Raw genomic sequence first — 444,796 nt, forward strand, 5'->3', positions numbered from 1 at the left:
TGGGATTATTAGCTTCTTTCAATATGTCATCAAACACCTTACAGGTATTCTCTTGCTGACTGCAGATGCAGATTTTTCTTCTCCTGTCTTTTCACTTGATGCCTTCAGTTTAAAATTTTCAAGTCCTTCAATTAATGATTTTGTACTATCATATTTAATCCTATTCTTTTTAGTGGTCTGCTTCTGGGGGTCATCCATTGTTTTCTGAATGATGTATCTATTCTGAGTCTAGGCTGTATTGTTGATCCTCAGGTTTGTGTGATCAGCAAATTTTATTAGCACACTCATATTTTTGTTCTAGGGTCACCTAACAAAAATATTAGAAAGGACAGTATCATGACTAATTCTTCAGGGACTCCATTTATTTTATCTCTTCAGTCTGTTTTCTTTGGAGCACCACCCACTGCCACGCTTAAATAGTTCCAATCCCTTGCCATCTGTACTAACCTTCATCTCTTCAGTTATTATCTTGTATGCCATAATTTGAAACACTATGTAAGGTTAAGAAACCCCAAAAAACAACCCACACATGAATACATTTCCCTAGTGTAGCAGTGTAGTGGTTTGACCCTGGCTGGGTGCCAGGACTCACCAAAGCCATTCTATCACACCCCTCCACAACTGAACATGGGAGAGAAAAGGGCTGAGGTAAGGACAGAGAGAGATCACTCATCAAATACTGTCATGGCCAAATCAGACTTGAATAAGAGATATTAATTGCATTTATTACTAACAAAATCAGAGCAGAAAAATAAAATTAGACCTTAAAAACACCTTCCCCTCCACCCCTCCCTCCTTCCCAGCTCCACCTCATCCCCCTCAGTGGTGCAGGGAGACAGGGAATGAGGTTCTGGTCAGTTCATCACCATATGTTTCTCCCATGCTCAGGGACAAGAGTCCTTCCCCTGTTCCAGCATGGGGTCCCTCCCATGGGAGACAGTTCCCCATGAACTTCTTCAGTGTGAGTCCATCCCACAGGCAACCATTCTCCCCAAACTGCTGCAATGTGGGTCACTGCTCCATCGGATTCAGTCCTGCAGGCACAGCCTGCTCCAGCCTGGACTCCCCACAGGGTCACAAGTCCTACCAGGAATCCTGCTCCAGTGTGAACTTCTCTCCAAGGCAAGGTCTTATTTTCCCTGTTCAGGTCTTGAAGAAGGGGGGCAAAATATATGTGGAAGGTTGGAGCTGCTTCCACAACAAAAACAGGCAGGAGAAAGCTAGAGTGAGCAGCCAGGCAAGTGGAGGGTTTGGTCAATCCTCCTTCAGCTTGGCTATTCCCTCAGCTACGAAGGAAATCCTTGCTCTGTTGGGGAATCCGCCCAGGTTAGCTGACTTGTTCTTTTTTTGATGTGTTCCTCTGTGGTAGATGAAAATTCAGGGTGAGGTACATCAAAAGGAAATGCCTTTTGGAATCAGTTGAGCATATGAAACTAACAAAAATGCATTGAGTGGAAGGAGTGAATAGATTTGCATGTGAAAAAAGGGAGCAACTTTGCGTATGAAACTCTCTAATGCATTAAAATTGGACAGTCATTCATGCTGTAAATCCAGATAGAGGTGAAGCAGGAAAGTAGAATAATGGAGGCATCTACAAAAGCAGCTTTTGCATAGCAAGACACTTCAGTACCTATTCTAGGTCTAGGTTCTGTGAGGTAGTGTTCTGCAAGGTGAATTCTATGTGCCTTTTTTTTTTTTTTCAACTTATAAAGGAAATGTTTCTATGTCTTTTAACTTTTATACTGTTAGCACCATAATCCAATGAACTGGTACTTTAGGTCAGACTTTAGTAGACTGGTGGAGGAAGGGATGAACAGGCTAGTGAAGGAAAAAGTTGTCTATTTCCTTTGGGTTTTATATGTTTTGTATATATTTTCAAGAAATACTGTGAAGTGTGAATTAAGTATGCTTTAAAATTCTTCATTATCCTAAAGAGGTGCTCTTAATCACAGTAAAATACGGTTCAAAAAAGTACAAAATAGTTTCACAAACCTGATGCAATACAGCAGTGGTATTTTCCCAAGAGTGATCTCCTGTTGCATTTATAGAGCAACAATGTCCCATAGGCAAGTTACAGGACCATGGTCTATTGCTATAAATAGTAGAGATCTTAACTTCTATTTTCACTTTGGAAGATGAGGCCTTGTCTTATCTCTAAGGATACCCCTGGGTTTCACTCAATGAGATTACTGACTTCATCTGAGATTGCTGTAGCTTCCCTTCTGCACATGGAGGAATGCTGTAGTCCATTCCCAGCATGGAAAAAGATCTTGTTGATTCACACATGTAGATGAAAAAGATGGGGGATTGTTCCTCTGTTGCAAGGTTTAAACACCTGAAGTATCTGGTTCTAGTTCCTGGGACTCTTGTGCATCTGTGTAAATTCAATTTTGGAAAACAAATGTGTTATGTTGATAGAGTGAGACGGAACAAACATCTTCCCATGTATTTTCCTTTGCTCCTCATCACAAAACAGGGTGCAGAATGGGTGGGATTCCTGCAAGGTATCAGTCATGGTCATAGTGTGTAGAGGCTGGTGAACAACTACCAAACAGATTTCTCTTGTGATTAGGAACAGCCACAACTTCTCTTGCAGCTCATGAGGGATTAGTGGGCAGGGCAACACTTTTGCACCACAGTTAGTGTGCTTGGGGTGAAGAGGACAGGATTACAAAGGCAATTAAAGCTGCAGTGGTGCTTTGCAAACCTCTCTTTGATTTTTTTTTCCTTTCCTACCTAAATGTAATTCTTATGATGGCCAGTAAACTAGGAATTGAGCTAAGACACAGATAGCTGAAGTCAGACACAAGAATTGAGTGAACAATGGTTTGAATTCAATTGCTCCTCAAAATTTTCTACTGAAATATAAGCCCACCAGTGGTGGTGATGGCTGTCTTGTGAAAATATCCAGTGAGCAATTCAGGGAAGAACCTGGTCTCCACAGCTCACCAGCTGATAACAGCTCTGTAATGCACCCAGATATTGAGCCTGACAGCTTTTATTTATTTAGCTATAGGATCTTTTAAGAGGTATCCCAGGGTTTAGCTGTGTAGTGTAATTGAAAATCTTCAATAAAAAGCAACTTTTTTTCTAAATGAGAATTTTATTAACAGACAAAATGTATACCCAACTCTAACACATTATCTCAGGCTTCAGTCTTTCAAATTTTTGCACATGTAGCTGGTCCTCTGGCACAAAGTTTGTCCCCTTCTTGCTATAGATTGTAAGATAAAATCCTCGTGGAGCTTTGGGCAATGGTGTGAAAAATATGTACCTTTTTAGTTTCTGAAATGGTCTGTAAGTTTTGTTTACTAAAGCCAGCAGGGGCTAGGGCCTTTTCACTTTCTGCTCCCCATGTACTATCCCTTGGATGGCTTTTCTAGAGCTGATAATTGCAGTTCATTCGAGGTTTTCTTAAACTACTGAGTGCTTCACACCTTTCATGTTCAGGCATTTTGTCATTCCTTTCTGAAGAAAGTGAATGTGCATTGAATGTGATACCAGAACACAGCGTGACAGTTTGCTTTTACCGAGGCTCCCCCAGGTCTTGTAGTGTTGGTATCTCTGGACTGTATCCCGAATTTCCAAGTTTGAAGGATAAAGGCATTCTCTCCGACAAGACACCCCCGTGACCCATTACTGTAAGCATTACATACCCCCGTGACCCATTACTGTAATGGTCCCATTATTTTCTGGGACCAAAGATTACGCTTAGCCCAGAACACTGGTCAGCACAGTTAATTTTCGCTCGCTGTGTTTGGTGTGAGTAAAAAATGCAGGAATATAGCGCTTGTTATTCCTGCGGGGAGGAGTGCGAGATACACGATGGGGCTCGATGCCCCCGATATTGGCACCCGCTTACTCTCCTTCTTTCTCAACCCTGAAGGCAGAAGGGGTAAGCCCGCTCTCAGCGCTTTGCTGTCACATCACGCCCGCTTTTGTGGTTTCAGCGGGCGGTGAGGGGCTGGGGGGGCACAGGGATTTTTTCCCCCGTCAGACGAGCTGTTCCCACGCCGCGCTGCGGTGTGGCCCCGCCGTGGCCGTGGCCCGGCCAGGTCCCGCGGGCCGGGCTTGCGGACCAGCCCCGCTCCCGGCGGGGCCCATCCCGGTGCGGCCGGGGAGGCGGCGGGGGCGGAGCCGGGCCGGGGCAGGGCGGCGGTCACGTGGCGGGGTCACGTGGCGGGGGAGCCGGGCCCAGCCGCCGCCGCCGCCGCTCCGGGAGCGGTGAGAGACGGAGCCGGGAGGGCGGGCAGGGAAGGAGGGAGGGGAACAGGGAGCGGGAGGGAGGGAGCCCGCGGGCGCGAGTGGCCGCCGCCCGCTCCGCCGCCGCTGCCGCGCCGAGGTGAGTGCGGGAGGTGGGGCGGGATGGGCCGGGAGCTGTGCGGGGCCGCGGGCGGCTCCGGGGCTGTTTTCCTTTTGTTCCGGTGGGCGCCGGCCGCCGGCAGGGCGGTCCCGCTCCCTGCGGGCGGGGGGTCCCGGTGCGCCGCCGGGACGTGCGTGTCCGCCGTGCGCCGCGTCCTTCCCGCCGCGGCTCCCCCGCGCCCGCCGGGCACCGGCCGGGATGAGCCCCGGGAAAGCGGGCGGGAGGCTGCCCGGAGCCCCCATCCTGCCCGTGCACCTGCGGCTCTGGGCCGTGGGGCAGGGGTGGTGCCCGCCCTTCCTCCCCCGGAGGTACGGGAGCGGCCGGGGGGTCCGGGAGCCCCGGGCGGCGGCGGTGGGGAGGGAAGCGCCGGTTCCGGCATCACCTGTGACTCTCCGTGCACCGCCTGTAGCGCTGCCATTTGTAAATATTTTTGTCTTTTTCTTCCATTTTTCCCCTTTCCCGCTCCGTCCCCGCCGTGCCCCCGCCTCAGTGGGGCTGGGGGTGGCGGGGGCCGCACGGCTCGGAGCTGTGCCCCGCGCTGTGCCCAGATCCGCCTCAGGAGCGCAACTCCTTCGCATTCTTTGTGTTGTGGCTTCTCGTCGTACCTTTCCGTAAGCGTCTGTGCGCGAACGTGTTCCAGCACCTTGGCTCCCTAAAGGTTTCCGAAAAAGTGTAGGAATCGTTCACCAGTTCAGTGCTTAAATTTGTCTGAGGCATTAGAACAGGCGATTAAAAGCAGCTGTATGGGGTGAGATCAAAGGTCTGTCTTGTTTGGATTGCCGTTTCTGCAAGTGGCACATAGCAGATGCTTAGGAAACACCATAACAACAGGGTGAGCGTGCTGTGATTCTTTGGGAAACCAGCCAGGCCTCCAGCAATTTGAGGTTAAGGGATTGCCTGAGTCAAATGTGATGTTTTTGTATTTAAGAGTCCTTTTTTGCCCGTGGCTTAGATATACATGTTTTTCAAACAAGAACTGAACAAAGGCCTCTTAATAGAAAATGTTTATTTTTAAAAAAATACAATTGCACTCATATTATTGTCATAGGTAGTTTCATTTTGCCAAGATTAAATTTGCCTGTCCAAGGATTACTGATTCATGAGCAACATCCCGTGTTTTGAATAGGGAAGGGGTATTTGCAATGGATATTTTCTATCTATGAAAACTGTAAATAAAACAAATATTTCTTAATGTTTGTTTTTGAAAATAATTTGCAAATTTTGAATCTTAAAGTATCTGTTTAATAAAATGAAGTATAGTAAGAGCTGTGTCAAAATAGCAAGTGTTTTGCCATAATACAATATTGACAGCTTTGGAGACGATCATTTGAACCACTAACATTTACTGTTTATACTTAAGCTTAAAGACTTAAATTGTTGTCTCATTGTGTCAAGATTTCTGGTAAAATTATTTTGAGGATCCCATCACAGATTTTTCCACAATAGCAAAATCATGGTGATCCCCAGGGATGCTAGCTATCAGCTTGATCCTGTAATCCTAATTCAAGAAATAGCTTCATGCCAGCAGTTCCTAACCTGATTGCTCTTATAAGGAACATTTGTGCGAGTGGGCCTCATTTTTCACAGGCAGTGGGAATGTCAGGCAAAGTAGAGCTATTTCAAAAAACTGCATATTCCCCCACGCCCCCAATGGAATTTTGTAAGAAGGTCATTAGCAGTTTCTTGGGGGCTGAAAGGAGGTAGTGGGTTGATAGTATATATAGATAGCTATTTATAAGATTAAAAATAGCTTAGAAAACTGACAACTGGAGCTGTTATGAATGATTTTCATAGAAAGACAATTTATTTTTTTTGTACATTGCATCACAGCTTCTGACAACAGATTGGATTTCTCACCTAGTCAACAGATGTTTATTGTAAAACCTTTAACACATTCATTATTCTATGAAAACCCTACTCATGTTGAACTATACTGAGCCTGTGGTGGACAGCTTGAAATATTCATTATATTTCCTTCAGTAAGGCAATGAATAGATTTAAATGGTTCTATTGTGAACTTGCACCAAGAAAGCTGATGTAGTGCAGCTGATTCATTTTTGTCACAAAAAATTGATTGATTCAGCTGAACTTTCAAATAAAATCAGTTTTGTTTATAGCTAGCCTTTAGAAAAAGTTGTACTTGTTTTATGTAGTTATTAAGCATACTTACAATACGCAGCTTTTAGCATTGCTTTTCATTAGTAGGTCTCAAAGCATCTTGCAAAAGAATTCAGTGTAATTATTCTCTTCTTATCTTAGGGTAATTATTATGTTATCTAGTGCTCATAAAGAGATCATTGTCTGCTGTGATTGCTATAAGAAGCTCTATATGAAGGTCTAATAATAAAATCAGACTTTTTGATTTAGTTCTTTTTTTATACAATAAAACCCCAACAAACTCACCTTTCCGTTTCTGTTGTTCATTTAATGAGGACTGAGGTAATTTCATACCATACCTTCCATGCCAGTGTTGGGAGCTAAGCCTGTGCTTTATGGAGGAAAGACTTCTCTTCCTAGTGTCAGAAGAAACCTTGCCTAAGGCTTAACTAAATTCATTGATGAGTTAGGAAATGTTTCAGGACAGTTCCTGTTAAGGTGATCCAGGTACTAATGCTGCATGTGTCTAGTTCAGTTCTCAGGCTGCTCAGAGAGTTTGTCCATATGTCTCTTGATATCGATCAGGATAAAAAAAAGTGTGTGTGAATGAGTGAGGTATATGGCCAGCATTATGTGTTTTACTTCATCTCTACTGTGGTAGAAATGGTACAAAATCTTTCATTCTTTAGAGTCACTGTCAGTGTCTCACTTGTGTAATGCATCTGGTGGCAGAACAACTTCTGATGCTAGGGATGTGAAGTACACATCTTTAAGTTGTTTTCCAATTGTCTCTATCAGTTGGGATGTGCAGTTGATTATTACTAATTATATTATTAGTGCATTTTCATAGTTGCTTAGGACTTGAGGTCTTATGATGGGTTGATAGTTGGCAAAATAAAACAAAAAGGTGTTAGTTTTTCTAAAATTCAAGATAATATATTAGGCCATTGTCATTTAGGGATAAAATACAAATTAGGAAGTGTATGGTAAATTTGATAATGGAAAGATTATAACTTGAAAACTGTATAGTATAATATATGCTAAATAATATCGAAACTGTATTTCTAGACAGTGCAATGCTATCAAGAAACAGAAGCTATAACTATAGATCTAAGAAGATCTAGAAGAAGTTATAGAAGATCTGTAACTTAGATCTAAGTTGTAAACCTTTTAAGGCTTAGCTACTGTAGTAAAATGTTTGTCAGAAATTGGGCAGGTTTAGTCAGTGATTATGGTTGGCTCTCTGTAGAAACAATGCCTTGTTGGCAGACTTGCATCTAGATTTTGCTTAGATTTGTGTGGCTTTGGATTATTTGGAAAAAGGTCCAAGAGGAAATGTTTTGAGAAGTCCAGTTTCAAGAAACTGCCTGTTGCTGTGCTCATTGTTTTTGTTTGACACTTGTTTTGATCCATGCTTTTATTATTTGATCCATTGTTTCTCTATTGTGTAATTTTTGATTAATGCCTTTGTTTACATCATTTTACAGTATTTAAAACTTTAGTATCTTTTAAGTGGTTCACAATAATAGTTTTCACTTTGTGCTCACATCCATGAAAGGCCTCAGTATTAATCTGCTTTGTGCCATATCCTTGAAAGCTGTAGTATACCAGATCTGTCTGGAGAACCTCCCACTGGAAAGCTGGGCAGTGTGGTGTGGAGGTCCTTTGTTGCCTTCTGCATAGTTTGAGAGCTAACAGACCCAGCTGGTAGTCATATACTTTCCTGGTGTCCTGGGTTTGAATAGTCTCCAACATCCTTGTCTAGTGCAAAATACTCTTTGCAAAACGTTCACTTGAAGGCTGACTCTCCCATTAGAATAGAAAGATCTAGCATTTCTCAATACTCACATCAATCCATCCTATCAGTTCCTCCTCTGCTTTGTACGTGCCATGGAATAGATTCCTCTCCTTTGAAAACACTTTTTTCAGGACATGTTTGTTGAAGCAAATATCTAGCAGCTGAACTGTTTTCTAAATAAAATCCTTGTTTATCTCTTGTTTCACTAGTTTGAACAGTACATTTCAAAGGTGGCCAAATCCATGCATATAGCCATTTAAAGAGAATTGGTACAAGTACTTTACCAGGTGTCTCTGGTACCACTTAGGCAGACAAAAGACACGAAAAGGAGCCATAAATGTTGGACACAATATGCAAGAAAAGAAGCCGTCTGCATGTATAGCAAGAATATTATAGAAGAGCAGTGTTTTTGAAGATAAGTAGCAAGTAAAGTTATTGGGAAAAGCAAAGGTTGACTGCCTGCTGTGATTATGATGGATCACAGTCCACAGGAGACTCTTTAGTTGGGGAAAGACCATAACTAACAAAATTCTTAAATGAGGGAGAAAGCACTCCCACTTTTATTCTCTTTTGGATGCGGTATCTAATACAATGGCAACCTTGGTCTTTTGAGTATGCAAGCATTAGTAGCAATGTTATTGCTGTCTCTGCTTTATAAAGAACAGATCTCTCTATTCTATTGGAATGGTGGGATGACTTTTATGAAATCCTTTCAGTTGTAAATAACGAAAAAATGAAACACAACCCTAGAGATCTACCTATCTAAAATCTGATTAAAATACACAGAAGGTAGATTGACTAACACAAATCCTGTCTTGCAGATCATAGAGGGTATGGGTAATAGTTACTGTTGTATAAAAATAGAAAAAATGTTACTCATAAAGCTATTTTAAGTGTTAAGCAAAACTTTTAAGGGGGAGTGAATTCAGCTAAGGGAGAGGGAGGAAGAGTTACATACTTGTGGTGTCTTCCCCAGCTCTCACGAGTCATGTAAGTATATTAAGAACTGTTACTATATAAATATCCTGGCTGCCATACAAGTGCCCTACATAGTGTTTGGAAATGAGGGACTTGAACAGTGTAGGTGTTGAACCAGCTTTAGATATTGTACCTTCTTTTTTCTCAGGCACAAAAATATGGACCTATGAATGGCATATCAGCTGAGACCAGAGGTATTTCTGCATTGGTATCTTGTTTTTAACAGTGAATGATAGCAGATGCCCAGGGCAGAGTATGATAGGGTGTGCAAATAGCTGAGTGTCTGAAGGGAAGTGTCACTGGGTTCTAGCAGGGTGGAGTTTAGGGGTCTGTGGGCAGGTATTTAATCATTTGGGTTTTAATAGTTGTGGTGAATTTATGCCATCTTTTTTTTGAACCCTTGATTGCTTTAGCATCTGCAGCATCCTGTGGCACAAGAATGACAGAAGTTTAACATGTATATTTTTAATTTGTCTGTTGCCAGCTTGAGAGTTAAAATCTTCCATGCATTTAATTTGTTTGATGTAAACCCCTGTTTTTTTCAGTTTGTAAAATTTGATAAGAAACTTTTATGGATAAAGTTGAGTGCTTGATGTGGAACACATGGAATGTCAGGTCTTGTATGCAAACTCCTGTTTGCTGTGAAATATATAGAAAGGACTCTTCATAAAAGTTCTTTTCACTTTGAGTAAAGTCCATTCATCTTAACATGGAACCTGAGAAATTCTTATAGGAGTTTTGCTCTTAACAGTGTTTCTTTTTTTTTTTGTAAAGACTCTGTGGTTCCTATCTACTGTATATGAATTCTATCTGTAGAAACACTGTGAGCATAAAATATGGCTCTCTATAGTTGCATAGTAGAAGACTGGTATTATATGCATATTTGTCCCATTAGTCATGCAAAAAAGAAAAGACATTCCTGAATAATTTGGAAACAGAACAATGTGTAAATGAAATAGCTCTTTCCTATGGTCAGTAAAGGAACTTTCACTTAATCTGTAAAGAAATAACAATGTAGTGAAAAGGGTTTGATTTGCATTTCCCAGCTTGGATTGGGCTGGAGTCCGTTGAGGACTTTTCTAGTTTGATGTGGACTTATCCCTGGTTTGGATTTCTGTTTCTTTCTCTTATCTGGTAGGGTTTGTTAGAAGATCTTTAATGATGTTTGATGCTTAAGGCAGAGAATCCTTTATGGAACATACATATATGTATTTCTGTTTTTTAATTTCTCATCAGAAAATGGGGCTACACCTTCCATTATCCTGTAAGTGTTTATGAATTCAATTTGCTATAGCAATTAAAGTGTTTGAATTCTAGGAGAGAATTAAATAAATGCATTTGTATTTTATATTGACACGGGAAGCTACACAGTGAAAATCTGCTAACTTGCATGAATGATCAAGGGATAAAATTAAACCAGCTCATGTTACAGGTATGCAGTTTGGAACCATTTGCTGTTTTTCCAAAGTGAAGATGAAGATATAAAATAGATTAAAAATAGATTAGACCAGCAGGGGAAGTGACATGGTTCTTCTGAAGATACCTATATGAAGTCTTATGGTGAATTGTAGCAGAGCATTATGAGCAAGAATTAGTCTGTTTCTCTCCACAGCCAAAGCTTTGATGCAGCAATAGGGTTCCATTAAAAGCAAATACAAATCATAGGATTAAGTCTTCTTTCTCTGAGTTGCAGACCTTTCAGAGGTGCATTCCTTCCAGATTTTGCCAGCTCCACTAAGAGGAGACGTTCTGCCTTCCTTTATACCAGTAGAATAACCCTGTGGAACATGTATTAAATCCAATACAAGTTATTTCTCAGTGTTGCAAAGAGAATTTTTGAATTTGAAAGTCTGTTCACTGGACCTGTAATAAGATTGAGGAAAGTATACTATATAAAAAAAGTATATTTTGAGCTCAGTATTTGTGCTAGGAGCATGCCTGTACAGTATTAGTCCCTCCATCCAGAGGCCTCAGGGGCTCATGCTGGGTGAGTGCAGTGGCAGCATCTCCTGAAAAACACCTCAGCCTTCATGCTGCAGTCTGATTAGAAAGGTGCTGGTATGCTCTTCTACAGAGGAGATGAACATAGAAAGAAGACATAAGTAAACTAGCAAAGATGAAGTATACAGTCACATGTCATCCACACATTATCATGAGAACTGTGTATTATCTACTTTGCAGTAGCAAATTGCTGACTGTGTCCTTTAGGAAAACATATTCTGTCAAAAAATACCCATATCCAATGGATGAATAACCAACATGTGGATGACAGAGAGATGGTGGAGGTGCACAGAGGGGTGAAGTGAAGCAGTATGAGAATTTAATAACCATATTGGCTCTCATGGGTAGGATGCACAATTTTAGAGTCTGGCTGCTGTGGCTTTTGCAAGGTATTCTTTAAATCCTTTTAAGGAGTTATAGAGGACTTTGTTTCCTTAGTTGTTATGGATTAGAAGGCAATAACAGACATCTCCCCACCCCGCCACCCCCCCCAAACTAGTACTTACTTTTATTAATAAAGGAATTGGAAATTGCTCTTTCTTCCAAGGATTTAAATGAGAAACCACTGAAGAGAGAGTGATGTTGTAGCTTGGGAGTTGAGGAAGAAGATGTATAGAAAATTCTTAAAGTACAATTTCATTTTCAGTGATGTATTGGTCTGTTTTGCAGTTATTAATGCAGAAAGCAGGTGACCTGAATGAATGGTGGTTGTTCTGGGCTAGAAGTGACCATTAATGCTGCAAGATCTCATAAAAGATAGTCTCCTATTTCCATGAGATGCAACAGTAAAGTCTTTTGTCTCAGTCATAGGAAGTTTATGTTCCAAAGGTTGGATAGTTGTCTTCCCCTTCTCCCTTTGGAGTTTGCTTTAAATATTTCTGGTGGCTTGGAGAGAAAATATTTGTGATTTGATTGTCTGGTGCTGTGGTGCCAGAACAAGCTCTTGCAGTTTTAAAATAGTATTACTTGTTCAAGCTCCAGAAATACAGGAAAACTTTGTTGCCTGCTTTGGATTTGAAATTATGTCCATCCTTATCATCCAAGGATGCACAGGGAAACGAAGAAATAGTCAGCATTTGTTTAATGAAAATTCTCCTAAAAAAATCAAATTACCTTTGCATGGGAAATTATAATAAAAATTTTATAGTGTCTTCAGGAGGAGATTTGCTATTAGTTGTCCATTTTTTGTTAAGAAAGACAGAATGGGACAGATAGAATCGGGATCATACTGATTTGCCTCCAGGGGCGTTGTTTCAGGTTTGACAAATACCATGCCTGATGACTGAGTGTCCATAGTGATGTGCAGCTGTCTGTTTTCACTTACATTTACTTCTGCTTTGTTTTCTTGGTGTGGAGGCTTAAAATCTCATGGCTTTCTGAGCTTAACGCTTGCTCAAGCTGTGAATAACTTTTCTGCCTTGGAGTATCCTAAGAGGTTTGGGTTGTTGCCTTTTTCACTGGCAGGACCAGTGTGGAAGGACTGAATGGAAAATCCTTAAGTGCTGACATTGCTTAGTTTTGTTTCCGTTTTGATTGTCCCTAATGACATTTTTAAGTGCACCCATCCATGTGTGGGGTTGATAACACTTGATAAGAATAGGCTTGAGGTGATGGAGGTTTAATGGAGAAAGCACTGGAGAACCTCCTAAGGAGTACATGAGTTCTTTCAGTTTGTGCTCTTAATTAGGCTGTGAGCTTGAGGCATGTATGGTGTATTGTTTAAGTTTAAGTGTATTTTCAGTTGCTTGTTTGTTATGGTTTTGATTTCAAATTATTTTTCAATGTTCAGGGCAGTTTCTTCCACTCTTTCTGGTTAAGAGTTAGGACCATATTTCCTGGGTGTTGGTTGTTGTTACTGTCTTTGCCTTCATTGAAATTCACAATTTTGTGATTTTGTGGAATGCCAGGCAAGAGACTGCATTTTGTTATTGCTTCCTGATTTCCTCTACATCTTTATAGGAAATGTGATCAGGAGACAAATCTTGGGGGTTTCTTTTGTCGAGTTTTTAAAATACCTCGTTCTTTTAGCTGATCTACCTGGAAAATTACTCCAATTTAAGAATAAATAACAATTGCATGCAGGCATACTTGGCTGCACAGCAAGATCTATTTTTGGAGAAGGTTTCTGCCCTGTTTTTACTTCATTTTAGATTTGGAGTTTTACCTTCATTTGAGACATTCTAAGGAATTTTGGCTTATTTTCCAGTCCTTCATAATAGATAAGTGCATGCATCCTCTGGATCAGATTTCAGAATTGTTTTTGTAAGGGAAACCATGCTTATCTTCATGTAACCTCAGGTATTCCAGTAATTCCTAAGGGTGTGTTTGAGGTTCTGCCTCAGCTTGTTTGTTGTTTACTCGTGGGTCTTGTGGTTGGGAAGGTGAAGTAGGTTGTAGGAGGCTGCTGCCATGTGAGTGCAACAACTTAAAAAACAATTGCAGCCTCATGCAAATGGGTGTTCTGATGAAATGATAATTTAGGAAAAAACCAAAGCCATCTTATGTCAGTCTAAAGTAACGCCTAAATTTTGATTTTTTTTCACTAGTTGATGATTACAGCAGCAGGCTAGGAGGCAGAACTCCTGTACTTCTCTCTCAATTCTGACATAAGCTTGTGTACTCCCTTGAGATGTTTAAATTGTCTTTTACTTATCCCATGTATAGTGGGAATAATGCTATTTTACTACTTTTCTTAGAATCACTGACACTAGTAGAGCACTCCTAGGACACTGGATAAAGCGTTCAAAATATCAGGGTCATGTTAAAAGAAATCATGGTGTAGTTGGAATAGAGCCAAATGTTCATTCAACTGAAGATGACTAGTCTAGGTACACCTTAAGCTAAAAAGGTTGTAGAAAGAGAGGGGCCTGAAATGGGACAGGTGAAACTATAAGTACAGTTATGCAACTCCTTATTTCCTGGTGTTCTTGTTGATTCTTGATACTGTGAGCTCTTGGCTTATCCCTTAATGTCTGTAAACCATCAGAGCAACACTGCTAAAGTTACAATACTTCCAAATATTATTAATACTGGCAAAAGTGCATGGCTGGATGAGGTACCCAGATAGGGTATGTGTTTGAACATATCCACTGAAGTGCACTTGTACTGAAAAATTCCTCCACGTGTTTGTAGCAGACAGTGAATCCCAGGGTCCACAGCGTTGCTGAGAGTACTGTGTGTTGGGAGCTTTGGGAGTTAGCAATGACAAGTCTTTATCACTCATTCATTGGTAAGGGTGTATTTGTGAAAAAAGGTTACTGCATTTTATTCACCCCTATATAATCGAAAACATATCTGTGGAATGTTCAGCTTAATTCATAGAGACGCTTTTTGGCTGCAGATATTTATGTAAGGTTGTGGGAGTTTTCATTTTCACAGTCCTTTAGCAATGTTTGTATTTACTCAAGCAGTACAAATAAAGCAGGGATGCTCTTTTGTTGGATGGTCTTAGCATACCTGTTTGGGATTGTTTCTGGAGAACAGACTGCTAATTCCAGTTACAATTTTCTTTAATACTTAACTCAGCTATTATGCCTCAGATTTATTTTTGGACAGTGCAGTATACAATATGCCAAATACAATTTATCAATGTCAATGTTAAGATGAAAATGAAACATTAGTGTTATGAAGTCTGAAGTTCCACACAGCACTGTCTTTGGATTATATGTGAAGATGAGTGCTTACATTAAAGTGGTGTTCTTTTCAGAGGAAGTAAGATGTAAATTCATGGTGCAGGTATGAAGCTTGCTCTCAGACAGTCCACTGTTAATAGGCCTGCTGTTTTCTTGTGCCTGGATATAGGCAGAGACCTTGTGAAGAAGAGAATTGTACTCCAGGCAGAGGCAAATATAAAATTCCTCGGGTCACAGAGAGAAGTAGGAAAAGTCAAGAAGGTCTTTTTTTGTGGTTTATGGGTGTTTAGGTGCAAATATTTGTTCAGAAATTCACCTGAACAAATGAAACATGCCATGAAAAATGCAATGAACAAAATCACATTCTCCTCTGGTCATTTTCTTCACTATGTTTCTCAAGTTGTGATGCAAAGCTTCCTGTGTGTCTCACCTTGAGCTACTTGTTACCTCTCTTTGTTCACATCTCTTGTTCACCTATCCTTTTTTCTTTCTATTTTTTGAGGGACTTATTCTTTGCCTTTGCAGGTTTACTTGTATTCTTTGAGTAACTGAGTAAATTCAGGGATCTCTCAGGGTTTTAAATTCATCAGAAGATGATAGCACTGTCATTTTTCTTCCTTTTTCCCCTCTGCATTTTTGAGTTGTTCTTTCAGGATAGGCTCCTGTGGCTATGTGGATGATAATGTGCACAGATCCTCAAAGTGAGACTGTTAAGGTTTTTGCTCTCTAGACTGTGATGTTTGTTAGGTGGCCTGTACCATAGTACTCAGGTCTTCTCTTTCAAGCTTTTCTTGCAGGATATTTCAAAGCTGTCTGTTTTAAAGTAGAATAAGTGATAATAGGGAGAGAGAAGTTGGGGGAAATGCTGGATTCCATACCAAATGAAACTCAAAGAAGTGCACAGCTTGTTTGGCAGCATTAGGTTCTCTAGTGCACTTTGCAGCACACTTGCTGTGAACTGAGAGCCAGAGACCTTTTGTTCACTGTTTTAGAAAATTTCAGGCTCAGAACTCTGGCCAAAACAGTATTTAGACAAAAAAATGGTGTATAGACACTGCTCTGGAAAGCCATAGTTTCCCTTCTAACGTTGAGGTTTTTGGACCATTCTCTCTACTATTATAAGGATCAAAGGCTTAATGAATAAGATACTTCAAATTGTGAATTATTTGCTCTAGCACTCGTTCACATGCAGTACCTTCTGCAGAATTTTTCTAGTATTTAGTAACAAAGTAGACAGGTTTTCCTCAAGTAGTTTTGTTTAGTCTGTGTGTAATTTTTTTTGTTTTGTTCCCCTCTAGATTCAAAATCTTTACTGATTATAAACAAGACATTCTCTCATGCTGGTGATAAGTCTAAATCTGCCTTGGGACAATTGCCTCTTTCTTAGCATGATGTTAGTGGAAAGCCTGAAAGTACTGCCACACTGCAGTTTGCTTTCTCAGCTAGAAGAGCATTGTTGATTGTCAGTGGTTGTTTGGTCCTTTGTGTCATAGAAATTGGTTGTGTATAACAGAGTAGTGACATCCTTTGGTCAAATGCCCTGACTCTTTATGGTGATACCCACAATCAGCAGGGTATCATGGTGTGTTCATGGCTTGAGAACATAAAGACATATTTTGCTGAACCTAGGCCTTGTTCAACTGGAAAGATTTCTTCCTGCTTTCTACTGCTGGTTATTTTGTTGTTGTTGTTGTTATTGCATGTTTGTGTCATGCAGAAATGAAAATGAAACAAAGGTACACGGGTTTTGGCTGAGACAGATGTATTGGTTGTCAGAGAGGTGTTTTTGTGTGTCCTAATCTGTTCCCCCAGCTGTGTTTTGTGGTTACAGTAGTAGCCAAAAATATGTCTGGAAAGAATCCAGCATAAGGATAACACTCTTCTCTGAGGAGCATGCAATCTGTATAATTTTTTAAGGCAAACACCTATTATATATTTCTATCAATTGAGTCTTTAGGAGAATAATATGAAGGGAATCACTTCCCTTCTAAATTTTTCTTCAGCATTTTCCTCTGTTTTGCTTAATTGCTGAATGTACATTGTTTTTTAAATAAAACAGTCCTATCTCCCTATGTGAACTTAGTATCTGATTTATGGAGACAGGACTGTCTTGCATAGTGGATTTTATGGACATGTAATTTCTCTTGTAAAACAATGTAGCGTTTCATTAGCATGCTGATAAAAATGCATCAGCAACTTTGGTTCTATATAGTTTGGGTTTGGTTTTTGTTTTTTTGTTTGGGTTTTTGATTTTTGTCTGTTTGTTTTTGGGTGGTGGTGGGTTTCTTTGGGAGTTGTTTGAGTGTAAAAGTGTCTTACAAACACTATTACTAGTCTGAAGGGCACAGATTCTCCCACTTCCCTTCCCCTCAAACCCTGTATCCCTGCTTAGCTAATTAAACATCCCTTGTACTAGATGGCTGATGATGCTCTAACATGTGTGTACAGATTCTTGGCCTGTTTACTCAGTCCAGGTAATTGGTACCATGCCTGAAGTTTGATTTGAGCCTTTTGGCCAAGAACTTTAGCATCATGGCTTCAAAATGAAACTGCATGACTTCCACATGTTACTCTAGTGTTCTTTTTACCTTGTGAAACACCTGCCTCTTTCCAGTATGACCTTAATTCATCCCATTTTCCCAGAAGGAAGCTTGCTCCTTTTGTCTTTGCTTTCCTCTTAGAGGGATTCCCTCCAGCTCTGCCATCAGTTGCATGACTGGGATAATGCTTGACCTGACCTGATGTCACAGGTGGAGGGGAGCACATCAGCCGCTGGTCAGGTTAGAGCCAGCTTCTAAAGATGGGCTCACTGCTGCCATGTGACACTGCATGGTTTGGCAAATAACCATTGCAATTTTTCTTGTCATATGCATATGTAGGTGGCCTTGAATGAGGGGAAGTAGAAGTACAAATTTCTGCATAGCAGTCTTTTATGGACAGGATATATGCATTGCTCATGTCATATTCATCCATCTGAAATCTTGTGGATGTTGAGATTGGAATTATGAAGGCTCTATTTTTTCCTGAGGCTTTAAATAAATAAAACTAATACATCCAAAGAGATTTTTTTTTTTGTCTGCAAAGCAGACAGAATGTGTCAAAGTCTGGCTTTGTCCTTTCAATATGTCTTCTCCTGCTGTACCTGGTAGAGACTCTCACAGATTTGCTGCTGAATGGTTAGAAGAGGATGTGTGCCTGTACCTCGTGCAATTCTCTTTAGAATTTGGCTTTTTTGATTTATCCTCAGTATTTTCAACTGAGATTTGGGACCTTTTAGTGTTGTGATGAAAATGCCATGGATCTGTCATGGCAGAGGAGCCTATGGCAATAGCATTGCCAAGTCTTTTTTTACTATGCTGCATTAGAGAACATTTACGGGGTGGCTAAAAATGGATATAAAAAGATACTATTTTTAAGTAGGACTTTCTTTGTCTTAGTCTATTGTAGTAAATTTAGCCTTTCATAAAAGTTGTCAAATTGAATTAAAATAGCTTTAATAATAAATTATGTGAGTATGTATTGCTTAAATGTTTTTGCTGAGGTTTTAAAAGTGCCACAGATCACTAAAATGAGGGAAATTGCTGGGTAAATAACTGGCTTCAGTTTGCTGAAGGAGCAGATCAGCTTGCAACAGATTTTCTTCAGGCATAGAGGAAAAATTGTGTTTATTTCAGTATAGTTTATGTAATTTTTTTTTTCAAGGAGAAACTGAAAAGGATTGTTTTCTTCTTGGAAAATGGAAAAAAAAAAGAAATTTGATGTTGAGATTAGCTATTTCTACTGATGTAGTGATTCAGCATCTAAAAAGTCACCTCAGGTCAGAAGCTAAAGGTAGTTCTTCCTTTTGTTTAAAAACAAATTAATTTTTGATGAAAAACATGATTAATATGAAACTGAAGCATCTAGTATGTAGTTTTATTAGTAACATTCTCTAAATCTTCTAAACCTTGGATTTCTGTAAATGGAATTCTAGTTTCCTTTGAAAGTAACTTGATACCATTGTGAGTTTGGAAGATAATCCTAGAATGCAATTCTTTAAAGTACTACTTTTTTGGGGGAATTTTTTTTTTCTGTTACCCCAGCATTGTTGGAGATTAGAGAGACATTAGATTCTGGACTGTTGTCAGCCTTGTTCTAGCCCGGGGCTTACAGCACTTCTGGGTACCTTGTGTACTTGCAGTTTTATGTATGCATACATTGTGTGTCAGTGGGGTATATATGGCAGTTTGGAAAACATTATTCCAGAAGGAAGGACCATTTAACCATTCATTTTTTGAATGCAGACTAGAAATGGGCAGAAATATTTTGAAGCAAGATAGAAATAGACTGGAAAACATCAGATGAGCTACACTCAGGGGTCATACCACAGACTGGAAGCCAGTAATGTTAAATTCTGCCTTCTCATTTATGAAGAATGCTATTTTTCCCTTTGGTATTAAGAAAGTTGCTCCAGCTCTGTCTCATGGGTGAAGTTCCATGGTGCAGCTGAGCTGAGCTAACATCTTTCTGTTTCTGAAAGGTCTTCCCGCACCTCAGTCTTGTGTCTGCTCCTTAGCTGCAGTTCCAACACTCACCTGACCCATTAGTGATTTAATCCAAATCCCTAAAGCCACAGAATATTTCTCACTTTTTAAAATATTTATTTTGTGGTGTTGTAAGAAACTGAGTCTGCCCAAGGAGAGGTTGGATGGGCGCGTGGCAGTGAAAACAGGGATGGGGGCCAAGTGGACCTAGGAAGGGAAACTGGAGTGGCTCACTGAGGTGTCAGAGATTAAGAAGTCTTTTTACAGCTTAGGCTTCTTTGAACAGTTTGCTGTCTTGCAGGCCTTTGGGAAGGAATAGTACTTATCTATCTGACAGAGTTGCTAAAAAGACTCTGTAGTGTGTGCATTCAAGGCATCATGGGGTGTGAGAGATTTTATAGGAGCAATCCTGCCTTACTGTATATGGAATGTACTACTACTTTGGCCATAAAACTTTATTTCTCAAGAGACAAGATGTCATAAAGCTGTTGGATTGCCAGTGGTAGTGGTGGCTCTGCCAGTCACGTACCAGCTCTTTTGCTGAGGATGGATGTAGTGCTCTTAGTAATTTTGTGGTAAGAGCAGGGCTCTCTGAGTCATTGGAGGTTGCTATGAGAAACCCAGTAGTGTTTCCATAGGGCATAGCAATGTAATTATAGAAGCTTCATTTGAAAATGGGTGAGGTGTCAGTTATTTGTAGCTCTGCTTCAGAGCAAGAGAAACAATAAATGTTGAAATTATTTTCTCTGCATCTGCATGTGGTCTTCCAGGAGATAGGCTTGGGTTTGCTTTTTGTCTGCTGGAGCTCTTGCTGATCTGGGTACTGTTCTGAGAACCAACAATAAAGGACATTCCCTATCAACCCAGAACAATTGCTTTGTAGTTTGGCTTTTGGCTCTTGCAAGGAAAACAACAGATCCAAGAATCATAGAACACATTGCATGAGGGAATGTTATTAACAGTAAATGCCTTGCTATGCTCTGCTTAAAAATTTTGAAAAAATGTTGAAGCATTGAGAGAGAATAATCCTGCAACATCTGTAAGGCTCTACATAAGAAGCACTGTTTTATTGTAGAACATCCCAGCAGATGTGCTCCCCATCCCAGTGGGAGGCTGACTGCCTGGCAGGAGATAGTCTGTAATCAGATCCCTGCAGCTCTGCATTGCTCTAGTGTGTCTGTTTAGAATCTAGCAGTGTCTTGCTTCATTTTGTGGTTCATATTGCTTTCTGTGAGATGGATTTCCTCATCTGAAATGAAAATTGGTAAACATGCAAGTGCAAAATAAAGCTTGTGAGTTGGATTTATGAAAACCTATGTTATTGGTTTCAGTCAACTGAAAAATCAATTTAACTGGTTTTTTTTGGATGTGAGCTCTAGCTTCTCAAGCTTTAATCAACATAACATAACTTTCCAGCCTTTTTTGCTGACATTGATTACAAGACTTCATAAAGTATATTTAATTACAATTAGCATCTGAAGCAAAATGTAGGGATTGGAAATGATACTATTTTATTGACATTTTGCTCTTCAAGGGGGGGAAACATCCATGAAACTTGTTAATACTACCTCCTACCTAATTATCCATTAGGAAATAAAAAAATATATGCATGATAATTAAACAGATTAGATAGGCTTTGCAGATAATTTATAGCTGCCTTAGAATACTGAGAGTAGAATATCTCAGTCTGCATGGATAGGAACAAGAAAGAAGTGTTAAGAGATTTCTAAAATCTAGTGTTATGCTTTGATCACTCCTGAGAACAGGGGGAAAAATTCTTGGGTTTATTTGCAGGCCCCTTAAATGTCACATTTGTGTGGGATTTTTTTTGTGGCTAAATTGCTTAAAGATTTTGTTTACAATAGGGATTTGACAGGAAAGAATGGAATATTTGTTTTATGGGTTATCCATCAGTAAAATGTTGTTTATTCCAATTCTTAGTGATAGATTCTGGTAGGATTACTGTGGTATTGACACTGTGGGAATAAAAACAAAACTGATGTATTTGCACCTGTGAGATAACGCACATATCTCTCAGGTGCATTAATTTGTAAAATTATTTGCTCCTATATGATGATTGCCTTTAGGGGTTTGCTTTTTGCAAGCTGACTGTGGAACATTTATCCACTCACTTCTATGTTAGGGTTATTTAACATTCTTGGAATGGTGTATGCCATCTCCTTGCACTGTCTTATGGCCTTGTGGTTTTGTTAATTACACTGAATTCCACATCCTAGGAATGTAATGAGCAGATTTTTTTTTTTTCCTCATAGATAATCCTAGCAACCTTTCCACGTTCTGTTTTGACCAGTGGCACAAGCATTACACAGCCCCTTTTACAAGATAAAGACATTGCAATATAGATGTAAGGAGAAAAAACAGCAGCAGTAAAACAGCTCTGCTGTGACAGTGTACAGGTATAAACAAGGCAGTATATTCACATGTAATGTAAATCTTGGTTTATGCCTTTTTAGAAAAGAAATAGACTGATTTCAGACAAACATATAATCTGTGAATTATATATTAAGTATAACAGATTTTTTTGAATTTTTTTTAAATCTTGCAGCATTTTAATCACACAGCTAAGTAGTGAGTTGTTAGGTTGACAATCCAATGAAATCAGCATCTGTCAGGTAATGTTTGAGGTTTTAGAGTCACTGAGTAACTAGATGTTCCCATATTTAATTTAGGTATTTAATTCTTTTAATAGCTAGGAAGAGAATTTTTGTATTCTGATATTGTAATTTCTGTTTGTTCGTCATCTTTGTTTCATGCTGTCATTCAGTAGAAAAGTGAAAAGTAATATATAATTTTAGTTATTGGGATAGAATTTTCTTACCATATCATTAGGTTACCTAATTTTAGAAGCATTGTATGAAAATACTTTATCTAATACCATATTTTAACCTTTTTCTCTAATGTTTATTGTGTGCATCCATCTGTTACAGATCAAATGTAATGTCAGTTTCAAGCAGATGCTGAACTGTTGAATTCATTGTAATCTAGCTCATAGAGGTAACAACAAAGCATATAGTTTCCTCATAGTAACCTGTGATTATGTGGTCTGTGAATAATACACAGTTAATGGAGAATGTATTAAGGTGTCAGTGCAGCATTAGGCACTGAAGTACTGTACTGTCTTATGTTCCCTGAATCTAAGAGGGAACTGGAATATCCTGATCCTCTTAAGCTACTGAATTAAAATCCTGAAAAAGATGTTTTCATGTAATTTGTTTTAATAGACTTTGTAAGCTCAAGGGGATGACTGACACTGCAAGATTATGATGTTACCTTGCCAAGCTGCTTACCAGAAAAAGCAGCAGAATTCTCCTTACACCGTTTGCCAGCAGACTTTTTAAATACAGATGTTGAACCTTCAGTACAGATGTTGAGTTTTACAGAGGGAACTATCAGAGTAGATTATATGTTGTTTCTTTTCTCTGATTGTTCTGTTTTTCACCTCTTCTCAAAACTCTTAACATGGTAAATATTGAGCTTTCATACAGTTCTGGGGTACTTTGTGAAGTACTTATTTAACTAAAAGAAGATTGTGCTGAAATAGGCTTGTCTAAACATAATGTAGTCTTAGGCATAGAAGGAAAAAAGTAATGATAAAATTTTACATCAAAATTATGAAATTTCCTCAGATTGCTTTTGTCTTATTGTTACTTTTGTCTAGAAAATGCAAAGCGTGCTTGAGCAAAGTGTGATTGCAGGACTCTGACCTATATTTGTCAGACTTAGCAGGAGCTGTCTGCTAAGTAGCACATCATCTACTAAATTACTAAATGCAATCATATTACTTTCCCAAATCCAAGTTTCTAAAATGAAGTACAAAATGTATGAAGCTGATATTCTTCAACCAAATCAATCTTTCCTCTGGCTATTTTGAAAAATTTACTGTCTTCCTCTGAAGATCCTTGTGTTTCTTGGGAAAGGCAGTAAGGTGTAACTTGGCAATGGGAAAGAAGAAAATCCAAAGGGAAAAAAACCCCACACCAGCATTCCTTCTCTTGTTTAGTCATGCATAACTTTAGCTTTAATTGTATGCGAGTGCATTTGCTCTGTGTGAGTGTTTATCTAAAAGATCAGATTTAACTGTGATGATGAATCTTCCCTTTTGATTCTCATGCTTTGTAGACTCTGAATCTGAGCTTTACAAAAAAAGCATTCCTTTTGGGTATAGGTTAGATAGAGGTGCATTTAAAGAGGCATTGAGAGTTTTCTGTTGACAAAGAGAAGTAATTGGGTCCAAGTAGTTTGACAGTTACTTCATTTATGTAACTTCCTGGGGATGAAAACAACAGAATGAAGTTAATTATAGCACTAGCTACCAAGTAATGAGAATATTACTTTTCCTCACAAAACCCATGCCAATTTACAACATTTGTTGACTTTCTTGATGAAACGTGAACACTTGTTCAATGGAAGAGCATTTTCATAATTTTGTAGAGATTGGAGTTAGAAGCAACCACTATCTGGTAGTTGTACAGAGGGCATTGAATGAAATATTCAGAATTCCTACTTAAAATAACTCATGTTGCTTTTTGAATATACTTTTCTAGAGTTTTTGCAACCCTTTTCCTATTCATTCATTTTCATCTGCGATCATTGTAACACATTAATTTTTCATGTTTAAGAAAAGAGAAGACACAGTCATTGGTAGCCATCCTCCCACTGAATACCGCTGTAACTGGCAATTTTTGGCTATTATGGATTTCTTAATAGAAAGGTTGTAGTGTTCTAGTCATGCATGAGGAGTAGTATACTGCTACTTCTTATCCCCACTTCAAAATTCTGTATTTTAAGATATCTACTATTTAATATTCATATTTATATGAAATAGACATACTTCATATGTCTAGCAGGAGCTAGGCCAGTAAGAAGAGAGAATTGAGAGAATTGTGAAAATAAAACTGCTTGGGCACAAGAGTGCTCTGTGAATTTACCTAGGTGCAGATCTGCCTTCAGCTCACCCACCAGACCATGACTGTGCCTGGTGGACACCTGTGTCTTTCTGACCTCCTTGCTTCTGTCTGGACAGGTGAGCAGTCAGCACTTGGCATATTAATACAGAGCAGATCAAAACCATCATTCACCTAACAGGGCACAAGTGTATGCAGCTGATCTTGTGCCCTCTGAGCCTTGGCAGTGAAACAGCAACTTTCAGAGGTCTTTGCTTTGCTCCAAGCATTTATTTAAAGCTCCTGACTTTACTGTATTTGTTTAAAGAATTTGACTTTTACAAATGCTTCTTTAGTGATTCTTGATTATCAAGGCTGCCTCTAAAGGAACTGCTCCTTGAGTTAGTCTGTTTCCATTCTATTATATGCCTCCTTTAATACAGAGATCTTGACATGACCTTCCAGAAACAAGAGGAAAAAACATGGAACTTGGAGAAAAAGAGAGGGATGAGATGAAGCTGTTCTTAAGGTTTGCATCTCTTTGTTGCAAGGGCAGAGTATCCCTGCTCTGCATCTGGACCTCTAAGCAGTGGTGGTGAGGTGAGTGCAGGTCCTCAAACCAGCCTGGAATCTTGAGTTACAGCACGTTAGGGACAGCCAGGACTAGAGTTCAGTTCTTCACCCCAAAGCCAAAGACTGAGAAACCCAAGCTGTTTGAAAAATGCAACTCCTGTCTTTGTATTTTTAAATGCACACACACACACACACACACACACACACACACACACACACAATCTCAGAATCCATCTCACACCTGTGGTGCAGCTTGCAGGCATCACCAGGAGCTCCCTCTCTGCTGCAGCACACTGCACTTACACCGCTTCTCAGCAATTATCAGGTTTCTGACTTAAATATGTCTTGCTGTCCAAAAGACATAATTCTTGTTTATGAGGCTCTTCTGAATTTTAAAAACTGATGACATCTGTTGTTCTCTCCCTTCATCTCCCTTTCTTTTTTTTTATGTTGTTTGTTTCCATTGTGGTAGTGCATCACATACAAAGGTATATTGGGATTTTTGAGGAGAATATCGAAAGTTCAGTGTATGTTCATAAGAAAGTATTAAAGAGCCTGTGGGCAGATATTGGAGATAATTAGGAACTAGCTGGAACTGCTGCAGACTCGAGGGATGTTTGCAGGCTGCAGAATGTTCCTACGGGAAAGAAATTGCTCTGTAATTACCGGCAAGGTCAGCGCAGTCAGTTCAATGGAAAAGAGATGGTGAGAGCAGGGGCGCCCTCCCATGAAGGTCATTGAATATTCTTAGTAAGACACAGTTGTTGCCACTTTTTCATGAAGTCCCTAGTGAAGTATACATTGTCTAGGGCTTCTCTGTGCTCTGAGGATTGTAGCCTTTTCTTGAGAAAGAAGATTGACACTTACAAGTGTCAGGAATTTCTTGGTCACACTTCACAGTTTCTTTGAATCTCTAAAGTGTTTGGATGTGTTTATCAGTGGTGTGAATCTCCCAACTCTTTAAAAGGCGACTATGTCTTATTTGTACATTTTTATTTCCTGAAGCAGGTTTTTCAACACCTGTCTGGAGTGTTTCAGCTCACTTTTTTTAAATTTGAAAATGAGGCATATTTTCATGACTCATGTGTAGCTTTGACTCCAGGACATCGAAGCCATCTTAAATTCATCTTCAAGAGGAAAAACTTTACTTCCCTTTCGTCTAAGGACAAAGCCCCGAGTTCAGAAATACTCTGTGCCCAAACTTTGTTATCAATAGTCTTCAAGTGGCATACTAGTTGCAGGTACTCCTCCCTTCTGTTTCTCACTTGTTTTGTGCCTTTCCCAGTTTGCCAGTGCAGCTGAATGTGGGACAACACTGGGGCTGTGGCGGGGAGCAAAAACTTAAAAGAGCAAAAACTTTTGGGCACAGCTCAAACTGATTGAAATTGCCACAATTCCTAACCCTTTTGTGCATGGTGACTTCAGGAAGGGAAGCTCTCTTAAAATCAATCGCTGTTTTTGGAGAGTAAGTTTTCAGAGAGATCAGCTTCCAAGCCAGTTAATTTTTTTCTTCAGGCTTTTTAGGAAAGTAGTTAGTCTTGTTAAATAATTTTCTTTCACTTTTTTGATAGAATTGTTTAATGATTTTTGTTAATTTAGAGATTGGACTAAATAACGAATTGTATCATCTTACCAGCTTCTGTCTCTATAGTATTTAGCCTGTAATACACTAACGCTATTACATGATGTGCCAATTTTGTACTGTAGTGTTCAGCAGTGACCTTAGAGGTTGCTCCCACAGTCCCCATTTGATAGCTGGTGGGATCATCTGCCATCAGCTTGTGCCAAAGCAGTTGTGGCTGGCACTTTTAAAATACCTTGCTATCTTCATGGACACTGGTGTACAGTTTTTCCTTCTTAGACTGCAAAAGGAGGGAAAACTACAATTTCCTTTCACCTTATGCAGGTTTGGCAGGTAGGGAATCTGGTTAGGCTGAAGAATCCTGAAGTCTTTTCAAAGACTCTATATCTTCTATTTTTTTCCTTAAGATGTTTGGGTCATCAGAATCTTCCAAAAGCAGGCTGTGAGTCCTTATTTGTTTTGGTTTCTTGAAGATAATAATTCAGAAATAGTGTGTACTCACTTCACTTTTCCTTCTTTGCTTTCCTTCCCTTCCCAGTCCCCTTTTATCCTCGCCTTCAGATTCTCTGCTCTGCAGCCTTGAAGAGTAGGGGTTTGAATAAATATGAAATACTGAAGAGCTTGCTGCAGCATTGCTGCATTTGGCTGTGCTTGGCTTCTTTCTGTCAACAAAAGAGACACCTCAATGAAAGACGCATGAGAACAAACAAATATTTTTCTGGTTGTCCAACTGTGGCTTAACACACTTTATATAAGTTAGTAGGAACAGAAGATAAAAATGATGAGTTAAATATTGACACTACAATAAGAGAGCTACTGTTTATAAACACATTTTTAAAAATTAGTACCTAAATTTTCTGCAGAAACGTAACTTGCTGCTGGGTTTTGCATTTGAGAAGAGCTATGCTTTCAAAACAAAATGAAATAAAATAATTGTGGATCCTGCTTTCCTTTGTCACAGGTCTAATATGTTTTTGTCTGTACTTAAATGTCTTACATCACTGGGCTTAGACTCAACAGTATTAGAGGATGAGTTCAAGTAGCATCTCCCTTTGTTAAAGGGGAAATCCAGAGAAAATATATTTTCAACTACCTTTTAAGTGAGAGTGAAGGTAGAGAATTCAGAGAATTCATTGATATTTATTGTCCTAGTAGTGTCAGAAACAATTCACCAGCAAAATCAGATGGTAGTGCACTTCTGTGATTAGTCCTTGCACTAATTTATATTAGGAAGGAAAGGTGCAGAAAATTTGATGATTAAAAATCTTCAGTTAAAAATTTAGTTTTGATGAGCTCCTTCTGGAAGGCCAAGTTCTCTTTCTGTGGTCAGCCCAACGGACTTTGGGCTAGTGGTAGGATTGTGCAGGTGACACCCAGCTCTTCTTTCTATCATGCTTTTTATCCTCTGCTATTACACACTTCACAACAGAGGTGGAAGCCATTACCCTGGTGTTCCATGGAGGGGAAAAGCTTGGTTTCAAAATATGAAAATGAGCAGAACTGTGAGGCTGCTGTAATGGTGGTAGAAGAGGAGTGTCTAAATTACGGATTTTTTTAAGAGAAGACTAGTACTTGAATCTTTTAGTTAGGTTATTTCTTAGGAACTACAGAGTGCATGGAAATGAGGAAAAAGGGAATGGAAAGCATTAATATATAATACATGTAATCTTAATTCAGTCTGTATTTTGAGTGTTTGATACTACAGTCTTAAAAGTATTTTTTTTTTCTTGTCTCTGAATGTAACATAAAGGTAGTGTCAATCCTCAGTGACTCAAAGGTAAAACATTCTCATAGGTTGTATTGTATTGAAAAAGTGTTGTGTTTGAATAATGCATTTGAATAATGGCTGATTTTATTACTTTTGTAGTTATTTTAGATTTTCATCTCTCCCTGACCAGCATTTCTAATGCATTTAGGATATTTTTAAGAGGAGAAGCCTTTGGTCTGTCTAATCTTGAAAGTGATGGTAAATGGGACTAAGGTGAGAGAAGGTTATTGACCAAGATGCAGATGAGTCCTTTTCTCAACCTTGTTAGTCTTGGGTGCAGTGAATAAGGACAGAAGTTGCATACAGATTATATGCAAAGCCACTGTATCTATAGTTACCTGTATTTTAAAATCCACTTGTAAACTCTGGGTTCTTGTACAGTTCAAACAACTCTGTTTAGTGCTTATCTCTGCTCTGATATTTCAGAGACTTTGTTTTCTCAGTAAACATTTTTTTTTTATTTCTCTGTAGGATTAGTAAAGGCTTGCATCATAATACTCATGCTGCTAATATAAAATGTCAACTTTTGAATGCAGATGTCTGTTAGAAAGATTTCAGTGGGTATGGAAACAATGGCACTGATCCTTCAGAGGATCAAGTTTGCTTATGGGATAAATGCAGAAGTTTGTCTACAAACCATTGTACTCTGAAAATTTTTGTATGTTTTCCTATACATGAACTTTCTCTGGGCTGTAATTGATAAGCACCAGAAATTTGGAAAGGTGACATTTGTCATATCATCATCTTGCCATGATGAAAAAGAAATTAATAGCAGTCATTATTTTTAAAACTTAAGTGAGATGTAGTGCTGAAGAGGTCTGGCAGTGACTCACCAAATCTCGGGGACAGTGTTTCTGATAAGTCAGCCAACTGTGTAGGGTTGTAAACTACTTTACAACTTTGCCTTTGTGTCTGTAAATTTGTTTTCTTATCTAGTCTCTTTTTTTTAAACAAAATTAATTAATATGTCCATGCTAGAATGAAATAAGTGGTTAATTACAGGAAACATGAGGTTAGTATAGTGCTTTATGTAATAAAGACAAGACCATTTTTACAGCTCTGATGACTATTATGAATGCAGCTCTGAATTTAAATGAGCTCTCTTTAGCAGTGACTGTAGATGCAATAACTGCATATGTGTGCACTTCGGATACAACTACTGGAATATCCTGAATGGCCTTTTGCTTGGTCTCTTGTGCTTTATTTGTGTACACTCTTTTGTATAAAATTGACTTTGGGGAATTTTTCTCCCCTTTTTTAAATGGAGATTTAAGCAGCATTTGAATAGTCTTTAAATTCATCTGTGTTGATTCAGACTTTTAAGCTTTAATTTTGAAGTACCTTAGATCTCTTCAAAGCAGTAGTTTAAGCCCTGGAGGAATCTTCCCAGTCTCTTTGAGACTGATAAGTTCAGTACTGTATTTTCATGGTTTGGAGCATCTTTTCTATGAGGAAAGTCTGAGAGCTGAGACTTCAGCCTGGAGAAGAAAAAGCCTAAGGAGATCTTGTTGTTGTGTACAGTTGATGGGAGGGAATTGAATGAGAGAGACAGGCTCTTAATGGTGGTATCCAGTGACAGAACCAGAGGCAATGAGCACAAACTGAAACACAGATGGTTCCCTCTAAACATCAGGAAACACTTTTCTGTGAGGATGACTGAGCACTGGCGCAGGTTGCCCAGAGAATTCATAGGGTTTTCATCCTTGGAGATATTTAGAAACTGCCTGGATACAATCCTGGGTAACTGACTCTTTCTTGGTGACCCTGCTTGAGCAGTGTTTGGACCAGATGATGTCCAGAGGTCTCTTCCAGGTCAGCCATTCTGTTTGTGTGTGCCTCAGGGTCTAACCCTGTGCCTGCTCTATCACTAACATCTCCCTTCCCCATCTTCACTTCAAAGCTGTGAAATCTTTAAGACTTTGCCCCAGAGACTGTGAGCAGGACAAAGCTCTTCCCCCTCCTCTCCCCCCCTCTAAAGTATCCTTCCCAGATACATTTCATTAGCTATACATGTCCATCGTGAAAGTTTTGGCAATTTTGGAAGTGAAAAAGAAAATTTTGTATTTTGTCTTTGTGTGTCTATCAAATACAAATATATTATTAAACATGTATGCTCTGAATTATGCTTTATCTATATATAATACACTGTGTAGGAGTCCAGTATACAATCCTTAACCACAATACTTCAATTACTGTAACAGTAGTACCAGTATCTTTAACTTGTTTTGTGATTTATTTTATTCACTTTTTTCTTTTTGTGTGTGTGTGTGCTTTGCTTTGCAGAGTTGGAAGAATCCAGGGATTTCAAGTTTTGAGTAGCAGGCATCTTACAAGATTACCACACCTAAACTGAAAAGGGAGATGCAGCTCTGAGTACCAGACTGGTGTGTGCACTGCATGTACATGAAAACGCACGTGTTTTTGTCATCACGTAGACTTGCTCTGGCATATTCCTGAGAGCTTTGCAATTGATGAAAATTAATTTGAGAACCAGATGGAGCACCTTTGCAACACAGGAATCAGTAATCCATGGAAAGACACCTGCCAGTAATGTTCAACTTCCCACATGGTCTTCACGGGTGAAAAAAGTCTGCAAGAAGAGAAAGAAAAAACACCCTCTGTGCAGGAGAAGCTTAATAAATACCTCCACAATCTAAATCAATAGCTGTGAGGGAAACAGAAGAATCAAGAGGGCAGAGGAAACTGATTTAGTTCTAGCAGAGGAATAATGTATGGTCTTGGGCACGTTTTGCTTTGGGCTCAGTAGATGTGAATGGACAATAAATCGTGACCTTCTGCTGAGCAATGATGACTGGAAGTAAATAAGTTGAGGAACTATGGGACAAGTCTGGGCATTGAACTGAGCAAACCTCGCCGTCCTTCTTGAGTTAACCAGGTCATCAAACTTGCATATCCCTTCTCCCTCTCCTTTTTCCTCTTTTCACTTCGTGTGATATAAATACTAGCTAATTGAGCTCATAAATGTTATTCAAATAAAACGATTGGAATACTTCATATGTTTCCTTCTTGTACAGCTGCAAATGTTGTGTCTGGAACTATGAATCTGTGCTGTAGACAAGCATCAAGAAGGAAAGATCCTGTCAAACAAGCAAGGAAAATACCTAGAGAAATAGTGAACCCAGGAAGTCAGATTTTTAATGCTGCTTCTCTTTCTTTTTTAGATGATTATATTTCTTCCTTCCTTGAATTTTAGAAGATTTTGAAAGAGTGCTTACTTGATGTGCTTTAATTCTGGCATTTGTTTTTTATGGTAGAATGAAAAGTCTGTGATTCCTTGTAGCAGAAAAAAAAGGGAAAAGTAAAGGAAAAACAGCTTGATATTGTAGCCCGTTTCACAGGAGAAAGAACTTCATGGTTCACCTGAGGCAAACTTACCTACTTTGAAAGCTAAAAGCTTAAGAGCATTTTTGATTCTGCTATAAATGAAGAGGGGGTTCTTTTTCATTCGTGTGTGGCAGCAAAAAGTGGGAAAGCAGGCAAGATAGCGTGATAAACAGTTCAGGCTGTGTTGGGTCTCTGGTGGAAAAAAAGTGCTGCGATGAAAATTGGATTGGCTTTGGATTGCAAAAACTTTTGAGTCCAACGAGCGGTTCAGTACCAAGAGGGATTTCCTAACTGGCCTGGCACACCAGTGCCTGCACAAGTTCGGGTCTGTTGTTTCACACGGTTTGTGTGCCTTTTTTTCCCTTTATGCAATCTCTTTCAGCTTTAGCAGCAGAAATACATCAGATGGAAAAGATATGCCAGAGGGCAGCTTGGAAAAGAGGAATGTCATATATATACATATATATGTATGTGCGTGTGTTTAAATTTCTGCAACTGAACTTTTGAAGAAAATCTGACTGGAGGAAGTTTTAAAAGCCTTAAGTTACTTGAAACCTACACATTTGCAACTCTTTGTCTCTGGAATTGCATTACGCTAAACTGGAATCTCAGGCTGAATAAAGATTATATCAAGTTGAGCAAAAAGATGACTTAACCATTTCTTGAGCGCCTCTTATGAAGTAGCTGTTTCTCCAAAGGATAAGTGCACCCCCACTCTACAGACTCAAAACAAAAATGAACCTGAATTTTTTTTTAAGTGTTACTTTTTCTTAGCCAACTGCCATCATCTTTTATAGAGGAATTTTTCACTATGCATTTGGTGGATATTTATAAACACTGACCCCATCCTCCTCCCTTTCAATGATCTATCCAGGTCAGTCTTATCAATAAAAAAAAAAAAAAATTGATTTAAATTTTGTGCACTAGACATATTACTTTCTTATGTCAAAAAATAAAATATTTAAAAAGCATGTATGCAGCAGTGGAACATGGGCCTGTTCTTTGCAGCGATTCCAACATCCTCTGCCTCTCCTGGAAAGGCAGAGTCCCCAAAAGTGAGAAGGAGAAACCGGTGTGCAGGAGGCGGTACTATGAGGAAGGCTGGCTGGCAACGGGCAATGGCAGAGGAGTTGTGGGTGTCACTTTCACTTCCAGCCATTGCAGGAGGGACCGGAACACCCCTCAGAGAATCAACTTCAATTTGAGGGGCCACAACAGTGAGGTAAGCAAAACATGTGTTACACTCTAAAGAAAATGATACCTACCTTTTTCTCTTCTCTTCTCTTCTCTTCTCTTCTCTTCTCTTCTCTTCTCTTCTCTTCTCTTCTCTTCTCTTCTCTTCTCTTCTCTTCTCTTCTCTTCTCTTCTCTTCGTTTTTTTCTTTTTTTGTTTAAGTATTTCTGCTTGGAATTTGACAGAGTGATATGAAGGAGGCTCAAGACTAATCCAAATGGGATTTGGGTCAATTGGAATTTTTCTGGTAAATTCAAGCATACACGACTGATGGTGGGAGGTTCTCTGGAAATGTGTCTTGTTTTGGTCTGGCCTACTTTCTCCTTCATTCCCCAGCACCTGCCAGTTTCCAAGCAAATGCAATAAATGCATGTTAATGGAAGTTGAAAGCTGTGAGAGTCAACTGCTTTCACACGGTGGTGAAGTCTGGCCTGGAAGACAAATGGAAAGGCAGAGCAATAGGAAAAAAGCTTGCTTGAAGTCTGCCAGATTTTCAGAAGCTGCAAACTGGAATGGCCTGTGACAGGAGATAGCTGTTTTATCTGGAAAAGCTTCTCATTTTGTTAGAATCAAGGCCAACTGTGACTTCTCAGAGAAATGCTGAGGTGCCTTGCAGTAAAATGCCATAACTTCAGTGTGCAAAGAATTGTCCTGAGTACAATGATACAAAAACTTTTCCATTCATGTTTTCTGAAAGGCATAAATCTGTTGGTATAAACTGGTATTTCAGCTGTGCTTTATCATCTTCCTGGCACCCATCTGTTTGTAGTATGCTTCATGGAAAGTGCAGGGTGATGCCCAGTAACATACCAAGTGTCTTAGACAACAGGGAGGACCTAGTTTGTTTTTGCTTTTTAGTTAGGATGTGTTTGGATATGCTCTTTGAGAAGAATCTGTTCAAATCAAAGATTTGCTGTTAGGTTGGTGGGTGGAATGGCATTTTAAATACTGAAATGAAAACCAAAGATACACCAAATTTACAATGTGTTTTTTCTTGTCTCTTTTGCTATTTATTGGGTGGACTCTGGGAATGTATGTTGCCCTTTCAACCCAAGCTGCACCAAAGTTTCAGAAGTGGGTAGTTTTGGTTCTTGTGTAACATTAGTAACAATCCTCTTTTAAGCAAAAAAAGGGAGCAGCTGTCAAATACTTAGTCTGAAATAATTGCTTCCACATGCTTTGTGTATATGGAGGTGTGTTGGTGTATGGTAAATCATACAGACTTCTATATGTATAGATGAAAGACAGATTCATGTATATATTTGTATCAGGTTAATTCAAAGAAATTACAGCCACATTTTCCCAAAGGGAAGAATGATATTTGAATCCAGCATTTTGGTTTGAATGACAGCTAGTTGTATGTTTAATTTTCAATTACAAATTGCATTTTATTTTTTAAGTGTGTGTGACACAATGATCACTTTGCATTTCTCCATATTTTGTTATTTAAATTTTCAGTGAACCTGGGCACTTGTTTCTCTTCTTTTGTGTAATATATGTTTTCGCAACAATATAGGAAGTTTCTGTTTCTGTGAAGTCTTATTGCAGAACTTGGAAATACAAGACTAGGTTTCAGTATGTGCCCATTTAAGCGGAGAAGATGCTCATATGCATGCTGCCCTTTGGGTTTGGGTAGTTTTGCTTTATTTACTCCATTGGCCCTTGGAGTCTCTTTGTGGGTCATTGCATCATTGCTGTGTGGATTTAGCTGTGCTGTTTGCACATCCTTTCCGCTAACAGTGATTGGCATGAGAGAGAGAGATTCAAATGAAATGAAACTTCTCTATTTGAATCTTTTTGTTGTGGTTGTTTGGGTCAAGCTTGTGATTAATAAAGGGTTGTGTTCCTGTAAGTAATCCTCCTGACAGCAGGAATTGTGTCAATGACCAGAGTAGAGGCTTCCAATTTATGTCTCTGTGAAACAAAACTGACGTGGTGGGATAGAGAAGTGGCTTTAGTGGAACTAGCTTTCTGTGATGAGTCTGTGGCTGCTATCAGATTTTCCTACTGTTATGTATTTCTGACCATCGTTGTAAATAAAAGTTCATTTTTACAAGATGATGTGTTACACAGCGCTCTTCACCAGGCTTACTGAATTTAATCCTTTTATAGGAGAATCCCACTGGTTTGGATTAGAATGTTAAAGATATATAGTTCAATGGGCAGCGAGATTCTTTAGAAGACACCTTTTCTTCTAAGTCTGTCTGCTGAAAGATTCTTGAATGAAAATATTGAACAGCAGTGCTTATTGCTACTATTTGCATAAGAAGAAGTAGTAAATGTTTTGTTTTCTTATTGTCCTGTTAAAGAAGGCCAACAACAACGTGGTCTCTATTGCGTACCACCATTCATAATGGAAAATGCTGATTTTGCAAGCACATCCTGGTTTGTGTGTCTGATGAGGACCTATGTGTGTCTGATTAAAGCCACGTTTGTTGCTCAGAGTGGGCCCTTAGATTGTGGTTGACTTAAAACTCATAAGAGCCTGTTTGATTTGCTGACTAGTTCTGGAAGCATATTGTGTTATCTTGTTCCCAGAAATGGTGATTTATACCTATTTTAGAGTTGATTTATAAATGGTGATTTATACCTATATTTTTCTCTGGGATAAAGCTAGGGTGCCAAGTGAGGTTTATTGCTTTTCAGTCATACAGTGCTACTTCAACATTAGTATGTGTTCAATTATTAAGTATAAAATGCTGAAATGAACAGAATGGAAGAGTGACAATATAGAAGCAATATAAACGTTTTCCATTTAGAGTGTAATTAACAATATGCTGTGGGCAGAGCACTACATTGTATTTAAAGTGAAAATCTAGAAGAAGGGGTAATGTGGCAGCACTGTGCTTCTGGCAAGAATGTGAGACTATTTTTAAGTAAGTCAAGAAGGTGAATGCTTGTGATGGATTTTTGCAATCTTTTTATGACTGCTGGAGAGATTCGCTGAAATCTTTTTGGTTTATTTTCTTGACTCTAATAAAATGCCTGTAGCCTATAAGAACAAACAAGAATGAGGAATCCCCAGGACTGAATTACTGACATGCATATTATAGTGCTGGATTTGAATGACTCATCATGTTGAACAGTAATTGAGAATTAAAAGCATTGTAGTGTGAGCCACACTTATGTTTCTGCAATTGTTTTGCTTAGTTCTTATTTATTCTGTGGCAAGGGGTGAAAGTATTGCATTTTGTGATACAAAATTGTGAGCAGTAGGCTCTGAAGTGTGCCAGACTGAGTATTTTTTTATAGTGCTACAAAGATACCAACTTTCAGTATCTGATCCATCTTGAGTTTTCTGGGGAGAGACTTCCAGGGGGCTTTGTGAGAGATAACTCAAAAAAAAAAGCCCACATTTAATTTAGGAGACTTCAATTAGCCTTATAGGGATTTTCCTTCCAGTGAAATATTTTGCAAATCTAATTGGTTGGATGGTGCCATTGTAAGTGTTTCTTCTAATGGTTTCTGTTGTGTCTGGTGTATTAAGATGGTACCAATTTTTATAGCACTTAATGTTTCTTAAATTGCAAGTGCTTAAAAAAATGTTTTGCAGGTGTACATTTACTTTTGACTTTGCTAACTAAAAAGACATCTTTGATATATTTAATAAGAATCAGTATGCTAATTGCTAGACTGAGGCATTAAAAAGTATTACAGGTGTATGCAAATTAGATGCAGTGAATTAAGTAACAAGCTGAATACATTATTGAGCATATATAACATTTTTTACTGTAAAGATAAAGGAAATTATTTATTTACATCTGTCATTATTTGAGTGTTCCAAGCATATATCTACAGCTGCAAAAAACCCACCCTGTTTCATTTAGCACAGGTTTTAGTAGATAGGGATGTAAACATGTCTCAGCTGGACTGTCAAATGAATTAGTTACAGCTTTTCAAAGGAACACTGTCCTTTAAAAATATTCAATACATGTTGGTTTTCATACTGCATTAGTTATGGAAGTCTGCACAGTTCTTGGTTTTGTTTTGGTTTAGAGTAGAAGGAGCTTAAAATGTTTTTTCCTGGTTTTAAAAAGAAAGAAAGCTTTTCTTTATCCTGTCCCGTTTTTTGAGGTTTTATGTATCTTGCAGAGCAGATTTTTTCCAGCAGTCTATTGCTTGTTTGGGAAATAAATTTTAAAAACCCAAACAAATAAGCGTTTTCAGTAGTGTTTCTTGGTTTGTAGTGTCACTGGGAAGAATACAGAAAAACAATATAGGAAATTTTTTTTGTTTGTTTAAACTTTGTTTTAATGTAACTGGCATTTGAAAGTTAAATGTGATTTTTATTATGATTCTTGGACAGAAAAATTGAATCAGCATGTGACTCTTTACAGTATGGATCCCTTGTATCAAATGTTGCTTTCAGACACAGCTGGAACAGTTGTTACTGGTGAATAATTAAAAAATCCTGAGGTAGAATGATGCCATGATGATCCCTTTTGGCTTTAGAAGTCTCAGTGGTACAAGACATACGCTGTTGTAAACTGCAGTGGTACTGCAGATCTCTTTTCTGTTTTTCTGTCACTGCACAAAGAAGACAGGACATTTGTTGGCAGAAATACTGTCTCTTTGTTAAAGCAAGCTAGTGTAATTGGAAAAGACAGACAAGCTTTTGGGCATACAAGGTTCTAAAGGAGGACTTTTATTTCTGAAAGCCTGTGTTGTTTTTACATCCTACCTGATACAATGCTAAATCTTTCTTCAAACCATGCCCTTCCTCTGTCCTTAAGCTATTAGGGCTACAGAAAAATAGTGCTGCAGAGAGGCAGAACTAGTGGGGAGTGACTTGTAGGACAGCAGGTCCTGTGCCTGCCTGTGTGGCTCTGTTTGCTTTGTACTGTGGCTGGTATTGCCAGGCTGTTCTCACTGCCTGCTTACAGAAAGGACAGACACATTGGGCTTTCATGCAGGCTCCTTAATGCACCTTCTTGAACTGCCTGCTCTGCAATTAGTCTGGGTGCTTGAGTGCTTTTATTTCTTCAAGCAAATATTAAAAGAGCCAAAATACATTTTAAACCTTTTTGGTAGTCTTTTATCAGTCTTTTCAACCTTTGCTGAAGTTTAAACATGCTCTATGGCATGCAGAGGTGTCTTTCATAGCCTTCTCTTAGGAGAATCGTTAAAGAAAATAAATGGAGTAATAAGTTGGAAATGGTTGATCCTTTCCCCTTAAATGACAAATAGCAGTCTTGCTGTTTCCCATATCTATGTCCTGTGTCAGTTTACAAATGCCAAGGTATGGCATAAACTTGTGTACCAGCACGACTCCTGTATAGTTCGTTCACTCTAAGAACTGTGACCACTTTCAGTGAGTCTTTTTCTTTGTGGTACTGTCTTTTTTCCAGCCACATCCAGCTCCTACTTTCACAAATATTTTTGTGAAAAGCCTTTCTTTCTGTCCATTTTTCTCAATTGCCTCAGAATCTCAGCCTCTCTGTTCAATGTTTATTCTTATGCAGTTGTGGCTTTGAAGCAAACCATCCAATATTGCCACAATTGTTGCTGAGTAATGAGAGTTGGTAATGCTGCATTGATCTGCTACTTGGAAATTGCTCTTGTAGGTCATGCAGCAGTTCGTTTCTTGCAAAGGTTAGGTCATCAGCTTTGGAAAATTTTACATTACGGTTTTTCTGGTTTGTAGTAATAAGCATCTAGATAATTACCCCGAAAGCTGAGGAAAAAAGGAATATATAACATGAAAAAGTACTGTCAGCTTTTAAACAAAATTAATTATATTTGTAAGTGGGTCATCCATGCAGTTTAAAATTTTATCATGAAAAAAAAAAGTAGCTATAGTTTTGTTGTTAGATAAATCTACTCAGAAAAGTAGATTTAACTCACTTAAACCAGAAATTACCCCCAATTTTTTTTTCAAAAAATTGCTGAAAGATAACAACATGCATATTTTAGGATAATGACATGCCTGAGGGGCATTTCTTGCTTTTTGAATTAGGGTGAAAATACTTTGTTCTTCTGTACAGAAGCAGTTGTTCCACATGATAATTTGTGTGTTCAAGCAAAATAAATGCATTTTCTTTAACATAAGTTTAATGATGAGGATCTATTGATGTACTGAATAGATGAGATTACTCACGTATTAGACAGTGGATACCCAAGCTTGGAACATGAGTACTTTCTGAGTAAAGTGTTCAATAAAGAATTTATTATGAACTTCTGAAGGCCTTGTATATATTGAGCATCTGAAGAGTAGAGAAATTCAGTTTTATGATGGCATTTCTGAGCCATAATAATCATTAAGGACACTGCCTTGGTTTAAACAGTTCCCAGAGGAGTTCATCAAATTACAGATAGTCTGAACAGATAAGATACCCATTACAAACTATAAACATTTCACAATATAATTGAATGTAGAGTACCAAGTAACTGCTTGTCAAGTGTAGCTAGAATGTAGTAGGACAGACAAAAGATATTTTATAGGCACTTATCCTTGGGCAACCAGCATCTCTGCTTTAATAGCAATCCTTTGTGAACATGCATGAACTTCTGAGGAAATTCTCAATATCCTCTTTGCATTAGGAACTTCTTTAAAGAGAAATAATCCACTTGTATAATAATAATCCACAATTGTTATGGGAAATAATGAAAATGAAGTTGAATTAGGGAAATTCTTGTGCATTTTCAAAAAGAAATGCTGGTTTATGATTTTCGTCAGAATTGTGATATTCCAATTCTAGAATTACTTAACAAATTCATATACTGGGAAATAGTATCCTTATGCATTGATTTTTCTATTATTGTTATTATTTTAAGGATATTAAATGTATGTAGATGACTTTACTAATGAATAAAACACAGCTTTGTTTACCCTAATCAGAATGTTGAACATGAGCTAGCAGTGTAACCCTTACTGCAAAAAGGACAAATGTGTCCCTGGTGACATCAGGAGAAGTATTGCCAGCTGTTTAAGGCAGGTGGTCCTTACCCTCTGCACAGCTCTGGTGAGGACACACCTGGAGGATCATGTTCTGGGGTCGGGGTTCCCCAGTAAGAGAGGTCAGGAAGGGCCACAAAAATGACTGAGGGACTGGAGCACCTCACCTGTGAGGAAAGACAGAGAGCTGAGACTGTTCAACCTAAAGAGAAGGTCCAGAAGAATATTCTTCATGTATGTAAGTACTGGCAGGGAGGGTGCAAAGAAGATGGAGCCAGGCTGTTTTTGGTGGTTCCCAGAGACAGAGGTAAAGGGCACAAACTAAACTGCAGGAGGTTACCCATGAACATCAGAAAATGTTTTTTTACTGTGAAGGCAGGTGGGATAGATAGCCCAGAGGTTTTGGAGTCTCCATCCTTGGAAATAATCAAAAGAGCCACCTGAACACAGTCCTGGGCAAGAAAATCCATGTCCCTGCTTGAGCAGGGAGCTCACAATTTCCAGAGATTCCACCCCAATCACTCTGAGATTCTGTGAAATATATTTGTAAATCTAAGTGAAATCTCTTGCACAAAAATTGGTGAAGCAGCATCAAAAAACAGCTCTTGAGGCAGGCAGGAAGTGTTAAGCATACAGAAGTGTGGAGAGAATCCATTCAAGTTTGGCTAAAACGAGAACAAACTGCTGTGCTAGAAGAGGAGGATTTTTTTTTTTTTCCGGAGGAGAAATCCATATGGTTTCCCAAGTAGTCAAAGAGTTGGAGAGCATAGTCAAAATCCTCATGCAGAGTTGCAGGCAGAGGTTATTAAAATGCAGAAGAAAGTCAAGCTGTTGGATGTGAGTGACTTCATATGAGAAACAGAATTTGCGAAGGAAAATTGTCATTGAGCTGAAGAGAAGGAACTGTCTAGATGCACAAATCATGGTGTTTGAAAAGTTTTAGAAGAAGCTACAGAATGTGAGTCTGTTGTAAGCTATAGAAACCTACAGGTTTGCTTCAAACAAAATGATAAAAATGCTAAATTGTAGACACTGAAAGATCAGACTTCTGGAGGAAATTGTATCACCAGCAGTGCCCCAGTTACTGAGTTGGCTCATCTGCTTGTAAAATGAGAAAATGGCAAGTAATTGTTTCATCTGGGAAAGACAAGGCAGAAGTGTGAAGAAGCCTGCAGCAGCAGATGCACACTGCCTGGGAGAGGTGTGTGCAAGCACCTGCCCATGTGCAGGAGCCACAGGTGCAGCTGGAGTGCAGCCAGTCTCAAAATGTCAGGGTGGAGAATGGCACTGGCTTTTGTGGAGCTGAGCAAACATGTGGGGGATCTGGCAGGCACTGACAGTCAGCAGAAGGCAGCAGTCAGTTGCACAGATGTAGCTTCCAGAGGATAATGGCCAACAGCAGAAGGCTGATTATCAGCAGTATAGCCATGTCCTGCTAATGTCTTGAGTGGTGTCCTGGAGAGGGAGCCAAATATAAGCACCTGCAAGAGATGTTGGAGAAGTTGGGAAAGAGTGAATATTTCAGCCTGTTAAAGAAGAAATGCAGTCTTCTGAGTAAGGGGGCAAAAAGAGAGTTCTTCCACCTAGAGAAGAGACAGCTCTAAAGCCTCAAACCTGAAAGAGCTAGAGGAGGTTGAGTTTTACAGGAAAACCAATTCCCCCCAAAGGAATATCAAGGTCATTCTTCAGGTAGATGCACAACAGAGAATTATGTCAGTGAAAAAAAAATAAAGGTAGAAAGGAGACTCAACAGTCTTGATTATTTGATTACAAAATACTAAAAATGGGGATATTTAACCTTAAGCTGTGCCAGGGAAGTTTGGGTTAAAAATCAGAAAAAAATTTGTCACTGAAATAGTGATTGGGCACTGGAATCATCTGCCCAGGGAGGTGGTAGAGTCACCATCCCTGGATGTGTTTAGAAAGAGTCAGGGTGTGGCACTCAGTGCCGTGGTTTATTTGATAAGGAGGTGTTAGGTTATAGGTTGGACTTGATGATCTCAAAGGCCTTTTCCAATCTAGTTCATTCTGTGATTCTGTGTGATTTGTAGCTTCCCTAATGAGGACCTTTCTTGAGGAATGACCTTATCTGTCAAGGGTGCACATGTGAAGATACCCCAGAAGCTGTTCAGAGGATAGAGTGAGACTGCTTTCTGGTGCTCTGCTGTGGGTAAAAGGAGTGTTGATGGCATACTAGAGAGCTTAGTTTGTAAGGGATACAACAGGACATTAAGAAAAGTGATCCTGTTTCTTCTTCTTTCCCTTTCCCCAATTCTGATTTGATCCTGTGCAGTATTTTTTGAGCCTGAAAATATACAAATATCTTCCTCTTCAGCTGAGCAGTTTCCTATGAGCATACAATGGAACTGTGGTTCCTGCTGCTGCACAGAAGTGAGAATGCCAAATGTCTGATTCATTAATAAAGGGTGTTGCTGTGGAGGGAGTTGTGTTTATTTTAAGGAATGCTCAAAAGGTTTAGTTCCTTGAAATAAGGTGTCTTAAAAATATGCAGAGGATTAAGTGGCTAAGAAAGGCTGTAGATTGAGGGTACCTGTCACTTCTTGTTCTGGTAATATCTTGAGCCAGGCCTATGCTTGATAACCTAAATGGGACCAGTATTGAACAAAATGTATGAAATGGAAGAACATTTTTTGTTCTTCCATCCAGGCTCAGATTAGTTTACTGTACAAAATGGGGCCTTAGCTTAAGTTATGTTTATTGGTGTCTGAGATAAATGTTTTCTCATTTACATTATCTTAGCAATTCTGCTTTTGGCCAGAAGGTACCCCATTGATCACAGATGTTAGAGTAGGAATTACTGTTTTCCTATGAAAAATCATCATCTATGTGTTTATTTACATTTCAGTGCATTTCCAGCATTCTTACTGTTTCCAGAATAATACTTTCAACTGGTTTCCTCAGATTTAGTAGTCCTCCTACTAATTAGAGATTCCAGACTCTGCATTTCACTTGTGAGAGAAATCTGGTGTCATTAACTTTCTTGAATATCAGCAACAATTATGCAAGTTACAAAAATGTAAACCAAGGCTTGTTTATTGAGAAATACCTGTTGGCATATACATAGATGTTCATGTTTGAAGGAAATGAGAAGTCTTTTGAAGCAGTGCTTCAAATTGAGAGTTGTTCATAATGACAGAATTTCTCCTGCCCTAACCTTTCTCCAGAAGAAACAAATCCAGCAGGGAGGTTAACAAATGAGATTTTGATATTGTCATTTTCATACATACTATTTATGAAACCAGTTATACTTTGTTATTATGCTTTATGGCTGCCATAAAGTTACTCTGTTGAATAAACAGATTTGAATTAGGTTTTGACACAATGTTGTTATGTTTTATTAAAGGGCCTATCTGAAGCTGGTGTTTCTTTGAGTTAATTATGGTAAGAGTTCTAGTCTCTGTGGTCACTTAGTAAGGGTTAAAATTGTCCTCCCTCAGCCAGGCTCCTCCTGGAGTGGAGAAGTGAGGTCTACTTGTGATTGCACTGGTTGGGGAGATGACTGTGTGTACTGCAAGGCAGTGGGTGTCAGGAATTATAGGTGGAGGTCATTTTTCCATCCTGAAGGTCTTGCTACTGACAGCTAAAATGAGTCATATAAAGCATAAAAAGGGAGAAGAGGCTTCTCTAAAACCAGGTGATCCTATACTACCATTTGAGGCAAATATGTCTAATTTTGTTTCCATACATACAGAATATTTTCATAATGCCTTGTTCACATTTTAATTGCTCTTTCTGCAGCTTTGATGCATAATTGTAACAGTAATCAGAACAGGTTTGCCTGATTTGAAAAACTTCCATCTTGTCCATAAGACTAGAAAGCACAGTACAAAGAATTTGTATGCTATGCACAAGGCATTTTATGACTTCATTTGAGATTTTTTCAATGTAATTTCTGAGCCAGAGACTTTTATACTGAGATGCACCAAGGTTTAGTAGCAAGTGTATCTCCTTTTTGAAAATAGTAAGACAGATACTTAAAATGTTTTAAACTTGATGGGTTTGGGCAGCTGGTTTTTAAGTTTCTTGTGGCCTTTACATTTTTAATCTTAAGGACAGAAATTTGAAAGCTATTTAATATGAAAGACGCTCTAGTCTCCTAGGTTGTTATTTCTAAAACTACTAGTAGTATCAGAAATACCTTGCTATTAAAATTTTCTTTTTAATCCATTGGTGCAAATACTGGTAGCAACTGAACTGCTAGTTTTACTTCTACTCACTCTATTATTATTATGGTTATGCTATTGAAAAATATATAGTATTACCTAGTTGGCATCCATTAGTACTTTTACTAGAATCTGTTCCAGCAGAGGTTTTGATTTACTTGATGTAGGCATCTAATATGTAATTATTTTAAACATTAAGTGATAGCAGCTTTTATGAAAATAGGGAAAGGGCTCAGAATTTAGATAGAAGTGGGAATGAGCCTGAAGTGTAGGTAGGGTGGGAGTTTTGGGACTGTTTGGATTCAAGATGCAGGGATACCTGGAGGAAATAGATGTCAGAGAAGAGGGCAAGCCTGCCTGATACTTTTCCTATGTGGCTTTCTGCCAGGCCTTGGGGTTGGATCTATAGTTGTGATGTCCTGAATTCATAAACAGCTATCAGATGTCATCACAGTATCTTCATCCTCTGCAGTGAGTGATCCAAACCAGAGATGACAACGTTAATAGCTGTTAGTTCAATGTAGATAGTAGATATCAGTCCTGCTCGTCGCTTTGTGGGTTGATGGTGGATGTCAGGAGCAACATGTAGGTTTATCCTACTTCTTTTGTAAAACCTTAGCAATTTGTCAGACAGCCATTGTGTATCAGAGAGAAAGATTGAGCTATCAGAAGTTATGTAATGTCAGCATTAGCTGCACTTGATTTACCATGTCAGTTCATTTCTTTGAATGTGTTGGTGCACACGTATTGTGATTCAGTTTTCAATTACCTGGATGCATACTCTTTTTTTTGACTCCTTGTCATTCTCTTCCATTCAGTGCCTGTGCAGTGCTTGTGGGTGAGGGAAAGTTGCCCAAACAAGTTCCATATTACTTGTTTTGGAAAGGAGTAAGTATGCAGGGAAGAGCATGAAAAAAACCAAAGGCTAACGGTTCAGCAGCTCAGTGTTGCTGTGAAGGATTGGTTTTTTGTTTGTTTGTTTTTGATTTTTTTGGTTTGGTTTTTTTTTTTTTTTTTTTTTTTGCACACAGCTTTTCACCATAACCTGGATGTATTTATCATTTTCTGAAAAGTGGAAAAATGGTAGTTCTAATTTTTCTGTCTTTGGAACTGTAAAGATGAATCAATTAATTTTCATTAAATGATCTGATACTGTAATTCTACACAGGTAGCCAACATTTCTTGGCATTTGTCTTTGTCAGTTTAATCTTGGTATTCTTCTGAGTATTTGATTTCACGAGCCAATTTAAAAATAAATTTTCATGACTCATCTTCAGAGTTTGATCATGAGTAATATTTGACCCCACTGAACGTGGGCACCAGTACAGTGAGGTTTTTTGGTATATATCTAGCTAATCTCAAGGAATTCCTCAATGGACAGCATAGCTACCTTCAAAGCTCAAAACCTAGGTGTACAGCAGTCAGAGTAAGGGGATATTTAGCTATGTTTTACATCCAGCTCGCTGTGATTCAGTCAATTAAACAGCTTACAAATCACCTGTTCTGAGCTTTAGACCAATTGTAATGATGAGGATTGTGCCCAGAGGATGGATAACATGATTCATGTCAGTGAGAGGTTTTAATAATTGAGTTTAGTGTTGTTGTAATAACATTAGTGATGTCAGATCTAACATGTTCTTATTAAGCTTGACTTTTAAAAGTATGCTAAAAAAGAAAATAATCTGTGATGTATTTATATGCTGCAGTGATTATTAAGACTGAGAATCACAGGTATTTGAGTCTGAAAGATGGTGTGTGACTCCCTTGGGTAGGTGTGAAAGCTAGAAGAAAGTCAGTTAGTAATTGAAGTTTCTTATTGCCAATTAACTCCAGAATCACTTGAGAAATGATGGGAAATGATGAGAAACTTGGCAATTTATCAGCCAACTTAGTGTATCCTCACCAATACAGCAAATACCTCCCTGGTCCAAAAAACCAAGTGGAGCTTTTAATCCTCACCAGTAAAGAAAGTTTTGTAGGTTAATGTAGGTTTGCTCACCTAGATATTCTGTGAAACATGTATTTCAAACAGGTTTAAGTGCGTTTAATGGAACATACTGTTGCATTTCTTTACTGTGATAACTTTGAGGTGTTAACTTTTTATCTTGAATGTCAGTGGAAGTGAGTTTTGAATACACATGGGAACAAATTCATTGAGTATATAGCTGCTACTGTTAAATAAATCAACCTTAAGGCTGCATTTTCTAGTCCTTACATTGCCAAAGTGAGGCAGAGGCCCATAAAATAACCTGCAGAAGGTGCATGAACTGTACTGGAGGCTGTAAAAAGAGGGTTAAATGTCTTTCAAAATAATTTTTATACTTCCAGGCTGTGGCAGAGAATGCTTTTTCAGATTCACTGTCCAATGTGATGATGGCTGATTTTCTAAATTATTTTTACAAGTGTTCTTTAACAGTGACAGCTCCATCATACTGTGCTGTGGCACTCATGGATAACTTCTGTCAGTGTAGATTTAGCTACTATTCTTGTGAAATGGGTATTTTCCCTCACAGAGAAAGATGGGTTATTATTTTTTAAATATTTGTGAGGATGGTACTGCTTTTAGTGGAATGTGTTAGATTCTGTAAAACTTTAGTCTAATCTGTTTATAGTGACAACTTTGTTTTGGGTTTTTATTGGTTTTGCTTTTACAAATTGAGAGTATTTGAACTTTTCATTTAAAATACAAAAAAGCTTTTGAAAGCCATTTGCTCACTCCTCTTCATCTTTGTATTTCTGCTTAAAAATAGTCTGCTGCCTTCTCCATTCACTATTTGGGATGAGTAAGGAAGGGAAGCCTTGAAAACACTTCATTTGAAATTGAAGACACACTTCTATTTCTGTGAGCCAATAATAGTTGAAGATAAGAGGCTTGTTTTGAGGTTTTTTAATCAGCTGAAAATTTTTGGAGCAACTCTAGTTACGACAGTCACAGAAATGTTTGATAGAAGGCTGCTCACCAATTTGTATTCATTTTTGGGTGGTTATTAGCAAGCTAATAACTCTGGCTGCTCTTTTGAAATTTCCTGTCACTTTGTCATTGTTCTGGAAGCAGATGAACAAAGATCTTATTCAGGTGTTAAGAGAAAATTGGGTGCTTTGGCTTCTCCTCTGCCACATGGCTGGACTTGGTGTGGGGCACTGCTGTGATGTCCTTCCCAGAACCAATAAAAGCAAACAGGTACCTTGTACCAGTGGCTTGTGTTTGTCCCTCAGGTGGAAGTTACCTGAGCAGCAGATGGAAAATGGGCTGACAAGTGTGCTTTGCTGGTGGTGTGTATGTGGAGCCCAGGGGCTGTGGCACAGCCCTGCTGAGGAGTGAGGTCTGCTGGCCTGGCTCCTTTGTGTTGTTAGCACCAGTGATGATAAATGGTTATGCCTTACACAGCTGCATGTCCACAGTACTCTGTGCTGGAGGTAGCTGGAGCTGATCTGTTCCTGGAGCCAGGTTATCCCTGAAGCTGGAGCAGAAGCTCTTTGCTTGCTTCTGCTGTTCTGCAAGGCTTTTTTTAGTGAGAGATGCCAGCAGTAGGTGACCAAGTTAAGCTACAGAGCAGAAAAGATGGAGGCAGGATCTCTCAGTCACAAGGATGCCAAACCAGGTGACATCAAAAAGCTGTTAAAATTTACAAGTGTATGACAAACTCTAGGAGAAATAGAATGCTGGATCTTTTAGGATATTAATCTATTTTATGATCTCCCTTTTATAAACAAAGCTGTATAACAATGTGCTCCAGGGTCCTTTCAGATGAAAGGCATTAGATAATGGCACCTTTAGATTTTACTTCTTGTCTGGGCCTGTGAAGTCTCCTTTATCACTGAAATGCTTTATTGCAACAACTCTGTTCTTGCCCGTGTGTGGTGTGAAACCATTTGAATGTCATAGTTATTTATTTTAGATAATTTATTAAGTTTCCTATTGAGGCTTCTATGGCCTGAATTAAAACACTAAAAGGAAATCTCTACATAAAGCTGCCAAATAAAATATATAGCCAGGCAAGATTAAAAATAAATAAATAACTAAATAAAAATCAGGGAAGAGGTCTGATGGGCTTGTCCTTGTGCAAGCCATCCACAAAGGGATTAGTTCCCAGTTACTGAAAGGAATGGAAAAAATATGAGTAGCAGATAAAAGAGCATAGGGAGGGGATGCAAAATAGACAAAAATAGCTCAGTTGAAATAAACAAGTCTTGCAGAAAAGGGCAAGAGAAGAAGTGCATGCTGAAAAGTTAACACAAAAATGTGAGTTGTTATACAGGAGTGGAACTCATGGTGCAATGGGGCATCCTGGGCCTGGATCTGATCCAGAGCAGGCAGGCTGCCCTGCTGACATGCAGACTGTAGGCTGCACTTTGGTTTGGCCTGGTTTTCCCTTTCTACCTGCCCATGGGTGACCAGCTGCAAGAAAGGAGATGGCAGTGCTGATACAAGTAAGAAAGCTGCTTTTCTGAAATGTGAGTTTGCTTGCTTTGCTTGGACTTGCTGTATTAGGACCCTTATCCACCCATTAAGCACAGATTACACATGTAATTCACTGTTTTGTAGGATGAAGCCCAGAAGTGTAAAGGTGCATCCTTTTGAGGCTTTGGATGTTACTGACCTGGCTGATATCTTCTTGCTGTCTTTCCAAAGGAAAGTCTTTTGGAGCCATCAGAATGTTATAGGCAATTGAAGATCAATGACAAGGGCTTATTTAAATCTTCCTGGTTTTTATCGATTTCTCCATAAGTGGATCTTCCTTGTTATAAGAGAATTTAAATGAAATCTGTGTTGCTGCCATGTTTGTTATCTGAACTGTAATCCTTTACTGTGCCAAATTATTGTCTGCAAACAGGTTAAATGATTGAGGGCAGAAGAAAAGTCTGTAACATGACTTAGTACTTTGGAAGGGTCCATCTATGCTCTCAGCTCTAAATTTCTAAACAAACACACCCTGAACATCATGCTGTGCTTTTATTATACCTTCTGGCAACCTATGATTGGTTTCTGCATTGCATGGCTGCCACCTCATGATGGCATTGTTGATGGGGTTTTTTCCACATGACCCTTTTAGATGTTTATTTAAATGGTACAAATAAGCAAATGATGATGATGATGCTAGTAGCAATAATAATAACAACAACAACAATCATCATCATCTTAGCTTTAATTTTGCTTTTCTGTTTTCCTAGTATTTTTCATTTGGAAATGAAACTTTTCAGCTTTACCTCATTCTTAGTGCAACTTTGGCTCATCTGACTCCTTGTCTTAATTACATCTGCCTGAAACCCCATCTGTGTTTCTGAAATGGCTCAGTCCTACTTTGTTGTGCCATTTAGGTGCCCTCTGCTTAATTGTTTGGGCCAGAGGTTTCTGCCTGAACTTTATGGTGTTAAGACAACTTAAGGAGTTTCACAAGGTCTTCAGGTGTTTATTGCAATTGTGATTTGAACATTTGGTCTGGTAAGGCTCAATGCTGACATGTTATAGAAAAAGAAGTATATTAAACTGCCTGTGTATGCTAGCTTGCTTATAGATATACTGCTCAATGTTCTTAAGATGTCCCTTGACAGAATTTATTATACAATTGAACTTTTGATGTGATGAGAAAATAAAAGGTACTTAAAACTTCAAATATTGACCTTTTGAAAACAGGAGTGAAAAAGAAATGCAGATTTTGCCAAAGGCAGAGAGAGAGAGAAAAAAAGGTTAATAATGTTGGATCTGGCAATTTTTAGAATTGATTTAGAATTAATCCTAAAATATAATTAATAATAGAATTAATTGTCACTTGTTTGAGACAGGACAGCATGAAGTTTTACATGTTAAAGGCTTTGTCCATAGTGATTAATAGCATCCATAGGGTATCAGATCAAACATCCACATGGCACAGTGTCCTGTCTCTGGCAGTGAATGGTAGTTAACACAAGGCAAGAGTTTAAGCACCAGTTTGCTCATAATTTTGCTTTTCTGGTACAGATTCAGATGTCTGCAGCTCAGGAGCTCTCTGGGCCATGTACACAGGTCTTGCTCTTATGACTTTCTTTTGTGAATTTGCCTTACTGCTATTTGCATCAAGTGTAAAATTTTGACCCATCGTGTATAATGACTTGTACGATTTACCTATAGGTTGTGTGGAAAAAGTATTTCCTTTGTTGTTTGAATATTCATACTTCAGATTTTGTTCAATGGTCTTTTTTTCTTCTGCACTGGAAAAGGTCGCAACAGTTGTTAATTATTTATTCCATGCCATTTCAGTAATTTATTTTCCTGATTTGAATCATGCTAGTCTGTTGCTCATACAGAATCTAATGTACCCCTACATCTGAATCATGTTTTTTTTCCCTGTTCTGAGTGTTTTGAAGTTGATTTATGTGCGCTTTGAGACTAGAGGAACAACAGCTACATGTAGCAGTAATGAAAACCCTACAGTGGCATAATGCTGGTCTCTGTTTTCCCTTTCTCCCCCACCTCCTTACAGTTACTAATGAAGGCCAATATAATAATGACAGTTGCCACTTGTTATAGTTAGGGCTGATGTTTCTTTGAAAGAAAGCCTAGTGGGGAACATTTTTACTGGTGACAGATAGAGGACCTGACATGGGCTCCCAGTACAATTCCTGCTTCTTTGTTCCATGTAATATTTGTCAAAACAGTGGTGATGAATGATGATACGTATTTATTTTATTTTCAGCGTGAAGGATGGCTGCATTCAGCATGCACACAGGCAGATAAAAGAAGTTGAACAGCTTCAAAAGCTGTGTCAGTCAGACTGTCAAAATCATACTGGCAGACCTGGAGTCCTGTATGTACAGATGGGACCTGAAAGTAAGATCTGTTTGCTCATGGGGGTAAAGGGAACTTGATTTGATGAGACTACTGCAGGGAACAGCTGGCTTGCTTGGCTGGGACTGCATCTTCACATGTCTCTTAAGAGGCTTGCACTAAATCTCTATCTTTTTTTTTTTGTTTTTTTCCCTGCAAGCCATGTTTCTCTCTTAGAGATGTGCAGCATTTGTGCACCATGGCCTCTTTGCTGCCCTGGCCCTGGGGTGCTCCTGAGCTGCTCATTGTGTAGGGCTTCACACGAGGGGTGAACAGGCAGGAAAGCTGCTGCCTCAGTCTGCCTTTGCCAGGCTCTCTGAAGAGCCTGCAGGGAAGGCAACAGAGGAACAGAGGCCACTTCCCATGTAGTGGAGTTATGGTAGGAGAGCACAAAGCAAGCAGGTTGCAGGCTGTGAGCCCTCATTCCTGAGCCTTCCCAGGGGTCTGAATTCTTACTGGGTTTTGTGTTGAGGTGTGTCCGTGCTCACGAAATCCATCCTGCATCCCTTGGAGAAATCTTATTAAGTGGTATCAAGCCTTGAAGCTGAAGCAAAGTCAGTTACCTGTTTGCTAGAAGATATGGGGGGTTTTTGTTAAACAGTTGTCAATTCAGAGCAGCTCTTCACCTGCCAAGTGAATGGAAATACATGTATTTGGAATGTTGGGAGATTCTTCTTTCTGGCATCTGTAGCCTTTGTATATTTAATGTTGTTGTATAATCAGTTATCTGTATCTTTTACTTTTGTCATAAGAAATGAGATCATCTTTATTTGTTTTAAAATGTGAGCACTAAAATATTTGTGCACGTAGGCAGTATATTTGACTTGTCTCTCTTGATTGGAGAATAGGTATGAATTACTTTGCTAGGCTTGATCCATGGTAATACTGGTGTACTGAAGTATTGGTCTGTTTTCTGGTGACTGGTTTCTGTGATTGCCTTTCTCAGAGAGATTTCATGCATTGAGGGAAAGACTTTTGGGTTTTACTGGAAGTGTCCACTTTCCTGGCTTTGATCATGCTGTGTGCAGTGCATAATCTGCTCTCTGTTAGCAGATCAAATAATTCAGTAACATTTGTCATCCCAGAAAATGGTGAGCATTTTAAAAAGCTTTTTTAAAGTTTTAGTGAGGAAGACATTAAATGTCAAATACCTGTGTTGTTGAATGTAGTAAAGTAAATATATGGAAATGATGTAGCTTAATGAGCATGGTTTTTGAGAAGATACTAAACTGCAAAGAGTAGGTGAAGCACACAGGCACCTACAAACTATAGCAAATGTACAAAGGAGCAAAATTGCCATAAGATAAAGATTTGGAAAGAACAGAAAAAACTAGGACACAATAGAAGTTAAAGGGCTACCTTTATTGCTACCTAAATTGCTACCTAAAATGTTCTTTAAAATGTCAGAAGCACTTACTTTTATTGTCCCTTAAGTCCTTGTAAATTCTGCTTTTTTCAATTTTTGATTTTTGTCCGAGTAGAGAGTTGAATTATTCCCAGTGACAAGCCCAAACTGAAAGACAGAAAATTCTCTTTAAACATCAGAAAATGCTATTTTACTGGGAGGCTGACTGAGCTCTGGGACAAGTTGCCTAGAGGTTGTCAACTTAGAAGTACTCAAAAGCCACCTGAACATGGTCCTGGGAAGCCAAGTCTAGGTGTGACGCTCCTTGAGCTTGGGCTTGTGCCAAATGACCTCCAGAGGTCCCTTCCAAGCTTAGCTGTGCTGTATTTCTGCAAAAATGTCCTTTAATTTTAAAAAGGAACATTTTATTGGTATTTGCATATAAAGTGCTTAGCCAACATAGTGGATACTTTTAAAAAGATACATTCACCTGTAGATACTAAAATGAGCTTTCCAACCAAATAAATGTTTAAAACTATTTATTTCAGTGATAAATTAGGGCAAAAGGGAAGCTTCAGACCAGTGTGAATTGGGGGTTTTATGTTCTCTAGCTGCAGAATAGAGGTTTTGCATAGCACTGTTGATTAAACATCTTATTATGGAGGATAATATTCAGAAACAACCTTGCTGGGGCCTTGTTAGCAGCACTGAGTATTCAGTGTTTGACTCACTGGGATGCTTACTAATGTATTCCTGGGTGAGATCTAAAGCCTTTTGTCTGAGAAATTATTTTTTTAAAGGAGAAATGCAAAATTAATGGAGAGATTAATTGCCAACCAAATCTGATTATTTGGCAGGACTTCATGTGTAAATCCATTGGCATCATTGCTTGGTCTAAAATTATTATGACATTGACACTAAAATGTGAAGCACTGGCATTTTAAGATGACTCACTTCAGGAAGAAATACTTATTTAAAATCAATCCTTCACTCTGAGCTGCAGACTGGGAGAATGTTATTTGCTTTTGATAAGGGATATGAAAAAATAATTGATTGAAAGTTTACTGAGGGACAGAAATGTTGCAGGCATGCAAAGTTAGACAAGGTAAAGCCCTCTGGAGAGGACTGTAGAGGAAAAGCCTACTTTCAAAGACACAGAATACTATGTGTGATCCAAGACAGATACAAGCTAATTGGCTGACCTTACTGCATTTTCTATGAAGTTTGGCTTGAAAAGCAGAGAAGGAACATCCAGTGGAAGGAAATTTTGTGTCAGCTCCTTCGAACTTCATTCTATGACTTGCATTAGTAATTATCAATGCAGCTTGAGCTGAATTGTAACTTTTAAAAGTGGTACAGTATTCTTTTATTCTAGTTAGTTCACATTTTCATTGCTTTGAATGTGAAAGAAGCTGTGGGAGTGTAAAGGGTTGTTGTATCTTTGGACCACTAGGCCCAATTTATTTACTTGCATTAATTTGTGCTCCAGTTCCACCCTCCCTATGATTTCCTGTTGTCTTCATATCTGCATCTTATATTGCTTGGAATAGATGGCTTAGCTGGGAATAAAGCAGCTGAATATTTCAAAATTTTTCTCAGAATCACTTAATGACTATTTGTGATGCTAGTTTCCATTAGGAATGCATTCATATTTTTCTTAGTTTTTTTCCTTTTTTTGAGATTATTCAAAACTTTACATTGTTTTGCTATGTCTAAATGTTAGTATTTATTTACTTTTTTTTCTGAATGGCAAAAGTATCTTTTTATTACTTAAAAAAACCCCATACCTAATATGAAATGCTGTCTTAATTCCCTGATATGTGACACAGCAGTAATCAAATATATTGTGTTTCATTCTCCATATCAGAGATTTACATAACACTTGAGTCTTCTGTGACTGTGGAGTTTAATAAAATTTAAATTGCATCTTTGCTTTGATAAAGAAGTTATTGTTTTTCAAGATACTGGATTTTGCTTCTTATATTTCCTCTCCACATAACTGTAACTGATAGATGCAAATCCATCTGCAGTTCAGCTCACTCTCTTGCTGCCTGCTACAAGATAAATTTGATTTTTATGGAGCAACTTGAAATAATACTTTAATAAGAAAGAATGGTTAAGTTTATGAAAAGAATATTGCTTTTTGCTGTCTGAGAAACCAGACTTTGCCTTTGTAGATGTCTTTGAAAAAAAGAAAATGCCATGGAAACAGAAGGTCGTCTTAATATTGGGGGGGGGAAAAAAAGGAAAATTGGGGTAAGCAACATCTTGGTTCCTACTTAGTTGGCCTATTTGGATTTCAACATTTATGGGGAAAAGTGCTGTCTACAGTTTTTAAAAGTTAAACCATCCAATTACAGATTCAGTGCTGGTTCATAAACGGAAAAGATTCAAAAAGTTAATTGCAAGTAAAACTAGTCAGTTGGGATTAAATTGCTTCAGTCAGTAGGAAAAAAGAAATGTTTCTGGGGAGTCTGACATATGTTTGCTTGGAAAAAAAATTTGTGATAGTAATAATGTCCATTTAGCAGAAGCTATTCACAGCAGGAACTTCACTTTAGAAGTCTGGTAGCAAGCACCATGTAGTTAAATGGTTTGGCTTGCTGGGGGAGCATGTAGGATGCTCTCTCTGGCTGCTGTGCAATGGCAGCAGTGTTTTGAGGGTGATGAAAGAAATGAGATGGGAGAACACAGCAGAGGAAGAAAGGAGATTAAAGCAGAAGCTCACTCCAATAGTAACGAAAAAGAAAATATCCTGCAAGACCCCTGTTCTCTTTGTCCCTTTTCCTATTTGGTGGTCCTGAGTAGTGTTTGAAGCAGAACAGGAAACAGCCTTTCTTTTCAGCAGCTGTCTTCCAGGAATTTCCAGTAGTGACTAAATAGATGTGATCAACACTGGGGCTGCATGTTTCTTTTTATAGGCAGATACTATTTTTGTATGATCCATTTATAATGCTTTACTTTTTTAGTTCACTGGAGAAAAGCTTGTTTTTCATATTAGCATCTTTTGGTCCTCACATTTTCCATGCCTTGGGAAGCTTCTGCTGAGTTGTTTCAAAAGTTAGAGTTTTTTTTTTTAATAATTTTTAAAAGTGGTTGGTGACTTGAAGCTGTAGTGACTTCTAGATAGGTGATCAAGCTGTTGGGTTGTTAATAGGCTTAATTTTAGATTATTTTAATTTTCTTGAAAGATCTGTGATGGCCAGCACTGTTCAGTTCTCTCATTATTTGTAGAACTCTGCTTTTGAATGTTCTGAGTCCAGTAGGAAAAAACCAAATAAGCACCTCTGATTTTTTTGTAAACATTAGAGAAATCATTGAAAAAAAGAAAAGAGATTGAAAGCTGCAAAAGTCAATAAGCTTATATGATCTTCTGGAGAAAGAATGTAGATGTACTCTGCAGGTTGTCATTTACAGTAAAAAAAAAAAAAATGGTACTAGTACTATTAGTATGTCAGTGCAAGCTATGATGATGAGTTCTTTTAATCATTATGTCAGTGTTTACATCATGAGTTGCAAGAATTAAACTCTTCAAAGTGGTAGGAATCCAAAGAAACAGGACAGTGCATCATCAGATTTTGGCCACCAGCAGGTCACAAACTAATACCAAGTTCACTGCAGAATTCAATAACTTGCAAATTGATCACACAAGTTGTGTTGGATAAAAATTCTCTTTTGCAGTTTAAAAATGTCCACTCCTTTTGTCTCAGGCGTTGCAAGTTTCTATTTCATTGAGGAAATGAAAATTGTAAGTCCTTGCGATTTTTTTTTTCCTTGCCTCTAAGTAAATATCTAGTGGCAGCATCATTGATAATCTGTAATTGCTCCAAAGTACACTGAAATACTAACCCTCTGCCATGTAGCTGTCAGGAGAAGTGCAGAGGGCTACTTGATACAGATTAATTGGTGGGAGTTAATGGGACCCCAAGGCTGTCTGCTTGTACCTGTGTGCAGAGATAACTGAGGCTCCACTCCCAGGATTGCCTTCCTCATAGTGTCAGAAGCTTTTTAAGTGTCTGTTATTGTTCTAACCAAGGACTGCAGATATTTCACAAAATCAATTATTTCAGTCTTTTCCTCTGGGCAAAGGAAAATTGAAGTAGTGTTTCATGTGATTGCTGAATTGCTACCAAAAGTGCCCCAAAACCAATCCTTTGTGTGAGATGTCTCAACACATGCTGCCTTTTTCCACTCATATATGGACTGTGGAGAGATCAAAATACAAGTGCAATGCAGCTGAGTTACACCTCTTAAACATAGTGGGAAAATCACCTAAATTATCTGAAGTTGATAGAAAATTAATGCACTCAGGGTGGGTTATGAAAAAGAAAAAACTTGTGTGCATAATAGCTGTTCTTGGGAGTATGTGTTTACGTGAATATTTTGGCTTGTTTTATACATTGCCTATTTTTTCAGCTTAAAACGGGTGCAGGGATTATCACCTACAATATTTTTAGGCTTTAGGGCAGTTTCTGAAGCGAGAAAGTAAATTATCGAATCTAAACATGGAACTCTTTTGTGAGGAGCTTGGTGAAAATCTATTTCATTTTGGTCATCCTCCTTAAACTTGATTTCTATTCTGCCTTTAGGGGAACAGTGCTACCAGGCATTTTAATAGTGTAAAGTAAGTTATTAATTTTGGAGTCTTGAATACTTGATAGTATTTATATCAAGAAATACTTGATAGCATTTCTATACAATTCTATTGCTACCTCTTATGGATTGGTTGTGGCTCTTTTTTCTTTCTCAGCCTAGCAATAGGCTGGGGATTACTTCAGAGCCTGTCACCACTGGTTCATATTCAAGCAGAAGAATGACAGCCAAGCTGAATGCTGGCCTGAGAGTGCAGCTCTGTAGCAGTTCCAGCTCCTGCAGTCCCAGGCAGGCAGACTGGGAAAAAGAGCCAAATTTTCCTCTCAGAAGAGCTGCAGCCACATCAGTGAAGCCACTTGGATTGAAGGCTGCTTAATAGTTCTGTAAATCAGGTTAACTCTCTATGCCTCCTTTTGGGCTATGCTAAACTGGCCACTTCTGCACTGTCTGTACAGTGACAGTTGCCATGGATAAAAGAATTACATAATTTTTTCTACTTTTTTTGACATACAGTGCCCAAGCAAGGCACAAAAATTGGCTTCAGAGCCACAGGAAGTATGTCAGCCCTCCAGATGCTCAATAAAAACAATTAAAATTCTCTTCTGATTACAGTAGAATCAGTCATGGTTTTAGCTTCACAATGAATAATGTATTTGTGAAAGGATGCATAGCCTTAAAAAATATTACGTGTAATTATTATTGTATATTAGGATTTTTCTTCAGGAGGATGAGCTAGTAATAAAAGAAACACTGCTATATTTTTATGGAATGTTTTATTGCTTACAGCATATTAATGACAGATGGCAGTTGTCACTAATTATATTACTACAGAGGAAGCAGTCTAGAATGAGCTTCTTTTTTTTGTCTCTTGGTTATCTTTTATTCTGAGAGGAAAGTCCAATCCCCAAATGGTTTGGTGTATTGAAATTAAAAGCATCTGTGCTGGTAAGCCACCTTCTTACTCACTAAATGCTTTCATTTTACCTAAAGTAGGATTATGCTAGGCTGTTGCTTGGCGTGTTGCACCTGTTCTGGTGTTGAAATGAGTGGGTACAATATATTTTAAAAAGTGTGAAAGAGCACTATGGCAGATGAAACACTGAGTGCCCAAATGTCAAAAAATTCCTGAATTAAATTTGTCTGTGACACAAGTTTCTACTTTATGCACAGGCTTCATGAACAACTCTTTTAACTACACAACCACATATTGGGATTTTCTCTCTTTCCTACAGCAGAATAGTTAGCCTGCTTGCATTTACTGTGGAAGCCTCCAAAACCAGCTTGGCATCATCACTTGTTATAAGGGTGCTCAAAATAAAAAGACTTCAAAAAGCCTGTGGAGGAGAAGTACCAACCTTTGATAAATGTTTGTCACTGCCAGTTGTCTGTGATAGTACAGGATCCCTTGGAAATTGTTTAAAAATTAGTGTTTAAATCCTTGACCAGTATGCAGTAAGAGGTTTGTTAACAAGGTTTAAAGGTTAGGAGAGTTGTAGCACATAGCCACAGAAATTTATATCTGGAGTTTTGCAGCTGTGAAGAACAATGCGGATTTCACATATCAAAATGAAAGGTGCTAAAAATTACAAAACTAATTGTGTTTCTACTTTGTATTATACTTAAAGTAGCATAAATTTAAAAAGTGTAAGTACAGGCTAGTGATGAAGAATCAACCTGAGTAGGTGTTGACGGATTAGAATTGCATTGTTAGTAATAGACAATAATAATAATTTCATAATGATAATAAAAATATGAAACTATATAATAAAATATTGTAAGACATTATGTATGCATAATAATAGAAAATATACTATATGCCCTGTACAATATATATTACATTATGTAATTATAATATAATAATAGTATAGGACAAGAATAGGCTTTGATCTCATAGTTGACCTTGCTTTGAAGATACTTGCAGTGATCTCTTCTGGAGTCAGTTCCTGGGCTGAGGCTGCATTCCCCAAATGCTGCAGTGGAGTGAGTGTTTGTACAGGCTTCGACACAAGAGCAGAGATTATCTTAAGGGACAGGAAGATAACTGTGCTCACCAGTTTTTCTGCACCAGACCTAGTGCTTGTTGGCTCTGGGGAGGGTCAGATGCAGTCCCTGAGTCCCTACAAAATTTATTTTGTAGAGGAATTAGTGCCATTTTTTCTCTTTTGGAAGTTGCTGTCCATTTTACTTATTCGGATCATTGTGTGTATGAGCTGTTCACTGATTCCTTGGGTTGTGCTTAGCAGTTTGTGGGCTCTTCAGTCTTGTACACTGCACAGATTAACCTGTAAAACTCATCATGTGCATTTTATGTGGCAGTGATTGGGGTTTTAATGTGGCCTTGTGTTTGGTTCTGAATGAGGAGAAAGGAGAATCACAAAGCCATCATGTATTTTAGAGGGGAGTAAGAAAGGAACCGAAGGAAGGCTGTGTGTGGAAAGCAGTTTTATAGGAGTTGGGATCTTGGTTGCTCTGGCTGTTCAGGGTAAAAGAAGCAATGAACCTGTGTTGCTGCAGCCTAGAAAATTAAGGGTGCATGGATTGAAAATGCAAGAGCAGTTATCCAGTAAACTAAATTGCCAAGGGAGATAGTAGAATTGTTAATTTAAGCCCATGTAATCAGAGGACAGATGAGGCTCCATTAGAGTTGTCTTAGGACCAGTGGCATTGTTTCTGAGATGTGGCAGCAAAACTGGCTGAGGAGCTCTCCTAAAATTAAAATAAGAAACACATTAGGTATCAGTTATTTGATGGCTGTGGTAAGCATTAAGTTCAGAATAAGCTTCTCTTGATATAGGTGCTCTCATCTGAGCTGCATCTTTAGTGTCAGCTCCACCAAGCAGGTCTGGCTTATAGAGGGAATGGAAAGGCTTTGCTTTTTCCAGTTTCAATAATGTTTTGGGGGTTAGAGGAGACATTTGCTCAGTCATTTCCTTGCAGTGAATTGTTTCTGCTCTTTTAATTCACTGCTGGATTTATATGAAGATAAAAGGTTTGGGTTCATTTAGGCACCTTGAAAGGTTGCTGCTTTATGGCCAAGAAAGCTGCTCCCAGTGTAGCAAGTGACCGTGAGTTCTCAGCCTTATCAATAACAGCTTGCTAAGGAAGATGAGAGTCTTTCAGTGAGCAATAGCTGATGATTTGGTACCAGCTCCAACTGCACATTCTTTGGTAAGTGACTGTTTTGGTCAGTCACTTAATCTTTTTCTGGTTTGATTTTCCCTTTATAAAGCATCAGTAATATTAATTCCCTTGTTGCACCCTTTTGTTCATATATAGATTTTAAACTTTTGGGATGCTTTATTGTAGAGTATTTGCACAAAATCTAGCACTGTGGGACCCTTGTCTTAGTTGAAGCCTTAGAGCACTGTCATAAGAAGTGGCAGAAATAATAAGCTCCATTCTCGATTTATAAACTTCACAATAAGTAAGAGAGCTCTTTAGGTTGGTACTTAGTGTAAGTCCCCACAGACTGCTGAAGGCTTTAATCAGGAAATTGTTATCATATGAACTCAATAGAAAAAAAGTTGAATTTATTAGAGAGTTAATTTTTCAACCATATATTCCCAGTGCAAGCTGAAAGTCATGTTTGGAATGTGCACAAATAATTTAGGAGAATGTACAAAAATGTTTTAAATACTGGGAGCCATACAGCCTGACTTTAGGGAGAGTCCCCCAAACATGAAAAGTCCTGGAGTTAATGTTAAATTTCATGTATTTGGCTTTCTTCTAAACTCAGAAATTTAAAATGTATGAACTACTGGTCCTCTGTGATGTGCTTTAGTGGTCAGAAAGCTCTGTTGTATTCCAGTTCAGATCAGGCTGACTAATTAAAACATGTAGATATCTGTATTTTCTATCGTTTTTTCCCCCAAGTTTATAGCCAGAGAACAAAAAGAAATCCTTACATGTTGATTAGCAAAGGCTTTCCATGTGGCATTTTTTCTTCCCTATGGAGGGTGGTGATTGTGTTGAAAGAAAGGGACTGTCATCTTTCCTAAAGCTAGATTGCATCACTGTTCCTTCAGGTGCACTGGGATGTGGCCATCCCTCTGCATTGGGTTCTTAATGGAATTTTCTGCTACAGAGCAAAAGTCATCAGTCCCTGTTAATTTAGAAAGAGTGGGGGAAGATGACATAGCCATTAATCCTTAAACAGATAAATAGGCAGAATTTTTGAATGATGCATGAGATTTCAGCGAGCTTTTAGAGTATGTGAGAGATTCTTACAGTGAGATCCCTTGGGATGCAGGAATGATTTAAAGCAAGACTTTCAGCATTTTAGTAACCTATTCTTAATGTGATTTATATCTAGGCTTACCTCTGAGTTCTGCATTTTGTGCAAGTGTTGCACTTGCAGATGTTGGTATATGTGATATTATTCATATATAAAACTGTGATTGGATTTTTGGTTTACTTGGAAAGCCTTACAATGTATAAAAATGGTATTTGGTATTTCTGCAGTATCAGAAAGAGCAAAAGTAGAAATTTGTTTTTTAAGATAGATAGAAATACTTTCTCCCCCTCCCCAACTGTGTTTTTATAGACAAATATTGAAATAGTGTTTTTAATGCCTGCTGAAACAAAACATGTTAATAAATATTTAATTTTCTGATTATTAGCCCATTTTAAAATCTCAGTTCATAAATATGCAGTTCAGATTTTGTCTCACTTCATTACTAGTCTAATTTCTTACTTTGAAAGACACAATCTCCTGCTGAGCTAAAGTATAAGTTGCCTGGTGGATAAAATCTGCTAGGGAAGCACCTGGGCAGACCTTCAATATATCTACTTATTTGAAAGACAGAAATAATCTGCTGCAGAAATAAAAATAGCATCTGAATTATCTAGAGGAGTCAGAGAATGAAGCTACTGGACTAGAATGCTGCTCATTTGTATGTAAGTGTACTTGTCTTTGTTCCTGAATTTGCTCCTTAAGTTCTGTTAATATGGAAGAGTAAGGGATGAAAACCATTCTTGAAATTGATCCAGACAGATGCACTCAGTTAAGTGCTGTGTGGCAAAATCTTGATGTACATGGTGGGGATTATCTGGAAAAAAAATAATCTATACTTGAAAAAGCCAAGGTGAATGCCTTGGGAGAGCAACACACTGCACTACAATTGCTGAGGCTACTGATCCTCCATTACTTTAATCATATAAAGATTTATATTTGCTAGAAAGTTTCAGTACCTAGAAAATCAAGTGGTAGATGCCTGCATTTTAGCAACCATACATTGCTGTTTACCTGTGAATAAACATTGCTCAAATGAATGGAAATATTAAGTGGAAGATTCTGGGTTTTTCTCCTGACTTGGGTACAGGTTTTTTTTTCCTGCAGAAAAGTGAGGGAAAGAAAGCAGGGGGGAAAAATAAAGGAAAAGAGACCCTCTTGGAGACTAAGAATTCTTAGCCAAACTTGCAAATAGTTATTTGCATATTTGAATGTTGTGGTTGCTCTATGGCTGTGTTCAGTTACCTGCAGCTTAGGCTCTCTTAACTGAGTCCTGATGCCAGGCACTTCCAAGCCATACTGAAGTTGTCATTTAGAAACTTTGTGTCATGGAAATGTACCTAAGTAAGTTTGCACACCTGGCTGTGTGGGCTTTACATGGCATTCTGTCCATACCTAAAATTATACATTCAGATCTGCTGCCATGGTTGCTCATCATGTCATGAAAGAACAGTTCTGAATCTTTCTGTAGCAGGAAAAAAATCAGGAAATAAAAATGAAGTAAACCAGAAATGCTTATTTGGAAAAAAAACATAGATATGAAATGGAGAAATTGAGAAGTAATGTTAGAATTAAGGCTGTTAGTCTTCCTCAGATCATCTTCTTCATATGTGTTAGGGCTGGAAAAAGGGCAATTAATTCAATTAATTGAAGCACTGTGCATTAGAAAGACTTCCTCACATTGCATATCCCAAGAGAACGTCCCAGCAAACCCTGAAAACCTGGAGCTAAACCAGTATGACAGATGATGCTTAAGGGAAATCCAATCAACAATAGGAGGAAGCACACCAAAACAAGATACTGATGGTGAGGAGTGGATGGATGACAGGAACACAGAGAGTGGAGGAGGAAGGATAATGGGAAGAATTATGGATGACATCTGGGTATCTTGGCAAGGGGTTGGGAATAAGCACGATAACTGCAGTCCTGCAGGTCTCTCCACAGCCAGGAAATGGTGCATTCTTACAGTTTAGCAATTTTTTCCCCCCTGAAATTGTGTAACTTTTATAAGTCAGATCTGATGTTCTTAAATGAGATGTTGAAAGAGGGATTATTTGCAATGAGTTTTGGATGCACTGGGCTATTTTATCTTACAACACAGAATACTGAAAATACGTAATTAGGCAAACGACAAGAATTTTTAAAAATTTGACCTTTCCTAATGTTTGCATTATTATATGTTAGCTTAAACTTGCAGTCAACATTTTTTTTGCTTTACCACACTTAATCTGTCTAATTAATAGAATTTTTTTATATCTTCTCATGCAGTACTTGCAGTAATCAGTCTCTGGACATGCTTTTTTGCATAGAAATCATAGTTTGCTGATCTCTTTAAGTTGCATCGTTATTGGTCTGTAGCACTTGGTGTAAAATTGAGAAAGGTCATCTGAAAATAATTGTCTTGAAGGAAGAAAGCCTGCTATGTTTGTTTTTTCTTGGTTGGTGCACTTCACAGTCCGTTATCTCTTCCATTTGCATGACTTCTTTCCCACTTAATTTCGTCTTTTACCTCCTGGCAAATAGCAATATGCCTCAGCATAATGATGAGTAGCAGCAAAGGTAAAAAAAAATTATATTCTTGCCTGCCTTCCAAATTTAGAACTGAAAATGGAAACTAGTTAATATCTACTGTTCAGAAGAGTAATAAATAAACATAGTTTGGAGAGAAGACTGGATATACTTCAACATTTTTCTATATGATGCTTTTCTGTAGTATGGAAAGATTTTTGTAAAATAATTTAGGAGTCATGCTAACAATGAAAAGATAAGCAGGAGGATAATCAGCTTCTGGAACCAATGTGTAGCTTTCATTTCACTGAAACTTCAGAGGCTCAAAGCTGAACACTGAAATCTGCGGCACTTAAAAAACAGCATAGTATTTGCATGCAGAGTATTTGGAGTCCATCAAGGCTTGCAATAGCATCTTTAATGCACATATCCACCTACTGCTGTTTATTAATTCTGCCTACTGTTCCTCCTCACTATTAAGTTAGCCTTCTAAATACTGCAGCAGAATCCTGTGTTTCCATTGTCACTTGGGTGATCAGATGCTGGAAGATGTTGCCCACAGAGGCAGCAGAGTGTCCACTCTTGAACTACTCAAAACCTGACTGGACACAGCCCTGAGCCAGAGCAGGAGCTCCAGCTGACCCTGCTCTGAGCAGAAACAAGGTGATCTCCAGAGATCCCTTCCCACCTCAATTCTCTGACGAGGTAGCAAAGAGAGATAGCTTTTAATAGAAAGTGCTGAAAGTGTTGGGTCATGCACAGACTCTGAGTACAGGGGGAGCTGGGGTTATGTAAAGGAGGCTTAAAAAATGTTGGCAGATCATGGCATAGATTTTTTTTTTAAAAAAAAGGTCTCCAGAACATCTGTAGAACTAGTAATGCTAGTAAGTAATCAAAGGCAGGATGAGTGTGACAAGAATGTTACCAATAATAATCATCAGTTTAGGTACAACCCGATGTAATAGAGGGGTTGATCATGGAAGTTAGCAGGTGCTTAAAGGTTTTGAAATTAAAGAATTGGTGCCAGATTGTCCATAGCTGGAATTTTTCACATACTCATCAGTGGTTTCATTCAAAAATGGTTGTTTTAGCATTGATTTAACGATCAAATGTTGGGGTGTTTTTTAGTTCTTTTCCTTTCCTTTTCCCTTCTGGACAGGCAGAGGCAGGATGGCAGCAGAAGCAGTCCCTTTCAGCTGGTACCTTGTGTTCCCCTGGCAGCCACATTTGGGCAACAGAGTGACCAGGGCAGCCAGCTCTGCAGGGCCATGGAGGCTCGAGGCTTGCTGGTCACAGAGATGGCTGGGGACACCAGCTGGGCCAGCACTGTGGTCAGCACAACTTCTCCCCTCCCTCTGGAGGGCCATGAGCTCATGGGGCAGGAACTCTGAAGCTGTATTTTCTTCCAGGTTCTTTCTTGGCCAGGAGTGCACAGGTCTTTGAGTTTAGAGCAGACCATTGTAAACATTCAGTCAAATCTTCTATACTCTAGGCCTTGGGGCAGCTTTCAGTTATTGTATTAATGAGCTTAGACATGGATTAGCTGTTTTTAGGAGTTTGATAGATTGGCTGTAATTTAGCTAGGTAATTATCATCACTGTTACACATCTCCTCCTAATGATTTTCTTGCCAGAATTTAACTTGTGATGCATCTTTGTGAGTGTATGTGGATGTTGAAATAAAAAGCTCGAGGACAAACTATGGCAAAGTGAAATACACATTTATTATTAAGAATGGATTAGAAAATGTTTGCAGGAAAATTAGATTTTAGAGGCAGATACATAGTTCTATAAACCTTTAGTGTTTTTATCCTTGGTGATGTAATTCCAAGTCCTGATGAAGAGGTGTAGCTGAGAGTGATGATGACAATCATGACTGTGAGACAGGATGTGGTCTCCTGTACAGCGATGCCAATTTAGTGGCTGATTACTGGCAAAAAGTAGGCTCCTCTTCACCCTCAATTATTTTCTCTTTTTAAAAAATGGTTTTATTTATTTTCCACTTTCCTGACAGCTTAGCTCCTGAAGTAGGGTTATGTGAGTGCTAGGAAAAAAGGCCGGACAGTTCCTTTCTGGAGCAGCCTTCAGTGAGGTGGGCTCAGCAGTGTCATTCAGGTCTATGGGACCATAACAAACCCTGGGAACTAAGGATCTGACTTGGAACAACATAGTTTAGTCTTGTAGCAAAGGTTTGAAAAATCTGTATTTTTTGAGATTCCCGTTCAGATTCAGGTGCTTCGGCTTTAAAATATTAAATTGAGAACGTGGAATATTACTGTATTAGGGCATTGCAGTAGGAGTACATTGTTAGTGTGGAACATGCAGAGACACTGAAGTCACAGGATTGACACTGGCACATCCACAATTTGATAACACCTCCTGAATAATACATGTGATGGGTACAGGATGCACTCACTGGTGTTGAGTGACTGACGTGGATGTGAGGAGAGGAAAAAAGGTTAGGGCAGCACAACACCAGAAATGTGCTTCTGCCTGTTTGTCTTCCTGATCTTACATATCAGGAATTGGAAGGAAAAGGAGGAAAAGTGGATGGTGCTTAGTCATTTTGTCTCACAAAATGGTTAAAATTATAGTATGTTTCTACAGACACATGTACATTAGGGAATTTAGTAACACCATCATGTTAAAGGCTGCTGTAACTAGGCTTTATCTGAAGAAGCTGTTGACCTGTGGACCTTACTTTTTGAAGATAATGTAGGAGAGAAAAAAGCAGTTTATTGCTATATTTTTTTTGGTGTATACCCTGAAGTATTCAATATTTAAGAAAATTCTTAGGGATACATAATCCTGTGTGTCCTTACTTTACTTACTGGTTGCACTGGAGAACCAGGTAATTTGTGCTCTTCCAAACTTTCATGAAAAGCAGAAATTGCATGAAACATTTAACAAAAAAAGATTTTTTTTTTCTGGAATATTGTTCAGCCTGTATTTGACTGTAGCCCATCAGAAATAAATAATGAGGAGTTTTATTCACTGACGGAAAAAATATCTCCCCTTTTCGGATCTTTAAAGTGTGTGATGTTAATATATGGATATATTTTTATAGTGGCATAAAAGGCTTGGCAGTTCTGATATAAAAATATATGGGGTATTTTAACAATGGGGTATTTTAACAATGAACACCATCACTCCACACACGCACCCACCCAAGAAAAGCCAAAATCAAATCCCTTTGTAGTTGTGTGCATGAACATGAAACATGTAGTTCTGTGTATGCTTGTAATGGGGCAGAGTGACCATAGTGGTTTCCTTTGTGTCTGATTATATTTGTGAAAAAAGCCTTTCCACTCCAACACCAATATTTGAATGGGATAAAGCCTCATTCCCCTGAGTTTACTCAAGTCTGGAACTATGCAGAATCACAGAATAACTGAGGTTTAAGGGACCTCTGGAGATTGTCTGGTCCCACCCCTGTGCTCAAAGCAGTGTCAGCTGGGGCACCAGCACTGTGTCCAGTCACATTTTGAGCATCTCTGGGAATTGTGACTCCACAACTTCCCTGAGTCCAAATAGCACAGTGTGTGGTACAAAACGTTGAACCTGGGACAGGAAGGGAGATGAAGAGCCAAGTTTTATGATCCACACTCCATGGAAGCATTTGAGCATATACTTCAGTCTTGCTACACTAAACACAGTTAATGTTTGGGTTTAAGTGCAGTACTGAGCTAGAGTCATTGGTAATGTTTATTTAGATTTAATGGTGCTTTTGTTATTATATTCAATCACAGAAATCAGATGGACAATTTGCTGCCTTTATTTGTGCCCTTTTATTTTCCTAATGTCAGGAGGAGCTACAGTTATAAAGGGACCCAGGTACAGCCATGTAACTCTGTGGGCTTTGGTCAGTTTTATGCCTAGTGACTAGGAATATGTTTTCATTTTTGTTACTGTTATACTACATAGAACTGTAGGAATTTATAATGTTTGCATATGTACAGGTGTCATTTATTTAAAATGTTTGCAGTAATATTTTTTTATGTCATAAACTGTTTACATAAAGCCTTTGAAAAAGTAATAAAGCTGCAGCAGGCCTGTGCAATAATCTTGTCATCCTTAAATTATTTTTCTGAAGCACTGCCTCTCAAGCTGTCATGTGGGCTACTTTAATCTCTTTTGCTGATGGCATTCTGTGTGTCCGCTTCCAGGGCAGCCACAGGCAGACCTCTTTAGAAAAACAGATGAAGCAGTTTATATATAGCATTCCATTTATTCCTAATGAAATCAAATGGCCTTGTGGCCAGGACTTGGTTTAAAAAGAGCAGTTTATTGAGAATCTCTAAATAGATAAAAAGAGTAACAAATGGTGCTGTATTCCCAGGCTAGTTGCCTTTTCAATCACATGGAAAATTTCCCTCTGAAATGGAAAGAAATCACCACACCCTGTTTATGTAGAGGTGAGTCAGTACTTCCTTGAAGATTTTATGAATAGTAAAAAAAAAAAAAAAGAAAGATATGCCCCCTGTGGCATTGGATGTCAGAACTGGGACACCAGAGTGAATGACATGTAATATTTATCAGGTTTCACAGTGTCCCTTCATAAGCAGTTATGTCTGACTATATGTTATTTTTAATTGAAATGAAAGGACAATTTAAAAAATACTGTAATTCCATTGCAATAACGAATTTGGAGGGTAAGCCTGAGACTCATTTTTATAACTGCAGGGCCACAAAGACCTACTGACCATGATTCCTCATGGTCAGAGCTCTAAGTAGAAAGTGTGTTTTATCTGTGAGTGCCCAGGCTAATTTCCTAGCTAGGGATGCCTTTTCCCTGGGTGCATTTCTTCATACATTTTCTCCAGGTCACCACTGATTTTCTACCTCTTTCTTCACTCTTTTCATCTCTTTTGATTTTCAGTACTTGGACACTTAGATAATGTTAATTCTCAAGGGCCAGTTGATTGAGACAGTTGACTCAGATTTCAATCAGGCTTGAGAGAGCACCTTCCATGGATGTGTGCCTAATTGTAATAATCCTGTAGAAGAAAATTGTATGAACTCCAGCATCTTTACAGTTGAAGTGGTAGTTATTATTTGAAAGCCACATTTTTCAAATGCTAAGAAAAGTATGTATTTTTTAAGTGCTAGAATTTGCAGATTCTGGATGATGAAGGTAACTTTTCATTGACCCAGCTGAATGTTTTGGCAGTTATTGGAAGAGAGGCGTGTGTAGCAAATTGTTCTTAATTAGCTACCATGGGCAATTCGCTTTTTTTAATGATGTAATATCAGAATTTACTGAATGAAAAAAAAATTTACATGCAGAGATTTTATTTGGTTTCAGTAAGATTTATCTTTTAAATTTGATACAGTTTTGTGCTAATTTAGGTTTGAACACAAGCTTCCTAGCCTTTAACAGCCAAAGGCAGAAGTGGCCTTGGTTTCAAGAAGGAAACAAAAGTATGGAGAGTAGTAGAGCTCTTCTTCAGCCACAGGACACTGCTCTTCCACTTGTCCTCAGCTCTCCAACCTCACTTTTCCAGTGCTATTGCAGATAGTATTTCTGAGATTTCATCTTCAGGATTTCTTTTAAAAACTGAAGGAGACCAACTGCAGAGAGCAAAGCCTGCCCTGCAGCCAAATGTAAACTTAGATTGTTTATCCTTTTCCTCATCTGTAAAGCTTTAGTTCTGTCTCATATATTGTTCTTTGCTTGCCAGCCCAGGAGTCAGATATCAATATGAACAGTACACTGTGTCATGTAGAAGACACAGGTAAATACACCCACCAACCTGTAGAGAAGGGGCTGGTGCCTAAGGATGATTACTTTGAAATAAAGGAATAAGATATTTTAGTGAAAACAAAAGGACTGCAGTTTTTATTTGTCCTTATTTTTCTTCCTAAACTTCCTTAAAAAAGTGTGTTTGTAAGCAGCTGATTCCAGACAGTTTTATGACACTGAGACTGTGCTCCTGGGCTGTGCTCAGCAGAGACCTCCATGTCCACATCCCACCATGTGGTTCATGCCCCGTCGGTCAGAGCCTGGCAGAGGCACTGCCATCCATCTGGGCCATTTATCAGCTTTGACTGCAGTTGCTATTTTGGAGCTTTCAAATAGCCACAGATAACAAAAAGAAATTATTTCGTAGTTAATCATATGGTGCTGAAAAGCAAGTAAACCACTGAAATCATTGCAAGAATCAAAATATAGGGAAAGGAGAGGCAGGAGCACAGAAGTGGGAGAGGCATACACAGATAAAGGAGATGGAGTGTCACAGGTGTTAAATAGATGTATAAAGGTGAGGAAAATATACATGCCATAGGAACTTGAATTTTAAATTAATATCAGTTTATATTGTAATGTCAGGGTTATACTTTATAGCTGGAACAAGAACTCTGTCATAAATCCAGTTTAACCTGTTTGGTCTTCAAGAAATGGACTGAAGAATGACTCACTCTTCCTCAGAATTTATGTGCTGTTATTGTTCACAGAAGGATGCATTGCCTGTTACACTCTTTGGAAATGAAGGTGTTTTCCCAAGTATTTTGAATACCATATTTACATGCCTAACCACGGTTTCCAGGAAGGAGGTTTCACCTGGCCCATGCTTTGAGCCACCTTCCTGGAATACTCTGAGAAATGTGATGAAATATTTGTCTGCTACCTCCCTTCCCAGGCATTCCTTTGACTTGCCTTATAATTCACATTAAGTCAGGTTAAGGTAGGAGCAAATGTTATTTTATTTATGAAGTTTTCTTTATACAACACAATGTATAATGTACCTGATAGACACAAAAAATGTAAAAGAAAAACAGTTGTCTGTCTGTTAGGTTAAATCAGGGTATTCCTCCTAGCCTTTACGTAGTAGCTCACAGCTTGCTAGAAATTCATGTCCCCATGGCTGAAGAGATATGTTTTACAAGGAAATCTCTGGTCTTAGATGTAGAGGTGGAAGAGGGTTAAGGTTAAATATAAACTGCTAGCCCCCAACCATTTTTTGCTGTTTACTGGGGTTTCATTTGTAGTTAAATCTTCTTTTCCTTCTCTCTAATTCTTACACATGTGTAAGAAGTACTGATTCATAGTTTATTCAGTTACAGATGCCATCTGATCTGTTAAATAGGGTCACTTCTTTGAAATACAAGGATCTCTTTGGCTAGATTTCCTGTAAGGCAGTAGGTTGCCTTTTTGGTAGATGATTTTCTTTACTTGATTAAACTGTTGCTAAAATGTTAATTCAATGAAGAGGAAAACCATGGTTCTCATCTGCTCAGGAAACAGAAGAATCTCTATATAGTGCCTTTTCATGCTCTAGACCTCATGAGCATTCAGTTCAGCACCTTCATACAGATCCATAAACCAAGACTGAAGTATGTATTGCTGACTCTTGAATTTGTCTCTATGTGACTCTCTATAAACCACTTTGGGGTAAAAAAAGGCTTGAGATAGCTGCCTTTTTTTCTCCTCCTCCTTAAATTGTTTACCTTTTTTTTTCCCCTTGATCCTTTTCCTAAGAGTCATAGATCTGTGTCCTTTGCTTCCCACGTGATGGCAATGAAAAGGTGCAATCCCATTGTAGGCTTAGTTTCTCAGTCTGTAACGTTGGACATTTTCTGATATGATGATGAGTCATTTCTGTCTGTATTAGCATATAGCCAGAGCAGTGGGTCATGCACTTTCCTATAGTAAGCTTTTGTAATTAAAGGTTCCAGGTTTTATTTTATGGACTGGAAACTATTAGAATGTCAAAGTTGGTTTCCAGGGGCCTTGTAGGAGACATTGCATGAAAAATCTGGTGTCTTTGCACAGCTGCATGATTGAATTCAGTAGGTTTGCCCTTTGCACTTTGAGAGGAGTAATTCTCATGTTACTATTTTTAATCTTGTACAAATCTTTTGATTTGTCATTGCCTTAACTTTTGTGGAGCTAATTAAAATTCCTTCTTTCAAGAAACCATTACAATAATTGGGGAAAAAAAAGGCCTGAAAAATGTACTGCCACCCTGAGCTATAAATGCACTATGGAAATGTGAAGTGTCATGCATAGATCTGTAATCCTTCAGGGATAGCATTAGCCTTTGATGGATCATTCAGTGAAACTGCAATGTGAACAGCTCTTTAAGATGGTGAGATTTTGAAATAGCTTTTAAAATAGAATAGAGTTCGTTGTAACCATTCTGACTGAAATGCTGAATTCCTATTACCGGGTTTATTTTTTATATATATATTTTATATCTATTTCTTGTCTTTAGCAAGCTTTAGAGAAGTCCCATCTCCTGATGTTTCTTAGGTGTTTGGGTGACTGCATTATGTGTTTGTTTTGATATGTTCCCTGTATTTGTCTTGTCGTTTGGTGCCAGCTTGAAGGAAAATAGGAGTGCTCATGAACCTTTCCTGAATGTGTCTTTGCTCTTTTGCTCAAAATTGGTGTGGAGGGAATGGGCGTTGATGAAGGAAAGCAGCTGCTGCTTTTGCTGCTCCCTGAGGAGGTTTTCTGTGTTCCTAACAGTAATGCTGGAAGTCAGGCAGGACTTCTGCAGGTCAGCAAAGCTTCTCCTCTTTGAACTTGATTGTAGGCTGTCCTGTAATAACCCCAGTGCACTGTTGTATTAGTCATGGCAGCATTGTTGAGGGTATTTTTGGTATCTGAAAAAAACCAGCTCCTTACTTGAATGATTGCTGGATTTGTTTGGTTATTTTTTTAGGCATACTGTTGAATGAATGACCTCCAAAGCCTCAGGCAAAAAAGCACCAATATGGTTATTTGCTTAGTTTTAGAAAAGAAGAATCCAGCATTGTTTTAATTTACATTGTGTCAGTCCCAAGCCCCTCTACTAACTTCATCCACGTATCGGGTATTTTTGTACATAACTTTTTTTTCTGAGAGTTACTGAGAGCAAAACACAGCCTGTAATTTAACACCAGAAAGACCCCTCTGAAGTATTGCCTTTAAAATAATTTCCTTGCACTGAACTGTTAAATTGAGAACTCTATTTGACATAGCTTTAGTTTTTGATCTACAACCAGCAAATACTGGAAGTTACTTAATAGTTATGCAAAAAGCAAAGAATAAATCAACAGCTGAATAATGTCCTCCTTTAATTACTTTTTGCTCTCATTTTATATTTAATTTTACATCAAATGAAGTGTTCCTTAGAGTAAGTCAGATGTTGATTAGTTAAATGGATTATTCATGGCTAAAAAAAAATTAATTGAAGTGAAATCAAACATCTTTGCATATATGTGAACAAATCCAGGCAATATTGTTTTTTTCATCTAATTTGCTTTTAGCTGACTAACAGCAGGAATATCACAGCTCACAAGGTAGTTTTTGTCATGTATATAGTTACTGAGTTCTCACTTGAGAACAAAATTTTATTATTTTTGGTATACGGTGTTTTTACTTTGGCTGCTTACGAGAGAACTGCTGGGGAAGAGTGTGGGGAGGATTCAAAGCCTCTGATTTCTTGGTGCTTGGCAGGAACAGAGCCTAGAAAAAGAATACACTAGGTGATGTAACTGAATGGAATACTTAACCTGCATTGGGAGCATTACACTAATTTTTTTCAGAGATGTTTCTTTCTCTGCACCAAATTTTTGCCAGAAAATGAGGGTCCTCGCTGCTTCTTCTTAAGATGAAGTTGTTAAGCTGTCAGGAAAGCAAAGCAAAGTAATTTTAATTTCAGAAGTTTTTATTGTTAGATGGCTTTAAAATTAATCTGTCTAAATACAAATAGTTGTACAGTAACAGTGAAGAAACCAGATACTGCTATGGAAACTTCACTGGATATAATATAGAGAGATCTGCTTTGGTACAGTTGCATTCAGCTTGGAAAATCCATATTGTGAGTTTTGTGTGCAGAGGATGTATTTTAGGAGCAGAGCAGGCATGAGGTTGTTAGGTAGAGTGTGTGAATCACAGAGAGGAGTGGGTGCAGCAGACGTGTCCTCTGCTGCTCCTTAGAGCAAGTGCAGCTTGAGTTAGCAGCAGAGATTTTGCTGGGAGGGGAATTTTATCTTAATGTCCTGAGTAAAGCAGCAAGGTAGTCTCTTAGTGGAAAGGCTTGCATGTTACTGAGGTGGTGTGACACCTCTTGTTAGCCACTGTACTTTACAGTGCTTACAGGTTTGTCAGCTGGGACCTCTTGGGCTGAAATTTTTTATTACTGGTTTGTCTGGTTTCAAGATGATTCTTCTTTTTTCCTTGAACACTTCTGTTATCTCTGTATCAAGGAAGAGGGATTTCTGTTATTCCCCAGGTCTGCTTTTAGACCACTTTATAACTCCTTGAAATCTGAGGGGAGAAAGTTAAATTTTAGCAGTTAAATGTTTTCCTGTGTGGGTCAAACTGTCCCTGCATCCATCCCACAAAGTGACTCAGTGCAATGGTATCTGATGCTCCAGGGATGCGCTCGGGCTGAAGGTTTCTGCTTCACCTGCTTCTGCATTGAAACAACCAAGCTGAGGGTGGGAATAGGGAAAAGAGAGAGCAGGTAAAATGAAAATGATATGTATCATCTGAAGGCAGAAATGGTTGGGAGGGGAGAGCAGAATTCATGAGGAAGAGCTGTGGTAGGAGAAGACAAGTGAAATTGTCTGGGAAAGGAGACTGGAAGGTCAGGAGAGGCATTGACTGAAGGGAGGTTTGAAATGGAAAGCCCATCAAGGAGACTGGGAGTGTGAACTGTCAAGGGGGAAAGAAAGGAAATGGTTGAGGAATGGTGCTTCACAAGGAGATGAGGAAGCAGAGGAAGGGAAACTAGAATGAGGTTATACAAAATTTGGTGGTGGGGAAGAAATAGGATGAGTTTGGATACAAAGGGGCTAAGGAAATTTAAGCGTGGTATGAAAGGGAAAACAGTGTTAAACACCATGGCCTGCCATTGCCATGATAAGCCCTGCATTCATGAGTCCCTTGTCAGTAAATGTCTGTGAAGGCCGCAAGGAAAATCCCCCAGCACTGTGCAGAGGGGGGGATCTGGGGTACAGCAGGCCACTAACATTCAATGGGAAAAAAATAGAAGAATTTAGGTAGTTCTTTTGACTCAGTGAGACACAGAAGAACCTGAAAATACCAACAGAATTATGACCGCTTTATCCACTTGATCCACTTGGTGCTATTTAAAGGCCAGCATTTGCCCTCAGCAGTGTCAGCTCCTCCTTTTTCTCACTGTATGATTAATGTAGGAACCTGACACCCTGTTGGAGATACTAGTGGTTTGGGACTCCAGATGCATGGGTTTAATCCCAAATTGGCCACTCACAGGCTGTATGATCTTGGACTAGCTAATCTACCAGAACGTGCTTTATTTTCCCCATCAATAATTTGGGGATAATGATTTCTAACCACCCTCTGTAGAGGCCTCCACGAATGCCACAGTTCACGGAAGAGCTGAGAAGTGCTGGTTGTGCTTTTAATGACAGTTTCTTTCTATCTGACTGGTGACTGTTTCCTTTTTCTCTTTGGACCATTGTGTGACTGTATTAGGACAGAAATTGAGAAGAAAGAAAGGAACTGCTGGAGATAATAGGTATGGTGTAACAGGGACAGCTTTCTGTCTTATTATCCAGACTCACTGCTCGGCCAAAACTGGATGCATTTGTGTCTGCAGGCTGGACTGACTCAGACTTCGTAGGGAGTCATTTCAAAGACATACAGACCTCCCTAATGACACTTAGTTTATATGAAATCATTCTAAAGAATCTGGCTTTATTAAGTAATTGTGAGCAAGCTGGACCCTGGCACCGAGTGCTCGTTTGTAGCTGCTGTGACAGTGCCGCGCGTGCTGGGATCTTTGGGCTGCGGGATCAGGCAGCGCCACGGGAATGTGGAAGGCTGAGAGACAGGACTAGGAAGGGGGAAACTGTAGAATAGCACATTTATTGCACATCTTACATTGTTACATGAATGTTTTAAGAACTCTGTGCACTTGCCAATCTTTGAACAAGACAGCTTTTTTGTTTCCTGTTTGTTCTCACTCTTACTACTTGCAGCTCTTCAAGCAGAGAAAGCACCTCAGTGCTGTACTGTAGATGGTTCAGGTGCTGATTTATGTGTGTATCTGTGTGTATGAATTTGGATTTGAATTCAAATGAGAAACTGTGTCAATGTCATAGGTATCTAACATTGAGAAGCAATTGCCTTTCAGTGGCTTATGTGCTATATTTAGTACGATTCTTATGAATATTTTCAACTCTTGTCATTCTGTCAGAGTTGTCATTGAGGAACATGCTCAGGTCAGAAAGCTTTCAGTATGGCTTATTGTTAAAGGAGAAGATGCTATTGTATATGGCATAGAGATCAAGAAAATTCTCATTTACTTCCAGTTTTTGAAGTAGCAATCAGTGCATTGCTGCATTCGTAGGAGTCCGCGAAAGTAGTCAGGCTCAAAAGGCAGTTGGCTGAGAAAGTGCAGAGTTAATTCTATTAAGGTCTTGCAGTAACACCACTTCTTGTATTAGATTAGAATCTTTCCTTCTTTCCTGCTCTTTTTGATTGTTGTTTTTATTCTTGAAATTTTGTGACTTTTTACAAGGGCATGTAGTGATAGGGCAATGGAAAATGGCTTTAAACTGAAGGAGGGTAGTTTAGATTAGATAATAGGAAGAAATTCTTTACTGTGAGGGTGGTAAGGCTCTGGAACAGGTTGCCCAGGGAAGCTGTGAATGCTCCATCTCTGGGAGTGCTCAAAGCCAGAATCAAGGCCAGTGTTCAAGAATGGCGCTCTCAGCAAACCAGGTCTAGTGCAAGGTGTCCCTGCCCCTGGCAGGGGATTGGATCTAGATGGTCTTCAAGTTTTGTTCCAATCTCCAGCCACTCTGAGATTCTCTGCTCTGAGAGTGAGCCTGGCAGGAAGCCAGCAGATGGTAGACTGGCTCTGCAGCCCAGTGGCTGTGCTGCTGCTTTGCTCCCAGAAGTTTCTGCAGCTTTGGTCCTCAAAGAAGCTCCAAACCCTTCTGGGAAGCTGGTACAAGAGCAGATTAAAGTGCTTAGATGTTCTTTTTGGGAACAAGCCCAATTCAGCTGGTTTTGAAGAACCAGATGCTTGTGAACTTTAGAGGCTGATATCTTTCTCAACTGCAGTATTTCTTTACACCTCTTTCTTTAGTTGTTTCTGTCCTAGCTCTTCCTCAGTAACCTGTGCCTGTTGGGTAACAGAAGCCAAAACTTGGATTAAAGTATTTTGATATTCTTTTGTCTCAAATCTATGTGAAAAGGTACAAATGCAGATTTTTTTTTTTTCCCTGGGGAAACTTTCACAAAACATTATATTGGAAATATATTAGGTAAATATATATTTTATGTTACATTTCCATGTAGTGTAGCATTACCTTGGGAGAGCTCTTGTCTGTGTGCCATATGACACAGTTCTTCCTTACAAACCTGGCTCTGGGGCTGAACCCCTTTCTTACAATGTGCCTGTGATTATGCTTAGGAGTCTTAAAACCCTCCCTGGCAAGTTGATGTTGTTGCTTTTATCATACTTACCTGTTGTCATAATATTTCCCTTTATGCACTGCTGGTTGAAAATAGTCCCTTAAGCCACTCCAGATTGTTCAGTCCAGTGCTGTAGAATGGTCTTTCTACACTGACCTCTCTTTGAAAAACATTTTTTTTTAAATATCTTCCTCTCATTGCTTTTCAGAAGAGTGTGGCTGTAATTCCTGAATGCTCTTTATGATTCTCCAGCTGAAAATTTTTGTCCTAGAATAAGTACCTCCAATGTCTGCCATTATCAGTCATGAAATACCTTGACTAGTGAACAAAATACAGTACTGTAAATTGTGGTTAATATCATGCAGTGGTGATACAAAGTGGGCTTTATGCTTATTTTTAACTACAAAATGTAGTTAGTGTATGCTTCAGGAATAGAGAATGTCATTAGAAAAGATGATTTAACTGAATCGGATTTTTTTTAGCAAGAGAATTAAAAAATCAAGAAGGTTAATGAAGTAATTGTAGTTTGTGGTCCATGGGAGCCTTTTAATCTTTCTTTCTGTTCTTAAGAGTAGCATTGTTGTGTCCTTCATGTAGTGTCTGTAGACTTCAGATTTAAAAAAGTGGGGTTTGTCAATTTTACCCTTATTTCTGGAGCTTGGTTCTCATTTTGCTGGATTGTGATAAAAATGAGAATTACTTAAATCCTACATCCAGGGAGTCAGGTTTTGGACTCTGAGACCAGAAATGGCTTAAAAGTATTATGTAGACTTCAAATGCTTGGGCTGTATGAGCAGGGATGAGTCTCAAATGAGAGCTTTGTTAAATAGTAAGAGTATGCACAGCTTGAGTCTTAGAACAGTGTGGATTTAGCTAAAAAAAAAGGGAAAAAAAAGGAAGACAAACTCTTTTCTGTGGATAAATTGTCATATCCTCTAGATTTTGGGTACATGGTGAGAGAGTGAATTAGCCTGGATCACTTAGCTGCCCAAAAAGAAAGGGGTTTTAGAATCTGTTTGTGGAGTATGTATAATTCTGGCCTTCACCCTCTATTAAATCACTTCACATGAGGATTGTGCATTATTTATAGTGAGTGTGGGAGATGGAAAGAGTACTGTGGAAGAAAGAAAAATAAACCTTTCAATCATAAATTCTGTTTTTGGCTGCAATGCCAGTTTGGGGCAAGGTGCCAATAATTTTGCACCCAAAATAGAAGTGCTAAAATCCCCCAAAATTCAGCAGTCTCACTCATGATCTGAATATTTTCTCAGATTATAGTTAGGAAGCAAAACACAGAGTCTTGAGGCATGCATCATCCTCGTGATGAGAAGAGCAGATCACCCTCTTTTAACTCGTGTCCTCCTGCTGCCTTTAATGGCCAGAGGGGACCTCTGTGCTCAGGGCTTGTAAAAACAAACCACAGGCTCCTTGGGTTTTCTTCTCCAGTGCTTGGTGCTCCAGCCTGGGCTGTGTACCAGCACAGGCTTCCTCTTGGCTGAGGCCAGGCATGCCCAGAGCTCCCTCTGAAGGCACCCAGGTTTTGGAGCTCCCTGGGACTGTAGCCTGTCTTTGGCTCCAGGGTTAACCAGACAGGTGGAACTCAGTGTAGAAGTTGAGCAGCACTGGGGAGAAGAGCCACAGCCATCAGATGAACGTGCTCTACATCACACCAGGCTGCTTCTGTCACTGCCATGCTGTCCAGGGGGCATGGATGCACTTCCATGGGCAGCTTGGTGGTATCACAGCTTATTCAAGAAGTTTATTTTCCTGCACCGTAGTTCAGCAGCAACTTAATAGTTGTGAGGCATTCTTTCTGCAATCTGATGTGTGGTGTGGCCACTCACACAACTGCATTGGCCCAAATGAAGGAACAGTAAGATGGGAACCAGCCATGGGAACAAGCAGCTGAAGTAGGAATTTTGCCCACTGAACAAAATTTATACTGCTGCTCTTCCTGAGTCTCCACCAAAGAATGATGCTTAGAAGAGTCCTCTCAACCAGCCTGAGAGGGTTTATGTAGATCCTAAGCACTGCCCTGGCACTGTTCAACAGTGCCAGCTCCTTGTTGAAGGTATGCATCGTGTCGTGCCATTTCACGCGTTTCTTGTTTCACTTACAGCTGAACTGTTCATTCTGTTTAGTTCTACGGTAAGAAGGACTCGAAGAGTTGTTTAGAAAACAGGAGGATTGCATACTGTGACTGTCAGCTCAGGTTACTTGTAAGGGAAGGCAATGCCCTGCGTTGTTAAAGCAAGTCAAATATTATTTATTTTGGGCCTTGTTACAGAGTAGCCTAATAAATCCCTATTCAGCCTAGGTAACAGGGAATGGAAAGACATGTAATGCTTGAGAGGAACAAAAGGATCAAGCAGGCCAGGGGTTTTTGTTGGGTTGGTTTTTTTGGGGGTTTTGTGGTTGGTTTTTTTTTTTTGGTGGGTTTTTTTTATTGGTGGGTTTTTTTTGTTTTTTTGGGTTTTTTTGTTGTTGGTGGTGGTGGTGGTGGTGGGTTTTTTTTGTTTTTTGTATATTTTACTTTTAACATACTCTACTTGCTCTTCTATGGTTGCTAGAGACTGCAGAGGGACACTGTGTGTTTAAAGTACCTTACATATAGACACTATATAGCTGTGATGAGTAGGGCAAAGAGTAAGACACAGGGATTCAGCCTGAATCTCTTGTGGAGCTGTTAACTCTCCTTATCTCATAAGAAAAGGTGAAAAGGTGAGAGCGGGTCTGTAGGATAAGGGAGATAAGGTCTATAGGTGATAGACCTTCTCAGTAATTCATTTTCTTAATTAATGTCTATCATGTTCATTTACTCAAGCATTCAAAAGTCATCTCAGATGCAAAATTTACAAATCTAAACTTAAAAATATTAAACTTTTACAGCTTTTTGTCAGTTGAACTGTTAATATTTGTTATTCTACTCCTGATGACCACATTAAAATACTTGAATTGGTTTTTTGTGTTCATCTATACATCAGATTACTTTGTAGCCTTCTGGTGTGTTTTGAAATCTGACAAACAGGGAGGAAGTTACAGCAAAAGTGTTCCCTTACACAGGCTTTAACACCAGGAACATTTTTTCCTGTAGTCCTGCAAGTGAGAGAAGCAGGGAAGGGAGAATCTATTCTTCCATCCACAGTAGATCCTGGGCAGTACTTCTGCCCTGAGGTTCTGAGATCCAGTAACTTGATGGCTTTTGTGTGCTCCTTGCCTGGAGAGAAGAAAACCACTGTCTTCAGAAGGTGCTTAACTCTGAGACCCTCAAAAGAAAAGTAAGCCCAAAAAGTAATCCTACTGCACAGAAAAATGAACACCAAAGGGCCAAAATGCTGGCAGTGGAGCACACAGCTGAAGGAAAAAAGAACAAATAACAGAATGTGCTTTAAATGAATGAGAAGCTGGAAGTTGGTGAGATAACTGATGGGCCTGCTGGGTGAATTGCTGTGCACAGAGGGAGCAGTTCAAGAAAGCAGAATATTGCAGAAATGTTAAATTATTTATTAGTACCAATCCTCACTGCAGATTTATGTCCAAATTTATTGAGAGCTCAAGTATGAGGTGGCTGAGGTGTTAGACAAAATATGTGAAGTCTTATCAGAAACAGCATCATAAGAATGTGGAACTATAAATGTGTTAGAAGGCTCTAGAAAGCATCTAGAGAATTACATCCCAGTAAGCTTATACTGGTAGTTGGGAAATTAGCTGAAATAAGAATTACTTACAGGTCACAATTCATAGCTTGCAGCTGCTGAGATTGCACAGGAGGAAATGATGTCAGACTGATGGGGAGAAAGGTGTTTTGGAATATGGAAAATAATTGGATTCAAATAATGAAAGCTTTTAGAAAGTTTTGTTGTCCTTCGTGGGTGGTTATTAAGAAACATGGTATGACTAAGATGGGCTCAAAACCTGTATTGAACACAGAAGCAGAAGGTGCATTACCCAGTTAGATCTGTTAACAGTGGTGTGTTGATAGATCCCTGCTTCAAACTGGTAGGGACTGCTCTGTTCTCAGAAGCATGAAACAGCACAGTTGTGCCATTTTGCCTGCCCCATTAGCCCTGCTGAAAGGCAGAATTGGGAATTGCCTAAATGGTGTCTGGTCCCTGAGCATGGAGAGCTATGAGGCTGTCAGTCCTACACCCCCCCTTGGAGAACTCCACTTAGGAAGGAGCTGGACCTGAGAATAGCAAGCTCTTTTTTGGTATGTGGCTGACTTGAAAAATACAATAGTAATAGAAACAATCCAAGTAATTTTGAAAACATGTAATTAAGAATGGCCATTAAGAATAGGAAAAGTAATAAAGAACAGCATGGAGATTGTTACCAGAAATAAAAGCTGATATGTCTAGAACGCCCTTGTCTCACCTCAAAATAGCATTCAAGAGTTAGTGGGAGTTCTGGGAACACAAGATGAAACAGAAAAAGAATTTGGGAAGTCTCAGTCGTGGAGAGTAACTGAAGAAAATTGTGACTCTTTACCTTAGAAAGCAGATGAGTCAGAGAAGAGGCATGCTAAAACTGTAAAAGCCAGCAAATGGTAATGAGAAGGTAGATTGGGGTAAGTTTCTGTTTGCTTGTCTTAAAGCACTAAAGTGAATGACTATTTAAAGAAATCAGAAGGTTGAAATTCCAAAAGTGATAAAAGGAAATTCTTGTTCAGATCTATGATTAAAGTATGAAAGTCACTACAGCACTAAGTTGTTGTGCTGAAGAATTCAACAAGGTTTTTAAAAGGTTATCTTAATGGATATCAGAAATATTTACAGCTGCCATAATCCATGTTGGACAGTTTTGGAGGGAATATTAGACTTAAGTTTTTAATACTAGCTGCCAGGGATATCTTCATGTTCTGTTGCTGGTTGTCCTTCCTTCTTAACATAAAGTGTTAGGTTAGTGGTGTAATTCATCAGTAGCTGTCTGCAAGGTGTGAAAATACTTCTGATTCTCAGTAACGAGCTAGAGAGCACCCCTGTGTGGGTGGTGCCTGAATTCAGAGCAGTTTGGTCTCTTTTCAGGCATTGAAAACAGAGTTACCCAGGTAAGGGTCATTCACAGCATCTCTTTGAAGTCACCAAGATCTGTGGCTAACAGGTGCATGCAGGGATGGGATTCCAGAAATGTAATGTCAGGTCAGGAACTGATGTGATTTTATATCTGGGTAGAAAGTGTTAAGTTGCTTTTTTTTGGTCATATGGGCATTACATGTGTGAGTAGGAGATCTTTGTCTCTTAAAAGGGCCCTAAAGCAAGAGAGCTTTCTGCACTTGTGTTCTGGAGTTTGTTTCACTTACAGTGACTGGAAGGCATGATGTAAGGAACTGTTGTCTTTGCCTGAAGTCTTCAGTTAAATGGTTAAAGGAAATAATCAAACCTAAGCTGAGAAAATTATTGGTTTTGTTTGCCTGCAAAAGCACATCTCATTGGGGCAGTTCCAGTGCTCATGGTTTTCATGGATATGCCTGTATGTGGATGTGTATGTAAGTACATAGTGAGGAGCAGTTCACAGTTTTTGTCAAGATTTTGGTTGGATTAAATTATATTTGCCTGTAAGTGAATTTGATGCTGGCAAGACATCAGCTAGGCAGGTCATGAAGTCCTGCCATTTTACCTGATAGTAACCTCCCCAGAAACAATACCTGCAGTCCTACATCCAGCTCAGAGCTGGTGTGGTTATTCTCTTGGTTTGTGCTTCTTTGTAGGTGACATGATATTTTAGGATAATTCAAAATATTCTGAACAATAATTAATGATGTTGTATATAAATTTCAAAGGTATGAGTTAGATATTTGAAAATACATTGGTAATCAAATCCTCCTGAGAAGGGAAAGCTATATATGCAAAAAAAAGAAACTAATTTCTGCTTAATTGCCAGAAGATAAGGTAATTCCAAAATGTTAATGGAAAATGCTGATATTTGGCCTTCAAATGGCAAGCATAATGCAAACCTGCTGATTGGAATCAGTGAAATGGTATGGAAAAAAACCCTCCCTACTTGAGAGTTTGGGGAAATCAATGCCTGATAGATTGTGCATATGCCTTTGCAGTAACAATAACAGAATTCTGGAAAGATTAAGAAGGCTGGCATGATTTCTGTTAAAATAGTGTTAACTAACTGGGTCATAAATGCAAATAAGATTATTAACTCTAGATGGCTGGCTTATGGTTACAATGTCTCAGCTACTGGGCTTTCATGGCATTAACAGCCAACTCTCCAGTGCATGAGTCCGCATCACATGGTTTTATTTTTAGTACTGATAAATGGAATATTTCAAGATCATGTAAAGCTGGGCACTGAAGGTTTCTCAGTAGCTGCCTCTTCTGCACTCCCTGACTCTGCAGGGAGACTCTGCCCAGGGCTCCCTGAATCGTGCTCTGTCCTGCTCAACACAAGTGTCAGCTTTGGCAATTTCCACGTTAGGAGCAAAATCATTCTTCTAATACTGAGTTTGGGATTTGGTGATTCATGCCGTGTCAGGATGGTTGGGAGGGTGGCTGCAGGCTGGCTGGACGCCCTGCCATGGCTCATACCAAGCAGTGCTCGGGTGTGAGCATCATGGATACTTGGGCACAACATTTTTGTTGGTATAGAAATGTACTTGAAAGGAATTACTGTGTAGAAATGATGGCAAAGTGGGATATAACTGTGAGGATGTGGTTGGTGCTGACACGGAGGTTTGCTGAAATACTTCTGGCTGGTGGGCTGGCATGGCAAAGCAGGAGGAGGCAGCGGTTGCCATGAGCTGCATATCCAGCTTCCAGCTGAAGCTCTGGGATAGTGGATGATGGAGGAAGCTAGTAGGTGAAAGCTGTGGCTGTGGGATCTCTGTGCTCCACTCTTTGGGGATGCTTAGCTGGAGCCTTCTCAGCTCAGCTTCATCTCCTGCCCTGTGCTAGCTGAGCTTGGTCATGAGTCAGCTTTCTGGGGTTCCCTCCCTCCTGCATCTAAACATGGAGGTACTTGATGGTCCCTGTAGTATCCTTGAGTCCAGCACAGAGTACTCTTTGGTACTGCATAAAGAACTTGGTGAAAACCACTCTCTGTTGGATCTAGGGTTCCAGTGTTGATTCCATGCTTTTGATCTGTGGCTCTAGCACTCCATCTCCCTGCTTTTGGAGAGAGGGAGACCACCTGAATTCTCTGTTATGATATGATGCACTCAGAACCAGCCATGCAGTTAGTCTCTCTCCCAAGACCACTAGCTGTTTGATATGAGCAAACAATTTCCAAGTAGAGCTGTTTGATCATCATGCTAGTGATGTCACTGCTCTAATTATTAACATTTCTGAGAAAGTGAATGTTTCCTGGGCTGTTTCACTCCATTGCTCTGTAGGAAATGTTGTGCTCTGGAAATGCAGACAAACTAACATTTCAAAGTGTAACAAGAGCACACACAGAGCAAAACTTACTGGAATGACTGATTGCTTGCAGACATGAAAATAGCTCTCAGACCATCTAGACAGCCAGCCCCTATACCCCCAGACTACAGACAGACACAAAAATGTGATTTAATCACACATTTAATTAAGATAATTCCTCTTTACTCTCCTGCACTGAATAAGACTGTTCTATATGCTATACAGAATAGGAATTCTGTAAAAAGAATTCCCAAAAAGAATTTTTCTTTATCACATACTTATCCTGAAATAATGTCTTTAGTCTATATATGTGCAACACTTCAGCACTGAAATAAAATTTAAAGTCATAGTGTTCTGTAAAAACGTTAGAAAATTAAAGTAATTTATGTTCATCAATAAACCACAATTATTTTTCTTAACTCTCTGTTAACGAATAAGAAAACAGTGTTTTAATAAGAGAACCACTGAACTTCAATAACCACATCAGTTAAAAAAAAATTCCCTGCAATATACCTTTTTACAATATGTGAAAGTTTGTATGAAGTGATTCCAAAGGTTGGCTTCATTCCACCTTTTCTTTTAGAAGACCGTTCAACTATTCCATTCATTGCTGAAAGCTTTACTTGATATTTAACCTAAAGTACAGTTTCCTGAATATCATTCTATTTCTTACAGTAACATTTAATAATATCGTGCCTTCCTTGTTTTTTCATGTCATTCCAGTACTTGCTGACCCTTTGCATGACTACTTTGCCAGTATGCATTCTTTTATTTTATTATTTACCTCTAATACAATATCTCAAAATTTGGATTGCTTTCCATGCTTTAAAACTCTTTTTAAGAAGCACAAAACTTACTTTAAAATCTGTAAATCATAAAGAAATGGAAATTATGCATAGAATGAAGGCAAGTGTTTTCTTCAGCCCTGTCTGAAATAATGCTGTAGATAAGGGGTCAGTGTTTTCTGTTTTTGAGTTTGAATTCATTGGACTGTGACAGTCAGAGACCTGCTGGCAATGCTCTTCCCAAAGCACCCCAGGATGCCACTGGCCTTCTTGGCCACCAGGACCCACTGCTGGCTCATGGACAGCTTGATATCCACTGGGACCTCCAGGTCCTTCTCTGCAGAGCTGCTTCCCAGCAGGTGAGCCCCCAACCTGTGCTGGTGCCTGGGATTATTCTTCCCAAGAGACAGGACCCTGCATTTGCCTTTGCTGAACTTCAGACAGTTCCTCTCTGCTCCTGTCTCCAGCTCTTCTGAAGGGCTGCACAGCCCTCTGGGCTGTCAGGCACTCCTCCCAGCTTTGAGTGTCAGTGAAACCTCCAAAGAGGCATCTGTCCCTTTGTCCAAGTCACTCATGAGCAAGTTAAACAACACTGGGCCCAGTGTTGAACCTTGGGGGGACACCACTAGTGACAAGTGTCCAGCTGGACCCCGTGCCATTGATGATGACCCCAAAATGTATTCTAAACATTGAATATTCCATATGCCGGTTGACATGCAAGTGACTTGAGATGGAAAACATCTGCTCATTTTGCCTGGTGAAATTTTCTTAAGGATTTTACTGAGGGGAAAAAAAAGAACAGAAATGTTTGTACTTACTGCTTTTCCTCCCTCTTTTTTTTTTGGGTGAAGCAAAGGATAAACTAGACTATAAAAATTACTTTCAAGTGATGCAGCTGGCTCAGGCTCTTGGATACAGATCAGACAACTTCCATCTCTAGTCTGTGGTTCCTCTACTGGTTTGGTTGTTGGGTTGAATATTGCTGCTCTTTGGTCTCTGCAAGTCAGTTTTACCTCAGTTCCTTGAAAACTGCTTTCTGAACCGCTGGTAATCAATACATTTGTTAATATTTGCGTTAGATGAAGTGTGATATTGTCCTTAGATATGTGTTACCTATCACCCTTCCTGCCTGCACTCTGACAGTGTCACGGTGACCTCTACAACCCAGGGATTACATTCCCAACCTATAGTTCACCCCTCTTGAGGCTAATAGTAATTTTACAGTTCTGTAGAGCAAACCTTCCCTAGCCTGGTTTTTGCTTTGTCTTCAAGCCTAAAAACTCCAAAGGCTTTATCATAACATGTACAGTTCCAACAACATGGGGGTCAATTTTAGTTGAGACTTCTGTGTGCCACAGTGGTAAACAATAGCAGTGATTTGTGCTTTCTGGGGTTGTCCACTTTGCCTGTCCAAGTAACTAATTTAACCCTGTATTTATAGCTCCCTTGTGTTCTCTGGAAAGTCAGGCAAGGGAAATTATTGGTCACTTGGCCAACTGAATCATGATACAGTTTTTATTTCACGGAGAAATAGCAAATGTAGATAAAACTTCCTAAGAGAGGTTTGCTCTGAAAACAGTCTGTGCAGAATTGCAGGCCGGCCAAAGCAAGGATAGCATTTTGAAAATCTGCTATTTGGCATTTCCTAGAGTATGGCATTTCTTTATCTGGCATTCACATTGTCAGAAGTTTGTATCATATTATTGCATATTAAGTGGACCAGTGTGTCTCAAGCCTGAATCAGAGCCTCCACAGGGGCAATATATGTGTGTATATATTAAGAAAATAATTCTTGGTAGGTATCTGTTGTCTTATTTATTCTAATATGCTAAAGTGAATGTCTTGCATGTAAATATTGGGAATTTTAGTTATTGTGTTGTTAATTTAATTCTCCTCTTTATACTTTTCTGTCCTGAGAGGTGAAGGTGCTGAGTGACTTTTCTGCCCTTTCTGCATTCCCTGTTTTACTGACTGCTCCCTCCCTCATATTGTCCTTCTTGGAAGTAACACGATTTCATTTTCCACTTTGTTTTCTATGTCCATCTCAGCATTTATACAGTCCCTTCAATAGCTGATAAACACAACTGTTTACATGTCCTAAACACCACTAGCTGAACCTCGTATGAGTGACCCCACTGGGGCAGCCAGCAGATGGGGTTCAGGTGTGGCCTTGTGCTGGAAGTCAAAGCAGGTGTCCTACCTTTGCAAAATAACATGTTTATATAATAACAGTTTCAAGGTGGAGTTTCCTCAGTCTCACAAAAGGATTAGGGATGCACAGTCTCCATGAGTCACACAAAGACAATCCAGGCAGTCCAATAAAAATGTATATAATTGCTTTCTTTTCTCAGTATCTGTGACTAATTTAAGGTCACCAGCATTCCTCAGGTGGACAGAAATGTTCTATAATGGTGTGTAACTCACACAGAGGTCATATGGGTGGGCTTGATGATTGGGATAACAATAGTTGGGTATTTCAGATAGCAAAGTAGTCCCACTCCAGCAGTGAAGTGCCCAGCTGTACCATCTGTCTCAAATCCACCTTATAACTCAGCTTAATTACATTAGTGCACAGCTATTATCACCTGGGAGATCATAATAGATTTGGAGAGCTGATCTGTGCTTCTGCTGAAGTTTGGTTTATTTTTAGTTCCTTGTGTTTGAAAAAAATAACTGAGGCTGAAGTATTGTAGCTCTTGGGGAAATAATCATGCTTGGACAACACTCTCAGATGCTCCTTGTGAATTTTAAGGTCTTTTCTGTTTACATGGCTGACAAAAATCAAGTTTTTACTGTATCTCTTAAGGAGTGAAGTTCATCTCCTTGGAGAGGGCTTGCATGAATTTTGTGCTGCAGTCAGGTTCTATCTAAGGCTTGTTTGGTGGACCTTTACAGTGATTTCATCTAAGCAAGTTCAAGCTAAATTACAGTCTAACCTGTAAAATCCTGAAGATAGTCACTGATCAGCTTCTGATTATAAAATGTCTACCACAAATGCTTATGATGATATTCAGAAACCTGGAATAATGTTACTTAACTGTTGTGCTGTATGAGTTTGAGTATCTGATGAGCAAAAAATGATCTGTCACCTTGGTATATTTGAGATAAACAGACTTAGTGTATTTGATAGGGGCAGATCCTCTGTGTGTGGTCGTGAGACACCATTATTTTTCTGGCACTTCTCAGAATATACTCCAGAAAGTGAAGAATTTGTGTTACCTCCTTCCTCTTGTTAACTAGCACAGTTTTATATAACAGAATTTATATTACATTTTTAAGAGTTTAAAATTTTAAAATTTCCTAGTAGATTATTTTTTTCCTTCTTGAATAATTTCTTTTCAGTTAATATATGCATGTAAAGTTATAAAATTATATTTCACTATTATATGAACACTTGATCAGGAATTTTTAGCCACTGAATTGGGGAGATTGAGTATAAGGGAGAGTCTGTCTGTCATAGTCACTTCACTGGCTTTTTGCAGCAATACATTGCCCTGGGGATATTCCTGAACAGATACCATTTACAAGGTGGGAAGATAGTGCAGGAATTCCTAAGTAGATGCTGTTAGAAAGTAGAGCAGAGCTAGTTGATTCAGAGTTGGAATGGTTTTCAGTAGTGTTTATTGTTAATCTCTTTCCTCTTTAATTTTTTTGGATTTTTTTAGGAGGTGGATATTTGGGTATTTTTAAAAGGAAGAGAGACAAGAAAAGCCATAGATTCTCTTACAAGGTTTCTCTATCTCGGCATCCAATATTTTTCTCTATTTTTAGCCAGGTAAAAAAAAAAAGATAGTAAGTATTTTAAATCTGCTTTATGCTTGGGGTGTTTTGGTTGGATTTTTTCTTCCCTCAAAACTTCTAACAAAGATGTGTATGGACTCTGAATTCATATAGCCCTGATGAGGCATTGGTGGATGTCAGTGAGCGTTATTTTTGTTCTTAAGGTTCATTTATAATGAGCTTCTCGTACTCAGTCCAAAAGTGAATGTAAATGTTTAGGTTTTTGAAATGGTCCTGATTTTTACCATCTGTAATGTAATTTTGTCAGATGTTAGTTAAATGAGCATTAGACTCATGTACTTTTAATTTAGTGTACACTAAATACCAGAGATTTTAAATCTACTGCCTTTTTTTTTTCTTGTGAGAAAATACTCCACCATAAATGCTCAAACCCAAGGAACTTCCAGCTCAGCACAGTTATTGCATGTGTCTTATTTTAACAGGAATTAACCTTTCCTAATGGTGCTCATCGGTGATTTGCTAGAAAGAGGGGGAACAATATTGTTTTTGGTCTTTTGATCTTATAGCAAAATGGCTGTTCATCTTGAGCTAAAATAGTTGTCTCTGCATTATTTATTGCAGTGTTTTATCTGTTTGGAAGCTACAACAAAGTGAAATCTTTTTCTTACAGAGGAAGGCAATGAAAGTACTATTTTATCCTTTGGTCATCCTTCCCAACATTCAGTTTTGATTCATTTTTATTTAACTTGGACTTACCCTTGCATTTAAATGGAGTACGTATGGGCAATTAAACAGACATATCTTACAGCCCAAGTACAGGATGACCATTGACAAGAGACAGTGGTAGGAATGTGCATGCTGTAAAGGAATTTGCCTCAGTGGAACTGAGTGTGGCTTAACTTTAAAACTGTTTTTCTGTGGAAACAGCTGTCTTTTCTGTGAAAGAGCTTTTGGGACTTGAGGATCCCTGTAAAGGGAAAGGAGTCAAAAGCACACCATAGACCTTCTCACTGTCACACTGTTGTGTGCAAGATGGGAGAAGAGCAGACCTCCACCAGTTTCCCTTTCAAGAACATAAGAGTGTGCAGCTATCTTGTGCGTATAGGTCACTAAGTCTTAATTTTTCATGCCTTAATTATTTTCCTTCAGATTATCACCAACTATTTCCTTTAATAGCCCTTGAAGGAATAGTTAAACTTACTCAACTGAGAACCAGTAGCTAGATACCAACATCTTCTCATCCATGTTATATTCATATCACCTGTTATTTTTCTCACATCCAACCTTCTGTTCTGACCTGTCAAATCTTCTGCTCCCCAAACATATGTATGGGATATACTTTGGATACAGCAAATTTCTGTTGGTGTGGGTTTTTTTTTTTAATGTCCCACAAAACTGTGGCTCTCTGAAGTCACAATTAAATGTGGTGAATCCAAAGTGAAAAGAGGAATTCCTTTAGAACTGTGAGCCACTTCATTCATAGGAGCATGATACTTTCTGTTTGGTACCTGTGAGGAGTCTTGGGCCTGTTTTCCTCTGAAGTAGGCGATACCGTAACACATTCTGTGTTCTGTGAACAAATAAAATAGTTATGTGGCAAATCCTTGGGACTAATAGACATTGAGGAGGGTGTATTTCTTAAAATGAAGTGTATCACTTAAGGAGACGTGTAAAGCTTTAGAGCCTTTCTGAGTCCTCATCTTGGCACTTTACTGTCAAGGCCCTTAAATGTATTCAGTGAGATGTTGACAGTCTAGGTATTTTTAAGACAACATCTTACACTAAAGGCATTCCTTCCTCAAAACAACTCTCAAAAGAATTTTTTTTGCCATTGTCTATTTGCCAAAATCGTTTCCTCAAGCTTTTAAAGATCAGACTGGCATCCATTAGGGATTTCATGCCAACCATATGATTCCTTTCAAAAATAGGTATATGCGGTGGGTTGGATGCCAACCTCAAGATACCTTTTAAAAATAGGTGTGTTTGTCATTCATCTGCAAAGCAAATTAACAAAACTTGCTGTGGAGCATCAACATTCTTCCCAGAGGGTGAGCAAAAACCACACTGTTACTTGCAGAGGCTACCAGCCACTGGCACACAAAGTGAGCGCTGGGGGAATGGATACCTCCCCTGCACATACTCAGAGGGCTGTTCCTGGTGAGCTGCACTGCTCCTACCTGGCCTCTTCTCCTTCTGTAGATCCACAGGTGATCCTAGTCTTTGTTAGCCTGGTGTGCCCTGAGCATTATGAAAACAAACACCAAGGAGAAAGGGGGAAAAAGTTAGAGCAAGTGTGTCTAACAAAATGGCACAGAGCTGATGTATCCCACATTGAACTTAACTTCAGAGCTTTACCTGAGGTGTTTGAGTTAAGGATTTGGAGTAGGGTTTCACATGAAAGCCACAGAGAAGCCTGTGGTCAGGAGAAGGTACAGGGTTGGACCTTTCATGTCTATTAAGGTCAGCACTTTCTTGCTGGTCCAGCCTTACCTCTGATTTCATTTAGCACAAGGCAAAGTCCCCAGGTGACATGCTTAGCTTATTGACAATGTTATACCATGAAATCAGATTGTAAGCTTAAAAGAAAAATAAAAGAATTGAAACTCCTTTTCAAAGAGTAGAACAAGCAAGATGACAGCAGCTGCAGGATAATATACCTCTTTCAATGAAAATGTAGGATCCTGGGATACAGGATGTACTAGTGGCAGTGCAAAGCTGTGCCAGTGGCAGCAGCTGAACCCTGGGGGCTGTGAGCAGCTGCTGTGCCCTCGGCACAGGGCACCACTGACCAAAGCTTATCCTGAGGGATAGGGATAGGGAATATTACATGACATCTGTCCCTCAGATATGTGGAGGCTGCTCCAGCCCTTCTAGGAGGAGAGCTCACTTTTATTGTTTAGTCTAGAGAAATATGAAGAATTTTGAATTTTGGTGTTTTCTGTCTCCCAGAGCTTCTTTGCCATTCATTTACACCCTCTGTAACCTGCAGCCCCTATTGTGAGTTGGCAATTTTTTTCAAGAAATGTAAATGCCATTACAGATTTGCCATTCTTTAGCTGCAGCTCAATGTTTGTTATTAATAGTAGTAGTTTCTTAGTAATAATAATTCCTTGATGGGTATCATACCTAGGAAGGTGACAGCTCCATATGCAAATGAGGCACTTCATCCGGTTGTAATGTCACTGGAAACAAAAAGTCAGAGCTCTGCAGGTGTGGGAGAGATAGGGAGTGTATCATTAGAGAATGCAATAGAAGACAAGGAGGATAGGAAAAATGGGTGATGCCAGCTTGCTGTCTAACACATCTGCTGCTTTTTTGTCTGGTATTATTAGGAGGAGAAATACTTGCTTGATGCTCTTTGTGTGATTGAATTAGTTTGAATGGAGAGAATTATCCTGACATTATTGCAATGGCACAAAAATAAAGGTCATAAGGGAAGGTGAAAGTAAGAACAATTGCAAACAATCTGCAGTGTGAGAAACTAGGAGAGAGAAAACTTAGAGAACCTTTATGCTAAAAAATACTAATATTTAAAAGACAGTTAAATGTTTAATTGAACAAAACATTTGCAGAACCATTTAGAGCTAAATATTGGTTATAGGTAAAGTATGGTGAGAAGCAATAGCTCGTTAACTGCAACTCTACTGCTTATTCTGAGGGCCTGTTCCAACTTCCAAATTATGTTTTAGTTACAAAAATCCACTTCACTTAATTAGCTACAGTTAGTTAGCTAGTGAATGTACAAAGCTGGCACAGGTTCCTCAAGCATTGATAGGGATGTGTATTCATGCACATACCCATGTTATAGGTATGTGATGTATATACACATATGTCTATATATGTGTAGCTGTATCTCTCTGTACAATGGAGGGAGAGGCACTGAAATGCCTTTACTGCACGTACAGGTGTTTTCTCTGGTTCTTGTACTTCAGTGTTCCATTTCTGCTCCCACTCCCCACCCATCTTTTTTCTTTAGAAGATACACTTAGGGATTTTTTCAGCTCTGTGGCCAGTAATAAACTGTAATGCGTGCCCGTGTGTTGCACCTACTGTATGCACGTATTTATCCTTAGTTGTATCCATGACTAAAGACCAATGTATTTATTAGGGAGTTGCATGACAGGACTACTTGATAAAGCAAATAGGTGATGCTTAGTGATTCCAGGTAGATTGTCCAACCCCTTTTGTCAGTGGATTTTTCAACCTTTATATGTTCCTTTAAAAAGTTGAGTACTTTCCTAAAAGCTTAGGATTTGAAGACGCCTTTGGATAGACTGAGTGCTGTACTGAGCTTCTGTAGGCAATAGCCTGATCTCCTTTGTTATTCTGTCCTGGAAACAGTTAGGTCTCGTGCTGCCACTGCTTGGAAGGTGGAACTATGTCAATAACTTTCAATAGCATTAGAAATGTAGTATGATTTATCTGGGGAGGGAAAGGCCAACTATTCCATATGCTCAATGGAGTTAGAATGCATCTCATCCTGGGCACTGCGCAAAGATGTCAACTTCACTTGTAATTGCAGAAATGCTCATGCTGGATACAGGAATGTGGCACTTCAGGTGTAGCAAATTGGGCAGTAATCAAACATTGGCATGGAGTATTCTCTGCTCCCTATTGCTGTGGCAGTCCATCTGCAAGCACATATCCATAGCATATGTGAAAATGAATGCTGGAGAAGACCTCTATCTTTAGAGCATATGCCTCTCCCCAGTAAAATGGATGGAGGATCAGAGATTTGAAAAAATGAGTCACTGTGACTCACTACAGTACATCCATAATAAAATCTATCTAAATTTGGTAAGGAACTCTAGGAACTAATTGCCCTAGTTACATACCTCTTTTATTTTTTTGTAGATGTTTGTCCCTCTCTTCTCTAGCAATTATGTACTGTATGTACAGAAATAAGATTTCAGTAATGACTGTTGTGTGGTATTCTAGATTAAGGACTTCTGCACTTGCAAAACTGATTTGGGTCATATTTTCAATTATCTCCTTCAAAAACCGTATCGAAATTAGGAATAACAAAAGCTCTCCAAATGCTTTGGATTTTAGTGGTCTTGTATTGTGTTAGAAAAATGTGAAAAAATTATTAAAAGTTTCAATAGCATGTAATAAATTTCGATTATCAAACCTGATTTCCATTGGGAAGAGATCACATTTGCTATAACTCACACATTTGCTACTCCAAAACTACAGTTACTCAAAATTTCTTGTCTAAAATCTTAAATAGATAATTGTTAGCAGCATTAAAGTATGCAGTCAGTTCTTGGGTAGACTTTCTAGCACATTTAGGATTAATTAAATTTAATTCCTAAACATCAAGTTGGTAATTAAACCAGAGGCGTTGAAGGTCCTGAATGCTGAACTTTTAAAACTAATTTTTTACCACTATCCCTTGTATAAAAAGGAGCTCAAAGAAAACATAGGGCTGACTCAAAAGCTCACAGCTTTGTGGAAAGCATCCTGTTTAGGGGCAAATTTTTGGCCTTTACATTGTATTTAATATCTCAGGCCAAGTTTTATTCATGAGAGATCTATCCTGTGTAAGACAGTTGTTTAGAAGCTGATTAATACCGGTGATACTTTTTTTTTTTTCCAAGAGTAGTACAAGCACAATTTGTGTTTTTTATAGAATTAAAAAAACCCACAACCAACCAACCAGCAAACAGAAATAATTAGACAATATAGAAAGGCTGTGTGGACCACAAATGGTCCCCAGACAACTTACTTTTGTGTACCAACATTCTTGCTCTTTTGAGTACAAGATAAAACAGTTCAGACCTTCAATACCTGTGTGAAGATGCTAAGTAGAAAGCAGAGAACCATAAAGGCAGAAGTAGAAATGGGTCCTCTGTGACTTGAAGCTGTTAGTGAAAGTAATGATATCTTTGCATTTATGGGTCAGCAGTAAAATTCCTCTTTGTAGAGGGGTAATTCAAGCTTATGCGTTATTTAAGTGCACTATCAATGGGACATGTTTTCATATGCTTTACATTTGAGCCAACATAAAAGCCAAAAGTCATCTTAATACTCGGGGCAATCCTTCCTTTCTTTATCTCTTCTTCAGCATGCTAAGTGTCTAACATGAAATTGGAAATACTCAAAGCAGTTGTGGACTCAGCACCTGTAGTCAGATGTTAAATGTAAATTACAGCATCATCTTTAAAATGACCTCGTAAAATAATATTTGCTCTGTGTTTAAATGGGTTGAATTTTCAAATTACAAATTTGCTTCCTTATGAAGCTGTTATCAGAAGGTATAGAAAAATCATTGTCTTGCTTTCATTTCTCATTATAAAGCAATAAGTTTATTTTGGAAGTTACTAATTTGTATCTAATTGAGATGGATGGAGGCTCTAGTTAATCTTGTTTACATTCAAATGTATCTTGGATATTTTATCAAGTCTAAACAAAAGACAGGTTGTACAGAATCTGAATTAAAATTTTCAAGTTTTAACAAGATTCCTGTTTAAAATAGAAAAGAAACAAAACACAACAAAGTAACTCTTGTCACTTTGCCCATAATTCATATTACAAAGTCAGCTTGTGTGTCTAATTTATAAAATAGTGTGTTTATCTCAAATCTTTGCCAGACTGAACAGGGCAATCTTAAGACAGGCAGTAGCATTCTTAATGATGTTAGCTAAAGCATTCATGTTATTTGAACAACTAGTTTTCTTTTTTTTCCTAAATTTTGTCCAGCAATTCATTCTGGTTTGATGCAGAATTCATTTGGTGTGATCTGTGAAACATGAGCAGTGTTTAAGTGTCGAAAGATTGGTGTTTTGGTGATGATAAGTACTTTCCACTCATTAATGGTCATCATTAGCCTCAGCAGCTCCCAGCTTTTAAAGATGAAGATTTTTTTTCAATGTTATCCTTGAGTTTTTCTTCACTTCTTTCATAATACTGTTAGGCATTGCTGGCAAGTACACTTACTTCATTGTTGCATTTTGCCTCAGGGTGAATGAAATTATGGCTCTGTGGATTTGATTTATACCAAAATGAAAACAAAATTTTGACAAATCTGTGCTATTCTTGTTTAGGTGGAAGGGATAGAATGAAACCTCCAACAAAATGCATCTGCTTGCATTGCTATAACGGAATATTTTATTTACTGCTCTTCCAACATAAGAATTTTTTTTAGAAGCTGAGTGTGATATAATCCATCTAGGGGCATTGTATAATTTGCCCAGCTGGAAACAGGACTAGTGACTTAGAGTGCAGCTGCAAGGTTATATTAAGTAGAAGCCAGTGTTTTTCTGCAAAATCTCAAATGGGATTCGTCTAAGCAGTGTAACAACAGAGAGGTCATTTGTCATACTTGCTTCTCCCCATAAGCTTTATGTATGAACAAAGAAATGGTTTTCCTGTGGTTGTTTAATAGTTCAAGGGTTGATGCTCCAGGCTGGTCAGCTCCAGTGGTAGACACATTCTTGAGCTGTGACCTTGACACTCTGAATAAGTGTAAGATCATCCCTCAGCTGTCAAGTTTAGATTTTAGGTATGCACATCTATATCCTAGTTCTGAAAATGAATGCTGATTTCTTTGTGAAGCAGGAAGGGTCTGTCTACTTAGATCTCATCTTGGGACTGGAATCTTTAGGAGGATCAATCTATCTCTGTAAACAGCAAAATATATTCCAGGAAAATTTTGCTTGTTGCTTTTAGATGATTAATTATCTATTTAGTTTTATGAAAAAGTGTCATTACAGCTGGATGTTTATTAAGTAGTTGAAATGACACTCTACTAATTGAGTATTTAATATATGTTTACTTTGTTTGCATACTCTGTGTCTCAGTAAAATAGCTGGGGGGGAATTTACTTGTGTGTGAATGTAAGTGTCCCATATATATCTGCGTGTTTTTGAAATAAAACTAATTTGGAAAAAATGGTTTTTTGAAATAAAACTAATTTGGAAAAAATGTTTTTTAAGAAAAAGTCACTAACAGAAGGTAAATTGTTTTATTGCTAATTTTTGCTTCAGGCTCTTGGATGACATGCTTTTTTCAGTTTTATACTGAGGTCTCGAGAGATACTGTATTTGTTAAATTGGTATTAATTAAAAATGAGAGAGCAATTGGTCGGTTTAGACTTTATTAGGGTCTCCAGAAAAGCTCAGATAGCTCTAATGTGGAGAGAAGAACCTAAAGCTGCTTTGTATTCCTTCTGCACTCAGTAGCAAAGCAACTTTCCTATGAAATTTCTATTTTTTAATAATTTGAGACTCTCAGGGGTTGTTTTGAATATGAGTATTCAATCTGAGTATTTAAATTGTGTGCAGAGCATGCCACTTTATTTGAAGTCAGCAAGAGGTGATGATTTGTTGAAGAGTCTGACAGTCTCTGAGATTATAGTGGGGGAATCATTTGAGGGAGTGTTGGATAATCTGTGCAGGGCTTCCTGTTTGCAGCTTCTATAATGGAGTCCTGTGTTCCAGTGCTCCCTGTGATTTCATTGAAAGTGTGCAATGCCTTCTAAAAAGGCCTGACAGTGAGAGATTGTGCATTTCCTGACAACCATGGCAAAATGATTCCAGCTGTTCTTGAGAGGTGCCTAATGCTGGGCTGAAAATTGCTATTTTGTGCTTCTTTAGGGTTTAAATGCAATGATATTTATTTGGCAGTGTTGTTTAACTGGTTCTTGCTAAATAACTGTTAGCACAACGTGCAGTTTTAGTAATGCTGGTTTTGTTTGTAATCTTTTAAGGTTGTGCTGGTGAGGTGGAATGAACCATTCCAGAAATTAGCAACCTGCGATGCAGATGGAGGAATATTTGTTTGGATACAATACGAAGGCAGATGGTCTGTGGAGCTCGTGAACGATCGTGGGGCACAGGTTGGTATGCATTTTTTCTCTGCAGCCAAGAGGGATCAGCTCCTGAGAAGCCAAATGAAGAGGGCAAGGAATGGGACTTTGTACCTTTCAAAAAGCACAGGAGAAAATGAAACATTTGTTTATTGAAAGGAACGTGCAAGAATTGTCACAAAGGCACTTGGCAAGCACAGTGCTTTCTCCAGTAGGCATGACATCAGAGCTTCAGCTGGGCTAATAGTTGGCCTGTCTCATTCTGTGCACTGCTGCCTTTTATTAAAACAGCAAAAGATATCCTACATGGCTCATATATCTATTTTCTTGTCTTTGATATGTTAAGGTAAGCGACTTCACATGGAGCCACGATGGGACTCAGGCACTTATCTCCTATAGAGATGGATTTGTGCTGGTCGGTTCAGTCAGCGGACAAAGACACTGGTCTTCAGAAATAAACTTGGAGAGTCAGATCACCTGTGGCATATGGACTCCAGATGACCAACAGGTAATGAAAATGGGGGATTTAGGGGTGTCGCTTGGGTTGCATTGTTGTGCTATAGAATACACCTCTTAAAAAGTTACGAAGTAAAATGGTCACGTGGTAAGATCAGTTTCCATCAAAACTGCTGCTCCCACTGATAATGAAAATTTGGTTAATCCTGTTGTTCTTATTAGGTGAATATGATAGTCTACCAAGTTCCCTGTCATCACTTTTCACCCTCATTCACACATGGTCTTATTCAAAGTTAGTTGTTTGAGACAGGAATCTGTTAATTGTAGCCTTAATTTATTGTTACAGCTATCTTATCTCTGCATTTGAGCAGAGGTACAGCCTGGACTATTAAACATCTGATTGGACATTTCTGTGTAGGTTTGTCCAGTCTGCACTTGCAGCAGAAGCAGTTCCAGCAGCACATATGGTTATGTTTTGCATTCACATAAGGACATGTATGTAATTGAGTGTTGAAGAGATGTCTCAACCTTATGCAAATAAAATTTAAAAGAATAAGTTTTGCTGAGCTTTGAAAAAGCCAGTTAAAAAAATGTTCTTTACCATTTTTCTGGACACTTATATGATAGTGGACACAGCAGCATTTCCAGCATGGCTGGAGCACAGGAGCACTGGTTTCATTTGCAGGATTTACACTGCTCCCTTGCCTTTCACTGCTGAGCTGACTGGATTGGTCTTTCCTTCCTCATGCTTGCTGCCACTGTGGTTGTGAATGGGTGTATAAGGCAGTGCTGAAGGAAATGATGGCCGTAGAATAGTGCCAAGAGAAACCCTGTTAGGATCACAGCTGGATTGTTTTCCTTCCTTCATTTTACACCACCATGGAAAAGATTCTGGTTCAAGACTCAAGGTACCACTCAATTTAGAATACTATAAATTCATCCAAGGTAGAGTTATTTTGGGAATTGCTAGTGAAATATAATAGCACTAATAATATACATTTCTGCAGCAGCATCTAATAATTTTAGAGTACTCTGCATAGAATAATGAATTAATTATTGCAATACTGCTTTTTAAAGCCAGCGAGCCTGCCTGCCTCTTTTTGAATCTAGGGAAATGTAAATCTTGACAATAAATAATTTACTTGAGATCAAGAGGAAGAGACAAGCAGCACAAGTAGGAGGGGAAGCTAAGATCTAATAGCTCTCAGTCCTATGTTTTAAACATGAGGCTACCCCATTTGTGTGATGCTCAGTTGTTGCTACTGTGTTTGGAAATATCTTCACTTGAGTGTTTAATTTGGAGTGGCTGACTGCCTTTAATTCAGTTTAGCCAATATGTTTGTACTTTCTAATCTGGATGCTCCATAAGTGCTTATTCCAGGAAACAAACACTTGTTCAGTGTCCAGATAAATGCTTTCGAACATAATGGCCAATTCCAGCTATGTGAAAATGACTTGCTTGACTTACAGACTCTGCTGCTGACAAATTCACTGAAATAGAGACCCAAACCAGCCTCGAGTTTGATGTTGCTCTGCACAGTTCTCCCTAACTATGTGGTTTGCAGGGGTTTGCATGTTAAGTGATGATGGATCTTTGTACTATTCCCTGGAGCTGGTGGAAAGAAGTGATCTTCTAAAATATATTTAGATGTACTTTCCTCTGGAGGCACGAGGAAACATGAATCACAGAGGTGCTGGGTGAGAGACTATGCTCAGTTCAAATTAAAAATAGCAAACGGGGGGGAAGGACATTGCATACATTATACATAAATAAATGTTTATGGAAATGGATACCCTTACTAGCTTATTGCCTTACTCAAATTTTCTCCTGATTGGTATGTGTGCAAATGAGAACAGAGTACTATTCTAGTCTACAGTAGCTTCAGCATCTTCCCTATTGCTTAATGTACTCTGCTTGTCAGTACAGTGACTGAAAGATAAATGTTGGCATTTAAATTTAGACTTTTCTACTGTTCTTTTTGTTACCCCTCTGGCACCTTGAAGGTTGCCGGTGAAAGTATTCCTGGAAAGTATTATACACCACAGTCCCGTGACCTTTAACACAATTATCTTTAAAATTTACATTTCCGGGGGATTGTATCGTTCAGTATCATGTTTCTATTATCCTGATAGAAATCTGTTCAGTGTAGTGTGTCTGTTCACTTCACTCTTCAGTTCTCTCGACTTTCTCCTTCACTCCCTTCTGCATGCATCCTGCTGGTTTCTCCTGTCTCCTCCATCTTTCCTCCTGTATATTCAGCACCAGTAAGCTGTCACCTCTGTCACTCCTTGCAATGGATGGCTGTGTGGCAGCTCTGCAAGAGGAGGGTAATTTCCTACCACCACCTTTCTGCTGGGGACAAGGAAAGGCTGGAGCTGCAATATTGGCACCATCATCTTGTTGGACAGTGTGTGTGGCCTCTGGGTTTGTGTCATTACTGTGCTTGAAGTAAAGCACCTTTGAGGTAGTGGCTAATGTGTAGAGATGGGATGAGAGCTACAGAGGTGGCCAGGGTGGACTACAGTCCTGCTGAAATTGAGCATATAATTGTATCTTTTAACTGATGTGGTACATACTCTGCCCTGGTTATCGGCTGATTTTATTAATACGAGCCAAAATTGTTCTGCATTTTCTTTTAGGAAGAGAGTGTTACCATTCTTCTTGTAGCTGAGTTGTTTTTCAGGTTTTTTGAGCTCTCCTTGTTTGCTGGGGACAAACTTACTTTGAGTCAGATGGTTGACTGCAGTGCTTTCCCTCAGCATCATCTCTCTCAGATGAACTTCTCATGAAGGTCATCGGCAGATTTCTGCTGTCGTTCACACCCAGATCTCGAGTATGGACTTGGAGCCGGGGGCTTCTTCAGCCAATTCTATACATAGGCCTTTTGAATGTGATTCTGCATGTTTAGTTCAGAGGACTAGAAGTCAGTTTTTTCACCTCACAGTGTGTCTGTAGTCTCACTCATTCAGGCATTTCCTCCTCCTGTACCTTAGAACCAGAGCTCCTATCTAGCCAAGATGTGGCCCCATTGGGCTCTTGGGGATGTACAAATGGAAGATTTTATAAGACTGGGCTGTCTGTCTCTCAGGCAGAGTGCCATTCTTGTGTTAAACTTGGATGGATGGGATTACAGGAGTGGGACTTTCCTTGCAGTTTTTAAATGTTTTTTTTTCAGGGCTGCAAGAGGCTATAAGAGTCACGTGGAGTATTTTTCTGGTGAGCAGGCTCACTTACGATCATGTTAGGGATGAAAAGTATACATGAAATTAAAATTAAATTTGAAATATCAGAGAAGGCTGTGTCCTGTCTTGAGACAGTTCTGTGGCATTTTCCCATGCTTGTTTTCCAAGAGGGAGTGTACATACCAAGCAGATTGAGGACTTCATAAGTGAGAAAAGCTTCACTTTGTCTAACCAAAGGGTTTATTTATAATTATAGAAGCAACGTCAATAAGTAATTGAGGATTTTCCCTAAACCCACAAGTCATACAAAACATCTTTCCAGTGCTTTATCTCCCTTCCTGTGTGTTTGCTGAGCTTGCAGTGACATTCTTCTGTCAACAACTGCTGCCCTCAGGCCACCCTTTCCCTCTTCTTCTCCCTATATTTAACTCATTAAAGAGATTATCTCTGTTCATGATGGAGAAAGTGTCAGAGAACTGGGTGGGAACTGTAGAGGATTATCCCTTTGTTTATAGCAATATAGTGTAACTCCTTGAACTTCCCTGGGGTTGTTGCTGTTGCTGTTTCTGTGTGTGAGAAGGGAAATCACTTTCCAATAGAGGAAACCGTCAATGAAAATGAACTAATGTATTTTAATTCCTGGATATCCCAGGAGATGCTAGTAACCTATATTTGTTCCCTGCTTCTCTGCTAGTACAAATTATTAGACTTTTGTGACAGCTGTAAGTGCCTATTTCTGGTTTCTCCCCCTCCCTTTTTCCTGTTGTAAGCTTTTATTTGTGGAAATTCAGGGACTGGACAGGATTGTTTGGCTAGGACATGACAGTTATGCATATATGTATACACAGACACACATACACACATATATATCTATATATATATGTGTGTGTTTATATATGTGTGTGTGTGTATTTTTATGTGTGTGTATATATATATATGTATACATACAGGTATATATGAACTTTGCCAGCATGCTTCCTTTGGTTTGGTTTGAAAATAAGTATATAAGCAAGCAGGCTAATTTGATCTGCATCCTGCTGGGTATGACATTAACTGTTGTACCTGATCCCATTGCGATGCAACATGCAGCAGTACTAAAAATGTGTAAATACAAGCCCCAAGGTTCAGCCTCTTCTGTGCCTAATCAGACAAAATGATGCTCTTGGTGAAACAGAAAAGCCAGCACCGTGCTAGGAGCAGATACCCTGTGCACTGAAAGGTCCTGTAATGCCCTGGAAGAGAACAGAGAGAGCAGCAGCAGATGAATTGCATGGTATCAAACACAAAGCAGCGTGTGGGAGCTCTCTATGTTGTGGTTTTGGAAGTCTCATGCAGCTTGCAGTAGCTGTGCAGGGAGGCAGTTTCTAAGCTGTTACTCACTCCTGCTCCCAGCACTTGCCATCCTATTCCCATGGCAACCGCAGAGACGCTTCAGCAGCATCTTTGTTCCATGACAAGCAGGAGGCAGGGCAGGCTTCAGCTCCTTCCCCCTGCCTGCAGTGCATCAGGGTGGAGCCAGAAGGGAGCTCCACGTGAAGAAGGGGATGTGTGTTGTTCCTGGGCCCAGCAGTGGGGTGGGGTGACATCCCTGTGCTGGCACAGCACATGGTGCCATACGTGTCCCTGCACAGGATCAGGGCAGTAGGAGCTGATTAACAAGAGATGCTGTCAAATGGTTACCAGTGGCATCAGGTATTTCATGAGCTTCTCTCTCAGAGTTCTTGAGTTTGGTATGGCTTTAGTCCTTGGCAGGAATTTTACCTAATAAATCCCCTTTAGTACAGTCTGCTTTTGGATCCCCTGTTTTCATCTGTGAACTATGATTTGCAGTTGCTACTACCTTTTCAAGGGAATGGTGTTTTCAATAGCTCCTAAGCTGAAAGTAAGGATAGTAGCCTTACCTAGCTTCCAGAACACAGCTTAAAAACACAGAATTTATAAGTGTTTGAAAATCTTGCATCTGTTTGGGCCCTGCTGTTGCCTTCCCACCTACATCTGCATTTGCCTGTGGCTCTGAAATGAGATGTTTGTGCTCCCACTCACCTTCCTGCTTTGGTTTTATTCAGGTGCTGTAGCACACATTTAATTTGGGCAGTCCTTGCTGTTATGGTAGTCACACTGGTCAAGTTTAATTATTCTCAGGCATCTGGAGTTGTGGAAAAAAGTCTTAAAGATGGCCTTCTAATGAGTTGACAGAATGATGAAAAGGAGCTACAAAGGGGCAAGTGGGGCAGTATGGGAAGGTAGCTATTTACCATAATTGTTATGAATGAAGAGACAGAAGGACAAAATGAAAAAGGTTACAGCCTTTAAAATTTGAAAATGTAAGCAATTATTTTGGTCTTTATTCAAATAATTCTTGTTCCTATTAAGGATTTATAGGTTCACATAAAGGAGCCTTAAAGATGCCAGGGAATAATTGTATTTTTGTGTCTTATATATATAAAAATATATATATGTATTTATATATATATATGTATTTTTGTGTCTTATAACATATAAAAATGCATTGTTTTCTCCCAGCAATTCTGGATTGTAGAGGCTACCAAATGATGGTTACAATGACTAGGGCCACTCAAAATTGCACTATAAGATCGTTGAGTCGTTGAGGAAGATCTGATTTTCATTGATGGATGAATTACTCAGATTACTGGGAAAAAAGGCTGGAGGCTTTTTAGGCTTTTTATAGCATTGAAGACGTGTCATTAATTAACTAGGCAGTTTATTCAAGCCACAAGGACTGCAGACAATGGTTAAATCACATATAAGCATTTTAGCATTGCATGCTGCATAATTGAGCAGCAGCATTAAAATGCAGAAAGAGGACAGGGGAAGGAGACTTCAGCTGTCTTTCAAGATAAATCCGTTTGTTATATAAAACAAACAGATAAAACCCATCACAGCTTAACTGTCTAATATTTTGGACTGTTTTTAGAAGCATTTCAAACCTTCGTGGCAAACTTGCTATTAAAATTAATGATTTCTGTGTACTTGTGCTAAGAGGTCTGTAAATATTTACTAAGCTATTTCAGCCTTTTGTAAACAAAATATGTGGGGGGGTTATATAAACTGAAAATGTTTAAATATTTTTGCAGAGTTTTATATATTTATACTGGTGGAAGATAGTAACATTGTTTTTGCTCTTTGCTTGGGAGACTTGATTTTTATGATGGTACATAATAGTGACAGATTTTGTGGGAAAAGTAATGTGAATTTTAAGTGGTGTTTTGCCTTTCTTTCTCCCATCTCTTTTTATTATATTGTTTTCAGGCTGTATTGTGCTATTTCCTAAATAATAGATATCTCTTTTTTTCTCCCCTTTTTTCTGATAGCAGTGTATAGCTGTATTAGCATTGTTTTTCCTTTGCCTTTTTGTCTCAAGTAGGTTTTTATGCATCATTCTGCTGAGAATACAGCTTCTAAAAAGAAGGAAGGAGTAAACTTAGCTTGGTGCACTGTTGTCATTTATTGGTTGTGCTTTCCTTTTTCACTAGCAACGAGCAGCTACACTGCAGATTTTTGTAGTCAGATGAAGACTTTTTAGGATTTGCCTTGAGTTTTGGGGAGGGTAGGCAACAAGGATGTTCTCCTTGGAGCCTCTAGGGCTCATGCACAGCTTCAGGAGCTATGGCATCTATCTGTGGGTTTATTCCAGACAAATTTTTCCTGCCAGAAAGCCTGGTCTGTGCTGCACAGTTACTGAGCAGGTAATTGGAGGAGCAGAGCAATAAGGTGATACTTCAATGTGCTTTCTTCTTCCCACTCGCTTCATCTGTGCCTTGCCTAATCTTTCCCTGGATGCTCTTCATCCAGCCTGCAGAGGCAAGGCACTGGGAGAGCTAACGAGATGGTGCCATTTGTTCTAGTCATGAGAGCTGTGCCATGGGGGTTGTTTGTGGGCTGACGGCATCAGGGCTCGTTTTCTCAGCAGCTCCTGCAGTGTTTCGTGTCAGGGCTGTTTCAGATGAGTCTTGCACAGAAATTTTTCTCTTAATGACTCTGTCTGAAAGGAGTAATACAACTGTTTTAATGTTTTGCTCGTCCTTGTAGACAGGGTGTTTGATGTTTGTTAGTGCAAAAAGCAAATGCCTGAATGGATTTCTGCATCCCTTTGGAAGCATGGTGTACTAGGATGTACAGATCAGCCTCAACAGTGCACCTTGTAACTCTTTCCCTTTGACTCTCAGGTCACAATATTGCTATTTTAGTTGACTGGAATCTGAAGTTTAAATGCTGCACATTCTGCCACATCTTTGCCTCCCTCAGGAAAGAAGAATGTTGATGGCAGTGACAAGCCAGAGGTGGAGGGAGAGATGAAAACTTGTGCTATTCAATTAATGTGTCCACTTAGCATTTTTATACCCAGTGCTGTTTTACATTTTTGAAGCATCAATGTTTGAGTCAGCAAAGTAAAGATGAGTGCAAATAGAAACAAGACCAGTCTCTGTGTGGGAGGTGTCAGGAAGAAAGGAGTCATTTGCCTCTCCTCTCACCTTGCTGGCACCTGTACAGAAGATTTGGTTCTATAGCCTGAAGTCTTTAGTTCTCCGAGACAGGGAGTTTACTTGAACTTGTGGTTTTGAAAAGCTCTGTGCTATGCTTCAGCCCTGAGGCAAATAGTAAGCATGAGGCTTTGCAGTGCACCTCTGCAAGGGAGCAGCATGCACTTAGGCTGTGTTTTAGGCAGTGTAGGGAAAAAATTGAACCTTCTGCAGGAAGGTGCTTTCTAAGGAGAAGTCATATGTAGGTTGGGAGAATTGCTTTGTTTGTTCAGATTTTGAACTGGTCAGGAGAGGGCACATGAGTGGAAGTGTAATTCTTACAGAGGAAAAGCTCTCCAAACTGTGAAGGTTTTACAGCATTTTTCAGGAAAAGTCCATTATTCCACTGCCAAAGCCACTTGGCTGACAATACTTTGGCCCCAGGATCCCTTGGGTTCATCTAGAGCATTGTGGTCTTTTCACTTCAAAATAAATGTAGCTGCCAGTGTGGTTGATTTGAACTTTATCATCACTGGTACTTAATCCATCAATTTTTTGGAAGTTCAGTAAGAAGACCAGGAGCCAAATGGGGTCTTGAACTTGGGGTCAGATGTCCTCAAGCCTGCAAGTAGTCTGAAACCTTGGTGCCAAAAACAGGGATTAGAGTGATTGAATCTCGAGGAGGATGTTGTGGATTTCTGCGCTAGGTTTTGTCTGGGAAAGAAAGGCCAAGTTTCGTAGTAATAGCAGAGGAAAGGTGATATTTTTGGAAAGTGATACCACATAGTCTTTCCATTGATTGGACAAAAAGAGATAGTATACCAATGGAAAGAAGAAGCAATATCTCTTTATTCTCCAAAACCTTTCCCATCAAGGTTTCATCCTGCATGTGTTCAACTTGAGCTCTCTGTTCTTTGTCCAGGATCCAGTTTCTTGTCAGTGTTCAGATGTTGAGGGATTGTTGGCAAGCTAAAAAGGAATTAATCCTTCCTTGCTTTTTAAGAGAATAGTCATTCTTCTTCAGTGCCTCATTCGGTAACAGTTTATTACTCAGCCTGACTCCATGTTGACTCAGTTACACTTGACCTCACCCATTCCACCTATTTCCTGACCATGCTGAGTTACTGCTCTCTGCCAGCACCCAAGACCTCGAAGGAGAGGGAAGAAGTTAAGGAGCTAACTTCCATCAGTGTATAGCTTAACTCAGGGACTTCTTGATTTTATGTTATGAAATTCAAAACAGCAAGGACATTGCTTCTAAATTGCTTTGGATTGCGTTTTCACTGGTTGAGAGTGCTGTCCTTGTTTCTAAGTAATACTATTTTCAATTAGGGAAAAAAAAAACAAACCACAAAACCCCAGCAGAAACTCTCAGACTTCTAAAGCTCTGAATGAGATTTTAGCTTCAGCAGTCAGCATATCTTTCAGGAAATAACTAAAACCTGACTTGGGAATAATGCAGGAGACTGCCAAGTGTATCAGTTGACTTCTTTTCCTGATTGAGTGTTTGTTGGTAAAACTAATTGCATTTTCCCACCAGATGTTGTTTTAGTTGCTATGTATAATTGCATGTTTGTGAAGAATATGTGTTTTCAGAGGCAGACTTTCCTGGCAGTTTTGTGGGCAATCAGAAAACAACACTGCTCGAAGAATATCCCAGAGTATTTCTGCTGTGGGAACTCAGTGGTTCAGGCTTGGAGTCCTGTCCAAGTTAATTGTCACAGAAGATGTTCTGTAGAAGGTGTTCAGCTGTTGGACTTCTATTCATTTTGCATGCTGCTTCAAATATAATTTTTTTTCACATTTTAAGTAAACTGAGGCATATCATTAATGCCATGAACATTATATAGGAGGGCAACTCTTCACTTAAAAATCTAATTGCTGTAAGATGCTTGCTCAAAAAATGTCTTGAGAGTCAAGAAGGAATATAGAAATATGTATGCCTGGAGTACACAAGTCAAAATTAGTCCAGGTATCATTACAAGAATGTGTAATAATCAGTCTTTCTGTGATTTGCTAGAATGCTTTCATATAACATTTCATAAAACATCTTTGCCTGGACAATTGCTTCTATCCCCACATGTCCAGAGTAGTTAATAGCTTGAGATCCTGGTTTTAAGACTACTTAAATTTTTGACCCCTGAAGTGGCATGCAAGACTGTTTCTCATTTACAATCATTCAGCTACATTATACTATTTTAGAGAGAAATAAAGCCAGTGCAGTTTGAATCCCCAGTTTTTAGTATTTCAATATTTATTAAATGGATTCGTCACTGAGATCTCTGATGGATTTACTTTGCCTTCTCATTTGATGGCTTTGTAATAGTTATCTAGATCCTATGGACTTGGTAAAAGAGAGAATGAACAAGCCTGAAAGCAGGTAATTCAGCCAGTGCTGCTTTTGAAAGGATTAATGACCTCAAATGAGAATAACACCGCTGTATGTATGTTTATAAATGTGGTTAGCTGAATGATCCTGGGCTGTAGCAGCCGTGGGGGGGGGGGCTGGTAACTGCTCACATCCAAAGGAAACAGTCTTCCAAGATTTTTGGACATAAAGGCAGTCAAGAAAAATCTAGTGCTTTCCCCCTGAGCTTGTATGTGAATTTTAGTGATGTCTCTTTTTGTGTCAGTTCAAGAAATCATTTTACAGTGGCTGAATTTTTAATGGAAATAGAAAAAGTATTCAGCAGGAGACCAGCTGTCTCCCTCACTCTGATTTTCTTTATTTCTCTCTGTATTTTGAGGTAAAAAGAAGGAAAGCCAGAAATATGACACTGAGAAAAAACAAACTTTCACTTTTTAATGTATCCTAAGAGGAGTTTGCTGCACTGTCTCCTGCTTTGTGGTGGGAAACAGTAAACAAGAAAAGCCCAAGCAAAATGCTAATATTACATCTAAATGGACTGCAGAATGCTGGAGATAAGCCTTGGCAAGACTGACATTCGTTTGTTCGACTAATGAATGAAAATAATTAATGGCAATAATTTTCCCTGCACTTTCTTTGTTACTAAGCCTACCTGCATAAATAAAAGGTTGATCCATCATTTTGTGTATTTATCACTTTATAGTTCAGTTAATTTTGAATCAGCAAAATAGATTTATCTCTATTAGTGTGATGGCAGTATGGTGACAGCTGTGAAGGCTGTTCCTATCATAAATACTGAAGTTTGTCCAGGTGGCTAAATCAGAGCAAACAGAACTAATTCAGCTTCCTTGAACTGCTCAGCCTCTTCTGACAGTGTAAATGGTTGACCTTATTAGCATTTTTGCAAAGTGTATTTTCTGAGGTGCCTAGTTTTTCCTGTAGGGGAAGATGGGGGAAGAGACTGAAGAAGAAAGCATAAAGGCAGGTCTAAATCTTGAGAAAGTGAAGGTCAGTGAAGCAAAACATAAAATGAGGCAGCTGTGAATGCAGAGCTGTGCGGGACAATTTTTTAAGTGGCAGCAGTGATACAGCCTGCTATGATGGCACCAAGATTTTAGCAGGTTTGTGTGCCAAACACACACACAAAGGCAAAGAGTAAAACAAAATACTGAAAGGGTAAGGTTTCCAAGTGGTTAAGAAGAGGAGTCCTTCAAACTTTGAAAGTACAGCCCTGGAGAATGTTAAAAACCAAAAGTGGCTACCTGTCCTGTGGGAGAAGGGAGATCTGTAACTTGAGAAATTGCTCAGTGGAGTTACTGACAGCTTAGCCATATCTTAGGGAAGATTACAGCACTTAAGATTTAATGACAGATTACATTAATTTTCAGAATGTTTCAGTGTGTTCAGGAATTTAGATCCAATCTGTTCATGCACCTTGCATTGTCCTACAAGGCAAGTTCTGCCTGTATGTGAAAATTTGCGGTTTTAAGAACCAGATTGTACTAGGATGGAGTTTCCTAGAATCATTTTTAGTGCTGTTGAAATTAATGGAGTCTATGAGTTGTTTTGTGTTTGTGAGTTGTCAGATGTTTGTTCTTTGTAGAAAGTCAAGAGGATCTGTTAAAAATCCCAAGCCAGCAGGAGTAAAACAGATGCATGTTCCTTTTTTAGCTTTCCAACATCACAATACTGGAATATCTCACTTGCAAAGTGCTACCCTAAAGTAGCCTCCAACAGCTTTATATTTGTTCCAGCTGCTATAGCAAATCCAGCTTCTAATGCTTTAACTTCAGCTTCAGTCAAAGGTTTGGTTGTTTCCCTGATGCAGAATGACAGTCCCTGTTCTGAAAATGTATTGATTAGATTTCCTGGGAGTTTTGTTTAACCAGCAACATTAGAAACCTTCAGTGTTAGTACTAAATGTCACAAAGGGAGGCATCTTGTTTTATCGATATTTTTCTGTAACATTATTGACTGTTCAGTTTGTACAACCAAAACCTGAGATTGGGAATAATTCTGCCTTCTACTTCTCATATGTATTCCCATTATGATAAAGTTTGAGCATTCTTACTGTTGATGAGTTCTATTTACTTACATTAAACCAAATTAAATAGCAGCAAAATGTGTTATGTGTCAAAAAAGCACTGGTCTTACAAAATTATACTTCTGCAAAACAGTGGGCTTCCTGAGCTGGACCTTCAATGTACCAGGTCTTTGGTCACTCCACTGTAGTGTTGTGAATCTTGGTGCTGCCAAACCCCTTTCTGCTGGTGCTATGTCTGGTCCAGAGCATTGCAGCATCACAACAGATCTTACAGGAACTGCGGAGTTCGGCGCAATATTACTGAAATTTACGTAGCAAAGCCACCCAACATGTCCAAGCTGTTCCTCTTGAGCTGAATTTTTAGCTTCTTGGCTGTTGTAATATTAATCTCTTCATAAGAGGAATACTTCAGAGCAAAATACCCCATCTTTTGCTTACCATATGTCTTTTAGAAATTGGTGTATTTCAGACTGTTAGTTGAAGTGTCTTTGATATCTTGGGCATTTAAGGGGGTTGCAATATTGAATGCTAAGTTTCATGGATGATAGTTCAGAAATCTTTGCTTGAAAAATCTATTAATTTACCAAAACTAGGTTGTGAAACTCACCTCAAGTTAGCACATAGACTGAAGAGGTCAGTGCATTCCAGAGAAGGGTGTTTGTCAGGTATTCAGATTTGTTATAACAGATAGAAGTCACCCCAAGCTTGGGTTTCATGGGGAACTAAGACACTTGTGTTTCAGAACTGAACCCCCCTTTCATCTCTGGGTACACTTGGAAAGCCATGTGTGCTTTCCCAGTGCTGTTAACCACAGTTTCCCTTGAAAGCACACAACATCTGGGCACTACAGGAGCCCTGCATTTGTGTGACTTTATTCAGTTGCAGCTTCACTGTAGTGTAAGCTTGGTCATGTGTGATATTGTGTAAAGACATACTGCATTTATGTTGTGGTACTGACTCACACTCAGAAGGTACTGGGTGATTTTAGGTGTTGGGTTATTGGATTTTCCATATTCTGCAAATGCAATTCTGCAGTTGGTAATACATGTAAGATCAGTTGTAAAAACAAGCAGTAGGAAAGGAGAAGAGATGAGTCAAGAGAAGAACAGAACAAGGGGCCAAAGAACCACTTCAAAATAAGTACTAGGGTTTTTTAAATTATTATCACTTAGCTTTTGTGTTCAAGGGTTAACAAACCACTATAACTTGTTCCCTTTTTCAACATTCTCTCTGACCTCCTAGATCTGCAAACACACACACAAAAAAATTATTTAAGTATCTAAAATGTAACTTCTTAATTTCTCTGTTAGATCCTTTAGGGATATCCTGTGGCTCAACCTTTTGTCTGAAGGTCAAGAGAGTTTTATTCATCTGACATAAGTAGCTTGAGTGTGGCATTTATAACCTGAGTAATGTTATGGATGATAACACCATTAGACATTTTTACAGCTTCAGCAGGAGTTCAGCCAGCAGGACTATCAGGCTGATAAATGCTTTCATCTTAAAGGTTGTATTGCTACAATAACCCTGAAACTTACAGCTGCTCCTTGAAACCTACAGCCTGGCTGAAGAGATGAAGTGTGCCCTCTGATATTTCTAGGTTGCTAAAGAGCTCTCTCAAGTTCCAGTGCAAGAATTAATATGCTGACATGCAGCTGTTCTGAACTGGAAATTACTGAGGACTTCATAATTTAAAATTATTTGGGGGCAGTGTTACTCAAAAGAATTAGCTTTGGATTGAGATGAGACTGAACTGTTGAGTGATGAATACAAAGATTTTGTTCCTACCCAATTATAAAATGCTTCTGCGGGGTTTTAGGAGGCAGACTCTTGTACTGCTATTTTCAGAAACAACAGAGGCTCAGCTCCCCTCTCTGAGTATTTGCAGTTCCAGAACTTCTTGTAGACTAACTAGAAACTAATCCCTAGTAGACTGAGAGTGGTGTGAAAAGCTAGCAGTGACAACTGGTAGGATTTTGCCTTTGTAAAAGTTTGTTTTGTTGAGATCAGAGAGTGGCTGTGTTGAAAATGAATAGTGACAGTGGCCATGCACTGATCATGCATGTGAAAACAGTGGAAATAGTGAACAGTGTGAAAGGAGATGTGATGATACAAGTGGAAAAAGAATAGAATAAGGGATCACAAGGGAGGATAGTGTGAGATGAACAAAGGTTGAATGCTTGCTCTTACACCTAAGAATAGTATTTTGAGGCTTGTAGCAAACTTCAGTTGCTGTTTTAACCCAGCAACGATTTAACACAAAAATATTTTTAACCTGTAATGATTACAGTAAGGCAGCCAGATACAGATTTTTTTAAATATTTTTGATAATGGGAAACAACTCCATTGTTTTCCTTAAGATTTTGATGACTTTATGGGAGTTCTGTTAAATTGCCATTCTAGTTTACAACCTTCATTATGTTGATCATTAAAAGAACTCTAATTTTTTTTGTTTGTTTTGATTTGTGGTTGTTTGGGGTTTTTTGTGTTTTGGGGTTTTTTTGGTTTGGTGGTTTTTTTTTTCTTTTTGTTGGTTTGGTTTGGGTTTTTTTGCTTTGGCATGTTTTTTGGGGTTTTTTACTAAGGCTTAAGGAACCACACTTCCTTTCTGAACTTTCAAAAGTGCAAAAATGACAATTGCTTCCTAGGAGACTACTGTTGAATAAGTGTGATACAGTACACACATTGCTTGCTGCAAGTCTGACACAGCCTCTCAGTAGGAAGATAGAAAAGAAGACCTCTGACTGCAGAGGTCACTGAGGGTGATTGCAGGCTTTGAACAAGAAGTGTACATGGAGATCTTAAGTGGGCTGTGATTCTTCAGCTTGGGAAAGAGATGACCAGGCAATTACATAATAGAGGTCTGTAAATTTGTGACCAATGTTAAGAATGTAAGTAGGGAACAATTATTCGTGTTTCTTTCAGTGTAAAGAGCTAAAGGTTGCCAAATGAAATTATCAATTATCAGAGAAGAGGGATTGTGGGGTTTTTTTTGTTGAAAGCTGCAGGAGTGTGGGGGGAGATGCTTGCTCAGTGCATCCTGTTCTTTTACTCTTCTCCAAACACTTGACCATTCTTAAGGGTAAGATCCAAGGCTAGGTGAATTTCTGACCTGGGCATTTAATTGTTAGAACCTTAAATTTACTGGAAATAGGTGGTTGACTGAAGAGCAAGTGTAAGGTTTGAACTTCCTTTGAGCTTCATTTTTAATGCTGGCTAGTTTTCAAGTTGATGGGTGCTTTTAAACTTGCTTTAAAGTGTATTTGCCTCATACAGAATTATGTGACGGCAGCAACAGCCTTGGCTAATCCATTTATTGCTTTAGGATTTATTAGTCCTTATTTCCTGATTTTTCTCTTAAAATTCGTCAAATATGCAAGATCTTAACTTTCTTAAATCCTCAAGAAGAATTTATTAAAAAGGAAATTGCAGGTTCCAGTCAGTCTGACTTCAGTCTGTGATTGGCTATGGAGTTGTTTAAGGACAAGAAAAAACTTGGATTATCCATTTTCTGTTTGAAATGGTGGGCGGAAGCTCTTCTCATCTCTTCCTGGATGTGCAGCATGTTGCCTTATTACCTTCCCCTTGGCCTGTGTTAATCTCCTTCCAGCTGCCTGATCATACTGCTTTTGTCTCTTTTTTGGTTTTGGAAGGCATTCTCCCACTTTGTCTACGCATCAGCTGAATAACCTGTCCTTCTCTATTCAGCTTTCTATTTCTCATGAACCATTTGAAATCTCTGCTAGGACCTCACTTTGGTCAGCTGTGTCTTTTCTTTTGATATTGTTATGACTGATGCACACCTTTTCTGCCACCAGGTTTAGGAGTTTTTGTATTATCCAAGAATACTAAATAATCTGTGGTAGCCTTTCTGCCAGCTCAATTTTGGTAATAATCAAGTTCAAATGAAGTGTAATGTCTCATATTAAAGTGAATGAAATGCATCCACCATGAAACATTACTTGCTCACAGATTTTACAAACTTGCCTGTAGACTCTGCTGCTTTAACTTCATTCTTCACATTCATCTTTGATTGCAGGGTCCTATTCTGGCACCCTTTCACATCCATGACTGCTTTGCTTTCAGTTGATTTCCAGGATGGCTGGTTAATGACAACATGCATTTGAAGGAGGGCCCCGTGGCTGACGTTTGGTGGGACTGAGGGTTGTTGTGTCATTTTTAGGTACTGTTTGGCACTGCTGATGGACAGGTTATTGTCATGGACTGCCACGGGCGCATGCTGGCCCACGTGCTCCTTCATGAGTCAGATGGCATCCTCAACATGTCCTGGAACTACCCCAGCTTCCTGGTGGAGGACAGCAGCGAGAGCGACACGGACTCGGACGACTATTCCCCACCACAGGGTAGGTCCTGTGCACATCCTTCTGCTTCAGCTTTGCACCTGCTCATGAAGGCATCCCAAAGGCCAGGGCGATGTCACGCCCTACAAAACCAGCAGGGTGGCCACAGTTTCAAGCTCTCGTGGAGCAGAGGGCTGGTATGGGAGAGTGGGTTTGTTCCAGCTCTGCCACCAGCCTTGCTGCAGGTCATGCCTCATCTGTGCTGCTCTGCCTCTGCACAAATGAAATAACGTCACAAAGCTCGATAAGTTTTCAGTAAGGCTGAGTGAAAAACAGTAGACATGGATATGTCAGGTTTCACTGATAAGCAGGCATGAGGTATTGCAGTGGTTGGTGTGTATGGAAGTACAGAGTGCAGCCACAGAAATTAATGCACTATTATATAGATTCATGTGAAAAGGCAGCAGTACTAGACATGGTGTGAAGTACTATATATTTAGTGTTATCTCTGTTTTGTAGGATTTCTGTAAAGCTCATCGTTACAGTCCCATCCTTCATAGTCCTGACATAAAGAGTTCCATAAATACTGCAGAAGGCTCAGAAATGAAGATATTTCCTGCAATGACATGGGGTAGAAGCAGGGTGACTGGAGTTGGCTGGAGTTATTAATTCACATGCTTCAGAGCACATTGCCAGTTTGAGTCAGGAATAAATCCTTCTCTCTCCTTAAGTCTCAATACAACTTGTTTGGTGAAATATTTTGGTTTTAAAGTCTTTGGAAATCATCAGTAGCAGAGACTTACGAGGCTTAGGTGCTCATGCACAGTCTGTCCCACCCTTCTCATTCAAGTAATGACAATGCTTCCCACTGATGTGATTGATCACTTTATAAGCTCTAGGTGAGCTGTTCCTGTGTTTCAGTGTATAAAGCCTGAACTACATTAAGAACTAACTTTCTATAACACTCAGTGATTGTACAGTGAAAATTTTAAATACATAACAATTATTCAAAAATAATTCTGAATTTGGGTCTTGGATCTGAACCTCTGAATTGAGGACTTTTTCAGTTTTAACTCTAATTTGGATTCACACTAAAAAATCTACCTTTTCCACTATATAACAAGCTTATGTATTTAACGTATATTGAAGGAAGATAATCTGATCACCTGGTAAAATGTTAGAATATTTTAAAACTGGATTTTGTTCTGGCTTTCATGCCTTACTTCTGGTAATGGGTAAGATTTCTTCCCTTAGAAGGAAAGAAACTAACTTCAACCTAGCAAGCTCCTAAAGCAAGACAGACAACAACAATAAATTGGATTTTTCCTGGGGTTTTGTTGTGTTTTTCAGAAATACTGAGGTTCCATTTGGAGGATGGTGAAATTGCAGATGAGAGCTTAAATGATCCAAATGTGTGTGTTAGCTTTTTCTGAGTCAGTCAGGGGGTGGGTGGACTCGTTACAAGCCTATTTTAATGATTACCCAAACATGATCTGTTTTCTTTAGAGCAGATGCAGCATAAACCTCTCAAAGGTGACAAGCCTTTGACTCACACAGATGTGTAGGAAGGACTAGAAGTTTGTTGGGATTTTCTTATTAAATTATATACACACAGAGGTGCCAGTTACTAGACATTCTTCTCCAAAATTCTTTCTCATCAGCTTTTTTACAAGTTCAGGAAACAATACTACTCCTAACTGGTTCTGACATTTTTGTTGACTGGAAAGATGTTGGCTGGGCCTTGACAGGCACTTAATCAGGGACAAGTGGCATCTCCTCTCAGAAACTGTAAACAGGAGTTAAACACCAAAAGCTGCAGATGCCAATATAGGTCATGAAGTATTTGAGCAAAGGAATTTTAGTGAATTGCTGAAAAACAAGCTCAGAGGACCAGAGAATTTGCAAAAATGGTTTTTAAAGCCAAGTGTTCCATTTGGGCTCACCTCTGCTTTTGGGTGCATTGGATCCTGTTATGCAGAATGGCAGGTATCTTTTCATGCTGCTGCCTAGACATTTAGAATGCAGTAATTTGTGAAAGGTCAGTATGTTCTCTTTGAAGTTCTTAAAATGTCTCTGTGTGACCCCAGGAGGAGTCCCTGGTACCTGCCCAAGCGAAAAGGGTATAGAACAAATTGCTTTTAATGTCATTATATTGTTCATCATGCTGGTTTTCAACTGAGATTCTGAGGAAGTCTTCTAAGGCACTGGTTTTCCATTTTTTTTTGTCACTTTGGGGAGTTGAGAATGGAGAAAGACTGAAAAAACACCACAATGTAACATAATAGTATATGCATAAATCACTGTGGATATGGTGCAGCGAAAATTGACAAAGTAAAAGCACTGAGGTTTCACAGAAACAGAGAAGCTTAACTAGCTAAACCTGCTTTGCTTGTGCCCACAGATGTTGCAGAAATAAGCAGGTAGAGAGGCTTGGAACAACTCCTGATGGTGGTAGGCTGAAGTACAGTGTGTTTTGACCTGGATGTGATTATTTTTGGTTGCTCACCTTTTGCTCACTCAGAGCCTTGTTTTGCAGATGGACCAGCTGCCTATCCAGTCCCGGTGCAGAACACCAAGCCACTACTGACTGTCAGCTTCACGTCAGGAGACATCAGTTTAATGAACAATTACGATGACTTGTCTCCCACTATCATCCGCTCAGGGCTGAAAGGTACGAATAAGAAGCTGTTTCTCCCTCTCCCGTGCCCTATTTTTCTTGTATTTTTGATGATGTGTGCATAGGTTACATTGTTGTGCCTCTTGCTCCTTAACCCAGGAGCCCTGAGCGCTGTTATTCCCGTTTCCAGCAGTGACACCTGCTGGAGGAAGAGCAGTTCTTGGCTGATGGAGTTTCTGTGTTTGAAAAAATGCTTCACAATATTTTTGAGATCGTGTTTTTGTGGCAGTTTTGTAGGGCAACTGATTTGCTCTGCAGTTTTCCAGCAGAGTGCATTAATATTATTACAGTTCTTTGTGTGAATGTCTCTGCTACGTAACACTTCCTTTGCATGTCTATTTCACAAGATCTTCCATGCTTTTGGTAACCTGTATAAATTGCAATTCTGCTTTGGTTCTCACAATTATTGAAAACTTGCTAGAATTATTAATTGTCAAGAGGCAAGTTGTTCTGAGAGAGAAAACATTCCAGTGATTATTACTATAAATTTTGCTAAGTGATCTGCACAAATGTTTGTACAATCAGTATTCCATGTAAAATCTTTAACTCACATTGAAATTTTTACTGTTCTTACCTATTAAAAATGTCCTTTACTTTGCCAGCACTCTCTGTGCAATTTACTGTGCTTTGCCTGCAGAGATATTTTAATTCGATACAGCACATAGGCACATGCTTAAATATAGGTTCCACCGAAGCTTTTTCATCTCCACAGGTGAATTAGTTTTAAATTAGGTGAAAAGAGAATTAGGCTGTTGGAGCAGACTCTTAGCTGTTCTGAAATAGTGGGATGTTTTTGGTGAAAAGTTGCCCTTACACTGTCCCCACAGTTTTTTGGTGGTCCGTTATGTACAGTAGTCTTGGGAGGTAAAAACATCACCTGTAAGGTTTCTGTTCCATTCCTTTCTCCTGTGCCAGCCCCAGAAATGTGTGAGTGCCAAAACGCAGCATCATGAGACAACCCTACAATCCAGAAAACTTCATCAGTGAAAGGATACCAAAAGTGTGGAGAACTGGGGCCAACTTGTGATAATCACCAATGGGTCTGCTCAGCATTTCTACAATATTAGAGTAATCAGGGTACAGAGCAGTCTTGAGTTGTCATCTAGTCTAGCTTTCAACTAGAAACAGTAGGAGAAACAGACCCCATCTTATTCTCTGTTTAGAGTTGCAGGGCTCTATCTTGCTGAGGATGTGTGTCCTGTTTCTCCTTCGCCACTGACTTTCACTGGTGCAAAAAAGATCCCTTAAATTTATTACCCTCCTGTAGCAAAATATTAATGTGCTAGATTGGGTAGGAATATTTTTATTAGTTATAAGCTTGACTACATTTTTGTCATCAGTAGACAAAAAACATGCAGCATCTTACTGGATTGGGAATGTGTGTGAGACAGAGAAAGATGATTGGGATATTGTTGTTTTAAGCACTCTACAGTGGAAAGTATTTTATGTCTGGTTCTATGTAGATGTTCACACTTCCTGTAGCTTCATAATTTTTTTCAAGTGACTCTAAATTTTACTGGATTTTATCACAGGCAAGAATGTGCAAGGACTGCAAGTCCTTGTTCATGTGTTTGTGTTTAAAATCTCAAAGTATTGCTCTGTGATCTCTGCAGCAGATATCCTTGCCTTTATTGGCCGCTGTAGGCTACTCATTGTATTTTTAAAGTAGGCAACTATGAAATTATTTCAAGCAGTAGCAATATATTTTTAATATATAGAGAATATACATATTGTACTAGTTTTGCAGAGTTGTCATTTTACTGATAATATTTCTGTTAAATTGACAGAGGAGAAACCTTGATAATTTGATTACCCAAATAAAAGTTCTTTTGATCCAGCTTGAACAGTCCTGGTAGTTTTGCGAGTCCTGGTGGAGGTCCTGAACTGTTCAAATGTATCCTTTATTTTTTTGGTGCTTTTTAACTCTGATTCTCAGTGCACTGCTTCCTGCAGAACTGCTGAGCTACATCTATTAATTGTACTAGTTAGCCACAACTACTGCCTCTAGAGCTGTTGCACATTTACAGTGCTCTGTGTTCAAGGTTTGCTGATTTCCATGCCTGTGCTGGCTGGAAAGTAGGGGTGACTGACCCACTGATTCACTTGTAGACCATTACCCTAAATGAAACCTCCATTTGATTTTTAATCTCTCTGCTAGTGCTGAGAACCTGTTCACCAGTTATTTTGTGTAAAGGTCCAGTAGTCATTGAAGATCCTCCCAGCAGTGCCAAGTCTGTCAGTAGAGCCACAACGCCCTGGAGGGATGCTGCAGTCCATATCCACCCCCTTTGCTGCCTTTGCAGCAGTCTAATCTAGGACTTTGAGAGAGAGAGAGAAAACTGCTGGACATTCATCTTCCTCTTGTCATGGGAATCAGCTGAAAGTTTTACCTGAGGACATGTATCCAAAAGAGACAGTTTTTTCATTATGGTAGTTCCGTAGTTATCCAGTTACCAAAAGTGGAGCTGATCAGCTTGCCTTGTTTATTTCTAACCTGCCTATTTTTTCCTGTCCAAGAAACATTAATTAAATCCCATTGTAGGTTACTTAGAGGACTGAAAACTAAGAGAAAACAAGAGGCATACAATGCCTAGCTGTGGAAAAATTACCTTGAGGAACATGCGGCTTCCCTCTGATATGTACAGAAGCATAATTCCCATGAGAAATATCAGAAGGTTGAAATAATACAAAGCCATTTTAAATTACACATAAAAGTCCCTATAAATGACAAGTTGACAACTTGAAACAATTTTGAGATCCTTCCTGCCAACTCTCATTTCTCTCTTGCTTCTTCATTTGAAGACAGCTTCTCGCCCACAAGTGTCTTCAAAAGGTTCTTGGCAGACTGAGCATCCCAGAGCACAAAAGTTTTGTCTTTACCTTCACTTTGTCTCAGCACAAAATAGATGCCTTTCACCTCTGGTTTAAGAGTAAAAAGATTTAAATACTAGCTTGGTATTCCTTCAACATGGAAATCTGCCTTCGAAACACAAGCAGAAATGCAAAATGCTTTTTTAGAATTACTCTAGAAGTGTGACAAAGAACTAGAGGGTATGAGTTTGAAATAAGCATCCCCAAATTAAGCTGTGGGCGTCCCTCATCATGAGGTGCCTGTAAGAGAAGTAACTGATATCTATATTCATATCCATGTATATGAGAGTCTGAGCAGTCCCTGTGTGATTCCAGTAAAACCCTGATAAGCAGCTGAGTTGATTTTTACAAGTCAGAATCACAGAATCATTAGGGTTGGAAGGGACCTCTGGGGATCAGCCAGTCCAACCCCCCCGCCAAGGTAGGGTCCTCCAGAACAGGTTGCACAGGGACTTGTCTTGGTGGGTTTTGAATGTCTCCAGAGAGAGAGACTCCTCAGCCTCTTCCTCTGCTGCCCTCAGTGTAAAGAAGTTCTTCCTCATGAGGTTGAATTTCTTGTGATTTAGTTTATGGCCATTGCTCCTTGTCCTGTCACTGGGCACCACTGAAAAGAGTCTGGCACCATCCTCTCTGCACAAAACTTTGAGATAATAATGAGGTCCACTTTCTGGCTGCTCTAGACCAAACCTGCCCAGCTCCCTTAGTTTCTCCTTGTAAGAGAGATTCTCCAGAGCCCTCATCATCTTTGTGTGATGGTGGCAAAAGAAAACATATGATATGTGGGCCATCTGTATTTATGGACACAATCCAAGTGCTTTTAGGTTCATGCTATACTGTTGTAACTCTAGTTTGAGTGGTGTTAAAAGTTACATTGACAGCCATGAGAACATGAGGCATTGCCAGATATTCTGCTTTTTTGCATTATAGGCCTTTGCAGACAAACACTCTTTGCTACTCTCTTAGTAAGATTATTTATCTGCATATTAACTTGATTCCACTTATTTACCCCAAAGCTGTATGTAGGATCTTCCACATCAGTTTCAACATCTCTAGTAAATTCTTGTTCTTGTGTGTTTAGGAGCAACTACTGATTACATTCTAGACTCACAATAGAGTAAAAAGAATGTTTTTTACACATTTTTTTCAGTTTACAAAATGAAGAGTCTTTCTCAAAAGTGCATCTGTGGCATATTTTCTACTATTTCAATGAAAGGATATAGGTTTCTAAGTACTTAAGGAACTTCTGAGAGCATGTTTTATCTGTTCACGTCACTTTGCAGCATCTGGAAGTGCTGTTCCTGTTGTTTCTAGTGAGTGGTGATTCAGACATCTTTGTGGTTTCAGATGTGGTGGTGCAGTGGTGCACACAAGGAGACCTGCTGGCAGTAGCAGGCATGGAGAAGCAGAACCAGCTGCTCGACCTCAGCAATGGCTCCCTGCTGAAAAGCGCGCTGGTCAAGTTCTACAATGTGCGTGGGGAACACATCTACACCCTGGAGACACCTGTGCAGGTAGGAGGCATTTTTAAAGTCTGTTCTCCCTGCTTTGCTGACATGTTTTTCCCACTTTAGCTCATTGCTGTAGACCTGCAATGTGGAAAAGGTTGCAAAATGTCCCGAATCCATCCTAAAACACAATATAGATAAAAATGAGCTATAAACAATGGTTGTTTGCATTAAGGGAGACATGCAAGACTGCACCTGATTCTAAGGTCCACTGTGGTAGGTATTGTGGAAATACAAAAGGAGAAAGTCTGTTTCACAAACTCACTGGGCCATGAACAGACAAACAGAAAAAGAAAATTCCATTGTTTTATGGATAAGTGACTGAGGAGAAAAAAAACTGAATAATTTGCTTAATGTTGTAGCAGAGCCAAGAGCAGGACAAAAATATTCCAAGTCCAGTATCATAACTACCAGATTATTCCATTACTGTAATTTTCTAATGTACAATCATTTGGTGTGATGCAGTAACCTCAGTCATGTAACTTGCAAAGTTAATGCCAGCATATGGTCTGTGAGCTGCTCAGGAGCAAAACATGCTTCATAGGTGTTTGCTGGTACTTCAGAGCCCAGCTGAATTCTGTGTCATTTTCTGCAGAATAGGGATGACTCCATTCTGGCTTCTGCTGCTAGTAATGAAACTTTATAATAGCTTTGAAATCTAAAAGTGAAGGAAAATGCTGTAGATATATTAATTATATTTAATGATGATACCATGTATTATCATTTTTTTTCCAGTACCCTGACCTGGAATGGATGCAAAAGGGTGACATAGTAAACCATCTGCCAAGCCTTTGTGTTTGCTTATATTTAGCATTAACCTGTGCTTATTAACCTTAGCACTCTAATTTAGATAGAATTCTTTAGTTGTGTAAAGTGTAAAATAATGGTCTCTAAAGCCAACTTAAATATGTACAGTGATGTCTAATGCTGATTTAGGTACCTAAAGGACTCACCCATAAACACAGCTGTGTTGTCTCCACTGTAGCCCTTGCAGCAAAGTAGCCCAGCCCTTTCCTCTCTGGGTCAGTTCTGAAGAAAACATATTTATATCAGTGTTGCTTTTTCCCAGCCCAGGTGAAAGCAAACCTTGTTCTGTTACTTCAGTACCAGAACTCAGTATGTGCAGATCAGCTGTTGAACCCTCTGGTGCCAGGCTGTGAAATCACTCTGTGGTTTGAGCATCAGAACCCACCAGGTCAGGTTGTGACTTATGTGTGTGCAGGCTTTTCCCTCACTGCTTTTTTCCTGCTAATTTCAAATTCTCCTTAATTTAAATACTTTCATCACCCCTAGTTCTCCATGTATAGCTTCAACTTCTTTTCATGTTTTCAGCTCTTTCCTTTCTCCTCCACCCAACCAGCTGGGAGAAAGCACATATTGTGCCTGATGTGGGGGCTAATTATTCTGCCATTATGTGAGTGCTTACAGGGCAGCTGAGAGGTCAGACAGAACAGGTGCATGCCAAGTTTGTACTGCAGTATTTCCAGTAGTGGAAGTAGTAATATAAGCCTTTCTGCTCTTTCCAGCAGCAATTTTTGTTTGGAATAGCAATATTTTAATGTAATGGAGATTTCTTCCCCCATTGTCAATTGCAGACTAAAAGCCAACTTCAGAAGTTGTAAGCCAGGTTGTTAAGTGAAGGATGAGGACACTCAGGGAGAGGCAACCACCAATTAATAGCAGAATCAAGGAGTCTCACTTCCTTGGGAAATTAGGATAAAAGTAGCATTCAAACTCACATATTTATGTTTATTAAAAAGCTGTGCGCATAAACCTACCTAAAATTAGAGCCACCCCTCTTCTCTTATTAGTCAGTGTTTAGTCTCTTTATTTGGTGCATCTAAATTCATATTTACTCAGCTGCAGGAGGAAGTGAGTGATCTTTCAGAAGAACACCTGTGTCTACTCTCATGGATTTTATTCTCCTATGTATTTGAATGCTGGTCTAGCAGTATTAGCAGCTAAATGACAGGTATGCTGGAACATTGTTAAGTATTTGGTTTAGTGACAAAACCAGATAAAAACCAGTGTTGCAAAAAAATTACTGGTAACTTCTGCTATGCTGTGCCTGTGCTCCAAAGATGTATGTGCAAAGATGAGAGTGAGTCAGTGGTCCTAGTAATTTGTCTCATGACAAATTCATCAGAATAAATTAATTAGTTTTCTGTTCCATGGCAGTCAGCCTTGTAATGGGATTTTATAAGATTCATCACTGGTTACTGAACTAAAAAAAAAAAAAAAGAAGAAAATAAAAGAATTTCCTCTTTACTCATTTTGAACTCTTCTGCTAAGACTTTCTTGTCTTAGCAGAAGAGCAAGAAGAAGCAAATGTGTGACTGGAAATGATTGAACAGTCATTGATTATAAATGACTGTTGTTCTGAATACAAAAGCCAGGAAAAATAAAACAGCCATCAATATAAAAAATAATGGATTACAGTTACAAAACTGATTTTCAGTGTGGTTATCTGTCCTAATTCTTTGACATAGCAAATGTCTGAAAATTTTATCAGTAAAATATACTGAACTGTTTTGTTTCTGCTGTTTGTCTGTCCTGTCTTCGGTAGGATAGTCAGGAAGCAGATTTTATTGTTTATAACAAAACTCAGTCTAAGACTGACAGGATTTGTATGCAACTTAGCTAGAGTATTACTGAACATAAAGTCACTGCAAACCCCAGTGGTAGAATAGATTTGGGAACTGCAGGTAACTCATCTGAATGATGACTGTTGTCATGGATCCCTTCAAGATGTTCCATATGCTGCCTTCTGTTCCAGCTTTAGTGTGGTTTTGGCATCCTCTGTCTCGTTTGATTAACTCTCTTCAGCTTTTACCTTCAGTGTAGGAATTTATAGTTCATAAACCTAGTTTGCTGACTATAAAACTCAAGATAGGGAAATCACACTTGTTTAGAAGTATTGGAATAAAAGCAGTAGCTTTGCTTGAAAAACAACATTCATAAACAGAGTGGTAGAGTTGGCATAGTGTAGCATTCACTCCTGTTCCTGGCTCTGGGGCTTCAGCCTGGCATCCTGCAAGGATGTGTTTGCAGAATAGAGTGGAAAGAGCTGAAAAAGCATCGGTAAGGGCTGGTCAAATACTGAACTGAATTCTATGCAGAGAGCATATTTTAAGGGCTGGTGATCACCTGATGGCTATTCAAGTACATACTATCAGTTTCTGTAAAATTTACCTCTTACTATGCCCATCCTTGTATGCACTACAAACACCAATGTGAGGTATGAAAAATATGCCCAGGTTTTTCATGGTCCTGCTTTTTCAGTATTTAAAAATGAGACTGCAACAGCAGGCTGCCCTGCTGGTCATAATGTTTTTATTGGAAGGATGTTAATTTCTTATATTGTTTGGTAAGTCCTCACAACCTTTCCCCGGCATCAAGCAGGGATGAGAATAATCAACTCCTTTTAGACTGTTTTATAGTCCTGCTAAAATTGTTTACCAAATGCTGCAACCTAGTTCTGTCACTTTAGAAGATCTCCTCTAATGTGCAGACAGGTCTTTATTATATCAACCAGCTTTACCTGCTGTCACTTCTGATTGGAAACAGATGCTTCATATCTTCCTATATCCTGAACTTTGAACAGGAGTCTCCTACAGGATCTCTTCAACATTATCTAACTGCCAACTTTAACAAACTTGTGATTTTTTGCTTTGTAATGGTTCAGTCTTGTGGCTTATATTTGGTCCCTTCTTCAGGTTTTATGACTTTTTAATATGCCCCAGAGAGGACCAGGGGAACAAGAGCACAGATTTAGAAGCTACAATGCAGATCTCCTCCATACACCTTTAATTCTACAGTAAATTTACATGACTTTAAGGTTTTATATCACTGTGTAGCTGGTGTGAGTACAGATTACATCTCAAGTGCAGTGAAGGAGGATGAGAGGGAGCTAAGCTTCACATGTGGTATAGACAACAAAATTAAATGTAAAAAACCCATGTTTATCTGTGTAATATTTTTAAACCAAATTCAAGGTGATGTACCAAAGACTAAATTTTTATGGAAGAAGTTTCCAGAAGTCTTTGAGAAGAAAACCAGCTTGCTATAGACCTGCTGCTGTCAGCATTTCACAGACTGCTTCTCTGCTGGAAATGTCCCAGCATCTAAATGAATAGATTGAAGATTATATGATCCTGCAGAAACCTGGTAGTTCTGTAAAGGCTAGAGAAGGAAGGTGCAATTTTAGGTTTAATTCAGATCAAAAGGTTCTGAAAGAAGAGGCTGCTTTTTTATGTTATTCAGCTGGGCAGACCTTGCTTACTTTTCTTCATTTATTTCACACAGAGTTTTCAGGTTTGTTGCATCTGAATTAATGTTGCCTTTCATTTATATTGCCTAAAATCAATTTTATTTAGTTGTTACAGGATGACAACAAAGCTTCAAGAAGAGTTTATTTTCCTACAGGAAAAAAAAGCAACAGTTTAGAACTAACTGGTGAAACATGCTTTAGTACATCAATAAGGACCTTGGTGTTCTTTATATAGGCACAGGATCATCTCTGCTGCACAAATGGATTTTGATCAGCACTGGAAATTGAAGACACTTTTCTCAGCAACTCTTTCTGTTAAAATGGAATCTTGTTGTATTGACTTCTTAAAAGATACTGTAGAAGTAGAGAGGGTATAAGAAACAGCTGCAAATCAAATAAGGGTTTATGACATCAAAAATCATATCAGGCCACAGCAGTGGCAGATTTCTCATCATTTGTCACCATCAATTCTTAGCAGTTAATATCTTTCCCACTGTAAATATGAGGAGCAGAAGAATGAAGGAGTTGCTTTCCCACACCATCCATGAACGCTGTGGCAGCACAGAGGTGTGCACACACCACTCACAAGAGCCAGGTGGGCACTGCAGCCTTTCAGCTTGTCTCTGAGAGGGAAGAGTGTGCATCTCTGCATCAGCAGTCTGGAGTGAGAGCAAGCAGGCAACCTACTTACACATGCCATTCACTGGATATTATTTCACAGTTGTGTTCTTCCTCCTGAGAAAAGTCCTGCTAGTTCCTGGGCTTTCTGCCCTGGAATACTATTTTTATTTCATTACCGGTGGGAGTCCCAGTGCTAACAAACAAGGGATTAGTTCAAGCAGCAGGCAGACCCCGTGGCTCAGGATTTCTGAGCTCAAGGCAGGCAGCAAGAATCAGCTAGAACAGTGTTTTCATTGACTGAACTGCATACAAGTGATAGGATGTATATCTATTATGTTCTCTCCTGTAATAGATACAGTAGGGTGACTCATAAGAAGCAACCACAGGACTTTGAGTGGGAATATCTATTCCTGCATGCTCTTCTAAGGGGAATCAACATCCCAGCTGGGGTGGGATGTTGATTCCCCTTAGAAGAACATGCAGGAATGAGTAGATTTGAGTAGCTGTAGCTCACTTTCAAGCCCACTTAGAAAGAAATGGCAAAAGAGCTCCTTGTTAGTCACTTGGTGAGATGTGTTTTCAGTCAATATTTCTCCTGATAAAGCTTTTTTTTTTCTTGTGCTTTAGCCAGTATTTTCTAATATATAATTGTCATAGAGCTACATGTTGGTATTTAAATCCTGGAATTCATTCAGGTATTTACAGTTTATGCTGAGATTTTTCACAACCTGATGATATTTTTATATGCAAAGTGAGATTAGAAATTCTCATGTTATATTGGTAGCTGCATTTCTTCATTCCTAGCAGAAAAAAAACCCCGACTGTGCAAACATGAAAAATAAAATTCTTCTGTCCTAGAATCTGCTTGTTCATTTTTTAACAGGTGGATACAACAACAATTTGTGTACAACAACTTTTGTCCTTCCTTGTTTTGCTAAAACAGTGCAAATAAGTGGAAGCTTTATGAGGAACAATACTTTTATGTTGGATGCTGGAGGTCAATTGCTTTTTCTCAGTAGAGTTTGAAAAGAAAGCTGTGGCCAGCTCATAACTGACTTGCTGCAGTAATTGATTCATATCTCTTGTCCAGCAAAGGAAAGACTGGGAAGCATAGTTATTGAAAAATATTATTGGAGCAGTACTTTAAAGGTCAGGTCAGATCTGGCATTTGGGCGATCTTTTATTTCTCCAAGCCTGTAATGACAGGCTAATTTTCCTTGAAGCTCATCTGAAGTCTTAGCCCTTCACTGTAAATTAAATGTTGCTGACCACTGGGCTGGAGGTGCACCAAGGGTCTGACCATTTCAGAGAAAGGAAGGCAAGGTATGTCTGGTGGTGTGGTGCAATTGCTCTTTGTTGAGGTTGAAAATATTAAAACATAATGAGGTATGTGGGTGTGGTGGTTTGACAGGAAATGTGTTTTTTGGGATGCTGTGTTTTTGGCCAATGGATATTCAGGCTTTAATATTGGCATTTAACCTGGCCACTGGGACATGGACACGCCTCTGAGAACACGGGGTTAAAAGCAGGGCTCTCCCCTGGGAGGGGCCTCTTGGGTTTCCGGCGGGAAAGAGTTTGGGTCTCTCCCCCGGCCCAGCTGCTGGCTGGGCAGGGGGAGGGGAAAGCCATGTGGCCGAGAGAGGTAGGCCTGAGCCCCGGGGTGGAAGGGTGGAAGAGAGAAAGAGAGAGAGAGAGACACCGGGAGCCATCGGGTGCCCCCCCTGAGAGACAGAGAGAGAGAGAGAGAGAAAGAGCCGCTGCCTGAGACTGTGACCTTGAAGCTTGATAAACATGGGCCTGTGCCGGCAGCATGGCTGGGAAGGAGAAGAAGGGGGGGGTTCAGCCGGCCACTTGTAGGAGCTTTTAACCCCTTTTTGGAAAATGAGAACTTTACAGAACATTGACCTTTCCTAGAAGATAGAGTGGAAGATGAGGAAGAAAATGGGCCAGTGTGAGAGAGGTCTGGGCAAGCGAGAGATAGTAGAAGAATAGAGAAGAATCCTAGTGGGAAGAGATGATGGAGTAGCTTTTGCTGGACTCTTTTTGTATAGCCATGGACAGAACCATGTTCCTTGTGATACAGAGACTGCATTCTAGGGGGAGGCAATGGCCTCAGAGCCAAGAGGGTTCAGTGTTGATGCCCCTCAGCCCCAGGGGGTGAAAAAATATGGGGGGGACAGGTGTCCCAAAGGAGAGATTGTGGGGACAGGTGTCCCAAAGGAGAAACTGTGCCTTTTTTGGATCGGGACAGAGCATCCTTAAAAGACAACCCTAGAAGCAGTTCTGGTCCGTGTTCAGTGGTGAGAGCACTGGACATGAAAAGGAAGAAGTCACGACGGCAGATGTACTCCGGGCGGTGCCACGAGTGACACGGAAACACAGGAGGCTTCAGCTGTGTTTCCAGGGGAAGCCCATGGCACAAGAAGGACTCCTCTCCTCTTGATGAATTGAGGATTGATTGTTTGAAGGGTGGTGCAGGACTGAGAGTTGGTGATTTGAGGAACAAATGTATTGAGTTGGAAATTTGGTGGGGGGAGGAGGAAATGCATTTGTGAAGTTTTCATTTTCCCTGTGTATGTGTGTTCCTTTTTCTTTGTAGTTGTAGTGTAGTTAATAAAGTTTTGTTTTCTTTTTTCCCTAAGTAGGAGCCTGCTTTGCTTATTCCTGGTCACATCTCACAGCAGAAACCAGGGAGAAGGTATTTTCATGGGGGCACTGGCATTGTGCCAGTGTCAAACCATGACAGTGGGGAAACTAATTGTACAAATGGAAGAGTAGAAATGTCATGATTTACAAACAGTACAGCACATGTAGGTATTGTGTGTGGGTTTGTTTAATCATCCACCCACTCACATATTGTTTGCATATACATTCATAAGCAGAATATAGGAGCATCATACATTGAGAAGTTTAGAAGGTGACTGAATTATGGTTGCCTGTAGGGAAACAGTGGTGAAGTTTTCGACTTCTGACTTTCTGCTCCTCAGAGCTCCACAGTGCTGTGTTGCCAGAGGTCCTACCCTGCATTTCAAAGCTTCTGAAAAACCTTTCCCTTGAGAAAGTGTTTTAGATTGCAAAGGTTCCTGCGCTGCTACTATCTGCACCTCTGGTGCTCTATGTGTGCAGCAGTAACCTGAGGAAAGAGGTGGTTTTTATTTGACTCTGTTTGGATGAAGAATGTCCTACCTGGGTGTGATGTTTTGGGTTATAATAGCTGCAATATGAGACATCGGGTCTGGGTGTGCTGTATGGGATTATGATAGCTGGGATATTCAACTTCTCTTCTGCTGTTAAAGTCTATCCAATAAATAAACATTTGTGTGCCAAGTCACATACTTGTTTGTCCCCTCACTGTGTTTGTAGGTAAGCTGTAGCTGATGCAAAGTGAACAGCAGGATGCAGTTTGGATCCCACAGTAATGATCAGGCAGATAGTGCTGTCCATGCTGGGATTCAGCTCTTGGGGAAAATCAGGGTCACTTCTACTGTGCTTTCTCAGGCTGTCCTGTAGTAGATGTGGCAGGTACCTACATTTTGCCAGTGCCTTTTCAGTTGCATTTATTTGGTAAACAGTTTGAACTGTCTCATTGCTGCCAGACAGTGTGAGGGCCGAGCCACACTCACAAATCATGAAAATACCAATCAGTAGGGGATACCTCATGTGGCCTCTCCCCAAATGCAAGGCTGTATCCCACAGATTATGGCTATGGCAAACCATGTAGAATTATTGATGGCACACAAAGGATTTCTCAATTCTTTTGAAGTTCTCCACTACAAAATGCATTCAGCAATTACTGTGAGAATCACAAGGTTCACATGTTGCTTCTTTCTATTTGCGCATCAGTCAGCCTGGAGATTTGTGCCTTCCTGGAGGTGTGTGTGTGGTATTGCCCAGATGTAATTAAAAAGAAGTTCCTTCATTCCTCCTACTTTAAAATCAGTATTTTCCTCGAAATTTAAATCTAGGATAAGTTGACATAGTAGGGAAGATCTCTTAGGTTTTTCATCCAGTGCTTTATCTTGATGATAAATGGTGGTATAGTGCTGTTCCAGCTGCATTTTGCTTCATATCAGTCACATAAACCAATCTTTTCCCAGTTTCTTGCCTTTAAGCATCTTGAATTTGTAAATGGAAGGGAGGCTTTTTCCCCAGACCAGGTTGATCTAACCCTGCTACCTGGGACCATCCTGCTAATAGAGGAGTGAATAAAAGCTCTTATTGCTGCTGTCTTGACCCTGTCTTCTTGTTTGATGTGTCTTGTGAACAGATATTCCAAATATACCCTGACTTTTCAATAAATACAGTTCATTATTTAGATGAAAACATGTTTGCTTAAACTTCTGAGTGTCACAGATGGTGAAAACAAGGAAGACCTTCACAGAAAGGAGTAAATCTTTTGTAGTTGATGACAACCTGCTGTATAGCATTCTTCATGGAGTTAGAGCTTCATCTTTACTTTGTGTTGTTTATTTGCACAGAGGTAGCAGATGGGATTGAAATACCACAGGGTGTGTGTATATAAGCAAATACAGGAGCTTTGTAACACAGAAAGCAAGAGATGACAGGTGGATGCAAATAACACTTAAGGGCAAAAGTAATGATGATAAGGCTGGAGGAGGTCACAACGGACTGGTACTTTACAAAAAAGTATGGGATTTAGAAGTAAAGTTTAGGGAGCTCCTTGCAAGCAGGAAATAAATGTTCTAAGCAGCAGTGTTTGTTCATCGTTATTCTGTTATTGTGACATTTCGTATCAGTTGGCCCTGACTCCTTCTGGTTTTACTGTCATGATTTGGACATTTCTGAGTGAAGACAAGTAAAAGACAAAAGGCCATTCTCTGTTGCATTCCTGGTGCTCTTTCACAGTTCAGTTCTTCCGGGAATAGTTCAAAAGAGACACTACAGCAGAAGACTTGGCACAAAACAAGAAAGCTGGTTGGGTTTTGTCCACTTGTTTTTTAAGTGTCTCCAGGCATATCATTTAACTTTTCAGATGTAAAATACGAGCTGTTACCAATGGGTGAAGACTGATTAGATGACTGAATAAATCATTTGCATAGGCCATCAAAAGATCCTACTTCTCAACTCCCTATGTCTTTAAAGTCACTTAAACCTATCTAGGTACTTAATTTGATAGCTGATTCCTTGTGTGAAGAGTTTAAGTATCCTGAGTAAAAAGCACTGAATAAACATCAGCTGCTGTTTTTGATGATTTGATGTCATTATAGAGCACGACACAGTACAAAGTACCACGACTCCATCAGAAGGGTGCAAGAGAGATTTATTAGAGCAACATGTTGCTTTTATTCTTTTCAAAGATACTTACATTCACTTAACATACACATTCTCTGCCTATTAGTTATAGGAAAGAAACAAAGTTCTCAGTGGGTGACCAAGGAGCCATGTCATTCTGTGAGCCAGCTAGAGTCTGTATCTCTTAACTTTCTCTCCTTTATCACATCTCCATAGTGACAACCTTGGTGTCTTTCTCAAAGGAGATATAGGGCTTTCCTTTATCTTCAGGAGGCCTTTGGTGGCTCACAAGAACAGCACAGAATGTCTTTCCTACAATTTGAGTTGTTCATATTCTACTTCTAGGGGCAGTGGTGGGCACTTGAAGTTTCTGGAAGACTTTAGGGTAATGTGATCGGTGTGAATTCATGTGATCACTTCTTGCACAGCCATCTTGGAAAAAGCTCTTTTGCACAAAATCTTTTGAAGTTGTATCCTTTTGCTCTTCATGCAGCGTCCCATCATCTCCATCTGTTGGGGTCACAGGGATTCCCGCCTGCTGATGGCCTCTGGGCCCGCGCTGTACGTGGTCAGAGTGGAGCACAGGGTCTCCAGCCTGCAGCTGCTGTGCCAGCAGACCATCGCCAGCTGCCTGCGGGATGACAAGGACATCAGCAAGCTGACCCTACCCCCTCGGCTCTGCTCGTACCTCACCACTGCCTTCATACCAACAATCAAGGTAAAAAGAAAGAAATGGGTGCATTGTGAAGAGGGAAGTGTTGCTAGATCTGCCCCCTCCACGGTGCTCCTAAGTGGCAATGGCTAAATGATAAGATTTTATCATTTTAAAAGCTTTCGCATCCTTTTCAAGACCCCATTGATGCATTTGGTTCCTATTAAAAATCTGAAAGGAAGCTCACACATGCTGATCTGCATTATTCCATGGAGATGGCCTTTCCAAGTATGTAACAAGGGTAAAATATGCTGGTGACTCACAAAGACTTCTGATGAAGCTCACGCTGGTGATAATGCTCTGTCACAGTTACAGGAGGGATTCACAGGGGTAAAAGTGTACCCCCTCTACAAGTCACAGGAGTGCTTATAGTCCCAGGAAGGTTAGGCTTAAGACCTGGGGCTGCCCAAACATTTCTACTAACACTGAGTTCTGCTAATCTTACTGCTCCAACAGTGCTATGGAATAATGAGCCAGGTATCACACCTTTTCCTGTACCACCAGCAGAATCATCTGCACAACCTGTTTGTTTCATAGTTTGGCCCTCAGAACATCTTGGGATTTCTAAGCTGTTTATCTCAGCCTATACACCAGAGCATTAGCTGGTAAATGCTTGGCATTCAAACATACATTTTTGTGATTTTTTGTGTACGTATTACACCAGTCCTCTTCATCCAGAGGTCCTCGTTAAAACAATGCAGAGCTAGAACAACTAATTTGAAATCAGTGGGGCTGACCCAGCTTAAATGAGAAAAAATTATGCCTACAAAATAATAATTCAGTATGGTTCCATTTGGGTTCTGCTAATCAGGGCAGTTTGTGCAACTGTAAATAATTTCATTTGTCAAAGAACAATATAAATGCCTTGCTGTAACCATAACTCCTGGATCTCCAAAGATGCAGAGGATTTACCAGGCCAGAAGTCTCCAGTTCTTTCTAGTTCTTTCCATCCGAGGTTCTCCCCAGGATGCTTCCCGTGTTGTTCCAGAGCCACTCTTCTCTAGAGCATCAGTGTCAATTCCTGGCTGTCAGGGCAGGCAGGGAAGAGGAGGGGATGGGTTGGATGAAGGCAGCAGTTGGCTGGGAGCCCTGGTGGGGGTCAGAGGGCAGTGCAGGGACACATCATTGCCAGCAGTCCTTGTGTCACCTCCTAGTGGAGATGCAACGATGCAAAGCGGTCGTGGTGCTGCGTAGCTGAGAGGTGGGAGCAGGGTTTCCAGAAGCCACATGCCTTTCCTGTTTCATGGCTGGTTTTGGAGCCTCATCAGCACTTATGCTTTACCCTGGCTCATCCCAGTCACCCACTGAACCTATGTTTCAGCCATGCCTTCAGTGCTAGGCAAGGCACCCTCTTCCCTGCAAATATTCCTCTTCCCCCTCCAGCTTGCAGACCACATTACAGGTCACTCCTCAGCCTATATCCATTTGCCAGGTTAAGGAAGCCTATTTTTTTCCTACCTTTTTTTTCCTTATGCTTTCTTTTTGAAAGAAACTCTGTTGACTTACACACATTAATAGGATTAGTATCATACAGGCTATATTGTCCTAGACAAAAGCAGTCCTACTGTTTTAGGATTGAGTTTTTCATGGATTAATACAGTGTCCAGGCAAGCAGGGCAAAGTAATCCAAGCTTTGTGTTTGTATTTCTCTACATGGGACACAAATAGGCCCTCAGCTAGGATGGGACATGTGCTTGGAAGTGATATAAAAAGTACAAGCTTCTTCTAGAGTTGACAGCATTGTAGCATAGTGGCATAGCATGTACCAGTACTAACCAGGAATGGGATCTGAGTGTCCAGGTGCACTTCCAGGGCCTGCAGGAGACAAGATACTCTGATACTTGACTTGACCACATTACTCAAGTTCAAAAAGAAGTTTCTGATAAGAGCTGGAACTTGATGACAGGTTTGTTGTCTCATTCAGTGCTCTGACCCACAGGTTCAACCTTCCTTTTTGATGTAGGTAGTTTTAGTTTTTATTTTCTGTATACAACTGCTTTTGATCTAACTAAATAACACACAGCCATTCCATCTTGCATGTGGGTCCTGCATAAGTCATGAAATAACCTATACTAATCTTCACCTGCCAAATTAGAGCTGGGTTCAAGTTCAGTTAGTTGTGTCGGGATTAAGTCACCACAGAAAAGAACCCCAACCAATATTGGAAAACTTTCTCTTTCCTTCCGCTGTTGAATGAAGCCTCCAATCCCAGACCCAAACAATATGAGAGATTTTGTCAGCTACCCAACAGCTGGGAATGAGCGGCTGCACTGCACCATGAAGCGGACGGAGGATGACCCAGAGGTCGGGGGTCCCTGTTACACACTGTACTTGGAATACCTTGGGGGGCTGGTGCCCATCCTGAAAGGACGTCGGATCAGCAAGCTGCGGCCGGAGTTTGTCATCATGGATCCTAAAACAGACGGAAAAGCAGGTACAATTCAGTTGTTGCTCTGTGTAAAAATGATTTAGCAACACTTTGGACGCTAAATCCTCAGGAGTTTTAAAAAATACATACGTGCAGCATGGATGGCGGCATCTGATATTTTTTTCTGATGTGAAAAAAATCTTTAGCGTGACCTAGAAGCTTCTGAAATTATACCCTGCTGCCTTTGGTTTTACAGAAGAGAACTTCGTGTATTCTGAGTAAAGGAATATAGATTGCTAATTAGCAGAAAATATTCTTTAGTCTCAATTTCAAAGTCAGTTGAATGCTATTCATCCCTCTGAATAATGTTCACTTGAGTTCAAACTATTGGAAATTTGGAGTTGGAAGGCAGAGTGGAGAACATTTAATTTTCCTCTGCAAAGTTTTATTTCAACTGCTGCCTGTGGATCGGGTTTATGCTTCTGATGACTGAGAGTTATAATTTATACCAGTTTTCTGAAGCAGCACCTAAATTTTCTGGGGCCTGTCTTGATAGATGAAATCTATGGAAACAGCTTGATTTCCACTGTGATTGACAGCTGCAACTGCTCTGACTCCAGCGATATCGAACTCAGCGATGACTGGGCAGCAAAGAAATCTCCAAAAATCAGTCGAGCTAGCAAATCACCTAAACTCCCCAGGTAATAACCTCTTGGATAGTTCTTCTTTTTCCTCAAGTGGCCTCTCTTCCTCCCTGCCTCTCCTTCTCTCTCTTGACACCTTGTAAAATGAAAAGTAAACTCCTTTGGGCACATAGGAATTCTCTGTAAGATTGGGATCCTCTGCAATGTGCAGTTCTGGGGTGATCTCAGAGATTGGCATAGAGCTGGACTTAAGGGAAGATTTCTGGGACAAAATGTAATGGGAAACAATAGAGCACAATTTCTCCCCAGGCAGTCTCAAAGAAAGACTTTATAAACTCTCCCACCTTTCCTTTTCTTTCTCTCTTGCCTCCATAGAATATATTTTGTCCTTCCAACAGACTTTTTTTTACTTTTGTTTGTTACATTTCTGCCAGTGAACTCTTTAGGTGCTTGAGCTGGTATTCTTGACTCTGCCTTGTATAGTGGGAGGTAGAAATAACTTTTGGCTTAGGGTAGGAACACTGACAACATTTCTGGAGCCTTGGTTTGCTGTGTATACTAATGTGAAAATCTGTCAGCTGAGGTGTCATGTTCTCATTTCTTGAGACTTTGCTCAAAGTCTGCAGAGCTGAGATCATTCATCTCTACATCTTTTTGGGATTAGTGGAAGACAAATTGTATCTGGCAGAGCTGCGGGAATCTTTGTTAGATTAATTAGAGAGCATCTAGCATGAGTTACTGCAAGTGTGTCAGGTCTTCAAATTTGACCCATAATTCTCTATCCTGTAGGCTCTACAGTCTTTATTAGTCACTTTGAGGACATCCTACCAGTTGTCTTCTTCTTACAGATTTCTGTTCAAAGACATGAGTTTTGTGCATTTTAGCCTGCCCATTGTTTATTCCAAGTATTGCTTTACCTGCAGAATCAATATAGAAGCTCGCAAATCTCCAAAGATGTCACGAGCTGCACAGGAGATCTCAAGATCACCAAGGTTACCAATAAGGAAACCCTCTATTGGTTCTCCAAGCCTGACACGAAGAGAGTTTCCTTTAGAAGATATTACTCAGGTATTGTGCACATTGTTACCATACCTGATTCAAATGCATTTTTTTTCATGAGGCAGCATATTGTGGTAGAGATCAAATGATCAGCAATGAAAGTTTGCATTATATTACAATAAGTAGATAGAACTAGAGAATTGCATCTTCCAGTTCAGTACTAATGTTTGAAAGTGCCAGTAGAGTATGAGGTGGTGTTTGGCAAGTACCAGGACCAGTTACTTTTGTCAGTGTGAATCCATGTGAGATGCTTTATTCTAGGTGATGTTGTTGGCTTTTTGAAAGTATATGTGAAAACACTTCATCAGTTTTTCAGACCCATCTTAATGCCACCATGATTCTCTGCTTTGCTAGGGATTGCAGAGATGGGGAAATGTTTGCTTCAGAGGACCACATGGTCTGTTTCATAATTAACATGAAACAGTCTTAATTGGAAGGAAGGAAAGGAATTACCACTTTGTGCTCTTTGTGGTATTCATGTCCTCTGGGTAAATGAAACTTAGCAGGCTGTAGAACTGTCTAGGTTGTATATTTCATTAATAACAGCCTGTGTTACTGTAATTTTCTTTTGTTTGGCTTGGTTTTTTCTGCTCTCTTGTTTTTCCTTTTTATGAAAAATTCTAAACAGTTACACGAAGCTAGGACCAAAAGCCCTTTGAGTAGAGCAGAAGACCTGAGGCTTAGATCCTGCTCCTATACTAGCAGCATAACTCCTGGCCTTTGAGAAAAATCTGTTGGTCTTTCAGACCCATAAATATGTGTACCATGGCAACAGTGGTTTGGGAAGTTGCTTTAGGAGCTCCAGGGGAATATATGTTTGTTGTTATGAGTAATTAATTTCTGTCTTGTTTATTGTTCTATAAAGTGATTCATGAGCATAGAACCAACGGGCAGGGTGTATCACTCTCTGAAATACAGAATAGCCGTGGTCCTGCTGGGCAGGAGCAGCAAGTGCCAGAAAACAGACCTGTTCTCACTAAACAGGCATTCTCCACTAAGTGTTGCTCAGATCTTCAATAGCTCTAATCACCCTGTGGCTGATGCATACATCATTTCTGATGGTGTTAAGATATCAGAATGAGTCTTCTTAATGACTGGATAAAACTGTTGCTACATAGGCACTTTAGGCTGTTTCAATACAATAAAAACAAGATAGACTGAAATTGCATTATCACTTGCAATAGCTTGATTGCTCTGCAGTTTTTTATTAGAGCTTGATACAGATTTTATCGGATAAAAATGATCTTGTTTTTGTTTTGCAGCACAACTACCTTGCTCAGGTCACATCTAATATCTGGGGAACCAAATTTAAAATTGTGGGTTTGGCTGCTTTCCTACCAACTAACCTTGGTGCAGGTAAAAGTAAACTGTTGTGTTTTTTGCATGTCAATTTCTTTCTAACAAACAAGAAACTTACACCATGAGATTTTTTTGTAACTGATCAAAAGGCTTCCTTAACAAAGCACTTATTTTCTGTGGACAGTGGGAGTTAGATTTTATTAAATTCACTGTAACTAAAGAAGATTAAAATCTATAAATACAATAAGGAGCTATCAATAAAATGCTAAAAATCTCACTTGTAATAAGACAGTAAATCAACATTTGAGCCCAGACCTCTATTTTTACAGTTTATTGGAACAAAACCCACACAAATAAAAAAGGGTTTTGCAAGAGGACTATAGAAATAATAGGTTTTAAGTTACTGCCATAGAAGTATTTTTAAAAGTTATATTTTTATAATTATTTAGCTACAAGTTATATGAAAAAGCTATTATGGCCTCATGCTCAAGATTCTTCAAGTCAGTGCAGAGCCTCATCACATGGTTCTCCTGCTGGAGCATCAGTAATCTGGTAGCCATCATTAAAAGCAGCAGTTGTCTATTATCAGCCTTTTTCTGGGGAGGCCAGTTCTGCCCAATAGTCCTGTTGGGAAGGAAGAAGGCTGGGTAAAAAACAGGGTACCACACTGCAGAACTGAGCTCTGAACTGAAATATTAACACAAGTCTAGCAGTTTAATGAGCTCTTTAGAACACTTATTTTGTCCCATGTTGCATTATGTAGTTGGGTCAGGAGTACATAAAGGTGCCCTGGATGCAGAATTAGGTGGATAGCTTTTGTGGCTATATTGACTGCCATCAGCAGTTGAATGACCACAGGTCATTCTAATTCTCTCACTGCTGGTGGCAGATAGGGAAGGATTTAAGTGTAGAGTAAATGGATAGTGATACTTCTTTCAAATGTTCTCCCAGTCTCCAATGGTTTGGTTCCCAGGGATTTCCTGAGCCCAGTGGGATTTCTTTGTATGTGGTAACCGTCAGCAGATTTCCTTCCTGAGAGCTTTCCAGTTTTCCCCTGTAAATTGGTAGAATCCTGTGGTGAAAAGTTTCAAAAGTAGAATGGAAAAAGTCTTTTCCTTCCATAAAAATAGATGTGAATACAAGATGAAGTAATGAATTATTTAATTAGAGATGTTGCTTCCATTTAAAGAGAAATAGCTGAAAGCAACAGTCTTTTTTATCCCATTTATGCAAAGTGTTAGATAGTGATTTAACAAATAATGGCTCGCCCATGAACATGTGTACAGTACATAACAATATTCATAGCCCTTCTGTCTGCTTTGAATTGCTTCTTCCTTGGCTTTACATGCTATCTGTGTAACGAACTTTTTGGTTTCTTATGTTCTTTCTCTAGTAATATATAAAACCAGTCTGCTCCATCTGCAGCCCAGGCAAATGACAATATATCTCCCAGAAGTGCGGAAGATTTCAATGGACTACATTAACATGCCTGTCTTTAATCCAAATGTTTTCAGCGAAGATGAAGATGATTTACCAGGTAAGGAGGAGCTGGAGGGCTGCCATGTTATGGGTTAAGTTAGATGGAGGTCAGGTTGGTTGTGTCATGGTCCCCTCTGGTAAACAGACAAATCAAAATCCTTTATTCTGATGGGGTTTTGTAGAACTGAGTTAGAAGAAGGCCAAATATGTATTATGGGCATTGTTTTCTATGATGTGTGGAAAATATAATCCATAAAGAGCTCCTTAGTTTCAAGTTCATTGGGAAATTAGTTGTCTGCTTATTCATCTTAGTTTGCTAGGAATTCTCCACAGACTGAAGCCTTGCATTCTGCATCTTGATAGGACAGAATTGTAATCTGTTGGAAATCCAGACAGGCTGTTCTTGAGACCTCATGGCATCAAAGCTGATAGGAGCTTGCGTTGGAGAGCAGGTTCCCATAAAACTCAGCCACCCTTTGAGAAGTGATAAATGCTCATTTGTGCTTTTATCACTACTAAGAGGCTGAAGTAGTAAAGTAGTCGACAACAAAGCAGGATCAGGAAGAATTTTTCACTTCACTGAGGTGAAGATTTAAGCAATGCAGGGAAGGTTTGGGTGCAGGTGATGTGATGTGGGAGGGGAAAGGACTGGAAGTACTCAAGACCTCCTCCAATCAAAACAAAGTCGTCATGCCAATAAAATTAACAAACAGAAAATAAGATAAATTAATACATTTTCAGAATTTTCATATGACTGAGGGATTCCTGTTGCCCGGTCACAGGTTTTTGGAACTATGGAAGTGGCTGTCATGCCAGTACCCTTTAAAAAGGAAGTAGTGTGAGCACTGCAAAGCAATTAAGAACAGTGCTAAAATCTACTGAAATAAATGGAAATGTTCTCATTATTTCAGACCAGGGTTTCAACTGCTGACAGTGGCAAAGCTTTTGTCTGACCCAAGCATCAGAATAGTCCTCTGGACTTCTAAAGAAATACTTGTATGTTTCAAATTAAGCCCATTTTTTTCACAATCTGGGGGACTTGTCCTGCTTAATTTCTGTCTATGTGATACTCACCTGTAGTGTCTGAAGAAAATAGTAGAGACATTGGTGACCATATATGTATTATTAATAGGAAGCACCCAACATTCGCTATTATGAAACACAGTCCAAACTGTCAGAAAGTAATATAAAAACTAAATAGAAAAGAAAGAAGTTAATACAAAGTTTTCACATCTCTTCCTGAAAATTGGGTTGAATCTGCACTAAGAGATGAAATGGTGCTTATAATTGCAGGTACATAAACAGAGAGAAAATTATTAGAGACTCTTGTAACAGCTCTTTGAAAAGGCTATATAAGAATTATACTACCCTGTCCTTCTAACAGCCTTCCTCTTGTTCATTTTTTCTAGTTTCTTCTGAAAATGTATTTTTGACTTAGTAAATGGTGGCCACGTAAATCTTCAAAAATGTTCTGGGGGATATCCTTTCTAAAGCCTGCACATAAAGGAAGAGAGTACCATCTACTAAAGGAAAAAGTAGTGCAGGGTAAATAATGATTACCTAATAGATTTAAAAAAACATGGTAGAAAGCTGCTCTTGGGCAGTGTAATGTTCATAGTGAGATACACTTGGGACAGGTGTTTTTTAATGTGGTCAGTAAAGATTTGGCAAGACAAATGCACAGTGAATTGATTTCACTTACAAAGTATGCAAACTAATCAATTAAAAACCATTGGAGAAATGAAGAAAATGTTGGATTTAAACACTCAGGAGTAATAAGCAACACCCACAACAAATGGTATTTTGTTGGATAAGGTAAAATGACAGCAACATTTGGGGCTGCTCAAGCCAAGCTAACAATTAAACCTCAGGCTCTGGCAGCTAAAGTGCTAAGCCTGCAGGCATCAGGGTGAAAGCATGGCCTGCTAGTCAAGCACAGAACCACAGAACTGCCTTGGGGTCAATTTAGTTTGGCTCTTGGTCTTCCTCTAAAGGAATGAACTGAACTACCATAAGTATTTGCCAGTCCAGCCACAGTGCTGTCTGTACACCCCTCCCACGTTCATGACTGATGCTGGTAAAAGCCTGATGTTACCCAAAATGTAATCATAGGGCATAGGTAGATTACCTGAATTTTAATTAGAAATTAATTAGGAACTGGGCAGTGTTTGGAGGGGTCCTGAGTAATGGATCTCTTACATGATCTGGTCTTGCAAATCAGAGGTCTCCACAGAATTTGGCACACTTAAATATGGACATAGAACTGGATAAAAATTGGATATGACACTAGATCCTTGGTCTCTTTTCCTTCCACAAACTTACTGATACAACTCACTCACCATTTTCTGTGGGGTTTTTTACAGGAAGTTTAATAAAAAATAAAGAACTTGCAATATTCTTGGAAGTTCTAATATAGTATTTACTGTTTTCCCTCTTTATTCTGTCTTGTTCCTTTTTGACTACTGCTTCTCTACTTGGATCCAGTGTCTTCATTTTCCTGCTCCAGCTTTTCAGTGGTAGTTCCTATTGGAATCAATCACTTTTTGCAAAAGGAACTGCAAACAATTGAGCACTCTTCACTCTTCTGCTCAAAATCATGAGAATTTCTTCTTGCCACATTTTCCCTTTTTCAATGCCACCACGTGTGAAATTTTTCCTCATATGCTTCTTTATACATTTCTGATTGCAACCTGTCCAAACATTAATGCTGCAGTTGCCCTGACTACAGTATCCACTTCCTGAATCTTCTTGGCTTCCCATCTATTTCCTCACATTTTCTCCTTACAAATCTGACAACTTATTATAAGTTTTGTCTGCATTTCATTCTATCATATTCCCCTCTCTCTGTTTCAGCTTCCTTGCTTTTGCATGGCTGGTAGGTTTGTCACCCACTATACTCAGCTTTTGCCCACGATTGTCTGTGTTCTCCAGTTCTCCCCAGCTCAGTGAGTCTAGGAACCTTATACTAGATATTATACAGTGTCTTCAGTGCAGGTCTTCAACTTTCTTAGCCTCCACTTCTTTTGTTTATTTGCTTGTTTGCTTTGTTGCAGTTGTTTGTTGATTTGTTGTATTTACTATCGAAAGTCCCTCCCTGAAAACTAGTGAGTCCTGATTTAGCAAAACTTTTACTGATTTGAGCAGAAGCAGTTAAAACTTGATGATGACTGAATGCTAAGTGATATCGTGATAGCCCATGGGGATCCTAGTGTAGGCTGAAAGCATGCTCCCAGCTTGACCTCTGAAGTGTCACTCCCAAGAAGTGGCTTTAAAGCTGGTCACCAGCTGGTACAAGTAGCTCTTGTGCGATGGGAGTCACGGGAGACAGGCTGGAGACGTGTTTCCACTGAGGTCTGATCCACCGGTTTGGGAACAGGTAGCAGCAGAGTCCCTACAGGTAGCAAACAGTTTGACAGGCCCCTGTGTGCCTGGGGCAGCCCCTGGCCCAGGCCTGGCCACGGCAGGGGAGGTTTGCTGGGCGGGAGCGGAGGCCGGGCGGCGGTGACGCTCTCTGTTGTCCCTTGCAGTGCCCGGCGCCCCCGGCGCGCCCGCCAGCAGCCCGCCCTGCACCGTCAACATCCCCATCGCGCCCATCCACAGCTCGGCGCAGGCCATGTCGCCCACGCAGAGCATCGGCCTGGTGCAGTCGCTGCTCGCCAACCAGAACGTGCAGCTGGACGTGCTGGCAAACCCGCCGGCCGAGGCGGGCGGCGAGGGGCCGGGGCCCTTCCCGGGGGCTCCGGGCCGCTTTCCCGGCCCCGGGGCGGGGGCGCTGGCCGTGGGCGAGCTGGGCCGCCCGGCCCCGCCGCCGCTCGCCCCGCCGCCCCCGGCGCCCCCCGCCATCGCCCTGGCCGACCTGCGGGACCACGGCGACCGCGAGCATGAGCCGCCGCCCAAGGCCAAGGCCCCGCGGCCCGGGCCGCCGCTGGTGGAAGGGGACGCCGTCATCTTCGGGGCCGCTCAGGAGCTGCAGCTGAACAAGATGAACCCGCCGCCGCCCTACCCCGGCACCATCCCCGCCGTGCCCGCCACCCCCCTGCCGCCCCCGCCCGGGCCCCCGCAGCCGCCCCTCGATCTCTGCCTCAAGAAGGGCGAGTTCTCCCTCTACCCGGCGGGGCACTACCAGACGCCCCTGGGCTACGAGCGGATAACGACGTTCGACAGCAGCGGGAACGTGGAGGAGGTGTGCCGGCCTCGCACCAGGATGCTCTGTGCCCAGAGCACCTACACCCTGCCGGGCCCCGGCAGCTCCGCCACTTTGCGCATCACGGCTGCCGAGAAGAAGATGCAGCAGCCCTGTGCCAGCGCCACCTTGAACCGGCTCACGGTGCCCCGCTACTCCATCCCGGCCGGGGACCCGCCGCCCTACCCTGACATTGCCAGCCAGCTGTCCCAGGGCAGAAGCATGGCGCAGAGGCTGGACAGCAGTATCATTCATGCTACTCTGCGGAGGAACAGCAGAGAGGCAGCCCTGAAAATGGCTCAGCTGATGGAGGGTCAGAGAGCCACCTTGCAACTTCCCCCTAAGGCCAAGAGCAACATTGTGTCAGCACAGTACCAGCAGAGAGTGCCCACGGCCTTGTACACCTGCAGCCAATGCAGCAGTGGTGGCGCTGGCAGCAGCAGCAGTGCGAGCGCTGGTGGCGCAGGCAACATCACTAGTGCCAGTGCTGGTAGCAGCGCTTCCAGCATTGGTGCCATGAGACCAGATCTGAGCACAGGGAGTGGCTCCCAACACAGCTCTGTCATTGCTCACTCTGTCAGTACTTCGCCTCTGGCCTCCCAGTCCTCCTACAGCTTGCTGAGCCCGCCTGACAATTCCCGTGACCGAGCGGATTATATCAACTCTGCTTTCACGGAGGATGAGGCCCTTTCTCAGCACTGCCCAGTGGAGAAATCAGTACGGCACGTACCTGCGTCCTTGACAGAGGCTACCCTGAGTGTAAAACGGCCGCCACCGTACCAGTGGGATCCTATGGTGAGCGAAGAGATATGGGTTCCTCAGGAAAGGACATCTCAGAGCTCAGTGCCAAACCCTCTAAAACCTCCTCCCCTCATCATTGGTCAAGCTCAACATCTGGATATGTCTCGAGTGCCATTTGTTTCCCCCAAGTCTCCAACCAGTCCCACTGCCACTTTTCAGACGAGTTATGGGGTTGGAGTACCTTACCCAGGAAGCTACAGCGCCCCACCCCTTCAGGGAATGCAGGCCCCCTGCTCCCCCAAAGAAGCTCTGGCCCCAACACAGTTTGCACAGCAGGAGCCCACAGTTGTGCTTCAGCCAGGTTACTCATCCAACCTCCCCTACTGCCCTTTGCCACCCATGTACCCGGGAAGCAGCACTTGCTCTAGTTTACAGCTGCCACCGATCGCCTTGCACCCCTGGAGTTCCTACAGCGCCTGCCCACCTGTACAGAACCCCCAGGGCACGCTGCCCCCCAAGCCGCTCCTCGTGGTGGAGAAGCCGGTGATGTCTCCCCCGCCAGCAGAGCTGCAGGGCCACGTAGGCACAGAGGTAATGGTGGAGACGGCAGACGCTTTCCAGGAGGTGCTCTCCTTGACAGAAAGCCCTGTTCCCCAAAGGACAGACAAATTTGGCAAGAAGAGCCGGAAACGCCTGGACAGTCGAGCCGAGGAAGGAAATGTGCAGGCTATCACTGAGGGCAAGGTCAAAAAGGAGGCAAGAACACTGACTGACTTCAATTCACTGATAGCCAGCCCTCGGCTGGGGAGGGAGAAAAAGAAGGTCAAGAGCCAAAAAGATCAGCTGAAGTCCAAGAAACTAAATAAGACAAATGAGTTTCAGGACAGTTCAGAGAGTGAGCCGGAGCTTTTTATCAGCGGAGATGAACTGATGAACCAGAGCCAGGGCAGTAAAAAGGGTTGGAAAACTAAAAGGAGTTTGAGGACAGCCAGTGAGCTGGATGAATTCAAGTGCCGGAAGGCCAGCGAGAAGGAGGATGGGCGCCTGGGAAGCCAAGGCTTTGTGTATGTGATGGCCAACAAGCAGCCACTGTGGAATGAGGCAACGCAAGTCTACCAGCTGGACTTCGGAGGGCGGGTGACCCAGGAGTCGGCAAAAAACTTCCAGATTGAGCTGGAAGGACGACAGGTAGGCACGTGCTTGCTGGAATGGGGGCCAGGATGTGGGAAAGCTATGCCAGGAATAAGCTGTCACTCATGCTGCAGAGTGCCTCTTGCTTGTGTCAGCTGTTCCATGAAAAAAAGCTTTGCCATATAGTTGATAAAAAACAACTGTCGAAGGTCTAAGTTCAGCATGTAGGGTGAAGTTCAGCTGTAAAGTAAATACACAAAATATGTTTGGTCTTATTGCAGTCAGACATGGGAACAAGGGCCTCCTTTAGTCTGGCTGGCTCTCACTGCTGAAGGTTTTGTAATAAACACAGTAGTTCTCTGCACTGGTAGCTGCACTTGCCATCAGTGGTGGTTGTGGATGGCAGCTAATTGGCAGCTAGCACTGCTCCCTTCTTGCCCTGCTCACATTGCCAGGCAGCACGTAGCTAAGGCAGTTAGCTTCCCTTCATGCCAAAATTTCCACTTGTGAACAGCTCCTGGGCCCTTGGGGTTGACTCTTCATGCTAGAGGAGACACTGACCCACCCCAAAGCAAAGTGCTCCTGGGCTACTTTTGAAGTGCCTGTGGATAGAAGGATCAGTGGCTATTTCAAAAAATCAAAGCATTTAATTTTGGCCTGGGAGTGGTATGTTACTTCTACTACACCAAACCCAGGCATGTAAATGGTGCTAATTAGCAGGATACTGGACTGAGATTCAGGAGACTCATATTTATTTTCTTGTCCAGCTGTAAGTCACTTCTGGTTCACTAAAGATTGCTCTGAATTAAGGTGGGAGTTAGGTGTCTTAAGTATCCAACATGCATGACCAGTGGAAGTCTTTTGGTTTTGCTGGTATGAAAACAACAGCTCAAAGGCAGCGATCAGAGCCTTTCTTCTTCAGTTAAGTGGCTGTGGATATGTGCCCATGGGCAGCTGTGCAAAGCCACCCAACCAAGGGGTTTTTTCTTGCCAGGGGTAACAAAGCCAGCCTTGATTTGCACAGTCAGTCCCCAGTCTAGCTCAAGGATCTTCGCTGTACAGCAAATAAAATCTGTATTTCCGATGAAGTGAATGAAAAAACAGTAATAATAGGCCAAACTTCAGGTATTCCCTGTGGAAGAGCAATGAACAACCTGACTGGTTTTGCTTTTTTTGCATTTCAAACAGCTCTCACTGCCCCTTTGCTAATACGTTCTTGCTGTTATTACATGCTAGTGAAGATATTTATGCAGAGGAAAACAGAACTGCAAAGAATGAACACCTTATCAGCTATGAAGTGCTAGAGTAGGGAAATTGGTTATTCCCCTTCCCTGAAAGCTCCTTTCTTTGAAAAAAAAATCTGTTTTTCTGTTGGGTTGATGGTAGGATATTTCCAAGGGAGAGACTGCTACTTTCCTGCAGGAAGCATGATGCTGGTGTACCCATATCTGCTGAAGTAATTGGTGACAAGCTACTTAAACCAATGCTCTATGCAGTCTAGCATATTTTATCAGTTTACTCTGTGGAGTGAAATATTGCAGTCAAATACTCTATACAGACGAAAAGTAGAGTGCTCTCACTGTTCTTTGTCATCATACCCCATCATGTCTGTAGCTCCAATCATATTACCTGAGAAAGGGGGGTGTTCCTACAAAGCAGAAAAAATTTGCTCTTATTCTCTTCTCTGTTTCCTTTTTGTTCATTTTTTTTGACCTTGTTCTCTTTTCCCTTCCTTTTCCTCTTCCCCTGCTTCCCAGGTGATGCAGTTTGGAAGAATTGATGGCAATGCTTACATTTTGGACTTTCAGTATCCATTTTCTGCAGTGCAAGCCTTTGCTGTTGCTCTGGCTAATGTGACTCAACGCCTCAAATGAAAAAGCAGAGACTGGAGAGAGAAAAATGTTAACCTTCTCATAAAGTCCAAATGGAAAATGTCAGGGCAGCCTGCTTTAGGTGTGCAGAGATGCCTGGGAGTTAAGAAGGCAGTAAAACTGGAAAAGTCTCTTGGTGCCCACCAGAAGGGCATTAACTCTAATCAGTCACGGGGTGGAGGGTGGGGGGCTGTTTTCTGTTTGTTTGTTTGTTTGTTAGCTTGTTTGTTTTCTGGTTTCTTTTTCTTTTCAAGCGTTGTGCTGGGTCTCAGAAGGAGCGAAGGGTTGAGAAGCGTTCAGTGTTACGTGGAGAAGTGTGGCTTTTGGCTTGTTGTGGTGGTTCTGCTGTGTGTGCTACAGTAGCTGATGTAAGCTCATGGGGGGATTAAAACAGACTGCTCTTCTTAGACCGCCTTATCTCATGCTATTCTTTTTAAAACAGGGAACGTGACTTTTTTCTGGTCCAGTTTGTACTTCTACTACTAAAACATCAGTGATAGCAGGAAAAAGTAAAAAAAGAAAAGAAGCTATAATACTTGAAGACATGTGTCTCTTCTCTGATACCTGCTATTAACTGAGCACCACAGTTTCCAAGGAGGCTTATGTAGGTAAACATTTAATTTATAAACAGTCATGTATTACTCAGAAGAGAAAAAATTGTTTCCAGTGGGTGTTTGTCATGATTTAGGAATGGTTTTCTCCAATTTAGTGTCTCCACCAAAACACTCCAAACCATGCACCACTTGCTCACTGCCCCCTCCCCTTTTCCCTTCCCTGAGCTGGATGGAGAGGAGAATTGGAGGCACAAAAGGTAAAGATCACAGGTAGAGAGAAGAACAATTTACTGCAAACAGCAGTGAAATAAGAAAACAAACAGTAACAGCAGCAATGTTAATAACAGAGTGCATGAGAGGTGAAGGATTCACTCATGTGTGTTCACCAAGGGGAGCCTCTGCCAATACCTGACTGTGCTGCCACACTATGGGACCCTTCCCAGGGCCCCAGAAAATGATTGGAGGTGGTATAGAATAATGTCTATAGATTCTAGCCATGCCCTCTCCTGGCTACTGCAAAAATTAACTCTGTCCTGGCTAGAACCAGGATTTAAAAACCTACTGCATCAAAGAAGTTGATGTCTGTTTGTTTTGTATGCTGTTAAGGGGAATAAACATCTTGCAGTAGGTGACAGAAGACAGAGGAGCAGTTACAAGCACTGCTTCTTTTGTTACTGGCATAAACATCTTTCAGTAGGTGAAAAAAAAACTGGAGAGGAAATAATAATGAGTGTGGCTTTTTTGTTCACATCGTTCAGCAGTATTCTGTAATTTGGCCTGTAGCTGGGAGAGGTACAGTGTGATCAGATGTACCTCCGAGGCTGTGCCTGTGCTTGCTCCTCATTTCAGTGTGTTTACACCATGTAAACAAAGCTTTTCCAGCAAATGAAAAGACCCAGTGCATTCAGTCCTCTTAGCAATCAGTATCAATCAAGTTCTACAGCAGTGCTTGAATTAGAAAGGAGACAGAAGTGTGTAGCAAGTCATTACAAGAAGAAATTTCATCAGGGAAGCAAATTCATTACAGGAAACAACATCATGGCTGGCTGGAGAACAAATGAGTTGAAAGAGAAAGGAAAAATTGGACAGAATCATGTCTTTTGGCACCCACCTTGTTACTTGCTCCAGCTAAGAGCAGGAAATCAGTGTCTACATGGAGTGTGATGGAGGAAAGCTTAATACCAGTAGTATGACTGTGCAGTTCTCTCTGGTGCACATGTGGACGTGTTGAGCATTTCAGAAGGTTGCTTGCACAGAAGTGTCCATGTGTTGTACACATGTTTACTTGTTTTTTCTCTTTCCTTGTCAGCATTTTGCTACAGAATATGTTTTGATATGGAAATAGTTTTGCCAGTAATGTACAAACCCCCAAACTATTCATATAATTATTTGGATATTAGATTACAAAACATCACAGCAGACTTTTGTAAAAATGGATCTTTTGAAGTTAAAAGATCACGGAGAAAGATATGCTGGTTGAGGTGTCAACAGCTGCTTTGTCTTTCACCCATGGTTTAGCTTCTTTACTTGAAAAAGCCCCTATAACTTAAGATGAATACATGTGATTTTCTCTCTTTGTTTTTCTTGAGTCCTAGTAGTAGGGCTGATGGGTGTTGCGTTTGATTTATTCTAGAGGAACATTTCACATAAGACCCTGCTGTAGTAGAAATTGCCAATATGCAGTGAGCTGCTCTGCTGAGGTTTCCAGAACTGTACAGCACGGAGGAGCAATGCCAGTAGAGGAGTTCAGAGAGTTGCCAGGGGAGGTGATGAGTTAGATTGGATAATGCCCCACAGGGTAGGTCCAGGAAAAACCACCTGTGAGATGGTGTCATTGGATGGGAGGAAGGAGAAGTAGGAAGGAAGGAGTGGGGCAGTAGATACCATGCCTGTATTATCCCAAAGCTTAGCAGCTTCTGCTTGTGTGTGGGAGTGGTCAGGTCAACATTATCCTTGGCATCTATCAGACTGGTGTTTTCTTTAATTAATTAATTTTGTTTTCTTTAATTGTCTGGGCCCACTTGTGTTCTTTTTCATGTGCTTGATTTGCTCAACAGTTTGAGTGCCTGTATGTTTAATGTGTGTGGAGCAGAGGAACCAAAATAGATTTGGTTCTGGTCCCTTGAAAATCAATGGAAATGTTTCACTTGTTGGTTTTTATAGAGGAAACACTAATAAGCCCTTTGTCTATATTGAATTACATGCTGTAAAAACAGTAGGTTGAATTCTTAGTCCACTAATTCCAGTGCACAAGGAGGGAAATTGGCTGATGAGAGGCCTCACCTGCCCTAAGGTCTGTGCTAACCAGCTGTACCCTAATTAGTGTTTGACAGGCACACAGTGAGCACTGTAAGACAAGAAACATACCAGGGCTGGCTTGTTTGCTTGCTGAGGGAAGGGCCACTTAGTCATATGTCAGAAATAGTCAGCTGGAAGAGCATTATCAGCCAAAATTATTAGGACGTGGACACAATGTGAATGTTCTTTTCTGAAGAAAATCTAATCTAAATAAGGAGTTCTGCTTGCAATTTCTTAACCTTCCAGAGAATGGTATTCCTCTTCACTTTGTTTATTGCCAAATTTTTCCAGTTATCAGTAGTTTTGTTCTAATGGAGAACCAAGAATTGAAACCAGTAAAACAAGTAACAGAGTTAGTAGTTTGGTTTCATTGGTCCAGGTCATGATTGCATCCTTCTGATGGCACTCACAAAGAGCCATGGCATAGAAGGAGCTCTGGTTTCTGCCTCAGCAAAGAACAAGGAATAATTGCCAAAAAATTGGGAAAATAAATGCTGTTTCCAACATCCTTTCCATTTACTTGTCAGAAAATTCTATAAGATAAGATAGTCTTTTATCTTTTTGAAAATAATTTAGCCGAGTCTCTTTAATTAAGGATTTTAATATTTAGAGAATCCCCAATTAGAGGGAGAAAATATTCTCAAATATATAGAATGCTAATGAAAGGAATGGTAAATACATAGAAATCTGAGTGTGCAACTGGATCCTAAATTATAAAAAGAACAAATTAAAGTCATTTCATTTTCAATTGAGATACAATATAGGAAACAAGTAAGAATATCCCCACTTAATCACTTATAATTGTGAAGACTGCTATTGCATTCAGCCAAAAGATAGATGTTACATTTTCTATTTTGTTAGCTTTTCTGTAGGTAACTTAAGTACTTCTAGGAAGAATGTAGCAAAGTGTTCAGAAATATCTAGTTATTTTATACATGCAGTAATTTCCACTGAAAGGATGTAAAGGATGTTTTTTCCAAAGCTTATTTTTTTCAGTTGTGCAATAATTCTAACAGTCTAGGGAGTTTATTTGGGGGTTTTTTGGGTTGGTTTTTTGTTTTGTTTTAGTTTGGGTTTGATTTTTCTGTAGGGAGTTTTGAGTAGTTTTTTGAAGATAATTTAATGCAGATTTCCTGTTAATGTCCAAAAAACAAATTATTTTTTTTGCATAAGGTAATGAGTGATTTAGGGATTATTTTTTTACTATGTATCAGTGAGTTATACACACTTATTTATGTTTAAAGAGCATCTTTGTAAGCAGTTGTTTGCTAGCAGTTATATTTTGCTGCAAGAAATTAAAAATGCTTATAGGAAGACCTGGTTTTGCTGGATAATATGCAAAAATTTCATAATGCAGGCAAAAATATTTTTGGCAGCTAAACACAATGAGTTTGCTACGGAGAGCTATGCAGACTACAGAGTCTAGATGAGTTCTTTGGGACCTGCAGAAATCTGTCCTCTGTTTTCCTTCTTTATTTGTAACTATACTTTGGTTGGGAGTGGCTTAAAAAATAGAAGGCATGGTGGTTTGCTTTCTGTTGAGGTACAAGATAAGGTGAGTTATGTGATAAGAGAGGGTGTGATGGCACGGGCTGTTTGTAAGGAGGTCACTGTAGTTCAGTTGGGGTTGGTGATGGCACAATTCAATGCCGGGTGGAGATACAGGCAAACTAGCCTGGAATCAGCTGAGGCACAAGGAATAGTGCAGCAGTTTCCTCTGAAGCATTTTCCTCTGTTCAGCCTAAAAGTGCTCCTCCTGCAGTTGGGCTCAGCTGCTTCCAGTACTGCCACAGTGCTTCTGGCAAGGTGCTGCACAGAGCTCATGGAGCTGTGCCCTGATGTTGCCTGCAGCAGCTTTGCCTCTTCAAGATGCTCCATAGGAGATCTGTTGGAGCAGGTGTTGCTCCACTCATCCTTCTAGGTCTGCTCCAAGAGCAGCATGAAGCTGCCATGGAGTTTGGCTGCAGCAGCTTTGGGCAGAGAGAGCCCTGATGCCAGCCAGCAGCCACGGTGTCCATCTGAAGTCAGAATCTGCTCTGCTGGAGTTGCAAAGGGATGAAACCAAAAACCTGATAATTTTGAAAAAATAATGGTGATATCCTTGAAATATTATTATCTCAAACAGAATCCAAAAATTGATATTTAAAGTCTGGCATAAATGGAGTGGCAACAGTAAGAATACACATTTCTGCATTCCTACTGTTTAAACAGTAAGAATACATGTTTCTGCAACATCCTGAGAAACTACGAGAAGGTGCAGGGTAAGAGAGGGGGAAAAAAAAGGAATTATCACATTAGCAATTTTGCACTCAGTTCCAGAGACTGCAGTATCATGTGCCACGGGCTGCCTGAATATCAGTAAATCTGCACACAGGTTAAGCTCAGTTACAAAAGTTTCCTGTGATGCGGCCACAGGTCAAACAGTGTTTTTATGAAGATGCATGAAGGTCTACAGGTGTCAGACAAGGATACCTAACTTTCCTGAAGCCTTCAGCCTAAACTTTCCATAGATCCAGGCTTTCCTTGAAGTGTCTTTTTAGTGTCCTCTCAGAAATTACAAACATTGGAGATTTTGGAGCTTGCCTGACTGTTGCCTCAGACAATTTCTGTGCATTTGCTTTTTGCAGCCTGATGTGTGTGATCCTATGTTACCTTGGTGCTCTCTTACCTCTCAGAAACATTTTACATCCTCATATAAAAAGAGCAGAAAGTGCAAAAACTGATTTGATGAAATGAAAGGGGAGAGAAGACACAGTAAATTTTCATTAACTTTTAAGAATGTGTTTCCCAGAGCAAGAGTTAGGAATTGCATGTCTGCAGGGCCCAAATTACTCCAGACCAGTAAATCAGACTTAGAGATTGGTAAGAGATGAGACCCTTGTGTGGCATGCTGACAGAGAGCCAACTTCCAGCCTCACCACATGGTTACACCAAGATGCATAAGAGACCAGAATCCAGCCCAAAAGGTCCTTCCCCATTACTGTGTGATTAAAGTTGACTTGTATGGCCCATGTATATCCACTCAAGGAAATTATAGAGCATTACCCAATAGCCGTGTTGACAGCTCAGTATAACCCTCCTTGAAGAATGCTAGAAGTAAAATCCTGGCCACAGAGTAGTCATTCAGATTTTTGACTTTTATTCCCATTTGTAGGATTCCATCACAGGACAGGAGGGCAGGCTGTTGATGTTATTTAGAGATTGGCATAATAGTTTTCCCAGTGTAAGAGAGCAAGTCACCTATACTGCTTACAAAAATGAGAAAATTCCAGTAGACAAATTGGTTTTTGTGTTCATGTCTCTTCCCCTTCAAGGCACAAACCTTCATTAGTAAATACCAATTTAGAGCCTTGCTGCCCTCAGGAGTAGTCTGCAGGGAGGCACCACAGGTCCTCTTTACAGGATTGGAATTTACATGCACCATTCTCAAAGGAATAAAATTAATTGCTACTTGTGAACAATGGTCTATGTGAATTATTTTGTCTTTGTATTTATTTAATATTCTTCTTAAGAAGTCCCACAGAGATGTTTTTAAGATTAAAAGACTGCTTTCCCTGTTGCCTGATATTACTGAAGATATATCAGGAGTTTCTTTGGGCAGTTTGATTGTTGCTGCATCTAGAAAATTTTTAGGGCAAAAGCAATTAATGAAACAAAAGAAAGAAATAAGATTCAGTGAAGCAATTCTTGCTAAGAAAACTAAAAGCTTCACCCTTTAACTTTGGATTTTGCAAATGAATCGGTAATGAGAAATTTGTGTTTCAAGGCAAATTGATTGTTTGGGAGCACTGTGCAAGTGCACTGGTTTGCTGTCACAGAGCTGACTGCAGGATCAAGAAAACATGCTGTTGTGAGACAAAATTAAATAAATGAAAACACCAAATACTCACCTATCCAGAGTGTTCAATGAAAATTTCAATGGTGTGATGTCAAAGCCTGCCAGTCTGTTCTTAATCCTCTGGTTTACAGTTTTAAAATACGGACTGATCAGCAATTCTAAATCCTGACAAAGGTTGTCTACTTTTTTGGAATTTTATCTGACTGGCCAAGTAGATGGCTTAAGATACAGATAAAGATTAAAGTAATAATGAAAGAGAAACATTTTGGAACAGTGTGTAGACACCTGAGTTTCAAGTATTTCACAGGAATAATGCTCGGCCAGTAATTCTTACCTATGTTGTTTGAAACTATTTGTTCAGAACTTTTCTAACTTGCCCTTTGTTTCTTTAGTTTGCTTGATACTTGATTTGCCTTTGGTTGGTTTTCATTTCTGTTTCACTATTTCAGCATTTGCTGCTTCTTTTTCTGTTAGTGTGTTGTGTGTTTGGGGAAGGGTATGTCTGTTCAAGACCTCGTTGTTTATTGTAGATACAATATATGGTGTTGTGGAATAGCATGGGGATGCATTCGATTGAAAAGGCACTGTAGTGTTTCCTGAAGAAGAAGGGGAGTTGCATTTGTTTATAAATGCATTATTTTGGTACTATAACTTTGAAAGTGATTTGGGATTTTTTTCCTTTTTTTTTTTTTTTTTTTTTTTTTTTTTTGTTTGGTTTGATTTGTTTTTTTAGTTTTTCTTTTCAATTTAATGAGCATAGAGTCATGCAGGTGCATGCATTCTTAAGTGAGCAAGCCCAGCATGTTTTTCTTAAGGCTTTTGAAAATTTGGTACACCATTTGTGAACTTTATTTACCTAGACTATTTTTTAATTATATTTTTTTTAATCTCCTTTTTTTTTCCTCCTGAATATACTTGGTTTCCATTGTACTTAAAAACTACCCTGATCTGCTTCTCCTTTTATGTATCTTGTGTAATAGATTTTGCAGGAGGTGCCTAGAAAGTATTGTTGGTTTCCCTCTAAAAGTGTGGTTTGTCCAGATTCTTTACTGTCTACATGATTGAGAGATGGACTGATTGCCCTATTTTTCCTTGATGATTTGGAGTTGTAAGAGTTGTCCAGCTGTTGCTTAATAAAATTTTGCAGACTAGAAAGTTGCTGATTTGTTTCTGTTGCATTCTGCATCTTTTCAAGTACCTAAATACTTTTAAAGGAGATGATAAATCTGTGCTGGAACAACCTGAATAATAACTAGCCAGGTGCCATTGCACTTTCTCTTTTCAGGAACCGTACCCACAAGTTCCACTGGACGTGGTGCATGTACCAGCCCCATCATACCTTATGTCATTCACATGACAGGCTGGATGGCAAAGATTTTCTGGTGGTAATGTTCCTATCTGCCTCAATATCAGGTGGTTCTTGTGATATTTCTACCCTGCTTGCTTTCCTTTTTAAGGAGATTACTTTTGGGATTTGTGTACTTCTGATTTTGTCATTGACAAACTGAAAACCTTAACATCACCACTAAGGATTTGCTCTGTCCTCTCATCTTTAACAACAAATGCTATGATGGCCAGTGTTTATTCTCTCATTTCTTTAAAAAAAAAGAAAAAGAACCTTTTGGGAACAAAAACAAACAAAAAAAAAAAGGTGGCAAAGTAGCTTGCCTTGCCTCATGAACATCCCAGCTATGGCACAAATGAGGAAATCCTGACATGGATCCTCATAATAGACCTAGGTTACCATTGGAGTTTTGCAAGGGTCTGTGCTGGATCCTCACCCCCACACCATATTCATGGGTGGCCTAGAAAAAGTTTGAACATTGAGCTACAAATTTTATTGGTGATATGAATTATTCAAAAAAGTAAAAGCAATGGGCAATGGTCAAGAATCTCAGAAAGTCATCATAAAACTTGACAATGAAATGGCAGGTGGAACAGAGCACAGGTAAATGTGAAGTGATACATGGAGGGGGAAGAAACCATCCTAATTTCACATTTGCAATAGTGATCTCTGTTACTTAGGGGAAACCTTTCGCCAGAATGATAGATAGTGCTCTGAAAACATCAGGTTGGTGCTGAGCAGCAGTCAAAAGAGGAAACTAAAATATTGGTAATGATTGGGAAAAGATCTGACAGCAAAGCAAAAGATGCAGGATCACTGTATAAAATTCCAGTTCACTGCACTTCACATACTGTGCAGTGCTGGTCACAGAAAATGGAAAGATGTAGAAGAGATTCACAGAACTGCAGCAGAAGGCATAGATCAACATCTACATGAGGAATTAGTGTGAAGTCTAGAACCCTTCACCCTGGAAAAGAAACAGCTTAAAGGAACTGCTAGAGGACCAGCAGGACAGGAGTAGTGGTGAAAGGTGGATAGGGGTTACCTGATGTCTCTTCCTGCAGAAAAACTAGGAATATGAAATGAATATAAAGTCAGGCTCTGGGAAGAGGAGAAATGGAAGACTCCCAACCTCATGCCTGAATGCTTTGCAATGCAGCTGTGAAAAGTCCTCTTGTAGCTCAGAGGAGTGCTGGGGCCCTGCCAGTGTTCATTAAATCTTCCTTAGCTCAGCTAAGGCATGTACCAGGGTTATCTGATGAGTTTTCAGATCAAACTGACTTCTACTAAAATACAGAAATTATGAAATTAATAGTTAAGTTTGGAGACAGAGAAATGGAACAGAAATATAGCTTCTGGTCATGGCACTTTGCTTGGCCTTTTGCTTTTTTGCTTTGGCTATAGTTCCAGTGTTTACCTGAATTAGTATCTGGCCAGGTGAGCTGAGCTGATTAACACAGTTTCCTTATAGATCAAGGTTCCAGAAGTTTTCAGGTTTTTCCTTGTTTCCTTGTGAAAGATATTGACTTAAAATGTAGTAATCTTCTGCTTCCCTGCCCTTTTTGTGTTAATTTGGGGGTGTTCTGGCAGCTACAGCGCTGGTAATTGATTCAGAGTAACAATCTGTATCTGCTTGGCTCAAGGGAACTGAGCAGGTGCAGTTGGTTTGTTGTTCCGGAAGGTTGGTTTTGGAATGTCCCTTTCTGCTGGGTGCAACCAGCTAAGTTAACACTTGTTGTCACTTGCAGTTTGTAAGTAAACGTCAGACTTGTTGCATCACCTTCTCCACGTGTTGGAACAGGAATGTGAATAAAAGAACTGGCTCTGGAGACAGAGGAGGTATGAAAGGAGGCAAACAGATTTGGGGAGGCGGCTTGTTCTGGGGAGACAGCTACTGAAACTTGCCTGCCTGGAAAAAACAGGTGATGCAAATGCAAAATTTATCAGTAACAGGGGCTGCAGCAAACAAATAAAAATATAGACCTTTAGGAGAATACCCTAGGAAGGTTCCTGTGATTGTTTTCTTGCCTTATAGAGGGACTAATAGCATTTACTTATTCTTATTTATATATGATTGTAGTTGCTAAGAATACAATCTTGTTTTTATGATTTGAGTGAACACAAGGTTTATTTACGCCTACTGCTGCCTGTTGTAGAGGTCAGGATGTGCAGGCATGAGGGAACAATATTTAATCTGGGGCTTTTAAAAGACAAGCTGGTAATACAGCAACTATACATATAATTAAGTTTGTATATACAATTTAATAACTACTGGCTAGATCGTGAACTTTTTCACCAAGACAGGTTATTGCTGCTGATGTTCTCTCAGCAATGACATACTCCATTTTATATTGCCATTCCTACCAAAATGACTATCGATAATAAAATAGCAATCTTTACTTCTAATTTTTTCAGAAGCAGCCCAGCTTTCATTATGCAATTTTTATGGGATAGGAAGCTGAGTAATTACCTAGTTGTGAGAGAGTTGTACAAGATCAGAAAAAAAACCAAAACAACCTGGAGCACTTCATACCAGTCACGATTCATCTCAGACCTTTCATCTTGCTCCTATCAATTATAGATGTCTATTGCATATCCTCATTTTCTGTTCTGTTTAAAACTGACAAATTTCAAATCTTCATTAGATCAAAGGGAAATCAATTCATCTGGGGGAATGTTTTGTTTTGTTGCATCTCCTGGTACTTTTATCCTTTCCAGCTGTTCCACATTTTCTTCCATTTATCACTTCCCCATGGATAAGGAGGAAAGTTAGATTTGAACTGCAGGAAGTAACATTTCTTTGTTCTCCTTCCTCATTGCTCTCTGTGGCAATAATCCTCTCTCTTAAAACAAGAGTTTAGTCATTCCCTTTGTTGCACAGTTTTTGTGAGATTAATTTCTTCCTTTTTCTTTCAAAGCCATTTACCTATTTCTAACTTTTTTTGTAATCTGAAAGAATGTTTATTTTAGAGTCTGTATAAGGCTGTTATAGCCAAAGGAAAATGGTAAAGATGATTTAAATGTCCTGGAGTTTTCTAATTGCCTCCCGGAGAGGCAGCCAAATGCAGAGTCTCATCTGCAAAAGTCATGTAACTGTGATTTGACTTTTAAGTAACTTCTCTGTCTCCTTTATGATTTTTCTAATGGGAGAAGCATCCTTGTTTTCATCAGATCTATGAACATACCTTAGGATTTTTGTCCTTGAGCTGATGTGGCAGCTAGTGTCATCTGATGTGACAAATGGCACATGTTGTCACTTGTAGTTTGTAAATAAACTTGAAGCTTCTTGTGTCATTTTAACAGGTTTTATTTGTGTGGCTTAGAGGGTCTCTAATGCCAATATTCCAGTTTTGTTCATAAACCCACTGCTAGTATTGCTGTGATTTATATGATACTAATAATTTTATCTGAAGCCTAAACAATAGATAGGTAGATTTGTGAATTTTAGTAGATTTGTGTCAAAAGAATACAAGTGTGAAAAGAGAGAAGGCATCTTTTTAAAACCCCCAGCACATATATAATTCACACTGGAAGTTCTTCTATAAACTTCAGAAGTTCCCAATGCTGATAGTGTCTTCTCAGGCCATAAACTGAGAGAGCATCATCTGGAGAACTGCCAGAATCCACAATTTCATTCCACTTTTGGAGATTATGGAACACTCAAGCAAGAGTAAGAATGACACAGACTGAGACACTTTCATCTGAAGCATTGCAGTTTGTGCATGACAAAAAAGTTCTCCAAAGAGCAAGGTAGTAAATCTGAGAAAGGAGAGGCTTCTGGGAAGTCAGAGAAGATGTGGGATGGGGGACCAGTAGCATATGAGACAGAATGTCAAGTAAGGACAAAAAACCTCCTGCCAAATGGAAGCATGAGCATAAATCACTTGTATGCAGATTTATAAATGCAAAATCCACAATGATGGTCACCCATGACATCATCACTAGAAAGACAGTGGCCATGGAAACTTTTTTTTTTGGTGGAAGTTTTTACTGTGTGAATATTAAATGTGAAAAGAATCAAAATACAGATGGTGGGAATGATGGCCTCAAGTCTAAATATTCTGAAACAGAAAATGTTGCATATTAAGAGCAATTCCCATTCCATAAGAAAATATCTTCATTTATTCAAAGAAAATAATAATAAAAAGATAATTAAAAAAAAAAATAGCCCCATAGAAAGATTGCTGGCATCTCTGAAGTTATAAGCAAGCCAATGAAGAAAATATCCTAGATGTGCATCTGGATAGGTCTGAAAGATTAAAACATGGAATTAATGAAGATAAATCAATATTTATGATGTGCCAAAAGCTGTTGCATTAATCTACTATGTGTGGATTCCTGAGTGCAAGACACAAAGTTGAAAACAATTTCATCAAAAGAAAAGATGATTAAAATTATTTTGACAACTGATGATGTCAACTCATCAGTCTTTAAATTGGATCTCTACATTCTTTTGGAAGAATTCTAGTGTGGCATGCAACTGAGAAGTAATCAGCTAAAGAAATTCAAAGAACAAGATGTACAATGAAATTTGTTCTGAAGATTTTTATGTTGGGCAATAATTATATGAATGAGTTAGTAATCATACAGTGCAACCAACAGCCATGATTTAACTGATTAACTTTAAGATAACTCATGAAGAGTTAGTAAGTATGACTTCAAAATATCAGGTGGGTGTTAAAATCTTGCTAGAAAAGTTTGAGGGCACAGTGGTGTGAATGAGGCAGATGCTGTTAATCCATTTACTGCTCAGCCAATTTCCTCTCTGATGTTGGTAAAATATTAAATTCTGCAAAGTTTGGGAAGAACATCATGATACTGGGAGGAATTGCTTTAGACATAATTCAGCTGCATAGTAACATCAAAACTAGACATCCAAGTAGAAAAATAAGATGTTTTCAAGGACCAACAGAAAGAATGGAGTTGGAAAGTACTTGGGAAAGGACACTGGATGAATTTCCTAGGAAAAATATGAATTGTTGTACAACACAGAGTTTAAGGATTCCCTGGGTATTACTGAGGCACTGGCAACACTGGATTGTTACAGGTGTGATTCCTGCTGATATCATCATCTCTGTAACTACAGAATGAATTTTATCCAAAGAATGAAGTGATAGCTAAGTGTTGGCACCATCAGGCCATTAGCACTAACCAAGTGAAGCTGCAAAATTCATGGAATGTTTGATATTTCCAAAAGATGGCAGAAGAAAGAGAAAGGTTCAGATTGATGCAACAGAGGGTGCAAAGCATGTGCTCATTTCAAGAACAGAACTGTGGAAATTAGGAGAACATAGAACTGTGTGGCTATGGAAAAAGGTTTTTAATCCCATCAGCAGCCCAATCCTCATCAAATTTATGGCAAAACAGCTACAATTACCACTGAAGACTTACTTGTACTTGAACTTAGCCTGGGATGTGGCAATTTTCTATCTTAGCCAGAACATCTACTTAGCCGATGATTGAAGTACAAGCCTGGACAAGATTCACAGGCATCTGTGAAGTCAAATGCTCCCCTGAGGCTGACGTTTGTGGATCTGAAACAGATCTGAAGCCTCTGTGTCTTGTTTGGGTTGTTAACACTGCTGGGAGTGAGGAAATGTTGGGAGGCAGAAAGCTCATGCAGGTGTAGTACCAAGATCAGATGCCTTTGAAACACAGGTGAGGTGCAATCCTGTGGTGGGCAGTACTTGGTGTCCCTTGGTTTCTTGTACTGGCCTTTCTTCCAGAAGGGTGAAGTAGGTCCCCACTGTCCATGGGCTGTGTAAAGCTACACTGGAATTTGGAGGCAGTTCCCACAGTGCAAACCTCTCACTCAGTCCTGTAAGGTGTGGCCAAGCAAGTGGCACCCAGAAGAAGGTGGACAGGGAGTGGATGTTTGGATCCTCCCCACCATGGCTGCCTGTCACAGTTATTGTCAGGTGTGGAGTCTGTGCTCACTGTATATGTCAAAATCGGTAATGCTGCTGCTTGAACAAAGAGCTGCAAACTGCAGCCCTCTGCAGGTGCAAACTGCAACTCTTTGCCTAACAGAAGATCAAAATAAATACTGAATAATAACATAATTTCATTGAGATTTTTAAACAATACAGGGGAATTACTTTGTTTGAAATAGAATCTTACAAGTGTGTTATCGTTTATAAACATGTTAAGGTAAAATACTGTGTTGTCTGTTTAGGATGCTTTTAAACAGTAAATGAATATAATTCTAATTATATAAATTATCAATTTTTTTACTGATAAACATGTGAAGCTTAAATGTTACAATGCATAAAATATATTGCCAACAGACAGGGCACCATGTTAAAAAGCTTAATCGTTACTTTGAAGCTACCAAAGGCTGTAGGATCTGAAAAAAAATCTGGCAACACAGATGTCTTCAAAAGCATTATTAAAGCGAGGTTCTTCAAATGACTCCAGCATCTGAATTTTCTGACCTTGGTTCATTGACTCTGTGAGCTGAATGCTACTCCCAGGAGCTTCACACACAGCAAGCTCACCAAGTTAGCTGCATATTCCCCCCAGGTGCTTCCTCACAATGACTTTTCTAATGCAGTGACACAGAGAAGCCCTCTAACTACAGTTATCTGTGCTTGACTCAGAGTGATTGAATAAGCCAGCTTTTCAGCTCGACAGTGTTGCATTCTAATAGCTTCCCTTTTATTGCCTTGTTCTTTATTTCCCTGGATGTACTCATCGAGCCAATCAAAAAGGACAAAAAAATCAAAATAAAACCAACTTCAACACAACACTTTGGCTTTCCAGCTATGTTACACTGAGCATACCAGAGAGCCTCAAAGGAATTTGATCTATTGGTGATGGTTAGGGTGGAGGGGGCAGGGAGAGTGGGCAGGGGCTTTTCATGACACCACAAGAATGAAGAGAAAACATCCACAAAGCAAACAGCAGTTCCTGAGGTGCACCTGTGGTAGGAACAGGAAGGCAGGACTGTTCACCCTAATTCATTGGGCCTGCATGAATTCATTGAGAGGGGAAATTTCCTGTGGAGCAGGTGATGAACAAAGATACAGACTGCACCAGTAGAGACTGAACATAACCTTTGGAAAGCCAGAGATCAGAGAACTGCAGGCTGCGGGAGTGTCTTATAGTATGTCACAAAAATAAAGTGACACAAATCCTTGCTGCAACAGAAGTTACATGGGACTGCAAAGCAGTGGGTTTCAGCAAACTAGCAGGAGGAATACTCATTGTAATTCCCTGAGGGACCAGACAGTACACCCACAGGCAGCCAAAAGAGACAGCTTGGATCATCAAAGAATTTTGAGTCTTGAGAGCAGTGCTGAGATGTGAGAAAGCAAATTGTTATGCTGGATTGCTCATGGTACAGATGCAACGAGGAGTACCCAGGACATGGATTTGGTATAAACTGAGATCCAAAGAACTGTAATTTTAATACTTCTCAGCTCTCTCTTGTGGACAGCAATAACTGGGTGGAATCCTACTACAGCTTGAAACATACTGTACAGTCCCCTAATTAAATGTTTCTAAAGAGATTCCTTTCTCACATAAGAAAAGTATAGAGGCATTAGGCAGTGTATCAAGAGATTCAAAGTTCTGGAGCCAATTCTGCAGTTTTAGCTCTAAAGAAAATCATCTCTCTCCAAAGTACATGAGGTACAAAGTACATGAGCTAACTTTGAGAAAAAATGTGGGAGTCTACCAGCTCTACTTTGTCACCCTGAGCGATGCAAGATGGTATCACACACTCCTTACTGTGGGAGAACATATTGCTAGACTTGAGCACAGTTAACTCCTTCCTTCCCTTTATGCTCAAATACATGGGTAAATCAAGCACAAAAATCAAGTCTCCTGCCAAACTCATTCCTCAGTATAGTTAATGACTTGCAGTAGTAACCAGAGCTGATCTGGGTCAGTTCATCCTGTTTCAATCTTTTTTGAAGAGTTGAGACTGGACTAGTGTTACATCAAGAGTGGCACAGAGCAGGCTGAAGAGAATTCCAGCCAACTGGTAGGCAGTTTTCATGTATTTTATACAGTCTGATATATTCTAGGAGCCTGACAAAATGCTTAGCTAACAATATTTGAAAAAGAATATAGACAGCAGGAAGTAGACCAGCCATGTGGGCAAAATAAGATTATACTGGAGTCAGTTGAAAACTGGAACATAAGGATGTAAACCTTGAGAAAATAGTTTTATGTTATTCTGGAGGAAAAAAAGAGTTCTTATTCCACCGTGTCCTTTGACACTATTATTTGAGGTTATTACCTCAATTTGTAGATAAAATTTCATTCACAGGGCATTTGATAAAATAGTGCCTGGGGTTTCAATAAAGAAATTGGCAATAGCTCGTGCGAATGAGGTGGGCTTTAAATGGATTGTGAATAAAACTAGGGATCTTACAAAGTAGCCTGCAATGTGGAATCCTTGCTGAGTGCAGCGTTTCTGGTGGGATTTTGCAGAGACAAGTGCTAGATCTGACAGTAAAGAGGGCTCAAAAGCAGATACAGCACTGTGGTTGATCAAATCTGTATGTGGCATAAAACTGCCAGAAAGACAAATAGCACTAAGGACAAGGTAATAAAACGTGGCTGAAAAAATGCATTTTTAATGCAGGCAAATGCAAAGCTATGCATTTAGGAGCAAGGAACGTGGCCATGTCTCCAAAATCAGTAATGTAGCTCTAAGAGCTGTGGAACTGATTGGAGGCACGGGTTAAAGCAGGCATCTCAGTAGGGGAAGTTAGCAATCCTGAGATCTTCCTGCAAAAAGAGCTAGTACAATCCTCAAATCTGTAAGTAGGGCAGTGGGAGGAGGGAATTGATTTTCCCTGATAAAATACTGGGTCTGCTACTGCTGGCCAGGCTTCTAAGCTGTCTTACAAGAAGGGAGAGTGTTGAAAAACTATAGTTCAAAAACGGAAGAAAATGCCTCGCAGCAAGAGATCTGTCTGCTTAGCTTATTTCAGAGAAAAGTGTAATTAAGTAATTCTCACTATCTTAAAAAACTTAACTGAATTAAAATACTGGTATCAAAAGGCACTTTAATTTAGCAGGAAAAGGCACAACAAGCAGTAATGTCTGGGGGCTGGAGCCAAGTACAAAAAGAAGCAAGACACACTTAATGATGAAAATTGTTAACATTGGAACAAGCTCAAAGAAGCCATGGATTCTCCATTCTATGAAGTGTTCCAAACAAGGCTGCTGCAGTTAGATGAATTTGGATAGATACAGAGGTAAATGTGTGAAACATGCAATGACCAAAGGCAAATTGTCTCCAGAGGAACAGGCAAGGTCTTGGTTCTCCCCTCAGCCAGATGTTGACCTGTCTGGAGTACACTCCTGCTCTTTCACTGTCTGCATGCCCTGTTTTCTTTATTTCCTACAAGGGGAGGAGAAGTGAGGGCCTGAGGATGAGGAGTCCCTGTCTCTTGTGGGCTCGTGACTTAGCCACACATGTTCCCAAGCCTGGGACCTTAGAAATATGCCCAGGTCCTGCAAATTAGCTGTAGTCTTAAATGGCTGAGGAGGATACCCATTTGTTGGTTTGCACAAGAAAAAGCTAATTCATTCCAGTGGGCTGCAAACACGTGCTGAAACCCCTGTATTTTTAAAGTTTTTCCATTACTTTGTAAAAAAAAAAAGTAATTTGCTATTTAAAAGAGGGTATCTGTATCATCTTTGTAATTCAGAGCAGAAACCCTGACTGGAGAAAGGAGACTCCCAAGCAAAGAATGAGGCCCTCCCCTGGTGATGCTGCCTGTTTCTAGTTAGATCTAGCAGCACCTAGAGGGTCTCACTATTCATTAATGTGTGACTGCATATGTAGACAGTAATCAGCTTCTAAAAGGTGAGAAGGTTTCCAAAATATCTGTCACTTTTCACTATTTCCACAGTCGTTTTAATTGCTTCCCTCGAGATGTACAGACAACAGTTCAGAAAGGGAAGAATGGTAAACAATGGAAAAATCCCATGTAACCTCCTATGAGAATAATGACCTACTCTATGTGGAGCAGGGGGAGCTGCAGGGCTGGGTCCTGCAGGAAGGGGCCAGCACTGCCCTGCAGGATGGGGACAGCTTCAAATTGGACCCAGCACAGGACACAGCTGAGCACACAAGGGCACAGCTGGTGGCACCTCTGTGGAAACATATTTAAGTTAGGGCACAGGAAAGAGGAGGGGATAAAAAGACTGGGAAGCAGCAGAGGAATGAGAGGAATAGCAGATTTGTCTTTACAAACAAGCTGTGGTTCTGCTGGTGGGTAAAACTAGCTCTGGGAGATAAAAGAAACAATGGGAATCAACAATCCACTGATTGATGAATGGAAAAAGATATTTGCCTTTACAAATAAACTTTAGGTTTTCTGATAAATGAAATCAAACATTGAAAGATGAAAGAAACAATGGGGAAGAAAAACCCCTAAATTCTGCCAGAATTAAAAATTAAAAAGAGGGTTATACATTAGAGGGAAATCTTTGGTATCAGGCATTTTGGGAAGTCTGTACCTTTTAAGTACCTCAGCCAACGGGGAAAGAGAAGGGAAATGCAGCCGGGAAATTGGGATAAAAAGGGAAGCTGCCAAAGTCCTCCAAAAATTTGAGAGACCCCAGGGGAATGCCCCATAGCCTCTCCCTTCATTCGAATAAAGTAAAAGGACTCCTCTGTCTTCTTTTTGGACATAAACCTCTGATGTTTGTGGATTAATTTTCCTAACAGGAACACCAAGGGTTGGAGGAGGAGGTGTGCTCTGTTGTGGGGTAGGCCCCCCCTTCCCCAAAAGTCTGTTTGTTGTTATCCAAATCAGTGCCCAAACGTTTATCTCAATCGACAATAAATTAAGTTAATTTCCCTGAGTAAAGTCTAGTTTTCTCCCAACAGTAATTGGGAATTGATCTCCCTGTCTTTATCTCTACTCATGAGCTTGTTTACTCTGGTCCTTTTTATTTTCTCCCCTATCCAGCTGGTTTCAGGGAAGGGAGTAGGAGTGAGCAAGCAATTGGGTGGGAGTTTTACTGCTCATCCAGGGTCAACCTGCCACACATTTTTAGTCTGAGATGATAAAATTTGCATGGTTATTAGTCAATTCTAATTATTCTTGAGAGATAAGACTGTTTCTCACAAGAGACATGAATTTCAAAGGAAGAGTAATAGGCATCTCAAAATCAAAACAAAGGTGTTCTGCCTAAAATAGGCATAGTAAAAGTGCTGGATGTGTCATTACATGTATTTTCTCAAACACTGTGAAACTTTTTAGAAAAATACATTTATGTAGTTTGAACATAGTGTTTAAAATTTTCTTTGAAATACGCCTGCAGCAATATGCTGTGTGAGAACTGAAAAGTAAACATGGTGATCTATTTAGTGGACTAAGATAACTAAAATACAAGTCACTGCAGTTAAAAATATGCAGTTGGTCTAAAGTCTTCACTAGTTGTTATCTAGATATCACAAGTTGTTGAGTTTTTATTTCCCTTAGTCATATTCCTTTCAATACCAGTGGGATATTTAAATTAATAAATGCCACTGGTAATTATTATTCCAAGTGCAATTGGCATTTGAAAGCCAATAATCAGAGTGATACACCGTATAAAATGTTAATTTATATATAGGACAGGCAATCTAGTTATGCTCCCATTTCACTCTTCCCATTGCTCTCAACGTGACAGTCAAGAGAAAAGCAGCCCAGGCAAGAGAAAAGCAATCCCAACCCAAGAGGGACACAGAGCATGAACAGGTGTGATCAGCATTCCTCTTTGTCTTCCTTGAAATCACCTCACCAGAGGTTTCTCTTCAATTTTGATCAAAAGAGATTTTAAATCTTATTTTATTTTCTCATTCTCACCATCTCTTCAAAGCAGGATGGAAGCAGGGAAGATTCATCTCCAAAGAGACAGGGAGAGAGTGCTGAGTGTTTCTTGCTGCTGCTGTGAGGGTCAGGACTGCCAGCTGCAGCCCACTGTGAGGATCTTTATTCCTCCCAGCGATGACAAGAGCAGCTGCAGCTCCAAAGCTGCTGTCAGCTCAGAGATGATTTGTTATGGGTGATCTGTCACAGCTGGGCTGTCCCAGCTGGGCTGTCCCAGCTGTGCTTCTGTGCCACCTCTTCAAATAAAGGAGAAGCTTTGCATTACAGTGAACACTGCCCTCCTGCCGAGCAACGTCACCCTGCTGTCCCCAGCAGGCACAGCAAGGGCTGCGTGACAACAGCTGAGTCACGTCATCCTCACATCGCTGCTTAGCTGTGACAAAGCAGTCTTCTGGCAGGAGAAGGCACTCAAGCCATGATGGCCTGGGGCAAGGCAAGGGTTATTCTCTTCCAGAGTTAAGGCAGCAGTGAATAACAGGGCAGGTGGCCCAAAGTCACAAGTTTTCTGTGGGGCTCAGTATGGTTTCTACTCTGCAGTTTGGGGATTCTCAGTGACAATGCCCATATGTGGTGAGACTCAGGGGCATAAATGAAGCTGTGTAACAGCAGCACAGGTTCTCTTATCTTGGCAGTCACTGCAGGTGTGTGCTTGTTTCTGTATCATCTCATGTACCCATCCTTAATTCCACATGGAAGGAAAAAGGCAGTTGCTCCTTTCAGCCAGCAGCTGCCACTACTGTCTTTCTCTGTCTCAAAACAGTTTTGAGGGAGAAAGTGTTTGTTAAGTTGGAGGACTTCTGTTTGTTTGAAGGGTTTGTTCCTTTACTGAAATAAAAAAAAAAAAAAAGGGGAAAGAAGGGGACTTGGGCTGGCAGCATTTATTCCTTTAACTTCTCAGCACCAGCTGCTATTGCTTCTGAAAGAGTCCAGAGTAATAACCCTGGTGCTTTTCCATTGATTGCTAGGCTTTGTATTTAACCACTACCACAATATAATACATGTGGCTGATGCTGCAAAAGGCTCACTATACACAGGGGGGAAATGAGAAGGGGGACTTCTGATAAGCTCCACCCTCAAAAATAAACTCTTTCCACGTTCTGTGATATGATGCAGTGCAGATGTTGATTACATCTTAGTCTTAGACTCTTGGGGCTTTTCTCTCCCTCATGAAGCCCAGAAGTACTCAGGGGATGAATTCAGTTCCAAATGCTTAAATTCTAACTGAGATTTGTAAGACTCTCAGCAGTACTTTAGACTGGTTTGTTCTTCGATGTGGTTTGATGCTACCTCTCTTTTATCATGTGCTGTGAAAATCAGTAAAATCAGGCTGACACAGAAGGTGCTGTGCTTGGATAGAATAGCTGGTAAACCCTGAAATGAGTGGGGTAAGTCATGCCCAGTGCTGGTTATCTGCTGGTGACTCTTGCACCTTTTTTGCAAAGCTGTCTATGAAACCTTGGCCTCCCTTTGCTTTTACTTAAGTTATGCTTCCTACAGAACCAAACACATTTCTGTGCCAGCCCAGTGCTGCGACACCACTGGACAGGAAAGATGGACAGCCAATCATGGGAGAAGAATGATCTGTTAGGTCTGCAAGGCTGGGGTAAGTGAGCAGCAAGCTGAAATGTTCCATTCATCAGATATCAGATCTTCACAAAAGAAAATAGATTGGTAGTTTAATAGAAGTGTCTGTTCAATATTAAAAATATGTTTTAATGCTTCTCTTGTTTACTAAAATAAGGAAACCTGAAACTTCTTTGACAAAAAGGTTTGGATGAAAGCTAATTTTTTTTTTTTAGCTTAAAAGTGTTACTTAGGAATTGCACACAACCCTGAGTACTGCTTATTTTTTCAATGCATTGAAGTGTTGTGGAGATTCAAAATGCATTCTTGACTTCTTTAGAGTCTTTTGAGTGTTTAATATGGACCACAATGTGAATATACAGTTGCTTGTGTCTTCCCACAAGTTTTGCTATTCACAAGCCTAATTTTAATCCTATAATATCTGGTATTTGTTGGTTGAAACACTGTCTGTTTTCTTTTTTTTTTTGATAGCAGAAGTTGGTGGGTTAATATGTGGTCAATGCTAACAGCTTCTCTGTGAATAACCTGCCAGCCTTCCATGGAAGGTGTGGAACTCTCCCATGGCATTTGAGGTGTAGAGAGACAAACACCATTGGAAGCCAGCCTGCATAATGTTCAGCACAACAAAGAACAATTGTGTGTCTGGAATGATGCTGTTCTGGACTCTCAAAAAATTAACAAACCAACCAAAAAGCCCTTTGTCTCTGACTTAAATGTGCATGTGGCTTTTATCTGCTGCTATGTCTTCTCAAGCTTAGAAATATTCACAGGTAGGAAATAGAAATTCTTGGTCAGAGATGAACCTTCCTTTCTCGCCCACCTGCTGGGGGAGATGAGTTGTCTGTCTCTCTCCCACTGAGCCACCAGGAGTAACCTCTTGCCAGCACACATTTGTGAGAGATCAATTTAAGTAAAAATGCCTGTTCCAGTCTTGGTATATAATAAAATACAGACTAAGGCAAGGCTGGCAAATAACCCAGCCCAGCTTCCTGAATGTCAACAGGGAATACATTTACATGAGAGGAGCAGTACAGAAGACTGATATTTATACCTTCTAGTCACAATGATTGCATATCAAGAGTAACGGAATTTTTGCTTTTAATATGGATATCATCTGCCATTAGTTGGTAGAAATTAAGGCCTCAACTGATTGAATAATTTAAACAAGTTTAAATGTGAATTTCTTTATGAAGGAAAGTTTAATATGAATGAAGCTAACATGGCGCTCTGTAAACTGACTAGAGTTCAGTTCAGAGGTTCTAGATTTAGACAGTGTAAACAGCATCATTCTTAGTTTTGGACCATTTACAGTGTCATGACCATGAAAAGTGGATTTAGCACAGGGTTTCATTTACATACCTGCTACGCTGGGGAAAAGAAGCAATAAAAATCAGGGCATTTATTTTACATAGAGCTGGTATGCTTTTGAGAACAAAACAGTTTTATTCAAAAAATAAAAGAAAAAATAAAAGAGATATTTTTAGCAGAAGTAATGCGAGCTCATTGCTTACTTCCCGGCACCGGCCGCCCCTCTCCGTGGTGCTGAAGCGGCTCCCGGCGCCCCCGAGGGTGCGCGCCGTGCGCGGAGGGCCCGCCCTGTATCCTCCGCCCCTGCATCCCCTGCTGCTGCTGCATCCCCCATTCTTGCATCCTTCCTCCCTGCATCCCCCGCCCCTGCATCGGTGGTCCCTGCATTCGGCCCCTTCCCTGCATCCCCCTTCCCTGCATCCCCCGCTCCCGCATCCGCTCCCCCCCGCATCCGCCGCCGCCGCTGCGGCTCCAGCGCCGCCCCCGCCGCGCAGCGCCGGGCGGGCTCCGGCGGGGCTCCATGGCGGAGCGCGGGGCCTGAGGCGGCGGCGCGGGCGGCATGGAGGCGGATTTCGCCGCCTTCGGGAGCCCGCTGTGCGGCGAGGTCAAGCGCTTCTGCCGGCGGGTGCGGGAGACGTACCGGGAGATCCAGGAGGACCTGACGCCCTACAAGGATGATCGCTACTACCGGTACTGCCGGGCGCGGCTCCGCCGGAATCGGGGCCGAGCGGGGGGCGAGCGGGGGGTCGGTACCGGGCATCACACGGGGAGCCCGCGGCTGAGCCCCCGGGAGCGGCCGCCCGGCCTCGGGGCTGCTCCAGGCGAGCGCCCGGATCCCGCAGCCCGGCGGCCCCGCCGCTCCGCCCGGGAGATGTGCTCTGGCAGAGCCCCCCGATCAGACAGACCCACGCCTCTCTTCCTGCCCTCACCTGTTAACACCCACATACAGGCAATTTCCATCTGCGTCCCTCCGTGCTACCACTTTTCCACTGTCGTAGCAAGCAAGGATGTGTTCTGTAGGCAGCCGCGAAACAATCCTGGAACAGGGTAAGAATAGATTAGGAAAATGAGAGTGGTTGACAAAGGTTGAGGTCAGAAGGGACAGATACACTGCCTGGGCTACACCTACACTTCTTCAGAGCCTTGCCTTGTCTGCTGTTTCCATGGCTGACCAGTGATGGCTGGAGAGATGGATGGTTTGAGATTACACAAGGCTAGGAAGGGCTCCAAGGGTGTTGGGCACCTCAGTTATAAATGAAAGGAATTTTTGAATTGGAGGAAATTTCCAAAAAAGTAGAATGAACATCAGGAGAAACAGGTGCCAGGAACTATGCAGAGAATGGATGCTGTTCAGCTACGCAAATACAAGTTGGGGAACAGCTATATGACATTTTTGTCTTAAAAGGGTATAGAAATTGCAATCTTTTATAAAATAGCCTCTTTTTGCCAGGAAAGTCTTAGATCTGGCAAATCAGTCTTGGATGCTGTCCTAAGACAGAGGGAAAGATAAGGTACTGTGTAAGGTCTCTTTCAGCTCTATTTTACTGTGCTTCTGCACAGTAGCCCAGCTGTTCTGCTTAAGTCATTTGACTTCAGAATGTGGTTTTTCCCAGTGAAGGGGCAGGTGGTCCATTAGATTGAGTTTGTCTCATTATTCACAACATCAAAGACTACAGAGTCACAGAGCTTGGAAACACAGCCAGCTTGGCAGAGTCTAATAAAACCATGGTCTTTCCTGGCAAAACAGTGGCTCCTTACACTTGAGCATGGTGTGAGAAGCCACAGGAGGTGATAAGGAGTGATGGCAATGTACCTGTGTGCATCTGGCAGCGCAATGAGGAATACTGGCACTAGAATGGAGAAAGAGGGGAGGCATTAACTTGTTGAATTAACAAATAAGAGGTGCTGGGAGACACATTTGTTCAGATTTATTTCCAAAAGAATCCTGAGATCTCCAAGATAAACTATTATTAATTCATTTTTATGACCTTAAGAGTGTATGGAGGGACTTTCTGCATTGAGAAGAAAAGTTGCTACCTCAGTGAATCAAATGAGCTTGCAGCGTTAGTGCTAGATTGCCCTTTCTTCAGTGACAATACCCCCAAGAGGTATCAGCTGCTGGTCAGCTAGAATGAAATGGAGTAATACTGGACTCTTAGCATGGAAATAATACTTCCTGACTTACAAGTCATGCTAGTAATTCCCTGCATTCCCAAGATCTTAACCTAAGTGACCTGGTGTAAAGCGAGTTACTGCCACTGCATACCTGCTGTTCTGGCGAGTGCTTCCCTTCAGCACCGTGGGTGGATGCAGCAATGGCACCTTGCTTTTTAGATTCCTGGTGTGAAGGAGGGTTCCTTGATGCTACCATGCATTCTTCTTACAGGCAACTCCCACTTACAGGAAGGAGAATTAGATTTTTAATCCCCTTGTCCCTCTTTGTTTTACTCGGGATGTTTGGTCAGGTTCTAAATGAGCCCACTCTGAGATGTAATGTAGAGACTTTACTGCTCTGACAGCAGTTGACAACTCCCCTGCTTCTCTAAGGCATTTTGAGTAGACTTTTGGTATGAAAACACCTTAGTATCAATATTAATAAGACACATTTTTATCTCTTTGACATACTAACAGTGAGATACCAAAGCTTACCGGGAGATACCAGGCTTCCCAATCAGCTGACAGATATTCTTCAGCGGGAATTTCATAACTCTATCACCTAGCTGGTGTTGAAGAATTCAGCTTGCTGGAAACATTTTTATAGGAATTGAAGAGCAGGAGGGTGGCCAAATTGTGGTCTGACATCAGAGTTGCATAACTGCAACAAGGCATTCCTGAAAAATCAATTTGTAGGTTAATGAACATGTCCCACTGGCCAATCAGCTTATACAGGGAAGCAGAGTGTTGATGCTGAATTTAGTAATAATACCCAGAGACTGAGAGAAATGTCCTTCAATCTGCCCTGCTTTACTCAAGGGATAAATTTTAAACTCCTATCATGTAATAATATGACATTTTGTACATCAAAAGGAAAAGACTCTATATAGGACGTCACAAAAAGTATTTTTTAACTTGCAGCTTTAATTAATGCTTGATGTTACACAGATAATCTTCAAACCATGTGGGAAAATTTCATTGACTGTGGTTCTGCTCTTCTGACAAAAAGACCTGAGAAGACCACATCATTTGACTCAGCAATAAAAAGAAGCTGTTCATTTTTCCTTAGAGAACTGGTACCTGTGTGCTTCTGAGGAGAAACCTGAAGTTGCTAAAGAAGGCTGTTGTGATAAAATATACATTTCTTCAGACCAATATACATCTTCTACCAGGACTAAAGTGGAAGTCTGTGAGAAGCCATGGGGTCAACAAGACCTTGTTGGACATCTGCAAATTCCTGGAAGGTTCATGGTGCCTTCAGCCTTGAACCAGGCAGGATCTTCAGGCTGCTTTGAGCACAGCTGGTACCCTTCTCTTGTTCTTCCAGGGTCCTGGCAATTGGAAGAACCTGAATGACCCCAATGGGAAGTGTATAGCTAAGGCTTGAAGTATGGAAGTATAGAAGGCTTATAGAAGCTTATACTTCCATAGAAGTATAGAAGTATATAGAAGGCTTGAAACAGAGAGAGGAAGATGAGACTAACACTGTAGCTTCATGATCGCTTCAAGCTGCCATAAGCTGGCTTTGTGGCTGGAAAAAGCCATCCTAGCTCTCATTTCTCTGGTCATACATTTCTGCTCTTTCCTCATCTGCCCACAATTAATCCTTTATCTGCACACTGACTGAGCAACTGATTCCTAAGTGACCTTTAACTCAGATGATTTCCATTATTTGATTCACCAGTCCACTGCACTAACATGAGTGCTGGCAAAATTGAAAGAGCTCCAGCTAGAGAGAGACTGGGTTTCACCTGTTGTCACTGAAGCTGTGACTCTGTAGCTGTGAGCCATGAAAGTGTAAACTGGCCATGAAAGTACAGCTTTAATGCTGAGGTGTTCAGTTTAAGTAGAATCCCAGCTGAGTGAGCATTCAGCCTCCTGTTGATAGCTCAGTCTGCCTTCTCTTGCAAGCCTCATTCATCACACACTGTCCAGCTCCTACAACCAATGAGGCAGACAGCAGCTTCTTGCACTATTTCATCCTAGAGCAGGTCAGACAAGGCACTCAGTGGCATCTTCTTGGAAGAAGCAGACTGACTGACTCTGTGAAGAGAGAGGAGTTTCACAGTGTCTTCCCTCTGAGTGTTTAGGTTGTGAACTCAGTGCCAAAATTTTCACAAAAAATAGCATGAAATGTACATGTTTACAGTGTATTCACAACCCTTTGTAAGTTGGCAGATAGCAAAGAGAAATGTGGTCCCATGGCTAATTGAAGTGAGCTGGATTTCAAGCTCTGCCACCCACACAGTTCTCCAAGTGACTTTTGGCAAGGCTCAGTCTCTCTGTGCTTAAAGTTTCCTACCTACCCAATGAAAAAAACATAGTTTTGGTTTGAGGATAATAAATTCACATTAGTGAGACACCTGAGTGCCAGAGTCCTTGGAACAGCTCCGTTGTGAGCACATAAATAGAAGTGTAAATGCAGAGAGTCATAACTCCACAACCACGCTTCCCAGAACACTGGGAATGGTCACAGATGCTGTAAGCACCATTCCATCATTTTCTGGCCAGGGAGAACTTGTTGGAGAAGCCTGAAGTGTGCTGAAAGCAGCACAATGCATGTCATAGTTATCCATGACCTAATGGCAATGATGATAACTTGCTCTGAGCAGATACACTTTGTTAAATTGTCCTGATTACTCAAAGCTTTATTTTCTTTCCCCCAGTTAATTCTTGTCTACAGTTTAAACTCTTGTTGATTTAAAATGTGTGGACACCTTTTCTCCATCAATTGGTACTATGTATTTCTGAAGGCAGAATCTCATATTTTTATGAGATTACTAAGTGATCATCAGTGCTGTAAACCTCTGATGGGATAAATACCAGTATCAATGACTAAATTAATTCCCAGCATGTTTTTAGGTTCAGCGGTGTTACACACCACTGTATACTGGGTCCCACAGGTCACAAGTAATGACATAACTGCCCCTACAGTAATGGAATAAAATAAATAATATTATTAAACCTAAGTACTTTTAAAGAGGAAATGCAATTAGACCATTGTATCATTGAAATAAGCTTTTAATGAAATTATTTAACTGATGAAGAGATAATTTTTAAATTATTTGTTGACTGATCTATCTAAGCATTTCTTTGGGGATCATCCCAAAGTGGCTCTGCCTTCTGAATATGACAAACACCAAAGCCAGCCAGTTGTTCTGAATTTCATTCAAGACTACACATCAGGTATTCCCACATGTTTCAGTAACTGCAATGCTGACTTTCTATGAGCAGATGTTAGAGTTATCAAAATTAGTACAAAACATAGTTTGGCTAACCCTTACACCTTCCTACTCTTTACCATCACTACCCAGGTTGTCAATCTTTGTTGCCCAGTCTTAGGACATTTAACAGAAATTCAGAACAGAAATCCAACTTTATCTTAACATTGTGCAAGAACAGAACACTGTTGAATGTGAACTAGAGATTTTTATTACATAGCATGTTTAAAGTAATCGCTTACTCCTAGGTTTAATTTCTGTTGCTCGTGAGCTGACTGAATTCTCTGCAAACACAATACATCAATCACATCCCTTGAATGCCACAAAGCTTCGTGAGATGACTGCAGTGACAACATTTTAATTCCACTGAAAGAGCTGGTAAACAAATCGTTTATGACCCAGGTGGCACTAAACATGTGTGTGTTGAGCATGGATACGTCACACTGGGCCTTTTGCCTAAATTGACAGGTTTAGACTGGATTCAGAACCACTTCTGTGTCTCAAGTATTTTCTGTTTATATGGTTAAATTTCCCTCTGCTACCAGGGGTTGCTACTGCTGATACTACTGATACTACTACAGCACTAGCTGATAAAACACACTAGAAATGTGGAAAATACTGCTGTTATCCTGACACAATGACACGTTTGGCCTCATAACCAACAATATGATGTTCAACTAGATCAAATGCTGGGCTCTACACTTTGGTCACAACCCCAGGCAGGGCTACAGGCTGGGGAAGAGTGGCTGGGAAGTGGCCTGGCAGAAAAGGACCTGGGGGTGCTGGTCAGCAGCAGCTGAGCATGAGCCAGCTGTGCCCAGGTAGCCAAGAAGGCCGACGGCATCCTGGCCTGGATCAGCAATGGTGTGGCCATGGCAATGGCAGGAGCAATGGCAGGAGCAGGGCAGGGATTGTCCCCTTGTACTCAGCACTGGTGAAGCCTCACCTCAAATCCTGTGTTCAGTTCCAGGCCCCTCACTGCAGGGAGGACACTGAGGGGCTGGAGCATGTCCAGGAAAGGGCAACAGAGCTGGGGAAGGGGCTGGAGCACAAGTCCTGTGAGGAGCAGCCGAGGGAGCTGGGAGTGTTTAGTCTGGAGAAAAGGAGGCTTGGGGAGACCTCATAGCTCTCTACAGCCACCATATAGGAGGCTGCAGCCCGGTGGGGGTTGGTCTTTTCTCCCAGGGAACCAGACACAGGACAAGAAGAAAGGCTTCATGGTGCACCAGAGGAGGTTCAGCTTGGACATTAGGAAGAATTTTTTCACAGAAAGGGTAATTAGGCATTGAACGGGCTGTCCAGGGAGGTGGTGAAGTTACCAACTTTAAAGGTGTTTAAGAAAAGACTGACGTGGCACTCCGTGCCATGGTGTAGCAGACACGGTGGTGTTAGGTCATAGGTTCCACTCGATGATCTTGGGGATCTTTTCCAACCGAGGTTGTTCCATGATTCTGTGTTACTGTCATTTTGAACCCGCAGCGCTCGGCAGGCCAGGACCAGCCGTGTGCCGGCGCTGCAAGCACACTCAGCAAAGATAAGCTGTATCGCGCTCCCTCCCGAGGGGTCTCTCCCGCTCTGTCTCCCGCCGCCCCGGCTGAGCAGGAGCCCGTGTCCCCTCGGGCTCGCCGTAGCTCCCCCCCACCCCCAGCACCCTCGCGGCCGGGGCGCGGCGGGGCCCGTGACGTGTGTGGGGCCGCGTGGCGGCCGCGCGGTGACGCACGCGGAAGGCGTCGCGCGGCGCCGGCTGTGCCACGGCGGCGGCGGCGGCGCGCGGAGGAGGTGCCGGCAGTGCGCGCGCGGCGCCGCCATGGAGCCGTGAGTGGGGGCGGAGGGGGGGGGCGGCGGGCGCGCGAGCCTGAGGGGCGCCGGTTCGCCCGGGTCCGGGTCCGGGTCCGGGTCCGGGAGAACAAACTGCGCTCTGTGAGGGAGGAGCTGAGTGTTGTCATTGACATAATCACAGAACGGGCAGACTCGGGAGGGACCGCGGTCATTGGGCGACTGGTCCAGCCCGCCTGCTCCGGCAGGGTCGGTCCTAGAGCGCGCGGCACGGGATTGTGTCCTGACGGGTCTCGGGTATCTCCAGGGAGGGAGAGCCCTCAGTCTCTTTGGGCAGTCTGAGTGTAATTCAGTTTATACAGGTTATCCTCCTTAAGGAAATCAGCTCTTCGAGGGTTAAATGAATGTTTCTGATGTTGTGGTTCGCCGCTCAGAGCCCCGAGGGTGACTGTCCTTTTCTTTTGGTGAACGCTGTGAGTTTGCCTTTTATATGGCGAATAAAACCTCCCCCCACCCCCGGTATCTTCACTCTCAGATTGATTGTTAAAGGAAAAAGAAAATACTTCTTTTCCCGGATATTTCTTGGCATGGACCAAGAAATGCATGACCAAGAGCCATAGCCGTGATTAATTATTCAGACTTAAATGAATACAACGAACAACAACTAAAAAGACAAAAAAGCCAAACCTATCCCGTGCACACATACAAAGGTAAAGCACAGCCATGTTTATCTGTCAGTTGTCATGTAGAAGTTCTATATAGTACTGACAATGTTAATTTTATGCCTCTTTTTATGTAGCCATGTGCTGCCTCATTAGCTATTAACCCTTGTGGAATACATTTGCAAGAAGAAATTCAAGGTCTTCTGAGGGACACCAAAGCAGGCAATGTATTTAACCCATGAGCAAGTGCAGGGTGTGTGGATAGCCCCAGTACTGTCAACGTAGGTAGAATATATAACTATTCAAATCAAAGTGGGTTTGATGGTTCTATTTGGGACTGAGCCTAAAATAGAGAAGAGCAGTTGGAGGCAGAGATGTTGAGGCTAGGATTTCAGAAAAGCTGCTGTGCAGAAAAGCAAGCTATTTCTGATTTTAGTATTGACTCTGTGCCTTCCTACTGCTTAATCTCAGTTTCACCACAGCATTCCCTTCTTTAAAGTCAGTCTTCAGTGAAAACTGTTATATAATAGGCTCTGTTTTTCTTGATGGTCTTCATGAAAGACTTGGTTGTGCAGTCATGAGAAGTGATTTGAAGGTGAGGAATATCCTGAGGAACATTTTGCTGACCCTTTGGAGACAAAACTTTACTCCAAAAGCAAGATGTAACCCTCCTTTACATCTCACATATTAATGGCTCCTGAAAGATTGCAGTAGTTTTGAGTGTGTGTTTCCAAAGTTAACTCTGTCACAGGCTGCACTAGAGCAGTTTAGTTTTACTGACTGCTATTTGAGACACTGAAGTATAAAATTTCTCTGTTTGTATCTCAGTGTTTTCTCCTCCTTTGCAGTCAGTTTCAGACATAAGTTAATTATAAACCACTCTGAGTTAGGGTAAAGCTGAGTGTAGGTGGTAAAAGCTGCCTGAAAGACCTACAGACAGTTGGATGCCTAGTCTTGAGCTTTGGACTGCTGTGGTTGGGCTGATTAAAGTATCTTCCACTTTGCTTGGTAAAGCAAAGCACAGTTCTTTACTTGTTTGAACAGGTGCATCCAGAGGGAGTAATCTTTTTTGATTTTCCTATAAATGTGCTTCCAACATTTCATTTCTTTCTTGGGCATTTCAAATGTAAGATAGAGGCTGTCAGTGGGGCATCACCAACTTGCCCTTAGGTATATTGATAAACTTTATGCAATCTCTTTCCAAAAAGCAGGTGTTAAACAATGAACTCACGGGAAGGTGCTTTGACCTGCTTTGTAAGTCAGCTGGTGGTAGGTGCAACAAGACACTTAAATGTGCACAAGGAAGTTCTGCAGCTGCAGCAAGGGGCAATGGAGTATGCATCACCTGATAGGAATGCTGTAAATTGTCGTTTGCCTTCATGAGAAATATAGTTAAGATTTGGCTGAGTTCTTAGATTTGCTGTGAGTAAAAGTGTTCACGTTGCCTTACTGACCTCCAAAGCAGCACATTCAGTCAGTGGCTTAAACGAGACTTGAGGAGTACAGGTGTGAGTGAAAGGAAAACACGGGGTGTGTCTCTGCTCTCTGTGTCTCCACTCTTGGCTGGGTAGGTAGGTGTACACCTACCCATTCCAACTACTAGGTGTTGCACCATCTGGAGAGCAGCTGGAATAAAGAATGAGCCAATGTCTGGAACATGTTCTTCAGAAGCTCACAAGCACATCTGCTCTGGCTTATGAGTAAACCAAGGTGCTAATTGCCAGTGGTTGTAACACTCTTGGCTGGGTGAGGAACTGGTGGCTTTCCTGTAAGGAGCGAGGGGAGGGAGCTGCTTTTCATGTCCACATCATGCATTTTGAAATGTCTGCAATGCAAAAACTTTGAAATTAGGAAAGATATGAAAAGAACCAAGAACATGCCCAGCAAGTCAGAAGTATCCTGCATCAGCCTATGGCTGTCAAGTGGATGCTCAGATGTGAGCTGTTCAGACAGCACAAGTCTTTGTTATGCATTACTGCAAACATGATACCCTTCCAGGTGTCAGCTATGCTCAAGCCATAAACTTTCCTGTGTTGAGAGTTCCTCAGTATGTGCTCTGCCTGGAAGCATTAGGTATCCACTTGAACTCTTACAGATAATTTAGGCACGTCCACATTTTATGCACTGTTTTTGTATGTCAGGGATTTTCTTGCTAAGATTAATACTTTGGTATTTCAAGAAAATATCCCATACCTGGTGTACTCAGGTAGACAGGGAACACCAGGTCATCTGTGGAATTGAAGGAGCCCCTGGAGCTGATGGAAAAATGCACCTTAGTTGTTTTAGACCTAGTACAAATTTAATAGCTTTAACATTGTTTAAGTGCATGAAGGCTGAGGTTTTAAGACATTGATATAGGAAAAATACTGCAGTTACATCCCTGCAAAAGTCATGCAGACAAGTTCTGCTTTGAAATGCCTCTATTTGTGGTTTTAAAAATCAGCTTAAAACCCTATTTGTCTGTGAGGCTTCTGTGTGATGATCTGATATTACTTATATGGTAATTACTTGGTTGTTTCACATATGGTTTGCCTTTTTTGGCTGTACAGTCAGCTGTTCTGACCTCTAGACTGATGCAGAGTTTCTGCTGTGTGTAAAGGTGTGTGACAAGTGTTTTGCAGGTGCTGTCCCAGGAGTCCTGCACAGCCACTTTGTGCAGGCTCGTAACATTGCAGCTTCTTGCTTGCAGTTCTCATTACTTCTCTGGGGTTTTCTTCCCTTCCCCACCTCCTTTCTGTGTTAATAAATTAAGATTTGGATCTCTCAAACTTTACAGTAAAGAAATAATGCAAATTGGATTTGGTAGTGCTTCATTTGGCGAAAATGCAGTGATTCTCAAAGGAAACAGAGGTTGTTATTATTAAATTCTTGTACTGGTTTAAAGTGAATTGTTTGCCTTGCTTTAAGGGCTGCCATGCAAGCAGCACATGGTACCTGGTCCCAGAGTTCAGGCTGGGCTTATGGGGAGGATTTCACCACCTCTTCTGCAATTCTATGTTAATGTGGTGAACCAGTAAGAGCACCATTCAGCTGGTGAAAAGAAGAAAGAAGTTTTATTCCAAGCTAAAAGGGAGTGCTGTAATTAAAGTCTTAAGGTTTAATTTCTTTCCATGATGGTGCTCCTACAAATGTATTGAAAGACACCACCAGCACCCCATCAGCCCCCCCAGTCCTGCAGCTTTCCCATATAAACTGTACAGATTCCCATGATCGTACCTCCTGGAACAACAGTAGAAAGTCAGAAACAGTAGAAAGCCACTGTGGTGGCTCAGTTCTGGTGTAACTCAAGAGGAAATGTTTGCTGTATTTTGAAACATGGTGGATTTGTCCACCTTATGTAAGATTAGTTATTTAATCATATTTCCCTTAGGCTAACAGAACTGGAAGTCACCTGTTTTCCAGGGAATGCAGCTGGTATTTTCAATGCACACCACACCCCTGCCCCCGTTTTGTCTTTAACCTAATTATAACCACCAATGCATAGTGCAGGAGATGTCATTGCTAATATGTATATTTGTGTTTAGGTGTCCAATAGCAAACTTGAGTTCAGGTTTTTATTTCCCAAGCTTTGGTGGAGCTCAGACAAGAGTTCAAAGCCTGAGCATGCAGATCTAGCAGATCTGGAGTTCTGCCCTGCTCCTTGTTGGGGATGATTCTGTTAGGTTGAAATGTATTTATGGGGTATAGACAACTCATCAAGATCCTGTGCAGGTAACTGAGTTGTCAGTGATGTCTGTCCCTTTAGATTAAGCTCTCATTGCAGGAGACATAGGGTGTTGGATGTTTAAGTTATTAATGTATGAAATAACACAAACAACCTTTTCTATCTTTAAGAAATGCTTTCTGTTGCTCAAGTTTTAGGACAATAGAAAACCCTAGCATTAAAAAATGGGCAAAATTCATACATTTTGGAGCACAGATGTGTGTGTACATACATGTGTTTAATAATTCCTGTTATCTTTGCTCTATGAAGCAGCATCTTTTTTCTTAGGGTTACATGTTACCTCAGTGTTTGGTTTAATTTTCTTTGTTGAAGAGTGAATGGGGTTTATTTTCTGCCCCTTTAGAAATATGGCAGACACTAATTCTGTGGTTTCTTTTGCTTCCTGTAGGCTGGCACCGATGCGATTGTATACACTGTCCAAAAGGCATTTTGTTCTGGTCTTTGTAGTATTCTTTATTTGTTTTGGTCTGACAGTCTTCATAGGAATAGCAGGTAAGGATGTTCTCTTTTTAAAAGATTACAGTTCTCATATACTTTGTCTAAACCTGTTGGTATTTACAGATGTATTTAAATGCTGATGAGTTTACTGTTCCTGAGATGTCTGAGGAAGCCTTTGTCTTGACAGAGACAGGGAAGTTTTTCTTCTGTCTCACTTTTTCATAGAAGTAGTACCTATAAAGACTTGGTATTTCCAACTGCTTTGCAGGGGAGAGACAATAAAATGAAACAAGCAGCTTCATTGCAACGTAATTTTTCAGCAGACTGCTACATTAATTGAGGTTTTTTTATGTCTTTTTATATGCAAAATGGTAGTGCTAATACTTGATTTCCTGTGAGGAAACTCATAACTGTTTGTAAAGCCTACGAAGTGTTTGGGTGATAGATGCCGCATAAATACAAAATATTTTAGTGTAAAAATATGAACTTCACTTGTCAAACTTATATGAGCTTAGCTGTCTGGTTTCAGAGATCTTTGTGAGAGTCCTGACATGACCTGGGAGGCTTAAGCACATAAAGCCTGGGTAGTCATCCTGCAGATCAGAGAGATTTGTGGTAGTCTGGTCAACAAAGATGCAGTGTCACTAGGGAGTTGAAAAGCACGGGACCCTTCTTTATTTCATGCCAGAGGGCTTTTCCAGGGCTAAAACATACTTGAAAAATAAGTCAGTGTGCTCTCCTAGCAGTGTTAAATGTACTGATACTCTTCTGTCAGAAGAGCTTTATCAATACACAAGTGACAGGGAGAAGCAAAGTGACTGGTGCTCATCAAGCAATCCACCCCTATATAAGAATTACTTTAGGTTGTTACCGTCTTCCTCTGCTTTTACTGCTGACTTCTACATCACTCAGCATGTCCAGTGTGTCCCTCTCTGACACTTTTAGGCCTGTTGGGTTTGTCTCTACCTCTGCCCTGTCCTTCACCTCCTTTAGAGTGAGAAGGGCTCCCAGGCCTTGGAGCCATCCAGCCCTGCCTGACTTGGAAAGAAGGGTGGGTTAATTGGAGGCAGCTGTTTGGGCTTTTATGCCCATCTGTGCCTTTTAGGCAGTACATTTTTCATAATAGCCTTCAATAATAAAATTTGTCTGTGAAATAAAATCTTCTTTCCTGCTGTTTGATTTATTATAGCAGCCAAAGCTCCAAACTGGCTTTCAGTTCATAAAGGTTAACCACTGATATTCCTGTGACTTGCTGAAGGATGTTGAAGGGCATTATTTGGTCACTAAAATACTGCATCAACACATTTGCAAAAATGCATTTTATGATAAAGGGGGGGAAAATGGAATTATTTAATTTAGTGAAATTGGTCTATTTGGCTTTAAAATTGAACAATATTTATAGTTGTGTAGTTATACTGCCAGACTGCAAGAAATCAAAGAAAGTTGTTTTAAATAAGACTAGGCAATGCTCCTGGAAGAGAAAACTGAGTGTTTTGTTCTTAATCAGTAGCAGAACCTGAGAGGGAGCTGTGCTGGTGTATTGTGTCTGCATGCAGAGTAATCTGGTGGTGTGGTTACCTTTGGCCCAGGGGACTTGGCTGCTGTAAGCAGCACTTGGTCATCTGTACCATGCTGTGGTCCCAGGCCTTGCCTGTGATCCCCTTCAGGAGCTGGCATGGCTGTGGGATTCTTGTAAGACTGGTTTGCTGGATAGTTTGGCTGACAGTGTTCATTATTATAATTGAAATGTTTTTCAAAGAATGCTGTTTACCTTGGGAGGAGATCCAGTGAACAATTACTGTGATATTCCTCACGGCTTTTGTTGACGGCTGCTTGCTTCCTGTGAGTAGAAGGAGGGGCCCTAACAAGAGAATGCTCCCTTGTTAAAGGGTACAGTCTGAGAAAAGCTCACAAAACCCACTAAGTAAATGAAAGTATGGGAGATTCATCCATATTTCTGTGCTACTTAAATGTGCCATTGCCCACAGTCAACGTCTGTACCTGCAGTTTGGGAAGCCTGGCAGAACTCTTGATTTTCATCTGAGAAATCAGTACCGTTTGATCGGAGATAGATGCTGCTCTTACAGTTCCTGTAACCCAAAACAGACACAGACTTGTTTGGACTTTTTTCCAAGTTGCACTCACTTTCTTTCTCTTTTCACAATGGATCTGTGTTATTTATGGGATGAGACAAGTTCAAAGAAAATCCAAGGTTCAGAACTCATTTTGGTAGCTGTGCAGTTCATCAGCTCAGGGTAGTTCTTTGCCTTTATCTGTTATTATGTTAAGTGAGCAAGAGTAAAAGAAAAACAGTAACTATTTTAATTAGTCCACATTTGTAAGTAACACAGCCACAGCATCATTTTGTTTCAAAAGCTTTTATTTATCACTTGCTAGAGAACAAGCAGTTATAGCACTAGAGCTTCATTATTTGTTTGGTTGCTGTTCTTAAAAACTTTGACTGATTTCTCTGTCCCAGTATTGGTTCATATCATCCAATTAAGAAAATAAAAACACTTAAAAAGGCAAATTCTAGTTGTTTTGTCAAGACTTAATTACTGATTTATGATGACTTAGCACCTGTGAACACCTACTGAAACTCAATTTTGCTTTTTAAAACAAAAAATGCCTTTCAAAAATCTGGTTTATATGTACTTGAGAGCTGAAAAGTTCAATGATGCTGAACTGACTTTATAGTGGGTGGCTGTTAGTGATGTTGCACTGCAATTCTTATATGAAATTCTAGCTGTGATGGCTGAAATTCTTAATTTTTTCTTTTAAGTCTGTAAGATGGTTAATATTGTTATTAGAGTGGTTGTAGGAGCCCAAGCAGTGCTGCATGTTTAGAGCTGTCATGACAGCTAATCCATCTTGGACAGAGTGATCCCATGCTGCTCATTTATAAACTTCCTTCTTTTCCGTTCTTTCTTTGTAGTAACTTTGAAATGTTTGGTCTGTGTGAGAAACTGCTTTTCTTGCTTAATTTTTACAGTACTGAGTTTGCAATTGAAAGAGCATATTTTGAGGGTCAAAAAATTCCATTAAATTGCCAGACTAAATATATACAGGGAGAGACCATTTGGACAGAGGGATCTTCCTGGCCCAAGTACAGGTGTATATGTCTTGCCCATGTCCCTACCTGCTATACATCTTCTCTGTGTGTGTTCACAACCTGCTGTGTAGACACAGATGTTTTCCTCCTCTTCCCTGTCACTTTCCTGCTTTAGTCCTTTTGTGTTTTGTGTATATAAAACCACAAACACGTGTGCATTCCTCTTGTCCTCAGTACTCCATGCTCTTAAAGGGAAATTGTACCGCTGTCTGGAACCATCTTATCAGGGGTTACAAAGAAGATGGGGCTTTTCTCAGAGGTGCAACATAAGCTGGAGCAGAAGAAATTCCAGTTAGGACATTTTTCTTACTGTAATGGTAGTTAAATACTGGAATAGGTTTCCCAGACAGGTTGTGGGAGTCTCTGTCCTTCAAGATGTTAAAGACTTAACTGGACATGGCCCTCAGCAGCCTCATCTGATTAAACAAGGGGGTTCTGCATTCCCATAAAATCTTGGGAGACATATATATGTATATAGATAGATAAAGATAGAAATGTAGATGAATAAAAAACTACTACTAAAATTGTAGTAGTTTAGAGTACACATTCAGGGCTTTTGACATGGAGTTCTTGATTTATAATTTACTTTATTTAATGATGTGTAGAAGTACCATGGCAGACATGCTTAAAGGAACATGCAGGTAAAATTTATAAATTATATTGAGATAGCCATGTGCTTTACCCTTTATCTGAAAAGTGGAATACCATTTACCTTCTTTGCAAAAGGTATTTTGTACAGTCTTTTGAAAACCTATATTTACATCATCACTTGTATGTATACTTCAATATTATTTTCTTTCTTCCTTCTTATATATTTTGTAGGTCCTAATGTAATTGAAACTTCTGTAGCAAGAACTGACTTAAATAACAGCCTAAAGGTAAGAGTTACTAAATATTGTTGGATTATATGAATGGCTTTATTTGATGTTGGTAATGTTAAACATTTTTCTCCTTCCCCCCAGTCATTTTAAATATTTAAACTTTTACTGCAGAATGTCTTAGTGGTGCTTTCCAGTTTGAAGCTGATCATGCAATATTGTACTACCACTGTGTTACTTCATGAATAGCCAGCAGCCATTTCTGGTCTCTTACTGTTGGGAGCAGGTCAGATAGAGATTTCTAGGGTGTCTCTGCACAGCAGTTTCTGATAAAGAAGCATGTGAGTTTTTCCCTGGTGAATTAATGTTGCAGATTCTTATAGGAGGTTCAGAAATAGAAATTGAGAACATGCGTTGAAAAACAATGCACTCAGTGGCAACTAATGCTATCCCTCTTGTGATTTCCCTTTCTATCATCTGTAAAGAAATATTTCTTGTTAATTGTTAGCTATGATGTGACCAAGACGTGGGATCTGGCTTCCTAAGAGGAACATTCACATAGTCTCAAGTACTTTCATATTTTGGTTCTCAGTTCTTGCATTTTTGTTTGTCTAACTCTTCATTGTCAACCTAATATCTAAAGTATTTTTTGTGAAAGGACTAAAAAGGTTTTTTTTCCTGTGTTTTTTCTTAAAATGCATTTCCTTTAAATACACTGGGACACTTCTTTTTTTTTTTTTTTTTTTTTTACCTACCAGGCACCTATATATGTTTAGATTGATACAGTACTGTGGGTGGGAACCACATCTTGATTTCACATTAGAGAAGTCTTTCCTGCATGTAGGTTTTATCTGTTAATGATACCTTTCATTCTTTTGAACTCAATGTGGAATTTTTAGAAAACCTAGTGGAAAATAGGGCTTTTTTGTAATTATAGTTTAAAAAGTTTAAAACTGTGTAGCAGATGAAGGCCCACAAATCTGACTTTTGATGTAAAGTTCTAAACATTATTTCTTATATTCAAGCTAGGCCTCGGGATTTTATTTTTCACATCTGAACTTTTCTGTTTTATTGCTGCTGCTTTTATAAGGTTTAGGTAGTTGTACCTTTCCTTACTTCAGTGCTTTGCAAAATACGTGTGCTGTTTAAGCTACTTCTGTGGAAGACTTCTGTGTGAGCTGCTTATCACGCTGTCCACAGAGTAGCACATACAAATCTCTTCTCAAAAACATTGTCCCAAACATAATTAGCATGCCTTTCATCATTGTAACTGCAGGTATGTCATGTAGCAGTGTAAAGGCTGGTGCTAACCTTGTGGGGTTTTTTACAGCTGAAGCCATTTAATTTAAGTTCGCCACCACTGTCAACTTACAACCAGCAGCTGTGGCTGACCTGTGTGGTTGAGTTGGATCAGCACGATGGTGAGAATCTGACCTAATTCTCAGGAAACTGCTATAGCAACCTGTCTATTGTACCTTTAATTCCATCTGTCACACACATGATCCTGTTGCTTTCTGGCTGTGGTTGGTGGGTTTTTCCTCTGATGTGCTTTTCTTCCACCTCACCCCCCTCCCTTGATAAAGAGATGGACAGCACTGATTGAATTGTAGGCAACAGGAGTAGGGGACAAGTTGTTTGTTATTTTTGTGAAAACAATAGTATCTAGATAATCTGTGTATTTCCCTCTTCATTTTGGGGGCAATTAGATGTGTAGATTGTAATGGTATTGATTTTTCAATACAACTTCCCTGTATATATGTGAGAAATACTATATTAGTAATTGTTTATCTGTAGATTGAGTACAGGGCTTGTGACTTAATGCCTATGTATAAAAATATGTACCCTACTCCAGTAATGTATAGCTGGGTAAGTCTGAGTAGTATTTGGATAGCATATGTGTTTTAAACAGTTTTGGAACTCTATTTGAGATTTAATTTCTGCAAGTAGCAATAGATTAATGTTTCCTGTTTTAATTCCAGTATCCCTCAAGAAGAATGTGACTATGACAGTCAGAGTGCTGGGAGTGGTGAAGGATGGAAGCACACCATACGTTAACAACCAAGTTCACAATCGGACGAGGTTACTCAGTTGTGCACAGGTATGCACTTGCTTAAACAAAACTCTGATGTAGGGCATTTTCTTTAAATATGTGTGCATGGTAATTTACAAATAAGAATGTACCTGTTACACATGTCTCAGGAAAGACTCTACAGGACAGTTTTATTTATAATGGCAACGTAAGCAGTAATGCTGACAACTTCCTGTCCATCATTTTTCTGTTTAGTTCTGTGACTTGTGTCTGTTGACTCTTAAAGACCCCTCTTGTTAGAGTTGCTCTTTGTCAGGAAAGCAGTGGGTCCTGTTCAGTCACCTAAACAGGTTTAGCAGTACTGAAGAAAGGGATGTTGTAGCAGAAGATTTGATATGGGGTTCCAGAGGAGAGAAAAATCCTTCTCCAACACCTTGCAGCATCTGCTTGAAATCAGCTGGCAACTGTGTTCTGAAAAAGCCACATTTTTTGCCAGTGTGAAGAAACATTTGGAGATTCTAATGTGATTTTCACTGAAATTTTTAAGCTTGAAGACATTCAAAACAGCTTCTCCAGATGCAAATCCTTTAGGAAGGACATAGCTGAAGTTTTTTATGATAAGCATATATAGTAAATCAATGTTTTCTTTTTATATAGATATATGTACATATCTATGAAATTTGCAGAAATTAATTAATACTGCTCCATTAGATTTAATTACATAGTCAAGAGAGCAATATACTTTGCTTTTCTCTTTTCTCCTGTTAACTTTTTAAATGAGTTAGTATAAGGTAGGCCCATCTCACCAGCTTGAGTTACTGACAGTGTTATTTGGTTCCACCCTGGTGCTGCAAGCAGTTGCTGTCACTGGCTCAGGTGAAAAGTTGGTACTTTTATTTGGGTTTATTGTTCAGCTACTGATCCACCTGACTCACTTTAGCAGTTTCTTCTGCTCTCTCTGGTACCTTTCAAGAAAATCTTGATTAGACTGACTGAGATTGGTGAGATATATATAATAAATATAATCAATATTGGACCATTTAGGAACAAGTTATCCAACCTATACTAACAGCGCATATTCTGGAATAATTTGAAGACTTCTAATTTCTATTCTCTGTGTGTGTTCACAGAAATGCAGTGAAATCATTGTTGCTCACCTGGGCTACCTGAACTACACTCAGTACAACATATTTGTTAGCTTTGAAGATCTGAACAAGCTAACAACATCCACCATCCAGAATATTACTTTCACAGTAAGTATAAAGGTTTAGTCTCCTAAAAGAAGTCTCTTTAATGCTGTATTAAAGTGTGCTTAAGCTGTAACAAAATAGTATCAGATTTTTGAAGATAAGTTAAAAAATGCATCATAATTATTTTTTCTGTCACTACTGATGTCAGAACTGTTATAGAATTTACTGTTGATAAGGGTCAAGACTAAATTTTTTAACTCCAAAAGGAAAAAAATTCTCTCAGAACTACTGCTGCTGTATTCTGTAATAGATAAATTAATCTGAATGCTGGGAGATAATTTTTACAATAGGCAAGCTAGATTAGAACATCCAGTTTTCTGCATTTGCTTATAGAGATGCTGCCTGTCTGCAGGATGGTATTTTGTTTTCAGCCTCTCCAGGAGGTGTATTTGAATTAGCAAAGTTTTCCAGATTTCATAAAAGTGTGAACTGGAAAGGTTTAACTAAGTCAAAGGAAAATGAAGAGATTTTTTTGAGGAGCACTGTGCTTATGAAGAAGAGAATTGGTTTTTTTCAGCTAACACAAGCAGGTTACTAAAATAATTCACTCAAATGCTCTCCGGTGGAATAACTATCTCAGTTAATAGTTCTAAAGATTGCTTATAAAGCACTTATATAATGTGTATTGATTGACTCCAGAAAGCAATTTAGAAACACTTGCATTGGGAGAAAAGGGAACTAAACCAAGTTTATAATATAGATTACTCTGGTATATTTACCTGTATACAGCATTCACTGTGTCAGAGCAGGTAGCAACCAAAAATCTTACTGTAAAGGAAAAATATTTTTAACATACCAAATTAACTTTCTAAATATTAGTATTTTTAATACTCCAGTGCATAAAGAGTATAATTAAAAATAAGCTCTAAGGGGAAAAATCCCCTAGGCTTGCAAACCCTTTCTTTAGTTCCAGATTTCAAACAGAACATAGTATTGGGGCATTTATAGTTGTACAGTTTTTTATCTTCTTCTGCAGGCTGCCTTTAAGGCAGACCTGTATGCAATCCCAAAACAACTTCAACCCAAACTTTCCTGCAGCAACTAAAATTTTCACATTTATTTCATTATTACAATTGTTTTTGGTGATCTCAGTTGAAATCAATGGATTGCCTTTTGTATAATAGGTTTCTCTACATATAATTTTCGTTCTACATTTACAGTTTAAAAAGACAAGACAGAGGTTGACAGATTTAATACATTGAAAGGTAAAGCTCGTTCAGATGAGCAGAGCATGTGTTGTGCCAGGGAGCTTACATTTCAAAAATGGCTTCAGAAGAATGCCAGGTATGAGATTAATTGTCAACAGAGCAGAGTTTATGTAAACTGACATGTTATAATTAATATCTATGCCTTCTAATAATTAGAGTAGAAGAAGGAGGCTTTCCTCCTTAACCTGTGTAAAGATTTCTGTGTTTCTGGTAAGCTACCTATCCTTCCTTTACATGATTTTCTCTTTTTTAACTTCTGAGACAAGTGAGTAAGCTTTAAGAACATAGACTCCTGACAGGAGGTACACCTGTACCTTTCTGACTTCTTCATAATCAATTTATGCATCTGACCCTGGTAGTACCGAACAACACGCTGGATTTACTCATATATTGGCATTCAGACTTAGATTGAAAGTGCAGTTGAGATCAATGGAGACTATCCTGTTTGTCCTGAGAGTGCTTTAACATAAGACAGCACTATGTTAGGAAGTGGCAGGATAAAAGAGAAGCAGGGCTATTAGGCTGCTTTTCTTATCTCTTTATCAGATAGTCCTGTGATTACAAATTTATCTTTATTTTTCCATGGTGACACAGTGGAATTTGGTTATACCTTTAAGTTTTAAAAAGCCACAGAACTTTTCAGTATCTGCAGTAAAGTGCTGATTATTGATGTCATATGTAGTTTGTCAAAATATTACTCATTGGGCTCTTCTGTTTTCTTGTAGTGGAAGACCTACAATCCAACCTTTTCACAAGTGGAGATATGGTTCCGATTTGTCTTTGTAGTTCTTACTTTTATGGTCACGGTAAGATTCTTTTGCAGCTTTTCTGGAGTTTATTATGTAGACAGCTGATAACAGTGCTCTGTAATGCTGGTTTAGGAATTTAACCCCAGGCAGCAAAGTTGACATGTCACTGGCTGGGTGTAAAAATGTTTCTGAAATACTTATGTAGTTGCTGGTTTTATGTTTATACAAGTGGTATTGAAAGGACATTAAGAAAATAGGATAAACGGGAAAACTTGTTTTTCTAAACTCTGGGTTTGGATTAAACAGAAAAAAATTGCTTAGACAAAGGAAATTGTGATGACTAAAGGAAAGTATTATTTTGCAGCGTAGGTAGGCTCAGGAATAGGATGGCCAGAGTGTGGGCTGCTTGACCTTGATCTGACATGAAAGTTATCACTGCCTTGCATGTGAGCATGGGCCACATGACCTCCAGAGGTCCCTTACAACCTAAACTATGCTATGATTTAGATGATGTCTCCTCTCTAACCTGTCTTGGCTCCTGGAAAAGAAGTGCTTGGAAAAAAAGCCAACATAAAATCTAAAATCCTGAATTTTCAGAATAGGGACACCAAAATACTACATGCTTCCATAGCATTTTTCTTGCAGATGATGTTGCTCAGGTAATTGTGAATATAAAATGCAATCTGCTTTTTTAAAAAGTGAGTTCAAGTGGAAGTCATTGGTAGTGTGTGACCAGTAACGAGGCAACATCCTTTTTTTTCACACGTTGTTGATTTTCAGGTACTGGCTGCTTTACTTCCCAGTTTGCTTGAGAAAAAAGTAATTTGCATCGGGGTCAGTGAGCAAACTTGAAATAGAAACTAGGAGACCTGGTGTCCATTTTACATTGTTCTCAGTGGCAAAGGCCTCATGAAGTAGCCTTGGCAGTGTGCTCAACTCTGTCCTAGCTCCGGTTAAACCATTGAAGGCTGTATTCCTTCCTTACAAATTGTTGTTGTTGTTTTACAGTGTCTGTTTGCACATTCCCTGCGGAAATTCTCCATGAGAGACTGGGGTATTGAACAGAAGTGGATGTCCATCCTACTTCCTCTCTTGCTACTTTACAATGGTACTTGTATCCTTGAATTTTTGGAAAGGCACCATTTTAAAACAGAAGCAGAAAAGGAAAAGACAAAAAGAGGAGGCAAAATGGAATTTCTCCTTGAACTTATAAGCAGTTGTTTATAAAGCTTCAGAAAACTAAATTTGAAAAAAAACCCAGCCCTTTCCAAGCGTAGCAAATTCAAGGGCATGAGTGGGTGGATTTTGTTCTTCTCAGTCACATGGATGTCAACTGTTTATTTAAAGCTGTGATTGGAATAGGTACTTGCCATACTTAACCTTTCAATTTCTATTTGTCTGCTGTCTTCATTTTTCAGATATTCACACTTTAGTTAAAAATGGAGGCTACTTTTGGTCCAGTAAAAAAATTCTGCACTTTCTAGCAGTACCAAAAGAATATTTGCATCTTAGTCATTATACAATAATTTTTTAGATCGTCACCCTTAACAGTGGTTTAATAGAAAGTCTAATAAAACCTAAAATCCTCTAGAAATGTTGGCAACCATTCAAGATTATTCCTACGGCAGAGTGGATTGCTGCTGGAGGCACCATTTTCTTTGTTAATTTATTTAAAATAAAGGAAGCTTCAGTTTCATTTACTGGGGCAAATTGAAAAAATCTAGGCTTTTTTTTGTTCTGCTGAAGTTAGATTCTGCTTTACTTTTCATAATGAAAGGCTTTTTTTTCTCTTTGTTTAACCTTTTTTTTGTTGTTGTTGTTTTGTTACAGATCCATTTTTCCCCCTTTCTTTTCTGGTGAACAGCTGGTTTCCTGGAATGCTCGATGATCTATTCCAGTCACTGTTTCTGTGTGCATTGTTGTTGTTCTGGCTTTGTGTTTACCATGGTATAAGAGTACAGGTAAGAGATGCAACAGTATCTTCTACTTACTGAGGAGACAGGACTTGTTTTGTTCAGTTCTCTCAAAAGGTGACAAAAATGAAATCAAATTCTTACAAAAACAAACATTTATATTATTCATGAAGTACAATGTGACATATGAAGCTTTGGAGTTAGAATGATTTATGGTGAAGTAGATTATTTTGAGTCAACCAAGCCTAAATGCAATAGATGAGACAGTCGTCAGAATTATGATGCCATTATGCTTCATTCTTGCTTGAAGGGTTTTGGTGTTATATGTGGTAGTTGATTGTTTTTTTTAAACTAATTTAAAATACTACATAAGAGAAATAGGAATTCTGGAGCCTATATTTGCATTATCAGTGAAATATGTGGGACCTTATAAATAGGATGCTCCAACTCTAATTCATCTTATTAACACAAATGAGGATACAACATAATGTCTTCTCTAGTCACTTGTGCAGGATAAAAATACAAAAGATGAGTCTCTTAATCCAGTTCACATTGAGTGAAACAAAGATGACAGTTATTTTATTTTGTAAAGAACGAATAAAATCTGAAGTATGGGTTCACACTTTCACCACACTATTGTTTTCTTGACAGGGGGAAAGGAAGTGCTTAACTTTCTATCTGCCCAAATTCTTTATTGTTGGACTGTTGTGGCTGGCCTCTGTTACACTGGGAATATGGCAAACGTAAGTAATTTAAAATGTATTGCACAAAATGAGCTGAGAGTGTTCAAGAATGAGAATACTGTGTGTACCTGGTGGTATCTTTTTCTTAATGCTCGGATTGTGATACAGGAATGGAGTTCAAATTCTTCATCTCTCTGTTCTGCAAAATGTGACTGATTTGAAAACACTTCTCCATGGACAACCTAGTAGTAATTAATTTCATAAATCTGAGTGTCATGTCACTCATGTCATGAGTAGAAATCATTCTACTTTGTCAGTATGTTATGGCTCCCTACAAGAATCTAGTGCTATGGCTCAATTAGTATTTGTAGCTAATTGAGTAGCTGAAGCAACAGTTTCTCTGTGGCTAATTATGACATAGTTTGACCAGACTTTCTTGACTATTAAACCTGCACCACTGGTACTGACATGGCTTAGTCAAGCTATGCTGTCTTTACTCAGAACTCTATTATTTAGCTTGGTTTAGTGATTCTCCCTTTTTTCCAGTTTGTTGTGTTAAAGGTGTCACTCTTCCCTACCCAGAAAACTTCATCCATTTTAGTACATCTGTAGTTTTACACTGTTTTAGTCTCAGGTGTTGGTCCCTTATTTTATCTCTCAGAAGGAAGATACCTTCTAACCTTCTCCTTGCCGTTGTACATTTTTGAAAGCATTTGCAGGAAATGCTCATGCTATTAGTAAAATTGCTATGAGGGAAGGCCTCATGCACCAATTTTCTAAGGATAAAATGTAGAATTTTATCCTTAGATAAGGATATTATCAGTCTTCACACTGTATTGTGAAGACTTGAAAGAATCCTGAAGGCTTGTAGGAATTTACATTATACACATTTTCTAAAAAACAAGTGGGGAGATTAGACATGATCCCAATTTAAATCCTCCGTATTTCTTCAAATTTAGTTTGCTATATATGGTAAATTGTCATGACTCCATTGGAATGAATGGCATTGCACCAACTTACCCAGCCAAACCCTTTTGTTATAAGCAGTACATAGTAAGCTTAAACCTTTTCTTTGTGAGTGGGTTTCTTGGTCAGCATGTCTTTTTAACTTTGGAATTGTGCATTTTTAATACCACTTTTTAATTTTGAATCTTTTCTAGGGTGAATGAAGTACATGACCCTACATATCAATACAGGGTTGACACAGGTAATTTCCAGGTAAGTCAAAAATTACTTCTTGCTGTCCAATTGTCAGGTACAGTTAGGCAATATAAGGAGATATAGGCCTTTTCTTTTATAAAAATGTATAACACAGTTTAGAAAACAGAAAATGCTGGTCAGACAGTCTTATTCTGACTAGAGTACTTTCATTTTTGCTTTAGATCATGAATACACCATATTGATATCTGTCCCATTGAGAAAAGTAAATTGTCTTGCAAATCTGGAGACTAAACACCACAAGTTTTTTGGGATCGAAAGAAAAAATTTTTAGTCTGTTGTTCAGTTTTGTACCTCTTAACTCCCGCCAAGGTCCCCATCCCTAGTACATTTCAGACTTTATTGTTGTAAAGGAAGATTTGATGTACAGGGGTCCTTGTATGTTCTTGGGAGCTGTGTTTTCAGAGAATTATGGATATTCAACCAACTCTGAACTCAGTTAACAAAATCCTGGTTTTTATTAAGCATCCTTTCTTTACATTCCCCAAAATCCTCCCTGGATGTATCACCATCCTTGTTTCATGAGCCTACTTTCCCTGTATAAATGGACCATTCTATGTTGTGCTTTTGGGAACTAATTATTTCTATTGACAGAAGAAGGAATAGATGAAATCTTTTTAAATAATAAAATGTAACACTTTCCTTATAGGGAATGAAAATCTTCTTCCTTGTGGTGGCAACCACATACATTCTCTACCTTTTGTTCCTGATAGTGAGGGCATGCTCAGAACTTCGAAACATGCCTTATGTTGGTAAGGAATACTTCTTTTGATTCTTCCCAAACAGGCTTGCTTCCCCTAGATGTAGGTGTAAATTCACTGATAGCAACTTTTCTCAATCTTTTTCAGATCTCAGGTTAAAATTCTTGACTGCATTAACCTTTGTAGTGCTTGTCATTAGGTAAGGCTTTTCAAAGTACATTTGTCAGTACTCTCCTAACTTTTTTAACCTTTTTTTCAGGGCTTTGAATACGGTTTGTTGTAATAAGTTAGTCAATGAAACTGAAGAATGCCTTTTAATATTATTGTGATGGCAAGCATTTCTTAATTTTTTAACCCTTCTGAGGCTTTTTGAGCTAAGTTTATATTATTTTGATTACCATGGCAGTGCACAAGATTTAGAAGTTCACTTGGCAGAGTTCTTCTGGAGCTTTGTAGGCTTCACTTAGTCAAAGCAGAAGTCTACTGTTAATTTCTTACATTACTGTTAATATCTGTTTTCCCTATACCAGGCTGTTATTTCAAATAGCTGTTGACTGTTGGATTGTCTGTAGTGGGTGAAATCTGAGGATTTCTGCTTTTCTCAGCTGAGTGCTAACTTTTAATCACAAAAGGATCATTCTTAATTTAGAACTAGCTAAGCAAATGTATCTTAAAATAAATGGTCTGCATGTTAACATAATTACGCTCTCATATACTTTTCTATCAACCTACTATTTAAATTTTGCAGCCTAAAGGCACAGTACACCTATATGCTTTATTTTTTTTCCACAGCATTGTTATACTCTACCTACGCTTTGGAGCACAAGTTCTACAGGACAACTTTGTTGCTGAGCTGTCAACTCATTATCAGAACTATATCCTTGTGTTGTGATACTGCTCAAGTAGGAATGTTAATCTGTTTTCATGCAGAAGGTGCTTTAAAATGATGTACCTAAGACTGAGACCTTTGCCTTCTAGGTGGACTCTCATAGCTGAGTCTGTTTTGTTTGAGATTTCGTGTCAGCATTTTGCCATGGCTCTTGTAAAAGTTGTCTCAGTCTAGTGTGTCCACATGACATGCATCACAACTGCTCATGATACTCTCCAAGAGGAATGAAGTCTTAGATATGCATACCTTATGCATATCTAACTAATTTTAATGAGATATTATGGCAAATTTGGCTGTGTTTGCTGCCTCAGTTGTTTGCTCTATACTTACCAGTTGTCATGGGGCATATTAAAATATGAGAAATTAATAGTTTTGATGTCACTGAAAATGCATTTGTGTATTGGTCCAAGTCTACATGTGATACAGGTCACAACAGAGAATTTAAGTGGCTTGGGAAGGACTGTTTCTGATGTCTGTTGCCAGCAGGATTGTGACCTGTATTCCTGGCCCTTAACCATGAGGTCCTTGCTCTGTGTGACTGCAGCTGCTCTGGTTGCTGATTAGCTTAGATATGAGTTGGGAGGTAGGAGAAAACAATGTGTAAAACCTTTAGTATTGACCTAAAACAATGGCAAGAAACCATCTTCAGAGTTCTCTCCACATATAGTCCTTTCTCCTTCCTTGTTCATCTCTGTGCCAAGGAAGAACTTTTTAAAAAATAAATGAAACCAAACCAAACCCACCTGAACACCCAACTTACTCTGCTTTCTTTCAGTATTCAAGGCAGAGCTATTTGATTGACCATACACTCCACTGCTCAAGAGCAGACTATGCCTCAGCAAATGTTACTTGTGTTAAAGCTTTGTTTCCAGTGGGAGCTTTACCTTGAAATAGGTTGAGTACATTAGTTGTTACTGAATTTAAAACATGCAGTTTTGTTTAGCCACTCATGTTCACAAACTTAAGGTAAACATTCTTTCCATTGAAACAGCCTGTGTATGGGTTGGGTCTTGTTTCCAAAGTTAATATGTATGGAACTATATTGAGCAATATCCTTAACACTTAGTACCAGCAGAATTCTTATCATTTTATGGGTTATTGAACTTTTATCTCTACACATTAGCCTTCGTGTATTCCCCCTCGAAGAATGCACTGTATGGTAAGTGTGAGCCATTGTCTGGCAACATGCATGACAAGAGCTGCCATACTAGCAGATGCTGTGCAATGCCTTTGGATTCTGGTTGTCTCATTACTGTTCTGGTTTGCTTTGAGTTAACATAAGCAGAAGCTGCAGTCACTGCTCCTGAGCAAATTAGTATTGGAAATATGAAGGAACACATAAAATGTAATCAACTGATTAGCTGAGCTTGAATTCTTGTGCACTTAGATCAAGTTTACAGTCACTATGATGTTTGCATGTGATGCACCAACATTTGAGGTGACTCACAGACAGCCCTTAAGGAACAACATCACTTCATTTGTACTTTGTTCTAACAAAAATTAATACATCGGCATGCTGGCAAACTGGACTCTGAAATCCAAGTGCTGTTGGAAAAATAGGAGTAAAAGTGATCTCTAATATGGGAGAAATTTTGGAGAACTTTCTGTGGGGAGGGCTGCACAGGGCCCATGTAAGCAGGGACAAAGGACTGAGTCAGTGGCAATTCTGGTTTTGCATTGTGACATAAAGGACACAGTCTGACTCACATGATGATTATAAAGCGTTTCCCTCACTGAAAGATAAAGATCATTAAAATAAATATTTTTACTGAGTATATTCTCTGCTTTAAGCATTCTGTTCAAGGTGCAGAACCATAGAAGAGCCCAGGTTGATAGAGACCTGGAAAGATGATGTGGCCCAGCCTTTAATGGGAAAGGAGGCCTAGATGAGATTATCTAGCAACCTGTCCAATCGTGTCTTGTATGCTGAGAGCTTGCAGGGAGAAGGCACTAAATAGTGCAGCTTGTCCTTTCTCTAATTTAGAGTTGAGATGGACAAAACTGTTCCAGAAAAATGCTATTTTTCCATCCCCAATGGAAGAAGAACTGGCTGGATGCAGATAAAGTTGGAAGCCTTCTGCTGGATTGCAGAAGTATTTGTTTGTAGACAGCAGAAGGTAAAACGCTGCCAGGAAAAAGTTGCTATGGCAAATTGCTAGATTGAATTTTACTTGCATATAACTATTAACTGCAGCTAAGCAGCACAGATTATGCAAGAAATTAAGCCCTTAAAACAAGCTAGAGGGAGTTGTCATAAATAGCAATTGGAAAGTATGTGTTTCTTTTCATCTCACCATAAAGGTACAAGTTGTTCCTTCATCTCTTTCAAGGATAAAGAATAACTCAATAATCACTGGATAATCACTGCAGTCAAGGGATTCCAACTCTAGTCTACTATATTTTTAGCTTAGAAATTAATCAAGAAGTCTGTGCTTTTTAAATACATATGAAATTTTGATTAAGAATAATCAATTTATGTGGAAGTCAAAATATGACATGGAAAATTGCACAGGGGAGGAAATTAACTCAGACAACATGGAGAATATTTATCTAAAAATTAGATAATTATGTTGTCTGTTTAACTCTTAAGAATACTATAATTATGTGACTGAAGGGTAGTGAATTTAAAGGAGAGAATTCCTGTTTAGATATAGTTTTTTGAACTGTGGTTGTGACTGCCTTGGAAGTTGTGCCTGTTGCTACAATATTGAGTTAGCACTACAGTCACATGTATTTAACACACTAAATTAACCCTTATTTGTGTTTTTCAGAATCACAGTTGAAAGACAATCCTGCTTTTTCTATGCTGAATGATTCAGATGACGATGTGATTTATGGGTAAGATTAAAAAATACCTATGGAGAGTTACTTCTGGTGTGTTATTTTTGTAATATTCTTTTACATATTAATTAAGTGAAAGGTTTGTTAATGAAAGTTTTTCTGCCTAAAGAATAGAAGTATAGCCTTTTCTGAAACAGAAATACAATGAGAATGCATGTTTTTTTTTCTTTGTTTTGGTTTTTAAAAGGGATTGCCATGACACTGAAGCAAACAGGTAAGAAGGTATTATGATGCTGGTAGCTCATGAAGTGAAGGCAGTAAGAGCTGTGAAGGGAAGGGGCTTCCTTTTTACACTGGGAAGGACTGCAGGAGTCAGATGGAATTAGCAAAGAGCCATCTCATGTAAATGCTTCAGGCAAGGAGAGTGGCCCATTTTGGGTCTCCAGCCCTTACTGAATGAAGAATAATCAAGTCTAGCAAAACTTCCTTGAGTTGGATGATTTTATGTGATACAAGAATTACAGTAGCACTTGAGACCCATCCCAATCAGGTGTCTTTGTGCTGGACACTGAAATACACCTGAGATGTTTTCACGTCTTACCAAAGATGCTGAAGTGAGGATGGGACCAACACTGCAGTAACCTGAACAAGTTCATGCTGGGATAGCTTGCCTTTGGTTAGTTAGATAAGTAGTAGTAGTGCCAGCTTGCTTCTTGCTATTCTGTGTGAAAAATGGCTTTCACTGGAATAACTTTTATTATGCATCATCCTCTGGAGGAAAATCCTGTGCTGTTCACAGCTCCCACAAGGAAGAAAAACAGATACCAGCTTCTTACCCAAGTAACAATTTGATGCCTCAATGTAGTTTAGAACTTTCCTCTTTATTTTCAACTTCCAATCTGAACACCATGTTGAGAAGTCACAACACGTGTCTGTTTCACAGGAGTGACTATGAAGAGATGCCTCTTCAGAATGGCCAAGCTATTAGAGCCAAGTATAAAGAAGAGTCTGACAGTGATTGATTGACTGGTTTCAATGCAGACAGACTTGTGCATCTGGAGTACAGCCACTTCTGAAGTTTTCCTAGGTGGGCAACTTCTTTGGGTTCCTACAGTCTGCTGTCATCTGAACCCCAGTTCCCAGGGACATCCTGCTTCTGTTTCTGTTTACAAGGATAAAACTGAGAAAACAAATGATGGAAATGGTTGTGGTGAAAACTGAAGAAACCAAAATTTGTACATTCTTATAAAATGCCTAATAGCAAGATGTCTGTGAACTAAAATCTTCATCTATTTCCGTTTTAAAGTCTCGCAGATTGTATACTGAGTTTCAAATTGCTTCCTTGCTGCTCAGTTTTGGGTTTTGTTTTGGTTTTTTTGGGTGTTTTGTTTTGTTTGGGGGTTTGTTTTTGGGTTTTTTTGTTTGTTTTTTTGGGTTTTTGTTGTTGTTGTTGTTGTTGTTTTTTCTCTTTAGGATGATGTACAGCATACTGCCATTAATCTGTTGCATTTTGCATTAGCTGTTTTGTTATACTGTCCACCATGGTATGAAGTGCCTCATTTCCCTTTCAATTTTCTACCTTAGCCTTTTGAGCTGGAGGCAGTGAATCAGGTCTTTTGTTTTGTTTTTTTTTTAATCAGTGCAAGAAGACACAAGCTTTCTATTCTTCCTTCAAATAAGTGATATAGACGTAAGGCCATTTTTAAAATACATTTCAGTAAGTTTACCAGATTTATAAGTGCAAGATATGGGCAAATAGGCAAGTTGTAGTGAGCTGAGCCAAAATAATCTCAGTGGTGCAAAATTATTTGTATAATTATGTGTTTCATGACATGCTTTACTGCCACAGCAGAAGTGTCTGTGTTGGTTTTTTAAAACAGCTCTTTCAAATGGAATTATTTCAGCCACAACGAATCTCAGAAGGAAGCCAGTACTGTGTTTTTACTGGTCTTCCTGTATGCTGAAGGAGATGGTTACTTGCAGAGAATAAGAGTATGAAAGTATTCTAAGGAATTACAGTTTCAAATTTCCAAACATTTCATTTTTAGAGATTTTTTTTCCGACATCAATTTTCCTTAAAGTTGTGTTTCTAGATAGTTACTCTACATGCTAGGAACAGTTGTGGTTGCTCATGTATTGAACGTGCCTGAGAGTCAGCTTGTGAGCATGTTCTGTGCACAGTTCAGCTTCTTTGTCATACCAATCGCCACCTGTATGATGGGAACTTTTACTAGCACATGTTGTGATTATCTGTATTCCAGTCTGTGCTGGAACAAAGTTATATGGGAATGAAGTATTCCTTGTATAATGCTGCTGCTTCTCTGTTTAGAAGTTGGTTTTCTCCTACACCATTGTTCAGTTCTTTATTTAAGATGTTTGTTTGTAACTACTTTTGTTTTCAGATACTTGACGTTTCTAAAAGTATCTGCTTTTTTCATGTACTTACAACAGAGATTTACTTTTGAATAATTTCTCTGCCCTGCTGCTTTAGAAGATTCCCAAAAGCACTGTTAATCTACTACATGATGGTGCTGGGTTGCACTAGGGAATTGTGCTCATCATTAAAGCAGTTTAAGCAGAATAGTGCAATGAAGTCCTGCTAGACTTGCTGAGTCACACTGGGGAAAAAGGAGATTTGTTCTGCTTTAATGCAACAACTGCTCTAGACCGTGCCCATTGCAGTGACCTTCTGGTGGCTGTTCAGGATCATGAAGGGGAGGCTGCACAAGGCAGCAACTCACTCAGAGAGGACCAAAGGAACTCCAGGTTCATGTGGTTGTGCCCTTGTTGTCATAGAATAGTTCAGATTAAAACAGTGCTCTGCTAAAGATGTGTCATGAGATTTTGTGTGCGTCTGGGAGAGAGAAGGAAAACTTTCTAAAATTATATGGAGATGTGAAATTTTTGGAGAGTACCTGAAATTAAAACCTTTTTTTGCCAGGGATCATTTCTTTGTTAGAAGCCAAAGCACTCTTGTATGGCTAAAGCAAGGATATTGCTGGGGAGGAAGGGCAGGTTTTTCCCTTTACCTTCTTAGTTGGTATTACTTTAGAAGAACATATAGGAAAACACTAAAGAAGTAATTCAAGTAAGTGGTGGTTTTCTTTACAGAAAGTAAAATGTACCTTCAGCACTTCTTTTTAGACTATTTTGAAAGGGTATGGGAGATGCTCTGTATCCTAAAACTGTAGAGTCCATTCTCATTTTTACTATTTCTGAGATAACTCTCCCTATTTGAATGTAGAGAATTAGACTTGGCATTGTTTACATAAGCCAAATCCTTTCAAGTTCCGTTGGAGTAACAGTGGGTACAGGAAGCAGGTTTTCAAAACCTGATATTTACATGGTTATTATATACTCAGATATTTTTCCTCTGATATTGTTTAATTCTCTCCGAAATTCTTACAAAAGATAAAATTTGACCAATGTGCAAAGTACACCACTGTTTCTTATCAAAGTCTGAACTGGTTGTTACAGTTAACTCAAATAGTGTCATGCCTTGAGATTTCATTAACTAAAACCATATTTTAATCTAACTTGGAGATTATTTTTTCTAAGCTGTTTTCAACCAAATTCTCTTGTAGTTTTGTTTCACTTCACTACATCACTACATTCAAAGTGGAAATAGAAAAGCTTAGAATGGGAAATGTGTACTTGAAGTATCTCACTATGAAAATAGTGAGAAAATAATTTCTGTGGTCATTTTTAGAGATTATATTTAAGCAATGTTTGCCATGCAAAATAGCTTTCTATTTTGGAAGTGCTACAGTGTTATGGTAGCTTGGTTGAATCACTGTTGCATCAAATTCAATATACAGTAAGATGCCAAAAGCAGTGAAGCAGATGAGAAACTGGTTTTGCTAGCAAGACTCCTCTTATTTCCATGATTGGAGAGCAGACAGTATTTGAAGAATATTCCAATAAGGGTTGTAAACAGCTTGGGAGTAGGTGGCATAAATTCACCTCTGAGTAAAGTATTGAAATCTAAGGGTCAAACAGAAGAAATCTTTTTAAGAAGCTAGCCTTGCTTTCCTTTTATTACTGCTGAAGTAGTTATTTGCATCACTACTGCAGCTGTACAAAACAAGAAATGTACACAGGAAGGCCCCACTGCACACAGTGATCCTGGCTCTAAGGGAGACATCATCCATTAATTACTGCAAGACTTCCACGTACACAGTGATTACAAGGGACTTCTAAGAAATCAATAATTGAGTGCAAGCCAGTCATACCAACTACTTTCTGTAGTATTTGCTGTACAAATACAGTCGGTGTTGAAATTGGTGGAAACTTTCCTAGGACTGGCCAAGAGGCAGCCTAAGGCTTAACACCAGTGAGAAACGGCTTGTGCATTGGATTTGTGGTACCAGTACTGGGGAGAACAGTTCCAGCTAGGAAAGACTTCGATCTGTAGTCTTTCTCTGAGCCAAATGACAACATTTCATCCATAGTCACTTTATTTCCCCACCCATTTCCTTTTGCTTATGCTAGTAATAACTTTTGCATTACTGTAAAACATTTTTTAGGAGTTTGTAAATATGTAAAATGAAAATACGGAAAAATTGTATACCAAAATGGTATAAAAATGTGTAAGATAAATGCTCTGTTTAATGAGAAGCTGTAATTAAATGCTGCTTTGAGAAAGTGTGCATGAGGACCTGTTAAATATTCTGTGTATCTGTAAGTTGTGCTAATAACAGCAAATTATGCATTTATGTTGTAAAACTTCATGCTAATGTGGAATATGAAGGAAAATTCAATATTTTACTTCAAGGAAGTTTCTTGGAAGACTTTATGTGCATAATCATTGTTAAATATGTTCATAATAAAGTTTTATATCTTTATATTGTATCCTAGGTTTATTTTCCTTGTACTGAATTTTAGTTTCCTTCTCATAAACTGTTTTCATGACTTACTCATATTTTCAGTTTACATACATTTTTTATGTATATGCGTATTTAAGCTTGGTTAATTGCTTAAGGCTGGGATCCTTAAACTGTGTCATTGCAGATGTTTTGGATTGTTTTGGGGTGGGGGGGGAGTTTATTACCTTGCCCAGGCTTGAAGGTGGAAGGACAGGTTGCTAAGTTTTTTAAATACTTACGCAGCTTACTCCTGGCTGTAGTATCAGATACGGTGGTGGTCTTTTAGCAGCAGCAGTTAATCCTGGAGCCATTTCCTTAGGTTTTAGTTAACACAGGTCAGACTCCTCTGTGGCAGCAACAGTAAAAGGCTTCCCCCTTCCTCTTCCTCCTCCTCCTCCCCTACAGACTGGTGCTGCCATGCCCCCCATTTCTGTAGCTGTAATCATATGAAGAGCCACGGCAATAAGCAAGTGACAGCAGAGACTGACTGTATAATTACCTTGACTGCTCCATCCACAGTTTTATTTTTTTTTAGGTAAATTAATTACCTAGAGCCAGGACTCTGCCAGCTCATCACCCAAGTGCTTTACTTTGGCTGGAAAAGTGCTTAAAACTAAGGAAATGAAAATTTAAAAATCAGTTACTGTAGAACACCAAAACATGCAATTTTAAAGAAGAGCACTGTTTGAATCATGGGAGGGGGAAACCAACACCCAAAAATCCACAGGCTCTATACCCCTTTCTGTAGTCCTAGAACTTATACTGGAAGTACTGGTTATAGCTCACATTTTAAACCATCTATAAAACTGTATCTGCCTTTCTGTAATGCAACTCCTGTTTTAATGCAACAGGGGTTTCTCCTCCCATGCAGCCTTTACACTGACAAGCATCTCAAACATTTGTTGGGGTTTTTGTGCAGGTCAGCATATGTATGAACCAAAAAACACCAAAAGATCAAGGGATTTGCTATTCTTAACATGAACAAAGAACATGGAATATCTGGATGGCTTGACCAAGAAGCAAATACTCAAAGTGCACAAAACTGTTTATTTTAAGAGTAAAGAAATAGTTCAGTAGGTACTACACTGCCAGCATCATTCTGGCATGATGGAAAGGAGAAAAAGTATCTAAGCATCCAGATTAAAACCTTCCTTAGCAACTCAAGAGAGCAAGATTTATTCTTTTCATGACAAGTTTCTCTCTGACCTTGATGACTGTTTTAGGCATGTTATTCAATCTGCTTTTAATATTTTCTTTTTACAGGTGTTGTATCATTTCTGACTGAAGCCTGGATCTGTACTAAAGCTCTCTTACAGCAACGTAAGGGATGTGCTCCTCAGGCTAAGGTATATACAAACACAGGGGTGTATAGCCTGTAGCACTCACTAGGACATCTGTGAAAAGAATGAAGTGGCTTGTCATGAAGGAGATGCATTTACAGAGCTGTCAGCAGAAATATGGAATGTCAGCAGAAATATGGAAGCCTTACAGCTCTATTAGAAGTCTCAAATGCACCAAGCCCAAAGCTGCTGATACATACACCTGTTTTGCTCTTCTGACAGCAGATATGGATTGGGAAGAAGAGGGTCAAAACCTTGCCTAGCACAGGGCTTTCCACAGTCTGACTACACTGAGCAGAGTTAGCACAGAGCACATAACACTATGGCAAACAAATGCTCCTGCGACTTGAATTTTTAGTATGAAATCTCTCCAGATTGTGGAATCACTGTTGTATTAGCAATCATCTCTCTCTTAAACAGCTCTAGCTGAGAGCCAGATTCTGAACACATTAGACAGGGCTTCCTACAAAGAAGCAAATCAGATTGCTCAAACTGACTCCAGCCCAGGGATGCTCTCCCACATGGCTCTGTAACTCTTTCAGCTTCATTAGCAGTGAGCTACTGCTTGCAGAAGCAGCACAGCTGTTGGTACAGGTTTTCTGACGTTCATAGTACGCTCCTATTTCTTTAATTAGCTGACAAAACATTGCCCAAGCCTATGCTGAACACGTATTTACTTGTTATTCTTCTGCAACTTTACTCCAGAAGGCAGGAGACTTACTCAGTGTTATTTAGTCAAATCGCCTCAAGGCAGCTTTTTCCCCTTTCAGAAAGGATCACATTTCATCAGCTACCAGAACTCATCACTCTCACTATCAGCAAAATTAACATGGCCTGTAGCAAGTCAGTTCAAGACCTACTTAACTCATGTAACTGACTGCAGAAGTGAATGATTACCCAGATATAGCTTGCTGAGCATTCCAGAATGTGAAAAATTTCTTACCTTTGTTCAATGAAGGTAGTTATTGTTCCATGCTCTAAATACCATACAAAAAGATTAAACAGGTCCCAAAAAAGCCAAATTATTTTTTGATAAACATAATCTAATTTTCTTGCAACTTTGTAGTAACTTTGGCAAAATTATGAAAGTGCTTTGCACTGTGGTATTTACCTTGACTATCTTGAAGAGAATTGAAAAAACTGAAACTTCCCCCCCCCCCAATGACAAAAGATTTAAGTTTAAATTAATCACACCAATGGTTATGAATTTCAATAATTTAATGCTAACCAAAAATACAAAGTGTGAAAGTCAGTGTCTCATTTATATTGGTCTAAGAAAAGAATCTAGAGAAAGTGTTTATACTGCAGCAGATTTCAGTATTAGCACCTTGAAGAGAAGTTTTTAAGTGATAAAAAAGTATAGAAAACACTGGTATGGTACTAGGTACAAACATAAAACAGGTAACAACATGTTTTCAAATTTCTACCTTTGAAGAAAAGTTACTAAAAATGCATTAAAAACAAGTTCAGGTATTCACAGTTTGAGTGGAGATGGAATCAAGTGCTGGAATAGAAAAGAGAAGAATGAACAAGGCAATTATAATGCAAGTCCGAAGGCACTGACAATACAGTACATGGTCTTGTTCTCCCATCTCACAGTGCAGGTTCCTGCAAATACAAAAATAAGGGTTTCAGAAACAGAAGGAAGTTAAAGTGATTACATGCATGCCCCTATATGCATTTTTATACTTGTTTCCTTTAAGAATCTTAGTAACAAAGCTTTCACAGCAGCCAAGCATTTCATCTACAGCCCAGTTAGCACCACAGCCAAATGGAAAAAATACCTAACAGTATGCTATTACTCCAAAACTACAGACTTGGGGTGGGGGGGAAGTATGCTGCTTTGTCTTAAAGAGACTGGCATTAAGCTGCTAGTTGGAAAATCCAAGAGTTGTTTTCCTTACCATCACTGGAGTTGTCCCAGAAGCAAGAGCTTGCTGTGTGTAGCCCAGCACCATTCTTTTGCATAATCACACAGGTCACTGTTAGTCAGTAGAGAAGCTTTGATTAATTTCTCACACACATTAATTACATTTTTGCTCAGCTTAGCACACACATACACAAGCAAACATGCATGCTTGTGAGCAGTTTACAGACAAGGCTCTTCCTAAGATCTTCCCCCACCCCCTGCCTACTGGTGCACGTGACTGTGCCAGCTTTCAGAGAAAAGGGGAAGCTGAGCTCACCGATGTACTTGAAGGGCTTCCCCAGCTTTGTGAGCTGGCTGAGGGTTTGTTCCACCACGCTCGTTGTCCACTGGTTCACTTTGCTGTGCTGGTAGGCGTTGCCACCGATAGCACCCTCTATGGCCTGCGGGGGGACAAGCAGGTGAAGGAGCTGCACCGCTGCCAACTGCAAGGTGCACATTAACCCTTCCCAACATGGACCCCATACCCACAGAAAAATCCCAAATACTGCTGGTCCACACTGGCTGTTGGAATTGTTTTCAATTATTATAAACATGCAGGTCAGAGTCTGAGCCAGGCATAGGAGAAATCATCATAGATCTCACCCTCTGTTCATTTTGTGATATTTAAGATTATTTGTAAAGTCCCACAGCCATAGTTATGAAAAGAGCCCTACATTTAAACAGTCCTGAAGAGAATTTAAAAAGGCACAGTTTATTCACACATATTCTTCTATGGAAATTAAATTCCAGTTTTAGAGCAGAATCATTTTTGGGAAACAAACCCCCAGACTAAAACAGAAGACCCATGTAGTTGCTGATTACTAACAGAGCATAAGCCTCCAGCCAAATAATCCATTTTACTTATGAGGATAGTTTCCCTTTTAAGCTATACATAAAAGTACACTATACCTACATGTTTTTCATTGGCACATTTTTTCATCACAGAAATTATTTTAAAAATAACCATAAAACTGAATTCAGAAGAGACAGGAGTATGTACTAAAGCACGTGTATTCAATTTACAGAGTTTGACCAAAATAGTTATTTCGCAACAACAAAAAGACTGCACTAGTCTCCAAGAGGAATTTCAAATCCTGCTAGAAATTTTCTAGACAGAAAATTCATGTTTCTTAGCAACAAGAATGTTCAATCATTCCAAACAAACAAGAATTGACTTTGGAGAAAAGCATCTTAAAAGAACACAGTAACACGCATATGCAGACAGTCTACAAAAACTCCCGTATTTTACTAAAACAAAAAATCTGTTTCTACAGTGTTTAACATAAAACATCCCCTGAGAAATTCTAATAGGGATGCACTGCAACCAGAGAGGAGTGTATGACATTACTTGGACTTGCAATATATATCACAGCTAAAGCTTGGTACAATTTCCACTGAAGTCCATACACTGGTTAAATCTACAGTTACCTGTACTTGGACAGCAACCTATCTAGGAATCTATTACATATCAGTTATCACATTTTACTAAATGCCTTTTAGTACACATCATACAACATATCAAATTTCCACACCAAAAAAGTTTAAATTACCTCTTTAATGATGCTGCTGACTTCATCAACAAGAAAGGAAGCCTACAAAATCAAAAGAATTTTAAATAATGAGGGGACACATTCTTCTGTTTATGATGTTTGAGCTCTGTTAAGAACATGCACTAGAAATTTAATTTATCGTTGTCAGACTTCTGGCAAGTCAAAAGATACCAAGTCTGCCTTTATTTGCATATATATGTACTCTAGCTCTTTCAGCCCAGTCAAGTTCACCTTCTTAGAAAAGTAATGAAAAGTAAGAGATGAACTAATATTGGCTGGCCTTTTGAGTAAAGAAAGCTTTCAAATTTTAACTTGGAAGCATTTGAAAATAACAAGTATGGCACTTGTGTTCACATCTATTCCCCTTTCCCAACAAGCACTAATGTCCTCACATCACAGTGGGCTCACAGAGGTAACCTCAGCTGCCAGTTAAATGGAACTGATCTCTCCAGGGCACTGATGTAGACAAATATCAGTTCAGAGCTGAAGGAAAACTGTCCTGACAGTCTAGGAAAGCTGCCCCTTGGAAACCAAAGGGGAAATGTAGCTCACTGCACCTTCAGCCTTCAGGGAGCAGAGATTAAGCACTTGGAATCAGACAGTGAAGGCCCCAGCATTTTACTGATCTTCAAACTACCACCCATTTACAGGTATGGTTAGTGGTTTATGTTTTCTTGTTTTATTCCCTCTGCTCCTGTGGCCTCCCACGTCAGGGGGTAGAACAAGCAGCCACTCACAGGGCCAGGGAGCACTGACTGGGGGGACCCCATGCTCACAGCCCGCCCTGTCACTGCTGGTGTCTCACAGCCTCACCTCACAAACCAGCACAGAAGAAGAGCACTAAGGACAAACTGATTGATTTCAAAAGACCCAGTAAGAATGTAAAGATGAACCAGGTGTCAACTGTTGACTGGATTTTCACTGGGAGGTCAGTCAGCTTCCCCAGCTGACAGAAATAAACAACAGTGTCATTGAGGTGTGCAGGCAGGATGCAGTTACACCAGTCTAGCCAGCTTCAATGACATGTGACATTCAGAAAGATGAGAGAAGTTGGTAATTCTCCATGAGAGAAGGAACAGCACATCCTGGGAGACAAGCTGGGCAGTTCCTTTTCTGTGCCTATCTTGAAGTACAATTCAACATTTTTAAAAGCTTTTATGTGCTGTGGCAAATTGCTTTTTATTTTCAGCGTCTTGACTTGCATTTAATTTTAAAACACCTCATTTATTTTCATGGTATACTGCATTTTACAGGTGCTTACATTTTAAGGTGCACCAGTGTATTTAACCAAGTAAGAGCTACAATTATCAAAAAACACTCTCTCCCACAAAGCTTAAGAATATGCATGGCAGACATGCTATGCTGGCAGACATGAAGACTGCTGTCAAGCAAGATGATAAACCACATACAGTTTTCTTCTTCACAAAATCTGCTCAGAAATGCCTGAGTGAGTACAAACATGGTTCACACCGAAGTAAAATGACTTAAATCCAACCCAAGTTCTCAAAGGTATTTTGAAATCTAATTTGTACTGAAAGAATAGAGAGATCTGAGAATTCAGATCTAGGGCTGATGTTACTTTTCAACCATCTTCCTTTCTTGGAATGACAAAAATGAACATAAATTTCTGATATCCAGATTTGGGATATATGTGCTATAACTGGACTATGAAATAACACTACCTGTTTTATCATTATGTCATCTTTTAATAAGAAAATATTTCCTTATGTCATCTTTTAATAAGATGACATAAAAACTTTTTTGTATTAAAAAATAAAGGAGGATAGAATCGGTTACTTTGCGGTTTACCTGCCCTACCTCTCTGGCACAAAGCAAGCAATGTTTTCAACACCTCGTTTAAAAAGGGTGCTCCCAAGCAACACATGCAAACTGCAGAGCACTACTATAGCCTTTAATAATTCTGAAGACCTTTTTGAAAACAGCTGTAAGAATTATGTTCAAGTATGTTAATTACATATTTTTAAAAAACCCAAACAGTCTGTGACTGTAACACAGGCCAGGCCCTTCCATAAGGACGAAGCTTTTAGAACAGGACAAGCCTGACACACCTTCGCCCCTCTCGCTGCTTCGCTATTGTGTCACATCGCGGCTGTTTCATAGTGCAGCAGCTCAGTGACACTGTCCCTCTGCAGCAGCACTGGCTGCTTCCTCCTCCTTAGCGGGGGGACATCAGGGGGTCATTTGACACGATAATAGATTGAGACCCTTGATTTATCCCGCTCCGTATCTTGTGAATGGGGTGTGAGCCCCACCAGTGCGCCTGTAGGACGCAGACGAGAGGCTTAGACTTCTCTTTCCGCACAGAAACAGCCTGCTCGAGTTCTGCCCCGGCCCAAACAGCACCGGCCGCCCTCCCACCAGGGCACTCGGCTGCTCCTGCGGGGCCAGCCCGAGGCCACCACACCCCTCACGCCTTTTCCCGAGGGACCTGCAGCAGCAGGGGTAGAAGCCAGAGTGGAGGAGAGCCCAGTGAACACCCGGACAGGGGCCGGCTCCCGAGGGCGGCAGAACAAAGGCCGGGCTCGTCCGCCGCCGGTGCCGGGACACGCGGCTCCACCCTGGGGGAGGGCGACAGGGATGGCGGCGGGGGACGCCGAGGGGTGGGATCCAGGGCGGATGGGCACCACCTGACACCCTCCGCTGGCCCTGAAAGGAGACGCCAGGGGGGAAGCTGCGCTCCGCCTGTTCCCCATCCCGTTACCTCCTCTGCCGCCTGGAACTCGTCCATTTTCCCGGCAGAACCCCTCACGCCGCCACCGACCCCGGCACCGCCCCCGCGCCGCTGCGCCCCTCGCCGTCCGCCGTCCGCACTGCGCCTGCGCGCCAGCGCCCGCCGCCGCTGGGCTCGGCCCGGCGCCCGCCAAGATGGCGCCGTTGCCACAGCGACAGCGGCCGGGAGTCAGGCGGGAGATGGCGCTCGGCGGGGCGGCTGTGGTGCTGTCACACGTGCGAAAGCCTGTGGCTGAGAGAGGCAGGGGGCCGCTTGTCACGGCTGTGCTTTTCGTATCGATAGCTTGGTATTCGTGTTCAGCCATCCAAGAGGTCCTTCCCTGGGAAGTCCTTTCCTGAGTGTTCCTGATCTGTTCCCCAAAGAGGGAAGGAGGATCTGCTTTTTGTTTCTGGAAACGGCTTTAAAAAGGCGGCCTAGGTCACAAACTGAAAAAATTAAAAAGTAGAAAAACTCCCGCTGTATTTTCATTATATTCCATTATATTCCATTTCCCCGCCCAGCCCGCGCGAAGTGACAGGGTGGCCTTGGTGGGCATCCGACATCCAGACAGGGTCAGCCCACCACAGAAGAATATCTGAATTCTTAGAGTTCTAAGCAGATCACATGATTTTTAGCAGACACAGCAAGAACCAGGAGAATGAATTAAAGGGCACCCTTGTCACGGTTCCTGGATGTTATTTGTGTGCGGTGTTTATAGGTTGTCCAAATCAGTGATGCTCCCAGCCCCTGAGAGCTGCTCCGGGCAGCGGGAGATGCTGGTCAGGCTCAGAGGGGCCTGGATGAACTGCAGAAAGAGTCTGGATGGAGGAAGAAATAACTTACTCAGGACAACTGCAAAGAGCTGTATGGAGGCGGGAATAACCAGCTCTACAAGTACAGAACCAGCTCGCTCAGTAGCTGTTCCATAGACTTGTGGAGTAGGGAGGCATTTAAGTACAATTTTTAAAAAATATGGGAAAAAAAAATTAAAAAGAGGACATAGAGCCTGGAAGCAGTATTCCTATTGCCCTCTCTGCAGTAAGGCTGCACAAAGGAATACTGTGTCCAGTTTTAGGCATTGTATTTCAAGAATGTTGAGGGAGTTACAGCTCCTGAGCAGTTTTGGTCCTGTCTCCAGTCCTTTGTCAGGCTCTGCCTCCTGTTTTTCCTGGAAAAGGAGACCCTGACCAGCCACCTGACTTTGGGGCTCTGTGGTTCCCCTGCAGGCAGCCCGAGCTCCGCTCGCTCCAGAGGGATCCGGAGAGACTGCGGCTGGGTGCTGAACACATCCTCAGCCCCATTCCAAGTCTTGTGCTTGCTGCTTCCAAAAAAGAGACAAAAAGGTGAGGACTGTGGGAAGAGTGAACAAGTGGTGCTTGTTTGAACCAAAGCATAAACAGCTGTATATTTGGTTATATCCCTAGCATGTATAAAATACTGCAGCAGTTTTCCAGGTCCAGGGATGAGAGGGAAAATTACTATGACTTAAATATATGGCAATTAAGGCCTTGATGAAATATTAGGGGGAAGCTAGTAGTAGGGCTAATGTTCCACAGCCTGGATTTGGGATACAATTAATCTGTCACTGTGGGTAGTTAGAATCTTCAGGTTACTTTTAGCATCTCATTCAGTTCAAGTTTTGCCTAAAATTAAGGCCCAAATTATCCAAATACGATGCATACATGCATAGCTCTATGCCCCCACTAACAGCTGCTTTCTCTTCCATGATGCAGTTGAAGAATCAATTAAACTTGACATACACAGATGGAAATGTTTGAACCTATTTAGCTTGATGAGGTTAAATGTGCAGGCTCTTAAACTTTGCCTTGTGAGTAGAATTGCTGTGCTTTGTTTCATTTTAACTAGAAATCACAACTCTTAAAACACCTGAAACAGTTAAGAAGGGCTTCTGTGTCATATGCACAGTTTTGTAGAGCAACAAGAAAGGAGCATGAGCTGTAAGAATAACCTCTTTTTTTTTCTTGACTTGACTTAAGCTGTCTAATCTGAATAATGTTTTAACTTTCAATTGTTACCTGAGATCAGATTTCTAGTTGTGAGGTATAATAATTTTCTTCTTCTTGCAGATGCATAAAAACTGAATTCTCTTGAATTTTTATCTATGCTAATTGCTTTATCTTATAGACCTAAGTAGAAAACTGTTTTGTTTTCAGGAAAGAACTGTTTATGATACAAACCAAGCTTTCTGTGCAAGTCCTGGAGACACTGACGTTAGAAGCATTTTCACATTTATGGTGTCAGATAAAGAAATATGTACAACTCAAAGCCGCTTCTCTTCCTGTGTGTGGCTTGAACACTGAGCATATTTTGGTGTATCAGTTAGCTCTTGTAGTCTCTTGTGCTGAGTCTCATTTTAATGTTAGAAAAACAAATATCTTTGCTTGTTGCTGGTAACAAAACCAGAGACCTGGCAAAACCTGTTGTAACCCTGGAGCTCTTTGTTGAGCACATTTACTTTCAGCTGTTTTGGGGTGCTCCTCTGAACATCCATCAGTGGTTTTGGTGCCCAAAGGAAGGAAAGGGGGTGGAGAACAGCCCCCAGTTTTCTTTAAGGAGAGATAATTAAGTAGTAAGACTGCCTCTCATCTTTTATAAGCAGTTTACTTCCTGGTGTCTCTCTTTGATGGCTGCTGAAGAGGTAAGGACATCATTTTACTCTATTCTGCATGACATAGCACAGGATGATGCATTTTTATTTATTGGCGTGTTTTATTTTTTCAAATTGGAAAAGGTTTAATGGAAAAACCACACCTGCAACTTAATTGTTTGTGTTGGGTTTAGTTATTTGGTTTTATTTTTACTCTGAATTCTGGGGTGGGATGTTATTAATGTCATAAACTAAATTTTGGTAAAGCATTATCAAAGAACTTAATAATTTTCAGGTGCATGTGTAGGAATGTAAAAGCTAAACTGTTGCAGACAGGTAGTACAAAATAACACTTGTAATTTTTTTAACTAAGAATGAATTTATGTGATTGGTCTCAGCAGAATAGAAAATAGCCACAAATTGCAGTAGCTTTTGAGACTAGTTTTACTCTAAACTTAATCTGTTCCTCACTACTGATGTGTCACAGTCATCTTCTGGGTTAATGGATAAAGTAATCCAATTATCTCAAGTACACGAAGACTGTGACTTTAGAAGATATGTTAATTTATATTTATTTAATTGCCATTGTTTTGTTGAAGCTTAAGGATCTGAAAGGAGATCAAGTAATATGTTACTTGTAAAATTGCTTTGAGGAAAATCTTGCTAAGCCAGTCATTTTTCAGTTTAAAAGCTTAGGAAAGAAGCTGTTTTTAGGAACTTAATCCTAGTGCAAGGTATGCTTTTTCCTTGATCTTCAGTAACAGAACTACATGCTATTTTATCCTGATGGGAAAAAACATGTTTTATTGAGATTGTACTCTGTGCATGCATGAATTTCTCTCGAAAAGTGTAGCCACATTGGTCATCCCTTATCCCTTACAATGGCTTAGGGATTTCTTATGATATTTTCAAGAAGTTACTGATCCATCTGCAAGGTGCCTGACCCTGCATTAATTTAAATACAAAATGTAATAATAAATAATGATAAATATATAATTTAAGAAATGCTTGAACAGAATCTTTTTGTGAACATTGTGCTGAAAAGGAAGAAATGTTGTGGTATTCACTTAAGAGGTTGCTGCTACTTTTGGTTTTATGTAGAAGATGCTCAGCTTTGAGGTTAGCTGACTGTGTAAAGCAGGTAGCTAACTGGATTCAATGGGTGAACATGAAAGGAGGGCATCCCTGAAGGTTTATGAGGTTTTTCCTGTCAAAGAGGGTCATTACTGAAAACACTTTATTACTGATAAAAAACTGCTCTAGTGCAGACAGCTTTGGTGTAAGAGAAAAGTTCTTCTTTCACAATGGTAGAGAACTTTTCAGTCCAATTTGAACACATCTGTGAAATAATTACAAGTTCAAGTTTGTTGTGGAGACAAGGATTACCTCTCATTTTTGGGGTTGTAATACTTTTAATACTTTTATAATACTTTATTTATTCTTAAAGCTACCTCATCATTCAGCTAGATTTTTAAAAATAATTTCAAGGAGACATCAGATAGCAACTCTTTCTGTGCTTGCTTAACTGAAGGTGTTGCTCTTTGTAACTGTTTTACTGTGGCACGTTCTTAATAGCTCTATAAGACGTTAATGTATTTTCTACAAGATCACCAGAGCAGAGTTTTATTGAATCCACTTAGTATTGTCTGTCATGCAGTCAATTGCTGCTTTACTGGGATTTTTTGGTGGTGTTCTGGGTACGCCCGAAATCTTACAAGTTTATGGCAAATGTAGCTTACCCTGGAATGGATGTTTTGGTGCCCTGTGTAGGGCAGGGACACCAGAGTTTGTACTGACTCCTCTTTAGATTATGTTGACTTAAACTGAGTTGATGTTTTAAACATGCTCATCAATCCCAGGAGGTATTCATAAGGTAAAAGATGAAAGCAAGTGAAGGATGCAGGGGCCTTTGAAAATGACATATATTGTGTTAAAAAAAAATAAATTGCTCAGGCTTTTTATGTTTCAAATGAGTAATTTCCTGTGAAATTGCAGTTGGTAAGGAAATAAAGCATGACTTTACCTATCTGTCTCTTTTGTTTCCACAGGAAACCAATGTTTTTTTTTTTCTTGAACACAAGCTTCTGTGAAATGGTTTGTCCTTTTGGAGTCTGTTGAAGGGTTTCATGAAAAAATCCCCATAGACAAATGGAATGCAACCTCTTTATGCATACATGTTATCACCCTCTGCTTTTTCTGGTGGAAAATTAAGTAACTTAATTAGGTCAAGCTGCTTGTAAAGTAATTCCCTGCACTGAAAAAATTCTCACTATATAGGTACTGAGTGTTCTCACTATATAGCTGAAGTTTTAGTGGGTACTTTTGGTGTTTTAGCTGTTTGTTTTAAATTTAAAACTTAATATTTGAAAATAATGATCCAGCAATGCAGATGGTTGGTCAGATTCTCAGCTGAGGTCCATCAGTGAAGCATCAGTAACTGCTTTGGGAAAGCTTTGCCCTTCTGTCCCAGTGTCTACACCTGCCTAGAGCCTGACCTTTTGTATCTACTTCAGATTAAGTCTGAAACACTTAAACCAGTTTTAATATGCACACCTTTAATATTGGTGTACCATAAGTGGACTTGCTTTACATTTCTAGTAATATGCACTAAATCTTAGACAGTAATATCTAAAATTAATACCATATGTAAGCTGGTTTAGGTTGAATAATCGTGTTCTTTCTTGACTCTGCTGCAAAGTATATTAAAATTACTTTATATTTTAGTGGAGTTTTGCAAAAGTGAAGGTCACAGAGTATATGTAAACTACAGTTGTGATTCTGTTTCAACTTTATACTTGCATATATTTGTACTTTAACTTTATCACTTTGGGACCAAAATCATTAGTGCACTGAGCTGGAAGTAGTATATATCTTAACTTTTTTGTGTCTCTGTTTATTAGCAAAGATAATAGCATTATTTGGTATCCAACTGTTTCTCTAGACTTAACAGACACAGGTAATTGATGGAAGTGACATAGAGGTCTTTTCTTTTTTACTCTTAGTCTTATGATGTCTTTTCAACAAAATGAGATTACAAAGGGACTTTTTTTTTCTCAAAAATTTTGTCCCAGGCAGTATGACAGTCATGGGACCTGTAGGCCTGTATTCAAAACTAACTTAAACTTTTTTTATTGGTTGTTCTATGTTGACTGTAAAAAAAAAAAAAAGTGAAGGTATGTGCCTGGGTGCTATGGACAATATGGTGAGCCTCTCTGAAGAACAGGACTGTCTTAAAACCTCTCCTGTGTCTGAATTACTGCATGAAAGATTTGAGTATAATAAAATGTGTCCTTCACATTATTTGAAATGTCTTGAAGAGGTGAGAAGGGATAATGTTTGCTGGGTTTTTTTTTCCCTTAGGCCCAGAAATCCCAAATCTACAAGACCAAATAAAGAAACTCAAACTATTTCTGCCACTCCTTTACACCATCTCTACACAAATTGTCCCTCCATCTGGTGCCAGTTCAAGCCCTATCTAGAACATTGCTGCAAGCTCTCATCTCTTTTGGAATCGCTTTCAGTGGAGAAAAGGAAGTTAAAGGACATGTGAAAAAGTCAGGACTGCTGTGACCTTGATAACTGTTCATATTTCCTGTGTAGCAGAGACACTTAAATGATCATCTGTGTGAAGACAGACAAAGTTATTTTTCTTTTCAAGGGTATGACACAGTGAAACTCATCAAGTAGGAGTACAGGCATTTAGGAAACACCCAGACCAGCACTCTGGATGTAGTGGAGCACATAAAACAGGAGTTTACAAAACAAGTGAAAGAGTGAAATTTGGCAAAAATGGCCTGTGAATTTAATCTGAACTTCCTTAAGGAATTAGAACGAGAGGCTGTTCTGGAAGTCCTATACCGTGACCAGATGGTGAGAAAAACGGAGGAGGAAAGAATAAGGTAATGCTGTTCTCCTATTCCTGTTTTCTGTTGGTTTTTGGTTTGGTTTGGTTTTTTCCTTCTAAACTACTCTTCTTCCACTTGTTGTCCTAAATGCACTCCTCTTATAACTTCTTGTTAGCTAATCCATTGTATTCTCTGGAAAATCTAAGGTTATCCAGAGCCTCTTGTTTTTGTCATTCTATTGACTCTACATTAAAGATCAGCAAAACCTGTTCACTGAATAATGTACTTGGTGAATTTTACTTCCAGCTTTCATAGAAAGTTCAGTTTCTGGCTGCATTTTTTCTGTGAAGGCTTTATGGCATTCTCATCATGTTCCTATGTAGGCATATGTGTAGTCTTGGTAACATGGAACATTTGGTAACATGTTCAGATCTTTGACTTGTTTAGCTTACATTGTGCCAAGACTGGAGTTTAGAATCATTGGATACCTGCTCATTGTGCTGAATCCATCACTGCTCCTCCTCAAACACAACAGGCAGCGAGCACACCACTCTGCCTTGGAGGATGTTACTTGTGTCAAAAGGTGTCATTGGTTAGGAAGGGATTTTATTTACTAATTTCACACTCTGCCAGTATCTCAGCAGGTGAGGATAAAGGATAATTCTCCAGCACTTTATTTGCTTTATGTCTTGGCTAGGACCAGGATTTTTTCCCCAGTACCTTGTATCCTGCTTTGTGATATTACATCCCCCTGTAAAACTAGGTATTGGTGTGGGTAAGATATAAATTTTTAGTCCCTTAAATGTGGAAATTTAAATTTTGCCTATGCCAAACATTTATATAAGGATAATGGGACATATTAAACATAAAACAATATTAAAACAATAGTAATTATGTGAAGGGCTATATAGAAAGTCTGAATTGGTTAGAAAATCCTTTTCAACTGCTGATGATGTTACTATCAATTAAAACATAGATCTTGATAATTGGTACATGCAATGGAAGCAAAGTTCATGACAAAGGTTTTGTATTTTATGTTTTGTTCATGACAAAGGTTTGATATTTTAGGCTGTGTGCTGTTTTGGTTTTTTCAGATGATGCATTTGTTATGATTTATTTTTCCCCAGTAGAATATTTAATTCTTGGATAAAGATGATTTAAAAAAATAAATGGAAGGGGATACCATCTAGTCTCAGTTTTTGGAGGTAAATGCATAATCATTGCATACAATGATTTCAGTGTGGAAAGTGGGCCTGAAATGAACAATACCCCACTTATGCTAAACTATTTCTCCGTTAGTATGCACAGTTCTGGTCACACTGCAGAAATGCTGTGTGTGCACCTTTTCAAACAGTGCTCAACAGAGGTCACACTGGAGGGCATATCTCCCACTAGAAATGGTATTGCACAACCAGGGTATTATCAACTTGCGCTTTACATGAAGATTTTTGTCCTCTGTAATTTTTTTTCTTTTTTTTTTTTTTTTACTTTTTACCTGTGGAATTAGGAAAATGAAACAGCAGCTGCAGCAACTTCGGTGGAAGGGGGCAAAAAATGCGAGGTGTGAGTACCAGGAGAGGTCTTGTGCTCGCTGTCAGAAGTCTCTGGGGCTGCTGGTGAACAGAGGCGCCGTGTGCAATGGCTGCAGCCACCGCGTGTGCTCGGAGTGCCGCGTCTGCCTGACCCCCTGCCTTTGGAAATGCACCATTTGTTATGCTCATGGGTAAGGAATTCTGCCTTGCTGGAAAGCCACTGGTGTAGCAAAAATATTGGCTGAGGTCCTGGCAGTGATGAAGTGGATGGAAATTTTGTGTTGTTCTTCACATAGCTGATATTTCCCTTCCTGTGTTTAGCAAAATGGAGCCTCAGGGTAGGCCGGGGGTATTGTGAGTGTGACAAAGATGGTAATAGCAAAGCATAGAGACAGTCATGAATCTGAGCCACTGAGAGAGCTCCTTGTTAACAAAGCAAAATCTCTAAATACAGGAGCTAAAGTGATAGCCACAAATGGGCAAGGCAACAAAACCTCTGGGTCTGCCCTTCCACAACTCACCTTATTCTGCATCAAAACAAACTATAGGTAGGATGCTTTTGGTTCTGTCACTTGATTTTAAAGCCTTTTAGGTATTTTAATGACATCTTCATAAGTAGCAAAGCAGACAATTAAAAAAAAAGAATCAGCACCCACATAGACTGTACAATTTATTTTCATACCTAACCAACTCAGTATTGAACCAGTGCATCCTCACAACCTGCTGAAAGTGCTGTGCTTTGATGTAGTATAGCAAATTTCTTGACAATTTCCTCATCATTATTTTCTGCTTGTTACCACTGGAGTAGAGAAATGTGATTGACAAATAATTTGAAGTCATGCTTTATAAAATTTTAAAGGGCAAAACCAATTAATAACATTACTAGGATTTATTAAAGTATGGCCAGAAATACAATTTTTTTTTACTTTGAATTAGTTGATTTTTTTTTTTTTTACTACATCACATTTTTGTATTTCAGGATTCAGGAAACAATCTTTCTTTTACTTTATTGATACATTTTTTTTAATATAAAAATATTCCCACCTAGTCCATTCTATTAATTCCAATCTTTCTAAGCAAAATGGTTTAGAGATATTTTCCCATTTGATGAAAAATAATACATAGGTGAAGAATGATAGTTTGGGAAATTATTCAAAAGCTCTGCAGGATGATAAATATCCCTGTAGAAAGGGTGAGGATTTGGATGAAAATTTACTTTATGTCAACACAAGATTAATCCACCACTCCGCTCCCTCTGCAGGTGCCAAAATGAGATTAAAATGGAGGGAAAGACAAGGCAAAGTATTGGTCTCAAGTCAAACAAATTTTTACTAGTTTGAAGTAATTTTTTATAGTTTGGAAGAGAGTTGTAAACTATTGCAAACAAGATATTCTCTGAATCATCAGTTTATTTAGCAACTAATATGCAAAACAGGTAGTTCAGCTATATTTATACTTGATACAAAAGATACCTAGATTTTGGTTTCTGTGTTTTAAGCTATATGCACTAAACTGAAAATTCAAAAGTTAACTTTCCATATCCTTGTCTAGATAACCCTCTCCACATCCTCTTGCTATAAATTAGTTTCTAGTTATTTGGTGGCCACTGTGGAAATCACCTATAGAGTCCTTGATTGTTAAGCTGCTTTGTGTAGTGCTGCACACCCTTAATTATTTAATTAGCTGGTCCAGATATGTAATGGTAAAACCAAGAAAACGTTATCTAGATTAATTAAAAGACCTTTTTACTTTTCCTTCAGGAAACTACTTTTTTTTTAATCTTGCTAATACAGATGGATATGCCAGCTGTCATTGAATTTCTCTTTATGTGAAGAGAGAGTACATTTGGTCTTTAGTCATGATGTAAAATCAATTAAATTCAGACTTCTTCCGTTGCCTTCAGTGAACTTTATGTCAAAGCTGCAAATCTCAAGAGGGGTAGGGAATGCAGCAATGTGGTAAATGGTACTCAGCCCCTTTTGTTTATCCTGGTGAGGGGAAAATAGGATGGCTAAAAATGGTAAGAGCTAATTTCCAAGTCCCAAGTATTGTGGGACTTGGAACTGTAATTCAAAAACTGTAATTTTGAGTCTTGCTTATCACTAGAATAATTTTTTCCTGAACCAAACAGCAGCAGCAGCACTATGGAGGTTCTCCTCTAGACACTGGGGTCACGTTTGCAAGGAATGTCCTTAAACACCTCAGTGCAAGAGCATGTAGGGATAGGCAAATTTTGTATTTCTTACAAAATAAGCAATTTTGAAAACCTTGTGAACTGAAAAAATTTGTATCTTTCACCTGGAAGAGGCTCTCTTTTATGTCATTTATGTGAATGGAGTTGGTATAGCATGTTGGTTTTTTTTTAAAAGGAATCCTATATTCTAGGAGTCTAGAAAGATGTTTGTTTTGGAGGAGTTTGGTCTATTTTACCTGACAAAGGGTCTTTATTAGCTTTGTTTTCATACTTTTGGTCATATCTTAACTCACTACACTCTTTATTAAAAAAAAAAAAGGTGTTTTCAGTTTCAGTGTGTGGTCTAATTATCATAAAATGGTTTGGGTTGGAAAGAACCTTAAAGATCATCTGGGTTCCACCCACCCTGCCAAGAGCAAGGACACTTTTCGCTAAGATCAGAGCCCCATCCAACCTGGCCTTGAACACCTCCAAGGAAGGCATGTCTGGAACTTCTGTGAGTAGATTCAATTATCACATGGATCTGTGCAGAAGTGGAGATTAAACTCTGGAACATAACCAGGGAGTGGTGGGAATAATATAAAGAGGGGCCTGGGGTTGAATGGAAGTCAAGGCACTACCAATGCAAAGCCCTTGAAAACAGATATTTCAGACATTTATTAATTGATAGGTCTCCATCCAAATGAGTAAGTATCTTGTCTCAGTTATTTAAACCTAATTTTCAGACTCATCTATGTTCAGTTATGCACAAAGGTCTATGGTTAGGTATGAAAATTAATTGCACAGTCTACCTGAGTGCTTATTCTTTTTTTTTTTTAGTCTGCATTGCTACTTACGAAGATGTCATTAAAATGCCTAAGAGGCTTTAAAATCAAGTGGCAGAACCAAAAGTATCCTACCTATAGTTTGTTTTGATGCAGAATAAGGTGAGCTGTGAAAGGGCAGACCCAGAGGTTTTGTTGCCTTGCCCATTTGTGGCTATCACTTTAGCTCTCATATTTAGAGATTTTGCTTTCTTAAGAAGGTAAGCCCTGAATGAATTTAAAGTTTGTATGCTATGTCAAGCAATTTTGGCTGAGGGAATGGTAATAAAGTGATTAATTTTATAGAAGGAAAATCAACAACTGGGTAGACAAAAAGTTTACCAGTGCCTGTACTGAGGAAATCTTTGCAGTGAGACTCCATCTTATAGTAAGCATCACAAAATTATCAAGGAAGGGAGAGATTATATATGCCCTAAAAATTAGTAAGACATTTAGATGAGAATTTGGAACCTGAAGGATCCAGAGAATCCTATCCTCAGTTCAATTTTTTTTGTCTTTTTAATAATGGGTGAGTTTAAGTTGCAGACTTCAGGAAGAGTAAGATTTGTTGAAAATCTGATTGTGACAGAGCTGTTTAATCTGATATAATCTTGTACTTGCTAATCATTACTTTTCTGTTCCTGTGATCCTGGTAGCTTTGTAAGACATTAATGTAACTGATGGTAGTCTCCAGAAAATGGAGAGATGGGCCATGAAGCCTCTGAGCTGCCAGGGCTGTGGAGCTCAGTGCTCCCTGGTAGCCATCCCAAGTTCTGCTAGGGACCATGTCCTCTACCATGGACATTCCTGACTTCTCAGCCAAGGCTGCAGCTGTAAGCAGCCAGCTCCCCACTCAGCACAAGTGCCTGGGCTGCTTTGTAAGTTGGTTGTGCAGACTGGGGTCACCCAGGGCTCTCCTGCCTTCAGAGCAATGGCCAGAGCAGCATGTATCACTTTCCATGGCCAGTCCTACACTGCAAAAAGGAAAAGAAGCTATCAAACAAAGCCCCCTCCAAAACCAAAACAAAAGTCCCCAAAGGATTCCTCCCCTCTGTGTTTTTTTCAGACCCACAGCAAAATCAGTCAATAGGTTGAGTAGTCATGAAATCTTAGTTTTACAGTAAGATTAATAAAGGATGCTGGATTGTTACGTGGTAACTGAACATTTAAAGAAATGCACTTGTAAACGTTTTGATTCGAATCTCTTTTCATTGTTTTCCAGAGATGTGAAAGTGAAGGCTGGTGAATGGTTCTTTGAGGAACGAGCAAAGAAATATCCAGGTGAAGGTAATCACTGGAACAGATCATAAACTGCTATGTAATGTGTAGTTGTCACCTAAGTCAAATACAGGATGTAGTCTGACACTGTATCCAGTGTTTCTTCCACGCAGTCCATCTGTCTGTGCAGTAAATAAAACATGAACACAAATTAGCAGAATGCATTTAAAAGTATAACTTATTTTGTTGGAGTAATAAAAATAAGAATATTGCTGTCCATATTTGAATTAAATTTGAATTCATGAACGTGTAAGACTTCTAAGAAATACAATAATGTGAAATTAATATAGAAATGTTATATGTACAGGAAGAAAATGATCTTGCATTCATCATTTGTCAAAGTTTAAACTTCAGTTGCTTTCACTGAGGAAGTTCTAAAGTTTAAAGAAAAGATAGAATGGAATAAACCCTCCCCCCCCAGGTATAGCTATAAATCAGCAGAGAACTAAACACTATTTTGTTACCTTCAGCCAGCTGGCTGTGCCATTGCCTTTTGCTGGGTCTTTTCAGAGCCATTAAAAGTACAAAATTCTAAAAGAAATGATAGAGGATGTGGATGGAATGCTCTATGGAGAATGTTTTGCCCCAGCAAAGGAGCTGTTAGTGTTTGTTTTCACCTACAATAACTAGCAAGGTGGAGAACATTTGTTTTCTCTTTCCCTTGAAGTGCCATTTCAGGTAGGCATCTACTGAATTTTGTACTTGACTGTAGTTAAATGATACAGTTTCGCTTCCAGTATCTGCATCTATGTTTGAGAGTAGTTGGTAAAAAGGAAAGAGCTAGGCCTTAAATCTCTATTGGGAAGCTTGAATAGGAAGAATTTTATAAAAGGAAGAGCATAATCAGCCAAATTTTGGGTGGTAGGTGTTTGTGAAAGGCAGAAGGCAGCATATTAAGCAACTAAACTAAAGTTTAGTTTCCTGTTAAAGTTTTGTTTTCCTCTTAAAGCAATTCATTTAAAATTTGAAAGATTTCACTGAAGTCCCTTCTAGCTAACACAATTTTTGATTTTAAAGTGTTAGTTGACTGGTCTTTTTAAAGCACAATTTCATCCAATAACCATTGACAATAATTTCCCCTCATTCTTTTCAACGAGTATGAAGCTGGTAGTTTTATCAATCTCTATTAATAATATATTATTATTGGAAAATGTTGTTCTTGGCTATTGAACCTCATAATGCAAATTACTGACAGTATCTTTTTCCAGCAAAATAAATCAGCTCTCACTTTGAATTATGAAGGCTTTGTGGGTTCTAGAAGCATTTTGCTTAGTTGGTCTAATGGTAATGCTGTTGACATCCCAAAGATCTAAGGATATACAGAAGATAAACCTGCAGGGAGAAATATGTTTTGTTTAGTTCCTTTGATTAGACCAACTGATATATTTAAAGGAGTTTAAAAAGTGACAAATTTTGAAACACATCAGCCTTTATGCAATCTTCAATCCTGGAGGGACAGTGCCCTCTTTTGGTTTGAAAATATAACTGAAGTAATCACTAGAAGGTAAGTTGAACTGAAAAAAAAATTTATAGTGAAGTTTTCTCATGTTGTGTAGTAAAAAAAAAAAAATATGTAAATGCATTGTTATGCTTTTTAATAATGTTTTTGTATCTTCTACCTAAAGAATGAGATTAATATTTTCATTAAAGTGGTAGATTACTTTTCATGACCAATCAATTTAAAATCTAAGATAGCAAATGTTATTTTTCAATAAGAGAAAATTCTGGAGTTCTGATTGAAAATTTTAACATCCTTGAGCTGTTATTGTTTCTACCACTGCTAAGGTCAATTACTTTCATGTAAGTAATCTTATAATTAATCTCAGTAAAACATGGATCACATGTTGCTTACTGTATCAGGAATTGCTAGTGCTTAAAGTCACTCCAGATAATTTCAGTTCACCATTTGTTATATTTGTGATTTCCCCCAGGAACAAATGACAGTTTTATGAGTCTTCATTGTTGATGCTTGATGGAGCTTTTGCTCCTTGGTGTCTTCACATCCTGTGGCTGCTCAGCTCAGGGATGTGCCATGGTTGCTGTTTCCCTGCAGGGATGCTCTTAGCAAAGGCTCTCACTCATGTTTGTGAGCTAGTCAAGCATTTTCGTCATTGCTCAGGTCTCTGGTAGGAAGAGTGAAAAAAAAATTCACGAGGTGCAAGAGTTGGCCATGTGCCTGTTCTTGTGGACATTTTCATGCTTCCCTTAGTGTTTGAGTTTTGTGGCTGAAGTGTGCTTTGGTGCAGTGGGCTCATGCACCACCTGCCTCCTAGACCCTGGGAGGCTGACAGCCCTTAGCAACCTAGGAATGGCCATGTTGGCATCTCTGTGTGATTGTCCTTAGCATTTGTGAAGAGTTCATCTGTGTGTCACCTGCAACAGGGGAGGGTGGAATCATGGTATGGTGTGAGATGCAGGAGAGACTTGTGTGTTGCTTGGCCCGTGTGCTGATACATTTGCTGGGAATTGACTTCATTCCTGACTTGTGTAAGCACAGGCCAGTTCCTGAAAGGCACTGATTTTAAAAAGTGTTATACAGGCATAAGTAACTGATGTTGCTACTAAATTATCTGGGTTTTTTTTCCCTCCTTCATAGGCAGACGTGAAACAGTTGGTGCAAAGCTCTTGAAATCTTACCAGAATCTGAGGTAAGACTCGTAAAAGGACAAACAGTCCTGGGACACAGCGAATTTGTATGGGTGATATATTTTGTTATAAACCAACCAGTAGTTTGTATTCCTTTATTATGAAGAAGAATCAATACTTTTGGAGTTCAAATGATAAAAGCATAGAAAAATTTTCACTTTTAGCTGTCAGCAATCCACAGAATAGGTCTCACATACAACAGAGAGTAAGTACCATGTTTGGAATAATAGTGTCTTCCTTGAAATGAAGGGATGTGCATTATCTTTGTTTTATCTGCTTATATTTTTTGCATAACTATTTATACAATTATCTGTTAAATTTGCCAAATACTTTTAAATTATTGTAAATGAAAGTTATTTTCTGGGTGTCATAACAGCATCATTATTTGTTCAATGGGAAATATTGCTGATATGATAGTTTTACAATAAATAGTAGACAAGAAGTTAGACACTTCCACTTACCCAACTTAAAAAAAATTAAAATCTTGTTTATAATGAATAAATACTTTGACTGGAGGGCAATAGATGACCATACTTAAGTTATTACCAGTGATATATTATGAAGTAACAGTCTGCTTATTATGTTGTTAAAGGAGGCCTCTGCCTTAAAATAAACCAAACCAAAAAACTACAACACCAAACAGCAACAACAACTACTACCAAAATCCAAACCAACCATAAAAAGCCCCCAAAGCCCTGTGTAAAATAAGATATGAAGAGATGTTCTCAATTTATTATAATTATCTGGCAAGGCACAGCTGCTTAAGAAAGAAACTTCTATTCAGCTGGATAAGATCTTAAGCAAGACTTGCTCTTACCTGGATGTGGTAAAAATTAAAAAAGAATGAAGAAGGAGGTTCACCAGCTGCCTTAGGATCTGTGATTGTGCTGTGATAAGAGAATCAGGCAGATTTTTTTTTTCCACAGACCAGGACTATTTACCACAGATGGAATGGCAGGAATGTTTAAAGGGTCCTTAACAGCTCTGAACCCAGGCAAGGAAGGATCCTTTTAGTATTGTAAATAAAGATGACTGCCTTTTGAAAACATCTCTGAGCAAGACATGGGGTGCATTTTACAGCAATTGTGTTTTAGAATTCAGGACACAGATTGTGATACTCCCAGCCATATAGAAGTCTAGGGAGCTTATCCTAAATTTGGTCTTCCTGATAGTTCTAATGTAATAATTTTACCTGGAGCACCCCAAGATTGAGAAGGTAGAAAGGTAGTCCTAATTTCTAAGAACAGGCAATAAAGGTAGTCCTAATTCCTAAGAACAGGCAATAAACCTGTGCTGCAGCTCTTACAGACATAGGATGTTTACCCAGACCTTTATAGAGTGCAGGAAACACGGGTAATGAAGATATGGTGCATGGACATGGTTTATTTATTCATCTGTTGGCATCATATATTAATTATTGCACTATTTATCTCTTAAATTTCTAGTAAAATTTCTGTCGTACCTCCAACTCCACCTCCTTTCACAGAATCACCAGCAGGATCCAATGTGATGGGTAATGTATGTATCTGCAAAATATACAGATAAGTGCATTCCTTAGGGTGTCATTCATATGAAAAGGTCAGCCATAGAAATGTGGTAAATAACTGCTGTAACATCCCTCTGCAATATAAATGCAGCCTTTTGCTACTTAGTCATTATTTTTATGTTGCATGGGTACTGGGAGAGAAAGCTTAGAGGCTAAGAGGGCCATTTTCAATTATTTTTCAGTTTTTGAGGGAAGTGGTTAACCACTCTGCTTGAGGTTAGAATGTTGCATCTGGTTTTGGAGCCTCATCACAGGAAGACTGGACTGAGATCTGAGTTCCACTCAAACCTGAAGGACCCTGTGTTCCTGTGACATTCAATGGTCACGTGTCACTTTCCTTACTGAGTGAGAAACAGTGAATTTGATGGCTGCCTTTGCATTCCAGTTTCTAGTGGGCAGAATAGTAGAACATGGCTTGAAACTCACAGAAATTGCACTAAATTACTGTTTTGTTTAATTTTGGACTGGATCCTCAGGCCCTGCCCTGGTTTTGAAACTCATTGCATTTCTGTAAACATTCTTATGTACTTACCTAGAGTTTGATGAAAACTCTTTGTTCTGTAGTAGATAAAAGTATTAAATACCTTACCACAAATCATTGATGTAATTAGCTGTATTTATGAACTTACAATGTGATCTTTCTGCGAGGAGTTCCAGTTACATGTGAAAGACCATGGAACTGAAAAGATTACTTTCCATACATCAATGTATGTCCTCAGATGTATTTGTCTACAGAAGTGAGCAAAGGGCTGCAGCTTTACCCTCTGTCATGAGGTCTGTAGATAAGTAATCATGGGAACTTTAAAATTACAAATCTTCTGTGTTTTCTTACTCTTTGCATCTCCCATTTGCAGGAACTTGGAGAGTCTAAAAGGTTTAATAAATCTGTGGAAAACTTGTTTTTGTCTCTCACAACACATATAAAAAGTAAGTAGCTTTCACTGTCTTGTCATTCCAGGATATTGTAGTCAAATGTTTTGATTTTTTGGCCACAGTGTTGGGCAAGAAGTTGTTATAAAAAAGGCTATCAAGTAATGGCTGAAATTATTAATGCCAAGGTTGTGCCAACCTGAAAAATAATACAGGAAATCTAATTTTCCTTAAGTATTCTGCCAGTTGTTAAATAAACTGATTCTATCAAACCAGAGCACCTTTCTTGTAAAGATGTGAAAAGACTGCGTAATTTTTCTTTTCATTTACCAGGTGTTCAGATCCAGTATATTTAATTCATGTTAGAGTAATAACCAATTTCTGATCTTCATGTTATCTGGCTGAACCCCAGCTGACCTGGTTAAAGAGTCTGTCATTTAACAGGAGTTTAATATTTTCATTCACTGGCAGTATTCATGAGGACTTCCTACCTGTTTCTCAGTCTAGTTGTGTGGAATTTTTCAGTGCACATTTCTAAGTGCTTTCCAATCCTGACAACTCCTGTTCCCTTCTGATGCTTTTGGTTCCTTTCATTCTCTTACACTGCCTGCTGTTCCTAGGGATGCAGACTGTGTGTGCACCTCTAAGGCTAACTATACTGAGGACAGTCAGCCTTTGTGAAAAACAAATTAAAGGCATCAGTGACCAGAGGAAAACAACTTCTGAGCCTTAAGAAGATTACAGGGGCTTGCAAATTTGCATGGATTTGAACAAACCGTAGTATTTTCTTACTAGCTTTAACTTACACAACCCCACGTGTGAGATTAGACCTGAACAAATCTGGCTTCAGTGCCTTTCTGCCTTTCCCCCAGCTCTTTTAGTTCTTGTTTGGTCTTTCCTTTAGCCTCTTCCACCCATCCTAACGACCTATTCTCCTTGAACTATGCAAATTTAATGTTGTGTCTGTGAGAACACATTAAAGCTATGCAGAGACATGGTGATTTGCTCCTAAAGAGAAGCATACAGTGGTGTAAGATCCTGGAAACAGTAATAGTGGCAGCACAGAACTGGATGCAAAGTAATTTATTCGGCTTTCTGTTAGTTTGAAGCCTGGCCATATCCCAGAGTTACTGGTAAAAACTGTCAGGACTGCAGCAAACTAATTTATTATTTCCCTGCTACCAAAAGGAAGGTTCTACTCCATTCACATCTCTCTTTTCTCTCTGTTTCGAGCCTTATGCTGGTATAATTAACATCTGGAACCCTCTGGAAACTGGTTTAGCTCTTTTAAAGGGCAGAACATTAACACATAGGTACTTTTCCTGCTGTTTTAGTGAGTTAAATGGGATCAAGGTAAGATATATGTTGGAACATGTACAACAGACAGTGCCGGTCCATGTGATCAGGAGCCATATCAGGGATGGAGAAGAGCAGAGCAGGCATTCCAGAGGGAGATGGAAGCAAGTTGTTAGCTCAGTTCAGCTACAGGTGAAACCCTGCTCAGGTGCTCTCATCCTCAGTTAATGTGGAGCAGTTTAATTTGGGAGAAAATAACAGGCTGTTGCAATCATTGAAATCAGTAATAAAAAAGTGTAGGAAGTGTTACAGAGGGAAAGACTTGGGTTTCTTGGCTTAAGAAAGCAGCTTTTTCAGACAATATGGCTTCTCAATGAAACCTGGTACTGTGCTGATAAATGTTTTTGATCACGACTGTCTAAAGTTAGTACTCTGTATCTTATCTAGATAAAGGTGTCCTGGTTTGCAGAGGTGTTTAATACAGGCAGCTCTTGTGTGCTGCAGTAAATAGACCTGGAGAAGCTCGTTGTGCCTCTGACTCTCTCACTGGAGGCAGTGTGCGTGCGTGTCTGAGCGCAGCGGGAACGAGGGATGGGCACGTGCAGCACAAAGCTGCCATTGTACATCTGCTCCTTTGTGCTGCTGCCTCCTGTTCCAGGGGGCTTGGCAGCAAGAGGAGATTGTAATCCAATGGTGGCCTTTTGGTGAATGGAAAATGAATTACTGGTTGTAGTTTTATTTGCAGTGAAAAATTGCCCTTGGCACTAGAGAGAGTGTCAGTCTTAATGATATTTGGGTAGAGAAGCCAAAAGAGGAATAGATACGAAAACTGAACATTTGTATTTTCTCACACAATAACCTGTTCACTGTAAGAGAGTGTGAGGCAAGGCTGGTGTTTCTGCCTCTACTGCTGGTCAAACTCCTGAGATTGTATCTATTCCATTAGAACTCTCAATTCCAGTCCCTTTTATGATCTCTGATTTCATTGTGTATGTTAAAAACCTGGTTTCGTTTACAGAGATGCTTAATTGAGCCTGCCTTTGAATGGGTCACATGGTGCCTTAATGGTGTACACAGAGTACAGTAAACATCTGAGGACTGATTGCTGCTAAGAACAAAACTAATCCAGAGTGTCTTTAAAAATCACACTTGAGTGCCATTGTTTTTGAATACCATAATGTTGCATTGTCTGCTGTCTGAGGTTCCTCCACAGAGGTTCATGTTGTGAGAGAAGTGTTTATTTCTTCTGTATGAATTAAACATATGATAGCTATTTCATGTGCTACTTATAAATTTTTAATTCTTCAGAGAGTCTATCTGGGGCTGACAACAAAGTATCTGCAGTTAAGCCTGCTCATATTCAGAAGTCATGGATGAGTGCTGCCCTTCCCTTTAAGCAAAATTCTGAGTGTACACTAAGGAATAAAAGGGAAAAGTGGGGCATCAGATGTTCAATCATCCTGTAGATTTATTTGCCAATAAACTAAATGTAACTGAAGTGCTAATTCAATGAGATGCTTAAATATGGACATAAGCTTATCCATATGAATAATGTTATTGAAGTCAATGCAGGCTATTCAGGTTCTTAAAATTATATGTGGTTTGGGACCAGAGTATGTAACATCTTTCCTTTCATCCATATTTTGGGATACATTTCTAAATATTTTCCAGTATGATCTTCTCATTGTCATGTTACTTTATATTGTTGTAATGATTTTGCTTTTATCCTGAACCAACCCAAACTGCTTTACAAATCAAACTATACATGGGAGCTGTAGTAGCTGCTTCTGAGAGGAAACTGTATTTGATGGCCTACCATTCCTTGCAGCAGCTATAATGATAGGCAGCAAGGAGTATAATTTCCAGTTGAAACAACATGAAAGATTTAGGCAGGCAAAATATAATTATATACAATATGACAACCACTTGTCTTCCCAGCTGTTTCTTACTCTTAGGAGATCAATGCTAAAGGTACAGGATGACAGTTTGAAAGCTACAGAATTAGCCTCTAAATCTATAGGATTGCTTGCAGAGTTTGTTATAGTGACTTTTCTCTTTATTCTATCTTCAGAAATATCAAAGTCCCAGAATGATATGGCTGACAGATGTGTCCTAACCACAGATTATGGGAAGAATGTGGAAAGAAGAGAGCAAAGAAGGAGCCAGTCTGACACTGCAATCAACGTTACAAGCAGGGTATCCATATTATTATACACAGTCTCTAACTGCAAGAGCTGTCTCAGAGTGAAATACATTTGTGAGAGCAATCATGTGCACAGTGGAATTTTTCTTCTATTTTTATGAACAGGACATAGCTGATGTTCACTGACTGTGGTCAGAACTCTGGTTCTTCACAAGGTTTTTCACAGATTCTGTACAACTGATGTCAGCCCAGAGCTGAAATGTTAGCTGGGATTTTTAACAAGGGAGGGAAGGATGCCAAGGATGGGACATTTTGCTCTCAGGTGCTCACAGATTCTCTTGAGGTTGAATTGGTACTTGCTCTATGTGACTGTTAGACTGAAGGGAGGTGCTCTCTCTTGTCTTCTTCCTGCCCCTTTTGGTGCTGAACAAACAAGCTATGACCATCCCAGACCCATCCTGATGTTTTCTGAGCATTTTTTAACTTGTCTGGGAGAAAGCATTGCTGTTAGTTGCTATGCAACCTCCCTTTTCCTTTTGCTTTGGTTACAGTCTCTAGCTTTCAGTGTTTTCTTGAGAAGTTTGAGAAAAATCCAGTCAAATGTTTTCCTATGAATTGTGCAGGGCTGAAGATGATCTCACGTTTCTGTTTTAGCATTACACTGAAGATTTTGTTTTGTACACTTTCAGCTCTCAAGTGACTGAACTTTGTCCATACTCAGTTTTCCACATTATGGTCACTTACTGAATTGCCTTGTTAGTCTGAGTGAGGTCAGTGTGGTTTGCTAAGTGCCTGGATTAGATGCTGAGAAAAGCCCTTGCTTTGGGCCAGATCTTGTGGCACACATTGTTCACAGCTCTTGTGCACTTTTTCCTTTGCTTCAGAAGTGTTAGGTGCTGATAAATGGAAGAGACAGGATGTCAAATTGCATGGACTGGGCAGTTTGAATTGGCCCAACAATGTCTGAGAACTCTGTGAAATTAGTTCTGGTATTTGTGTATGCAATTAAATTATCAATAGAATTGGCAACAATTATTGGTTACCTGAGTGCTGTTTTCATTGTGGCAAGGCACACTTTGGTATTAGCTTTATTCCACAGGCAGAGCACTGCCCCTCTAATGCATTGAAAAACATCACAGTTGGAGGCAATGTGAATTCAGACTATGCTTCACTGCATGCTGATCACAATCAATCTGCCACATTTGAAAGATGGATATGCATTCTTTGGCTTAAGAAATTAATTAGTAGGAGAATCCAAATTATATTTTAAATTGCCCATTTAAAAATTTAGAATTTAGGTCCACACTTTGCATTGCAGGTTTTGAAAAAAAAGTTTCAATGTTTCTATGCCAGAGTGGTATTTCTCTGAGTCATTTGATCTCTGGACTGTATTTAAGCTAAAATTTTAGTTTTGTGAGAAGTAATGTTGATTTTTTTTTTTATTGTGAATGTCCTTCAGCTTTGTTTTCCTTTAGAAAGGGTAGCTGTTTACATCCTTACTAGAACTATGCCTTAAGTTATGGGACAGAACCTGTTTTAAATTACACTTGCCAAACAACTAATTATATTTATAAGAAAATATCATGTTGAAATCTTACTTGTTATGATTTCCACCCCAGAAAGAACTTTTGTTTTCAGAACATCAATCAGAAGAGTGGCTTTCCCCCTTAGAAGCTGTTAAACTGTTTTTTTCTCTAAGGACTGTGAAGTAGTAACTTCACAAGTAATAACCACAAGTTTGAATTTGCAGTATTTAAAACTGGGGCACTATTTAAGCCTCAAGGACGCTATCTGTTTCTTAAGTTTGTTTTCTAAATTTGTGATGTGTGCAGAGCTTGATTCCTTTGGATTAAAATTGAAATAGATTGTACTTAAATTCAGTATTAGTGAAAAAACCAAATCCAATGGCAAGAAGTACCAGCCAGTGTAGAATCTGGATTTTGAGGGCCTCTCATCTTTAGAATGCCTAAGTTTACTAAGGGAAGTGTAGCTATCCCTGCCTCACTGGGGGAGCAAGCAGGCATGTGCCACGTTCAGGAGCTGTTTGTGGTGCATTGGTAGCTGTGGGTTACCTCTCCTGTGGCAACAGCACCAGACATGAGAGCTGGGCTGGGCTCGTGTGACCTGCTGCTGAGGTTAGCACTGGTAGCTGTGTTGCCTTGTCAGCCTCTTATGTTCTGTACTGCACAATAGCAAAGTCTTTCTGATCCAAGTAGAAGCTAAAATTCAGTGTATTCAGCATGTTTTGGTTAGCAAGTGAAAATCGCTTGTGTTTCAGGTTTTATAAAGCAGAAGACACTTTCTCTGCTAGGAAATACTATTTTGGGTGTACTTGGGGGTTTTTTTGAGACTGTATTCTGAATGCATTTTTTGTCTGTTTCTCTCTCACAAGGTAACTTAGTTCTTGCATCTGTTCTTAAGGCAGGGCACTTAATAGACATCACAATTTCCGTGTGCTATAGTAACAGCAGACTGGTTAAGAGTTTGCACAACCTATTTTTTGCAGAAGTAATCTCACTGAGTTATCTCACCTCTTGTCCTCATTCTCTAGTGCTGTCTGCTGCTGCGTAGGAGGGATTCTTTCACCTTTCCTGTTTCCTTTGTGCAAATAACTCCTAATCCTTGCTATTGATTCAGTCACACTATATTCTTTTTAGTATTTCAGGTAATCTATTACACACCGTTTTAAAACAAGTTATTTTCTTAGATCCTAACCATGTAAAATTTCTTACTTTGCTTTTTTCCTATCCACTGAGATGTCAACATACTTTTCATAGATTGTATTATCCCCAGGAAGTGGTGTGCCACAAACACCAATATTTTGAGCATATTTCCAGCCCTATGTATTTGTATTTCAGCACTTATTCGATTAGCTGTTGTTCTTGGCAACAGAGGTGGCTGAAGATAAATCTCAAGGAGTTTTGATTGATATATATAGATATATAACTCAGAAATTATCAGGGTTTTCATGGGAAAATTGGAAAGGTGAATGGACTTAGTCAAAGCAAAGTCAAGAACACCTTGGAAATTTAAACTTTTTCTATAAACAAAGAGAAAGGAACTTGTCAGTCTGTTTCTATTTTCAAATCTCTTTCAACTTATGTTTATTCTTGCATAAGTAAATATGGGCATGTGTCATGCATATTGCAAAACACAGTTTTTAATTTCCTGGAGGCAAGATTATATTTTCTTCCAAAATTACTGTTTTGTTAAGGCCTAATAAGGACTTTTATTAATATATTGCTACTTTTGGTGTGTTATTAGTAGACTGCTGTTAGTAATTGCTGTGGTTGTGACCCTTAGATTAGCTGGTGGTATGTTGATTTTTAAAAATTATTAATATAATGAGTGTACCATTAACTGGGTTGAGAGAGTTATAAATCAACATTTAAATTAAGTTGCTACATTATCTTTGAAGGTCTGCCACTTGCATGACCTTAATCAGAGTCAGTTGTAGATATTTACTGAGTTTTCTTCTGATAACATTCTTGAATCAGGACATTTCTCTTAAATTGAAAAAAAAAATACTTTCTGAATTTTTTACAGATGAAAAGTACACCCAGTCTGCAACAGCTCATCACTGGGGCCCGAAATGACAGTGAAACTCAGAGCAAAAGAAGTTGCAAGGAAGAAGACGACCTAACAACCAGTCCCACGAGTGATACAGTTTTCTGTGATGGCAAAAAACATGTAAGTTAAAGGTGAAACCCAACAGAAGAGGTGTTTAAAGGGAACCGATAGAAAAGCTTGTGCAGAATGTTGGTGTATTTTGGATTATATCACAAAATGAAGGAAGAATTGCACTTGAGTTTGTATCTGATGAAAGACTGATGCCTTTGGCACAGTCCTCATGGTAACACTGTGAATCTTTTGAAGCATGAGGCAAATTAATAATGGATAATTGATGGATATATCATCCACTGATAATGAATAATTAATGGAATAGCTTCTTCTGAATTTTGCAAATGCAGCTAATATTCTTCCCATTTGATTATTAGGATTGGGATTATGAATGTGGTACTTTCTCACCTAGTATCTGGCTTTTTCTCTTCAAGCTTCATTTACCAGAAGGGTTTTGTCAGTCTGCAGGAACTGTGGTATTGGAAATGTCAGTGGAAATTCAAATGTCAGAATGACAGTGAATGAAGAGGAAACTGACAGTGATGGAAGCCAGGGGAGCAGTTCATAGGCTTAGGGGATGACATTGAATCATCCTCTCTTGGATGGCATTTTGAATACTGCAAATGAGAGAGAAGGAAGCTGGTTATAAATGAATTCAGCACAGTGCTTTCAAGCCTCTGTGATTAACTGTGGAAGCTAATTTCTATCTATTAGTGATGAGGTTAAGCAAGGTGAAGTATCCAAAGAATTCCTGACTGATCTTGTAAAGAAGGGAACTCAAACGGCTTAGGGACTCACAGTTAAATCAGGCTGCTCACTTGACAGAGAAGCAGAAACACACACAGGGACCTGGGTGCTCTCTTGTAGTTCATTACACTGGGGAGTCTGAGGTGTTAAGCTGACAAATGGAAAACAGTTTTGTGTTACATTTGTGATTCTAATGACAACCATTTGAGCTGGGCTACAGAAAGCTCAATCTTAAAACTGAAATATTTTCTGCTGTCTTACAAAGGTGGAGGTCAAAATCCATTAACTTTCTCTTTATGGGTAATTGTTGGATGTTGAAGGACACTCCATAAAAAATGTATCTTCCAGAACATCAGATGGCATTGCTCCCAGCCATGCCAGCAGAAGTACAATATGTTAAGTCATTGCTAAATCCCTGCTCACTGAACCTAAAGTGATGACTTCCACATAGAATGTGTGGGATGCCTGATCAGGTGGGAGACATGTAGTGATATTCAGTCCAAACATCATTAATCATAACACCTATCCAGCCTTCCTAAATAAATAGGGTGTTCTGTGGAATACATATGAGAGGCTTTCACAGATTTTGTTTTGGGACATATGAGCTTAGGACAAAACTGTTTGCATTCCATTGCCATAATAGATTTTGGTGGAAAATAAACATTTTCTGGTCTGGTGAATAAAAATATGTTCAGGAATGAAAGTGCAGAGCTGAACAAAGCTGCAAGTTAGACTGATTACACTGATACACTTCTTGTGAAGGGAGCAACATTATTTGTGACAAGCATCAGGTCAAAACAGTCTTTTGACTTCCTCAGTAAGCACTCCAACCCTTCTTTTGACAGTGTGTGTTGCTTAGAGCTGAAAAGAGAGAGCAGATAGCCTCTTTAATCTAATAAATCCCTTGGTGTGAAATGAGTATTTTCATGCTGTACAAAGGAAGAAAAGCATCTCCACAGCAGAGAGATATGATCTTGCAAACACTGCTTTGCACTCGTAGCTGCTGGGTTGTGCAATGCAGAACTCCTTGGCCAACCAGTCCTGTGTGGGTTGGTGTTTATTTTCAGGGGGAGGAGTGATCTAACACAGATATCTTCGCAATCTAGGGCAGTGTTGCTGAGAAACTGATTACAACAGTGGTGCCTTCGTGACAAATGCTGTGTAAAAAGTTTCTAGGGCTCACCTTAAAGAATATCATTATACATGAATGGAGATCGAACTGTTCTGAGTTGATAATTTGTTTCGGTGAAGGCAATAGTTACTTGTCTGGGCTGGGCCATACAAAAAATTGATCTCTTCCTGCTTTGCAGTGTCCTGCCTTCTGTCAATGCTAGACACAAGTGCTCTTTATGTATGGTCCATTCACACATGTAAAGCATCCAAACCTTTGTCCCAAAGGTGGAAGTAAATGAAAGGAGAACAAAGTGGCTGAGCTGAGCTAGGGAACATCTTTATGCACCTACATACAACAGCTGGAAGAATGTTCTAATCTCTCCTGAATGGTCTGCAATACAGAATACATAATTTTAATATGGAATTGGGACATCTTGTGGACCATTTTTATTGGAAGTACAGGCCACTTTGGTATTTCCTTTAATACATGGTAGAACCAAAGGTCTTGATAGTGTACCCTACTATGAGCTATGTATTAAAAATGTCTAATTCAATGTGGTTTTTTAATGTTTTTAGATTTCAGAGGGTATTTTTAATCTCTTTCAAATACTTAGCCCATTTTTCTCATGGGAAGAAACATAGCAGTTTTATTCGGAAACAGTTTCTAGATCCAGAAGTTACTTAAAGCATTTTCTCAGCCTAGAAAGTTTACTGAAGAGAAGAGGGCAAAGCAGTAGAATTGTAATTACAGTTGTGATTTTCAGGGATGTTGTGGAAGCAATGGAATGTTTTATAAAGATTACCCTAAATTTCATGAATTGCAGTAGCTTTCCAGTGATATCTGTAAAGATGCTACTGAGGGCAATAAATGTTTTGTCCTGTTTGATCTGAAGCTGCTTTTACCAAACGTTTGTCTTTTCTTAGGGGAGTTTGTATAGTCTTAGCAGCACTTGCACTGAGTCTGGAAATTTTGGCAAGGCTAACATCACAGGAGAAATAGAGTTTGCCTTAAAGTACAACTTCAGAGCTTGCATCTTGGAAATCTACATCAAGGGATGCAAGAGCCTGGCTTATGGAGAGGAGAAGAGGAAAAAGTGTAACCCGTAAGTATTTTTGTAGAGAAGAAGGAACATAAGGAAAACATTCTGGTTTTTACAATACTGATGCATGTTCTGAGTGAAATGGATTTATGTATGATTGTATGCAATACTGGCACCTTCAGAACATCCAACATACACACCAACCCTTTGTACAGATGCACACTGCAAGACAAAGAGTTTTCATACCTGTTCCCATTCCGTTGTGACCATTTTCTGCTAGGAATTCTCTTTCCCTGCCTGTGAGCAGGCAGCTGTGGATGTGTGTTGCTGGTGAGTACCTTTTGGCCTCAGGAACAGCTGTTCAGTTTTTAATTCTGAAGTTGTGGCTGAAACATGAGATGTCCTGTTTCTAATTCATCTGCTGACCCATTGTGGGTCACTGGGTGATTGCTATACTGCTTGGGTGCTTCCATCTTCTCTGATAACATTTCTTCCATCTTCTGGAAACATTTCAGCTGCTACAACATATTTTTAAAATCTAAAGATGTTTAATAATTATGCACCATTTTAAGAGGAAGAAGTAGATATTTCTGTGCATAAAACATGCCATAGAAAATCTTGGTGGGATAATTAAGCCTTGGTGATTTCTCTGTTTATCACTAAAGAGTTCTCTCTGACCATGCAGTAACCACTGACAGAAAATGACCAGGTAGAATCCCTGACTACCTGTTCTTGCCCCTGCTGTCTCACCATGTTTGATCATTTGAGGGCCCACGTTGGAATTGTGGACTTGCAGTCACCTTCACCTAGAAGGACAATAGATTTTGTGCAGATCTTCCAGAGACTATTCATAAAGACAAGCTTGGTGATGAGCAGTGCCTTGCTGGAAGAGCAGCCTGTGGAGAAGGGCTGTTTGGAGCACTTCAGAAGTGGGTCAAGGTCCTCTAAGTCCCCTGGTAATTAAGCCAGGCAAACAGTTGCAGGAAGCCTGAAAGGCAATGAGGGAAGTGCTGTGCAGTAATGTTCTCTATGGGTATATATTTATATATCTCTGTTGGTTTCCAAGCCAGATGAAAAAGTACAGCACACTTATTTGACATGCTTGCTGAAAAGCAGGCTTTTAACTGATGTTAAAACCTGATTAATTATTTAGCTTATTTGCTGGTTTGAAGTCTGGCTGGCTATGTTTTAATTAAAATGATCTGGGCTCATAGAACAAGAGGCTAAATCTTCTAGTACCTGTATATTTTAAAAACTAGCTTTACCTATGGATCAATTTGGAAAAAATAGGGAATTTGTGTAAGTTCTGCATTGATAATATGAGATACAGCTGATTTTATTTGCCCAGTAAGTTAATCAAGAGGCTCTTTTAAAATTAATTTAAATCATAATATCTGAAATATGTTTAAGTACAGTTAAAAATGTTTTGTATTGTGTAAACAGCTGCTCCTTTCCCTGACAGGCTAGAAGCACTCTCTATTGCTGAAATTCTTTAGTTTTGAAGCCATAACACAAGTACAGGCCAGTGAACTGATATTAAGGGAAATATTTCAGTATTAGTGTTTGCTTGACCTACACTTGAGAAACTTTGGGTATGAATCATTGGTGCTTGATATTGGTCCAACTCAGCTTCCAGAAATTTTTTTTGGCTGGTTTTTCTTGAATCAATGTCAGGGCAATTCTGAGCCCTTGAGACAATCTCCCATTTTTGTTCTAGTGGCTGTTAGAATAATTAGCATTTGTAAGACCTCTGAGTTATTCTGTATTGCTTACCTGATGTGAAGATGAGATTTTCTTCATGAATGTTGGGGTACAAGTAGCAGTGATTCTAAAGTTGATTGAGTTTACATTTTTCCTTTGAGCACATAATATGCTGTTTATTTTTATCATAAAGCTGACAAGGTGACTTCTTTAGGGGGCTGCTTTATCAGAGGCCAAGAGAATGACAAGAGGATTCCTATTCAGATCTTAATCCCTCCCCAACTACAATGGAATTGAAACACATTAGCTGAATGGTACACAAAGATAGCTGAATATCCACAAGGATATTGAGAAAATATATAAATAATATTTTGCCATTTTATTGCTTGGGAACTTCCAAAGTCAATAAAGTTGCTTAAGAATTAAGAAAAATCTCCTCTCATCTAATTGGTTTTTTTCATTTGATCCTCCCTGCTCCTTCTGATCACTTTCCATGTATCTTTATCTCCAAGGTATGTGAAGGTTTATTTACTTCCTGATAAGTCTCCTTGGAGTAAGAGGAAGACAGCTGTCAAAAAGAACACGGTGGATCCAGAGTTTGATGAGACTTTGAAGGTACAGTTTGCAATCCCATGCTGCTAAGTGTGCATTTCCATGGTACAATCCTGCATGTTCTGAACTGACCTGATGGGACAAATTTAGGAACCATTGAAAATAATAAGTTTAAAAATTATGGATTTTCAGTCTAAATAAGAGAGAGATGCTTTTGGAGCTGCAACAGTAAATTGCAAACCATTAGAGAAGTCTGCCTTTGTCCAAGAAAGTACTTTTAGTGAATACCAGTATTGGTCTGATTTACCACGTGGCAAAAGCAAAGTGTCTTCCATAGATGCTTTTTCTTGTACATTCAGAAACTGAGTATATTGGAGAACAGTTGGAATTTTACACAAATATCCTTTTCAAGTGATATCCCTTTGGTCAGTGCCCCTGGACGTGTCTCTCCATTCACATTTATCTGTGTCCCAGCTGAAATCCACCATCTCTCAACAATGTCTCCTTCCTTTTCCCTCTGCAGGCTCTTTCTTTGTACTGTCTAATTTCAAACATTAATTATCCCAGTAGAGAAGAGTAGTTATGATTTCAACTCCTTAATGCCTTTCAGTATTGCTTCTTGCATCCTTGTTAGAATTGTGTATAGGAAACAGGAATCATTATTCTTACTTCCCAGACACCTCATTAAATACAAAGGTGAGTGCTGTCAGCCAGGAGAACCTGCCTTAGTTTGGTTGTTCCTAGCTTTCCCAGCTCCACTTCTGTATTCAGATCACTGTAAACCATTTTGGTGTGTGTGTGTGCTTTGGCAAGCTGCAGTAGGAACATAAGATGATGAGTTCTTCAGTAATATATTGTCTTGGAAGAGATATGAGGCAAAGTTGGTGGAGAGGCAAACTTGTGTTGCTTCTTGAACTACACAAAAGTTTTAGTGTTACCCCCAACTCTTGGGGTGAGTAAACATCAAGAATCAGTAGTGAGTGAAACAAGCAAAATGTTTGTAAAGACAATAGTTGAAGTTTGATAATAACTTAAACGGATTTTTGTAATGTATGTGATCCTTATACAGCCCAAAGCCCTGTCTGTAGTGTTTAAACTGGCAGAAAAAATGGCCAGAAGTTGAAATCACTGGTCCTAATTTTATAGTAGTTTTTCAAGGCCAGTCATGCAGAAGTGATTAAGCAGAGTGAGAGCCATGCCTGAGCTGGCTGCATAAACTTTAAAGGTGTTCACTTAGAAATATTTAAAAATAGTTTAATTATTAGTTTATCCAAAGTAGCAGAAATGGTCAAAAGTGCATAGCACTGCTGCAGGTGAGCTCCATCATGACACTGCCATCCAACTGGGTGGGATTCAGCTGCAGGTTAAGGCACCTGCATTTGGAGGTAGCTGCATGTGTGAGGGCTGTGTGAGAGCTCTTGGGAGTCCCTGGAGCCCAGGGTGACTCAGGGTGATGAGCCACAGAGCCCACACCCAGCTTGTGATTCAGCAGCTTAAATATGGGTACTGATTTCCTTTCCTGTGCCATTGCCTCCAGCTTTCCATGCAGGTCACCTGTGGGCTGGGTTTGGCAGTCTCAGGGGGTGTATTAGATACCCAGCAATGTCTCAAAGGGCTCTAACTATGTTTGGAGAGTGGATCAAGGCTTTCATTAGTCATCAGATGAATTACTTCCTTGCCCCTGCTGACTGCTTTAAGTAGATGTCCACTGACCAGAATGGGAATTTAAGAACCAACCACATTCTGCTGGGAGTATAAACAGAAATATATATATGTATAAACATATATATGTATATAAATGAAGCACACAAACAAGAAACCCAAAAACCCAAACAAACCCAAAACCCACAACTCCCAAGACCCCTCCCAAACCAAAAAAGGAAACAAAAAAACCAAAACAAAAAACCCAAAAGACCAAACCCCAGCAAAAATGGTCAAGAGTTATTTGAATTTATAATCCAAAACTTTAACAAGGCAGGTCAAGGTATTCCTGGAATGTTGTTTCCTATTTGAATGAGCATTATTCAGCATGTATAATATATAGGTAGTTGGGTTTTTTTCAGATTGCACAGCACAGTCAGACAACATGGCTCTGTCTGCATCCAGAGGCCTTCAGTCATGCTGTGGCTGGGTTTCCTGGGAGCAGGTCATGAGCTTGGGCTGCATTCATCCTGTGCATTGCTCTGTACATGCTGTTTGTCTTTCTAGTACAAGATTGAACACTCCCAGCTGAGAAGTCGGCAGCTTCAGATCTCTGTGTGGCATGCAGGAGCTCTCAAATACAGGGTGTTTTTGGGGGAAGTGGTGATTCCCCTGGCAGCATGGAATTTTGAAGAGGACTCGATGCAGTTTGACTGGTACCCACTCAAACCCAAGGTGATCAAGAGCAAGATGTGGTGAAAGCTGTGAGAAAGATCACCCCTATGAGATCATTGAGGGGAAGGTGCTGTCAATCCAGCCCATTAGCAAGATGTGTTGGAAACACAACTAAGCTGTGAGAAAGATGTGAGAATAAGCTGTGAGAATGATTGCAGTAATGCAGACTTCTGTGTGTCCCTTTCTTCAGCTTGAGAAGCCTGAAGATCTTATCCAGTACAGTGCTGAACTCCTCGTGTCTGCAAGGCTGTCGGTACCAGCCCAGTATCAGAACCTCCAGTCTGAAGGTATAAAATATTTTGGCATGCACAACTGCTTAACAGTTGCTCTATGATCCTAATGATTTAGTTGCTCAAGATCCTAATTAACAGATCCTCTAATGATCTTAGAGGTCTTTTCCAACATAAATGATTCTGTGAATTCCTTGGCTAGAAAAGAACTGACATCAATGAAGGACCTGCAAAGTGTCCATGTAATATTCCTGTATGGGTTTTTAACAGCTACAGCAAATGGTGCTTTGTGGTGTTTTATATCTTAGACTATTTATAATCAAAACACTTTCAAGCTTTTTATATTTGTTCTTTTTAATGCCAACAAAAGTCGTACATCATAATGGCAGCAGTATGTTGCATCCAGCTGTTTTCCAAACTTGTGCCTGTCATGATGTTACCAGTAGAGGTTATTCTGCAGGTGAAACAGCAGTTCTGCTGTCCAAGGCAGAGACTGCCAATTTGGGGAAAATTTGGAAGGGAAGTATCTACAAGGATACCAGACCAGCACACTTGGCTTTCTCCAGTGGTCTCATCTTGGGGAAATTGTTTCACTTGAAAGGTGTTAGGTTCAAAATGAATAGTCAAGATTCAGTTTCTAGTAATGAAAACTTGTAAGGTACACTAAGAGCAAGCACGTGCTGCTGTAGTGGAATAAACACTTTGGGAGGGAGGGATAGGAAAACCTCCTTTTCCTTACCTCCCTAGACCTCAGTGAGGTGTACAGACATTCAGAGCTCCAGTAGTGCTCTGTGTCAGGACCACAGCAAAAGGTAGAGACCAATGGGAATCTCTAATTAACTGTTTTGTTATTTTTGTCCCCTTTGCTTTCCAAATGACCCCAAAGTTACCAACTCTGTGTCTTCTGTTGTTCTTCCCTATGCAGGCCTGTGTTTTTAGGTCTGCTATGTGCCTTGAGCTGTGAGTGGAGCAGTACCACACCATGGCTTTGGCTTTCTCCACTGCTTCTGACTATTCCAGAGAAATGCTTCTGTGTGTACTGCCCTTTATTTGCTTTTCACAAACAACAGAAAGCTTTGTCTTTGGAACAGGGATCACAAAGCAGCCTGCTACTCACTGCTTGGTTTGCTTTGTGTGTGAATCATTCACTGTACAAACATTCAAATCTTTGAAATGTTCCTAGTCCAGCCTTATGACTCCTTATCTCAGTAGTGCCACTTAGGCATTCACCTGCTTGCTTTTAGCAGCATCTTAAGCTATGAGCTGAGCTAACTGGGCATTTCATGTGATAAGTGCTCCTTTTTCAGGAAACAAAGACCAAGGAGTTCTCAACTGCCAGCTTCAGGTTATGATATTTGGGGCCAAGAACTTGCCCATGCTGAGATCAGCTGGAATGTTGAACTCCTTTGTTAAAGGGTATGTCTGAGACCTAGCACTTCAAATAAAGACTGTCACATGTGTTCCATGCAAATGGACATATTAACATGTTTTCAGCAGGAGACTGGCATGGGAAAGTGGCATTGCCCACACTTTTAATCAGACTTCCTGGAAATGGTGACACTTGGGTGTCTGCAGAGCAGCAGCAGTTTGCAGGGTAGTGATGGGAAAAAAGGTGCAAATAAAGAGGCTGTTGTCACATTTTCACCTGTGCCTTTGCAGAATTAAGTATTGCTCTGGATACATTGAGAACTTTTATCCTCTTCTTGACATTTCCAAAGCAAAGGAACTGAATTTTTCTTCAGTGTGCTGAGTAGCTTGTATGTGGGATTGTTTTACTTCCTTGCTGTCAGGCATCAGATGCCACTGGAAGGATGATACTGGGGTAAACTTATATCTCACAAAGCCATTTCACCTGTTGTGGCCCCCACCTTTGGTGAAATGGGTGGGCATTTCATTTCCCAAAAGTTAGGTTTGAGGCACTGTTGGGGAGCAGCCCGTGGAGCAAAGACTCCTTCAGCAGTCAGTGACAGCAGAGTCAAAGCAGACTACAAGAGCCTATTTGCACCTGCACTAAAGGCTGGCAGGAAAAGGTGCAGCTCCCAAAATCAACACAAGAGCACCATGTTCTTCTGCCTTTCACTAAGGCTGAACTTTTTTGCTATTTAGGGCAAACCAAGGGGCTCTAGTTAAGCCCTCTAACCTCTGTTTGGTTATCAAAATGTTCTGTTTTCTGCTTGAGAAATCAGTAACCTTGCTGAACTCTTTTTTATTGGGGGGTGGGGGAAGTTGTCTTATCCTTCCAGGCCAAGAAGAGGTAAAACAAAAGTCTCCTGTCCTGAAGAAAGAAGCCTGTCCACAGTGGAAACACTTGTTTGTCTTTGATGGTGTGACCCCAGCTCAGCTACAGCAATCATGTCTACACCTGACTGTCTGGCACAAGTCAATTTTCAGCTCAAGTGATCAATTCCTAGGAGGAGCCAAGCTTGGTGCAAGTAAGTTCTCTATCACTGAAAGTTGAATGTAATTTGGGGAAAAGTGCATTTAGTTTATTATCCCAAGCAATAATAAATTACACTATGCTCTTTATTACCTGCTCTCACATGCCTAGCATGCAGTCCCAGCCTCTGTCCTGAGCAACTTTCAGTCTTGGGCTCTGATCATGCAAGAATTGATACAGGTACTTCTCTTCAGGTCTGTGCAGAAAATCAAGGTTGTCAGTGGAAATTTTCAGGAAAGCCATTTGTTAGCATGGTGATTTTTATGGGTCAGAGCCATGCTAAGACAAGCACAGAAACTGTGTGCTCTAACTCACACAGAGCTCTACACATTTCTAAAGACTTATTCATTTAGTTGTTTTCTATGAATTGGCTGATTTTCAATAACTTCCCATCAAAAGGAAGCAAGAGAACTAATCATCTCATAGACTCAAACCTTGCTTATGTCTGTGCTTATTACTTTATATCCACAAATCAATCCAATCAATGAAATACAGGAGGTAACACTTTCTTCAAAGGGGCTATTGGATGTTTGAAGATTTGGGCTGTGCTCTAACCTAAGAGTGAGCTTTCCTTCTCAGGGCTGAGCAATGTCTGTCTCTGCTCACTAAATAGGCCCTGTTTCACTGGTAGTTGAGCAGAGAAGCATTGTCCCTTGAAGGCTGCTCAAAATTGTTCTCCCAATGAGTTAAGTGCCCTGGGTTTCAGTATTTGAGAGGAGAGGGTCAAATGTTGTTTTGGTATCAGCATGCAGTTTACAGGAGTATTATCACTAGTGGTAGCTCAATGTCATGCAGGCTTCCTCATGAAGTTGCTTTGCTTATCCTTATCCAAAAGCCAGCATTTGCCTTCCTGCTAGGGCAGGGACTATCTGCTTGTAAGTGATCCAAGTCCTAAACATGGAATGAACTGAAGCAGGAGGCTTAGTGCCATTCTGCTCTTATGAGCATGCACACTTGCTCTTCTGCTTTTAGTCATACAGCCAAAAACTTTTCCTCTGCTGCAGGTTGCACTCTTCAGAAAGTGCTCCCAGTTTAACAGGATGTAAATAAAAGTTCAAAAGTATAAATCCCATTTATTGCAATTAGTGCCTCAGGTGCTACAGAACAGCTGAAATTACTGAAGTGGGTGAAAGGGTTGGCCAGGAGTTGGGTAAGGCCAAGTGAAAAGTAACTCTGATTTTTCCTTTTGCTTTCTTGCAGAGGAATTCTTTGGCTCTATGGACCTTGCTTCTCAGGGAGTGCTCCAATGGCAGGAAGTGCTCCACAACCCAAACACATGGATGGACTTCACACTTGTACTGCATTCAAATAAGGAAAACTTTAAATCATGAGAGATTATCAGACAAAACCTTTCCTTTCCCATGTCCAATGTTTTAAACTGAAGTGGTACATACACTTCAGTTCTGGAAAAAGTACACTGCAATAGCACCTCTTCCAGTTTTTTTGGGAATAGAATTATGTATTTGAACGTGTGTGACATTCTGAATGTTTTATTTCTTCAAAAGTTAAGGCTTTAGCCTGTGTCTCTAGCTGGAGTGTAAGGATAATATAGTTTCTTGAGGAGTGACAGCCTCAGTCTGAGATGCTGTCAAAGCAGCAGCATCCAGACAATGTGCAGCTTTCCATTTCCAGGCCTAGCAGAACTGTTACTTTTTTATTTAAATCACAACTAGGACTACTTCTGAAAAAAATAACTGTTACAACAAGAAAGTTACGTTGTTTCACTCTTACATTGATGTTTTAGCCACAGAATGCAAAACCAGCTTATCTTTGTCTGCTTGCTGCAAATGGGTGATGCTAATGCCTCTGTGCTTCAGCATTGACCACACTGCCACTTTATTTCACGTGATCCTAAAAAGCTTTGGCCTGTGGCCATGTCTCTCAAGTGTGTGCTATAGCCTGGTGCTTAGAAAGTTAAATGTATAAATTCCCTGTCAGTAGCAGGGTGGGACTACAGCCAATGGAATAAGGGTGGGTGTAACAAGTCCCTTCTTATCAGCTGCCACTGTAAGACAGAATTAACAACCCTGAGCCGTAGGGTGTACAGCACATGACAAAAGTTCAGCTAGTTTATCATTTCTTCATGTGCACAAGCTTAGGGCCAAACTCCTGTGTCAGTTTGCCTTGCCTTGGGTGTAGCTTTACAGTCAGCAGGAACTTCTTGTGTACAACTGTAACTTGTGTTGCTGTGTTATACTTTTAGTCCTTACTTTAAGTATTCCCCCTTCCTTTCTTGGTCAGTGTGGTTTTTAAGGATTTGAGATTTAAAACCACAGGGACTCATAAGCTAAGCTCGGGAACTAAAAGAACAGAAGCACAACTTATTCAAAATACACCCCACACAAGAAACGCTCCACTCCATCACCTTTGTTACTTTGCAGATCTTTTATTTAGATGGTTGCTGCTGCAAATAAAAAAACCCCACACAGATTCAACTCAAGTGTAACGCAGCATAGATATTGTAAATGAAGAGGTGACAACATACTGTATCTCACTTTCTAACAGATTTTCAAGGAAAAAAGGGGAGAGTGGGGGAAGGATGGTCACAGAAATGCTCTCTACTAGAGAGAATACAACTGTGATATAAACAAGCAGTCCCTTCATCTTTGGAGTCTGAAACTTTAAATCAAACATTTAAAAAAATTAGAAAATTTGTTAGAAAAATAGGTGCAGTAAAATTGTATATATTGGATCATGTGTACATATAACAGTTTTCATTAAGTAAAAAAAATGATCTTTACAAATAATGCTTTATAGTAAATAATCAGCTGCACTGTATCAGACTACAGTCTTGCTTAGGCATTTTTACAGATGCAAGTCTTATTAAATCTGAAAAGTAACAAAATATACAGAGCAAAACTATTTCCCTTTAGCTAGTACTGCAATTCACATATTGCATGTTTTATATATATATTTATAAATACTACACTACAACTGATCAGTACTGAAGCTGGAATGCAAACACAGTGGTGTTGTAGAGTCCAGGAGTATTTGCTACTTGTTACATGAAGAGGGTATCAGTGTCCCTATGTCACTTCTGAACCATCACTGCACCATTTCTCCAGTTGAGAACAGCAACTAGAAAATATCTAATTTCTACACAAAGGAGTTCTGAGGTGTTGACAGTTCTTTTGTGTGTGGGGGGCAGGGAAGGGGGAACATGGGCATCAAGACCAAGGAAAAAGCAGGATTTACAAGCACCCGTGTGTGGATGTACAACACACATACAGGTGCTTGAAAATCCTGAGTTCCACAGCCCGTCTTCTCATCTGTTACACTTCACACGGTAGCTAATAATACAAGGACATATGGCACAAAATTCACCCACAGATGCTTATCTTTTAGACCAGGCTGAATCCAGCACCTGCACAGGACACACATCTTTAAATAAAAGCATGGCCTGTTAAAATTTGTCTTGCTTAAAGAGAGATGTGACATAAGGCCTTTTGGCACTAAGTAAAGGCATGAGCAAGTTACCAGGATCTGTGGTACAATAAGTTTTAAACTATACCAAATTTCACAGAAGGTTCAGAAAAATGGGAGATTCAAACACCTCTTGGTTTAGAGAACATTGGTTAAGTGTCATACAGTGACCTCTCCTCAGAGAAAAAAAAAAAACAAACCAAAAAACCAGTACAACAAAAACCCCAAAACAAGAACACAGCATTAAGATCTGCCTTTCCCACAGTCCTGTCTTCTTTGTACGAGCATCTTTACATTGCCTCGAACTCATCAATTCTCTGCTTGGTGTTGCCCTGCCGGATCTGCCGCAGCGTCTTGTACTTGTCCCGTCCCTGGCGCATGTTCTCCGAGTGGATGATGTCATTTTGGGTCCTCTTGTCCTCGTGCCGAGCCTGGGCCAGCTCATCTGTCAGTGCCTGCAGTACACAGAACAATAAATGCAGGTTATTATTGTGAGAAGGTTATTATTGTGAGAAGCTCTCAGCTCCTGTCAGTCCTGTTCTCTTGGGAGAGCTGACAGTTGTTAATGCTTGGACAGAAGAGTGATGTGGATATGACCTGGCCTTTCCAAAACAATTATGGATGATTTAAGCAATCTCAAAGCTTGAGCAATGAGAGTAATTTTTATATACCTTGCCTTTATTTCAAACTTCCTATAGAGGAACTGTGAGAACAAAGAGAAACTGTCGTGCTCTGTGTGTTTAACCAAGTGGTGAAATGACCTGTTGTCCAGGGCTGTTTCATTCCTCTGCCTCCTCCCAGCAGTGCCTTACCCTCAGCTGGCTCTGCACGCGCGCATTCTTCTCTGCCTCGGTGATGCGCTTCTCCTCGTTGCGGTCGTTCCTGATGCCCTCGCTGGAGAACTCGGCGCTGTAGGCAGAGTACTCAGAGCCCTCATCGTGCAGGTTGTCATGGACGTGGTAATTCACCGGCTCGTAGACTGGGGGTGGGGGTGGAGGTGGAGCAGTCATTACCAGGTGTAACTCCTCCTTGGTCTTTACCAGATCCTCCTGGGCTTCCCTGGCCTTTGGGGAAAGAGTGGAAAATATTTTAAATGCATTTCTTGCTTTAAATCAGCTTAATGCTTATCTTCCTAGTTTTTTCCATCTACTGTGAAAAGCAAGAGAGAACGAAATGTCTGCAGCTCATAGTACTCCATTATTAGAGAACTTTTTTTTTGCTAGGGATGCTATCATCATCAGCCACTGTGTAATGTGCAGGGGGTCTGGACAAATAATATTCTTCCCATAAAACAACCTAGGAAAAAGTTCTATGGGAAGCTACAGTTATCGTCATTCTGCTCTCCATTTGAAGAGCTGTAGGCTGGAGACACACCGGTTCCACACAGCAAGAATTTGGGAATCTAATTTGGCATTTTCAGTGCAATTACACACCAGGCAGTCACCTTCCCTGCTGCTGCAGTGGTTCTGCCCTCCCGTGTGTCTCACAGTGCACTGGGAGCACCAGCACCCTGAGACTTGTGTGGTTTCAGTGCAGCAGTTTATTAAACTCTCCTGATCCAGGGACCAGGAAGCCACCAACAACAGCACGTGCCCCTCAAACAGACACCTGCAGTGTGGCTGCTTTTGCAGCATCTTCTCTTGACTGATGTAATGTTTTCAGACATTTTATCATTACATCATTTATTCATGTGCCTCTCTCTCTCCAAGGCTCCAAGACAATTATCACATTTTTAGGTTTTATAAAGGTTTTCATTCTGACTTTTGACTGAAGGGTTGTGGGAAAGGTGGTTTTGCAGACATATTGCACATTCATGACAAGTTTGGTCCTTTTCACTGCTGAACAGATGTTTGCTTCCACATGTTTGAGAAGTCACACCAGGCTAAGAACCACAGTATGCTCCTCTTAAGCACAGAACTTTAGAGCAACTGGTAAAGCAGATACTCACTCTGATTTGCCACTCTTCAACCTCACTCTCTTTACGCTTCCTTGCCTCTTCAAGAAGTGCTATCTTGGCTGTATACTCTGCAAGCTCTGTAGCCTGTTGAATAATAAAATGGGAATTACAGGGACTCTTAGAAACAACACCAACCCAACCAAAAAAACAAACACAATAAAAATACTGTTAATTCTCATAGAGACTGAACAGAAAAACGAAGAACTAAAAATTAGATTGCTTATGACAGAAACCAGTGCCACAATGACAGCCCAGTACCTCACTGCACTGTTTTTCCCTGGACATGATGGCTTTGCCTTACTCAAGGGCACAGTAATATGCCTGTGTATCTTCTTCTCAAAATAACTGAGTCTTACCAGCTGTTCCTGGCTCTTTATCTGGTCCATAGTTTGTCTCTCCAGCTCTTCCTTGGCCTGCAGAGCTGCCAAACGTTCAGCTTCCAGGCGTTCTGCCTCCTCCTGGGCCCGTTTCCTCTCCTCTTCCAGCTGAATGGCTCTTTGGATCTGATCTGACAGCTCTGCAAAGAGACAGATCATTGTGGTTAGTCCAAAAGTCTGCTCAAAGCTAAGGAACTTCAGCCTCTTAGGTAACTGCAGAAGTCATGACAGGACTTTATTCCAGCTTGCAATATTCACTGTGCTCCTCAAAGTAATTATTTGCATAATACACCAAGTAACTGGATTCAGAAGTAGTCAGATGCACATTGTAATTAAATCTTCTGTGAGATGTTTGCACTGAAGTCTGTAACACTTCATGTAACTTTACTTCTGTAACATTACACATTACTTCTGTAACACTGACATGACTCTGCTGCTGTTGACAGTTTGCTGCATGGACCAGATGTCACTGCCTCCAATGTGTTCTTCTGTGCATTGAAACAGAAGCTTCCATTTCACTGGAAAGATTTGTTCCCAAAGTACTTTTCTGTTAGGAGTCAGTAAAAAGTACTTGAGGGCTGAACTCTTGCTCACTGCTGGAAGAGGCTGTGCTACTTAAATCCTCCAGGCAACAGGGGAAAACAGAGTTCCTGCCCTTTAGTTTCCAAATAAAATCTGCAGATTTTATGCTACTTTCATCCTTTGGATGCACATTAGTACACTTAGCTGTATTGGCAGACAGACATTAGTAAGTCTTGCCAAGCCATCCCAGTGTCATCAGATTTAGGCAAGGCATGGGCAACAAACCCATACACCCCCTCTGTGGAGCACAATCCATGGTCAGCCAGGACATACTTTACCTTTCTCTGCTTTCTGAGTCTTCACTTCATACTCTTGTAGCCTCACCAGCAGCTCCTCCTTCTCCCTCAGCATTTGTTCTTTCTCCCTCTCAATTGTCTCTCTCCTCTTCTTTTCATCTTCTAGTTGTTTCCTGTTAGAAACACATTTCATGCTGGAAGCTCACTTTCAGACCCAAGCTACTGCCAGACAAGAAAGCTGGCTGGGAACCTCTCCAGGCAGCTCAATGGGAAAGTGGCTGCCACGAAACAGAAGCCAGAAGACAGAAATAGGCTGTTCCTTCATCTCTTTAGAATTTTTGCTCTGTTTAAGATACAAATGCTTTTATGAAATGAGGTATTTTTGTTGGTTGGCACAGAAATTTAGAATACCAAGTAGCTGCTAGACCCAGAGAGGAAAAGATTTGTAGCGGCAGAAGAGGTGTAACTTTGTTACTTCTGTCATATGGAAAGTTAAGGAGGCATGAAAACGACAGGACTGAGAGAACAGAGACAAACAATCCACAAGTTCAGGAGAAAAGCAGCATGATTTCTTGAATCATAAGCAACCTGCAGCCAGTGGTAGAATTGCTATTCCTTTTTCCTTGCCTGTAAGAGATCTCCCAGTTCCTTCTGTATTTACAGAGTACACATACGTGCTCCCTGTGAAGGCTTCTCCCTGCTCCCAAACATCCCATGGCCCAGCCCATAAATCAGATGCCAACATTCCAGAGTCAGGAAAACCCTTCTCTAGGTACACACCATCACACCAGAGCCTGCTGTGCCTTTACTTGCACATTTTCTTGCAGCTCCTGAGGCTGCAGCCAGGACAGCTGCCTGTGTGGGCACAGGGCCAAGCAGGAAGGGTAAAACAGTCCCACTGCAGGACACCCCAAGTCCCTGCCTATACTCCAGAGCTCCAGGGCCACATGTGCTCCCCCTGAGCCTGGGATGGCTCGGAGCCTCGCCCATGGATGCAGCTGCTTGCTGAACCCTGGCACCAGGGTGCCATTTACTTCTGCCATGCCACACCCACTGCCTGTATCCAAGCCCACCTTTCCAGTTGTTTCTGGTGCTTCTCCTCCCGGGCCTGGGCCTTCATCTGCTGCACCTCGATGGTGTCGGGCTTCCTGCGCCGCATGTACAGCTCGTGGTTGCCCATGCAGAGCTGCAGGATCCTCTTGTTAATTCTCAGTCGAGGGGCATAAAACACAAAGTCCTAGGAGAGAGACACCACAGTCAGTTTTTTCCAAACAGTCTTTCTCCTCCAAGCTAACTGCAGACAGAACATCTTGTCACTAATTTAATTCTAATCCAGACATAAATGCAAGACCATTTAAACACAGCAGCAGGGACTGCAAATATCATCTGAAGCCAAAACTATTGTGATTTATATTCTCCATTTAAAGTCTCCATAGAATGTGCAAGTTGGTCTTCTAGATAAAGCATCTTTTAGAGAAAATCCCAGATAGATGAAGCCTCATTTGAATGGAGATTGTTAGATGTTGCAAAAGGTTCTGGGTTGGCAGGTAAACATCTGGGCAACACACAGACCTCTAGTGTTGAGTAGTTTTTCAGTTTGCAGTTTTGTGACTGAAAGACAAAGCATAACTACAAATTTGTAGAATTTCTCAATCTATCTAAATCAACATTCAAGGCCCTGCATGTTTTTTCAGATAATTTCTTATTATTTTATATTAATAAGAATAATTAATATCTTATTATTTCTTTCAATATAATTCTTGTCCATTCCATGGCATTTCCTAGTTAAGCTGATCTAGGCTGTTAGAAGAGTGTCAAATGAAAACTAATTTTTTAACCACCAACCACATGGGTTATTTGGAATATCAGGTTGCAGGCAGTGACAAAACAAATTATATTCTAAAATTTCTAGTTCAGTAAAAAGGACACTCCCAAATTTCTTATTACCTGTCCTATAATCAGACTTTTACAGAAACTATAAATTAGACTAGATCTTCTAGAAGAAATTCAGCTAAGGAAAGGATACAGAGGGCCCAAGTTCACTACCTTCCTGATAATTTTTCTGAGTCTACAACCACACACATCTACAACACAGTCTAAACTTACACAGTGGATAAACATACTTGTGCTTTTTCTGTGTACTACATGGATAGTGGGCAAGCTGCCACATTACCACCATAAACCAGTGCCCATTCCTTGGAATTACTCTCCTATGGATTGCCTCACTGTTAGCAAGAGATGGAACCAGGAATGGAAGCAGTGACCATGTTTTTAATTGCCTGAGCTCAGAAGCACAACTGTGGCTATCTCTGGGAAAATTAGAAGTCACACCAAGCAATTAAAAGCTCCCTAAGTGGCATTAAGATGAATATGCTGGCAAAGACTGATTTTCTCCAATGCATTTCCCTAATGCACACTGGCTGCAGAAGTGGCAGTCAGGGCAGTGTGCTGTGCTCTCCCACTAAATCCTGCTGGAGCCATTCCGAGGCTCACAGGTTTGATCCTGAAAATTGTGACTGTAAGCTGCTCATCCACCCTCCTACTTCTGACAAGTAACTGTAAAACAGTTTCTGCACATTGTGATGAACAGGTCCTGTGCTTAGGCAAAGCTCACTTCCATGGAAGTAAATACTGATGGTATGGATAGTGCTTGCATTTGTCATTTAAGGCCATAATCAAGGGACACAACATTAAAATACAAATATAAAAAAATTCCTTTCTTTCCTCATCCCCAGCCTACCCCAGATCTCACACAACTGGGAGAATTGCACCTCGGTATTTTAAAGATAATATGCTGAAGATCTTGGAGTATATGGACAGATAAAGCCCAAAAATTAAAAAGTTTATCCTGGGCAAGGTGCCACAGGACTCTGCCCTTTACATTACTGTAAATTTAAACTCATACAGAATCCTCCAAATTAAAAGAGACCTTCCAACCTACAACTTGAGTGGACTGAGTATTCTGCTGTAGTTACGATGCCTGCCTCCTTTTTAAAAGGAGACACCAGCAAACAAAAAGACCCAGACAACTTCCTGAATACTCAAAATTAGTGCCCAGGTAAATTCTTATTTTAGGCATAGCTTTAAACATACCATCAGCCAGAGGGAAATAACAATTGACAGGGAAGGAGGAAACATAACTGAGGTTTTCGATGCTAACACCTTTCTGTACCAGCCTTTTGCAAGCCTTCCATTTCAAACTCAGATTTACTCTTTGGGGAGTGGGTGGCAAGCTGTGATCTGTGTTTTATAATTATGTACAACACATGCAAGAGGCTCTTCTATTGAGAATAGCATGCCTGACAGACCAGCTTTCTGTCTCTGGGGAGTTCTGTTGTTTTCACTAACAGCATTACAGAAAAAAAGCTCCTCTCCCCCAGGTTCTTATCTGGAGGAGGGAAGAAATCCCTGCAGCACAGTGCATTAGTATCCTTTAAATTACTGGGAGGATCTTTTGCTGTTAGAGATATTTATAAGCCATCATCCTTTGCCAAAGCCAGGCTGCTTATTATTTCTCTGGGCTGCACTTATCCACCAAGGCCAAGTACTGGGGTGGGGGAAGAGCAGAGGAGATCTTTCTCAACTACTCCAATAATTTCGCAAGACTGACAGAATGACATCCACCCATACCAGTTATTCCACCTCATTACGTTCTCAACAGGTCAAAGTACGTTTCTAGTTCCTCACTAAAATAACTCTGAAAACATACTTTTAAGTATTGAAAAGCAACATTCACAGGTAGCTATATTTCAGCTCTCCACCAAAGTCATATCCCTGAAATTTACCTTGGTGTTCAAGAAAGTCAATGAACACCACATTTTACTCTGTCAGAAGTGTGGAAGTGGGCAGTGATGGATGGGAAGCCATATGTATCCATGTGGTTTTGCAGTAGCATTTGAACTACTTCCATAATTTTTTTAATGTTTGGGTCTTTTTAAATGAAAAAACAAAAATAAAATTTACCTATCAGCTTGCATGCACTGAAAGATATGCAGAGAGGACTCACAGAACTAGCAAACTAGCAAAAATTTCCAATTTGAGCATGAAGTTACCCAGTTTGCCACAAAAAAGGACTCTGCACTTGTAAAATCCTTATCTTTTTCCACATTAGCTATCACTATCAGCCCTTCATTTATGCTGCAGAGAAAAAACAGCAGTTCTAAAATACACTCTAAATACAAATACTTATTTTGCATCTAGAATATCTGTGGCTTTCTCCTCTCCCAAGACTACTTTATTTTGAGATGAAACAGTATCAGTTGTTCATATGCAGGAGTCCCTTCTAGAAATACTTACTGGTGCCTTCTTGTCAATAGGCTTTATAACAAACTTCTTGTCATTGAAAGAGATGTTTCTGATTTCGCTCCAGGGGAACCCAATCTTCGGGGTTAGTCTGGAAAGAAAAAAATCTTGTTTTAAGGGATGATGCAATAAACATTTTTCCCCCATAGTGCTTCCAACACACGGATTTGGTGGAATGCAATGCTTCACAAAGTTTTCCCAAAAGAGAGAAGACAGTAATTGAACCAGAATACCACAGGGAGTAGGAAAAGAAGCCCAGTAACCTCTCTTACTGGTCTCTTCTCATTCTCATCAGCCACCCTACAGACCTTTGGCTCTGTAAATAGGAATGGACTCTACTGAAGCCACATGCTCAGCTGCTTTTAAGCTTATTTCTTTTACCTCTGGTCCCAAAATCCACAGCATGCAGACTTTATGTGCAGTGCTTCCCTGCACAGGCCTCTCACACATCATGGGAGGCATGAGCCAAAGTAACTGAGCTGCTCCCCACACCTTAGAGCACCCACAGGCAAAGCTACCCTGCTGTGTTACAGCTAGCCCATGCTGCCTTCTCTCTGAAGTGCTGGGCAGGCACCATTGGTAGGAGAAGATTTATTTTCTTTTGTTTCACAGAATGGGTCATGTTGGAAGGGACCACAGTGGATCATCTGGTCCAACCTCCCTGCTCTAACAAGGTCATTCCAGAGCACATGGCACAGGATTGCATCCTAAACACCTCCAGTCAGGGAGACTCTACAGCCTCTCTGGGCAACCTGTTCCAGTGCATGGTCACCTGAACAGTAAGGAAGATCTTCCTCACATTCAGGTGGAATTTCCTGTGCATTAGAGCCTGCTCCTTGCCCCATTGCTCAGCAGCACTGAGAGAAGCCTGGCTCCATCCTCTTGACACCCTCCCTTCAGATATCTCCTCCCCTAGATTACAGGCAAGGTTGGTAACAAAGGCCCTGTTCTTTCCTTCCATACAAACTGCTCTTTGAGCCCATCCCATGAGTCACCAAGCGGAACTTCACTCGCTGCTCATGCAATGAGCTGTGCCATGTGGCTCCCACTCGTGGAAAGCTCCCCTATGAAGCAAAGGGCAGGATTCAGACTTCCAGCTCTTCCTCACTGCTGAGGAGTCTAGGTCTGCTGATTTGTTTGAAATTTTTCTATATGACTCACTAAACACTTGATATTTTCTTCTGCCTTAATTTCTCCAGAGTCTTGCAAATAAAAAGTTTGTCATGAGACCAAATGTTTCTGAGCCATTCCAATACTTCACCTTCACACACCTGATTAGCTCTGCAGCAAGTTCTAACATCACAAGGACTTGTGCATGTGACTATAATAAAGTCCTTTAATTAGCCCAACCAAATATTTTTTTTAATATTTAATATCACATTATTATTCTTCTCTTAGCAAGGGATGGTATATTCTCTAGAGATAGCTGTTTATGATTAAGAATTGTAATAATTGTGTCTTACATAAAAAATAATGATTGAAGAAAAAAAGAGCAATCTTGGGAGGAATTTCCCTCATTATGAAAGAGATGGAGAGCTACAACATCAAAAGATTTTGCTGGGTCCAAGCACAAAAAAACCCTTGCTTCATTTAAATTCAGACATCGAGAATAAAATTCACCCTCTTCAGAACTATCCACTCCCTAACCTCTAACTCAACTGCAAGATTATGCAACAGTGTGTGTGTGTGTAACATTAAGAACTGTAAAGAAAATGATTTGATTAGACTAAGATTAACTAATTACTCCAGCCTCCATCACATTAGTACAAGTGCTTAAATCCTAGATAATACAGTATGACAGACAACTAAAATAATTCACTCATTAGTAAGTTCTACTGCAGATTTTTCCCTTTAATGCAGGGGAAAAAAAGCTTGAATATACCCAGAAACAGGACATTGACATGCACTGCAGTATAGAGGCTCACACACCTACAGCACAGCCTCATTTTCCTCGTGTTACACTCCAACAATGAAATCTCTGCTTCTTCATCTTTGCCCTCAGTGCCCAAACTTTGCACCTACAAACCAGAGGTGCCATACACATTACTATTTTTCTAGTCCCCACATCTGTTGGAAAGACTTAATTATATAGTGGCAAGAGTTACAGCAGAAATAAGCAGTTTATTCCAGCACTGTATTTGTTTTGCAAATGCTCTCGATAGGCCTTCACAGTCAATGGCTACACTCTGATTTCTGCAGCTCGAAAAACCTGTTTGTGTGACCATGGTTACATAGCAAGACCAGTCATTCAGGACTGAAGTATTACATGAGCGAAACTACTTTTCTTTCAAGTGACACTCCTTGTTTTCTGGGTGACAGCACATATTAGCATTGCAGAAAAGACTGCCTTTCCCTTTGCCTTATCAACAGAAGATGCAGAGAGTTCCAATTGATATTTGGGTTGCATTCAAACCTTTTTGGAGGTAAAGATGTAGAACAGGTGAAATCCATTCTGTATTTCAATGATACTCTGTTACCGATTAGTGACATGAAACAAAGATTGGAAACATCAGGGAGAGGAAAAGAAAGTACTCTAGACTGCAATGCTCCATCTAAAAAATATCTATTTTAACTCCCTTCAATCCTTCAGTTGCAGAGTATTAGAAGAGACTAGCAGGCTTAGACACAGCTGTTCTCACCTTCTTATTATGTTTATTTATAGATGTAGTCTATCATTTCCCACCTACTATCCAATTAATAATGGCTCTGCCTTTACCAGAAGGGCTGATTAAAACTGTGTGTACTTCAGTAAGCCCTCATTTCATTCCTTGTTCACAGTAACTATATAGGTTAGCCTCTCCCTGGGTTCTGGGTGTCACCCAGCTTTGCTTTTGTGTCCATCCCATAATCTGCCTTTTTCAGAACCAAGTAGCTGCACACACATCCATCATTAACTTCAGGACAGGAGTTTCCTTAGGTGTCTGCAGATACCTTAGCCTAGCCAGGTTCTTGTTGTGGCCACTGATGGCAAACCTGGTGACCTGACTCAAGGAAAAGCCAGGTAAACTCCTCAGTTCAGGATTCAGCCCCAGCACTGTGCACAATTGGCACAGATGGCACTGTACAACTGACATCTCTCTTTATGCAGCAGGTAGTGTTAGCAGCTCAGGAAAGACATGAAAGCACAGGGGATGTGAAAGCCCATTTCCCAGCTTCACCTACTGATCCAAAACTGGAACACAAGCATTCCTGCACATGAGAAACGTCCCATACCAACCCTCTTTGGAAGGTCAGAGGCAAAAACAAAAGCCTTACTTATCATCCTTTTCATAGATGTTCAGCCCCAAGGCATCGACTCCCAACCAAAGGTCAGTTCCTTTCTTATTCTTGATTTCAAAGTAGTTGATTCCATACATCTCCAGGTCTTGGGCAATCTTCAGGTATTCCAGCATGGCATTCTCTCTGATTGAGACAGGAAGAAAATCAGATAAATGAGAATATCAGCTCTATCTCAGAAAACAAAAACACCTCAGAAGAAAAAAAAAATTTCCTAAACCTCACATCAAACACAGAAGTTAAAACTGAACATTCACCATTTAGGATTCACTTTACAAGTTATGACATCACATCTTCAAGCACACACAGAGAATATTTCCATATACCAATCCCTAGTACTTCCAGGCAGAAATCAGCAACATTCACCTCTCTCAGCACTCGTCCTTGTCTCAGGGTACAGTGAGTAGGAAAGGTATAGGATCTGAACTTTCTCCATCTGTTAGTGCAAATGTTTCAATGACTGTAAGGTTTGACAGCACCTTTGCTCTTTTTCCCACTCAAAGCTGTCACTAATCCAATGTGCACAGGTCCAAGATCTTCAGGAAGCCACACTGTTCTCAGCACCAGCACAAAATATATTACTGTGCTTTACCACATGATCCAATATTGAACTAAAAAATACATGCCAGGAGTAGTGTGTATCACTCACACAGGCAACTCAAGAGTCTAAACCACAGACTAACAAAACCATGTTGTAGAAATGCAAACTTAAGGTAGCCAAACAAGCAGCAAGGTGATCAGCCCAAGTACCAACACAAAACACTCACTTGAGCATGCCACTGTGCTCAGCGTGCCACACCTGGATCCGTTCTTCCCACTGCTCTCTGGAGAGTTTATGCTGGTCCATCACCCTACACAAGGAAACAGATATCAGCAAGATTAGAGGTTCTGCAATATCCACTGATGGTGATCTTTGCTGTAGTCTTACTCTCACCCTGGTGGAAGCCTTACTGCAGCCAAAAGGAAAACCCTACTCAGCCCAAAGATGTTCTCTGTGAAGCAGAGCAATTCAGAATGAGCAATAACCCTCTGCAAAGCCTTTCTGGTCACTGACCAGACACAGGAGAGGTACAAGCAGAACTCTGCAAACAAATCACACACATACGGTAGACACCAGGGGATTATAGCAAAGCAAAAGTTGGTGCAATCCTTGGAATCAGACATTGCTGCAGTGTCATCAGGAAGGGTAAACAGAAGCCATTGGTCTGATAGCATCCACTGATCCTGAGTGAGGATGGACTGTGAAGCCACATGACATGCTTTCCACATACAAGCTTCTTAGGACTGAACATTAGGATTAAGGACACACAACCCAACCTTCTTCAAGAATGACATATTCTTGACTTAATGCTGCTCTTTTCTTCTTAAAAAGGAAACATTCATACTGCCACAGTTACCAGCATGGCAGCAGCTTTTAAGAAATAAAAGCTGAATACAAAACTATATTTCCTGTCTAACCAACCCAAGGAGAAGCAAAAATATACTTAAATATGACAGATAGAAATAAAATAAGGGAAAAAACCCAATTATATGCAATTCAATTTAGAAAACCAAAACCAAAGATGCTTTTAAATGAAACTCTTTGCATTTAAATAGAATTCAAATAAAAAAATTTAAAAAGAAACTGCATCAGCCAATTCCTTCACCTTTGGGGGATGAGACGCTCTGAATTGAGGTATCCAGGCTTGTGCACCTCTTTGTTGTAATCTCCAAATTTGGCCTGCACAGCATAGGAACCAAGAAGTACTGCTGTTTCAGGAGGACAGTAGATCTCATCACTGAGGATCCCTTCCTTCACCTGCAGGAAGAACAGCTTCTGCGTGATGTCCTGAATCAGCTCTTCAGACACATCCTCTGGGAAGAACTTGGCACGGAATCTGAACTGGAGGGGATTCTCCTTTCTGATTTCTTGAGCAGAAACCTGAGGACAGAAGTGACACCACAACTCAGCAGGTGGTTTTTTGAAAACAATAGAATAGATTGCTTTTAGACAGAAAAAAGAATTTGGGGCATTTGCCATAAGAGGTGAGTGACTGGCAACTCTTTAGTGGAATTCCTTAATTCTGGCTCCTTACTGATAGGAGAGAACATGGAGGAGATGCATTATGTTTTCCAACTAAGCCAGTTAAATCCTGTTTGTACAGCAAACACTGGCCACTGGAGAATGATTTACTGTGCTGTATCAGATGGCAAACCCACCCAGTACTGTGTGTGACAGAGAACAGCCCCCTGACATTAAACAGGTGTGTCACCAACTGCCATGTCACCATTCTCACCACACCAAGAAAAGCAGTCCATGCCCTCATAAGAGCTGGGAACACAAAAACAGGAGCACATCAGAGCCATCAGCACTTGGCTGCCCAGCTTGGAAGTGCCTCTTCTCCAATTAGGACACAACTGATCCTGCACAGGCAGGGCCTAAGCCCATCGTCAGCCAAGAGCTCCTCCAGCCACAGAAAGTGCAGTTGCTTTCTCCCAACAAAGCAGAGTATCCAGGTGCTGCTGCACACGTGGCAAATGCTTCCTGCAACTCAGAGAGTGAAAGGGCTTCTACCATGTCACACCTCGCCCATGGAGATCACAATGTTATCTCTAAAAACAATCCTGAAATTATGAAAATTAGGGCACAATCAACAGCAGGCACAAGGTGTATGAAGTTGCAGCCAATAACACACCAGGAAACATAAAAGCTTTAACCTTTGGCCAGCAATTAGCCCAAAGTCTGTTACCTTTTTATCAAGCTTCAGCCAAGTTTGGAATCCTTTGTTGTCCACATACTGAAGACCAAAGTACCACACTTCTCGCAAACCTATGGTTTTAACCACCTGCAACAGAAAGGTAAAAAAGAAAAAACTATTGCAGGAAAAACTTCACTTGAGGCCCATGTATCCTTTCAAGTCCCACATCACCTGCGATGGGTGCAGGTGAGAGCTTAAACCCACTCATCTCTTAATTTCACCTTGCAGACAAGGATATACAGCTGCCATTGTAGATGATGATGACAGCATAGGCTGAGATACTTGTCCCACCCAGTTTCTAGAAGATGATGATCTTGGGCAAAGCAGGTGAGACAAACAGCAAGTGACAGGCCACCAACTGCTAGACTGACACACTGGCAGCAGGTGGGGCTTCTGCTTGCTTTTTATCTACCAACTCATCTTAAAATTGTACTTAGTGAAGCAGATGAGTTATGTCACCAAAGTTTTTGGTGGGATGGTCTCTAATGGTATTAGTACTAACTACAACTAGTTAGCAGTACTAATGGCTCAAGTGACCTTGTCTGCCAGTCACCAGAGACTATTCCTTCTAGAGGAAGCGATTGAGAGGTGCTTCATACCCCTGCTGTGAGGCTCTGAGAGTTAAAACAAGGCTGAGTTTATGAAGGACAAAAATATGTTGATGCCCCCACATTAGGACAACTTTCATTTCATATTGTAAGTACTAAACTGCTGAAAGACAGAGAAACACCAGCCATTGACTGGATGGTGCACTTACTAGAAAAGCAGTCCTGTTTGGACCGGTTACATTTCCTCAGTGGAGGACAGAGCCAACAAGTCCCTGACCTTCACCTACTCTTAACAGCTTGTTCTAATAGCCAAGTGCTTGGCTGCCAGCTCATCTACCTGTAAAGCTGTGCTCTAGACACAGCCAAAATCTGCAAAGATCTACTACATACATAGCTGGATCACTTCCATTATGTTATTTGCAGAGTAGCCCCTCAAAAAGTGATGTAGGCATCACTACAGGGAGCTCAACTGAGTGGAAGGCAAGATGAATTTAAAACCACTGAGTGAGTTAGGGAAGTGTGACAGATTTGGGAATGTGTAGTTAGTTACATGTGCTTCAACAAGTCTAAGACCTCAACCAAGGATCTGTTTCACCTCCACATTTAAGGTATTGCTGGAGACACCCTGGCTGGAGAGCAGACTTGAGAAAAACAATGTCATGTTAGCTAAGCCTAACTAGAGTTTATCAGAAAGACAATAAAACCCACCAATCCAAACAAACAAAAAACCCAAGCCCCCACCATGTTCTTTTAAAAAAAGAGCTGGGCTCTGTAAATAATTCAGCTTTTACTTGACTAAAATTCCTTTTCCCTCCTCCCTCAAAGTGGCTTGTTTCATCATGGGAGACAAGTTTTCTGACAGCTGGATGTATTTTTATGAAGTCTAACAGGAAACCAGGGGTATGTTGAGTGTGGTACTTCCTGTTGCACAAAAGAATGTTGCAACTTTGTTAAAATAAAAAGTTACATAAATCAAGCAGTTATCAGGTCATTATCTCTGAATGTCTCTTACAAGAGAAAAAGTACACTTCCTATAAATAGAGTTACAAAGTTTTCAGAAATCATGACCCCTCAAATTCTTCCCAAACCTAAAAGCAAGGCAGGAGAAAGTATTAAGCTAAACTTCATAATTTGACTGTTTGAGTTTCAATACAAAGAACAAAGAAGGCTTTGGCCTGTACTGGGAAATGCTTTGTAAACTTCCTCCACGGCAAAACAAGGAAGAAATAAGAAACGAGGCATTATATACAAGATGAGAGACACCTCCTCTGCTTCCTCAAATGCATGAAGCCGCAAATCTTGAGTCTTCCCATTCCATCCGGTTATGCATTCACTCCCAGAAAATGCCAGTTACACCCTCCTCCATTTGAATTTCTTTTACACATGGTCAGCAGGGCACATGACCACCTGGGAGATACTCCAGCCAGCTGCAGAGCCCACTGGGTTGGTTCTTGGGATGCCTCAGACCTCACTGCAGCATAAACTCTGCACAGGACTGGCTTCAGTGGAGAGGAACTTAATATTCACAGGTTTCCTTATTTTCCCTCTCCTGTAAAAGGAGCTATAGAACACCTTACATGCAGGATACAGACATGCTAGCAAAGCCTAGCTCAGGTTTCTGACATCCAAGCCAAGAAATCACCTTATAGTTTTTAAAAATAGCTTGCTTCTTCAAAACCCCCACGTTCTGCAGTTCCAGTTGGGCCACTCCCCATACCTGTGAAAACCTGTTGCCTCCACAGGCTTTATCTGAGTGTAAACTCCACCCGAGATAAGGGTCTAGTGAAAGGCTTGCTCAACAGAACTGAAGAGAGAATGTATGGTCTTCACCTTTTTCTGGTTTTGTGCTGCTCAGTTCTACCTCAGCCTTCCCTTGATATGCAGAAGTATCCCCCAACAAGGTCTGAAATACGGATAAGAATTTCCAATCACAGGTTTTAAACCCATGCCACTGGACGTAAGGAGCAAATCTCCATGAGGAGTAGGTCTATCCCGATTGTGCACTAAGTGCTGCAGTAAGCATTCTTCAGAAATCCCTAAGTATCTAGACAGCAAGCTAAAATAGAAGTATCTTGAATCTGAAACATCCTGCCTTTTCCATGTTCTCAGGATTTTGAACTTCTCAGCTGAAAGCAGAGAAAGTAGTTTCCCTTCTGCCAGAGAGATGACCCTGACTCTGAATAGATGTAAGCATTAGTTAATATATATGGAGGAGGGAGGTACTTGTTGAATGCTTGTCATAAGGACATACTTACAGTCTAATCTAAAGCATTGCTTTTAAAAACCTGGCTTTCAGTAATTTGGATTTTCATACTGATGGAGACAAAATCCAATTTCTCTGTTTTGGATCAACATGAAAGGGCCAGGGGAAGAAGTTACTCTGATGCCATGGTGATCAGCATGAATGGAATCATCAAATCATAGAATGGCCTGGGTTGGAAGGGACCTTAAAGATCATCTAGTTCCACCCCCCTGCCATGCACAGGGACACCTTCCACTAGATCAGATTGCTCAGAGTTCCATCCAAGCAGGCCTTAAACACTTCCAGGGTTAGAGCATCCACAGCTTCTCTGGACAACCTGTTCCAGTGCTTCACCACCATCACAGTAAAGAATTTCTTCCTTATATGTAATCTAAAGATGCTTCTTTCAGTTTGAATTCATTCCCCCTTGCCCTGACACTACATGCCCTTGTAAATAGTCTCTCTCCAACTTTTTTTAGGGTTCCTTTCAGGTACTGGAAGGCTGCAGTTAGGTCACCCCAAAGCCTTCTCTTCTCCAGGCTGAATAATCCCAATTCTCAGCCTTTCCTCAAAGGAGAGGTGATCCATCTCCCTAATCAACTTGGTGACTCTCCTCTGGAAGATCAAGCAGCAGCTACTGTTTCCATAAAAATGCAGGTTTCAAATGCATTTCAGCAAATTTCCAGTCACAAAATCATAGAATATTCTGAGGGAAGGGACAAACAGGGATCATCAAGCTCAAATCTAAGATGAATTAACCATATGGGGATTGAACCCTTGGCCTCTGTGTTCAATGAATACTTGATGTTTATCCCACATCAGTAGTAATCAAAAGGAATTAAATTTAGATTTAATGCTAGACACAAGCTGGACTACTCAGTTTTGTACTGTGAAGCTCTGCAGTAATTAGTATTTGATTTCCTTCTTTCATTTCTTTCAAGAACTCACTAAAAGCTTTTTGCCTGTTAGTTTGTTGGGGGTTTGGAATTTTGTTTATTTTTTAACTGGTTTGTAGGTTGTTCGTTTGGGGGGTTTTTTCTGGGTTTTCTTTTTAAGTACTTCTCAATGCACAATTGCCATAAGGCCTAGCAACTTCTAGTTAACTCACTGAAACACAAAATTGTACCAACAATACCCAGAAGGAATGGACGTTGTTTAGCCAATAGTGCCTATTTGAGCTACTCAAGTACAACCATCCTTAGCTATCAAGGTTAGCTATCAAGGGAAGAAGTACAAAAAACAGTTTGTGAGCACATTAAAATGTGTGACTGAAGTCTGAATGGACCAATTCTTATTTTTCAGGTCTACAGCAGAAAGCAGAAATGGCTAGAAGCAATTATTTTGGTGGTCTTTTTTTTTTTTTTTGAGTTGCAGAGCAGTAAGTAAATTGTTTTTGCTAAAATCTAGGCCTTGCTTGAGTTTAATAACAGCAAGCTACTTAATAATAACAAAGTTTCACAAATAGCACACAGTTTGTTTTAGTTGTCTTTATCTGATCTTTGCAGGTCCATCTTCATAAAGACCTGAATATTGTTAAAGCAGTAACAGGAAGAATAACAGTACAGGAGGACAGTCTTGGCCACTCAAGCTCTCCACTTCCCTGGGACTCCCTGAAGGCAGGGATCTCTGCACTAATCTCTGCTCCATCCTGCTGCACAGGGGCTTCTTACGAGGCATGATATCTGTAAATGCTGCACAGAGATCACAAACTCTTCTGATTTTCCAATATTTTGGCAAACCCAAACACCTGTGCTAACTCAAACCCAGCATTTGAATGAATGCAGCCATGCCAACACCCTCATCAGCCACCTGAAGACCTGATTCTGAACAGTTTTATGCACAAGAGCAACATTTCAATCTCAGAAGTTAAGAACTATGTAAGAGCTAAGCAGTATTTCAAAGCAAGAGGTACATTTTTACATGCTAGTTATGCTGTCTAAATATTTTAGATCCCTTGTGACAGTTCATCATCCAACATGCTAGGAAGACAGGTTTCACTGGAACATAACACACCTGCAAGGGTTTTTGCTTTTTTCTTTTACTGTGATGGAATTTAGAGATCTTAGTTCAGACTGGGGCCGTTTGATTAGGAGGTAGAGAGAAGAAAGATAGGTTTGGAATCCAGTCTTAAGAAAACCCTATAGTCCAAAACATACTCCAAAATTAAACAACAAGAGCCCACAGGAACCCTTCACTGACCTGGTCAAAGAGCTGTTTGCCTGTAGTGTTTGGCTGGATGGCAAACTCCAGCTCTGCATCCATAGTAACAACTCGAACGTTGATCTAAGGAAAAAAACAAAAAGCATTGTTTAAGATGCATTGAAAGTTACTTCTAGGTGTTAACACAGTCCTTTGTGTACAAGAGTCTCCACGCTTTGATGCACTCCTGTAACCTCTATAATAAACACACTTAAGCCTCAATTAGAATCGTGTTATCACACCAGCAAACTTAATTGGGGCACTCATTCTACTGTTTTAACCAAATTGCTCCACGGGTTTTCTTACTCAACACAGGATTGGACAGATCTTCTGGTTCAACAGGAGGGTATTTTAGACCTGACCCTTTCCAGGCCTAAACCCTCTTGGACTAAGAGCTCCTGTGGATACACATTATAGCTGCCTGCAGGCCATCCCTTGGATTACGAAAGGCCCTAATGACTAAATTAAATTTAAGACTTATAATTTAACTTCCATTTATATTAGAGCTGGAATTAATCTGAGGTTTTAAAGGCAAAAGGCTGCAGATTATTCTTATAAAGCAATCAGCATTAACCTGATAAACGTTCATTCTTTCCCTCATAAAAATCTATTCAGCACATAAAAACAGCAGTAACAGGTACTGAATGATTCTACAGGGCAGGAGTTCAATAAGCTCTTGCTGTCAGTGAAGAAACAACATAACTAGATTTACTGCAATGGCACTAGACTGCAAGACAGAGGTTACTACTAAATGCAGAAGGCAAGAGTGTTAAATGACTAGAAAAAGTCTATTAGCAGTTAATCAGGATGCAAAAGCAGCAACTAATCTTGCAGGGAATGGCATAAGGACCAGTAAAATGGCAAATCGGGAAAGGATTATCTCCAACTGTTCTGAATACAGCTTGTAATATTATATTACTTCTCAAAAAACCCAACAATCCCCAAACCAATCTAAAAATCCCAAACATGTATGATTGTGTAGTATAGTTATGCTACAAGGCCAGACAACATGTAAGGTACAGGCAGATGAGATTTCATGACAATTTCCCTACAATTTGTAAATGCCACATGACAGAAAGCCAAGGCTAAGAGAGAGCCTGGCCCACATCTGAAGAAATGAGAGGTAAAAGAGGTAGGAGAGGAATCGAATCGCTCACTACAAAGCTTTGGCCTTCAGCAGTTCCCAGCAACTTAATTATCTATGCTTAAACTCTAGGATAAATGTCAGGTGTAACAATGTTATAATTAACACAGAATTGTGAATAAAACAAGTTGCTTCAGCTAGTTGTAGTAAAATATATTACAAAGCTTTGCACTCTTTTTTCAGTGAGACACTGAATGTTTAACCAGCCTTCTTCAGTTTAATGGTGGACCTGTCAATGTTAGGTTAATGGCTGAACTTGATCTTAAAGATATTTTCCAAACTAAATGATTCTATGAAGGCATCAAGTCTCTTTATAGAGTTGTTTCTTTTCTTCTGCTGCCACATGACAGAATATCCTCCCAAAGAAAGATGACTGAAGACACTTTCCAAGTCACAGGACCCCAAAACCAGAGAAAATGACTTAGTGATGCCACTTTTAAACTGTGTTTTTAAAGCACTGTCCTTTAAATTAGGACTTTAAAAAAATCTTTAAATGAAAGATGGAAGAAAAAGCAAGAAGGTAAAAGGAGTTCTTGGAAAACCGAACTGTAGCATTTGAGATCATAATGGAGCATGGAGTTTTGCTTAAGGTTTTCTTCCCATGCCTTAAAAAGCAAAGGTTTCCCAAGAAATTTTTCCAGTGAAGGAAGGGAGGGGAAGTTCAGATATCAAATTCTCTGGAATAGCAAGTCTGCAATTCAAAGATGTGACCTTAAAAAACACCTGTTGCCTAATCCCTCTCAACATTAAATCCCTAATCATATTCTAATCCCTTTCTACCCACTTCAAGAAAACATATGCTCATCGTCTTAGTTTTGTGCTGAACAAGTTATTTGTACTTCTGGCTGAAACACCATAGAAGTGTAAAATAAGTATCACTTTACAGGCTAAAGAACTTAAAGGAGGTGCTTCTTACTCCTTACCAGAAAACCTGCAGAATGCTGGCTGAGTACAAAATTCCAGCTCATACCAGCATGTATTTTCCTCTATCTCTCCTTAGTGGTTATCTGCTAGTAAAAAAAATTAAACTCCCTAGTCTTGTTTCACTACAACCCTCAAAGACTGTAGGATCAGCTATACAGTGAGCTATTTAGTGCATTTAGCTGCTATATATTTCAAGAATTATTTTAGTATTAAGACCAAAAATTGTAGTCATCTGCTTTTCTGCTTCAATCATTTAAAGTTGGAAGCATGCAGGAACATGACTACTTGTTTATCCAAAAAGCTTTCAAGGACACTTGTGGCTTAATTTCTGTGTTCTTTAAGGGCTACATAACCATCAGGACAAAGAGGAATTTCCCTGGTGCCCTCAGACAAACTGCCAGCTACAACACAGGCAGAGCAAGAAGCGACCTTCTGTCCCTTCAATGAGTTGATGACTGCCTGGAATATCCTTTGAGTCTCCTTCCTGCCCTATTAAGCCCTCCTGCTTCTCATCTCCAAACCTTAGCCTCGACTTCAAGAACATAATGATTTTAACAGTGTTTCTAAATGGATGTCCTACAACCACTCCATACATGCAAGCTTTCAGCCACAGAGAAACTCTTAGTAAAGCAGCAAACAGAGCTTAACCTACATGAAACCCTGGTTTAGACAGCCTGAAGAAACCTCGATGTCTGCTACACTGAGTGTCGATCAGTTTGGCACTCAGCTCAGACCAGATGGAACTCCCCACGGCGCCAAGATGATTAAATCAACACCTAATGTGCTAACCAATTCAGGTATTGTTGGGGAGGAAAACAACCAAGATCTCAAACTCATTTCCATGAGCAACAAAAAGAGGAAGACACAGTTAGGACAACTTTCACAAGTGAAGTCCTGCTCACCCTGTCCAGGCAAGGCATGTCCTTTATAAGATCCTACCAAATCCTGGCAGTAATCCAGGACAATGCTGAAGCCATAACCAAAATGAAAGCAGCTTTTCATTTTTAAGAGCACAAGGGTGTGGAGAGAAGAGAACAGCTGTAATACACGAAATAAGGGTTATATTAAAAAATATGTGCTTTTATGCACAAAACACACTAAAAATCCTGGACAGTAAGATGTAACTTCTTTCTTGATAGGCCAATGTCATAACACTTCATTATTCTGGGGGTTGGAAATAGATTATATTTAAGGTCCTTTCCAACCTAAACTATTAAATAATTCTACTTTTATGTCTGAGGCTAACACACCTAAAATGACAAATAGGGCCCTTAAGGTTTCCTTGTGCATAAAGAAACACTACAGAACACAAGTTTTTCCTCTTCTCCTGTCTTAGGATGCATAAAATTGCTAACAAATTTGATCCAGAAGGACAAAAGCACACTGTTGAAAAGGCAATGCCATCTGCATTAAAATGAAAAACTCTCCATGAAGCTGAAGAATTTAGTACACTGAAAGACTGAACACCAGGTTCCATGACATCATACTGGACTGTAACGTGTTAGCTACCTTACCAACTCCAACAAGAGAATAGAAGATGAAGGCCAGAGCTACAGAGAACTTCAGAGTACAGTTTAAATGATTGTAACACTATGGAAAGCAATGGTAGTTAGAATGGAATCTTCTGTGCTTTAGCAATGCCCTTAAGTCATGCATTTGTTTCTTTTGTTGTCGATAAAACAACATCTTTTCTAATGCTAAGTCAGTAGGTCAATCTGTGGGGCAGGTGCAGCCTTTCAGAGTCCATGCACATCAGTAGAGTGATTTGAGAAATTAAAGTGCCCTCTGAAAAACATTCAGAAAACACTCTCTTAAGGAGGCAACACACTGCCAAGCAGCTGAGTGGCAACGTGTCTGTGGAGGAATCAAGACCTAGATAGGAACCCAAGAAGACATTGCCTCTTCAACCCCATCCTCTCACAAACACCCAATTTTCAGGTGTGTTGGACACAGAAAAAACTACAGTTGTGTGTTCAAACATTGGATTCTTGAGCACCTCGGTGCAGAACCAGTATATGATTGCATGCAACACGGTATCTTTGAAGTTAACCATCCCTCTGCTGATAGTGCAGCTCCACTGAAAAACACCCCACACTAAAGGGAAAAGGGCAGGGAGAAGAGGATAAAAACCCCACAGCTCTCAGACACGCTATGCTATTGTGGATATTTTGCACCCTGATGCATGTAATCGAATAGTTCACTTGCATAATAAAATAGTTCAGTGAAACCACGAAGTTGTGCAAGTCATTTAAATAAGACCATACAATTTAATTTCAGCAAATACATATGATAAAGGGCACTAAATACCAACTTTTACCCATTAACACAGGACAAACCGGTACTTAACTGTGTCACTTATCATTATCATTAGGCAGGTCTAAATGCCTTAGACAATGCTCAGGAATGTTTTCTCCCTCTTTCCAAGGAGGAAGAAAGACTAGAGTCTCCTAAACAGCAGGTTTCCAAGCACTGTATCTTTCCAAATGGTGGCAATTGGCAGTGGAGAAACCTAGATAGACATGCCTTGTTTCTTCAGTCACTGGATGGCTGGAAATCCCAGGAGCCACTGGTACATTGAAGCAAATCAGCCACATTTGGAACTGCTGTACTGCACAGCACAGCACATTCTATGAAACACAGTGTGCAGAGCTGTTAAGCCTTTTTGCACACACACTGACTGTGTGGATATGGACTTTATGGACTTGCTTGTGCTGAAGAAATAAAGAAGTCTTAACAAGGAGGATGCAGTGGCATTAATAATAGTACTAAGAAAGTAGTAGCATTACTCCTCACTTCTGCAGGTCTGCTCTTTCACCAGGCAAGCAGCAACTACTAATGGAACAAATAACAGGCAAGCTTCTTGGCCTGGGCTGCAATGCATCTGCAAGGACAAAGTAATCTCATTTTGACCTTAGCAACCAGAGCTGTTCACAGACTCGTGGAGTGATTAAGTATCTGGTAATAGGAAAAACAACTTCATGCAGCAACATCAGAAGGGCAATGAAACTGCTCTCTATTCTTCCACATTCCATTCAGTAGTGCTCACTGGTTCCAGGTCCAATAACAAAGAAAGATATTGTCCTAACTGATGGAGTAACTGTTGTCCCAGCTCCTGGAAACTGTTATGGGAAAATTTTCAACTTTGAGGAAGGAGAAAAATCTTAGCAGCTTCAGAGCTCAGAGCTGATCTGCTGACTCTTCAGTATCTGCATTTCTCTGTCCTCCACAAGTTACTTAAGTCAACAGGTAATGGTTCAGAGACTGTGCAGAGAAGACAACTCTGAGAAGGTAAGTAGCACAAATAACACAGAAGGAACTGCAGAAATATTAGTTCAATTTATGGTATACTTCTTAAGAATGTACTTTACGAACACCAGCATATCAAGAACACAACACCTGGAGACAACTCTGTTTCTTCTCTGACAGAATAACCTGCCTGATGGATCAAATAAAATCTAATAACATATTTGATGTGGTGCCACACAACATAGACTAGACATACAACAAATCTGAGCCATGTGAAATTACAACCAAATGACAAGCTGTGCACCTACATTCTCCATAGCTTCTTTCAGAGCAGGAGACAAATGTCATGAATATCAAGCAAATGGTCAATTCCATTTGCTGCTGCAGGATTGCCAAAATCCAGCTTCCCTGTCACTGGGCTCAGCACCTTCATCTTGCTGGAACTACAGCAGGGACACATATTCTGACCTTTTCATGTCAAGTCAAGGTCTTGAAAAGGGGATATGAGTGTGGTGGGATCGAGGGAAGAAGAAAACAAAGTTTTCTCACAATCCCTGGAAGATGGAGTGCACTTACAAGATCATGAACAGCACCTAGTCAAGAAAAAATAAGTCTTTTGGAACGAGAGCACTGGAATTCAAGGATGTTGGTAGGTCTGAAAAATAGCTGCAAGTGTTACACTTGGAGAGGTGAGAATGGAGAAGAGGCAGAGATGAACAAATTACAGGCTTGCAAACAATGGGCTACAGCAGGACTGTAGAGGATGTGGTTTATAATCCCCAGAAAAACACCACATTTCCTGGTGTGATGCTATTACATAGAGAGGAAAATTACATTCTTGAGTGTATTTGTCACCGGAAGCATTACAGCAGGTGACTATTCTGTTCTGCCTGCCTCGATGACTTGCTAGATGGAATGCTGTCACCCAAATCTGAATGCTTCTTTTGTAAGGGGGCAAGTTAATCAAGGAAAGTCTACACTGACCTACAGGTCAAGTGTTTCTGGGTTGGTTGCCAGTTGGGGTTTTTTCAATCTGTGTGTGTTTAGGGCTTTTTATTTGTTTGTGGGGGTTTTCTGTCTGTTTCAAACTAGATTTTATTTTTAAACATGTCAGTGATCCCTTTCCAAATGGGAGTTGTCTGAAACATGACGTGTTTTATATAGAAGACTATAAAAACTTCTAAACCCACACGGAGGAAACCAGTAAAAAGCCCTCTTATTGCAGGCTGGGTAACATGACAAGAAACAGTAATTGCTGGAGTGGTAAAACATTATGATATTATGTAGCCACTTCCATGCAGCCTTCAGAAAACACAGGTCCAAGTCCTTCCCAGTGATACATTTTTATGATTTAGAGGATGTCCAAGAACCTGAAATGAGAAGGCAAATGACAGACCCACCATTTCTCTTCTGGGGGAAGGAGAATCTGGTTCCTATGAGAATGGGAAAGAACTGCACAGCCCAGCAATGAAGAAAACCTTTTACAGGCTCCTCCCCCTGCTCCCATGGCAGAACCTTTCATGCAGCGCCTGCCTCACACAGAGCATTTCAGAGAGGGCAGTGGCAGCACAGCAGCAGCCATGAGCCTTCCCCTGCACACTGGGGAGCAGTTTGCTGACAAGGAAGAAGAGAGCCTCAGCAGCTCACAAAACGTGAATTGCAGACGGCCTCACTGGCCTCCCCCTGGCTGACAAGGCAGGCTGGTTGCACCCATTTGACCGACCCAGTTTCCCAGCATACCATGCTAAATCAAAATACCCCTCTGTGAACTGAAGGACGTGTTCCATTTCAGATCTCATTGTGTTAAACATTGCTTCCTCATTGCAAATAAATGGGAACATTAAGTCACGTTCCAATGGAATTCCTCAGAGTCTATGAAGCAGTTAGGTATTGCTGCATTTGCAACAGGTAAAACTAGAGCCGAGTAGGCTGGTCTTTGTTCCTCAAAACCTTGCTTACCTTCCCAGGAGAGGGAGAAATACCACTGAGGTTCAATTGAATTATATATAATAATCTAGAATCTAGTAGTTACTTTAAAATTGTCCAGTACTGTTGTAAGCCTTAACTACTAGTCAGCTTTAATGCAGCAGCTTGCAGAATCATATTTTGGGGGTTACTAGTCCTCAGTATTTAAGGAGCAATACCTATATCAATTATAATTAACTGAAATTTCTTAAGTTTAGTCAAGGCAATAGGAGCCCAGGTATTTGCTCTCATGTATGGTGAAAACCGCAACTTCTTTTGCGGCAGTTCTTCGGAAGAGAAATAAAGTACTTTGAGGGGAAGCCAAGAAAAACTTTGGAGTGAAATGTGAAAGCTAGACTTCTGGATGAAGTGGAGGGAGGGGGGTTCATGTGAGCAGGAAAACCTTCAATACCCAGATGTGGGGAGTCATCCAGAAATTCCAGTTTTAACAAGGTGGTAGAATTTTCAGAATGAACTTCCCCCTCCCTGCCTACACACACAAACAGGTCACAAGACAGCAAATCCATGGAGTTCAATATTGCAGCCATGCCACTTAACTCTTCTTTGTAATATAGCATGAAACTGTCCTTATAATTAAACATGAACATAATCCTAGAAGGCAAATTCAAACTTTTTTAAGTTTAGATGTGCAGAAGATGCCAAACTAAATTACATGCCTATCTCAGTTCCCTTAATGAAGGCCTACTATCTCCTCTGTCAGCAAGTAATAACTGCATAGTAGGCATCTTCGTGAAAAACCAAGAAGCAGCAATGGCTGCAATTCAGTTCTTTATCTTAGGTCAAGCAAAGACACTTTGCATGCCAAAGGATCATGAAGATTTCATGCAGGTGTGGCGAGTGCAAGTGACAGTACATCTCTGATAGCCCTGGCTCCCAAATGCCTAGGCCCCAGACAGACTTCCAGCATTCTCCACCTCTGGTCAGCCCTGTACAGTTAACAATAACTGCTCAGTGAAACAGTAAAACCAAGCAAACGCTCTACCCAGAAAGAAAAAAAAAAATTTTAACAATCTTTCTCCAGTCACTGAAGATTCCCCCCAACTCTTTCCTAACAAGCAAACAGCATCATTCCGTCTCAAGCCAGGAACAAGTTGAAAAGCTGAGAGACAGAGGCCTATCTAAAACTTTAAAATTCAATTATTTTTTTTAAATGCAAAATTCTCTAGGCACAGCTCTATGTTCTGGCAAGACACAAAGCAATGCAGAGTAAGTCTGAAAGGCTCCAGGATACTGCCCTTGAACAAAGCCCTGTACACTCAAGGAGCCCAGGTGTTTTTCATGCAAAACACTTGCCCTCACTCTATGTGAGGGATGTAAGAATGATTTACTTTGAACACAATATTATGAAGAAGTAGGAGGGCTTATGGTGTTTCATTGAAATACATTAATGTTCACTTTAAAGACTCTCTGATGCTGTATAATACTCCATTAGCATTTTCAGAGTATCTGTGTACAAGCAGCAGTCTGCTCTTTAAAGGAGGAACACACAGCCAGTGACAACAGGCTCAACATAGCACCACTGCCTGGATGTGTCACTTGCCCTCAATGGATGCTAGGATGGATTTAGGAACACAGAGTGCAGCAACAATAGCTCCTTTGTACATAAAGAATAAATACAGAGGAAAGCTAGCGGCCACTGGATCAAACTCCTGCATACACAGACTGTTTTATCATGACAGCTGTTGCATCTAATTAAACATAATGAAGTTGTGAGACTAAGGCTTCACACATGAAGTTTACAGCAAGTCCCATAAACAATCCTCAAATAAGCTTTATTTCAAGAAGTTGCTCAGAATCCAGAATGGATCAGATCTTCTGCTGTCTTCCATCAGAAACATAAGCATGGGGCCAAGTGCAGATAATACAGAGTTTATCAAGTTTTATCATAATTGCAGAGTCTTCTAAATAATTTAACATCTCCAATATTTACACTACATAAAGGGGATTCCATCCTTCTGCAATCCCTTGAAAAAATAGAAAAAAAAATTACTATCTTACAGTCTTGATCTGGAACACAAACATCATTTTATGCCTCTGCTTGGCTTTTTCACTTGGGTGCAACAAACGCACAACAATTTCTGCAAACGGTGAACTCCACAGTACAAACTCACAACAACCAGGGCAGGATCTGAAGCTGTGAATAATCTAAATAAAAGCCACAATAGCCTTAGCGCTTCCCCTGAATCCGAGGCACCAATACTGGTGCCTTTTATTCCAATGCTTATGCAGAGATCTATGTTCTAGAGGGCAATGTGCATGGAAAACCCAGTGCCATTACAGAGTCAGAATTCTGACAGCAGCAACACAGCCTGACAGCACACAACTCCCAACACTTTCAATAGACCCTCTGGTGGTTGTTCTTCTGGGGTGGAAGAGCAGCACATTACAATGGAACAGGGTGGGCTGAGTGAACACAAGGATTACCTGTGACTTACTCTCTCACAGGACTATGACCTGGGAGTTTAAGGCATCCAAGAAACAATTACTGGAGAAATATTCTCAGTAACTGTACTCTTCCCAGATAGAGATGTTACAGGGTGCAAAGCCATATTTTCATCAGATGTGAACTGGAAGAAGATCAAGGATGCTCAAATAATTACCATGCAAGGATCAACTAAGCTAGCTAGGACTTCTCAGTTTGGAAGAAAATTAACTGAGGCAAGGACATAAGAGCATATAAACTCCTGAGCTACATGAACAGACTAGACAAGGAACATGTGTTCATGTAGCACTGTAGCAAAGAGGTTTGTAGATAACTTTACAAACAATGTGAAGGTTATCTAACACAGCCTTTGTTAAAGTATGTTATGGATGCTGGAGTTCACAGGGTTTTAAAGCAAGACTGGACAAGTTCACAGAAATCCATTTAGTAACTCATTATATAGGACTTTTCAACCTCCAATACCTCAGAGGAAAGCAACAGTGCATATCTTTGAAATACTCTTCCTCAGGCATCAGCTTTTGGCCAACATCAGAGGTGTACTATTAGGCTACAAGGGCTTCTGCCTGACTTACAAGGCCAGCCATGTTCATATAGACATCAAAGTGCAGAAGGAGAATGAACTCCATTTACTTAGGGAGAAATAGCAGTGCAACAAGTCACACAAGGTCCAGTAATGATGTTTGTTCATTCTGCATTCTAGATACAAATCCTTTTGTCAGAGAGATTTTTGTTTGATATTCCGCCCTTCTGTTTTACCTGTTCCATATCAGCCTCTTTCATTTTACTCAGGGACTTCAGTGGAACACACTTCATGGCATCTGTGAAATTTCTTAGTGGGGTTATGTGATGTGATCACCTCTGACAGCTCGATAATCTGATCCATGTGCAATACACTACAATGCTTCCACTTCTCAAGCTGGTACTTCAAACAGCATGCAACAGGTACTATTTGCTCCCAGATAAAGGTAGGTCATGGCAAGTCCTGGAATGTCACCTAAGCACAAAGGTATTGCTCTTGAGCAGTTACAAATCATAAAGGAAAAGTAATTGCAAGGACTGGCAAAGGACCGAAGTACCCCTCTGTAACCCATAGAACAGCTTAAGGGCTTCTGAGATGAAACTCTTCCCACTCCCCTCACTATCAATGTGTGATGGCAAACAAATACGCTCCAGTGATTCCCAAAGTGTACCTTGAGCACAGTGACAGCAGATAAAGTACCTTTCAAGAGTTTGTCTGCACAGCTGTGACAGTTGTTGTGGAGGAAGATCTATTCGCTCCCACACTGAGATCACTGAGTATCAATTATGCAAATCACCCCACCACACACCACAGTTTGTGCAGCAGGAACTCTGCACAATCACTTATCTCTACAGAGACAAAAAGTTAAGCCAGCTAAGTGTACTCAGCTAGGTGTTGAAGAACAACTTTAGTTCCCACAAATAACTCTGAAGACCAGAACTTACAGTACAGGCTTGAAGTCATCTACTGGGCTACACAGGCTAAATTCAGGTGCCTGGGTTCAAAAGTGAGATTTTTTTAGTCTCTGCTTCTTCAGGTAGCAGAGAGCTCACAGACCTGCTCTCTGCATCTACACAGCAGTGGTCTCTTGGCAGAATGAGCCACTCTAGAGTTTTGTAAGCCTGCTCAAGATTCAGCAACAGGACATCCATCCACTCATCCCCAGAGAATTCTCTCTCACACTCACTTCACACTGAGCTTAGTTAGAACAACTACAGCAAGCATGGACTTCTTCAAGCAAAAAGAAGAAAAGAAGAGATGGTGATAGTAACACCTCAGAGTTTTACACAATAGCCACAGCACTTGCTCGTGAGAGGGAGAAGTAAATGCACACAAATCAAACGGGGAATCACACACTTCCTTCTCAAAGGAAGCAAAAGGCTGCAGGCCTTGTGTAGGGGAGTTAGCATCTCTTCCACTAAGCCTACGCAGTAGGTAGCCAAATACAAGTCCATGGTCATCAGCAAGAGTTTTTCTTACTTAATTAGAAAGCAGAGTCCTGCATGTTAATTCTTGGAGTCAGAATTTTTCCTTAATGGACAGCTGCTGCTATGAGGTGTCCATCAGCCTCAGCTGAGCACCTCAAAGATGAGAGGGGATGCAGAGAAGGCAAGTGAATTTCCCCACTATGAAGTAGGAACTAGAAAGAGAAACAAAATCTGGATCTGAACAGATGAGCAATATGGAGGCAGCAAGGTTAGTTGTTACACTGAGCTATGCTTTATTTCCAGCCTCATATAGGAACAATTTCCCCCTCTCCTAGGTGCATACACTGCTGTTCTTCGTACTTCTCTGCTCACAGGGTAAATGTTACCTGTTGCAGAAACCAGGCTTCAAAGCAAGCACACAACACAGCTAAAAGCTAAAGCACATTACTTAACAGTGTGCAGCGTGGTTCAGTGATCCTGGGCAGCACTGCCTTCCATCAAGGTCAATCGAGTGATTATGGGATTTACAGTGCATGTAAAGCTCTCTGGGCACAGGGTGCCAAACAAGAATGACACTGATGTGGGAATCTTCAGTGGTCATCAAGAAGTCTTATTCTCAAAAAGTCCTGACATATCACAGGTTTTCTTCATGGACAAAGGAAGATGTTCATGTGGGTGGAGGAAGAGAACAGAACAGGAAGGCTTATCTCCCTCCTTTTGACCTTTAAGAAGGTTAAGAAATTCTTTAATTAGCGACTAACATAACAGTTAACACCCTTGGTTTCTCTGTAGCAGCTAACATCCCACAACAAACTGCCCTCGGAAATGCTTACTCAGCTTACACAGTAAATAAGGGTTTTGGCAACCTGTGAACTCATTCTCTTATAACTTTATTCATCTCCTTAAATTTACTACTCATAGAATCCTCCACCTTTCTTTTGCAGCAGTGAGTGACACATTTGGCAAATGAAAGGGAGTTCTGGCATTTGGCAAATGGAAGCTTCCTTGGGTTTCCATTTTGCCCCAGAGTGAGTATACACCTCCTGGTATCAAATACACCATACACTGTATCACATGATGGACTGCAATTGGTGCTTACAAGGGTAATATTTTATTCTTGACTAAATCTATAGCCATCCATAAGCTGAGAGTATTTTAGTTGATTGTGAACACTTAAAGACATTAAAAAGTATTTTTATTTCAGTCCACTTACAGGAATCTGCTGTAAAGAGCTCTGAGATAAAGCCACTATGTGTAGTTAGAAGACACATAGTGAAGAAAAAATTGAGAAGATTGTCAAACAATTAATAATATTAATTGTTTATATTTAGAAATAAATTCCTGTCACTATACTTGCATATTTTTTTGGCTGGCTTATCGAAAGAAAACTTGTTAAATTTTAATGCCATAGTCTGCTCTCAGACAGATAAAGGTTTGGCAGGAGACCTGTATTTTGAAAAAAACAACTTGAAGACAGCATGCATGTATATTCAACATCAAACAGGTATGGAGGACTTGTCTAACCACTTCATGCCTAGCACACACAGCCCATTATTAACAACACAGGGCTGGGAAAAACCTTTTGAGACATCAGTTCCAGTTCCACACTCCTACAGGCAGCAGCATTAAATTGTGTACTGTCAAATTTTATCTTGAGGATGTTAGGTCTTGGAATAGTCTTCTAATAAGATCAACAAGGAAGGGGAAAAAAAAATTCTACCCACTCACAACCCCTTCCCCCTCCCCATACAAGCTTAATTGTTCTAAAAGTTTAAAGTCTCTTAAATCACAAATTGTGCTTAAAGCAATTCTTTCTCCTCTTTGGCATTTAAATTCCTTACATTTTACTACACAGGTGAAGGAAGAGATAACTCCTTGAATTCTACCAGGCTGAAATAGCCAAGCACCCTCTTATCTTAAGGTGGAATTTTGTCTGTGGTCATCCCAAACCCACTCTCTAGGTTTTGCTTTGAATTTGTCTGTCTTGGGCACAGGTAAGTACCTACATTAAAGGAAAGCTCTTACTAGAACCTTCTATTCATGCCTTCTGTTGGAGAAGCCCTACACATTGCAGATGACATGCACAACAGGACAGTTATACTACTGATTAATCCATCTCCTTCTAACCTATTTAGTGAGGCACCTTCTTTCCCCACCCCTCCAAGTTTAACTTTATGCAAAGAGAGCTTATTACCCCAGTCCTTTAATCCCCTTCATATGTTGGCCCTCTGCATCAATAATGCTTCCCCCCAGCAGCATGACATGAACAGATTTCATTACTATGTTCAGCTTTCTGACCACAGGCCATTAATAAAGGTACTAAAAAAAGGTGCCTCTGGATATTATTCACTTGTATTTTCTCTTTAGGACCAAAAGCTGCTAGACTGCATTTACTGCTGTCCTCTCTTTACACAGTTTTATACATATTCACACAAGTATTAAAAGTTCTTGTGTGACACCACCTCAATCAAATGCTATGCTGCAAAGCTAACTTAATTTCTTGTGAAGCTTTACATTTTGTTTTTTCCCTCCAAGAGGAAACAAAAAAACCCAAACCAACCAAACAAAAAAAAATCCACCTTCGATAAAGTAACCAAGAATGCTATTAGATCAGATCAAATTAACAACTCTATAGACTCGAGATCACATTTCCTTCTCCTTCGGTAAGCACTGTTCATTAGCCCGCAGCCATGCTGTTCTAGCCACAATTTATTAGATTGGTTTGTTTTGCAAAAGGATATAATCCACCTAAAACACCATCAGAAATAAACTAGAACCATGAATCTAGGAAAAATGCACAGAGCACACAGACACTCCAGTAATGAAATGAAGCAAGGCTGAGTAAGTAAGTTTATTTAGCATTTCATTCGTTTCCAGATAACACAGCAAGATTTGGACAAGATGACACCTTTTGCATTTCCTTACAAAATAATTCACTACCTGTAAAGCCTAATGAACCTCTGTACAGACTAGATAGAAATCATGCATCTGAACTGTTGATGAACTCCCAGCCATAAACCCTCATGAACTGGGTATAGGTTATATATTTATAGCTTACCTTGGAGAGACCTCATTACTTTGTAACTGTTACACATGGCAGAATGGCTGTGTTAAATTACATATTAACACATGTCTATATTAACAAATATACTTATTTCAGTATTATTTTCTGGACTTTTACTAAAATTTATTTTGAGCATGGTAAACATGCATCAGGTACAACTAATTGTGACCAAATGTTACCACAGACTTGGGAAGTCAGCTTTCTAGCACTTCACTTTGGTACTCAATTAAGATACAAAATCACTAATGTCCTACTGTTAATGGATTCACTAGTTGTTTACTGTGAAATAATAAATTACAAACATGATCCATAAGTTTTGTGGGCACATTTATAATTTTTGTTAAAACAATAGTTTCATACAAAGGTTTAGCATATTGGGTTGTGGGTGGAGGGGCAGAGGGGAAGGTGTTGCCAAAACTTTGCTTTCTGTCATCATAATCTTTACCTGTAAATAACTGATGACCAGTGTGTGAGACTTCACACAGCAGCATGAAGTCTGCCAAGCAATACCGTATTTACTCATGCCATGTAGACAAGACACATGCAAACAAGCACAGGTAATAAATATTTAGCATCCATGCTAAATACCCAGCAGAAAAACACTGCTTCCCTGTGCATCCCAAGAGGTCGTGCTATCATTCCTCACACATGCCAAAGGCTGTTGTCACATTCGTCCTGAGCACAGTTCTGCCTCTGGAGTGACAGCTTTACATCCCCTCTCCATGCAAACTGACACGAATCCTATTTAGCTGTATTAAGATTAAATGAGCTGAGTTGGGAAGGATCCAAATCCAGCCTCAGTCTAAAGCAGACAGAGTGAACAGTGTGTTTTACTAAAATAGCCTCTGCAAAATTCCTCTTTTCCATTTACAATAAGGTGGCAGTTAGCCCCACTGAACAGCAGATTAAATAAGAAAAAGGCTTATGTTTACAAAGTATTGACACAGAGTCCTGTCCATAAATCCCAGCCAGCAGGTCACATCTCAGAAGTCTTTACAGTACTACTGTCCTTCCCCAGTGGATGGTGGTTTACACCATCCACCTTTGTTATTCACTGGCTACTCAGCTAAGAAACTAAGAAAAATCACCATCTCTGAGGGAATACAAACCTAGCACTGCCAAGCAAAAGGATAAACACAGCTGTATTTTTTTAAGAGATTAAAGAGTTTTTGTACACCTATCCATGGCTTCCAGTGCAATTTAGTCCTAAACCAGGATTTCAGATTATTCTAACCAGGATATTTCAAGAAAGCACTCTGTAATTAGCAAACAGCTAACAAGGCAGAAAGAGATTATTCACACATAACCTTTTATATCCATACTTTATAAATTATATATTTGCTTCCCCAGTTACAGAAGGGCCCTCTCAGTTAGTTGTTATTATATGCAGCAATATATCACCTCCTACTGATGAAATACAACCAGAGAGACTGAAGATTTATTAGGACTGAGCACAGTTTGGTTTTGGAGTGTTTCTGTCTTTTCTTGGGTTTGCTTTTTTTTTTTTTTTTTGGTAGGTTTATAGAAACTGCTATGTAAGTTAACCTAAATACTTTTAAAAAGTTCAACTAACTTTAACGTTATGGTGATAAAACATCAACTACTTATTACCAAAGATAAGCTTGTTTGCTCTTATTTCACATTTCATTTAAGTGAGCTAATACTCACACAAGTCCTTCACTGCACTGCAATTTAAGAAATATTGCCTCTATTGAAAATAGATAGTAACGACAATCTGTTCTGATTATGCTCTTCAAAGTTCAAAAGTGCGTCTGCTCCAACGACTGCTCAGAGCTCCGCATTAGGCAGTTGGCTCCCCAAGGGAATTACCGTCTCTAACCGGCACAGTAGCTGCAGACTTTAAAATAAAACAAACAAACCCACTAGAAGGTCGGAGAAGGAGGCGGTGAGGAGGTGGTGGTGTCAAGAGAAAGAAGGAGGGATAAAAAAGACCGTTCAATTGAAAAAAAAAAAAAATCCAACCAAAAAAGGAAACAGGTCTTCGATAATGACTGGTAAAGACCAGCGTGGAGAACTTTTATTAAGAGTCCCTAGCATTTAGTTTTTAGATCGCAAAACAAGGAGGGAACAAGTTTTTTCCTATGTTTACAGATGCATACATGCTTCCTGTAGATAAATGCATAGGCCACAAGCATACTAAATGGCAGCCGGCGCAGTTGTATCATTTCTCGTTAAGCGGGAGCGTGATGAAAGCTCTTCTTTCGAGAGTTACTCGGCAGCTCTATGCATGTCTAGCACGGAAGCGCTACACAAGACAATCCACCAAGGAGCAATCCACCGCCTGATCTCTGGAGCACGGAGATCCGGGGCTCCGTGCTCCCTTTCCCGGCGGCGGGACGGCGAGGAGATCCTGCAGCCCACCCGAGATCCTCCGTCCCGCCCGCGGCCCTGCGCCCGCCGGCAGCCGCCCTGGCGATCCCTCCCTCCCTGAGCAGCCGCTGATGTGGCTCCCGCGCGGGGTGCCCGCCGCTCCCTCCCGGCGCCGCGCACAACTTCCCCGGGCGCTCGAGTCCAAACGCCCCGTCCAGCCGCGGGGAGCAGGGACCGGGACTCAGCCCTTCCAGCCCGGCAAGAGCCCGCGCCGCGACACCCGGAGGTGACCGCCCCGCCGAGCGCCCGCGCTCGGGCAAGCCCCCGACGCCCAGCGCCGGGCGGGCGGGCGGGCCCCGGTGGGGCCCCGCGGAGCGCCTCCCTCCCACCGCGCCCCGCTCACCGGCTTCGGCATTTTGAGGGCTGCTGGTGCTTCTGCTACTCCCGACACAAACGTTCATGCAGCGCCTGCCTCGCCTCTGCCGAGCGCCCCGTGCGGAGGAGGTGCAGGAGGAAGGAGCCGCTCCCGGCCACGGCGGCAGCGCAGCCCGCGAGTGCGGCGCCGGCCGCCCGGCGGCGGGTTAAGTACGGCAGGTGGGGCCCGGCCGTGACTCACCGCTCCCCGGCCATTGCCCGCCGCTCCCCGCGGCGCCTGCCGAGCGCGGCACCGGCCTCGCCCAGCCGCGGGGCACCCCCGCCGGCTTCGCTTCGACGTGCCCGGCGCGCAGGGGGCACCGCGGCCCGCAGCCTCCGGCAGCCCCCGAGCCCCTCGCCGTGAGGGGCGGGAGACAGGGGCGGGGGCGGCGCCACCCCGACTCCTGGCACCGCCGGGCCCCGCGGGGCCTGTGCGGCCCCTCCGAGCACCGCTCCGGCCCCGCCGGAGACCCCCGGCTCCGCCGCCCTGCCCTGCCCTGCCCTGCCCTGCACCTGCCGGGGCCGCGCCGGGGTCGGCGCTTCCCAAGCCGGTGGATGGCACGGGGAAAGCGTCCGTCCAGCACAGAGGTGATGCCTTAAGGATAGCCTGTAATAGTTGCTGTGTTTCTTGAAGTGCGAAGCCAGAAAATATGATTACTTAACAAAACACAGGCTTGCTTTGTGTAGTAAAGCATATTTTCAGCAATGTCAGCAAAAGAGAAAACTTTGAAAATGCATCTAAGCTCAGAAACTACAGAGTATACTTCAGATGGTTCTGACTTTTTGTAAAGCCCAAAAAAGTTCATGCCAGTAGAGTAACAATGAATAAACAAACACAGATAATGAAGATTTTGTCTCTGCCCCTTGTTCCTTCTCCCTCCTCACCCATGAGTGCAATGCACTTTTGTGGATAGAGTCTGCCAGGAGCTGCTGGCCTCCCACTGCATCTCCTTGCTTGGCTGGTCACAAGAGCACATTGATTTACATAGTCATGGGCAACGAGCGGCCTGTAGGACACAGCTCTTCCACTGCACCAGCAATGGCACGTAGCTGAGCTGTGAGATTGAGGAAATTGTGCAGCCTGTCCCCAAGCCCCTGTCTGCAACACCCCACTTCAACCACTGTCTGTCTGTTTGGCATAGGACATAGGATGGGAATAGGGAGGCACAGAACAAGGAGAATAACACCCATTACATGGAAAATATATAGGGCAGGAGAGAGCCTGGGAAATATCAAGGGATGGTGACAAAAAGGATAGCCCAAACAATGCAAGTCTTGCTTTGGTAGAGTTCCAAATGGTGTCTTCCCCCACAGGGTCCACCAAACAGCGCTTGGTTGTGCCACATTAAAATAAAAGAATCATTACTGTGTCAGGTCTGTGAAAGAAAGGGGAGGGGAACCCAGTTGGAGGCTGAGAGAATTCATGGTAATGTTCCTTTCCTGTTGCATGATCCTCAGAGATTAGAGGCGGCTTTAGCATCAAAACAGAGCCATGGGGGTGGCAGCTTGCAACAGCAGGTGAGAAGAAATAGTCTAAGCTGAACAGCTTCCAAGAAAAGGGCCATGGGATCAAACATCCTTGGGAAACAGATATGGCCTCCTCCTTCTTCAGTTGAAACAACTCCACTGAGATTTACTCGGGTCAGGTTAATTTAACAAAATAAGCTGACACCCAGTTGGATTGGGTTAATTTAACAAATGTATGATTTGTGAAGACACTTTCTATGCTCTTCAGTTAAGCAATAAGTTTATGGTGGGATTCATGCCTTATTCGGCAGGATGACCCTGGAAATGAACCAGACCAAATTATCACAGTGTTTTGGGTAGGCTGCCAAGCACAAGGAACAACTATTCTGAGTAAGAAATGCTGTAAGAACCCAGCTTCTGCAGCTCTCACTCAGAACCCTAAGTGACATTCTTAGATATTTTGGGAGGGACGGAAAAGGATAGAGATGAGATATTTTCATGCCATAGTTTTAAAATCCAGATTTTGGCTGTGACTGGAAACAGAAAAGTCAAAACAAGTGTGGGTGTCTGCATCCCCTTGAAACAAAGCATTGCATGGATCTAATGGGAAACCCATTTCCATTCTGGGAGATTTTCATTCCCAAAATCCTTTCCTGTCCATAGCTCAACATGGGCTCAGAGACCGTCACCCTTGGTTTCATGTTGAAGAAACTCAATGTCAAAAAGATGTCTCATTCAATACATCATAATTAGTCAGGTAAGTGTTTGTTCCCATGAGTTAGTTACATATCCAAGCTTAAACCCCTGTTTTTGTTGGGTTTTTGTTGTTTTCGTTGTTTTGGTTTGTTTTTTTCCTAACACTCACCATTGCTTCCTAAACACACAAACCTAGGGGCAAAAGGAATTTAGGTGACTAATAATTAAGTGTGGCAACGTACAATCTCTAGGTTCCTGTTTGCCACAGCACATAAACTTGTGCCATTCTCTCACAGACACCTGCAATCCATGGGGAAAGGTAGATACCTCAATGGCATCCATAACTGCCAGCTTGCCCAATACCGCTCCACCCAAAACCAGCCACTGTGAACATACTGAGCTTACACAGGGAGAATTGTCTTCAGTGGAAGGAACCAGAACAATTGCCAGCGTGGAGTGTGTGTTAGACACCCTTTGCTTCCTTCCTGGGCTTTTGCCTCGTGCTAGGTGTGCTTTCAAACCCTCTTGCCTGCAGAGCTCCATACCTTATTGAAGACTTGGCTAGGTAGGTGTCTTTGTGACAGTACAAAACTCTCTTCTGCAGCTGGGTCACTCAGTTCCTTCCTTATTATTTCTCTCCCCACCACCCCCCTAGAAGTATGGGAACGTATATAATGCAAGCCCCTTCTTCCCCTTTATACAGAAGCCTTCTCATCCTTTCCAGACACAAAGCAGTTTCCCTCTGTTCCAGAGTGGGGGAAAAGCCCTCAGTTCTCTGGATTTCCTGAGAGTGCCCTGAAAATCAGTATATTGAATTTTGAGAGTATGGACATTGTGTATAATACTAAGCATTGTCTAAGAATGCTTAGAGACTGGATCCCCTTTGGAGTGTGTGTGAGGGAATACTGGAGAAGTCGTGAAATCAGCACAAAACAATCAACCCACGTCAAGATATCCTGGGGCAGAAGTACAAATATAGAAAAAACAGATACAAATATGCAATGTGGGGAAAATTTCACATTAAAACTCTATGGAACTTGGTTACTTCTAGATTTAGTCATTAGCTAAGCAAGAGAGAGCTTTTATGGTCACCCTAACCACATCATCTTCGGTCAGACCTCACAATTAAGCATAAGACCCAAATCAAAATGAAGCCTTTAAGTCACAGGATTAAGATCTGCTCTGATCCAGCACTTACTCTTAACCTGCTTTATTAAGAGGATAGCATTACCAACCATTTACAGGAATTAATAAGGCAGAGGAGGTGACGAAAGAATCCCGATTGCTCAGCAGGTCAGTAGCAGAACCCAGTTTCTGTCTTCTTCCCTGTAACAGTTCCTGTGACTTACTGACCCCTAACCAGACTGTGTCATCCTCATCAAGTCTACCTTCCCTGTTTTAGAGAGAAGACCAATTTGATTTTCCTGTTATACTTTAAGCTGTAATAACATTTAAACTTGATGTGGATCATTTATGAATTCCAAGTACTTGCCTGGGTTTGCTCAAGCAAGTCCTATTGCTAAAAAGTGGCATTTGCTTAACGGGCTTCATGCCAGCCAATTTTTAGTCAACATAAAACTTCCTAAGTCAGATCATCCTGGAACTGGGAAACATGGAATCTTGTGCCCTAAATCCATAATTCTTTGTTGCTCGTGCAGAATCAATAGTCTCAAGAACAGACAGACCTAAACTCCCTGTTTCTCTGAATACAAAGCTTCATCCAGGTTAGGCAAGGCATAGCTGGAAGAGTTTTGCAGATTCTCTGCTGGTTTGTTTGCAGATTCTTTAGTAACAAAAACCTATAGTAGCTAACTCTGTCCTCTTGACAAGTCATAGACTTTGCATTTAGTACAGCAGCTAGAAGAAAGGACATTCATCAGAGTAGTTAATGGAAAGGATGCCAAATTCTGAGACATATATAGATTTAAGGATATTTGCTGCCATGTAGGACAGTCAAGAGTCTTTGATTTTATTTGTGAACTGGAACAGCTGTAAAAGGAAAAAGAACCACATGGGATTACTGACAATAGTTTCTTTTTCATTGTGCATAACTGAATAAGCAGCTTATTACCCATTGCACATTCTGAAATTTTGGCATTATAATGCCTGAAATGTCAGACTTCAGGAAGAGTGACCAAGGACATGGTGACTTGTAGTTCTGCACTGAGAGCTACTTCCCCACTACCCACACTGAGCTTACTGAAAACCTGACAGAATGAGGTCACAGTGGACCAGCATCTATTGGCAAAGCCTCTTGAGACATTCTCTGAGTTTCTTATGAAGGGGCTAAATGGTGTAAAAGAGCGCAAGGCTTGTGCCTCATTTTTGCTTGTTTCTACAAGAAGCTGCTGCCAAGTTCATTTGCTTGTTGTTCCTACATGAAAAGCTGCTGTTCCCAGGTTCAGCTGTTCGTTGTTTTGCTATTTTTTTTTTTTCAGTAAGCATAGACTGGGTTTTTTTCCCTGCACCGACAAGAGGTTAGGTGCATTCAGGCCTGGAAATAAATCTCATTCAATGATCCAATGGTTACATGCTGGGAGATCCTTATTTTTGCCATCCTAATTGATGATTCTAAGCATCAATTTGTCTTCCAGCAGCACCCCCAAGTAGGTCTTGGGATTATTTGACTCTCTGATTGACCATCATAGAGCCCTACAAAGAGAAAAGTATATATATGATGAAATTTATGAAGGATTATTTTAAAATGTAAGAAGGAAAAATAATCAGACAAGACTTCAGGCTTTTATCTGTTTGTTCTTACCCATCATAAAAGGAGAGAAAAACTTAAAGGGGATTATGTTTCTCCTCAATAAGTTTTAAGAAGTCCCAAACACAGTTTGCTTTCAGTTCCCATGAGGGTTGTCTTAGTAACCTCTCTATTAACTCATTCTTCTTCCACAGGAAACTTTCACAGAGTGATGCAAAGTGTGCAATAAAATCTTCTTTTCAACTGAAGCAAAATATAATTTGTCATTTACATTTTGTGTACACTGAGACTGAGAAATTATTTACAATGAATGGGGAAGGCAAGACTTAGTGGTAGGTAAAATACAGACAAAATATTACTTAAAGTAAAGGCAGGTTTAAACATGAAAGTGACCAGGGAAGGAAAGTCTATGGTAATCATCTTTGTAACTGAAATCCACAATGAATTACTGATTTACCAACAAATAAACAAATAGAAAATGCACTGAGAGTTTTCTGAATCTATCGAATGAGAACAAATCATGTCACAAACCATTGTTTAAAAATGTGTGAAATGACGAATGAAGTTCATGACATACTAAATTTGCAGAGATTATACCACATATGTAAATCCAGCCATATTTGTCCAAGGCTCAAAGCAAATGGAAACTAGGGCCAACACAGCTTTTACGTCTTAAAATGAAATTATGATCTTAATGCTTATGATAAGAAAGGAAAGAGGAAGGGAGTTCCCCTGGTTAAGTAATCTCTACTTCACCTTGATATCTTCCTTTGTGCTTTCTATTTGAAATCTGATTAAAAGCAGAGCTGAGTGCCATATACTGCAAATACCCCCTGCACATCCAAGCACTTTCTATAGGACCAGCTCTTTTAGTGGCTTTTTCTTCTTTTTTTTTTTTTTCCCTTTGTAGACAGAGCACAGACCTGTGTTTAGAGCAAGTAAGAGTGGTAAGGAAGGTGGAGGCAAAACAAATGCCCACTGGTTGATAGAGGGAAGAATAGTTCATAGTCTACTTACAGTTGTTATTCTTATTCCAAGTTGTTTTAGAATTACATATATTGCTGGCATTTGTATTGCTCTGACTGTGGGAATGAGGATGTAAGAGTTCAAAACCACAAGTAATAAGCTATTTCAAATTAACTAAGAGTGCCCAAACACAGAATTTCAGGGCTAAGAGTGCAAAGTTCAATGTACAATTTATAGACAGGGTACCTTTTCTTTTCCTGCGATATGATACTGACTCATACCTTTTAAGATCAGTATTAAAGTCACACTGTTTGACTTTCAGCATAAACTAAGCTCTTGAGTTTCACCTGGTGATTCTCAAATCCAGTGTGTAACATTAGAAAGGCCTTAAACCCTAGTCTCAAGACTGAATGGCAGTGATTCTACCTCCTGTTCTCTCCAGAGCCAAGTGCTCTTTCAGTGTGAGCTTTGCAAGTTGTTTGCATTGACTGGTACTTGTATTTCTCATTCAATTTCAGAAGCTGCATTACCTATAAGAAAATTCACAGTTAAATACTCAGCAAAAATAAAACATCTAGCATGTCCCTTGCCTTGGTTAAGTCAGTAATATAAACTGGGCATTACTGTGCAATTTGGTGCCAGACCATTTTCTCATATTTTTCTCTAATTGAAACAGAAAAAAAAAATTGATGCAGAAGTTACCAGGTAAAGTTCAGAAGTCCCAAATATCACTCTAGCCTATTTTGCCATTCAGGACTAGCTCTTTCAGATATCTTCTCATATTTTGCCTAGCCTGATTTAAGTGCTCTATGCAACAAGGCTCTCTCCCTTTGAACATTAGAGATCAGATTTATTTTTTAGTGCAAGACTAGTGAACCTTTTGTAGTGTAACACTGGTGAAAGACTGCATCTAATAACTAGAGAAACAGAAAATATGCAATATTGGGGATGCAGTTTATTACTGGTCCATACATGATCTCTCCTCCTCTGCATCACTTGTGTCTGCTGCAGACATGAACATTTCCAAGTGCCATTAGGACATGAAGTTGTTTGTTCTCTCCTCAGACCGCAGCTTCCCAACATCAGTGCAGGCTGCACAGGGAGCTCTCAGCACTGAGTAAGGAGAGAATATACTAATGGAGATTCTTCACACAGATAAAGAAGAGTAGTTTTGACCTCAGTGTATCATGAGTAAGACACCAAGCTGGAGTCTGAAGTACAAGTATCCACCTGTCTCTTGGGAAATCCTCTGTTTGCTCTGTGATAACAATAATGCTGAAAACAGGCGGGCACTGATGAAGACGTAAGACCAAGTACAAGGGAGGTACAAGCAGGGTGACATTTCTAAACAAAGTAGAACACTGCCTACTTTCACCAGACCTGAATTTTAACTCTGATAGTTTGCAAGGGCTTACCTGGAACTGTACCTCAATTAAATATTCATTCGTGAGAAAAAAATATTTGTGTTTCATAGCAAACAGCTCATATACAATTTACAAACGGCTACATATATCCTTAATTGGTTTTCAACCACCCTGCTAAACACTGAGGGCAAACTAAATCCATTTTATGTCAAGGCTGCAGATACACAGTCACCTTATCTAATCAGCCCCAGTTGCCTTAAAGGCAGTAACTCAGAAACAAAGAGGCTACCAAACCAAATAACTTCTGTGAGGCCTTGCTGGAGGAGAAGGGGATCAGGTTGATTACTGTTCACCTGCCACACTGAGGCATGCAGGTAACCTGAAACAAAGGGAGTTTTCAGTGCTTCCCAATGACACACCTACCCTGTGAAGTAATTACCTCTGACGCATGACACAAAAGATAAACAACAAGTCTTGTAGCATGTTGGCTAGCAACTCACCAAAACACTTTGGAAAATATCAGTGTGCCTCTTTTAAAATACTGGGTGAATTTCACCTGTTTACAGCAAGTAACTCAGGACCTAGGTATTTACTGAGTAGCACTCAAGCCTTCAAGATAAAGCTGACATGCTGCCTTGGATGTAACCAGGATGTCAAACAGACTTGATTTGTTCCTAGGAAGAACACAGCTCAGCAGTTCATTTATTTAATAAGTCGGTTATCTAGTATGGGTGGCATGATGAATTCTTTGGTCTCTATTAATAAAAGAGAAATGTCAAGATGAGAGGGGAAAATCTGTCATATGCAACCTTATGAACACCTTCTGTGCTATGGTTTCATTTTTGTGATGTCTCAGCATTCGCCAGCAGCACCTTTGGAGCTGTTTTTCCCTTCAAGTGCTTCCAGTGTGGGAGGAGAAGGGTGAGGTGCTTCTGGACTCCAGAAGTAGGGTGTTGTGTCCCTCCACCTGGTATCAGTTGAGGGTGAGGATTAGGTGACTCCAGAGCTGGTGCTCCATGAGCTAATTGTTCAGTATGTTTAATTATCTTGGAACGGTAAAAACGTTGTTGCAGCAATCAGAAATGAAGTAGAGTTTCTGTATCCAAGAAGGCTGGCTGGTTTTCCTACCCATGCTATTTGGCCTTACAGACCTTGCTTTTTGGCCTAATGGACTTTGCTTTGGGTAATTTGATACAAACATATATCCATTAAAATCTTCACAGTTGTACCTTGGATCATCTCCAAAGCCAGGCCCAGTTTGTTCCTGAGTGAGACCAGGAGCACAAGAGCTGGGAACACCTTGTAGTCCTGGATGAACCATATTGTCCCTAAGGCACGCTACGCTGTTACGTGCAACATTTTCCTGTGAGAAAGTGGGTTGTCCTTTGTTGTTCTCCCTGGCTGTGTTCTGCCTGCCATGGCAGATGTAGAGGGAGGGGGAGGTACAGCATCAAGCTGAGGCCTCCTTTTGCAGCATTCTGATGTAGGGCCATTGCTGTGAGCACTGGGGCTGCTGTCACAGTAAGGGCTGTGCCAGGTATCAAGGCCTGTTTGTGACCCAGCGTGTTGAAGTGCCCAGGGCAGACTTCAGTGTCTGAGTGCTCTGGATTGAGGGATGCATGTGGTTTCTTGCCTGCCACCCATAGGGAATGTGGTCTTTGAGTCCTGTTTGTGAAAGCCTGCAAGGAGGGCTCAGCTGTCTCCAGGTCTGCATGGCAGTGGTTCCCCTGCCCAGCCCTGCATGACTGCTCTGCCAGGCAGGACAGCAGTACAGAATGGGAAAGCTGAGAGTTCTGGCCACTGGCCTGGTTTCCCTTTACCTGTTTGACATGGTGAGGCAGGAAAACACCAAGAGGGCCTTAGAGATGGAAGCAAAACAGGGTGTGCATGTACAGCTGATTCACAGGGTGGAGTAAGAGCTGGACACACTGGCAAAGCAAGACACTGGTCTCACAGGTGGAGACTCTTGTAGAGAAGATGTGCCTGGGAGGGTTCAGGAACCTCCTGGAGAACTGCACCTAAGGTGCTCCCAGAAAGTCACATGGACAGGACTAAGAAAAGCACTTCACACATTTATTTCTCTCCAAGTGCAATCATCTCTAACAACACACAATTTTTTCCCTTTGTGTTTGAAGTTTTGGGAACTCTCCTAATCCCAAAAGCAAGAAATCTAACAGCAAGGAATAATCTTCTAATGTATTATCTTTCCAGATATCTAAATGTACTCCTTCCCTGCATTCCTCTCGATGCCCTCCACCCCTGTCGCCTGAAATAACTGCTCACTCATCACTAAAGTTTAGCCATGCTGTGCTGTACAAATCCAGAGAGATAAGAAACAATATTCTTTAGATAACAGCACAGAGTATTGCACAATGTTCTTTCTTGTCTCAGAGTTCAGTCTGCACCCTTAGTTAAAAAAAAAAAGGAATGTCAAAGCAAAAAACCAACCCCTCTTTACAGAAATTGCCTCAAAATGCAGTGTGCAATATAGTTAGTGCAGTGCTAAGGACATTCGAAATAGTGGTGCTGTTTCAAGTAAGATTGTGGCCACCATTTTCCCCATGGTTTCCAATGTGTAGTATTTGAAATGATGTCTTTTTCTGTGCTTCAAGTAGCAATTAAGTATTGTGTTTCAAATGCCACCACACATCAATGGTGAGTAAATAATGGCTTAAATAAGAACTAAAAAAAAGGTTTGTTTGCTTTAGCAGGTGTTAAATTTCAGCAGGACAATCTAACTCAAACAAAGTCCTAAACAAAAGTTACTGGAATTCCTAGCTGACAACCTGAGTTTCATGTTAGACAAGGCAGATAATCAAAATAATCTCTGCTGCCTCTAAAATCTCTAACCACTGATTCTTATTGTGGCTGTAAATTTCTGAGATTGAGTTTTTTAACTTTAGTCAAAACAATTTTGTTTAAATTGCCATTACATGGGAAAATGATTGCAGAAACTGCACGGGGTTAAAAGATTTATTTTGTAATGACTATCCTTAAAAAAATCCAAGCAGTAAAACTCCCACTGAGAAGTACATGCAAAATTTAAATGTGGATTTAAGTTATTTTCTTGTTCTTTTGGTAACTTGCTTATTTCTCCCTTGAGAAGAAATGTTTCCAGTACCCCGATGGATTCAAACTCACACCCTGTAAGCTATCACAGAATATCATGAAAAATATTAGGAAAAAAGTAATTGAATAATTTTAGACACAGTAATTAATTCTGTGTAACCCTTTTATGGTAAACTCAGCTGCAGTGAAACCCTGCTTGTGGAGAAGAGAATGAGGGCTGGAGGTTGTTTCAATGCAAGCTAGTGATGCCTGTAATGGAGCCCCTTCCCACAGGAGTCAAACTTGCAATCCTGCCAGAGCCCTTCAGTCAAGACAGTGGGACCAGGCCTGTAACCGAGAGGTTTGGTGGAGAAAATTCCATGACTTCACTATGACAGGCTTCCATGGTAATTCTTAATTGGTTACTTTAGATTAGCCTCTCAGCCAACCCTTGTTAATGTGAAATGATAACATTGAACTGTGTTCATGGTTTAACTATAATCCAAAGACCTGCATGAAGTGCACAGGGACAAAGTCAGAAATTATTTTGCACTTGTGTGAGGACACAATCAGGCTGATTCTGTCAACCCAATCACAGCAATCCAGCTGTTTATGGGCTTTATCAAACACCAGATTAAGACTCCATGTCTGCGCCAGTCATCTGTTAGCAGCCTGATTCTGCTACTTTTAGCCATGGTGCTAGTATCTGATTTCTTATGCAATCTTATTTAAATATGTGTAGAGGTGGAAGAGGTGAGTTCTATGTTTCTTGGGAAACTTGAGATGACATGAATGGAACAAGTTAGTTGGTCAGCAATTACAAAAATCTGAGGTAATCAGGGAAAATTGAAATAGTCCTGGTCAGTACAGTTGTTTGTCTTCAACTCAAACTAAATGCCTATGCCTGTTTTTTGTCCCAGACAGAGATAGAAGAGAGAATCTTTAAAATAATGGATTTCTTTTAATCTGTAATGTAATGTAATGTAATGTAACAGTTCTCAGGCTGGCTCCAGGTGTTCTGGGCTAGAAACAGGCTGCTGCAGGTTGTGCCAGGGCCTTCACTAGAGCATGTGTGAGGGCAGTACATGCAGGATGCAAAAGAACATGCTACAGCAGTCAGTAAACTTGATATTATCCTAAAAGTATAACAAGTTGGTTTAACTATTCTTCATGTCTTTTTTTTTTTTTCATTAATCATTAATATTCAGTTAATACAGCAGTGAGCAGAATGTACCCACAGATCTATCCATAAAGAAAGTAATTTACTGTCTGCTTTACAACAGTGTTGTGTAAACACTTGAGATGTATTGAGTACTGCATTTCTGTGGGAGTAGTGGCACATTCGGGTGAGCAAACACAACACTTTAGAAAAAATCAAGCACTTTCAGTCCTGCCCCAGACTACACTGCTACCAGCCTGCAAAAGTGTAAAAATAAATCAATGTTACTAATTAAAGAGACTGAGGAAGTGAAAATTACCCCAGCTCTTTAAAATTCAATGTTTGTCTTAGTTCCACAGCACTTCTGTTTGATGCAGCTTGAATACAGCATTAGAGAGACCCTGGTCTTACCCCAAACACTCATGGATTTAATTCAGTCAGGGTCAGGCCCAGGATGGGCACTTGAACAGATGAGGTGAGGAAGGAAGTCCAAGGGACAATCATTACTTCCCATCATCAGGGTGGTTTCTTACAAATGCCTTAAAATACTCTTCAAAGTTAGAAGTATTAATAAAAGCCGCGAGAGCCACGGATTACTGCAATAAATAATTCTACAACCCCACTATTGCCCTGTCCCAAATATCTCTGTATGAGTAGGTGATCTAGATTGCTCTGTTCTTGATCCCTCAAATCACGGTTCAGGTTTCAAATGTCATTATTCAATTGTTTCTTTCTTGACACATGTAATGCTGTTTCTCACAGTGCAGCTTCACTGCTGAACAACGAATGGAACGGACCCACATGGAGGATCTATAGGATCCTCCTCGGATTTGCAGCGTTCCCGTGCCTTAACGTGCATATCTAAGCTGTCTCTGGGACCCAGTGGCAAGGTGTGTTGTACCCCATTGTGAGGCTACTGACTTCAGCCTTGCTGGCATTCTCCAGGATTCAGTGAAATGACAAGACTTGTTTAACCCTGTGCATGTCTTTTAAAATCTTGCTGAACTGGAGCCTGAGTAAAGCCCAGGCCTAGCAGGCATTCCTGTACATGCTCAAGGATAATGGTTGACTAATGAGTTCAGGGAGAGCTGATGGACAACTTATAGTGACTGCGATCTTCAGTGCAGCTAATTTACATCCTTAACATTTTTAGAATTTCAGTATGGTGTCTGTACATCAGAAGTCACCATGGCATACATACTGCCCTGTTTTCTTGCAGACATAGGAGCTTCGAATTCTTACTCTCAACCCTCCTACATTCCAATGCAATTCCTTTCCTTAATGAGCATGCACCCAAAATGACCTTGTGTTCCATTCTGCAAAATGGTGCACTGTTTCCTTGAATGCTGGAGCTCACGTTTTCACAACAAAAGTTGCAATTATTTTTCTTTGCAGCAAGATTTGCAACAAGACAGGCTTTGAAGACATATTTTTGGCCTCTCATTCGGCTGACAAGAATTTGGTCAGCCTGGTAAGAAATCTTTTGCATATGGCAAATTAATTTAATTGAAGCACACCTTTACATTAATCTTTTAAAAGAGCCTTCTGAATGTAAAGGCACATACTACTCCTCAGTCTGCCATTCCCTGTGCTTTTCAAATTTTTTTATTAATGAGGCAGGTAGAATCTGACTTCATGCAATTGATCATGACATTGTGTTAACAACTGTAATATAAAATTAGCTCCTTTCATGACTATAAAATAATTTCCAAACTTCCCTCCATCACATGCTGTTCCTTATTTGTTACAGTTCATTTTTTGTCATTCTGGAGTCTCAGAAAACTGTGTGCTGTGCACTACACTGCTGACCAAGGCATTGGCAAGGCAGAAACTGGATCTATCTAATCATTAAGCACTACTCAGCCTTTCCCCCCCACAGCAGATGAGATTTACTGAGCACAAAACCTCATTGACATTCTTTGATGATACCTTTGATTTGTGGTGGTGGCAAAACTACTTGTCCCAGTAACCTACAATTACTACATTTAAGTGATAAAACTCACACAAATCAGCATCTCCACCAACAATGCAGTTTCACTATTTTAATGTTGCAGAACTACTTGCATTTTACTTTTGGCACAGGCTCTGATTTAATTCCCAGTTAAGTCAATGGGAGCTTCAAGAATCCTCCTCTTTGCTTCAGTGATAGGAAATAAGCCCAGCAGTCAAGGTTTATTCTCCAAATATTAGCAGAAATGCTCTGCTTATCAGGCAGTTGATACTGTTAGCTCAAAGGCAATAAAATCTTTGCATCCAAACATAAGCTTTTGTTAGATCTTAGTTGACAGATGGATTTATAAGTTGATAATACAATCTTGAATTTCTTCTTAAACTTCGTTAAATTAAAGCATTTGGGAAGTGTGGATCTTGCCAAAATAGCTCTTTGAGGAACAATACTGAAATTGTGATGTCAGTGAACTTTGACTTTCCAACCATTGTAAAGTGTCATTAAAAGACTATTATAAAACTGGAATCTAGTTTTATTTTTGTTTGGATGAAACAACTGAAGACACATGGACAAGGGCAGAGCTAACCAGATATCAGGTATCTAAACCTGCAAACTTAACTTTCTGCTCCCTCCTAAGCTTTTTCCCCAGTAAAGACAACTTAGCAGTGGGCTCTGTAAAAGATTCCATGGACTTTTATGTGCTGAGGGCAGGTCCTCAAGCACTGGGAAATTCCTGAAAAGACTGTCATAGATTGACAATGGACTTGTAATCAAGCTCTGAATGTGAGCGTGGAGAAATTTCCCAATTTCAATTTCTAGATATGGTATCAGTGGTGGAAGTGCCCAACTTTGTGAAATGTGTAATTACATAGTAAGCTGTTGTATATGGCTCGGTAGTGGTCCCAATGTGGCAGCTTGGGAACACTTCTAGAATAGTACATGTTAATTCCTGAGTGAACAGCTTTTGGAAGTAGATTTTCTTTTAATGAATTAATGAGCAGCAGCTGTTGGGAGGAATGCATTTCTCTTTCTTTCAACAGTGCTTCATATGTAGAACAAACACACATAATTTGTGCTGGTACAAGAATGATATGCTTCTAAATATATGGACAAAAGACATGGCCAAGATTGTTCTTTAGACATTACAAAGCACTGCCAGGCAAACAGTAGCATAATCTTTAGTTTAAACAATTCAGTACACCTGGAAATAACTTTAAAGCCATAACATAAATGGGTTCTGAAACCCTACAACAGGACTTGGACAAACAGAAACAGCTTCTGCAAAGTTTATGTATTGCACTCTACTTGCCAGAAATGTAGTCTAAGTCAGGAAAAGGTGTGAACCAAATTGTTCAAAGTGCAACAAATTGATTATTTACTATAGCTGCTAGCAGACAAGGAATGTAAAATGTCATTCCTGGTCTGTGTGCTTAGCATGTGACAGACCTGTGATCTGGCAGAAGCTGCCCAGGAGTCTTTTGGCTCAGGCTCCAGATTAATACAGATCTTGCCTGCACAGACAAAATCCCGTGGGCGATGAAGGGCTTACACAAATGACTATTTCAGGGCTATGCCAATATGTTGCTGCTTTTCCAACCTGTATTGCTCCAAGAAGATGCTGGGAGCATTTTTTTCTACTGGCTGTAGAAAACTGGGGATTCCGGACACCCAGCTCCATGTGGCTTGATTTCTACATTCTTCTGAGAGCTACATCCAACAACTTCAGGGACGATGACTTCTCTAAGACTTAAGGAAGACAATTTGCACAGCTTGCTCTGTCCCATGCTACATTTGCCAAGCCAATAATTGCATCTTTCCTGAAACACTGTCTTAGCTGAACCGTTTGGTGGACTGGAGAAACTTCCACATTAATGTAACGATACTGGGCAGTTGGATCTTGACACTACTTGCTGTGGAGCTCTTCAATCACATGAAATGGCAGTCTGCTCTTTCACCTCTCCCCGTGGAGTTTTCTGACCCTCCTCTCATGTGTGCACTGATGTATCCACCAGGCCTGGAGACTTGAGGGACTGCAGCTGCCAAAAAACTTATATCCCACCCACCATCACACACTATGTATATAAATGGAGCATGAAAGTCACACATGGCTTTTATGAGTCAGGTGTTCTGGCAGCTATTTTTGAATGGCACTGAGTCCTGGTAACATTCAGCCCATTTGTTAAATGTTTACAAAGCACTCATGCTATATAAAAACAAACAAACAAACAAAAAACTCAAAAAAAAAAAAAAAAAATTCTGCAGTGACCTGAGCCCTGAGCCATTGGACTCTGTGCCATCCTGTCATGGAGGACTGGGGATGTGAGAATGTTCCTATCTAGAGCTCCAAATCAGCAAAACTGAATTAAGGTATTTTAAGGTCCAGAAAAGGGCAATGAAGCTGGGGAAGGGTCTGCAACACAAGTCCCATGAGGAATGGCTGAGGGAGGTGGTGTTGTTTGGCCTGGAGAAGATGAGGCTCAGAGGAGGCCTTATCGCTCACTATGATTCCCTGAAAGGAGGTTGTAGCCAGGTGAGGGTCGGTCTCTTCTCCCAGACCCTAGTGACAGGACAAGAGGACATAGTCTTAAACTGTGCGAGAGGAGGTTTAGGATGGACATTAGGAGGAATTTCTTCACAGAAGGGGTGATTAGACCTGCCCAGGGAGGTTGGTGGAGTTACCATCCCTGGAGGCGTTTCAAAGAAAGACTGGATGTGGCACTGAGTGCCATGGTCTAGTTGACAAGGTGGTGTTCGGTCATGGGCTGTGCTCAATGACCTCAGAGGTCTTTTCCAGCTTAGTTGATTCTGTGAAGGTAGCCCGTACACCTAGAGATGGACCCAACCTGGCCGCTCCCTGCCCGTTCCTTTTGCTGGTGTCAGGGATACCCAGGTGCCACGGCACACTTTCACAGTTAGACCGGCACCAAAGCCAGCTGTGCCTGGTGTCAGGGGTACCCAGGTAGCTGTGCCTGGTGTCACCGCTCCCTCGCACCTGGCTCCCATCACACTCACACCTGAGCCCAGCTGCCCCTGCCAGCCTTTCATCGCTGCGCTGCCCGACACAGGGACAGGCGACGGGCGGTGTTCTCTGCTCTGCAGGTCTGGCTAAGGATGTACGGCCTGAAGTGCGCCTCTGGCACCCTGCCTGCAGGCCCTGCCAATCCCACCCTAGGGCGCTGCTCCCCTCCCCAGCAGCAGCGGGCGGGAGCTCCCCCATCCCGAGCGGGCAGCGCCAGCGCCCGGATGCGGCAGAGGGGCTCGGCCAGGGACGGGCCGCGCATCCCCCGTTCCAGCGGGACAGGAGGCGGCAGGGGACCCTCGGCGCTGTTCGGAGCAGGCCCCGGCCCGGTGCCGGTTCCCGGGCATGCGCGCAGAGCCCGCGGGCGCCACCCGTGCCCCCCCGGCGTTGGCGGGAGCGGCGGGACTTTGCCCCGGGCGCGGCGGTGCCGTCACGCGGCGGCGCCCAATGGCCCCGCGCGCCCGAAATAGCGCGCTATAAATGGCGCCGCCCGCCCCGCCGGCCGGCCCAGGTGTGGCGGTGCTGGAGCGCGGGGGCCGCCGCCCCGGCCCTCCCCTCCCCTGGTTGCGGCTCACCCACGCCCCGAGCGGCCGGCTGGGCGCGGTCCCGGCCCGCGGGAGAAGCCGCGGGGCAGGGTGTGGCGCCCTCGGGGCCATTGGTGCCTGGCTTTGTCACTTTTTCCTCCCTCAAGGACTCGCTGGCTCTTCCTGCAGGTCTTGGTTCGTTCCTCCCTTCAAAGCGTGCGCTTCACCTGCCTCTGCAGCAACCGAGGGGAGCCGGTGCCACGGCGTCGTAAAAAACCCAAACCTGTCCTGGCAGCCATGTCCTGTGTGTGCTTTTAAAACAGCATCTGTTTGAGACCTGAGACTGCCTGTTCCCAATGAAGGAAGCGGGCTGATAAAGCTTATCGCCTTGGCCCGAGCTCTTCCATCTCTCCTGCATTAGTCTGAGCCCTGGTGCCACGGGAGAAGGCTGCAGAGATAGCGCAGGGCCAGGCCCTCTCTGGGCAGGATGCTGCGGGGAGGACACAGGCCTGCCCTGTATCGGGCTCCCCACCCGATACATGCACAATGAATGCATAAACCCAAATGTGGAAAAACCTATGGTTGGATTTTCTTTTTATCCCCTTTCCACCTGGGAAAGATGGGGATGCCTCACCAGGAGGTAAGGAGAGCAGAACTGTGAAAACTGAAATGACTCAGAATGAAAGCAAATAGTCTCCTATTTGAGGATGTGTGCCTTTTTTAAAAAGTGTTAAAAATATACCAAGTTCCTCGCTATATTCAAGACTGCAAGGGCTGTAAGTGCAGTGGACCCCTTCCAAGATGTGTCCCTACTTGCTTGAGCCGTGCTGGTTTTGTGGACATGCTCCCAACACGTGTTCTTGGTCTGCACTGTGCAATTGCACCTATTCTCACGCTACTGCTTGGCCATAGTCCTTTGCTACTCTCAGATAAGGTATCTGCTGCAGGATCACTGGGTTTGGATTTGGGGTTGGGGTTTTTTTTTGTTGTGTGTTTGTTTGGTTTTGTGGCTTTTTGCTTGTTTGTTTTTGGGTAGTTTTTTGGTGGCTTTTTTGCCTTTTTTTTGTGAGACCTTGGTAAGATAATAAAGAATATGCATTTCCTGTTGGGGAAGAGTATCTTACATAATTTTTATACACACACATGCACACATATATATATATATATGATTTCGTACAGCTGAATTCTCTAAATAGGAAGTTTATTCTCTTGTTGCCACTGGATTCAAGGAGAGGTATTTACTGAAATGCTTAGCATAACAGCTGGGGAAGAAGAGTGATCATCAAATGAAATTATGAGGTGGCAGGTTCAGAAGAAGGTACCTCTTCACACAAAACAGATCTTGGGTTACTGCTACAGGACGTCAGGAAGCATTTTAAAGAGCAATTAAGCATGATCACAGAAGAAAAATCTGTGCAGGGATGTTCAGCACAAACAGCTCTGATTCAGGAACTCTTTGAGGTGCAAATCCTCATCCTGCGGAAGCATTTTGGGGAGCAGCCTCCCCTCTGCTCATGCTGTCATTAGCAATTCCTGTTGGCTGCTCTGGAGATAGTCCCGGACTGGACTTAAAGTGCTGCTGTTCTCACCCAGCACAGTCATCCCTACATTTAACTGTCATTTCATTCAACATGGGTTTTTTTCCACAATCTTTAAAAAGTCATAGACAGCAATTCTAGCAATAAATCTTTGTGACACAGAAATGCTCTTTCTTTATGTTCTGTACCTCTCTTGTTCTTTCCTGCCTGTTATTTCGATTGAGGAATGGAAGGTTGCTTCACTGAGTGTTTGTGTAACACCACATTATCAAGCTGAGCGCTGGTCCGTGCCTGTATTTCCTAGTTAATTATTTGATATAAATAAATATTAATAATCTGTATTTCTGAAGGTGGCCACAAGCCAAAAGGCTTGCTGCTTGTTTAAACACTTGAAGTAAGAAACTGTGGAGCTCCAGTCCTCGTGTGCTGGCAGAAGGAGACAGATGGGCCATTTGAGAAAGTGATTAAAATACCAGCAATACCTGCCTAAACAGTTACAAATTCCACACTCCACATCTGCAAGGGCTTGTATTTATTATCTGGGGCACGGGACCAGGCCTTGTGAGCCTGCTGATACTGAAGGGTGAGAGCAAGGATGAGGTGCCTGTGCTGTGGGGGGCTGAGTGATGCCAGCCCCCCACCTCTGCCCTGAGCTGCCTAAGCCTGGCTGAGGGCCCATGGGCAGCTCCTATTCCAGCCTTGCTGCTGGAAGGAGGTTTATTGCCACCTACACTTTCTGTTGAAGAGTCAGTTTGGGCATATTAATATTTGCAGGTTTTTTTTTTTTTCAAAAACAAGACAAATTTTAGGGCTCAGGAGTGGAAGTGCCCTGAGATCACATGGAGAAAAGGAGCATGATCATTCCATGGTATTGAACGATATTCAGGCATGAGTCTTCTGAAAAAGATTCCTTTCCTGTCAAGGCTGGAGAGCCTCTATAGACTCTCATGTCCTTTTCTAAACATAGTGGAAATCCAGTGTGTCAGTCACAAGGCAGGGGTGAGTTATATGAGGGAAGGCCGTTTCCCTAAGGAGAAGTGAAAAGAGGACCTGTTTCTGCTGAGGAGTCCTTGCCGTATGGATTGGATTTTATAGCGGTGTGTGGCTCTTGGGTTGGAGGCACAACTTCCCACATGTACAAGGGTCCAGCTCAGGATGGATGTGGGCAAAAGCCAAGCAGTAGAGCTGTTGTTCTTCCTGTTTGTCTCACTTGTGTTCCCATTGCTCTGCTGATTGATGGCAGGTCAGCGAGAGGCTGCATATGGAATGGGAGACAGCAGGTGCTTGCAGAGATTGACCCTGCAAGCCCATCCTGCTGAGAAGTCATGTTTCTTTTACATGACTGCCATCTCTGTTGCTGATAACCGTGCAGATTGTGGTTTTAGCAGCCCCTCAGAGACAGCTGTTTCATGAGGATGAGGAGTTCTTCAATAGCTGCTTAAACATGAAACTACCTTGGGCTTTGTATAGTGCTTTTCTCCAGAAGTGAGTTAGCATATACTGTAAATAAAGACGGTAAAACTAAATTTATTCTTTAGTTGGAGAACACAGGCCTGGAAGGGGTGGAATAAGGAGCTGAGTCCCACAGAACCAGCAACAGGGATTGGGCTTCAGCCCAAAAAAAGGGCTGCAGAACAATTATTCCACCCGCCCCACACTCAACATACATTTATACCACATTGTCTGCACTGCCATAGCAACGGTCTGTACTTCCCAGTAACTTTTTAATGAACCTCAGACTGGTAGTAGGTGTCCAAAAGTCCCAAGTCTGAAGTCACACAGGAAGAATGGAGAGGTCAGGGGCACTGGCACTGCATCCTTGTGGCTGATGGATTTTCCAGTCTCATGTCCCACGCTGCTGTGGCACCTCCTAAGCTCATGCAAAGTTCTCAGAGTACTAGGGAAGAGCTCTCCTGATTCCTGTGAGTTTCAGCTCCTGAGCAACACCTGACCTAGATTCCCTTTTAGTTTTCCTTCAGTTCATCCAGTCCATTCCCACAGACACTTCTAAAGCCCTATATTGTCTGCAAGGCCGGGTAGCTCCTGCAGCCCAGGCACAGGGTGTAGGTTGTTCCCATGGAGCAGTTCATCAGCACTTCTGTAGGGACTGCAAGTCACCTGTGACTGGGATGGCAGGAGATCTTGTGTCTCAATAGCATTTGGAGGGCAGCAATGTTTTCTTGGAGTGGGGCAGTAGCTGAAACTCTTTGGAAGAGGAAATCAAATTTCCTAAAGGTACAGAGGTGGTGCCACAAAGGCATAAGGAAAAAAAAAAATTATTTTTTTTAATTTTCCAGGAGAAAGACTTATCTTTATTCACTGTTATGTCTCCAGACAGTGCTGATTTACATATATAACATATATAACATTTTCATTCAGTCTGTGTTTTCCACTAACCAGAACTAGACAGTGCCTATCATTTGGGCAGTTATATACATGAAAATACATTAATTTAGATTTGTAATTTTTACATTTTAGTGAATAATATTTTTGCTCTTCATTTGGTGCGCCAAACCTGCCAGGGGACCTCAGGCACAAGCACTGTTCTGTAAGAAGAAGAATGTTGGCAGAGGTGGCTCCCCAGTGCCATGGAGAGCATGGGCCCATGGGGATCAGGTAAACTCATGCTGGCACTTTCTCTTCTTCCTTAAGCTTTGGCCATGGGAGGGTTTGGGCAGGCAGCTTGCAAGGTTGGTCACCCTGGAGTAACCTCACTTCTCCAGCCTCAGGACATTCACTTGCCTCTGCTGCCCAGCAGAGAGCCCAGGGCCAGCTGTCCCCTGTCAGGCACAACTCTTGTACCCTTTGGTACCCCCCAGCTCCCTGCCCACTTGTCAGCTTGTCCCTGCTGCACGATTCTAGCGCTGCTTTGTGCAAATGTTTTGGGGCAAGTGGAAGGAAATGCAGCAGAACCTGCCCAACCACTGATCTGTCTACTAGCAAGATGCCCTCTCTGGGTCAGTGCAGTGCAATTTTATTGGCATAGGAGCCTGTCTGGCTCCTAAGTAAATTCTGTTGCCACTGCTATCTTTAAGTTAGAGCAAACTTAAATAATTCCCACTACTCAGCTGAAGGAATGTGACTGCCAGGCTGACTGCAGAGCGCAGTCGTGTCCTTTCACCAAGAGTCACTTGCAAAAGGTGTCTTGGGAATGGCCATTATAATATTTTTCTTTTCAACTTAGGTACACCTTATCCATGTGAAGAAATATTTTTCATCAAATAAGCATTCCTGGTGCCCATGCTGCTGTTATCATTAAACAAATATTTCATTTAGGGGGTATGGAAACAGATTTATGAGGTTTTTTTATCAAACACAACCATTAGCTGTTGACAAAAGAACACAGATTGCACCATATTTTAGGGTTAAGAGAATTGGCTCTCCTATTCTAATATATTCTCCAAATTTATTGCAAGGTAATTTTTACCTTGCAATAAATTGTAGTAATATTTTCATGCCACCTTTTTTTTTCTTAAATACAGATTTTGAAGTGTGGGTATTATTTACAGGCTTGGATGTATTTGTAAATTCTAGTGATGTAAAAATGGCACTCATATGAATGATGCTAGAGGAAAAATATCTACATTTAAGTTTTCACAAAATTTTCCACAAGTGCCCTTCACCCATACTACAGCAGGTGGGGATGAAATCCCAAGCAACATTAGCTGAACCACCTTAGGCTGACCTTGTAGTCTCTTGACAATTTCCACAACATAAAAATCCGAACAAACTTTTCACATTCTACTTAAAAAAAAAAAGTGATATGAAGTCAGGAGCCTGTCTTCATAGATATAACCAAACATGCTTTCTTTTCTCTACTTGTGAGTTGTTCATATCACTTCAGGTAGGTGAGGACAGGGACTCTCTGAACAACACTTTTAATGTTATGTGAAGATTAGCAGTGATGTACATACTTTGGAATTTCTCTTCAGTGTTCTTGACCTTTGATAAACCAATTTTACTGAATTATTGCAATTGGTATAATTAATTTTTCTTACAACAATTTAAGAATAAAAATAACGTCACAGATAATTTAAATACTACAACTCAACACCCTCTAATTAAATTTTTCAGCCAATAAAACACAAGGTAGAAATGGCAGAAATTAAAATCTTCCAGTTGACAATTGTTCCTTGGATAATTCCTAAAATAAATACTAAAGTTAGCATTCAGCGGCTTGAATCTTTTTTGCAAATATCCACACCAATCCTCCTAGTGATGCTAAGTCTCTTGTAAAGGTATGAGAGGACATCCAGTAATGAGTAATCCCTAAAACTGATATTTAATATTCCACTAAAGAAGCTAACATATTTACAGTTCTCACATGCCACACCTTAACATCCTTTTTATTTATTTTAAACCAGATAAAATAAGCCATAATAAGACTGATTTGTATGAAGTCATGATAAGAGTCTCCATTCTCATGAAAACAAAACCATTGTAAAGCCCTGGTCCCACTGACTTCAACATCTAAACCAAATTTTCACTGCCAGCCTTTGACTCCTATCTTGTGTGTCACCAAAAGAAACAGAGCAATTGTTCTCAAATACTAGCAAGCAGGTGGGGTGAGCATGGAAGATTCTAGTTTCAGAAAGATGACATCTATTAGGATACTTTTAGGAATTAATGATAAATGAAACATAGAGCACAGTATGTTGAGTTACTGTGACATAGACCCCAGAGTTTACAGAGGAACAGTTCACCTTTAAAAGGTGAAAGGTGCTGTGCTAGCCTAATTTTGACCTCAAACCATCTGACTGTAGACACTCAGTTTAACACATTCAAACCTGTTGATCCTCAAACCACCGAGTGGATATGTTGGTGGTTACATCTCATTGCTTCTGATTTTTAGCCACCCACAGAGAGGGTGACACCTTCCAAGGGAGCTTTTCCATCTAAGCAAGATCTGCCCTGATTATCACTGAGTAGTTCTAGCCCAGGATGGGTGGAAGGCAGGGCCTGCCTTTGAGGTCACATATCTAGGTGGTCCAGGGAGGTCCAGTGGACCCTTTTGAGGATATGGGGTGTGGCTCAAGCCCTTGAATGGTGTCATTCCTGATATTCCACTCTCAGACTGGGATCTACCCTGCTAGGTCAGCACATATGGCAGACAACACTCTGATGACCTTTAGGAACAGTAGCCTTTGCTCCATTGCCTGCTGAGGTGCCTGTGTGAGACTCTGTCAGGGCTGAAGAGGCAGATGTGCTGATAGCTTTGCTGTTAGTAATTTCTCAGCTCCCTGTCAGCCCCCAGGCCCATCCTAGCTGGGTCTGTCTGTTCCATCTGCCCTGGGCAAAGGGGAGAGGGTAGCTGCTGGCAACCCTGCAGTAGCAGCCACATCAATCTCCTTGATTGTCTCTCTAAAGATTATCCTAATCCTCTGTTGCCCATTAAAACCATTTTGGTCCAAGCCCAAAGGTAAAATTTTATTACCATTTCAGTTTTCAGGTTTTTGATTTTTACCCTAAACTAGGGAAAACTTGGATTTTGGTACCTTGCCAGGTTGCATCAGTAAGCTGCCACTGGTCTCCTGGTCACTGCCACGGCTGTACATTTAGGGAAGCCCAGTCCCTAAGCCTGGGGAGATCTGGAGAGAAATATTATACAACCCAAAGGGTATGACAAGCAGGATGGATGCCAGAACGAACTTTACACTGAATAACCTCTGCATGACAAATGCTAAAGTAATGTCTGCTACATCAACCACCCACGGCCATGGTGCAGACTGTGGGCAACAAATATGTGGGTGTGCAAGCCTGCCTTTGAGGGAAGGCTCTAATCACAGGTAAAGGTGCTTTGCTTAGCTTTATCAGTGACATCTGGTGGCGACAGACAGTAAAGTAATTTCAAATCTTTTTAAAGGTTGTGTAGGAGTTTGAATGGCTCATCCCAAATGAAGTATTTTTGACAAAGATGTGTTCCCCAAAGTGTATTTCTTTCTGAAAAAAACACATGGTGACCATGCTCCATGCCAGGAGCAAACACTAAGCAGATCTGTATATAGCATGGGATCTTTTGGTGATGGGAAACACTGGGACCAACGAAGCCACCAAAATATATAATGTGCCTGAAAAGCAGTTGATAAATACCTGATCTTTGTTACTGTTAGCTGCACAGAGCCTTGTGAGTGTTCCAGATCTTACAGCCCTTCTGAATCAATGAGCATGGCAGCAATTCAGCAGCTGTGGGTGGGGGACCAGTGTCAGCTAATGCAGGGAGAATCATGAGAGCTGCTGGGGGTTAAGTGGTGAGTGGGCTGGACTGAGACTCCACACAGCCTCCCACAGCCCCTGTGGGGACTGCAAGGGAGAAGCTGAGCACTTATCTGGACCCTATTTCTGTCTTCCCAGCCCCTTCTTGGGCTGGACACCTTTTGTAGAGGACAGCATTTCTCAGAAATGTGGCTCTTAGCTGAAAGCAGCAGAACCAGTGCACATGGAGATACCTCTTCCTTAATTTTGCACTTAACCTCATGGTGTAAATGGAAGACTTTTTTGTTTCAATATCTTCTGTGAGAAGTTCCTTTCTGATTTTGGCCCAGTTTTGCATCAGAAGCTTTGTTCATACAGGAGACTTGTTTTGACAGTGGCTGGGGAATTTGCACCTTTCCTTTTCCTATTTGCATGGCCATGTGTACTCTTCTTTCTTCTTGGGTGAAAAATGGAGAGGGTTATCTCTTCAGAAAAGCACCTTCTCACTACCTGGGTGCACCCCACTTGCTGCTCTTCTGAATTCAGCTCTAAAAAGCAAAACTGCAGGACTTTGCTGTGATTTTTAAACTTGACAATTCAGTAAGGTAATCATTATCCAATAAATGAACAGTGAAATGAAACAAAACCCAAAACTCAAAACACAACTAAAATCATATACGAGACATCTGTGCATGTTGCAGTGTCACATCCTCTGTAATGTGTTCTGCTCTTCTGAAAATGGTTCTTGAGAGGACATTTCACACCCACAGATTTCTGAAGCCAGCATTGAAACTTTCAAGTTTCATCTCACCTTGAAGAACAAACAGTTCTTGAAGCAGTTAACTTTGATAAGGCAAGTGCAAAAAAAGGACAAAGATAGGATATCAGCTATACTGAAAATATGTCTTTCTTTTCATAGCCTGTTCCTCCTGAGAAGCAGTGACAAAATAAAGACCTCTAAATCTGTTAGGTTGGGAGAATGATCCTCTCCTTTAAGCCTGCCAGAAAGTTTCTTGAAATCTCAGCACATCTGTAACAAAATGTGGTTGAATCAGATGTTTAACATTGGGATTTAAGTCTGGATTGTGATTGTTGTAATTTTGAATTTCTAGAAGGCATTCCTGTAGAAAAACACTTCATTAACATATTGAACTGTCAGCAACTCCCTGTGTTTCCACAGATATATTCACATATCAAATTCAATAGTTTGGCCCAGTTGGTGACATCCCCAGTCTCTTCTCCTACCTGTGGAGCTGTCTGTGTGCTCTGGTGACTCCTCAGCCAAGGCACAGGCAGGGAAGGAAACGTCTCCCTCAAATATTTCCATGCAGTTGTTTATGAGGAACTCCACCAGCACTGTCACCTGCACACAGAAAACAGCCCATTTCAGTCAAGACAGATGGAAGATTCTTTCCTCACCCTGCCTTGCTATCTTTGTAGGAAGGACAGCACAGAGCAGGTTGGCTTCTGCCAAAATCCTGGCTAAGGGTGAGGCCTAAGAGGTCTAAGGGTGAGTCCACCATGGGGGATAAGGCCTGATGCTGCAAACAATACAGACAAAACACCATCAGCCACAGCTTTGGCCTCTCTGCCCAAGGGCCCAGGGGTGACAATGGCCATGGGTGCCCCTTGCCCTCCACATGCAAAGTCTGCAGGAGCTGTGCTGTGACTTTGGGGGCTGCAGGGCAGCTGCTGCTCTTGCTCAGCACCCCCAAGGCCCAGGGGTGCTGCTCTGTTCAGCTGCTGCAATGGCAGTGGGATGGATCCCTAGGATGGCTCTCAGTTGCCCCAAGGGAGCGGCTGCTCAGTGAGTCCAGCGCACCTTGTCATTCATCTCCTTCTGCACTTCCAGCGGGAGCGTGCTGTCCGTGCCTGGGCTCAGCATATTTGGGCCAATGCAGATGGCCAGGTTGCTGGAGTCCATCCTGTTGGTCTCAGCATTTTGGCTGATGTGGTGGAGCAGAGAGAGCAAGAGCTTGAGCAAGACGAGGTTTGGTCTCGGCAGCTTGTCAGCCACCCTGTGGGAACACAAACAAAATGTCACCTTAGCTGATGGTGCAGTGGCCTCTGCTTCTTGATTTGAGCAAGTCTCCATTAACCTTAGAGTGACACCACTTCCTCCAGAAAGGGGCATGTGTGTGCTCTCTGTATCTTTCAGAAATCCCCATCTGCAGCTGTGTGGGGTTAATTATGAGACCTTGAATTACAAGGTCTTGACTGAAAGGCAGCATTGCAGAAGTCCATGTCCTGGAATAGATGAGGTGACATCAGGAGATGTCACTGGAGGCTTCCCAACGCCTATGGTTGTGCTGTGGGGCTTTCAAAGCTCTCCCAGTCAGCCCCCACAGCTACTGTTCCTGAAGGGCAAAATATGGAGGTGGTCTCCATGTGCCCAACCTCACCCCCAGCAGATGTGGAGGCTCTGTGTCAGTGCCTGTCCCACAGCACCGTGACTGTGTTGGCTGAGGCACTGCAGCCTCTGCCCTGTTCCTATGCCGTTCATTTTGTAGGACAGCCACCAGCAGGGTCTGCCCTGGACAAAATGGAGAGCAAGGGTGTTTTCCCATCCTCACCAGTTAGAGGCTCCTTGAGAGTGTTACAAAGTATTCAGAGACACGTAGATAGAATAGAACAGAACACTGTGAGCCAAAAATTCATGAAGCCAGGGGAGAGGAACATGGAGAGGGATAGGGACATCCTCTTCAGAAAGCCTATGTGCTGCCACCACTAAGTCCAAAACCAAAAAGTCATTCAGACCTTCAAGATGCTTTAGAAAAAGAGACTGTGATGGTTTGATCCATCACCCCAGAGCTGAAGAGACACAGAAATGCAGGTAGGTGGTTGGATGTGGGTCCTGGCTTCCAGAGGGACTGCTGCTCCCCAGCTATGGGTCTGGCACACAGCCCTGACTGCACGTGGGGCTGCACAGCCAGGCACGGGTGCTACAGGATGCCTGGCTGCTGCAGAAGTTGTCAGCTGCAGGTTCTTTTCAGCATTGAGGAAAATTGCACTCCTGGATATGTCAGCTGGAAGGAAACAGTTTGGACTTTGTGTTTGATAAGAAGTCTGCCTCCTGTGTGGATTCGATAAGAAGCCTTTCACTTTCTCCCAGGGCTTCTCCTCCAGTTTGGCTCTGCACTCATCATCGCACAGGGGAGGCCACGGGGGTTTCCAGTTCCTGTTCCCCGCTCGGAGCCGCAGCATCCTCCATTGAGTGAATGAGCGTGTGCGCGGGGGAGCGGGGAGAGGCCGGAGGGAGCGGGCGCTGCAGGCACTAGAGGGCAGGACAGCCCGCGGCAATCCGCATGGAGAAACGGGCGCGGAGACATTAGGAATGTCACCTATTGCACATGGCACACCGGCACTGGTGACACCCGTCTGAACTTCCCCCCTCTGCTGAACCCCAATGGTGTCGACCCTTTGCAAAATCTGGCCATATTTTAACGTGAGGAACCAAAACTTAGGATCACCCGACACTGTCCACAGTACAAGCACAGACTCAGAACGGTTTGGATTGGAAGGGACCTTTAAAGATCATCTAGTCCAATGCCCCTGACAAGTCCACATGTCCTCTACTCAGTCCACACCACAGTTGTGGGTTTCAGGGCTTTTTAACTGCAGCTGCCAAATGTTTCCAAACCACACCTCAGCTTTCAAAAAGTTCAGCAGAGCTCTTTCAGTCTGTCCTTTGAGAGTGGAGGAAAAACCACATTATCCTGCCTATATTCAAGCATCTTTTTGGATGTCCCAGTAAGTAGCCCTTGTCACCTTCTTGACAGAATTTGGTGTTTTAGCCTTCTGCCACCATTATGAGGTGACTCAGCTGAAGGTGGGAGAAATTGTGCACCACACATCCAGCACACTTTGTGAGAGTGAAGCAGAGGTTTCAGCACACAGATTGGCAAGACGCTGAATTTCTGTTTTTTTGTTTGTGGTTGTCACAGAAATCTTCCTGCAATATTCATGAAGAAAAAGGATGTGTCTAAATTAAACCACTGAAAACCAGAAGTTGTTCTCTGGAGGAAATCTTTCAAAAAGTTTGTATCCCACATGGACTGAAAAAAAAAAAAAAAAAAGAGGGAAATTTTCAGAAGAGCTCAAGCTCCTGAGTGCTTTGAAAATGTGTAAATGTGTTCAGGAACATTGTCCATGTGGAAATCTAGTCCCACAGTCCAGTGGAAATGACAGGACACCCCCTTCTTTCTACTGCTTAACTTCCGAAATCAAATACACGGACTCAAACCTCAATTACATGTAGAGCACACTGTTTGAAATCAAATTAAACACTCAACAGCCACCTGAAAAATGCATGCTGTACCTCAAAAAGCACAGATTATCATGGGTTTATTAGGCTTATTCCCAAACCCGGTGCAGGGATCAGCCTTGTTCTGTTTGCACACTGCATTAAACTCATTTAGTCTGCAGTCCCAGAGCTGCCACTGGTGATTCATTTCCTCCAGCATCTCTGGCTGCTTTCCCAAGAGCAGAGCTCCTGGCACAGACCCTTGACACTGCTCCTACCCCAGTCCCCAGCTAAGTAGCTGCCTGCATTAAACACCAACATTTTCCCCTCATGGCGACCTGGAGGGAGAGCTCAGCAAGAATTATGCAATCCACTTGCAGCAGTGTTTCCAGAAGGAATGCATTCCTGCTGTCTCATTGCTCAGGATTCACCAGCAATTTCTCTGATGCTCTTTGTCCTCAAGGGACAAATTCTGCCTCATCCCATGCTGCCTGATGCCAGATTCCCTCCAGACCGTGGGACTGCTTTTGCAAGCAGCTCTTGCCAGTCGGGGCTGTAAATATGGAGAGGATGCAGATGTGCTTCTTTTCCAGTGCAGATGTGCCTCTTTTCCTTCAAGATACAGTTCCTGAGCAGAGTTGTGTAACATCCTGGCATATGTAGATCCAAATCATTTGCAATACCTGATCTATGTGCAGCAGTCCTGGGTATGATCCATGACATACCTCCACTTAGTTAGCTGACCTGAACAGGAAAGTCCATCTGGGGATGACATGAGTTCTGGACTTGGACATAAACACCAGAAGAGTCCTTCAAGAGCAACTGGAGAGCTGAGCAAACCAACCCAGGCACAGAGGTTGCCTCACCCACACTACAAGATGCTGGCCACCAGCTCTGCAGGGAACACTTCCCCAGGGGTAAAGTGTTCATGTGGCCCCATGCAAGAGTCAGGCACTCTCCATTGCTAAATCTCCTTCCAGCAGAGACCTTCTGGGCTGCAGAGGTACACCCCTGCCCCCAGCACACACATGAAGTAAGATACTCCTTCACTGCATGGTCCCTGCCAAGAGCTCAGCAGATCTCACTTCCCAGCCCTCAGAGCAAAGAGCACACAAAGGAGAGGCTGCACCTCTCTTTTAATAGAAGCTCAGGGAAAGCAGTATTACGGTGTTTGTCTTCCCAAGCTACAATTACACGAGCTGAGGCTCTCCTTCCCAGGGTGTAGTTGGACATCTGCCTGCTGATGGGAAGCAGGGAATTAATTCCTCTTTCTGCTTTGGTCGCATGCACAGCTTTTGCTTTTTTTATTAAACTGTCTTTCACCCTTGAGGTGTTTTTTAACCTTATCTTCCCCTCCTGTCCAATTGAGGAGGCGGGGTGAGAAAGCATCCAGGTGGATGTCTGGGAACCAGCCAAGATCAACCCACCAGTCCTCTTCCTTGGGCACAAGATAAAGCCAGTTTTGATCTGGGTGTACTGTAGCTGCCCTAGGTGATGACTGGCAGGCCTCTGCATGGCACACAGGGCTCGCTTGATTTACAGTGTAACAGAGCCATGGGCTCAGCAGTGGCTGCTTTCAGCTCCTCCTGCTGCAGTGCTTATCTCTGTGTTTCACCATGCCTGGAAGCATTCTGATAAAGCAGCAGCCCTGCCTTGGCCCTGGCATGGGCACTGCTCCTCTGTCAGGAGAGCTTTCCTGTGGAGAGCTGAGGGATTGCACCGCTCTCTTCCCCTCTGGGACTGATGTGTCTGCCTTCCTCTCCAGAGCTCCTCACCACATCCTTATCTAAGCTGCTTGACTAATGTCATCTTCTTGTCATTTGCATAGAAACTACTTTTCGTCTGGTGTTATGGAGAACCAGTTTGCCACTGAGGTGACAAGGCTTTAGGCCACTGATCCCTGGTTCCTGCATGGTGTGTGGCAGGACTTGGTGGCTGCCTGGCGGGGTTATCACCTCACATAGCCTGTGATCTTGCACCTCTACAGGCATGTTGAACTGGCACTTGATGGAAGGGTGCCTTGCCTGCTCCCGTGAAACCAGCAGCTCTTGGCACTACACTGGGGCTTCCTTGTGCTTCTTGAACCTCCCTTCAGCACCATCAGGGGAATGTGATCTAAACCACAAGTGGCAACACTTAGCAGTCAAAAAGAATCACTGGAGGCAGAGGTCAATGTGTCCATACCAGCAATTAGTACAGAAGCAGGAGGAGGAAGGATCTGATCAGGCAGCTTCAGCAAGGCAAAAAGAGGAGGAAGTGAGAGAAATGACCAGCCCTGAAATTTGGGCAGACTTCAAAATATGCTGAAACATTACAGCCACCAGTCTGGCAAGCAGATTGGTGCCACTTGTGAGTGACCTCACAAGGAAGTGGGATGGTGACCCTCCTCCAAGTTGGGAGCCTATGTACACAGATTGACTGGGAAGAGAGATGATAAGGAGGGCCATCTACGGCTGCCGCCAGTTCAGCTGCTGTTGAGATGGTGGAAGGCAACTAGCAGTCTCCCTGGCATAGAAGAGGATTAAGAGTGCTTCTCTTGATTTTGGTTAAGGGACTTTTGGTCTGACACTGCAAGGGTCTCCAGCCTAGAATAGAGGGTCACTGCCTTTGATCAGAAGAAGGAAAGGGGTGACCAGCTTTACTGGGCTGTGTGGATTTGATGGCTTGGCACACTGGATCCACGGAAGTCTAAAGTATTGCTAGACACTGGTGCACAGCATACCCTAATGCTGCTATGGCACGTCAGAGAGGAACCCATCTGGATTTCTGGATTGACAGGGAGATCCCAAAAGCTGTCTGTACTGGGGGCTGAGGTGAGCTTTACAGGAGACAAATGGCAAAAGTACACTGTTGTGACCAGCTCAGAAGCCCTGTGTATTCTTGGCATAGATTGTCTCAGGAGAGGGTACTTCAAGGACCCAAAAAGGCAGCGATGGGCTTTTGATGCAGTTGCCATCTATTCAGAGAAGTTGAAACATCTGCTTGCCTTGCCCGGCCTCCTGGAGGATGCCGGTGTAGTGGGATGCTGCACGTCAAAGAACAGCAGGTGGCCATGGCTGCCACGATGGCGCACCATTGGCAATACACATCACCCAAGGCTCCCTGGTTGCCTTCCATGATTCACCAGCTCCAGAGCCAAGGAATGATCAGGAAGACTCACAAGGTTTTCTTTAAATCTGCCTTTGTCCCCCTGTCCTGCTCAGGAGGGAAAATGAGAAATCATCTGGGTGGGCATCTGGCAGCCAGCAAAGGTTAACCCAGCACATTCAAACTCACAGGCTGGTACATATGCTCATGTACCTGAACATACATATGTTCTCCTCTGAGCTGATTCCCTTAGTAACAGCAGGCAGAGGAGACTGATTCAGATTCAGGTGGTGCGAATAAATGTGGAAGAAACTTCAGGTTGGAGAATTTACATCAACTCTTTTAACAAATTATTATTGTTATTATTGTTAATAAAAACAAAAACAACAACAATAATATTGCTGCTGTATTGCATAAAGCTTCCAGGAGGGAGAAAAAGCCGTGTTGAGTGAATGTCAGCGAAATTCCGTCCCAGTCCCAAGGAAAACCCGGGAGCTGGCACAGGTCCTGCACTGTTCAGGTGGTTGGAGCAGGGCTGCTGGGGACACCTGAGGGGAACTGTCAGCGCAGGCGATGGCAGCAGAGCCTGGGTCTCAGTGCATACAAGACGTGGCAGATGGAGTGCAAAAGCAAACGGGCTGGTGAGCAGCAGGCCCTTTGGTAATGAAGCTCACAGGAGCTCGCAGACTCCTCGCTGATTTTACTGGGCTGCGTTCCAGAGTGCGTCTTCACCTTTTTTTTTTTTCCTTAAGTATCCGCAAATGAAAACCTGCTAAGCTCTTGGATAAGTGTCTCTTTATTTTCTTGGTCTCTTTTGAATTTCAAATAGCAGTTTTTTTATTATCTTAATTGGTGAGTGCCTGTTTTAATTAGGCATCCCAGTTAATCTTAGTCTGCTAAAACATATGAGGCTTTGTGCAGATCAAAACGGTTTCTTTTTTTAGCATAAGTATCAAAAGAAATATGAATTGTAAGAAATAAGATGACCATGTTTGCATTTCTGATTTCTCTCACTGTAGTCTTCAGCTGTCACCTTTAAATTAGCCAGTATTTTACATGCCGAAAAGTCCTGCCCAAGATGTTGTGTGAGCTTAGAAAACTTTTCTTCCCTTTGCAGCAATACAGAAAACATTTCTGATCTAAACAGCAAAGCAATGGTCTTTCTCACTTCTCTGGAGGTCTCTTATCTGTCCAATTTGAGCTAATGTAAAATAATAAACACATTTGTAAATGCAGAAATCAATCACTGCTGATCATGCTGTCCAGGAACATATTGCAACTTCCTGAAAATCTGGCCTGCATTCATGTCCTGGAGGGCTTAACTGAGCCTTCACAATAGTTGCAGTGATGATGCCAAATCTCATGTAACTTCCCTGTTGATTTTTTGCAGGCTGCCAGAGGATGTCACAGAGCAGACCCAGCAGCTTGAAATGAAGTTTTGTTAATATTTGATAGAAGTGATATTCTCAGTAAAAAAGCTGAAAAAATACAAGAGGAAAAAACCCAAACAAGAAGCCCTCCAGAAATCCCTGAATCACACAGAGCCAGGAAAGGGAGGAAAATGCTGGCAGAACTAGGTGGCTGATTGGCAGCAGCTAGCTGTACACAAGCAGAGGCAGAGCTGCTGTCATTCGAAGCAACTTAGTGCAGGGATCTGTATCAACCTGTCCTTTCAAGGGGTCTGAGTGGGTTTGAAAGGTGTTGTATTTTGCTGTTTTGTTTGGGTTTTTTTTCCTAAGGAGTGCCTTGTGGGCAGTCAGGGATATAATTCATCCCTCCCCCTCCTCAAGGACAAACTGAAGCTCTTATTAACCAGCCCAGATTTGACAGGACATTTGTCCTACTCATGGGAAAGAGCAGTTCCTGTGCTTTTTTTCCTAGTGAAAATACCATAATCCAGACTGCAAGAGCAAGTGTCCCATCTGGAGACAATTCATCATTACTTGAAACAAATCCTGCAAATTTAGCTGCCAAGCAGCACAACTCAGTGAGAACAGGTCACTTGTAAAATATGATGGTTAAGTATAGGCAAATCTGTTGAAGAAATAATCCACTTTGAAGTGATAAGGCTTCCCAGCACTTGGGTCACTTAGATTTCAATAAGAATACGGAGAACATTGGGTAGTAGAAAGCCAATCTCAGTTTGTTAAGAGCTTTGTGCCATTCTTACCAGAATTAAAGGGCTGATTCCCCAAACCTGTGCCCAGGACAATGAGAATGTCCTAAGACTTAAGTGGACACTTGTACGGATGATGAGAGCATTACAGGGTCTTTACATCCAAGCCAGTGGTGACACACGCCCCTATCCCTTAAGCCACTTGGTCCCATCCCTCATTCCTTCATTCCTGATGGACGCAAATTTCGTCTTCAAGTTGCCCAGCCCTGGTGCTCGCTATGACTGACACCCTGCGGTGTTACATTCCTACCTGCCACGCTGCCTCAGGAATAAACCAGGCAGGGAGGGCTTGGCTGTGAAGGGTTGGCTGTGAAGAACCCGTGAAGGGTTTTCTCTTTGTAAGTCACTTTTCACTTCATTTCTCCCCGCACCTATTGATTTTTGCCTCCCCTTATCCTGCAAGCGCTGCCCGCGGCCCGCTCGGCATCCCGCGGACCCCCGGGGTTTGCTGCGGGCGGCAGCGGCTCCTCCCTCAGCGGGGAGGGCCGGGGGCGGCCGGCGCGGGGTCTCCGCTCACTCGCTGCGGCTCCGCGCCCGAGGCGGACCCGGACCTGGACCCGGCCCGGAGCGGGCGCTGCTCCCGCGCCTCCCGGGGCGATGCCGGGGCCGCGGGCAGGCGGCAGCAGCGGGGACCCCGCGCCCGAGGCGGTGAGTGCGGGGCGGGCGCGGGGCGGGCAGGGCCGGGGCAGCCGCGCTCCTTCCCGGGTGTGAGAGGGGATGCGGCTGCTGCTGCTGCCGCGGGTGACCTGGGCATAGAGATAGCTTAGGGTCTGCCGGGGGTCTGAGCCTGGTCCTGAACCTGGTGACAAGCAAACCCCAGGACTGGAGACGCGCTCGCAGGGCACGGGGCCGGTGCCGGACTGCTGGGCTCAGAGGGGTTCGTGGTCCCTGCCGCACAGCGCAGAGCTCTCCTCATCCCGAGAAAGGGGTCACGGGAGCCGGGTGGAGTCAGGGTCAGATGAGCGGAGGACAGGTCGACGTGCAGTTCCTCCTTTCTTGCCAGAAATGGAATTTAAAGAGAGTGCTTGACGATGTCACTGCACTGTCAAACTGCTCTGGCAACGTGTTAAGGCAGCAGAGTCTTGAAGAACGGAGCAAACAAAATAAACATTTACTCAGCCACGAGTAAATGGACGTTGGTTAAAATGAAGCTGGCGGATTTCTTGGCTATGCCTATGTGAGGGGAAGAGTTTAAGATGTTTTGTTGTTGTTGTTGTTGTTCCGGAGAAGTTTAACATCGTTGTAAGAAACATGTTTCCCTTTAGTGCATGCTGTGAATGCTGTCCCATAGCACCTGGTAGTGCGGTGTGAGCCCAGGACCAAAGCCTGGTCCCCGGGGGGGTCTCAGCTGCAGCGAACGCTGCTGTCAGCAGGGAGAGAAGCCCCGGCCACCGGCCCATCGATTGCGAGGCCAGAAGGGAGCGTTACATCATTTAGTCTGACCTCAGACAGGAGCGAGGTGCTGGCTGGAAAACAAAAAGAATATTGGCTAGGACTGAATCTCTGCATTGAAAAGTGCCGTTTCTTCATGACATTGTCACCTCTGACATATAGACTTTTCTGCAAAAATTGAGGGGCTCTCTGCATGGCTCCCTCACACAGAGATGCATGGATCTTAAGTAGTACCTTCAGTGCTTCCAAATATAAAATTTTGTCATTTTACATGACAGCTGATCTGGTTTTCCATTGTTCCTCCTGCTCTTCAGAATGAGGGCCGCTAGCAGAAATGGGCTTTTTATACAATAAGAAGGAGTTTACATTAAAAACTAAACCAAAACAAAAATGAGTTAAGAGGAAAAAAGCAAAACAAATAATAGTTACATTTTCTTCAAAGTTGTTTGTAGAAACATTGTAAAAAAGAGAAAGTTTCAGACGTGTATTTTCCTCTCTCCCCATTTCTTTCTTTTAAACCACTCTTTATTTTTCTGTTTCTGGTAAGAAAGTAGAAATAAAAATAAAAGAGAAAGAAAAAAGAAATAAAAATAAAAGAGCAGGTGATTGTTTAGCAGAGAATGTTGGGATGCTGGTGGCACCAAGATCAATTTTTAATTAGCTTTATTAATGGGTAACCTTTCAATATACATTGACAAAAATTGCTATTTTCTTAAACATAACACAGCCCCAGTAATTGCACCTATAGCATGGACATAGATCCATTTTGCTGCACTTTGACACTTCACTTTGAGTTTTGTGGATCTATTTTGCTTAAGGCTGATGCTATTTCAGAATAACAGTGGCCTCTGAAAATGGAATAAGACAGTACCAAAAAAGGCTCTTCACCTTACCTCCCACATTTTTCAATATTAACAACATCCACAAATCCCTTGCAATGGCACAGGAATGGAGCATCACAAGGAGGGCCAGGCTGTGCTGGGACATGATCCCAAGGGGCAAGGAGGGTGACTCGCTTCCCCAGCCCTGTGCATCCATCAGCCCGGTGCACCATCTGCCACAGACCTGTGGGTCCTGTGGGAGCCTGAGAAATGTGTATCTGCTGCCGATAGTCATGGGTTGCGTGGTGCAGCAGGAAAAGGGACGGCAGGGCTTGCGGCTAATGAGGGCCAGTGCAAAGCTGCTTCCCGCAGGCATTTATTACCTTGGAAGGCAGGGGTGTGATACCAGACAAATAACTGGCCCCGTGGGAGGTCAGGACACCAGGAAGGCAGGATCAGGAGGGTGGGAAGATGAGGGGGAGGAACGAGGTCCCAGAACCACAGCCGCTGTCTCCAGCAGCAGTGTCCAGCAGAACTTGTGGGGGGGATTTGTCACAGCTGGGTCTTGGAGGGCCTTCAGCAAGGCCCCTGTGGAGACTCTAAATCACACTAATTGCACAGTCAATAAAGGAAATCTCATCAGTCCCCATAACCAGGCTGTCAGCTTTTAAACCTATTTAGACAAAAATCTGTTTATTGCTGTGTTTTTAGAAGCCCAGAGTAACTGTGCTGATTCGAGTGATGATAGTGGCACAAAGTAGCTTTGGAAAAGAGTTCTACTGTAGACTAGATAAAGCAAATTCCAGTCTGGTTTATTCTGTGGAAGCCTGGACCCACACCTTGGGCTGGTTAATTTAAATTGGCTGCTGCTGCTTATTTCAGAGGGACCACTCTGCCCACACTGATACAACAAAGACCAGAAATCCTCCTCTTGCATGTATTTGTAAGTTCCTTCCCAGGCAGCTTGACTGAGCCAAACAAATTCCTAAGGGAATATCCATGGGGCAGCTCTCATGGATACTTCTGGGGCAGTGAGGCAGCAGAGCACCCAACAGATCCCAGGGGGGTACAGAGGTGCCCTGGTCCATGAAGGAGCCAGACAATGCCACCCATCTGTGTGCCACTGGGAAATACTCACAGAGGGCTGCCCATCTGAAATGTCAGCTAGTGGGACCAGCTGCAGAAATGGCCAGTGCATGCTCCATTCAGGGTTTGTCTGCATTAATGGATTAAGAAGCATTTGAGAGTGTTGCCTGGCATTGCACCAGAATTCTCTAAAATCTGTATAAATTATAATATCACACATAAACAGTTAAAGCCAGCCCTGAACCTTCTTTGGCCCATGACAAATAGCACTGCCATGCTCAACCTCTTGAAGGCAGCAGCATCCAGAGATGTTCCCAGTGGGAGCAGAGCCCTGCCTCAAGATGAGCAGCACAGGCTCACACAAGCACATCCTGAGCCATGAAACCAGGAGCATCTGCAGGTGGTTTGGTTTGGCAGTGCAGCAAAACCAATGCCTTGAAGAGTGTTTGGATGGCATCCTCACACCTCTTGTCACCTCCTTGCTAGTGACCTCAGGTGAGAGACAAAATTGGGAAGAGGTCGAGGAAAGAGCTCATTTCAACTACTCATTGCCCTCAGGAGTCCCTTTTCCTCCCCTTTTTGGCAGCCTGATCTGCTGGGGTGGTCACAACTGCCCCTGCCCCAGCCTCCTCTGCATGTGCATGTACATGACATGACTGGGGAGAGTTCCTGGGAATTTCATTGTGTTCCCTGGGAAAAACTTGGTTGAGGAAAGGCAGGTTTACCTGGCGCCACACCTCCTGGAAATCCTCCAGGCTGTCCTCTTCTTCTGGTTTTGGTGTCTTGTGGGCTTTGAAGTGATCACTTCAAGTGAACTGATGTTCACATTCAGTCTTCCTGCCATTGATGGATTCTTTCAGGAGAAGAAGGGCACGAGTTTGCTGTTTTCACAAAGACTCTCACCTATTGTGGTAGAAGAGGGTAAAGAGCCTTTTTGTTTTTCCTTAAGGATGCTAAAAGTATGTTAGTAGATGTGAGGGCATTTCTAAAAGTCATGAAGAAACAAAGTCCCAGGTTTTAGAAATGGCATTGGTTTTCAGCTAGTGCTGGCTGTTACTTGCTGAAGAAGCCGGCCACCCAAAAATCTCTTCAGATGACATGTATACACACTTTGTAAGGCTTTCTGAATGAGTGAAGACAAGCAATGCATTTGTGCCTATAAACCAGCAGGATGTGGTTAGCTCATCTGAGGAAGGATGACTGAACTCTGCATTTTCAGGGTTTTTGGTGGAGTGCTTTGAGATAATAAAGGAAATTTGATTTCTGTGTCAGTTGCAAAAAGGAAATAATTTGGTGCAAGGGTTGTTGAGCACCCTCAGTAATCTATATCCCACTACAATGTGCAGAGCACTGGGATACTTTTCAGACTTTCCCTGCTGTTTTTCTGGTTATGGTCGAGTCTTCAGGCAGATCTCCTTGCGGGTGCCTGGCGTGAAGCCCTTGCCAGGGGTGAAGCCCTTGTCTGGGGTGAAGCCCTTGCATGGTGTGTGTAGGTGATTTCCTGGAGCAAATGGCTCCCAGTGAGCGCTCCTGAAATTCTGCCATCTGCAGATGACATCCTTGCACTGTGTGCATCAGAATGGGAACAGGTCACAGCCAGGAGTAAGAAGGGCTGGAGCTAAACTTGTGGCAGAAGCTGTGATATCCTCCGTTAAGCAAAAAAAGATTTCTGTTAAGTGGAGGAAAACCCCTAAAGAGAGAAAGTATGATGTAATTGGTAGTGAATACTGACATAACTGTGTTCAAATTCTCCCAGGTTTTGGAACACAGGGCAAAGTTAATTTGTCCTCTCTGCACCTGCTGCAGTGTTAAGTAAAAGTCACATGTACCTTTTTTCCACCAAAGTAGCAGCAACACTGGGGAATAAAGTTGTTCTTCATGACATGACATTACCTTGTTCAATAAATCAAATAATAAATCCCTTGTATTTGGAGTGAGAGGAGGAACATCAGGTGTGATATTTTCACTTGTGTCAGTGTGCATGTGTATACATACATGACTTGAAATATCCAGCTTATTTAATCTTGTCTATATGTATTTGGTAGATGAAATTGTGGTAACTCTAGAATAGAGTTAACATAAGAATAGCAGTAACAGAAAAAATTTGCTTTACACTGATCTGGGGAGAGGAACAAAACAATTTTTCCCCACAGTACAGAACTCTTTCCTTGCTGTTCTGTGACACATCAATCCAGGCACCCTGAGCATCCAGCTGCCACCAGCTGTAACCCCCATGCCCACTCTGGGTGGGTGCCAGCAGGGCTGCATTTCCCTGAGCATTCCCTGTCTGCTCTGCACAGACAGTACCTTTTGGCTGGTCCTAAGTGGGCTCAGAAAAGAGTCCTGGCCGACCTGCCAGATGTTGCACCAGATTAAGAAACTGCCCTCCCAAGGGCATCTTGTTTGGAAGTCTGCACTAGACAGTCCTTGTGGATTTAAATGCAGGCAGGATGACAGACAGCACTGATGGTGTTTTAAGCTGGTGTGGTCAGAGCTCAGAATACAAGGGAATAAGCTGGGGAGAAAATGGGCCTCTGCCTGAGTCAGGATTCATGCTCACTTCCCCTGGAGGGTGCAGCTATTTCCATTGCTTTATCACTAGGCTGGTATTTTACCCTGATAGTGCAAAACCAATGACGAATAGACCATGCCTTCCATGCATATGGTATTTCAACTGGAGCTAGAGCACTTCCCCCAGAGTCCCAGTGGGCTCAAACATGAAGACAACACGCTACAACATCTTAAGATGATCTTAGAAGGATAACCTTTCTCCAAAACACATTTAATTCCATGAGCTCAGCAGTGACTGCTGTGAGAGCAACATAGGCTTTGTCATGTACTGACCTTTTGTTGAGCAGCACCTGCAGAAGAACTTCTGGTAATAATGAGTCAATACCTAGAAAAGACTTGATGCTCTGATAATGTACGCAATTAGCAATTTCAAAGTTCATTTCTTTGACTTCAGATTGCATATATTTAGGTATTTGTCAAAGGTAGGCACCAACAAGGGCCATGATAGTACAGGCATGGGAACAAGCACTGCCTTCAGAAACCAGCTCCTCTGCAGACATGAAGCTGTGTCACCTACTCCTGTCACACAAGGTCCCACATACATACACTGGGATAAATATACCAGTGTCAAACTGGTATAAACTAGGAGTAAATATACAGATCTCTCCTGTCTTTCACTGTTGCCAGGAGGAAGTTGTTTTCTAGTATCCCAGTGCAGTCCTGCTGCAGCTTCATGGCCATGCATGCTGGCACTTTTTGCTGCAGCCAGAGCAAGGTGACTTCTCCTGCTGCTGCTGCTTTACTTATTTCTGCTGATAATAATGGGGAACATCACCCATCTCCTCTGGGAAACTGCATTTGCTTGGCTTACATGGGCCATGGCAGCATGGGGTGGCCTCAGCTGGGTTCCCTGTCACCCTTCTCAGGGTCTCAGACACCTTCAGAGAGCACACGATGCCTCCAGCTCTGCTCCATGTGGTGCAGGTGCCTGCCCTTTGTGCTGGGCTGGTTTGCACTACTTGGTGAGATCGTGGTGGAGGAGATCTGCAGACACCACCAGCAGGGCTTGTTTGCCATTTGTATACTGCATGGGGTGGTATGCTCCTAACATACTTTCAGGAGTAAAAATTGAGAGTTAGAGGTTAAAGCTGATTAAATTCTCATGAATTTGGAACAAAGTTCAATAAAAAGCAGATGGTGTTTTTAATCATTCCCTTTCCACTCAGTTAATAAGGCCAAATGTTCAGAAAGTTCTCTGTAAATATATCACCCTGCTTTCCAAGTATCTCAAAAAAATTCTGTAACTACAACTTTAATAAGACAGGCATCTTCCCAAAAGGGCAGTAACCTGCCCTTTATTGGCCTCATGTCAACACTTGGCAGCAAGGAGCCATTTCTTGCCTCTGATGTTCCTCTGTTGTGTCACTTGTTCCTAAAATAGCCTCTTTCCTTAGCACTCATACTTGTGTTCAGATGGCAGGCAGCCACACAGAACCTGCTGTCTCAAAGCACAGATTGCAGGGATTTTAGATTTTCAGGAGGCTGGGAGCTTCCCTGTGGATTTGGAGGAGGCAGCTTACCCACCTCTAATTGGAGCCAGCTTGGTTGCCTCTGCATGCTAGGCTCACCAAGTGCAGCCTCCTCTCACCCTGCATTACAGAGTGTGGAGGTCTCTATCCAACCCTTTTGGTCCAAGGGCCTTTTACAGTCAGGACAGAGAAGTGAGCACTTCTGGGATAGGACATGGCTCCTGTTCTCCCAAGCCTGCTGCAGAAGTGGGGAAGGGAAGAACGGTGCCCTGCAAGTGTCCATGTCTCCCCACTCCCTGTAAAAGGAGCTCAGGTTGAGCAGCCCCTGTGCAAACACTGGTGCCAAGGTTGCCCCAAGTGGGGCAGACACCTGCTAGGGTGCCTCAGCTGGTGGCCCCAGGGCTTTGTCCCCAGTCTGTGGCTGTGCACCAGCCTTGGCCAGTGCCCCCAAGCTGAGCTGGCTCTGTGTGACAGCAGCTGTTGTGCTGACCACCGTGGGGCTTGGAGCCCTCACACTTGAGGGGAAATTTGGCAACATCCAGGAGTTAAGAGCACAAACACATATTCTCCTCCCATACACAATTTGTAGCAATGACTCCTATAAATGCTCAAATCCCTCACCTTTGTGGGAGCTTTGCTGTAGGATGGAAACTGATAACAAATTTATTCTTGTTTTCAGCCCCTCAAGACTGTTCCTTCCTGCCGATGTTCAGCACCATCGCTCTTATTCAGCAAAGGTTTGAGCAAGCCATGGCTGCCTTCAGCCAGGTAGGTACTGGTAGCCACTTGCGTGGCTGCACAGGTGTTTGATGCCCAGGAGCAAGGTGATGCACCTTGGCTTGCCCATGCACATGTCATGGGGCTCTGCTGTCAGTGTCCTGCACTAGAGGACCCTGTGAGAGTTGCAGGTGTGGGAGTGTACCTGTGGTGCCTGGAGTGGCTGAGCTGGCAGAGTTGTGGCTCCAGCAGTGAGGGCTGCTCGTGTAGATGGGATGGATGGGAGAGGTGGTGGGAACTGCATCCAGCTGCTCTTCTCACCCTCCCACCAGGCCTGTGCAAGTCCAGCAGGAGATAAGCCTCTTCCCTCCATCTCTCCCACCCCATGCCAAGGGCTGCCAGAGCTGGCTCCTTGCTCATATTACTATCACTAGTTTCTGCTAGTGCTGTTGAGAAGTCCCCATTGGCAGTTTCTCATTGGTGCATCCCCATTCTTTGTTTTCCTCCTGTTTTTCTTTCTTTTGGATAGCAAAGCCTTCAAAACAGGCAGAAGAGTTGGTTGTGATAGCATTTATTGCCTCATTTCACTACAGGTCACAACTTACCTACAGAAACCAATGGGTGATGTTAGTGGCAGTGCCTCTTTCCTTGATGAAACTATTTCCAATGAGCAGAACACTGTTATTTGAACTGCAGCTATTTCACCTCAGTGCCCTGATTTCCCCTCAAATAAACCCAGTGCAGTTAGTCAAACAGCTCTGCTAACTGGGCATGGTGGTGTTGCAAGTGGGCTCATTATGTGTTACAAAAAAATCTTCCAGGGGAAAGGCAGAAAGGGCGCCAATTTCTTGGGTTTTCATTTTTCAAAAATTCAAGGCCTTGAGCATTCCTTGCATGGGGAAGGGACAAGTTGTGCTGTGTGAGCTCTTATTAATTATTTGGCAGTTATATCTCTGTTCAGAGAGAGCACATTTTTTTGCATTCATTTCTTGACATGAACATCAGGAGCTGTCAGACTGTGAGAACAGCCTAGTTTAACACATTTTTCTTTTGCTGGAAACATTCCTGATTGAAGTCTGTGAAGTGGCTCTGTGTGACACCTCCTGGCTTCCCATATGGCTCCATCTCAGAGCCCAGAATCATCCTACAGGCCAGGAGGACAGGAGGAACTCAAATACTGAATGAGTGCCTAGGACCCACTGCTCTGTTTTTTGTTGATGCCATAATTTGGTAGGTGTTACAAGTGAAAAATACTATCACACAGCCCACCCCACCCTCCTTCCCACAATAGCTACAAACTCCAGACACCTGCAGGAAAAAGGGGCTGTTAATGTCGCTGTAGGAAGGAGACAGCAACATCCCTGTGTTAGCTGGTGATAGGGGTGATCAGTTGAAGGGGCAGTTGTGCCTCTTGTCCAGCCCTGAGTTCCTCCATCCTTCAGCCTCTGGCTTTGGTTTTTGGACATCTGTCTATGAAAACAGAGTGTGCTGGGCAGGAGAGTTGTCCCAATGCCTCATCCCCACTTCATGCTTAGCATGGGCCCTCCCTCCCATTTCTGCAGGAGGCAGCATTTACCAAGAGCTCCTGCAGAGCATTCTCAGTGGTCTAATCCACATTGTTGCTGGTGCCATCAGCTAATTTGCAGGTCATGCCAGCCCCTAATTTTGCTCCTCCAAGTGGTGGTTCAGCAGTGGCTGCCACCTCCCTCTGTCCTGAGCCTCGCCTCCACATCACTCTCCAGATAGTGTTGGCAGGAGAGTTGTGATGCTTTTCACACTCTTTGCTCCTGTGGGTGGCTGCCTGCTTAGCCTATCCCTCGAGCTGTGCTAATCCCAGTAGCCTGGACAGAGCCCCAGCTTATTCATCAGCACATGCCTCACAGCACTAATGGCCATCAAGACCTTGGATCAGCTCATTTTACAAAATGGAGTATCATTTCTACTGAATACATTGGAGTCAATGAATATACAAAACCTCTGAGGTGCAGAAGAAAGTTGTGAAAGTCAGGTCAGACCCAGCTTCCTTTGTGCTGCACACACAGTCCCTCCCTAAGACCTCACAGCCTCGTGACCAAGCAACCGGTGGCTTCACTGTGACGTGAAGCAATGGAAAAGGACCACAAAGCCCTGTGGAAAGTGATTTTTTGAGTGTCTGTGATCAGCACAATCTAATCAGCCTTGAAACAAAAAATGTCAATTGTGTCTCAAAAAATGCTGCCATCTTGGGCAACACTCCAGACTTGCTATCTGCAGACATGCTTTAAAGCCCCTGCACCTAGAGAAACATAAAAAGAAAAGCCTCTATCACACTTCACAGCAGGAAGGTGGAATTGTTACAAGTAACCCACCTTCATGAAGCTGTCACCTTTCAGGATGGAGAGCAGTCACAGATGAAATATTCCCTGATTTTTTTTCTGTACAGGCAGTAAGCTATGCATATGCCATGGAGCACTTACTGGAACACTGTCCTCCATAGCCACTATAGAGTGAGGACAAATTTCACATGGCAGCAGTAGCCTTTGTGAGCTGGTTGCCAAACTGTGAACTGTCCAGTCCTGACTGTTCTCAGTCTAAATGTGATTTTTTTCTTTCCCTTTCAGAATTTCACAACTAGATTGGGCTAATGCAGGTGATTGTTGGGACTGAACCATTAGTAATTTCCAGAAAATTGATAAATTTATTATTCCTGCAGGTTCAATGGTTTAGAAACTGGCATCATCCAGCCCTCAAACCAATTCCTTATTGCAATAGCATGCAGGCTATATTCTAATTAACCAGTGCAGACCCAGACATTGCATGAAGAGTTGGCTCATGAGATAAAAGTCACTGAACTGTCTGGTTTCTGAACCCATTCAGAAATTATCAGTAGCATTAGGAAAAGGTAACATAAGCATAATCCTGTTCTTACTTTCTGGTTATTAATCAACAGGCCAATCAGAAATCCTTTGGATTTATGTTGGAAAACTACCAATGACTAACTTCAGGCGGTATATAAGGCAAATCTTTTGCTTTAAAGGAAACAGCCTCCATAACAAACTGAGACCCTAAAGAAACTTATTCCTTGGGATGTCTAGAGGATATTTTCTGAGAATTGATTTTTAATTTGTACCAGACATCTTGTGTACCTCTGAGGCTGAGTTTGCATATTGCTCATTTGGTGCTAACTTCATTGCTCACTCCTGACAGGGAAGACATTAATTAACGTGCATCCTCTTCAAATATTCATGGGGACAGGATTCCTACCCCACAGGGTTTTCACTGAGATTTCCACTGATGTCATGTTAGAGATATCAGTGGACACAGACTAACCCTTGCCATGACTGCAGAGGCAGTTGCAGGAGCTGAGAGGAGCATTGTACTGAACTGTCTTTCAGGAAAGTGAAGCAAGTCTTATCTACAGCCTTTGTGTGACATTTGGGAAAGTCATTTAACTAATGACTCTCTTGATTTCCCACCTGATAATGAAGGTAGCACTGCATTTCCTTGTGGAGGAAAACATCATTTTGGGAGGTTCTTCACACTGAAAGAACAAGGAGTGGGAGAGCTTGGGCTCTGTGTGGTCTTTTCTGTGTTACCCTTGCTCCTTTTCCTGCCCAGGCAGCCAGGTCTAAGCAGGGAGGCACAGCATGTGCTGAACTCCCCTACAGAGATTCTGGATCCTGTCCCAAAACTGAAGATCTGATTCCTGTCATCATGCAACCCCATTTATTTGCCTTTTTATTCTTGCCATGACAAGCTGAGAAAGTCAGGCAAGTGTCTGCAGAGATGCAGAGGGGGTGAGTCATGCAGAGCGTGGGGGCTGACAGCAGAGACCCCGGTGTGGAAGGCTGTGGTTTAGGGAGGTGGGAAGGTTCTGGCCACAGAACTGAAGTGGGCAGATGTCAATGAAGGTTACTGCAAAACACAGTCTCTGAAGGTGAATTCAGTGAGGTTGCTGGTAACACCACAGAGTTTTATGGGTCAGCTCGAAGCTTTAATTTCCTTTCCATACCCTCCCACGACTCCTTGGCAGCTATACTGCTCCTGCCCTTCACTTTTTCTCTTCATTCACTTTTACTAACTTTATTTTTCACCCTTTGTGCACTTATAGTAGCTAAATGTTTTGGCTCTCTTGTGTAACCAGCTGATAATATACTGTGAGTTTTCTTTCATAGACTGACCAATGGGAAATTAATGAATAAAAATGTAATACTATCAGAGGACCAACTGAATGGAAGCATAGCAGTCAGGATGCTGCTTTTAGGGGAAGAGTGGGCATCCACCCCCTGCTCTGGTTCAGACAACCTTCAGCATGACATTTCACCTCTGCACCACAAGTCCCCATCTGTAACACAGGGTTAATAATTCTGCCTTTCCTCATAAGGATAATGATATTGTGAGGAATGGAGAAGTTAAGAACTCAACAGAGGGATGGGGATGATTAATTTGGAGGTAGTTATAAGACAATCAGGGACTGTGGAGACCTGGAGCAAACTCAAAAGATGAGGTTTTTTCAGGGTAAGATTTTTCTTATTATTAACCCTTAGCATAACAGGGCTCTGATCCATGCAGGATCCCTCTCTTTTTATAATACAAGTGACAAGTAAAAGTACTTCATATTTATTAAGAGCAATTTCCTTGAGAAAGAGTTTTGTGAAAACAGACCTATTTAAAAACACAGAATAATGTGTCTAGCTTCTTGTGTGGGTTGGTTCAAAACAATTAATAGAAATTGTACTGCTGAGAAACTCAGAGGCTGGCTGACATTATTATAGAACGTATCTGCTTCCTTTGGAAAAGTTACATTTGTTGAAGAAAAGTAACACTGAAAATATCACTCAATCTAAAAAGTTTCTCATTGGGAAATATATGTCATTGTTGGTAGAGATCTTTAAACTTTTATTCTACCTATGACCTAACTTAAATTTGAGCTTCAGAAACTTGGCCTGTGATTCTTCATTGTGCTTTTGATAAATTACAATTTCATGAAAGTGCAACCCAAATGTATTCAATAAACTCCAGAAACATGGGAAATAAATATGTTTTGAAACAATATTGCCCTGACACTGGCTGATGTTGCCACAAACACATCTGTGACTCCAGGAGCAGTGCCAGTGGGCTCTGATCAGAAGAGTTCAGTGGAGTGAATTGGGAATGTGTCCCACCAGGGATCAGCCCTCAGCAGGATGGCCTGCAGAGCCCACACAGCTGTGTGACCAGAGGTGTCCCAGTGCAGTGGGCCATAAAAGCATCCATGCAGCTTTAAAAAGACTGGAGGGTCTTCAGCTGTTACAGCCCTGTTCCCACTTAACACCACTCCCTGTCTGGGGCTTATAAACAGCAGCAAAGGCTGCTGGGTGCTCTGGCACCAGATCTGCTATTTCTGTATTACAGTGCTGCATGATGGGGCTTAAAGTAAGCTGGAGACTTCCCACTGGAGATCAACTTGGGAGCACACGCTCTCTCTGTTTCACTGGCAGACTGGTGGGAGCAGAGTGATCATGAGGTGGCCAGTGACAAGCCACACCCAGGGCTGGGCAGCAGCTGCTGCCCTCACAGATGCTGACCTGAACAGCTGCTCCATGCAGGGCAGAATCTGTACTTCCACCAACACATCTTGTTAAAAACAGTAAAACTTTTATTTTGTGTCCAAGCCTCAGTCATAACCAGCTTATCTCTAAACAGCTAATAATTTCATTTTACTTCTAAATGAAACTCTGAGGTTTTAATGACCTTTCTTCACACACAGAGCTATTCATATCTACATGCCACAAGGAACATGCAGCAGCATGTGCAATGTTGCCTAGGACTTAGCTGAGTCCATCAGCATTGCAGCCCTCTGGACAAGCTCCATAAATGGCCAGTGGTGCTCATGGGATGCTAGTAGAATACAGGCTTCTTCATTACAATTAAAAAAATTGCACCTAGAGAAGACCTCAGAGGGATGGGGGCTTTCAGTGCTGTGACCCTGTTAAAAACTGGGTCTGAGAGAGATCTCAAACCGAAAGATGCACTGATGGAAATCGGGAGCATCGCGCTGCGTGCTAGTGAACACCCATGACAGCTAACATCCTGTGTGCTGCTGGAAAGGAAACACGCTGTGGGCGTCTCCAGGCTGACACTCACGCCTGCCATCTCCCCCTGCTGCTGCTGCAGGCTGGGCAGCACAGGCAGCTGTGTGCCAGACATGCAGACCACTGGCACCATGGGCACTCTGGAGCCTCCATCCAGGACCCTCCCATCCTCTGCAGCATGAGGCAGCCCCAGAGGTCTCCTGGGGCTCACCAGGGCACCTGGTCTGCTAGCAAACATGTTGTTGTCAAGGACTTTCCCCATCACTCAAACAGGATTGTCCTTCTCAGAAATTGCTCAGGGGTTCCCAGCACAGCACAGCTCGGCCCAGGCCAGCCAGCCCTTGCCAGCAGCATCTTGACACCATCTGGAACCTGGCACAAGCTGGACAGCCCCAGCAGGTAGCTTGGATAAGGTCTCCTTTGCTTGGCAGGGTAATAGCCTTGGACAGCAAAAATGTGGACTGCCCCATGCCAGGTCACCACAGAACCAGGTTCGTGCCAGTGTTGCCATGGTCAGTGTTTAGCATCTCCCCAGCACCAGGTGAGGACACTGTGAAGAACCACCCTCTGCCCTGAGCCCAGGGTGTGGGCAGGGCCCAGCTGTGCCAGCAGTGCAGCCCCGGTCTCTTTAGCTCCCTTCTCCACTTCCAGCCATGAAAGGACATTGCTAATCTGCTTAGACCCACTCCAGTGCCCCAAGCTGACCTAGGTGGGATTCCAAGCTAAAGCCAAAGCAAAGCCAAACTAAATGTTTCAGGCTTAGGAAAATTTGGAATTTTCCTTTTCCACATTACTTCCAGTCCCACATGATTTCCTGCATGCCCAGAGACAATTCACTTTGTTGTCCTCCTCAGCATCCTCCCAGGGAGGAATACTGAGATTTATGAATGAATGAAAAGCAGATGAGAGCTGAGTCCTGTTGTTACCCCAAAGCAAAGGCACTTGGCATGTCCTTGTGCAGCCCACTTATGACAGTGGCAATGGGCACCTTTGAGATCAGGAAAGACAATGGGCTGCAGGGCCATCTCAATGCTGTGAGAAGCCCCAGGCTGAGTTGAGCCACGTGACACTCATCCTTCTCTTGCTCAGGTGTGCCTGAAGCAGTTCCCTGACAGGGAGTCTTTGGTGTTTATTGAAGCTAGGAGAGCCAGGGTGAGGTGTCTCCAAGTTTGTTTGGTGATCAACTTTGAACTGTGCCATGATGTCACTAGCAAGAGTAGAACCAGAGGGTTTCCTCCCACTTTCTGCCTGTGGTCTCACATTTGGCAGGGTGTTTAAGTTCAATAACACAGTTATGCAATGCCTCTACTGCCAGGCAATCTCCTGCTAACCAGGCCCAGGAATACTTAACTCCCAGGTTTAGCCCAGCATGGGTGCCTGTAGCCTCACATGGCTGTGAGGGACTCAGAAGGGCTCTGTCCTTAAGACAGCCAAGGTCAAAATGTGTAAACATGCTCAGACAGCTCTTACTGGATGACACTTGCTACTCCCCCTCTTTCTCCTTTCTTCATATCACCTCCCACAAGCAGCACCTTTCCCTTCAGTCTCTACAAAATTGGTGAATAGTTAAATGTCAACCAAAGAAGCAAAACTTTTGCAGTTCTCGGCAGTCCTGAGCTCCCTGCCAGCACTCAGCTGGCACAGCAAGCAAGGGCAGGGGAGGAAGCAGTGCTCTTGTTGCACGAGAGAAGGGGATTAGTGGAGCATCATCTGTGTTTTTCATTCCACATGTCACCATGTCACCTGCCCTGCAGAGAAAGAGGCAGCTAGGCAGGCAACAGGCAGATGAAACTAGCTGGCTGCTGAAGGAGAACCTTCTTATGCCTTGGAGGTGTGCTTCACACTGTGTCTCACTCTGATTCTGCTCTCTTTGTGGTCCCTGGAGATTTGAGTGTTACCTGGTATGGGAACCAGGTGCCAATGAGATAGAAAATACATCTGCACTTCTTAACCCTGCATGAGAGAGGGCAGAGTGGAAGGCATAAGATCCTCAGTTGGTCTCAGTCCAGTTCACTTGAGGATTTGCAGCCATGGAGGGACCCGCAGCTTGCAGAGGTGAATGTTCTTTCTTCCATTCCTCCAAGTGCAGGTGTCTGTAGGCCACCCAAGCCAATGGAGGGCCCTGGTATACTGAAGACAGGACCAGGTGGTTGGGTTTTATGTGGCAACACAGACCTGTTAGAGTCTCAAACCCCATCCTCTTCTCCTCTCTCATCCCAGGCAGCAGTCACTTCCCACTGTCCCCTACTGGAAAACTAAGTGGCAGGCCCCCAGCTTACAATCAGAAAAAACCCAGGCACTGAAGGATCCAGGGCTGAGATGCAGTCACAGGAGTTCCACTGCTCCACATATATTGGTGGCTTAATAAGAAGAGACATGGGCATGGAAATGAATTAATCCCATAAAGGTGTCACCTGAGGAAATGCTGCTGGTTTTGGCACATAAAAGAAATAGCAGTTGCTTAGATTTCAAGCATCCAGTGAAAAGCAAGGGACTTGAGGAGTTCCCAGGGGAGGATAAAGTATGACTTGGTTCTTCCCGTGCAACACTCATACATCAGTGGGTGGACTATTTAATTTTAAATCTGTCACAGCCATAAAAGCAACATTCCACTTTAATGGGAAAATGGAGTCTGAGTTGCCCACCTCTGGCTAGGAGGAGGAATTTTAGCCAAACTCGTGGCATCTATTTCCTAGCAAACAGTATAATTTCCTAGTGAACAGTATAAACAGAATATATATATAGTCAACTATTGTATTTCTAGGCCTCTTGTACTGTCTGATCCCACAGAACTCATCCAGGAGGATGCCTTTAATCCTGTCCTCACTGTGCACCCACTGTGTGCAAGCCCTTAAAAAAGCTCTTGGTCAAAAGGATGTCTACTCTGTGAGTCAATCTCTACACTCTGTATCTGTATACTGGCATTTTATCAACATTATTCTGCTTGGGTATGAATTTGGGTTTCCTTGAGACTGCAGGTATAAAGTTTTGGGGAATCCTGGCATCCCCAGAGTCATGGGAAAGATGTCCCCACTGCTCCTGCAGCCAAAGGTCCACAGCATCTCTGGACAGACCTGTCCACCAGTGTCTGCATGGCCCATGGCACCTGGCCTCAGCATTCCTAAGGAATAGCATAGCTCTTTTATCCTCTGGGTGTCCATGGTCCATATTTTGCTTTAATTAAGGTGGATAATGGAAACTGGAACAGGTAACTTGTTTTAAAGCATCTTTCAGGTATTTATTACTCAGACAACCACTTGTAATGAAGCTTTTATTTACTCAAAGCTTGATGTGGCCTTTGGGTATATGCAAAGCAATTAGCAGAAGTAAGGAGATTAATTTTAAATTACAAAAATGTTTGAAACAGTGGGACTAAAGGATGTCTGACACATTGGTGTCTGAGATTTTTAAACCATTTGAAAACTTGATGAAACTGTAGAAAGATCCCTTAAAATCTGTGGAAGAGTTTGAGAAAGCCCTGCAGAATGAATCTGAAGGATATTAGCCTAGGTAACATAGTAAAAAGAAGATCAGAAGATGATTTGGGTTTGTGTGGGTGTGTTATTGTAGGGGAAACAACTGCAAGATGGGGATCTTGGAAGTAGGTGAAATTGATATTAGGAGAAGAGGTAGCTGTGCAAACTGGGAAAAATAAAAGGTGAAAATAAGCATGCTGTCAATAAGCCAGTGTGAAAGTTTGAATCACAGTAAATCACACATTGCTGGCTGGGTTTGCTCCAACACTAACCAGATGAAATTCCAGTGTGGACATGCAGCCAGACTAGATGATTTAATGGACTATTTCCTGGCCTTGTGGATGAACCTATGTGCTCATGTTACCTGTTTTCCTAAGGAGAAAAGAAGAATGTGTTTCTTCTGATAGACATTTCCTCATCCAGCAGTCCTCACTTAAGCATAGTTTTCACTATCCTCTTCAAAGTGTTGTTCTGTAAGGCCTAGGCCAGATCTCACCTTTTGCCCTTCTTCCAGCTCAGAACATGACTCTGATGTGTTACTTCCAGAGCTTCATTGCAAAAATCAAGGCCTGGTTGCAGGATGGCAAAAGAATAAGCATCTAAATGGACAAAACCCATCCAAGATGCATCTAGAGAGACAATTCCTCATTTTCTCAGGCAAGCAGGAATATTTAACAACAGCTAGCCACACAGTTAAAAGGTTTTCCACAATTGTAAGTTTTGACCCACAGTGACCTTGGATCACAGCTTCCCAGAAACCCAGCAATGAGAAACCATCTCCCCTTTGCTAATAGCAGCAACCCTACTGATGATGTCTCATAAATATAAAGTAAAATAGATTTTCTTACATCTTATATTTTCTTTTTTTCATATATCTAAAAATAAACCCTGAAACCCCCCATTTAAAGTGTTTCTTGGGAAATAACAAAAAACCCCAAGACACCTTGTAGTCAGTTATAAACAGACAATGGGAAAATCCTACACTTGACTAATTGTAGTACTGTGGCTAGGCTTTGTGTTTGGGGATTTCTCAAAGTTTAACTTCTGCACGAGTGAGCTCAAAGCCAAACTGAAAGTGAAAGTCAGTCTCTGCTTGGAGCCGTGCTGAGCCAACCACCGGTGAGCTGGGTGAATCTGCAACTCTGCTTCTGACCCACACCAAGCCAATCAAACAATATTTTTGGAGCTGGCTTGAAGAAGAAACTTGAAAGGAGCTTGATTTCTTAAGAACAGCTGCTCAAAATCTTATTTTTGGCAGGCTACTGGGAACTTTGGTCCTGAAATTGGAAGAAGTGTAAGAAGTTGTCTCACATTTTGAATAGCTGGCGTTCAGGTGAAGAAATGATATTTTTTTCAGTGAAAGAATTTTATGTTCAGTTAAACTTTTCATAATGCAGAAGTAATTTTTAAAACAGTTTCAATCTTCCCTTCATTTTGTGAAGAGACAAACCTCACCTATTTTTCCTCAGCAAATGTCCCACTTTGGCCCTGCTGGAGGCTCACATGTGGATAGGTGGCTGGGGGAGCAGCACAGTCAAGTGGCTGCAGCTTGGTCCTCAGCACCTGGCTCATCAGCCTGGACCTGCTAATGGGCATGTCACTGCCCCCAGGGGATCTGCCCACATCCTAACTTCAGGGAGCCTGCTTAGGACACAACTCTCCAGGCTGTTATGCTTGGGTTATAAAACCATTTCCCAGGAAACTGGTAGCAGGTTCTTCATTTGAAAAGCTGGGAACCTTCTCCTTGCACAGACCTCAGGTACCTGTTGTGCCAGGCAGAAACCTGGTCCCTGTGTCACCTGGGGTGCTCTGATTCGGCTGAGCCCAGGCCCTGTGCTGTAATAAGCAAGGTCAATAGTAATCATGCTGATGGTGAGATCAACAACAGCAGAGTCAATCAAGCATGCCCACCCTCAGACCATAAACTCAGCCTTTCTATATATACATAGCATACTGCCACAGTAACTCTTCCTTAACAACACAGTCAATTGACTCTTTGTAGAATCACAGAATCATTGAGCTTGGAAAATACCTCCAAGATCATTGAGTCCAACCCTTAACCTGATGCTGCCAAGCCCACCACAAAGCCATGTCCCCAAGTGCCCCATCTACACATCTTTTAATTACCTCCAGGAATGGGGACTGCACCACCTCCTTGGGCAGCCTGTTCCAGTGCTTGACAACTTTTCAATGAATCTAGCACTTAAGCATTCATCAATGAGTTCCAAATCAGCCATCTGATGTTTCCAGATATACATGAAGGGCACAAGCTTTCGTTTCAGAAGAGCAACTTGCATTAAATCTGTGCTCACCTTGAGGAAATCATTGATATCCACTGCTCTTCCCCATTGGAGTTCAGCCATGAGCAGCTTTCCTCCTTCTCCAGCACTACTTTTCTGGTTAATTTCTCCACTTAGACCCTGGTAATACAGACTCATCTATCTGATGAGCAGATCCTTTGAAACAAATGGAAATGAGAGAGACATAATCTCTCTAATTTGAAGAAACTTTGAAATAAAATCATTCAGGAAGACACTAAAGGCAGAAAGGGAATTTCCCTCGACAGTCTTAGTGTGAGGGGGGCTGCTAGCATAACTCTAGGGAAGTCCACAGCACAAAAAAAGATTAAGTTCAACATTTAAATGCATTTCATCTGCTTCACATATCATAAACGTTTCTCTAGCCATTTGCTGGGTAAAGTGCTAATTTCAGGGTCCCAGCTCTTGGGTTTTTTTGTAAGCTTCACAGGAAAGAGGAAAATGGAGGAGACCAGGCACCCTGAGGGGAACAATGGTTTTAAAGATTTTTATCCTCTCAAAAAAAATGCATCAGGAATCTAGGACATGGTAGACCATTATTCAGAAAATGCTGCCACTGTAAACAGGTGCCAGCTGGATGCATTGCACTCTAGTGTGTAAATCAATCTGACTAGTGACTCTTAGCAAAGCCTTTGCCCAGTGGACCAGGACAGCTCCTTTGTAGTAACAGAAGGAAAGGTTTTCTGTACCCTAGCAGGCACAGAATATGTTACGAAGTACAATGTTCCTGTCACCTGCTCTTTGTTTTTTGGTTGGGTTTTGGGGTTATTTTGTTTTTTCCTCTAACTGTTCTGCAGGCATGCATCTAAACTCTGTGTAGCTCATACATGTAGTAAAAATGATGGCATCCTCCTGCCCAGGTAGCTGTGCTGCATATTTAGAAAAGCACCACTACAAATCAGACTAATTTTCCTTTTTGTGTCAGTATTGGAGAAAGGGACTTTGATCATTCTACAGGACACAAAGAATTTGGTTTGGTTCTTAGGAAGACTAAACTTTCATTGGCTAAAATTTTAAGCCTAAGCTCCAAATTCTTGGGGAAGAAAATATACCAGCTTTTCTGAAAGACTTGCTGCTACAGTCTTAAACTGTAAAGAACCCTGAACACCCTTTCTCTTCTCACAGGCAAAACATCCAGCCCATGCACAGGTCAGTCAGGCCACTGCACTTCACTGACTTTTTACTTTCCTCCTACATTCTAACAAGTTGGTACTTCTTCGTAAAGCCCACACTTCTTAAATTAGTCAGAGGATGAATTAATTTATCAGTCTGAAGGGGTGGGAAATAGCAAAGGCTGCACATACTGATTCAGCCTCAATTGCAGTATTTGTCATACTAATGGTCAAAGAGCATCTTCTGCTTCCCATCAATGCTCTTCATGTCTGCTGAGAAGTGACTTATCAGGGAGAGATGACTGAAAAAGAACAGAAAGACATAAATGCATTCTTATTAATTTCTTCTTAAAACCAGCTCAGATGTAGTTTTTCATTTCCATTGTTTAGAGTAATTAAAAAAGTTTCAGTTATTGTTCAGTTATTGTATTACTGTATCAGATGCACTTCCCATGAGAAATTTCCCTAGGAGACACCCAAAGGCAGAATTCCTAAAATCAATTTGCAATGCCACTTTTGTGATAATATGGTATAGGTCTGTGTTTTGGTTTTTTGTTTGTTTGGTTTGTTTGTTTGTTTTTTTTCCTGAGAAACACAAGAAAGAGAAGGAGTCTTTCCTAGTTCTTTGGGGCTTGTTTGGTGGTGGGGGTTTTTTTCCCATTTAGTTTTTTTCCTGATAGGGCTACTGGAAATTGGAAATCTTTAAGTCTTTATTTTTATTGGCTGTTTCTCAGGTGGCTGAGGGAAGTGAATGGCAACCCAGCTGTTCTTTCTTCTGCCAAGAAGAAAGGCTGTGCCTTTAATGGAAATGTTTTCATCTACCTTTGTTAGTAGACAGCACAAAAAAGTATCCTTTAAAGGTGCCTTTGAGGGAGAAATAGGGTAATTAAACAGAGAATGTTGAGTGTAGGCTCATTCAAGAATTTTTCATCTTGCTTTTGTTGCATGAAAAGACTAATGTAATAAAAGAACACATTAATTCACTTAGTGAATGTCCCCATTCTTTAACATGACTGTATGCTGCTTTACAGAGAACAATCAAGGTAAGGATCTTTCTGGGTATGGCAGAGAGAACAAAGTGGTGTGAAAAGTAGAGGCTCTGTCCCAAAAAGGCTCTTCTCCCTTCGAGGGCAGCAAGCTCACAGTCCCACTGCCAAGACATAATGCAAAAGGGCAGCATATGTGGGACAGCTTGCTTGGATTACACAAAAGTTTGTAGAGTGATTCTACTTTGGAGGGTAGAAGGTGCCCAGAAGAATGCTCTGACTCCCTACCAGCAATCTTTCTTTTGAACTGTCTGCTCTTCTGCTCATAGGGACAGAAGGTGACGTATTGGTAAAACTGGAATTGTTACCAGTGTACTATTATTCCAACTCTTTATAGGAAAACAGTTTTAATTAAATAAGAAACTAAATCAGCCTACTCCTGTATGCTTTTCTCAAGAGTATATAAAATTAATAAACTAGAGGCTTGGAAGAAAAACCTTCTTATAAAGGTATGAGATCTGCAACTATTTCTGAAACAAGTAGCATAATTTGCCATTAGAGATAGAAATCTGGATTAGGTGGTTCAGGAGAATGATCCAGCCTGCTAATTTCCTACATTCTTATGTTTTTATGTACACTAGTTTTCTCCAACAGAATGGCCCAAGCTGAAACCTCAACTGTGTTCAAGGCTTCCATGAGCTGCTGAATATTGGGGTGTGGAGGTTTGCTGTGGTCATCAGTAGGGGCTTACCACCACCACACATCTTCACAAGTCTTGGTTTCAATCACAACTACAAGCAGAAGTTCCAAAATAACCCAAGAAAGGAAGTTCCCCAAGTTGTTTTTAAAATCAGGAAGTAGAAGGATGCTACTGAAGCCTCCAGAGTTAATACAAATGCTAGTCTCATTCACAGAGTATGCCATTCTTACTGAATGCTTCTGTAACTCAGACTTTTTGGGCTTCCCCATCCTTGAGTATATTTTAAAGACAATGTAAGGAGACTGTGTTTGTCTGTTCAGAAAACCACAGCCCCGAGGATCAGACTGCAATGAAGAAGCTTCAGATTAGGCATTGCCTGGGGATTTGCTCTGCAGACACCTCAACACAGTCAGCATGGAGAAAGGGCAGAGTAGTCCCCTTAAACAGACACTGTATGGCTCAGAACTAATATTGATATGAATTGTAAATGTAGTCTGCAAACCTGCCCAGGATGTCCCTGTTTTTTCCCCCAAGTAGAAATGACAGGATCATGTAAGCAGACAAATGCTGCCTACCTGCGTATATGGATGTCTGCATTTGTTAGGATTGATCCTGTTAGTTTTTTCCTTACACAGTACATTTTTATCAGGAAATAAAGGTAATACTCAGAGAGACTCTGGCCAGCCTCCTCAAAATGCAGGCTTTCTTGGTCATTTTGGGATAATTCAGATTACCATCAGCTCAGAGCAGTGGCCAGGATGTTGTCTGTTGCAGTTGCTGTGCATCCAGTGTTGTCTGATAGCCATGGAAGACCTTCCTAAGGCTGGGAGCACTGTCTGCCTTTCCAGCACAGAGTACATGGCTGATGGCAGCTGGTGTCTTGAGAACCAGTTAGAGCTCCCTGACTTTCCTCCTTGCCCTGGGGATAAGGGTCTGGCTTCACCATCTTCCGAGTTAGAAAGTATTTGCAAAAGGTTAAGTTTCCTACTCTGAAAAGAAGATTTGTTTGTTTGATCACTTTTGCTCTGCCTCTGATGATGCCTCACACTGCAAAGAAAAAAAGAATCATAGAGAGGTCTGGGAGCTGGCTGGCAGTGGTCCTGGGGACAAGCCAGGATCTGGGGAGATCTGGAGAAAAATGAAGCTACTTCAGGTCATATCTTTCTCACCTTGTTTTGCAAAACCCATATTCTCCATCTGTCTTTTGTCCTGGAAGTAGGGAGGATGGCAGAGGTGCTGCTGTTCTAACATTGCAATCAAATGAGGCTCTCATCTGACGGGACACTCAGGAACATGGCCAGACACAGAATATGCCCCAGTGACTTGGACTGATAAATGACATTCAGCATATTTAATGTACAATCTAGATAAGTGTTATGTCACAGAAGAGTTATTTGTATTTACCCTGATGGATACAGGTGTTAGTGTGTATGTGTGTATGAGAGTGTGTGTGTGTGTGTGTGTGTGTCTGCTTTTGAGTTTCTGAAGGTCTACAAAGGAAATCATCTGTGAAAAGGTTGAAATCCCCTAAGAGAAAAATGTGAAAAAAAAAAAATAGCTTGAAGTCACCCACAGGTAGTATTGACAAATAACTGTTTCCCAGGGGTCCAAGAGAATTTTTGCCTTGTTTTGGGCTGACTGAAGGCTAGTTAGTGAGGTATGATTTTGACAACCATTCTTCCCTGTGTTACCAAGTAATCTGAAACCTTTCTCTGACTTTTTCAAGTGTATTGTGGTTTGTAATCACAAACCTAAGTCAGTTAGCTGCAGTGAGGCTGATAGAAACAATGGTCATCTCAGCACTGGGGGAAGACCTAGTGAGGCAATGATGACCAGCATGTCCCAGAAAACAGAGAATTCTGGTCGTGGGAATGATCAGTTCAGCAAATTTCTCAAACAACAAAATGCACACAGTTGCTTTCAAGTGAAAAACACATGTCAGGCTTGACTGGCAACAAAGTCAGAAGCTGAGTAAAAAGAAGTTGAGTGTATCTGAGTTGTAGAAACCTTTCATGCTTGCATCTGAGTTGTAGAAAACTTTCATGCTTGCACAACAAACCACTAGGTGTTGAGGCAAGAGGCTGACCAGCTGACACAGATCTTATGATGCTGTCTGTCATGTGAACCAGGTTTGCAGAGAAAATCCCTCTGATGTGCCTTTGAGACAGTTACTCAGCAGATCAGCTGCTGTGGCCCTGGTGGAAGGCTTTCTATGGCCCTCACTTTGTATCATTCTGAATGCTTAAACCTTTGCTTTCGGGAGCAGCCTTAATGAGAGAAATGGGCAAAAAACCGCAGTCTCAGCAAGGTGAATCTGGGCAAACTCTTACCCATCTGTACTCTCTTGTAGATTGTTGCAAGTCTAAAAGTTACTACAACTGGTCAGATTAAAGGGACTGTTTTGTCCCTGCTTCCTTGTTGGTTCATTGCATGGAAGCAGACCCCACTTGTAGTTTTATCAGCCTCCCACACACAAACCTCTCAGAACCTGCCAGTTCCTCTCTGAGGAGGAGGATGATGTGAAGAAATGTCACCAGTGATTACTTTTTGAGTGCACAACTGGGCTGGAACACCCTCTCACTGGCACCTGCTATTATGCAGCCTTCACAGGGGGCCCTTGCTGACATGTGCAGTCCCATCTGCTGATCTGCCTCTGCTCTCACTCTTTTTTTTGCCTGCTTTCTGCTTGGTCTGGAGGCATAAACCCAACTCCTGTCCTGGGAGTGTTTTGCACCCTGTGTCCTGGGCAAAGCTGAGATCTGGACCCAGCTTAGGGCATCTCCAATGGAATGACAGGCTAAAGCAACTATTACAAAACCATCAGGAGAAATGAGACATGGGAATCCCGGGCTTCTTTTGTCATAAGAGGCATGAGAATGGTATGGACTCATGCTGCTGAAGGGAACCTAGGTAGGTAAATGAGATGCACTTCAGGGCACAAAAGAGCAGAGTGAGAGCTTCTGCTGGGAAGAAGAGTTTAAGAGCAAGGTACTACTGTTGAATACTGTGAGCAGTATGGGTGGAAGGAAAATGGTGGCGTTATTTCCTAATTGTCTTTAACAACATTTGGTACTTTCTACCTCCCCATAAGCTTAGTGGGCTTGAAGAAAATAATGCAAAGGTATTTGTATCACTCTGTCTTCAGGCCTCTTCTACAGAGAGCTGCAGTCAGCAGGGACCTCAAAGGTTTGTTACTAGCTGCTCTTCAATTGAAGTGTAACCATTCCTGGAGGTGTTGAGAGAAGTGTGAGCATACATGCACTCTCCCATAGGATAGCTGGTAAGTGGGATTCAGGTTAGCCAGCATTAATGGGGTGAGGCTCAGTGACAGCTGGGGAGTCTGTAGTACAAATCAGCCGTGATGTGTGCAAATGCCACTATCCATAGTCAGACGATACACTAGGATGGCTTGGTTTTCTCTACCCTTCTGTTATTGTTGTGTATTATATGGGAAGATCCCAACACCTCCTGAATTCCTGCAAGATCTTCATGGGATTTGTATTTTACACCTTGCAGTTTAACACTGTTCATGAAAGAAAATTATACCTTCCTCATTTTCCTGGGGTCATGTGTAACCTTTTTTTAATGCAAGACTTGTGAAGAAGGAATGGTTCCTGCCTGTGCACAAGATTATTAGCATGCCAAAGTCCTGTTAAAGGCTTATACATATGGTACCATGGTGAGGATGTGCCAGAGGATATCAGTGATTCAGTGCCCACTTACAGTAAAGGATATTGCACTAAGGGAACCTCTCACTGTGGCCCCATAAGTTAGTCCAAGGCAGAGTTCATTCAGAACAGCTCCTCTAGGGACACAATGAAATCTCTTAATTCATAAGATTTTGCCTGGAACTAGATCTTTGAATCATACTCATTTTTATAGAGACGAGTCATTGACTCAAAGCATTATTTAGAGCAACTCATCTCTGAATCCCAGCTTTGTGATGTTTTTGTGCCATATTTCTGTGACAACTCAAATCAAAACCTAGATGCTGAGCCACATGCCTTTTCTATCTGTGTCCCCAGACCTAGAATTCCAGGCAAGCACCCTGATATTAAATCCATCCTCTGTATTATCTGGTGCAGTCTAGTCATGGTTATATGTTTTTACCATCTATTTTCTATAGAGGTGATTTCGGGGCTGCATCAGGTAGACTCCCTGTACCTTTCACTGGTACTGAAAATCAAAAGGATCAAATGGAAAGCACTGCCTAAATGCAGGTTAGTTTTATCTCAGCCATGCTTAGTGCACAGTAGTCACAAAGAAGAGCAAACTGCAAGGAGTAATACCTCAGGCTGCTGGAGCCTGCCTGACCTCTCCCTGACACTAATCTCATCCAAAATTTGCCAAGGCAGTTAGATTCTCAGCTCCTGTTTTAATTCAGGGTGAGTGGGTGATTAAAAAGGCAATAGGTCCCTAAGTGTCTTTGAGGATTTGGTCTTTGGCTCCACTTCCTCACCAGAACCCCCAGTAACTCCCCAGCACAAGGATTCCCACAGCCACCAAGGCCAGCTCCAGCCTGCTCCCACGGAGATGGTGTGGAAGCTGGGGCAAAGGAGATAAAATCCCACCAGTGGGCATGTGCTGTTTCCATACCCTCTTCTCTTCCAAGGAACAAGGACCAGGATGATACCCATACCATACAAAGCAGAGCGCTCAGACATGTGTATCATTGTGAAACCTCCATTCTGTGGTTCCTAATGGAAATTCCCCATTTTGAGAACAGAAGTTCACTAAAAATAATAGACTATTTCATGACAGCAGGCTTTTATAAGTGCTCTCTCAAATAGCCACAATCCAAAAACGGAGGCCTGGGATTTTTTTCCCATTTTCTGTGGAAACTTATCCCTGTTTAATTTTGAACACTACCTAAACAAAATGGTGGTATTTTTATACCTGGGATGCCTGGAGAGCCAGGCTGTAGGAATAGGGCCCTATTTGGGTATTCCTACACGAGTACAGAAACAGCCACACAAACCACTGTGAGAGAAGGCAGTTTTGGCGGGAAAATTCATTCTGTAAGACCGGTGGCATCTTGCACATTGAGAAAAAGAGAAGAAACAAAAACTGAATTTTGAGGAACTAAAACTTGGATCTGCTAAGCAATTGTAAAGAATAAAAAAGAGAAGGAAGAGAGGAGAACAACCAGTGTCTGACTGTAATTTCCTTTTAATGAATTATCTCTGTATAAGAAATTAGGCAACTACTTTCAAGCTGATGAAACTTTTTGATTTTTTTTTCAGTAAGTACAACATCATCCAGTATTTAGAGACTCTACTGGATAATACAGGCATGAGGGTTTTTTTCTTATTTTCATTAAAATTACTTTATCTACACAGAACACTGGCCAAACCACATCCAAATTTCTCTAAGGTAAGCTAAGTAAAAACACTGGTTGACCAAAGAGAGGATATTGTTCCCTTTTGTTATTGGATTCTTCCCCTGCTCTTAAAAATAAGCAATCTATGGGGTATAAAATGGGCCTTGTCTCTTGACCAGGTACTCCAGTGTACTGAAAATGAAAGACCAGAATTTGAAGCTCTTAAGTGATACATTAGCCCAAATGCAATGATTTTCATTGGTTCATGATAAGAGTTGAGGAAAGGGACAAACCTACTAATTATAAGGATTTCTGCCTTGGTACAAAAAGTATTTAGTTCATCCTCCAGCCCGGCATGTTCAGCTAAGCACTCGTCTGTGCACTTTTCAGCCAAGTGATGAACTGGATCAAATACTTTGGCATACTGAGCATCTCAACATTCACACAGATGGTGTCACAGTGGTGGAAAGGAGTGTTCACTGGCTTGTCATTGGGATACAGAGCAAGCAGTCAACCTCCATACATATATTCATCCAGTCACCGTCCCAGTGATTTTTTGAAGATTAAATATGAAGTTTATGGAATTTGCAGCTACCTCTTACCTTCAGCACTTCTTCTATGTTGAACATATAAGGAAAGGACCTTAGGAACTTGAAGATACAAAGTAGCTGCAATTACTTCAGTGCCATGAAGCTCTTCCCAAGCTTGCATTGAGGGAAGCAACTCCTGGTAGAGCATGTAGACATCAGGTGACACCATTTCCACTATCAGCCTGATGATGAAAGCATAGCCTCCGCTGTGACCATGCTGGAGCCCCATGTCAGATCCCTTGCCAGAGGCCAGGCAAAGAGAGGGGAGTTCATGCTCAGAATGTTTCTAATTACACAATCTAGATAAAATGGCTGGTTCAGTCACCATATTGAATGTTTATTTCATTGGTAGATGATAACATGTTGTCACATTTTCATATATTATCCTACCATAAGCTTCATGCTTAAAACAAATGTGTATGTGACATGGCCAGAAAGTGACTGCTACATTCTGATGTGGCAAGTAGAACTGCAAAGACCTTGGAGGGACAAGCTCTTGTCCCAACAAATAGCACCCAGACAAAAATGTATTTTTCTCATGAGTGATGCACTTCAAAACATGCTTTTATTTGTGAAAGGTTTGCTGTATAGGGCTAAAATTAAGGTCTTCTCTTTGCTGTATAGTGCATAGGAGGCAGGAGAGGGAATAGCTGTTGAACTATTTACAGGCTTCTCCTGTATGTACCACTTTTCAACAAAAGATATCAAAGCACCTTATGCAGTACAGTGACCTTTTATTTTCAGCCCATTATTAATAAGAAACTGAGGCAGAAAGAAAGCAGGTTACCTTTCAGATGTTGCATGGAAAATCAAAGGGCAAACTGAAGCATCTCCCAGAGTTCACCTACAAAATCCCAACACGAAGATGCAATTACAGTCTTTGAAAATTCCCTGATAGGGGGATTACTGTGTTATAGCTTGTTTACATTTAGGGGTTGATTACTGAGTGCTGAGTAAGCATGTTCCATTGTTAATGTAATGACTTTTTCCATGCTTGTGACGTTCATTAGGACTGTTCCTTTAAGGCCAGAATGAAAATATTATCTGCATTGTTTATTCATGTCAGTCTCACAGTTATGACAGGTTTATGTTGCAGCACACTCTCATCCAAAGAAAACTGTGAGAATACTTGGTTCTGGAAGCAAATAGAACCAGGGAGGAGGGAGGAGGAACAACCACTGGGACATAAGAAAGGCCTTGCAAACTCCTCTTCCATCAATCTGGCTCTCCTAAAACAGCCCAGACAGGTGTCAATTACTATGATATGTTGTATCTTCAAACATTGTTTTGCTGAGTATAGCACTGGAGGTGGTAATGTAATGATTCCAAGAGGTTAAATTTGAAAGATAAACTCTGGAAATTTTTGTATAATGCAATGATAGCCACTTTGCTCTGCCACGTATTAAATGGAAGAAGAACTCCCTGACACATGTGCCATCACCTTCAGTTTCGCATAACTTACAGGCTAATGAGTGTTCATGTTTATTCTCTGAATACAAAGTTTAATTAAGTTATAAAAGGAAAAGATCAGTTCACAGTGTTGCACAAGCAGAACTAAGATTCTGTAGTAAATATGGTATCTGGCTTACTCAAATGTTACAGCAGTTGCTGAACTGTACATCTTTTGGCTTAGCATTTTGAGATCTTTTGGTGCCTAAAGGAAAGAGGATTTCATCTCTCTTTGAAAAGACCCTTCTTGAGGTACTTCTGGAGTATCTGATCTTTTCTTAACAAGTAACTGATCAATGGATCTGGTAAAATTCAGAGCATTTCTTCTCAGCTTGTCCTGAGAGTGAAGACAGACATTTCTTTACAGACCTGAGGAATGGTTTTGTAGCTGTATCATTTGGCCTGGTTAAAGATATATCCTCCCCTCACAAAATTTCTTGCTATTTCTCAGTAAAGCAGTGTGTGACTGTAAGAACACACACAGGTACCACTTTCAGAGAAAAAAATCCCAAAGAAACATCCTCTGCTGAGTGGGAGAAAAGGTAAAGCTCAAACAAAGCACAAACAAACCTTTAAAAGGAAGTGGAAATAGAGAACAAATTCTTCCTTTCAAGCCTCCACCACCACTGAACAGGAAAATGGACATTGTGGCATGCAGGGTACCTTCTCTACATACTCCTTAATGTCATCTCTGTGCAGTGACTGCAGGACTGAAAGACTAAAATGCAGGGTCCAGAGCAGGCACACACAGGCAGAATGAGTAAAGGCAGTGTAACAGCACCTGGCTTGCATGTCAGCAGCATAAATTAATGGCTGACTTTGCAGGAATGCAGGCCTGAAGGGAACAGCCTGACCTTCAAGCTGGGCCCTCTCCAGCAATGGGTCAAACAGCTGAACTCAAAAGTTTTTGTCTTCCTCTGACCCCACTCTCCCAAGGGGGAGATCCCAGCTCCTGCTTGCCCTGCAGGGTGGGAATTTCTCCCTTTTTCCTGGCCTGGAAGTGTCACTGTGTTTTCCAGATGTGAAGGTGAGGACCTGGCTGCTGTGGCTCTGGGTGTGGCAGCCCTCAGTGCCCTCCAGTTGTGCTGGTTGGGGCTGCTGCCCTGTGGGCTCCTCCACTCCCTGCACGTTCCATCCTCCCAGAGACCTTGTGATGCTCTGCAGCAGGAGGCAGAGCCCGTGCCATGAGAAGCATTTGCTCTCAGAAATCCTCATAAGGTAGTCATGCTTTAAAATGGGATAGCAGTACAGAAGTGGAGTGTTTATTTAAAACACTAAGGGGGGAGCTGTTGCTAGTAGCAACAATAGGGCAATCACCAGCTAATATGGAGATGTTTGTTTCAAATTTATCATCTTGAGTTTGATGGGTGGCCAAAACTTCACAGAACATTTTATTTTGCAGTGTGCGGATGTGCAAGGACACAGACAGCACATGACAACAAATAATCCTTTCGAAGCATGGGGTCAAATGTACTCAGAGCAGTTCAGCTGTAGTTAGCAAAGTTGTCCCTGGAAAGATTTGCTTTACCTGACACTACTTTTGCCTGGAGAATGGAATCTAGATGTGCGCTCATAAAAGTTCCTATTCTTGGTGAATTTAGCGGTGTTGAGGACCTGGTTACTAGCAGTTGTACTTATTACTTAGGAAGCAGGTGACAACACAGGAATGACAAACTCACAAGGGCAAAACAATGATGAAGAGTTTGGGGATGTTCCCATCAAACCCCTGGGGCTCAGAGCAAGCCAGCTGGAGAGAAATGATGGGCAAAATCCAACTACTTCTGGTTGTTTCTCCTGGGCACCTACAATAACAGCTGTGTTCATGGCACTTGCAATGCTTGGAGCCAGGGCAGTGGTAAGGTCTTGCATTGCCAAGCCTGCCTTTCTTTTCTAGTTTCTGTATCAATGGGACACATGTGCAATGAAACCCCAAATTACACTTCAGCCAGGTTTTCTTGGTCTTATTCCAGACTGGTTCCTAGGCCAGTGCCAGTCTACAGATCATATTTAATGTGAAAGTGAGATGACTTATGCCTGAAAAATCACATGCAAGTTAGAATTCAATGTCAAATCCAGCTTCTTTTTTGTTTCCTTTAATTCACATTTTGAGATCTGAGATAATTTTGATGCTGAAATTCAATGCAAAACGGAAGGTGCAGAAACAAGAGATATACAAACCTATGTTAAAAAAAATCTAAAAGAAAATATTAGTGTTAATCCTGAAAAGTAAAATCAAGATTTGCACTGCTCTGTATTCGGTAGGAAGCATAATTGTTCCCTGATGGCAAATGAGCTTGGCAAAAAGTCCTATCTCATTTTCTGATTTGCAAATGAAGAACATAAAGAAGCAAATTAAGTGAAAAACCTGGTAGAGTAACAAAAAAAAGTAAGCATATCACTTTTCAATATTGTTTGAGTACCTTCAACCAGAGATTTTGAAAAGAACAGATTTTAGACTGGATTATACATGTTCTCTACTATTTTCGTGTAAGTAAGAAAAAGTTTAGATCTGCATCTGCTCAGTCAGAAACAATGGGCAACTTCAATTCCCTGATTCCTTTGGGCTAGTCACCTCAGGGAACCTAAGGAATGAGTAATTCCCAAGTGCCACAGAGATACAATAGCAAGCTGAATGCAGAACAGCCAAACAGCAGCACAGACCTTTTGGAAAAATGGCCCATATGCACCTGCTCTCCACAATTGAAAAAGCATCCAGTGGACCCAGTCACCTGAGGATGAGTAGAAATCTTTAGAGCTGCCAACTTAGTCTTGGGGGAAGCACTCATGAAGGAATAAACAAACCATTCTGCAAAGCAAATGCAACCGAAATGGTGTCATGGGAAGGGCATAGAATACACCCTGTGCTGTATTTATAGAGTTGTTTTTGATTTGTAACCTTTTCCCATGCAGTAGTAGCACAGTGTATAGAAGGGTGGTGCAATCTAACCCACACTGCAATCTAACCTTGATATCTAATTTAGATTAGAAATCAGCTGAACAGAGCTGGGAAAAACTGACAGTGCGTTTCACTCTCCAAAGGCAGGTTTAGCATGAGCCCAGACTCTACCTGACTAAACCTGTAGGAGTTCAGCACCGGCTGGGTTGGTGGTTCTTGTTCTGAATTGTTACAGGTAGGAAGCAGAGACTGATCTGATCAAAGGTCTGTCTGACCTCTTTTCTGTGATCAAACCCCGAACCATGTCTATGGATCCCACAACAGACTCTGGAGAGTGGCAGGAAATCAGAGCTGCCTTAAGGAGGCATCTATAAATGTGGCCTCTTTCCAGGAACCCACTTGCCACTTTGTTCTTTGAGCTCGTCAACAGCTTGTACAGAACTTTCCCTTCCAAAAAACAACCAACCCAACAGCTTTCTGAGTTTGGCACAACTGCTTTCCTTATTTTGGTAAATGTTCCTATTGTTCCCTGGGGAGACTGCAGTTGTGGCAGTGAAGACAAAACGGGAATACAATCCCTTTTCCACATGGAGAAGCACTGATGAAGGCTCTTTCTGCTCTATATGGGCTTGAAAGGATCCCTGCTCCAGGCTCATTCCACCGTACCCTTCTCACAGCTTAGGCTCCTGCTGCCTCCTTGCTGGTATGATAACAGGGCAAAGGTGAGTTTCAGGATTCATTCACACAGTCCCTCCTTCCTAAAAGCCATGTTGTCAAACATTTGCAAAAGTAAGAGAAATAAACAACAGTGAGGTGTGGCTGGGGTTTTCCCATTTCTGGTTTGATAAGGAGAGAAGGAAACAGTCTCCAGTCACAGCAGATTTATTCTTTATTTCTTTTTTCACTGCAAACTCCTGACTTCTTTCTCATGCCAATCGATGTTGCTCTTCCATTGCTATTGTCTAATGTCCCTCACATAGCCACATGTAAGAGAAGGAAAGAGGAGAGAATGCCTAGCTTGACTGGAGCTCACACAAAGGGGAAAATCACCAAAAATCACCATTGGTTCATGTTTGCAGCAAGTGCTATATAAGCCCTCCCTCCAAACACTGGCTGGGCAGAGGGCTTGGGAGTGGACCACAAAAGCAGCCATGGTCTGGGGGGAGAAAGGGGCTGGCTGGGATCAGCCAGTGGAAGCAGAGGCATCAAACTGTTGTCCTGGCTTCTATAAGGAAAATGCTTCACATCTCAAGGGGCAAATACAGTTCTTAAGGGGGCTGGATCCACCCAGGCTTGTCTGCTCTGCAGGACCTCCCTGCTCCTGCTTTCTTTCCAGCAAATGTAGAACACTTCAGGAGAACTGAGGGAAGCATCCTAGTGCACAGCAGGGGAAGAACTTCTACACAGGCTAGTCCTACAAAACCCTTGCAAATCCACTGCCTCTCCCAAGCCCTGATCTTTGCGTAAACATCCAGTGTTTTTGAAGGACAGTGCATTCACTTAGTCAGGGATTGACAGGAGAAACACATTGACTGCAAACAACTCCAGGTGTACCCCAGCCACCTGCCATCTGTTCTTGCCCCAGGGCAGTGGCTCTGGTACAACAAACACATTGCTCTGATGCATCGTGCTGTAAGATCTGTACCAAACTGAGGGAGGAGTGGACCACAGCAAAAGTTTCAAGTCTGCAAAGCAGAACTGGGAGGTAGAGATGGAATCAGCCTCCTCAGGGAGAGAAGTTGTTCATATAAGGGAACTTGTAAACATCTCATAAGACAGGCCTTTTCTGTTAATATTCAGGGTGGAGACCGGCTTTGGGGCCTACACCCGTGTTACCTTTTCCATGCTGATGGGGAAGCTGTGAAGCTGCTCTGGCAAGTAGGTGTGAGAGCAGCTCTTCTGACCCTGGAAGCTTGCACACAGCTCTGCGGTGCTTGTCAGGAATCAGCACGTGCTTGCTTACTGCTTTTCACAAAAACTGCCAAGATTCCCTCTGTGTTGCCATACAATTACTCTGCCAAACCATAGCATTTTAGGATCCCTGCTTTTTTGCAATAAAATAGGCTGCTTTAAAGTAATTTTGGCATGACTTAAGTGTTTGTGACACACACCATAAAAGAGCTATTAAATAAAGAATGATATCAGGAGGGTAAAAAAATCAAATTGTTTTTCATATGGGCAGGCAGGCCTATACACACACCTTCCACATACAACAGCCATTATTTCCCCACAACTGTTAATGGATAAGAACTAATTGATAGAGATACAGCAGTGTGTGCCAGTGGACAGTCTGGTGATGTGCTATCAATACATCACCCATTACCGTATTGTCCCCTGGGAAACACAAAGCCCAGTGCTCTGTGTACAGCTGGTGCCAGAACTGTAATCTGAGCTTCTGGCCTGGCTAAGCACCACCCATTAAACTCACATTTTCTTCACAAGTCACACATTTTCCAGATCAACCCCGTGTCTTAATCATGGAACAGACTGAGCTCAGAAATACATCTGTGCAGAGCGCTGGAAGTGAGGGCAAGGCAGAACTGAACTGCATAGGACCCCTCCAAGATGCTTAACAGACAGGTATGTTTGGATATACATTTAACAGATGTAATGAAAAATAGATCTTTCTTGTTGGGGAATCCCACTGGAACTATCAGCAGTGGTGTTGCAGCTGACAAGGATCCTTAAAAGAAATTCTCAGGCGAAAGTGACGTAGGATGACAATATTTCTGCAAGCATGTGCAGCAGCCCATGGAATTTAGTTGAGAAATTACAAATGTCATGGGACTGATAATTAACAAAAAATCAGCTAGAGCAGTGAGTAAAAAATCAGTGGTAAATGCACAGGGCTGCAGACTAGTTGATTGATATTGCTGTAAGTTTCAGCCCTAAACAAGTCACCAGACCAGTGCCACTACAGTAGCATGGAAATTATGGGCCTCAGGAGGACTTAAAAGGTGACCTATAGCAACTCCTCCCACAAAAACAGAGCAAGTCTCCATTTGCTCTTCTGGACACATCTCTATCAAACCAAAAGTGAATTTTGTGCTTTGGATTTCTGCCAGAATCAAACAGAGATCACCCCTCTGTTCCTTTTCCGTTCTGCATGAAACAGGGTCAGTAGTACACTGGCTGGGTCTGATGTGGCTACACAAAGAAGGGCTTTGAGGGCGAATTCAGCAGCAGATGTAGCCATTACATACATCTTCAAAGAGCTGTGCTAAGACAGCCCCATCATCTGCACATGTGAAACAGAGCATCCACGAGGGAAGCAGCAGAAAGGCCACAGTTTCACAAGTGTGCTTGCCACCTAAATCCACTACTGAAGAATTCTCAATCTTGACTGTCAGCCTTAACTCCTCCTTTTCATAAGATCAGTAGACTGGCACCCAGAACAGGGCTGTAATTTTCCTCAGTCAATAAATCAATAGAAATAATATCATATGTTTAACATCAAATCTTAATGAATTTTCATAATGGCCTGGTAGAGTGAGTGCTGTATTCCTGATATGCCCAAGATGGGGGCAGTCAGCAACAGAATGATACAAGTAGAGGTAGAGTTTTTCTAGATTTTTTTTTAAATCTCTTCGGTTGAATAAAATTTTAATATGTGCACACAAATATGTCTTACTGAGATTTATTTTAAACAAGACTTTTAATTACATATTGTCATACATTACTAAATTACTACATAACACCACTTTTCCTATAGATGTCCAGTAACTAGATTCTCAAGAACTACTTAGTACTGACAAAATGTGTATCTACATGTGCTTGTAGATAGTAAACTGTTGCAACTAGCTTTAAAGAAATTATAAAGAAACATTTCTCTGAATCTTGTCTATTCCATCGCCCCGTTGTTTTCACTGCTCTTAGTGTAGCTTGATCTGGCAGTGCATTTTAGAACTGCCAAATCTAATGTCTCTGAGCAAAGGACAGACTGTACCCACTGCCCTTTAATGGTAAAGAGAAGCTGCCCACACTGCAGCCCCCTCTGCACATCTCACCTCATGCTGGTGATGATAGCTGGAACCTTTACCTGGCAAGTGTCTCATCTTTTCCATCCATAACAGCTACCAGAGTTTCTTTTTTTTCTTTAAGGGGGGGGAAAACCCAGAAAAGCATCTCCTCTAAAAGGAAAGAGGAAGCCAGAAATTTGGTAGTGTCTCGGTCCTGCCCCATGATGCTTCTTCCTGCCTGTGAATTTCCACCTGCCCCTTCTGCATATATAAGGCAGCACACGTGGTATGCACTGTTTAGTCGCCTGCCTCTGTCCAAAGGATTAGTAGCAGTGGGGAGTGATGCTGTTTCTCCTTTCCTCTGCAGTTCACGGGAGGTGAAGGAGCTCTGGCTGGATTCATTTCTTGGGTAAGTACCGCCTTTGAAAAAATCTGTGGCATCATGGTAGAAATCAGTGGACAGCTTCAGATGCAGCTGCACAGAGATGTACAAAAAAGTACATGGGGGAGAGGTACACCCGCTAAGCATAGCTCATGGGCAGAGCTGACGGAGTTGCTCAGCCTCGGGTGTGCAGATTAATGACCATACATAGCTGTCACCACTTGCTCACTTTTTGCATGGATTAAAAATGGAAAGCTGCTTTTATTCTGTTTGAATCAGGAGGCAGAGAGGGCAGCAGGGCTGAATGCCCTTCTGGAGAAGGGCTTTATAGTTTCCTTGTGTGGGAGATCTTGCTGGTTCAGGATCATACACGCTAGATTGGCTTACAGAGGAGAAAGCCAAGAAGGGTGCAGTTTTACAAGACTCTTTGTCCATTCCCTGTTCAACAAACAGGCAAACAAAAGGACTGAAGGAAACCAGACTGTCCAGAGCTCCTCCAATCAAACTCCTAATGAAAGTGTTAAGCAGCTGTAATACTGTGAGTATCTTAATTATTTCAGCTCTGTCAACATAGTGACTTTGAAAAGCTCTGATTTCCAAACCGTGGGATTCAGTTACTCAAAGTGTCTTTGTTTTTTTGCCTAGTCAAAGACACTAAATGCTGGAAACATGGAGAGTCTGATTGAGTGCCAGACAGAGGTAAGCAGCCCTTACATTTTCCTGGATCCTTTGTGGGTACTGGTGTGAGATACCTTAGCAAAGTGGGGATGACTCCTCCAGTAGCTGCTGGCTGCCTACCCTCACCCAGGAACGGGCAGAGCTCTTCAAAGGCAGCTCTGTGCCGCACTGAGCAGAGGGAGCAGGGCATTTCTGTGGGCAGTCTGTGCATTCCCCCGGCTCACCAGGAGTTTTGCTCAGGGATTTTGAAGGCTTCAAAGCCATCAAGGCTCCCCAGAGGAGTTTGGGAGGAAACTTCCAGTGCCGGGGAGGACACAAAAAAGGAGGCTGTGTCCAGCTATGGCTTCTCTGGATCAAAAGTGCAGCTTGACAGAGCTCAGGGTTGTCACCTGCCAGCATGACTGGGGGTCTGGCTGCAGAGTTTAACACAGACCCCTCTACCAGGCAGTGAGGCAGTGTCAGTCCTGGGCTGAGGCACCTCTTTAGCAGGTGTTAGGTTTGTCTGGTTATTCCCCAGAGCCTCCCCAGATTTCTGAGGAGCTGCAGCAACTTGCTGGTGGCTCTCACTACTGCGGCAGCTCTGTAACGTAGCATACTTTTTGCAGGCTGATGCCAAGAAATGTCCTCTGTCAGTCCCAGCAGATACTGAAGACAGACTCTGCCTCTCCAATGGTGAGTTTCAAAAACAAACTGAGGAACTGCCTTCTTATATAACGTTTGCAAGCTGGTACTTGTGCAAAACCATCCGAAACTGCCTGCTCCCCCTCCTGGAGAGCAAGCCACTGTTCCCATCCAGGAGAGGGCTTAAGCCCTGGAATGCCACTCATTTGCAAGTTACTTCTTTCCTATATGCTCACTGGCAGAGTGCTGAGTGCCAGAGGTCTTGTATTCCCATTCCCTGGTAGCAATAGGAAGTAAATGCGTTTCTTTCTCACTCCAGCATCGCCTTTGAGGTGTGGCAGTTCAAGTGAGTACTGAGTACTGTACCAGATGTTGCACACCACAGCAAATAAACCACCTTGGCAGCAGCACCAGCACTTGTTTTTTCTCACCATGCAAAACCTCAGCAGCTGTAAACAACCCAGAGCAGACCATTAACAGGGCAGGGTCAGATTTGGAGCAGACAATCATATCAGACCAGTTTTGAGGAGTATCAGAAGCTAATATTTTAAATTACACTATAATGTTAGGTGACTTTCTCAAATTTTTTTAACCCTACCTACCAAGAGCTTATGCTAAATCGCAAAGAGAGGTCTTGAGAATTTCTCATCTGGGTAAGACAACTTCATTTTGGAGTAGAAGGCATGACATTTATTGCAAATTTGCAGAAGGCAAATCCTTTAGAAATCTTTTTCACAAAAGGTTCCTTTTCTACTGTTTGTGAAAGGGGAAAAAAGGCACACCCCACCCCAATACAACTATCCTCTTAAAATTCCTGGGCCTCCTCTTGTTGAAGCAGATGCAAAACCCATGCTAAGAGATTTCTAAGCGTGAAGCCAGTGAGCACTTACTCTGATGCTCCCATCCTCTGGAGCAAGTATGTTCCACTGGCTGGGGGGAAGCACCAGCTCTAGGAGCATTGTCATTAGAGCTGGCTGCAGAGCTGGCAGAGCTGGAGCCACATGTTTTCCTTTCAGGCTGTGAAAGAGGTCAAAAACTAGGAGCCCCTACTTCTACTCCTGCCCTTAGGCAGGGGCACAACCAGACCATGTAGTGAAAATTGTTGTCATTGCCAGCTGCTGAAGCGGTATATCTGCCTCAGAGTTATCAGAGAAACTACTGCAATATCAAAAATCTCTATAAATGTTCTGTGCCTTGTATGTTCCCACTCTCTAAGAAGAAACAGTGACTAGAATGTAAAAAGCACCCAACCCAAAACAGGAAAGGTGGTGGCCTTAGGGGTATGGCCACAGTTTTACAGTTTAGGCAGTTGTTTCCCTAGTAACCACTTAGTTGTCTTTCAGTTTCCTCCAGTTTGGTTTGTTTCAACATACATCTCTGCACTGCACACAAATGAAAGACCACATAGTGCTCTGTTTTTTGGTTGTTTTTTTTTTTTAATTTTAAATTTATCTTTTGTTTCCCTTTTACTTGCAGCAGATGCAACAAAGAAAAGAAAGAAGGTGATATCACAGTCATTTACTCTGAGACAAAGCCTTACCAAAAGAAATTCCTCAGGACAGCTAGACTTGGGTGGTAAAATCACTCTGTTTGGCCATCCTCTGGCACTTATCTGTGGGGAAGATGACACACTGCCCCAGCCAGTCCAGGTAAGGAGGTACCATTATAGTGGAACTGTTTACAAAGGCCTGAAGTGTCAGGACAAGGGGGAAATGGCTTCAAACTGACAGAGAGCAGGGTTAGATTGGACACTGGGAAGAAATTCTTGGCTGTGAGGGTAATGAGGTCAACCAGAGAAACTGTGGCTGCCCCATCCCTAGAAGTATTCCAGGTCAGGTTGGATGGGACTTGGAGCAACTGGGTCTAATGAAAGGTGTCCCTGCCTATGGCAGGGGGTTGGAATAAGATGATCTTTAATGTCCCTTTCAGCCCAAACCATTCTATGATTCTGTGATACCTCTGACTTAAGTGTGAGGCAGGATACCCAGTACTTCTGCTGCATCATCCAAGAGATGATTCTGGTGTTTCCCAACACACACGCCCCTGATAAGCTCAGGGCCCATCCCAGATGTAGAAAGAGTCAGGTCTGAGAGTTTTGCCCAGCCTTCACTGGAAGTAACTTGGAATGTAGAGAACCCAGGACCAGGAATGAAAGATCTCCTTCTTAATATACTCATCTGTGATTTTAAATAAGTAATTTAAATAAATCTTTCAGCAGCATAAACTTCCAAGGATTTCTGTATTTCCATAAAAAACAAGTGTTCAGCTATGGACTGTCACAAAAAAATACCTAAACAATAACTTCTGAATAAAAATGGTCTTGTAACAGTTCTTCCACTGAACTGGCTTTCCCAATAGACATGCATTTGTCTCTGCTAAGTAATATTTGCCTGGCTTGTGAGAGAGGGGATGTGAACTTAGATTTAAGCCATCCCTTGCTGCCTTCTAAAAGTAAGCAAGGATGGCCCCAGTGAAGTTAGTGGAATTCATCAGTTCAAGAAGAAGGTGGATTAAAGGAAAATCAAGACTACTTCCCATGTAATGTACTTGGAACAAGAACTAGATACTGAACTAACCACAGTACAGTGTGCCTCCAGACAATTTTTCTTCTATTTCTAAATACTCACCTGCTAACTTCCTTCATCCATGTAACTGTTCTTCCATTCCTGTCTGATTTTTTCCCTGCAGGATCTCCTAGCCATATTATATATGAAAGGACCTTCTACTGAAGGGATATTCAGAAAAACTGCCAATGAGAAAGCACGAAAGGAGTTGAAGGAGGACCTAAACAAAGGCGGGAATGTTGATCTGAAAAGCAAATCTGTGCACCTGCTGGCAGTGGTTTTGAAGGTGAGGAATTCTGAGCTACACTGGAGGAGGACACTGCTAATATGCACAGGACCAATCCAGTGCTCCGAGCTGATCTAGGTGGGACTCTTGGCTAAAGCCAGAACTAAGCCAGACTGAATTCTTCAAGCTTAGGGAAGTTTGGCCTTTTCTACCTGATTGTCAGTCCTACTTGTTAGGCTGCTGATTTCCTGAGGAAACTCACTTTGTCCTCCTGCTCAGCATTCTCCCAGCGAGCAATAGTGAGATTTGTGAGTGAAGGAAAAGCAACTGAAAGCTGGATCCGGTTACTATACAAGTGCAAATGCACTTGTGCATTGTACTTCTCTGTCAGTGCTGATGGTCAGGTAGCTCAAGTCAACCAGCTAGAGCCCAGGTGACAGTAATACTCTCTCTGTGCTCGGGGATAGTGTCAAAACTTCATCTAAATCTCTTGGCCTTGCAGGACTTTCTCCGAAATATTCCCTCCAAACTCCTATCAGCTGACCTCTATGAGAAATGGATGCAAGCTCTAGAGAAGCCAAGCAAGCAAGAAAAAATTGAAGAATTGAAAGAGTAAGTTTTTCAACCAGGAAATTTTGCAACCAGTGCCAATGTAATGGAGCAGCTGGTAGAGGCCAACAGTGTCTTTCAAAATCAAGAGTCTCACTTAAAAGTCTGTCATTTGTATCAGCTTGCTATTGCTCTGTGGGGCTTGGTTTAGAGGGCTCCAGCAGCAGCACTTCCTGAAGTTACTTCAGATTGCTTTGTGAAACCACCAATGCAGGAACAGGGCAGAGGCTGCAGTGCCTCAGCTGACACAGTCACGGTGCTGTGGGACAGGCACTGACACAGAGCCTCCACATCTGCTGGGGGTGAGGTTGGGCACATGGAGACCACCACTGTGTTTTGCTCTTCAGGAACAGTAGCTGTGGGGGCTGACTGGGAGAGCTTTGAAAGCCCCACAGCACAACCATAGGCATTGGGAAGCCTCCAGTGACATCTCCTGATGTCACCTCATCTATTCCAGGACATGGACTTCTGCAATGCTGCCTTTCAGTCAAGACCTTGTAATTCAAGGTCTCATAATTAACCCCACACAGCTGCAGATGGGGATTTCTGAAAGATACAGAGAGCACACACATGCCCCTTTCTGGAGGAAGTGGTGTCGCTCTAAGGTTAATGGAGACTTGCTCAAATCAAGAAGCAGAGGCCACTGCACCATCAGCTAAGGTGACATTTTGTTTGTGTTCCCACAGGGTGGCTGACAAGCTGCCGAGACCAAACCTCGTCTTGCTCAAGCTCTTGCTCTCTCTGCTCCACCACATCAGCCAAAATGCTGAGACCAACAGGATGGACTCCAGCAACCTGGCCATCTGCATTGGCCCAAATATGCTGAGCCCAGGCACGGACAGCACGCTCCCGCTGGAAGTGCAGAAGGAGATGAATGACAAGGTGCGCTGGACTCACTGAGCAGCCGCTCCCTTGGGGCAACTGAGAGCCATCCTAGGGATCCATCCCACTGCCATTGCAGCAGCTGAACAGAGCAGCACCCCTGGGCCTTGGGGGTGCTGAGCAAAAGCAGCAGCTGCCCTGCAGCCCCCAAAGTCACAGCACAGCTCCTGCAGACTTTGCATGTGGAGGGCAAGGGGCACCCGTGGCCATTGTCATCCCTGGGCCCTCGGGCAGAGAGGCCAAAGCTGTGGCTGATGGTGTTTTGTCTGCATTGTTTGCAGCATCAGGCCTTATCCCCCATGGTGGACTCACCCTTAGACCTCTTAGGCCTCACCCTTAGCCAGGATTTTGGCAGAAGCCAACCTGCTCTGTGCTGTCCTTCCTACAAAGATAGCAGGCAGGGTGAGGAAAGAATCTTCCATCTGTCTTGACTGAAATGGGCTGTTTTCTGTGTGCAGGTGACAGTGCTGGTGGAGTTCCTCATAAACAACTGCATGGAAATATTTGAGGGGGACGTTTCCTTCCCTGCCTGTGCCTTGGCTGAGGAGTCACCAGAGCACACAGACAGCTCCACAGGTATGAGAAGGGACTGGGGATGTCACCAACTGGGCCAAATTATTGAATTTGATTTGTGAATATATCTGTGGAAACACAGAGGGTTCAAGATTGTTGAAGCCCTCTTCTGAACTCTCTCTGTGTAGTTCTCTTTCATCCTCAGCTGGTCAGTGAAAACTAATGTCTGCTTTCTCCCCACAGAACAACTCTGTGCAGCTCATCAGAATGACTCTGCCTATGACAGCCCAGATCCTGAAGCAGAAGGCAGCCCCTGTACCCCTGAAATGGAGCAGGCCAAAGGGAGGAGTGCTACTGTGAGCAGAAAATATCCAACAAATATCTCTGCCCCTTCCCTGACTAATTTCAGAAATGACATCAGCACAATGGACAGGAGGTACTCAGAGTCAGACCTGTCCTTCCAGAACTGCCTTGATGACACAATAAGGAAACAAAGGCTAAACAAAAGTGAGGACAATTTTCCAGTTCAGCAGAAACTGCTATGGATGGAGGCACTGGAGGAACGTCTTGCAGGCTTACCTTCACAATTATCAACTGACTCTCTACCCAAAACATCCTCCAGTTGCTCCCTGGAGAGCTCTGATGGCTCAGTTTTCACCAGCTCCCCCATAGTTTCGCCCTCTAGTCCCAAAAAAACCTTTTTAAATAGGCCTCAGTCCTTTTCTACCAAGGCCACTGAAGATGGCAGTACACCTAGCAGAGAGATCAAAAAACATTCCATGTCATTCTCTTTTGCAAACCGCAGGAAAACACTAATAAAAACCCAGAGTTGGGGGCCTGGAAAACCCATGTTTTTTCAGAGGGACAGTTTCACAAAGAAAGAAGATCAGTTCTCCTGTAGAATTGTCCAGGAGGGCAGCTGTAATGATGACAAACAATTGCCTGTGGAATATCAGCAAAGGCCCCGTCTCAGGTCAGTTGATGAAGTGTTCAGAGAGATAGACCAGAAAAACCCTAGAAGACCACCGTCTTATGAAGAGGCTGTTAAAAACTGCCAGGCTGCTAAAGTTCCCTCTCAAAATCTCACGGTCCAGACTCTGAGATTAGCGGCATCAAACCAGGACGTTTTGCTGCCTTATCCATGCAGCCACAGTGCACAGGACACTGCATATATGGATCTGAGGGATCTACGCAGTGCCAGAGTTTCTGCAACAAAGGATCCTTACCTGGAAACTGAAACCTTCAGCATCGCTGTAGGAGTAAACTCCCGTGTAAATTTACCCGTGACCCCAGGAGTCTACCGGATGAGAGCCATGTCTGAGTCCTGTCAAAAGAACAAACTCGAATATGTGGCTCAGAGGTGCAGCCAGCCGGTTTTTGAGGTAGAGCAGATCCAGTATGCTAAGGAGTCCTATGTATAAAAAGCCTGTCCTTCCTCTTTTCACTGTACAAAGTAAATATTGTAAAAATAGACATCTTGCTAATCATTTGTAGGATTTTACTTTCAAGAGACAAAGAATAAGCTAGCTCTGCATGAACATTTTTTTCTGAAGTGTCAGTCAGCTTGACATGTCACATCCTTTCACCACAAGAGTTGTTGCTGGTGAAGACCTGTGTATCATTATGTAAAAATATAAGTTAGTATGCTGTACATAACCTGTTGTGTGGGAAGAGTAGTTAGCAGATGATAAACAGTGTTGTGTTTGTTTTCCTCAAATGACAATTACAAGGTTGGCAGGTCCAGAATCTGTCTCACCTTCTTGTTTTCTGTATGGCCACAGACCCTGTATCATTTTTCATGTGTGTATGTTGCCAGGCTGATGCAGTGCTTTGCTGATTTTTGCATTAAATGTGGGTTGGCAGTTACCTTAATGGGGGAAGAGCTATTCTGTCATCTAGGTCACTTCAGCACTCTTCCATAAACCCCCTGTACCTGCTGCCGTTCCATCTTCCTGCTTGCTGGTGATAAGAATGATCTGACCACTATGCAGCATAGTGCTGTACACTGAGCCTGGGGTTAGAGCCCTATGAGGTCATCATGGGGAAGTATGAAGTAACCCTCATGTGTCCTGAGGTGCTTTTAGACTAAATAAATTTGACGGGCAAAGAAAGGAAAAGCAAGAAAGAAAGCAAGAAAGAAAAAAGAAAAAACAAACAAAAACTCCTACCAGGAAATATTCTGGATTCCAGCTTTAAATAGTTATAGTTAATTGAAAAAAAAAAAAAAAGACAAAAAAGAAAATAGTAGGTGGTGTTCTTATAAACTTGTAAAAATGACTGGAAGTGCAATGTGCTTTTATGGGTCAGCATAGCCTTAAACCAGAAGCAGGGAGACATTTTTCTCCTGTGTAACTTCACTACAATAAAACATTTTTCTGCATGAATGCTTAAGTGTCCATTGTCTGATTTTAAAATATCCAGGCCCTACTTGTACTGTACCTCCTTTTCTGCAGGTACTGCATGTCTGCTTGAATGATGTAGCATAGCTGAGTAGCAGGAAGCAAAGTAAATGACCAGCAGTATCACTGCTATTGTTGTAAGAGGCTGCAGGCTACAAATCCCTCTCTGACAGGAAAACAACTTATACTACCATGTAATAGCAGCTAAGCTGCAAAGAGGTGATGCTGCTCCAAAAGTGAAACGCATAAAAAATGGCATGCCATCTTCTCAGGAATTATGTTTTCCAGGTGTAGGTGTTCCCAGGACACAGAGAAGAGGGAAGGTGGCTGCCTGACCTGATAGAAGAAATTATGAGAAGGACCATATTGGTAGGCTGCAACTAGAGAAAACATCACTTCTCTCAGCCACCTGAACAGTGGCACTCTGCTTCCAAGCAAGCTGAATGAGAGGGCTCTGATGCAAAAGGTGTTTACCTTTTTCTAGAATCTGCATCTCCTGGGTCACAGAACCAGTGAGGCTTGAGATACTCCTGTCCAACCCTACTGCCCAAGCAGGGTCAGATAAAACAGGTTGTCTAGGATTGTGTCCAGACAGTTTTTGAATGTTTCCACAGATGAAGGCTCTACAACATCTCTGGGCAATCTATTCCTGTGTTTGAACAGACTCACAGAGAAAAAGTGTCTCCTTGAATTCAGATGGAATTTGATTGTATTTCAATTTGTGCCTATTGCTTCTTGTTCTGTGTTAAGTGGAATTATATTTTTCTTGTGTAAAAAACACAGGTGTCTTACCCACGTGGCACAAGAAGTATGAAGATAGTCCATGTGCAGTGAAAAGGCTCAGAAGCCACAAAACAGAAAACACAAACCTTGAAATGTAATCAAAACCCAATACAGCTCCTTCTTTGTTAAGTGACTCGTTCTTTTTTGACTGTGAGAAGACTAAGTCTCCCAAGGAGATGCCTGCTCTGTAACCACACCAGAAAACCCAGGGTGAATAAGCCCAGTCACTTCACCAGAGATGAGGAAAGTCTCTAGGTCTAAGGTGTCCTAAGGCATATATGACAATCGCACTCAGAAAGCTTACCTGGGCTTAAAAATTCAATATAGATAAGTCTAAATCTTCCAGCTTCTGGATAAGAAGGACCATTTGGAAAAGATCACCTTCAATTGGTGAAGGAAAAAGAAGAGAGAGAAGCTCTACAAATTGTAAACAAAAAAGGACTAATGTGAAGGAGTTGCATAGAAGAGTGGCCTAGTCCCCCTTATCCTGCTCTTACATTTCTTGAGGTCCAGGGAACACCATGATTAAAGAAAATGTGAATGCAAACAGACCCCAAAAGATACTTACCTCCTCATTGACAGATAACTTTTGACTTCCTTCATCCCTTCAGACTTGACTGTTTAGTCAGCATTATTTTCATGTCATGTCTCTCCACAGAAGTGATTTTTCTTCTATACAGGCAGATAAGAGACCTCAAAAGACTAGAATGGCACAGGAAGTAGAGAACTTTGCTTTAGCACTTACTTATCTGCCTTTGGTACAGAAAACCATTTAATCTCATGCTACCAGTCCACCCTACCACATCCTAGGATCCAGACCAACTATCCAGGACTCCAAGAGTCCTATAGGACTCTTTTAACTCCTATATCCAACAAGTGGGTTATCTGTTTTACAAATACCGTGCCAAAGCTGCCTTTGACTCCTCAGCCAGAAAGATCAAACACCCATTTACAACTGGGTCAACTGGAGATGGATTTTGGAAGAAGAGTTGAATGATGGCAGCCAGCCTCCCACTCTCCACAAGTTTCTCCATCATCAGTATTGCACCACTTGCTGCACACACAGAATTTTAAAATTAAATTTCATGAAGACACTCCAAATGTGAATTTGGAGGTAGGACTGGAAGAGGGGAAAAAAGCAATATTAAAGCAGGAAATCCAAGCCATTGCCTTGTAAGGCAATGCTGGAATTAAGGCTGGTGATGCAGCTTGAATTCAGTCCTTTATGTTTACATCCCACTGTTGTCTTCAAACACATGGTACACTCTTTTCTTCCCCACAGGATTTTTCCTTACCTGCACTGGTAAGGAAAAAGGTTGTCCAGCAAAGGAGAAAATTTTAATTCTGGCATTCCCCAGTACAGTTTGCCTAGCAGACATCCAGGTTTTGGACATATAGCTATGTCTCATTTGCTAGGATTTGAAAGAACAAACAGAAGACCAAAGGAGTTCCTCATGGAGTACCTCTTTCCATGCTGGGCACCCAGAAGTTGCAAACTCGTTCCCTGCCACTTGAATTAGGATGGCAACTTAACAGAAAAGGGATGATGGTATCAACTCTATGTCCAAACATTGGTGAGGATTGAGAGAAACATCATGTCTGCAGGTTTCACAAACATTCAGACTGCAGGAATTCAAATACTCAGGTGCAGAATGCAAATGTAGACACATATATTTATTTATCTGTATGCAAGGCTTATATTTATGTAAGCTTGTGCTTTATGTTCTGCACGGTCTGCAGAAAATGAGGCATAGGCTCTCTGTGTCTCATTTCTCTGGATTCTTGGGACTGAATTGAGTGCAGGTAGAACACAGTTGTCTGAAATAAGGTTTCCCTTCAAGTCATTTGGATATCTTAGGACCACAGGAATTTCCTAAGGCATCAAAAGTGGATACAAATCCTGATACTTAGGTTGTAAAATCCTTTCCCAAAGTCTTCTCTGTCTGTGATGTAAGCTTAGACTCCCACCTCACACATACATGATACATTTAGATACCTTGAATGTAGGTCTCTATAATCTAAGGCTGACATTTTTACTGCCACCAGAGGAATAGTAACATTTGGGATTTTAGGCACCATCTAAGCCTTCAAAAGAAGCCTTCTTGAACTAAGGCTCTCATGCTTACCCCCCACCCCAGAGTTTGGTGCTTTCTGCTCCATCCCACCATAGAAAACTCTGACTCAGACCTTTATCTTTTCCATCCCTACCCCTTATCTCTGCCTCATTTTCATTCCCTCTCCATTCCCAGCCTCCATTCCTGACCTCATCCAGCTATTTCTCTTTTAATTGAACAAGCTCCAACCTTTGATTTGCTCTCAAAGTCACAATTTCATTTCCTCTCCATCCCTCAACCCACTTTTCTCAGTCAGCCAGTTTCAGTTTACCCCTTCCAATTCTCCCACATTTTCCTGTCTTATCTGCACTGGTTGTTGCAATAAGTCCCATCAAAACTCATCTAGCCTCAGTCCCACCCACATGCTCTGCCTTGTTTTAGTCTCTGTAAATACAGAGAATCAGAATGAGAGAAGGAAAATCCCAGGAAGCTACAAGAAAAAAAATATAGAATTCATAAAGTCCAGTGATGACCTCAATTCACAGCTGTAACCATAGAAAGCCTCAGGATGAACCTTCCATGGCTAGAGGTCCTTGAATTTTTGGGATTTCAGCAAGTGGTCTGCACATCTCTTGTTGTATGGAAATATGGGCTGTCAGCTAGGATGGAAGGACATTTGGAACGAGGTTAAGGTGAAATAATGAGTCAAAATAATCTGTTGCCCCTATGCTTCATGAAAGCAATGCATCATCTATGATGTAAGGGATATTTTCAGTAATTTGCTCATATTCTCTGAGAAGAGGCATTGTCGGGGATTTTTTTTCTGTCTCTGCAAATAAGGTCTTGGGGGAGAAGCCCTCTCAGCTGTCTGACCTTTCTCAGAGCTATTATCTGAAGGGCACTTATTCCTGGGAACTGTGAAAACTAAAGACATAATGAATTCACACCTGAGGAAGAACAACTTCTAGTTACTTAGCAATGATGCACAAGAGAATTGTTACTGCCATGGTCACTTTCTGTGATAGCTGCCTTGACATAATCCAAGAACCAGTGGTTCTGTTCAGACAGTCACAGAACAGAACCACTGCTCTACACAAGATCTTTCTTCTGTCTCTTCCTCCCATGATTACTACCTGTGTACCCCAGGCACAAGATGCCACACTGATGTAATGTTTGCTGGTACAAACCCATGGTAAAAATATTAGTGAACAGAATTACACCAACCTTGTTGCCCACACTTTGTATTTCATATTTACCTCCTTACAACATGGACAGCTGGCTTTTCCTTTTGTGTGTGTGCATTTGGCTCTTCAGAGTTCCTTACACTGTATCCAGTTTGATGAAATAGGATCTGAAATCTTCTTCTTTGGGCATCATGTAACTGACAGACAAGACTGCATACCCTGCATTGACAGGTAGCATTAGGGAATGCATCCTATTGACCACCCAGAACTCTGTTGCTTTTGAAACTGAACCACTCCATAGGATGTGACTGTGGTCCACAATTCTGACACTTACAATAAAAGCCAAGAACTTTGGAATTTGTTTTTTTCTTTTTCTTTTGTAATGGGATTGTATCTCTTTAGCCTGTTGCTTAGAACTAGATCTCTAATTTCTTCTAAAACTAAAGCCAAATGGATAGTTTAGGGATTCTGCTTGGGTTATGTACACTTTAATGTTAAAAAGCTAATACTGATGTTAAAAGCTAATAATAAAATTACTGCTTCATAGCTCAGTTCCATATTGTAGGGAACTCTACACAGTTTTTATGTATGGTTCCTCTTATAATATTACTATCAAATGTCTCCAATTACAGCATGAAGAAGTATCACAGATGATAAAACCCCCATCTGTGTTGTTTTTTATCTGGGAATAGGAGTTCTTATTTCAGTACTGACTGTTCTGGTTTTGGTGCTGATATATCACAGGAGACCAGGTGGTTTGCTGCAGCACCACACCAGATTATTCCATAAACTGCAAGTGACAATTTCAGCTTCCCATTGTACCCTGGCAGGTCTCTTAACCTGAGAAGAAAATATTACTTTTTATTACAGTGAGGCCACTTGGCTATCACAGGGGTGAACTCTGAACAAACAAGAACATGATGCTACTCTGGTAGCAATGTGGCAGACCACAGTTAGTGTGGCTATTGTGTGTTTCCAGGAGGACAATTTCTGACTACAGGAAAAGGAAACCCACCTTCAGTAGGCTTTCTGGTTACATTTTTCTCTGAATTTTGTTAGCAGTCACTCCTTATCACATGTGTCATCAGAACAGAGTGAAAACTTCAGAGGACCTTCTGAAAGCTAAAAATGCAGAAGAGGGAGCAATTTTTAAATAAAAAATCTGACAAGATAGAGAAAAAGATCCATGGGAAAAGGGCAACCACTGTTGGAGAAGTGATGTAATCCTCATATGGACAGCTCACTATTATATAGGTAGCTGTCTGCAGGTCTCTGTGGATGCTAGGTAAAAAATTGCTTTTTCTGTCTCTCTGTTATTGAGGAATGCTAATTATCTTATATTTTTTTTTACTATAAGTACATTGTTTTTGTTGTTTTAATCAGTCTTTATCATTCACTGTGATAAATACAACAATTTAAATCTCACTTCTGAGTGAAACCCATTCCAAGTTCTACCTTTTCTTCTACAAAGGGAGAGGAAAGCAGATTATTTTCTGTTTCTAACCTGAAGTGGCAGCCCATAAGTCTGAACAAATGGTTCACAAATTCTAAACACGGCTGACTCCATTGAGCTCTGCTTCCTCTGCTAGGTAATAATATGAAAAGGTTTCTATGAAGGGTTTCACACTTTCTAAACAAAACATGCTCCTCAGCCAACAAGTCTATTTACAGAACTGATCCAACGGCCGCTCAAAACTCTTCCTTCCTACAACCCACAAACCTCCCACCAATTTCCTTGACAAATGCAACAGTTCATGTTCAAGCCCTGCAACTTCAGTATCCCACAGGTTATGCTGAAAATTATAAAACTGTATTTAAAAAAAATAAATTTGAAGCCAAATCCAAGCAGTTTCCAAGTCAGGTGATCAGAGAAGATGTTCTTATAACACATTAGGGATTTTTCTGTTTTTCCACATGCTTGCTGCACAGTCTTGGGCCATGCAAATCTCTCCACCATAAAGATTTAGCAAGTGCACCTGTGCAGCTGTGCCTGTGATTCACCTACTGGATTTCTTCAGCACAACTGGTGACCAGGTGAGAAAGCAACCACAGTAGCATTCAACAACTTTGCAGGGCTGTACTCTGAGGAGTACACCCATCTTGTGAGCTACAGACACCATGGCATTTGAGAGGTCCTTGGGTGTGAGAAAGAGCAGAGCAGCCACTATTTCTCCACAGGTCATCAGGAGGATGATTTTAAGACCAGAGACTCATAGTTAGGAAGTTCAACATCTGGATCTGCTTTTTCCAAAAGACCTCCTACCCAGTGCAGTTTTCGAACCGAACAAAAATTAAGCATGGGTGATACTGATCTGCCTCCCAGAGATGTTATAAAGGGCAACTTATATCAAGATGAAAAACCACAGAGACTACCGTGAAGGAGCAACAGAAGCCGATCTATCTTGTTTCTTACTCTTAAAGTTTAGTGCAGTTGTACCATTGCCCTCAATACAGGGAGATGCAAAACAAGGAGGCAGCGCTTCCTGAGGTGAAAAGATGGGGAAGGAGGGGCCTGTTCAAGACAGGAAGAGGTAAGAAGGGGCTGGAGCAGGATAGCAGCACACAGTCTATTTGAGTTTAAATAGGAAGATCACCAACAATTGATTTTCCATTTGATAGTCTAATGAATGATAGTTTAAAATTCAGTGTGCTCTACTCTCTAAGGTACTTTATCACCCTTTCATAATTTTTCTAGTCACTCTCTCTGAAAGCACATGGTGGCAAAGAATGCAGCCTGAAGAGCAGGCACACTGAAAAACAAAGCTTGTGGGGAACATGGAGGAAGGGCAACCTAGGGAAAATGGTGCTGAGAGTCAGAGGGTGAAGTGTAGGGGAAACAGCCTTGTAAATTTTGGCTGTAAACCATGATTAATAAGTTCTGTTTTTTCACTTGTGTTGGAGAAATTAAGGTCTTGAGAACTGAAACTTTCCAGTCCTGCCAAACCCCACAAAATCAGAACCAGAGTCAAGAGGAAGCTGTGCTGCTACACAGAAAAGGAAGCTGAATAATTTGGGTTGAAGATATGAGTGATAGGATCTCCTTTCTTTTCTATTAATGTTTATGTATCATTATTAACAACCCTTATTAAAAAAGTAGTGATGGCACCAGCAGAACTCAAGTTTAGCTCCGGTATTTATTTTTCCTTCTGTGTCTCTCATCGGTCAAAACTCCCAAGTTGGCACATTATAATTTTTTAAAGCTGAGTATTTCCCTGTTGGGACCAGGCCCGTTTATTTCTGATGCAGTGAGCCCAGCACCCCTGAACAGCAGCAAAGACACCATCAGCAGGATGGCTGACACCAGTGATATAATACTGACACAGTATTTACTAATTCTCTTTGATCATGTCACTGCAGCAAGTTGAAACAGGTTTCAGGGCACTTCTATTAATTGTTCTCCCACAGAATCAGGACAAACAGTACACACACACACCCCACTTGGGTTCTGTGATTTTTTCATCTTTGCAGTCACACTGACAGCTCTCCATATCGGTGTTCTTTGTATTTCCATCAGACATCTCAGGGCATTGGTTAGCAGTGGCATGATGGTTTCTGGGATTTTCAAGTCTATTTCAAACATCTCCATCCCTGGAGATTTTCAAAAGCTGGCAGGAGAAGGCCCTGACCAATCTGATCTATCTTTAAATTTGTCCTGGCTTAGGCAAGAGGGTTAAACTAGAGACCTCCAGAGTCCTTTTCAGTTTAGATTGCTCTGTGATTTTTCATGTCTACTTGAAAGCAATGGCATTTTGGCCTCAATCAGAGTTGCTTCCAAGACTGGGAGATCCACGCCTTTAACGGTAGGCTCAAGGGGGTAAGACTCACAGATTAAAGTTCCATTTCAGGACCATGGAGAACCAAATCTAGCCCAAAGTTCATATAATTACACAGTTTTACACCAGGGAAGCATTCCTGTGATTTTATAAGCAGCCATGGTCCCCCTCCAGACAGAAGACAATGCTCTAGCATTGTCTCCCTGTCCTTTTGGACAATTAAGCATTATGCCTAGATCCATAAACCTCCTTCCTTTCTTAATTATGAAATGCTGCAGAAAGTTAAGGAGGTGGAAACTGGACTCAGCTAGTCTGCTCAGCATTGTATTGTGTAATGAATTGTGGCAGAAGGTCTCCCAGTCTAGCAACATCCAAGCTAGGGCCCCAGGAAGACCCAGGCTCAGCCCTGCAGATCCCTCATATTGTATTTCAAGGTGTCATTCACTAGTTACAGATGCATCCCAAGTACTGCAGGAAAGAGTGGGTGTGCATCTTCTGTTACTACACACTGACACCTTCACATTTGCTTTGCTGTGTATAAACTTGTTTCACATCCAAAAAAAGAAAGCCAAGGGCATGCCATAAGGCATGGTAGAATGCCAGGAAATTCTTATGAAAACAAACAAAAAACCAAGTATGTTCAAAGCCTTTTAACAGACCCACAGCAAACCTAGAAGGAGATAAAACCCTCGTTCTGCAGCTTTCAAGTCAGCTGAAGGCACTTCAGAAGACCTTTCTTAGCTGCCATATGGGAGATGGGCTGATTCATTCCTTGCTAGCCAGGCCCATTTCCCAGGCAGCACCTCTGGCACTGCGATTGTGCAGGTCCAAGAAAACCCTCCAAAGAATATGTGAAAAAGCCATTGCTACTCTAAGATCCAGAAAGCAACAAATGGCAGGAATCTGATTATAATCAATGTGGTTTTGGACCCTGCTCCACTCAGTCTTGTGATGACACAAAGTGTTCCAGAACTCACCAGGTATTAAAAAAAAAACCAAACAAACAACCAAAAACCAAACCAAACCAAACGAAAAACAAACCCCAACTCCCCCAACCCACAAAGCCACACTAAAAAACCAAACCAAATAAAACAAAACCAACCAACCCAACCAAACCAATCCCAAAGAACAAAAAACCAAACAAACAACCAAACCCCCACAACAACAACAACAACAACAACAACAACAACAACAACAACAACAACAACAGCAGCATAAAAGAGGGCAAGGGAGAAAAGCTGCCTTTTTTTCTGGGAATGGCTCTGTCACTTATAAACCTGCAGAGACCTTTGCACTGAACTGGTAACTCAGGAGGTAGCAATGTTTCACAGAGATAAAGAGGAGAGCTGCTGCCATTCAACCAATGAACATATCAGGTGAATGAGAAATTCTCCCAAAAAGTGAGACACCAGCTGGGGCCAGCCTAACAAAATGAACTTGTGATGCAACACCTTCATCTTCACTAGATTTGTGGGCAATAGGGAACAGGCAACTCCTCAGAAATCTTTGCTCCAGTGGTTACAGGCTGTTTTCTTGCTGTCTTCCTATCCAGTCCATTCCAGCCAAATTTCTAGGCTTATTCAGCAAGTATGCTCTGGACAGCTTTAGACTGACATTTTTTAGACTATGCTGCAGCTGTTTTTCACATGAAGAGAAACACCAGATCCATAGCAATCCTGGAAAGGTCTACCCAGATTTCAAGTCCCCAGTCTAAAAGCTGTATAGCCAACTCTATAGCCAAACTTAAATTTTCAGAAAATATGAGTCAGGTCTCCAAAATCAAAGGATTGTATTGGCTCAGGTCAAATTTAAGGACCATAGTGCTCTGACTTGGCTGGACTGAGAACCCATTCATTAACTTTGCTTGCCCAGACACAAGCAAATATTGAAGGACTGCCTCAATAGGGGTTTTTTGTTTGTTTGTTTGTTTGTTGTTTCTTGAGGGTCTTTTGTTTGTTTGTATTTTTTATTCAGGGTGGGTTTCTCAAAATTGTTTTTCAAATAGTTTCTCCTGCTCCACAGCTTTCCCCATGCTTTTGAGGCCTCCTGTGAAGTACTCAGGGCTGCAGTGGAGCACAGATGTCTGCAGCATTAACATAACTGAGCTGAAATAAATAGAATTTAAAATAAAAATTATATTTAAACCAAAGGTTTCAGAAACAAAGGGTAGGGGCTATTTTATATGCTAAGTCTTGTTAAAAGAATCAAGGCATATCCCTACCCACACAGGTTAAAAAAAAAGGGCTATCACTGTATCAGTAACCCTTCAACGCTTTTATGTTTCTCTTAATGGAAATTTTTCACAGAGGCTGAAAACACGCTCTCATGATTTGCCCTGGCAGGGAGCGCAGCTCACCACGGGTGGGACAGCATACTGAGGACTCACCTCATCTTCTCTCTGCCATCATAGCACACCTTTACAGGATCCAAATCTCCAGCTTACGTGGAAAACACAAATCTGGGGTGCAGCTGTTCGAGCCGCTACTTCCAGGACGCCGGTACTGAAGCCACCAGCATGCCACCCAACAGGGTTTCGCGTCCCCCCACGCCAGTGCCAGGGCACCTCGCGTGTCCCTGGGAAGCTGCGAGTCCTTGGGGAGTTGTTCGGAGGCGGCGGGAGGACGGTGACACCTCGCGGTCCGACGCCCTCATTGCCTCGGCCGGGGCGGGCCCGCAGCGCTGCCGAGTGAGCACGGAGCCGCTGTGGGTGACGGCGGCGCTCTCCCGGGGCCCGGCGGGCCGGCACGGCCCCAGGCCTGGCCTCTGTCCCGGCGGAACAGCTCCGCGAGGGCCGCACACCGCAAAGGGAAGGCTCCGGGGTGACCTGACCGCCGCATTCCAGTACCGGAGAGCCGACAGGAGAGCTGGAGGGGGGCTTATTACAAGGGCATGTAGTGACAGGACAAGGGGGAACGCATTCAAACTGGAAGAGGGTAGATTTGGATTAGATATTGGGAAGGCATTGTTTGCTGGGATGGTGGTAGCAGGCACTGTAGCAGGTTGCCCAGAGAGGCTATGAATCCCCCATCCTGAAAGTGTTCGAGGTCGGGCTGGATGGGGCTTGGAGCACCCTTGTTCTGGCGGGACGTGTCCCTGTGCACGGACGATCCCTAAGGAGCCTCCCAGCCCCAGCCGTTCCGCGACGCCCCCCGCGGCCGCCGGCCCGCGCACGCGCGGCGCGTTGCCCGGGAGACGGACGCCGTTAGCGCTCCCTCAGGCGCGCCCGCGCCGCGCGGAGCCGGAGCCGCAGCATGGAGCCCACCATGGGGCCCGTGCAAGCGGCCGCCGACGGGCCCTACAGCTTCTCCAGCCAGCCCCGCTCCCTGCCCCCCCGGCCCAAGTACCGAGAGCAGTCCAATGCCGCCGAGACGTGAGTGCCGGTGTCCGGCGGGCCGCTGCCCCGCTGCCTTCCGCGCCTTTCCCCTGGGCCCAGCTCCCTCCCCGAGGAGCGCAGCCTTGCCTTTCTCCCGCCGGCCGGGGGGAAGCCGCAAGCGGCGCTGTGTGTGCTGTGCCGCAGGGAGAAGGTGCGCTACGGCAACATCATGATCGACCCGAGAGTGGTGCGCGGAAACGTTCTGTCCGCCCGTCCTCCCCCACCGCAGGTAGGGGGGTTCGCTGAAGTGCATCACGCTACAGTTTTGTTTGAAAGCCATAGGTAGGACGGCGAAGCTGTTCCTCATCTGTAATGAAGCTGTAATTTAACTTTCAATGTTTCACGTAGTCACAGGCTCTCCAGTTAAACCAGCCTGTGACTGTTTCTAGCTCTTCTTTAAAACACTCAGTTTCATACGAACTTCTGCAGTTCTGATTTTTTTACTCCCCATTAAATACTTGATGACTTTATTTTCTTTCTCTGTTTCTTTAGGGTAATGGTCCTGAACACAAGTCATTACTTGATAATCTTTTATCATATGCAAGGTGTCATCAGGGGGAACTGCAGCTCTTGGGAAGTTGAGTTGTGGGATAGACTTTGGTCTATCCTACCACAGAAGCAGAGCTAAATGGTCCAGCTGTATGCAAAAGCTGCTTGTGAGGATGCCAAAGTATTTTTTTTTATTACTGCTATATCCTGATATGATAGTAAATCATAGAATCTTAGAATGGCTTGAGTTGAAAGGGACCCTGAAGATCATCTAGTTTCAACCCCCTGCCCTGGGCAGGGACAACTTCCACTGGTCCAGGTTGCTCGGAATCCCACCCAAATGTGATACTTTGTTTTCAGAGAATATTTCTACAAAGATAATTTGATCATATATGAATTTAAAGCAGTATATTTTAAAAGCTACTGTTTGAAAATAGCTTTGTGTTGTTCAGTTCACTCATTTCTTAGAGTGAATTTTATGTAAGTTTTGTTTAAGAAGTTCAAAGCTGATGTTTATCTCAATCTATAAGTAGAATACTGAACTTAAATGTTATTACGAGTTTCTTCTGTTTCATCAGCAATAATTGGTCTATAATTTTTATCTAGCAAGCAATTCTGTTCATAATATGATAACTGGACTTAAGTCCATTTGACCTCTCAAAATTTGAGAACATACCATTTTAATATACTTTATATAACAAAGTTCTGTATACAATATTCACTTTCAAACAAGAAAATAATTAATTATTACTCTTAGCATGAGATGCCATTATTATGTACCTGTAGGCAGCTAGCATAACTTATTAATTTCATGCCATACAGTCTTTAAGTCTGTGAAAATTTAGGGCCAGGACCCAGGAAAGTAAATCCAAAATACTAGATAGCTATCATTAAGATCAAAGAGCAACCTTCATTTTTCTGTAGAGGCAATTGAATATCATTTTCAAGTATAAAGTGTATTCTGTTTTGTGGGTATCTTCCTTCTTCACCCCTGCTCAGAGTACCGAGCCCCTTACCCTTGAGGTTAAAAGGCAGAGGAGAGCACAGAAACACACACCGGCCAGAAGGCTTACACAAGAGCAAATTCGACCAGGAACGCCGGAGCCTGTGGAGGGCAGAGTACATGTTCACGTGCAGACAGGTAAAAGGCTGCATTTTTTTTATATCTGTCTGAAAACAAAAGTTTGTTGATCTATATTCACTTGCTAAATTGGTGATGAAGTTGGTTGAATCACACAGTTTAAAATCATAGGATGCTGGAATCAGAGGTTCTATACTTGTCCAATTAGTGACATTTTCCCAGAAGGTCTATTTTTCAGTGTACATTCTTGAATACTAGTCAAGACTGCTTCATTTATTCTTTCCATTTTCAGTATAATTAGAGAAATTTCATATATGCTTAAAATGGAAGGTTTAAAACTTTTGCTTAAGGTGAACTACTGTTTTTGGAATCACTTCCATGAAGTGCACCTGACATTACAGAGAACACAGTATCAGATGGCCTTTGCAGCAAATTGACCTATGTTTTGTGAGGCCTTTTTTCTAACTTTATAGAAAGCACTTTATTGCCCTCTTTGGATGTAATTCAGAATATAGAGTCATCAAAAACAGTTGAAAGCTAAAATGAAAGGAATCCCATGTTGAGTATTCATTGTGCTTTTGTTTCTAGAACTGTATTTGGAAGAGATTAGTGATCGGATAATAGAGGTTGATGGAGAGTGTCAAACAGATGAATTTTTGGACAGACCTCCCACTCCACTCTTCATACCAGCCAAATCAGGAAAAGATGTGGCCACTCAAATAGAAAAAGGAGAGGTATGAAGTCAGGTCCACAAGTGCTGTCAAAATATCTCTTCCATCCAAAACACATTTCTGATACAAAATTGAAGTAGAAACAGAAAGGAACGAATCCTCACGGAACATGCCAAAAAAACCCCCACAAACCACCCAAAGCCAACTCACCAAGGTTTGCTTTGAGGTTAAGTGCAAAATTAAGGAAGATGTGTTGCCATGTGCACCGGTTCTGCTGCTTTCAGCTAAGTGATACAATGTTGAGAAATGCTCTCTTCTGTAAAACATGTCCAGCCCAAGAAGGGACTGGGAACACAGAAATACGGTCTAGGCGAGTGCTCAGCTTCTCCCTGGCAGTCCCCACAGGGGCTATGGGAGGCTGTGTGGTGTCTCAGGCCATCCCACTCAGGCCATCCCACGCACCCCCAGCAGCACTCATGATTCTCTGTGCCTTAGCTGACACTGGTCCCCCACCTGCACTTCCCCAGCCTGACTTCAGTACAAGGGCATTGTTCATCCTCCTTTTCTCCTTGCCAATCCTTGTTAAGAGTAATTGTGATCAAGAGACATTTCTCTCTGTTTCTCTGACTCTCATCCTCAGTTGTTTGACTTTGATATTGAAGTTAAGCCGATCCTGGAGGTGTTGGTTGGCAAAACAGTTGAGCAGGCTTTGCTGGAAGTCATGGAAGAAGAAGAGCTGTCCCAGCTGTGGTCACATCAGCGTGCCTTTGCTGAGCTGCGTAATGCAGAGTTTGCTGAGCTACAGCGCTTGGAAGAGCAGGACAGGCGAATCAGAGAGGAGAAGGTAGGACTTCCTAAGGGAGTTCCTGTCAGAAGGAGAAAAACATTTCCAGTACTGAACAACAGCCTGTGATATAAGCTGGGTATGCCCAAAAGGATACTGTCAGCTTTGACGTACCTTAAAGCATTTTTATGACATACAGCTGCACTCTGCCACTTGCTCTCATACAACAGCACCACACTGTTGTGTTTATTTGGAGCTGTCATGCTTGAGTGACTTGGTGTAGTTGACCTGGTCAAAAGGTCAAAACTAACAGCATTTTCTTCTGTACCTGGTACAGCTGTTTCTTAAGGCTTTTTATTATAATAAGTGCTAAACAAATAGTCAGAGTGCTTGGAAGTAAGAGAGACACCTCCTGGTCTTTCACACACAATGCATGCTCTACTCTGTGTGCACATCTCAAGATTGCAAAGTATCATGCCATATTAGTAATGTTTAGTAAATAGGAATAAACAGAGAAGGTAAGTGTTAATTACTTACTATTAATCAGCCTTGTATAACTGTGTTTTCTAATGGTTTCCTGAACCAATTTGAGTTTTAATCTTTTGGTACTTGCAATATGATATAATATTGGAAGATAAAAAGTTTGGGAAATACTTATCTGAACTTCATCGTATTCCAAGGCAAATAACCAGCTTGATCTGCAATAATAAAGCAAAAAGTCATGAGATTAATGTATACTAAGGCATCAGAGAAGGGTTTCATTTGGCCAGCTGTGATGCCCTTATTTTACAGACTTGTCAAATTCAAAAAAGGAATACTACAGAAATGTGTTTGTAATTTGGGGTATTTTAATACTCCAGAGATAAAGTACAAACTTGCTTTCAAGCACTCTTTCATGTGAGGAATTTCAGTGGAAGTTAGAGGCTGCAAATACCAGGTAGAGATCATACTATCTTTGCTATTTATGGGACACACACTGTAATTCTTCAAAATCTAGATCAAAGGAGTTGCAGCTAAAGGCCTCTAAGTTTTACATGCATAATTGCCTTGACAGGAACGTCGCAGGCTGGAGCACCTGGAAAAGCTGCGGAAACAGAAAGAGACTGCAGAGAAAATTGCAGCTCGGGCATTTGCTCAGCGTTACCTGGCTGATCTCATTCCCTCAGTCTTCAACAATCTTCATGACAGTGGATTTTTTTATGACCCTATAGAAAGAGGTTTGTTTTGTTTTGTTTTTTTTTAAATATGTGAGCAAAGTTATATAAAGCTCAAAAAAAACATGAAACATAGCATATTATCCTATTATTTAGAATAATGTCATAAGACTATTCATTTACATTTGTGACTGAACACAAAAAACATTATTGCTCATCTGTACAAATAGTAAGAATAAGCAAGAGCTGACAGTGTGACAATGAGAAGAGCTACTTTGGAGCTAGACAGAAATAAATGGGTCGTTAGGATTGGGAGAGAGATCCAAACTGAAGTACATGTATTTTTATAGAGCAGACAAAGAAATCAGTATGTTATTCTGAATATTTTTTAATGATTATCAAAGCAAGTGAAAAATTAGTCAATTAGAATTAGGCCCTGAAAATAATTTTGGAATTCTATATCAGTGACTTCCAAGCCCTTAGAATCAGCAGCATTTCTTATGAGCTGTCTTGCTACACTCCACTTCACCAGTCTTCACACTGGCACAGACCACAGCTTGGGAATGGTTACACTCTCTCCAGGGTAAATCATGAGGTCAATGCAGAAACTGAATGTGTTTTGCAACCAGGGCAGGCTTTGGGATGTGTTCAAAAAGTATCATTTGAGAAATACATAAGTAAGCAAGAGCTCCTTAGTCAGAGAGAACAAATGCCTTCAGCAGACCAGAAGCCAAATGTCTTTGGAAAGCAAGGCAGGAAATGTTATTCTTCTGACTTGTTCAGGATAGTTATTTGGATCTCACTAGAACATGACTGTGTATCTCATCTGTGCTGAGCCCTTCAAGGGTGACAGACCTCTTTGAAAATAACTGCAGTTAAGAGGACCCTGAATCTATAATGATCATGAACCTCAGTAAGAGAAGCTGGAGATAAGAAAAAAAAACATCTGAGAGATTTCATGTGACTTTTACAGAACAAGTGCCTTTTGGCAGGGCGTGGGGTGTCATCCCTTAATTGTTGTAGCAAATAAAAAACAGCCACCAAGTCCTGTTGGTCATTTTCCCTTTGTTCTTCCTCCTAAATTCTGACAGATATTGAGACAGAATTCCTTCCATGGCTGATGTCAGAAGTGGAAGAAGAACTACAGAAGAAGGTTCTGGGAAGAACAATGCTTGACTGTAAGTTACCAAATCCTGGAATGTAATCTGGGCTGCCTGATGTTCTTGATTGTTTTTTTGCTGGTCAGAACAAATGTCACGTTTATATGGTCACTGGGTTAAGGTAGGAAGTGTCATTTTAGGAAAAACTCCATGGTTTTTTGTGTTGGGAGTTTTGTTTGTTTGCATTTGTTTGTTGATTTGGTTTGTTTTTTTTTTAATATATTAACATGTTTTAATGTTGGAAAACTACTACTACAGACAATTAGATAACTGATTTTCAGCTGAAATAATGGAAGTGTCAGTCATGCAGCACTATCCACTCTCTTCTGACTTTATACTGTTTGAGGTTTGTTAATGCTGGGAGATACAACACTTAGGAACAGAGTGGTTAAAGAACACAATTTTTTTTTGGCTATAAAGCTTCTACTTCCTCTGTGTTACACTGCTGTAGTGTTCTCTGTAGTGCACCTGATTGTGCTAGTGGGAACAGAAAAGCCCAGCTTGTGTGTTGCCACATGTATACCATGAAAGCATCTTAATTTGTTGTGTGAGCTCATGGAGCTATGGATTATTTTCCTACATTAAAAGGAGGATGATGGTGGGCCATGGTTGACTGAGAAGCAAGGTGACCAATATTTTTCATCAAAACAAGGGCTTACCTCCTTATCAGTCGATAATCATGTCCTTGCTTTTGAAATAGATTGAAATATCAGTCTTCTTTGGCCAGTTCAAGCTAAATATTTGGGCTCTTTTATTAGTTTAGAGGCTGTAGTTGAAACACCTGAAAAACCTGGATTCTGTCTTGTGTAGAAACACAAAAGTATGGTATATCTGTGCTTAGCAATGTGCTCCTAGATCAAACCACTTTTTTACACTTGCATAACATCTTCATTCCTATAGTTTTCCTCTTGCTGGGATTTTGGGTTTGTATTACAAGTATGTTTGCTTCCTTTGGTTTATTTTTAGTTTAATTAGGACCCTGAATTTTACTTGTTAAGTTATAATATGATTTGGACAATTAAAGCTGGTGTGTTAAGTATTTTATGCTGATACATATACACTCAAGTGTCACTTCTTCATGTAGCTCATCAGAAGGAAGGGACATGTCTCTTTAAGAAAAAAATATTGTATGTGACTACTGAATAAACATCCTAAGGAGAATGTTGCTGCAGGATATAATAGTGATGTGAATATCTATTGTATTCTTGTTAAATCTGTTTAAGTTTTTAACCAGACACCATTGTCTTGCTCCAGTCCTTACAAATTTCTTCATTTTCAGAGTTATTTCAGGGTTATTTCCCTCTTAAGGGATTTATAGTTCAGTAATATATACAAAAAAAATTCTCAAATTATAGGGTTTTTCCTCTGTGGTTGTAAATGGTGGCTATCTCTGTTTCAGCTTTGATTCGTATGGTGGTGGAAAAACGCTTAGATGAATTTAGCCGTCCACCTCCAGCTGCTCAAACAAAGGCACCTGCTGATGAGCCCGGGGCAACAGATGGATCTCCCAAGATGTCTGGTGAGGAGGATGCTGCTGACCAACCTGTTGCTGAGAAAGAAGAGACTGACCAACCTGTTGCTGAGGAAGAGGCTTCAGATTCCAGTTAGAAGAATAAGGTCAAGAAGGAGCAGCAGATTTGGAAACTGAGTAACAAACAGGCAAGTCATCAAGTAAATGGAGACCAGTGGCTTAGAAATAAGGAATTAATTCCTATCTATTTACAGGTATTGTGCCCTAGCCATGCTGAAGGATGAACCTAAGCAACAATAGAGCATTAAAACATGTTTTCCATATGCTGGAGTTGCTGATTTCAGGCTGCTAGAATCAAGAGAGAAGTTACTAGTGCAATGAATGGCATGGAAATTCTGTCTCCTTTTATACAATCCAATCCATCAAAACCTTTTGGAGAGGTTTTGGGGAGATTTACAGTTGAAAAGTAATGCTGTCCCACACCCTGTGCTAGAAGGTCATGAGAAGGATGTTGAGAGACTCTTAATAATCTTTGCAAATGCTTTGATAATGTTCTTGGAACAATATTTCTTTACTTTCCTTATTTTGAAAGGTAGTTACTACAGCAATTAAATAAATTGTTTTTGACTCATGTTAGTCTTTCCTTTCCTCACAAACTTGAATGGACATCTCAGCAGGTAATAGAGCCAAAGCAGCTGTTCCTCAGGCTTGCCAAGTCCAGAGTTACCTGCCCCTGGGAATTTCTGCCTGTGCAAAATCCTCCTCAGCATCCTCTCTTAGAGCCCCTCCTGGCGGTGAGGGGCTGGAGCTATACGCTAAGTCCAGTCTCGGTTTTCTTTGTAATCGTCCTTTCCTGCCGGTTCACTGGAAGTAGTCCCAGACATGACTGACAAAATGTGTCTTCACTGACATGTGTAGTTAGTTAGTTGTCCATTCACAGGCCAGTTCCTCAGGTGGGGCCGTCCCCCTCACAGAAGTACGCCTGTGCTACATTGCAGCAGCACCGTGTCGTTGCTGGGTCAGTGTTCCCAGCAGCAGCTGTCCCCGGCAGGCACGCAGGGTGGACAGCTCTGCACCCACGGCGCACGGGGGGTGCACGGGGCTCTGCAGCTCCTGGGTGCGTGAGTGCAGGAGGGAGCCGAGAGAGGCCGGAGGGAGCGGGCGCTGCAGGCACTAGAGGGCAGGACAGCCCGCGGCAATCCGCATGGAGAAACGCCGGGAATGACACTGCTGGTGTCACCTTTTCACATTGCACACCCTGCGCTAGTGACGCCCGTCTCAATTTCCCTCCTCTGCTGAACCCCAATGGTGTCGAACTTTTGCAGAATTTACTCATTTATAGCATGAGGAGCCAGTACTTGCAATCCACACTGGCTCATGGAACGACAGAGTAGTTTGAGTTGGAAGGGGCCTTGTAGATCATCTGGTGCAATCCCATGCCTGCCCTGAGCAGGGACATCTTTAAGTAGGTCAGGTTGCTCAAAGTCCCATCCAGCTTGGTGGTAACGGAGAAGGTGGAATCATCTCCTCAGGGCTGACCCGTGACAGTACAAGAAACAGACACTGGTTGCTTCAGGGGAGGTGCACGCCTGCTGGGGTGCGAGTCTGTCCCTGAACCCCACGTAAAGGAAGCAAAACCGGGACGTGCGTGCAGGACATTCTAAATGTTGTGAGTTGCCTTCCTGGGAAGTTGCTAATCACCAGCAGTGCAGGTCAGGACGTTCTGTGGATCCTCACAAGCACGGGCAGCTCCGCGGCCACGGCAGAGACGGTATCGACAGCCGCGGGACCCGAAGCTCCCCTGAGAAGGAGCTTCCCGCTAGCGTCGCCGCGCAGCGAGCGCCCGGGCACCGGCGGCGGCGGGGCCGCATCCCCGGGCCGTCCCCGCGCTCCGCCCGGGACTCACCCCCCGCTCCGTCCCGGCGTCCCGCAGGGGCGGAGCGGAGAGGGGAGGCGGCGCGGCCGCCCCTCGTCCCGGCCCTCCCTCGGCCCGCCCGCCGCCGCCCCGCCGCCAGGCGTCTCCCCGGGGCCGGGCAGCGCCGCGGGGACGGGAGGAGCCGCCACTGCCGCCGCTGCGCTCCCCGGCCCGGCGCTGGGGGAGCGGGCGGCGCCCGGGGAGCTGGGCCATGAGGTGAGCGGGACCGGCGTGCGGGGCCGGGCCGGGGGTGCTCCGCCGTCCCGCAGCCGTGCCGGGGCGCTCGGGGGAGCGGGGGGCCCGCTCCGGGCGGGGCGCTGGGGGGCGGGCGCCGAGCACCGGGGCTGTCGGACCGGGCCCGCCGCCGCAGGAAAACTCTGCCACAATGTGTCCGCCTTCAGAAGGAGAGTTTCGTCTTTACTTATTTATTTTCCGCTTGTCCCCCTCGACTTTCCTCACGCCCCGGGCGCCGTGCAGGCTCTCCCATTTGTCCGTCCGCAGCGCCGCGCACCGGAGCCCCGGGATGGGCGTCCGCTCCGGCCACTCTTGCCTCTGGGCACAGAAAGGCCGCAGGACCGCGAATTTGGAGGAGGAGGGCACATCTCCTCATCTCTCCTTGGTGCCTCTCTCCAGCCCCGCAGCCCTCACGGGGCTTTCAGGGCAGAGCGGGGGGCGGCGGGCGGTGCGGTGACCCGCGGGCGGCGGTGGCACCCCCGTGACGGGAGATACGGGCCGTGGTGCGGGAGGTTTGTTCCCGCGTGGAAAAACAACTGCGGCTCCAAAGGTGCGCCCTCCGCTCGCACACGGGTCTCGACGGCTGCATCAAACCCCCGCCGACAGAAGCCGCCGCAGCAGGGTTTACACAGTTTTCCATCTCTCTTCAGGAGGCTGACAGCTTGCCGAGGTCAAGCCTTGAGTTGTCATTGACTCCTACGGGACACACAACTTCTAAATTTTTTTTTTTCCTGTGTGGAAGAGGGATTTACTACATTTACTACATTTACTACATCTTACTACATAGGATTTGTTTTTTTCTTAAAGTACTTAACTTGGTTAAAATTTAACTTTCAGTTGTTTTTTTATTTATCTATTAGAAGTTTGTGTTCCTTAGTCAAATGACAGTTCATTTCTGAGAAAGGTGAATATCGGACAGCCAAACTTTTCTCTGGGGGCTGTTGCTTCCTGTCTGACTTTAAAACAACAAGTATGTCCCACCTTGCAATGCATGGCCAGTAAGTCAAACTGCTTTTGTAGAAGGTGTTTAAAGTAGTTGATGAAGAGCAAAAGTACTAGCTGCCTTTAAAATGTGAGTTAAAACACAATCTTCCCACCTCAGCTGATATTTTTAATTTATAAAGGATTATATAGGACAGAATCCAAACCATGTTTTTGGGTACATGATATATCTACATGCATATTTGTGGCCACTTTGTCTAACATGATGAGGATCTTAATGAATAAATAGAAATGACATATACGCCCTCTTTCCAGGAATCAGTAGGAGAGGATGTGCCTGGCAAAATTACCAGGAGATTAGCAATCCAGCTCTGACACAATGGGGAGCAGGTTTCCAATCTGACCACTCAGATTGGATTGCATTGCAGTCGTAAAATTAATGTCAGCAGGTATAACCTGATTCTTCTTGGTTGTCCCAAAGCTTAGCAGAAAATCTGGCTGTTTAAGTCTGAGATACCTAATTATGTGCAGCAGCACAAGATGTCAAGCGGTCCTGTCCCTTCTTGCACTTTGCAAGAGTGTCCCTTTTTTATTGTGAGGTCTTCAGTATGTCATTGACCCTGCAACATCTCTGCTGTGCTCTGACGCTTTATCGGGGAGAAATAAAGACGCTGTCATTGGGAATTTCCTTTCACTGGTCCTTCCCGTCCCTGTTGTTGTTTGGAGAAGCAGCTCAAGGAGCACTGCTCCGCCTCTGTGCGTGGGGAGTGGTCACACGGCACAGCACAAAATGGGGCTGTGCGGAGCCGGTGGCACTGGGTGGAACACGGGGAGTTGTGCCCAACAGAAGTGCAGGTACAGTCACAGGATTGGTGACAAACTGTGCTTTTATTCCTCGATATTGTGTGTATTTGCTGCCCTGGTGCCACTGTATCTGCAGTATGGTTTCCACCACTAGCGTGTTACTTGCCCTGAATTGTAAGTCAAAGCAGTCAAAATCTCATTTGCAAACCTAATGGGAGCTGAAATAGATCCTGGAGTACTATAACTGTGTAATGGGCTGACTGCCACTGCTTTTTGAATTGCTCAGTGCTCTGACATGTGAATAGAATCTGGTTGTTCTGATAATGCAGATGCTGAAAATTGATAATAGGATTATTTGTGTAAGAAGAGAAGATGGGATGAGCAGAAATAAAAGAGAGAAGTAAGATTAGAAGAACTGTACCAGTCCCTCTGGACCTGTGTATCAGAGTGACAACAATAGTGGGAAGTTTGGAGAGTTTGGTACAAAAAAATCACATAAATACAAGAAAATAATTATTTATTTCCTAAAGGGGGCCATTAAATCATGTAGTTTATTCTCTAAGTTTAACCAGGGTAGGTCACAAATTCATGCTCTCTAACTAAAGTCAATAACTTCTATTTCCTCTAATTTCTATAATTTTCTCTGCATCAAGAACCTCCTGTTGTAAAGTTCTGTGAGCACTTGTATGTCCTCTTTCAGTGCTCAGTGGAAAGGAAGCGTCATAAGATAATTCCCCTCGCCTTGACTGAGACACATTTAATCTACAGTGTATTGCCAGGGCTGGGACCTGATCTGCTGTCCCTCCCTCAAATTCCTAATTTCTTGAATGATGATTAAACCCCAAAAAACATTGACCCCCACCCTGCCCATAAGTGAATACACACACTATACTTAAGGCAGTCATTGTAAGTTTGATGTGTTTGAGCACTTGCCCTTACACCTAACTTTATGAATCTAAATCGTCCTCCTCAGTAAGAGCAACCTGGCCCACAAGATGTTTTCAAAGCTAGAATACTGCCAGCTAGTTCCCTACTGGCCCCTCTGAACTTTTATTTTAAGATGTTCCTGCTTTCACAGATAAGCATGAGGCCAACAAGACACCAAGGGATCAGCAGTCACACACTTCTACTTCAGCCTGTGCCACCGTGCAGGCGGCTGCATCTTCTAATTGTCACTAAACTAAAAAGAATGTTTGTTCTTTTCTTGTGTTGTGTGGAAAGAGGTAGGAAATCTCTTTGAATGATGCCAAGGATACTGCTATTTTGTGATAACTAGCAGGAAATAACAAGAGTTAGGACAGAAAGAAGGTCAGTTGACTTGAATTTTGTATGGGAAAATCTTGAAAGTTGATCATAAAATTTAATTGCTCACGTATCCTGGGGATAGTCAAATAAATATTTTGCTTCTAATTTTGCTTTATTTGCTGATTTATCTCTATGTTCCAATGCATTCTTCTGTATATGGGCTATTTGTAATTCGCTGTGAGAGAGTGTTTTGGGTTCCAGATGTCTCTGACGTGACAATCCAGAAGGAAGAGCTATTTCCAATGGACTTTACTGTCTCTATGTTTCTCACATTTCCTCTTTTTCTGCTTGTACTGATCGATCTTTTGTAAAATGGCATGAGTTTCAGTGCTAACTAAGGATCAAGGATGCCTTTGTAAACTAGTTCTGTCTTGGAGGACAGAGTAGATCTGCTTTTATCTTTTTGTGTCTTGCACCTAGAGCACTATTTCAGAAGCTGTTTCACAAACAACTTGGGATAGAACAATATAAGATTAGGAAAGCACTTAGGAAAGTATTGGTGTAGCAGTATTTAACCTGTGCTAACATGCACAACACCAAGGAAATGTAGTGCATTGAGCAATATTAAATTTTGCTCTTCCACTCACTCTCTTGTATCCAGGTTTCTGTTGCTATTAATGGTGTTGAGGGATTCTTGAGGAGAAGCAAGGATGTCTTCTGCATGAGTGGCACTTGTCTTTCAGAGAGAAGACACTTGTCTTTCAGAGAGAACCACAACAGCAAGAGTCCCATGTGATTTTTTTTGGTCATAAACTGTCATTGCAATTTTGTTGGTGTACTTTAGCTGGAATGTTATTTCAATCACGGCAGCTGTAAAATGTGATGGACAGCTTTGGTTTGTCCTGTTCTGCAGGAATAAGTAACTTTAGATTCAGTTTGGCTTTTTTAAAGATTACAATAAGAGCGTTGTAAAATTGAGCAACAAACAAGTTTTTTATATAGCATTACAATTCTATTTCACCAATGCCTTGATAGGTTGATGCCCAAAGAAGACACCAAGTGTCTAATCATTATATTGTCCTGCAATAATAAGCAGTGGAAGGACTGGTGAAGCACATATTAAAGACATAACTAAAGTAGTTCAATGCTTATTTTGTCCCCGAAGAAGTAGAAATTACTTCTTTTCCAGGTGGAATTATCTCTAGAGTCATTGTCACAGATATGGCATGCAGAGAACCAAGAGGAGTTTGAAAGGAAGGGAAGTAGAGATTCTGAACAAAGATCTGAAAAGAGGGACTAAGCAAAAGGCAGAAGGAAGATGGTAAAATGCTGGAAAGAATTAGCTAAGAAAAAGAAGTTACTAAAAACATTACTGATGTTCAATTGGCATGACAAAAGAGAAGCTGGTAGATAAAAGTACAAAACCCTCAGAGATATGTTTTGTAATCACAAGTTCTATTTCAATTCAATTTTTATTTAGTCTTAGCAACCAGCTTTACTTTCTGTCCAGAGAGGCAACCTTTGTAATGCTCCAGAAGTATTCCATAGATTTCTAGGATGCTTTCTGACTTCTGTTTTTACATTTTTTATGTGCTGAGAGACACAAAAAGACATTAAACCCTTTTAAAGTGATTAAGACAAACTAAGAAGATGTAACAGAATCTTTTTCTGCTTCAACTGTACTTAGGTATCTCAGCAATCACCCATATTAATTAGGCAAGTGATTTAATATCTCTCATAGTAAGAAAGAGCAGCAGATTATTTATCTGCTGAAACACTATTTTTTTATATTATCAGGGCTCATCCAAGAAAATACCAGGGCTGCTGGTCAGAAGGAGTCCAAATGCCCTATGACAAAACCACTCCTCCCTCTTTCAGTGGAAGAAAAATTTGAAAACTAGCTCATGAGGTATCCTGAGTAAATGCATCATTTGCTTCCTGTAAACCTTGCAGCCAGATAGCCCTTCCTCATCCTAGTGGTGCCAGGCACTGGAAAGAGATCACTCAGTGTTGGTCCTCAGTGATGGATGCCAATGAAAGTAAGAAAAAATGTGACAGGTGAGGATTTCCACAGTTAGGCTGTTAGACCCCAGATGAAGGTGAATTAAATTTCTCTTGTCCAGAGAAGGGCAACAAAGCTGGTGAAGGGTCTGGAGAACAAGTCTTACGAGGAGCAGTTGAGGGAGCTGGAGTTGTTGGGACTGGAGAAAAGGAGGCTCAAGGGAGACTCTCTACAGCTGCTATAGCCTGGTGGGGGTTGGTCTCTTCTCCCAGGCAACCAGCAACAAAGAGGACCTTGTCTCAAGCTGGCCCATGAGAGTTTTAGGTTGGACATTTGGAAGGAATTCTTCAGAGAAAAGGTGATTAGACATTGGTATGGGCTGCCAAGGGAGGTGGTGGAGTCACTGTGCCTGGAGGTGTTTAATAAAAAGCTGAATGTGGCACTTAGTGCCATGGTCTAGTGGACATGGTAGTGTTTGGTCATGTTGCACTCAATGATCAGAGCTCTTTTCTCACCTAGTTGATTCTGTGATTCTGTAACTAACAATTTCAGCAAAATGTAGCACAGCCTGGAGCACCAATTCATCACAAGCCAGTGAAACTGATACAAGTCTGCAAAATGTTTTGGTTTCAGTTAACTCAGGGTATTCAGGCAAAAATAAGTTTACTGGAAATATTTTGACTTGTTCATGACTCACTTGTTTTTACAAATCTAACACTCCTTTCCTCACAAAGCAAGTAAATATGCAGGCAAAGCAAACACATTTACTATAATATCTGTGATACCAAAATTCTGTGGTTCTGAAAGGTATTCTCAGCTTGCCCTTATTTGAAACCATTTGAGGGGGTCAGGGAGGTGTTCATATGGTGACACTCACTATGTCCTGGCTTAGAAACATGTTGCTTTGGATTTCTAGTTTTGCTTAGAACAAAGGATTAGCGAGGCATTTTGTGTCTCTTGGGGGCTGCAGATGGATTGTAATGATATTCTTGTCACTGGTTGTGCCCAGCAAGGCTTCTGGACCTTGTTACTTCTCACATAGCAGCTGCCAGGGACAAGAATAATTTTCACACTTGGAAATCATCTTAACTTGACTTGTGCACATTTACATGCTGTTCTTCTCTCTGAAATACTTTTAGTGTAATTGATAGAAGGAATTGTCTCCCTTTTTAATCATTGCATTTGCAGATTTTTCACTGAGTCTGTGGAGAGCTCTGGCTAATAAAATGCATCCTAATTTTTAAGCATTTGTTGAATGAAAAGAAGAAAGACTGCCCTGGCCTAAACAGAGAGACTGACAAGATAGAAAACAAAGCAAGGATAAATGGGACATTAAATTGCTTTCCACCCTTTGTCTTTCTCTAATAGAAAAGATAAGGCTGGAAGTTTTTTTCCCTTTAAGTTGTTCTTATTGTTTCAACGATTTGTCAGTGTTCATGCCTGAATCTCAGAACACTTCAAGTCTTTGCAGGCTTCTGGACCTATATAGCCAAATATTTACAGATTTGTAGACCTCTAACAAAAATAAAATACTAAATTACAGAGTGTATACTACGATGTTAGAGGTCATCAAAGTGACCTGATTGAGAAGGGGTTGTGGTCTCAGTCCTTTCAAAAATAAAATTACCAGATTTTTGCTAATTTTTTCATACCACTTTTCTCAACATCAATAATCTCAGCATTATAAAATAATTTTAAAATAAGATATTACAAAAATGAGTACAGATTTCTAAAACTAACAGAAAACAGAGAATATAAATAAGATTGTTTCAGATATTTTTTACCCAAATCAAAAAAAGCAGTTCATTAAATAGTTGAGACAATGTAGAATGAGTGTCTTTTTTTGATCTGTAAAAATATCAGCAGGATTTATTACTTTGAAAATTTTTACTTGTCAAATTCACTAATTTTTTCAACTTTCTAAGTCTCTGAATTATCTTTGTGGTCAGTGATTTGCACTTTAACTTTATAAATTTATTAAGCAATCATCTAATTTAGAAAAACCCATAGTCAGGTTATAATTTTTAATATTAAATTCTAGCCTGATAGCAAAAATGGTTGCACATCTACTGAGGTGTTATAGTTGCTATCATACGTTTAGTAATATATTCGAGTCCCAGAATCTGAAATTGCACTAAATTTTAATTTGAATATCATGTGTTTTGACAAGGATATTCTTCCAAAGTTGAATCCACAAAGTTTATCAAACAACTTAAGACAGAGCATAATTGTGGAGAGTGTGACATGTGGCTAAGTTTGTTCCAGCAGAGCACTGACTCTTGAATCATATGGGTTCTCCCAATGTGAATATGGTTAGCAAGTCATTAGCAACCATTTATTAGAAATCTGTTAGCTTGTTATTGAGATTGTAGTAAATGTTGGAGATTAGAATGTCATGGTGCAACAAGGAAAATGCACTTTGGTAGCTGTTGACAGAAAACATCCAAGTATTTGATAGTGGGCACTTTTAGATAACCCAAAGTTCTTGCACTTGCAGACCTGACGTGCTGTATAAACATCTGACAGAGTATGTTCATGTAGGTTTTTGTAAATTACTAACCCAGCCTTCTGGTAACTTGGGGTGCAATTGCCAAACATCTGAGTTGTTTCAGGTTACTTTTCATTAACTCACAGAACCATACTAAATGGATGTTTCAAAAGTCAGAGTTGGAGTAAGAGATCATGCAACTCAGTGAAGGAATGAAGACAAGTGTCCTCTCAGTGAATTTTAATAAAAGGTTGGAGATCACTTAGCTTGTTTTTTTCTAAATTATTGTAACTTTTCTATGTCAAGATCAATTTTAAATGAAGGAATGGTGTTCTTTGCCTCTGTTGCTAGAGCACATGGAGAAGTTAATCAGGTTCCAAGGCTGTCTCTGAAAAACTGGCATACAGACAAATGACTGCAATAAAAATGCCAAACTGCTGAAATACAAGGTGTATTTTATATCAGCCTGCACTTGGCATTCATTAATCTGTGGTGCACCATATTCCAAACTCTTCATTTGGTACTGACAGGGGATTTAACAGTGACTTGTTTTTAAGTTGTTTTTGTCATTCTGTGGAGGTAGTGGCTCTTCCTTTACTTTCAGTCTCTACATCATTGACCTTGTTACCCTGTTTTCATAATTCCTTTCACATTCTCTTTCACCGAAAAAAAGAACCTTGTGTACAGAAGAGACAGTCTCCTTTAATTTATTCAAGTTTCAGTTTTGCTGGACAAAACAGTAGAACAACATTGCCCTGCAGGATGAAATTTTAAACGAGCATGAACACTGTGCATGTAATGCCACATTTTTTTGGCTTCTTGTTTGAGTAATGTGCAAGAAGTGGCACAGAATTCCAAACAGGTTTGTATACCATGCAATTCCAGTCCAGACCGCAGAAAGGCAGGAGTCCAGTTATAACTCTGTGTGATCAGTTGTCAGTATGGGAGAACAAAAGGTTCAATTAATCTTTAGTTGACAGTGGGGAGCAACATTTTATCTCTTTTTTATCTGAGAAAGAGGTTACTGGACTGAATATGAATTATCTGCATTTATATCTGCTTTTATTCAACAATAATCTGTGAGCCACAATTTGCAGATCTTTGGAGTGATTAAATGGCTTGATAACCAAAGGAAAAATTAAGGAAACAGCCAAGTAATATTTAGAAACATGTGTAGCTTTCATTATAAAGCATATATGCACCATTTGGAGGATTTGGTTATTATTAGAGTTGTGCACCACAGGCATTCTAGGCACTGCTATGAAAATATAACCTCTAAAACAAACATACCTTTTAAGAAAAGGCAATAAGAAATCACTCCTCGACTTACAGTTTAGTTCCAATAGAATCAGTCCCTGACAAATAATGTGATGGCTAATTTCAGTACATTAGTTCTAATAATTATCCCTTGCCTCTGTACCATCTGAAGTGGTAGCTTGCATTTCCAGTGCAGTATCCTGCTCCAGCCAGTTCACGTGTGAGAACAGGAGGGAAGGGATGTGGGTGATATGGCTGCCGAGTTTGCCACTGACAGGTCCAGCTGCTGTCCAAAGGAAATCTGAGCTTGCGGGTTGAAGCAAACAAATGGAGCAATGTGACAGGCAGCTGTTACCCAGTGTAAGTCTTGTAGTGTTAATTGAAACAAATCAGCTCCTGCTGTCTCTGCCTCGAGTATAAAATTCTCAGTGAAAACTCTGCCTATGCTTCAGAGTTATAAGGATGTACTTGTGTTATCATTGCCTACTTCTGGCAGCTCAAACAAATCTCTGAAGTATAGCGCCTTTGGGAGTGGAGAGGAAAAAGAAAACATTTTTACTAGCCAAGAAGCTGTTAACAATGAGGCATATTGTGGAAGAGCATTAATTATGCTTTGCCACATAATTTAGGTATAGAGACATCCAGCTCTTATGAAGCAACCAAAGAGACTAAGCTGCTAAACCCCGTAGAATCACTGTAAAGATCACTTTGCATCTAAAATAACCGAAAAATACCAATATTCTTGACCCAAAATCTTTTTCAGATAAAACTTCCTCCCTTTTACAAGGTTCTGAATTAAGTCATTTCAGAGCATTGAAATTTAAAACTACTGAAAGTGTATGAGAGTGAGCAAAACTGAGAAGTGAAAATCGACCAAATAATTTGTGAGTGTTTTTATAACATAGCAGCAACATTACACATTGCATCACCTTGTTGCAATAGTGCTTGGGTTGCATATGTTGTAGATAATGTGCAAGATTGTGAGCGTTTTGAGGGTGGGAGGTTTTAGATTGCCATAATCTAAGCAAGATGTGTGAGGTAAGGTGTTGGCTTCTAGATGATAAATCTGTTTTTATGATTTCCTGAAATTTACTGACATTGCCAAAGTACTGACTGAAAGCGTATCCCCCGCTCTGGTCACGGGAGTGACTTTTGCACCGTATGGGAACTGGTCTGTTTGTCTGTCTCTGCTGTGGGTTTTGCTCACCAATTTGGAAAGTTTTCGGCTGCTAGTGTGTGTTATTTGTATCAAACTTACGAAAGAAGTGAGTGTTAAACCCCAGGTTTTTGTCAAACCTTTTTTGAAGCCACAGACTTGTTGACTCTTTGGGGTCAGCTGCTTGAGGATGATTGCAGGAAAGGGACAGGAAATCTCCCTGCTGAACAGTCTGTCCAGCAGAGGAGTGGCAGTGCCCTTCTTGAAATAAGTGTTCGGATGCAGGCTTGAAGTGATGAAAAGTTTAGCCAAGGTATTGAGGGAGAACAGGAAAAAGTACTTTTTCACGTGACCTTGTACAAGTGGGTTTGGTGTTTATTTATGCTGGGGTTCAGTCCTGAGTTTCAGCCAGTAGACCAGAGTCCTCTCCAAAGGGCTCATTGAAATGGAAATGGTTTTGCCCTGCTGCTGTGGAATGCAAATTATTTTAGGAATGTTCCTGGGTCTTGAGGCTTTCTAAAGCTCACACTTACAAGATTTATTTTTTTTTAGCTCATTTTATCCAATTCTCATAGGAAAATAAGGATCCAGAAAGATGATTGGTGCCTTGATCCTGACCCAGCAAAATATGAAGTGTAGGTTTGTCTTCATGTGTACAAATAGTTCCCTTCAAGTTAGTGGTGGGAAAACATGGGAAATGCAGAATTGCTTTGCTGGATTGCAGTCAAAATTCTGAGTGCTTTGCAAAGCCAAAAAACAAGAGCAGCCCTCAGTAAGGCAGGCTGGCATGAGATGCTGTTTGGTGTCTTTTCCTAGGAGTCCGTCTCCCTTTTGTTACTATCTCTTTTTAAAAAATCTATATAATAGCTTTTCTTGTTATCAGGGCACTGGAGATGGGCAAAGGCTTGTGTTTGATGTCTTGTCTGCCACAGATCTTCTGCTGACCAAAATAGACCAGTGTCAACTGATACAGGCTTGGAAAATATGGTGAGAGACAGTGCCATATTTCAGAACAGGAAGAATTCGCTTTGAAACATGGAGTGGGATTTGTTCATCTTTGTGTTTCTGGTATCAGGGCACAGGATATAAGATGTATTTACATTTAATGAAAATTGGGGTTTTTTTTGCTTTAAACTGAAAACAGACTTGGATAGATGAGTTGCTTGTGTGTGGACCATATTTGCTGATGCTACATGTTGAAGTGATCATAAGCAGGTTAGAGTATTGATTGGTTGGTGGAGGGAAGTAAGGCAGGATCTTTTTATGTATCCAGATTTAATGCTTGGTATAGCTTTGCAGAAATATTAGCCAAGGGATCCAAAAATTTTCAACAGGATGACTCTTGAAGTCACTGGGAACTGACAGGGCTCTTAGTTGCTTGCATACCACTGCATTTAATCTGTGGAGATGCGTATATAGTTATAAAGTTTCCTTCAGAAGCAGGACCAGTTTATGTACTTGTATAGTGTTTGTGTGTCTGTAAACACAATTTAAAACATTATCATGAAGGTATACAAAATATCCTTAGTAAATACATTAGAGAAAACATCCTTGAGCACATGACTATTGCACATTCACAGTCTGCCTCATGATTTTGTACAGTTCTTTTACCTCTGCATAGTCCTTTGTAAAAGAGAAAGACATTACATTTATAACATTGCATTTTCCTTATTTTTTACATTCACAAATAAGACTTACTTAGGGGCCTTCTGCAATATTAGTGAGTCAAATTTCTGGATTGTGGACACAAGCTTTCATATGTTGTACTTCACAAGCTTTTTTGCTTAATCAAGGGAAAAGATGCAGAATCCTGTACATAAAGAAAAAGATGATGGCAAATCAGTTTTTCTCTTTTGTAATTATGAAATAATACCATGACTTGAAAAAAAAACCCAAGTAATTGTAAAAGTACAAATTATACTATTTTATGTTGTAAATAAAGTGATTTATAATTTCATCTATTTTGCTAGTGAGGGACTCTGCATATGATAGACTAAAAATGCACAGAATATCACTGTTGGTAGTGGCATCAAACAAACATAAATCATATGTTTGAGGGGTTGTACTTAGCGTGCACTAAATCCTGATATGGAAGTACACGTGGGACTAACACGAACTTGAGAAAATCTGCATGGCTTTCTTTACATGAAGATTTTGGCCATGCATATCATCTTTCCCTGTTAGTACTCTGTTAATAAGCAATTTCTACATCATTACTATTGTCTTTCTTGTTCATGAATGTGGGAGAAGAGAAACTATGTCAGCAGTTAGCCCAGCACAAGCGCTAGCAGTAGCCAGAAGAACACAAGCAAGGACATCAGCGGAATGCTAACGCTGTGTGATAGATTCCTTGTCTCCTGAAGGTGTTTTCTTCTGAGGGATTGCAACCTGAGTCATCAGGTGTGCTGAAAGTTAAACCCCAGCAACTGATTTCTGTGGTGGTGGAAAGAGAGTCCTTCCTGATTTAATCTCAGTGTAAGTAGGTTAAGTGTGGTTTTCCTGTCACATCTTTGCTTGTGCATTTTAGACATCTGCAACTCTATTACTTACCGTAGATGTCTTGAAAAAATACATTTACTTGTGTTTTACCTTTACTTAGTTAAAATATGATAAAAGGTACTTAGATAACAATGTCACTTACATGAGGCTGTTGTGAATCTATAAATGACTTGTGCTGGGCATTCTTCTGAGTATCCAAGGGATAGCAGTGCCCCTTTTCAGCTGCATGAGTAAGGTGGACAGATGACTTCACATAGTGAGATTAATCTTTTGGTGACTGGTTAATTAATGTGCCTCTTTGGTGGGCAGCATGAAACTGAGGTGCATTTGGGGGCTGTATAATGTCAGATCACTACAAAGAGTCTGCCTGTGTTTACAGTTGTCTTTGTTTTTGAACATTGTTTTCATGTGGAAAGCAATGTAAGGAATCCTGTAATAACCTCTGAGGACTTGGTGGGGGGCAGAAGCTGACTGGTCCAGAACAGCCATGTTTCAACTCACAGTGGGTTCATAATTCAGAGGCTCTGATCCAAGTCTTTGTCTCTGCATGGTACAGGTCTCTTTTGCAGGCAGCATGTTCTCTTGTTATCTACAGATGGCATCGTTTTGCAAGCACAAGGGTATCACCCACAGTGTGAAAGCTTTTCCTGTTGCTGCCACTTTTGTCTCTTCCCATATCTGGGCCTGCTTTTCCCTTGGCTTTCTGTGTTATGATGCCAGGGAAGATAGATGTACATCTTCTGAAAGAGAGGTCAGTGGAAGAGCTCTGTGACATGAGCCCACGTGAGAATCCTTGGGTGTTACATGCAGGGCAGCTGTCTCAAACAGCAAGTTGTAGTCTTACACTGCAGAGATTGCAAAGGTCCCTCACACAGCACTTTCCTGGCTTCCCTTGCCATGGAGTTTATCATCTCTGGTAAAGATGAGCTTCAAGGTCAGGGAAACAAGTGCTTTTTGATGAAACCTTGTCATCCTCCTGGAACTCTGCAGTGACCTGCAGCAGCTGTAGAAGGTGGAGTCTTTGTTGCCCTTCTTGCTGGCTCCCAGTGTGAACCACTGGTTAGCAAGGAAGTTATCAAGGCCATTGCTGGCAGCCTTCATGGATGTCTCGTGCATCATAAACAGCCCCATAGGTCCTGTGCAGGCTGGTTTTCCTTGCTGTGCATTTCCTTGTGGACTTCACCTTTCCTCTGGTGTAGCAGTGACTTTGATCCTCATTGTAGATCCTCCTCATGAACCATACTTGGTTCCATACTTCAAAACTGCTGCCTATTTTCAATACTTCCATGTCTTCTGCACCAGAACAGAGCAAGTAACAGGCATTTTATTTCCCACTGTGGGCTCTGGACATATCAGGACTGTCCCTTGAGACTGGATCACCATCATATGTATCTGAGTCATACATGCCCACAGTGTGCCCACTACAATCACTTATAGAACATAAAATGCATAGTCTCTGAATTTTTGCCAATGGTGGAGCAACTGAAAATAACCCAATCCCTAAAATCCTGTCTCCTACACAAAATACACTGTGACATGTCCTTCTAGGCAGTGCAGAACCCATCCCCACTTCCTCTAATGGGTGCAAACCACTTTCCACCACCACAAAGCATTGAACTTTTCATCATTCAAAGTGCCTGTAATCACTGCTTTGCTATCTTTTGACTGTTAACTATCTATTTATTTAACCCATCAAGTCTTCCTCAGCCTAAATGAATAAGTTATTTTCCTGATACCTGTAAGCCTGTAAAAACCTCATTAAGCTTTGCCTCACATTTTCTAGGCTGCAATTTTCATGTATGGGAAACATCCCCCACTCAGCTTCTCTTCCTCTTCTGCCCATTCATTGATGAGAAAGGAGGCTACTTAAGAGCAACTGCAAACAACTTATTTTGGCTGTGTGGGCAGCACAGCAAATTTGGGGAATATACCTGCAACCCTTTGTCTAAAGGTCAGTGTGGTTCATGGCCAGGCACCTGAGCTTGCATGTGGCCAGAAACTGCCAGGCACCGTGCCTGCTTGGCACAGCATCTATGGCTGGCACAGCTCTGTGTGTGTTGGAACCCCCTTGGTCAGAGGGCAGTACACCGCACAAGGGGAGCCCTCATACCCTTGAAGAAGGAGAGAGATTTACACTATGGTTTTGTGTAGCTAGGATGATGGATAGCTAGGATATGGTTTTGTGTAGCTAGGGCAGTTCTGGGTCCCTGTTGAGGATAACTGCAGGTAAGAGCTGGCATAGCTTATGAAAGAGCTTGTAGTTCTGCTTAAACTCCCCTGCCCCTGCAAATGCAGGTCAAGCTTTGTTGTACTTATCCTCACCCTGTCAGAGAGAAAGTCTGAACCAGCTGTTGGGAGAGGAGCAGTTCTTTGTGGTGGTGTGCCTGCTGTTCTTCTATCCTGAGGGTGGGTTGTGTTGCAGTGACTGGGATGCCCTCACAGAGGTGCTCCCTCTTGGTTTGTAGTTTCTGTGCCCTTCCCAAGGGCTGGACTTGGGCATTAGGGGTTGCTGTTGCTAACACTGTTTCATCATAGAAATGTGCAGGGGGAAAAATTTCTCAGGCGTCAGTGGCCTGTGGAGAAAAACATTTTGGTGATTTACCTCCAAAATGACATCATAGAACAACTCAGCCAAAACTTAATTGGGATGTTCATGGACCATAGTGTCACTGTAACAATGGAGGATATGTGGGGGCCAGAGAGGGCATGGACTGAGGCTGCACTTCCTCATGGCAGGACAGTGCTGCACACCAGATGTGTGACAATGAAGGTATACTACTGACTCAAGCCATATGGAAGGGAAGAGCTTGTGTTTTGGTGGTTTACCAGGTAATTACCCTGCAGATTGAATGCTAACACAATTAAATCCTTTTATCACAAATCTAGTTATTCAGTGGGGGAAATGAAATCTCTATTAGTTGATGGCACTGCTTTGACAGTGATAACATGTAGCCTGCTGTTTCTGGGGATGACTTTGTACACACACTTTGGTGTGTGTGTACAGTCACATATGGATGCCATTGAAGTCCACTGTTCCCTCTGCAAGGGCTATATTTTTAGAAATTAGCACCACAGACAAGAGTCTTGGTCTCAGCCAGAATGGCATGAAACTGCAGAGTAGATTTTTTTCAGAAATCAAGTCTTTTCTGGGTGATGGAAATCAGACTAGGACACTTGCTACTTAGGAAGCCTGCTGTCAGCATGCCTATTTTATCTGGAAATAGGACTCACTGATGTCCCTCTAGCATGTGGGCACCTTTACTTCTGCTTTCTCTCAGCACAACTCAGTTCTCGCAACCAGCCCAAGTTAATTTGGAAGTATCTTAGTAACTAGCATTGTATTTTTAAAAATGAAGATTTTTTGGACCCATTTCAGTCAGTAACAAAATACAGTTGTCTTCATCAGAGTCATGTTTTCATAGAATCATAGAATAATCTAGGTTGGAAAAGACCCTTCAGATCATTGGTCCAACAATTAACCCAGCACTGCCATGTCTCTAAGCACCATATCTACATTTTTTTAGAAAAAATCCACAGAAATGGGGACACTTCTCATGGCAGCCTGTTCCAGTGCTTGACAACTCTTTTGATTAAGACTTTTCTCTTAATATCTAGCCTAAACCTCTCATGGCACATCTTGAGGCTGTTTCCTCTTGTCCTGTCCCTTGTTACTTGGGAGAAGAAACTCATCCCACCTGGCTACAACCTCCTTTCAGGCGTTGTATAGAGTCATAAGGTTTACTCTATACAACAGAACTTCCTTTCCCCATAGCTTCCTTTTCTCCAGGATAAACAAAGCCAGTTCCCTCAGCCACTCCACACAAGCTCTGTGCTCCAGACTCTTCACCAGTTCTGTTGCCCTGAACTCACTCCAGCCTCTCAATATCTTTCTTGTAGTGAGGGGCCCAGAACTGATCACAGGATTTGAGGTGAGGCCTCACCAGTGCTGAGTACAAGGGGACAATCCCTGCCCTGCTCCTGCTGGCCACACCATTGCTGAGCCAGGCCAGGATGCCATCGGCCTTCTTGGCTACCTGGGCACAGCTGGCTCATGCTCAGCTGCTGCTGTTTTCCAGCACCCCCAGGTCCTTTTCTGCCAGGCCACTTCCCAGCCACTCTTCCCCAGCCTGTAGCCCTGCCTGGGGCTGTTGTGACCCAAGGGTAGGACCCAGCACTGGGCCTTATTGAACCTCTTTCATTCACCCTGATTCATACACACACACACACACACCCACCCCTTTAAACACTGCCTTAAACACTGCCTGATTTATACAGGACATAAAATGGCATACACTATGATGTGATTTGTATTGGTATTTGTGTGTCCACTTACTAATACAGGCATTATTATTTCTGTAGCTCCAAGTAGCCTTATTCAGTCATTGGAATACCCGTGTGTTGGGGATTGCTCAGACAGCTACAGAAAACTCAGATTCTACTCCTGTGGTCAAAAACCAGCAGATGAATGGGAAGGGAACAAAATGAATGAGTTCAGCAAAAACCAAAAGCCTCCAGAAGTCCTTCAAGAGAGCAAATAATATGTCTTGTCCTATATTTGGTTAATATTCTTTTTCACTGTGCAAGGGTTGGGACTGTTAGAAATATCAGGCTTAAACACAGAATAGCATGCAATGGGGTAAAATACATGATGCTTGAAAATTCTCTTGCAATTGATGCCTGGAAAATACATAATAATAAAAGTTAATGAAGATGTGGAATACAGTGAACTGCTCTTAATTAAAATGCATTACATTAAGATTGTCAGTTTACATGGTCTGTGAAATGAAGTGAAATCAGTTTTTCTTGTCCTCTAAAACCTGAAGTTTTTCCTTTTTAGATTTCTGTAGCTATGTTCTTATTTCCTAAAGAACTAAAAGACTATGCATATGATTGTTAGCATGAGATATAAACATGAATAGCCCTAGTTCAGAAAACTGATAATTCTTTTTTCATTTATTTTGTGTAGGTTTCCTTTGCCTGATCTGTAAACATGTCCACAGACCTGCTCTGTAAGTACATTTCCATCATCCCACAGTGATTTTTTGGTTCCATATGTTTTTATTGGATTCCCAGATGTACTCATGATTGATGTCTTTTATCTGAAGTATAAAGTCTGCTTTTACATTTGCGTTGCTTCTGGGACATCTGTGAAACAATATTACCATTATAATCAATGAGATTATTCTTGGAGTAAAGCATGACTTAATGTGAGTAAAATTGTAAAAATCTGGCCCAAGTATAAGAACAGACTGGTTCATTGAGATTTAAAACTGCAATTCTCTCTAAAATGTTTTATCTATCTTTGGCACAAATACCATCCCAGATTACTGCAGAGTGATGTGCTCGGGGTTTTTTAATCATCTTGTGAATTTAACTCCTGTGCTTCCAAGGCATCATTATCCCAGTCACATCCAAATCTCCTGCTGTATCACTATAATTTGTCCTTCTTCTCAGCAGATAAGTGCTATATCCTTATGCTTTGCTGTCGTGACTACCACGGAAGGTTGTTGCTCACGTTTCCCAGATACTTGCACTCTCTCACTCCAGCTTAAGTTATCTGAAGCATTAAGCACATTTTTTTCTGCTTGTTGATCTGATCTACATGCTTTCTTTTGGAGTCCCTCCAGTGCCTCAGCTGCCTTTTTTTATCATTGCCTCCAAGGGCTGCCCAGCTGCTCACTGTGCAATATAAGAGAGGGAAATTTCAGACACATTTTATCATTCTTCAGTACTTCCTTAGAGGAACAAGGAAAACAGGATTGGGGGTTTATTCATTGAAACTGCAATCAGTTAATAAATATAAAACCATCAGTGGCTTAATGGAAGGCAGCAATTATATGTGGAGATCAAGTTATTTGTTAAAATGCATTTTTAAAGTTTCTACTGTGAGATGGAAATTTCGAGGCATGCTTAAATGCTATTTAGATACAGAGAGAACTCTAAAACAAGGAATGTTATATGCCTGACTGTATTGTATTCAACAGGCAAAACTATCATCAGGAGTGAAATACTAAAGAAAGCAGAGGGCAGGATGACTGCACAGGGGTCATGGTCAAGACTCCTCAGCTGTACTCAGATATTTGTCTCTTTTAGGAATTTTATCCACTGGCAGTTTCATTTTTCTTTTTTTCAGCTCAGCAACAGTGCCTTTCTCGTGTTCCCCCAATGATCAGGGAGCTAGAGAAGTTGTCACCTGCATAAAGGCTGAAGGAGCTGGGTGTGTTCTGCTCAAAGAAGAGGAGGCTCAAGGGGATCAAGTCACGGTCTTGCAGTACAAAACTGGTGGTTATAGAAAAGGAGTTAGAAGCAGCCTTTCCCCAGGCATGCACTGTGACAGGACAAGAGGCGATGGCCACGAGCTGGGGGAGGTGCTTGTGCATGCAAGGGACATTTTCAGTGAGGGATCAATCAAACATTGGAATGAGCTGCTCAGGGAAGTGGTGGAGTTGCCCACACCAGACATATTCGAGATACAGCTTGACAAGGCCCTGGGTAAGGCTATTAAAGGACCTGCATTCAGGAAGAGTCTCAGCTAGTTGATCATTGCACGTCTCCTGCAACTTCAGTAATTCTGCAATTCTGTATTTCCTTGTGTTCTCAGCTGTCTTCTGTGCAGTGAGCCGTCATCCCTACCAGCTGTCCCTGGTCTTCTCAGTATTGTACTGCTTGTGCTGTGCCAGATCCGGTGATACTTGCTCATGTTAGTGGGATGGACATTTGTCTTCTCACTTGGAGACGTGTCAGTGGCCTGGAGGCAGTGCCAGTGCTGAGGGAACTCTCCAGTTTCCAGCTGGTGGGTGTTTGTGACAGCCTGGTAGTGCCTTGGTAAAACATCAGTGCACAGAGAATGCTAAAGAATGACATGGCAAATCTCTACAGGTGTGAATTGACTTCAGAGCTTTATGTCTGTCTATATGTAAATAAATATTTCGGGGCCAGCCTGTGAGCACAGTACTAGCATATACTAACAAGCAACAAACACTAGGGTGTGTGTGAGGGATAATATCTACCAGACTGTGTTCCAGTTAAGGAATTTGGATATAACCAAACTGGGGGGGAAAAGAGAAGAAGATGAGAAGCATTTAGAATTGTGGAGCTGGTGCCAGGTGGTTTCAGCACCAGGTCTCTGGCTCTTACTGTTTAGCAGTAGATGTGTAGCCTAACCACCAGTCCTTAAGCTTGACCATGACATTGTCTTTTTGTTCAATACAAGGTCAAATTTTAGCATTAAAAATCTTGTTCCAGGTTACAATAATCAAGACAAGATGTATAATGAAAAAAAGTAAAAATTCTAACCAAATGGGAACAAACCCCCTTAAATTCCTTAGGAAAAACCCTCTGCAGTCTAGGGCAAATTGCACAAAGAAAATATCGTGGTTGCACAATACAAGGGCTGCTGCAGCTAGACCTCAAACTCCAGCAGCTAAGTCTTCAAGCTTGTGGAAATAAATCAGAAAAGCCAACATTCCAGAGAAGTTTCAGCACAATGAATTTGAGGTAGCAAACATTTCTCTGGTTTAGATGGAGAAGCTAAGGGAAAAAAAGACGTTTATGAAAAGTCTGTCAGCTACTGAGGTTCGGCTGGTCGGGGAAGCAGCAGACTTCCCTTGGAGCTTGTTTTTCTTTTTATCCTTGGATGAACTGGTGTGCAGTATATTATGCTGCCTGAATGTAGGGGTTTGTCACGGTTAGCGCCGGGGGCTGTCCCAGGAATGCAGGAAGGCGATGGGCGTGAATGGAGCGTGCAGTGCTCGGTGGGGACAGAGCCCGCTCTTCGTGAAACCTGTTGCTGCTCCTCTCAGCCCAGCCGGCCAAAGCCAGGCAGGAAAGGAGGTGGGTCTTTGATCTCTTTGTTGTAGCTGCTCCCTGGGAATTTGCTGAAATCAATGCCCTGTTTTCCTGAAGAAATGAATGGCTATGCCTAACTAGCTTTGTGAAGCGCTGGGGAATTCACTGCTTCTGTTTATTGACAGCTGAAAAGGAGCACATGGTCCTGAATGGGTCCTCCTAGGGAAACAAAACAGAGTGGAGTTAGACTTAGTTGAATACAGGGGCATTTGGAAAAGTCTGCCGAAGGAGGATGACATGGTTCCTTACACCCTGGACTAGCATAGCCTGGCTTTTTACTAAAATTGCCATTTAAAATAAGGTAAGGTTTGTTTTGATTTCCCATATATAGTGCGATTATGAAATGTTTGCAGTTCTGTTCTTGAGTGCAAAACCAATGTTTGAGTTGTATTCTGTCATGGGAAATACCTAAGTAACTCTTGTGCTGTTTCTAGCCTGTGTGTGAGTTCATTTGTTCTTTATCTAATGGTGATTAATGAATATGAAAAGTAATACAAAATCAGTATTCAGGTCTTCCAGTCTTACATGAACATCAATCATTCATGTAAGCTATGATATGTAATTTTTTATACCTTTGAAAATCAGCTGAGTTGCATCAGATGATTTCTTAACTGGTACAGACTGCTGTGTCAATACTTACACACAAGGCAGTGACTAACGAGAGGGCCTGTCTGGCAGAGAATCTGGGAATCTCAAAGTCCTTTGAAATGTGAGGATATATTTCCAAACTTCTGTTTCCACGTGTGGACTCCAGGCAAGGGGCAGACTGACCACTATGCTTGCTGCTGGCTTTAGGTGTACGTGGGTTTTTTGTAAAGACAGAAAAGAATAGCGAGAGGAGGATGATGATGAAGCAGCAGTATTTTCATTGTGCAAGTCCAGAACAGTTTATTAGACCAAAGGCATTTGGTGTGTAATTCATATGTAAATTTTCTACTGAGAACAGGAGAACAAATTGCCAGAGTTTCTACATTAGTTTCTGTGGTGAGTGAAGGAAAAGATCTGGGCTCATGCAGCTACAACTTCCAGGTGTGGCCCAATTACGATAGAAGGAAAAACTTTAAGTAATGCCATTTCTTCCTTTGTTATTTAAGTGTAAGGGCAAGCTCAGAGCAGAGTAACTGCTGCCATGCAGCCTCGTTCTTACATGGCAGTAGGAATTGCTGGGGTTTTGTTGCAAACCCCATTAAAAGTGTCTGTGCATGGGTGCAGTAGTTTGAAAACTCTCAAGTTGTCCCCTCATTTTGAGAGAAATGCTTGGGAAGTTTCATGTTTTGTTGGAATAGTTTGTGTTCCTCAGTCTGGCATTTTTTTCTTTTTGAGTGATTTTGAGCTAGTATTCTTAACTAGTTTTGTTGCATTTTGTGCTTTTCCCAGCAGATAACTTATCTGTTTTTCTTGGAAGAATTTGGGCTCCATATGCAAACATGCTTTCTTTAGATTACTTTGTGATTCTTAAAATGAAAATACATTGCTTAACTGTAGAGCATCAACATGTTTGCTTGTAGCTTTTGCTGTTAAGTTTCCAAGATTTTCAGAGAGAAAAAGCATTAAAAAAAAGCAAATGCATTTATAATTTTGACTAAGATGTGGAAACACTGAACTCAAGGAGGCACATATCAAAGTTTGTAGGCTCTGTTGTCATTACTGTTATCCGAATGTGTCAAGACTGTGTTTTGACCTCACTTAAGTGTATTTATGCATGATAGGCATTGGAAGCCATTAAAATGTAAAGCTAAAGCTAATATAAAGTTAACATTTAAGTTGGACAGGAGAGATATTTGTAGGTCCTTTTAGTGCTGTAATCTAGATGTGTAATGAAAACATTGACCAGTGAGGGTTCCTGGGTACTTGTAGTGGTGCAAATAGAAAGGGATTGCAGCTGCGGAAAGCGCAGTTGATCGGGGCTTTTTTAGTTGGTGTAATGGGGAAGCAAGTGGGTGATTCATGTGTGACACGGAAGGTGGCACTTGTTCCCTGTTCCTCGGGTGATAAGACAAGAGTGTGTTATGTTTAACTCACTGGACTGGAAGGTGCTTAGGCAGATGTGAGTGGGGAGGTGCGTAGGGATGTTCTGGCAGGACAGTTGTCCCTTCGTCTCTTCTAACATCTTTGTAAAATATGAAATTGTTTTTACCTGTTGGCAGTGTTGAAGTGGAAGTATAAAATATTTGATTTCTAACCAACAGAGTAAAATATACCAAATATAAGGTGAGATATGTAATCATACACAGCTTTAAGTAAACATGTATGTTAAATAACCAGAGTTATGTAAATATGTATCTGCATTTCTCCCAGGGTGATGCCTCTAACATCTGTTCATCTTGTTCTTTGAGCTAGGAAGGTATGAAAACAGGAACAAATTCTTTGCAACTTTGCATTGCAAGATTGCTTCTTAGATTCACGTAAGAATTTATTTGTGTGTGTGTGTGTGACTTTTGCAAATAATTTTTTAAAAACCACAGATTAATCAAAAATCTATAAAAAGTGTTTGCATTTTATTTGATCTCAAACTGAGATGACTGTCAGCAGAATAAATTGAGCTGTATGGAGATACTTTATAATCTGAGTTGAGAGCCTAATCTATAGAAAAAATCTGCAATTTTTGCAACTTTTATGCAATTCTCTTATAATAATCATCTACTTTGTATTTCTGTGTCTTACAGGCTGTTCTTATGCCTCAGGAGAATAGTTATTGTAAGGAAAATGTACTACACTGCTGTCTAATTTGTTGCTGCCAATCTTATCAGCCTTTTTTAATCGGTCTGTTAAAGAAGTGCAGGTAGAGATAATTTCTTTATTACAATATCAGTCAAGACATTAGCTAATTATCGTATGGTTTCCCACAAAAATATTTTTTGTAGGAAAGAAATAAATGTTGGATCTTAGGAAAAAGAAAATGAGTGAATGGAAACAGACATGATACTTGCACATGTATTTTTTCACAGAAATAAATTTTTGTCTCTGTTCAGCAGCAGAGCTTCTGAATGCCTATGTGTTTTTTTTTTAAAGAAATCACTTCATGCCTTAAAAGAGGAAAATAATTTAACAGGGTCATAAAGGCTAAGGATGAGAGTCTCCTACCCATTTTGTTCCCAGAGAGGCTGGGAATCAAGCATGCTTTTCCTGTTGGAAATGAAGCAAGGAATAACAGAAGTTGTCTGTTATGAAGGGGATGCATAGTAAGAACTAAAGCTGTTCTGCTAAGCTGTTAATGACCCTTCATTTACAAAAGCCAATTCTTTTAAAAGACGACTCCTTCATTTTGGTATTTTAGATATATACTTTAGGGTTCATTGATAAGAAAAAAAAAACACTTTTTTTTTTTTTCTTTTGGGTGAGTGGGAATATCAGCAGAAAGTTTGGATGGCTCACTGAGGAAGTTAACTCATTTTCCAGTTTTATTAATAGCTTCTACTGAATGTAATATGGACTGGAGTATTCTTTTAGGACTCCAAGGTCTCAGCCCTGATCAGTCCTAAGTGTTATGTATTCACTTCTCCACATGGACTTCTTTCTTTGATAATGTGGCTACTTGCACATCACTGGAGCCATGTGCACAGACTAATACCTGCAGAAGTGAATCCTGGGGTGCAAACACTGCACTTTGATTCCCAGTAGCTGTACTTGCTTCATGTTGTTATATGTGCCTCTAAAGACATCAGCTTCTGCAGCCACAGGATGAATATGGTATCTCTTCACTCTGCATGCCATGCTTCCTCTTTGCATTCTACAGTAAACTCATGTTACCTGCTCCAAAGTGGAAATATATCCCAGCTGCTAATGTCTTTGCTGGTAAAGTTCCCACAAGTCCATGTTGAAAGTCACCATTGGAAAATAAAGAATTGATTTGGGCTGGTTTCCTTAGGAGAGGTAGCTTTTTTCACCAAGTTTTCCACCAGTGTCTTCAATGCAACATCTGGATTTGCTGGCCACTGACAACCAATCTCAATGAAGGAGCAAGATACCCAGTCTAGGGTTCCCTTTTAAGGGAATGTTGCAAGGCTTGGAAATACTTCAACTAATCGATACTAAGCTTTAGTCATTATAATTGCTGCACTTCCCTTATCAGAGTTCAAACTGTGGTGTTGACCTGCCATCAATAAAACTGCTGACAGTATTAATGCACTTCATGTGGTGTGTGTGTTGCTGTGTGCATGTGTATTTATACATATGTGCATTTAGGAAGATCTGTTATATGGGGTTTTTTCTGCTATTACAAAGATGGAAGATTCTGGTGTCTGTGTTGAACTGCCACAGTAGCATTCACATTTTCCACTAAAACATCTCACACTAAAATAAATCAACTGTCCTGCCAAAAAACCTCTCCAAAAGGAAAGTGCTTGAGATACATAAAGTGCTTCTGCTGTGGTAGGTAGAATCTGTGGTGTGAGAGATGCAGTTTAGGGGGTCCAACATGCAGTCCAGGAGCCACAGGGTGCCTATGAGCAGTTTGAATATGACTCTCCTGGTGGCTGTCTCTGTTTCTGTGACAGGGGGATTTTGGTCTTGCCATCTACAGTATAGAAACAGGGCAGTTTGGACAGTGCCAGTGAAGACCTAAAGCAAGCAGAAGGTGTCACAGACAAGGAGCCACAGCCTTGCACCAGGTTGGACTGCTGCTGGCTGCTGGGGAAGATGGGCAGAGTGCAATGGAAAAGCTTCCCTCTCAGAGAGCTTTTTGCTAGGCATTTCATAGGACCATGCTCTGCTGACTCAGGTTCTTTCTCATAAAAAGTAGTAGTTGTTTCTATGAATTTGCTGTTAACCTCCTCTGTTTCTGGATCTAATTTTATATGACTTAGTTCCAAGACAGTGGAGGGAGAGGGAGAGAAGGAAAAAAATACGCTGGAAAATCCAACTGCATTTTTCAATGTGATTGTTTGAAATGTGCTCAGCTTTCAGCAGAAAGAGAAGTCTCTTTGTTTGCACTGATTAGAAGCTATTACATGTAAACTATGGGAGGTGACTTCACTTGAACTGTGCTCATTTATGTATATGGGTTCTGATAACAACCAAACCCCATGTGGTGTACTGGAAATGGGACACGTAACTTTTATCCCAAGAATAACCAGAAAATTATTGTTTTTTAAATTAGCTTTCAACCAATCAATGAATTTTTTTACCTCAGGTCATTTTTAGATGAATGAACATACCAAGAACTTTGATAAACGAGTTGATCAGACTGCAGTGAAGTTTGCACCTACATACTTTCCCTCCTGTTTGGTTTGTTGGGGCTTTTTTCTCCTTTAGTTTTGCAGGAAAGATGTGTAAGTTACTGCCTTTTCAGGTGTTCAGACAGTGAAGGTAACTTTTTTCTGTGGAGTTTGTAAGATGCAGCAGAGCACAGGTGTGCTTTTGCTGCACAGCCTTCATGGGAACATGCTGGAACTGCTGAATTCCATAGCCCAGCTGTGCTCCTCGAGGTTTCTCTAACTGTTTTGCTAGACGGAAGGAGCACAGTAGAAAGCCTCATTGGGATTGAAGTGAGACTGACTTTTTACTGAAAGCTGTTCAAATTCCTCTGGGCTATGCCTTTTGTAGCACTTCATGGCCACCAGGTGAAAGACTTACTGTTCCCAGATGAGCTTGATTATCGTCATGATCACTCCCTATTAGGAATGAGTAATGAATCATAGTGTTTGTTATCTTGTATGTGTTTGTATAACAAATTGTTCTGCAGCTTGGAAGAATTTACATATTGGAACTTGTGCCAAAAAATGGACATGTGCTTTGTGTGAGGTTTCTTTACAGTCAGATAAGTGCTGAGCCACCCTTCTAGAGGCATTCTTCCATAAGAGCAGCTGGTCAGGATCATAGTGCTGTGAGGAAGGAGCAGGTGCCTTGACAGATGATCTCCCACTGCTGAAAACCCAAGGGTGTAACTCTTCTTCCAAATCTTCATTCTTCTTGGGAGCAAAGACAAGCACAGGGAGGATGGAGGTGAGGTGAGGGAAGGTGTCACAGCACATCAGTGGCTGGTCAGGGTGCTTGAGGGGCAGGTTCACCTGCAGTGCTGGGTTTTAGGGAATCAGCTTGACTTGCAGGTCTGACTGAATGTATGGGGTGGGGTGGCAGTAAGGCATGTTTGCTGTTCTCCTTCTCTGTTTCTGTCTCCAAATATAGTAATTCATTTTTAAAGTTTTACATTTTAGTAGAGTGAGGTCATGTTCCCATGAATATGTTTAATGTTCAGAATGATTTCTGGGATGTTTGCAAACCACCTACTGTTCTCCTTCCCAGGGAGGGGGCCCCAAGAGCAGTAGGCATTTACGTGCAGGGTGCCACTAATGCCTGAGCAGCACCAGGACTCCTCCTCAGCCTTCACCTATATCTCAGGAGCTCCTGTCCTCTCACCAGAAAGCCTTGGCATGGCAGCACAAGGCCTTGCTAAGGGGCCGATATTGCCCCAGCAGCGTGTCCACAGTTTCTGCGCTGGTGGTGCCACCGGGTAGGGGCTGCAAGGCTTCAGGGTTTCTGTGTGTCAAAGACAGGGGAACTCTGCTTGAAATCTGAAGTTTCCCTCTCAAGCACAGGAGTACATCTGCCTTTTTTTTTTTTTTTTTCCACTTTCTTGTCAGGGTGGTGCTATTTTGGGTGCTGGGTTATGGAAAACACTGCACCTGCTTCCCAAATAATACAGTGTCATGCACAGAAGTGCAAGTTTTCAGCCTTTATCCAGGTGCATGATTATGATTGCAAAGTCAGCCTGTAGTGGGCTTTCTTGATTTATGTATTTTTTCTTTTTTTCCATGCAGAGCTGAGCAGTTGTACGTCTCTGCTAATACAAGGTTTTGGTGTATGAAATAGAAAAGACAGAAAAGGAGACATTGAGGAAATGTTCACCTATTTTGATGCTGGACTAGGGATCAGTTTTTCCAGTTAACAAGTAAACATCATTCTATAGACAATTTAGCATAATAAAATATCACAAGTTAATGGGATTTGAACAAAATTATTCTGAATTCTGGTAATTATGACAAGTTCTATTTTACTTCAATATAAATAGAATCAATTATTAATCAGTTAAAAGCTTTGTTTTGCACATCAAACTTAGGCTATAAGGCTTCTTTCATAAACATTTTTTTCAGAGAAAATGTGTGTCAGTGGCCCACAATAATGGGAAAATAACTTGTGATTAACTGTTTGCTAATTGAGTACTTTGAGTTTTTTGCCAAATAAATTGTAGAACAAGGATTTCAAGCTTTTTCTGTACAGAGTGCTGCAGAACAAACCTCAGGCTGGAAATCCTCATGCACCTTTGGCTAAGAGAACCAAGACTAGCATGTGCAATGTACTTCAGAAAATATCCAGGAGGTGTTTTTGCAGTGTTCCTCTCTGTGAAGGCTGAACAAGGCTAACGGAGTGCTACAGTTTTACTCTGGAATAAATTACTGTTGTTTGCTATGCAAATCTTATGATTGTAATTAGGCTAGGATTTCAACTGCTGTGTACACTGATCTTTGTTCCCTCTGCGTATGGGAGCTAATTCTAATGCTGCAAAACAGCACAGCAAATGCCAAGGTCTGCTCAGCCTCTGATCATTTCTCACTGGGTGCATTTGCTCCGAGTGGACAATTGAAAAGAAATGATTTGCCTCTGCCTTCACAGGGGACGTAATTGCACCGCAGGCATCTTGTGGGCCACTGAAATGTTCAGGTACTGTAAAGTCTCACTTGAAAGCAGGGGTGGGAGAAAACGCGGGGAGGAGGTCCTGATAGGCATCTAGTTTTTAGCAAACTGGGTTTAAGAAGTGATATTCTGCTGCTGGCTGGTTGAGGCTCCGTGGCATGTGTGAGCTATCAGGACAGTGATTGCAGTTCCTGGCATGGCTATGTATAGCTCCTGTTATCTGTGCAGCGGGGCTCTGTGGAACCGCAGCCCGTGGCTCCTCGCCCACACTAATGAGCTCTCCCCGAGGCCGGGCTTGTGCCTCTGGGGGTGGCACAGTGCTCCAGCCGTGCTGCTGTTTTGGAAACCAGTTTGTTGACTGTGCTCAAGTCCAGCTTGCTCAAGCTGCCGTGCCAGCTTGGCTACTGTTGGCTGTGGGAGCTTGTCCCAGTGCAGCGTGGTGGCCCCAGAGCTGTGTGGAGGATGAGGCAGGCTGGCAGCTGGGGCTGTCAGGCTGTGTAGGCTGCAGCAAAGGAGAGCTGTCACCTAGACCTGGACTGGGGCGAAGCACCAGCATGGTGAGGCCAGTACAGGTGAGCCACACTCACAGCCCATTCTCCTCCCTGGGAGCACAGCCACCAGTGTCCAGTCAGCTCATGGGGTGGGAGTGCATCCTGCAGGCAGCGGGTCTCAGCTTTGTGATGACCCAAAGAGCAGGGGAAAGCCAGGGGTTAGCTGTTGCCAGCCATGCCTCCCAATGTGAGGGAGAAGTGGGAGCAGAGGCATTCAGGTGCAGGGGTACCAGCTGGGGGTGTTGGGGGATGTACCCACCCTTCTCTTAGCCCCTCCAGTGGTTTGTCCTTGCAATTGAGGTGGTGTCTGCACTCCTGCAACCTGGTCAGAGCCTGCACCTGCTCCAGGGCTAGGCTCTTCTGTACACCTGCCTCCCCTCTGCTGCAGGGAGGTCCAGAAAAATAAAAATGTTAACAGCTGCAAGATCTATTAGCTTGTACAGTTTTATATACAGATAGATACAAAGGCATTATTTGGAATTTTGTCAGAATCATTGGGAGGACAGAGGAAGAATGAAGAAGTTCCCTCTAGGGGACAATATAGCATTGTTTTTCTAAGGATGTAGTAAATGACACAGTCTGATTTTTAACAGCTTGTAACTCCTGTAAATCTTGTTTATTTCTTTTTGTTGCCTACTCATCTAAATCACAACAAAGCAGAGGAATAGTGGTAGTTTTTCTTGCATGTTTGCATATGAACCTCGAATCCATTAATTTTGTTTGTGTAAATACAATTTAAGGGAGCCAGGAAACTGAAAAAGTGTCGGGGTACTAAGGTGCCTAGCAAGAAGCAGAAGAAATCTTCTCTACAGAAAGTGATTTTTCTGAACAACTGTTTTTCATTTCTAGTGCTAATACAACAAAGTGTATGTTGTTTCCATAGCTGGATGAGCCCTATTTCAGAACAGGTTAGAGTGTGTTCTGAAGCTGTTGTTGAAAAAATATATTTTACTTAATTAGCCAAGTTAAAAAGTGGCATAAAATCTGTGTGAGCTTTACAAACTCTGTGCTGTGGCTCTATATACACTCCTTTGTCAATGGCATCTGTAATTTAGCATTGAAACACAAAGGATCATTACTTGGCCTGTAATTGTCTCTGAGAAGGAATGTGAACTTGACAGTTTTGCACTGTTAGTTTTGGGGAGAGAAATTACAAAGATCTCCATTTCCTTCAGTAGCTCCTGAAGGTATTCTATTTGCAGTGTTTCAATCCTATTTTTCTGGTACACCTGCGAATTTTTTAGAATACAATAAATTTGCAGTTAGGGTACTAACATGTTGGTATGAGGTCAGAAATGCTGTGTAGTGAATGTAATTCCAGTATGGGGTCAGAAATGCTGTGTAGTGAATGTAATTCCAGTTTGCTTGTTATTTAATAACTTAAGTCATTCTAGTTATCTTCATGACCTGTATACATAGAAAACCTTAGAATAAGTGTTGGACAGCTCTGGATATTTCACAGAATTGCTGAATATTCTGAGTTGGAAGGGATCCACAAGTGTGATCAAGTCAAACTCTTAAGTGTACAGGGACTGAACCCACAGCCTTGGTGTTGTTAGCACCATGCTCTAACCAACTGAGCTAATCTCATGTTTTGAGGTGCTGGGCAGTTGTGCCAGGTCAGAATCCCAGGCCATGCTAGCAAGGTGCTTAACAGGGCTTCCAGCTCTGCAGGTAGTTTGGTGCAGGGCTGGTGGTTTTGTGCTGCTGCTGCTGAGGTGTGCTGCCTAGGCAGCTGTCTGTGGGGCCGCTCAGCTTGGAGACCCTTGCTCAACACCCAGTTAGATGCAAAGCGGTTCCTGAATTTAGAGGAGAGCCTCTCTACTACCCATGTGTGAATCATTTCAGACCTTATGTCCTGGATCTGGAGGACCGAGGAGGGTTAGCTAATGGAGCACTACTGCAGAATTTGGAAGCTGATTCAAGGGATGCCCTTTTCCCCCTGCTTTCCCTTTGCAGCCTTCCTGGGAGCTGCCCACCCTGGAGCCTTGGAGGTGGGCACTGCCTCGGGGTGGCTGGAAGGTTTGCTCAGGAGCTTGCTAGTGATGAATCACTGAGGTATGGCATGGATTGATAAGGTCGTGTACTTATGATTAGACACATCCTTCCTCTAACAGCAGTTCTTTGTCTCCGTTTTGCTTTTGGTAATGTGTTTCGGCCGTTTGCATACAATGACTCTCCAAGCAGGAGCTGTTTGACTTGAGACAAAGTCACTATTATTCCAAGCAAGCTCAGGAAGCCCTCATAATTTTGTTGCCCTCAGAAGGGTGAATTTATTTAAAAGCCAATTAAGTTAAATCACCAAGGAAATATTTTTATTTTCTTGCAGCCTTGCAGCTGTAAAGGACTTTTGGGTACATAAACAAATGTATAACAAAAAAAATGTACCTGGCAGTTATATTGTTGGGCTTTTTGTGCATTTTAAGTGATGGCTGTAGGGGGCATGTTCTTTATCTGTAGCACTAGCAAAAATAAATAATGTTTTCCAGCTATTCACAGTGCAGGTGTGCAGCCTGGAAGCCATGGAAGAAGAAAACTTCCATGGTCCACAAATTATTGAAAAATACTTACTATTGTAGTGCTTGCAGCCTGACCAACACACAAGTCTATCTATCTTCTCAGCTGGAGTTGATGGAGAGCCCAAAGAAGTAGGTAGGGATACTTTATGCTTACCTGGGGAGATTTTGGACTAGGCTCTCAAGGTGCATGATTTAGTCGAGTGCCTGCTTGTGTTTACAAACAGAAACCTTTTTGGGGTACCCTGAATATGAATATTTCTGTTGCTACTGTCCTTTTTCAAAGACTATCTCTGTCTCCCCAGGCAGTGTCTCCTGAGCCCTTTATGCCCCTTGGTTATGAGCCCTTGTCTGTGATGAAGCCTCACCTCTCCTGCCCCAGTCTTTCTACATTGCTCCCTTGGGCTCTCCTGGCTGTTCTGGCTCCCCTCCTCTGTTCTGTATTGTCACTTACTGAATAGACTTGCTCAGCAGAGTTTTCAGAAGGAAAACAAAATGAGGTAGTCATGGATGACCAATATCAGCTTTTCTTTTTAACTCAGTCGTGAAGCATTGTTGGCTCACTGGTTTGGTTTCTACTGTCTATAAAAAGGTTTTGTGCAAGAAGTCCCCTTTTTCCCATCACCCTGTGTGACACCAGTGCTGAGATGACCTTCTGCTGGAAAGTCTCATTGCTCAGTTTTGTCACTGCTCTGTATGAGTTTCCCTGGCAACCAGTTTGAGCTGCACTAAACCAAAAATATCTCACTGTGCCAGGGGAAAGTCAGTTTGCAGACATGTATTTCTCTTTAATGGGTTCTCTGGATGGTCCGTGTGTTCAGCCTGCAGATGTCATTATTGGGAACCAACAGCTGGGAAGTGCAGTATGCCCCTTTTCCTTACTTCCACAGGCAGAGCAGCCTATGAGGAGGCTGCTCCTGCATGATTGTCAACTGAGCTGTGGCTGTAGGACCCATCATACTCATTTCTCATGGTACCCTGAGGGTCTCATCTTCTACTGAGAATGGTCTGTGCAGCAGACACAAAGTCTTTCTTGGATTCCTTGGATCTCTGCAAATTTCAGAATTTCTTAGTCACAGAATGGGTAAGGTTGGAAGGGACCAAACTTACCTAGGTTATTGCTAACAACTTTGTCCACATTTCTGTATAAATATCTGCATCTTTACAGCTGGGCAGGCAGTGAAGTCTAGTTTTGCTCCCATCCTAGTCTCTAAAGGCACCTGAATGAGAATATGTATAAATCTTTGGAGGTCAAGACGCACCAGTTTGCTCAGGAGAGAATGCATAAACTGGAGGTGTTATTTTAAACCTTCCTTGTTTAGTTTTGACTTGCAGATAATCTTTTCACTACCTAATGTAGAAGACTGATGTGAAGAAAAGCATTCGTAATTCCAGATGTGTTCTCAAGATGACAAAATTAGAAGAGCCAGAATTGGAAAGCAGTTGGTCATTTTTAGTAACAGGTTCCCTTTTCTGGATTTGTAGGGTGTGAGGATTGCGGTAAAAGCCTTATAGGAGAATGCAAACTCCACGGACCACTCATCAGGGCTAAAGATAGGGTTATTCCCAGCCGGGCCCGCCTCACCCTACCTCACTACCTCACTTTGCGAGTCTTGGAGCTGAGAGCTGGAAACCAGCAGAGTAAGTATTTTAGCTCTTTTTCCCACATTTGGAAAAAAGGAGACAAAGACTCCTGATTTCATGAGTAACTCAAGGCATAATCATTGGGCATTTGCGTTATGAAGACTGTTTTCAGCTGAGCAAGCTAAAGCTCACAGTCAGCCACTGTTTTTTGTGACTGGTTTCTGGTAACAGACACATGAACTGATGGCAGGACATTAGCCAGAGCTGGTGTGACATTTAGCTGTGAACAACCAGTTAGCTCTGTTCAGTCAATCCAAGTTTAATGAATGTTGAATTTGTATCTAATAATAACAGTCATGCACTACTACTTTTTTTTTCTTTTTCCCCCAAGCATGCAAAACAGGAAAGAGTATTCAATGAAAGGTCAGAAACAAAATGGTAAATGACATCCCTTATCCACCCCCTGCAAACTTCAGAGATCACAGGGGGGTAATTTACCTTTTGCAGCATTTTTAGTTCATATTGTGGAAAGACTGTTGTTTCCTTGTGAAAGCAAAGCAATTTGAATGCCCAAACATGAACAAAGGAATGATGTTCTTAGTGTGGAAATTTTCCACAGCTACCTGTGTATAATTAGTCCTGCCTAGATTGCTTTTCAGACAGAGAATGACAAGATGCCTACACTGTCACTCCGTTGATCTGGCAGTGGAATAACCAGAATGATTAAGAAGGCTAATACTGTGTTTTTATAGATTCTTCCACTCTTATTGGGAGAGAACAACCTCCCAAATTATGCCAAAAGGCAGAGAACTATGATAACATGAGTTTGTAGATTGAGGAGTATCAACATGTTTGTGTTGCAGACTCAGTTTAACATCCTGTCATGGATTTTTGGTACTTTTTTATACAATGTAGTTCCCATTAAAAAAAAAGTCAGTACCTATTTACATCCTTTTTAGGATTCTTCACCTTAGAATTATTTAGTGGGATTATTTGTCTAGAAAAAGAATCCATGTGTTCTGCACTATTTTGTTTATCTCAATTTTCACAACTGTAAGCATACAAGAAATAGTTTGTGATGTCTGTACTAATATTAGACTGCTCTTTGTTTTCTTCACAGTCCTTGGTGTATTTGCAAAGAAAGTAATACAGAAGAGAACACAATTTGGCCCTTATGTTGGTCAGCTGTCTACAAAACTGACGTGCTATGATGAGAGCAGACTAGTCCTGCAGGTAAAAACCCACTGCCTTTCTATGGAGTGCATATGTGTCTTTAGCAGCTCATACTTACTTATTTAAGTATTTTAATCAGTCAATTTGCCATCTGATGTAGCTCATTATTTGTACTTTTGATGTGTAAGTATGAGTGTAAATCACATTATTAGGCAGTACAGCAAGTACTGAAGTACCCAAATATTCTTGCATAGTGTGTTTTCTAGAAATTTGGTTTCCTGGTTTCTGGTTTTACCATTTCTAGGGTGTTAAGCCTATCAGTCTGATAGCTCTTGATAAGATTTTCAGGGAGCATGGCTACTGAACTTTCTTCCCAGGTAACACAAAAGGATTTGTGCTTTGCACCATACCACTGGGAGGTTTGAGTTTGTGCACTGAGTTAGTGAGAGTGACAGAAATATGCACTAAGGCACTGGCTTAGTAGGGAGAAACTGATAGGGAAAGATTAATCTTAATTATTTTTAAATGTTATTGTTATTTATTAATAATAGTTGTTAATTTATATATAGACTTTGATGCACAGTGCACTACCTCAGTTTATTTAATCAGATTGTTATTTAGGCCTGATACCTTCTGTTGCTGCACACATAGGTACTGACTGTTACACCTGGACCATGACACTATTACTTGTATTTTATCCAGCAAAAATCGTGGCCTCTCAGGACTAAACCAGCTTAGACAAATGTACATGGACATCCTTTCCCACAGGAATTCCTTGGGAGTTGCAGTTGATTGCAATCCTCTGGGCCCCAGTCTTTGCATTTTGCTGTCAGGGTCGTGGCTGAGCACAGCTCTGTGTCATACAATGAATCCATGGCCAAGCCACAGCCTCTGTCAGGACTTCCCAACAGATCATGGTTCTTCCAGAGTTTGCAGTTCCTATCAGGCCCTCTCACCCCCAAACAGAGAGGCACCAGCAGCAGCTGTGCTGTGACACACTGTGTCTTCCTTTGAGCTTTCTCCAGAGGCCTGGGGCTGGAAAACACTGTGTTGTGAGGAAATACTTCTGAACTTTAGTTTGAGAGCTTCAAAGTAGTAATAGCTTCAGTAGTTGCTGTAAGCTTGATTTGCACATGGAAATCATGGGAATTATCTGCCAGGAAAGTAACACTGTCCTTCTATGGGATTTTCATAGCATGTGGACACCAGAAAAGGTTTGTTCTTCTCTGTAACTAAATATCTTCAGTCTTTTGATTAGACACTATTAAAAATACAGAAAATGTACTTCTCTAACAATGGATGGATGAGCTAAGCACCCAGTTCCTTCCTTTTCACCAAGCCATTGTAAACCACACCCTATCCTCTATCAGTCAGCACCATTTGCTTAAAAGTATACAGTGATAAGCGCAGCTCTGGCTGATGAATGGACTGTTTCTTCAGAAGAGGAGATTAGAGTCCCAGATTTCCTACATGACAGCAGTAGCTGCCTTGACTTCTCCCTAGCATGAGTATGTGACCAAACTTGTCCAACAGGCAGGTGCTTTCGTCGGAAACATGATGAAGTTAGATAAAATAGTTCCCAGAAGCAATGAAAATGCAACTTTTTTTTTGCAGTTACTTGCTCAGTTATGTGGTTAGTAGAACAAATACAGGCTGTGCTGTCATTAGTTGTGCAGCTTTGTCTGTCCATATTTGAGACATTATTGCAGAAAAGCAATAGTCTTGTTTGAGGTTGGTAGTTTTTGCCTCATGGGGCATTCTCTTGGAGGGGAGAAGCTAGGAAGAATGAAGTAAAAGAAAAAGATCTTTCTGGCACAATTGTTCATTTGTATTTACTTTTGCATTGTTAAGAGGAAAAAGAGAAGACTGTTAAAATGCCATTATGTTGTATGTTACCTCTCTGGACTTACTAACACAAGCTATACAATTGTTCCATGCAAAATGTGGTCGCACTGAGGCTTGAGATTATCAAGTGCTCAGGAAGTAGATTAAGGCATAAAGCTTATCTTTCTACCTGCCTGCACTTAGTTCTTAATATTATCTTTATATAACATAAAAATGATGAACTATAAATGGAAAATACATACAAAGGCCTACAGTTATTTTAGTAGCAGGGTGCTCAGCAGGCATTCGTTCTTCACTTTCTTTTGCACTCAGTGTTCATTAAGAGTGATCCATTTCAAAACAACCATGATTTCAAGGGATATATGACCAAGACAAGATAGATAACTGATTCCAAATTAAAGAAAACGAATGTGCCTTTATACAGGACTTGGTTTTATCATATTTGTCCTCTTCCCCCCACTTTGTTTCAGGTGTTGAAAGATGGAGGGAAGTACTTTCTGGACACTCCCAATGAGGACTGTGGAAACTGGATGATGTTTGTCCGGCTAGCCCGGAACCAAGAAGAACAGACTCTTGTGGCTTATCAGCACTGTGGAGAAGTCTACTTCACAACAGTCAAGGTAGTTAAACCTTCATTGCTCCACCTGCCATCCAAAAGGAAATTTATAGACAAAGGTTCTGAAGGACTAACTCTTCTGCAATGACAGATTGATTCTATTCTGCTAACTGGATCATTACTTAAATACCACCTTTAATGTAATTTAATCTGTAGTAAAGCAAACAGAGTATGGGGTTTGTTAGGAAAAGGTGTTGTGTACTTGCTGCTGTGGGTAGTGAAGAAACTGAGCCGAGGGAAGATAAAAGTCATTCACGCTGATAGTGTTTAAACTGAATGTTCTTTAATGCCAGGTAGATGTATATGGTGGGATTATTTGGCATTATTACCTTCAAGAGTTCTTCATTCTGGAAATAACAAACAAATTCCTTTCTTTTATTACATTTCTGGACACATATTGTTTTCTGAGCACATTGCTTTGTGCTCAGGAACAAGGTGTTGAGTGGATCTTCATGTACAATTTCCATGTTTTGGCCCTTTTCTTAGGCAGAGTTGGTTTTAATCAGAAATAACTCTTTTGCACACTTGGGAAAAAGACATCTATCTGTTGAACATAATGCTTATATATCATTGTGAGCAACACAAAAATTTAAAAAAAAATAATATTAGTGAAAAGTAGTTACTATGAATTAAAATCCAGTATTTCAGTTTCATATCCAAGATTGGCACATATTTCTGTGGCATAGTAGTATTTACATTTTTTATTCCATTTTTGTTTCTACACCTGCACAGTGAGAAAAATATTTACTGTATAGTGGTGATGAGAGAATAGCATTTCATACCCTTGAAGTCTTTTATAACAGTATGGAGTATAGTTGATTCTAGAATTAATATCAACATAATTATTAAGAAAAAAATAAAAATGTAAAATAGTATATACTACCCTGAGACATATTTAGACTGTATTTGAGATTCTCATGCAGTCCATATCATTTGAGATTTCAGCTTGATTTGAAATGCATTATATGTTTGTAAAATTGATAGGATTACTAATACTATATTTGGGAAGCATGAACTTTTCCAAGAAGTAGTTGTTATAAACTAGTAACTTAAAATTTCCAGAATAATTTAAATACTATTGAACCAGCTGTCTGCTGACTTCAGCAGAACTCTGCACATTGGCATTAATGGAGAGTTGCATCCTATACACTGACACAAAGTGTGTCCTAGGATGATGCATGTGTCTTGGAACCTTTTCTGTGCTGTGGGTCATAGAGCATTATTTGGGTTTTATTTCTCCCAAGTCCCAGTATCATTCAGGGTGCTGTGGCATCCAGCAGATTTTGTCCTGGTCAATGAATGCGATGGCCTTGTGCTACACTTAGGCACACCCTGTTGGTCATGCTGTGAGGCTGGCTTAGGGCTCATTCTGAAGATACTTTCTCAAAACATTTTTAGTAAAGTGTGTTAAAATAGGAGTAGGATTGGCTCCTTTCCCCACTGTTTTTACAAAGAAATGAGATTTCAGTGACATGAAAGTACAGCTACTAAAGCAGATGTGTAAGTGGCATCTTGACACCACCACCATTAGCTTACTTTCTGACCTAATCACTGCAATCCTTATAAATAAATGCTTTAAAAGGTATGGAACTGTGGGGAAATAAAAATAATCCATGGTTGCTGTTGGTCTGATCCCAGGAAGTTTCATGTGTGTGCTGCAGTGACAATAAGAGTAAGTGGCACAGAGTAAGACAACTTGTAGTGGATTTGCATATTGATATTTAATGTCAGTTTTACTGAGTTTAGAGCTTTTGAATTAACTTGACTGTTTCACACACTGATGCACTTGCTCTCCCTTCAAAGTCACATTGACCAGCTCTCCTTCCCATTAAGGAAATGGCTGCTGGTCTAGGAATGCTGGGCAGAAAGTAGTGACAGTGTCATGCTGTGCAGTTTTTTTGTGGGTATCAATCTCAGCTGTCACAGGCCAAGCTCCCAGACATCCTTAAACATTTTGCCTCACAGTGATGAGCCTCCTACTTAATGGCTCTGCCTCATGTCCTTAACTGAGTGGAGAATTCTGGACAGACAATTTCTGTTTAGGCCAGGTGTTACTAAAATGTACACCCAACCCACGCTGGTTGTGCCTGGGAATACAAGACTCAGTTTTCAGCATTAAACCCACAATTAACCCCTCACCTGTCTGCATTCACAATCTACATTGTCTTTTCCCTACCATGCTTATCCCACACCAATATTACAGAATAAGTGGATTTTATGATGTCATGTTTTGTGGAATAAGACTCAGCTGCTCTCTTTCTAGGCTAGTTTGCTTTTTTTTTTTTTTTTGGTGGCACATGTTTATCTTAGTTAAAATAAAACTACAAGTACAGTGCAGTTTGGCTCTACCCTTGTTGCAGCAATGTTAGTGTTTATTATAGATGAAGAAAATTGTGTACAGGGTCAGGGAGTCATATAAATCATGTTTAGTTTTCTCCTTTTCATTTAAAGAACTAATAGATCTTTGGCCAGTGAGTGTAATCATGCCTCTCCTTTTCTCTTTGCTATATTATTGACTGAAAGTATTTGTCAGAAGAGGTCATAGTCCAGTCCAAGGAGAGATTTGGGCAAGCATGACTGGATGGGAGACTGCAGATTATGGGCTCCTTTAATCCTGTGGGGGAAGGCTTCAGTGGAAGGAGGGCAGAGTTACAGTAAGGCACGCTCACAGCAAACCTGACACATTAGAGCCAGCCTGGGAAGGTGCCAATTTGCCTTGCAGTCCACATATTGATCAGCTCTGCACCCATGCTCAGCATAACACATCCAGGAGGCATCCAAGATCTTGTGCATTCACAAGGCATTTTTCCTTTGCCTGTACCCTCTAGTTAAGTGTTGTGTCCAGAGGGCTTCCTGACATCAAGGAATGGGCATGGGATATTGCTTGGAAAGACTAATGGATGTCTGAACATCAAAGACAAATGGATCTCACTGAGCAAAGGTTATGAGTATTGAGGCATTCCTCCTGCTACAGGGCCCCCCCACCCCAAATCTCCGTGCATACGCAATTCCACTTTTAGAAACAGAAAGTGTCAATCAAGAAAGCGGGCAGTAATGTTTAAAAAGTGCTTGAATCTTGAAACTAAGTTACCAATAATTAAAACAGAGTCAAAAAATGCAGTCTGGGTAAGGACAAAATGCTGAACACCCCTGGCCCTCCTGTTTTTCTTATTGTTTGGTTTAGGAAAATTGACACAAGTAAACAGGTGCTGGTTTTTTCCATTCACAGTCAATTGAACCCCACACAGAATTGAAAGTATGGTATGCTGCCGATTATGCCAAATTTATGGAAGCTTCTGCAGTCTTCATTAAAGAAGAATCAGATGTCTCTCCTTTGCCTCCAGTAGCAGTAAGTACCCCTACTCTGCATTGAAGCCATCACTAGACATAGTAAATAATGGCTTATTTATGTGTTTTCTCTGTTTATATAACTCTAGTAATGCAAGTGTAGGCCACAGAGTGCTTTTAGCAATTTTAGCCAAGCAGCTACCCAGAGAAAGGCTGTTCTTCCTGTCCTGTGTTTGTAATCCAATGGAGCCATCAGATATAGTCAGAAGTAAGTGGCACCATTTGATGTAATGGAAAGACTTAAGATGGGCACTAATTTTTGGATAACCAAGCTGTCAAGCCTCAGACTTTTTTCACCATTTTCCTTTCTTTTGCTCTGATTGATTGGCCAGAGTACCCACTAGTTATTTCAGTCTTTCCTGTTCAGTAACCCTTCTCTACTAATTCAAATACCTTCCCCTCTGTATCATAGCAGAAATCCTTAAACTGACAGGAGAAGTTTGTTAAGTGTTGAAAACATGACTGTGAAATCAATACTTAATCTAGAAAGAATGTGAAACAAATGAACCAGGAATACAAATGAACCAGGAATTCATGTTCCAAGAAGGCTTGTGAGGCATTCAGAATATTCCCCAGAAGGAAGGTGAGGGAGAGCCACAGCATCAGGCACAAGTCTTAGCAGAGAGGAGGCCTCAGTTTGGAAATAAAGAGGGATTGGATACAGCTTCACCATGCTCTCCAGAGCAAGCTAGCCCAAGAACAAGGGAAAAGAAGGACAGTTTATGAGAAACTTACATAAAAGGTAGATGAAGTTGAGGAGGTACATGGTCATGCATTAATTGGAAGTATATTTCATCAGTGATGGGAGTTTTTTGGTAATTGTTTTTCATTGGAGTGTTTATAATATCAGCATTTAAAGTGAATTCAACTGAATCCAGTAGAGCTCTTCTTTCCAAGTAATACTTCCAAATAATACCCTGTCTGGGGAAAAAAAAAGGCTTTAAGTCAGGATAGGCTTGAGATCCCTAAACCTAAGGTGTTTCTTATCCGGTTAATGGAAGTCTAATGCCAAATGTCAAGCCAAGTGAGGAAGCCTCTCCTGGAGCCATTGACCATTGCTGTGTGGTAAAGCATGGAGTCAGCCCAAGATACAAGGAAATCTGTATGGCTAAACTACATTTTTGTACCGAAACCCATCCCATTTTTATGTGGCTGGAATAGCAGATAAACTATGTCAGTCCAAGGATAAAAGTACAATTTACAACTGTTTATGAGTAATTTCATAAATGCAACAAATGTAGAGACTTTGAAATTCAGTAAGCACAGATAAACAAAGGGGAAGGGACTCAGGACAGTTACAGTAAATGCTAAACAAAAACATACAAACCAGTATTTAGCCAACCTTTACCTTACCTTCGAGTTTTTACTCCTAGAGAGAATCTATTGCCAGTTGAACAACAAGGTGGTAGCACATGGAAGTAAATATCACCAGAGACAATGATGGGTCTTACAAAAGCACAGGAGGAGATGAGTGAGAAGAATATGACCCTTTCTTAGAATGTTTAGTAAGGAAGATCTGTCTCTGTTCTCATTGCAGAAAGAGCCTGTAGACTCTTGGATATGCTCCAGCTGTGGAAGCACTTTTGCAACTTTTGCTCTGCTGGAATCTCACCAGTGCATCCATAAGGACCGAGTCCTTCCTACGAGGTTCAGACCACCAAATAAATTGGGACCTGTAAAAACAAAAAACAAACTCAAAGGGAAACTGAGAGGAGCGTCATTAGGCAAAAGCATTACTCAATGCTTTGGGACCATTTCCTGTTCCTCTGCTGCAAAGTTCAGTTGTGCCAGCTCAGGAAGCACTTGTGGTGCTCTTGTAAGGTTTATTCCTAAATGGAGAAATGGTCGGTCTTCACTGCTGAAGGGAAAAGAAGTGAAGCAGCCAGATAGTTTTCCCTGCCGACTCTGCGGGAAGATTTTTGATTCCATTGACAAGCTCACGGTCCACACTTATGCGCACAAAGGGGAGCGTCCCTACAAGTGTTCACAGCACGGATGCACAAAAGCCTTCATTTCAAAATATAAACTGCTCAGGTACAGCTCTGAAGGCATTCCTTGTCTACTGGGGGTGTGGGGGGGAAAAATGGACATGTTTTTCCTTTGGGGTGTTCTAGTGACAGTTAATCCCTGAGGTCCAGTTTTTATTATTACTGTTTTTGATAGAATTGGAGAAGACTAGTCTCCCTTAATTATGGTGGCTACTCAAAAAGATTATGTTGAGCAGTTTTAAGCTCCTCTATGCTTTATGATTAACACCTTCCTTCCCCCCCCACAAAATTTAGGCTTTTATTAATAACCTGAGTAGTGAGAATGCCTTCCTTTGAGAATTCCAGCGTTTTCAAGTTTTGAGGCTGCAAGAGTAAATGTACTAGAATAGATGTGAACACAAATAACATTTCTGTGTCTGTGTTTTGTTTTTTTCTCTTAGGCACTCGGCCACTCATTCTCCACAGAAATCTCACCAGTGTGGCTACTGTGAAAAGACCTTTCACAGGAAGGACCATCTAAAGAATCACCTTCAGACTCATGACCCCAACAAGATGGCCTTCAAGTGTGAAGAGTGTGGCAAGAAGTACAACACCAAGCTAGGCTACAAGAGGCACTTGGCTCTTCATGCTGCCACCAGTGGGGACCTCACCTGTAGGGTTTGTGCCCAAGAGTTTGGTGGTACTGAGGTTCTGTTGGAACACCTCAAAAGTCATGCAGGGAAGCCGACTGGCAACATGAAGGAAAAGAAACATAAGTGTGACCACTGTGAGCGTCACTTCTATACCCGCAAAGATGTGCGACGTCACATGGTGGTTCACACAGGCTGCAAAGACTTCCTGTGCCAGTTCTGTGCCCAGAGGTTCGGGAGGAAGGACCACTTGACACGCCATACTAGGAAGACTCATCCTCAAGAACTGCTGAAGAGCAGGTTGCAGAATGGCGACTCAGTGGGTCTCCTTGACCAGCTCTTTTCATACAGACTGAAGGAAGATGCCAGCATGCTGTCCCCTCTTCCTGAAAGGGTCCCTGTGCCAAATGGGATTGTGAATAGTTCAGAAACAGAGGAATACAACTGTTCACATCTTCATTCCCAGTCAAGCTTACAAACTGCTCTTCCTCTTGAGTCTTCTCCTCACTTGCAAAGGATTGGCTGTGCAGACAGCATCCCGGCTGTCCCTCCCACACCATGTTCAGCAGCTGTCCCTGTCAACCTGAACCTTCATCAGCCTAACAAATACGACCTTAGTTCTACCTCATTTGCCACAGGATCCCTCAAGAATCTACCGATAAAAGTGGATGTTAAAGGTTACAATGTGCATCTTCTTGAGGACCTGCCGTTACCAGAACCTCAGTCTCTCCTCAAAATCAGTATGGAAGAAGCTTCCTCAGGGCCTGTAGGGGATACTAACAAGTACCCAGTGCACAAAGAGACAGAGGCAGCAGCTGAAACTGCAAGCCTGCCTTTCATGGATCTCACTCATGTGATGGGCTTCTGGCAGCTCCCACCAGGTGACAACCAGAACACTATTGGGGACATCACAATGGCGTTTGGCTCAGAGGAACCATCACACAGGCTGAATGGCCTTGGCCAGCAGCAAGGTCTTCAGCTAGCAGCTGGTGGGATGGCCATAAACCAGCTGCACCATCTTCCTCGCTCCTTTCCATCCACTACAAATTCTGTAACATTGCCTCACTTTCACCATGCCTTCAAGTAACCATCATCCTGTGTGGGTTTTTTCCTTTTTTTTTTTAAGACTGTGCTTCTTACTTAAATCTGTTAGGACCGGGTTGTTTTTGTTTTGTTTTGAAGAAAAACTGCCCCAGATGTTTTCAAAGCATGTTATGAACATGGTAGTTAAATTCAGGATGTTAATAAACAAGAAGCTCTATTTTTCATATTGTTAGTTTTTTAGCATATGACAACAGTAGAACTAACATGTTTCCCTCAGCTCCCTCTATATTTTTGTTTCTTTTCATGCAAACAACTGAATAACTATCTTCAGTGACAGCAAAGTATCATAACAGGCACAATAAAACTATGGCTGCTGCAATAGGAGAAATATGGTTAGGGTGATTGGGAAGAGGGGGGAAATCATAAAGAAATCAGTTTAATGAGCCATAAATCACAGCAAATTTGTACACATGGCAAATGTAACAAACAATTTATCAACATCAGATAGATTTCTATTAAGCACTTAATTAATGAAATTTATTAATCCTTAATTTAAATCAGAATCATTCCAAGAGTAAATCTTATGTCCTTGTTTCACTTTCTTCAATGAAGTTCATCACTATTATGATTATGTTAAACTAGATTTTGTTTTCTGGCGGGCAGTTCAGCTGTGTGCCGTTTTTCTAGGGCTGGAAATAACTACCACTTCTGAATGGCTGTGTAAGAACTGCAGTCTTGGATACATGCAGTTCTCAGAATGAGAAGTGAATTGTCTCAAGTTAGAACAAAACATTAATTTTCATTTAGAGCTGGATCTGTCAAGACATCAGACACTTCTCTCTCTCTCTTTCTAGTAAAGCATTTGAGCATTTGCTTAAATTTAAGCTTATGGTATCCCATTGGGTCAACAGCTTGATTTATTCAACACTTAATAAAAAATAATGCATCCTACCTAAGGGGCCTTTATTCACCTTTTGTTGATAAAAATGGCCATTGTTTAGTCTGGGAAATTATTAATAATTGCAACCATCTGAAAATATGGGCTTTCACGGAAATCCAGCCCTGGCCCAGGGGAGCCTGTGCCCAAGTGGTTCCCCTATAGAGCCAGGGGCAGGTCTATGCAAAGAGGGACTGTGGTGCTGAGCTGACACTGGGCCCTGTTCAAAACCAGATTCTGAACCTGCCTTACGAGTGTCAGCTGAAATTAGTGGGTGTGATAATGGTTGAAAACATTTTACTCATGGGGGTTCTGCTCAGAAACATCAGGACTGCTGCAGTTGGACTCCAGCCTTTGTTTCTTGCAGACTAGAGCCATGGGGACTTCTGGTTGTTTCCTGGGGTAAATGGTCCATGAACGGTTCCTGTGGACAGTGGGTTGGTGTGACAGCCCTATGCCTGCATGGTGTGACAGTACCTGATGCATGAACAAGCAGAAATTGTAAAGATCACATTTTTCAGTAGATGCCATTATTAAACAAAGAAACAAACTCTTCACAATTTAGTTTGTTGCCTAACAAACCAGCTACAAAAAATAATCACAGTTTTAGTGGATGGCTCAGTTACTAATGGATTCTGTTTCATCTGAAACAGACACGGAATTTCTGAATCTGAGTAAATTCTCAAACCCCAAGAACTACTGTTCTGTTAAATCCAAAGAGAGTTCATAGTACCAATGGCCATTACTAATATAACATGGAGCAAGCATGTTCTCCTCTCCCTCATTAATCACAGGAATATTTCCAGAGAGCTTCAAATAAAAAATAATTCTTAAATTATTGCTGTTTTGCTGTTACTGAGATACAGATCATTGTAGTTGTACAATGTCATTGAATATTCTTACAAGTTGATCGGTACTTGGATTAAGGATTGTCTTATTGCAGCTCATGAAAGAATATGTTCTGCAGATGCAGTGCTGAGGGGATTTTTTGTCATGAAAATTTTGGCATAAGACAAACCAAAAGGAATTTTAAGGTCATTCCTGTAATGACAACAGCAGGAGGCAAACAGGTACTGCACAGTCATGTGTAGTTATTTAAATGACAAGTTCCAGAATAGGGAAAATGTTGCAAACAGTGTTACATGCACATTCTACAGCTAGGCTTGTATTTTCATCTGGACTTGGAAAGGTGTGTGTGTGCACTTAACTGTATATTTTTTTCCTTGTTTGTGCAAATTGTATTCACTTGGCTTCAAGCAAGCTTATGTACTTGTAAAAAAACCACAAAAAACTAAATTACAACAAAAAATTCTTTGCTACGAAAAAAATTTGTAGCACTGCCTGATCATATACATTTTGTCATTTTGGTTTGTGCTTTTATAAGAGGTGTCATTAATTACCTAAATACTTGCCCTTGAATTTAAATGTATTTTAAGAAGCAAACATTATGCAGATACTGAGCACGTTCTTCCAGCTGATCTTTCAGCCCTGGAGCACAGTACCTGGGCTCTGGGCTGCCAAGAGAGGTGCTGCTGCCTGATCTCAGCCTCTTCCAAAATATGGAAAGATGATAAGCATTCCTTACCAATGCATATGTAACTACAGATTAAAGACCATGTCATTCAAATAAAAAGAAAATAACCTCTTTTGATGCATTTTAAAATACTTTAAAAGCACAAAGCCACAGTGTCTGCAAGTAAAGCACAGAAGCAAACCTTAAATGTGCAATGCTGCTTAAACCCATCAGCCCATTCAATTTTCTTTTTCCAGATTCTTGGCATCATAAATGTAGCAGAAGCTGATGATACCCCATGACAAAGAAAGGCAAGCTATTTCAAAAAATGATGTTGTCAAAAAAAATAGTTTTGTTTTAAAATTCTTGCAACTCAAGAGATGTGAGATACCCCTGAATCATCTAATACTGCAAGCAGGACTGGACTTTCTGAACGTGTTTGTTAGGGAGACCTCTGTGAGCATTTCTCAGAGGCCATCAGTGGCTGAGGCTCAAGCTGCAGGACACCTCTGGTGGCACTGCCTTTGGCTCATGCAGGGCTGTGACAGCTCCAGTGTGGGGAGAGGCAGCCCCACATCCACTGTGGGTATGGTGGAGGAAGGCAGCAGCCCGAGCACTGACCAGTCCTCCCTCCCTGGCTCAGCCCAGTCCTCCTCCAAAGGTGAGAAGGGGATGTAAGGGCAGAGAGCTGCCATGGCCATGGCACAGCAGGTAAGGGATCTGGGAGAGATCTTAGGATATTTTACCTCACATTCAAATAGAGATAAAAATACTCTTTTATCTGAACTCTGCTTGAAAACCTGTAGAAGCAGAGCAGTACGTGGTGAATAAACAACAGAATTACTATAATCAAATCACAGTGTAAAAGAACAAAAGTTAGTAAACATTTGGTCTCATAAAAAGAGTATTCTTTTTATGAAAGAAGAAAAAAGATCTGAACCTGCTGAAGCAATGTCAAGAAACTAAAATTATACTATATGGAACAAAAGACTGCATCCTCTGTGTAATCACAAATTGATCTATTGCTAAGTTCCCATCCTCTATCAGAAACCAAGTTAATTTATTTTTCCTTCAGTTTTATTTATGAACTTTTCCTGTTAGAACTTTCCATTTCCTTAGTCAATGGGTTGCTGTTAGTTTCAGAAAATTTTTCATAGCCAGTCTGAACTGGGGTGGTACATTCCATATATTAATAATTGGTCATTTCTAGTGGAATGTTTAAAATGCTTTCCCTCAATACACCATTCCTGCCCTTATATATAATTTTTTTTTTTTGTAAGATACTGGAAACTAAGCTATGAAATCCTACACTTCTATAAACAGACAGAAAATAATGGGGACACAAAACAGTAAATACAGCAAAACTTGCTCTAAATTTGAGGATTCATTTATTTGGTTGTTAAAGAAACCAACTGTGGTAACATTGCACAGTATAGTTTGGAATGGGTTTGGGGTTTTTTCCCTCTTCTTCCTGGACTGAAAGAAAGGCTAAACAGCACTGCTTTAATATATTGGGACTACTGTCATGCCTGCTTTTCTAGCTCTAGGAGTTACAGTTGCTTCAGTGTCATCCTTTCTGTATCCATCTAATCATTATTAGCTAGAGTCTAAGTAGTTCAATTAAACTGTTTAAAATACGATATTTATTACTGCTGTGTCCAACTACTTTTCATCTTCATTTACTTAATGAGCATTTAATAGGTTAGAAAGTTCCTTATGGATTTTAATTGAAAGCCTTACTGAAAATTACTGGGCTAAAAAGCCCCTACTTGTTGCATCACTGAAAGTTTATGGAAGGTTATCCAAGGCTGACAGTGGATCAAGTGACCAAAAAAATAAGAAGGGATATACGTCTACAACATTTCTGTCTTGTTGATGAATTTTTAAAAGCAATTGAAGTGTTTAATGCAAGAATGAGATTTGGTTTTAGTCTGAACTCAAAGTGCTTTGAAGAGATGCACAGCATACATGGCCATTTATCATGTATCAATCACTATAATTTACTGTTTACTGGAAGATTCTATTAAATATTCACATGAAGTTCCACAATGTCCACTTGTCTTGTTCAATATATCAAAGCATTAGGGCAAAGAAAAAGAAAATCACATGGTACTGCATCTTCCTACATTTTGTTAAAACCATTGAATGAACTGTTGGTAATGTCCACCCCTCTAGGCAATCATTTAATTACATCTTGGCAGCGGATGCAAATAATCTCACAACTTTAAATAGGATAGCATAATAAGATTTGTAGCCTAGAGAGAAAAAGCCCCAACCAAACCTGAGCCAATGAATTACAGTTTGCTTCTTTTATTGGTAACTGTAGCATTTCAGGGGAAAGTGGTGCTGAAAAACTGCATTGCTTAGGATCTTCCATAATGTGTCAGCAGAAAGCCTTAACACATCCTTGCCGACCTGTCACTCTTATCTTCTGTTGTCCACTTGTGGTCTAGAAGCAGCAACAAGCCATATACTTGCTATTTCTTATTATAGAAAGAGCTTTTATATTTTACTCTATTTTCTCCAAGAAGATTAAACCTGTATTTGTGGGAAGGTGATGGAGCAGCTCATCCTGGAAACCATTTCCAGGCACATTAGGGATGAGACCATTTATTCACACCACTCAAAGCCAGTTTCTCACATCTCCTTTCTCAGCTAAAAAAGGCTTGTGGGTAGCTCTGAAACTGATTTCTCACCTGCCCAAAGTGCTCTGTAAAGCACTTGGCAAAGCTCAAGTGCTACAGAAAATGCAGCAGCAGTTGCCAACACCCAGCACATGCAAGCTCACCTAGAGCAGTCTTTTTCACAGTTCCACTGCCCTCTATTTAAGATGTGAGTGTCGATGTCTGTCCCTGGGACCCACTGGCGGCAGTGGCTGTCCCAGACCTCTGCAACTACAACTCCAGTGATACCTGGACTAGCCAGTATCCCCAGGGAAAGGAGGTGTCAAGCCCCAGGCTTCAGAATTCAGTGACTAAACCTTGAGAATGGTGATGGTATCAATAGATCCCTGTTGGTGGGCTGCAAGACCCTGTGTGATAACCAGAGGAGTAACTATGCTGTTAACATGGTCCCAGGTAACACAGATGACACCACAGGGTACTGAGAGCAGTTTTCCTGTGACTGGCAAAGTCAAGGAGGTGGGTAGAGCTGATAATGGCACTGTGGACTGGACACTCCCCTGCCCATTGCAGTTTCCCCACAGCTGAGGGATCCAGCCACTGACCAGCAGCAACCAAGGACAGTAAAACTGCACACAGAGGAACCTGCAACAACTCTGACTGTGAGTCTCTGCAACTGACTGTTCTGTGCACATTCCTTTCATCCCATGCTCCAAGGACTCTCACAAGCATCTCTCCCAGGCCCAAAATATCTTGCCAGCTACAGGGAATCATTCTTGGCTGTATTTCCTGCTAAGGACTCATGTTCTGCAGCTGTATACATTTCGGAGGGGTGCAAGATGCTGACCATCTGAGCCATCCTCTTGAGCAACCACACCACAACCACCTTGAACAAGGGCTGGAAGGGCTTCTTGCTGCTCTGGCATGGCTTGGCATGTCCAGAGATGGGAACCCCACTGACTGCATGGTCTGAGGAGCAGGAGCACCAAACATCATGGTCTGGGAAACAAAACTCTAGGGAGAAGGAAGAACCTCCACACTGTCATCCTGAAATGAACGCTTGCATCTTCCACACTTGGACAATGGGAGCACATTGCAAGTGCACAAGATCTGCCAGAGAGGTTTGCACTATTGAGTAGCAAATCTTCTTGAGCAGAGCACAGTCACTGCCTACTTGGGATAAGGCTCTTCCAAATCAAAGACCATTCAACACCAACACCAAAATTAGTATTCTCAGCAGCTTACACTGGGGCCCTGAGGAGCTCTGCTACAGGTTTCAGTGAAATTGATTACTTCAATTAATACAAAGGAGCTCATACTGCAAACACTGCAACAGGATATTTTATATAACCAAAGCAAACAAGTTCTTTTTACATTACAATATTGAAATTAAAAATAATAATAATTTCTTACCCAGACTTTCCTGAGGATCTTTTCCCAGCAGATACACTACTAGATTTTTTTGTTTTCTTCGGTGTTTCTGAAGAGTTCTCTGCAGATCATTATTTTTGAAATTTACTTGCCATAAAACATGATAATCTACATAAATTCTCAAACCTTAGAAATATACGGATCAAAGATACTGATACAAGGAACAGTGTGTATTATAATTCACAGGTTATAACCTTTAAAATAACTTTTTAAAAAATCTTCTAAACATAGACTGATACAGGTCATGATTACCAGTAGCAATGGTTCCTAGAAAACATATTATGGGGTATCCTGCTTAGAGGGAACTATTTTAGGAAGTGGTGATGTTAATTTTAAAGCTGAATCTTCAAGGGCATTTGGAAAAAAACAACACACAAAACTTTGTACCTCATCCAAATGGACTTAAGGTAAAAAGGATGGAATAAATCTCAAAGTTGAAGAGTAAAGGTTATGGAGTTCTTTATGGGCAAAAAGAACTTGAAAGCCAGACTCTATATTTTAGGTCTATATAGATAATTCTGCTTGAGGGCCTCTAACTCCTGAGGTCCCTCTTGAGGACCCAAATGAAAATCTCTGTGCATACAGTCCACACAAGGGATCAAGATAATGACCAGGAAAGCCATTCACTACCAACAACATCCCTTTGGAATTTTTTGTTCTTTCTCAGTTATAGCAAGTGTTGTGCAGAAATAAGTTCTGGATTTCATGTCAAGACTTGCAAAAAAAAGCCCAGCAAAAAAAGTCAAACTTTATAATTCTACATTATTCTATCAGAAAACAGGATTCCAAAGCCTAGGATCTGCTTTAAAAAATGCCTCCCCCACCTCAAATAACTCAGGGTTTGTTATAAGAAACACATAAATATGACTAAATGAACTCTTTGCCTGGCTTATGTTTCTCTTTTTGTATTCTCTCCAGAAGTGCTAACACAGCAGGTGTTAATGTTGGAGTTTTTCTCTCAGTCAATGGTTGCTTGACCTAGTAAAACAAGATGCACAATCATCACTCAACTCCAGCACCGAGCTTATAGACCCTATAAACTCTCCAAATTGCTGTTGAAGCAGTGCTAGGAAGGAACAGGCCAAAGGCCCACCCTCTCACGTTTGCAAGCCATTTTTCCTGCTCTGAATAGGTGAAAGAGTAATCAGATTTTTCAACATATTTAAAAAAAAATAAACAAAATCCCCCCCTAACCAGCAGTACTATCCTAAAGGAACTGTTTATATTATTCTCTTTTCTATAACAAAACAGGATCTCACTTCAAGACACGGATGGTTAGCTCTACTTTTCTGGTACTACCAAGGGGCTCTGCCCTTTGGTCTTGTGTCTAGGGACCAGGGAATAGCAAACCTTCCAACAGCAGAGAGCCCTAAAGAACAGGAAGAGATTTCTCAAAGTACTGCAAAAGCCGCCAGGTTTCTGATTGTCTACAGCTATTACCCTGGAATATAACTGCAGAAGAGTCTGAAGAAGTTGTTGTCCCCAGTTTTTTGTACTGTCATATTCTGTCACTTTTTTAATCAGAAAAAGAGCTCCAGTTGTGGGCAACTCCCAGATGATATCCAGCATGTGTTTTGTTATAAGAGTTTATCAACTTCCCTGGAATTTCAATTTTTGTATTAATATAGGCCTTTACTAGCCCACAAATTACAGTTCAGCAAATCTACTTCCAGGACAAGACAAGTGTGACTGTGTTTGCTTACCAAAGCTTGTCTGGTGGAGATTGCAGCATGGCCAACAGCTTGCTTCCCACAAAACTCCATGTCCCTCTGTCGGGGAGCCTCAGCAAACCTTTGAGAGCATAATGGACATTGAATATAGTCTGACAGAAAGAAAGGAACTGCTTGTATCACAGTTTATACACTACAGGAGAAGAATTCCCCTGCTTTTCTGGAACACTCAAGATGTAGTTCAATACCTGGTCCCACCAGCAGGTGCCTATGATGAATTCCCATCAGCTTCCAAAGTACAAACTTAGCAGAACTACAAAACCTTCCTCTAGAAAAACACTTGGGACACTAAAATGCCTGCTTATGGTATCAACCCTGCAAATGGTAATTGCTTTCAGGAATAAATCCTGGGGATTAATAAAAGCAGATTTTATTATCTTTGTCCTAGTCCTACCCCTTCCCAACCTCACAATAAATTAGTCTGAGCAGATCTCCTCAAGAAGCGTGTGAGTATCCAGGCCTCTGGCTGCAGGGAGTGTCTGAGCCCAGTGTTAGGTGCTGGAGGACAGTGGGGAAGACACCTGCATGCACAGTGACCTGCTCAGCCTGTGGCAGAGCTTAAAGAGGAGGTGGGGAGGCTGAGAAGTATCAGAGAGTGCAAAAGAGATGTAGACTCATAGAATTGCACCCTTCCATCCCTGAGAGAAATGCAATGGATGGAAGAGCAGCAGGAGTCTGAGGAGCTCCGCCTCTCTTGCCATCAAGCTGAAGAAGGAGACTTAAAAGCAGGGAAATGGAAACAGGTGCCTGCCCAGGGAGGCAGAAGAATTCCCTGTTGGCTTCCCTTGCCTTCCATGGGGCCCTTGCAGAACAGGTGTGAAGCCTTGGATCCTGAGGGTCAGGCAGACAACAGTGGAGAAGCAGCTCTGTCTGGGGGTGTCCCAGATCAGTGCAGGCAGCCAGAGGGACAGACAGCCAGATAACAACTAACTACAGGTAACAAAAGAAGGGTGGTTGGTGTGGGTGCTTTGCTTCTGAGGGGAGCTGAGTGTCCTGTGTGTCAACCAGACTCATACCACAGGGGAGTCTGCTCCTTGCTGGAGCCTGGGTAAGGGATATTACCAGGAGACTCTCTGGACTAAGTCAGCACACAGATTATTACACACCAGTGACTGTCCAGGTGGGCAGCGACAAGGACATTCGGTCACAGGTTGGATCAATGAACTCAGAGGTTTTTTCCAGTCTAATTGATTCTGTGATGTACCAAAACACTGCTGAAGCAGTTGTGTCCCATCAGCTGAGGCGCGTCCAAGAGCCAGGTTTCTGGGCATGAAGCAGCATTGTGAAGAACATGAAGTGGTGCTTTCTAAAATCTCTTTTGACAGTATTGCTGTCCTGATTCTGCTAAAAGCTCTTCAGCAGCTGTTATGGCAGGTACAATCCAACTCATTGCAATGAACAATCAGTGTTCAGGGTCACTGCAATCACATTCAGCCATCACCCTGCCCTTGATGGTCTCAGACCCTTCCTCTGTGTCCAGGGCCTTTCACAAAAGCAACCCAAGTGTCCTTACCTTAATACTAAAGATACAGCATGTTTATAAATTATTTCTCTCAGTAACAATACTGAAAATATGTCCCAAGCAGCCACCAAAAGCCTGCTCCAGACCAGTAGCATGGGCAAAATGGTTCTGAGCACAGGGGAGGGGAGGATGAGACAGGGCAGATATCTGGCTTCAGGGGTGCAGCGGGGACACCTGGAACTTCAGGGGAGAATGGGGAGTTTTGGGCTCTGTTTGGAGTAGGATGAGACAAAAACTAAATCTTTCTCTCCTTCCCACAATCCATGTACTTTCTCACCACTCCTGTAGTATAGGATATACACCCCCACTAGACCTCTAAGCAATTTGTCCTTCCTAAAAAGCAATTCTCCAATTCCTTTCTCCACAGCTACTGCTGCTCTTGCACAGCTTGGTTTCCTCCAAGAGGGAGAAGGAAAGGGAGGGTCTGCTCTTAGAGTTAGTAAAGTAAGACCAGCAATAACAGAGTCATTAAAGCAGCAGTGGAAATCCAGAGAGGAGCTTGACCCTAATCAAGGAAGGAAGACATGTCCTGCTGCTTATATTGCATTGCTGTCATCTAGGAGAGGAGAGAGGCTGGAATCACGGCAGCTGCTTTTGCTATCAGTCATGAATTCCTGCTCCAGAAGGAAGCCCAAAGAGCTACTTTCTCCCTCTGCCCTCTGTCTTCCTAAGGCAGGCAGAACTCCACTGACACCCTTCTCAAGATTGCTCCCACATTTTGTAAATCACACTATCATGAGATATTTTCTGTGTGTGCATCTTTTTGGAGCTGTGACTTTTAACACAGGGAGCTCTGTGCAGAGGCTGAACTTGGTATTAAGTAGTAAACCAGACCTGTCTTTTTCTAAATGCCTTTCCCTCTCTGCAAAGCTGGCTGGAGAAGGGGATGGTGGAAAAGGCACCCTGTGGTAGTGGGGAAGCCTCTGTTCAAAACTACTTGTTTTGAATGGAGAGAGGATGTATTTCACCCTCTGTTATAGGATAGTACAGCTATCCCTGACTCTCCTCCTGAGTGTTAATATCAGACCCCAGATTTGCTTCCTTTAAGTTTAAAATGTATGGTTAATATTCTCTTCCATTGCCTCTGCCTTGCATTCTTACTCAATTCAAGCCAAAAAATAGAGCTGAAAATCAGAGTCTATGGAGGGAATTAATGTTCACATTCTGTTGTGCCAGGGGTGAAAAACTGAATCCCATCTGTGGTTAATAAGATGTCACTGCCTTATCAAAGATCAGTACAAGAACCACACAAAGAAAGCAGACCACAAATCTGGATTGGTGCTTGGTGGGGGAGAAGGTGGAAGAAGGTGGCCTCTTTCACAGCTTGTGTGACCTGCTTGGCTGATTGAATAGTGTTAAGAAAATACTATTAAGGCTGCTTCCAGTTATATTTCTTCCCTGGCTGTTTCTGTAAGGGAAACAGGAGAAGGCACAAACTACACCTCCCTCTTGCAAGGGATAGAAATATCTTAGAGCAAGGGTTCTTATTTATTTTTTTTTTCTGAGGGAAAAAGAAAACATTAGAAACAAAAGAAATTTGCATTTTTTGAAAGGCATAGGGAAGCTGGTTCAGCCCTTCACTGTCTATTGACAACACCAGACAAAGGATAAAAAACCCAATGCACTCCAACAAAATACCATGGTCATGGCAGACCTCAGAGCACTTAGGAAGAACCAGAAAAGACATTATTAGAAAAGACACCTTCCCTTCTCCCTTTGTCACATTCTTTTAACTTTAAACCTTTGTGCATTTCTCTTTCTTTCCACAACTGATTTTAAAGGACATTTTACAACAGCAGTCAACCAAATCAGTAGTGAATTGGCACCTCTGGATAAAATAATATCCATGCATGTCCATGTGTACTCACCTCCTCCCTAGCAAAATTACATGTTCCAGTAAGAGCTTAAGCATCTTTTTCCTCCATCTCTGGTAAATAAGTTCAGCTCAAACACATTTTTAATCCTTCAGTAAAATGGTAGTGAATCTCTGCAACTTCATATGTGAAAGGGCAGCTCTCAGGTTCAACCTTGGGCATTCATGCATCATTGAATCATGCTCTCTTTCCGATTTAGGTGAAGAGAAATCTATTACAGATTCACATTGTCTTTAAAAATATATTTGAACATTACTTGAAGAGCAGAGACACTTATGTGCCCAGGGCAGACGTGACATCTACTGATTTGGCTCTTCATATTGCCAAACACTAGCAGCACAGGGAGGGGGAGGAAAGAATTTGGCACCCAGTCAAGCACATATGTGACACTCATCCACAACATCCAGGCTTTGTCCTTGGAGGAAATAAGAGTGTTACTGGATAAAAGACTTCATATGGAGAAAACAAACACACACTTCAGTTTTAACTATACCCTTTGCAGGGGCTGCTTCTTCACAGTGGTGATTTCTCTTGCCTATAGTCTCTGTCTCAAAATGCTGAAGGGCTTGCACTTCCTGTTGAAGGCGTCCTTGGAACACTGGGTCAGCTGGGATGCAAAGAAAAACTGTTACTTATGGGTTGGAGTGATGCTTTGTTAATGATGCTTTCTTACTCAAGCTTTAAAATTACTTATATCCAGGAACAGGGAGCTGCAGCAGTATTTGTTTTGGGTTCAGTTTAACTCCTAAAGGACTTCATCAAAACTTTCAGAAGCTGTCCAAGTAAAGCTGTGGTTCAACACAAATAAGAAATAAAGGCCATTTCCAGTTTGTTCTGCTCAGGAACAGACTGGAGAGCAGTCCAAATGATGACATGCAGACAAGAACAGATTGGGTCTGTGAACAGGAGCTGTCCCATTGGACTCCCACACCACACACCTGGTTTTCTTTCTTTCTTAATTAAGATGAAGACCAGTCTGATCCTGTTCAAGGGGCCAATATTTTCATTATTACTTCTCTGAGTGTAGATGTATTCCAGAGTGGGGTCTCTCCTGACAAACAGCAGTGCTGCCCATCCCACCACCATCACTGAAAGAGCCACAGCCCCAGGCTGAATGGGAGTAGCTGCTTACTAGTACCTGTAACACCTGACAACACAGAAGGAAAGCTAGGGATAGCATCTGCAGCTGGAAGCACTGGAAATTTTAGGTAGACACAATACCCAGTGCCAAATTTGTATAAGGGCCATGCCTCACAACAAATGAGGTTGTAAGGTTCAGAAATGTCTCAGATTTTAGCATCACTCTCACTCTTCTGCAACAGGATGGGCAATGCCCTTTGTAAGGAACACCATGGAAGCAAGCATCAAACTAAAGCCTCTTTCCTGCACTGTGAATTGCATGAGTCCATCCACAGCTGGAAAATTAAAGACCCTGTTCCTATCTTATTTTGCTTGTTCCCCCTTTCTAGTTCTCAGTTATACTCTTGATCTTAATAATTTCTCTATGCTGTCCACTCTCTTTCCATAGGAATTAAGCAGATACTTAAGCAAGGCACTTTGGTTACAGCTCAGCTGGACTAAAACACACCTCATTCTACAAAAACACACACTTCCCAATCCTCATTTCCCTTTGAACCTTCTATGACTCAGGTCCTTACCTTCTGTTTTTAGACATTTTTGACAGCAAACTTGAGAGGAATATTCCTCTGCAGTATTGGAAGTGCAGCAGACACCTGTGCCCTGCTCACTGAGGAGCAAACCAGTCCTGCATCACCAACGCAAGGAGAGCCACCGTAGGAGTTGGATCTCACACCAGTCATGGTGACACAAAACTTCTCACCTCTCTTACAACACACATCTCTCTCTTTTCAAACTATTTTGCTAGATAAAACCATTATGCTCTTCACGAATCTTGAGATACCAAACATGGGACTACTAAGGCAAAGTAATTGCACCTTTGTCTTGGTTCTTGCAGTCACTCCAATTTCAGTGTATTTTTTGTTTTGTTTGGTTTTTTCTTGCCAGATCAGGTTTTAGCCCTATTGTAGAGCTGATCTGATCTACCACAGAGACACAGGATCAGTGACACAAACTGAAGAGCAGAAGGGTATGTGCAGAGCCCCACCCCTTGCAGAAAACCCCTGCATTTGGGGTGTGCACAGGCAAACTGTGCAGTCATGCATTCAGTTTGTAATCCAGAGATCAGGGAGGTCAAGGGGAATCTTTTCATTCACTTCAGCAGGCTTTGGAACAGAGCCTGGTGCCCACATTATGCTGTCAAAGGGACCACTTATCAGGTGGTTTATTAGTCTATTTTTTCCAAGAAGACTGAAATAACAAATTCAGCCTAAAACCCTGGAACAAAAAAGGAAGCTGCAAGTTAGTAATTTATGCCTCACCAAGAGAAAATACATTCTTTTAAATTCAGTGTATAGTAAACATGGTTGTGGACAAGCAGGTAAATTAAGACAGTGCAAGACTGAAGATGAATTCACAGTGTGTCTGTGCAGGATAAATTCTCTAATCAAGTTCACTAATGAAAGCAGTTACTAGATAAGTTGCTGTTTAAATTTGTTCAACTCACTTCTCTACCAACAGTGACCTCCTCCTTCCTCAGCGCTCATTACCCATTTCAGCTGAATCCATTGAAATTCCCATTAAAAAGGAGCAGTTTTTACCACAAAGTATGCAAAGTGTTTTCCACGGGTTGTAGAAGGAGCCAGACCTTGACTTCAGGGAGCTGTGCAAAATGCAAAGCATGCAAGAGCCTCAGTTACACAGCACAGGATGTCATGACTGTGGCAGAGTCGGCACTTGGACAGGGCTCTTGCTGGAACAGTACTTCATTGTCAGGAAGGGACATCTCCATAGGATTACAGAATATCCTGAACTGGAAAGGACCCAAGAACTATCAAATCCAACTCTCCTGTTGCATACCAGGGTTCCCTTTTGCAGAACTCCCTCCTCATGTATCCAGCTCCAACAAAGCACAAGCTCTCCTTTGCTGTGACAGGCAGCATTCTGTTTTCCACATGACTGCTCAGGTATGTGCTTTCACAATGACATCACAGTTGGCTGAGGAGACGGTGGAACAATACTTAAGTTCATCACTGCCTAAATTCAGGGCAGGTGACCTGCACCCACCCAGATTTATGGTTTGGATGTCAGCTAGTGAGTACCCAGCAATGGCTAAGGTAGAAAGTGTCATGCAAAGTGTGGCACCGATCTTCATTATTAAGGTGGAATGCTTCCACGATATGCTAAACAGCATTCCAAGATGATCTTTGTAGATGTTAAATTTGTTGAGATTTGCATTTAAATCACCTTTTTTTTTTTTTTTTTTTTAAAGTAGGTGTTAAAAGTTACATGGAAAGTAGTTTCAGGCCCTTTAACTCAAAAGACAATCACACTCAGAGCAGGGACATGACTTCTATTAAACAAAAAGTTTAGGAAAACTTCAGGTAAAAGAGAGTCCTTTTCATTTGACTTGCAACCTACAAAGGTACTTCATTAAATTAACTTCTGTAAGGACTTCTCATGTAAGTGTTCTTTACCTCCTCTTGCTAAAACAAAAGAAATCCTTGTCTTGCTAAGCAGATGAATGATTGCTTTTGTTTTTTACCTTTTCCTTGGGGTTTTACTACACTCCAAAGCACTGTTAAGGTTACTGCAGTGTTTCACTGATTACAAGTAAAGAGGAACAAAGCAATTCTGAAATCTTTTTGACTCCTTTCCTATTGCCTCTGTTTAAATGTCTTTCCTCTTTTGTTTCCAAGCAACAGCTGCATCTGTCCTTATTCCAGACTACACTCTTCATTTCAAGTGCCTTCCTCTGCCTCCCCCACTTCTTTATTCTGTTCTCATCCCCTCTAGATGTTTGTTTTCCCTTTTGTTTTTATTTTAAAGGACTTTAGGTATAAGCACAGTACCACTGAATCAGTGATGAGAAACCTAGCAAAGAACGTGTGCACTGGCTTTAGTCAGACTGTCCCTTTTGGTAAACCACAAAATCACATTCCACCCCAAAGCACTGAACAGCATGTTACTTACTTGTTCCATTGAACTTATTTCCTGGTATCTGACTCACCTCAACAGACTTGCTTCTCAGATTTCCTTTCTGTTTTGTTGTCAGGAGTCATGAGTACTGGGTGGTCAGTGTTCCAGTTACCACAGAGTCAGTGAATACACAATTAGCAATTAAGACACAGGCAGATCCCACTTAAGCTTGTCAAACACATGAAAACTAGTAAAGGCATCAGCTAAAGGAAAATGCTGAAACTTTTTCTAATCGTACAGATTATTTCTATTGATTCTGTTAACAGACAATTCTAGAAAATGAAGGCTTAATCTAGATATGTATACTGTACATGATACTTTAATTTTCTGAGCAGCGATCAAGACTTGCAGATTCAGATGCCTCTTTATTCCCTTCTCCAAAATCATGATACTTTATCAATCAAAATATATTATAAAAACTTTCTTCCAATAAAAACAAGTATTTTGAATTTTCTGTACATTAAAAATTTTTATCA

The 444,796-nt window shown here is 41.2% G+C and overlaps 9 protein-coding genes across 22 annotated transcripts; 6 read left to right on the forward strand and 3 right to left on the reverse strand.

The window, feature by feature from the left end:
- The first annotated feature begins 4,097 nt into the window (after window positions 1-4,097).
- TULP4 (TUB like protein 4) lies at window positions 4,098-154,817 on the forward strand. Of its 4 annotated transcripts, XM_077175437.1 has the most exons (16): window positions 4,192-4,224; window positions 4,854-4,974; window positions 30,503-32,786; window positions 97,357-97,485; window positions 97,802-97,963; window positions 114,171-114,351; window positions 116,825-116,959; window positions 121,181-121,347; window positions 131,979-132,203; window positions 134,397-134,631; window positions 135,122-135,266; window positions 136,133-136,277; window positions 137,531-137,624; window positions 138,961-139,104; window positions 142,574-145,158; window positions 146,859-154,817. In XM_077175437.1, exons 3-16 carry the CDS (start codon window positions 32,535-32,537, stop codon window positions 146,973-146,975), a joined length of 4,716 nt encoding a protein of 1,571 aa, XP_077031552.1. In that variant the 5' UTR covers window positions 4,192-4,224; window positions 4,854-4,974; window positions 30,503-32,534; the 3' UTR covers window positions 146,976-154,817. The 4 variants fall into 4 exon arrangements, with proteins under 4 accessions (XP_054486681.2, XP_077031552.1, XP_077031551.1 ...); XM_054630706.2 differs by lacking the exon at window positions 4,854-4,974 and having other exon boundaries at window positions 4,098-4,224; XM_077175436.1 differs by lacking the exons at window positions 4,192-4,224; window positions 4,854-4,974 and adding an exon at window positions 4,263-4,342.
- Window positions 154,818-170,037: 15,220 nt separating this feature from the next.
- Window positions 170,038-203,912, forward strand: TMEM181 (transmembrane protein 181). 3 transcript variants are annotated; one of them, XM_077175439.1, is made up of 17 exons: window positions 170,038-170,432; window positions 181,668-181,771; window positions 185,652-185,707; window positions 186,978-187,068; window positions 187,627-187,745; window positions 188,807-188,929; window positions 190,860-190,940; window positions 191,892-191,991; window positions 192,714-192,844; window positions 193,448-193,539; window positions 194,640-194,697; window positions 195,347-195,449; window positions 195,546-195,597; window positions 196,191-196,273; window positions 197,357-197,446; window positions 199,059-199,125; window positions 199,316-200,003. In XM_077175439.1, the coding sequence occupies exons 1-17, from the start codon at window positions 170,302-170,304 to the stop codon at window positions 199,344-199,346; spliced, it is 1,512 nt and encodes a 503-aa protein (XP_077031554.1). In that variant the 5' UTR covers window positions 170,038-170,301; the 3' UTR covers window positions 199,347-200,003. The 3 variants fall into 3 exon arrangements, with proteins under 3 accessions (XP_077031554.1, XP_054486408.1, XP_054486409.1); XM_054630433.2 differs by lacking the exon at window positions 199,316-200,003 and adding an exon at window positions 200,012-203,912 and having other exon boundaries at window positions 170,040-170,432; XM_054630434.2 differs by lacking the exons at window positions 170,038-170,432; window positions 199,316-200,003 and adding exons at window positions 176,813-176,932; window positions 200,012-203,912.
- A 2,561-nt stretch (window positions 203,913-206,473) lies between these two features.
- On the reverse strand, window positions 206,474-211,590 carry DYNLT1 (dynein light chain Tctex-type 1). The gene is made up of 5 exons (XM_054629829.2): window positions 211,455-211,590; window positions 208,733-208,774; window positions 207,460-207,583; window positions 207,178-207,255; window positions 206,474-206,881 (listed from the first exon to the last, which is right to left on the reverse strand). The coding sequence occupies exons 1-5, from the start codon at window positions 211,479-211,481 to the stop codon at window positions 206,811-206,813; spliced, it is 342 nt and encodes a 113-aa protein (XP_054485804.1). The 5' UTR covers window positions 211,482-211,590; the 3' UTR covers window positions 206,474-206,810.
- A 4,527-nt stretch (window positions 211,591-216,117) lies between these two features.
- SYTL3 (synaptotagmin like 3) lies at window positions 216,118-247,507 on the forward strand. 2 transcript variants are annotated; one of them, XM_054628818.2, is made up of 16 exons: window positions 216,118-216,165; window positions 217,432-217,970; window positions 219,424-219,639; window positions 223,668-223,732; window positions 226,320-226,371; window positions 227,815-227,887; window positions 228,770-228,842; window positions 232,153-232,277; window positions 235,771-235,914; window positions 238,630-238,808; window positions 240,959-241,061; window positions 243,207-243,374; window positions 243,565-243,661; window positions 244,912-245,020; window positions 245,831-246,036; window positions 247,242-247,507. In XM_054628818.2, the coding sequence occupies exons 2-16, from the start codon at window positions 217,861-217,863 to the stop codon at window positions 247,370-247,372; spliced, it is 1,851 nt and encodes a 616-aa protein (XP_054484793.2). In that variant the 5' UTR covers window positions 216,118-216,165; window positions 217,432-217,860; the 3' UTR covers window positions 247,373-247,507. The 2 variants fall into 2 exon arrangements, with proteins under 2 accessions (XP_054484793.2, XP_054484795.2); XM_054628820.2 differs by lacking the exon at window positions 216,118-216,165 and adding an exon at window positions 218,364-218,560 and having other exon boundaries at window positions 217,881-217,970.
- Window positions 247,508-248,407: 900 nt separating this feature from the next.
- On the reverse strand, window positions 248,408-285,767 carry EZR (ezrin). 2 transcript variants are annotated; one of them, XM_077175440.1, is made up of 13 exons: window positions 285,623-285,767; window positions 267,922-268,005; window positions 262,924-263,019; window positions 261,841-262,115; window positions 260,962-261,045; window positions 260,174-260,320; window positions 256,913-257,009; window positions 253,690-253,853; window positions 252,659-252,789; window positions 251,778-251,938; window positions 251,413-251,505; window positions 250,277-250,528; window positions 248,408-249,919 (listed from the first exon to the last, which is right to left on the reverse strand). In XM_077175440.1, exons 2-13 carry the CDS (start codon window positions 267,982-267,984, stop codon window positions 249,755-249,757), a joined length of 1,728 nt encoding a protein of 575 aa, XP_077031555.1. In that variant the 5' UTR covers window positions 267,985-268,005; window positions 285,623-285,767; the 3' UTR covers window positions 248,408-249,754. The 2 variants fall into 2 exon arrangements, with proteins under 2 accessions (XP_077031555.1, XP_054484796.2); XM_054628821.2 differs by lacking the exon at window positions 285,623-285,767 and adding an exon at window positions 285,410-285,604.
- Window positions 285,768-306,141: 20,374 nt separating this feature from the next.
- On the reverse strand, window positions 306,142-375,818 carry LOC129118996 (T-cell activation Rho GTPase-activating protein-like). Its single transcript, XM_054630674.2, has 4 exons — window positions 375,524-375,818; window positions 311,871-312,066; window positions 311,294-311,411; window positions 306,142-311,169 (listed from the first exon to the last, which is right to left on the reverse strand). The coding sequence occupies exons 1-4, from the start codon at window positions 375,526-375,528 to the stop codon at window positions 311,108-311,110; spliced, it is 381 nt and encodes a 126-aa protein (XP_054486649.2). The 5' UTR covers window positions 375,529-375,818; the 3' UTR covers window positions 306,142-311,107.
- LOC129118406 (T-cell activation Rho GTPase-activating protein) lies at window positions 319,753-365,328 on the forward strand. Of its 6 annotated transcripts, none has more exons than XM_054629752.2 (12): window positions 319,753-319,892; window positions 327,573-327,661; window positions 356,837-356,878; window positions 357,305-357,389; window positions 357,497-357,550; window positions 358,135-358,201; window positions 359,627-359,799; window positions 360,839-361,000; window positions 361,443-361,552; window positions 362,236-362,431; window positions 362,890-363,007; window positions 363,188-365,328. In XM_054629752.2, exons 4-12 carry the CDS (start codon window positions 357,363-357,365, stop codon window positions 364,363-364,365), a joined length of 2,085 nt encoding a protein of 694 aa, XP_054485727.2. In that variant the 5' UTR covers window positions 319,753-319,892; window positions 327,573-327,661; window positions 356,837-356,878; window positions 357,305-357,362; the 3' UTR covers window positions 364,366-365,328. The 6 variants fall into 6 exon arrangements, with proteins under 6 accessions (XP_054485727.2, XP_077031558.1, XP_077031557.1 ...); XM_077175443.1 differs by lacking the exon at window positions 319,753-319,892 and adding an exon at window positions 320,048-320,202 and having other exon boundaries at window positions 359,630-359,799; XM_077175442.1 differs by lacking the exon at window positions 319,753-319,892 and adding an exon at window positions 320,049-320,202.
- Window positions 375,819-376,245: 427 nt separating the features above from the next.
- Window positions 376,246-383,702, forward strand: RSPH3 (radial spoke head 3). The gene is made up of 8 exons (XM_054629636.2): window positions 376,246-376,507; window positions 376,655-376,739; window positions 377,999-378,140; window positions 378,669-378,814; window positions 379,392-379,595; window positions 380,590-380,752; window positions 381,781-381,867; window positions 383,249-383,702. Exons 1-8 carry the CDS (start codon window positions 376,389-376,391, stop codon window positions 383,455-383,457), a joined length of 1,155 nt encoding a protein of 384 aa, XP_054485611.2. The 5' UTR covers window positions 376,246-376,388; the 3' UTR covers window positions 383,458-383,702.
- A 1,613-nt stretch (window positions 383,703-385,315) lies between these two features.
- On the forward strand, window positions 385,316-433,135 carry PLAGL1 (PLAG1 like zinc finger 1). 2 transcript variants are annotated; one of them, XM_077175446.1, is made up of 8 exons: window positions 385,316-385,451; window positions 402,829-402,871; window positions 417,895-418,050; window positions 419,114-419,226; window positions 421,482-421,631; window positions 424,857-424,976; window positions 426,513-427,009; window positions 427,404-433,135. In XM_077175446.1, exons 2-8 carry the CDS (start codon window positions 402,853-402,855, stop codon window positions 428,677-428,679), a joined length of 2,331 nt encoding a protein of 776 aa, XP_077031561.1. In that variant the 5' UTR covers window positions 385,316-385,451; window positions 402,829-402,852; the 3' UTR covers window positions 428,680-433,135. The 2 variants fall into 2 exon arrangements, with proteins under 2 accessions (XP_077031561.1, XP_054485610.2); XM_054629635.2 differs by lacking the exons at window positions 385,316-385,451; window positions 402,829-402,871; window positions 417,895-418,050 and adding an exon at window positions 405,977-406,011.
- The last annotated feature ends 11,661 nt before the right edge of the window (window positions 433,136-444,796 follow it).

This window comes from Agelaius phoeniceus, chromosome 3, assembly GCF_051311805.1.
Source record: "Agelaius phoeniceus isolate bAgePho1 chromosome 3, bAgePho1.hap1, whole genome shotgun sequence".
NCBI lineage: Eukaryota > Metazoa > Chordata > Aves > Passeriformes > Icteridae > Agelaius > Agelaius phoeniceus.

Excerpts from the sequence above, each read along its gene's own strand:
- TULP4 (XM_054630706.2), top strand. The coding sequence starts at position 32,535 with ATGTATGCAGCAGTGGAACATGGGCCTGTTCTTTGCAGCGATTCCAAC. Across the intron at positions 114,352-116,824 it reads CGACTATTCCCCACCACAGG|ATGGACCAGCTGCCTATCCA; the intron begins GTAGGTCCTGTG and ends CTTGTTTTGCAG. Across the intron at positions 137,625-138,960 it reads ACCAACTAACCTTGGTGCAG|TAATATATAAAACCAGTCTG; the intron begins GTAAAAGTAAAC and ends TTCTTTCTCTAG.
- TMEM181 (XM_054630433.2), top strand. The coding sequence starts at position 170,302 with ATGGAGGCGGATTTCGCCGCCTTCGGGAGCCCGCTGTGCGGCGAGGTC. Across the intron at positions 170,433-181,667 it reads AAGGATGATCGCTACTACCG|GCTGGCACCGATGCGATTGT; the intron begins GTACTGCCGGGC and ends TGCTTCCTGTAG. Across the intron at positions 191,992-192,713 it reads TCTCTTGCTACTTTACAATG|ATCCATTTTTCCCCCTTTCT; the intron begins GTACTTGTATCC and ends GTTTTGTTACAG.
- DYNLT1 (XM_054629829.2), bottom strand. The coding sequence starts at position 211,481 with ATGGACGAGTTCCAGGCGGCAGAGGAG. Across the intron at positions 208,775-211,454 it reads AGTTCCAGGCGGCAGAGGAG|GCTTCCTTTCTTGTTGATGA; the intron begins GTAACGGGATGG and ends TTGATTTTGTAG. Across the intron at positions 207,256-207,459 it reads GAAGCCCTTCAAGTACATCG|TGACCTGTGTGATTATGCAA; the intron begins GTGAGCTCAGCT and ends ACTGACTAACAG.
- SYTL3 (XM_054628818.2), top strand. The coding sequence starts at position 217,861 with ATGGCCTGTGAATTTAATCTGAACTTCCTTAAGGAATTAGAACGAGAG. Across the intron at positions 232,278-235,770 it reads CAATCAACGTTACAAGCAGG|ATGAAAAGTACACCCAGTCT; the intron begins GTATCCATATTA and ends AATTTTTTACAG. Across the intron at positions 243,662-244,911 it reads TCAGAACCTCCAGTCTGAAG|GAAACAAAGACCAAGGAGTT; the intron begins GTATAAAATATT and ends CTCCTTTTTCAG.
- EZR (XM_054628821.2), bottom strand. Across the intron at positions 257,010-260,173 it reads ATCTATGAAAAGGATGATAA|ACTAACCCCGAAGATTGGGT; the intron begins GTAAGGCTTTTG and ends TTTTCTTTCCAG. Across the intron at positions 253,854-256,912 it reads CTATTGACAAGAAGGCACCA|GACTTTGTGTTTTATGCCCC; the intron begins GTAAGTATTTCT and ends TCTCTCTCCTAG.
- LOC129118406 (XM_077175441.1), top strand. The coding sequence starts at position 356,691 with ATGATGCTTCTTCCTGCCTGTGAATTTCCACCTGCCCCTTCTGCATAT. Across the intron at positions 356,879-357,304 it reads TGGCTGGATTCATTTCTTGG|GCAAACAAAAGGACTGAAGG; the intron begins GTAAGTACCGCC and ends TTCAACAAACAG. Across the intron at positions 361,001-361,442 it reads TGCTGGCAGTGGTTTTGAAG|GACTTTCTCCGAAATATTCC; the intron begins GTGAGGAATTCT and ends TTGGCCTTGCAG.
- LOC129118996 (XM_054630674.2), bottom strand. Across the intron at positions 311,412-311,870 it reads AGAAGGAGATGAATGACAAG|GTGACAGTGCTGGTGGAGTT; the intron begins GTGCGCTGGACT and ends TTCTGTGTGCAG. Across the intron at positions 311,170-311,293 it reads GCACACAGACAGCTCCACAG|GAATGCCTTCTAGAAATTCA; the intron begins GTAGGAGAAGAG and ends GTTTTTCTACAG.
- RSPH3 (XM_054629636.2), top strand. The coding sequence starts at position 376,389 with ATGGAGCCCACCATGGGGCCCGTGCAAGCGGCCGCCGACGGGCCCTAC. Across the intron at positions 376,508-376,654 it reads CAGTCCAATGCCGCCGAGAC|GGAGAAGGTGCGCTACGGCA; the intron begins GTGAGTGCCGGT and ends GCTGTGCCGCAG. Across the intron at positions 381,868-383,248 it reads GGGAAGAACAATGCTTGACT|CTTTGATTCGTATGGTGGTG; the intron begins GTAAGTTACCAA and ends TCTCTGTTTCAG.
- PLAGL1 (XM_077175446.1), top strand. Across the intron at positions 418,051-419,113 it reads GAGAGCTGGAAACCAGCAGA|TCCTTGGTGTATTTGCAAAG; the intron begins GTAAGTATTTTA and ends TTTTCTTCACAG. Across the intron at positions 419,227-421,481 it reads AGAGCAGACTAGTCCTGCAG|GTGTTGAAAGATGGAGGGAA; the intron begins GTAAAAACCCAC and ends ACTTTGTTTCAG.